Raw genomic sequence first — 576,716 nt, forward strand, 5'->3', positions numbered from 1 at the left:
CAAATTCCATTTTCCATTAAGCTGATTTCACCTTTATAATTTAGAGCAATTGTCTATTTTTCATTAGCATCACCAAAAGCAACTAAAATTAAGAATTTGTTCTTGAGTTTGGGATCTCTGTTTGTTTGATGCAAAGCTTTTTTTTTTTTTCTCCCACTCAGCTAGCTGAAGTGCTTGCAAAGGGCTTTGAGTTATGGGATGGTAGGTACTCCACATCCTGCAACTCTTAACCAGAGAGCTGTACTTCTGTATGCTTCTGCGTAGACTCCATCTGACTTCACTTCAAGTACTTTCTGTTTGTCAGTGGAGTAGAGCTGCAAATGTAATTTTTAATGAAATGTTTTTCTTAAGTTAGCCATGGCAAATAAAGATATCCTCATTCATGGAACAGTATCACTTCACGTGAAACCTCCTTGAACATCTTCCTGGAAGCCTCTGCTCATGAGCACACGGTTCTAAGGCATACCACATTCTATTTAAGGTTAGAGTATTATTATACTTGTGCTCTCATAACATTCAGTAAAACCTTCATCTGCTGGTAATTTTCCAGTTAATCTTCTCTAAGTACAAGCCTAAAGCTTTATTGAGAAAAGTCTGCATGGTCTTTATACTGTGATCATAATCATATATTTGCTTTATGGGTTTCATTTGTTTAAGATTATCATTTGGTTCTGAATTAACTTCTGCTTGTAGAAGACTTTTTGCAATCTGGCTTCTCATTTAACTCTTCTATGTCTCCACATTCTGTCATTGGACATTTCATTATTATGACTTTTCCTCAACTGAGGCATGTCCCAGTGCAAACAATATGAGCAAATGCAAATACTTGAAAAATAAATATTTAAATAGGTGCGTAAACCCTGCTAAGATGATCACAAATCAAAATGTATCTTCATTTTCACTATATGTAGTCTAGTCAGGAAGGAGGTAAGTGTGAGGTGTTTGAGGCTTTACCACAGGTGTATAGAATCACATCAAATATATAATTTAAGACAGAGAGTGCTCTAGAGATAACATACTGAAAGAAAAAAGGTCCTGAATCAAAAATTTATAAGACAAAGTTCAAAAATTTAAAATATATATTTAAAGAGTCCTTTAGTTCCTTTAGCTAGAGAAAAAAATATAAATTCTGATGAATTTTCAGTGGTTATTTACATAAATATTAATGTCTATGTTATCAGATAGTTAAATCCCTATGCCAAATGACTCCTTTTTTCTTTAAACAATTACAAAATAGTAAATACCATGTACATGTGGTAGACACACATGTATCAGAATCATAAGAAGAATTATTTGTGCTCTCAACACAATACTGTTATAGTTTTTATTTAAAATATATTTAGACTTCACATAAACAGGATTAAGAAATTTTAGACATAATTTTAGAATTATGGTATGCTTTTATAAAAAGATTGAAATAAAGTTCTTTTAAGAGATAAAAGGCAGCCTGGTGGCGACAGCGCACGCCTTTAATCCCAGCACTCTGGTGACAGAGGCAGGCGGATCTCTGTGAGTTCAAGGCCAGCCTGGTCTACAGAACAAGATCCAGGATAGGCACCAAAACTACACAGAGAAACCCTGTCTTGAAAAACCCGAGAGAGAGAGAGAGAGAGAGAGAGAGAGAGAGAGAGAGAGAGAGAGAGAGAGAGACAGAGAGAGAGAGACAGAGAGAGAGAGACAGAGAGAGACAGAGACAGAGAGAGACAGAGAGAGAGACAGAAAGAAAGAGAGAGAGACAGACAGACAGACAGACAGAGACAGAAAAGGATTATACTATTGGAGAAAAAGTATCATTATAATTCAGAATTCACCATGTCACATCTTTAAACACACAGAGAGTGAGAGAGAGATGAAGCCAAACACACAGACAAATGCATCCATATCATCAAAACACAGAGACGCACAAACGTCTACTGTCACATAGAAACACACTAAACACAGAAGACAGTCATAAACACACACACAGACACATGGAAAGACACAGATATAGAGTCAAACATAACTACACTTCCATAGATATCCACCTCTATACTAAGAATTAATTTTTACTTTTACATAACAAGCACATTAACAGTGGAAAACTTTTGAAAAATTAATATTTTCAATCCAGGTTGTACTCAGTAAATCTCTCAGCAAGTGAATACAAGATGGCTGCCTTTTATCCTTAGTCAAGTTTGCAAAAGAGCGTAGAGTCTAAAAGTCAATTTGTAGTGCCTCTTAAGCTACACAGATTATATAATATATTGACAATAGGGTGTGTGGAACTTCCCATACTGTCCTTCATTTACTTATATTCCATATAGATATATCTTCAATAGAACCTTAATATGTAAATGGAAATTACCCTCAAAGTTCTTAAGCTATGACAATAAAATATGACAACTTCACTGAGCTTCAGTTGAAATCAGGGATCCAGGATCTTGAAATGAATGATGCTGTGTACCTGAAAATCTCCAACGTCTTTAATATTCAAGTTTTGTCATGTACCAAAAAGGGGTTCCCTTGTGTTATTTGTACTCATTTAACTCTAACCCTTCATTATAATGTGCCTTACATGTTCATTATCACTAATAAAACCCAATTAGTGCAATATTTAATTACATATTACTGATTTTTTTTTTTAAGACACTAAAATGAAGAGTCTGAGTAAAACTTTCTGTGCTTTCTGGAAAGTAAAGTCCAAGAAAACATACTTATATATCGATGAAATTTTTGAAAATCAATTGACTTCTTTCCTAGGCAGACTTTCAACGTGGCCTGTGACAGAGGAATTTGAAAAATATCACCCACATTCTTAACGGGTGAGACTGAAAAATGAGTAAACCTTTGATGACTGGGTTAAAAACATTGATAGGAAAGGAAGTGCAGGCAGAAAGAAAATGGGATCAATGTCAGGTGTAAGGAAATTAGTAGCCGAACATGCCTAGTATCCAACTCCATTACAACTTAAATTAGAAGAATGAAGTAAGATACAATGCATGTAGATATTACACACAATACAAGATCATCCAAATCTCCTCTGGCAAGATTGAGACCTTCTGACCTTCACTATGGCATGGGACACCTCTTCCCTACTGTTCATGAAATGTATGCTGTGGCACTTGTAAGAAGACTCAGCAAAAAAGAAAATTAGGATTTATTTTGAATGCTCTGTATAGGAATGATGTCTCAAACGGTGCAGTAGCTAAATCCGTTTTTGTAAATCTGTACCTTGGAGATACTGGAAAACAATGAACAGGACTTTTCATAAGCTGAAAATACAAAGTGCTGCAAACAGAGAATAACTTCTGATACTAGCACAGCAGTATAAAGTTTTGGAAACTGATGTTAAACAGTTTATCAGAAGAGACACTTGGTAAAAATAGAAAAGCAGAAGTATTTTAATTTCAGATGCATCAGGGGAAGTTTCTGAATATTGTTAGTATTTAGCTAGTAAAGGATAATGTTTCATTTTTTTTTTTTTTTGGTTTTTCGAGACAGGGTTTCTCTGTGTAGCTTTGCGCCTTTCCTGGAACTCGCTTTGTAGCCCAGGCTGGCCTCGAACTCACAGAGATCCGCCTGGCTCTGCCTCCCGAGTGCTGGGATTAAAGGCGTGCGCCACCACCGCCCGGCTAAGGATAATGTATACAAAGAAAACGAGGAAGCAAACAAAAATCAAACAAAATTAGAAAAAAAAAAAAAAAAACTAAGGGGTTGTAAGATAGCCCCTCATGGAAAAGTGCTAACTGCCAAGGCTGAGGAACTCTGTTCAAACCCTGGGACCCACATTCTGAAAGGAGAGGATCAATTTCCATAAGTTGTTCTATGACCTCCTTATTTGCACCATGGCATGCATGCTGTTACACATATACTGACGAATACACAAATTAATAAATGAATTTATAGGAAGTTTAAAAATAATACTAATCAGAAAATGCATTCATAAATATTTTGCTAATGTATTCTGCACATTCTAGATGTTTACAAAGATATATTCTTGCTTATTTTCCATCGGCTGTGTGAAACACAGTTCAGAATTTATTCTTGTTGTTAAGGATCTTGAAATTCAAAGGTTCAGAGATGGTAAATGATGAAATAAACTCTTCAATCTATTTCCAGCTACAAAACCAGCTGCAGCTTTAAGTATACTGAGAGTGAAATGTATGTTAAGTTTTGAATCACATACTAACATCACGAAACTCAAATCCATGGTAATGAATTGTTTCCCTTGAACTGTTAAAAAGTAGTAGAAAGAAATATGTTCACACACTGCCATGGGAATCATTGAAAACGTTGCATTTTAATAAACTAAGAAGACAACTATAAGTACAAAAAAAAAGATAATAAAGTTTTGTGGGAAAGAATTTGAATGCAGTCCAAGCCTTAGGGAAGAGTAACCCACCACCCAAATCTCCCAAATGTTACATGTATGTACACAAGAAGCAAATTTATAGAGATTTCTAAAAATCAAATGGACAAATTCTTCAGATATAAGGAGGAAGTAACAGGTAGGCAGTGAGCTAATCAATGAGATCCACTAGAGAGACATAACAGATGAGTAGGTTCATGGTTTATTTAAAACACAGGAAGAGAAAGAGATACCAGGATAAATGACAGATAAAATGCAGGCATAAATAAAGCAAGGATACAAATGTAAATCTACTAAAAAGGGCACTTTTTTCCTACAGAAAAGTTACTGTGTTTAAGAACAATGGAAATACATTGAAGATGGTCAAAACTGTGGAAAAATAAGATAAATATGACTGAAAATACATTACTGTTTCATATATTTATATTAGTGCTGACTTGAGACAACTAATTTTACTGTTCTATAAAAGATAAAATACAGATTTTCATAAGTTTTTTTCTTAAAGGGAAAATAATCACAAATTAAATAATTATAGAGGCATCCTGATTGTATTTTAAAAAGTGCTTGAGCTAATTTTAATGCAAAATGAAAGCTATTAGGAACTTCTACAATGCATATGAAAATTAGATTAATTGCTAGAGTGAGGAGCTAGAAAATGGAGGCAAAATTCAAATAAAAATGAAATAAGCTGTACCGGAGAGATAGTTCAGGGTGAAAATTATTGCTTTGAAAACATGAGGTCTAATTTCTAGAACGTAATTGAAGTAGACATACCGATGTGCAATCCCAGTGTTGAGAGGTGGGGACGGGCAGTTCCCTACTGCGGGCCAGTCTAGACTATGACAAGAGAGTCTTTCATTCAAAGCAAGGTGTCTGTGGAACAGTCTCTTCTGTACATAACAGGACATTGCACTCATGAACTTTACACAGTTTTGGTTGCCTATACAAGACATGACACTCTCTTCGAGTGTAGATGATGCTCACAACACACCACTCTTAGTAGTCAAACTATAGGCAGTCAATGACTGCCAAGGGATTGAAAGTCAATTTTACTCAGGTGTGGTACCTGGCAGGTTGCCTATGATGCAGTGGATATTCCTACACCCATGTGCACATAGAAAACACCGTTGGACACATTTACATACATAAGAATAATATGAAGTTAGAAGGAGGTTATGAGGGAGGGTATTGAGAGGCGTTGGAGGGAGAAATTGAAGGGGTAATTTGATCAAAATATAATGTGTTTATGTATGGAGGTAAATGTTCAATTAAATGAAAATGTTAGGTAGTTCATAAAGAATGAAAGAAGAGGTAGACCTTTGTCCTCTCTATACTCATGTACACTTGCACTTACGATGTACACAAACTTGTACTCAGATGTAGAAATGTACAAGAAATAAATAAAATCATATAGGAAAGCTTGAAGAAAGGCACAAGTATCTTTCTATAATTAAGATGTATATAAAAATAGATGAAACAAAAACAGGATGATGTCAAAAATGTTCTCTTAGTGAACTGATGTCATTTGTCTTTGTGTTTGAAAATAACACTAGATATTTTGGACTGAAATTGTAGGTTTAAAGGTATGATAATAACAGAAAAGAGAAGACAAGTGAAAGTCACATAAGAAGAAAATAAAGGAAAATGTGAACATTCTGTTATACTCATAAATCAATATCTTGATCAGCCATCATAAGAAAAGCTTCCTCCGGTAGTAGATGGGAATGAATACAGAGACCCACGCTGAACAATGTGCATAGAGTGAGAAGTCTAGAGCACTCAACCCCAAATGGGATATCTCAATCAAATCCCTCTCCAGGGCTCAGGAATCTCTGTGGAACAGGAGGCAGAAAGATTATAAAAGCCGATAGCAATGGAAGACACCACGGCAGCAAGGTGGTCCAGACCAGACTGTGGGGGCATGATCCAGACCCACAAAGGTTTAAGCTAGTTGGGGCCCCAGTGCTGAGAGGAGACGTGGACCCAATCACTCATCCCTAAACCAGAAGCTATCTCCAATTGATAACCATCCAGAAAGGAAAAATTAATTTTCTCCAATCAAGTCTCACTGGGTATACAAACGACACTTAAGAGCAGGCCCCATTCCCAGAAATAGATGTCCAACAGGCCATATACAAACTCTCTGGAGAATTTTGTTTTTTGATTTTGTTTTTCTTTACAGATCTTCTGCTTCTCTATTAGGGTTACAGATTTTGTTTTTATGAATATTCTGGGAGTTAATTTGTGTGTGTGTCTTAGCACCTAATATGTTTCTTGCATTTTTTCTTTGGTTCTTTTGGATTGCTTGTTTTTTTTTTTTTCCTATTCTGGTAGCTTTATTTATTTATTTTATTATTATCTTATTTAATGATCTTAATTTGTTATTTTATTACTATTATTTTAGAGGCCTGCTTGTATTCTAGTGAGAGAAAGAACGAAAACAGTTAGATTTTGGGGGATCAGGAAAGGAGGAGAATAGAGGGCAGATGGAGGAGGAGAAACTGTGTCAGAATGTAGTGTGTGAAAAAAATCTATCCAAAACTAAACAGTTACTCTACTACATGATGAAAGAAACAAAATTTTAGGCAAATTGACTAAATAATATACTAATAATACTAGATTTAGTACAATAGATCTAATATATATATATATATATATATATATATATATATATATATGACTGTGAAATCAGATTAATCACTAAATAATTTTACAGGAATTGACATAGCTTAGTCAATATAAAAACCTATTTACAGTAGATTTCACTAAACATAAAAAAATGACCTTCAGGGAAAAGACATTCTTTGAATCAATTTTGAACATATACTTAACACAATTATAAACAGATCATGATTAGTACAAATTCCCTGGCCATCTCCACTGTTCTACTATCACCCTTGATTCAATTTTGTTAGGAAATTTTTAAGTCAAAGTCAGTTTTGAGAATTACTATGATATTAATAAATCAGATAATAAGAATCCTAGAAGATATCTACCTTTTTATTTGTAATATTAAAATTGAGTAGATGTTTTAATGAATGCTTATTAAATTATTTTTTTCTTAACTTTCAAAATGAACACAGATTTTCACTCAAATATTTCCTAGGTCTGGAAATAATTTAACATCTACTGTTAATGTAATTATCCATAGTTATCCTTCAGGTTATTACATTATTTTCTACTATTAATTCATAACATTGTTAAGATTATTATAAAATAGATATAATAGTATAATTCTACATAGGTCATCTCTTTCAAGGAAAAGTATATCTAAAATTAAAATTGTATAGAATTTCTAAAGAATATTCCATTCTTTACTATTCATCTACTGAAGGTACTATGTGTGAGTTTGTGTGTACATGTGTATATCTATGTGTATATACATGTGTATGTGATGAAGTGTGTCTATGTATATGTGTGTGTATTTGAATATGTACATAAATGTGCACTGGTATGTGTAATACATCTCTTCCTTACCTCAAATTCCATGATTAGTGTAGACCCGCTAGCCACAGCCTCTAGGGCTGACTCTGTCTCAGCTTCCATTCCCCGGAATTCCAGCTACATTCCAGCAAGCTGGGACTTTGTGAGCATGGTGGGAATTGTTCTCATGTTTGTAAGGCAAGCATGCTTCCAACTGAGTTGTCTCCCTAGCCCACAGTTCCTTCTGTCCTACTGTTTTATATTCTATATGCTAAGAAAATTCCATATCTGTTCTGTAAATTTGTATCAAATTTTTTTCTTGTTAGAGGATAAAGGTTAAGTCATCAGGGACTTAACACCTGAGAAAGGTAGCTTAATGTGTTTAGCTTTGTAATCTAAAACATATAGTGCTATTACAATACAGACAATTTAATACACAAAGTAACCAGTCAATGTAAGGAAACGGATGTATGCCCACAGATAAGTCATTGTTATGAAATTCACATATTTTAGCATTAAAATATTCATAATATTTATAACCTAAAATATATGCTAGTGTATTTAAATGCAAATGTGGTATAAAATGTAATTCAAATAAGATATTTTAACTTATCAATTTGGTTACTATTGGTTTATCTTAAAGAACTTAAAAGCAGAATACTTTCTTCCAAAATTCATGTAAATTACTTCAAAAGAACCTGAGGTATTTATTTTTAAAATTTAAGAGAAACACTTGATTATAAATACAGTCTAAGGGTAAGAAGAGTTCCAATACCAGAGGCAATAAAAAAAATGAAATAGTTATAATTTGCTATATTCAAAATGTAAAGGCCTTATTTATGTCAGTAGTCACTTGTGTTTGTGTATGGTGTGTTCCTTTGGGTGTCCAGGATGACAAGTGCAGGAGAAACCCGGGCATGTGCCTGTGCTTGTCCTGTTCAGAGGCTGAGAGAAACTCTCTTCTCCTTTTCTCTACTCACTGTTCCTTTAAAAGACAGTTTCTCTCCCGCAATCTGCAGCCCATATTTTAAACTTGCTGGCCAATGAGAGTTAGCGTTCCACCTATCTCAGCTTCCCCAGGCCTGTGCTTACAGATGCACCTCTTCAGAACCTGGCTATTACGTGGATATTTGGTAGGCCAACTCAGATGTTCATCCATACATCCATGACAAGCCTGCTAACAACTGAGCCATCTCCCCATGTCGCAAAATGAAACCATTTTAGAACAAAAGATAAGGCCAAAGAAAATTTCCATTCAAGTCTTAGGGAAATTTCTAATATTTATGAAAGAGAATTCTAAAACCCAAAAAGAAAGGTCTCTTAAAAACTTGACAGAGAAAGTAAAAATCACAAGGGAGGAAATGCAACTAATATTACCTGTGTGCAGAGAAGCTGGTGTTTTGGGAGCTAATAAAATGAAAGTTCCAGTCTAAATTTATTACTTACTGAATGTCATGAAAATTGTGATCTTTTTCCCTAAAAACAGGACAAACAAATCAAATATCTCATTTCTGGTTAGTGAGGAATAAGTCAGCAAAGACCACAGAATGATGGGAAAAAAGGAGTTTCTTTAGTTTTTCTTAGAAGCATCTTCAGGGAAATGAAATTTGAGCAGAAACTATATCAAAAGAAGGACTGAGTCAGATACTGAAGCTAAGTCCTTAGGACAGAGGCATGAAAAGACAATGACTAAGGGCCCTGGCATATTAACGAGCTTGGAAGTCCAGCAGGGAAATCCATGAGTCAGGCAAACTGGGAGAGTTCCACAGTGGACTTTGAAGGCCACGGATAGAACTTTCAATTTTAACTCCACAGTAAAACACTGGAAGATAAGGTAGAGGTTCAACTTATTGTAAAATGAAAAGGGAAAAGAAGCAATTGATAAAGTAAAGTATGTGATATGTAACAATTGCTACATAAAATTTGACAAGAAAACAAACCTATCACTTCTTAATAGATTTTTATGAGTCAGAGGAAGCTGAGTGGGATATAAACCAAGATAGTAGTTGATGTGTCATAGAACAATCATGGAGGGCTTCAGTGTGTTGGAAAATAAATGGCTGATCATTAATTTGCACAATATATTTTACAATAAGATTGTGTTGATTTTTAAAGCTAAAACATCCAAAATGACTGTGAAAACAGTATAAATATTTATGAAATATTTTTAACAGTGAATAGGGCAAAATACCAACATTAAAAATTTTATTCAATCTTGGATGAAATTTGAAAGAGTAAGAAAATAAAAGATTTTTATATCTGAAAGTTACATAGTTGGATTGTGTTTTAAGGATTCTTGTAATTCTAGAGTGTAAAAAACATTTAGAAGAGTACATGTGATATCTAAAGATACCTAAATCTTCTGAAGATACTACTGAATTAAAAAAGTCATAAGTTGCTCCCATTAGTATCAGCAGTTTATTTTAAGAACTTGGAAATTACTCATATTTTTGTATCATTAGTTTTAAGGAGAATGCCATCATCTGTCTCATGGGATTGATACAAGGACTAATTAGATAATGTTTATGAAATATTTTGAAGATTAAAAGTGTTAAGTATTATTATGCTTATTACTTCACCAGTGACTCATTTTTGTTCCTAAAGGACTTAATCTATTGCTTGGCTGACAATCAACATTTCAAATCATCAAGCCACTGAATGGAGCCTCAGCTCTTTAGCAAACTCAGCCTAAAATAGTTTTCTCTGAAAAGGCCTCAGTAATCAGAAGTTCTTTAACTATACCTCACTCAATCTAATATCTCCCTAGAAGATTACTCAATCACATCTCAAGTACTCTAAATTATTTCTCCAGTGATTAATTCATTTCGTCTAATAAATATTATTTTAGCATAATGCCTATGGAAGCATAATCAGAACTTTTCAAAAGATTTAAAAAGGAAACTTTGAATTCTAACGCCATCATTTAAGAAAATAATACATTTGTTGATTGCATTACTAAATATACATTTTCAAGAAGATAGTCAAACAATTGAGACAGGAACTCTGTCTGCATTTCCAATGATGACTACATCCCAAAATAACTTTCATCATTAATTCTCTAGGATAATCAAAAAAATATCCTAATTTCCTTGGGCCTCATTTTATTCATTATTGCTTTTAATTGTGTGTGTGTGTGTGTGTGTGTGTGTGTGTGTGTGTATACTTATATGCAGATCATAATGATTAAACTCAGGACTTCAGGATTCTGGAAGGCTGGTTCCTTCAACCACTGAGCCATCTCAGAGGGGAACATTGTTTAAGTGATGGGTTTAAAAACATTTTCAAGCACATAATAATGAGACTACACATTTTTCCCTTCTCAAGATGAGAAATTTGGTGTAGATATGCCAGATACTTCTTCCATTTCTTCTATGGACATGAATATATTTTTTTAAGGATATAGATGCAGTATTTATAGTAATACTTTATTTAAGTTATTGGGATATGCAGTTTAAAATGTTAAAACGAGACCTAGATAATGTTTTGAACATTACTACATTTTATTTTAAATTCAACTCATAAAAATTTTTCACAGTTAGCTTAAAATTGCACTAAACTTCTGTATACATTATAGCAAGCATCTGTCAAAGTACTGTTTGCACTTCATCCAATATCATTCTTTTTCTCATGTCCTATTGCATTCCTGAATTCATTTAGTGAATTTTGTAGATCCTATGCTATTATATTTGGGATGAAATGTGTTTTACTTTGACATTATGTACTTTCGAAAGATATAGTACATTTTTAACTGACAGTATCTGTTAACAAAATCTAGTTGCGCATTAGCAATTAATAGAGAATAGTAGAATTTACAGTTTTTTTTCTGTTAGAAAGTTTTATGGATATTGACTCTAAATTAATATAATGGAAAGAAAAAGTGACTAGCATGTACAACAAAAAATATTTTGATGTTTATTGGGATGAACATTATAAAGTTTCCTTTAAAATCATTAATTTGAAGATTTTGTGAGGCTTTTATAAACCTAATTATACTCTATAATAATATTTTTAAATTTACCTTTTAAATGAAATTAGAGAGCCAGTTAGATGGCTTGAGGGGAAATGACACTTGGCACCAAATTTGGTCACCAGAATTCTATCCCTGGGACCTACACTGTGGAAGAGAACTGACTTCTAAAAAGTATCTCCTGACCTCCATGTTCTGTGACACATGCATTTATGCAGATGTGTGTGTGTGTGTGTGTGTGTGTGTGTGTGTGTGTGTGTGTGCACACACGTGCAGGATTACATACCCTCTCCTCTAACACAGGGAAAATAAACTAAATGCAATAAAATGAAATCAGGCAACTAGAAAACATAAGGAATATAGTATGGGAGACATAGTATTATAGATTGGCTTTAAAATGTTCAAAATATGCTTTATAAAATATCAATTAAAATTTTTAAAAGTATTTCAATGTCCAAAAAAGGGATCATGGAGGGTTCTGCTCCCATTTCTACTGTGAAGACGAGTCCTAAAATCAGCAGTCTACAGTAGAGAAGTGGACCCTACATTCTGATGTTTTGTTTTATTTTATTTTGTTTTTCTTAGACCTTTGGCCCATGTTTTAATTTAAAAAGATTAAAGGGGCTTTTGTACCAAAATTTTAAAACTCAAAGATATTCTCATTGGTTGGTTGGTTGAGTGAGTGAGTAATTGATTTCCTGGAATTCTCGTTGGGTTTTCCATGTGCTGTAGCAAAAAGACTTACAGGCCTATGATTTTCATAAAAAACGTAACTAAGAAAGAACATTGGTAAACAGTGGACAGTTTGAGCACACAGTGTGTGTTGTTAGCATAGCCAGGGAAGCTGTCACACTAGGTGCACAGTCAAGAAACAGAGTTAAACGTGTGCTGCTGCCCAATCCTTTCCATGTAATGTAGTCCAGGAACCAGCCCTTAAAATAGTGCAACTCACACTTAGGATGGGTCTTCCCACCCCAGTGCCTCTAATTTAGAAAATCCTTCAAAGACATGTGCAATAAACTGTTTCTATAATGATTCTAAATCTCATGAGCTTAACCACTATATCTTTACTACGCATGATGTGAAGCCTAAGAGGTTTCACCACTTTAAGCATTAGCTGATTATAATGAATTTTAACCAATAAAATGTGCCAACAAATGTAGGTAGGTGAGCCTATAAAATTAATAAAATTTTTGAAAATTTCAACCATACAGGTATGAACTCAAATCTTCCAACATGAAGAATAAAGGCAGCTTATTCGTTTTAATTAACCATTATTTGGTAGTTCATTTGCAACATCAATATGGGCAAAAGGGTTGTAATTTTTAAACTTTCATACATAATTTCTGGTTTTATGAACCTCCATAACTAACCAACAAGAGCTTGAGAAGCATGGAGATAGCAATAAAAATCATAGGTAGATTTTTCTATTGCCGTGGAAACATCACAGTTTTGCATTTGTGATGTGATTGATGTGAACAATTTTGTATGTGTTCTTTGTTTCACAAATGACATTAGAACAACATAGCTTAGAGCTGTAAGGGACATCACCAACCAACCATTCTTACATGATAAACTACAAGAGAAACAGGCACCTTAAGATTGTGAACACTTCAGTCTGCACCAGGTTATCTGCATATATGTCATGGCTTGTGGTTTAGTGTTACACAATCCCCCAGTGTGTGAAAGAATGGATTTCTGATTCTTGGGCCTTCTCTTATGCTCTCTTCCTTCCATTGGTTTGCCTTGTACAACTGCAATGCAGTGGTTTTCGTTTTGTCTTATTATAGTTTGTTTTGTTGTTACCTCTTAATAATCTGTTCTAATGTGTGAGAAAATAATCTATTTCGAACAAAAGGAAGAAAATAAAATTTCCAAACTATTAATAAGTAAATAAAAGGTTTATAGAAAACAAAATAACAGAACAAGACTTAAGAAAAATGTTGCATATTTCATCATGTATGTGGAACCTAGACTTGTATGTGTGTTTGTGTGTGCGTGCATAAACCTGTGTATGTGCGTGTGTCTGTGTGTGTGTGTGTGTGTGTGTGTGTGTGTGTGTGTGTGTGTGTGTGTATGCATGTGTAGGTCATGATAGGAGAAAAAGCATTATTGGATGGGAAAGAGGTAGTCTTAATGGAGAAGAAAGGGATAAGATATGTTAAAGAAATACACGACCCAGAACAAAAAAAAAGTGGTAGTGTATGTGTGGGAAGAGGGTAACTAGCAAGAGGGCCCAGATTAAGTAGAGTAGAGCAGTGTGGGAGGGTATTGAGCAAGAATAAAGTAAAATTACATACTTACGAAAATATCACAATGATCACAGCCCCCAAATTAGAGAAAATCCATTAAATCATAAACCTATCACTGGAAAACCTAGTAGATCCATGGAAGAGTTTGAATTTGCAAAGATGAGACTCTCTCCCTTCCCCACACCTCTGTGTGTGTGGGGGGGGCATGAGTATATTTTCATTTTTAGACTTTTGGAAGTTTTCCTACAGTGTTTTTTGTAGCAGTTGCAAAGGTTTTTCATTTTTAGACTTTTGGGAGCTTTCCCAGTGTTTTTCATAGTAGTTGCAGGGGTTTGCATTCCCACCAACAGTGAATATAAACTCTCCTTTCCCCAGGTCTACTACAACATTTATTATCTGTTGCTTTTTAATGTTTTTTTTTTCCATTCTTAACAGGATAAGATAAAACTTCAAAGCAATTTTAATTTAAATACTATTAGTTAGCATGCAATTAAAACACAAGTGAAAAATATTCTGTATTCTCCCCCATAAATACGTCTTGTATTTTCATTAGTCAATAGAAGTGTAACATGGTATTCAAAGTTTTGCATGCATCAAAGTAGAAAAGGGTGGAGATTTACTCTGGCGTAACTGAAAGTAAAGGAAAATCGTGTAACTGGAAATGAGATTTTTCTGTCACTGTGCTGCTGATAGAATCAGATGTATACATAGATGAGTCCAATTACAAACAAATGTTCGGCTCCTTCTTCTGGATATCTGAGTTAACTGACTAAACATTACTATACTTCAAAATTCTTCAAAAATGTCTTTGAAAAGAGAATTTTCATAAAAACATTCAAGAACTTTGTGTAGCTAAAGTTCTCTGCGGTCCTGCCCTGCCCCCTGGACCACTTATAGACTAATCACTCAGAAGCTTAAATTCATTAATGTAAGCTCAGCCATTAGCTCAGGCCTACCATCCACTAGCTCTTACATTTAAACTCAGCTGATGTCTGTTAATCTATATGTTGACACGTATTTTGTGGCTTTACCTGTGTGCTGTTACATGCTGCTCCCTGGATGGCAGGCTGGAGTGTTGTGGGATGTTCTGTATGTCAAATGTGTTGCTCTGATTGGTTAATAAATAAAACACTGATTGGCCAGTAGCCAGGTAGGAACTATAAGCAGGACAAGGAGAGAGGAAAATTCTGGAAAGTGAAAGGCTGAGGCAAAAAGATGTTGCCAGCTGCTGCCATGACAAACAGCATGTAAAGATACTGGTAAGCCACAAGCCACGTGGCAAGGTTTAAATTTACAAAGATGGGTTAATTTAATATATAAGAACTAGATAACAAAAAGCCTGCCATGGCCATACAGTTTATAAGCAATATAAGTCTCTGTATGTTTACTTGGCTGCGGGACTGGCGGGTGAGAGAGATTTGTCCTGATCGTGGGCCAGGCAGGACTGGAGATAACTACTCTGACTCAGCCATCCTCTTCCCAGAATTCTCCTCTCTGCTTGTCCTGCCTATATATCTTGCTTGGCTACTGGCCAATCTGCTTTTTATTTATCAACCAATCAGAGCAACACATTCACAGCATACAGAACATCCCACAGCAAATTTGTGTAGGTGGCAATAAGAATTTTATTTGAAAATACAGTTATAAATCCAAACCTGAGAAAATGAGAACTCCAGAATTCCATATAGAGTTGAAACACTTTTACTCATATCTAATGTTGCTTTTAAAATATCATAATCATAATTTCCGAAAACAGGATAAAGGATATGAAACAGCCATGCAAAGCACTCCAACACTTTCCTTCTAAATAAGCATCACAGTCTAAGGATATGTGTTAAAGTTATTCATATTTTCAATCAGTAAATATATGCCTATACATAATCACCCATTCATATATGATAGCAAAGATCAAGGAAGACATGGTCTTAATGAAGTTCTACACATAGTTATAGTAAGACATAAGCAGATCATTTGTCCTTATACTTTCTTCTGGACCTATATTGCCGGGGAACAAAAAGTAAGGCTTCATATCTTATAGAAATCAGTCATCTTTTATACTTAATTGTGATGTGTGTATGTGTGTGTATGTGTATGTGTGTGTGTGTGTGTGTGTGTGTGTGTGTGTGTGTGTGTGTGTGTGTGTAGCTATGTGTCTATGTACATATCCACACATAGGTGCCATGACATGTGCAGGTCAGAAGACAATTTGCAAGAGTCAGTTCTTGGCTTCCAAGAATCAAACTCTGGTCCCTGTGCTTGGTGGCAAATGTCCTTGTTCACTGATTTCACTTTTTCAGCCCTAAGATAATATTAAGAGGTGTTTGTTGCACTTCCTTAGATCTTTGCTTTTGAGTATGTCATCGGTTAGTGTGTTATAGAACACACACTTGTACACATTTTCTGTATTTCTTTGTTTAAAATACAGTTGAATAGCTCCATTTTAATCTAACAAAATTTTGCTTAGATTAATCTAACCTCACTTCTTCAAATATTCTGATACTCCAAATTATGTGCTATTATCAAATATGCATTAGTGTATATTTCAAGCTCCCACTAGGCCTAAAAGTTCTGCTTTGACATTCTCAAATATCCATTTATTTACTCTCCAATTTCTTAAGTTTCAAAATAACCCAAAGATTTATGAGAAAGGAAAATAAAATTGGGTTATTTTGATGATTTCTCTCCACAGTAGTGGAAAACTAGCCACTTAGAGTCAGCATGTGAGCTACCTTATCATATAGCTTACAATTTCTGCTGCCTCTTTTTTTTTATATACATTTCTTCAAAACATCATTATTTCTGTAAATTGCAAACTATATGTGACCAAAATTGCCAGGCCATTATTTTTAATGATACTTAGATAGTCATGAAAATTCTTAGAAAAGGAAAAGACAAAACGTCATTTAATTGAGGCAAATCTAACTGCAGTTTTTGAAATCCATCTTTGACCTCTAATCTGTATCATGATCTGCTCATCTTATTGAAACATTTTCTGTATTGCCAAGAAGAGAGGAAACAAGACCTTGTTTTATTGTTGTTTCTGACTTTTAAAAAAATGAAGAATGGTAAGAACCCCTGCTGTCGTGCGTGTGGGGACAAAGGTCAGAGAAGCACAGCCTTGCTGGCATTTGCAGAAACTGTATTTACAGGAGGCTGCTTCAGCTAGTTTCCACACACCCTTATCAGTTCAGCACCCTGGAGGTGTTTGTTCTCTTAAATAGTGGCATAAATCTGTAACAGCTCAGAAACATAGATGTCAACGCCCACAAGGCAGCAAAGTGGGCTCTGACGGTATGAACAAAAGGAACAACAGAAAGGTTTGTGCAAAGGATTCCGTGAAATCTTGCAACTTCCTCACAAAGCCCATAAGGAGATGGTCAGAAAAGAGTTGATATAGAACCAAACAAGTTAGTTATTGCTGCCTCAGATGTTGCTCTGAAATGGTATCGATAGTCCAAATTTTAATAGCCACTTATAACCGAAATATTGTAAGTCTCAGGAATTTCATTTAAAATTGAGCTTCAAATATTGTATTGAATAACGGAATGTATCTGTGTGTTATCAGTTTGTCTATGTAGTCTATGAGATCATCAGACTCAGAGCTAATTTCTTTCCCTTTTCTGTTTTACTGAAAAATTCTAAAACATACATAAGACTCTAGTTTTATATCCATACTTCAAGGAGTAGAAGGCAGGTGCTTTCTAAGCATAATATAAGCTAAACATTAGCTTTCATTGTAGCAGTGAACAGAAGCCATTGCTAAGATTTAGGTGGGGAAAGAAGAGGAATATATGGATTTAGGAATCCACAAACTAATCAGACCCACAGAGAGATTAACACTTAGCAATGGTGAATGGATTGAATTTAGACTCCGAATTTGAGCACATGGAATGGAAGTAATCACTAAGTTTAAACTTGAATAACAAGCTTAAAGAAAAGATTTCACATGCCTTTAATGGGCATGCATATGTATGATTTTACATGTATTTTATTGCATTTTTGAGAATTTTATATATAAGTACTCTGTTTATATCATTTGCATTCTACTCTATGCCTCTTCCTACTTTCCTGGTGCCCCCAACTCCTCAAATACATGAATTCATGACCTCTTCTTCTACAATTATTATCATATATATACATATATATGTATAGTATGATATATATACATGTTTGTGTGTATTAGGATGTATATAATATATATATATGAATGTACTTGTATCCTGCTGAGTCCTATAATGTTGCTTTTTTATATGTATATGACTATGTGTTCAGGGATAACCCTTTTGGATTGGAGAACCTATGTGAAACTGACTCTCTCTCTCTCTCTCTCTCTCTCTCTCTCTCTCTCTCTCTTTCAGCAACTATTAATTGCATGTAGCTTTTTAATCTATAAGTGGGACCTATTGAGATTACCCTTATTCACTTTGGGATGTTAACTGATGTTTTATTGTACATACATTTTGTGTAAGAGATTTCCTGTTTCTTTCTCCTGAGCTTTTCTGTAAGTTCACAGTTCTTCCTCATTTAAAACTCATTTAGATAACTCAAATAGCCAAAGGCCATAGAATCCTGCTCTGTGGAATTTTCAAATGAAGCACTTCTCTACTCAGGCTTTCCCTATCTCTCTACCTAGTTCCTATCTTTGTTGATTGTCTCCATTGTAGATTTGACCCAAAAATAGCTAAATTCTTTCCAGCTGATTGTTTTGCAGCATACTCCATGGGTCCATTATTGTTGGTAAAGTTAGAGTAGGAGAATATATCACTTAAATCTTTTGATCAAATTCTACTCACTGTCAGTCATCAAAGTCTACATATATTGGTTTTTGTGGAAGCAAAAAAAGAACAACTCATTGTTGGGTGGTTAGGGATGGGAGGATGAAGAGGGTGATTATGCAATGTGATGCGGGAGGAAGAGTTATGTTAAAAATAGATGGCATGAAATTTTCAAAGAATTAATAAAATACTGTTAAAAAAAACCTAGAGGGGAATGTTAGAGTTTATGTTCTTGGTAAAATATTCATAGCCTGTCATATCAGACAATACAACCATTATTATCAGTCACTATGTGATATGTACATGCTTGGCGTATAATATGTAAATATTACAGTTTATTTTCTGTTTGGTGTGAAAAAAAAAAACCACCATGCCAAAAAACAATGGGTAGGAAAGGGTTTATGTCTCCTTACAGGTTACAATTTATCATGGAAAGAAGCCACAATAGTAACTCAAAGATAGAGCTTGGAGCAGAGATCATGGAGGAATGCTAATTACTGGCTTGCTCCCTCTACCTTGCTCAGCTACTCTTCTTGTACAGTTGAGGCCCATCTGCCCAGCGATGGCACTGCCCACAGTGAGCTGTTCCTTCCTACCTCAATTAGCAACCACAATACTGCCCCACATACATGTTCACAGGCCAATCAGATGGAGACAACCCTAGCTGATGTTCCAGTCTCTGAGTTGACAGTAGTGTGTCTCAAGCACTAACCAGCACAGTAAAGTGCAGAAGCTGCAAATAAAATTACCATCACTACTCAATGTGTGTAAGATGTGCTACAAAGGAAATTATAAGTGGAAAACATCACTGTAACCATGTTTAATGACTTCACATAAAACCTTATAGAAAAAGTGAGATTTTTGTTTGTTTTTTGGGGTTTTTTTTGTTTGTTTTTCAAGACAGGGTTTCTCTGTGTAGTTTTGGGGCCTGTCCTCGACCTTGCTCTGTAGACCAGGCTGGCCTCAAATTCACAGAGATCCTCCTGGCTCTGCCTCCCGAGTACTAGGATTAAAGGCATGCACCACCACCGCCCGGCCAAAAAAAGTGAGATTATTAAAAGGACTCAAGGAGATAGCTCTCAAGATCATGTTATCACACAGTGACTTAAAAAGAAATTTTAGGTATTTTCCTGAGACAAAATCAGAAATCAAATGCGTAAACAGAAAATAAGGAATCAGAATAAGTGTCAAAGACTAGTCTCAATATTAGAAGGAAAATTGTTATTTGCTGTGAAGAATGTGAATATTTTCTCTAAGCCTTGGATATTGTGGGTCATTCCTACCAAACAAACTTTATAGACACGTGTATAATATATATGTGTATTATATGTATAATGTATATATATATATATATATATATACACATATATATGTTCGCATGTGTGTTTTCTTTTTTTGTTTGTTTGTTTGCTTGTTTTTCGAGACAGGGTTTCTCTGTGTAGCTTTGGCCTCGAACTCAGAGATCCGCCTGGCTCTGCCTCCCAAGTACTGGGATTAAAGGCGTGCGCCACCACCGCCTGGCTTGTATTTGTGTTTTCTGTATGTATTAATTTAGGATGGTAGTTTTGCTTCATATAAATTATTCAAAGTATGAAGACCCAATGTAATTGGGTTTTCCATGAATTTATATTACTTAACTTGTATCTTCTACTTTAATCTCAAACAAAAGAAAATGCCATATTTTCTTTATAAAAAGTAGCATAAAGAATACTGCTGTTCAGTATGCTTAGGTGGTATGTTTCAGAATAAAAATGATTATTATAAATAACATAAAGCAGCCTGTTCATGCAAAGATCTCCAATTTTGGTTAATGTGAAATAACTATGATAAAATTTCAGCTTATTATAAATAGATTGATTTATAAAATAAATAATAATGGCAATCATTAGCTTTAAATATAGCTTTTACATATATTACATTCATAATTATCTTATTAAAATCCACATTTAATTACCTCAAGAAATTCCAGACTGAAATAGAAGTTATTTGTCTTATTTGAGATCATCCTGCATTGTACAGATTTTTCTGGAGTTGCAGAGTTACCTTAGAGACTTCAACATTCTCTTAGAAATTAGGTTCTTCTCATCACTAGGTAGCCATCCTTTATGATGTTTAGTCTTCTGTAGATTGCATCCTTAAGGTCTCCTAACTGCTAGTCTGTGATGTTGTTGTAAGCTTTCATAAACTGTAGGAAGTGAGATTTAGGGGAAGTCAACTAAGTAATCAGAAGCATGTTCTTGAAACAAATATCAGGGCCTTGACTAACTAATCTCTCTCTCTCTCTCTCTCTCTCTCTCTCTCTCTCCCTCCCTCCCCTCCCCTCCCCTCCCCTCCTCTCCTCTCCCCTCCCCTCCCCTCCCCTCCTCTCCTCTCTTCCTCTCCTTTCCTCCTGCTCTTTTGCAACAAGGAATGAACAAGTATATATTACCTGCCATGGTACAGTGCTTAGCCACCAGTGTCCCACACAATGAAATCAAAAGACCATGGACTCAATTTCTAACTTCTTTTAACTTTTTATTTTTGATATTTTTTACAGCAACAGAAAGCTAATTATCACATTGAATCTAGAATCTAGAGTCACACTGTCATTGTGGAGATTAATTTTGATAATTGTCTCTGTCACTTTGCCTAGGTTAATTAAGGATTATCATATCTTAGAATTTCCCTAAATTAAATTGAGGAAATGATGCCTATCACCATAATATTTCATAGAAATTAATTAATCTATGAAAAAACATTTGGATATATCCAATAGAAATGAATAATTAAAATGATTAAATACTATAATCATTATATTTAATTAGACATTTATTTTAAATATTTGAATTTTTTCCTTTACATATATTCCTAATATTAATACCATCTCTATTTTTACCTCACCAATACAATTTCAGATTTATCAGTCTTTTATGTTTTCACATCTTTAACACTTCTCACATTTTTACTTCCTCTCTCCTTACTCTTTCTTTACACTTTACCAATTTTTGTATAATCAATACACTTTTTTAATTTGAGTGAACAAGACGAAATTTTTTGTTTATCCTTGTTTCTTAGGTGATATTGAATAAACTATTCCCAACTTGCAGTAAAAGAAATGTCATTCAAGTTGCTCAGTTCCTAGAAAATAAGAGTAAGAGGATGAGAGATAATTCAACTGTATTGTTATTTTTATGACAATATCTATTGTTTTTATTAGGATTCTGATGACAGAATCCTGAAGTTTTCAGTAACTGAGGACAACTCCACTTTTATCAAATATTTATGACTTTTAGAAATTTCAGGGGAGCTGGTAAGATAGCTGAGGAAGTAAAGGAACTTGGAGCTGTACCGAATGTTTGATCACAGAAATCCATATCGGTATATATATATAATAAGGTTGATGTACCAAAGTCTATGACATCACAACATGAATATCTCATAAAACATTTTAATAAACTGCCACCGAAATTACCATAGCCTAAATTGTTGTGAGCAGCTAACATAAAAGGAAAATAAAGTTCTCTCGGGCCAGGCGGCGGTGGTGCACACCTTTAATCCCATCTCTCGGGAGACAGAACCAGGTGGATCTTTGTGAGTTCCAGGCCAGTCTGGTCTACAGAGTGAGTTTCAGGACAGGTGCTAAAGCTACACAGAGACACTCTGTCTGGAAAAAAAAAGTTCTCTCTTTGAGCCACAGTATTCAAAGCAACAAGTAAATAATAAACTCAACAATATTGACCACCTGCTTTCTTCCTAAATATCTATTTCTACATATTTTTATCTCATTCTGTCTTTATTACATGCTTAAATATTTAGTTATTGGTATCAGCTCATAAATAAAAACATTATGACTTTTTTTCCAAAGGGTTAAAATAACTAGGATTATACGTTAATCATTGTGTAATTTGATTTTCCCTTTCTTACAGATTCTCCTTATGAAAACTTACAAGAATAATAGAATAATAATTGCTAGTTGCTAATAGATGTTTTATTTCTCATCCCCTATGAAAATAACTTAGAATGTGATATCTGCTTCCTCATGGCATATTTTATATGTTCTTTTTTTTTTATTCATACACATTCCAAATAAACATGACATTCATTATTCTCCCAATCAATATTGGTTTGGTTCTTCTATTGAGTGTGTTTCTGTTCCTGGACGTTTCTACTCAGGATTTCATGCTTGCATTTGCTGGCATTTCACTAGAGCTATATAAGGCATCTCGGGCAGCCTCTCTTGGTTAAGCAGTTCTGAGGATATTTTCAAATAAATACAAATTTCTAAATTGTGATGTATTGCAGGAACTCATGCATTTCTCGTTCAGGCGTTTCTTTATTAATTAATTTAAAATTTTTATTTGGATGGAATTTCATACATGAGTACCATATTTACACCATGTCCACCACCCATGATTTTCCCTCTAATACTTTCTGGTCTTATGGGGCTGCATAACCCATCAGGGAGCTCATCCCTAGAGATGACTGACTCTTTTTTCTCCGCCACCATTGATTTCCTGTAGCTCTTAATCTAGTGTAGAGACTTATGAAATTTCCATATCTGTGTTAGCATGTTGACTGTTGTCATTACACACATCTTGTTTAAGTCATGGTATTTGGTGACAGTTCATGGTACAGTGTCTCAGTCATGTCCAGAAGACTCTATTACCATGTTCCCTAGTCTTCTGGCTCTTACAGTCTCTCTACTGTCCCTTCTACAATGATTCCTGTCCATCAGGTATTGGGGTTGTCTTGCAGATTCACTATTTGTATTGGGGACTGTGTACCTCATGATCACTTATTTTTTATATTTTTAAACAGTTGTATATCTTTGTACTAGCATCTGTCTGTTGCAAAAAGAAGGTTCTTTGATAAGGAGGGAGAAATACAGTTATCTGTGAGTATAATGTTAGGGTATTTATAACACAGGAACTCTATTGGTTTAGAATAAAGTGTTCAGTTTTTTTCAATCATATTCTCTTTCTCACATATACATATCTCTTTTGATCTTTCTATCACTTTCTTTCTTCCTTCCTTCTTTCCTTCCTCCCTCTCCCCTTCTACCTCTCACCCTCCACCTTTTTCCCTTTCTCCTTCTGCTTCAATCTTCCCTCCCTCTCTCAATGTGTAGCAGACCCTGGAATCTCTGTTCCATTCCTCAAGAAGACTGAATATTACAGAAAAGGAGATGTTAACAATGGGTTCCTCTCCATGTGATTTCTTTTTCTCTGAACACTTTCCTTATAGATTTTATAGCCTAACTAGCTCCTCAAAGCTTTAAAACAAATTAATGTTACTATTTATAGATTTCTTATCATTATTCTCATGAGACATGCTGGACTGAATTATATAGTCTGTCCTTTCTGAAACATGTCTTCAGTACGTTCATTATTTTGGTGTGTTTAAGACAATTTAATTCATGTAGGTAAGGGTTTAGCAGTTGTCAATACTATGTGAAAGGATTTTAATGTTCCTTTTATACATTTTTGCTATGATTACTTTTATGATAACATGGGCACTTACCAATATTTGTAAAGTATCTTATTATAAATGAACATGTTTAATTGATTGTTTCTCATAAAACAAGTTTTCTTTAATGACTTATTGTACCCAGAATGTGCCTCTAAAGGAAAGCTATTGCTGGCCTCAGAGGGAAGCTTCCAGTTAAAATTCTATATTAATGTTTTGGGAATCTTTTTTTGTTTTAGTATTGTTTCACATAGCATGCAGCAATGTTCCATGTCCCGGAGAGGATTAACTCCTTGGGATTCCTGAATCTCTGATGTGCTTGTTTTTTCTCTGTTTCTCTAAATGGGTTAGTTTCTCTAAGTTTACAAGCTCCTGATTTTCAGATGTGTAGGTTCCTTCCAGCAGCTCTTTCCTGTCTCTGCTTCCAGCTGCTAAAGCTTTTGTCTCCATCACTCTTCATCATGATTTCAGCATTGCAAAACAACACTACATTTGTTGCTGTGGAGTAGGAGAACGTCAACATTTTTGTCCAATTTTATTCTCCAGTAATAAACTAAATGTGCTGGAAGAAAGATTTAGTATGTACCTTAGTTATTATGTTCATTATGCAACTCTCAGAAGCACACACAGAAGTTCTGATGTTTGTGAAAAATAATGGATGGATATACTTCATAAATACTGCATTTCCAAAGTAAATCTCACATGTATTAATGTAAAAATAATTTAAAACTAACTTGTATTAGGTATGTCAGCAAATTCGACAACTAGGGCAGCTCATTGAATAGATAAATTAGTAAATATGAAAGAGAACATATCAGTGTTCCCTACTGCATTTTCTAAAGCTTTGCAATCATAGTACTTTGTTACCTTGAATTACTGAAACACATGTGAACTCTCAAATTGTAGACAATTATATGAATAAACTGAACTTCTGATTATACAGTGTTACTATCATACATTGCAAATCATATTCTATGTAAAAAGTAATTTTAAAAATACAGTAACCTTAACAGGCTCTATGACATTTTATGTGCTCTGGGTCTCTCTTAACAATGTTTCCTGACATATCTACGATGTATAAGAATGCATTGCTTTGTCTTATGCAGACTATATGTATTCATTTTATTATCTTAATGCTTGGCAATGTTTACCTTAAAAGAATCTCTTGTGTTGCCTGAATCAAAACTAACATATCACTTTATCTTTTGCAAACTACATACTAATAATATAATATTAGTTAATACCTTTCTTTTTATTCTAAAACTACTGCCTAGATTAATACCAATGTAAAACCTTATCTTATGCAGGCTATATGTATTAGTTATATTATATTATTCAATACTTTCTGTTTTATTCTAAAAGTATTTCTGATTGAAGGAAAATTAATATTTTTTCTTTGCTTTAAAAATATAAGAAATATACTTTAGTAAATGCTGTTGTATGCTTTATGAAAAAAAAACCAAAATTCAGAACATGGGATATTTATGAAAAAGCACGACAATGATTAAGTGATACATTCTTTCTGCATAGAAGACTCTGTGTGCATCCATTACTATAAAGCCTGACATAGACTGGAAATTCAGGAAGCATAACATAGAGAAAAGAAACCCCACAGTGCTTCAACCAACCCTGGCAATTAATTGCATACTCTAAGTGGCATATTGGGAATCTTAGGAAGTGTCTTTGCCACATAGGCAAAAGAAGATGATTGGAACAATAAGATGCAAGATGAGACAGTGCTGATACCCCGTGAAGTCAAGTGACAAGAACATTGTGAGTGACTGCGTGCAAGGCCACTGTTAAATTGAGCAGAATCAAGACTGACAGAAACCTATGAGGTTGGCAATCAGTAAGTCACATTACGTTACATGCACAAGGATCAGAATATATTTTATGAAACAAATAGTGAAAGAAAAAATGAAGGCTATGGTAGCCAAGGAGAAAAAGTATTACAAAAGTATTTTGGAAATGAGTTTACCATGCGATGAGACAAAAGACTAAAAAAAAAAATGTGAATGTTAATGACAAAAAATTCTGTGACTGAAAAAAGGTAACAGGTAATATCTCCAGATAATATGAGAAGAATGAAAACAAACCCTAACCTACAACTCAAGTCTTTGAGTAATCAAATGCAACCTCTTTTTCCCTTTCTTTTGCTTTATTTTTCTTTTCTTGTTTTCTTTTTTTTTTTTTTGACAGAGAATTTTGTGATGAGTACTACCTGCAAACTTTCTATGTAGCCAAAGATGACTTTGAACCTAAGGCCCTGCTTCTTAGACTTCTCTGAGCACTTTCTATTGCCTGTTGGAGGTTTCATGAATTTGACTAGTACATAAATTGTCAAATAGTCGATAACAGCAAAAAAGATAACAAATATGAAAAGAGATGAGTGTCCTTATGTAATCTACTATAAAAGGACTTAGATAATGTATACATAAGTCGCAGTGCTCTTACAAGATCATTTCACCAAAAACAAAAAAAAATCAATGGTACACAGAATATGATATTCAGAACATTATAAGGGTTAGTGTAGTGAAGTATAAGGAACTGACAGTTGGTAGTAAGATAGCATTATCCTTCTCTTAATAAAACTACAAACCAACATTTTGCTAAATTACACATAAAATAGTGCATAGATTTTAGCAAACCAAATTTGAGTAATGCAAGAAAATGATAATATATCATCATACATCAATGCTTATTCTAGAGATACATGTAGAAGTAGTTCAATATTTAAAAAGCAATCAATGGCATCAACATGTAAAGAGAATACAGGAGGGTCGGACTTGTTCAGTAGCAGGATATTTATCTAGCATGATGTTCAAGGATTTGGGTTTGAACCTCAGAATCACAAAAAAAAGACAAAACATAGATGTGTAAATATATGTGTAGAGGCAGAAAATCATTTGGTCCAATTCAGCTTCATATGAAATATTATTATCTCTAACAACACTCCTTTTTATTTTGATGCCTATAATTATAAAACACCTTGAACTGACAACTAATAATATTTTGTGCTAAGACTGATTAGTCAAATATGACTGATCATAGCATCACCATGTAACATAGGCACTAGCTAGTACAACCAGACAACAAGAGTAAAAAGAAGTGTTATGTATATAAAAGCAGGAAGTGATACTCATTCAAACATGGCATGGGTCTATAGAAAATAATGATAATTTTGTAAGGAGATATAAAAATTATAGCAAACTTAGTAAGATCACAGAATACAAAATCAGAACATTAAAATCAATTTAAATTATGTATATGTATATCTATATATGAACTTCTATAAGATAAAACTCTAAATGTATTTTAAGATGCATATTTAAAGTAAACTAATAAAGGCAGAGAAAGAAAAGAGATGCTTACATTCTTTCACATGTAGAAGGTAAATTTCATGAACAAATGCAACTTATAAATACAAAAAGGGCTATTATAGTCTGAGAAAGAGTCATTAAGGGGGAAGGGATAAAGTAAAAGACTGAAGGAGATAGAAGAAGGGTGGAAGAACATTCACTATATTCACTCCTGTGCAATACATATGTATACACAAACAACAGCATACTATCCACTAATGTGCACAACTACTATGAAATTTGCAGGTAAATTGATGGAACTGGAAAATATATACCATCTCAGTTAACTCAGGTGCAGAGTTGAACATTGCTTGCTCTCTCCTGTATGTGATCCTACCTTAAAACTTTAGTTTTGTCCGTGGATCTCTGCATCTGCTTCCATCAGTCACTGGATGAGAGTTCTATCAAGCCCCAGGTGGAGTTCCAGGAGTCCAATTGGAGAGAGAGAGAGGAGGGATTATATGAGCAAGAGATATTGAGACTGTGATTGAAAAAGCACAGGGACAAACAGCCAAACTAGTGGAAACACATGAACTGTGAACCAAAAGCTGAGGAGCCCCCATGGAACTAGATCAGTCCCTCTGGATAAGTGAGACAGTTGATTAGCTTGAACTGTTTAGGAGGCCCCCAGGCAGTGGGACCAGAACCTGTCCTTGGTGCATGAGCTGGCTTTTTGGAACTTAGGGCACTTTGCTCAGCTTTGGTGAAGGGAGGAGGGGACTGGATCTGCCTCAACTGAATCTACCAGGCTGGGCTGACTCCCCAGGGGAGACCTTGACTTGGAGGAGGTGGGAATGGGGGGGGATTGGAGGGGAAGGGTGGGGTGTAGGAGGAGGGAGGACAGGGGAATCTGTGGCTGATATGTAAAATTAAATTAATTATAAAATAAAAATATTTATTAAAAAGAAAAAACTTTAGTTTTGTATATTTAACCTTGAGCACATGTATAAGTCAAGGAACAAGAAAGAAAATTAAATGGGAGTGTAGGCAGATTTTTCTGTCCCATCTTCCAGCTCCCCAATAACCACACAGAATCTTGTTTTTAATTATGAAAGGTTTGGCCAATAACTTAGGCTTGTTTCTAACTAGTTCTTATAAATTAAACTATCCCATTTATATTAATCTACTTTTGGCCTCTAGGCTTCATTACCTTTAATGTGCCCATGTTGCTTTCCTGCTTGCTCTGTGTCTGCCTGGCAACTGCTTGCGACTCCATCCTTCTCCCTTGCATTCTCTCTGCCCTGAAAATCCTGCCGAGCTATAAGCTGTTTAGCTTTTTATTAAACCAACCACAGTGAAATATCTTCACACACACTGTAAAGCAATATTTCAAAACAGGGGAAAATTTTCTTAAGAAAGGGAAGATAGTTGAAGATAGATTATAAGAAAATAGATGTGAGAATACTGCACATGAAGAATTTCAAATGGGGCTGAAGTAGAAAAATGGGAAATGGCAAATCAGTGAGGAGAGGTTAATCATAATTAAGGATCTCTATAAAAAAAAGCCATGTGTAAACATACTGCTTTGTGTGTCATGAAAAGTTTAAGTCAAAAAATAAATTTACAAAGGAAATACTGTGCATGGTAGAATAATGATGTTGCCCCAAATCATTGTTGGTTAAATAAAATTTCCAGGTGTGATGTGTCTCCTAACCAGGAGAGCCCTCATTGAGTTAATTTTCAGGGAGGCCCCAGAAGTATTCAAAACAATCCAGGTTATTTCCATTCCTTTGGGCTATTTACCAGAACCAGATGGTAACAACTTATTTCTAAAGACAGGACACACCATATTTGCAAGATATAGAGAATGTAGATTGGAACTGAAATGCATAGTTCTTCCATGCTGTCTAGTCTTCCAAGTTCCAGAAAGTGCTATGTAGAATGCTAGGGGAGAAGGTGCATCAGAGATTAACCAACTGTGAATTATATGAGCTACAATGTGAACTTACAATGCAAGATGTGCTCAATAGTATTATTGTGGCATGGCTCATGTAGGAGTAAGCAACTGCAATTTGATTGGATTTAGAGTCAAATGCAGAGGAAGGAAAAATGCGTGGAACTCTAAAGCTTTTCATAAACCCATGGCTGGAAGTCATGTACCCTTGGTGAAAAGAAATATTTTGTTTTTAGCAAAACAGCACCAAACTACAGACTAAGTACTATGCTTTTAGCTGTAGACAAATGCCACTCTTATCCTTAATTGGAAAAGTTTCTCTTCTGAATAAATGACAGTGAATACAGATGCACATAGATTCCCAAGATGTTTAGAATAAAAAACATTAGAGTGCTTTGTACTAAAAAGGATATTTATACAAGCTTCTTAGAAGCTCAGGAACATTGCTATAATGGTTTTAATCAAAATGGTCCATGTAGACAATAGGGAGTGGTACTATTAGGAGGTGTGGCCTTATTGGAGTAGGTGTGAGCTTGTTGGAGAAAATGTGTCACTGGGCGGGGGGGTGAGGTGAGCTTTGAGGTTTCAGAAACTGGAAGCCAAGCTTGGTTGCTCAATGTCTCTTCCTGCAGTCTGCAGATCCTGATGTAGAAGTCTTAGGTCCTTCTCCAGCACCATGTTTGCTACATAACACCATGCTTCCTACTATGATGATTGATGGTGGATTAAACCTCTGAATATGTAATCCAGCCCCAATTAAATGTTCTCTTTTTATCAGAGTAGCCATGATAATGGTGTCTTTTCACAGCAACAGAAACTCTAACTATGTCAGAAGTCCATACTGGGGACTGATATATTGCTCTGATAGACCTGACTGTATTTTTGTTTGGACTTTGCATTAGAAAAGCATCTGAACACCCTAAGTAAAATGGGCCATAATAGTAGGCACATGGAAGACAGTGGTACTGAGGGTGATTTGAAGTCTGGCAGCCTGGCTAAAGAAGTTACAGGAAGAGGAACATTAGTGTTTGGCCTAGAGACCACTTTTGTGATATTTTGGTGAAGAACATGGCTGCTTTATGCCCTTGTCCAAAAAAATGTGAGATTCTAAATTAAAGAGTTATCAATTAATCATTTTGGCAGAGGACATTGCAAAAGAGTTTACCCATTGACTGTGTGATGTAGTTATTAGCAGGAACTCTTATGCAGATCTGTAGTGAAAAGGAGAAAACTGAATAAGGAAAAATTGAAAATGTATAATTTGAGGAGAAAAGGTGCATGGTTATATATCTTGTACCCCAATAAAAATTGCCTGGAGATCAGAGGACAAAGCCAGCCATTATATTAAACAGAGAGGTCAGACACTGGTAGCACATGCCTTTAATCCTATCATTCAGGAGGTAGAGATCCATCCAGGTGTCTGTGAGTTCAAGACCACACTGGGAACAGAGCCAGGCATGGTGGCACATGCCTTTAATCACAGCACTAGGAAGGAAGGAAGATGACAGGGTACAGGATATATATGGCATGGGTAAACAGGAAGTCTCTCTCTTGAGGCTGAGGATTTCATAGAGGTAAGAATATGGCCAGCTTGTTCTGTTTTTCTGATCTTTCAGCTTTCACCTCAATATCTCACTTTTTTTTTAAGTTAATAAAACCTTTTAAGATTTGTGTTACAAAGGTACACTGGGAAGTTTAATGGAGCTAAATCCTGTGTTCAAGGAGATAAACTGATTAAAGAAAAGCCTGATATTAAATGATATAATGAGAGTGGTGACCTCAGGGTCAAGATCCCACCCAGTTAACCTTCTAAGCTGTGAAAAAGGAATTAAAGAAAAGTTTAAGGCTGTGTGTGGTGGTGCACACCTTTAATACCATCATTCAGGAGGCAGACTCAGTTTGAGGCTAGTTTGGTAAACAGATTAGGTTCCAGGAGCCAAGCTTAAGCAGTGAAGGAAGTCATTGAAAATAGAAAGCTCTTAAATATGTATTTGAGTGAGAGGCCATGTTCTAGTCCCAGCAAAGAGCAGAACTTGGCAGCTTCTGCCATATGGTTCTGAGTTTAGAGTCAAGGATACAAGAAAGGGGTTATGGAATTCCCCTCTTCTACTAAGGAAAGTGGCTGAGGCCAGGCATATGTCCTTGCATGGAGGTCTAGAGAAGCTGTTTCATGAAGCAGTGAAGGTAAATGAAGCCTGAATTGCCTTGAAGACACCAAGATTGTTGCTGTGAGTTCTCTAGGCCCTGGTGGGAGGAGTGAGGAGAAGTTGAGGCAACAACACAGACTCTGGGAGGTTGCAAGCAGCTCATTTACTTTTAGGAAAGGAGAAGCCTTATATACCCTCCACCCCATCCTGGGGAATCATCTGCCTTAGTGATCATTGCTAAGTTGGTGCTTTCTGATAGGCTCTGGAATCTACTGGCTGTGGCAGGTGGGATGGTGGCAACAGCCTCTCTGGTTCAAATGGGGGCCACTGCCTCTACACTCAATATGGCCATAGAAAAATCAGCCTGAGCATTAAGCACTCAACAGCTGATTAATTTTCATTTCTGTTCAGCTATACTCAATTTACAACTAGATTTATTGGATGAAGAAATCCAGACACTAAGGTGGCTGGTAAGAGGAAACTGTGATCCCTGATTTTCCTCCTTTTGTTTAACTCCTTGCCCCATCTCAAATATATCACAAGCCAGGAGTTGGTTAACCTTACCCAGTCTCAAATATATCACAACCCAGGAGTTGGTTAAGGGAGATCATGTAGTAAGGAATTCTTAAACCTTATGGTACTACTCTCTAATGAAATCTTAAGGCTGAACTCCATGCATATGAAACCACTGGAGGTGTCTACATCATTCTCTGCTCAAATTTGGCTTTTTTTATTACTTAGGGGGGGCATGATCAGAGCGTTCCAGAGTCATTAGCACTTGCAGGGTCATTTTGCTACTGTGGCACTTCTGGGAAACATGCTGTAGGAAGCACTTAAACAGCAGAATTATTGAGTATCATTCCCCCTATCATTTCCCATACTATAAATTTTGAAGAGTCAAGGACTGATAGTGCCACAAAGTTCCTGAAGGTCTATGAGGGAGTAAGACTACCATATGCTTATGGAAGCAATAAGGAGTTGAATTTTTTGACTTATCTGATAACGCAAAAAGGTAAAGGGAAGTAGCCAATGTATCTTCTCTGGGACCACCTTAAGGGGGAAAGCCTCCAAGTCTCTTAAAAGCTGGGGAAGCAGCCCAGTGGTGGTGGCACACGCCTTTAATCCCAGCACAGGGAGGCAGAGCCAGGTGGATCTCTGTTAGTTCGAGGCCAGCCTGATCTACAGAGTGAGTTATAGGAAAGGAGCAAAGCTACATAGAGAAACCCTGTCTAGAAAAACCAAAAAAAAAAAAAAAATGGTGAGGCAGCAAGTCCTGAATTTTCTGCCGGTCTGAATAAGCAAGCAGGATATCATCCATGTAAGGATCATCAATATTTCCTTGGATATGCTCTTTAAAGCCTGCTGAACATATAGCTGACAGATGATCAGACTATTTTTCATGCCTTGTAGTAATACTTTCCAATGATAATGGGAGGTGGGTCTTTGAACATTAAGTTCCCAGACAGTAATGCAAAGCGTTCTCTGTCCCCTGGTGCCAGTGGTATGAAGAAAAAATAATCTGTAATATCAATTACAAGGACATGCCATCCAGGTAGAATAACCCCTGGGTGTGGCAGTCCCACTTGGGGGGACCCCATCTTTTCCATTTGTGCATTGATTTGTCTCAAATCCTGTAAAAGGCAAAATTTCCCAAAATTTTTCTTGATTACAAAAATGGATGCATTGAATCTGCTGTGGGAATGTTCACTGTGACCTAGCAGCAGTTGTTCCTTGACTAACTCTCTCAGAGCTGATAGTATAGGTTCTATAATAGGTCATTGATCCACCCACACAGAATTTTCTGATATCCAGTTTAATCGTAGGGGCTCTGGGATGTTTATGTCTGCATGGGGGGCATTGGCTCTCAGTATTGGGTGATGGTTAGAATCTCTTTCCTGTTACATCATGTGTTACTATGTCCTCATAAAAAGCCTTATCACCTGTAGCAAGCATCACTCCCATCCCCTCCAATAGATCACGTCCCCAGAGTGCAGGTGATGTGTTGACTGCCATGAGGCAGAATCAGCCTTGATTATCATCTAGGTCCTTCTAATGTACTGGGTGGTGGGTGGTTTGGGAAGGTTTATCCCTCATACTCTGGTAATGGTGGGGCCAGCCTTGAGCTTCCATGTGGGAAGGCATGGACATCATTGGTGGAAATGACAGTGGTGTCTACCCCTGTGTTGACCAATCCCTTGATGGGTCTCCCATCCAGACAAACGGTCATTGTGTGAGAATGGGGGAATATGGGAAGGGTCCAAAACACTTTGGGTTTGGAGGGATCCCCTTTTACTTGCCAGGCAGAGGGGTGCCCCTCCTCCAGTTTAAAGGAACCTGGGGAGAGCTCTTGCGGTCATGTGCCCAATAAAAGCCCTTCTGGCATTTAGGGCATTTGGTCTTTGGTTTGGCCTTAGGACAGTTGCATTTAAGGTGACCCGGTTGGCTACAACCCCAGGAAGTCTGAGGGATTAGGGGCAGGCCATCCCTGGTCATTAATTACTTTTAGAAGCCATCAGGACATTAAGGGATGCTGTAAGGGCTGTGATTGGGCCCACCTGGGGGTCTAAGTCACGGGTGGCAATGACCCATTTATAATTAAGCCCTTCCCATGTTAATTGTTTAGTCAACATTTCCCTCTTAGGGCCGGGATCTACCTTTTATTCCACTGCCTCATTGACTTACACAAGGAAGTCAGTAAACAATTCTCCAGGCTGCTGAATGAGGTTATGAAAGTATGCAGCCTGGTCACTCAGAGTGTAGGATTTCAAAGCCCTGAAGGCTAGTTCCAAGACTTGCTGGAAGTAGGTGTGCTATCCAATTTGCACTTGGGTGACAAGGGTTAACATAGGGATGCAGGTCCATGAGCATCTCAAGAGAAATAGCAATGTTGCATTGGATATTGAGGCGTGCTTGCACCTCAGCTTGGTCATCATAGGCAGCTTGGCAGTTGAGAAAAACTGAGGGATCCAATACAGCCTTCATCAGGTGATAACAATCATAATAAGTTGGAGATGCATAGCCCATTACCTCAAGACTTGTTCAAAATATGGTGAGTCAGGGCCTGACTCATTAGTGGCTTTAGGAATCATGGACAGATGCACAAGAGGGGTAGGCACCCAGGGCTGATTGGCCCACTAGATACCCCATTGACAGGGAAGGCAAAGGGATTAGTGGGAGAGTAAACAACCTGGGGAGTTCTCCCAAGGAATGAAGGTGCAGGGTTGGCTGTGGTTACAGAGGTATCTCTGAGGTAGGGGGGTGGCTTAGAAAGGCTACATATAGACCCTTTGGGTGAAGGGGATGATGAGAGGTCCTTCCAATGATATAGGGTAGTTTCAGATGGACCTTCAATGGATGGAGACTGTTCTCTTATCTCGATCTAGTTCTTTCCATCTCTGTCTTCATCTTTGTTCTTCTCAATCAATTCTCTCCAGTGCTCTCAGAGAACCAGTATATATACTCAAGCAGTAATTATTTGGCAAAGCAATGCAAGGCTTGAAGTTTTCAGGGTCATACAGAGAGGTGATGAGGATCCACACATAAAGCAATAATTGTCAGCTTCCAATTACAACCCGAAATGGGAGTGACTAAAGGGGAGTTCTCTGGTAAGGTCAACCAAAGCCTAAGATCAATTAAGGAACTTATGTGCTCAAACTATAATCTAGAAATGGCTAGGTGGAATTTTAGGGGTCAATAAGTCACAAGAAGTAAACTGTCTTTGGTGCCACTTTTCCTGCTTGTCCTGGCTGTATGCATGTAGCATTTGGCTAGTAAAAGCAGTTTTGCTCAGAGTAATTGCTGAGGAGAAAATCTAGGAATAGCACCTAGCTGAGGAGGAATTAAAACTTAATTTGCTCAAGAAAGAAGCTTGGCACCTATTGCCTGTCTGGCCTTGTAGGCAATCCCCTTGGGTCAGTGGGAAGTAACTGCCTTAACTCAGTAACTAGCAAATGACTAAAACATCATCCTAGGAATGTGAGCAGGAAATATAAGTTAGGGTCTTGTATAAATAACCCGGGGTGAAGGTAAGGATTTGAGGGTTTAATTGTTAGTGGTTCTTTTCTTTATGTGTGGGTGAGATGAGCCAATGTTTATTTCTCTGCATTTGTCCTTGGAAAAAGGTATCTTTGCTGAAATACTTTTGTCTGGAAAATGGCCCTGGCCAGATTTATGTTAGTGAAAAATAAACACAGCTGGGGACAGTTATTCAATTACCCCAAATGTATAGGGAAAGTTGTGCCCAAGATTGAGATGCAGTCGTGAGATTACATGTACACATAACGTGGAGATGCACGGTAAATGGGGAGAATCACAGCTGTTATTGCACAAGAAGTTTACAACAAGAGAAAGTCAGTTCATTCAAAAGTCAGTAATTCCATAACGCCTTGGGTGATGGTTATCTCTAACAGAACCCTTAGTTCTGATAGGTTGGCCTTCTGGACTCTAGTTGCCACTGGTGTATACTCTAATGGACTTTTGCTACCAGAGGCTCTCAATAAAACAATACTTTTAAATGAAAAAGTTATAAACAAAAAAAATTGAATTTATTGTATAAAATATCACAAATGGCATTGGATGCCATTATATTAAGAGAAGCTTGTCAGGCACACAAAGAAAAATATTGCCATATCTCACTCACATGTGAAGTGAAAATACTGGTGACAAAGAACAAACTGGAGTACTCATTTCCAGAACCTGGGATAGTGTGGAGAAGAGAGCAGAGGACAGACAGAGAACAAGCCACAGGTATATTGAAGGAGCATTTTCTACTCTTCTGTTGTACAGCATGATAATTATAAATACCCATGAATGAATACATAGCAATAGGTAGTCAATTTGATTGTGAATGTTCTCTATAAAAAGAAATGTTGTGGTATGTGATAGATTCCTTAGTCTGTTCTGATAATCATACATTATGATGGATTGCTACAGCACATAAATGTGTACAACTACTACACATAAATTGAAAATAAGAATATATCTTTTAATGAAAATGCATTAAAGATAAAAATACAAAGGCTGAATTTATAAAACTTTTAAACAGAATTTTTGTAAATAATTATATAAAATTATTTAGAATTTTTAAAAATTGAATTATTAAAGAAACATTGACACATTAACTATTATCAAAATTACAAAGCCTAGAATTCATGAGAATGTGCTTGCCTTGTACCTGTAAGGATTGTGCCTCCTCATGAAATTAACCTTGGTTTCTCAGAAAATTACTTCATTCTTATAGCATAACTTAATTTCCAGAAACATAAATAGACAAATGTAAAAATTTACACATTCTAAGACATGAAAGTTATTATTCTTAACAGCCTTAAATATATGAGTAGAAAAACAGAAATAGCTTAATTAGCCATCAACAAATGAATAAAATCTTTTCTCTTGAATCCATGCATGTATTATTATGCAAACAAAAAGAGAATAAGAAACTAGAGACATTTGTGATGTAAGTAAATCTCAAAACTCTTTTATTGAAAAAGAAGCTAAAATGTAAAATTCTACTTATATGGAAAAGTTAGGAAAAGTGGTTTAATGCATATGACTAAAAAGAGATCAGTAATTTCCTGTGACTAAGATGGGCTACCAGAGATATTAACAGGTGTCAAATGATTATTTTTGTTGGTGATAAGAAATGTTCTGTATGTGTAAGGTGGTGGTGGTTACACAGTGTGTGTTTGTGTGTGTGTGTGTGTGTGTGTGTGTGTGTGTGTGTGTGTGTGTGTGAAGTTCATGTGTAGTCATATATATTTGCCTTCATTAAAGTGTATGCTTGAATAAGCATATTTTAATACACACAAAGAATGTTTAAAGTTGATTAGTGAATGTGCATCCAATGATAGTTCATGCTTCTGAAGATATCACATAGAATATGTTAAATCTTGATTAAACAATACTGCTACAGTGTACCTAAATCAAATGCAACCAAATGACAAAAGTATTTTCAGATCTATGAGCAATTAGAAAGAGATTTAGGAAAAGAAACAAATTCCAAGCAGACAGAAGCAATAACTCAACAAGCATTTATTCTGTACTGTGCCTTTTTCAGGGCACTGAAATAGGTTTTGGGTATACAGACTCCCAAAATAGGTAAGAGTCTATGTGTTTGTCATTGATTAAATTCACAGTTAAAAATACCTTTAGAATAAAATAGTAGAGCTTCAATCTATTACTACTTTGTATTATACATTATGTGTAAGACTTTATAATATATTCCACTATTATAGGGAAAATTGCATATTGAACATAAGTGCTGGCTGTTGAGGTTGTTCAATTATGTTAAGTCATAATTAAACTTGGTAACTTTTACCAGGGAGGCAGCTTCAGCTTTGAGTGTCTCTTTGCACAATGGCATTAAAAACTAACAAGGCATAAAGTCATGCATGTTGAAAATCAATTTACTGGACAGATAATCAAAATTAATAGTAGGGCTAAGGTGTGGTTCTGTTGGTATACTGCTTACATAGCATGTGCTGGGCCCTTGCATCATGCCTGCACACTATAAAAATAGAGAAATAGAGGAGCATAGAACAGAACACACAAGACCAAGTCAAGAAATTTGTTTAAGGTTTCTATCCAAAGACACACATTAACCTGTTTAAATGAAAATCTGAATTTATAGAGAATAAACTCTCAAAAGGGTTGTATGTACTCTAAAACTGTAATATGTAATTCTAAAGGGAAACACTGTTAGTCATGTGTCACACACAAACAGCATCTTTTAGTTGTTGAAAGATTAGTATGCACTTCCCCGTTACTCACTATAGCAGTCCTGAAGTGACATTGCTTTCTTTTACATTTGCTGGAACTGAAACAGGAAAGGTCCAAGAAATATTCCTTAAAGTCTTCAGCTGGGGAGAGCGGGAAGAATCTATAAACTAGAGTCCAAAGTCTTACGGTATTAAAATACTTCAGATTAAAATTTCAAGATAATTGATCCCTGCAGGAGAGCAAAGGAAGAAGTAGAATTGAGACTGAATCCCAGTAGCTCTTTCCCAGACTCCTTCCTCTTTTCTATTCCTCAAATAAAACCTCTTTCCCTCCTCTGTCAATCTTCTCTCCTAACTTGAACAAATATGACAGTTGCTCTTTCTATTTCACATGTTATTACATTTAAATTTATATATATATATATATATATATATATATATATATATATATATATATTAGAACAACAGCCAAAAGAAATGATATAAGGTCTTTATCTCTATGGCTATATTGGATAAAGTTTCAGGATAGTAGAGAAATATAAAGAGCATAAAAAAATAAACATTATTGTATCGTATCTACTAATATCAATAAAAATATTAAAATAGTTAAGGGGTATTACAGTAACTAGAGTTATTTCAAGCCTTATCAATTAATTGTATCATTGAAAGAGCCTTGCTAACTTGCCAGTTATTGATCTAATATGTGCTGACCTCTCAAAAACAAAGTTGTCTCAGGCTCTCCAGAAAAAGCAGACACAACCTCATGTTGAGACATTCAGTACTTCTAAAGAATAAGACATCTGAGTTTGTAATTCCACCAGTCAAAGGCTACTACTTTCTTGAATACAAACAGACTGGTGTGGTAGGACATAACCCAGATACTCTGTTCTGTTGCTGTACCTTGACTCCATCATATCAAGAAGGGACACTTTATTCCTGTTTTTAGTCATGTTCTTCAAATTGAGACATGCTATCCAGGAAGAAAGCTAGCTAAGACTCAGGAAGTTCTAAAGAAATGTTCATTCACACTCAGGAATTAACAGTTTACAGGTCTCAGAAGTCCATGAAATTTATCAGACTCACAATCCCCTTCCCTTTAAACCTCTTTTATCAGTAATGACCTGGTAAGAAAGGTGACTCTCTAACGTGTAGAAATGCCTGCAAGTCAGGCAGATGTTTTCATGAGTGAATACCCATGATGGCTTGTACTTCCAGTAAGACAGCTGTCTTGAGTCAACAATAGTCCCATAAGTAGTAACCCTTACTTTTATTCTAACAAGTAACTCCAATAAACACATTGGTTCACCATGTTTGACTTGAGTGGAACTGTTACTTTTTCAATTGTCCATCTGTAATGAGTAGTTAATTGTATATATCTCCCCAAAAAGAGTGTCACACAAACTCTCACGAAGTTGGGAAGATCATGCAGTCCTATGATGAGAATCCCTCCTCTTGGAGCAATACCATCTTTTTTGAGCTCCCCGAATGTGTATTGGTCAAAGAATGTCTCCTGACTACTTTAACTTCTTTATCTGTAAATTTCAACAGGAAGAGACCTAGTGTTTTGTGTACTTGATCATTTAATATTATTTTCTTTGTGATAAAGACAGAGTAAGAGTCTCTAGTTCATATTAGAAATTTGGGAATAAGCTTTATTATATTATTCAAGAGAATATTATGTTTTTTTCTGATATTAGGTTTACTTAGAATCTACAAAAAACTAATGTTATCATTGTACCATCACTGCAATATTTACAGACAGTTGGGAGCATTTCTTATTTTGTACACATGCACATATAGTTACATCTTACTCTGTGTGTGCATTGATCAGACATATCAGAGTATAAACATCAAAGGGCAGCTATCTCAACCTAATTAAAATTGACGTGGAAACCTAATTTATTTTCTTATGCACTAAATAGTTGGTGACTGCTATGTACAACATGGCTAGTGTGGCTATACAGACTGTAATAGAAATTTTGCTCAGTTAAAAATGTAGATTACCCAACCAGAGAAGGGAGCCTGATCTGTGTGTAAAAGCTGTGTAGAAATCAAATGGATGTAGCTACATTGGTAGTTGTTTCTGGCAGGAAAAAATAAACTGTATATAAAACATGAAGTAGACGGAAGCCTGAAAAATAAAAGAGAACTAAAGTATTGTCTTGAGTGATGGGAACAAGAAGAGTTTACACAACCTGAAGTTGGAGCCAGATTTTTTTCAATTGATCCTTTGAACAACGAAAAAACATATTAAAACTAAAGAATCCAAAGAAGACAGTGATGGCATTATACAACTTTTGAAGATATAACTGTGCTTAGGTTGTAGAAAATTTGGTTGAGATTCAGGAAAGTGATGTGTGCAATACTCTTAAGTGAGAAACATTTATGACTTATGTGAAGTATATTAGGTTATGGTCTTAAAGAAGTGTGGAGCATACATGGGCTGCAAAGAGGGTGCTGAGAGAAATTCAGATAAATAGAGTTTAAGCTTTAAGGTGTTTACGCAGAGAGTGGATACAAACGGTGAGAAAGTTAGCTCAAGTTATTTATGCTAAGATAAGATACTAAAAAACAAGAGGGAGGCTGGGAAACTGGCGAGGGGCACGCACTTGCCTTTCCTCGGTTCCAGGCCACCTCTTCACAGGTGACCTAAGTTCCTGGTGGGGCAGGTTCCCACAAAGAAGTGGACACAATTGAGTTGTCTATTGTCTATTAAACAGAAAAAAGTTGATACAACATTGATTCACAAAGTTGTGTAGATAACAATGGTGTCACTCAAATGGGAACATTCAAAAGTAATTAATGCTGGAAAAAAACAAATGGTAAGCTCAGTTTTGAATTTACTAATATGGAGTTCTTTACGACATTATCCTGAGAGGACACAGTACACAGATATTCCTCACATTAATCTAAAGCTCCCAAGGGAACTGTAGGACATTATCATACCTTTCCAGTTATTAGTTAATAAGCTGTCCACAAATATACATTAGGAACAACTATGGCTCATTGAAACACAGGAGTGAGTTTATTGGAGGGGTCTTATTAACTAAAGGATTCTTTAATATGACTTGTAATTAGATTTAAAATTTTAAAATGTGGTGGTAAAAAGATGTTGAAATTAAAAACAAACATTACAACAGGGATCCCAGTGTGGTGATAACATTGATACCCTGCTTCTCTGTTTGCTACAATCTGACCCCCATATACCAGAGGACATTTGATGTTGTTTCTGTCTGGCATTGATGCTACAGTTGCTTCTGTTACTACTGCAACCAGAACTGAAAATTAGATGCTATTGCTGTGTCTGCTACTAACTCAAAAATGTATCCCTTACTGTGTGTGGTGATTTGTGTTTCTAGATGGAAATTTAAATCACTAGGTGTGTGCATCTGAATACCCTTCTAAAACATATGCTATGCTGGAATCAATCAAATCTCTGGCTTTTCTGTGTTCAAATCACTGCTTTTCAAGGAACATTCTTATCCTATGGAAATGGATTTCAAACTATGAGTAACTAATATTTAAACAAATTGGCATTATAGACATTATACTAACTATATGAGAGATGTTAAAAAATTTAAGGGAGGAAAGACAGAAGAAGGAAAGAGAATAATACAATACTACTCAGAAGTCAATGAACATAATTATTCCTATATGTCAGGAGTTGTCTCAGGAAGGGAGTTGAAAATCGTTCCAATTGTTGTCCCTACATAACTATGTAGAAAATGTTGATTAATTTAATGAATTGAACACTCTCTTTTCTGATTCTGTAATGTTGTATATAATTTTTTAAAGAGTTTAGTATAAAACAGTTTCTTTCCTGAGCTCTCTATAGTTCTTACTCTGTTAAAACCTTGTTTACTTTTAAAAGAGGGAAGAAGATATAGTGGAGAGTGATGATGTAAAGTTCTAAAGACTAGAACATTAAATACAACCCACTATTCAGGTGAATTGCTGTTCATTGGAAGATCTATAAGCATTGTGCTGAATGTTGTCTCATATAGCTCATATGTTGAAATTCTGCCTCTCTAAGATATCCATATTGGTTCAGTGGTTAAGATCACTAGCAGCTCTTGTAAAGGACCTGGGTTCTGTTCCCAGCACCTACATGGTGGTTCATAACTGTCTGTAACTCTAGTCCTGTGAATATGACTTTCTCATAGGTGGTGCACAGACATGCATACACACTGGAAATAAAAAAAAACACAATTAATTAATAAATTAAAAGTTATTAATTAATAAAGTATTTTACTAAAAATTTGTTATATTATATAATTAAAATGTCTGTCTCTTATTATTAATATCTATTCTGGTTTCATTTAAGAATTTTTTTCAGTCTATTATATATAGACAAAATAGAACATGGAAGGAATTTTATATATATATATATATATTGTTTTATTTAACTATAAAAGCTATGAGGCATCCAATGTTGCCTTCATAAAACTATTTATGAGAAAGTATTTGTGTCATACCTGTAAAGAAAGTGAGAATGAAAAATAAAATAAAAAGCTATAACACAGAATTACCAATAATACATGATAAATACCTAATTTTTATGTTTATAGCATTTGACAAAATTAATTTTCTTACCTAAAAGATGTAAGCTTATTTACCTTTACAATATATACTGAAAGAATTTGTCCTCTTATTAGTAATTTCAAGTGCCTAATTATCTGTATTATATGATAATGTACAATAGTATGAATAAAAGCATGAATAGTTATAGAAGTTCAATTATAATCTGTAGAACTCAATTAGAGTTGAATAAAATATATAATTAGATTGGACAATTATTGCGCACGTTTTGAGATCAATATTTGCTATGGAAAATGAAAGACAATTCCAAAGAATTTTGAGAAAAAGAAAGAAAAAAAAAGGCTACAATTCAAACCTCTTTCAACATTCACAAGATAATACCAATCAGAAACATCCTATAATTGTATAAGGAACATTCAATCATCTGTCAATAAATACCTTCTGGTTTGGGGTAAGTATTCTGATAGAAAGAGACATACAGATTCCTTCAGAACTATTTTCAGTGATGACATCAAGTATGGATGATTGTTAATTGAACTATGGGAAAATGGAGTTGGACAGGTGCAGGAAAGGACTTGGGAACAGAGCTAATTTTTTTTTCATCTATTTCATTATAAAAGCTACAGTTACAGTACCTAGTAAGATTGTTTAATAGAAAGGTGTATGGACTCTGGGAGGTCACAAAATGAACAAGTGTGAAGACATACATTTGGAGATCAGTAGAAGCAAACGCTATCAGATAGAAAATAAAATCTCAAGAAGTTCATCTAATCATAAATAAGTTCAAGAAATGGACTTGAGAAGAAATTCAGCAACGGGGATGGAGAGATGGCTCAGTACTTAAAAACACTGGCTGCCCTTCCCACAGACCTTGGTGGGATTGTCAACATTCACATGGTAGCTCATAACGCTCTACAACTCCACTTCCAGAGGATCTGATGTCTTTTCTGGCCTCTACATGCACCAGACTTGCACATGGTACATGGACACTTATACATACAAAAAAACAAATGAAAAAATAATTCAGCCCAGAGTTTGATTCCATGAGAACGAACCAGAGAATTTTAAAATGTGACCGTACATTTTAAAAGCCACATTGTACTTTAAGAAGTAGTGTTACATTAAGTGTTTGTTAACTCATCAGAGACAATGCAGATCAAGAATTAGTCAGACTTGGACAAAATCAGGCATCCCCCAAGGCCTACCAATGTGTAACATTCTCTCCCACTGCCACTATCAAAACTAAACCACCAATCACTCACTGACAGTTTTTGTGTAGTTTTGTCCTTTCCAAAATAACATGTGCTTGCAGTCACATAATATGTATCCTTCACACTAAATGATATTCATTTAAGATTTCTCCATGTATTATTTAACTTGGTGGCCCACTTCTTTGCTCACTGAATTATATAATATTAAATCAAGATGGCATGCTTCTGTACTCACTTTTTTGAAAGAAGCCTGCGTGTTGCCAGATGGTAGCAAGTGAAAAAATGCCACAAGTATTTTGTGTGCAAGCATTTAAGCTACTGAGGAAAATACCAAAGGATGTGGTTGCTTAACTGAATGATAAAATTGTACTGAATGTCATGAGAATCTGAAAACTGTTGTTCAAAATGCCTGTCATTTTGTATACCCACCAGCAAGAAAAAAAAAATGCACCTTTCACAATTTGCTTTTGTTTTATTTTAATTTAGCTGTTGTAATTTTTTTCTTCCTTTGGACAGGGTGAAAACTTTTATTTTCCTTGCAAAAGTACAAAGAAAATAACTCAGACAAATGCCATAAAATCACAGAAAAAAAAAATGCCGTCAAAAATGAAGTGAAATTGGTGTCATTCTGAAAACCCAAACTAATCCAAATCAGCAGAGAGAGAGTTGGGCAAAGAGATGCAAATAGAACTGCTGCAAAGCAGTTTCCCTTCATCCCTCTATAGTCTTCAGGCACTACTCTTGTTTCACAGGTTAGTTTAAAGCTCAGGACTATTGATTTCTTCTGTGTCAGCTTGCATAACACTTTCTGACACTGTAAGTATTCCCAGGGAGGAGGCATCCTGGTAAATTCCATGTGGATTTCTCCATGTCATGTCTCCAAAGTGTACAGTGTCCTCATAATGGAGACCTACTTTCAAATTCTGAGAGGCACCCAAGGACAATAGCAATAGCCTATACTGCTTTTAGGAGGTCTCTTGAACTCCTCTAAACAACACCTCAAACAGAGGTTCTCCATACTTGTCACTAGAGCTTTTGGTTAAAGAGTCTATGGCTCTCAGGGGGGGAGTAGAATTTTCACCTCAAGTATCATAATTTCATTTAAATTATGTATGTGTATACACACAGAAAAAAACTCACACACTTGTAGTTTAACTAAAAATTAAACAGTATGGCTGGGCGGTGGTGGCGCACGCCTTTAATCCCAGCACCCGGGAGGCAGAGGCAGGCTGATCTCCGTGAATTCGAGGCCAATCTGGTCTCCAAAGCAAGTTCCAGGAAAGGTGCAAAGCTACACAAAGAAACTCTGTCATGGAAATCAAACAAACAAACAAACAAACAAAATTAAACAGTATGTTTGTTTATGGCTTTTTCAACCATCTCTAGTTTCTTTATCCCTTTTGTCTTTCCTTCTTTCTGTATTTCCCTTCTGCCTACCTCACAGATAAAGTCTCTTTCCCCTGTTTTTATTCCTTACCTGTTATCTATCTGCCTCTCTAGAGACCTTCCCCAGTCCCATTTACTTTCCTAGTGTCTGTGATTAATACAGGTGAAACATTCACATCTAAAGGCTTAGGATTGGGGTCAATTATCAAGAGAAAACATATTCTATTTCTCTTTCTGGGTCTGGGTTATCTCATTCAGTATATTTTCCTATTCTAATCATGGGCCTGAAAATTTCATGATTTCATTTTTCTTGACAGTTGAATAGAATCCCATCTGTATTTATGATGTGTTATCATTATCTAGTCAATAACTGAAGCACATTTGGGTTGTTATCAATTACTAGGTATTGAGAACAGAGAGGCCACGAACATAATTGAGCAAGTATGTATTGAACTGAATGTTGAGTCCTTTGAACATATGAACAGGGGCGATATAGTGGAGTCATGGATATCTACTTTTAGCTTTTGGGGAATTTTCCACATTCATTTCCATAGTAGCTGCACTCATTTGCGATTTTACCAACAGTGAATTTGTACATGGAGAGTTTTCTCTCTGGGTTCCGCCAAGCCCAGGCAGTCCAAGAGCCCACTTATAAAATAAACACACAGACGCTTATATTATTTAAACTGTTTGGCCTAATGGCTCAGGCTTCTAGCTATCTAGTTCTTACATCTTAAATTAATCCATTTCTATAAATCTATACCTTGCCACATGGCTCGTGGCTTACCGGCATCTTCACATGCTGCTTGTCATGGCGGCGGCTGGCAGTGTCTCCCTTACTCAGCCTTCCACTTCCCAGAATTCTCCTCTCTCCTTGTCCCGCCTATACTTCCTGCCTGGCCACTGGCCAATCAGTGTTTTATTTATACAGAACAATATCCACAGTACTTCCCCTTTTCTTCTTCTTTTTTTTTTAAAAAAAAAAAAAAAAAAAGGAAGGTTTTAACTTTGACACATCTCCAAAGCCAGCTTGGTATATTTGGGAATTTGGGTGTAGCTTCTCTTACTACTTCCTGCTGGAGGGGGGCGCTGTATCTTATGGGGACACAATGACAATTTTAGGATTATGGAGTAGTCCGTGAGGGTGTATCCTCTGAGTCAGCTACTACAAAGATGCAGAATTGTTTCTGGCTGGAGAGGCCATAGAAAATAAAGGATATCCTATTATGACCCCTTTCTAAACCAGTGAAATTTGCAACTGTGTTCTAAATACCTATCCTTATATTCATAGAAAGTAGAGCTCAAACACTTCACCAAAGAAGTTTCCTTTTGCAGCAAAGAGAAGAGTTCATTATAGGAATCCACAACTAGTCAAAATACATAGAAGAAGTGACATGGGGTGCCCAGCCCCTGCTCCAAATAGTGCCTCTACAGTACAACTCCAATACCTAAGGCTCAGGAAACATTGTGGAAGATGAGATAGAAAGATTGTAAAAGGAGGAGGACCAGGGAACTTGTGGCTAGATAATGTCCTCTATATTTGTCAGGGAGGTGCACCCATGAAGTCTTAATGATATGGTCACCTGAACAAGACTTGCATAATAACAAGATCAACTGACATTCCAGCATGGATAGAAGGCATTTCATAAAGCCTCACCTCTATATAAAGAGCTACAGACAACTTATGGTGACTAAGAGGGGCAGAATCAGTCTTTCTCTCCTTCCCTGACAATTTATCTAAAATTAGGTAGCCAGTTCTAAGCATGCATACATACATATATATATATATATATATATATATATATATATGTATGTATATTATATGCAGTAATCAAGTTTTGTGTGTGTGTGTGTGCGTGTGTGTGTGTGCAAGAAAGAAGAGATCATAAATTTGAGAGAGAGAAGGTGAATAAATGGGAAGATTTGAAATAAAGTATAAGTTGTAAAGAATGTAAATACAGTACTTATGTATTAAAAACTCAAAAATATGATGTTTTAGTTGAATAAAATCTAGCCTATGTACATTCTTGTGATATATAGTCTTATTTCCTACTATCTTTTATAACGATGTAGATATTTCTTTAATAGTGATAATGTTAGATGAAAATACTGTCATCATTCAGAATATACATGAGGACATATTTTCTCAAAGTAGACTGCATGGGGTTCAATTAGGGGCAGCATCATGAAAACTGGGAAGTCCTTTGAAATTCAGCCACTTTCTTATAAGTTGTTACTCCATCTTACAACCAAGTATTAGTCTTTTTAAAATAAAAATTGAGTTTCTGACATCTTTGGTGAAAGACCGCTAACAACCATTTCCTTATCTATACACTAGGCCAAAGGTATTACGTAAATTCTTTGAGTTTAGAGGCAAATAACTTTCCATTGTTCATCATAAAACATGAGGATTGGATATTTTCTACATTGATCATTAGGAATATAAGAAGAGGGAAGATTAGCAAGCAGTTATTGTATCTGGAGTCACTGCTTCTAAGAATGCTTATTAGCCTTATGACCCTGGATATAGATGGTAAATTAGGATAGCTAGTTCTTTCAAAATTCAAACTGGCTCAGTTTTGCATTGTTTACAAGGTTGATCAAGACTGGCAAAATGGAAAAATAATTGAAATGATCAAAATGGCAAAATGTTGGCTACTATAAAATGAATTCTTATGGAAAATTACCACAGGTAAAGCTCAGAAAGTGTTACTCTTAGACTTTTCCAAGGTCACCTTCACTTTTCCAAAAGAAGATCTTGAGAATTTCATTTCTGCCCTGAGCTGCTACAGGCCTTTCTTTCTTTCTTTCTTTCTTTCTTTTTTTATTCCTATAAGAAGGGTGAATTACGTTCTCAAACAAATTCTAAACATCTCTGTGAACAGCCAAGGACTATCCAGAAATGGTATTCTTGTAAATTCCACAGCACATGTTGTCAGTGCTGGATAATAGCAAAGATGTCTGCTAGGTAGCTCCCAACAATCCTCTAGCAAAATATTGTTAGCCAAGAAGTAAATATCTACTTCTATTTCCTCATTTGCTTATTGATGCCTCTTGACCTAAGTAACCAATTTTATATAACATATTGGGAGAAGAAAGGCTTTCTTTTCCATTTTTTTTCTGAGTTTCCAGAAGAGTTATTTTATAGCTTATAGCCAATAAAGCTCTTTCTCATTTTGATGTTTGGGTATATGATGTCCAAACTGTGATCATATTTAAATCCTAGAAGGATGTCTTTGCAGAGTGAGATCTTGAAATAACTGTAAAACTTCATGTTCTGAGAAACATTTATTCAGAATGATCATGTGGACTTATGCATGTGAGGAATAATAACATACCACATGGAGATGACTCCCAAGCACTTTGTGAAAATATATTATATGCAAATACAAATTTTAGAACACTGTGAAAATTTTAATAGCATGCTTTACCACATGAATATATTTACTTAGCCTCTCAATAAACTTTGTAGTCTGTACCAAATTCTCCTGTGCCATTTTTTGTTATTGCTATTATTTTTAACTCCATGAATTATTTATTATAGAAGGAAGTCATAATTTCATATAAAATTATTTTCTTAGTGGACATCTATTGTTTTAATTTGTCTTCCTCTGTAACCAGTGTCTTCAAGTTATTCAAATTTTACCCCATGTCCTTTGATTGAAAAATGCTATTATTGTCTATAGTACTCCATAGTCCTATAGATTACAATCAAAGAAGTCTTCTCATCCATGAGAGGATAAGGTGTCTCACATACTTAAAGAGGCAGAAAGGCAATTTCCTTGTAGATGAAACTCCTGATATTTAGAAGGGTCTAACTCTTCGCACTTCTATAAGGGTCTACCAAATAAGATCTGCATTTTCTTTGTCTTTCTACTGAGAAATGTCAAGTTACTGTCAAAGAGACTTTTGGCAGTCTTCAGGTCCCCAGACCCACCCTAAGACTAGCCCATTCTCTCCTTCTGTCTTTAGCTTTTCATGCTCTGAATTTTTACAAAAGGCAATGTTTAATTTTTGATTTGAGTATTTGCTAAGGTCTCTGTTATTCATAGTGATAATGAAGGAGGTTCAACGGTAGACCATGAGGTCTCTGAGAGGTGAACATCATGAATTCAGAGACAGACAAAGGGAAAAAAGAACAGTCACTTATCTATCATTTTGGTGAAGTTTTTATTCAAATCTTTTGTCTAGTTTCACTTGATTTTCTTTATGATTGCTAAGTTTTGTATGATACCTGTATATTTTAGTACCAGTTCATTTTCAGATATGTGCTTGGGAAAATTTTTCTTCAAGCCTGTGCCCAATCTCTTCACATCTTAACTACCTTTTGCAATGAAGGAGATTTTACCATTAGTGATGTGCAACTTACTGTTTTTTTTCATGAGCTATTTATTAGTTATTATATGAAAAATGTTTTCTAAACTCAAGATCTAGATATTTATATATGTTGTTTACTCATGTGCAACTTACTGTTTTTTCATGAGCTATTTATTAGTTATTACATGAAAAATGTTTTCTAAACTCAAGATCTAGGTATTTATATATGCTGTTTACTCATACTTGTACAGTCCATTCTTTTTACTTTAACTCAGTCATCTATTTTAGCAAGTTTTTGTACAATATATAGTATCAGCATATAAATTAACTTAGTGTGTATGTTTGTTCATCTTTGGTTTGTTAGCATGTGCATGCCTAGTTGAATAACACAGAGTCATTTTGTGAGCACAATTAGAGAAAATAGATATTTATTCCTTTAAGAATTATTAATTAAGCAATATATATATATAATGTACATTTTAGATTCGAGTATGGTCTAGTTTCCCTTGGTTACCCTTCTTACCAGACTCACTTAGCAAACTTCTTACCTGATTTATTCATGAAAGAATCTGGGAATTCCTCACTCTACATCAAATATGCAATTATTCTAAATGCTTTAATCATTTAGAAAAATACTTTGGTATGATGAAATCAATGCAGCACAAAAAGTTGTTTTCTTTTTTGGTGCCTTCATCTTTCTAGAGAGAATGACTTTAATGTCCAAATTTCTTTGTAGCTGTGTTGTCCTGTGAAATTTGGTTAGTGGACTCTGAATGTCCATTACATTTCTTATTTGATGCTTCATGTTGTTTTTTTGCCCACATTTGCCACATGCAAAATAAAAGTTTAATGACTCACTACAATGCTGAGCTATGAGAGGAAACCTTACTAGATCACTGAAGCCTTGAAAATGAGAACACCAAAGCCATTCGAGGAACATATCTGAACTCTATGCAAACAAACAAAGAAACAGAACAAACTTTAGTTTACTTTGAGTTCTCATTTATAGAATATGCAGAACAAAGCTTCCATTCTACTTCAACTATTCCTTGTTACAGTCTAAGAAATTTTAATCTATGGTTTAAAGCTATGGGTGAAGACATTTAAATGCTTATAGAAGCAATGATATTTGATTCTAAGGTTATCATATTATCTAATTGTTGATGAATTGAATGTTAATATTTGTATTCTACTTAGTGTGTTTCTCCTTGTTTCATTTAGCACATTTTTGCTGGGAAACATGTAGCCTACAAATGACATCAATGTATTTGTTTTCTTTTACTAAACAGGGATGAGTAAAGAAGTAGGTGAATTATGGAATGGAGTAAACAATACTCATTTATCTATGGACTTACCTTATTCTCCAATTAGAACTACAATATTGTAACTTATTTTTATATCCTCGTAACACTATGATGTTGAATAAATGTTCAATAAATATTTATCAAATAGTATTTTAGACTTACTCTTTTTCCACAAATATGCATGAATTTTATATACTCTTTTAAAAATAATTTTGTCTATATATTCATAGTTCCTCCACGGAGCCAAAATTGGATGGTGAATATGAAGAATTGTTTCCCATTCTCCTACAAGTATTTCTTGAGAAGAAAATGTACAAGCATTAGTGAGACTTAGAAATACCAAGAGAATTAGCAATCAAGTAGTTCAGTTTCTCTTTATTTTCATTAAAGAGGTGAAAGGCCTTTAGAGTTCATCAGACACTAAAAGTAATGATGCATCCTAATTAAGTAAATGTTCCGTTAGTTTTCTTGGTCGTACACTGTAAAAAAATATAAGGAGAAAAGGATTAAATTGTTTCATGCCCCTCTCTCCTTGATAATATACTTCCCTCAGCCCCATCTGCAGAAATCCTCTTGTGGTCTCTCTCTCTCTCTCTCTCTCTCTCTCTCTCTCTCTCTCTCTCTCTCTCTCTCCCTCTCTCCCTCTCTCTCTCTCTAATATTTCTTAAATTTCAACAGCATCTGTGCTTAATATTTCTATGCTTAGTGTCTTGTCTTCATCCTGGGATTGGTATTTTCCATATAGACTTCAGTTAATTGAATATGATTGTAGATGTAATAGTCTTATTAAATAAGAAACACAGAACCAAATGCAGAGTTAAAAGCCCAAGAGGTCAGAGCAGTAGCTAAGAGCTGAGACTAAAACTGCCTTCTTATCACTCGCTGTTGCTGCTGTCCTTCCCCTGAGAAAGAGACCTACTTCCTGTGTGTCTGTCGTTTTATTGACTTTCTGTTCTGCCTTCTCATTGGTTGTAAACCCAACCACATGACCTCCTCATCCCGGCCTGTCTATACAGACTTCCAGTTCTTTATGGTTGGTATTGAGATTAAAGGCATGTGTCTCCAAGCTGGCTATGTCTTTGAACACACAGACTCTGCCTGCCATGTGATCAGATTAAAGGCATGCACCACCACCGCAGGCTTCTGCTATGGCTTGCTAATATCTCTGACCCCCAGGCAACTTTATTTATTAACATACAAATAAAATCACATTTCAGCACAAATAAAATATCACCATATATGATTCTCACTTTCTCCTTCTGTCTCTCCCTCTCCTTCTCTGTCTTACATGATATTGTCTGTATCTGCTATACTGATACTATTTGAATATGAGTAAAGCTGTTTGCTCAGTACTATATTAAAACAAGTTAATGCAATCTATAGATTCTCAACACTTCAGTTTATTTGTAGAAAATAGTGTGATTTCTTGTCTTCCAGCATCTAAATGAGTACATTGCTTCTAGAAGCTTGAAGGAAGTTCTGTTTCCTTTCCTTTTCTAGATTCCAGAAGGTTCTCAGACAGAATGACCTGGCTGATCAAATTCAAAATAACTCCAGCCAATATTCTGCTCTTGCTGTCAACTCTGACTCATAGCCTATGCCTCCATTTTTGAGATTTATAGTTATAAACAAGAATGTCTTACACATCACAAGGTGCATATTATAAAACTTGTAAATCTATTTTTGTCATGAAAGGCAATATTCACAAATTTTGATTTTTAGAATGTGAATATTTTGAAATACAGATGTTTACTAATATAACGATTTGACAAAGTAAAATAAGTTAATCCTATAAATGCCAAATCACAAAAATCATATATAAACTAGCTTTATAATTCAGATTATATTAAAATATTTTATTTTTCTCTGAATATATTTTATTTCTACAAAGCTAATGAGTATTTTAAAGTTGCAGAACATACTAATGTAATTTAAAAAATCACTTAAAATTAATATTCCCACTTTAATTTTTCTTTTCAATACTAGAAGAAATGTAATATAGTGAATAAGAATAAGACATTGGAGGGCTGGTACAGAAGTTAAGAGTGAATACTGCTCTTACAGAGGACCTGAGTTCTATTTCTGACACCAGTCATGTGGGGCACAATAACCTATGTCTCTCGTTCCTGGGGTAGCCAAAGCATCTTGCCCTTGTGATCACTTACATTCACATGCACATCACCACACACACACACACACACACACACACACACACACACACACACACACACACACAATTAAAAAGAATAATAAATAAATAAAAATAAATAATTCAGTGACATCTCAGTAATTTATCTTTTTTTTTAATTTTAGAGATCGTAATATAATTAAAACATTTCTCCCTCAAAAACCTCCAACATCTTTTTTCTTACATTTATTTTCAAATTCATGACTTCTCCTTTCATTAATTGCTATTGCAAGAACATTTCTAAATACAACCCACTGAATCTGTGTAATGTTACTTCTATGTAGACTTTTAGAGGTGAATGTTAGTATTGGATAACAAATTGGTATGCTCCTCCCTGGGGGAGACTATTTCTCCTGTTTGCAGCATTTCTTGGTTGCCTTTATGTAGGTCCTTAGATTGAGTTGTTGCCTAGTCAGTTTTCCCTGTCCATAGTGGTCTTCTTATAAACTGGTTTCACTGTGTAACCTTAACGTTTTGATCAAATTTCCAGGATAATGTCACACGGAGGGGCCATTATTCGAGACTGTAGCCAGTGAAGTAAAAAAGAGAGCTGTCCTCTGTCTTTCTGTCTCTCTACTTTGTCTTCTTCCTGTTTTGGTAACAGTGGGAAAGGCTATGTAAATATCCAGTAAGGCTTCTATCTGCAATGCAGAAAGTAGACCCTCTCCAGGGACCACATTTACAAACAACTGGACCTGGAATTTCTTAGTCCCTACAGCTGAGAAAAATAAAGTTCTGTTGTCTTAGCCATCCAGTGTATGATGTGTATTCACAGCAGCTGGAAAAGACAGATTAAGACAGAAGTTAATAACTCATCTTCAATTTCTGTATACAATACTTCTCCATTTTCAAATAAGTACACTGATTTATTTCACAGCATGTAAAAAGATCAAGTTAATATCATGACTAGTCACATATTTATAAGTCAAGGGTTGCTTGTGAAGACTGTCGTTTCTAACAGGATTTGGCTTGCTGGGTCAATGTATAGCAACAATATTGTAAAAATATTTTGAAAAAGAATATTTTACTTGGTAACTATATTTCTACATATTTAGATAAATTAAATATAACAAGCATTATTTCAAATGCTGGAGAGTTTAATTAAGTACTTAGTTTCAGCCTTTAAAACAACATACATTGAGCTTTTCCTATGTGTTGAGTACTGTGTTAGATAATAGGAATAAACAAAGAGGAAGATGAAAACAGCATAAAAGAAAGACAAATGTGATTTTTTTTCATGTGGAAAGAGTAGTTAACGGTAAGTTATTTGAAATGCAATCAACTTATTGAGCACACAAACACATCCTGCAGTACAAACTCTACTCAAAAAACGTTTCTTGAAATGTTTCCTGAATCATAAAGAATGTTTTCAACTTAAACATTTTAATTTGGTAAGGCAACAGATTGGGACATTTAAAAATGTTTATACTTTGCCGGGCAGTTGTGTCACACTCCTTTAATTACAGCACTTGGGAGGCAAAGGTAGGTGTAATTCTGCATTTGAGGTCAGCCTAGTCTACAGAGTGAGTTTCAGGATAGCCAGGGCTACATAGAGAAACCCTGCATCAAAAAAAAAAAAAAAAAGGAAAAAGTTTAGATTTGATTTTTGTTGTTGTTCCTTTATAATTTATAACAGACATTTAACAAATAGATTTTGATGCTCACATTCACTTTTGGTTTGCTGTATAAATAAATAAATAAATAAATAAATAAATAAATAAATAAATAAATACTTGCATGAAATACTCAAATGTTGACATATATAAAAGATTGAAGTAAATTATAATGGCTTCCTTTTCTTCAGAATTTTAAATGATTAAAGTTTTGATAGTTTGTTATAAATTGGAAGGTTTTCTTTGATTACTTCAAGAAACCTGTTTTGTTCTGCATGTTTCCATTACATATTCATATATCTTTTATATGAGGGTTATTGGATCATGTTTCTCTCAATGCAATACTCCCATTTTCCATACGGATTAGAAATTTAAGAGGTAAATCAGATGTGCTTTAATGGAGTATTATATTGAAGGTAGCTAGACTTTCCACAATTTACAGTGTGAGGGAGAAATAGTCTAAAGACACTCCAACACATGTACAAACAGAAAACTGAAGGCACTCCATGGGAAATCAGTATTATAGTGTTAAAAACTTTCTCCTCATATGAGGGGTGGAGGAGTGTCTGTAGGATAAATTGGAACAGAAATAGAATTAGTAGCTTCCTAAATGCTCTGAGATAACTAGCTACACCTTATTGGTCTTTGTAGTTTTTTCACTTCTTTCCATTTATTCTCTATCTTAATCTCAAATGATGCCAGCTCTAAAAACTACTAAAGCATTTAATTGATAGAGAATTCACAGTAGCTAAAAGCCTGGAAAACTGCATCTCCAATCCCATAGATCCCTAGTTGGCATATGCTGACAATAACCATGTCACCTTGTACTTTTCATCTTCTTTGTAAGTATGAAAGGACAGACTAAATGATCCTTATAGACCATCTAGTTCCAACACATTTTTACTTAAGATTCAAATGCACAGAACCTGTTTATTTAACAGCATACTGATCTTATAAAATTAAATGCAGAGATTATAATACACAGAGGTACTAAAGAATCTTTGGACACTTTCAACAAGAAAGCTCTAAAGACAAAATAAACACAGCGAGGAGACTAAATTGAATAAATTTCAATATCTTAATGAGGACAAATATGCATGCATAAATTTGTGTCAAATATGATTCTTTTTTTATGCAAGTAACTATCTGTATATATATATATTTATATATATATAAATATCTGTATATATATATATATATATATATATATATATATAAAGAGAACCCTTCTTTAATGGGCTCATGTTTTCATATTTTGCTATAAATTAGATTTTAATGTTAAAAAGTAACCTAAAGCATATAGATATTTTTCTTTACAAGAAAACCACAACATGATTTCCTTAATAAAGTATTTATTTTGAGGAGACTGGTGAGACAACTAGGCAAAGTGAACACTTGCTATCAAGCCCTAAAGCTTAGGTCAATTCTGGAAGCCCACAAGGTGGAAAGAGGTAAATGGTTTCCCATGTGGACCATGGCTCAAGAGAGTGCGCACACACACACACACACACACACACACACACACACACACACAAAAAAAAAAAAAAAAAAAATCTAAAAGTAGTTAAAAGAATATATGTACCCTTCCTTTTGGGGGGTTCTGAACATCAAATCAAGAAATCCAGCTATATTCAGCATAGAGTATAATGCTACATTCTATTTTTAGCACTAAATCATTTGAATGTCCCCTTGGCAGATTTTTAGCAAGGTAATAGGTGAAATATATTGGATTGCAGCTATAAAGGAAGAAAAGACAGGGAGGCAAGGAAGACCCATCACTAATGTGAAGTCTGCTAAATGAATAGCTTCCAATGAACGTAGTGAAATGCGAGGAGAAATGCTCTTAACTCAAAATTAAAAAAAGCTGGCTTCTGACAGCACTGTAAAAACCACACTTGTTCTGAAGACAGAAGATGGAGGATATAATGTTTATGACACTATGAGGGGGTTGAGCTAAGTTATCATATGGTTTAATATCATATTCAGCCATGTAAATGAATAATACTTCGAATATTACAAAACTTTCCTGAAGTTTCTAAACTAAGTTTCAAAAGATGAGTATTTCTGCTCCTACATTATTTTAAATGTTTAAGAACAACATTACATTTCTTTTACACACACACACACACACACAACACACACACACACACACACACACACATACACTTGTTTATCTGTTGAGCCAAGGTCTTGCTACATAGCCTAGCTTGACCTTAAGATTATTGTCCTACTGCTTCATTTCTAGACTTCTGAAATTACAGAATACAAGTGTGCATCACTATGGATGACTATAAAATAAATTTTCGTTTCATTTGTCTGACTTAAGTCAAAATGGGTTCTCCATAAACAACACATTCTTTTTAACAGTCAGTTAGATACATGCTTTTGAATAACATTCTGTGGCCCTCATGGCAAGAAACTGTTGTCTGTATACTCCACAGTTGTTAAGCTGTATTTGCCATGAACATATCTCAAGATGTTGATTCTCTTTATGTGGCCTCAGATCCTCTTAGCAGAATTTATCAGCCTCTATAATAAACACGAAGATCACCCATCTTTTAGGAGAATTAGACAAGGAAGAAAAACTTCTACTCTGTCGCAGTATTGGGGCAGGTGTGCATCCTGAAAACAGAAAGAAAAGTTATGATAGCATGTCTTCACTTAATTTTTGCCTCTGACAGTCTTGTCATTATAAACACTATAGATTCTTGAGCATACACATATTATTGTTTTCTTCAATGGCATGACACCTAGCTATCTTTCTTTCTGTAGGTTATAGTACTGATTTCTACATTGTTGATTATCATAAAAGAAGTGTGTTTTTAGTCAATGGAATTCTAGTATATATTTCTGTTGAGGCTCAATTCATCTTAGACATGTATATTTGCACCAAGTAGCTTATCTTTTATTATTGACATTTGGGTATAAGGTGCTATGCCAGAATTAACAAGAGAGGGAAAAATTTAATGTAAATGATTTGCCAATGAAATCTATTTTATAATTCAAAATTGCAATGCTCTTTCTTTGATAGTCTCCTGTGGTGTTTTGTATCCAGAATAGTCAGCGTGCACTTGCGTTCCAAGTTCACGCAATTTGCAAGACTTGTTATTCTCCACATTTAGCAGAATGTAATAGCAGTACTATCAAGAGCTGCCCCTCCTCTTCCCAAGCGTGCACATGCACTCTCTTCAGGATAACTATGCACAGGTGGGGGTGCTATAGACTCTTGGCAAGCCAGAAGGTTGATCATGACCAGCAAATATTCACTTGGGACATACTCACTTGTATCAGATGTAGGAATTGGAACTAAAATGCATGCTTAATAAGAGATTTCTAGCGTTATCCTTTCTGTAAAACATGAAGAGATAACTATGGCTTTTTAGTACTATGGCTGAAAGAGTATTTAAAAAAAAAAACATAGCTAAAGTGTTCTCCTAGCATAAATAAAAATGAGTCGCTACCCCCTTATTCGCTTCATTTCCAGAAAAGAAAGAGTTAAAGGGGAGGGTGATCCTTAAATACACCTTCAGAAAGCAAAGATTGCTTTACCTGCCAATGTTTTAAAGCAGGCTAGGAAGGACCTGAAAGTGTTGATATTGTCTCCAAAGGCCCCTCCCCACTTCAGATCCACACTTGCTGGCTTCTACTCTTTCAGGAAAGAGGAAAAGAACATTTCCACTGACCCAGCTCCTCCGTGATTTACATACAGAGAGGAAATAAATGAATGGAGTGGGGGATGGGCTACTGAGAAGCAGAAAATAAGATTACTTACCAAGAACATTTTTTACCCACGGTAAATTCTTAGCCCTTCTATCACTCAGCAACTCAGTTTTTTACAACAAATAAATCGATTTCCAGGTTACCATCTCCTCCTATTTTTAAAACAGACAGATGCCTAATTTGTAAGCTTCAGGGTTCAGGAGCAAGACTGAGCTGGAGTCCAGGGCTAAAGATCCCTACCTGATTGTGATCTCTATACATCTTCTGGGTCACTCAGAGCATTTCTAAAGATGGGGACCCGGAATCTTCCCTAAGAAAAGATTTTGAGGAGCAGCGGGGTGATGTTCATTCTATGGTCAAAAAACAAATCACTTACAGAGTTAGCAGCCTTTCAGTCAAACAGGCAATTCCCCAGTGGCAGTAGATTTCCAAGTGGAGAGAAAAGAGTGAAAGACAAGAGAGCGGGTGGGGGAGAGGAAGCAGGGAAAGAAAGGGTGAGGAATAGGTTTAGGGAGGGAGTGGATGGGGGGGGCGAAAAATGGGGTCAGAGAAAGGAAAAAGGAGAAGAGATCGGGCTAATCTTACCCAATCGATCTGCTGATCAGGTGATCGTTTATGCGGTATCAGGACACGAAAATGACACGACAATGCAATCCAGAGCAAAGCCATTTCTCTACTTTAGCTGCATAACTGCAGGAATCAAATGCAAGGCAGACCCTGCACCAACCGACACTCCTGCAAACCTCTCACCCTACCCCCCAATGGACCGGTGTCAGTCCTCAGACTGTCCTAAAATCTAGCTTCTTAAAGCATGGTTTTGGCGCTGGGGCTCCGGATTCAAATCAATCGCCATAAACACAGGCAGCATGATTGATCAAGGAATTGGGACCTAGGAGAGATGCTGCCGCCTAGGCATCCCATCATCCACTCCTGGGTCCCCTTGCTTAATCCTCCAAAGCATAGCGCCCTCAAAACCTGCAAGCGACTAGAGCCTTCAACCATTCATCTCCCAGCCCTTGTCAATGCAAAAACCGCTGAGGATTTGATCAAGGCAATGTGGCCGGTCCTGCTTGCTTATTTGGGGTGTGGGTTTGTGTCAGGTTTTCTTATTACGCCTCCCTCAGTTGCTGCGAGAGAAAGGGTTTCAGGGAACTGCTAGTGAAATGCACTGATGGAGTACTATTAATCCTAATGATAACGTTCCCGGAGCAGGTAAACTCTGAAAAGAACTGCGAGTGGGAAGACCCTGCAGGATTTCCGAAGCGGTGCACTCCTGAATTCTCATTGGATCGTCCCCAGCAGCCTAAGTCACTGCCGCTGCTCTCTGAGGATGACTACAGCCTAGCTCGCTCACTAGTTCTCTACTCCCTGTCTTCAACACATCCTGTTACTTTTCTTTGCAGATCTGTTTGTGTTATGCATCTTGTTCTCGTGCATTATCCAGCTTCTCTCTTTCCTCACTGTGTGGGGACATATGGTTTGGTAAATTTGTTCGGCTGAGGATCATCACAGAAAAGGTCCCCACTGCTACCTGTCCCCAGTTAAAAAACGCACTTCTTTAACCTTTTACTTCCTTTACTATGAGGATCTTGGCCCCTGAATAACTGGCTTTCATTTGGTTAGAAGCCATCAGGAACCGCTGAATACTTTCTGAGTCCTGCTGCCCTGCAGCCCACAGATCTACACTGCTGTGGAAGACCATGGAATATTTGCTTGAATCCTGGATGTATTTTTCTCACAGTCATCTTGCTTCATGAAATTTCCTCTGGTAAGTATCTCTGCACATGTGATGAGCAGCTAGTAACTTGTTACTAGTGTTAATATTTTTTAAAATATGCACTACTTCTCTCTTCTCTCTCTCTCTCTCTCTCTCTCTCTCTCTCTCTCTCTCTCTCTCTCTCTCTCTCCTCTTCTCTCTCTGTCTCTGTCTCTCTCTGTCTCTGTCTCTCTCTCTCTCTCTCTCTCTCTCTCTCTCTCTCTCTCTCTCTCTCTCCTCTTCTCTCTCTGTCTCTGTCTCTCTCTGTCTCTGTCTCTCTCTCTCTCTCTCTCTCTCTCTCTCTCTCTCTCTCTCTCTCTCTCTCTCTCTCCCTGCCTGTTTTGCATAGTTACTTTCAGATTGCAAGTACTTATGTGACCATTAGTATATGCTGGAATTAGTAATATGTAGCACCTGCAATGACTTGCCCCAATATATCCTTCTTAAAAAAAAAAAAAAGTCCCTATTTATATTCCAAGTTTCTATCAGGTAATGTGGACATCACCTCCCCCCAATTTACTGCTCTTGGAACACAGTGTTGTACCATTGAAAAGGACATTTTTTTGCTGTTAGTTTCTGAAAATGCCTGAAGGAGAGATGACTACTTCTGGGTTTAAGAAAGTTCACTAGTCTCTCTGAGGTTCAGAAGGCTGTCCAGGTCGATGTGTGCTTGCTCCTCTCATCCTAAGTGTGTGAATGGCTGAGAGAGGACTTTGGTAAAATGTGTCTCTACAGATTGAATAGGATCCTGAGCACTAACATGCATGGTAAGAAAAGGAGTCTGAGTTTTGAGGGCACAATTCTTATACAATATCCTCAGCATACATGGGCACATTATATTGCCCATCGTGCTTCCTGTTTAGGCAGCATATTGCAATGCATTTCAGGTTTTGTGAATTATGCTGGTGAACAGTTAATTGGTCAGGGAGGTCTCCTTTCAGATGAAGAGAGCTATCAGAAGCCACTGATTATCTGGGTTCTAATACATTGAAATTCAGGGAGGGACTTTACATGAAAAATGTAATTGCCTCACTCCTCGCACTTGCCCACCCCTGCCCTCAGTTTTTAATAAGTATGTTAATATGGTCCTTGCCTTGTGCTTTCACGAACATTTCTATGGGCTTTAACTGATGATCACTTCCTATTCCACCTCGTTGTGTTGAGAAACACTTAAATGTTGGCTTTTACTTCACATTGGGGCAAGTGTTTAGTGATTATCAAACACAAATCTGCATGTGTCAGTCATCTGTAGAGCACCAGGAGAGATTTTCTGTGATTATCCCCCCCCCCCAAAAAAAAATAAGGACAAGTTTCTGCAATGTTCCCCTTTATTGGGCTGGATGGAGGTGAGGTTCTATTGTTCAAGCCTCTCTTCCCTAAGTTTTTTTTTTTTTGGGGGGGGGGTTCTTTTTAATTTCTGGGAAAGAACTATTCCAGTCATTGATGGCTGCTGCGACAATTTAGGCAATGATTTCTTTCTTTTTAATTCAAAAGCCTTTTAAGCTTCCAGACATAAAAGTACTCCAGCTGCAGCATCGCCCCATCCCCCTCCTCTCAGATTCCAGGGCTCTCCCCCTTGCCTCCCGCCGAGTGGGAGAGGGACTGGGGTTGACACAGTGGTCCGCACCTCTTGGCGTCCCTCACCCAGAGCTAGTTTCTACCTGCTGTCTTTGCCAGTTCGGTCCCTCCTGCCTGACAAGCCAGTGCCATTAGCGTCCGTGACTTCATTTGAAGAGACGAGGCTTTGGTGTAATTCGCCAATTCAAATATCCTCTCTAGAGGACTACTGCTGTTGCGCAAGGGTGGAGGGAGGGAGAGAGAGAAAGGAGAAAAACTTTCAGTGCAGTCAGACCGTTTTCTGCTTAATCAGTGTGGCACAGTGAGGCACAGACATTCGCTGTCTAGGTAAGTACGTTTTGCTGTGTTAGAACCCCGAGCTCAGCCTTGTCTGAGGGAAACTGACACAAGAGACAGGCTTTCGCAGCCAAGGATGCTTTAACTAGAGGGTTAGCAACAGGCGACTGTGTCTGGAGATTTCGCGGCTGCTCCGAGCTACCTCTAAGCCTCCTGGGTTCTGGGGAGATAGAGGGCAAAGCGCCTGCTTGCCTGGCTGGCCCAGGGCTGGTGAGGGAGCGCGAGGGTGGGGATAGAGTCCCCGACCCGCTGGCGAAGGCTGCGCTCTCAACCCTGCGGCTCCGGGTGGACATTTGTAGCCCAGGAGAGTGGGCACACAAGGGTTTTGCAACCTCCCGCAACGCCTGTTGTCCGGTCTTTCTGGGCCCCCAAATCTCCTCTGTGGGAAAGACAGGCTTGCTTTTTTTCTGCAATCTCTTAACATTTTTTTCTGCGTTGCAATTTCTTTATTATTTTCCTGAGCTGAATCCTAAGCACATTGCGCGATGCTTCTCCAGGTTGATTGTTTTAAAAAGCCCTGATCGCTGTCTTTATCTGTTTGTTTAGTAGGGCTTAGGATAACTGAAGGACTTTTTTAGATCAATGTTAAAGTATTGCTAATCATCATCACTCTTTCCTTTCCTTCCTTCACTAACTCACAGAATCCGGAGGGAGGCAGGGTAAAGTGAGTTGGCTTTTAACTTGGAGCCAGGGCTTGGAAAGCAATGTTATCCGCAATCCCAGGCGTAGGGGAGCTGCATGTTTATATTAAAGCCACTGTAAAGTTCTCACTTTTGTATTGCTCACCCCCTTTTGCTGGAGGTGGGGGTGAGAGGAAAGAAGACCCAGTCCTGGGCGCTCTGCTCCGGAGGTGACCACCAGGGAGGGGGTGAGGCTTCAGGGCTGCGGGTTTCATGCTGCGTCTGTAGCCAAACAGTGGCAGAGAGTTGGAGTCTTTGATGCCTGTTCTCCCAGTCCCTCAGAGTTGAAACAGAAAGCCTCCTACTTGAGGTCCAGAACGTGATCAGTCCTTCGGAGCAGGGACCTCCTTGTAAGTGGAGCATGGCTGGGAGATGCAGTGTAAGCTCTATTTGAAAGGGTAAAATGCACTTTCCCTGCTGTGTGAGCTGCCAAACAGCTGTTAGAAAAGAGGAGGAGGTGACCAGGGTTACAAATTAACCCTAGCTTGCTTGCAAAGGACAGCCAGCCAAATGTATGTAAGCTAAGAAGAAAGCCCCAAGCTGTAAAGCTGTCACAGTGTGGAGACAGATGATTCAGATTCTGGGGACTTTTGATTTGTTTGTCATCATGCAGTTAACCAGGTAAGGACTGAATGTCTATATGATATCATCAACTGTCTGTTTGACCCATCTTGTGATGAGATTTTCATTTCAAACTACAGAATACATACATTTTCAGATGGTCCTAACATCTACAACTTCTTAATATTCACAGTCATGAGTACATTTAATAACATTTGAAGACTTGATGTGAATTCATTTAAATGTTTAATGTGGTTTTATTTAAACGTTAGACAGTGATAGAAAAATCATAAAATGGATCTAGGTGAAAGGCAGCGACTGGGAGGGTAGAGAGTTAGAGGAAGAGGTGGATAGTCTTAGTGAAATATGGAAGAGGCAGTTACAGAAATGCCTTAAACTGCTCCCATTGCTGGGGTCACACACCTTTTCTATGCAGAGGGTGACTGGAGCACTATTAAGGGCCTCTTGAACTAGGAAAGTAGTTTTGACTCTTTGTGGACATTCTTGTTCTATTTTGTCAGTCTGTAAAACAAAATTGCTAGGGTTTGGCATTGGGTTGGTTTAGAAAATTGAAGGAGGAGGAGGAAGTTGCCCAAAGGCTGAGTTTTTACATGAACCTGGTGCAAACACCTTAAAGTCTAAGAAAAATGGATGAAAAACTGAAAAAAAAATGAGAGGAAAATTATGGGAACACACCTCAAATAAATCTCTTTTTATTCAAAGTTGATTGGTAAATTGAGCAATCAGTAGATTTTTTCCACTCTCAGATTTAATTCAATTAAAATGACAATATATCTGCATGGTCTAATGCTTTATTATTAGTGTTCTCATTTTGTTATATTGTGGGTACAGTTGAAGGAACTAAGAATTTGCAGAAAGTGAAGCACAAAATCCAACAAATTAATAAGGCACCATCATAAACCATGCAGTTACTAATAGCATTTTGTCAAAAAAATTATCCTTACAATTCAGTGGAAATAATTTTAGTGCTTACATTTATTGATGTGGACCCCTGGTTCAATATTTTTCCGGCTTGTAAAGCTCACTGATAAAATATTGAATAAATAAGAATAATTGCAACTTTGGGTTGGAAAATTGCAAAGTTATAATACTTTTTTTTCTTTTAGTTTGAGGCATAAAGTAGTTTTTAATCACACAAGAGAAAGTCTTCACACATTTCAGTTTGTCAATTCTTTTGTATTTTAGTCTCTGCAGTTTTATTATAATAAACATACTCATTGTATCTCTGTGTGGATATGCACGTCTGTGTCCAGTTTTGGATTGATGGAGAAGACATTTATGTCAAATATTAATTTAAACAATAACCTTGAAGTGAAATATGTAGGATATCATATAATGATCAATTTAATTTACTTTTAACAGGATCAGATATGATATAATCCTCTCATGAGCTATTTTGTTTTAGGAAACCCAATATTGTAGTATAAAAGTATGATTTATAAATTATGACACCTGTTGATTATTTTCAATAAAATTATTGGTGTACTACAGCTAAGTAAGTAAGATATATGTTGAAAGAAGTCTCTATATTTAAGTGTAAGTGTTCAGATACATATTATATAAACATGCACATGTTATCCTTACCATTAACTGTGCTACTAGATTGGTGTGTTATTAAATGCAAAACAATTGCCTTCCTGAATGGTTCTTCATAGGTGTCTCTCTGCAAGAGGGAACTGAAACACAGTCTTTGGCCTTCTAAACTTTGATGCTTCATTGTAAAACTCTGTCAAGGCCCTTTCTTTTTGCTATCGTTTTATTGTGTTCCTATTATTATTAAACTGAAAAAATACTGATTAGAGCAAGATTCTAAAATTTTTAGTAATGTAGAAAATTGAACTTACTATCTAAATATTTCCAGTGTAAATGGGACTATGAGAACACCATGTGACAAGGTTAGCATAAACTTCTTTTTTTTTTTTAAATAAAATTCAAAATGTGTTTGTAATTATGTTCAAGATTTAGGATTAAAGTTGCAGTCTTCTACGACTCTTTCCACTGTACTGCTTCACCTCTTTGAGAGTCAGGGCATGGGGAAGGTCAAGTGTTGGTAGATCTAGGACATTCTCCTGCATCTCAACTCTAGTTTTATCTCATTTATATTGTTCTCCTAAGATTTCTTCCCATGAGTTCTAACTTATTGTTCTCATTTCTCACATGCATCACAGAGAGGAAAGAATGCTTTTAAAGGACAAGCCAGGGTAAAAATTAAAGATAAACATGCTGCAAAAAACTGAATTCATCACTCAAAAGATTCTGTTGGGTTTTAATTTCTTAGTGTCAAATAGTGTTGGGACTTCCTGAGACCAAATGTTGACAGAACTGTTTTTAATGGAAGTTTCAAGTATCCTTGGTCCCTGTGCAGTGGTGCCACCTGAGTTTAATATTATGCAATTTTTAACAAGAGAAGTAGCTCACGGGCTGAAGTACAGTAGCTGTGATTTTATTGACAAGATATTTACCTCGGATTTTATATTCTTTATGAAAAGACAGACACTTTTAGAAAATAAGCCTTTTGATAGACTGACTTTTTATGGTTTATAAATTAAATAAAATGCTGATCCTTAGTGGATTTATATTAACTTATATAATTAGTTTAATGATCCCCTCCTTCAAATGAATTACAAGTCTTCTCATATAATAATATCAAAGTAGAGAAACCTAAATATTGTAATTTATAGTATTTTTATAAATTCACATTCAGTTTATTAAAATGAAGGAGGGTTGACATCTGAACTGTTGTGTATTAATTTAGCAACTATTTGGAGAATTTCTTTTAGACACATAGTGGTATAATTCTGAACAATATTCTGTTGTACCACTATGTGTATTATATTACTTCATGACTTCAACATTTACAATTCATTAATTACCATTGAAGACAAAAGAAAAAAATACAAATTTTATTGTTTGTTAATGACAATTTCAATTGTTTAAATAATAACAAAGTGTAATAATATTTATTCTGTTCTATAAAAAAAGAAATGAGTCTTAGAAGTTGAAATTTAATCTGAGTACTAATGGGCTTTCCACTCAATCAATACCTGGAAGGTTTAGCTAGGATCAGTTCTTTGCCTTCTTAATGGTATCAAATGGCAACTTTAGTTCTTTACAATGGTCTTCAAATAATGTGAATAACGTTTTAAAGCTCTTATTACAAACCTTTCCAAGAATATCTGATGAGCTATAAAGAATATTTGTATTTAATTACTCACAAATACTCCTACTCAATTCCAAAGGTTTCATAGGTAACTCTTTTATAAGTTATGAATTTACTGCTCTGTATAAAGTTTGAAATAAATAAAGCAAAGGATTTTTGGTGTGTTTCCCAACTAATATTCAAAGTAACAAAATTTTCATTCTTTAACAAGAAGGTAAGCCCAACTGTGATTCAGTAACAAATTTATTTATTTAGGGGTGAAATCCCTGTGTTGTTTAGAGACTTATTTTTAATTAGAAAGTATGAATTATGTTTCAAAAAGTGATATGTAATCTACTTACTTGAGTAAACACCAATTCTCAATCTCTTATTTTCTATCTTAATGTTATTTGTAAGAGTTTATTATTTTTAGAGTTTAAAATATATTTATCCATATTATGATATACTTTACATAGTCTTTTAAGCAGTTTTTTTAAGTGTGTAAACCCTAATTTACCCAGATGAAGATGCCTTTAAGAGCACCCAAAGCATAACAAATTTTCCTTAATAGCTAATAAAGGAACTATCATATAGTTCCAGCAAATTAAATCTATAAAATACACATTTATTGATTGAATTAATAAATATATGAACATTACATTCAAATGCATTATAGTGCTCTGCTATGTAAGAATTATTCTCTCATAATGGTGTGTTTCATTTAAATTCCATTATAGATTTATTGTGAAGGAATAGTTACAGATAGACTTATTCTTTCTGAATTCTGTGAGGATCAGCCAACCTCATCAGGATTGAGCTAGCTTTTATTAACTTTTCTGGACTCTTGCATCTTGTTAATTTTAAAATCCATCTCTAGAATATTACACTATTAAAAAACAATCTAGCCTTGGAAAGAACAGAACTGAGTAAGCATACATTTTAGATTGCTCAGTCTCAAATACTGGGCAGTACATTTGTAGATTCACGAACACTCACTTTCACACTAAAACTTAAAAAACTATTTTAAATGAGATTCATGAAAATAACCAGTTTGGGGAAATGTTACATTAAAGAATATGCTTGAACATTGTGGGTTTATTAAGCTGTCATATTTAAAAATCACATGCATTCCAACCTGTGATATTTTTTTGCCTAAAATTCCAAGACTTAGAAACCCGAAGCTAGACAATTTTTCTGACTTCAAAGCTAGCTAGTTTAGGCTTCATAGTTTTAGACCAGCCTAAGCTAGGAAGTGAGACCTGGTCTGAAAAACCAAACAAAATAAAGCAAAACAAATCATGGTTATTATAGTTGTTTATTACTGTGCAGTATTTGATATATGCACACTTTGAATACTGGAGGGTTTGTGGCTGCTATTAGAAATGCTAATTAATCTGAGGCCTTCTATCACAGCTGTTGTAAATATAAAACAGAACTAATGCATTTGGGAAGATTTGGAGATAAGTGATGTACTCAAGTTCAAGTCATATCCTTAGTGAGTAACAATCTTCATAGTATAAAAAAATTCAGACCTGAAAATTAAACTCTGTAAATGTAAATAGAGACATGGAAAAACTTTTTAAATAGGAAATTGTACTTAAAGAGTTATAATCACTTCAATTTTATTAAGAAAGCCATGAAAGTTTGAATAAGTAATACTGAAGATGTGTGCAAAATGATGCTTTAAGGTCATTAATTCATAGTTTTCTCAATGTTTTGTGTATGCCAATAAACATCTTAAGATGTTGACAAAATAGAGTTTATCAATGCATTACAATTGAATGGTTATAACAATAACAGAATTTCTTATTCTCCATCTCACCACCACTTATCTAAAAAGACATGATTACGGTGCCTTTCACAAATGGTATCAGTAATGTTGGTGATTATAATACAGAATAATAAGAAAGAATTCTCAATTTTTCCAAAATTATGAAATGTTTAATCAAAATTAAAAATCAATCCACTGTGGCAATAATAGCGAAGAGCAGATTGGTGTTGTTTACTACTAATATTACTTAAAATAGAGACTTTAATGTGTTAACTTTTTTCAAAAATATAAATGCTGGGCCACAAGACATGGCTCAATGTTTAAGACTATTTGCTACTCTTACAGAGAAACTCTGTTCTGTTTACAGTACACATAAAGGGGCTCACAGCTGTCTGTAACTGCATTTCTAGGGAATCTGATGCTGTCTTCTGAACTCTGTGGCATATAAGCAAAACATTAACACCCCCATAATTAATATTAAAACTGATTAAACTAATCCATGAATAAAAATTTACAGTAGAATCTATTTTGAAGATTTAGAGGATGCATTTCTTTCAAGGTTTCAACATACCATTCAAAGTCGGTCAAAGACTAAAAACTATCTGACTTGTCTGACTTGCTTCAAAATGTGAACAAAGATAAGTGATTTCAATCTTTGAGAATGGAGATTTGAAATTCATAGTGAATAAAGGAAATGTCTCAATGTGTTTTTGAAAGACAATCTATGTAATTTTCAGAATTAATATTAAGCCTTCCTCTGTGTTTAAGTAACTTTTATACTCATTTATGAGTCAATACATCACCTATCCCACGTATTTCCAGCTCTCTATCCTCCCCTTTCCATTCTATCAATCAATTTCCACAACTTTAACACAAAGAATAGATTACTGACATTGTTAAGTGAAAAACAATCTTTATTGAATAATATAACTACACACAGTATTATGTTTGAATGGTAAGCTACATATGGGAAATAATTTTAATCATATTTTATAATCATAGTAAACTATAACACGGTTTTCTTTTGCATTTTCTTACCCAAACATAAGACTCATAGAATTTAACATGTCATTGTTCAGTCAGTTTTAAAGATGATATGACAATTTCCAGTGTGTTGAGCATAGATTGGAGGGAGAGTAGAAGACCACTACTGCCTTTATCGCCTTTAAACCCATCCAGACAAATGCCAATTGAAGAAATCAACTCTGATTTCAAGTAAAAGACTGCTCCCAAGAATTGCAATGATGACCTATTAAAATATTAGTTTATCCTCAATGATCCTTATTATGAAATGCTAAACGAAATTTTATTCTATCCGTCTACCTCCCACATAGTTATGTCATCATAAAAATGGCCAAAGGTTGCTATGATTTGCTGCCTATTAGAGATGTCTGAGCTAAAGACAACTATTTCCTAAGTATCTATTGATATAACCTGCTCATTAAAATGTATCAATTACTAAATTAGGCCTCAGGTAAGTGTAATGATAGCTATTCCACTGACTAGTGTTGTGAAATAATTACTGTCATTTTCAATCAAGTTGATTTCCAAATCAACATGCATTGTATAACAATATAACAGGCCTACTTAATAGTCACTTCTCTCTAATGGCCAGAAATCCTATTACATACTTTATTCTTCATTTTCTAAATTTTCATAAAATTTTGATGATTACACAAATATGAAAACTGTTTTAAATATATGTCTTCATTTCATGGAAATTTGCATTGATTTCTATCCAAACTTAGTCCAGTCCATCATCATTTGAAGGTAATAATGGTTAAACTACTTTAGACCTTAAATTAATATTTTGAAGAAAGTTGTTCTTGAAAACAACAAATTGCTTAAATTTCTATTTTGAGGAGCAGTGATGTAAGCAGATGCGTTCTGTTAGAAAGAACAAAGGACTTAATATCAGCTGAAAATATTACTAATATCAGGAGCTGTGACTCTATCTCATTAGGTAGCATGCCTGTCAACCAGGTCAGTTATGCTAAGGTTGGTGAAGAGATATTTTTCAATTAAAAATATGCATAGTTCTGTTATGATTTGTCAGATTAGGGTGCAGTAGGTGTTGGAGAACACTAGATCAAGTTTTAAATATGTTATCCTGAATTAGTTTGCTTATTGAAGATAACCTCTGGTTTGTTTTTATTTTTGATTCTTAACAACTATGTGTTGAACAGCTGATTGTGTACATGGAGCTTTAAGAACACAATGAAAACATAACTGATGTAAACAATGACAAGACAGTTGCCTACAATTCTTTCTTAGTTGAATTCTCAAAACTCATTAATCCATTAAGAGTTAAGAGAAATGTGATGCTTGGCCACTAATTTCATTGTCATGCATGTCCAACTGTGGCATTCTTAATATATCTCCATTTAAAGAGGAGAATTTCTTAATGCCCCAGCAGAAGAAAAATCAATACAAAATATATTTACATCACGTATATTAAAGGAAAAAATAAAGATGCATTAAAAAACCAGAAAAGTTCTGAAAAAAAAGTGCTACAATTTTGACTTTAGATAATCATATCCTATTTATTTATAAAAAATCATGTTAGTTTCTTTGAATCCGAACATTTTAAACAGTAACTCATTTGATTCTAATAATTAAAATCAATGAGAACATCAGATTGACACCACAAGGACTTTTTAAAAAACAAATCTTGTGTCATTTTTACTCTAGACAATTTTTTTTTTTTTTTTTTTGGTTTTTCGAGACAGGGTTTCTCTGTGTAGCTTTGCGCCTTTCCTGGGACTCACTTGGTAGCCCAGGCTGGCCTCGAACTCACAGAGATCCGCCTGGCTCTGCCTCCCGAGTGCTGGGATTAAAGGCGTGCACCACCACCGCCCGGCTAGGCAATTGTTAATATGTCCCATTAAGTAAGGTCCTTCTCCCTGTAGAAGCTTGTTATTGATGCTAAAGGTAAGCAAGTAAATAAAACACTCCTACGTTCCTGCTTCATGCTGGGTGAAGTATCTTAGAATTACCCCACAGATGGAAGGGCATCTATAAATAGGAAGATTCCAAATTTGTGAGCTACCAACCAAAATTATGAGTATGACATCCTTAATTTCCTTATGCCTGGATAAAAAAAAATCTGAAAATTGTTATCTTTATTTTAAAGAATTCTTCCATGATCTGAATAATCATGAGCTTTTTTTAACTTTTTAAAAACTGAATCTTCCTTGAAAGTTCCATAAATTTAATATTTCCTATGTGTGCATAGTCAGAGAACACATTCTTATTTAAGTTTTTTAATAAAATAACTTCTAATTATGCAGTGACCTTTCTTTGCAGATTTGATAAACTCTGAGGTTATTCTTGGTCCCCTTACAGCACAAGAATATTGTCTATTTGGTGACCCAATTTTAAAGTTTTTTGGCTGTATTTCAGTATAGTTACTTATTAGACTAATACTAGTATGAATTTAGTTAGGTAAGTGTAATTTCTTTGGCTGAACAAATTTGTCATGATCATTTTACAAATTATTGTATATTAACATTAATTTTTTAAAACATTTCAAAATCTTGGCAACAAAAACCCCTGAGGATACTATTCATGAAAGCAAGGACAAAACAATAATTATCTTTGAGTTTCATAGATTTGCATACATTCTAGGGCTGAATAAAACTGTATGAACTTAGCCACAGTCCTCACATTTCCTTCAAAATGACATTTATATGACAAATTATTTTATTGACAAAAATTGCTTTGCTTCGATAAACTATAAAGATATAAGACTGCCAAAAATGGAAAAAAATTTAAAGTCACTTTGAATCCTCATTCTGCAATTGTTATTTCTGCTCTTTTCCTATATACATATTCTTTTAACCTTTATCTCAGCTTGTCTTCTGTTTCACTGTTCTGATACTAGAATATATTAATCATAATATATTTCCAGTTGGTTCTAAAGTTATTCATGACACTTGTTAAAAGTGGTAAGATATTATTCAAAGACGGTTTTAATGGGATTTTATAGTGAGAAAGTGATGTTTGACTCAGTTCTTAAAAGACAAAAAAACAATGGAGTTGTAGCAGTATACTCAGTAAATGATAAATGCACAAAGGGAAGAGCAGATGAAGGAAAATGCTGACTTAAAACACCTTGATGCTTCCAAAGTGTTGAGACATCACCAGGAAGGTTGAAGATGAAAAATCCAGCTACATAAACATGGTGCACCTCTGTGGATTTTGTAGATTCTGTGAAAATGTACTTAGCACACAATGTTTGAACAACTGGCTGCAGCGGGCCCTAATTCAGGACCTATAAAAATACAATTCAGAGAAGCCTGACTGGAGTCAGATGTAGAAGAATATCTTTGTTAACGAATTTCTCATACATTCTTTAGTTAAACAAATATTTGTTTTATTTTATGTGTATGAATATTTCACCTGCATATATATGTATGTGCTCTTCATGTAGTTCTGGTGATCATGGAGGACAGAAGAGGGCATAAGATCCCCTGGAATTAGAATTATAGATGACTGAGAGTCACCATGTGAAAAATTCCAGATTCTTTGCAAGAGTAACAGATGCTAATCACATCTGGATCCCTTATATTTTCTTTTAAAACTAGATTTTAATCCAATTAAATGAAAACCAATGTCCAATATCTATTTCTGAACAGCCTTCATTTAACTTTTGCTCCTTTGTTCCTTATGATTGACAACATAAATTTTTCAGCATTTGTTACATGCCCGCATATGCTAAAACGCTCATGTTTTAGAGCTATCTGGTTACCCAAATGGCTCTTACACATTCTGCTGGTGAGAATAATTTTCCCATGTGCTGGACACTGTTAAGGAATGGAACTCACCTACTCTTCATTTTTTCTAATCAGTCCTACCATTAGGCAGCAGCATTTAATGTCCTCTTTATTGGTAGGACAAGATTGTATTGACAGGATCAAGCAGGAGATTAGTTTCCTCTGCAGTATGTACTTCCCAGAGGAATACTAACCCTCATTAAGATGGAAAACACTTAAAGCTATAATTCAGAGGCACTGTGTTGCCTTCTGAGTTAAAATAAATAAGGAGAAAAGACCCTCTGGAATCAAGGCTTAACAGAGGTAAATGTATAGAATGACACCCTTCAAAAGACAGCTTTAACCAACACAATGTGAGTGTGGTAAGGAAGTTCAGTATTCTAAAGTGGATGAGAGGGAGAAGAAACAGTAAAAAATGTACTATAATGTACTACTCATAGATAAATATGGTGGGAATATCTATCTAGTGTCAGAAGACATAGTGAACTAGCCTATGATGTTAGGAGACAAAGAATTAAATTCAGTGCAAGTGCTAGTAGTTTACTGTGTACAAAACAGTCTTAGGGGCCACGAGATGACCTCAGCAAACCCTGGGAGAAAGACTGTGTACTCAGAACAGATGAACAACACTATTAAAAATGCTATCACCAGGACATTGAAAATGTTTAGAAGACTCCTGAAGAAAAATCAACCTAATATAATATAGTCTTAATTTTAATACTGGTAACTTACAATAAATGAGAAATTAGTTAAAGACAGTTATCATTAATATTCCAAAGGAATTTTAATTTAAATACGTTTAAATTAAATGTATTTCTCACTGATGGTTTTATTTAGTTTACAAATAAGTAGTCAAGTTACTTTACCGTTGTCACTTCTTACTCTTTGTGATTGATAGCCGCTTTTACTTGAAAAGTTTCACAAATACATTTTTGAAAGAAGTATCAATACAAACTAAATTAAATTCTTTTGTAGTTCTCGTTTGCGTCAATGGCATTGGAATAGTTAGTGTTACAATGACCATTTCCCCATTTTTACACATTAAAGTTTGTTACTTTCAAGAAAAGCACAGTTATCATGCAATCGTTCTACAATCCCAGCCAAGTGAGAGGAAGAGGGTAACCCTATCTCTGTCAAAAATGAAACACATAGGTAAGGATTATACTATGTTCATAAATTTATTCTGTTGCTAAATTAACAAACTCTGGTTAATTTCACTATCTTTCACATTTCAAAACGCAATGTCCAATTTAAGTATAAACAATTGTAGAGCATTGCAAATCTAAATTTGTAAACTGTCAGTATTTCACTAAAGCAATAAAGTGATGAAACTTCACAAGTCATGAGGACTCAAAACCATCAGCCAACATGCATACACCTCTAGAAATGTCAACATGCACACACACATAGACAATTGATGCTTTATGTTCATGTAGGCATGAGTGTGGTTTTCAAATTTAACCTTTATCAGTATTAATTGCTATCTACAAAAGCAATTTCTTCATAACTATTATCATTTTTATATTCAGGGTCTTCCTGTAAAACGGTATTAAAAGATATATTGTATATATTTTGTCATCATTTTATCTATTTGAGAGCACCAAGATGAACCTGACCTTAATTAAAATTTATGAAGCAATTTGACAAACTACATTTTAATTTAACTCTACAGAAATTTTATTATGTCTACCCTTATGCAACTCTAATTCTGGTATAGGTATGTTGGAGAGTATAGTTATTTTTGGATTGTTTTATTGTAAAATTGATTTAACTAAACCTACAAGATTAATTTTTAAATTTCTTTGAAGAGAAAACACATAAAATACATCAGAATGTCCATTATTATAACTTCCAATGAAATACATAGCATTAACTTGAAAAGGATTTCTGACTTTTGTTTGTACCACATACTTTAAAAAATATTGAATCATGTTTAACATGAACCTTCACTTTAACCAAAAACCTTAAATCATGCAAATCAGCAACTCCAGAAACCAATGCATAAATATCCAGATCATTTTATTATAATAGTCTTAATTAATATTCAATTTCAATTTTCTTTTTATTTTATAGTTTAAAATTTTATTTTATTTAAAACTGGAAACACTATTGCTAACACATTTCCACTTTGCTATCCTTTCCAATTGGTTGGTAGTTTGAAAGGACAGAGGAAGAGTGGAAGTCAGCTTATGTGGAATTCCTATTGTTGAATATTTGCTCTGATGACGATTTACCATGAACATCATTTTTCTAAAGAATAGACTAAAATGTACTAATATATACAACATTGCATATTTCTAAAGAACAAAATTAGAGACTAATAGCTGTTAATTTTTTTGCAAAAACTATGTAAGGAGCATAGTATTTTGTCAACCTGATTATTTGTCTCCTACTTTATTATGAAGTTCATTCAAAATTATCCATCCTTATGACTTTTCTAAGGGAAAGGCATGTCAACTTTTCCAACTTCAGTTACCACCTTTTTATTATTTAAATTAAGAACGACAACACTGTATAACATACACTGAGAGCTGTACTGTGAAGATCTATGCTTGGCTCTTCTTGAAGAGGATCTGTTTGATGCAGACTTTTTTTTTTTATAAATATAAAGGCATAGGGAAAATGTTTTTCATGATCCGCAATCATGATAACACACCCAATCTTGATACCCTTTCTCACTGACCTGGTACTAAATATTTAATCACTTTTATATTATATCAAAATTTTTTAATATTGAATGTTTTGCTATGTGCCTGGAGAGATGGCTCTGCAGGTAAAAGCACTTGCTGATCTTGTAGAGGAACCATGTTCTCTTCTCAGTACCCACAGTATATCCCTGGGCAGAAAAGTGGAATTCTTGGTCCTAACAGTGGCCCAATTTCATCTAAAAATGATCACATTTTACACATTGTAGATGAACCATAATGTTATTAAAGCTTCCTAAATTATGAGTTATACCACAATGGAACTGAAACAATAACTGTCTAGCAAAATAGTTCAGTCTTTTATGTTTGCAACCTCCACATTACTAGGTATACGGATATGAAGGTTCTTTTGTACAATACTGTGGTGCTTTCACATGGTAGGAGGTACAGAACCCAGTATAGCAGCTTCTGGAAATATGTGATACTTTTCTAGCCTTTCTCTCATTCTTAAAAATTATAAATCTGTATGTAAGTTAGACAGCGAGGGGTGTGTGAGAGAGAGAAGGAATGATTGAAAGATGTGTTTATTATACTGGTCTTTCAACTTTCCATGAGCTTTCCCATTGGTTAAAGTTGAAAAGGAATGGTTGATAGAATTACTTTTTAAAATATTTTGGGCATGAGCAAAAGTCAATTCTAAAAATCAATTCCTAACACTATTTTTTAAATTCATACTTTCAGCTGTATTAAAAATTCAAAGTTAATATTATGTGAAATACTTTATAATTTTTTTAAGACTTTTAGACTTTCATATACATTTTATATCCTTATTTTAGATAAACATAAAATGTTGGCATTAGGATCAGGATCACAGAGAGCTAGGGAGGAATTATTACTGTCTACTTGAGTTGTGTCATCGTATGATGTATTATTCATTATATATTATTAGACATTATGATATATGTCATTTTGGTACTTTTGGAAATAAATTTTTTAACATCATTGGTATTTTGCAAATGACATTAGAACATGAAAGGATCAACATAGAATATGAATATGTAAAAATGGAGTTTGTAAGAGTATTATATGTAATAATTTTTTTAAACAAAATCAAGAATTTTTTACTTCCTTTTGTTATAGAAAGGGTATCTTAGCAATGCTAAATTTTAAAAATATACATTATACTACAAAGTCTTAGTTTTATAGTTTGATTTTCATGATTTGTTTGTTTTTCTTCAGTTTATTTTATTACTCTATTTAAAGCAGAACATAATTAGAGGTTCTAGAAAATACTTTGCATTGACATTTTTATTTCCAGTTTTAGCCAAATAATCACATAATTATTTATGGCAAAGTCAAGATCATTTTACAGCTTTACTAATCTGAGGAAGAATTTTGATGTATTAGATTATTTCCTTTTTGATGTTTTAATTATTGAATCATGTGATGATCCATCCTTTGTAATATATATGCTCCAATCGACACAGCACAATGCAGCTCTTCCTAGTACTTTGGAAACTATGTTATCAAATCACCTTTCACAGAAAGGTGTCAATCATTCAGTCCAGTAACAAAAGACTGATGCAGCCAACTCTTCCTAAACTGAGGAAACTGAGCCACAAGGGCAGCTTCAGAACTTACCGGTGTATTGCCACAGGCATCAGGCTTCAGAATCAGCACCTATAACCAAACCCAGACTGCCCAGATGCTGTAAAATTGTTCTCTATGAAGATTAGAGTGATCTGATAGTGTTTTCAAAGCATCATTTTCCAAGTTACTAGTTGCACATATCACCTTTGTTTATAAAATTTCAACTAATTTAATCATAGTGTATGTGCTAATCAGAAGGCCCTGGAAGATGGCATAGTTACATATTTCTTTCAATTCAAAATTATTTTCTTTCAGATTAGATATTGAATGCAGATATAAAACAATGTCTGACTTCATTTGTTAATACAAAATCTCATTGGAATTTAAAACATACAATTCTTTTTAAAACAGAGTAGAAATTCGTGAATGCGTGGTTGGCATAGATGAGTAATATTTGTTGGTTACAGGGACATTTCACTGAATAGTACAATGAAATAATGAGCTAATGAATGCAAATTAACTACAAAAATTTTAAGGTATAGTACTCATATAAGATAATGCATAAATATATTAATTTTATTCAAGAGATTTGGAAGTTTTGAAATTACTGATTTAACAATGATACTTAGAAACTATCAGAGGCTATGGATTTTTTCATAGATGTTTCTACATCTATTATAGCATATAAATCCTGAAAGTAAACTTTTTTAGAAGTATTTCCATACGATAATTTTTTATGTAGGTTACAAAAGAGAGCTTTTTTTAATCACTACAGTGGAGCTATTTCATGTGATTGGTAAAGTCAATGTATTGTGTAGACTTTTTTTTATAATTTTGTAGATTGCAAAATTGTGACATTAATAATCTAAGTTATGTGGGTTTGTTATCATTATTAGATACTTTTAGTTATAAGATCGTGGGTATATACCTTTTTTAATCACAGCAGTTTAGGATTAAATTAAAAATACAGAGATGCAGATAGAACAGTAAATTAAGGTTACCAAATTTTCATCTGAATGCAGAAGACATGCAAGTGATTATACAGTATTTTACTTACTATTGGGAATTTTGATTATATTATGAAGGATTCTGCTAGCTATAGATTTTACGCTAAAACTTTTTACTACTGACAATGTAAACACTTTATAATATCATTTAAAAATGAATGAGAATGCAAACTAAATGCAAATATTTCTAGAACATGCTGTACATAGCATTATACCATACCAGCAGCTTGGTACAGAATTATTTACAGTATTCCACACTGGCAGTATGTACTGGGATTCATCTCTTACTTTATTCATGAATGGGTATAATATATTATGCACAATTTCAAATTTTATAAGTAATCTATACTGTTTAGTTTCTGTGTACACATGAACTATGTAGGATTATGCATGGAAAAGACACAGTATATATGTGGATGCTTTAAAGCTCTGAGAAATAAATTATAATTTTTTCCAAAATAAAAGAAGTCTAAGACAATATGAGAAAAATATTTCTGGACAAATACCTTCCCTTCTTACTCATCTCTGCCAGAAACATTCACCATTCTACCTTTTATCATCTGTCTATGTACACATACTTGATTATATACAGATATTTGTATATTTCTGTATTCTTAGAGTAATTATTTTAGGCCATGTTTATTTGATTATGCAGATGACAGTTGAATAAATATTTCAAATGCATTTCTTAAAATAGATACAGGATCTGGTTTTAGTAGCACACCTTTAATTCAGCACTCAAGAAAAAAAGAAACAGAGGCAGACACTTTAAGATGGAGGCTAGCCTGGCGAACATAGTGAGAATTCATTTCAAAAACAAAACAAAACCAGACACCCTGAAATAACTATAAGAGCTGATTATGGCTCTGAAGAAAATGTGCTTATTGCACAAAGTTGAGGCCCTGAAGTTGAATCCTCCAAGACATAAAGCCAGGCGTGGCAGTACGCACATCTGCAAACCCAGCATGCTCTTGGAGAGAAGACACAGAGAAGAAATCTGTGAAATCTCCTGGGCCAGCTTTCCTGGCATATGCAGCACATAAAAACTCCTACCTCAAATGAAGAGGAAGGCAAAGAGAACTAGAATCTGAGGTTGTCTTCAAAATTCACACATGCATTGTGTCACATGTATATTTGTATTCAGACATGTTAATGCCAACACACACACGTGTGTTTGTATGGCTATATATCCCCAAATAAAGATTACAAAGAAATTATGAAATATCAAATACACTATTGCTAAATTTTATAATGTTCTTAATTATTTGCTTTATTTATAAAAATGTTTAATGTAGATTTCTCTATTAATATAATAAATAAACGTGATTATTTTGATCATATGGAATTTTAGAAATAGTTCAAGCAGAAATATAAATATTTGCTCAAGATTATTATGGCTCAAGATATTTAATGAATGATCCACTGGATGGCATTGGTATGATATGGCCTGTAATTTACATACTGATTGAATTTTTATTGAAATGGAAGTTTGGACACAAAGTATAAAAATACGTAGCTCTGTAAAAAGAAGTAAGTTTGTGTTGCTTCATGGTCATTTCTGCTATCATCTCATTTAAAAGCATGTAATAGACTAAAATCAGAGAAGTTTGCCAGCTCAGTTCCTCAGCTGGTGGAGAATCTCTTGAGGGGTAACTAATTGCCTGTGTATTCTGTCTAGGTGTTGAGGGAGAGCTGAGAGGATGAAGGCTCTAAGTCCCCAGTGGAAGCATGATATGGCGGCGCAGAGCTGGTGCTGAATTGTCCTCTCTGATGGCTCTATGGGAGTGGATAGTACTGAGTCTTCATTGCTGGGTTTTAGCGGTTACTGCTGTCTCTGACCAGCATGCCACAAGCCCCTTCGACTGGCTCCTCTCTGATAAGGGACCCTTCCATCGCTCACAGGAGTACACAGATTTTGTGGACAGAAGCCGACAGGGATTTAGCACAAGATACAAGATATACAGGTATGAAGGAAAAGCAATTGCAGACATCATACTTGGAGGTTGTGTGAAAATAAGGGTTGCTCCTGTGGAAAGTCTTGGAAGGATTATCACTGACAAAACACCACAGTGATATTTTCATGCTATCTAAAATTATTGCTTGTAGTGTGATGTATTATTAGAAAAACAGGTAGCTTGTTGTATAACTCTATCAATTTTGAGAGTACATGCCAGTGTTCTTGAAGGCTGTTTTTCATTAGGAATGCACATGATTAAAAATTACTTTTATAGCTTTTATCAGGTGATAGCACCCTTCTTCAGCCTAAATGGGAATGAAACCTTCTACTAGTCACTGTGTGTGCTAGGAGAGTGCTCTTTTACAAGAATGTAACTGTATATTCTTAAGCTTGGGGAAAAAGTCAAGGTATGACTATAAAGGAACACCAGACAGGTGGAGATGATAGCAAACAACCCAAAGAGGATTAAGATATATGGCTGCTAACTTTTATAATTCCTTTAAACTTGAAGTCTAAGTAAGTTGTACAAAAAAAGTCATTGAAATCATCAAAAGATGCTTATTCCCACACAGCCCAGAGATTATATTGAAAAGATCATTGTAGCAGGGGTCACTTGGATGAATTAGATCGTATTTATTTTTTGTCATTGAGAATGTTTATGCAAATTATTGCTTTAGATTGTGTCTTCGCGGCAGAGTTGGCAACTTCCAATTGTTGGCATTTATGAAGAATCAGACCTACCTCACTGTTTTTGTCAGTGTCTATGCAGATAAGGCTGTATAAATATTTTATTTTCTGCACTATGTGCACCAGAGGGCACTGTGCTGCAGGTCTGTACATAGTTTTTTTTTTTTTTTTTTTTTTAAATATAGCATTATGAGAAATTTATAAATCTTATCTGTAGTCATATTCCCAGAAGATACTGAGTATCCTTAGCAAGTTCCACTCATTGCTGAACTTCCAAAAAAAAAAAAAAAGCATTAGTCCACACAAAGCACTATTATGTCTAAGAAGTGAGGGAAAAATGTTATTATAAGTTTAAAGTGACAAAAAGGAAGAATTTTATGTCTAAATTTGTCACGGACAAAAGGGTGTGAGATTTCTGGTTACATGTTTTTGTGCATATTTGCTTTATTAAAAATCTTCCCTTCAGAGGCTTACTAAAGATACCTGTCTTTAAGACTGTGGGAATTTCTACCACTTCAGCTGCGCAAGACTTTTAACAGGCAGGCAGGGAGGTGACACCAGAGCATTTGTCTAGGTTGTGCTGGTGTCTGTTTCTCTCTGGATGTCTAAGGTGTTCTATGAGTGTGTTTGGTGGATTGGCTGATTATCCAATCATGTGTGAATAGCAGACTGGTACCCTATGTTTCGTCAGGTTTTGAATTGAATCAAAATCATTATTTGGGTCACAGCATTTCAAAATATGAAAGAAATAGAACATTTGGAGATTCTCTGCAAGGCTCATTTACTGTTTTAAAAATAATTTTATTAGTTTTTCTCATGTGTTTACTTTGTAGCTTGAATAACATGATATGATGCTAAGTAGATTTAAAAATGAAGGTTTAAGATGCATCTGTTTCTGAGCTGGGTTAGAACATTTTAAAGGCTTTCGTGCTTTTATAACAATGCAATAGTCTTTGATAATATTGTGAAATGAATAATATAACCTCTTATTGGAGTTCTTCAGTGGTAGTGAGGCGAGGTATTTGATTTGTCCACCCAGCATTTCCTTAAGTGCAGATATTGCTATCTACCTTTCCATATAGTGCCATAGACACAAAAATTTATTTTGAAGAAATTGACTTCATCTTTGAAAGGGTAGAAAATCTCAGACTTAAGTATTAGAATAACTTTATAGGGGTTGGCCTTTCTTTTGTCTCTTATTTATCTTCAAAAATAGATTTCAGATGCCAAGCAGTAGTGTCACATGCCTTTAATCGCAGCTCTCAGGAGACAGAGGCAGGCAGATATTTGAGTTTGAGGCCAGCCTGGTCTACAGACCAAGATCCAAAATAGTCAGAACTACACAGAAAATCCCTTTCTCAAAAGAGAAAAGTTTTAGAGATTTTTTTTAAACTGTTGCATATATTTGCCATAAATACTAATGTGGAGATTATGAATATTTAAAACACAGATGGAAAATTAATATATTCCACATTATCTACTTGGTTTATCATTTTTAAAGACCATATGATTTCCCAAAGTAATCAGCCAGATCTACTATTACTTATAACCACCATAAACTCCTTCATGTGGCATATTACATTGCCAAATCTTCTGGAAGGCATTAGCTCTGAATTTAGAACGTATTAAGCGTGTTAACATAATTAGGTCAAATCTCTTTCACTTGTCTTTCTCCATCCCATCTCCTTTTCTGGAAGCATATCTTCTCTTTCACTTCAAATACTAGAGCAAGATGAGATTATTAAAGATCACTGGTCTCACACACCCAAACAGCAATGTGCAATTGTCTTCTCCTCTTTTAAAAAGGTACAGTTTATGTCAAGTGAAAGAAGACCACTCTGTATTTTATTTTATAAAAGCACATGTAAAGTACTATTGGATTTTGCTTCTGAAATCGGGGGAACAGTGCCTCATCTAAGATATGCAGCCCCCTCTGTGTTACAGTACTCCCTTTGGAGTGCAGGCACACTGCAAATACCTTCCCTTTGCCATGCTAAAAGTATGATTCCACACAAGCCAAATGGTAGATATTTGTCTAAGAACTATCCCCTCTGTCATATTGTGACATATTTAACTGTAAAAACAGTTGTTGCTTATTATTACATTTTAATTGAACTGTTTGTCAGTTTCTTCATTTACTAAATTTGGCAAGTCTAAGCAAAAGTGCATGAGAATGGATACTGAAGATTTCTGTGAATGATTCCAGGAGTCCTCCATGGCTCAGAATCTGGAACCTGGAGAATATGAATATGGATACTTGTCTTATTTGGTGGCATGTTAAAAAAATGGAGTCGTGAACTATCATCCATGCTGACATATGATTTGAAAACAGAAGCAAAGGGTGGAGCATTTTTAAGGGTTGTGGAGAGATGACTCAGAGGTTAAAAATAAAAACAGCCTTCACAGTGGACCAAGAGTCAATTCCCACCATTCACATGGTAGGTCACAACCATCCACAACCCTAGTGCAGGGGATCTAATGATCTTTTATGACCTCTGGAGGCACAACGCTGGCATGTGATACATAGGCAAATTACATGCAAAATGCCCATACAAATAGATATAAAATAAAAACAAATAAACCTTAAAAATAATAAAAAGTAAGTAATAAAGTCAGTTGCACTGGAAAAATGTTTGCCCTTAAAACATAAAATAGGAATAAACTTCCTTGTGTCTTAATACATAGGAACATAGCGCTATAGATACATGGTGAAGCCACTAAGGCAGTGAGCTCACAGTATATGTCTAAATTTCATCAACATATCAAGTTAACAAGTTAAATTTAGCAAGTTGAATTGAAAAATCTCCACTTACAAATTTAACAAGTTATAGGAAGCCAAGATAAGGGAATTGTTATCAACAAGGCAAATTGATGTCTTTCTTGAACCATGCCTGAAGGTTCCAAGTTAACATCCTCATAACTTGTGCTCCTATAACAGAAACATTTCATGCAGTTAAATCTTCAGATACGGCGATTAAAAATTCTTTTGGCTTTCCTTATCCCATTCTATTGTAAACCACATGCAGAAGTAAATCATGATGATATATCAATGATTTTCTAATAATTCAAAGTAAGTACAGATATGCAATGCTATTATAATTTCTTTGCTTTCTCAGAGGAATTTTTTAAAGAATGTTGTACATGTAAGAACAGGAAGAAAAAGTAGGATCAATTCTGTGCCTTATTGGTTTTTTCATCAAGTTTCCTGAACACATGCTTGCAAGGAACATGATTAAACAATTAACAAATAAAAATAAAACCATCCTTAACTTAATTTTTGAAGTTTAAATGCAAATAAAGTAATATGCTTATACAAAATAACCTCACATAATTATATCACATAGTTTAAAGCATACAAATATGAGAATTATCTATATGGAAGGACCTTGCTTGGATCTTGTTATTGTAAGCTACAGTAATAAAAAATATGGGAACTATATGTAGATATGAAATATGCAATATAACATAATATAATAATTCTTAAATATAGTATGAATACATGTCTATGCATGTGTGACATCAATATTGATGTATGTGTGTAGAGAAATGAGTTTAAATGGAAAAAGATTTGTAATGGTTAGCACAGCCTAGAAGCATAGAAAATATGCAGATATAAACTGCTACTTCATATATTACTGGATATGGAGTTAGTGTGCAAGATAGGGTGAATCTTTAAAGAAACTATTCTTTGCTATGAGTATCACTACAAAAGAATACAATATATTATTCATAACATGCACATAAATCTATTCCTCATGAAATAAGAATTTACATAGAAAAACAAAAAAAAATCTTTCCAGAAGAATAACTTTTAAAAATGTCTTCAAAATATTGGAAACTTAAAGATAGCTTATATCATAAGGCAATGAACATCAGAACCAGAGACCACTCAGGTATAATCACATTGACACGAACACAGCAAACGTTAGTGGTGGTAGGTCAGACTCTGTGACAAAAATCTCAAGTGAAGGGAACAATATAAACTTATAATATGATGAAACAAAGACAGTCAGCTTGTGAGAAACAGAGTTAAGATTGTGATTATGTATGCTGACATGAGGAGAGGTGATGATAACACCAGATTTCTATAAAATGTTGACATGCTCAGATGCTTATCGCTAGAGTTGTGATTACAGTTTGTACTCACAATACAGATGTTGCAAGTGAGCATGACAAGCTTTGAGTTAAAATACGATAGCTTTCAAAGTGAAATAATTCCCATTTTGAACTGTCTCCAAATTCAATATATACATTTGATTATTTTTAAACTTTCATAAATTGTACAGAAATGCTCAGTTTTATGCGTGGCTTTTATTCCATTATGTTTTTCAGTTACAGATCTATTTTTACATAGAAATCAAATCTTAATTGCTAGTTGTTTATGAACCCTATATTATATATGTGATTATTTTACTAAAACATTTCATTGATGACATTTTCTACAAGTTGAAAGAATGGATGCCTAAATATTTTAAATAGTGATTCTATGAAACAGAATAAAAATACTGCAATATGAAAGCGTTCATATGTTATATGAACTCATATTTAATGAATTTGTTTAAAATAAAAATTTTGTCCCAATTACAGAAAAGTAAAAAGTCTCCATGGATAACTGATTATATATCCTGATATTTGAAAATACATTTATTGATTTAGTTTCTTTCTGTGTTAAACACATACTGATAGATTTCACTCAGTAAATAAATATTCCATACTAGTAAATACACAGTATTCTCAGTGATCTAAAAGAAGCTGTAGTTGCTTTCAGCCTTAAAATTTGGGAATGATTTTCTATATAACATGTATAATATATAAAAGTACTATTTACTGAGAAGCTAGGCAAGGTAAGTGTTAATCTCACAAATCTCATGGAACTATAAAGACAGCATTTATTGAACGGCTTCTGTACGAATTTACACATATTGAAGTAAAAATCATGGAGACTCTTGATTAAATGTCTTTTAAATGTTAAACTCTGGTATAATCATTTAAAATCTCCTATGAAATAGTATGTTTAGGTGATAAAATTATACTCAGAAAAAAAAAGTTGGATACTGAAATGAATGTCAAGACATGGAAGGAATAGTGATAGTTTAGCAATTGATTAAACATATTCAAATATTTAAGAGAGTTACTTTAACCATCTGGTCAAAGGTAGCATTCACATCAAATCCGGAGGGCAGGGTCATCATTACCTTCAGCTAACTAGATGCTCACAAAAGCAGTCTGGTGCTTCATAGAAGCAAGGCAACCTTCCCTTGACTCCAGACCTAATTTGTGGTGAAGTTATACGTCAAAAACCTCTTTCTCTAATATGTAGGGTATGATATTGACAACAATAAAAGGGCATAGAATTGCCTGAGAAATATACCATATGTAATATTGTGATATATTTCAATGGTAAAATACCATTTATTTATACTTTAATTCATTTTTTTTTTTTGCTACGTTTCTTCAGGTGTTAAATCTTGAAAGTCTAGGAGGAAACACATGAGTACTGATATTGAGAATTCTTTCTTCTTTTGTTTTTCAAGACAGGCTTTCTCTGTGTAGCCCTGGCTGTCCTAAAACTTTCTCTAGACCAGGCTGGCCTTGAACTCAGAGATTTAGCTGCCTCTGCCTTCCTAGAGCTGGGATTAAAGGCATGGGCCTCCACTGCCTGGTGTGAATTATTTCTTAATGATAAGGATTCTCAGGTGTTAAATAGGAATAAAAGCCAGGAATAAAAACCCAACGAATCATTTTATAAAATTTCTAATGAATATTCTTGTTCTTTGTCAGTGTGACGAGGGTCTGTGAAATGATGTCCCACCTATACACTGATTAATAAGCCCCAGAATATCACACATTAGTGTGTCTCTAGCAACCCAAGTGTAAATGCAAAAACAACAACAACAAAACCCTTTTCAGAGCTTTCTGGATAAGACGCTTGCTGTACAAACATAAAGAATTCCTGGATTCTGCCCAGCATCCAGGAAAAGCCAGACATGGCAGTTTATTTCCACAACTTCAGTGACAGATTGTGCTTCAAAAATAAGCAGAAGAATGATACAGGAAGATAAATAATGTCAAACTCTGGCCACTGTATGCTCACAGTCTGTGTGGTAAGCACGCCCTTAAACATATGTACACAAAAAAATACACAAATACTAATAGACATATGCACACACATACACACACATTATGTGACTCAGTTTTCTTTATTTTTTTTGTAAAATGTAGGTTCTGACAAAATTCACCTTATCAAACCTGATGCAGATAAAATAAAATAAAGCAATAACACAGTTGTCTTTGTACTCTGAAAAAAATCAGATATCCTTATTACTGAAGGAAGTAAGCAGAAATGTGCAACCATAGCAAACAATGGAATTAGTAATCATCTTAAAACACAGTAGTAGAGCACACTTGCTCATATTCCTTACCCACAAACACACATGTTCTTCAAACATTAAACACACATATAAACATTACAGACACATGTACACGTGGTTGCCTCAATATGATACCGTAACATCTAAGGAAACAGAGGTCTGGGAAAGATGAGAGTTTGGAAATATATAAGAATTGGTTTAGATAAGGTGAGATAAGTAAAATAAATGAGAGTAAATGGCACATAAAATTATTACATCTAGAAAAACACAACTGCTTGTGAAATTATATGGATGTTTTAAGACACATTTCTTGGGTGAAACTGACTTTGACATGGGACATAATGATTAAAATATCCTAGGTGCAAGAGCTCAAATGGTTAACATACATCAAGAATAATGGTTGTGTTAAGATTAACAAAATCCTTTAAAAATGAAACAGACATTCAAAAGCAACTTTATTTAAATTTATAAAATAGGTGTTAGAATAAAAACATCTTTTTAAGAATTTTTTTTCATTTTACATACCAACCACAGATCCCCCTCTCATCCCTTCTCTCTCTTCCTGCCAGCCTTTCCCTCTCTCTCAACTCTACCCCCATCACCTCCTCCCAAAGGGTAAGGCCTCCCATGGGGAGTCAGGAAAGAAAGCATGGTACATTTAGTTGAGGCAGGTCCAAGCCCCTCTCCCTGCTTCATGGCTGAACAAGGCGTCCTACCATAGGTAATGGGCTCTAGAAAGCCAGCTCATGCACCAGGGATAGATCCTGAGGCTGAGCAAGGCATCCCACCATAGGTAATGGGCTCCAGAAAATGAGCTCATGCACCAGAGATAGATTCCGATCCATTGCCAGGGGGTCCTTTAAACAGATCAAGCTACACAGCTGTCTCCCATGCAGGCTCCACAGCTGTCAGTCTATAGATCGTGAGTTCCCTCGAGCTTGGGTCAGTTGTCTCTTAAGATGTCAACGAGATGGCCCAGCAGATAAAAACGTTGCAGCATAAGCCTGATGACCCAAATGTGATATCCAGACCAATATAACATAGAAGTCAAGCTAACTCCACAAAGTCAGCCTCTGTCTTCTAACATTAACTATGCTGTGTGACCTTCCTCTCTCAACACCATTATAGTAAGTTTTAAATGTTATTGAAAATCTTAGACAAAACATTGCTTATATATAAAAAGGCGCCTTATATATCTTAATATTATCTGCCACGTGAATAAAACAATTATTAAACACTATTTCCCCAAATGAAAATGCTAGAAATATAAAACATGGTAAAATGTAATTTTAAGGAAGTCAAAACTATAATTACTTCAAGAAATGCAAAGACATAAAGATCTCGCAATCACTGCCACATACAAACTGAAGCACTTTGCAGATTGTTGCACGAAGCAAAGTTACTCTCCTCATATGAGGTAATTTGGTAATTCCCTCCAAGCCCACACAATACCATGCCATCTAATGAGGAAGATATACTTGACCCTCTAGATCAATTTAATCATTGTAAATGTCACTAATTTGTTAATTAACTGTTCATGCACTTCACGAATGAAGTAAACTACAAAATAAAGCAATGTAAGAAAAATAACATACAGGTAATTAGAATATAGATTTTATGCTTTATACAAGTTTATAAAGCACAAACCTATAACATGCTTCTTTTTTGAAAGTATCTGATGAATATTTGTATAATATGACTTTATTACAACACACTAGGTATTTCAAAACAATAAATAAAACTAACATACCTTTATATTTTAAATTTCTCAAAATACCACTCTAAAGACTTTAAAAAATAAATATAATTTTAAGAACGACCCCAAGTCTTTTGCTTCTTTTGTGTGACTTTTTTTTCAGGGGATCTCATACGATGGATGCTATTAGTCCTATTGGTTAATTTTATGAAATATTTCATTAGTCTGCAGCATATCTCACAGTTTAGCGATAAATTAAGAGTATTCTAAGCAAAGTTTTACACATAAGTAAACACAGTTAGTGAGCACATTTATTTAGTATATCTACTACTGAGATTAAATCATATAATTGACTTTAAATTTTATTTAACCTAATTCAGAATTTGACTCCATAAAGAAATTCATACATTCAATATCCTTTGAAATGTTAGAATAATTTTATTTAGGAATAAATTCACTAATTCAAGGCTTTAGGGATTATAATTCAATTTCATGGGAGTCAATTCTTAAATTAAATTGTAGATAATTCCATTATTATATTTAGGAATATGCATTTTAAATAACTAGTTAAATTTAAGGATGTTTTATTTTTACATTTTTTGTATACTTTTTTTGCTGTTGAAATGATAAAATGTAAGGAATTGCTAGTTAATATGGCTATTCATAGAAAGAAAAGGGACAATTATAACTTCAGCATTAAGTAAATATGTTGATTATTTGGTGAGTCTGGTTTCAAGTACCCATTAACCCTGATTTTCACATCCAGTAGGTACTCTTTTCCAAGTAAAATAACCCAAATTACAAGTGTCATCTTTCATTCTCACTGGTCTGGGGCTTTCAAGATATTGATTTTATTTTTTGAAGTAGGCAGTGTTCCAAAACTTATTGAATTTTGGGAGTCTGAACTCACTCTTCTTTGTAATCTCACTTTTGTTTCTACATTTGTGAAAGTAGTTATTTTCTTTTTTCCTTTTTTAAAACAGTTGAAATAGGCAAAGAGAATGGCCTGGCCTGGCCGGGACTTAACATGTCCTTTCTCCAGCAGAGATTTCCCTGGCTGCTCACTTAAATAGATATTAGCAGCTCACTAATTAAACTACCTCTCTTGTCAGCCTGAAATTAGCAGCAGCTTAAAAAAAAAATAGGAACAGCTCTCAACTTTGTTGTGTGTTTTGTCTTATCTTAAAGACACACACACAGTCATGTTAAAACACGCTAGAAAATTAGATTTAAATAAACACCCAATTGAAATGTATTAAAGTATTTCTTTACAAAATACAATCATTAAGAGACTGACCATCACTTGCAATGTTTTGATATCAATTTTGATAAATTCAATAATTAAATGAATTCTTACCACATTCACTATAAAATCAAATGGATAGGACATTTTATAGTTATCATATTTAAAGTGAGGGGTACCTTTCAGATAAACTCGAAGAATCTAATGATTAAATAACTGCATAACTCAGGAATTATCATTAATATATGCTATCTACATCAGCCCTCTATGTTCTTTCAAGTAACCATCTACTCAATTCTTAAATATCTCAAGCTTCTCTGACCTCAGCACATCCTGGGGTGACTAAATTTATGTATCAACATACATAACTCTTATTGTGTTACCTGTGATGAGTACAATATTTTAAACCTCTAACTTCTAAACTCCTTCTCATTTTTACTTTGTTAACCTTTATTCAGACACTATGATTTACATATTATTAAGCCCCACATTAATATTCTGTTTTAATTAAAAAATAATTACCCTATCACATTATCATTCTATGATACCAATTGATTTTTCTACTGTTTGTATCATTGGCTATATTAATAAGTCATTTAAAACAATATTAAAAACACCCCATATGTCCTGCCCATTTGTAAGTCTGTCTGGAATTTCTGCTTTTGGTCATTATAACACAACAAACTTTTAAAATTCTGTGTGTTCGAAGATATGTGAAATATACTCATCTGTGCCACTGATTTAAAAACGGAAGAATGAGAACAAAAGTAGACCTAGCAAACACAAAAGTAGACAAACAGCTATTCCGACACAGGTTTGAAGTCCTTAGTTTGAAATTGTAAAACACCAAACTCACACCTCTGAAATTCAGTTATTTCCTTCAGCACATGTAGCTTCCAAACCTTCTCTGATTCAGATACACAGGAGACATTAATAGGTTTTATTTTTTTTTTTATTGCCAATATTTGTATAGTTAGTAATGTGGTGACTGCTTCATTGTGATTGGCTGAGCAAGTTCCACTGAGAATATTGCATTTCGTCCACTATCTATGCTTTATTTACTTCTGAAGTCTGAATATGACTGAAATATGAAATAAACTTGAACTCAGTTCCTCTGCTGATGCACTCTGATTTATACTGCCGGACATCAATCTTTCTTCTAGCTTCTTACTTTGCATATTAATCTTGAGTAATTAAGATAGGTATAGGCATTCAGAATTTTATAGAGTTCTGCACTGGCTGCTTTTCTTTATCTTCAAATAAAAATCTAACAATCTCAACTTAGAAGTGAAATAATTCAGCCTACTTTTATCTTTCTTCTCTATACACTAGTATATATATATATATATATATATATATATATATATATATATATATATATATATATACTATTCATGGATCTTTGTAGCAGGAATCTTAAAGAGTCTTATTAATAAAATCAAACCTGAGCCAGGTATTGGGGTGAACTGGAGGATCAGAGAAGCAGAACAAGCCACAGCTAACCTCACTTGGCCAGTTCCTCAGCTGGTCCTGTTTCCTCAGACTGGAAGACTCTGTGTCCTCGTATCCAAATGGCTCTCAGCTGAATTGTGCTGCTCGAAAGCCTGAAAGCCAAATGTTTCTAGTTCCTGGTCTTCACGCCTTATATACCTTTCTGCTTTCTACCACCACTCCCTGGGATTAAAGGCTCGCTTTTTGGGATTAAAGGCGTGTGTCACCATGCCTGGCTGTTTCCAATGTGGCCTTGAACTCACAGAGATCCAGAGGGATTTCTGTCTCTGGAATGCTAGGATTAAAGGCGTGAGTGCCACCATTTTTTAGCCTCTGTATCTAGTGGCTGTCTGTTCTCTGGCCCCAGATAAATTTATTAGGGTGCACAATATTTTGGGGAACACAATACCACCACAGATCTTTCCTTTCAATTTTGAATAATGAAGATTTACTACAAAAAATTAATTTTTTATAATACATGGTTTCTCCTTGACATTTTATGAACCTTTGCTTTGTTTTTTATCATGTAATTCATTGAAATTTATTTCTTTTTTTTTCCTCAAATGATATTGTACATAAAATGTTGTATTACTTACTTTGGGCATTACTTTAATTTAACCTGGCTTATTTATAACAGAAAAACATGAGCAGCTGTCAATAGCTCGCTGAGCTGGCTAATTGACTTTGTAGAAGTGTTCATATCAGTATTTCTCTACAATTTTGCTACCCATGGACAATGCTTCTTCCTTGTGTGTATTAGTCCTCAGCTAGTACACAAGTAAATAAAGAAAATCCACACATTTACTTCTTACTGCAGAGTTGCATTCAAGCAAAATTGAGCAGGTCATCTTTCTGACAGAACAAAATTAATATTACTGACATCATGGAAATTTTTACTGTTCGTGAAAGGTGGAAGCTCAAAACTATGCAGTAGAAATGATGGAAGAGCTTTACTTTAGGTTCAATATCAGAATTATTTTGAGCTCCATTTCTAATTTAATAAATTTATTGAACTCTATGAGTTAATACATTGACCTATTTTTTCTAGTTTATTTCTAAATTTTATATGCCATTTATTGCAGGAAAAGTCATAATTGCTTCTAAAACTAGAACTATAAAACACACTAATAATAGTTAATAATAGTTAAATTTATTGAATGACAAAATTAGTTTTAGCATAGTGAATAGTTTTATTGTCATTGCAAATTGTGTACTAGTCAAACCCTAAACAGGCAACTAAGTCAGATTTTTGTATAGTACATACTGTGTAAGCATATTTTAGTAAAACATGTTCTTGAGAAGCATTACTCTGAGAAACCTAAGTCAATCCACACCAAGTAATAAAATTTAATCGCAGACAAAAGGAAGAAATAACTCATTTATGTATGACAGATTTTGATAGAGTCAAAACTATTTCACATTATTTGAAGTATACAGTTTGAGAAGTTTAGATGGGCATAGCCACATTCCTAATGAAGCAGCAGTGTCATGGGTTCAGGATCTCCTCATGCCTGGAGATTTCTCTTGAAGGCTTGTGTAATTGCTTTGCTATTCTTCCTCCACCCAGGGAATCCACAGACCTCCTTTCATTCCCTGTATCCCATTTTGAGTTTTTAATGTATTCCTACTAATATAATCCTACAGAATATACTTTCCATTTATCCTGCTTTTTTTAAATCTCATAAATTTAGACTAACACCCATTCCTTATTCCTGTTGAACATTCAATAACTTATTAACCTTTATTTCTGAACAGTATTTGACATACAGATATTGCAACTTTTTTATCCACTCATGAATTTGATTTGAGAAATTCCCTCCTCCTTTACTGCTACCAAAATACACATGTACTCAACTCAAAAAACTAGTAACAAAGAAAATTGATGGAAACAATGAACTCAAATCAGTAGGGGGAAAAAAACGAAACAAACAATAAAGCCATGCTGGATTCCTGTTTTTGTGACAGAGAGGCAGGAGGCTGCAGTGGTTATTTTCCAGAAAAGCTTAAAACATCTTTGGGCTTTCTCTCTGGAACCTGAGAATGGTACATCTGAGAAGGCACTGATATTATCAGCCCTTTCTTCTTGTTACCACTTTTTGTTAAGATCTGGCAGTGTTTGACTTCTGAAGTATTCCAGGGAATCCTTTTACTATCTTATTAGGACCCTTCTCCATGGTAGAGAATGCTCTCCTCATACTCAAAAAAATCTGTCAGCCCCAGTTGTACCTCAGGCAGAACTGATGTTCACATACCAGTTAAAACTTACAGAATCTTATCTATACCAATATATTCTAAATATGGTCACCAGGAAATTTGTCTTTAATGCCAAGATTTTTTTTCAAATTTTGTTTATATACTTACACCTTGTTTCTTTCTGTTTCACATGTACACTCTGGAGATTCTGTAATGGTAAATATTGTTATTTGGATTTTAACTTCCAAAGTCCTTCCTGGGATAAAATGACATGTACAAGGACATCAATGTCGATATTTGCATACATCTCATATTGCTGTACCTTTTTATTTGAGAGGAGTTTTCCCCATAAGATGAAGTAGAATGTCTGAAGTATTTAGTTTAATTAATAGGCAGTAGTGCAAAAGTTTAAATATTTTCACTACAACATACCACTGTGGATTTCTTCTCAAGAAACCAATTTAGGATACTTGTGGAGGTTTTTTGTTTGTTTGTTTGTTTTTTCCAATAGTACAATAAGAGAATCACAATGAACATTAAAAGCCGATTTAAACTTTTTAAAGTATTAATTCTAATGAGTTCCTTGAGCAGCATACAGACTAAATTTTTGCCTTACAGAAAGGCTAGTATTGTTAGATGTATGATGACTTGTAATAGTATGATGATCTGCCAATAATGTGTATGACTGTACACACCCTGTGAATTAATGTATGTGTTGACTATTATTGTAGTTCCAGGGTAGAGGACAAAGTCATAAATAATAAATAACATGTGCTCAATAAATACCCCAGGAAGTCACTCAAGTATCCAGGAGGTGGCACTGTACATCAAGGGTTCAGTTATCTCAACTCATCCTCAGCTAGCCTCTCAACCAACTAAATCTCAGGGTCTACTTGTTTAGTATGGTTTCCTATTGAATAGAATGAATTACTCTAGATTTTAATTTTTTGTTGTATTATGTGGAGTACATTATTAAGATAATTTTATACGTGATAGAAAGTTTTCTTAAGATAAATATTGACAAAAAGATAAAATACTCATTAAACATTTTATATGCAATATTTTCTATATATAGCATTATAAGATTAGTATTGCAAATGAGATGGTATCAGATAACTTGTCTCATAAGGAATTTTGTTTTTTCTAAGAAAGTCACAATATTTATCATTCAAAGAAAAATTTGGTACACATAGAAAATTAGATCCTTATATCTAGAATTGTCTCTTTATTGATTGGCACAACTGTGGCCATTCCCTCCTCTTCTCTCTTTTAGTACACCCACCTAAAATCTACTTAAAGCGGTAATAATACAGAATTGTGTTTTCATCATTATATGAAACCTTAATCATTATTTGTTAAACAAAAATAGGACAAATATATGCCTCAATACGTATGAATATTTTGAAAGCTAATTTGTAAAAGAGAGTACAATAATGACTTCAAAGAAAGAGATAAGGAGCAAATGCACAAATATTATTTGTATCACTAATGTGGAAAAAATAAGTTACAACTAGATTAAAGAAAAGTCAACCAAGAATATTGAAACCAATTAACAAATAAATATACAATTAGTCCACTTTACTGTGAGGAGGAAAAAAATGTCCTTACCTTACAACATCTCCCAGCATTCTTACTGCTGTCTAAAAGTAGAGAATTGTAAAAATTCTCTAACTTTGTGAAAAGAATATGGCCTTGGAAGTCCTTGAAAGACTAGGTATAAAATATTAGAGCAAGACCCTATATTTTTACAAAGGGGCATAGACTCTGTGTCATTTAATGCCAAAGTTAAATTTAGGTTGTCTTCTAAATGCAAGGGAATATTATTGAAAGTTTATAGTCATCCAATATGATTCACTTGTTAAAAGCATCATTAGCACTATGGGAATGATTGCCTTGGAAGAAAGAGAAACAGAGAATAGAATAGCAGAGCTGAGATTTATGCTAGCTATTTAGAGTATATGGAGACTGAGTATGGTAGATTCATAGTAGTCAGTGCAGAAGTAGATACATAGATTAGATTAAATGTAAGCTTCCTGTCTTCTTGAATTCTACGAGAACATTTTTCCAACAGGTTCAGCTATTAAAAATGTGTACTAATTAAGACTAGAAAGATGTCTCAATGGTTAAAGGAATGTGCTATTATTCTGGGGTTGGGGGTGTGGGAGGGAGTTTGGTTTCCACTACTCATGCTGGGTAGCTTGCAAATTCTGTAACTAAATCTTCACAGTGATCTGACATCTCTGGCCTCCTGGGGCATCTGCCCTCCTGTCCACATACTCACACACAGGAACATCTATATACTCACACTTAAAAGTAATAAAAATGGTTTTTAAAAGTTGATCAGTTAAGAAAATAAAAATTTTAATGAATTTGTTATTCTGTATTTCCTATTTTAATAATTTAAATTATTTATTCCTGATTTAAGTTTGAATGTGTCATACACTGTTTACAAATTAATTAACATAAAACTGTCTTTTACAGCACCCTAAGTATATGATGTGTCCATCTAATAGATCCTTAGCAATGTTTCAATTTCGTGAAGTGAGGTCACTTTTTTCCTTGTCCTCCTGGCAAATGCAGACCTTTTAAAAGATGGATTAAGCTGGACTTAGGCTGAGAAACCCTAAAAAAGATTAATACTCTATTCCTGTGGAGATGGAAACTTTAATTCAATCTTACCTGCTACACTGGGCACTACAATTGCAAGATAAGGCAGATAATTCTTATTTCAAGAGTGTGAGGCTGATGCCACAGGCTCTTTCCTGGTAAAATTGTGGACACTGAGACAAACATAGAGAGCCAGAAGCAGTGTGTTTCTGACAAATGGAAGGGAAAGGTCATTAAAATGGCCTTTGAGTTTTGTGTGCATGTGGAATATGGGGCATTAACCATTTTGAATGGTCCAAAGGGATGGTAGAAAATTTTCAATTGTGATTGTCAGATGCACATTATAATTCTTAGAACATGTTATATTGGAAATAGAAGAAATGTAACTGTAAACATCAAGTGGAAACTCTATCATTTTCAATTACAATAGGATACTGTCATCTCTGCTTTTCAGACCAGAGCTAAGCTCAGTGTGTCATAATATGATTTCTGAATGAGACTAGTAATAAGGCCTACATCACAGGTTCTATTTGTTATTTGTTTCCTTAGAATTTTGTGTGATGTATAAACTTGCCTTTGTAGTTTGGATTTTTATACTGTACCAGTCTCACTTTCTCCTGTGTATGTATGAGTGTGCTTTTGTGCTGTGGTCTCCTATAATCTTCAGGATTGTGTCTCCCTACTTATTATTTCACACTAAAATAGAATGTCCACTAAGGTGCATGTATTTGTGGAAAAATTAAAGTATTTTCTTTTTCAACTATCATAGGAATACAGATAGGCATTTGGATATTTTAGAAAAAATGTTCATAATGCTGCATGTCCTAATTAATTTATTTTGTACTCTTAGGACCCATGAACAAAGATAGTCCAAAGAGGAACACTATAAAGATGGGTGGTATATGGGAGAGTTTTCAGGATGTGTGTACTTACTTTTCCTTGCTGTTGTTTTTTCATAGAAAATGAAACCACTATTTTCTCAGATTAATAATCTATCAAAGTAATTATTGTAAAATAACATTCCAAATGTAAATTCCATATGAATTGTTACCTTTAAACTTAGGTTTAAATATTTGATGGCAAACTATACTTACAGAAAATCAATTGTTTTTAGAATCAATCAATTAAACGATACCCATTATTTTCTGTCTGTCAAGTGTAGGCAATAAAATTTCTCGCATTTCTTGAATTATTTTATATTTAAAATAATATTGCAATCGTGAAATGTACTGCACTTTCAAATATCTGTCTCATAACAGTCAAAGTGCAGCCTTAATTAATCACATTTCACTATTTATCCATTTCTCAGAGAGATTCTAGTTATTACCGTATTTTCCAGTGGTTCAATGAGTCATTATATGTCATAAATAATTTTGGAGGGGTATAGAAGTCCTATGAAGTATCATTTTAATAGGATATATTTGAGTCATTCATACCACTGATAACTCAATTTATTATAAATTATTCAGTAGGATTGAACTAATGTATTGTATAGATCATCTCCAATGGGAAGGAAAACAGTTGCATTTCTTGTTTCATAAAGCTAAAGAATACTTTTTTTGTTTGTTCAATACTTCAACATTCTACATTATAAAATTTGAAATGCCATTACTTCTTTTGAATCTGATGTTTTTTTAAATGTCACTAGAACTGTAAGTTGCCCCTATGTAAGGGTTGAAAATGCAAAGCTTTGATAACAAAAATCTCACATATAAAACACTCAAATGTATTTTAGGGCTATAGTTTAGCCACACAGTTCTGACATGTTCACTGTACCTGTGTTTCTCCTTACTTCACAAGTGATCTTTGGACCTTTATCTTCTGGCCTAAGCACAACTTAGCCCTTAAACAAGTCTTACCTCATTTCAAAGATATGTGAGTACTGCTAGGCCAGCGCTCTTGGACTGAAACTGTTTCCTCCCTCACATTTTGCAGGTTCAACTTGCCATTAACATGGGTCATGGTAGCAGAGTTCATCTTGTTTCACTAAGTACTACCTGGGAACGTTCTGCTGGGTTAGTTATGTGGCTTCGTTACTGCACTGACCCCTTTTTCTATCTTAGCCATGCCACACCCTGAGATATGAAACCTAATTCCTGACAAAATGGCTTAAGGATACCACAACTTTTATTTTAATTAAATAATTAATTTAGAGGTAAGCGCTCTACTCTGCCTTGAACTTGATCTGCTATTTCTTCAATGTCTTGAGTGCTGGAATTACAGATATGTATGACCTCACCTTGCCTAAATGACTTCAGGTGCTTTGAAATGTTTTTTTTCTTTAACTTACCTAATCTTCATAAAAGAGAACTTTGAAGTAAATACCTATTATGAATAATAATAAAGTCATTCATTATGGAGCAAAAGGGAAAATATCAGACTCAAGTGAAGTCAGTTTTCATTAGGAATTTTCCTAACACTGTAAACTATGGGAAATTTTTCACGAAAAAAAAAGATGTTTACAGTCACATACAACAAGAGCTGCTATAATTTTTCTTGAAGATGATCATGAAGAACATGAAAATAAACATAACTAATGTTGCTTTTTGAAAAACAGGTATACACAATTAATATTAATTATAAAAACCTTTAGGTAATTTGTCATAATTGAAACCCTAATTATAAGTAATAAACACATTTGCTGGAAATTCATACAGTGCAAAAACGTAATTGATGCAAAGTAAGCTTAAATCCTATTGTTGAACGTCAATAGGAGAAAGTTTATTTGATCTAATTCTCCATTGATCTATTTTGAAAATCCAATGCACTCAGTTTTTTGACAATATGGAAGTAGCTAATTGTATGTTAATTAAAGCTCTAAATTTGCATTATTACCTTCCTACTCTAGTAACTAGAAAGCTTGAGCAAATCACTTATACTCATCATTTATTTCATCTCCAGTTAAAGGAGAGTAAGGTATTATCTACCTTACTGCTTTGTTATGATGACTCAACACAATAACGCTTGTCGGAAAACAGTTTAAGGTCTGATGGAAGGATATAACTTGTTGTAATTGGATTATTAAGTTCAACTTGCCAGCTTGCATGATAAATGCTGCACTTGACAACACCTTTTGAGTGAGGAAGTTTCCCTTCTGCACTTTTAATGCCCTTGACCTATTTACACTTCTGATTCTTTTAGATTCTTTTCTTCTATCTTTCAGCTTTTTAATAAGCATACCATTTTGAAAGAAACATTTTAAATACAAGATTACTGTTTCTGATCATCTTTTCACTCTGATTAAAGCCTTACACAGTTCTACCCAGATGTACTGGCTCACACTTAACAATTTCAGTGCAGGGTGAGGTAAAACTGCTGCAAGTCTGAGGCCAGTCTGGACTATGTAGTTATTTCTAGGACAGTTGAGTTAAAAAGTAAGATTCTTTCTCAAAACCACAAAATAACAGCAACAAAACAATAAAACTTCCATGTTTCATCACTACCAAAAATGTGTATTGACATTCTTGTGTGAACAAGAACTTAAAATCTAGGCTAATACTATACAAAAGAAATGAATGAAAAAATCAGCATATAAAGGGAATTAGTTTGAAGATGAGAGATTAGGTTTTGAATTATGAAAAAAATATTTATTAATTATTTTTTCTTCCTTCTTAAATTTAATTAATTAATTAATTAATTAATTAATTAATTTTCCCCAACCCTGTCACAGTTTCTCCTCCTTTCTTCCCCACCTCCCAGACCCTCCCCACAAAATCTCCCCTCCACCTCATCCACTCCCTCTTCCTTCCCTTCAGGAAAAGGCAGGAGGAATTCCATGTATATTAGCTACTCATGGGTTATCCGCAACAAGCCTACACACTTTCTCTCCTATTAAGACTGGAGGAGGAACCCAGCAGGAGGAAAGGTTCCCAAGAATAGGCAACATAGTCAGATCAGCCATCCCCATGCACTAGGAGCCCCACAAGAAGAACAAGCCACACAAATGCAGCCCATGGGCAGAGGGCCCAGAGGAGCACACATCCTTTTCTTCAGAAATCAGTCTTCTGAAAAGTTAGAACTGATCAAGGGTATCCAATGCATTATAAACTCTTAAAATGCTTTTACATAATTTAGAGCTTTTATTATTCTGATGTCATCTGATTATTATTTAATCTAAATGGACTCTAGGTGCTTCGATGGACAACTGTTTTAGTTGCCATCTGAAATGAATAGAAATATAAAGAAGATGACGTATAATATATAATATTTAAAGAAGTGTAATAATGAAGGATTATGGGCTCATCATATTCAAGATTCTCTATGATTTTTATTGCCGTTATGTCAAAGTAATTTTGTTTTTACAATTATTCATTTGCAGGTGTGTGTGTGTGTGTGTGTGTGTGTGTGTGTGTGTGTGTGTGTGTGTGTAGATCCTTCTACCACGTAGAGCACAAAATCGATTCACCAGGCTAAGAGGCATTTATCCTTAAAGGTTGAGAAACATGTATGATCTGACATAGTGATTTAATTCTACAACTGACTTTTTCCTGTGCTTTTATTTCTTGTCCTCCTGATTTTCAGTTTATCTTTGTCTTGGCATCCAAAAAGATTCTGTTAGCTTGTAAGGAAAATTAGACTATTCTTTTGCTTCTGTTCCTCCAAATGTTTCAGTCAACAACAAGATCCAGGTCACTGCCACTGGATTTTATGTCATCTGCTCAGTGATTACTTCTCCTACTAGTCACTCTGAACTGTGAAATCCAGGCTTGTTGGTGTGGCTATTATTGCAGATACTGTAGTATTACAGAGCGTTCGAGTTTTCTGTGTCCTGTCCTAGGGTATTTCGCAGTTTTCACGCTGCCTACGAAGTATCTGCACGGCGGTATCTCACCATCTCAGTCGCTTGCTCAAACTGGGTACCTCCTTGGACTTCTCCATCACTGTTCCTCACTTATTACTTTCATCAGTTATTTACTTCCTCATTTCTCCACTTGAATAACATGTGCATGAGAGGAAAAGAATCATTTGTAGATTTTATGCTATATACATCAAATTTGGGCCTATTATGCACTACTTATTACTGAATGTTGTTTAAAGTGTTTAATGTAAAGCAGATAAATTGGTGTCCAATGTATAAAAAAGTGTTGAATCTTTTCTTTAGTTTTAGTATGAAATACTAATGTGACTTAAAATTGAATTTTGTGATCTTGAATCTGTCTTCCTTGATGCTAGATTTTAGTAAACACACACTGAACACTTAATGAAATGCTTTAAGCTGTGCATCAGAAAATTTTATTCAGAAAATAATGAACTTCAGATAGGAGAGTAGAATTCAGAAAGATGATTTTTAAAATCAAAATTTGTCGGGAAAACAAAAATCTCTAGATTAAAAGTGATGTCAAAACAAAGGGAAGAGTGAATTTTGGATAAGTTAATGTTCAGGAGAACTTACAGTTTTTTCAGAAAGACATGCTTAATTTTCTAAGACTATTAAGGTAATAAAATTATCTAAAGCAGAAATTGTATTTCCTGTCTTGATTTATTTGCCTTTTAAAACAATAAATAAAATAATAAAATAGAAATAGATGCAGGCACTTAAAATCTACATCCTGGGATTAGCAACAGAACTCAGAGGGAAACAATGATGTATTCTCCAGGAAAATGATAATTTAAGTCAGGAGAACAGATGAGTATTTCATTGTGAGTTGTGAGCTGGAGGCAAAAATGCCCAGGAGAGAATATGTGTAGTTCATACAGCCAAGAACCATGCAAGAACATGGTGAGGGTAGATTAAATGAGTCCAAAGTAGGTAAGGAAAAATAACTATGTATTGTAAAATTTTTCAATAATTTGAATGTTCATCAATTACAAATGCTGAAATAAAATTAATATGTGTCTTATTTAGTGAAGAGAGAGTGACTAATTTGGGAATAGTCAATAAGACTAATACAGAGGAAACCATTGATTATCTCTGAAATAATAATTTTGATGGATGTTTTGAAAAGAATTCTGAATGTGCATGCTGTAACAAGGAGCTGAAAGGTGGCAGAAATTCCTAACACCCTTTGCAAAAAGATCTGAACTGTGAAAAGTAAAGAGAATAACTAAGACAAATCATTTTGTGTAAGAGGAAAATATATTTTCAGGCATAAGGCATTAAGAAGAGGCAGGGTGTTGCTTGAGTTTTTGATCTTAGCCATTCTGAGAGGTGTAAGATGGAGTCTCAGAGTCATTTTGAATTGTATTTCCCTGATGACTAAGAATGTTGAACATTTCTTTAAGTGTTTTACTGCCATTTGTGCTTCTGCTTCTTCTGTTGAAAATTCTCTGTTTACATCTGTATTCCATTCTTTTAATTGAATTTTTTTTTTGTCTAGGGTAGGATGGAGGAGGAAAGTACTGATAGAGATGACTGGAAAAGGGGGATGCATTTTGGGATAGAGTAGAAACCTAATGCAAGGGAAACTCCCATGAATCTATCAGGATGACCCCAGCTAAGGCTCCTAACAATAGTGGATACATAGCCTGAACTGGCCATCTCCTATGATTAGGTTGGTGTCTACTCCAGTTGTCATCAGAGAACCTTCTTCCAGTAGTTGATAGAAACAGATAGAGACCCATATCCAAGCATTAGGCCGATCTCTGGGAATCCTGCTGAAGCTGGGAAGGAAGGATTGTAGGAGCCAGAGGGTTCAAGGACATCACAAGAAAATCCACACAGAAAACTAACCTGGCTCATATGAATTCAAAGACTTGAACCAACAACCAGGGAGCCTTCACGGGACTGACTTAGGCCCTCTACATATACGTAACAGTTGTGTAGCTTGATCTACTTGTGGGACTCTAACAATGGGATCCCGGGCTGTCCCTGGCTCTTGGGAACCTATTCCTCCTATTGGATTGCCTTGCCCAGCCTGAATACAAGGGGGGGTGCTATTATTACCACAATTTGATATGCCATGCTTTGTTGATACCCATGGGAGACCTGTCCCTTTCTGAAAAGAAACAGGAGTGGATTGAGGAGGCAAGAAATGGGGGGGGTGTTGGGGGGGCATACTGGAGAAGGGAGAAGTGAATGGGAGGAGAGTAGGGAGGGGAAACTGCCATCAGGATTTAAAACAAATAAATGAACTAAGTAAATATTAAAAAAAAAGAAAACAAGAGATAGACATTCCTTTTCTAAATGGAAGAACACAAGGATTTTTCTTCATAATAAATTTTGTTATGGAACCTAAGATAATTTTCAACTACTGATGTAGAACATTGTTTTAAAACAGCATCATTCTTTTAGAATACAATTCAGAAGGACAGATACCCAAACTCAGAAAGTAAATTTCTTTTTTGAGGACTTTTCCCCACGTAAATCCAGAAGACAAAAACCTTCTCCCCGATCAGTGGGAAGTAGAATTGTCTATTGTTGTGCTTTCTTAGCTCACAGAATTTTATTCTGTACAATAAAAAAGAAGAATCCCTAGGGACTTTAGATTTGAAAGTAAGAATAAAAATACAAGAAAATTTAAATCTGCATAGCTCAGATGTAAAGATAAAAGAATCAACTGTCAGGAAATTCAATATTTTAGACTATCTTCTATTGTCACAGGGTGAACTCTGCTTTTCCCATGTAGCATACCCGCTAATTTTCATATTCATCCAAGAAATAACTATTATTTAGAATCCCTGGAGGGAGACAGAATACAGCTAGGTAACTTTATCATAACATAATACTGAAAAATACAAAAGTATATCTCATGTTAAATAATCACTTAGAATCTACTTTTGCTAAAATGTGTTGATTCCTCTAGTGGACCCCAAAGGAATAAAATAATGAAATCATGTATCTCTGTCTTAATTATGTGTAATTTGTCTGAAGTAACAAAGAAAGCTTTGACCACCCTTAATCCTATTTTTTTAAGCTTTTCAAAGAAGCTTTTATTTATTTTGTAGTTCTATGCATTACAGGAAACACAACACAAGAAGCCAAGAGCAGTCACCCAGTCACAAGCACCCCAGCTTGATGTGTCCTAGACGCTTCAAGTGAACATACATTTAGGGAATTGAGATTATACAGTAAGTACTACGCTTTCCCCCACATTGCAAATATTCACCAACTAAAAACCCCATGCTACATGAGTATTTTGATAATCAAGAAATGGAGTTGTGCAGAGAAGAGGATGGATGAGAGATGAGCTCTTTGCTAGGATCACCACATCTGTAAGACAGTTACAGCTGTGCCCAGGGATCCACACATGCATTTCTGGGAAGATACTTGTGTTTATCATGCACAAAATTCATTTCACCACATCTAAACTTCATAAGTGTCCTGAAGGAGAGCATTGACAGATTGACAGAAAAGGTTCCTCTTGAACATAGAACTGTTAAACCATGTCTGGAAAGTTTGAGTTAATTCATGTTGCTAGGCTGGCTGTGGAGGAGCAGAAGGAGGCTCACAGGGCGAAATCTGCCATGCTGTTCTGTGTTGAGATTGACATCCTGAGAACCACTGCCATAGATGCATCTTCAACTACTCCGTAGTAATATATTTATTGAGCAGGAACACACCTTCTTCCTCAGAGTTTAGTATATAGATCTGATGATAAACTCAGGAAGGCTGTACTTGGTGTGGTCTGGTACTCTGTGTTTTCTTGTAAGCTGAGCATTGAGGAATGCAGAATCTTAATTGTAACTTTGCTAGTACTTCTATCTAGAGGTCTGCTGCCATTTTTGTCTTCTATGAAATTCGTATTGCCAAGGAAGACAGGATTACAGTTTTGTCTGACATATTGAGATAGTGTGGTGTATCCTTATTCTTAATTTTAACCTGTTTTTTAGTTGTCCTGAATTTCAGAAAAGAGTGAAAACTTTCAGAATATCTACCTTCCCAAATGAGCAATTTTCCAGCAAAGAAAGAGTGCACCCTGAACATTAACAGGTCAACACCTTACATGACATTGTAAAGGATGGTCCACATCCCAGGAATAGAGCTTATACAATGACATGTTTATGATGGGGAGAGGAGGCTCACCAAGACTGCTTTCACATACTAAGATGGACTTTGACTCACAAGCCACTTCATTTCTCTTTTATTTGTGACCAAAACGAATATATCTCCTCTATCTGCTTTTTATCTTTACTTGTTTCTTTAATTTGTATCCTGGAGAGAATTGAGGCTTTGAGAGCCCACTGTTTTGACTTATATAACTCCCATAATAGTATGACACAATTTTTTAAAACAAATTAGTTATTAATTATTTCTAGTATTGTTAATTAATGAAAACTATGACTAAAAATAATTGTATTGTCTGAAAGGAAAATTGGTACACCTGTTTAAATCATAATAATTTTGACCTACCCAAAATAATCACATTCATTTGATAATTTCCTTCCAGTGTACTTTATACATGTAACTATTTTTTAATTTCATAAATATATTCAACATAATTATGTAAGAATCTGTATGAGATGTGAGGATGGCAAAACCTCTGTGGGATAAGAAATCAATCACACCCTACTTATATTAGAAACTTAATGTTGCCATAGCAACACTGCCATTTCCTTTTTTATTTATTTTAATTTTATGAGGTGGGCTGCAGAATTAAAAAAATAAGATAAGAATATTTTATATATTCTTGTAGAAACAAGCAGGAACACTAAGCTGGCTGTGGTTTTAACACACATTTTCATCGCCATAGCACATCTCCCAATTAAGGAGTACATAGAGACTTTTACAATCTTCAGACTGACCTGTGTGCTTTTTTTTAATCTTCAAGTCCCATAATCTACATATCAATATACAATTTCAGAACTTTCTTGAGTTGCTGATACTGTACATGCCAATGCATTTAAAGTTTTGCTGATTAAAAATAAAATTTTGTGCTTTTCATTATTTATTGGCTTTTCATGAGAGTCAAATTTATTGGCTTCCTGATGAAATGAATATTGTTAGAGAGGAAAATTTTATTGCAATGATTTTGTTTGAGCCATTTACCTTTCAGGAAGGCACAAATCAACGTTGTTTGGGTCTAATGGTTATTGATTTGGAAATAATTCTAACAAGTATACTTCTTTAAGGTCAAGGAAAGGTTTTGCCAACTTAGCTGTTGTACAGCATTATACATTGCCTAAGCTTCTTTCTGCAGAATCCACTTTACTTAACTCAGTTTATAGTTCATGTTCTTGGGACAGGAGTGAAATTAAAGGCCTTCACATAATATCCACTACTCCTTGTTAAATAGGCTAACATTTTTTTCAGAGTACAAAGGAGTACCATTCTTTGCAAATCAGTAATTCTGTCTTCTTTGAAATAGTTTGGCCTATTCCTACTCCAGTGCACTTAGCACTAGCTTCTACACTGTGGGAATAAACTGATCATTAGACAGTAAAGAAAGAAAATCCCGTACCTTGATTGTAAGGGAGTATACTAAGCATTTTGAGACACTGTCTTTCATTGGCTTCAAAAGCTTCAGTCTACAATCCAGCTTCCCATTTTACTAACTTTTTCTCTTTTGCAGTTATTTGACATGTTTGATTTGCTTGTGTCTATCTTCAATCTGATTCTTATTTATTGTGGTAGCTTCTTGTTCCCCTCAAGTCTTTCCTCACCTCATCTATCTTCCCCTTAATTGAAACCCTCTTTTGCTTCTCCGGGTTTCTTCTCTGCATGCCAACATGCATATTTCTTTCAAACAATGGACACAGTACTAAAAGTTCCTTCTAATGTTAGGAATGGAAATATGAGTTTTTGAAATATAGACTTAATTTTCTACAAGTTCAAATAATTATAGATCCCCCCTACAGTATATTTCATATATTCTAATTTTTTGGAATAAAATGATCCAGTGCTTATTATATCCAGTAAAACTGACTAACCTTAATAGCTCTCAGTTCTGTAGACAGTAGGAAGAGAAGATGTTGGGCAGAGCTCCTAGGTTACAGGTTTTTTAATCAGACATTTCTTGATGGTGCAGAGTTGAGATGTTTAGTCCTTCATAACTAAGATCACTGCTCCAAAACCCCCCCATGCCACAAATGTCATCCTATGGGGAGCTGCAGAAACACTAATTACAAAGAACTGCTCATCTGAAAAAAAAGGAAGAAGACTCCTATCAGTTGGGGATGGAATAAGAAGAGATATAGGACAAGAAAAATTTCTCCATTTCTTCCCATTGAGATAAGTAACAGCTCATTGCATGCTTAGGCCAAAATTGAAAACTTATAGCTCTTTAAAATACATACCAAAGTCTGGATTTTCTAAGATTGAACTCAATAAGGAAATTGAAATACAGAATTTGAGAATAGACTGGAATTTAAATATAATGCCTAATGATTTTATTTTTCTTTGAAAATCACCAGTAGTTGTAAATGATATATGTTGATGGAAATTTATAATATGTGAAAGCAATTTTAATCATCTGTATTACTTTTATACATAATTATTTCCATGACTGTTGCATCTTTAGACAATTTAAAGATGTAGACCCTAATTTTCTCTGATTTTGAGATTAATAGGTAATTAGAGTGTTATGATCTTTTGAGTTCTAGATTTAAGAATTCAAAATATGTGACTCATCTCTGTGCTGAAAATGACTTCTCAATTAGGTTTCAAAAACCAGTACCATGTGAATGGCTGTAGTCATAGCTTTTAATATTCCAGGGGTGACCTCATTAAACTCTTGAGTTGAACCAGAAATATAATAGGGTTTTCATTCTTCTGATTAGAGGACTTACATGTAAAAACATTTAGTAATTTTTCACAAGCCATATACCTATAAAGTCGGAGAGTTGGAGCACACATCTAGTCCTTTTCAGAGATGTTAGGATTTCAGGGAAATGGTGACCAAAAAGGGGGGATTTCTTTCAGTGGGGTCAAATGCACAACTTATTGAAAAGCCTGATAGAAATAATAAGAAACTTTCTTGTTTGTTTGTTTTTTTGAGACAGGATTTCTCTGTGTAGTTTTAGTGCCTGTCCTGAATCTCTGTAGACCAGGCTGGCCTGGAACTCACAGAGATCACCTGGCTCTGCCTCCTGAGTGCTGGGATTAAAGGAGTGTGCCACCGCAGCCCAGCTAATTAGTAACTTTAATAGCAAAGAAAAAGAAATGAATGCTGAGAACATTCATAAAGAAACACAATATCCAGGAAAACCAGTCACAGAAAATCTAAGATTATGAATAGTATCTTCATTACTTCATATTCATGATCACTCTTTTTTTCTCTCCATAGGTAGTATATTTTCCAAATGAAATTAGAATACAGTGAAACTGAACAATTTGTTAAGAAGCAAAGATTCAATGGATAGTAGTGTCTAGACTGAAGACCTACATCCCACGTTAGCAAGAACATGTCCAGGAAATATTTTAATACCTCTACACCTTTTAAAATCAGGGTAATAGTTTGTTTGCAAGTCTAGAGTCACATGACACAAGTCTCACATTTACTCTGTAAGTCCTCAAGACTTTGGCCACATTTGAAGCTTCTCATTGGAGCAACTTTTTTTTCTTTCAATGGAACTAATTTAATTCTCTGTTTGTTTGAAGTTTTCATTTAATTTTGATTGTGTTGAATTTAGAATTATCCTAGGATTTTATGCACATCACTGATATCTAATGCTTGCCAAAGCTTTAGAAATAATCTGCAAAAATTATTAAATTTGTATCCTTTAAAGAGCCTTTTTACCCAAATAACACCATCATTTGTCTGCTAATGGAATTCCATATTTTATTAAATTTAAGCAAATTCAATGTATCTATTATATGCCCATATTACAATACAACAACCGGTGAATTCAATTGTGTCTATTTCTATAAGCAAGTTCTTTAACAATTAGCAGGCCATCACAAACAATCATTAGTGAAACATTTCAAAAGCATCGTTTATCAGTAGTCTTTTGGGGGAGGCTTACCTTGTTTAAACTTTACATAGATAAATTTGGAAAAAGCAGATAGCATTAATTAAATAAGAAAACTGTATGCAGATTATTTATTTCACTAAGAATAATTTCAGATTGTCTGTGCCATAATTAATACACCAAGCAAACTGAAACAAGGCCATGTATCCACAGTATGAATATTCAGAAAACTTATGTGCACATACACACAAATCCTGTGTCCACATCTGAAATGATTATTATATTGCAGTCAAACTTACTACATTTAAGAAGATAAACATGAATATTTCTCTAAATACAATAACATGTATACCTTACTTTCATCCAAGGTTATTCTAAGATAATGTACTTGAAGTCATATCACACATAATGATACATATCTATGTAAAATTAAACAAAATGGCACATGAATTATTTTTAGTATTATTTTTGAAATCTTATACCTTAAACAGCTCATCAGTCACAGATGGAGTATAACATCTGATCAGAAACCTATTTCCTTATTTTCCTATTTGTCCTTTATGATGCCTCAAATGCTCATAATAATAATTTTAAAACAGACCATGCAATATACAGTAAAGTAATGTACAATGAAAAATACTATTTTACACTCAGTATGCACTTATACAATGTTAAAATCTTTTAAAAATTCACTCAAATGCCATTCAGAAATTTTGATGGATACAATGCTCATTATTATATCATTTTAATTGTAGCAACCATAAAAATTGACACTTGTGATAAGAATCAGAGCAGAGGGTTGAGAACCTGTGCAGGAAATCAAATGTATTGTGTTACAGTGGGAATACTTTTCTTTCTAGTTATAATTAACATTGGGTCAGAGGTTTGTGCAGTTGTCAGCAAAATAGTCTGAAAAACTAAGCACCTTTCCTTTCATACTAAGGGAGAGTCCTATGATGATTACATTTCCCAGGGTTATAGGGCAAGGAAATCACAGCTCTACTCTCAAGAGGTTTTACAGAACACGTTCATTCTGACCTCCTTCTGATAACCAAAATAGAAACCCTAGATTGTGGAAGGTCTGAAATCCCATTGCAGGCCCCATTTTGCTAACAGCCTTGTTCATCCACAGTGATTTATAAGATCTCAGTTCTTTTGACTACAACATTCTGTGAGGCAGATTTTCTTTCCCGAGTAAATCTCGATATGTGGAAGCTTTGCTTTTCAAGAATGTTAAAATACATTATAAGAATGTCTCAAAGATACTTTATAAGACTATAGGACTAGAGTTTACAATTTTTCTAAGCATGTTTTTTTTTTAAACTTGAGACTTTACCAGTTATGTGGAAAATTCACACATTAAGAAGAAAGAGTACCATGTGAATTGTGACCATTTTGTGAAATGATATTTTTTTTTTTTCGGTGAGAAAACATGAATTAATTTGACTAATCCATGATTGTAAGTGACTTTTAAATACTTGATTTTAACCTGCTCCTATAATGGAGTTAAGCAATCTGATTAAGCTGTCTTTACTTATTTGATTCTTTATTTTGCCCATGTGCAATCAGAATTTGCAACCTTCCAAGCGTGGATGCTCTCTAATTTTTGCACACGTGCCAAGTGCACATTGTAGGAGTTAACACAGGGAATTCTTGGTGAAGGTGATTTTCAGGGACTACTGAATATATAATTGTAGCCAAGTGATTGACAGAAAATGTCATGTCAGTAGACTGGATAATTCTTAGAATGCTCAATGTGTCCATTGTTGCTTTAAGACACTAACACATGTTCCTCCTTGACTAGCTTCATTGGGAATACATGGCCACCTGGGGGACCATCTGCTTGCTTACTGAATCTTATTTAAGATTCACAGATAGATTCATTATAAAAATGAATCTACTTTGGCCATGAAATTTGGTTTGCTTGAAAACATATACCAACACAGCTGATATTTGTATAACCTCTCAAGAGAAACAAATTATTTTAAAAGACATACTGTTTTTGTCAGTGAAGTGGAGACAGGGACAGTGATTCATGCTGTTGCCCTTGGTATCCCCAAGAGTTCTCTCATACTATAATGGACCCCCAACTCAAGAAAAACTGCGATTCATTGCTTGGGCCCAGAAAAGAGTTGTGTGGCTAACTAGTATAAATAAATATGTTAAAAAACATTTTTATCATGTTTTTAAGCCCAAGGGTCTAGAGAAAGTCAAGCAGTGAGAATGCAAGATATATTCAAGTGTGAGTATCTGCATCTAAGGAGAGTCACAATTAATTGTGCAGGAATTACCAACATACCCTATTTCTATGGCCCTAATGCCATACCTAAAAAAATTATTAAGAATAATTTCCCCTTTTCTTTGGTAAAACAGTTTATAGTTTGGGTCTGGGAATCATTTGGATACTACTATAGCATGATAAGGTAAAACCAATAGCCATTAGGGTTGCACATTGTGCTGAATTAATATGCTTTCACAGTAAGTGGAATTTCTCATATTATTTCCAGAAAATGGAATGTTTTTGGTTAGAAAGGGAGAAAGTTCTTAAACAGTTGTCAGTTATGATGAAATTCTTGGTTGTCTGCAGGCGAAAGGCTTCACCAGCCTGAGGGTAAGGCTCCTTTCCTTTCTCATGTCTCAATGTTTTCCTGTTTTTCTATCCTGCCTTAGTTTTAAATAACATAAACATACTAACCTGAAACAATTTATTTTCTAAAATGTGATTTTTTTCTCTTCTAGTTAATGTTGGCCAATATATATCTATATCTACATCTATATCTATATCTATATCTATATCTATATCTATATCTATATCTATATCTATATCATCTATATATGTATCTCTCTATATATATATATCAGTAACATTTGTGTTTTTATGATCATTCCATTCTTATCAATTTACTGTGTCTACAGTGTGTGTGCGTGCACATGTCTGTGTGTATACATGAGCTTGTACATTTGTGTGCATATATTTAAATGCATGTATGAGTATTACCATTAAGAAAAATAATGATATTGAAAAATGTATAAAAACTACACAGAGGAATAATTTTCTATCTTTGTACACTTGGTATCAGAAATTACAATTTAGAAGAAGCACTTCAATATATAATTTTACTATAAATATCTGATCCTTTGAATAAAAACATTTTTTGAAAAGTACAGATGAAGTAGGTAGCTATTACTATACTTACTATGCATGATAATTCTACCACATTCATTTTCAGCTTGATAGTTTTGCTCTCTTGGTCTAATAATGTTGCATCAACCTTGCTGATACAATATAACAAGGTACTGTGAAAGCTAGAGACCGCGTTGTAGTAAGTTTTATTTATTGTTAGATTATGATGTCATAATTGTTTTAGGTTGCTATTACTATGACTTGATTTATATGTTCAATTTTACCATAAAATTGCTAGACATGAAAAGATGTCAGTGTAGGATGTGGGACCATTTCTGACAGTCACTCAGGATGGTGAAGCTTATAATTTGACAAATGATTTTAAATTCATATGAGTATCACCTTTTGTACCTACACAACAAAAAATATCAGTTTAATGAATTTTTAAATCTATTAGAGAATTCTTAATCTGTAATTGTTGGTCAAAAATGAGTAAATTTGGAAGGATATTTACTTAAGAGTTTTTAAACTAATTTTGATTTTTCTAAATGTCATGGTATCGAATATCCAGTCTTACATGTTCCTCATTGTAAATAAAGAAGTGTGCATAATTAGAATTTTCAGTTTAAATAATTATAGACTTTAAGAATCATTATTCTTTATAGGCAAGTTGTAGCTGACACCCAGATAGAAAAGAGGTGCATGAAAGAAAAGCGCATGAATGAACCACTCCTCATTTTTCATGAAGAATCTTTAATAATACGAAGACATGTTTACAAAGAATGATCATCATTTTGAAAAGAATTCCCATGATTTTTTTATTCTTTTAAAGGTACATTTTCAGAAGCACATTGTCAGAAAGGGCTTACACTGTATTTACTGGATGTAGAAATCACAATATTCCTCAAACACCTTATACAACTGAACTCAGATGGTTCTTCAATAAAGATATATCTGTAAGCAAAGTTATGCTTACTGTTCCGCTGTTTACCTGTTTCTCTTAATTGTTCAATAAAAATAAGCATACTTGCAAAATGGAACAAATTTTAACAGAAAAAGATGATTTTTCCATTGTTTAAAATTGACCAGTGTGATGGTTTGAATGATAATGGCCCCCATGAGATTATGATTTGAATGTTTGGTACCTAGTTTCTATGACTGTTTGGGAAGGATTAGGAGGTGTGTCCCTGTTGAAGCAGCTGTGCTTTCTTGGTGGAGGTGTGTCACTTGAACTGGGTTTTGAGGTTTCAAAAGTCCATGCTACGCACATTCTCTCTCTTTTTCTCTAACTGCTGGCCATGGATGAGGATGTAAGTTCTCAGCTACCACTCAAGCACCATGCCTGCCTGCCTGCTTGCCTGTCTGCCTCCATGGTTCCTGCCATGATGATCGTGGACTAAAACTGTGACACTCTATGTAAGCCCTCAAGTAAATGCTTTATTTTAGGTGTCCTTGGCCATAATAACTTCTTTGCAACAATATAATAATTACTCAGACTGGTAGGTTCTTCAGTGTCTGGAACATTCCTATTGAAATCACAGCAAAATACCTAAGATGTGTGCATGTCTCTGTGCAATGAGAAAGAATATAAAATTAACTAAGAAGAGTCAGTGGTGAAAGATACAGAAAATTCTGGGAAATAGTATAGACAATGTTAGATTGAATCACACATTGGAGATATTTAAATTTAAAAGATAATCATTGAGTAAGAGTAAATTGTTCTGGTAAATATAAATGATAGTTGAATAACTTACATTTGAAATTTTCATTATTGACATAAATCATTTGCTGGCATTCCTATACAATCCTATCTTACTGACAGTTAAGAATACACATACAAAAAAAAAAAAAAAGAATACACATATACCCATACACAAAGTCCATGAGCAATGCACATGGGAACAGGACTGAAAATAATTGGAATATGCATTACTAATATGACACTAGATTAAGCATTGTGTAGAGAGAGTTTCAATCCCAGGAGACATTGGATGGTGCTATCAGAATCATACTGTAGCCCAACACAAGCTGTCAGTGGTCTTTGTGTGAGTAAGAACAGCAGAAAAAGAGATAAAGAATTTTCTAGGTAGAAAAGAGGGAGAAATTATGACCCTGGCGATATGTGAGATCAGTAGAGAAAAGCACTAGGAGGCCAATTGTAATCAATAATGTATTATGTCAGTGTGCTAAATTAGCAAGAACAAGGCACTGTTCTTCACCTGAAATTTAAGAACTCATAAATGGACAGATTCAATTGTTTTGAGTTAGCTATATTTACACATGCTCTAAATTCAGAGGAAACTTCAGTGTGTAGACATTTTGCAATACTTGGCTGCTTATCAGTGGTTCAGAACAACTTGATTAGAACATGATTTTCAAAAAGAAGCATTAATTTCTGTGAGTTACACAGAGTAGCATGCATCTCTCAGAACTTCATTCTCCATTATCCTATCTTCATTTTCAATGTATTCTTTTTTTAGCTAAGAAGAATAAACCAATTAATCTTATATTGAAATAACTTTTCCATTTAAAATAAACACAAATTATAGTTTTATTATCTCATCTTTTTTTTTTAAATTCAAACCCATCTGTATTTTTGTTGAGACAGAGGGTCTTATTCTGCATTCCAAGCTCTCAAGGTCTCATTCTACATCCTTATAGCAGACACAAAAACCATGGTAATCCCTATGCATCATGTTTTTGCAGGCTGAGATTACAAAAATCTGAACCACCATATCTGGTTCCTATTTGTCTTAACTTTAGAGGATGGACAATTGTTTAATATTTGCAACATGTTATAGCAAGAACCACATAAATATGTAATATATAATCAAAATACACAAATTTTGATATATAGTTCAATTAGAGTTATAATAACTCCAGAAAATGTGTTGATAATAAATAGCATTAATATTTAGATACATATATCTTGTGTAATAGAATTGTAAAAACTGTTAACTAAGCCTGTTCCTTTAACCAACCCAAGGTGAAGTTACCAAAGTCCTTAATATAGTCTGAGTAGTAATATGGCTATACTTCTATTTCTTGAATTGATTTTGCTTTTATTCAAGCAAATTTTAGTTTTGAAATAAGCATATTAAATAGACCCTGATCTTAATCCTCTATACAAGTTTCTCTGATTAAGACACAATGAAGCATGTAGGAAAAAGCTCATCCTAAATGGCTTTGATACAGGATGCAGCACTGCGTCTGTCTTTACTCTCTGAGATATATCATAAGTCCAATGATGTATTTGTATTGTTGTTTCCTTTTAAAGTAAATATATCTTTAATTCTGGGGTTGTTTTGGCTTAGCGATGTTTAACTAGCATGAGACATGTAGTTGAAGGTGGTAGGGCTGTTAAATTTTATTTTAATGGATCTTGATTAATACTATCCATTAGCTCTCATGCCTGGTCAGCCAAAAAATACATAAGCTTGAATATTTAAGTAAATATAGTGTAGCATGAATCTTAGAGAGTCTTATTAATAAAATCAAACCCGAGGCCAGTTATTGGGGTCAATGCTGGTAGATCAGAGAGACAGAACAAGCCACAGTTATCTCACCTTGCCAGTTCCTCAGCTGGTACTGTTTCCTCAGACTGGAAGCCTCTGAGTCCTCATCCAGAATGAATCTCAGCTGAACTGTGCTGCTCCAAAACCTGAAAGCTTAACCAGCCAAAATGCTTAACCAGGCAAATGCTTCTAGTTTCTGGTCCTCACGCCTCATATATCTTTCTGCTTCCTACCACCACTCCCTGGGATTAAAGGCTGGCTTTCTGGGATTAAAGGCATATGTCACTATGCTTGGCTGTTTCCAATGTGGCCTTGAACTCACAGAGATCCAGAGCGATTTCTATCTCTGGAATGCTAGGATTAAAGGCATGAGTGCCACCATTTTTTAGCCTCTGTATCTAGTGGCTGTCTGTTCTCTGACCCCAGATAAATTTATTAGGATACACAATATTTTGGGGAACACAATACCACCACAATATAGAGTGGATGATTCAGTTTGATCCTTTCTTTTTCTTGTCCTATTTTTATTTTTACTTTTTAAGAAAAGTGAATTCAGATAATGTGCCTCTGTAAACTATACCCAATGCTATATTCACTTTTTGGCAAGAGAAAAGTTAGTTTTCTCACGGCAAGTGATTGAAGGGACACACCACCAGCATGCTCCCACCAGCACTAGAGCTCTGGCTATGATGTGAGCATACCTGGGATTCCACCAGTCTCTGGTCACTTTCAGGCTTCATCATAACAGTGAGTGGCTAGGATTATTTAACCCAAACTTGGCATTCAAGGTAAAGTGTATTCTTTTTTTTTTTCTTACTTTTTTTTTCAAGGCTCTACTTCCTTTGGTCTTTTATCCTTTAAAACTCAAAATGTTACTAAGGCAGAATCAGGTATGATAGTCAAGGAGCAGGTGAAGCGCCAGTCCAGAAGCATTCCAAACCTTGCATGAGCCAATCGGCTTCTGAACACATTGCTGTGGTTCACAAATACTGGGATGGTATCAAGGAAATGCTGTAACAACTACTGCAGCTTTAACAAAGCCAGCATTTCCTTGGAATTTAAGTTGTACCTAGGCAGTTTAATTTATTTTTCTTTAATCAGATAAGCAGAGGGTTTTTCCATGGGAGAAAAAGTCAATGTATACTTCAGATCTAATAACCCTTAAATCACCTCTAAAACAGCTTTATTTGTTTAATTAGTAATTTCATTTTAATGAAGTTTTACTGTAGTTTAGAAAGTTGTTCCCCACTTTAATTTAGAAAATTTCACACAGTCCTTAACTGTCAGTTTCCTAGCAACAGGAAGAAGGAAAGGCATCACGGAACTAATTTTAGTTTTTGAAATAAGCATATTAAATAAACTCTGATCTTAATCCTCTATACAAGTTTCTCTGATTAAGACACAATGAAGCATGTAGGAAAAAGCTCATCCTAAATGGCCTTGATCCAGGATGCAGCACTGAGTCTGTCTTTACTCTCCGAGATCTCTCATGCTTGATACAGGTAGGCCACCACTTTAACTTAAGACCAGTTAGAAAATCCAAAGTTTCCTTATTTGCAAATGGCAGTTATGACACTCTGTGGAAAAATGAATATGTCCTTCGTGGTGAATTGTTTGTTTTCGTTAATTTTTTTTCTGCTGAAACTTTTTTTTCCTATATTTATCTTATATTCCTTTTCTTTTATTGAAAATAAATTTTTTTCCCACAATATTTCCAAGTTGCAGTTTTCCATCCCTTGAGCCCTCCCAGTTCCTTCCCACCTCTCCTAACAACCAGGTCCATCCCATTTCTGTCTCTCATTAGAAAGCAAACAGGCTTATATTGGATAATAATAAAATAAAATGAGATAAAAACAAAAACTAACACAGCAAACAGGACAAAACAAATGAACAAATGGAGAGGAGCCTCAGAGAAGGCACAAGCAACAGACACCCACTCACCACATATTCAGAAACCGACAAAAATACTAAACTGGAAGCCACAATATATATGCAAAGGAATAGACTGAAAAAAGAGAAGAAAAATTAGATTAAAAAGAAGATAAGAATTAGATTAAAAAAAATCATTAGATGAAACTTTTCAAAAAGGAAAAGTCCTGACATAAAATTCTGAGACAAGGGACCTCGAATGATGCCTTTGGGTTCATTTCCTGTTGGTCATTTACTTCTGGACATGCCTACTGGCCTTAAGAGTAGCTTGTATCCCCAGTGAGACTACCCATCTAGAAAACTAATTTTTCATTGGCAAGTGGTTATCAATTGGAGATCACTTCTGGGTTAGGGTTTGGGACATATGTGCATTTCTCCTTAAGCTCTAGGACTACACCTGGTGCGGGCCTGCAAATACTGCCTCCATCTCTGTGAGTTCATAAGTGAGTCAATCATGTTGATGTAGAAGCCCTTGGGTTTTTGGTGTCGCTCATTCCTCTGGCTCCTTCCCTCTCTTCTTTAGAATTCCCTGAGCCTGAGGGGAGAGATTTGATGGATACATCCAATTTAGGGCAGAAAGTTCCGTGTCTTTCACTTTCTACTGAATGTCTGACTATGGGTCTTTGTTCTTGCTCCCATCTTCTGCAGGAAGAAGCTTCTCTGATGATGGCTGAAATCACTGATCTATGAGTATAGCAGAATGTCATTGGTAGTTATTTTACTGCTTTCCCCACCACCACCACCAGTAGTATTTGGCTTTTCCCTAGGTCCTTGAGCAATCTAGTCTCAGGTTTTTCATCACCCAAGTGGTATCTGATATGAGTCCCATCTTGTGCAGTGGGCCATCATTCAAATCAGCTATTGGTGGGTTACTCTCAGTGTTTGAACCACCACTGCCCCAGCATATCTTTCAGTCAGGAAACAATGGTATATCAAAGCATTTTTTTCCTGTGTTGGTAATTATAGATTTCCTTTGGTAGCCCACCAAGTACCCTCTTGTACCTAAGAAGCAGGCTTATAAATGTGAAAGCTTTATGTAGGCACCAGCTCAACTTCTCCATGTTTAACCAAAGGTGTAGGTGTTGTCTTCAGATTTGAGGCATTGCACTGTTTCTGGAGAACAACCTATAGTCTTGACAGTAGCCTGAGTTGTCTGAGGGTTTTCATGGAACCCCTTTGGCCAACAACTCTATTAGATATAACACAATCTCAGTACCTGAAGCTTCATTTGGTGACAATAGATAGGCAGTTGGCACTGTCTCTCCTAGTAATTGCTAATTTCCTTTAGATCACATTCATGATTTTTTGTATTTTAAGAAGTTCTGCTGTATTGGGTTTCTATACTATCCTTCAGGGGGCCCTAATTTTAGCTTTCTCTCCCATTATTCCCATTCTCTTCGCTCCCCTTTGCAACTGATCTTCTTGTTCTAGTCCTCCCATCCACCATCCATAACTATTTCTTTTTCCTCGAAACATCTATTGTATACTACCCTACCGCTTGTCACTTGCTCTATACCTAACTTCTATGGTTCTATAAATTGTAGCTTGGTTATTATTGACTTAACAGCTAAGATACACATATAAGTGAATACTTACCTTTTTTTTTCATTCTGAGTTTCTGCTACTTCACCCAGGATGGTGTTTTCTAACTCCATTCATTTACTTGTGAATTTCATGATTTTATTTTTTAAAGTTTGAATAGAATTTCATTTTGTAGATGTAGCATACATCCTTTATCAATTAATCTGTTGAGGGACATCTAGATTTTCTCCAGTTTGGCTATTCTGAAAGAGCAGCAATGAACATAGGTGAACAAGTGTCTCTGTGGTAGGAGGAAACATTCTTTGGTAATGTGCCCAAAAGTAGTATAGCTGAATTATGAGGTAGATCACTTCTTCCCCAGGATATCACTGGTTAGCATAGTATCTGTACAAGTTTTCTTTCCCACCAGCATTGAATGGTGTTTCCCTTCTCAGGGTGAGCTGTCATTTTCTTTATTGATCTTAGCCATTCTAACCAGTGTAAGATGAACTATCAAAGTAGTTTTGATTTGCATTTACATGATCACTAAGAACAGTGAACATGTTTTAAATGCTTCTCAGCCATTTGAGTTTCCTTTTGAGAATTCTGTTTAGATATATATCCCATTTTAATTTGAGTTATTTATTTTCTTGATATGTAGTTTTTGAGTTATGATATTTTTGGATTTTATTTTATCATATGCATATATCTATATATGTCTATCTCTATCTATCTATCGATCGATCAATCTATCTATATATGCAGTTGGTAATTTTTTTCCTATTTTTATCCTGTCACTTTGAATGCTTCTTTTGCCAAACAGAAGCTTTTCAATTTCATATGATTCCATTTATTAATTGTTAATCTTAGTGCCTGTGGTATTGGTGGTCTGTTCAAAAAGCTAAAACTTTTCTAAAAAAAAAAAAGAAGTGTGCATGAGTGTGTGTTTTTATACATGTGTGCACATGAATGAGTGTGTGTGTGTGTATGTGAGTGTGTGTGTGTGTGTGTGTGTGTGTGTGTGTGTGTGTGTTGCCCAAGTGCATGAAGTGCCAGAGGAACCCAGAAGAGGGCATCTGATCCCCTGGAGTTACGTATGATTTTGACTTGTCATGTGCGTGCTGGAAATGGAGCCCTGGTACTATCTAAGAACAAATCCTGCTCTTAACCATCTTAAATGAACCCTAGTTATGAATAAACAAACTTGTTTTTATTTGTCATTGATTTACAACATAAAATTAAATTGTGAGGACCACCACTCCGTCTTGAGCATATGTGGTATCTACTGTGTTATAGAAATCTTTCTTCTTAGATCAACCTGCCTGTGTTCTAATTCTGGATTTAAAATGTAGCTCACTAGTTAATTTTTCTCACTTATTCAGCTGCTATACATTTTAGGAACTCTCCTGGGTGTGGTTCTTACACCTATAGGAAACCAATGTTCTTTCTCTGTTTAGTGCCCAGGAAAGGGCTGGCAAAGGATATAAAGGAGCATTAAGATATAGGGGATGTTTATTAATTGAGTAACCAAGTTAAATTTAAAATTGAAAAAGCTTTATACATGTCAAAAGTAGGTCTGATTATCCATTAAATTTAGACATTTATAAATATTTATCCAATACAGATATGAAAGAAATATAAGCAAAACTTTAAATATCACAGATAAGTGAAGAGGTGTGTAGTTCTTGAGATAACTTAATAGATCTGCATTTTGTGTTGATCATTATTTAACCAGGATTTCACTTTGCGTTCTGTTAAAAGTCAATTTAAAAGGCATTTTAGAGGCACCAAAAGAATTTAAATTCTGGAGCATATTGATCATATGACTGAGACAGTAGAATGAAATATATAAAGTAAGTATAGCTTATGAATCTAAGTAAAAATTATCTGAAACTTCAATTTTGAATACTGAGTTAAATTTAGATTCTTTTTTTTTTTTTTTTTTTTTTTTTGGTTTTTCGAGACAGGGTTTCTCTGTGTAGCTTTGCGCCTTTCCTGGAACTCGCTTTGGAGACCAGGCTGGCCTCGAACTCACAGAGATCCGCCTGGCTCTGCCTCCCGAGTGCTGGGATTAAAGGCGTGCGCCACCACCGCCCGGCTAAATTTAGATTCTTATTTTTATCATATTCATGTTCCTCCTTTGAATTTTTCTTCATATGAAAAACAGCAATTACATTTAGATAAAAAACTATTCACTAGTTTGCTTTTTGAAAATTTACTGAGCTTGTTTGTATATTCATTTCTGTAGAACTGAGGCCTTTAAATGGTAGCTGTCAAGACATATAACATTTTATTGAGGACTTGCAAATGAGAAGGGAAAAAAAGAGGTTGCTTGTTGCTTTGCCATGCTTTTCCTGCTTAGGTGACTTATTTAGAGAAGGTGTTGGGCTTCCTGACTTGAATCTCACTAATTCAGGTAAGCACATTATAACTGCTGCAAGCACTAAACACTGCTTTGCCAAACAGTTATTTGCCTACCAAACTTACACCCTCAAGGATAACATGTTAAGGAAATGATAGACTAGAAAGATACATGGCACTACATAGATGTTTGCCAGGCAACTTGCCAATTGTCACAATGTAAGCATAAATTTATTTGAAAAGATTTAAATGTATATCTAATTCTTCTCATTTTACCTACACACTTTGAACAAATTGAGTACTTTGAATCAAACATTTAAGTAGAAAATTCAGGTCCTATAGCCCAAGGCCATGGGTGGAGCAAATGACACTAAGCAAGACAAAATTTTCTCTCTCCTTGCAGACTCAGGTGGTCAGATGGCCACTGAGACATAAATTGATTGTAGCATGTATAGATCCTGAGAGAGAGGGAACTAATCCAAGAAAGTCTCTCCTTTCTTCACTTTTCATTGCCCCATAAAATATTCATCCATATGATACTATTCAGAAATCCTTGGCAGAGAAGCTTGTCAAAAAAGGTAATCAAAGAATTAGATACCATATCAACCACCCCAAAACAAACAAACAAACAAACAAACAAAAACCTAAAATCTAAAAAGAACCTATTTTCCTGGTCATTCTATTTTGGCTATTAATATTCAATGTCAACATCAGCTTAATTTTGCAGAAGAAATGTATACATACTGCAATGATTTTATTGAAATATATTTCTGATATGAGCAGCCAAACTGTCAATAATTAGAAACTATAGAGATTAATTCAGTTACAAAATCTCATTATTCTGTAATATAACAAAATTAGACTGTTGTGCTTTTTCGTTGGTTGGATAAAGTAAGATTCAGAAAACTGTGTCCCTTTAGTATAGTTATTTAAAGATAGGGGCCTTTTTTGTAGCCTGGAGAAGTGAAGAAATATAATCAAGGTTTTTTAAAAATTCAAAAGTTAACACACAAACTGTCATTAATCTTAATATTTGTTTAAAGTTACTGTCCACAAAAAAGGTAATTCTTCGATTATTTTTTTTGACAAGCTTCTCTGCCAAGGATTTCTGAATAGTATCATTTTTTCAGACTTTTTTTGGACATGCAATATTGACAGATTGACAAACATAACTAAAATGACACAGACATTTATCTTGTTAAAGAACACAGCTGATGCATTAGTTTCCTGTTGGTGCTATGTTATTATAACCTTATGGTTTGAAACTCTAAAAATATATAGTCCTAGTACCGAAAACTAAATATCCAAAATCAGTAACACTATGCTAAAAGGACATGTCACAGCTGTGTTCCCTGGGAAACTCATGTAGAAATCTGAGCATTATGGATCCCTGAACAATACCAGCATAATTACAAAACCGGTTAGCATGCCAATGTGGACAGGGAACAGTTCACACGGTTCAATGTCTGTGAAGTCAGGGGTAATCTGTTTCTTCCAGGAATAAGCTTCTATATAGCATAGGTTGTCCAATCCCAAGTGGTCTGTGGAAGTGTTTACATACTTATGAGCAAAGCCAAATAGAATTAATGAGTTTAATATACATGTGTGTACATATATATGCATATGTATGTAAATACATGAGACAATAATACTAAAAGAAGTGTATAAGAATTTGGGAGATGGATTAAAAATGTTCTAGGAACAAGGGAGGTATGGGAGTGATGTGACATCATACTTATCTGCAAAGTACTAAAAATAGTAAAGAAGCAAAAATACAAATAAAACGTAGAACTGCCATAGAAACTAACTACGCCATTCCCAGCCATATACCAATAGGACTTTAAATCCTATAAAAAAGATTCTATGTATAGATTCTTATTACTGTAACATCCACCATAGCTAAGAGACTATATCAGTATTAGTGACCATCAACAGACGGGACATAAAGGAACTGTGGTACACATACACAGTGAAATATCACATAATCATAAAAAAGTTTGTTTCAAAACATTTGCTAGAAAATGGACAGAACTGGAAATTTTTTATGTTATATGTATAATTATTTTTTCCCAATTTATATCCTTGTGACTGTGGAAAGATCATTACATTATATGAATAAGAAAAATATGAGTGATTTGATAGAGACATCCTATTTAAAGAAGTGTGTTCCAAGGAATGTCTCTATGTAATGTCTGGCTGTGTGTCTCTGTCTCTGCTCCTGTCTGCTACAGGAGGAAAGTGCTCTAATTTTGACAGAATAAGACACTGATCTAGCAGCATGTCAATAAGACATAGGAACCATTTTATTGATCTTTCCATCCTTCCCCCTGACCCCATTAGGGTTTGTTTGGTTTTATCCTAGAACTCTTTGCTAATTAGCCTCTGGGTTACCCAAGCAGTGTCTGGAATGCATCCCATCTTGTGAAGCGGTCCTTAAGTCAAACCAGATATTCCTTAGCTCCATCTACAAACTCTGTTCTGCCACTCCTCTAGCATATCTTGCAGAGGATAGACTATAGGTCAAAGGTTTTGTTGCTGGGTTGATGTTTACATTTCTGTTTTAGTGGCCTGCAGAGTAGCCTCCAGCACTAGAGACACTTGAACATAGGAGTAAAGCTCCATGTAGGCACCAGCTCAGCTTCTCCATATACAATGAGGTGCATTGTTGTTGTCCTCACCAATAAGGTCTTGCTGTCCATTTGTGGAGAGTAACCAACTTTCTTAGCAACAGTCTCTGTTGTTTGAGTATTTCCAGGGATGACCCTGCCCCTCGGCCAAAAACTGAATTGACATTAATATATTCTGAATAACAGATGAAATATCCCACTATATTGCCTTTTCTAAAAAAGGTTAATAATAGTGATATTTTTAATTTTCAAGTGCTAAGCTTTGTATAAATTAAAGCTTATGTGTTTTAAAAAAATACATTACCAAACAAATAAATCTTGTTTATTTTTTACTATTAATTCAAAGCAGTACTTTCAAGTATAAATCTAAGACTCTGTATCACACTGAGATTTTTAACCAGGAAACTGACATCTGCATAAGGCTGTAAGAATAAAGACATGAAGAGTCTAGTCAGGCCTTTTATCAGCTATGTATGTAGTTAGACAAGCTTATTAATGTCCAATTAAAAGGATACCCTCTACTGTGAACTTGCCTCTCAGAGCTGCCTTCTGGAATTAAAAAAAAAAAAGTTGTATTTGTTTTCACAAAAAACCCCTATTTTTTACTTACACATTTTTTATTTAATGATCAAAGGATTCTAGTAAGTATTAAGACTAGTCATTATCGCTGAGTGATAGTGGCATATGCCTTTAATCCCAGCACTGGAGAGGGAGAGACAGGCAGATTTCTGGGAGTTTGAGGCCATCCTCGTCTACAGAGCAAGTTTCAGGACAGGCTCCAAAGTTACAGAGAAAACTTGTCTTGAAAAACAAACAAAACAAAGCAAACAAAAAGACTAATCATTACCATAAAATATTTTGAGTTCAACTGTGATTTGTCATTAAGTTTTACCAAACTAAAGCATCAATAGATGTTCATGGGAAGTTTGATTTTGTGCTGATTCACCTTATTACAATGGAATGGCTTATTATAGGTTAATGAGTTAATTACTAGATGAAATTATTTTGAACTTTAGAAAACACCTGCCAGAGTCAATTACTGTGATTTTAGTGTTTATGATATGTAACAAAATTTGCCACGAAGGATTATACAGAACTACATACATCTGTTTTCTATTTTCAGAATTTCTGGTTCTTGATAATAAATCCATGTCATCTACATACAGGATGCTTTGCTCTTTTAAATTAACTTGACAGATGTCACAGTGGGACAGAATGTATCTCAGCCTATTTAAAAGCTGTACCAAGTTATTGAAAACTAAGAAAGGGGAAAGCAAAGCTAAATTCACTCCATTTTATATCACGAGATTGAAATCTGATCTGACCAAAGACTCATCCACAGAGCCCTTACTCTTGCAGTGACAATGAAAGGCAGGCTTAATAAAAACAGTAGTATAATGTGATTTGTGTTAGCCTTTATGGAACATGGTCCTTCACATATTAAAAGATAATGATGCAGAAATGATTACTGTGAAACCTATGTTACTCTTTGCTAATTTCTCAGTATGATGAAAGAAAGAATCCAGTGGAACAGATGGGACTAAGAATTGTTAGCACAAGAATGAACAGTAGATCCGAGAACCTGCATATCCAGCACCTGGAATTCTGTACATTAAATTCTGTAGGTGTTCACAATGGTATGGTGTAACAGCACTTTCTAGTTTATAATTTTAAAAAGCCTGCATTTGAATCTAGTTTTGTGGGTCTAACATCCATTAATATTTCTAGCATAGTTAATAATTTGGAGCTAAATAAAAATACTAATGAAGAAATAGCACTAGTTGGTTGCCTCAGCATCACAAATCATTATATATTCTTGAATGTCACTAAGCAATCTGGTTCTGTGTTCTAAATAACATGATAAAAAGAGTGCCTTAACCTGGTTGAATAATTGTTAGTACTAGTACTTGGATACATGTGGATTAATCTTTTTCTTGTCTGTTCTTAACATAGTTCCTGTAATTTACCTAGTATAGAAAAGGATATTTGCAAATGAAATCCACATATCCACCTCTGAAATCCTCAAAGCTTAAATTAAGGACTGAAATGATATTATTGCATATCTCTGCTTTATTTTAGAATGTTGTGTCTGGTAGTTCCTCTTCTGCAGTTTAAATTAATATTTCTGTCTTACTTGAAGATGTGGTATTGCATTAATTTATATGATAAGCCTCTGAGCTCTGGACTCACTTCTGGCATCTTCAGAGCTTAAACTATTCATCAGCATTCAAATTAAAAGGATATGAAGCATCTACAATTCTTTGAAAATATGTCTTATTTTTAAAAACTAAAAATTCTTATATAATTAATTCAGGACTGATTTATGTAGAAGATTGATGTGCTTTCTAATAGTGTCAAATGAATGGGAAAACAATTATTTTAGTTTTTGTTCTTTTGTTCATATTTGGTGTTCTGTATTACAAATATACTAATTTATATGTATTTTAAAAGTCTTTATGCAGATTAATTTGTAGGAACCATTGACTTGTGGTGTTCAAATTAAACCTTTCTGAAAACTGAGGTATGGTTACTGTCCAAAGAAGGATATCAGAAAAGCCAGAAAAAATTCTTGACTTTAATAATACATAAATGTCACCATAAAAGTATGTGGATTATTGGACAGGCCATTTAATCTTTCTAAGCCTAAATTTGCTCACCCATAAAATTAGGTTAATAATTCATCTTTTCTGGCAAACTCACTTGGGCTTTTCTTGGCCTGTATGATATAGTGTATATAAAAGAGCCTTCAAAAGTATCAAGTACTTTAGAAGTATAAGGTAATATTATTATTCATTAGGTTCTTTTTTCCCTGTAGATCATGCTCCATGTTTCCTGCTACATGGCAGGATATTTGTACATCATATCCTATCTTTCTTACAATACAAATATAAAATATTTTTTAGTAATTGAGTTTCCCTAAGCAAAGAGAAGTAAGCATACTAATAAATATTGTATTTTCAATGTTATAACCAACGATAAATTTTTAAAAAATGACCTTTTTATTTTTATTTTATGTGTTTGAGTGTTTTGCCTATGTGCATGCAAATGTTACATGTGCATGTGCGGTACTTATGGAGGCCAGAAAAGAACTCTTGATTCCCTGGAATTGCATTATGGATGGCTGTAAGCCACTGTGGTAATTTAAGAATGTCCACCACAGGGTTATGTATTTGAATATTTGGTTCCCAGGTGGTGGAGTTAATTGGGAAGAATTAAGAAGTGTGTTCTAGGAGTTGTGTCATGGGGGTGGGGGGCGGGAGCTAAGATTTCAGCTCTCACTTTGCATCCTGACTGTGGATGAAGATAAAAGTTCTCTGCGATTCAGCCATCCGATCCCCAGAGTAGGCCAGCCCAGGCACCCTCTTGAACATTGCCAGTAGTCTATGGTGGAGTCATCCTTGTGGATTCCTGGGGACCTCCCTAGCACTCCGCTTCTCCCTATTCCCGTGGTGTCTTCATTTATCATGGTATCTCTTTCCATGCTCTCCCACTCTGTTCCCCTTCCAGCTCAAACCTCCTGCTCTAAGCTCTCATCCATCCCCTGTCCCTTGCCCTCCATTACTGCGACCCGCTCACTAGTGGGAAACCATGAACTGTGGACCAATAGCTGAGGAGCCCCCATGGTACTGGACTAGGCCCTTTGGATAAGCAAGACCGTTGTTTAGCTTGAACTGTTTAGGGGTCCCCCAGGCAGTGGGATCCGGACCTGTCCCTAGTGCATGAGCCGGCATTTTGGAGCCTAGTGCCTTTGGTGAGACACTTTGCACAGCCTTAGTGCAGGGAGGAGGGGCTTGGACCTGCCTCAACTGAATGTACCAGGCTCTGCTGACTCCCCATGGGAGACCTTGCCTTGCAGGAGGTGGGAATAGGGGGGAGGGTTGGGAGGGAAGGCTGGGGGGCAGGAGGAGGGAGGACAGGGGAAGCTGTGGTTGGTATGTAAAATGAATAGAAAATCTCTTAAAAAACAAAACAACAACAACAAAAAAAAGCTCTCAGCTACTGCAGAGTGTCGTGTCTGCCTACCAGCATGCTGCCCACCATATTGGCCTTAAACTCTAACCCTTTGCAACTGCTAGAACAAATCAAATATTATTTTTTTTTTTGCTTGTTTGCTTTCAAAATTGTCTAGGTCATGATGTTTTGTCTTGATAATAGAATATCATTAATAGACAATAAAGCACACCACCAAGTTTGTGTCTGTACCAGGAAAATGAAACTGGGTCCACAGAAAGAACAGACAGTGTTTGTAACCACTGAACCATCCCTTTACCCCCAACATCTTTAATTTTTTGATTGGTCATAACAATTTATTCATAATTGACCCAAAATGAAAATAATGTAAATGTCTAGCAACTCCTGAATGGGCCAAGAAATTGTGGTATATCCATACAACGAATTTTTTTAGCAATAAAATGAGGCACTGATACGTTATAGTGGATGAATTTAGAAAATAGTATCACAAGAAGAAAAACCACATATTTTAGCATGATTTCATTTTGTTGTCTAGACAAAATTATTTTAGAACATATAGATCATTTTTATAGAAGTTTTAGCCCCATGTCATAGAATCTCTTTAAATTTTTATTATTACGTATTCTCGAAGTTTTTGCAATTTAATTTTGTCATTTAACAATTACTTAATGAACTTAATTTATTATGATTCCTCTTTCCAGTCTTCTGTTATCTCTCTCTCATCCCTATCAGTCCCCTCACGCAGCTGTCTGTTTAAGGTTGGGATTAGTGTTTATCTATGTGTTTACACATCAATCAATAAAAGGCAGCTTGACCTGTGTGCCTTTCACTAAATAAGAGTGTTTAGTTATCACCAAGGACCTATAATTTTCCTCCTCATTTTTTTTGTACCCGATTTACATTATTGGACATAGATGACTTTCTGTGAAGGGGGTTTAAACTTGCAATTGCAAAAACAGTTGTTGACTCTGGAACAGTAGTGTCACTATTGTAGAGATGAATTCACCTGGTCTGATAGTTTGCTTTCTGGAATCGTGCTTTAAAATGTATATTGCTTTCTGAGCCCAGGGTTTTGGTTTCTGGTGCCCATAATTTTCTGGTTACATAATCATTTAGAAAATTATGTAAGGAATGAAAAAGCTGATTCTCTCAAACCAATGTGTGCATAATGATTTTATCAAACTAATATGTGTGTAAAAATGTATAATAATGAAGACTGTTAAAAAAACATGAAAGATATACTAGGTAACTTAAAAATGATTCAAAATAAAAAGAAATTGAAAGTACTCAATACTTTCAAAGTTACCTCCAAATACTTGTAGTTTACCTCAGAAAGTGCATTTCTTAGTCAAACTCTGATGAACAGAAGTTTGACTCCCACCCATCCTTAAATCATTCTGGTACACAGGTACATGATACTCAGAGAAAAGCTGTATACATGTCTTGCTCTGTGGCAGGCAGTAAACACAGAAGTCAGTTCTTTTATTTCTGCATCTTTGTTTGAACACAAATCACAGGATGCTGTCAATCCCCTTGGTGTGCTATGTTCTATCAGGTGATGTGATCATACAGCCTTTGTATTCACTCCGTTAGAAAATAGAATTAAGCCTGGAGCTGTACAACTGTGTCTGTCTTGCTGTTATGAGTCACGTGATTTGCTTAGCAGAAATTAATGGGCTACCTGATTAGAACCTGAATAAATCTCCCTACTTAAATCAGATTATCATACTTTAGCTTGGATGGAATTAGACCACAGGCTGTATATTTATAATCATATCACTCTAGGACAAAAAAATTATGAATGTTTCCAATAACTTTTTTTGTATAATTTGTTAGTTCAAAAGTTTGTGTCTTCATGACAGTAGGAAAAAGGTTGAGTAAGAGGGGAAAAAAACACAGTGTTGTTTGTTAGCCTGTATGTCCAGTAGGAGTATTTTTGCTCCTTTATAGGGTAACTCCAATACAGCTGTAGTATTTCATGATTTCATTTGCTTATATGTTTGTTTGTTTGCTTTTTATGAAAGTCTTTAGTGCTAACTAACACTCCCAAATTGCATTATCTTCTTTACTTTACCTTCTCAACCCCAAACTATTTAACCATTATTCCCTCCCCACTTTATACCAGTGCATTCTGTCTTCCCTTTCTTGACACCCATTCCTCTTCACGACTCCTTACTAATTTCCTGACCTCTGTGGGTGTTTCAAATGAGACATGAATGTCTAATTATATTAAATTAACAAGCACAAATGAGAGGATAACATGATCTTTGTCAGATCACATTTTTCTGAAAAGGCTTATCTCTGTTGGTGTTGTTGGACACAGAGCTCCCACAGACCTACCCCTGATTACTGTAGGCTGTTGCCAATGTTCCTGATCATTAACCTCTAGAAATTGAAAACAGAACCTTGTTGTTGAAGTCATCACATACTTGGGTCATGGAACATGAAGTAATGAACCTTCATGAACCTTGGAAGCTTCATCCCTACCAACTAGCATTCATGGTCACGGAAACTACTATACATGCTACTGGAAGAGAAAAGGAATCATCAAATTTATCCACCTGTGAACCTGTGTTCTACAATAGTGGTCTTTCTATCAAGATATGATCACTGATGCCATAGTGACATAAATGTTATGTGAGTGGTCATCCATTTTCTGATGAGACTTATTAAGATGAACTTATACCTAGAAGAGGTCTTTCATTGTGTATGTGTGTGGGCAGGGAGAGGGCAGGAAGAGCCAGAGGCAGTGGATAACTGTGAGGAAACACTGTTTCATGGACGCAATATAGGAACTGCATAACATGAACCCACAGTGGTATGATAGCAAGTACAAAACATATACATACTCAAGCTTGACGGACTCCCAGTATGCAGAGGGGAGGTGGGCATTAAGTCCACCTTAGCTGAGGAGCTATTAGTAACTGATAGCTGCCGAAGAGAAAACTTTATTTAAGGGTATGGCCACTGGTATGTCTTGCAGACTCAGTGGATGGCAGCACACCTAAGACAATCTTGGCAGCAGTGATGGGATTTGATGCTTTTTATTTTTTTAAATTTGGTGGGCATAGAATGAAGGGTGGATCTGGAAGGAGATGGGGACAGAAAGATGAGTATGATCAAATATTATATGTGAGATTCTCAAATAACTAATAAAATAATTTAAAAAATTAAAAAGTTTTATAATAATTTAATATAAATACTCCTTTGAAGACTTTAATGGCAGAAAAGTCACCGCATCACTTTTAAACACAGTGTTATGATAAGTTTGAAAACTTATTTGGCTTATAGTATAGAATCATTAAACATGAGCGGTGGAGTATGAAGTGTAATGTAAATTTTCTAGTAAGCTCAGCACTGGTATATAAACCTAACCATTTTCATCTACTGTATGAATGGATAGTTTTAATGGCACCCTCCTCTGTGGGAGTCCCTAAAAGATTTTAATATAGAGCCTGAAAGGATTATCTTAAAGTAAAATTGAATTTCTAAATTGATAGTTGCTTTTAAGTATAAAGATGATGTAGCTAATTTTAATTTAGAATAAGAAGAAGCTGTTATAGTCCATTAACATTTGAATGCTCATGTGTCTAAAAGTCTTACAGTTGATGAATGTAAGAACACATTAATAGCATTTATTTATATAATTTTGAAAAGGCCTTATACTTCCATAGTGTAATAAAATCAACTATGAAATTTTATTTAAATTTTAAAAATCTTTTACTTTAATTCCTTTAAGATACATCTTAGAAGGAAAATTCACAGAGATTAAGTTTTATTTTCACACACATGCACATAGACATATGACAAATACTTACTTTAGAATATATCATGAGTTTATTCCTAAGAATAAAAGGTATTAACCCTAAAGAAATTTTAAAAAGCAGTATGGAAACTTACTATATAAAAAGCTTCAAACACACAGACACACAAAAGAATTTAAGTGACATTACCTTACAGAGGGAACACTTCTCTCCTCAGAAGCCATATGTCATTAAATCAAAAACCAAATGTCAGGAATAGGTTGTTTTATTTTGAGAAGCTTGTCAAGGGTCACAGAGACCCTTAAAACATTAGACGATATTACCATTAATTTTAATGGCCCACCAGAACATGATGGTTAAATAGTTTGGCTGAAGATGCCACACATATTGTCTGCAGGACATGTAAGAGTCAGGTTGATGTTGAATTTGAAGCTTCTTTCTTACTGGCTTGCTTTCATAATACAAGAAACTACATGTAATTCAGGCTTCTTGGTGAAAATGCCATGTACACTTTTACCCAGCTATGAACCCTTGAGCTAAAATCGTTACCTTCTTGGCAATAAATGTGCACTGGTACAATAGTGCCATGATTATTTTTGGGGTAACCAACCGTTTTCTAACTGGAATTGAGGCCTACCACATAAGATAGAACCCATGCCTGCAAATGCCAACTGGAAAAGAACTGGCTGGATAGGTCACTGACCACATTTTTTATAATGCTAAATGGACATGGTGCCAAATATTTTCTAAAAGCTCATGTTTATATTTTGTGATTAATGCATCTGTTCTTCTTGGGGAAGCTTTTTGGTGGAGGAGGTGACTGATACACAGATACACTACTGGTTAAAGTACAGAGAGTAAGAGATGTGGGTTGTTCAGCCCTAAACTGATCATTTAAACCACAGCACCTCTTCTCCCCAAGGCTCAGGGATCATTGTGTATGAGGAATCAGTTTGTTAGAGACAGAAGTTGTGGAGGACTCTGTGAAACAGTGCTTTCCACATACACCATTCCTGTTACACACAGGAATGCACAGTAGATGTGGTAGATGCTTCGCAAGACCTTTGTAAAGATCAAGCTGGTCATACATCCCAACACCAATGGGGATGTGCTCTTGAAGTCCCCTCCCTAGCTAAGGCACCACTGGGAACTGATAGCTTCTGGGAAGGGTGCTGCAATTTTCTTCAAGGTCAGTCCCATGTAGGTTGTTGATGACCCAGGGAATGGTCCTACAACCATGTGCATACTGGCCGTATCAACTGGCCTTAGTGATTAAAAGAAAAATGAGGACATCAAGTTGGATGGAACACATTTAATAAGGAGGACCTAGGAGGAGTTGGAGAAAAGGAAAACACATTGCATATTTGTATGCAATTCTCAAAGAATAAATAAAAAATATAGTTATAGATGCTACTGTCTTTCTCTTTTAATTTCTTTTCTGAAATTGAGAATCAAAGCCAGAGATATGTGCTTGCTAGGCAAGTGCTCAATCACAGAGTAAAACATATTCTATTAACTGCTAAGTTTAGAATGTGCCTAGTATTTATTAGAATAAAGAACTCTTCCTGCTAAAATTTAAGCATATATTAATGCACATGATAACATATGTATTTGTTCATAGGTAATGTATTTATTTTTGTTCATTGAAATATAGAGAACAAGGGTGAATAAAACAACTTCTAATTGTTATTTCAAACGATTGAACTAAAAGAGTAAAAATTAGGCTAGGTATGTAGATCATAGGTTGAGGACCTGACTAATAGGCACAAAGCCATGATTTTAATCTCTAATAATACAAGAAAAACTAAGAGAAAAATATATTTAAAAATATACCATTCTGATAACAGCAACAACCACATGTTTGAGTATAACTAATTCATTTTCTTTGAAAGAAATATTTATTTTACTAGTTTAAGTCAATTTGATTGTAATGAGAAAAGTTTTAACTCAAAGTGGATCATGTTAATGATTCTCAAACTCTGATGTGTTTTGAGAGGTTCGAGATGACCTCCTTCACCTTCCTGGCACCCACAGGCATCCATCCACCCAATGATTCAATAAGCCTGTACTGTGGCTACTTACTGCCTTATTAAGCTCCCAGGTGTTGCTCTAATCTTAGATGTTCTTTTAATAAAAAAAAAAAACCTGGTACCAGATATTAAGGTAAAAGCTGAAAGATCAGAGAAGCAGAGCAACCCCCAGCCACCACCTATTACCTCACCAACTCCATGAATCATCTGACTGAAATCCTCTGAGTCTTCACCTGGAAGGGTCTCAGCTAAACTGCCTTAGTTCCTGTTTCCTCAGGCTTTATATACCTTTCTCTGCCCTGCTGTCAGTTCCTGGGGTTAAAGGCTTGTGTACTTCCCAGTACTGGGATTAAAGGTGTGTGTCACCACTGCCTGGCTCTGTTTCCAGTGTGGCCTTGAACTCACAGAGATCCAGAAGGATCTCTGCCTCCCAAGTGATAGGATTAAGGGTATCTGGCCTCTATGTGTAGTCTAGTGGCTGGCTCTGTCCTCTGATCCTCAGGCAAGCTTTATTAGGGTATACAATACATCACCACACCTAGGTTTTGCTCACAGTCTATGTGTGTAAAAAAACCCAACATAGTTTCAAGGTGTATGATTCAAGTAAAATTCAAGGAAGCAATGTGGGTTTTGTTTGTTTTTCTAAATATTTTGTTTTTCTGAGCAACACCTGTCATATTTAGTGTTTATCCTCCAACAGATTTCCCTCATACCACAATATGACAGCCAGCAGAAATTGAGACAAAATTCCTTTGTTCACTGACAGTTAAAAGGGAAGAACTCTCTTTTAGAATCATAAACTATAAGGCTTTTCTGATGTCTTGTTGGATCAACGTAAGCATACACCTAACTATGAACAAATAGTAGTTACCAGGGAATTGTGTTATATGTTAAGGTTAAGCTAGGGTTTCTGAATCATATCATAATAGGGTTTAGAATTATCTCAGTGTCTTTAATCAGAATACGTTCAGGAATTTATTGGTGACATCTACTTTGCTTAGATATGCTGACTTCCTTGATGGGGTAGCGGATGAACAAGACTTGTGTCCTGTTATAATGACAGAATGGGATATACAGCGGCAACTAGGAAGCACTAGATCTGCTTCAGAGTATGAACAGAAATACATTTATATATCAGTATTCTATTTAAAAATTTGGAGAAAAGAAAGGCAATCCATGACCTACAAGTTAGTGATTAAATAACTATAGCGATTTTGAAGTAAATACATTTTTCCTAAAATTATATTTTAAAACATATAATTACATCACTTCCCCTCATACTCTTTGCCATACTCTTCCTTCTTCCAAACCCTCCCCATTATATATAATTTATTTATAGAACCTAGGAAATTTTTCTTTACCACAATAATTTATCAGGAGAATTTTTGCCTGCCTTAAAACAATTTTTGAAAGATTGAAATATTTTGAGGTTCCCTGGTATCCTTCTTTCTAACTTTAAATTTCATGACTTCACTATAGTAATCTCTCATTAATTTACATACATTGTTAATCTGTCTGATAAATTTTAAGACCTTTTGCATATCCCAACTTCTACGAATCTCCAATGACTGAAGGAATTTGGAGCATAAATTCTGATTAATGAAAAGGTAGTTTCAGCCATATTTATGTATCATACAAGATGAGTTAAGCCAAAAGTTGAAAAAGAATTTTAGTGGATGTCTCCATTACCTCTCTTGAGCTCAACCATTCAGATTAGATTATCAAGGATACTATTACTTGTTGAATTAATGAGTATTTTTTTATGAAATGTGGAAAATGTGTGGTGTCATAAAAGAAACAATAAATCAGTCAAATTATTGTCATTTATCCAAAAAAAATTGAATCTACTATTAAAATTGGAGACCAAATGTACCCATCTATAAGGTAAGGGCAAATGAACTTTAAATGAACTCAGACAACCTTAAACTGTTCTAAAAAAATAATGATCTGAACAATAACTTTGTTTCTCATTCCATAAAAACTAATGGGATGAAATGAATATTAAATTGATAGAGTTGGAGGAAAGGAGTCCCTATGAAAAGCACATTAATGATCTTATTCCCATTTTCTAGGCACATTATTCCAATTCCAACATGGACTTCATGTAGCAAAATGCTATGTAAACATTTATTTTCCTGTTTCATTTCATTTTTCTTTTTTTTAGTTTATTTTTATTTCATCTGCATTGGTGTTTTGCCTGCATGTATGTCTGTATGAGGGTGTTGGATCCCCTGGAACTGGAGTTACAGACAGTTGTAAGCTGCTATGTGGATACTGGGAATTGAACTTAGGTCCTTTGGAAGATCAGTCAATGCTCTCAAACACTGAGCCATCTCTTCAGTCTCCCCATCCCCCATTTCATTTTCAAGTGAACATAAGGGTACCACAAATTCATTTAAAATTTCTAACTACTGGCCAGCAGTGGCACACACCTTTAAGCCCAGCACGTGGGAGGCAGAGCCAGGCAGATCTCTGTGAGTTTGAGGCCAGCCTGGGCTACAGAGCAAGATCCAGGACAGGCACCAAAACTACACAGAGAAACCCTGTATGAAAACAAACAAACCAAGAAAAAATTCTAACTACTAAAAACTGTGGGGAAATCTACATAAGAACTATTTATTTTTAATAGGAAAAGATTTGTTTTATATTTAAGTTCTGTCCCTTTCACGGTTAGCTTAAAGCAATAGTGACTAGAAAGGAGACAGAGAATCACAGATTAACTCCTCTGGTAAAAGACTCTCAGCCATGAACTTGAGTAACTAAAATAAAAAGAAATAAATAAATTAACTAACAAGTAAAACAAAAGATGACTCTACTAAACCATTCTAAAAATGTCTTACATTCTTCTTTTCAAAAGATAATGTTGGTGGTCTTTTCCATTGTTTGTTTCGGGGAGGGGTAAATACTCGTTTTTCATGCTTTAAATTAGACAAAAGAAAGTGAAAAAATGTACATGTAGAATAAATGATAAATAATTGAAAAATATGAAATACAAATGTATGGAAAAATCACAATGACCTTATAATTAACATTTTAGAAATAATGATAATTAAACGTGAAAGCACCTATTCTGTTAATGTTTCTTTTCTAATGAAAGCTCTCTTATTCAGGACATAATAAAAGATAATGTATGCTAAAAAATTGAAAAAACTAATTTGCTTTACACTTTTTTACATTTATTTAAGACTTCAGGTTGGTAGCTTCAAAGAAAAAGGATTTAACATTTCATCCAGAAAAAAATCCATCTTTATTATTTAAAAAAAATTGTAATCATACTACAGTTACATTATGTTCTGATTCCCATTCCTCTCACCAAACCTTCCTATGAATCTAGCTTGTTCTCTTTCAAATTCATGGCGTTTTTCTTTGTTGTTTTACATACACATACATATACTCACACGCACTAAAACACACCCCTTCCTAAATATATAAACACAACCTGTTCATCCTGTATAATTATATATATAAAACTATAAATTTAATGCATATAAAATATTATGTATATGCACATTTTTCAGCGCTGACTCTTTGATATTGGATAGATATTGGTATTCATTGTGCTCTTCCCGAGGGAAGTGAATTCTGTTCTGCTGCTGTCCACATTGTCATTGCCCACAATATGTGTATAGTGTTGAACTCTACTGAGCCTTCCCTGTCTGTGTTAGCATGTCTATTGAGGTCCTTGTTCATATCAGCATTAGGAAGTCACACTGGTGAGGTTTCATGGTGTAGCTCTGGCATTTCTAGGAGACACAATATCACAGCAAATTCCCTGGTTCTCTGGCTCTCACAATCTGTCGGCCCCCTCTTCCTCAATGCCCCCAGAACCTGAAGTGCAGGATTTGCCTTGCATACAGTTGTAGATGTATCAGTTTTGACTTGCTCTTGATTACATTTTACATTGGAAAAAAAGAGCAACTGAAGCCAGTCACTGGAGAAGGTGGAAAATAAGGGCTGCCTGAGTTTATCATCAATGGGGGTGTAAGTTTTTACCTGAAGAAGAATGGAGGAAGAGACCAACCAAGAAGTGAAAACTCCTTCCTACTAATGTGATTATCTTGTATTACATATCTGTTACTATAGTATCAACGATGTAAATTTCATGTACATAACAAAATTAAAATACATAAAATTGTTCTTAGTATATAATACAAGCTAAAAATGTGAGTTATTTGAATTTTGTATGTACTGCATTTCGTAAGACTACACAAATAAATTTTCTTTTGCATATAATTTTTTTTCTGTTTAGGAGGAATCCTTGGAATTATTTTTGGTTTCTAGGGTGTCTTTGTGGCACAAAAGGAGCCATAGTACCAATACAACTTATTAGTAAGAGAGGCAAGATGTGGCCCAGTAGAAATTCAGTCAGAATAAAGAGACCAAATTCAATTTAAACGTCTAGTCCAGGGGAAGAATATAAAGATAGTGTTCTTCAGTGAGAAGACACCTACCACATGAAATTTAGTCTACTACAGGGACAAACAACAGTCTCTGCCTGCTGGTGTTGAACCCATTTCTCTAAACCCCCAGACCACCAAGGAGCTGATGCAAGCACATAAGGGCCCTTTTATTGTCAGGTTCAACCTTGGCCATGGCCAGGCAGATGGAGGGAAATGTAGCAGCTGCTGCGAGCCCAGGTGTAAAGAGTTTTTATAGGCAAAAACCACAAGCCAGGAATTACATGCTTTGACAACTTGGGACTGGTAGAAGGGATAAGGAGCAAGGTGATTTTTGTTCTAGACTTTTGGTGCAAAACCACATTTGAAACTATTGGGTTGTACTTTTGGTGGGGAACCACAACCCGCTGAACATGATTATTTAGACTGCTCAGCAGGATAATCTAGATATCTTCAAGGGCCATAAACTTCAGACAGGATGTCTGCAGGAGCATACTGCTCTGTATCTGTTTGAGTTGTTACGGCACATTCGTGAGGTCCTTCCTGGAATGAGTACAGCAGGTGGTCTAAGATGGCGGCCCTTCCCTAAGATGGGGTCTGTATTGCCTTCAAACTGGCTTCTCCTCTGCTTGCTAGCTTCTCTTCCTCCTGGCTTCTCCTCTGCCTACTGGCTTCTCCTCTATCTACTGGATTCTCTGCTGCCTCCTGGCTTCTCCTCTGCTGAATGACTTTTCCTCTGGCCTCCACAGCCAAGGAACATGTACTTTTTGATGAAGAGACATTAAAGGAAATGAAAATATGTGAAAGTATGGTATTTATAAGTTGGGAAATATATCAAAGAGCAATACTTGAGTCATGGGAAATGCCTGAATGAGTATACATCTATTTAATGTTTCTTCCCTTCCGACTCTTACCCCTCTCCAAGCTTAGCTTAGCAGATGGGAGCATTGAAGAAGAAATGAGTAGTGAGGAATAAATGTACAAATCAATTGCATAATTTATATACATATGCATTTGTCACCCTGAATTTAGTGGTATTTTGCATTTAAGTGTAATACAGGAGGGAATGCAACTCATTCAGAAAAATAAATTCAGTTGTATCCAAGTTTTGGATTGACTTGTAGAAATGATGACTGTTTAAGTTCATTGGTTTCCATGCAAATCAGTAAACACCTGGTCTGTGAATGTGAATACATAAGTAAGAATGAAACTTTTAAACCTGTTCTTACTAGTTCAGCTTTAATGAAGGAGTGAAAAATTGGGTCAGAAAAAAACAGATTTGTTATATAAGTATATCACATATATATGGATTTCATATATATAAATATTTATGTTACTACTCCTTGAGGGTGATCCTATTTTGTTCTATTTTACCTATGTACGTGCTGAACATGTATAGCTCCTCAAAATATTATGTGTTTGATGGAAGGCAATACACACTTAAATATAACAATTTAGAATATAGATTTCAATATCAACATCATCAGTTTATTTGTTTATTATTTTTAACTTTTTATTGATTCTTTGTGGCTTTCACAGCATCCATCCGGATCCCATTCATCTCCCAGATCCTTCATATTCACCTTGCAACCTCCCCCGACCAAAAAAATAAATTTAAAATTAAAAAAAAAAAAAACCCTGACACAATATACCCTTTAGTCCACACAAGTCTTTACTTGCAAGTGTTCATTGCAATGAGTCATTATTCTGGTTCGAGGCCTCTGGCTTCTTGTATACTCTCTGTCTGTACTTGGCCCTCATTTACTCCTCTTGGATATCCTGTTGTTGCCCTGTGTCATGGAGATCCTGCAGCTTTGGATCTGCAGAACTGGCCTCTTCACATGCTCCAGCAGTTCATAGATGGATTGGGTGTTAAGGAAGGCCAACTCATAGCCCTGGTTCTGAGCCTGGATTGGTAGCTGGATTGGTCAGCTAGTCAGCTTTTCCTGGTTGTCACCACTAGGGTGAGCTCTCCAGCACTGCCCTTGGCTAGCTCACCCTGTGCAGGAAGGAGCTAGGAGCGGGGCTGTTTCCTCCCCTTTCAATCCCTGATGGCCAGTTCACCCACACCTACACCACCAGGGACAGTTCTACTGTATTGCCCCCAGGAGGTGCAGTGCCCACTGTCCCAAGGGCTGCCGCTTGTGAGGGGCAGAAGCAGCTTTCCCCTCCCAAGTCCAGCTCTCCCACCTGCCTAAGTTGGGAAGGGTCAGGGGACGGCATTTTTTCCTCCCCACACCACTGCATGGAACACAAGGGGGCGGGGCTACCTCTCCCACTCTTAACGCCCCTAGGGCCAGCTCTCCTGCCTGCAGCAGGTGGAAAGGGGCAAGGGGGCATTACCAACTTATTAGTTGAACGAATGAACAATTCCTTTACTTCATCGCCCCCTGGTTCTCTCCTTCTATTAAGTAGCAATGAGCCTGCCTGTACCTGTTTTCTACATTATTAGAGAAATGGTATAATGAATATGGAGAACTTCGTTCCAAATCATGTATACTACCAACACGTATTATGGATAGTAATTAGAATTCTTACCTACAAATAATGAGAGTCAATGGGTCCCTCCAAATGTCTAGACTGGAATTCAGTGCAGTTAAATTAAATTTAAGGAAGAGGCATTTCTGGCAAACTGCCTTGAGCAATCCTGGTTGCCTCTTTCTATAGAGGAAATGACTGAAGATGAACGATGATAAGCTTGAGTCTAACCCACATCATCAGTAGCCCTGAAGAGATGAAACAAGAAACATTTTGTAGCTTGACTATGCAACATATTGTATGCAAATTGTAATACAAACCATCTGTGAATAATTACTGAGTACCACATTAAGATGGCATGACAGTTATAGTATGTTGTTGAAATGTATTAAGCCTGATAAAGGGCATGGTAATAAACACCTGTAATCTAAGTACGTAAGTGGCTACAGCAGAAGGTTATATAAAAATCCAGGGAGTGGATTGCTTAATATCTTAATGAAGAACTAAAGAAGGGAAAACCAGTTAAATAAGTATCTTTTTTCCCCCACACGATGGCGCCCAAAATGGGGCAAGAGTTTCCACCTAAAACCTGAGAAAAAAGATTCTAAAACGGAGCTAAAAACAGCTTCCTAATTGTCTCTCTCAAATGAGTGGCAGCTGCAGGTTTGAGCTCCTGGTGGGTTCCTAGTGTGTGCAATTGACCTGCAGTATGGCGGGAATGAGGCCTCAGCAAGTGGAACATTAAGCTGCATGGTGGATTTAGACTTTGCTAGTACAAAACAAAAAAAGAGGTTTCTGGGCTACACGATGCTTGGATAAAAGCATAGACCCACGATAGCTCCCAGAGCTGGCAGTAAATGTACCACCGCCATGTTGGGAAGTTGAGGTGGGCGGAGCCAGCAGCCATAGCACCATTTCAGTCTTACAAATGCTGCAGCTTAAAACAATAGATTCACAATAAGACAGATTCAGGTGTAATAGTTTACAATGTGTGTAAAAATGTATGTAGACTTGAAAGAGAAAGAAAAAGAAATATATACAGTTATATAAAGAAATAGTTTTTAAAAATAAAGTCTTTAAAGAGACAGTAAAGGTAGTATAAAAATAAGCCACGTAAAAATGGATATTACACAGAGAATCTGGATTGTGTTGGGATTCTTAACTGCAGAGAGATATTTGATTGTAAAGGAAGCTGAGTTATGCCAATATGTATATTTTAAAGGTACCTTGACTTCAAAATTTGAATATAAGGATATGTTACTTTAGAAAGGAGACTCTGCTTTTGTTCCCACAGAAAGTCAGAGGCTATGGATTTGTTCAAGATTAAGATACATCAGGTTTGACCAGCCAAGACCACCTGAAAGGTCTCCGATGACACCAAGGCCCAGATGAACCAACATCCAGAATGGTTTCAAGGCAACTGGCTCAGACGATACAGCCTCATGGACTACTCCATGATCCTAAAATTTTCTTTGTTTCACCAGAAGATACAGTGCCCCCCTCCAGCAGTAAGTAGTAAGAGAAGCTACGCCCAAATTCCCAAATATACCAAGCTGACTTTGGAGATGTGTAAAGGTTAAAACCTTCCTTTTTAAGAAAAGAAAAGGGGAAGTGCTGTGGGATGGTCTGTATGTCAAATGTGTTGCTGATTGGTCAATAAATAAATCACTGATTGGTCAGTGGCCAGGCAGGAAGTATAGGCGGGACAAGGAGGAGAAAAAACTGGGAAGTGGAAGGCTGAGTCAGAGAGACACTGCCAGCCGCCATGATGACAAATAGCATGTAAAGATGCCGGTAAGCCACGAGCCATGTGGCAAGGTATAGATTAATAGAAATGGATTAATTTAAGCTATAAGAACAGTTAGCAAGAAGCCTGCCATGGCCATACAGTTTGTAACCAATATAAGTCTCTGTGTTTACTTGGTCGGGTTTGAGCGGCTGTGGGACTGGCGGGTGAGAGAGATTTGTCCTGACTGTGGGCCAGGCAGGAAAACTCTAGCTACAAAAGTCTCTGTGTTTACTTAGTTGGGTTTGAGTGGCTGTGGGACTGGCGGGTGTCAGAGATTTGTCCTGACTGTGGGCCAGTCAGGAAAACTCAAGCTACAACACTAAGTTTCTATTTTTCTTCTTACCATGCTTACAGAAGCTTTTCAATTTCAATACACAATGAATAGCATATAGAAGCTTTTCAATGTAATTTTTAGACCAAATTAAATTAGAAATGAATACAACAGTCCACACCTTCTCAAGCTTATATCTTAGTTATTGTCTTGTAGATTAATGTCTCTACACAACCAACCCAAAAATATTTTAATGGAATTACCTGTGGCATCATCACCAAAATATAATCTTTAGCAAAATAACAGAAGAAATAACCATCTAGCCATAAACCACTGATACACTAACTACAATTACCACACACACACCAGCAGACTTTGGCTTTTTATCATTTATTCTTCATGAAAACTATTGGATCAAACCTTCCTCGGTGGATTTACTGAGTATCCATAGGGGAAATATGACATTGTAAGCACACTACTAAGAAAGCCCTCGAAATTACAATTCTTTCATGAGTACTTTCCTCTCTAGACTTCAACTGCTTTTTTGTACACTAGTTCCTGTGTACTCTCTAGAAACATAATCCTACAATTTAAGTGAATGTCTGTGAGGCATATTTTGTGAGTACAAGAATATTAATGTAAAATAAATATTAAATGATTATAATTTATTTCAAAATAATAAAAGTTAATAGTGAGTTCTGGAATATAGCACTTGAAAGAAGAAATTTTAATAGTAAAATGCAATATGTTCTTACCTTTAATTAAATTCTCATTCTTAATCCTCTTTACTAGCTTTAATTTCAGTATCTCTCCCTATAGCTAGAGATACACAGCACTTCAGCAACTTTATTCAAGGGCAGAATAAGGCCCCTGAGACAGTTGCTTCATAACTGCTGAAGACGTTGGTGCAGTTTGTAATAATCCAAAGGTAGAGCCTGCTATTTCTTTTGGCACATGCACATGCATAGTTTCTTTAAAAAAGAGAATCAGCAGTTGATAAGACAATTCAAGGAACACATTACCCGCTGAAGTCAGCAACACTGGAAATAACGATATTTTAATTGTACTATGCTTAATAATGCCATTTTATTAAACAGGAAATTATATTTTGTTCTAAAGAATCATTAAATACTTCATATTAATTAGACTAAATAAATTTAAGTGAGAGGGAGAAAAGAAATGTCTCCAGGTATAATGCAGTGTTAAGCCTGGGAAAGGCTTGACATGCTTTAACCTTTTGTACATCTCTCTGGTTTAATTTGTCACTATGAATCCAGCCCAAAGGAATTATGATGAGTAATTTACCTGCAACACTTAACCCAACTGACAGATAAGCTCTTCAAAATGTAGCACAACTGACATTAAGTGGATTGTTTGGATTAAAGTTGAGCCTAAAATAATAAAACATCTGAAATCTTATAATTCCTCAACAAAAACAGTTTTTATTCAAAAATGTTAAAATTCTTGACACCATCTCTTCAAGTGCTTCCTTAATTCCTTGACTTTATTTCACGGCATAGAGAAATGTTTAAATGCATGAAACCAAAATTTTATAGCAGCTACAACTAGCTATTACATTCATTTTGAATAATCAAATGCAAATTTTAATATGATTTCTACGATACTACACTCAGGCATAGTTTTTCAACATGATTTAAAGTTTAATGGCTAGAAATGTGAGATATGTACAAGAAAAATCTTTTAAAATATATCTGTGATTCCTTTTTAAGCATAAGATAGCACTGGACAATGAAAAGGTAGTACAGGGGTGTGTTGAGTTTGTCTAAATTTTCATACCATACATTATATATATATATATATATATATATGTATATGTATATACATATGTAAATGTGTGTGCATATGCAGCCATACATGCTGTGTGTATATTACTGAGTTAAACTCCATATGCATTTTAAGCCAGAGATTTGGTTCGTGTGCTGTGCATATTGATGTATCAGTGAAGACTGTTTTGAATCTAAAGGAATAAATGCTGCACAATAATTAATACATGGCATCTCACACCCATCTTTGTGCAGATCCCCTTCCCATCAGATGCGGTCTCAGTTTCGCATTAGTGAATACAGTTCTTGGTTCCTGTGATGATCTTAGAGAATATCTTAACCATATTTGCTGTACTTATCAAGCCTATGTGTGTGTGTAAAACACACTCATCTTGTCCACATGTATATTTGCTGGCAAATTTAATATCAGGGTATGTGCCCACATCCTTCTGTTAAGAAAACAGAATCAGAGACAAAATGTCTTCTCCTATTAAAAGCAACAATATTTTTAGGAATTGAAGGGCATTCTCAGGTTCATGGCAAAGTGGCTTTCAAATGAGTCCCATTTTCTTCAGATACATTCTCTTTAAAATTTGAGATTAAAGTCTTGCCATAATAACTAAGAAAATAAGAAATCAAAATAACTAAACTTTGCAATAGTAAGTTATTTTATTAATATTTTTAATACTTTATAAGAAATAAAATATACTGGCTGTATCCTTGAACACACAGAGATCCGCCTAGCTCTGCCTCTCAAGAGCTGGGATTAAAGGCATGCACCACCACCGCCCAGCTTCTGCCATGCCTTACTATTAGCTCTGACCCCCAGGCAACTTTATTTATTAACATACAAATAAAAACACATTTCAGTACAAATAAAATATCACCATATTTCCCCTTTTCTATTTTAATAAAAAGAAAAAAGGAAAAAGGTTATAACTAACATAAGAAAAACTATATACAAAAGTACAATAACTATATACCATATATACAAGTAGTAAATACCTAAATAATGTCTAGACCATTTGTATTTGACAAATTCAGAGAAAATAATCCCATTATCTATCCTTTAATCTCAATACCAACCATAGAAGACCTGGAGGTCTGTACAGACAGGCAGTGACGAGGCGGTCATGTGGTTGGGGTTATAACCAATGAGAAGGCAGAACAGAAAGTCTATGTAAAGACAAACACACAGGAAGTAGGTCTCTTGGCTGAAGAGGATAGCTGTAGCAGTGAAGGGTAAGGCTCTTAGCTCTGACCTCTTGGGCTTTCATCTTTAAAAAAAAAACAGAAAAAAAAAGAAATAAAATACAACTTTTGATTAAAATTAATTTTGTCTTGATGCCTAATATATATTTTTATATTCTCCTTTTCCCATTGATAATTGAGATTATTTTTGCCCTACAATTACTTGAGTTTTACATTATAACAGTGAACCTGGAGATTTCTATAAGAAAGGGATATTTTGAATTTTTCTTTCTTACATTTATTGAAAAATAATATGAAGAAAGGAAAAGTACATACATAATTTTAACCATTATTTATTGAAGATGCCTTTCTTTTCAATAACAGGTATATAAAGAAGGGTCTAAGTCAACCTTTTCGTATCTTTTTATCTTGACACTGTCCCCTCTACACTGTGCTGTAAGTAACTCTGCCTGCAAAATCACCCTGCTTATGGGCTTCAGACAACTAAGTTTTACCTGAGTAAAGTTTCATCCTTAAACTCTTTTGTCTGGGATAGGTCTTTTATTTTTATCAGTCAACACAGAATATCAGTAGTTCTAACTCAAAGAAATGCTGAGATTAAATTATGATAATTTCTTTGTCTACAAGTCAGCTGTTGATCTTTTTAAGTTATTGCAAACTCTAGAGGATGCTGTCACTGGTATAATCAACATTTGTGCAATGTCCACCCAGGTTGGTATCATTCAGTATTATTTTGTTCCTTTAATTTCATATTTGTGTTATGAAGTATCATACACAGACCACAATATAATATAAAGCACATTTTAATGGTAGTATTAATCAGCAGGAATTAAACTTTTTTGAAGCTAATCTCTAAGGAGGCTTTTATTGTCACACTTCAGAGTACTTAAGCAATCTTTTGCTCCCTTTTAACTTAATACTTTTGTCTATATTCACCAAGTAAAATGTTAGTGGTTTAAAGATAGGGGCTATTCAGCAATTACATTCTCATAATATATTGTTAATGAATAAATATGGTGTCCACAAGCAAATTAGTAATGTCTCCTCTCCCATCTCTTGTATGATGTATAAACTGATAAATGGAGCCTTATTTTATGCAAGAAGGAAGAAACAGGCATGGTATGCTCTCTATCACAGATGGTAGAAAACTGGCCAGTGTTGTTCAGTAGGTTCAATTTTTGTCATAGAGAAGTTCATGTCAATCATTTTCTTTTTATAAATCAACCCAGGAAGCCTGGTTCCTAACAAAAACTGAGGAAAAGATCATTTCTGTGTATTGCAGTGTCTGAGAAACCTGTATAGTTTTTAAAATGTCAATTTGATATTTTCAGCTTTTTGGTTTTTGTTTTTTTCATTTTTATTTATTTATTTCTATTATCAGCTTGATACAGTACAAATTCTTATCCTAATAGTGAAATGTTTCATTGAGGCTTGCCCAGTTATTGAGTAAAATCAGAACTTATTATAAGCTACAGTCATCCTAGGGTCCCCCCTGCTATATAGCCTCCCTGGTTCTTGGTCCCTGGTGGGTTGCAGTCTGATTGTTGTTTGCTTTATATCCACTTATGAGTGAGTACATACCATGTTTGTCCTTCTGGTCTGGGTTATCTCACTCAGAGTGATATTTTCTGGTTCCATCCATTTGCCTGCAAATTTCATGCTGTCATTGTTTTACTGCTGAGTAGTACTCCATTGTGTATATGTACCACATTTTCTTAATCCATTCTTCAGTTGACGGGCATCTAGGTTGTTTCCAGGTTCTGGCTATTACAAATAATGCTGCTATGAACATAGCTGAGCATGTATCTTTGTGTTATGATTGAGCATTCCTTGGGTATATGCCCAAGAGTTGTATGGCTAATCCCAGCACTTTAATGAGATTAAAGGTGCCTTTTTATTTTCAGCTTTTTAATACAACAATTTTAACGTAGATGTGGTGGTTCATACTTGTAATACAGCTATGGTAGGAGGATTAGATTAGATTTTAGTGCAACGTGAGCTATATAGTGCAGGCCTTCCTAGGGTAGAATGTGAAGCATAGAGTATTTGCTGATCAACTGATTGACAGTGGAACCCCATATGTCATATTGTTCCCTGTGAAACACCCTTAGCACACCTCACAGACTGATTGTAGTAATAAAGGCAGACTGGGGGTTACCTTACCTCTTCTCCATGTTGTAGGTGGAGCAAAGAGACTTAGGGAACTTGTACATGTCCCACTTCACGTTCTAAAAAGTCAAAGCTTTCCCATACCAAACTATCTGAGCACTCCTGGATTTTATCAACTTCACAGTTTACATTAGTCCCTGCAAAACACCCACGGCTGTCAGGTTCACTCTAAGCCTAACACCAATTCCTTATGCCAACTCAACAGTCAAATTTTTTTCCCACCTGAAACTGTAGGTGGAGAGCCACAATACGTCCACACGTATACTTACCTCTACTTTTCCTTTGTAGATTCTTGCAACCTGCCCTTCCTTGGCTTTTCCTTCAGTGCATTACAGATCAGTGTTCACCTCCTTTTTATATCCAGAAACCCACATCATCATAAAGTCTAATACCTTATCTTTGCCAATATCTGAATTTGCTTTGAGGTCTTAGTGTTGACTACTACAAAGTCTGCCTTTGAATAGTTCATTCTTACAGCCGACTCTGTCCCCTAGTGACTGTGATGCTATATCATGGAGGGAAATATGACACAGTTGAGGATGTGCTCCCAATGTCCAAATATCAATTGTCCTCTCCTTCACATCCTCTTGCCTCCTGATGGTAATGTTCTCAAAAGGTACAAACCTGGTCTTTTCTATTAAAAAAGGAAAATGTCCATTTAACCCATAACTGTCCAATCTTTGTCCTGTGGACATAAAAACAAACCAAGAAAAATTGTATGTGTTTGTATTTCAAATTACTCAATATAATCTTATTTTTTCCAGAATTTTTTACTATACACTCACACGTTTTCTTATAAAAGTTGAAAACAAAAATGTCCATTGTTAAAATCAGTATCCAGTAGAGGTAGAAAGTTTGTAAGAGCAACAGATAGATATTTAGGGATTTGCTGTGTGATTGGGTCTTCTAGTAATGTCAGGAGCTACACCCATGTGTTCTCATAAACATTACTGCTCAAAGATGAGTTGAATAAAGATGAAGTCTACAGATGTGACAAAGTGAACAGGGGCAAAATATATGAGGCCTCAACCCTACACAAAGAAATACAGGCAACTAAGGAAGGCTAAAAGAGAGAAATAATATTCCCCAGGACTTAGTGCACTAATTGGTTAGTTATCCACAAAAAGATAGCTCTGAAAACATATACATACAAATAACATTACACAGATTGAGCAGAACATATATATATATATATATATATATATATATATATATATATAAAATATATATATGTGTGTGTGTGTGTGTGTGTGTGTGTGTGTGTGTGTGTTTAATAATGAAAAATGAGGCCATGAATTTGAAAGAGAAGAAGGAAGAGTATATGGGTTGGTTTGTAGTGAGAAATGTAATTATATTATAATCTCCAAAATAATTTTTTTAAACTCAATACCCAGTTGATTACTTAGCTCCTGTAAATTGTGGTAACTTTTTAAACCAGAAAAAAAGTGAAAGAATGTGTAAATGATATGGTTGAAGCTTACATCTAATTTTCTCAGATACTTTAGGATACAGAATGTCTCCTTGTACATGAAACGCTGCCTGTCATTTTCTCATGTCTGAATCCAAGTGGAAACTATGTTTCCAACTGGATTTAATAATTCTGACGTGTCAGAAGTTAGCCTAAGCTTTGGTGTCTAAACAAGTTAGTATGAATAGTATATAATGATATTATTTTGTCAAACATGTTATTAGAGAGGAGAGTAATCCTTTACTTATCTATGATTTGCCTGCCTGCCTTTCTTCCCTTCCTTCTTCATTCTCCTATTTTTATTCTTTATGAATATTATGAATATTTAGTAGATGGCTCTCAAAGTAGTCAAAATTAGCCATTCTTTTTAAGAAAAGATGTCAAACAGAGAGAAGTGGTGGATGATGAGAAGGGGTAGCCACTAGTGGTGGCGTATGTGTACTTAAGTGCCTGTGTGTGTGTGTGTGTGTGTGTGTGTGTGGAAAGGAGGCTGTGCTTGCCGTAGTATACCTGTGGAGGTCCGAGGACAGCTTTGGATAATTGGTTCTATTATTCCATATTGATCTGGGCTCTGTGGATCAAATTCAAGTCTCCTTGCTTGTGTGCCAGGCAACTAAACCTACTAAGTTTCCTCATCTGTTCCAGTCTCCCTTTTAAAGTAAAGTTTAGTTACTGAAAAAAAATATCAAGTTTTGACCACTCATGCCTAAAAGACATTTTATAGCTAATAAAGGATAAGAATGAAAATTTCTCTAGCATTTGAATTTTTATTATATACATTTAATTCTCTTCATTATTAAGTACAAAATGGTGGAGTCTGGTATATGTCATTTTTTTTAGTCTAGAATATTCATGTAGCTCTAAAATGGGACATATAGAACAGCATGTAGTTATAACTTCAAAGTTATGAAGCTTAAAAATCCCAAATCAAGATGTTTATAGACCTATATTCTTTCTTTAGAAACCAAGAAATAACGACTTTTACTCTCTTTGCAATTTTAGATAACTGTTAACATACTGTGCCATTCTTTGGCTTGTAAATATTTGATTCCAATTTCTGCTAGTCATGCCCTTACTATCTCAGTTTCTTCATTATTAAAATCATTAAAATATCAGTTACTGTATTAAAATGTACACCAATTCAGTGCAAGATCTATTTCAAAGATACTAAGCCAATAAGGTAAATGTAGGTATTATCAGCAAGTATTGAGTGTTAAAAATTGAAAATTTGTTTTAGGGCCACCATACAATCTAGTACCCTGGAATATATGATATCAGATGAGAATTTAAGGATATTCTTGATTGATATTTTTATTTTATTTGTTTTGATTAACTGTGTATTTTTTCCTACACATTTATATGCAAGCGAATGCTAAATGCTAATGGAGTGCAGTGCAAAAAAGGACTCAGCTATCCAGGAACTGCCATTACAAACAGTGTGGACTATCCTGTGGGTGATGGAAACTGAACTTATGTCCTTTGCAAGAGTAACAAATGTTCTTAAAAACTGAGCGGATGCTCCAGTGTCCTATATTGATCCCTTTATTCTCATGAATGCTAAAAGGAGAAGCAATTTTTCTACATTATCTGAAATATCTGAATTTGCAAGTGGATGTCAATGCTGTTTCCTTTTTATCAGAAGTTAGGAAGAAATTCTTTTATAATCCACAGAAGGATCTTTCTTCAATATGTGTTTCAAAATTTAAGATGGATATTGTTCTTTTCAATTTATATTATCTCACTGTTTATTCTTTCAACATCATGATTAATATGTAAGTAAATATGAGAACTAGGGCTTTCCTTTTGACTTCACTTTGTTGTGTAGAGAATTGACTGAACTGAGACATAGTAGGGAATCTTATTCATTAAATCATCTCAGTGAGAGATTCAGAGGAAATTAATATTCCTGGAAAATGAGAAAAGTGACAGTTCCTACATACACATGAAGACTGTCATGAATTGGAAGTGGAATGAGGAAGAGAGATGTGTCAAGGATGACATTACATGCCTTGTTTGAGTGACAGACAAGATCAAATTGTCGTTTATTTAGAAAAGAAGGAATACTGGATAATCAGGTATGGGAGGAGAACATTAAAGCATAATTTTGGATTTACTAGACTTAAAAAACATTGGACTACCAAGTAGAAATATAGAGAATGAAGTTAAGCATTACAGCACAAAGTTCACACATAACACAAAACCTAGAGTGGAAATTAACATTGGTGGATCATTAGCACAAAGATGGTGTTTATAGTCAATAGAGCTAGATAAAATCATCAAATATATCAGTATCAACATAGAAAAAAATGATGATAGTATTGAAATAGCTAACTAAGACAGTTAGTTAACTAGGATCAAGCAATGTGCCTCATTACAGTGAAAGATAATTTGTTTTCAATGATATGGAAAAAATGAAAATCCTTAGAAGCAGTTAATATTAGTTAAATTTAGTAAAGCTCCTATATAAACATTCACAGATCTTTAAAATGTGAAAATACTAAAATATAATCATCATTCAATCCAGAAATCTTACTTCTGAATAATTTACCAAATATGTTTGCTATTAATATGTTGAACAGATATGTGCTGTGGGATGTTCTGTATGGCAAATGTGTTGCTCTGATTGGTCAATAAATAAAACACTGATTGGCCAGTGGCTAGGCAGGAAGTATAGGTGGGACTAACAGAGAGGAGAAAAGAAAGAACAGGAAGGAAGAAAGAGACACTGCTAGCCTCCAAGATGACAAACAGCATGTGAAGATGCCGGTAACCACGAGCCACGTGGCAAGGTATAGACTTATAGAAATGGATTAATTCAAGATAGAAGAAGTAGATATCAAGAAGCCTGCCACAGCCATACAGTTTGTAAGCAATATAACTCTCTGTGTTTATTTGGTTGGGTCTGAGTGACTGTGGGACTGGCAAGTGAGAGAGATTTGTCCTGACTGTGGGCCAGACAGGAAAACTCTAGCTACAGATATACATTCCTATGCTCCTATGCCTAAGATCATCATGATTGTTGTTTTTAAACTAAATCTTAATCTTATGATTTTTGCCAAGAAAGTCTCAGGAGTCAGATGCTGGGGTGAAAATCTGCTAGCTCAGAAAGGCTGAGGAGCAACCCAGTGACCTTCCTCCTTTGCCAGCATCTCAGCAAAAGAGCTCCTTTTTCCCATCCCAAACCAAAAAAGGCCACCAAACTCACTGTGCTGCTTCAGTATTTCCTGTGCATTTCTCTGTCGGTTTTCAGGACTCCCTCTTACTTTTCTATGACTATTTCCTGTCAACTCGCTGCTGTCTCTGCCTCTTGACCGAAGGTTGACTTTATTTAATTTTTGTCATTTTGAAGTTCACAGTGTGATCAAATATCCTACAACACATGATAACCGAAATAAGTAAAGCAGAATAAAAAAATCTGGATGTATTCTAAAAGGAGCTATGGGTTATGGCTAAAAGTTGTGGTGTTTGTGCAATAGGGAGATGATGGACAGGAAGAACGTTTGTTTTTGTGCTTCTTCTGTGAACTCAGCTAATGTCACTAAAATAATACATGCCTTAATTTTAGTAATATTACACTTATTTATGAATATATATATGTAAATATATGGTGGAAGATGTATGTGTGTGTGTTAAAGCTAGCCTATAACATTAGGTGTTGTTATTTATGTGATATCTTTTGTATTGTAAGACAAGGTCTCAGTGTCCTGAAGTTCACTGACTATACCACAGAAATCTGCCTGTCTCTGCCTCCTCAGCACCAGGTGTTTGGGCATGTACCATTGTACCTGGCCTTTTCCAATAGGCAGTGGGGATTGTATTCAAGTCCCTGCACTTGTGCAAGCACATTACAAACTGAGACATCATCCTAGGCTAAGAGGATACTTTGGAAGTGGTGAGAAAAGTGACACTTTCTCATTGCATTCTTAAATCACATTTTCTCAAGTATAACATAAATTTGTACATTCACACACTTTAAATTTATGAAGTAAAAAGATGAAAATTGCCGTTTGGGGGGCACCCAGGCACGGGGGTCAGGATCCGACCCTGGTGCATGGGCAGGCTTTTGGGAGTCCAGTGCCTGTGGTGTGATGTCTTGCACAGGCTTGGTGCAGTGGGGAGGGGCTTGGACCTGCCTAGGCTCAGTGTGCCAGGCTCTGCTGACTCCCCATGGGAGACTTTGATTTAGGGGATGTGGGGATGTGGGGTGGCTTGGGAGGGAGGGTTGAGTGATGGGAGGAGAGAGGAGGTGGGATCTGTGGGTGGTATGTAGAGTGAGTAGAAAATTTCTTAATAAAGAAAAATGAAAGAAGAGAAAGAAAGAAAATTGCCATTCATCAATGGTTAGGTGAGCAACCATCTTATATTTTCAAAAACCGACCTGCACTATGTATTAAGCAGAAAAAAAATGCTGTCCTGCAACCCAAACTTATTTTAAAAAGACAACTTTCATGATCTGCTTCTTAGGATTTTTTGTTCTTCCTGAACTGTAATGTCTACAATTAAACAGTGTTTCAAGCTCATTTTGACAGTACAGAGTGCATTGGGCTCATCAAGTACCATGATACCCACACTATAATTCTATTAATGCTGCCTAGGATTATATTAACTTCAACTAGCTTGTCTTATTATTTTCTTTGATTAACTGAAAACCCCATGATCTCTGGTACATGAACTGTTTTCAAGCCAAGCTTCTCTCAACTTCTTACTTCTCTTATTGATTTCTAGAAATTATTTCTGGAAGTTTGCATTTATCTTTATTAAGTGTCATCATTTGGCCTTACCAGATTATTCCTTTGAAATTCTTTCTGGTCCTTCAGTCAGCAATTAGATGAAATAGCTTTGGTTTTAACAAGATGGCAAAGGGAATTGGAGAAGCATACTTTAATTGCCCTTTCAAATTAATCAATAACAATGATCACAAGAATTGAGGTCTACCGTGATCAAATAGAATCTCCTTTCAAGGTAACACAAATTCAATGAGAATTAATTTATAGTGATTCATCACTAAAAGATATTCTTCCTTTTTTTTTATTTTGAAGGTGCATGTGTGTTTTGCATAAATGTATTGCTATATATCATTTGCATACATGAAGCCAGAAGTGGACATTTGATTCCCTGGAGCTGAAGTTACTGATACTGTTGAGCAGCCATGAGGGTGCTGGGAATTGAACTCAGGTCTATTGCAACCATAGTGCTCCTATCTGCTGAGCCATCTTTCCAGGCCCAAATGAAAGTGTTGCTTGGTGCTCAAGTACTGGAAACGACTTTTAGAAGTTTACATAAATCTTGATATTCACACTTTTAAATAATGAAGGTTTATTTCGGTAAACTGAGAGATAAATATATAATAAAGGCATTTTATCACAAGGAACTACTAAAAAAATCTCACCAATCTGAATCACAGGCTCTTTACTTACATACTCCTTAATCTTTATTAGAACTTTGTAAAAGCAATATTATTATCACATCCCTAGGAGTTAAAGGATATTTAAGTTTTAAGAAATGAGTAAAGTAGCTTTCTAAACACTCATCAAAACTGAAAGATGGGAACTGACATGTGAACTCGGACATCTACATTCTTAAATAATAATAAGAGTGAAAAATACTAAGTCTTCATAAAATCATCTTATCTAAGAAAATCCCTGCTTAATTAATCTGTATGATTTACAATAATATAATAACTATTATAAATATTTGCACTAACTCACATCTTAGGAGACTTCATCACTCGACTATTTGGCAAAAAATAAAAAATACTCCATAGACAGTTTTTCATTCTGAAGTTCTCTTTTTACAAGTGGGGAATACATGGATAAAAAGCCACATGAAAAAATAAAAAAACCTACAATAAAGCCTTCAGAGACAATCTGTCTTCTACACATAGCATAAGACCTCATTTTACCAATAGTTTATCTACCAAATTTGTTTCTACATAATGTATATCAAAACACAATATATATATATATATATATATATATACATACATATATGTTTAAATTTGAGAAAATTATATATATTGCATTGTACCTATTTTGATGTACTGCTTTACAATCAAATTGTTTAGAATTTGATTTAGGAAGTGTCCCATGAAATGTTGATATGAATTTGATTAATTACCCATATTCTGTAATCTTCAAGTTGTCTATTCAAAATAATACAGTACTAATACTAGCTTCATAAAGTTGGGGTATGTATGAACTAAAAGATTTCCAGAATAATCTTAGAATAGTGTTAGGTAAAGATACATACAAAGTTTTATACATACACTGAAAAAAATTGTTTTGTAGACGACAATCCTAAAAGTAATATTATGGGAATTTATGGTATGAATTCCCTTCAATATTATATATATATATATATATATATATATATATATATTTCACTTAACACTTTCTCTTTCAAAAATGAATTTTCCTCTCTACCTTGTCACATACAACTTGAAAGAAAAATGCACCAAATTTTGATAGTACATATGCACAATTCTATATTAATAATAATAGGAAGTAAGAGTTTAAGGAAGTAGAAAGTAAGTTGTCAAAAACAAATATTTATCTCATATTTTTCAATTAACATGACATGTAGTATTGCAATTTTTTTTTTTAATGAATGAGGTAAATGTTGTAGTGCTGCAGGAAGACATGACTGAACATGACCACTGCAGGGTCAGCATACACCCTGGCACTTCTAGAAGGAAAGTTATATGAAGATTACTTCAGTACCAGATGTTTTGTTTACTAGCATGTTAGAAGCCAACAACCAATAATGGTGGAAAGTGCTTCCATCATTATTCCATCTGGGGGAATGTTGTTTAATAAACTTTTCGCTGTTAACTGAAGCAAGTGTAGATGCTCACAGTTAGGCTTATCCTCAATGTCATCTTTTCTTTTCATTTAATCCATGAAAAGTTCTAGCCATGACCGTGTGTTTTGTATGATCTGTGGACGTATTTTACAGAGAAGAAAAGAGAAATGCTGATACTGACATTTTCCAATGCTGTAACGTCTAGGTGACTTCCATGTCGTCTGTTCTGAATGCTGTGGGTTTTTTTTTTAAGATAAGCCTATAAATAATCTTTAAATTTTCTATGTAAATTGTTTCTGTTTTATTCCATATTTTAACCTGATACCTTAGAGATGAATTTATTACCCTCCATGAATCCAAATAGTGAGTCTATGTTAAACTATGAAATATTGCAGTACTGCATGGAGTTAAGAAGTTACTAAGGAACAGGAATTCCCCAGTCACAAATTTTATTTTATTTTCACAAGATTAATTGTGGCAGAAATGCAATATTAACAAACAAGTTCATTTTTATAAAATAATTTTTCTTGCATCTTGTTAGACGATAGAAAAATGTTAAAGGATGGTGATTAGGTTGCAAGCTCAGAGCTTGGACTCAGAGTGTCTTATATTTAAATATTTGTGCCTCAATTTCTCCCTTTATATAACTAAAATCACCATCTCATGAGGTTGTAGAAATGATTCCATGTGTTAGTTCATGAGAGATGCTTAGAGTAAAAAAACAAAACAAAACAAACAAATCAAAACAAAACAACAAAGAACAACCAGAAAACGAAAATTAAGACAAAAAAAACCCAAATAATAATTATCTAATGATGGTTAGCATTTATTATTTTCTGTGTCCACACTAGTTTGGAAAAATGCAAATGCTGGCCTACAACCTACCGATGTTTACTGTGTGGTTATCACATTATTTTGTCACAGGAACTGTGAAGTCAATACCCTTCTCATATAGGTCAAGATGTACAAAGCTAGGGGATACCAAGGGAATTTAACCTATGAATCAGATGTTCAAAACTGAACTCATATCCAAAACTTCTGGTGTGAATTTCATTTGACTTCTCATTAGTAAGAGGTGAATTAAACTCTAACATAATAAAATGTCTGCTACAAATCCTGACTGACGCCCTTTGTTCTTTTAAAAGGAAAACATGCTGTTTGAAGGTAGCTATGACTATTCTTTCCTCAGTATGAGGCTGTAATTACCAAGTGTCACATCACTGCCCTCTAAAGGTGGCAAATGATGTCTTGTGAATTATGCCATGTTTTATTCTCCTACCACAGAAAGAAATTGGGTTCTGTATCTCGTGGCTTAGACCCTCTACAACCATGAAAAATAATTGAAACAAGGGGCACTGCATTATCGTTCCTCTTAATTATATGATTATGTATTTTCCAGACAAAAATTAGATGCATAGAGAGGAAACTATATATACCAGGAATGGACGGGTGCCAGAGTACTATTTTCAAGGGTGCCCTTTCATATCCCAGTCCAGCTGCAGTGCTTGGGAGACACAGATCAGTACTGTATCTATTCAGGCTTGTCAGTTTGCCAAAGCAAAGTGGGTAAAACACTTGAAGAAATTTAGAGTGAGGCTGCGTTGACATGACTGTGGGGAATTGCAGTGATTGTAGCGTCTGCTCCTCCAGGTTTGGGTGGTGGGGTCAGTCATGCAGCTTGGACCCTGGACTCATACATAGGCACCTTCCCTTGGTCTTAGTTACTAGACAGTCCTGTGAGCACTGGCTTAAGCTAGTTTGATAGTCACTTACTTTTTGAAAGGAAACAATGATGGGATGTTCTAAAAGTTGTACTGAAATTCTTTAGAAGAGCTTTTCAATTGTGAAATAAAAATGCTTTGAATGGTATGTTCTAAAAAGACAAAAAAAGAGTAATAAATGTGTACTTTTCTGTGGCATTTGCCAAAGGTAGGTAGCCCTTCTAAGCAAGATTAAACAATGTGTGGGAGCTACATCTTCTGCTCTGAATATATTAAATCTTGTTTCAGAATGATCTTTATAAAAATTTATAATTTGGGGTTTTCTTGACTTTTTACACTACTAGATTGCCGTATGAGTTTGTTTTGGTTTTCTAAGTGATTTCTCAATTCTCATTTTCTCAGTAGCTAGTGGATATGCAGTTGGAAACCGAAACAATGTTGTCATTTGTAATGGTGTTTCAGGACAGCGAGTGTAAATCCCAGCTGTGTGACAAGGAAAGATGTGACAGGATTTCTAAGTACAAAGTAATTAGGGAAAGTTGTGAGCATGGAACAAAAAGAAAAATGTGAGGACTCTTTAGGGGAGTGCTGGAGATTCTGTTCCTTCTCCTGATGTTTATAGTTTATGTCATAAAAAAGCGACTTATAGTAAAGGAAAGTTTATTGTCCTGAATATATTTGGGCTTCCAGGAATACGATGATGTTATATTTGAACAAGTTTTCACAATATTTGGAAAGAAATATATTATCATACCTAGCTTCTTCAAGGAATAAATGGTGTGTAATAGACATACCTATGCATTGGAGGAGTATGTAGAATTATCTGCAATTTGTAGTAAGTTTTATTTACCCTAATCTTTATCTGGAAAATTTGCACTTAATGTAAATATACTGATGTGAAAATTGCCATGAAAAGTGAAAAAAAAAGTTAATTATCACACACTGTTTATACAAAAAGGAAAATAATACTAAAATATTATCATTGGATGTAAGTATTAATATTATTAATTATTAATCCAATATTAAGAGTAATAATTATTAATCTATGCACATTGGACCCACAAGATAAAATAGTGTGAGTTTAGTGAGACTTGTCTAATGAGTTTGACCATAAATGGACTATTCACCAATCATTTCCATCTTTATTACTTGTTGATATATAATGAATAACTGGCAAAAATGTATGGACAATTTTTTATGATTTAAGGAAAAAAGAAAAGTATAGCCCACTCAATGGCTTAATTTATATTACCAATTAACACATTCAAGATAAAAATATAAATAAATGTCAATTTCTGCACAATGACAGATCCAGTTGCTTTGTTCTCCTTAAAAGTAATATTGGATGGAATACAGCTCTGCTCTTTCAGGGGCTTGCTCAGCACAACTGGCTTGTGCTCATTGGCAGCTTGTGCTGAGAAACTCTCATGTGTCACTAGAGCTACTTACTTGGCACAGGAATAACTTGAGGAAACAAAGTGTGACCAAATAAGACACAAAGAACAATATATTGGCATACAAAAAAAACAATATATTTCAGGAAATAAAGAAATGAACATCTTCTTTTACAGCAGGAATTTTGCTGGACCCACTGACTGGTTCCTTGGGCTCTGTGGGCAGGGAATAGTGTTCTGTAGTTAAAACTTTAGTTGCTCCCTCTCAGCTGTTCATCAGTCATGACCTTGAACAAATTTTCAAATATTTTGAGGGTTAAGAGCTTTATATTCATTCAAAATTACAGATAACCAGAATTCACCTAACCATGTAAATTTACAATTCTAACAAAGAGTTTTAAAATACATTATTTATGACAAAATAGTGAGATAAATGAGCCTTAGTTTGGTTGCTCTCTTTACTAATTTTGTAAGCTTGAACATGTTACCTCATCTTTGTGATGATAAAAACCCATGTTTATTGTAGAATGGGTAAATCACAGCACCTAATTTTTCAGAATTGTCTCATCTTTGTGATGATAAAACCCATGTTCATTTTAGAATGGGAAATATCCACTCCTAATCTTTCAGGATTATCATTGTCATTATTGTGATAAATCCATAAGCCTTGATTCCATTATAACTCTAAATTTTCATAATTTGGTCATAACTGATATGATGTGTTTCACTTAAACGATATCCTAACTCAATCCTTGGTCATGTTTTATTTTCAATTTAGAAACTTCAGTGTTTCTCTCAGTAATCTCATTTAGTTCCTCTGTGTTAAAGGCAAACAATTTGTGACATAAATTTATTTCCTTTGGAATACATTTGTTTCTTTAGTTTCAGATTTCATGTCACAAGTGCATCTTAACATTGGTCTGTTTTGTTTGGATATTAAATATAAGTCACATCAAGTTGAGCACATTGAAAATGGACCTTTTGACCTTTCCCCAAAAGTTCTTCTCCTTCTGCTCACTGTGCTGTAACCAGTCAGACCTCAGACACCTGCTTAATTAAAAATCTTCAGGTCATTCCCAGAGCTTTTTTTCCTTCTTTGAACACACTAACACTAACACTGACAATTAAAGTCTCCAGTTTTGCTCCATTCATACATGCTCCAAACTTAGGCAAATTCCTTCTAAGGAGCGTCAATACGACACCATCACTATTTTGAACAATAATATGCAATGATTCCATGTTTCCACTAGAACAAAATCAAAATACCATTTCATAATCCACAAATATTTTCACACTTTTTTTCCCTTCATCCCTTCAAATTTTGCTTACACAGGTCACCATCTTGTTGATCACCTGGCTACCTTAATCCCCAAGCATCACTAACAGGACTTCTAGTCTGCTTACATTATTCAGGACACACCCCTTGTCCTTTCTCATGTTCAACTCATTCTGACATTTACATTTGCATTTACAGACCCCATTGCTTGTCTTCTCTCTAATTTGTGCAGGAGGTGGGGAGGGGGCATGACTAGTTGTTGGAAGAATAAAGAACAGTTTTCCAAGAAAGGAAGATTGAATTAGAGCATTCTAGCTAGAAGAAGCAGCATTTTCATCTTTATGAAATGCACAATTATCTACTGGTTCTGGGAACTCTGAGAGGATAAATAGGACTACTACAAAATCCTCAGTCTAAAGAGAGGGAGTCCCTGTTTCCTTATATCTTATATACCTTACTCTGCCCTGCCATATTACTTTCTGGGGTTAAAGGTGTGCGTGCTTCCCAAAAAAGGCATGAGATCTCAAATGCTGGGATTAAAGTTGTGTGCCACCACTGCCTGTCTCTGTTTTTTAATCTAGGGGCTGTCTCTGTTGTCTGGTCCTCAGACAAGTTTATTAGGGTACACAATATATCACCACAAATAATCATTCTATTAGCTTAATATGTTTTCCTTTGGACTTGAAGCTCACTTTCCTAGAGTGAGCCCAGAACATCTTCTATTAAGAATCATATGTGTAAACCTAGACAATGCTATCAGGATGGAAAAGGATTCTTATGTTTAATTTAACTTTATAGTAGGTTTTGAAATCTAAACCAGTTTTTCAAGGGCTTAATATTATTGCTGTGCAAAGAAGAGAATGTGTAGAAGCAGATATTCCTATTTTAAAACAATTACAGTGTCTGCTGTTATTTTGTCTAGACTATGAAGATGAGTAGAATACAGATACTTTGCATGTCAGACAATAGCTCTTCCAGAAAAAAAAAAAAAAAAAAAAAAAAAAAAAACAGAATGGGTGCTGGTTAGCATGGGCTATGGAGGATCAAAGTCCGTTAACTACATGTAAATACATAAATTAATTATATTATTCAAAATTAAAAGTTCAATTTCTCATTACACTGGTCTGTTTGCCCCTTTGCAGCAGCCACAAGTGGCTAATGGCAACTAATTAGAGGAAACATGTAGAGTTATTTCAGTTTCTCCTATTGTTTGGCTGTGGGTCTCTGCATCTGTTCATATCAGTTGCTGGATAAATCCTCTTTGCTGAAGATTATGCTGGATTCCTGTCTATGATTGTAGCAGAATATCATTAGGAATCATTTCATTGACTCCCCCACGCAGTCCTGTTTGGTTCTATCCAACCTCTGGTTCCTGGCCATCCAGGTGTCACTCATGAGCTCCATTATGTGCTTCCAGTTGGACCAGTAATTGGTTGGCCATTCTCACAAACTCTGAGGCACCACTACCTCAGCACACCTTGCAGGCAGGACAAGTTGTAGGTTGAAGGTTTTGTGGTTGGGTTGGTGTACCAGTCCCACCACGGGAAGGCTTTTCTGGTTACAGAAGATGGCCAGTTCAGGCTCCGTACATCCCATTGCTAGGTGTCTTCGACAGGGTCACCTTCGTAGATTCCAGGGACTTTGCACATCGCTCTCTCTATATTGCCCAGTTCCAGTCATCTTTCCCAGTACTCTCTTCTTCCACCTGCCACACCTGATTCCCCCCTCTTCCCTTCGCCACTGGCTCCCAGTCCACTTGCATAATCTATTCTATTAACAACACTTCTTCAGGATGGGGAGATGACACTTCTCACTACATAGATCATTTTGAGAACGTACCAAAGAAATGTAAGTACTTGTGTAACACATTTTAAATTCCCTCAGAATCATAAAGCAATATCAGTGAAAAACCTGTTATAAATAGACAGATAGATGGGAAAATAATTCAGTTCAGAACTTCGATTTACTTACGGCTTCCTTAAAATCCAAGTTAACTTCATGGGTTCAATATTGAATTTCGATCATACACATTCCTTGGAATGCACAAAACATTCCACTTGTGTTGTTAATCCTAGGAAATACTTAATAAGAACATTTGGTTAGACGAAAAAGCCTCAGAACACACAAATTAAGTAGTTGCTCTGGCTGTTGAGAATTTCCTTCTTAGCTAGCTGCCACCACATTAGAAGTGATGTTCCTAGGTGAGCTTGTACACTGAACACCGCAGGGTAGGAGCAATTGTGCAGTCACACTTAATGATTTGGGCAGTCCAAGAGTTCTTCAATACTGAAAGATGCCCACAGTCATCGTTTGCTTTATTTTCTGTCAAATTTCAAAGAAAAAATTGTGTTCAGAAAGACTGATGATAGAAATTGTGCCTGATTTGAAATTTTTATTTTGATTATGATGCAGATTACATTTATTGAGATGTGAGGATGTCATCAGGGATGATTTTTTTTCTTGATTATACAAAATGGAAAAACAAAATCACCAACATATTAATTTACTTTGCTCTCCTCAGAGTGGTAACAAACTCAAGTGTCAAGTATTTGTGACCTATTTTGAAATTATTCTCTAATAATTATTTTAATGAAATTCAAGCTAAGAGCTTTTTCCCTTTTTTTATCTCAGATCTGTTTCACACATTTTATATACTGAATTTTGGTATTTCACTGCTCTTACCATTTCTCATTCTCTTTTTCCTCCTGGTGTGTCCATTTTTCTTCCCAACAAGCCCTTTCCTATGCTGATGTCTTTCTTTTTCCCACCAAGTTTCATCATATTGCTTTCATGAGCACAAATGCCCCGCCGTGTGTGTGTGTGTGTGTGTGTGTGTGTGTGTGTGTGTGTGTGTGAGTTATTTTTTACTGGAACATGGGGAATACATTAGTTGCTGCAACACTGAATAAAATGATACATCTCCACCAGAATCCCATAACTACCCATAATCCCTTGGTGAAGGGTATATGTTATTAAGTAGATACACAGAGTTATAGAATTTAGATATGGTAATGTTTTATGGTAATTTTATCTGTGCCTTTCTTTTCAATTTTTATTCCATTTATCTTGGTTGTAGTGTTGAATTGAGATGAGTAGAAAGCAGCATTATTATTTATATGGTATAGAAATGAACATTGATCTTTATAGCTCATATTTTGAAGGCTTTCACATTTCATGACTCTATACAAGACTGTATGAATGCAGCTGGTGGAGAGGCAGCCCTGAGTGTCAAGTCAAGAGTAAAACTCAGCAAATGGGTGTGGGAACACTTGAACCCTTGAGGAGGCAATTCCTATGGCAGTGTTCAAGAATGGTGGATTTAGAAGCCAGACATGGTGGCACATGCCTTTAATTCCAGCACTAGGGAGGCAGAGACAGGTAGAGCTCTGTGAGTTTGAGGTCAGCCTGGTCTACAAAGTAAGTTTCAGGACAGCCTGGGCTGTATCGAAAAGAAAAGAGAGAGGGGGGAATGAGAGAGAGAGAGAGAGAGAGAGAGAGAGAGAGAGAGAGAGAGAGAGAGAGAGAGAGAGAGAGAGAATGCTGGGTTTGAGATTCTGTACCTCAGCCCTGCTGAGTCTTAGAACTTCTTTGAACTTCGAACTCCATTTCTGCATGCTAGCACCCTTTTTCAAATGGCAGTTCATGTTGGTTCCATCTTTTCATATTGGAAGTAAACACTTGTTTTGATTTTTACTGACACACAATTGATAGGAATTTTCAATTATTTTATAGGAGACTTTAAACTTTTGATATCATGATGGAACAAATTAAGGTTGAATCTGTTAGTGATGAGGATTGTGCTATCAGTGACATGAGCATTGTGGATTTTGAAGGGTGCTAAGGTCTGAACACAACTTGTGACCTCCTATACTGTAAAGATTAAAGACCGTTGTAAGGTATTAGGGGCATAGAGCTAACTCAAGATAACTTTGGCATTCAGACGTGGGTATGTGGATAAGAAACTGGGATTAGAGCAAGGTCATAAGAGACTCTTCCACGAGTGGATATTGGGGACCTATTAAGAGAGAAGAAACAGACTTTAATGTATAGTGATACTTCTTGCCTTAATATATGTGACATCTCCCTTCCTAGTTCACTGTTAATCTCCTTATCTTCCTCTCTCTCCTTTTCTCATTCTTTTTATTTCTTTCTTATCACTCTTTTCTGCCTCTCTGTCTCTCTTTCTAGTCTCTCAACTCTTATGATTTCTGCAAGAAAGAAACATAGATGAGGGTGCCCTTGTATCAGTGGTCTGTGATCTCTCTGACTCCCAAATTAGGAGTTGAATAAATACCCTTTCTTTTGAAATTCCTCAGTCTCAGGCATTTCATTACAGCAAAGGAAAAGCCCTAATATATTTACCTGTATTACCTTGGATAGAATGTATTTTCGGCCTGTTATAGCACAGCGTTGCTCTACATATTTGCTAACAGTTGACTGACAAGAAGGCTGTCAATAGCACAGAATTGAACTGCAATGTATAATGCTGGTTGAACTGGCTATCCATTGACAAATGAATGAAATAGGACTACAGTCTTACAGTCTATAAAGAAATCAAATCAAAATTGATTCAAGACCAAAGGTTTAAAAGCTTTAAATGTATTTCTTTTATTTAGTAAAAGAAAAATTAGGGAGAAATTACATAAAGTTAGTCTGAAAAAAGATACTATTAATGAGACTCTCAAAGCATAGAAAATAACTAAATTATGTATAGATATTACATTATAATAAAATGTGCTTTTGCATAGCAGGGATTGCTTTTTAGTAAAATGCATATTTTATCTTCCCATAACAAAGTAAACAATGAACAGATTGAAAAAATATGTGAAAACTATGAATCTGAGAGTAACCTAAATATATATATATAAGAAACCCAGTAATTCAATGACAATGAAATAACTTGACTTTAAAAATAATTTAAGAATGTGAATTGGCATCTCTTAAAAGAAGACATACAAATAACCAGTAGTATATGGAGGAAAAATTCCTCCTCAATCATCAAGGAAATGAAAATGAAAATTGAAATTAATTTCAACCCCAAATTTAAATTTTCTCCTATCAAAATAATGAATATCAATTTTTGGTGAAGACCCAAAGAAGAAGGAAGAGCCTGAATTTAATTATCTAAGTGTCAGATTGGTTTAAGGCCTCGAAAAGAAGCCAGACCCCATTGCCTCTCAGCTAGGCTGGCTTCGCATATGGTGCCCAAACATCCTCTATCTATATGACTGTTGATCGATCCTGGAGTTTATATTGATCATATAATCAAGGCAAGTGTTCTGCCATGTCCCTACACCCTGCCCTGTGAGGCAGGGCCTTTCTGCATAGAGTGCTTATTTCTAAATATAGATACTTCTTCAGTCTCTACAGTAACTAGGACACAGATTTGCAATGTCCTCATGAATATTCAAATTTAAAAACAGGCATGGCATGTTTGATAGGTATTTCTTCTAAAGCCATTGTTTCCATTTATTTACTGGGTAGGATTTTTCTTTTTCTTTTACTTTTACAGATGTTCTAATATATCTACGACTTATTTAGAACTTTTTCACTCCCTGTAGTTGGGTTTGGTGATTACTTGTTTTTAGAAAGTACCCATTTACCTAATCTTTCAGGCTTATTTATTCTAAGTTTTATGAGGCAGACTTAAATTTTCTAAAAATATCTTCTGTTTCTGTGGTTATTTGTTTTTACTTGTGATTTTCTCCTTTATTTTTTCTTGAGTAGATTACCTGATCACTTATTCACTTAACTTTTGGTCAAATAATCAGCTTAAGAAAATCGTTTGTTTATGTACCTATACAATATCTGACAATGTAACGAAGAGGGCAGCAGCATGCCAACTTTCTTATAGTAGCTTCATTTATTCATAATCGTTCTGAAATCTACCTAATCAGAAAATCCATTGAGTGTGGTGTAGGCAGTCAGGGCAACGAGCATGGTATCAGATATGAATTAAATTAAGAGTACTCAGCAAAACAACTGCAAAAAGAGTTAAAGACTCAGTCAATCAAATTATTAACAAAAATGTATGAGGGTATTTACACATGTGCCCTGTAGTGATAATTAATTACAAGTTGGAACATTGCCACAAGCCATGCCATTTTATAAAATGAATTATTATTGTAGAATTTAGATATAATAATTTGCAAGTATTCTTGGTCTATAAGCTAATTATTCATATGACTGTCTCCTAGGTTAATATTTTTTCATGCAAGGTAGTTAAAAAGGTGGATGCATAGTTTTGAACACCCTGCACCTACATTTTTCACGCCTATATTAACAAATTGGCTGAGTTAAAAGTATTTTGGAAAACAAATGGTCCTTTGTCATCATGTTTTATGATTGTATACTCACAGAACATATATTTAGTATTAATTCCGAGGTCTCTGATATTCTAAAATATTAATGTATTAACTGATAAAACAGTTCCATTAAATTTAAAGATAACCATCTTTTTTTTTTTTTTTTTTTTTTTTTTTTTTTTTTTTTTTTGGTTTTTCGAGACAGGGTTTCTCTGTGTAGCTTTGCGCCTTTCCTGGAACTCACTTGGTAGTCCAGGCTGGCCTCGAACTCACAGAGATCCGCCTGGCTCTGCCTCCCGAGTGCTGGGATTAAAGGCGTGAGCCACCACCGCCCGGCAAGATAACCATCTTTTATCCAAATCATTTTAATCATAAAATTTGAATTCTTCTTTAATATAAAGCTCATTAAGCTCATTATGTATGGTTTTGAAAGAAAATTTGAACACTGCATATACTTGGTTGTCAATTTTCAAATATTGTCAGATAACTGATTGCAGAAAATTTACTGTGATAGTAGTTTATTGACTTTAGAGCTCACAATGCAAAAAATAGGATGCTGGTGGACCCATTTAATAACATCAGACATTTTTCCTCTAGCTGTTTTATTTCAGTTGTGAATTTTAACTTTATCATTATTACTAATATTTATATAAATGGAGGATATGACTAATGTAAATGTACGGACATATAAAACTTCCCTGTATTTTAGATTGACTCTGGGACAGTTATTCTGGACAAATGACTTTTGTGTCCTGGTGTTGCCAGACTCGCTGAATGGGATTCTCCAGGTTTCAGTTTCGTTTCTTGTGTTATTTCTTTGCAATGATGTTCAAAATTCTGTGCCTGCTCAACTTCCCCTAATTCTTTTCTCCTTCTTCAACATTTATTTCTTCAAAGATGATTGCCCTCATCTCACAAATTTTGACAGTAGATAGATAAATGCTATGTGGATACAGAGACATAAATGTTATGTACACATAGCCGCCGCACAATTAACATTCTGAGAAATGAGTCATCATGTGCCGTTGTCATTGACAAATTATATAAGAAAATCATGGCTAAGATGTGATTAGGACATATAATCTCATGACACTGCTATCAATGAGCACTTGTTGCTAGATCACATACTTACGCACTGTACATGATTGTATAACAAATATACTTTCTCTTATTTTCTCCTTTCCTCCCTCCATGCCTTTCCTCCTTCCGCCTCTGCTCTTCCTTTCTCCCTTCTGAACTTCCTTTTCTTTCATACTCTCTCTCATCCTCCCTCTTTGTGACACTGATTGTGGCATCTATTATGTTTTACTCTAAATGGTTAAGATGAAACGGATATGGAAGTTGTCTTAATTTCTATTATAGTGTGGTGAAATTCAATCTCATATATCATCATGGAGTTGATTAATTTCAGACTTAAGGATGAAATAATATTTATACAAGGATACAAAACAGCAAAATCAAAATGACTTTGGAGTCTAGAAAACTTCATGTTTAATAATGTAACTTCACATTTTTTGAAATAAATAAAATAGTCATCCTGTCATTACCAATGTTTGTTTTACTTTTGTAAAAATCTTGGCTGTAAACTTATTATGGGACAGACTAGACTCCTAACAATCAATCATTATATTCATACTGTACTTTATGAGCTATGCTAAACTCAAGAAAATCAAAGTGACAATCTCTTTGTCACTCACCAATTCTTTGTCTCTTTTTTCAAGAAAAAAAACTTGATACTTTGATAGATTTTTACCTTAATTTCAGTTTTTAAAATGGACTAACCTGTACACCATGGACATTTTTTGAAAACATTATTTAATTATTAAAATAAGCAAAAATATAACTTTCAGACTATTAAGATTAGCCATATACCCAACCATTGCTTCAAATGAGGTATGAGAAAATTCCTGTATTATACCAGTCAATGTATGCATATTACAAATATCTGATATAAAAGAATCACGATATCCATATAAAATTAAAAGTAAAAGAAAAACTTAGAGCATTAGATTATTGATTGACAGCTGAGTGGGAGGCAATTAGTTTCTCAGAAACATCCTGAATATCACTTAAAACTTACCTTGAAATTGCTTGTGCATTTTATCTGAAATGTTAATTTTTTCCAGGATGGCTATTGTGAAATACATCTCACATAAAACTTAAACTTTGTGACTGCTTTTACCAGAGATTTTGTTACATATTCCTCCACCGGCATTTGATCTCCTAAGTTTTTCTAATGCTTTAATTCCCACCTCTTTCTCAAGCTCAGGTTCTAGTCTGGACTCTTTATTTACATCATCCCTACAGTTACAATAGCATTGCATAGAATCTGCTGCATTCTCTCTCTTGTCTATCCCCTAAAGTACTGCAAGGACATCTTTTACAGATGGCATCTGCCCTATCATATGTCTGTTCACAATAATGTAGAGAATCCCCATTATACAGAATGAACTCCAAACTTCTTTAAAGATACTTGAAAAACTTAACTACTTCCCCCGATTAGCTGTATATTTTATTAGCTTTAGTAACTTATCTGATAACCATTGCTGCGTTAAAAAACATCAACAAATTAATTACTTATGACAAACAAAGCTTGCTAACTCTGTGGCTCTGGAGTTTATAGGTGAGCTAGGTCTCCTGATCAGAGAGCCTCCAGGCTAAAATTAGGATGTGGCTGAACTACACATTTATTTCTTTGGCTTCTGGAGCTCAGCATCCTCTTCACATGCACAGGCTCTTCTTTTTGTCTATTGTGACTGCCCTCAGAACCCTTGACTCTTGTCAGCTCAACACAAGATGACCTCTCTCGGGCCCCTTTCCCCCATCCATCCTTCTTCCTTCAGGGTGGACCTGTTTTCACTCCTCAGTGCAGTTGGGTAATGCCACACTTGATTAATGAAAGCTAGCTTATGTCTTACCCAGTCTTAGAAGTGACAACTCATGATATTGTCACTTATTTCTGAAATCAACAAAGGAGTTCAAAAGTTTAGACATATCAGAAAAAAAAATTAAAGGAATTAGTTTAAAAATCCTTTTTGATAATATAATTAGGTTATACTTCATTCCATAGAAATAGAGTAAGTATTCTGAGGGATGAGCAGTACAGGCCGATAAAGAAAGTCTAAAGAGGCAGAAACAAAGAACAAAGATCAGATTGCTTCCTCAAAGTATTTTCATTTTATTATGGAGTAAAGGAATAGGAGCTGGTAGAAAAATGGGTGCTTGTTAACGTCAGATCATTTGATGTTATATTTTAGTAAATGGATGAGAGCAGAAGGAAGGCATTATCAGGCCAATTGAAGCTCGCCTGTTTGGAAAATGTGACTTGTTATTAGTCATTTTTCTAATTTTTTTGAATGTTAGATAAACAGTTTAGTTTGGGTTTGATTTTGTGGGCATACACTCATGCAGGCATTTACAGGGTCTATTTTTTTGTTGTGCCCAAAGCAGGAGAGTAGTCATGAAAACGGCCTCCTGTAATTTTGATTTAAAAGAGGACATGTTAGAATTCTTCTTACTGAAAGTATCTAGGTTTGAGTTTGCTAGAAAAGGCCATGTATAACTTTCTATGTAATTTTATTCTTCACATTTGACCTTGCTTGTCATTCACTACATGCTGCTAAAGTTTTGGTTGGAGAAATCCATAAAAAGAAAGAAATATTGAAATAAGTAGCTGTACTTTAATTTTAGCATTATAGAGCAAGGAGACAAAATAGAAAAATATAAAGACACTAGTACAGGACACTAAGGCGATCAATTCCTTAACATAAAATAATATATACAGTAGAAATTAAATTTTATAAAATAATTGCAAAGAATAATTCCCAGGCTAAAACAGTAATAAAAATATTGGCCTGAAATAATTTATTTTATGTTATATATATTTTTATTTATTTCACACCTCTGCCACAGACTGTAGGGTTATGTTCTAAGGGTCTTTGCTGTATTTGTGTTCATACCCCTGAAAACTCACAGATTGTTGAGAAACAATAAACATTTCAAAATGTTTCTTGCTGGGAATAAGCAGGCTGAAGTGAAATGGGAGAGAAACAAGATGGAAAGCTGCTGCTAGTAATACGGAACACGCTCATATGTTATCAAGTACCCCCTGTGCAATGCCATATCGATTCATAGGATGAATGCAGCTGCAAAAATAAATTTGCATCTGTATAAAAAGAAAGCAGCAATTTCCTGTGTTTCTGGTACAGTATAGCACCTCTTCTCATTTAAAACAAACTTCTCACCTTAGCTCATGTAGTTTCAATAACATTCTACTTGTATTAAGTGGTTCAAATTTATTGCTATTTTTAATGGCTTGACCTTTTCCTTGGGCATATTTCATGCATGGACTTGATAAGCCTAAAGGAATTCTGTGAGTTCTTTGTGCATATCTAATTGTGAGTTGTATCTACTGTTTTCAGTCAGATGTAGTTAGAAAAGTAGTGTAGTTAGTAAGAATGAACTCCCACAATCATGAGGGTGCATAATCTACCTGTATGGTTATGAGTTGTAACAACTCTGTTTTCCCTCTTCTAGGTGAAAAGTGTACTGATTTTCTTGGTGTGCAGATAATGAACTTATTCAACCACAGCTTTTACTGCCAGAAAGAATAATTATTCTATTATACTAACTCAGGAACAAAATATGTAAGGAGATAAAGAAAAAATAGTAACATTATATAAACATATTAATATTTATGGTTACATGTTCATGTGTCTTCTCTGTATGGTAGGTAGTGTGTTTGTATCTACGAGGAAATATCAAATTTTATAAACAACTAGCATGCCTAGTCTATTGATTTATTTTAGGGATAAATATTCATTTATTAATATGCAAGGTATTTGATGAATACCATGTATGTATATCATATACACACATATGTTTATATATATATATATATATATATATATATATATATATATATATATATAAACTTGAATGAACACCTGTGCAAGAACGTACTCTTCTAAATAGTGCATTGAAATAATCAAAGGGAATGATATAGACTCCATTATTTAAGACATGCTGTTAACTGGCTTTTCTTATACTTATTAACTCCAGCTTTCACACAAAGAGATATTCATGCTTCCTTCATTAAAACAATCCATCTTTGATCCCTTTTCTTCAGGAGCTGTCATGGCTACTATTTTCTCTTTGTATTGTGAAAATTCTCAGTTTTCATTGGCCCTCTTGAATCTCAACAGAGATTAAGTGCTCTCTGGTAAAAAGAGATTCTGCACATTGTTGTGCCTCTTCCCTTACTATAGTGAGGAGATGTAGTGGTCTCACTAAATATTTGTTGAATTTAATGTAGATGACTTTAAAATTGCCTCTTACTTGTGAAGAAGCACTGAAAATCTTTGGTCAAATATGGCTGTTTTTCCTAATATTTAAAAAAAAAAAGTCAGAACTCTCATTTCTTTGGAAGCATTTTTGCTGATGCCTGAGATTGCTTAGTTAAGCTGAAAACTCACCAGTTTTCTAAATGTGATAAAGCTGCTGTGGTTTTCAATGTACTTGACCACTATTTTGTATTTATGATAACACCCATCCCTCCCTCTTTCCTGTATCTATCCATTGACCCCCTTAGTAGCTCCTACTCTCAACACATTACTAAAACTCATCAAGACACTTCCTTAAATTTTTTTCTTGATTATCTTCCTTCCCTTTAAATTTTGAATATTTTAAGGCTTGTATCCTTGGGTCCATCTCTGTTCACTTCCATAATATACTTTACATAATTGCCTTACCCAGAGGATATGGATGAAATTGCTACCTAACAATGTCTGTATATCCAACTCATGCTTTCTCCCAAGCACTGGTCTTTTATTTCTAACTATCAAACATCTGTACTAAAAATTAAGGCTATCAAATTCATTTAATATTCATCTCATATAATTTCCTTCCCTCAAATGGAATTTACCTGTATGTTCACAAAAGCAGAAATATAAAACTACAAATTGAACACTTTCTCTTAAAATTTGAACATGTGTTTAGATCTAACAGTACGTTTGCAAGAAATAGAACATGATGCTTATCTTTTCAGTCAAGGTTAATCACTTTAATTTTTCAAAATGTTACTAAAATTGCATTAGTATTTTCACTACAACAAAATGCTTTAACAAAACTGCCATGCTATAAAAGACATCAATATTAAACAAAGCCTTAATGGCAATTTTCCAGACTACATTGTCAAAATTAGTGTACTTATACTTTTGCTCCCCTAGTAAGTGTGTGTGTTTGTGTGTGTGTGTGTGTGTGTGTGTGTGTGTGTGTGTGTGTGTGTGTGTGTGTTTGCTATATTGGACTATGCTATATTTCCTTGTTTCTTTCTTATATTGTGAACTCTTTTGAAAGCAGATATGACTCCAGTTAGGAAAAGTTGAAATTTAAATCGCATATTTCCAAATTTAAATCACATATTTCCAACCAAGGAAATGATGAGTTCAGTTTCAGGAAATGCCATTGATTGACTTTTCCATGATTAAGATTCTCATGGGTCACCTCTTATAACATGTGCAAAATACTATTATTAGAGAAATTCATAACTTTAAAAAGCCAATGTCCATAACTCATAAACAATGCACACTAATAAAAATAACCCTCATTTAGCACATTCTTAGCTTCTAGAAAATACACAGGCTATAGATGTCTTGTTTTATTTTCATTATGTCTAAGAATTTTGTGAGATAACTCTGCCTCAACAGTAAAATCCAGATATGGCCTCCACTGGCTAGAAAAGTCCTGTTTATGCCTGTTTGCCAGTATAAATAATTAACAAAGACCACCTTCAGTAGTATCTAAACTCTACCAGCTTGGATAATAATTATGCAGTTGCCCTAATTACTGGGAACATTAGTAATTTAATTAGAGTCTAAGTGACCTTTGAAGGACAATGCACTAGAACATTTGAGTAACTGTTCCTTGTTATTACTAGTTATTTTGAATGTCTTCAACACAAATAACTCCTGAAAAGAATGAGTATTAAAACTAAGCACATTTATTCTATAGATTGCATTTACCTATCGAAAACTAAAAAAAAAAATTCCATACTTTTTACACTTTTAAAATATGTAATTCATGAAAATATAAAATGAGGTTACTTTTCTAAGTAATAAAGTATTTTTGCAAAATCCCTCACAGAGTTATCATATAGTGAGAAGAAAGTAAAAGAGAGATGTGTAGTTACTACATAGTCTGCTACAAGAACGTCCTCATTTCTGATGTCTGCTCACCCATGGGCACCTACAACACTCATCTGGAAATTCACCAGAAGAACATACTGACACTATTATATTCATATGTATAGTTAATTAAAGGGAAAATACTATAAATTAAAACCATTATTTTAACCACTGCAGTAAATTTTGAAGAAGTACAAAATGTGGTCCTTCCATTGTCTTTTCCTTGTGGTACAAGAACTGCAGATATGGTTAAAAAAATCATTATGTACCACCTCCTGAGTTCAAAGTCTTTAAGAGACTTGCTTTTAAAAATTCAATGAATTCCCTCAGGAGGGGTACTAATTACACCCTCTAATTTACTTCCACTGATACAGTTGTGAAGTTTCTTTTGGCCATAGCCTAAGGGAGAATTTAAAACAGAGGAAAAAGGGCCATCAAGATTGTTTAGTGATTCTTCACTGATACATTTAAAAAAAAGATTCAAAATATACATGAGTCTAGATAGGGTAATGCAACCTGGAGGGTTTTCAATAAGAGATGTTGGCTCTGTGGATATGGGTGTGTTCATGTGTGTGAGTGAGATAGAAAGAGACAGAATGACAGAAAGACAAGGAAGACAGAGAGACAGAAAGACAGAGAAAAAGAAACAGAGAAAGAGACAGAGAGAAAGATGGAAAGGGAGAAAGAGAAGCAGATTCATCATATATTTTAGAGGTAGCTGAACTGTATTTAGCAAGCATCCAAGGAAGGAATTATTGTTTTCTCAAGAACAGCAGAAAAAAAGGATCGTGAAAATAAAATTTAAAAATTTAATCAATATGCTTACTATATCTTTAATTTCTAGATTAGAAAGACCATATCTTCACATATATTCAGTGAGTATGTATTTCTTAAACACCTGTTAGACCTTATGTGAGATACTAAGAATTTAGTCATGAAGAAACTATTCCTATCTTAAACAAGGAAAAAACATCATTCTTGTTTTATCTCCTCTGCAGTGTGATATTTTGGGCTAGATATTTCTGTATTTTTGTGTTGACTTACATGTTGTAGGATGTTTATCTGCAACCCTTGCCACTCTGACTAATTATTCAGTATAGAGGAATAAATAATTTACTTTGGTAGCTTTCTTCAAACTATACCCTAAAGGGGAAAAGAGGAAAGACAAATAACAGAAAATCTAATTTAGTAATAACAAATTACAAAGCCTGTTATGGGAGAATTAAAGCGCTGGTTAGTCACTTTGGGAAGTCAGGGTCACATCTCCAGGTGACAGTGAGATAAGGAGTATGCAAAGACTAGATTAGTTGCTCATATGTTAAAGACGTTAGATTGTTTTCTGACAGCACTGAGAGATTTTTAAAGGAGACAAATAAAGGGAAATCTGTATTACCAAAAGCATAATTATGACACTGTTTTCTACAGGCTGTTACAAAGACAGGGTTGATCCCAATAAATTGAAGTAATATCAGTGACTATTGAAAGTGCTGGCATTTCCTAGTCTCCTGTAGAGCTCTGTCTCCCCACTTCCATGTTAGCCTTTTGTATTGTCTTGTTCAGGTATATTTAGACAGACATACTGTTGAGACACATAGAGAAGCTTCCCTGACATTTCTATCATATGTAATCTCAAACACACACACACACACACACACACACACACACACACACACACACACACACACACAATCATCCTATTCTTCTGACTTTTTTTTTTTTTCGAGACAGGGTTTCTCTGTGTAGCTTTGCGCCTTTCCTGGAACTCACTTGGTAGTCCAGGCTGGCCTCGAACTTTTAAAAATCTTTCGGTCCTCTTTTCTGTGATCTTCTCTGAGCCTAAATGCTGGTGTTGTACTCTACCTACTTGTTCTCTGCATTTTCATAGGCTATGGTTTCTGTAATGGTCCAGTTGTAGTTGCTTAAAATCTGCTTATAATTTTCAATGGGTCATTTGTTATCTACAGCAGTGATAGTCACAGTTTAACCAAGGCTAGCTGTGTCTGAATATGTACTGACCCTACAGACAGTACCCCAGCATCTTGCATCTTATCAACTACTTGGTTTTACTTAGCCACTGATTAGGGAAGCACTGGTAATGAAATTCTGGCAGAAAGTATTATTCTGACTGTATTTTATTCGTGCTGAAGAATACTAAAAGATATTAACCTTTGGCTCTTTATTTTATGAATTTCAATAACTAATTATAGGGAATTTTATTCTTACAATGCTAGACTTTTTTCAAGCCTATTAAAGCATGTACCTCATTATGAAAAGTGTACCAGTATGTAAAATGTGGAATATATTTTAAACAAAAATCTTCTCTTTTGTGGGTCTACATATATCATTTTAATTGGAATATTTAATAAATGCAGAGTATCATTACTGCTGTGCTTGGGCAGCAAAGATAACACATCATTTCAAAAAAAAAAAACCCACAGAAGAGAGATGTCTCAGAAAATGTTTGAAAGAATTTTAAAATTGTCAAATTTAAAAATATACATGCTTCTGTTTATGCATATGAAAGAGATAATATTTCATTATAATTAACCTAAAGATAAAAAACAAAGTATGGTATCATTTTACCTTGTAAACACATTAAAATATGTTTTGTTCTACAATGTGGTCAGGGTAGTGAGACAGGAGCCAGGAAAGGCAGGAAGGTGGGGATTGGTGTGGTAGAGTGGGATAAAGAATCTACATTGTCAAGTTTTGAGTCAGTTCATAAAGTCACATCTCAGCATTTAAGAATAAAGCTACCATAGCAGATTTCTACTCCCTAAAAAAAATGAGTTAGAGTGAAAGACATCTATCTATAAATTCTTCATTGAATATAGCCTCTTTTTAGATTTTGTTTTAAGACAGACCTCACTTGTAGCCACAGCTGGCCTGCAAAGCTTACTACTTAAGTAGACTAGCTGGTATCTATCTAACTCATGGTGAGCCTCCTGTCTCAGCCTCCAGTGAAGTTAATGATTCCTAAAATTAACTGACACAGAGGTTATAAGTATCTTCTTGCTGTAAGCAGTAACTATGTAAATTAATTTTTTATATACTTTGAAAGGGTTTGTAGGTATATTATTCTGCTTGGTATATGTCCTAGTTAGATGAAGTTATTAACCTGACACAATCTGAAATCACCTGAAGTGGGAGTCTCAGATGGAAGTGTTTGTGAAGGATTGCCTGTTCCTTGATTGATATTAGAGGGACCAACCAACTATGGGCAGCTCCATCTCAAGGCAAAAGTCTATGGCTATATGAGAAAGCTAGTTGAGAAAGTAAGCCAGTGAGCAAGCAAGCCCCCCATGGTTTCTGTTTTATTTCCCCCCTTGAGTTCTTACTCTGACTTCCCTCAATGATGGACCATGACCCAGAAGCTTGAGCCAAGGAAACTCTTTCCTTTCCAAATTTCATTTTGGTAAAAATTTTATCACAGAAACAGAATGAATTGTGGTTGAAAACTTGAAAGTTGAGGGACTGGAGAGATGACTTAGTGGTTAAGAACACCAAATGCTCTTGCAGAGGATCAGGTTCAATTCCCAGTACCCACACCGTACTTGTTCACAGTAACCTGTTACTCCTATTTCTGGGGATCTGATACCTTTACTCGACCTCCATAGTGACCAGGTACACACATGGCAAACAAACATACATGAAAAGCACAGCATTCATACAATAAAGTTATAATATTAAGAAAAGAATTTTTTTGAAATTTTATAATTAATGCAAATCTAAAACTAAGCTAACCCCCACAAACATGCACACATATGCACAAACACACACACACACACACACACACACACACACACACACACACACACAAATGATTTAAAATCTCTAAGGCAAAAAATGTTATTAATTTATTAAGAGCATAATTTTATTACTTCCATTTTGTTGAGATTGGTCTTTAATTAACTCCAGGAGAAGTCCTCTCAAGCAATGAGGGAAATAAAAGAATATTGACAGGTATATTCCAGGCTCCTGCTTGCTCAATTATCTGGAGACCTTAGGCTTAAAAACATGTGATTTTCTTGTAAAGATGTTGGACACCAGAGTAGAGTTCAATGTCTGAACATGTTCGTAAAGTATTGAATGGAGCTTAATCAGTCACACGTCCTCACATCCTTGACTGTTGTACCGAATGGACCAATAACCATAAACTGACATGTTGGTGCCACAATACTTCTGATTGAGGTTTTAGTTTTAGTCTTCCTTTATCCTATTCCATTTGCAAATATCAAAGAATCCTAGTCAAGTTTCACTGTTAAGCCTGGCTTCCATCATTTTCCTACATTCTCTTTTTTGGAAGAAAAAAAAAAGCATTCAATTCTCCCTGACCCTTCCATAAATCATTGCTGAAAGATGTTGCACTGTAGAAAGAATTTTTTCTGTTGATCATAGTCTAGAGCTTGACTTGGATTTTTGTGAGTAATTACAATACTGTAGACAACTCACTTTCACATGATATCCACCAGATGATGAACTCTTCTCCATTTCCTTTTGTGTATATTTCATATATATATATATGAAATGTACACTATATATATATATATATATATATATATATATATATATATATATATATATATATATATATATATATATATATTATGCATTTGGTAAGAAATAAGAAATTGTCACATTTCATAGAAGGTAATACCCTTGATTATTTGTGAAGAAAAGGCTTCAAAAACTATTGCAGAGTATAAGTGAACATTTTTTTTTTTAATTTTTTTTTTTAATTTATTTTAATTTATTTTGCAATACAATTCAGTTCTACGTATCGGTCACGGATTCCCTTGTTCTCCCCCCTCCCGTCCCCCTCACCTTCCCCCCAACGCCCCCCCCCATTCCCATCTCCTCCAGGGCAAAGCCTTCCCCACAGACTGAGGTCAACCTGGTAGACTCAGTCCAGGTATGTCTAGTCCCCTCCTCCCAGGCCGAGCCAAACAATCCTGCATAGGCCCCAGGTTTCAAACAGCCAACTCATGCAATGAGCACAAGATCTGGTCCCACTGCCTGGATGCCTCCCAAACAGATCAAGCCAATCAACTGTCTCACCCATTCGGAGGGCCTGATCCAGTGGGGACCCCTCAGGCATTGGTTCATAGTTCATGTGTTTCCATTCCTTTGGCTATTTGTCCCTGTGCTTTATCCAACCTTGGTCTCAACAATTCTCGCTCATATAAACCCTCCTCATTCTCGTTAATTGGACTCCCAGAGATCCACCCGGGGCCTAGTCATGGATCTCTGCATCCAGATCCCTCAGTAGTTGGATGAGGTTTCTAGCACAACAATTAGGGTGTTTGGCCATCCCATCACCAGACTAGGTCAGTTCGGGCTGTCTCTCGACCATTGCCGGCAGTCTGTTGTGTGGGTATCTTTGTGGATTTCTGTGGGCCTCTCTAGCACTTTGCTTCTTCCTGTTCTCATGTGGTCTTCATTTACCATGGTCTCCTATTCCTTGTTCTCCCTCTCTGTTGTTGATCCAGCTGGGATCTCCCGCTCCCCCAAGCTCTCTTTCCCTCGACCCTCGCCTTTCATTACCCCCACTCATGTCCAGGCTGTTCATGTAGATCTCATTCCATTTCTCTGTCATTGGGCGATCCCTGTGTCTTTCTTGGGGTCCTGTTTTCCGGGTAGCCTCCCTGGTGATGTGAGTAGCAGACAATTCATCCTTGTTTCATGTCTAGTATCCTGCTATGAGTGAGTACATACCATGTTTGTCTTTCTGAGTCTGGGTTACCTCACTCAGGATGATTTTTTCTAGATCCATCCATTTGTCTGCAAACCTCATGATGCCATTGTTTTTTTCTGCTGAGTAGTATTCCATTGTGTATATGTACCACATTTTGTTTATCCATTCTTCAGTTGAAGGGCCTCTGGGTTGTTTCCATGTTCTGGCTATTACAAACAATGCTGATATGAACATAGCTGAACAAGTGCTCTTATGGTGTGGTTGAGCATTTCTTGGGTATATGCCCAAGAGTGGTATAGCTGGATCTTGGGGGAGATTGATTCCCAATTTTCTAAGAAAGCGCCATATTGATTTCCAAAGTGGTTGTACAAGCTTGCATTCCCACCAGCAGTGGAGGAGAGTTCCCCTAGCTCCACATCCTCTCCAGCATAAGGTGTCTTCAGTGTTTTTGATCTTAGCCATTCTGACAGGCATAAGGTGGTATCTCAGAGTTGTTTTGATTTGCATTTCCCTGATGATTAGGGATGATGAGCAATTCCTTAAATGTCTTTCGGCCATTTGAGTTTCCTCTGTTGAGAATTCTCTGTTTAGTTCTATAGCCCATTTCTTAATTGGACTGTTGGGCATTTTGATGTCTAATTTCTTGAGTTCCTTATATATTCTGGATATCAGTCCTCTGTCAGATGTGGGGTTGGTGAAGATCTTTTCCCATTCTGTAGGCTGTCGCTTTGCCTTGTTGACCGTATCCTTTGCTCTACAAAAGCTTCTCAGTTTCAAAAGGTCCCATTGATTGATTGTTTCTCTCAGAGTCCGTGCTACTGGTGTTCTATTTAGGAAGTAGTCTCCAATGCCAATGCGTTCAAGACTACTTCCTACTTTCTCTTCTAGCAGGTTCAGAGTAGCTGGATTTATGTTGAGGTCCTTGATCCACTTGGACTTAAGTTTTGTGCACGGTGATAGATATGGATCTATTTGCAGCCTTCTACATGTTGATATCCAGTTTTGCCAGCACCATTTGTTGAAGATGCTTTCTTTTTTCCATTGTGCACTTTTGGCTTCTTTGTCAAAAATTATATGTTCATAGGTGTGCGGATTAATGTCAGGGTCTTCAATTCGATTCCATTGGTCCACATGTCGGTTTCTATGCCAGTACCAAGCTGTTTTTATTACTGTAGCTCTATAGTAGAGCTTGAAGTCAGGGATCGTGATGCCTCCAGAAGTTGTGTTATTGTACAGGATTCCTTTGGCTATCCTGGGTTTTTTGTTTTTCCATATGAATTTGAGTATTATTCTTTCCAGGTCTGTGAAGAATTGTGTTGGTATTTTGATGGGGATTGCATTGAATCTGTAGATTGCTTTTGGTAAGATTGCCATTTTTACTATGTTAGTTCTGCCTATCCATGAGCATGGGAGATCTTTCCATTTTCTGACATCTTCTTCAATTTCTTTTTTCAGGGACTTAAAGTTCTTGTCATATAGGTCCTTCACTTGCTTGGTTAGTGTTACCCCAAGGTATTTTATGTCATTTGTGGCTATAGTAAAGGGTGATGTATCTCTCATTTCCTTCTCCACTTCTTTGTCCATTGTATATAGGAGGGCTACTGATTTTTTTGAGTTGATCTTGTATCCTGCTATGTTGCTGAAGGTGTTTATAAGCTGTATCAGTTCCTTGGTGGAATCTTTGGGGTCGCTCAACTATACTATCATGTCATCTGCAAATAGGGAAAGCTTGACTTCTTCCTTTCCAATTTGTATCCCCTTAATCTCCTTATGTTGTCTTATTGCTCTGGCTAGAACTTCAAGTACTATATTGAATAAGTATGGGGAGAGTGGACAGCCTTGCCTCGTTCCTGATTTTAGTGGAATTGCTTTGAGTTTCTCTCCATTTAATTTGATGTTGGCTGTTGGCTTGCTGTAAATTGCCTTTATTATGTTTAGGTATGTTCCCTGTATTCCTGATTGCTCCAATACCTTTATCATGAAGGGGTGTTGGATTTTGTCAAATGCCTTTTCTGCATCCAGTGAGATGATCATATGGTTTTTTTCTTTGAGTTTGTTTATATGGTGTATTATATTGACGGACTTTCGTATGTTGAACCACCCTTGCATCCCTGGAATGAATCCTACTTGATCATGGTGGATAATTGTTTTGATGTGTTCTTGGAGTCTGTTTGCCAGTATTTTATTGAGTATTTTTGCATCAATGTTCATGAGGGAGATCGGTCTGTAGTTCTCTTTCTTTGTTGTATCCTTGTTTGGTTTAGGAATTAGGGTAATTGTAGCCTCGTAGAAGGAGTTTGGTAATGTTCCTTCTGTTTCTATTGTGTGGAACAATTTAGAGAGTATTGGTATTAACTCTTCTTTGAAGATCTGGTAGAATTCTGCGCTGAAACCATCTGGTCCTGGGCTTTTTTTGGTTGGGAGACTTTTAATGACTGTTTCTATTTCGTTAGGGGTTATTGGACTGTTTAAATAGTTTATCTGGTCTTGATTTAACTTAGGTATGTGGTACCTATCCAGAAAGTTATCCATTTCTTTTAGGTTTTCCAGTTTTGTCGAATAGAGGTTTTTGAAGTATGACCTGATGATTCTCTGGATTTCCTCAATGTCTGTTGTTATGTCTCCCTTTTCATTTCTGATTTTGTTGATTTGGATGCTCTCTCTCTGTCTTTTGGTTAGTTTGGATAAGGGCTTGTCTATCTTGTTGATTTTCTCAAAGAACCAACTCTTTGTTTCATTAATTTTTTGTATTGTTCTCTTTGTTTCTATTTTATTGATTTCAGCTCTCACTTTGATAATTTCCTGGCGTCTATTTTTCCTGGGAGACTGTGCTTCTTCTTGTTCTAGAGCTTTCAGGTATGCTGTTAAGTCTCTAGTGTGAGATTTCTCCAACTTATTTATGTGGGCATTTAGTGCTATGAATTTCCCTCTTAGTACTGCTTTCATAGTGTCCCATAAATTTGGATATGTGGTGTCTTCATTTTCATTGATCTCTAGGAAGTCTTTAATTTCTTTCTTTATTTCTTCCTTAACCCATTGGTGGTTCAGTTGGGTATTATTCAGTTTCCATGAGATTGCAGGTTTTCTGTAGTTTTTGTTGTTGTTGAAATCCAACTTTAGACCATGGTGGTCTGATAGAACACAGGAGGTTATTCCAATTCTTTTGTATCTGTTTAGATTTGTTTTGTGGCCAAGTATGTGGTCAATTTTAGAGAAGGTTCCATGGGGTGCTGAGAAGAAGGTATATTCTTTTTTGTTAGGATGGAATGTTCTGTAGATATCGATTAAGTCCATTTGAGTCATGACATCAGTTAAGTCCTTTATTTCTCTGTTAAGTTTCAATTTGGGAGATCTGTCCAGTGGTGAAAGTGGGGTGTTGAGGTCTCCCACTATTAATGTGTGGGGTTTTATATGTGATTTAAGCTTTAGTAATGTTTCTTTTACATATGTGGGTGCCCTTGTGTTTGGGGCATAAATATTCAGAATTGAGACTTCATCTTGGTGGATCTTTCCTGTGATGAGTATGTAATGCCCTTCTTGATCTCTTTTGATTGATTTTAGTTTGAAGTCTATTTTGCTGGATATCAGGATGGCTACACCCGCTTGTTTCTTAAGACCGTTTGATTGGAAAGTCTTTTCCCAGCCTTTTATTTTTAGGTAGTGTCTATCTTTGAATTTGAGATGTGTTTCTTGTATGCAGCAGAAAGATGGGTCCTGCTTTCGTATCCATTCTGTAAGCCTATGTCTTTTTATAGGTGAATTAAGTCCATTGATATTGAGGGAAATTAATGACCAGTGATTGTTCATTCCTGTTATTTTTTGGTGGTGATGTGTGGGTACTTCTATACGTTGGGGTTTACTGCTGTGGCTTTATCTGTTGCCTGTGTTTTCGAGGGTGTATCTGACTTCCTTAGGTTGGAATTTTCCTTCTAGTGCTTTCTGTATGGCTGGGTTTGTGGATAAGTATTGTTTAAATCTGGCTTTGTCGTGGAATGTCTTGTTCACTCCATCTATGGTGATTGAAAGTTTTGCTGGGTATATTAGTCTAGGCTGACATCCATGGTCTCTTAGTGTCTGCATTACATCTGTCCAGGTTCTTCTGGCTTTCAAAGTCTCCATTGAGAAATCGGGTGTTATTCTGATGGGTTTGCCTTTATATGTCACTTGGCCTTTTTCCTTTGCTGCTCTTAATATTCTTTCTTTATTCTGTACGTTTAGTTGTTTAACTATTATGTGGCGAGGGGACTTTTTTTGGGGGTCTAGTCTGTTTGGTGTTCTATAAGCTTCTTGTATCTTCATAGGCATTTCCTTCTTTAAGTTGGGAAAGTTTTCTTCTATGATCTTGTTGAATATATTTTCTGTGCCCTTGAGTTGGTATTCTTCTCCTTCTTCGACCCCTATTATTCTTAGGTTTGGTCTTTTCATGGTGTCCCAAATTTCTTGGACATTTTGGTTCATGACTTTGTTGGCTTTAGTGTTTTCTTTGACTGATGAATGTATTTCTTCTACTGTATCTTCAACGCTAGAGATCCTCTCTTCCATCTCTTGCATTCTGTTGATTATACTTGCATCTGAAGTTCCCAATCGTTTTCTCAGATTTTCTATTTCCAGCATTCCCTCTGTTTGTGTCTTCTTCATTTTTTCTATTTCCCTTTGCAGGTCTTGGACTGTTTCCTTCATTTGTTTCATTGATTTTTCTTGATTTTCTCTCAGTATTTTATTGTTTTCTTCCAGGACTTTATTGATTTCTTCTAATTTGTTTGCCCTTTCCTCTAGTTGTTTACAGCGTTCTTCACATTTTTTTGTCTTTTCCTCTACACAAGCCTCTAGCTTCTTCATGATGTCATTCATAAGGCTGTTTTCTTCTGCTTCTTCCAATTTCTGATGTTCAGGTCTAGGTGTTGGAGGAGGGCTAGGGCCTGGTGATGCTGTATTGCTATTCATTTTGTTGTATATGTTTCTGCCTTGACGTCTGCCCATCTCCTTGTGGTTCGTTACTGGCCTTATCCACACACTTGGTTCAGCCAGACCAGTGTTCCAAAAGGGAAGTCCAGAGCAAGATGGGAGCTGGGGGCCGGCCTCTAAGTCTCAGGAAGAGACTTGGGGCTCAGGCGGATGGGCGTGGGGGCAGGGCGTGGAGACTGCAGGGCCTGCCAGGGGTCTTGGAGAAGGGGATCCTTCCCGGTGGGGCTAGCAGGGAACCTGCCCGGTGGCCAGAACCTGGGGCCAAGTTGGGCAGGTCTTCCCTGGAGTGGCTGGTGCCCAGGGATGGGGTCCGGGGCAAGGAAGGGCACTCACCAGTTTTCCAAAAGGGAAGTCCGGAGCAAGATGGGAGCTGGGGGCCAGCCTCTAAGTCTCAGGATAAGTGAACATTTTTAATTCACATACTGTATTCTCTAATTATAAGTAACCTAACAGAACCCACAGGTTCTTCCTGGGCAAGACTCCTTCTCTGTTAACTCTGATAGTTACTATGACATTAAAACTCAGAGGATCTACATTCTCAACCCAGCAAGAAACACATTGGCATCAAAAATTCCAATCTCCTTTTATCTAGAACAGCAGTTTTCAATCTGTGGTTTGTGATCCCTTTGGAAAACCTCTATCTCCAAAAATATTTACATTATGATTTATTACAGTACCAAAATTGCAGTTATGAAATACCAACAAAAATTTTATGATTCGGGGTCACCACAACATAAGGAACTGTATAAAAGGGTCACAGCATTAGGAAGATTGAGAACCACTGATCTAGAAGAATATGCTGTACTAGTAAATTCTTCCTATCAGAACCTCATAGAGAGATTGACTTTGTGACCAGGGTTTCTTGTTTCTCTTCTTTTCTCTGATGCCTCACATCTTTCTGTGACACATCATTCATGTCTGAAATCTCTTCAAACTACTCTAAAAATAATTTAAAAATAGGTAAATGCAAGTATATTGTGAAAATAAAACAGAAAAAGTCTCTCTCAGTGGATTTTAATGGAGGGATTTGAGGCAACTCACTTTCTCCAGTACAGTGGTGTTTTTCTGGGGTTAGTTGTTATATGCATATCATTCCTATCTTATGAGAATCAATTCAGAGATCTCAGAGATCACCTTTTTGTTTACCTGTGAACTATCTGGTTCACATGATCTATTTTCAAAATATCGTAGCTATTTGACTGGGAAACAGTATGTGAACTAAACAGATAAATGTCCCATAACTTCTTGTTTGACTCAGAAAAAATTTAGAAATAAATATCACTAGAAACTGATGATATGCTTCAGAAAGACACAGTACATTGTACTTTATCTTCTTCTGAAATAGACAGTGAATGAATACTAAGATTGGATTGAATTGTAGATCATCTGGAGTAACTACACTAAAGACAAAGATCAAGAATTCCATTCATCTACACTTGGAGAAAACAAATTATATCAATAAAGAACTTGAGGATAGAAGCTGAAAAAGGACAGATATGATAATACATCTATAAAGCAACAGTCAAAAACATAGACATAGAGGATACAAAATCCTTAGACTATTTTTAATCTAACATGTGACACATCATTGACAGAAAAACAATTTGTTGATGCTGTAGGAAATCAGACCTCAGAGATAGGTAGACAGTCATGTAGATCATGCTTGGATAAGTATTATAAAGTCAGAAGAGTCAGCCTAGCCTCAAAATCACACAATTCCTTATTTACCCAACATCCTTCTGACTACAGTTGCTTTTCTGTCTTCTCTAGTCATTTTGCACTACATAACCTCAATCTTTGTTTCTTTTATTTTTATAATGATGGTATAATTGAATTTGTCCCTCCAAAGCCTCCTGTCTAGACCTCCTTTGTTGTTCGAATCTTAGATGGGCTTATAATATAAAACCCAGAGCCAGATATCGGGGATGAAAGCTGAAAAACAGAGAAGCAGAGCAAGCCACAGCCACTAGTTCTGACCTCTATGAAATTCTCAGTCTAAAGAGAGTGAATTCCTGTTTCCTCAAACCTTATATATCTTTCTCTGCCCAGACATCACTTCCTGGGGTTAAAGACATCTGTGCTTCCCAATACTGGATTACAAGTGTGTGCCACCATTGCCTGGCTCTGTTTCCAGTATAGCCTTGAACTTACAGAGATCCAGATGTATCTCTGCCTCCTGAGTGATAGGATTAAGAGTATGTGCCACTAGCGCCTGAACTCTATGTCTAATCTAGTGGCTGGTTCTGTCCTCTGATCCCCAGACAAGTTTGTTAGGGTACACAATATATCACCACACTCCTTGTTCTCTTTCATATGGAAGGCTTCTTTTTTTCATTGTGTATATATGTAAACATGTATATATATATATATATATATATATATATATATATATATACTCATTCATAAATATAACCTATTCAGAATATATAATATTACTTGTGTCTATATTTTCAGAGATGACCATTTGGGATTGGTCTGCTTTTTTACTGGGGAAGACTCTTTCTTCCACTCTTAGCATTTCTGGTTGCCTGTAGTTGTTTGTGTAGGATTGACGTCTTATGGGCTTTCCACATCCATGTTAGCATGTTTATAATTGTTGACTCTGTTCAGCTGATGCTTAGGCAATCATATGGGTGTAGCTTCTATGCTAGCAGGAGACTCAGCCTCACAGCTCCCTGACCATCTTGCTTTTATAGTCTTTTTGCTCCCTCTACTGCAATGGCCCTGAGACTTAGGTACCAGACTAGTTTCATAGATGTATCCATTAAGACTGGGCTCAACAACTTAGCATTTTGATTGGTTGTGGCATGTAATGGTCTTTGTCTTTTGCAAAGAGATGTGTTAATGAAGGGTATGTACTATACTTATCTGTGGGTATAAGGAAAGATATTTATACTCTAGTTAGGGATTACGTTGGTTTAGAAAAATCATAGTTGTAGGTTTTCCTGCAAGATCCATGACTTCACTGGCCCCTGGTAGTTGGCTAGTTTCCCGCTATCAGGCATGATTTGTTTACTGAAAAAGTGTGTTTATCAGTACTGTACCATTAGGGTTATCTAGCCATTCTGTTTGTTTTTATGGTTTATAGGAGTCATAGATAGATAGGAATGTTGACTTCTTACCTCCTTAGGAAGCTTCTATTCAGACTTCTGGTACTATGAAAGCTAATCCTAAGGTAGGAGGCACTCAGGTAAGTTAGAGTTCAGGGACATTGTTTCCCAGTGTCTGAAGATTCTGATCCCTTTACCAAGAGGGACTTACCTTCCACTTCTATGGGGCAACAACTCAAAAGAGTATTTCTCATGTCTGGTGTGTGGGAGTTTTCTTAGATAGTTTTTGGCTCTTGAAGGGGGAATTGTTAGCCTAGATGAGAAAATTTCATTTAAATTATATATATATATGCCTATATGAATTATAACTTTTTACAGTTAGACAATAGTATGATTGCTTATGACTTTTTAAGACATCCTTACTGTTTTCTTACCCTCCTGCTACCTTCTTCTGTATTTATATCCCTCCCTTCTCCCTAATTAGAGTGTCATCCCCTTTTCTCACTTTGCATATCAGAAAACTCATACTCTGATATTCCCCCTCTATTGTTCCCCCACAGTTCTACCACACTGATGGTTCCTTTTACTTTCCTGGTTTCTGCAGTTACTCTCAGATATGTACTCACATCTGAAGATTTGGAGCTAAGAGTTTCCAATGACAGAGTACATACAGTATTTGTCTTCTTGGTCTGGGCTACATCAATCAATATGATCCTTAGTAATTCCATCTTTATTTATAAAGTTCATGGTTACATTTTACTGTACAGCTGAATATTATTCCACAGTGTATATGAAGCACACTTTCATTATCCATTCATCAGTTGAAGAATATTTAGGTTGTTTCAATTTCCTAGCTATTGTGAATAGTGAAATAATGAACGTGGCTGAGCAAGTTATCTGTGGAGTAGGATGTCCAATGTCCAGTGCTGTGGTAGTTTGTAAGAAAAAGGGCCCCATAGGCTCATAGGGAATGGTACTATTATGAGGTGTGACATTTCCATAGAAGGTGTGGCATTGTTGGAGCAAGTGTGTCCCTGGACATGGGCTTTGAGGTCTCAGATGCTCAAGCCAGGCCTGGTGTGGCATTCTCATCTTGCTGCCTGCCGATCCAGATATAGAGCTCTCAGTTCCTTCTCCAGAACAATGTCTGCCTGCCTGCCTGCTGCTGTGACAATAATGGAGCAAACTCTGAAACTATAAGCCAAGCCAAATTATTGTTTTTTTTTTCTTTATAAGAATTGCTGTGGTCATGGTGTCTTCTCACAGCAATGGAAACCTATAAACTACAGCTAAGACAAGTCCTTTGGGCATATGCCAAAGAGTAGTATAGCTGATACTGTAGGCTTTTCCCCCCTCATTTTGATACTTTTCTATACTGATTTCCTTAGTTCATATACCTGCTTGCAAATCCACCACTAGGAATGTGGGTTCCCTTTTCGACCACACCCCATGCAGCACTTGCTGTCTGTTGCTTTGGTGGTCTTTGGTGTTCTGGCTGATGTAAAATGAACATTCAGTGTTGGTTTTCATTTGCAATTCTCTAGTTTTCGGGGAACATGAATGGTTTTTGAAGTATTTCTCAGCTTTTTTTTAACCCCGATGTTCAGAATCCAGGACCATTTTTCCAATGGGTCATTTAGTTTCTTGATTCTTATTTTCCCTCGAATTCTTTAAATATTCTGGATATTAATCCTCTGTCATATGTATCCTGGAAAATATTCTTTCCCTTTTTAAGGAGGGCTTTCTCTTCACCCAGCTGATTCTTTCTTTAATTGCTCAAGAGCTTTTCAGTTTTATGAATTCCCACTTGTCAATTCCTGGACTTAATTCTTGGGCAAATCCAGTCCTTCTCAGAACATCTCTTCCCACACCTATATCATGTAGAAAACTGTCTATGTTTTCTTATAGCGCTTCAGAGTTTCAGGTTTCACATTGAGGGTTTCTCATCTATTCAAAGTTAGTTTTTGTTCAAGGTGATATATATACATATACATATATATATATATATATATATATATATGTCTAATTATATTATTTTTTTCTAATTACATTCAGTTTTCCCAGGACCATTTGTTGAAACTGATTTTTACCTCTCCAGATTATGTTTTTGGCATCTTTGTCAACTATTAATAAATGGCTGAAATTCTATATACTCATTTTTGTGTCTTTGATTTTTTTTCTGATGATCTATCTACATGTCTGTTTTTTGTACCAGGACCATGTTGTTTATTTTACTATGGATCACACAGTCTCACTAATTAATTAATTAATTATCCATTCATTCATTTATTTATTCTGTGTGTGTGTGTGTGTGTGTGTGTGTGTGTGTGTGTGTGTGTGTGTGTGTATGCTGTAGCTGCTTTACAATTTACTCTAAATAGCAATGAAAACATTTTCTCTCATTTGTGGTAGTTTCTGAATTGGTAACTGAAAAACATCAGGAAATAGAATCTAAATTAAGCATGCCGTATTCAGGCATACAGAGATCACATTATAGATATGTCATGAAGTAAAGCTTCAAAGATCACTAGGTTTACTGAGAAAAACCACAACAACATAGCTTACTTGCAATGAGGAATTCATTCTTTTACCAGTTTCTGTAAATTGCAATGTCGTTTTGCTGAAACTTTTGTGCACTTCTCAAGCAAATAGTTTTTGAATGGTTTGTGTATTAGATGACGAAAAGGTACCAAATCTTATTTTGTGAACATACATCTTTTGGTTATTGAGGGTTGACTGAAGGCCATAGAAGGGTATTCTTATTGGGTACTAAAAATACAATTTCATGGGAATATCATCTCATTCATTATCATTTTAATAAACTGGGTACTGAATACAGTAATTATGATAGTTATTTTAGTTATTATTTTTATTGCTTTCACAGTAATGATAACTATTAGAGTGAAAAGTCATAGTCAGTCAAGCATGAAACAAAAGGCACCCAAATGAACACTTCATTGACATCCCATGCCACACTAGTTTACATCCTTGAGCAGAGTGACTATGATCTTCCTACATTTTAGCTGAGTAAGCTAAGGACAGACTGGAGAGCTGAGCCGACTTACCCAAGACACTTGCCACAATATTAGCAGAATTAAGATCCCCAATCATGTCAAACTGTTTTGTATTCTCTGTGCTGCTCAGAATTACTGTTTCTCCTATCTCTAACCTTAACTCCAAAATGAATTCCAAGAAATCAAGTTATTTTTATGTCTATCCAACACATATCCCTGTGTCGCTGTAAGTTTTCCTGTGTCCTCCTGGACCATGGTTGGAACAAATCTCTTTCCCACAGTCCCACAGCCTTTTATAAAATAATCACATAGAGGCTTGATATTAATTATAACTGCTTGGCCATTTGCTCAGGCTTATTACTGACTAGCTCTTATACTTAAATTCAGTCCATTTTTGTTAATCTATATGTCGTCATGTGTTCTGTGTCTTTACTTGTGTGGCCATTACATACTGCTCCCTGGACGGCGGGCTGGCGTCCCCCAACTCTGCCTTCCTCTTCCCATAGTTCTCCTTGTCTGCTTATCCCGCCTATACTTCCTGCCTGGCTACTGGCCAATCAGCATTTTATTTAACCAGTATGCAAAAGCATCATCCACAGCACACCTTAATATTTCCTTCTATAAATTTAAATCATCCTATTTTTTATAGTTCCATTATTCCTCTCTTAATTCTTTAATGTTCTGAATTCTTAACAAAAAATTGAGAATTTCATACACAAGTAATGCATACATGAGTAATGCATTTATATTATTTTTGCTATTCCTCCTTCTCCTTCAAAATCCTCCCATTCTCCCTACTCCTTTTCTTATGACCCTTCTTATTTATTTTAATCACAAACATGATACATATATGTACATACAAGTATTAAGTGAATTTGCTGTTATTCATATGTACATGTTTAACCCTTGTGGTTCTTCCTCATTTTGCTGGCAGCAATTTTCGTGTCCTTATTTCAATGATTCAATGATTAATACGTCAGTATGTTTTCATAACTTTAATGCATTCCTGACTGAGAATAATGTTTTATCCCAATATATGCAGTTTAAAAGCACATGAGAGGTCTGTTTGAAAATGTACACCAGTCCTTCAAATTTTGCTAAATAAAGTCCACAACCCTTAAACTAGTTCAAAGTCTTTCACCATATAGACATTTCTGTATTTATTCTAGGCTACAGGCAAACAGAAATGTTTGTCATCTGGGACAAGCCTTAGAAGTTTGTTATATTTGCATTTATCCATTTTCATTCTTAAAATAAACATGGGATTCTAGAGAAGAACTAGGGAATTATTTTTTTTCTTACATAAATAATCAGACCAATCCCTTTAACCTCAGCCCATCATGTAGAAATGAGGTGAGATGTTTGATGCCAATATGGGGGTATGCACTGTTGTGAAATTCTCCATTTATTAATCTCAAAATTTATAAAAGCTTGGGTGGCAATGCTTAGTGGGCATTCATACCTCTCCTGAGATGGCTTAGATAATTTCCTATCACATAATATAAACTAATATTTAGGGCTATAAAAAGTACGAAGCTTCAGAAGATAAAGAAAAAGCTTCATATTTAGAATACGAAAAAGTAGGTTTGGGACAGGAATTAATTTCTTTACATGTATGAAATAGCGCCAGATTAAATACTTTAGGAATGTGAGGGCCATATTTGTTTGGGAAAAAAATATTTAGGACAGTTCAAGTATGTCAAATTCTTTTATAAGGAAAGCTGTGATCATTTATATATGGGCAGAATACTGGCTTGCAAAATAACCCCTTAGAATGTAACTGTGTTAATTTACTTGATGAATAGTTTGTGCTGGTTAATTTTTGTGAGTTTAATATAAATTGTTTCACTTAGGAAGAAGGAACCTTAGCTAATAATTTCATCCATCAGATTGGCCTTAAGTGCATCTATGCAGCCTTTTTTTAAATTAAGGTTTGATGTGAGAGGGTGCAGCCTACTGTTGATAGTGCCATCCCTGGAAAATGGGTGTGGGGCACATAAGAAAAGGAACGGAGCTCATGGAAAGAACAAGGCTGTAGTCAGTGTTCTTCCATGGTCTGTTTCAGTTCCTGGCTCCAAGTTCCCGGCTTGAGTCCCTTCTTTGGCTTCTCTCAGTGATGGACTATAACCTGAAATACACTGCTTCCCCTCAAGGTGCTTATACTCATGTTGTCTATTGGAAGAGCAGGAGGCAAATTAGGACAGAGTGTTAAGGATGAAGATGTGAGCTGAAGGATGCGAGCTTCTAGGAATCATCAAAGATCACACTTATACCAAAACAGATCCTCCATAATTCAAAAGTTTCAAGATAATAAACTTGTAATGATTTAAGACACATTTGTGATATTTTTACAATAGGAATAGCAATCTAACTTAATACAGGATGATGAAGGAATTAATAGACTTCCAGAAACTGGCAGCTAGATCTTGTGATTTTCTGTATATATATTTTATTTACAATAATGTGTTTATTTTTGTTTAGATATGGCTTTCTTTCAGTTTTATACCATTGCTATTATTTCTCTTTTCCCCATAACTATAAATGTTGATCTTTAGTGTCATATAGCTGCCCAAAAAGGGTAAAACAAATTGTCAAATTATGGAACATTCCTTGAAGATTGAAAGCATATGACCAAATTTCTGAACCAAAAGCTAAAGAAAAATCTTCATTATTTTCAGTTAAGAATCAGAGTACTCTGCCTCTTAACACAAAAATATACAGATAAAAACAAGTCTCTTCAAATAGACTTACCCTTTTAGAGCTTGAAAATATATAAGAATAACGATTCCCTTTCAAGGCTAGAATATATTGCTCACCATGTTTTAAGCTTTGTGAAGGCAAGAGATTATATGACACAACTCTTCCTAGTTATAGACCCTTTCTAACAATTTTTAAGTCTAACATTGCATTAACTTGCATCATAAACTGATAGATTGTGCTTGTTTCTGCAGAATTCTTGGATAATATAGATGAGATAGTGTAAATAAACAGGTAACAGCTCACTAGACTGAAATAATGTTACTGAAACACTGTTATATAAGATAATATAAAAAACAAACATGTATCTAAAATGTATAAATTTTATTTTGCTTTTTTCATTTCAACCTGATCTATTTTGGTGTATACCTTTTGTTTTCTCTACAAATTCTTGTCCTGCAACTATGAAATGTAAATTTTCTCTACCGTATATAATATACATGTATAAAATAGACATATTGTTGCAGACAGGAGTAGTATAGTTCTCCACTTCTTCAGCATTAGAAGCTGAACAAATAAAGAACTCTTAACTTCACATGGACTTAGTCTGCCCAGCAACATAATCAAACTATCATAGCAAAGAGCATAAGAAAATTACCTTTTCTCAGGGTCCAATAAGTGATATCCTTTAATCCTTTAGTAATAATTATTTGAGAACTAAACCAGAGGCAGAGAGATGGCTCAGCAGTTAAGAGCACTGGTTATTCTTTGCAGAGGACCTGGGATCTGTTATCAGCATCCACATTGTGGCTTACAACTGCTTGTAACTCCAGTTCCAGAGAATCCAGTGCTCTTGTCTAGCTTTTGTGGGCACCAAGAGTTCATGTGCTGCTCAGACATACTATGCAGGCAAAATATTCATACCTATAAAATAACATAAAAGCTATTATTATTATTATTATTAATGTTATTATGATTAGTGTTATTATTATTATTAGTGTTATTATACCAAACAGCATGTTACATTTAAAGCCATCCATAGATCTACTGTTCTGGCTCCCTTTTCTATCAGTATGAGATCTTAGATTGAGATAATGAAGATTTTCTTATTTCATTTAGAAATTGCCTTATTTAAATCACTCAAGTATTAGGCTTGGGTTTACATTTGTTTTGACACATATCAATTACACATATGTGTGGTATTCATTGTGGTATTCCGATAATTAGAGACAGCATGCATACTTCTTTCATTCTCCTGACCATCTCTCAAGCACTTGGAACATGATTAAACTTCTAGTAGCACCTAAGGCTGGGGATTGCTAGCAGAAGATGAGGAAAAGGTTGTAAGAGTCAGAGAAACAGGAGCATTGTTGTGGTGCTGTGTCTCTCAGAAATGTCAATGATGCTACACCAATACTTTAATTTAAGATTGCCTTCTTTTTTCTTTCCACATACGGGAGGAAATCTGCAATGTTTGTCTTTCTATATCTAGTTTATTTCATGTAACATGATGATATTCATTCCATCCATTTTGCTGCAAGTGGCATTTCTTTATAACTAATACTCTTAACATTGAGCTCTTTAGTTTTTGTTAACTTTATGCACCAATTAGAGACACATGGAAAGATGATACCTTAGTAGAGGAATTGCTTTTATCATGTTGGTCTGCAGGCATGTCTCTGGGACATTTTCTTGATTGGTAACTGGGGCCTAATTATCCCACTCCTGGGCTGTTTAATAAGGTAAGTGGAACAATCTATGATAAGCAAACCAGTATTCCGTGTTACTCCATGTCCTCTGCTTCAGTTCCTGCCTTCCTACTTTTGACTTGAATTCATGCTTTTTCCTCCCTCATTTGGATACATAAAGGCTACTGATTATTTTAGATTTTATCTTGTATCCAGCTACTTCACTGAAGGTGTTTATCAACTGTAAGAGTTCCCTGTTCAAATTTTTGGGAATGCTTATGCACATTATCATATCCTCTGCACATACGGATATTTTGACTTCTTCATTTCCAATTTGTGTCCCCTTATCTTGTTCTGTTGTCTCATTGCTCTAGCTAAAATTTCAAGTGCTGCATTGAATAGGTATGCAGAGAGTGATTTGCCTTTGCTTCTTCCTGATTTTAATGGAATTGCTTTGAGTTTCTCTCCATATAATTTGGTGTTCACTGTAGGTTTTATGCAAATTGCCTTTATTATGTTTAGGTATGTCCCTTGTATCCCTAATCTCTACAATGCATTTATTACACCAGTTAGATTTTGTCAAAGAATTTTTCAGCGTCTAATGAGTTGGTCATGTCTTGTTGTTTGCTTGTTTGTTTTGTTTTGTTTTTTCTTTTTTTATATAATAGAGTACATTGACTGATTTTTGCATGTTAAATTATCCCTTCCTCTCTGTGATAAAGCCTCCTCGATCATAGTAGATGTTTGATTTGTTCTTGGACTCAGTTTGCAAGTATTTTGTTTAGTATTTTTCTATCTCTGTTCATAAGGGAAATTGGTCTATAATACTCTTTCTTTGTTGAATGTTTGTGTGGTTTATGTATACGGGTAACTGTGGAATCATAATGAGTTTGTCTAAAATTCCTTATGTTTTTTTTTTTTTTTGGAATAATTTGAGGAGTATTGTGTCAACTCTGGTTTTAAACTCTGGTAGAAGTCAATGCTAAGACCATTTTCCTGGGCTTTTTTTCATTTCCTTTGTTTTATTGTGTAGTTAACTTCCTTGTGTTAGAGTTTTCTTTCTAGTATCTTCTGTAGAACTGGATTTCTAGATACATATTGTTTAAATTTGGCTTCATCATGGAATATCTCATCTTCTCCATTATGGTGATTAAAAGCATTTCTGGGTATAGTAGTTTTTGGTGGGCATCTGTTGTCTTTTAGAGTCTGCAGAACATCTGTCTAGGTCCTTCTGGTCTTAAGAGTCTCCATTGAAAAATCAGGTATAATTCTAATATGTCTGCCTTTATACGTTATTTGGCCTTTTCTCCTTGCAGCTTTTAATATTCTTTCTTTGTTTCATATGTTTATTGTTTTTATATAGAAATTCTATTGATGGACATAGGGCAATAGCTCAATCCATAAAATGCCTGTAGTTCAAGTCTGAGAACTTGTGTTCAGAAGAACAGCATCTTTCTCTGCAGGCATTGTTAACAATCATCCATATGATCTGCCCTTGGGTAAGAAGTCAACAGAATCCATTGAAGTCATTGTCTAACCAGCCTATCAGAGTCAAAATACCTCAGGTTCAGAAAGAGGCCAAAATTAGGAGGACAATGATGATAGAAAACCTGAAGTCAATCTTGCTTTCCATGAGCACATATATAAAAATGTACTAGCACCCACAGTAACACACACACACACACACACACACACACACACACACACACACACACACCACATACACACACTCACAGAGAGTGAGAGGGAGAGAGGAAGAGAGATACAGATTTTGCATATGTTTTGCTGAATGAGTTTTTCTTTTCTACTATTATATTTGGGGAAATTATTTCTCCTTATAGAGTAATACTTTCTAAAAACAAGGGTGATTTTATGGGCACATTTACTATTTGTATGATTTTATTTATTTGTTTTCTTTTGCCTAGTTACTCCGGCTGAAATTTCTGCAACTACATTACAAAAAATAAGTAAAACAAAACAATGATGTCAGGCATGTTTTATTCATTCTATATCTGAAAGGAAATGTTTTTCGTCTTTGAATATTCAATGTGACATTGACTGTGAGTTTGCCTCTTATACTCTTTATTACACTGGTTAATCATTCTTCTATGCAATTTATTTGTGGGGGTCATTTTGAAGGAACTATTAAATTTTCTTAGTGTTTTTTCCTATTTCTGGTGTGAAAATTATAAGGTGTTTATCTACCACTTCTGCACAGGAGATATATTATTTTGTACGGACTTCTGTTTTTTGATGTGCAGCTCAATTCTTGAAATCAAAACAATTCTGTTATGGCATTGTTGTGTGATATTTACTGTTCCTAAAGTGATGTAGACAAACATCTATTCACCCTAGCCAGGGTTCCAATGATAGAAAAGATCAAGGATATTAACAAAGAGCAACTTGGTGAACCAATGAGTTTTATTGAGGTTACTTAATGTGGGTGAAGAATAACTGAAGTGAAAATAACTCAAAGACAGCTGCATTACCAAAGTCTGCCCAAGCATAGGAGACAAGTCACAGAGGCTAGGAAGCTGGAGTACACTGCATAACATGTAGTCAGCCAAACAGGGTGGAAAGTGTCATCTCCTAGTAACTCAATTGGCTGAGACTTTTTAGGCTGCTCAGCTGGTCTCCACTCCTTCAAGGCAACTCAAAATGTTTAAAATTATTTCTCTGCAGTCCATATAACTTATATTTGGGGAGAGATGGACCCTAATGAATATGGCTAGTTTTAGGAAATTTTTGAGGCTATTTTAAGTCATTTACTTCCTGAACTTAAGGATATGCCCTTCAGGAAAAAAAAGTGTAACACCCTGAGTGTCCTTTTGCTTCACTTCCGTAAAAATAGTCAATGTTTTAGAGGTTTCCTTCAATGATGGGAAATTTGAATAACGGAGAAAACTGACTCACAGAAAGCCAGAAGGCAGGTGATCTTTTTACAGATCTGTTGATTTTGATCTCCTAGCATGTTGCTGGAAATTTTCATGTATATGGGTATCAGATGATTTGTTCCACGACTTTGAATCTTTGTTGTTGGCGATATGTTATGGTCAGATTGGAAAACAGGCTAATATTGACCTTATAAAATGAGTTTGAGATGATTCTCTTCACTTACAGTTTTTTGGAGGAATGTAAAAAGATTTTATTATTATTATTTTTTTATTTTGTACCTATCTTTACTACAATACATCATGGTCTTATAGTTCCAGATACATCAGTGTCAGTTATTTAAAAGTGTGGTGAAACTCAGTAGTGAGGTTTTCCAGTCCTTGCCTTTTCCTTGTTGGCTGTTATTTAAGCCTGCTTCAGTCTCACAGTTTGCATTTGTCCTATCCAGTTTTTATAGACTGTATGAATCCAGAAATCTCTCCCTTTCTTCTCTATTTTGTTTTCATTTTATTACAACATAATTTTTCTGCTGTGATATCTTCATGGTTATCAATAATTTCATCATTTTTTTAGTTCTCTCAATTACCATTGTTATCGTCATCATCATTATCATCATAATCAAAAGTCATAGTCACTGTTTTTGATTAGGCAAGCTAATAAATTTACAGTGGATTTAACTTTTCAAAGAACCAACAACTTTCTGTTCTTTTTATCATTTTACTAAGTTTCAGAGTCTGAATTTTCTCTGGCATTAATAATCTCTTTTTTATTCTAATTTTCCTTTTCACGTGTCATTTCCTTTCTAGTTCCTCAAGATCTATCATCGGGTTGCTTATTAGACAACATTCCAGTTACATATGTAGTGCCTCGTTTTGATGAACTTCCCTGTTAGCAATGCTTTAACTGGCTTTCACAACTTCTGGTCTACTTTGTTTCATTTTCATCTTTTTTTTTTCCTTTTAATTATGTTCAAATTTTCCTCCTGCATTCCTTGAGAACTCACTGCTTGTTCAAAAAATGTATTATTCATTCTGCATGTTCTGCATATAATTATATAATTTCTTAGTTTCTCTTTTTTGTCATAGGATCATTACACTGTAACCAGAAGAAATACAGTATTTCAATTGCTAACTTAGTGTCTTAGTTAGGGTTTTCATTGCTGTGAAGAGACACTTTGACCACAGCAAATTCAGCGTCAGAGGTTCAGTCCATTACCATCATGGTGAGGAGCATGCAGACAATGGTGCTGGTAGAGCTGAGAGTGCTACGTCTTGAAGGCAATAAGAAGTCAACTGAGACACTGGGCAGCATCCTGAACATAGGAAAGCTCAAAGCCTGCCCCAACAGTGACACACTTCCTCCAAACAGGCCACACCCACTTCAAGAAAGCCATACCTCCTAACAGTACCACTCCCTGTGAGATTATGAGGGCCAACATAAATCTGAAATAACTGTGCATATAACTACCGTACTTGGTATGTTTTATGCACAGTTATTTCAGATTTATACTTATGATTCTGTTTATTTTCACTGTTATTTGGGATAAACTTAGTTATCATTTCTTTATCTTTGAGACATCATATGGTTTGATGAATTGTATTGATAATCCCAACTTCTTTCTATATGCCTCACTGTATTTGCTTTTCTACTGGAACTTATTCTTTTACAAAATATTCTGACAGTGAATTTTTGGGTTTTTTTGTTTTACTTATAAATACATATTTGTCTCATTGTTTTAATTAGACTGAACTAGATGTCATGAACTCTATCAGTGCCTCCTCATATCTGCCCTTACTCTGAAGTGCAACCTATTGGGTACTCTTCTGTTTTGTTACTTTTGTTCAGGACTTGAAATACAGCATTGAATTTTTTCCATGCCAAAGGAAATCTGTTGTGTGCGCATTGGGTATGCCTTTAAATATGATTTGCATTTCTATTTTCACTGAAGATTTTAAATTCTTCGTTTGTTTTATACTCCTGATCATTTGACAACAATAGATTGTGATCAAGATATTTCGGATAACTCCTATTTATCATTCTAAAACTTCTTCTAGATGTATGTAGTACCCAAGATTAGAGACACTGTATATTAAACTTCATGGAATAAGTTTTCTAGCTTTACTCCTCCCCTCGGAAATGTCATCTTATAGCTATTGTATTATTGTAACAATGGTCTTATATACTACTTAAATTATTTCCTTACAATCTTTTACCTTCCACAACTTGATATACTGAAACTTTTGAGATTGGTAATCTTTGTTGTTAACTTGAATGATCTTGAAAGTAATAATCTCAATTGAGAAATTCGGCTTTATAAGAAAGAAAGGTGAACTTGAGCCTGGGACCAAGCCAGTGAGCATCTCTTATCTGTGGTCTCTGCTTCAGTTCCTTCAGAATCCTAAGATTCCAGTCTTGATCTCCTTCTCTGTCTTCCCTTGATGATGGGCTCTAATCTCTAGGCAAAATGAACCCTTTACTCCCAAAGTATTGGTTATGGTGTTTACCATAACAACAGGAAAGGAAAACAGAACATCTTTCTTTATCTTTTATCTTTCATTTTTGACATCATTTTACAATTACATCATTTCTTCCATTCCTTTCCTCTGCCAGTCCTCACAGATACCTTTCCTTGCTCTATTTCAAATACAAGGTCTTTTTTAAAAGTTGTGTAGCATGCAAATATGAATATACTTACATATATATATATATATATATATATATATATATATTCTTAGTATATACGTATATAACCTGATCAGTCTAAATACTGTTACTCAAATGTACATTTTTTTTCAGTAGGGTGGCCTTTTTTAATGTTTTTTCACTAAGAAATTTTTTTTATTCATTTTACATACCAAAGTAAGACTGGCCCTTTGGTATTGGATAACCAATTGGTGGGATCTTCCTTTGAGAAGACTGTTTCTATCACTTCTTGATTTAGTTTACTATTGAAGCTTTCAGACAACATTTTATTTTACTTCCTGAGCTCTTTGAGTTCTTCATTTACAAGAAGCTTGTTTAGTTTGGGCTCCTTTTAAAATATATCCTCTGATGAATTTCTAATTTATATCCTACATAATCTTCCTAATTTTACATAGGGATTTATGTGCATTCCCATGTAATTCACTGAATGTGTTAAAATCACTGTTGAATTATTTATCAGGTATTTTATCCATTTCAAATTCCCTGTAATCTTCCACTAAGGAGTTACAGTATTAGGAAGTAACATCGTGGGTTTTTGTGTTTTTAATTTTTCTTGTATTCTACAATGTGACCTATACATCTGTTTGACTGGGCAGTTCTATTGCTTTTACTGGATGGTCTTAAGTCTCTTTCACTGCTTAATGTGTTTGTGACTTTGTGATTTTCTCTTTCCTGAAAAGTATAATTTCCCTGTAATTAGTTTTGATTTATCTAATAACTTTGGGCACTGCACATACTACCGAAGGTTTTAGCAAAGGAACTCTTTTTGTGGTCAAGACAAAAAAAAACAAGAGTGTTTATCTTTTAAGAGTTTGGGAACAGAGAACTCTCTGTAGTCACTTACATATTGCAACTGGAAGACCATCTTCAGTCACCAGTTTTTCTTCAGCGGCAATTGATATTGAGTCTTTTGCTTAATGATCTGTGGAAAGTAACCATGTCTTTGAGTATAAAGTGACACACCTCTTCAATCATACATTGCTTTCCATATGCACCATGGAAGCAAGGATTATAGTGCCTCCTCATTTACTATCCAATCATATCAGAAATATTCAGGGAAGAATCTAGGGCTGGAATCTGTGAGGTTGGCAGTAGGAATTACAATGTTTAGCTCTGCTGCCATAATGTACATGCTTGCCTAGGACATCAGACAAGTACTGGCTCCGTATATGTGATACAGTGGTCATGGATTTCCTTACTTTAATTATTCTATATATAGTCTCACATAGAAGCTGTCCATGAATACAGATGTAAAAACAATCTATTGCTAACTCCTTTACACATCCAGAAGAAACCATTTCACTCTTATTCTTATCTGCAGTTACCTCCAGGGCATAAACAGAAGTGTACAAATTCAGAGGCTAGGCAAAAGTTTCCTAAGCCAAAATGCTCAGAGGAGTAAGCAAAATAGAATGTGTCTGGATAGTTGCAAAGATTTTCTCACACTTCTTAGGCCATGTGCTTGGGGTTACAACAGGAGTAGGAGCAAGAGCCAAAGTCCTTGCTCAAGATCAGTCTCAGGGTCAAACATCAATGGGAGTAATGTTTTTGTCTGTTAATTAAGAAGAGGGGCCTTGGTCAATGCTTGTTGAAGTGGCATGAACCACATGGTTGAAAACCACAGTCCTTTAACAAGTATACTTCTAAACTGGACTGTGGATGTACACTAGCTGAAATTTTCTCCAGTACCACCTGGTCCACAGCCGCTCAGACCCAAATAAACACACAGAGGCTTATAGTAATTAAAACTGTGCAGCCTAATGGCTCAGGCTTCTTGCTAGCTAGATCTTACATCTTAATTCAACCCATTTCTATAAATCTATACCTTGCCATGTGGCTCATGGCTTACCAGCATCTTTACATCTTTCTTCTCATGGCGGCAGCTGGCAGCATCTCCTCACTCAGCCTACTTGTTCCCAGAATTCTCCTCTCTGCTTATCCCGCCTATACTATACTTCATGCCTGGCTACTGGCCAAGCAGTGTTTTATTTATCAATCAAATCAGAGCAACACATTCAGAGCATACAAAGTGATATCCAAAGCAATGCACTGTTGGAGAACAGACGCTATGATGCCTAAGTTATTGAAGAGAACACATTTTATTTTTATCCATGTTACACCACCCATCACATACTATACAACTTAATGAGTGGGACGGACATAGCTACCTGCTGAATGAATACGGTGGAATGTCTGTTACATCTCATGGATTGAAACAGTCAGAAGTTTTAGTTCCATTCCAACACTTTTACATTTGTAAAACAGGTTTCTTCTCTTATAAGCACTGGCTTCCAAACCCTGCAACTTCATTGGAAGATAATATAAATTCTCTTTTTAGTAGGATGCTACTGCGGAAATGTATGTTACATTTTTGGTTAGTCAACATGACTGTGATGGTTCTGAAATGTTCCATTAGATAGAATTGTCAGTATTTTCACTGAGAAGAGTTCTTAGGGCTTTCACTCACATTTATGCCAGGTTTCAGGAGACACCCCACCTGTTTCTGTAGCCAGGGTAGTATGTGTCTTGATATTTTATTTCTTTTATTAAACTGCTGTCCCAGATCACTGCATCCTGTAATGTTTATCTTTCCCTGTCACATCAGTTCTTCTTTGTGGAGATGAAGGTGTTTATTGGGTTCCCTGAATGAGCCATTGTTCACCCCCTTGCTATGATACCTTCCTTCCTAAACATCAGATACTGTTTCTTAGAGCTTGTTAGCTTTAGTTCCTTAGATTAGAAGTGTAGACTTTGGCTAAATATGATAAGTACACTCTAAAAGATCAATACAGACTTGGGAAAAAAAAGTAAAATACACATAATCAAAAGAGAATTCTGTGAATGATTATAAATTATGTTTGTGTTTGTGTATTAATTCAAAGAGAAGGTTACAGGAGCTTTGGAGCTGACAAGCCATTGGAAGCTGGACTGTCTTGCTTATTTGAATTAGTTTCTCTTTCCCGATCAAGTTTAGATTATCAGTACATTATTACAATTTTGTATATCAGACTCACAAGTGTTAGAGGTACAAAAAGCATATTACTTCCCAAATAAACAAGTTTAGCTGAGTCTCTGTAGCAAAGAAATTAAATGCCTTTATTAATATTTTTTTTTTGCTAGGGGTTCATATTGTATTAAATATGAGAAGCTCAGCACTGAACTGAATATTTGATCAGATTAAATTCTGATTGTGTTTCTGCTTTCATTTGCCCTGCTTGTAAAAGTGTACAAATACACCATACAGGTGAACCTCCATTGCTGCACTTTCCATGTGTTGCAGGATGGAAAACAAATTCAGTGATTTTTTTTTAAAAAACAAAGATACATACTGCCAAAAAATGAAACAGATTGGAGCACTGGAACAAAAACTGACTTTCCTTAAGTTTCTACAAATCAGTCACAAAGGCCTAGTGTCTTATGTCTTTCTTTCCTCCCTAGATACCTTATGTTGTTAGTGTTATGTAACATTGTATGTAGCTATTGCTTTTTGCTGATGTCCATAGAATCATAAAGTTGCTTCATCAAATATTCATTGTAGTCCTTGTTGGAATTTTTCCATTTAATGTTATTTATGTAGGTGAAAGGAGCAAAGGATGAGTATAGATGAAAATAAAAGACAGAACCAAGTAGATTACTACTATTGAGATTAGCAGGACATTCTTTACTATTTTCTATATAAATTGAAAAACATGATCCTGGATGTTGCACAGATTGTTATAGTCCTTATACCTATAAAATTTGCTTACAGCCGCTTCTGGTGAAGGTTACTATTTCAAGTGTGACTGAGCTAGAAAATCCTTCCCCGCAGGCAACCTTTGATATTGCTCAACTGTGCTGTGCAAGATGTCAGGAGAGAAAAGGCGTCAATAGTGTTACCCAACTATGAACCCTGTGGGTGTCAATACCAGCATGCCAGGCAAGGTATGCCCACTTACACAATACTGGCTTGACTCTTATGAGGGAAACTACTTTAAAATTGGGTTTGAGGCTGATTCCTCAAGAGGGAACCCATTCCTGATATTGTAAATCCTGATAAAATATATATGGCTGTGGAAGTTCATAATCCCTAGCAGGGGACTTACATATATTGTTTGGTTAAAATAACATAGTGAAAAAGTGTAATTTTGAATATTTGTTTGTATAGACTAATGTTACTCTCAGTCCTAACCAGTGAAACCTCTTTTTGCTGTGAATGGTTGTGAATCCAGAAACAGTTGCAGAAGATGTGGAGAATAAGTGCTAGTTGAGTACTCAGTGAAACAAAGTATATTGTGGTTCTCAACCTGCCTAATGTTGCAATCCTTTAATATGGTTCCTTGTGTTGTGGTGACCCCAACCTTAAAATTATCTTGTTGCTACTTCATAAGTGTAATTTTCCTACTGTTATGCAACCCAAGGGGGTCTAGACCAACAGGTTGAGAAACACTGCTGGGATACATTATGGAAAATGGATCAAAAAGAAGAGAATAAGATATGGAAAGGGGATGTGGAATGCCATATCTGGGAATGGCGGAGTTGTTGCAGTCATTTTTTTTTTTTTTTTTTAAAGTTGAGGATCGAACCCAGGCCATTGCGCTTGCTAGGCAAGTGCTCTACCACTGAGCTAAATCTCCAACAAGTTGTTGCAGTCTTGAACTCACACTAGCTGAGCTTTCCTCAGTATGTAAGAGTAATCCTGTCAACAGCCAGTCAGGGAAGGGTAAGAACTAATGGGGTCCTCCTCTCAGCTGAGCTTTTGGATTCTTCTCTACCCTAAGTAAGAGGGAATCTTTGTTTTCAGTACTACTCCCATTATTGAGCCCACTATCCTCCAAATCATAGTTGCAATTCCATGACTGCCGCAATGGCCATGGTTAAACAAAATGGGTCATAAAACAAGACAAAAGGAAATATGAATGTTAGAAAGACATTTAAAAAGAGAAGGGAAGGCTTGCTGGCGTAATAGGAAGTTCAGGGAAAGTAGGAGGTGAGAAAATTAAAATGTTTTATGCATAAGAATGAAATATCAATGAATATATTCAAAATGAAAATAATAAAATTAATTATTAGATTTTTAAATAATTGTTACATGTTTCTGAAACTTTTTTTCTCCTAAAAGACTACTGTTTCTATCACAAATTTATATTTTTTTTATTTATTTATGTTTAGTGTGTGTGGTTTGTGTGAGTGTGGATGGGCATGTGACACCATCCTGGTTCCTCCCTTTTCTCTTGGTGTTTTTGCCATGCTATATATTCCTGGATAGCATGTCTAAGAGCTTGCAAAATGTTCACCGGCCTCTGTCTCTCATATTGATGTAAGACACCACCAGGAGCACAGTACACTGTGGTTGATATCGTGGACACCCCAATAAACTTATCTGGGGGTCAGAGAACAGAACAACCATTATATTAAATATAAAGGTTAGGAAGTGGTAGCACAAACTTTTAATCCTAGGATTCTGGAGGCAGAGATCCATCCGGATCTCTGTGAGTTCAAGACCACACTGGAAATAGCCAGGCATGGTGACACACACTTTTAAATCTCAGCATTTGAAATCTCATGTTTTCCTTAGCAAAGAGATATGCCTTTAATCCCAGGAAGTAATGGCAGGAAGCAGAAAGGTATATAAGGCGTGAGGACCAGGAACTAGAGGGTTTTAAGCTTTTAGGCTTCTAGCAGCAGTTCAGCTGAGATCCATTTGGATGAGGACTCGGAGGCTTTCAGTTTGAGGAAACAGGATCAACAAAGAAGTTGGCAAGGTGAGCTTAACTGTGGCTTGTTCTGTCTCTCTGATTTTTTCAGCATTCACCCCAATATCTGGCACTGAGTTTTCTATTAATAAGACTTTTTAAAATTCATCTTACAGTACGCCATCACTCCCATATCTTCTATATTGGTTCTGGGTGTTGATCTAAGGGCATTAGACTCACACTAAAGCACTTTTACCAGTTTCACTCTGAGCTATCCCACTAGCTTCAATATATTGCTTCTTTTACTTTTTTCTTTTGTTATGATTGCTTACTTACATCTTTTCCAGCCCTAGTTTTCAGAAGAAATTTATGTCATTAAATTGTGTCAAAATATCATCAAATTATTGCTCTTGTATTACAAAAAAAATTTCCATGTCTTATTTTTAACCATAGTATCTATTACTTGAAATGTTGCAAATGATATTTTAAACTATTTGATCATTACTATCACTAAAATTTATTATTTCTACTTCTTTTATAGTTCTGGGTTTAAACCCAGGTTCTAAGAAATGGTAGGCAAGTGAGGTAGACATTACTGATAACATTTAAACAAGTTCTTGTCTCATCACCCTAAAGGACTACTGAACAAATGTTGGCATTTTTTCCCCAAATATGTGCTGTCCACAGAAGAGAGAATGAAAAACTGTATACATTCCTTCTTCTTTCTGTGTTTGTCTATATGGCATGTCTGCATGTTTTCATGAATTCATGTTCCCATCAAGGTTTGCATTCTGCTCTCCCACTTCATTCATTTTTAGGCAGGGTTTCTAAAACAAAATACAGCACACTGATGCAGTTCTTGTTAGTCAGCATACGCTGTTGATAAAGTTTCTACCTTCCAAGGCTCGATTTACAGGAGGCCCCCACACCGACTGAGCACGTATGTGAGTTCTGGTTGGTTATGCCTCTGACAGGCAATTTAACTGCTGAACTATCTTCCCACACATGAAAGACTATAGTTTTAGGTGGTAACTTCTTTTTTTTTACTGTTCATAATACTCAGGAAACTATCTTTGTTCAATGTCACATGAGTCACGACTTGGGACATAAGTTTCTTAGTGCTAGAGATAAATATGTAATCACACTCACAAACATTGAAGCCAAGCATGATCATGGAAACTGCCGTATTGATTTACATCTTATTTGTATTTCCACTTTATATGTATTTCCTTGTCACATGTATTTCCCCTCTTACATAACTATGGAACTTATATAAGGATCTTCCTTTCTTGCAACTTAAAGGAATTTAAAAAGCTTTGTTGCAATAAAGAAAAACATTTGACTATCTCTAAAAGTTTTTTTAATGTTTAATATTTTGTTGTTTTTTAATAAATTATACAACTAATTAATATGCAGAGACACATATGAAGATCTGAGGACAGCTTGTAGAAATATTTGTCTCCTTCCAATATATGGGACCTAAGAATCAAATTCAGGTTGTCAGACTTGACACTAAGTGCTAATCCATCTCATTGGCCCTAAATATATAATTTCCCCATCTTTTTGTACTTTGAAACCAGCAGAGATTGATTTCAATTGCATCCCACCTTCTAGTAGTCATAAGCAATCATTTGCATTTGTTTATTTACTCTCTCTGTATGCCAAACAGTCCCTTTCTGTATGCCAAACAGATGCATTTGTAATAGTACCTGGGATTTTTTCCAAAAACAATATTTATTGTAAAAGCAATTCAGCTTGTGTTATTATTGGTGTTTATTTTTTTTTTTCTTCTAGAGTTAGGTGTTTCTCACTTAGCATTCACGCCTTCAAGTGGTGAAGCTGTAAAGGGATTTTTGCTTGCACTATCTTACATGTTGCTGAAGGCTTTTCATGGGCAGTAATTGTGCAGCTGTCTTGTGATTACATTTTATGCTTGTTTTTTAGGTCTTGCTTCCTTGTGTAATCTCAGTGACATTAGTTAAAACATTCAACCACACAGAACAGTTCAAAAGCAGCCTTAATGCAGATCAGTAAAAAGTGAAAAAAAAATTTCAGGAATCATTCTGCATACTTTTCATCATGCCTCTGCTCTACAAACTATTATAGTGTGTACTAAATGTTGGCATGTGTTATTTATTCAGCTGAAAATATTACATAACCACTTATACTAGTCTGAACTGTCCTTTCTTCAGTGTATTATAACACTTAGAATCTTTACATTTTCTTCTTTTATAAATGTTATGGATCTATCCGGACACCTCCCTTCTTACATTTGAACACTAAGCACCTCAAGTATACTTGAAAAAGTCATTATTACTGTATTACATTTCTTGGCCATTCAAATGGGACAATGATTAGTCTATTAACTTTCCAGTTATGATAGCCATTAAAATAAAAACTATTATTTTAAAGACAAAAATCTTAATCAATTTATGTATTTTGGAACATAACATCTATTTTCTGTTTGTTGGTATCAAGTTGACACTCTTTAAATCATGCATATAAATTACATAAATGCATCATCTATGCAGTCTTTCAGGAAATACATCTACATGAATTGACAGACTATTCAGATTTCTATGTCTAATTTACATTTCAAATAAATTATTAATGTAGCATGCAGTTTTAATTAATGCAGCTCTATGAAGACCTTGGGTACTCAAATTTGTTTTAGGCAAATAATTTAATATTTTGGATACTTTTAAACAATTTCAAATTAATCATCTACCATTTAAGGGATTTGGTTAAGTGAATAATGTGAATGGAGTGATTCGCTACCTTCTGAATACTAAGTTATTGAAATAGTTTGGATATATTTTATGTTATTGCTGACAATCACACGTTTCAAATCTAAAAATATACATTATACAATTGCATAATAGTTTCTGCTATGCTAGGCATAAGTAATTTAAGCTCTACAGCTCTTTCTGTTCTTGAAATGGATTGTAAAGTTTGGCATGGTGCTTATGGCAGAGCATGATGCTAATTATCTCGGATCCTCTGAACCACCACTGTAAGGTGGTACCTGTTGAGCTGTCTTCACCTATAACTTCATGGATAAAAATCATCTAATAACATTTCTTCTTCCCAGTTGTATTCTTCAGGTTTGCCTACTTGTTCAATTATTTTCTATCATGCAAGACAGGACATTGAGATCTATCAGCAACAAAATAGGAGGAAATTTGTTACCTTACTCCCAGGCGAGGAAACGAAAAAAGAGATATTGGTACACGACATTTTTTTTTTTCTGGACCGCATTTAGGGACCGATGATTTTTCTTCATCTTAGGTGCCCCCAAATACCAGGACCTATTTAATTGCCTCCTTTCTTCCATGCTGAAATTATCACAAAGGGATAAAATCATATTTTCAGAGTCCAATACTATATTCTCTTGAAGTGAGTCATTCTTCAACATCGTATTGCATATATTAAACGCCTTTGATTTTAAGAGATTTTGAACAGACTGTGATGGCATGGACCTATATACCCAGTATTTGGAAGGCTAGGGCATAAGTATAGGTCTATTTATTCCCTTAAATAGAAATACAACAATCTTTCATTCATACCAAGGTAATGATAAGTAAAATTCTAATAAGCTCTATATGCTACAGATGTTTGTAATTAGATATTGGATTCTTGTCAGACATTAGCTGTGATTTAATCTTCTTCATGTGTTAAGCCAACTCTATTCTTCAAAGTTTTGACCACTAGATGGTAGGGTTGTTTTATCTAAATGTAGTAATCTAATTCTGATCCCCTCAAAGAATAAAAATTATAAGAAACGTTTATTATTAAATTTCGACTTTTCCTGAATTTTGTAACATTTTCTTAAAAATGCAAATAGGAATAATGTAATGATCAATATTTAAATGAACAATGATATGGAGTTTCTATTATTTGCTATTTTCTACTTTCTTGATCATCTTGGTTTTAAATTTAGACTCATTATCAGAGCGTCTAATGAATGTGATCCCCAGGACTAGGTGTCAGTTATAGAAAAACAAAGAGCATGATGGGAAGATTTGGCTAAATTTGTTATTTTTAATCCATCACTTGGTAAGGCCTGTTCTAAAATTGGGTTTGTGACTAGCCATCATGAAAACTTAAGATGAGCAAGTTAAAACAAAGATTGTTTCTCTCATCATTGCATGCTCGCTAACATCTGTGTCCTTACTTCTGTTTTTAAGATTTAACTCATTCTCAAGACAAAGAAAGTATTGGAATTATTCATTTAATCAAATGAGTGAGACCTAAAAGAAAACAAATGCTTTGTTTTCTTAGAAAAGATGAGTAAGTTGGCATCCTAACCTGGGAATCAACTAGAATATATCTCTATCTCTATCTATCTATCTATCTATCTATCTATCTATCTATCTATCTATCTATCTGTCTATATATCTATCTGAAAATGTATTGATGCCAAGCCACAGTGGTAATTACCTTTTTTTAACAAAAGAAAATATGTGGGGCTACTATAATTATGAACATTTTTTTCTTGCTGTAACATTAATCATCAGGCATGTCCACAGTCCTTTTGTCCAGTGCTGGATAAACTTGATGAACAGGTTGCATGATTCAATTTCATAGGCAGTTGATATTAGGCAAATTCATGCCTTGTATGTACTTGTAGAAATAATTATGATAAGTTGTTTCCTCTAGACAAATTTTTCTATCCATGTGAAGGGGAATTTAAACAAGTCAAGATATTAAGACTGAGGCAATGCTTTCTATAGAAATGAAAGAATCAGCTACAAGGTTTAGTACTCTCATTATGTGATCATATAATGATATTTCGTGAAGTTAAATACAATTAACACAGATATGGGATGTGAATAGAAAATAGAAAAAGGAGATTTTTAGGATGTAGTGAACATTCCATCGTTTCTGTATTGGTTAATAATCTGAACAGCACTGTAATTTTATCTGCCTTTGAGGTGAAACATAATGAAGCCACTCTGAGGATGCTTTCCCTTATTCCAAGTGCTACTAGGACAAAAGAAGAAAAAATGTTATAGTCTTTACTTTCTTAATATGAATAATAATTTCATTCATTCCTGAAAATATACCTTGAGTACGTGTATGCTAGCTCATGCCCAGGATTTATTAAGTTTTTGCATGAAATCTGCCTACAGTCTCACAGGTGTAACTCTTGGCTTGTTTGTATTTTAATTCAAAGTGATAGAAACAGATGATAACAATAAATTTTAGTAAAAAAGGGTTTGTAGAGATGAGAGTATGTCCATTCACACCTAAAACGTTTCAAAGAAGATAGGGCTGTGTAAGAATCTAATAGTACGAATATGAATTAAACAGACAAAAATATGGATCAAAGAATTCACTCAGGGGAAAGAATAGAGGTGAAAGTACATTTGTTTTTAAACTGTGTTGTTTTCTAAAATGACAATATTTGAACATGGTTTATTCCACCTGTCTTTGTTAAGAATGGTAACTTATGAATAAGAGATGATCAAAATTGAAAATCTGGGGGAAAAGGAATCATGAAAATTGGTCATGGACACAGATCCCATGCATAGTTTGCAAAGGATGGGCATGCTGGCACTTTCTCAGAGGCAGGAGAAAGAGAAGGAACATGGAACCTATTGCTGCAAACTATACAATTAGATGAAGAACTTCAAGGACTTTCTACAAAATGGCCTCACTTTCTATCGTGAGTAAAAAGCATGGCTGTATATGGACAAGGAAGAGAACTCTGGGGCGGGGCAGATGGATGACAAAATCATGTTTCACCAGGGAATGGTTGAGTTTGGGACAATTGTATGTAAATCCAACTTATACATTTTTCCCAGTTTAATATCTTGCAAAGATCACATGTTATTCTTATTCCAAGGATAATCCACAGACTAGGGGATCGAGAGAGAGAGAGAGAGAGAGAGAGAGATTGAGAGAGAGAGAGAGAGAGAGAGAGAGAGAGAGAGAGAGACAGAAAATGAATGGCAAAAACTGTAGAAACATTTTAGCATGTCAGTACAGACAAAACCTCACAAAAACTAGCTTTTAATGCTGATCCTTATGTTTCCATCTTTTGAATATATGAGAATACTTAAATTGGTAAATTTGTAATGTATTTAGTAAAAGCTTCAATAATTCAATCATAAGATAGAAGCAGGTAACATATTGCCATTGATGTATCTCTGCCAAGAAATGCTATGGGTGCCGGAGTTTTGCTGACCTGCAGATACCTTAAGAGCTTTGTATCACTGAGGTGTCAGAATTCATAAAAAACATATTGATCTTAGGTGGGCACCTCAGTGAAGCAATTTATATTCACTATCTTTATATCTTCTGCACACAATCACAGCTTATCCCCACTTCTGCTGTGATATACTTCTGTCTGTGGTCAGGAGTGCTTTGTTTTTTTTTTTTTTTTCAAATTCATTGTCTATATATCAGAATAACAATAACAATTAAGAGAAAAGCTTCTACAGCCAAACTGCCTGTATTGAAGATGCCCTAGAAGAACCTTGGGCAAGAAGCCTGAGTTCTAAGGGCTACTGTTTGCTCATCTCTAAGGTGAAATGAACTGTATCTCAATCCTTGGTGTCCAAGGATGTCTGTGACATAGTTTCATGTGCTCCAGGAACAAATCACTACTAAAGTTTCAATGACACATTTTGGCATCCACAGCAATCTGATCCTCATCTTTTTTTTTTTTTTTTCTGGCCTGAAGATGCACAGGTTATGGGACTAACCACTACATCATGCAATGCTCCCATACGATTTTATACTGCATTAGTATCCTGTTATTGGTTAGTGTTAATTATGAGTATGATTAATGTCAGAGTAGTTTACTACTACTACATTAATACTGACAATCTTTCTCATTATTCCCATGAGTTACTTTGGCAAAATGAGAAGTCTGAAAATATTTTACTTTTTTTTTTTTTTGGTTTTTCCGAGACAGGGTTTCTCTGTGTAGCTTTGCGCCTTTCCTGGAACTCGCTTTGGAGACCAGGCTGGCCTCGAACTCACAGAGATCCGCCTGCCTCTGCCTCCCGAGTTTAATTGTGTTTTCATTAAAACTTTATTATAAAAAAATTTGCAAATAAAAAAAAACCCATATAGCAAAACGAAAAAGACAGACATCAGAGAATATTCTGAATGTTGCTGTTCTAAGAATGTGTAAAGATCAAAATGCTAAAACAACAAAGTAAGATCATGTAAAATAAATACTATAGTTAGATAAAATACGTCTATTTGCTTCCTATGCTAAGCCTGAAATGTCATCATTCCAGGGTAAATATCAAATAATCTGCATTGTTTCTGTTGTTCAGATCAAAGTTAAGACTAATCTACAGTCCTTCAAATTTTCAGTATGGAATTTATGTAAAGTGCTTAGAAATTGGCAAAAAGTAGGGAAAGTGGGGAATACCAGTAAACAAAATAGAAAAGTCATAATTGGAAATAAGTACTGGGCTCTATATATCCTTCTAAGTATCATACACATTTTAACCAAAATGTGTTTGCCAACATGTCCTTGTGACCCTGATTATTAGTTGGTCTTCAAAACCACCCCACTTGGAGACTGAGCCTGCAATACAGGGATAGAGTGATGTCTAGCATGAACACTCCCTGAGTTTGATTTTCAACACTAAGGCAGGGAGAATTTTTTTTCTCCTAAGCAAGCTATTTGTCCTTTATTCTGGTAGTGAATACATATATCTGTGCAACAGAATTCTACCTAATTAGAATATTAGCGGAACAGTGTTTAGTATGTGTAAGTCTGGTTATCTAAATGTCTATCATAGTCCAAGAGGCAAGAAGCTAGAGATCATAGAAATTGACAGTTGGGTACAGAACACTGTGAGGGGACCTACCTGGACCACAAGAAAGCTATCTATGGCCAGTCTATAAACCACCTCACATCAGGGACTGTGTATTGTTCAATGATAACACATAGAGGAACTCCTGATGTGAGTTATGGCAATAAACATGCAGAGAGTCTACATAGGAAGTTGCAGGCATGTATTAAATCTTCCTTGTTTTTCTATCCAACATCTAATGGTATGGAAAGCATGAAGTATTTTCTGTCCTTTTTCTTGTCCCCAAATTATATAAACAATGTTGTCCATTCTCTAATTCCCAACATTATCAAGTTGAGAATATGTGCTAAGTAAAACATAAATATTTTTATTGAGAAAAATATTTGACAAATGTAAAAGAGTTGATGTTTAAAAACATGAATCACATAACTTTATTCTCTTTCTCCAAAGTCTAGGCACAGCAATTAGTCCCGAAAATCTATTTATACTGTATTATTAGATTAAGCTTCTCCATCATCACCCTAAAACGATTACAGGTCACAGCTCATAAATAGGTCTCCTTTATATTAGACCATTTTCCTAAATCACCTCACATTTTGTGTTTTTTATAAAATGCCATGACTTTAAATCTATTATGAAATGTCTTCTCAAAGGATAGTGAACTGCTTATAGCAAAATGTCTTTACTTTCTCCCTCTAAATGTAACCACAGGAACTCCAGGTAGACATTTCCATTGTTTCAAAAATTACAAATTAGACACTACATTATTTCATTTTTAAATGTTTTTAGTTAAAATTGAAATATATCACTTTTCCTTTCCTCCCTTTAGACACTTTTGGCTATTCCCCCATGAACCCCTCCCATACCCTCTATTTTCTCAAGCTGCACTTTTAATTTTTGTTATCCTCTGAGACTTCTCAAAATACAGTTCACCAAACAGATATCCTGGGACCTCAAATGTCTATTTTTAATTCTTTCCCCAGGATTCTGCTATCTTCCTTTTTCATTTTAATAAAATATTAATACTTCTTAATATTTTCAAAATTTATATATTTTAAGAACTTAATATTTTTGTTTGTCACTGATTTCATTTTCTCTACATTTTAGAAAATACACCATTTGTGGGGGTATTTCCCAGATTTTTATTCTTTTTGAAATTATATATTTTTAAACATAGTTTACTTCCATAAAGAAAATCTTTAAAGTATTCCTTTAGAATCCATGAAGCCTACGGCAATGTTACATATGAACAAGTCACCCTGTATGAAAAATTCAGAGTCTGGGAACACTTAGCATAATTGCTAGTTACTTTTAAGAGAATTACATTTGGCAAACAAATGTCATCCATTTGGTCAGAAGAAATAACCATATATTCTACGATCATGAAATTGGATATATTTATTTTATTTGATGTGTATAGATATTTTGTTTGCATGTATGTTGAGATTGTGGACCACATGCAAGCATGTCAGAGGAGAGCATCAGATTCTCTGGAAATGGAGTTACAAATGGTTGTGAGTGGCTTTGTTTGTGGTGGGAGCTGAACTTTGTCTTCTGAAAGAAAAGCCAGAGTTCTTAACTGCTAAGCAAGCTCCCCAGCTTTCTATTTTCTGATTTTGACAATAAGTGATTAAAGCTATTTTATCTATCTCATTGATCAAATGTCTACCTGGCTAAGGCATAAAGAAAAGTGAGGGTTGGAAGTCCAATCAGTCTGAGTTAGAATAATGCTCAGCTGGTGGCTATGTGCCCTATACACTTATTTATCCTATTAAACCTCATTTTCCTTGTTTTGTATGGGAAAAATACCTCAAGTATCTATATCAAAAACACATGTAAAAATAAAAAAGAAGATGTATATAAATCACCTACAAAAATATTTGTAATGAGGAGATGATTAATTATTACTACTGTGGATGATGTTATAGGAAATAGATAATAGCATAAAATAACTGGGTAGATATTTTTATTAGACATTATAGGTGGCTGTTGTTTAAGCATAGATTGCTTATTTATAAATTTCCTTGATAATTACATATACTTAGATAGCTTTCTCTCCCTGACAACAAACGTAAAATTCCTTCAAATTTAAAATTGGTGCATCTTAATCAATTTATCAGGTTCACATCTCCTTGTTCCCCATTCTTTTCTTTTCTGGTCCCTTTTCAGCTGTTTCCTATTTCTTTTACTTTACTTTCATCCATTTATTTTATCTATTGTCTTGGCATTCCATAATATACATGACCTGATATGTTGGCCTGATTTACACAGCATAACTTCAGTTTCTCTAGAGGACATTAAAACCCACCAATTTCTTTTAAGGTGTTAGACAGCAATATATTTTCCATCGTACTTAACTTTGTTGTGTTCATATCAGAATAAAATTTTATTTTTCCAGTTTTCAACTAGATGTGTATGACTTGTAATTAGTTATCCTCATTGTAAACTGAGAAATTATATTAACATAACTTATAAATTAGAACTCATTGCACCAGATAGAAGTTGCAATTGATAACATTATAGCTATTGTTACAAGGATACATTGTTTAATTTGATATGTGCATTTAAACTCCAAGTGAATAGAATGATTATGGTACTGAAGCTTTAAATTACATATTGTCAGAATAGGCTACTATGCTGTGAATTGTTGAATATTTCTAATTTAATGTCAGAGAATATGAAAGTAATACCCTATCACATACTGTGTGTCATTTCCAAAAAGGTGGAAAGAAAACCATGTTCTAGTCTTTCTTCTTTTATCAGATTATTCAAACAGATTTTTGTTTAAAAATTTGGTTCAATCTTTTTAAATCTTCATTGAAGAAGTGTTTGTTATTCCCTTAAAATACCTTTTTTCCTTCTTGTACTGAAAGAGCTCAATGACATTGGGAAGAAACATTTCGCAAAACGACCTGAGAGTATTGAAGGTGGACAGAGAGAAGTTCAATGTGACAACTCAAGGTCTATTTCATATCCTGTTTCAAGGAACGAGGGCAATCTGCGATATGATTGAATCCACAACCAAGAGTTCTGAACACTCAGGCTGCTTTTTTCGTTTCAGCAATTTCTGGTTGAGTGGATATATTTAGGAGATCACTTTGAAGCATGAAGCATCTTTTCCCTCAAATATCTCTGGGGATCATATAAAAGTATTGTTAGAAATTCTATATTTTGACTTCTCTTCACTTGGCTGCCATTCCAAGTGTTACTTTAGCTCTTTGAAATTCGTTCCATTTTACAATATCTCTAAATTATACCTAATTTTAAACTGTGTAGGAATTCTTATGATGATCATTATATTTAAATTTGTAAAAACACAATTTAAAAAAGATCATCATAGTCTATTAAAGTTTGGCACAGTTTCAAATGTGGTTACTTGAACATACTATATGTGCTTAGTTATGCAAATTATGAGCATTTTTTTTAAATCTAAGGCGACCTAAGGAAAAATCTAGTATGTCTGGCCACTCTCATTTTAAGTGTTCAGTTAAGAGATAATATGCTTTGAATTTATAGTCCAGAAATACTAAAATATTGAAATATTTTTAAGTGTGTGGGTTCTTATTCTGCTAACATTGTCCATATGGTAGTGTCATGTATAATGTTTTACATTTTTTTAATCTTTGAGAGTAAAATGCATTTGTTTTTCTCTTCACTGACTCTTTTATCCCAATTTCCCTCTCTTTTTCTCTCTCTGTCTCTCTGTCTGTCTCTCTCTGTCTCTTTCTCTCCTCTATCACATTTAAGTATTCTGCAATTTTTATCATTACAGAAGAAATGTAATTTTAAGTAACATTCAAATAAACTTGTAGTTTGTTAATTTCATTTTCTGAGTATTTTGAAATAACTCTTGTTAACAGTCACTGAATATTTCTAACAAGCCCCATTTCTTCTCTTTTATGCTCCAAACCTCTAGCTCTTAATGATCACATCCTGCTGCCAACATTCTAAGTGTTACTGCATACCTCCTTACACTTTCTCCAGTCTCCTAGAATCAATCTTAGCTCCATCAGCATGCTCTGTGCTTCCGTTTATCCACGTGGATGTCTGATCCTTTTTTCAGCCTTGAATGCTTTTTCACATTTCTCATTTATGAAAGTCCTTGTCAGATTTCAAGGCAACGTTTAAACACTGTGTCTTCTGAGCACCCTTTCCTGATATTCAAGATTAAAATAAATCTCCAACATCTTTGAACCACAACAATTTATGACTCTCTTGGATGGGATTTTTTGCTTGCCCTTTAGTTGGTTGGCACTCTTACTGGGTTTCTGGCTGCAGCCAAGAGTCAGTGCAATAACAGAAAACACTTATATTGAAGCAAAAGTATCAGCATTTCACATCAAGCTCCCCATGTTGAAATGGATTTATGATGAGAAAAAGGAGAAGAGGCATAAGTGGGACTTGTTTGTTCCTTTATAGTTGTTTAGATATTATAATACTTACGATAAAAGAATTGTCGTTGCAAATATTGCTTTAATATTTATACTTGAATTATGTTGTGATGTAATTAAATTGCTTCTCTGCCTCTCATGACCTAATCTGTCATTTCTTCTCCCTCAGTACATTTTTCATAACTTGAAAAGGAAAGATATAGGAAAGAAATATCGATTCAGGGGTGTGAGCAACAAAAGGTTTTAGGTGAGGGTGTGGATGTGTTAAGCATATCCAAAAGAAGATTGCTATTTTATTATTCCACAGCAGAGGTGGAGAAAAAGAGAGAAGAGAGTAAAACTAAAATAACAAAAGGACAAAGTTTTGAAAACCTTAAATCACAAAATGCATCATGTTGGCCACTATTGATGATCTTGACATGGAAAAGATCATTTTGCAAATAATAAAAAGCAGGCAAAGGAGCAGATACTATAATATGACTTCAAATCTTACTCTCCAAATGTTCTTGGTCAATATAGAAAGTTAACATACTTGTAGGTATGAATAAATACATTAACACCAAACATACTAGAAAACAAATCTGTATTTTATTTAGTTGTAGTTAATAGCACTTGGATTATTGTCTACTACAAATTAATTTTGAGGAAATTGTATACTACATTTGAGATTTTGTATAAATAAAATTGTCAGAAAGGTTTTTCTCAACCTTTCAAACATCAAATAAGTGTATGGACTGTTTTTGAATTTTCTTGAAAATATCTGCATTCTTGCACCATCCTATATCTTCTAATTCTTATCATAGTGGGTTTATTTTTAAAAAGAACTAATTACTATATACTAAAATATCAGGTTTAAAAAGAAACTACCAGGAGGAGGTAAGCCTTGACTATCTTGATATTTTCCAAAAGCTATCAAGAAAGAATATACAGGCACTCTAAGGCTGATCCATTTAAAGATTCTAACCTGAAGCCCCAGGCAATGCTCCTGTGAAAATGCAGAATTAAACTCTCAGAACTGTGTAGCTTGAGTTTTCCTGCCTGGCCCACAGTCAGGACAAATCTCTCTCACCTGCCAGTCCCACAGCCGCTCAAACCCGACCAAGTAAACACAGAGACTTATATTGGTTACAAACTGTATGGCCGTGGCAGGCTTCTTGCTAACTGTTCTTACAGCTTAAATTAATCCATTTCCATTAATCTATACCTTGCCACATGGCTCGTGGCTTACCGGCATTTTCACATGCTGTTTGTCATTGAGGCGGCTGGCAGCATCTCTCTCACTCAGCCTTCCACTTCCCAGCTTTATTCTCCTCCTTGTCCCACCCACACTTCCTGCCTAACCACTGGCCAATCAGTGTTTTATTTATTGACCAATCAGAGCAACACATTTGCCATACAGAACATCCCACAGCACTTCCCCTTTTCTTTTTTTTTCTTTTCAAAAAGGAAGGTTTTAACCTTAACAAAGTAAAATTACATATAATTTGGGAATTTGGGCATAGCTTCTCTTACTGCTTCCTGCTGGAGGGGGGCACTGTATCTTATGGGGACACAAAGAAAATTTTAGGATCATAGAGTAGTCCGTGAGGCTGTATCGTCTGAGCCAGTTGCCTTGAAACCATTCTGGATGTTGGATCATCTGGGCCATGGTGTCATCGGAGACCTTTCAGGGGGTCTTGGCTGGTCAAACCTGATGTATCTTTATCTGGAACAAATCCATACCCTCTTGCTTTCTGTGGAAATAAAAGAGACTCTTCTCCAAAGCAACATATCCTTACATCCAAATTTTGAAGTCAAGGTATCTTTAAAATATACATACTGGTTTAACTCAGCTTCCTTTACAATCAAATATCTCTCTGCAGTTAAGAATCCCAAAGACAACACAATCCAGATTCTCTGTGTAATATTCATCTCTACGTGGCTTATTTTTTATACTACCTTTACTGTCTCTTTAAAGACTTTATTTTAAAAAAACTATTTATTTCTTTATATAACTGTATATATTCTTTTTTCTCTCTCTTTCAAGCCTACATACATTTTTACACACATTGTAAACTATTACATCTGAATCTGTCTTATTGTGAATCCATTGCTTTAAACTGCAGCAGCTGTGGCTGCTGGCTCTGCCCACCTCAGCTTCCCAACATGGCCGTGGTGCTTTACCGCCAGCTCTGGGAGCTATCATGGGTCTATGCTTTTATCTAAGCAGCATGTAGCCCAGAAACCTCTTTTTTTGTTTTGTACTAGTAAAGGCCAAATCCACCACCCAGCTTAATGTGCCACTTGCAGAGGCCTCATTCCCGCCATACTGTAGGTTGAGCGAGCACACTAGGAACCCGCCAGTAACTCAAACTAGCAGCTGCCGCTCATTTGAGAGAGACAATTAGGAACTGTTTTTAGCTCCGTTTTAGAATCTTTTTTCTCAGTTTTTAGGTGGAAACTCTTGCCACCACGTTGGACGCCATTTGTAGCTTGAGTTTTCCTGCCTGGCCCACAGTCAGGACAAATCTCTCTCACCTGCCAGTCCCACAGCCGCTCAAACCCAACCAAGTAAACACAGAGACTTATATTGGTTACAAACTGTATGGCCGTGGCAGGCTTCTGGCTAGCTGTTCTTACAGCTTAAATTAATCCATTTCCATTAATCTATACCTTGCCACATGGCTCGTGGCTTACCGGCATCTTCACATGCTGTTTGTCATTGAGGCGGCTGGCAGCATCTCTCTCACTCAGCCTTCCACTTCCCAGCTCTATTCTCCTCCTTGTCCCGCCCACACTTCCTGCCTAGCCTCTGGCCAATCAGTGTTTTATTTATTGACCAATCAGAGCAACATATTTGCCATACAGAACATCCCACAGCAGAACTGAGAGCAGTGCAGCAGGTAAAGGCTCTTGCAGCATGAGCCTGTAGACATGAGCATGACCTTAGAACCATGCAAACACAGAAGAGGAAAATGCATAATGTTTCCTATGTTAAATGGAGTAACTTCCACTTGTATGAACAGCATCAAAACATGAAAATACTTTTAAACAAGTCTTTGATTATATAATCTTACTTTTAGATCAAATGGTCATATGCAGTTTAAATTATTGTATAATGGAATGTACAGCAAAGTGCAGATGAAATTTGTAGAATAAAAGTCTCATTGAGTACCATAGTTTTTGAAAATTGTTATTTTTTATATAATTGCAATATATAATTGAGGAAGATTGTTCTTAGGTTCCATTGTAATTGTGTACAATGTTCGGATCATCTACTTTTCTCCTGAATCTCAAAGCATTTTTAATTTGCATTGCCCTGATGACTAAGAAGGAGGAAAAATTTTAAGCATTTATTGGCTGTTTATATTTATTGTTTTGAGTATGTTTCTTTAAGCCATTAGCCCATTGATTGTTCAATTGATTGATTGATTTGGGCTTCTAGTGTTTGAATTTTGTATTTCATTATATATTCTGGATATTTCTTCACAACTGTCTGATGTGAAATTGACGTTTTTCCATTTAACATACTGTCTGTAAACTGTAGTGACTTTTGCATTTGCTGGCTAATGGTTTTGTTTCACGTACTTCAACCTGTGTGTGTGTGTGTGTGTGTGTGTGTGTGTGTGTGTGTGTGTGTGTGTGTGTGTGTGTGAAAGAGAGAGAGAGAGAGAGAGAGAGAGAGAGAGAGAGAGAGAGAGAGAGAGAGAGAAATACTGCTGTTCTTTTCAGAAAACTATCTTTTTCTAAATTTTAATGTGTTTGTTCTGTGATTTCTTCTAGTACTCTCCCAGTTTCAGGTCTTATATTAAGGTCTTTAATCCATGTTGAGTTGAGTTTTTTGTTTGTATTTGTTTTTGTTTTCTTTTTCTTTTTTTAATAGTGAGAGTTATGTGTCCCATTCTGTTCTCTGCAGGCAAAAATCCAAGTTAACCAGCATAAACTGATACAAAGGCTGTCTTTTCTCAAATATATGTTTGTATATCTTTGTGAAAAATATAAGCATATACCAAAGTGAATTCATATCTGTGATCTCCTTTTTTTCCCCTCATTGGCCTGTAGGCTTATTGTAACAAAACAATGCTGCTCTTTTACTATGTATCTTAAGTATAATTTGAGATCAAGTACTATGATTGATTCAATATATTTTTGTTGTTATTGTTGCTGTTTTGCTAAAACTTACTTTCAATATTTGTGGTCTTGGTTTCAGTGTAAACTTAGAATATTTTTCTTGGTCTAATGAAAGATGTCAATGGGATTTTGACAGGAATGCACTGAAATATATATATATATATATATATATATATATATATATATATTGGTTTTATGACTATTTTCACAGTAATTATTCTGACAATCCAGGAGCAGAGAATTCCTCCTATCTTTAAAGTTCTTCATTTTCTCATACAATCTTGTAGAGGTCTTTTTTCTCCTCCATTATATTTTGCTCTAAACATTTTACTATTTTGAAAATGTTTAGAATGTTCTCTAATTGGATTTGTTTTATTTATTTATTTATTTATTTATTTATTTATTTATTTATTTGGTTTTCCAAGACAGAGTTTCTCTGTATAGCTTTGCGCCTTTACTGGATCTTGCTCTGTAGACCAGGCTGGCCTCGAACTCACAGAGATCTGCGTGCCTCTGCCTCCGGGTGCTGGGATTAAAGGCGTGTGCCACCACCGCCCAGCTGGATTTGTTTTATTCAACAGGAGAGAAACTATACTTAGTACTGGAATCCTAGCCCAAATAACTAGAGCTAATGAGACCATCAGTATAGTGTTGAATGGATAACCACTACTTTACTATAGCACAATTATTCTGAACTACATTCTAATTAATTCCACTTATAACACAGGTGAGTGTGTCTCTTACCCACCATCAAGAAAGCTTCCTTTGGATGGGGTTTCTAGCATGACAATTAGGGTGTTTGGCCATCCCATCACCAGAGTAGGTCAGTTCAGGCTGTCTCTCGACCATTGCCAGCAGTCTGTTGTGGGGGTTTCTTTGTGGATTTCTGTGGGCCTCTCTAGCGCTTTGCTTCTTCCTATTCTCATGTGGTCTTCATTTACCATGGTCTCCTATTCCTTGTTCTTCCTCTCTGTTGTTGATCCAGCTGGGATCTCCCGCTCCCCCAAGCTCTCTTTCTCTTGGCCCTCGCCCTTCACCTCCCCCACTCATGTCCAGGCTGTTCATGTAGATCTCTTCTATTTCTCTGTCATTGGGCAATCCCTGTGTCTTTCTTGGGGTCCTGTTTTCCAGGTAGCCTCCCTGGTGATGTGAGTGCAGTCCAATCATCCTTGTTCCACATCTAGTATCCTGCTATGAGTGAATACATACCATGGCTAGGCCCCGATGGATCTCTGGGAGTCCAATTAGTGAGAATGAGGATGGTTTATATGAGCGAGAATTGTTGAGACCAAGGTTAGATAAAGCACAGGGACAAATAGCCAAACGAATGGAAACACATGAACTATGAACCAATGGCTGAGGGATCACCAACTAGATCAGGCCCTCTGAATGGGTGAGACAGTTGATTGGCTTGATCTGTTTGGGAGGCATCCAGGCAGTGGGACCAGGTCCTGTGCTCATTGCATGAGTCAGTTGTTTGAAACCTGGGGCCTATGCAGGATTGCTTGGCTCAGCCTGGGAGGAGGGGACTGGACCTACCTGGACTGAGTCTACCAGGTTGATCTCAGCCCGCGGGGCAGGCTTTGCCCTGGAGGAGGTGGGAATGAGGGGGTGGGCTGGGGGGGAATGTGAGGGGGGCGGGATGGGGGAGAACAAGGGAATCCGTGGCTGATATGTAGAACTGAATTGTATTGAAAAAATAAAAATAAAAAAATTAAAAAAAAATAAGGAGAAAAGAAATAAAAAAAAAGCTTCCTTTGGAACACCCTGATTCCATTACAGAAAGTCATAATTGGTCAAAATGCAGAGACTATCTGACACTGTGGTGCACAGCACACATAATACATGTACTACACAAACCCCACACCTAGGTCTCAAGAACATCACAGAAGAGGACCAGAAGACCATATGACCAAAGAATCTTCTATGATTTTGTGTCTTCTAGAAATGACAAAAGAAGCTTCATCCTGAGTAGGATTTCTTTCCCTTTATCTTTCTTTCTCAGCAAGTTTATGATTGGTATATTTAGTAAAGTAAATTATTTTTGTATGTTCCTTTATATCTTGCTACTTTATAGAAAGTGTTTATTATGATTAAAAGTCATCTAGTGAACAGCTAAGGTCTTTTAAGTTCAGAATCATCATTTTGGTAAATAGCGATAATTTGATTTCATTCACATCTTTATTATTTTTATTTCTTTCTCTTGTCTTATTGCTATAGCCAAAATTTTAGTACTGCCTCAAACAAAATTGTATTTTCTTGTCTCATTCAACATTTAGGGAAAATCTGCCAGTGTGATAAAATGCTAGCTATAGATATGTTGGAATAATCTTTTTTAAGTTGATACATGTTCCTTCTATTCTTGCTTCTATCAGAACATTTATTATAAGTGTGTGTTGCCATTTCTGAAAAGACTTTACTACATTAATTGAGAAGATTATTCAGTTACAATCCTAAATTCAGTGTATTTGCTTAATTACACAGATTTGCATATATTGAACCAACCTTCTACTGAAGGAACAAAACAATACTACAGCATATGTTCTGCTGAAAGTGTTCTGAAATTCAATTAGTAATAAGTAAGTGAGCAAGTTTGCATTTATCTAGACATTTCTTTCTTTGTGTTGGTGTCATGATAGTATTTTTTTTTTTACTGGATTATATTAGTATTGCTGTTTGTATTTCTATTTTAAGAACAATTTGAGAATCATCAATGTTCGTAAGAAATAGTGGATGTAGATTTCTTTGTCCCTTATTAAGTGGTGAAAGCACTTGCTGTAAGCATTCATTGGAAGTAAAATAGTCCAGTGCATGTGTCAACAGTTCTATTACTTGCTTTAGAATTTTGTCACTTTTCTGTTTTTCTTTTTCTTTCAATTTTCAAAATGTATACAGATGTATACAGATGTTCATGCTATAATCCTATTTCTGGCTACAAAATTTTAGTAAACTTTCATATATATGTATATATTTTAGTGCATAAAGTGATATATGGAAGCCTGACCTTTATCAACACTCTTCTCAAAAGTCAAAGATCTTAGTATTTTCCTAGTGTTTTATTTTTTTAAATAATATTTTTAATGATTCCTTGGGAAGTTAATAAAAAAATTAACTATACTCATTCCCATTCCTCGCAGATCCACAAGCCATTTTGAATTTTATTTACTTCGCTTCTAAATTATGACTACACTCTTTATTCATATCAATTTTTTATAAAGTATATACAGCCAAAAGTTTTTCTGAAATTGGATTTAATAATTTCTGAACCTTTTTTTCTGAGACAAATTCTTGGCTGGCCTGCAATTTGCTATATAGTCCAAGCTGGTCTTGTATTCATAGAGATCAACATGCCTCTGCCTCCCAAGAACTGGCATTAAATGAGTGTCTCTGTTCCTGGCAAAATTTCTCTTTATGAGGCTCTACTATTCAGAACATGAAACTGCTCTGTTTTCTTGAAATCACTGCTAGTATTCTCTTGCTTGCCTAAAGCTGAAGGATCCCAGGGTACTAGGGGTGTGTGGATGGCTGGTCAGGATCTTGTCCTACCCATCTTCTGTTTTCCCACATCGTGTCTTCTTTCTCCCGAGAACTCTATGTTAAATCCTGAAAGCAACAACAATACATATTGAACTTCATCTGAGTTCAGCAAACCAGTTACATTTCTAAACTTCAGCTCAGACATTTTCTTCTGAAGAATTCTATTTATTATCATTATCATTATTATCATTATTATTATTAATTTTATTTTAAAAGCTTTCTTTCATCCATCATGCAGTTATTTATATGGAAGAGACAATCTACTACCTTTACTTAAGTGGACACTTTGATCATTATTTCTGTCTTTGTTACTGTATAGAAGCAAAGATCGCTCAACAAGCAAAGAAGAAAGCTCTTTTCTCTACAGAAAGTGCTCTTCTGTAGAAGGGCAGGTGCTAAGCATTTTGTTACATAAAGTTTGTACTTTGAAAATAATGAATTCAAAATATAAATTGGTGACTTTGACTCCTGAGACACATATTGTCATTAAGTAGAATAACACATCTAGCTACGACTTTTTAAAAAATATATTTATTTTTTACTTTATGTGTATGTGTGTGTTTTCCTACCTGCATATCTGTACACCACATACATGCAGTGACCATAGAGTCCTGACGTGGGTATCATATCCTGTGGACCTGGAGTTACAGACATTTGTGAGGTGCCATCTGGGTACTATGAATTGAATCCCAGTCCTCTGGAAGAGCAACCAGTGCCCTTAGTCACTGAGCCATCTCTCCAGCCCAAGTTTTGAATTATAAATTTAGTTTATTTTTTTAAATTTCTTGATTTTTAAATTCTCAACATCATTATTAGATAAAAGAATTATAACAAGAAAATAAATTTTAATGTCCTCCTTTTCTTCCTCCTCCTCCTCTTCTTCTTCTTCCTTCTTTTGAAGTATATTAATTGAATTGAGAAACAGGACTTTAGTGTCATGATGGCAGGGATAAGATAACTCATGACTTGAGTCAGGCAGATGTCTGATTTCAAGGACAGTCTGGTCTACATAGTAAGTTACAGGTCAGATAAAGCATACTGTAGATTTATAACTTGGTTGCCTGCAATATTTCAGTGCATGAATATATTGTGTATTTCGTTAGAATAAATGTATTTTTCAAACTTTTATACTTGATTCACACCATTTTTATTTGCTTCAGTGATATTTTTTAAACATTCCATAAAAGTGAATTTCGTTTTTTTTTAAAGTAAAGTCACACTATATACTATTAAAAATAGATGTTTCTTTAGTCAAGGAGTTAAGGAGTCTACACTGTGTTTTGTAAAGTTCCTAGGAAATATGAAAATGCATTAGATAGCAGAAGATAGAAAACAAAGGGCAGACCAAAGTAACAATACCACCAGAGTCCAGCTTAGTGAACCATTTCGTTAATGCTGGTCACTTGCAGAAGTATGTGTATTCCCAGGTTTCAGGTGGAAACTTGAGCCTTTGGGTGCCATTTGTAGTTGATGTTTTTCTTGTGTCCCAGCCTGCTGGCAGTCGGGACAAATCTCTCCCACTAGTTTCCCCTAAGTAAACACACAGAAACTTACATTAATTAAACTGCTGGGCCATTAGCTCAGGCCTACCAGTGACTAGCTTACATTTAAACTAACCCATAATTCCTATTTATGTTTAACCACATGGCTTGGTACCTTTTCTCAGTTCTGCCTTCACATCTTGCTTCCTCTGTGTCTGGCTGGCAACTCCTCACTCTTCCCACCATTCTCTTCTCTCTTTGTCCCACCCATACTTCCTGCCTGGCTACTGGCCAATCAGCACTTTATTTATTAGCCAATCAGAGCAACACATTCACAGCATACAGAGCAATATCCACAACAAATATGGGTGAGGAGGTATATATAGGGACAAAGACACCCAGTGCCAGATAGATGTATCACCAAAGCTACATCCTGCATTTGTGACAATGCATGGCAGCAGGAACCCCTGAATTTTCTGCAAACCTTGCAGTCATCTGGACAGATTAAAAAGTTTCCTCTCCACAGCCATCCATCCTGCTTGTATAACCTTGGGAAGGAAGGGATTTGTGCATGTTCTAAGTTCCAGGGACTTCCTGAGAATTAAAAGAATTTTTACTCCCTGAATCATAATGAACATCCCTTCACAGCTCTCTGCATCTTTAGGGATGTCCCTCAAAGAATGAATTCTTCAGGACAAAATTGCTACACAAACTTTCCTCAGTATTACACAGTTCCATTGGAGAGTATTAATTATTTACTTATTTATTTAGAACTTGTTCCTTCAATTCAAATTCTTTCTGTTAAGTGATGTTAGGTAATTGGAACAATGGTAATAATTTGAGGTGATGCATCATTTCATACCAGCACCATGTACTTAAATATCTTAAATGTGGTTTATAAGTTGTATGTGTACAAATTACTCCATTGATCTTGACACACCATGAATGTAAGATATTTCTGTTGATAGAGACTTTATCAAACATACACTTATTAATACATAGTTTTCTTTGTATCCAAAAATCTTTTTATTCCTGTGTTTTGTCCTTGAAATACATCTAACAATGAGAATACTGTCTCAATATCGGCTATAGTGATTTTTTTTTTAAATTAAGGTATTCCTTTCTATCCTTGGTGCCTTATCACACTGTTCCCTTTTCCCAACATATTGGGGGATATGTCACACTCCTGCCAGCTAATTATGGTATATTTTCAGTTTATAAATATTTCTGCACAGCAGTGCTGATTTGTAATATGGTTTAAATAGGCCTGGTATTCTAATTTGATACCAGGATATTAGGATACAATCTTTTATTTACCACCTTCAGCACTCATATGATAGTAATGGGTTACAGCTTAATAAGGTTATTGTGAGCCTTCAACTGGAAAATATGCATAGTTATTTGATTGATTACAGTAAGAACAGGTTCACAATAAGTCATCATAAATTAAAATTCTGAAATATGTATGAATGAAGTAATGATAGAGGAGAAATTCAAGAAAGTCCATTATTTTTTGTTAAAATCAAAGGAAAGTCACTTACTAGCTACTTAGTAACTCATTTAATTTTGAGATGCCTAGTGTGTACATTTTATTTTCTTCAATAGGATTATATAAAGTATGAATTCTTAACCTTTTTAAGTATCACTCCTTTTATACAAAAAACTACTTTGTTAATCTACATGCTAAAATGGTTTATTTGGGATCATGAAGCTACTTGAGGGTAGAATAACATGACTATTGACTTTTCCCATTCCTCATATATCTAGTATTAAACACAAAACAATTAATTTAGTGACAGGTAGAGCTCTTCCCCTGTTGATGAATCATTGCTAACTTCATTTGACTTGCTCTTTGAATTAGTAGCTCAAGAAAAATTAAATTATCTATGATTTTTTTGATTGTTAAATTTATTAATACAATGTCAGTTGCTTTTAAAATATCTAGAGGGGAAAGGAAAATACTTCTTTTAGCTGAGTCTGTAATTAGAAGTGAGTCATCTTCCATTGATGGGGTAAATTACCGACAATTTTCCAATTTGCCAGATTTTTGCATGTATCACATGAATAATTGAATAATGAGAATGAGCCAAATTTAGGGTAGTTAATTTTAGTTGGGTAAATTCAGTGCCATCTGGACTTCTGGCTTTCCTAACTTTTAATTGACCTACTTCTTTCAAAAGAATCCCAATACCTAATTTGTAAAATAGATGTTTAAGCTCAAACCAGAATGAGTCAGGCCACATGTTAGAATACTTAATTACTGTTTATTCAAATCACAACAAATAAAATAAAAACTGATACAAATTGTTATAAAGCTCTTTTAAAACTTATTTTGATTTAATAGTGTTACAATAATACAGCTTATTTTCTTAACACTTAATTTTGTTTTCATAATACTACCGTTTTCATGTTTAGTGATTATTGTTTCCATGTTACTTACCTCTAGATTTACTTTTTAAAACGTAGAGTTGCCTTCAAAATGAGAATCTGTTCACTTTCATCAGAATTGTTTGGTTTCTGTAAACCATAAAAAAGTATCTTTAAAGTAATGCTACTTATGTTTATAGGAATAGCAAAATATTAATGCCTCTAAAAGCTTAATTTAATTTCTCTTAGGAGATCAGCTTGGCATGAGCTTCTTATTAAATAAAAAAGTTAATTTCCATCTGCTAATATATGCTTAAACTTAGAAAATTAAAATATGTTATCTAATTATAAGAGTTATCTTTATGTCCTTTACAAGTGTAAAGCTGTGCCTTGGGATTCTCTTTCCTGCTTGGATGATGCATGCCAATCTGTTTTACATGATAAATTTAAATTATCATTTTTCTCTGGTTGATGCATTAAAAGCATTTTGATAGAAGTATTTACATTAAAAAAGTATTTTATGATTAGAATAGTTGTATCTTCCAATAAGCACTTATAGCTGTTTGCAGTAGATAGGAGCTAAATAAATGTTTTCTGTATTCTGAAAAAGAATTTTTATTACTGAGACTATATACACAGTATAGGCACAACAATAGTTTATTGAGTAACTGTCATATTGAAACTCTTGACTATTGTTTATACTTATGGCCAGAGAAACTAGCAATAGCTAGTTTAATATGTGAGAGGAATACTGAGTGCCGTGAAAAGAAATTAGCAATCAGGGTAATAGTCCATACAAAACTTATCTGAGGAGAAAATGTAGAAAAAATTGATCAACTAAGTTGAACAGTTGGTATATTTCTTTTGCCTTGTAGAACTAAAATTTGGAATTGAAGAATAGAGCTACTAAATCTGAAAGCCTAAATATTATCCCTTGAAACAAAACAAACAAATGAGAGACAACAACACAAGAAAAATCACTAGGCATCCCTTTCCACTAGTTATAGGACTAGGGACAGGGCATCCCTTCTCAGGACAACTACAAATGCAAAATACAAACACTAAAACTGAGTAAAAATAAAAATAAACACACACACACACACACACACACACACACACACACACACCATCCACTCTGTCTTCATTTCTACTCAACTTATGGAAGTCTGAGTGGGGATTCCAGACTTTGGACTTTGGCCCTTGCAAGGTTAAAATGAATGATCCAACCAGCAGTTAGGGTAGTTCCAGTACAAGCAGCTTAGTGAGGATCAAGGATTGGATGAGCCCCACTATTTTGAGTAATACTGGAGATCACATGTGAAGCCTAAATTTCTATCTACACCCAACATTAAACAGACACCTTTAGGAGGTCTCTGAGAACAACAGGTAGATAAGATTTCTAGCACGTGTTAATTTTAGAAAACTCATTTAAAACAAAGCATTCTGCTAGTCCTAATTATAGCAGAATGTAGTATAGCAATAACCTCAAATAGAAATAGAATACCAATCAGAGAGGAATGTCTATTCAACATTTGAAAGTGAAAATTGGACCTCTTATTGTACTGGAGAATAACACAGCAAAGTTCTGTAGCTAGAGTTTTCCTGCCTGGCCCACAGTCAGGACAAATCTCTCTCACCTGCCAGTCCCACAGTCGCTCAAACCCGACCAAGTAAACACAAAGACTTATATTGGTTACAAACTGCATGGCCGTGGCAGGCTTCTTGCTAACTGTTCTTACAGCTTAAATTAATCCATTTCCATTAATCTATACCTTGCCACATGGCTCGTGGCTTACCGGCATCTTCACATGCTGTTTCTCAATCGTGGCGGCTGGCAGTCTCTCTCACTCAGCCTTCTACTTCCCAGCTTTATTCTCCTCCTTGTCCCACCGATACTTCCTGCCTAGCCAATGGCCAATCAGTGATTTATTTATTGACCAATCAGAGCAACACATTTGCCATACAGAACATTCCACAGCAAAGTTCTTTCTACAGTTTGATTGGTGTGAGAGGAAAACATTTTATTCCAATAGGGAACAGTGCTTTTTAAGTTCATTTACTAAACTTTTACACTCTACTTAAAAGGAAATCCAAGTGTAAGGAAATAGAAAATGTGAATTATGTTGGACAATCACAACATGAATGAGAGCACAATTATCAGAAATGTAAGAACTATCTGAAAAGATTTAAAATAAATATCATAAGAACGTGTCTGTACAATTATAGCCACTATTAAGCAAATGGGGAAAACTGAAAGGTCTTAACAGGTCTGTGGAAAAAATCAGCACAGAAAGTTACAAATTATGAAACGTTTTACAAGAGAGTGAAACAAAAATAACATGAATTTTAATAGTATAAAGACAAAATGAGAGAGAAGTAGAAAGGATGTTGTTTTAGACAATAAGAAAATTTACCTAATAATGAGAAGGAAAAATACAATCCTTGGACACAAACAAGAACACTATTGCAAAATAATGAAGTAGTTTGTGTACTTTTGGGACTACGTTTTAAATAGAATATCTGTAACCCTGGAATACTACAAAAAAGGACAGCAAGATAAAACAAGAGATCAGATTAAATCAAGCATATTCATGAGTAATGTGGCATTATGTAGTATGTGCTTAAAATGATTCAAGTTATTAAAAATCATAAATTTATAGGTTCAATATGTTGAATAAATACTATCATGACTTCAAGAAATACACACTAATTTATACCATCATAAAATTTCTAGACAGGAAAGGAAAAGAGTTTTGTGTTTTTAAATAGTGAGCAAGAAATGATCTTTAACCACAGGAGAAAAATAACTGAATGGACTGAATTTCTCCTTAGAGTCCATGGTGGTTGGAAGGAAGTATCACTACTGCTTTTGAGTGCAGAGAGAATCAGACTAATCTCACTAAATAAAACATGTGCATGGTTATCAATTGGGAATGAATAGGTGGAAAGGAATTTTATAGATAAAGGAAAGAGAAACTGTAGAAGGATGTCAGAAATGAAGGAAAAATAAGAAAGGAAGAATTATGTAACATCATGAAGAAAAATTACTGGGAAAAGTACAATTCTAGGTAAATAGAATACCTTTTCATTAATTCTACTGAATAGCCTAAGCTATACTTAGCTAATTAGATGAAAATCATTAATATTTTAGGACTCAAATGAATTCGGAAGAAAATTTTTAGATAATTTCCTATAAAAAAGGGAAGAAAAATAAAATTAATGGATATAATCTACTAGAACTGACAAAATGCTGACTCCATTAAGCTCTAATAGCTTATTCATATAATAGGTAGTATGTAGAGCCACTAGTAAAAAGTAAACAAAAATATACAAGCAGCATTATTAAAGACATATCACAATCAAGTTCTAAAGTTTTTCATGTAATATATAGCAAAATAGAAGAGTCAGGAATGAAAGAGACAACTTGGGAACTCAGCAGGTAAAGAGCACTTGCTGCTTTTCCAGAGGATCAGAGTTCCATTCCCAGAACCCACCTAGGGCAGTTCACAACTACCTGTACCTTCAGATCCAGTGATGCCAACCACACCTATGGTTCATATACACACATAAATACAAAATAAAACTTTCTTTATAGCAACACATTCATACATAATCCTTGCACACAAGTAATTACATTCGTTAGAATAGCATAACTACCGAAGTCTTATTTCTATTGAGCATCAAAAAAAATTTTCAATTTTTTTAGAGGTCTGTGTAGAAACAGAAGATGGAAAAAGATATCATCATTTGAAGAGTAAATAAAACAAAGGTGATGGTCATAAAACACAGGGCAAGTAGAATTCAGAGAAAATCTGAATCAGTAGTTTCTTACTATAATGACAAAGAATTAATACAATATGAGAAAAATCTTCAATGTTTTTGCAGAAAACAAATGGAATTTAAGATATATGAAACACAACATTAAATAAATTTTTAAATTCACAATTTCTGAAAGTTATTTTAATATTTTCCCATTTATCTCTTACAAAAAATAAATTATATTTTGGAAAAATTATAAAGGCTTCTACACCTAAGAAACAGAATTATCCAGCTGATATTTTAAAACATTCTGAACACGAATAGACAATACTCATGTATGTCCAATGTCCATTGTTCGTGTATTAATTTAAACATATATCCCACTTCCTTAGACAAACACCTACACACAGTCGAATTATGATCAATGAATATGTTCTCAAACAATAAACTAAGCATAATGGGGTCAACAGAATATCCATAAAAAGTTCAAGTTCTTATAAAACAAACAAATAAAAACATCATGTTTCCAGGAAGCTGTGTGGTAAGGAGACATTCTCAAAATAATTAATAAATAGTTTTTAATTAGTGTACATTGAATCACTTGATTGTTAAAAATTGTGGCTCTAGGAGTGTTAAGAGTGAAATTTAAAAATCAAAGTGATTACATGTAGAAAGTAAGATATGAGTCAAATCATTAGTATGAGTTCCTTCCTCAAGAATCCTAAAAGTGCAGAGCACTGGTAGCAAACACCTTGGATCCCAGCATTCAAAAGCCAGAGGCAGGTGGATCTCTGTGAGTTCAAAGCCAACCTGGACTACAGGGCAGTTTCCTGAACAGTCAAGGCTACACAGAGAAATCCTGACCAAAAAAAAAGAAAAAATAGAGTTGAAATGTATAAATTTAGAAAGTCAAGGAATAAAAGGAGGAAAGAAAATGGGAAAGAGAAATCATTAACATCTTAATTACAATAGCCTGTTTAGCCATAAATTCATCAGTGGTTTAACTGAGCGATGAGGTAAAAGCACTCATGATTCAATCATTTCCCTGTATCTCTACTGCGGATCACTGACGCTGCCCTGGACTAAGCTATCAGTCAGTACAAGGTAACATGAAGTAATAATACAGGACTATCAGGATGTTCTAAATGATCCTTGAATTTGCCAATATCATATCATTTACTATAATCTCAGAAACGTTATCATTATAACCTTAAGTTCCATAACCGTCTTACAGTCAGAAGTGTTTCTTATTTTTTTTTTCAAATCATTTTATCCAAAGATACTAGTGTGTTTCTTTTCCCCAAGGTACATTGCATTTAAATGGACACTGCTTTTGTTTTGTGTGTTGTTTATGCATTGGCTCTGTTGAACTGTTTCTGTTAGGATTAATCTTTTCAGATATTTCACATATATATATAATATATATATTATATATATATTATATATATATATATATATATAAAATCAAATGTGAGCTCTCTAACTTTTCTATAACCTGAAACTTATGTATAAATTTCAAAATAATATGTTTTAAATAGTCAGAAATTAGTGCATTCTAAGCATCGACTTTTTTCTTTTTTAAAAAAACATTTGTTTATTTTACATCTCAACTGCAGTTTATCCCCCCCTCCTCTACTCTACCCTCCCCATCCACTCCTCCTCCATTTCTGTTCAGAAAAGGGAAGCCCCTCCCATAGATATATCAAAAAAACAGGGCATATGCAACTTGATATGCCCTGTTTTTTTTTTTTTTTTTGATATATCTATGGGAGGCACCTAGCCTTGTATTCAGGCTGGACAAGGCAACCCAGTATAAGGAACAGGGTCCCAAAAGCCAGCAAAGGAGTCAGAGAAAGCTCCTACTCGCACTGTTAGTCCCACAAGAAGACCATGGTACATGACGGTCACATATATGCAGGCTGCCTGGGTCAGTCTCTTGCTGGCTCTCTGGTTGTTGGTTCAGTCTCTGTGAACTCTTATGAACCCAGGTTAGTTGATTCTGATGTTTTTCTTGTGTGCTCCTTGACTTCTCTGGCTCCAACAATCCTTCCTCCCTCTTCCTTCAGCAGGATTTCCCGAGCTCAGCCTAATGTTTGGTTTTGAATCTCCGCATCTGTTTTGAGCAGTTCCTCGATGAAGACTCTCTGATGACAAATGGGTTAGGCACCAATCTATGAGTATTGCAGAATAACTTTAGGCATCATTACATTGCCTTTTTTAAAAAAAATCTCCAGTCATATTTGGTTCCATCCTAAGTTTCTGGGCCACCCAGCCTCTGCGTCCTGGCACTCGGGGCAGTATCAGGGGTAGGTGTGGAGGCCCATAGAGACTCCATAGTGAGCCCTTATACCATCTTGACTCAGGGTCAGAGAGTCAGAGTTTGCTTTGCCCCACGAAGGCTGCATAATAGGATGTTTTGGCCAAAGGCATGGTTACCAAGTGTCTTATACTTCAAGGCCTAATTACAAGATGGCTTGCCATAAGGAATGGTTACCAGGTGTTTTGAAAATTAAGGAAGGGTCTACACTTGTTTGTGCTTTGTACCTTTACCTTGAAAGGGGAGGTCTTTTGTCTCTCCCCTTGCTGGTGCATAAAAAGCTCATTAGTAATAAACTTGAGGTGACTGTGGTATTGACCCAGAGCCCTCCCAAAGGTGTCCTGTGTCTCTGTCTTTTTCTTACATCTTTATTTTTCATATCTATTATTTCTTAATTCTGACTTCTCCCTTCAAGGACTGTTCAGTGTGGCTCAGGCTGGTCCCTGACAAGTAGGCTCTCATTTGTGGCATAGGTCTCAGGCAGGATCAGGAATCTTAGCCGGAGTCATCCTTCTAGATTTCTGGGAACTTCCCTTGCACCAGCATCTATTTTTCACTAGAAAGTGTTCCAGTTCAGAGAACAAATGATATTTCCTTACAAAATCATGGTGCTGTGAATTATGATGGGCATTTTCTTTATGCTCATCGACCATGCTACTGTGAATATCATATTTGGCTGTGAATTCATATGTAGGTCTCTATCTGTCCCTGGACTCCCCATGTTTTAGGCCACCTTCAGCTCAGTATCTGTTTGATGAAAATCATTTTCCCACTACCTTACAATTTCATCCTTGAGTTCACTCAGCACTGTTGTCTGTTCCCATCTAAGAATCCATGTTGATTCTTACTAGCTGCTTGTCATTCTTTTGGGTTTTTATTCTCTGGATTCTTGGCCCGATACTTGAACCACAGCTGATCGCCATATAACCGTTATCTATGATAATCCTTTTAATCTATTCTATTCCTAGGATTTCTGTTCCAACCAACTGTGAATCTATTTTAAACGTCCTTCTTCTCTTTTCATAATGTGTTATTTATATTTTCTTGGGGGCCATTTAGTCAGAGCAATAAAAAAGTAATTTGTGTTAAATAATTACTTTTGATTCAGACCATCTTAGACTTTTCTTAGTCTTTTTCATTTGATAGCATTATACACCTATTTTTTTTTTTGCCTGCCTGATTTTCTTTTAATCTTTCCAAACCTCTCCCCCAAATCCCTCCTATGTTTTCTATACACATACCCACACACTGTCTGAGGTTAGATACTGTCTCTCAAATCCAACTTTCACACAATGATGTAAATATACAAAACAGTTAAGGGTATTTGTGCTGTTGTCCTACATCTGAAATTCAAACTCATGAACAGTGGTGTACATCTTTGAATAACTATTTGTAGCAAAATTATATTGTTTACAAAAAAAAAGAAAACACCCCTCGATTGTGGGATAGTTTAACCTTATAGGATCATTACTTCATACATAGATACAATTGTGTCTTCGGTTGCCATATAAGTTACTTGTCAGATTTCCACTTGTCATTTAAATGACATTTTTCATCTTGCCATCAAATTTTAAACTGCTTGTGGGTTTCTGTGTAAAAGTATTCTTAAACTTTTATCAGAAAACTAATCAAATATATTCATTTCTTTTTACTAATATAGAAAGTGAATTTATGTAAATTTTTCCTTCTTGTCGTAAGCCTGACAGATACATGTGACATTAAAGGCCCTCTTCTGACTGAAAGAGCATGGTTGTCTCCCACAGAATACATTAACTTTAAGGCTCAGATTGCCTACGACTGCATGCCACTGCACTACCAAGTAAAGGGAAAGTGAATCTACATTCATAGGGAGAGAGAAACACAGTCATAGAGAGAAGAAGGAGAGATGGCGGGGGACGGTGGGGGGAGACAGAGGGAGAGTCAGAGCCATACATAGAGAGAAACTGAGACAGACAGACACAGAGAAAATGATAGACAGAGAGGGAAAGGGGGGAAGAAAAAAGAGACAGAGTGATAGAGAGAAAAGGAAAGGGAGACAGAAAGGGCAAAAAGAGAGCAGAGAGGGAGAGGAAAAGGAGGAGACAGTGAGACTGTCAGTTAAAATAGGTTGAAACCGTGTAATTAATGCTTTTCAATTTTAACCAGTTATTCAACACTTTTCCCCCAGTCCCTGGAACACCCAGAGATGGTAACTGAGAAACACGTAGTTCCACTGCCCTTTGTATCTTACAAGTTTCAGTTACTGTAAGTGCTAAGAGATCAGAATCTCACTTCTTCTCCCACAAGTATATTTTATTTTAGCTCTGAAAAAAACAAAACAAAAACAATCATTTGTTGATTCGGAATCTATATTATGAGTGAAAGAACCTTCTCTCTCCATGTGGATTTTAAGAACAAAATGGACATAAATAGAAGAACTCATCGGTGAGTATAGGTACTTATTTTTTAATGGAGGAAGAAGACATGAATCAATTAATCACTGAGTATATAATATGCATATAACCTAATAAGCATAATATATTCACAGAAGGAAAAAACATGCCAGTATGAGCATATACAGGAATATAACAGATTAGTTGCAGCCAGGGAGTGGTCAGTTAGAAAGCACAGAACCTACATCAGGCCACTGGGATTTTGAAATTTGTGTAATGTAGATGATATTTGTTATATTTAGGTAGTGTGAGATTTAAATATGGAGCATGGGAAGAAGTACGTGTTAATGTATAATTTACATTTTGCAATCCAAAGATAACAGTAATACTAAGAGATAGGTGACATAAGATTTTTTTTGAATGGATGCTAATGTGCAAAGTATAAAAATCCAACAACTCAAGGGTAATTCAAAATGAAAGGCTGCAATTTAGAGAATTGATAATTTCTACAATTAATGCATTACATATTACTACATATTTATCTTGTCATAATGTGCTATATCCAATTTCCCTATGTCACAAAGATATGAAATACACAAATTTAAGGCCAAGTTGAAATAAATTATTCAGATCTTAAAATGTATCAATTACTGTAATTAAATTTTATTTGTCTCAATTTTGTAGGAACAGAATAGACTATATACTTATTATTATTATTAATATGGTTTTGCTATTTAAAATATGTGCTTAATACATCTTGAGTTGAATAACCATATATTCAATGCTACATTGGAAAATGTGAATAAAATTTAATTAATTTAATTGTTTCTAAAACGGACAATTATCATCAATTTCTCTACAATGTAGTAAATCACTGAAATTTAGATGTGAAACTTTGCAATTATATTTCCTTATTTTTTGACAACTAGATTATGTTTCTGTCAGGTACAAAGGAAACTCCATTTTCCCAATTTTTTTTTCCTTTCATACATTACATCCTGATCACGGTTTTACATCCCTCAGTCATCCCAGTTCCCTCCCCCAACTTGCACTATCCCCAAGATCCACTTCTCCTAAGCTTCCCTTAATAAAAGAAAGAAAAAGAAAAAAGAAAGAAAGAAACAGACTTTCCAGAGATATCAACAGAATAGAACAGAATAGAAGAGAACATGTTACAATAAGACTAGACACACATGTCATATCAAGACTACATGAAGCAACCCCATAGCAGGAAAAGTGTCTGAATCTTAGGCAAAAGAGTCAAAGACAGGCCCAAACTGCCCTGTTGGGAGTCCTACAAGAACACCAAGCTACACAACCATGAGGTATATGCAGAGAACTGAGCTCATACTCACAGAAGGTCCATGTTTGTCTCCTCAGTCTCTGTGATCCACTATATACCCAGATTAGTTGATTCTGTAGGCAACGTTATCATGTGTCCTTGACTGTTCTGCCTCCTACAAGGCTTCCTCTCCCTCTTCAGCAGGATTTCTTCAACTCTACCTAATGTTTGGCTGTGAGTGTCTGTGTTGGTTCCCATGAGTTGCTGGATGACACCCCTATGATGACAATTGGGCAAGGCACTGATCTATGAGTACAGCAGAATATCATTAGGAATCATGTTATTGCTCCCCCCCCCGTTTGTTTGTTTGTTTGTTTCTTTTTTTGTTTGCTTGTTTTGTTTTTCGAGACAGGGTTTCTCTGTGTAGCTTTGTGCCTTTCCTGGAACTCACTCTGTAGACCATCCATTGGTGTTTGGATCCATCCTGGGTCTCTGGGCTTTCCCCAAGTTCTTGTCAAATGCCATCTATTTTGGCTATGCTTTCTCTTTCTCTCTTTCGCCCTCTTGTGGTCCTCTCTTTCTCTTCATCTCTAGCTCTTGGCTCATTCTCTCTCTGCTCATTCTCTCTCTCTCTCTCTCTCTCTCTCTCTCTCTCTCTCTCTCTCTCTCTCTCTCTCTCTCTCTCTCTCTCTCTCTTCCTCATCTTTCTCCCTTTAACTCCTGCTTCTCTTATGGCCAGTTTCAGTCTACTGCTTTCTCTCTCTGCTCTGGACCTTTTCAGATGCCCCTGGGTGTTCTTTCTCGTATCTATGATAAAGATTGTCTTTAGCCATACAATGGAGCAGTCATACTGTCAGTTTATATAATTTCAGATTTTAATTGTGTGTGATAATTGTATATTTTACTTTGTTACAGAGGAAATTTACTTGTAAATACATACTACACTTTCAGAGTAGTCTCCTATATCTCTAACTGTGTCCTTCTGTTAATCTTTGTTCTTCTAGATCACTTCACTTCTATAGCCATATATTTATATATGGTTTTATAAATGTATATAAAAACATAGAACAATAAACGGTCCCAAGAGCAAAAAAAAAACAAAAAAAAAAAACCTAGAAACCACAAGTGCAAATAGGCATATGGTTTTAGTTACTGAAGACTAGCTAATTTTCTTAAAATCTGGAAAATAACATAACCACATTATTTATGGCTGTAATAACTCACACACACATGCACATATGCCAATTTTTATTCATTTGCTAGCACGGATGCTCTTGTGTTGAACACATACATTTGTTTTGCTATTTACCTAATGTGAGTAATGCTGTCATATCTCAGTGATATGGAGTCATTTGGGTAAATAGCCAAAAAAAAAAAAAAAAAAAATATACAGCTAGCCCCATCTAGTGTAGTTAGAGTTTTTCTGCCTGGCCCACAGTCAGGACAAATCTCTCTCACCCGCCAGTCCCAAGCCGCTTAAACCCGATCAAATAAACACAGAGACTTATATCGCTTACAAACTGTATGGCCGTGGCAGGCTTCTTGCTAACTGTTCTTACAGCTTAAATTAATCCATTTTTATTAATCTATACCTTGCCATGTGGCTTGTGGCTTACCGGTACTTTACATCTTTCTTATCCTGATGGCGGCTGGCAGTGTCTCCCCCACCCAGCTTTCTGTTCTCTCCATTCTCTTCTCTGTTAGTCCCGCCTATACTTCCTGCCTGGCCACTGACCAATCAGTGATTTATTCATTGACCAATCAGCGACACATTTGACATACAGACATCCCACAGCAATCTAGACCTATTTTCAGTTTCTTAAGAAACTTCATAGAGGTTTTCATAGCAACTGCTTAGATTTATAAACACCAGCACTGTAAAGCTTTCATATTGTCCTTGCTTTATTAGTGAATGCATTTCTAAATGATGATGTGGAATATATTTAATGTATTTTTGATGGCTAATGAGATTAGATATTTTATATTCTTTATATTAATCTTCTGTCAGATATATGGATGGAAAAGATTTACCCCCATGCTCTAGATGCTCTTATATCAACTCTTGCCTTTTCTGTGCAGAAACTTTTTTAAATTTCACAAGGAGAGTCTGAAGAGAGGCTCAGTGTAAAAGAGCACATTGTTCTCTCCCAGAGAACTCAAGTTTGGTTACTGAACCCACCTGGGTAACTTACAACTGACTGTCATCCCAGCATCTGGGAATCTGATGCTCTCTTCTACTCTCTGAAGGAATACATGCATATGTGACATATACACACATAAAGAAAAATAAGTCTTTTAAAGAAAACCCACTCAGTTTGCACAAACACGTTGCAAAGATGTAATTACATCAAATATGTGTAGTTTAAGTACCAAAACCAGATTTCTATTAAGATCTGTGAAAAAAAAATCACATTATGAATATAAATATGTGTGGAAACAAGGGACAAGAATAGATATGTATTTCAAACACCAATTAAAGCAAGGTTGGTGGTTAAAAATACAGGATAAGTTAAATTCAGACTAAATTAACTTACAGGAAGTTTCCTAATATGATAACAAAAAAATAATATATAGCATGATAATAGTCTTCAGTGTGTTTACATGAGAAAGATGGACTTCAAGATAAGATGAAATAAACACAGTTAAATAGAATGAAAATATTGTGTTTTAAGTTTATAATTCAAAATGGATTATTCAATACTCTCCCTTTTATCATTTGCTAAAACAATTAAGCCATATTCTGACTATAATATAGAAGAATTCAACAAAAACCAATACAATCTAATTGGTATTTGTATAATAGCCCCCAAAATAATACCCAAATCCCACATAACAAGCGCACACACAAAGTCAATTGAAAATAAATAATTTTCAACTTTATTTTCATTTTATTTTGTCTGTCTGGGTGTTTATCATGCTAGTACATTTGCCAACCCTGTGTATTCAGTATCCAAATAGGCCAGCAAAAGGTGACAGATCATGTGAAATTAGAATTTAAGATGGTTATTATGAGCTGCTTTGATCAAACTTGGGTCCTTTGGAAGAAAAACCGGTCCTTCTAACTGCTGACTCATCTTTCCAGTCCAACAAATAAATCATTTGAAAAATAATCATGAGTCCCATTGTTGATTTTTGACATTTTAATTTGAGAAACTAGAGTCTTGTTCAAAAAGCCCTTTCTTTTTTTTTTTTTTTTTTTTTTGGTTTTTCGAGACAGGGTTTCTCTGTGTAGCTTTGCGCCTTTCCTGGAACTCACTTGGTAGTCCAGGCTGGCCTCGAACTCACAGAGATCCGCCTGGCTCTGCCTCCTGAGTGCTGGGATTAAAGGCGTGCGCCACCACCGCCCGGCTCAAAAAGCCCTTTCTTATTCCTGCAGTTTAAATTGTTTTATCTACTATTTGTTCTAAGAGTTCCAGAGTTCCAGATGTTAAGTTCTTCCAATGGTTTATTTGGAGTGGATTTGTATAAAGAAACCGTTTCATTCTTCTGCAGAAGGGTATGTAGTTTTCCTTGGAATCATTTGATGAAGAGGTTGTCTCTTTCCAATTATATCTTTTACACCTTGTCAGAAACTGGAAGACAGTCGTCTTATGGGCCTTTGTCTGGATCCTGTATTACATTGACAGATCTTCATCATGGATTTAGTTCCAGTACCATATGATGTTTTTGCTTCCTATACTGTCACTATGGCTCTGCAGTATAATGTAAATTCAGGCACAGAGGTTCAGCAGCAGTGTCTTCTGCTCGGGACTGCTTTGGTGTCTTTTGTGCTTTCTTGAGAATTTTCAATTTCCATAATTATTTCTGGGAAGAACGGTGTTAGAATTTAGATGGGATTCCATGGAATCTCTTGATTTTTTTAATAAGTAAAACATTTTCAAAATACTAATTCTAGCAATTAATGCACATGAGAAATCTTTCAATCATCTACTGCCTTCTTCTATTTCTGTAATTACTTTTAACTTTTTCATTGTAAAGATATTTTACTTCTTTGATAAAAGGTTTATTTCATGGTACTTAACATAATTATTATTTTTCAAAGGAATAAAGGCTTATTTCAGTCTCATGCTTCCCCAGAATCCCGAGGTCTCAGCCCATGGTTTAGGGTCTTGTGTCAGGACAACATGGTAGTCAAATGTATTATCACTATATATTGTTTGCCCTACTATCAGTTCTGCTGTCTCTCAGAGTCTCCTCTATAATTCATCCAGAGATGTTAAAACAAATATCACATTAATAATATTCCCTACCCTACTGTATGGTTAATGAATTACGCAAAAACTTAGGTATTGCTTAATTTAGATCCCAATTGCCTCCAAAATGCTCATGCTAAAAGCTTGGTCCTCAGCTGTGGCACTTTTGGGAAGAGAGGCCTGGTAGACTTAAATGAGGTCATTGATTGTATAGTCTTAAAGAAGTCATTGCAGTCCTGTTGGATAATGTAAAAAGCCTTTCAGAGTATAAAATTTTGTTGCATTAAAAACATCATATCCTGAGAACTTTTAATTTCTCAAAAATAATTCTTTCTTTATACAATTTTCTTTGAAAGATTGACCTCTTTTTCATTGTCTCTATATTGAGATTACTCTAAGGAGCATCTTTTATTCTGCCTTTTAGCCTTACATTACTTGAAAAGATTTAGGACATTATTATTTGCTACATGCTTAGATACTTAATTGACTAATAACCTTGACATCATCTATAGTTAGTTCTAGCTTGAGATAAGTTTGGAGATAAAATATTTTCAATAAAAGTCTCTAAGCAAGTATTATATAAATGCTTCTAGAAGTTATTGAAACAATATTAATTTTCTATTTGAAAAAAATATGTTCTCTGGTTTAGTTCAGTTTTCTTACTAGCAATATAACTTTTATCTACGCTGGGACCAATCAGAAAGATACTTGAATAGTACTTGGGTGTTTTAAAAATATTTTTTTCTTTTTTATCAACAATAACTATACATGTCATTATCGATCAATAATAAATGACTTCAGTGTGTATAGACTATCAATACAAAAGTGTTCAGTGGTAAAATATATTTCCTGTCACACTCTAACAGTTTTATGGCTTTAAGCTGAAACTACACACAGCTGATATTGTTAGATACTTTCCATCAATGAGGTTGAGGACATCTTAATATATTAAGAGTTTTGAAGTTTGATTTAAATTGGTGATGATGGGATATTAAACTTCATTTTTTGATTCTGAAAGCCATTCCCATTCCAAGTCTTAATATTCATTATACAAATTTTAAATTATTTTTGAAATAAAAATTTCCATTTATTACCATCATGTTAAAAGAAATATATCATTATTTGTTTATTGAATTCTCATAAAGAATCAGATTAGATATATCATTTTATTTCAGTGAATTTATGTCAAATGTCTGGGAGTATCTATTTTGATCAATAACCATGAAATCTATTCAATCACATGATTTTGACAAAGGAATAGTTTTGATAAGTTCATTTGTTATTTAAAATAGATGTTATACTATAATTTTGAAATTAAAAATAACTATTGATTCTTTGGGAATTTTATATCATGCACCCCAACCCCACCCATCTCTCAGTCCCTCTGCATCTGCTCCTCACCCTTGTAGTGTGCCCCCAAAGGAAAACTAACAAAGAAATAACAACAATAGATAAAGATTAGAAAAAAGAAGAAACAATATTAACAAAATAAAAAATAAAAATATCAATTTCAATTAAAAAACCAACCAAAAACAAACAAGCAAACAAACAAAACAAACGAGAAAAACAAAGCAACAATAAACAAAAAACCATTTTGCTCCTCCCGTTTTGCCTCTCCTTTCATCTTAGTGGCATTGGGAGCTGCTGTGTGTCAAGCAGTATACCTCTTTTGTCCAAACAGCTTTCCTTGCAAATGTTCATTCTGTAATGTGCTGCTGGTCATGTTCAAGGCCTCTGATTCTGGCACATTATTAACGTTAGACTCCAAGGGAAACACCCCAGACATCCTGCTGTTGCCTCAAGTCATGAAGACCATATGGCTATGGTTCTACAGGACAAGTCCCTTCATGCACTCTGGCATATTAGATAGGGTTAGATGTTGGGGTGTTCCATATCAAAGCCCTGGATGTATAACTATGTGGCTGCTGAGTTGGTCAGTACTGGCCAACTCTCCCACTTCCTTGGTGAGGGGTGGAGATGTCTTTCCTAAGTGGGGGGTGCCAACTCTTGAATTAGGGGAGGGTCCAGCAATCCATGCTGGGGTCATCTGTGTCCATTATCTCAGGGCTGGAAGGGGACAGGCTCAACCCAGGGATGCTCTTGAACTTCCTCTCATGGTTCAACACATGATTCACATGGGGCCCTATAGTAATATAGGCAGTAGGCATCAACACACACCTCAGCTTTGGCAGGACCACATATCCAGTCATAGCTATCAAATTTTAAAATTTAAGATGAAAAAAATATTCCAAGTATGTATGGGTGTGTGCACTCTTGCATGTACTTTACATGAAACCTGCATAACACATGATTGAAAATGAATAATCATCATCAGTGTTGTCATGGATGTACTGAAGTACTGAAATGCATATATACATTGCTACTCTTCTGACATAAATTACATGGCACTAATATGACCTTGATTGTGATTATTAAATTTGGTGGTATTTTCCTCAAAATTCGAATGAGTTCCTGTCTAATCATAGAAAAATATCTCAAAACTACTATAAAACTAGATTGTTTTCAGTCATTACATAGTCCTATAAATTTAGCAAATTTTAAAAACCAGAATGAGCACAATTAAACATAAACAATACAATCTTTTAAAAGTTGCAAACAACTACAAATTATCATTTTTGAATCAATGCTATAATCAAATGCTTACTGCTGCAATCAATGCTGATTGTTTTACTGTGATCAACAACTGTTCACTGTAATCACGTGACTTGCCTTCACTAGTCTACTCTGCATTTGGCAGATTATTCAAAATGAAGTAATTGTTGTTTGCTAATGCATTGCCAGATAAAATGAATATTTTTAGAGAATAATGCCTGGCATAGGTAACATTTTATAAAAATCACGTAAGAGTTTGTGATTCTCTTCTAGAATGAAATTTCCATAGATTCTTTTTGTTAAATTCTTAACTGTGTGTTCAAAAGGACCTCCAAAATCTTAAGATTATTATGTTTAGTACTTGTCTTCTCCTTGGAATCAAGAGTGAAAGGCAATACATCTTCTTCTTTGCCATCTACTAGAGATTAATTCCAATAAATGTCTGGCTTCATAGTATTCTAAAGTATACATGGAGAATGTTTTTGTTATTTTATTATTTTTTATTATTTTATTTTTATCTGTTGATGGATATTTAAGTTATTTCCATTTCTTAGTTATTATGACTAGAGCAACAATGAATATGACTGAGCAAGTATCTATGGAATGGGATGTTGAATCATTTAAGCACAAGCCAAAGAGTAGCATAGAGGGGTATATTTATTTTTGGCTTTTTTGAGAAACGACAGCACTGAGTTTTAGAGTGGCTACACAGATTTGTAATCACATTAATAGTGAGTGAAGGGTCTATTTTCCTCATGTCCCCTTCAGCATTTGTTGTAGTTTGTTTTGTTGACCTTTGACATTTTTGATTAGGACATAATGAAATCTTCAGGTGTTTTGATTTGTGTTTCCCTCATTGCCAGAGAAAATGAATATTTTTAGAGATATATTTTAGCCATTTTCTTCTTCTTTTGAGAACTCTGTTTAGGTTCATGAACCATTATTTTGATTGTGTATTTTATTTTATTTTATTTTGATTCTTTGTTCATAATTCTGATCATCCCAGCCACTAGAGATAATTATATTTTTACCAGTCAGATGGAAAACATCATTTGTAAAATCAGAAAATGGCATGGGAACATGGTAAAAGCAAGCCAATTATATGCATAACAGTTACACATAATAAAATTATGGAAAATATCAATCATTACAGACATTTCTTAAGATTAGTATGCTTTAAAACTGCAATTACAAGGTTATTGCTACTAACAGTTGGCAGGTCACTTTATAATACTCATTAAATTTATGCTTACATTATTACTTCAATAATATGTTTCATTTTAAACTATATTTGTAAATTTAATGAGTATTGATAAAAAATAAACCACAACCAGCAAATGTAGTAACGTGAAAACTGATGCAATTAATAACTTTGAGTAATTAGAGGGAAAAAACTTCATTTAGAGCAAATTAGAAGTTAAAGATAAATCTGGTTTTAGCAACTGCATTATCTTTTTTCTTTCAAAATTTTAGACAGATTGTTCCTACGATATTGTGCTCAAATTTTTCAATATATACTGTGACTAATTCTCTACCTTTGAGGAATCAAAAAGAAACTATGGTGTTATTAATTGCATTGAGCACATTTATCACTTGACATCGACTTAAGTATGAATAAGAGAGGACAATGGCAATGTGGAAGTTATATGACTATAATTTCAATGCATTTTGATGATGTAATTCTTGTTTTCCCAATTTTTTTGTAAGATAAGTATGAATAAAACCATAATTGATATTGTAGGTAAATAAATGTATGTGGATACAAATTATAGATTCTTGCAAGTCAGAATTTTTAGCAAAGAACCATGTAATACTAATAAATGAAAGAGATTACATAGAACCAAAAGTGACATTTCAAGTTGATGATCTGTTTGAACTGGTGATGATTCATTTTTATAATCTATAGAAATAGTTGTGTTTATAAAGGGGCCAAGATATGTTAAATTCTAATGGTTGTAATTTTTTTCATTTAAAGACTTCCAATGGCTATAATGGGAATTTATTCATGTTCTGTGTAGGCTCCAAGTAGTAATGAAGGACTTAGTGAACTATCAAAATATTCTTATATGTTCCAATAATACAACATTTGGATAGAATTCTAAGATGTTGTTAGGTACAATGTTCTTATTATGGTAATCATACCTAATACCAAGTTTTCACATGCTTTCAATTGAGTACCACCTTGCTTTGTTTTGAGGAAATTTAGTACAGTGTTAAATCACCAATGAGATGCATCCTTTCTTCATGAAAGGGGAATTTAAACTTCACTCCTATGATTCCAATTCATGTACAGATATTGATTTCTAATTTGTTTCCTGAAGTTTTCCTAGTGTCAAAATGTGTCTGTCATGATGTGGAAAATATTTCTAGAGAGCAATTCAAAAGGCAAAAAAAAAATCTGTAATCTCACTGATTTCATACATGCATGCTTATTTTTAATCCATGCATACATATTGTTTGTTCCTATAGTCTGCAAAGATAGGTTTGAGGACATGTGGAGTGATAATCTATGTCCATTCAAGTAACAGAACAGTGAAACAGATTGATGTAACATGTTCAAATGTCATTGATCAAAGACACCTGCATTTTCTTTAGGGAACAGCAGAAGATGCCAACTGATCCTATGCCTGGGAAAGGGACAATGTGTATTTGCACTTATCTCTGAGTAGGCCTTAGTCTCCAGAGACAATTTCCTTTTCTAGAATGTTCTTTATCATCTCTTCCCAGGATTGTTCCAGTAGCTTTGTCTGAATTGTCAGAAAAGCATTACAGTCTGTATAAGAGGTTACATATCAATACAGTTCAAATAACATTTCTAGGTAGAAACAAGAGACCAATTGGATATTATAAATTTCTGTTTTCATAAAATAAAAATATTGGACATACAATTATGTCATATTTTATCTGACTCATCAAGAGAAAATATGAAGAGGGAGAGAGCAAGGGAATCTTAATTAATGCTCTGGCAATTAAGAAAATAATTTCTTGTAAGTTACTTGAATACTTAGTTGATCTGTGTTTAGTGGCATCTATAGCATGCCTTTTGTCTTTTTTTTTTCTGATAGGTGACATTGAGAAAAATAATAATGATCAAAGATAAAAAAGTGTTTTATCCAAAGGTAAAGGATAAAAGGTGAATTGAGACTGTCAGCTTATTGGACATGGTAAACAGATAATCAAAACCATCGAGAAGTGAAGCACACTCCATAAGGGTGTTCATGGACATATGCTTTTCATTTCAGTGTGTAAGGCATGTGAATCTAAGAGAAGTCAAAACACCAAATGAGCTAGGTGAGAAAAATTCATATCAAACAATAGTCATGAAATGAGCTGAGTTAAAAGAACTGCTATGTGCTTGTATTATATACAGAAAGAGATATTTTACGGCATTTTAACTTCGTCTCTCTCACACAGATTTGTATCTCAGTATAATTCTCAAGTCCAAGAGGCTAGAGATTTACTTTATTTGATTTAAATATACTATTTTAGATGATAATCAAAACACAAACATCTTACATGGTTATGGGCTACCATATGATGTTTTTATTCAAGAATACATATAAATAACATATCTAAATCAGGATAGATATTTTAAGCTCCTGAAATATTGATCATCCTATTATGAATAAAACTGAAAAATTCTTTCCTTAGCTTTTTGCATTAGCTAGTGACATTGCATTAAGTGAATGATATCTCTATCAGTAGTAGCAATTGCTCAACCTTTCCTTTGACTTCTCTTCTGTTTCCCATGTCTTTTCCAGAATTCCTTTCATAATGTATAAGCCAGCACAATTTTTAGATCCCTCTCATGAATCAAATCACATGATTATTTTCTTCTGCATGGTGTATTTTACCTAATTGTTATTATTTCCAATCACAATTGTCACAAATTACAGAATTTCATTTATTATAGCTGAATATAAGACTACATGTTTTTAATTGGTAAGACACTGTTATTTAAATACATCCTTTAATGAGTAAGCATAATTCCAAATTATTTTTTAACAAATAACTTCACAGACCTGTATTACTTAAACTTGTTGACATATTGACAATAATACAATATATATTTCATGTAAAATTATCTCATTTTAAAACATTTGAATGTATATTTCTATGCATTACACTATACTATGACTGAAATATGAAAACATTTCAGGCAGATTTTTATAAAAGAGGATTTTATAATACAATAATATTGACATTAACTCAAGCTTAGATGGGTAAAAAAAGAGGTGTGTGTGTGTGTGTGTGTGTGTGTGTGTGTGTGTGTGTATGTGTACACACGTATGAAGGATTATAGTATATTCAGTTGTTAAAGGCTGTGTGTTTAATGAAGGACAACACATTGAATGGTTTTAAAGAGAATATAATAAATTATATAGAAAGCAGTTTTCGTTACAGTGTGGTTCCCTGAACAGCAGTATTAATATTTCTGTTTATTATTCAGCAATAAAGAAGAACAGAATTATGCCATTTGCAGAAAATGAATCATGTTAAAGGAACTATATGTGAAATTAAGACTTAAAGGAAAACAGGCATGAAAGTAGAAGGGGGCAGTATTTGAGAAGAGAAAGACAAATAGGACAGACTGGAGTCAAAAGAGGGTAAATGAGGATGATTATGATTAAATTGTTCACAAACATGCAAATTGCATAATGAAACTGTGCATAAAATTAATACACAATACTAAATTTTTATTTTAAAATGTATAACGTCATTTCCACCTAACATCCAATGAACCAGTAACATGAGAGTAGAATTTTCAAGTGTCTCTAGTAACTGCTGACTTTAAGAGCTCTTGAGGAGATAACATATTTAAAGCTTTTTGAATGATCTAATCGGGAAGCTAGTAAGAGTTACTCAAGAAAGGAAGGAGTAAGCTAAGTTATTTTTGGGATAACGTTTTCTCTAGATTCCTTAGTGAATCTTACCTTACAATCAGTTTTTTAAAAAATTGGGTGTTTTTAAACTCCCCAAACATGTCACGTTTGCAAAATACATGCAGTTAGGAATGCGAAGTTCTGACCTCTTATTCCTAGAAATACCCAACTGTCCCTCACTAATCTGTATAAAACCTTGCCCTACTTCTCTTCATTGAAAAGCCCTTTCTCCTTTGAGTATCGCCTAACACACTGCCTTTGCAGAGTTGCCCTCCCTGGCAATTAATTAAAAAGTAGGACAATCCCACAGTATCATTGGCTGCTATTGAAGGTGGGCTGTGTAATTCTCAGAACATGTTATTTGAATATTGTTAAATGTAATTCTTCTCTTTGTTGTTTTTTTCTTTTGAAATTCCACTAGATGTTAAAATCCCTGAAGATGGTCATTATGGTAGCATGATTCTCCATCATAGATATATCCATAATCATATATTTTGCCTGGCATACTCTAATCATTTTTACCAGAAAGACATATGACAAGTTTTATAAAAATGATATAGTTGTTCATTTTGGTGACTTAAAAAAAAAAAACTTTCCTGCATTTCTGAAATCTCTCCCAAAATTTAAGAGTTCATATTCTAAAATCAATGGAAAAGATATCTTGGGAGTGATGATATTAATTTTATTTTTAATTGTTGTTCTCAGAATAAATTATCTCAATTTTTATTATTCTTGTTTCTTCTTTAATAACTACATTCATATTCTTCAAAAGGAAATAAGGTTTATGAATATGCATGTCCATGGGAACATGCATCAGTGGAAGCTGTTCAATTTAAGTAGATTACTGTTGTCACTTTGAGTTGGTTTCACTTCCAGTTAAGTGAATTACAGATTTGGCCTCTTCTGCTTATACCTCCTGACACATCTCTACAAGCAGTCACTGTAATGTAGTGACCTCAGCTCAACTTCTACGTGAACTTTACAAGTGAAAACACTCAGATTGTGCAGTTGTGAATAAAAATAAATTTGCTTTTCAGGGAGTTTGGCCGTTGGAAGGTAAATAACCTTGCAGTTGAGAGAAGAAATTTCCTGGGCTCTCCTCTGCCTCTTGCCCCTGAATTCTTCCGGAACATAAGGCTTTTGGGACGGCGACCTACACTTCAGCAAATCACAGAAAACCTTATCAAGAAATATGGGACTCATTTCTTGCTATCTGCTACTCTGGGAGGTAGGAGCCTTTGAAAATATCTGTGCTTGTGTTTGCCTGTGAAGAAAAGTGTATATTCACTCTAGAGGATCACTTAATCCATATCACTACCGTAGACTCTCTTCATTATCAAAAATGTTGATGAACTGATCACTTAATGCCTTCTATAATATTCACACACTTGAAAAAGATGAGAGTATTACTTAGTGTCCCCCTAAAATCTTCCTAGAGTGCCAATATACATGAAATGTGTGCATAATTGTGACAATCTATTATACAAAGTGATATGGTAAATCATGTTTAAAGAAATAAATAGCTTCAATGCAGGTGAGAATCATTACTTCTGGTAACAGAGAAAAGAAATGATTTCCAGGAGTAAATGGTAACATTACATGTTTTTAAACTCTACTCTTTTATTAGTCTGTACTTGACTTATGATTATGGGAAGGATAAAAGTATCACAGCTGATTGATAATATTTCAAAAAGATAAATACTTTGGATTATTTCTTAGTTTAGTGAAGGTAAGAAACCTATGATTAAGCCTGGTTAAAAATGGGATTCATACTGTGATTCAGATTCAGCATCTTAAATAATTCTGAGGGACTTTAAGGAGAAAATTAAGAAAGAAAATATGACATTGTCACAAAATACTTTTCAGTCTTCCATTTCTCTATATGCAATTGTGTATGTGTCTTCCATGAGGTCTGTAGCTTCCAAGTAATTCATCAAATAGTAACTGATACTCCTGATTCTACTATGAGACTGACAGAAAAATGTGGACAAGGAAGCTGAGGGAAGAATTTGTGTTTCCTTGTCAGCTGCTCCATGAATTTGCAAAAGGTGGCTGTGTTGATCTTGTCAAGGGAGCGGTGCTGTGGAAGCCTGCCTTCTTCACAGTTCTCAGCATTATAGGATCAGTCTTTCCTGTTATTAGCCCCACAAACCATTCAGCCAGAAATTCAGACAATTAAGTATTTCAGAATATATTCCATAAGAAACTCTGTCTTCACCTTGGATGTGATGTACACCAAGTCATCACATATATAAAAATCTCCAAAATTTATCAGAGCATTCTTTTGTGGTCCAACCATCATGTAGGGTACTTGAAAACCTGAGCCAATTTATGATCTCTCTTATAGAGGGGATGCCGAACTCAGCACTTATGTAAGTCCCAAATAACAAATCTGGTGCTAGTTTTCATCTCAAACATCATGTGTGTGTGTCTCTTCCTAACATATTTTTTTAATTCAAGTGACTTTTAACTTGCTACTTAAATGTGTTTCAGAGGCTATCAAGGCCAACCAAGAATACAGCAAAACTTTCTTTTCTGTACTATATTATCATCATATTTTGCCTTGTTCATAGAATTTATACTTATTCAAAAATACTGTTTGTTTGTAGAATCATTTATGACCTCTTTACTTCTTCTTCTTCAAGACAAAGACCTTGACTGCGTGTGTCATTCTTTCTCTTGGTTATAATAGATCTTGGCATAATATAGGCTTTGGTTAAACTGCTGTTCAATAAATGAATAGGCCAGGGACCAAGATTCCTGAGTTTTCTGACAAATGTAAATGTTTATGATGATTACAGAGAATATTGGAATTCTAATCTTGATTGAAAAGAAACATTCAAAAATGCTAAAACAAGTGAATTTCATAAAGGTTTATAACTGAAGAGAATCAGGGTCATAGCTAAAGGCAGATATTTAAAACATAATCAGATTGGAAAAGGATAAAGCCCTCTCACAGTTACCACATGGCATTCTACCATGTCATGTCATGACAACACTAAAAGTGCAGAATGTAGGTGGTGGGCACAAAGAGCAGGCTGCTGTTTGTGCATACAACTTCCCTACTTCCTTTTACACAGGTGTGTACTAACCAAATAATAAGATGCAGACAACAAATATATGCTAAGTTCCTTCTATCTCCCTGTTTAAACAGACTAAAGACAATCTTTTTATTAATGTTTATGATTGTACAATTTATTTTATAGTTAAGGAGGGAAGAGCATCTGAATGGAAGTCATACTAAGACTTGTGTTAATGTTTGAAGATCCCTTTAATGCAGTATATACCTCAGTTTCCACATGTGTAGCATTTAAGTTTCTGCAGTTATCAACAATTATGATTTTGTGCAACCTTTGTCTATTTTGCTTTGCAATGTCAAGTACTATAAATATAATAAAATCTGAAGAGTAAAAGTAGCATTGTTTATACAAATGACTGCTTTTAAGAAGTTGAATAAGTTAAGACACATGTAAGGCTTCATTACCTTTATCAGCAAAGCAGTGTAACTAGAAGAATTCCCATCAATAGAATAAAGTTTACAAGTATGCACAACAGAAGTATATGTGCCTTGCATGGATATAATTCTTAACACATTGTTCAAATTTTGCTGATTTTTTTTACTTAATTGTTTTATTATTTTTGTAATAAGAACAGAACATTTTGGGTTTTTTTTTCACTGTTGTTTGTTGTTGTTGTTGGTGGTGGTAGTGGTGTTTGTGGTGGTGGTGATGCTGCTGCTGTTGCTGGTATCCACTGGTGTCTATAAGTGGTGTTTAAACTGCTCATGGGATTAAGCCAATTGGTGGATTAACTTTTCCAATGACAGCAGGTTATGTTGGTATTTATACATGCCATATTATCTTGATAGAGTTAGTAATTGAGTTGATAATTGAGTTAATAATAGAGTTAATAATTGAGTTGAATTAAGTGAAATTATAAAGTGGGTTAAGCATATACACTCTCTTCCATTTACAGTAAACAACGACAATTTTAAAATGGCAGTCATTGTAATTGGACTTAACCTATATTGTTTGTCTACCTGTCCATTTGCTTCAGATACTTTACCTCATCAAGCATGAGACTATTGAATTCTGTTTTTAAGAAAACATGAGATTTATAATAATTAACTTAAACCAATTCTCTTTGTACTTTTTCTTCTCCTTTTCTATCGTAACCCTCCTAAAATATTAAGAATAATTGAAATATCATCAGCACACTGAAGGCTCATATATCAGCAAAGTTTTAAACTAAAAATGTAAATACATTATTTTATGACATCCAGAATATTCACCAAAATGAAATCATTTTGAAAAAATAAGTTTTCTTTAAAATATTCACTGTCAATATTAAAGACATGAAAAGAAATAAGTGAAATATTTTTTCCCAGAATTACCTAGGGCATCATACTATCGACTTAGGTATAAAATCTGGATACTCCATTTGAAGCCTTTAATAAGATATTGTATGATAGATAAAACTGTTGATTGAGTTATCTTCCTTCAGAGAAAATCCACTATATAAAAAACCTCCTTCAACATGTTTCATTTTCTCAGTGTGTTTTATTTTTATTGGTTCCAGACTGTTCATCAATGTGGTAATACTACTTGCTGTTATTTTGAACAATGTTGTCTAAACCTCATCACTGTTTAAATTTCTAAAATAGGCCATTTATTTTAAAGAATCTATACTTTAAAAGATTACACTGCTTGGAGGTATTGATTTCCAGCTATGGAATGAATATATTTCATGACTGTTTTGTATTCCATTTTATTATATTATAATATATAACAAACTCAGAAATAAGAGTGCATCTCTGTAATGTATATGGAAACATAAAAATAAGATATGAGGACAAAAAGATGACCTTAAAATTGAAGGTATTGACTTAATTAGAGAGGCAGTAATTTAAAATATTATTAGATTTGATTTCTGGTTTCAAGTGTTCAAGTAAAACAATTAAAAGTATATCAAAATAGAAATTATTTGTATGAAATTATTATGTCATATATGTACAATAATTTTAAATGTACCTGATTGATATTTTCAGAATTAAATGATTTGTTCAGTTAGTCAGAGTAGTACTAGAATGCTGCAATTAAGTCTATGTTCTTAACCACTTTCAAGAAGTGAGAAAACAAGTTACCATTGATTCTTCCTACAACTCCTGTGCAAAAGGCAGAACTATAATACAGTTACTCCCACCTCCTATGCATCAAAAACTTTTATTTCATTGTTATATAAATTTATGAAAATAATAAAACAAAGAAGTTAAAGAAACAGTGTTTTTATTGATTTAATCTGTGTGCATATGGGGGCAATGAGTTGTGGTGATATATTGTGTACCCTAATAAACTTATCTGGGGATCAGAGGACAGAGCCAGCCATTAGATTGGACATAGAGGTCAAGCAGTGGCAGCACACGCCTTTAATCTTAGCATTTGGGAGGCGAGATTCATTGAGATCTCTGTGTGTTCAAGGCCACACTGGGAACAGATCCAGGCGTGGTGGCACATGCCTTTAATCCCAGCACTAGTTAAGCATAGAGGTCTGGAGGTCTGTACAGACAGACAGGGAGTGAAAGAGCTGGGTAGAAAGAGGAAGTTAATTAGTTGGGTGGAGAGAAGTAAGATGGCAGGGCACAGAAAAGTATATAAGGTGTGAGTATATAAGGAAGTAGTTCTGTTGGGCTGAGGATTTCCTAGTGGTAAGAATTTGTGGCAGGCTTGTTCTCTTCCTCTGATCTTTCAGCTCTCACCCTAATATCTGGCTCAGGGTTTTTTATTAATAAGAACATTTAGCAATTCATGTTACATGAGTGTGTGTGTGTGTGTGTGTGTGTGTGTGTGTGTGTGTGTGTGTGTGTGTTTGTTTGTGTAGGTTTGTAAGTCCAAATACTATTCCCATCATCAGTGGTCAGAAGATTGTCTGGTCTGTGTAGTTTGTGATACAGGTAGTTATTAATTGCCTGACACAGGCTGGGAACCAAAGTCGGGTTCTCAGTAAGAGCAACAAGCCCTATTAATGACTAAGCCATCTAGACCTCCCCAATAAAATTACTTTTCTAACATATGTATTATTAATAGTATCAAATTTTATTTTAGGGACTGGTAGTTGTGTTGCTTTATATTATTTTAAAACAACTTTTTATAGATTTGGTTCTGGATGATGCACAATGTAATTTCCAGTACACACATCATTTTGAATGTACAGGTTCATTAAAAGCCACAATTAAATACTTACCAAATAACACTATATTTTTTTTCAGTTGCAAGTCCTCACGATTTTTTTCTAAAAGAAATTCTTGTGCACATGTATTTTTGTTTGCCATATTACAAAACCTCATTTTTATAGCACTTATTTTACTTGAAAACAAACAGTATTTTCTTCAAAGATGAAATGAAAATATGTATATGTAGTATCATAACATTATTGACAGAGCAAGTATTTATAATATATTAATACTATCCCAAAAAAAATGAAGTGTGACTACAAATATCATTTTAATAGTTCACTTTGACCATTTAAAAAATATTTCCTTTATGTATGTATGTTAAAGAAAGATTAGAAATAGTAAAATGAAGTTTTGGTAGAATAATTATTACTGTTTCTTTTCTATTTTTTTTCATTCCCATATGTTTTAAAACTTAAATATTCTTTTTTAAGTTTAGAAACTGTAAATTTTCCCTGTGAAGAGTGTTCCATATAAAGTATCCACAACTGTAATTCTTTGTCATATGCCACCTTTTAATAGTCAATTAACACCTGTCACCATCTTTCCAGCTGGATCTCTTCTAAGGAAGTGTAAATTGCTTTTACTTTAGTTAAAATGTAACATAATTGAGTAAGCAACTAACTGAATATAAAAATCATATCTTAAAGTAATATGAATAATTATTTAAAAATGGGAGAAACTGCCTCTATGTGGATATCAATTTTGTTATGAAGAAAGATAGCAAGGAGAGAAAACAGATATGTTCTGAAGTATGTACACTGGGCATTGTTCATACAGAATGCAGCAGATGAGGCAAATGACATAATCTTTATGGTTAAGACATGGTATTCACTCATACTTCCTCTTTCTCTCAGTCTTTCCAATTTCTCTGTTATTCAAAAAGAAAGGCCAGAATTTAAAGAAATAAGTTTTAATTTTTACTGCTTGTAAAGCAATTATCTACTAAAATGATTAAAAGACCATGCTTAAATAACAATGATGATAAATATAATAGAGTACATTGAAATAAATTTTTCTATGTTATCTGTTTTTAATAACAGTTTTCTTTGTAATGAAGGACTAGATGAAAGTTAAGAGAGAGTCGACCTGTCATTTGAATATAATTTTACTCAGCTTTCCTTTATGCAGTACATCAAAGTAGATCAATCATATGCACATTGTTTGAATAATATATACCTGCTATCTATGACGAAGCATAAGACCTAAGTGTTTCCTGCAACAGCATCACTTGAGTGGTTAATGAAGACAGCTGTTTCTTTTAGGATTAGTCTTTTTGTGACTAAAAATCTCATGAATGGAGAGTGGGTCAACAGTGTTGGAGCTAGGTAGAAATGCAGAATTACAGACTCAGTCCCAGATCAATATAACAACATTTAAAGGTGACTTCAATGCACATTGAGTTTGAACAACACTGCTTGTAGTGGCTGACTAAATTAGAAATGCACTCAAGTGTTCCAGAAATCTGGCTTCTGAGAATTAATATATAGTAAGAACAGGAGGAATTCGGAACTAAATATGAAAGAAACATACAAACATCTTCATTTTTTGTTGATTTGAACTGGCTTCAAAATTAGAAATAGCTTAATCTTCTTTCGGTCAGTAGAGATTCAATGCTAACTAACCTTGAGCTGTGTTCAATTACTTTTTTCATTTATTTGCACTATAGGGAGCATCATGGTGTTTGAGCAACTTAATGATAATAGTTTTGTATTTTTGGGGGGATAACTGTTAATGATCATAAGGCCAGTTGCTTTACTTTAGAGTGTTTTGGGAAACATTTTGAATTTTTGCTATATAAGGTTAGCAATTTCTTTTCTACAACATGATGTAACTGTTGATTAATATTAATTAGCCAACACATCTGTATTTCATCTACAGTCTTTATGTATAAAAGTAGTTCTGCTTTTTGCAAGAAAATTTTTAAGGCTGTTTATTTCTTATTACTTTTTGTTTCTGAAAAACTCTTCCCACTTTTTTATTAGAAAGTAGGGAGTAGTTACCAGGTTGCACACCTTCACTAAGTTGAGTAAGATAATTCATGAGAGCAAAATGCAAAGGCAAACTGAACAGAAGTTCAAAGTTGGGGTGTTTCTACCTTTGTTGAGTTTCTATTCATATAGAATTTTTAATAAGCGAAATTTTATATCAAAACAAAGCTACATCACAATAAGGCTTTAAGTATAAACATGTTGAAGGTGACTAGATTTATTTGCCCTCTGTGGTTGTAATTTATTTTTCTGAAATGTAGTTCAATAGTGCAGTAACCCTAGAACTGTACCAATCACAAAATGAATAAAACATGGCCAACCAGAAGAGTTAGAATCATTACACATGTATCAACAATTAAAGAAAACGTGTCTATAAATTTGAGAGAAAACAAGGGAACAACATAGGAGGGGGTGGAAGTGGGGAAGAGGAATAGAAAGGAAATAGGTGAGGTACTCTTGTGGAATATTACTTTATGTAAAGTTGTGTTACATTTGTATCCTGCCTTTGTTTATTTATGTAAAAGTATGTTGCTATTTCACCTTGCCTGCCTAAGGTATCTGATTAGTCTAATAAAAAGCTGAATGGCCAATAGCTAGACAGTAGAGAGAATTCTCTCCTGGCAGGCAGGGAGAATAAATAGGAGGAAAAAAGGGAGGAGAAGGAAGGAGAGAACAGAGAATGAACGAGGAAGAAAGGGAGACACCTGGGGCCAGCCAGGCAGCCTCCAGACAGACAGACACAGAGTAAGACATATAGAATGAAAATAAAAAATCCCAAGGCAAAACATAGATGAAGAGAAACAGGTTAATTTAAATTCTAAGAGCTAGTGGTGCATGCCTAGTCTAAGGCTGAGCATTCTTAACTAATAATAAGTCTCCATGTCATGATTTGGGAGCAGGTTGGTGACCCAAAAGAAAGCCTGCTAAAATGTACTTTGTCTTAGTCACTGTGATACTGCTGTCAAGAGATGCCATGGTTATAATAGAAGCCATTTAACTGGGGGCTTGGTTACAGTTTCAGAGGTTTAGTCCATTATGATCATGGTGGGTAACCGGTGGCATGCAGGCAGATCTGGAGCAGTAACTGAGAGCTACTGCCTAAGCCGTAGGCAGAGAGAGAGAAACTCTGGGTTTGGCATGGGGTTTTGAAATTTCAAAGTGCACTCCCCGTGACACACACTTTCTCCAATGAGGTCACACCTCCTAATCCTTGTAATCCCAATAGCACCACTCCCCGAACTAAGGATTCATTCAAATATATGAGCCTATGGATACCATTATTATACAAAACACCACATACTTACATTATACATTAAAAAAAATATGTAATAAAGAAATAAAGGCTCCAGAAACTAGTGGATTAAAATTTGAAAGTTTGTAATAGTATCTGCTGGTGGTTGTGAAAACCCCATGGTTCTCTGATTTTTCTTTCCATTTTGAAAGTTAAGTAGAAGACTCCATTTAGACTGACCTGTCTTCGGAGAGAAAATAGGAGAAGAGTGGTACAATTTCTCTATGCCTGTGAACATTTCCACTGCATGATGACACACACCTGGTTCACTCTATATCTGTTGATCAATGCTCTCCCTTTCAATAACATAAGTAACAGGTCACTTTCATATGCCACTTATAGATCTCAGCAATGGGTCAGTGATCCACATGTGCTTATTTCTCACCATAAAAATAATAAATTATTGCATAGTAAAATGTAATGAGTTGAATTATTCTTATGGATTTAACCCTAGGATACATGTAATGATGGATTTTTTTTTAAAAAAATGTGAGATTATAATTACAAAATTTCTCCTTTTTCTTTCCTCCCACTAAACCCTACCACATACCCCTCAATATACTCTTTCAAATTTATGACCTCATTTTTCACTTTATTATTTCATATATAATATATATATATATATATATATATATATTCCTAAATATAGCCTGTTCAGTCCATACACTGTTATTTGTAAATGTGTTTTCACAGACGGCTATTTAGTACCAAAAAAGTCAGTTGCTGTGCTCTTATTTCAGGTATATGAGTGTTTTACAAACATGTATGCTTACCTAGTACCTATGGAAGCTAAAAGAGGGTGTTAGATTTCCGAAGCTGGAATTAAGAAAGATTGTAAGTTGCCATGTGGGTTCTGGGAACTGATCACATGTCCTTACAAGAGCAGCAAGTGCTCTTAACCATTTAGCCATTTCTCCAGACCTTTCATGTAATTTTTATTCTGTTAATTTCTGTCTAAATTTTTAAGAATATTGCTTCTATTACTAACAATGTAATATACATATGAGAATGAAAATTGGCACAAACCAAGTGAAAAGTAAATAGAATCAAAGGTCTTTAATTTCTATTTCTGTTGGAGTTAACAGAGCTGATTTGTCTATCAAGACAGGAAAAATAAAAACATAATAAAAAAAAGTCATGCTTCAGAAGTGTATAAAGCTTTCAGCTAATTATTGCTATAATATCAAAGTTGTGATGTGGTTTTGTTTTATTTTTCTGTGTTTCACATTCTCCATGAAAGAATGTTCAAGTTGGGCTTTTAATGTCCAAAAACTCTCAACGAGTTTCAGTTGCCAGAGACAGGTGCATGATTTCCACATGGAAAATTAAGATCTTTTTCTATCTGCAGTCATTTATGCTTTTCATGTTCTAGCAGACTTGGGATACTGGTGTATCACTTCCAAAAGCACAGGCCATGTGACTGTCCTTTACAACTCATGTCTTGCTTATAGATAGCAGCAGGTCTAAACATATATTTCTAAAATATTTGTATAATTGGTACTTGTGGGAAATTTTTAAATTGAGGATGTAGCCTTCTTCCTCAAGTCTTTATATAAGTATCTCAATAATTTGAATAACATAAAAATTGAGAAAACTTGGTAGTTGTTCATATTTTTAAGATTAAAACAGGTGTCTTAGGAAGAAAAAAGTATTTGTTCTCTATAAAGATTGATAGTTCTCCCAAAAAAAAAAAAAAGATTGATAGTTCTTGAAAATGTAACATATTAAATGATCTTTATCATAAGCTAGATAACATCAAATAGATGCTTGGTATATTATATACAATAAATTAGTACAGATTTTTTAAAAAGTATAGCAACTTACATTGAGATTTAAGCTGTTTCTCATATTTGACTTAAGGGGGATCTTTTACATACATGAATTAATATCCTGTTATGAAGAAAAGACAAGTAATTTGTAAGTGGGTCATTTTATCAGACTGTTAAAAACCCACCACTATTTTTAAACACCCTAAACATTTTGATAATAAAAATAACCTAGGTAATAAACATGATTGAGTCTAGATTACTGTAGTAAAACAATCAGTAATATGAACTTAATATGAAAATATAAGGTTTTCATCATAAGTACAATAAAATTAGGGGGAAATGGAGAATAAACTAGCATTTATTATATTCATTTTTTCTCTGCCAAGGGTGGTAGAGAATTACAGAGTTTAATGTTCTTAAGGAATTGAAAGAGTATATTACCTCTTATTTGGAACCAAGGGCACTAACAATCTATGCAAGTTTAAGAACATATCAAGATCAGCAAGGAGAGGACAGTAAATGATAAGAATTTATTCAGCATATGTGATAGCAAAATTGTTCATGTACCTCTCATTATATCATATTGTCTTTATAATTTCACATTTAAATTGTCCAAATTTGAATAAATAGTAGAATTACTAAACATATAAGTATACTAATATGTGCAATATTTATAATTTATTCTTATTTTATGAAGTATTTATTGATTTTTGCAGGTTAGAAGAGAACACAAATATCTGTGATTATTTACAGTAATGTAATAAAAGATAGAGGGATTAATTAACTCTTCCTTAGATGGAAAAATGTATATTCTCCTTGCTTGTTCATTTCTGGCCCAAATTTCCTTATGCACATCTGTTTTTAAATGTACAGTATTCTGTATGTCATAACTCACATTAGCATATTTTGAGCCATTCTATCTAAAACAGCAATTACTGTGTCTTGCTATGTGTTGTTTTAATTTTGTGTGAGACAGTATATTTGGTAAATAGTCTTAAATCAGTTACCATTGGTAAAGTTTTAAAAGTGTATGCTGATTCTGCCGTCTAGAGTAAAAGATGATTGGAATTTTATGAGAAAGTAGGTAATAGCATAGATTTTCTTTTAACCTGAAAAGTGATGACAGAAAAAAAAAATCTTAGAAATATGAATTTAGAGAACTTATATTCTGCATATGGGCACAAACTCTAGTATACAGCTAAAGAATTTATTAAAAGAAAAGTAGAAAGGCAGGCATTATTCATAAAAAAAGGCTTACATTACTAAAAATACTTTGGCTTAAAAGAATTTTTGTTTTGTTTTTCTAAACATTATATGGATTCAATCTGTTATATTTAGGAATATATGTGAATAGATAGATAGATAGATAGATAGATAGATAGATAGATAGATAGATAGATGCATGCAATAACAGTGAAAAATAGGCCATAAACTTGAAGAGCAGGGTGAAGTATGTAGAAGAGTTGAAAGGGAGGAAAGTGAAGGGATAAATGTGGTAATTAAATTATGATCTCAAAAATAAAACAATAAGAAAATAATTTTGTGAATGAAAGACATTAATAAGGCAGCAATGTTTAAATTCTTAATATATTTTACTCACATTCTAATCTGGCTACAAATATCTTTTCTTACATATGAATGTTATTCCAAAATAATTTCTATGTATATGAAAATTGAGTCTTAATTTATAATTCATCATCCAATTACTAAATTGAGGCCATGGTTCGAACTCAGTGGCTAGAACATTTACATCAGAACAACCCCATGCTGTTCTACAGTTCTAAATTCTGGTAAAAGAATCTCTCCTAGTTTTTAAATTATCTTTTCTCTCCCATAACATGTGACTTTCAATTAATGTTTGAACAAGTCCAATAAAAAAGAAGCTTGCAAGCAAGTTGGGAAAATGTCTCAGCAGTTAGTGGATGGTAAAGCTCCTGAAGAAAACCAGTGTTTATTTCTTATTTTCCTGGTTGTGTGACTCAAACACCTATTATGTCTAAATCCAGAGGATCTGATGTCTTCTCCTGGATTTTGTGGGCACCTGTACTCACATGTGCACATAACCTCACACAGTCACAGCCACATATACATAATGAAAATGAGAAAGTAAATCTAAAAAAAAAAAATTAAATTTGAAAAGGTAGGAAACTTCTGTTGAAATACAGGAAACTCATGATCTTCCTGCCTTCACCTCCTTCAACAAATCCTACCAGCCTGTGCCATCACATCCACACTCAAGCACCAGTCTGAGCTCCAGGAATCCAGTCAAAGAGAGGGAAGAGGGATTCTATGAGCAAGGGGCATCGAGATTATGATGGGGAAACGTACAGAGACAACTGAACCAAGCCAGTGGAAACTCATAAACTTTAGACCAACAGTGATGGAGCCTCCATGGGATTGGAAAAGGTCCTTTGCATAAGGAGACACTTGTGTAACTTGATCTGCTTAAGGAGCCTCTGGAAGTAGGATCAGAATCCATCTCTGATGCATGACCTGGCTTTTCAGAGCCCATTATCTTTGGTGGGACACCTTGTACAGCCTTGATGCAGGGGGAGGGGCTTGGACCTGCCTCAGCTGAATGTAACAGGCTCTGCTGACTTACCATAAGAGGCCTTATCTTTTCAGAGGAGGGAATGGATGGTGGGTCAATGTAATACACCATATAAACAAACTGAAAGAAAAAAAAAAAAAAAAAACATGATCATCTCACTAGATGCTGAAAGGGCCTTTGACAAAATCCACCATCCCTTCATGATAAAGGTCTTGGAGAGATCAGGAATACAGGGACCATACCTAAACATAATGAAGGCAATTTACAGCAAGCCAATAGCCAACATCAAATTAAATGGAGAGAAACTCTCTTCCCTGAAAAATACTGCCTGGCTAATGACCATTTAGCTCTTTATTAAACTAATCACAGTGACATATCTTCACACAGTGTAAAGAAATATTCTTCAACATGATATGCTAAATGTTTTCCTTATTTCCTAATCTTGAAACAGCCTCACACTATTAAAATTGTCACATTTGGTCAGGAGTAAGAAGTTTATAAATTTTACTGGTAGACATTGTTTATCAACACTATAATTTTGATCTTTCATTATGACTAATAAATATCTGTTGTGTGTATGTGTTTTCAAATATTTGTGCCAAAGTTATGTGTAATTATGTAAAGGTGTTTTTCTTTCATGCTCTCTGGAAACATTTCAACAAATCTTTAATTTTCATCTTCAAAATGAAATCATTTTAGCAGAATCATTTGTGCTAAATTAAATCATTTGTGTCAGCTCCGTGAGCTTTATGTTTAAAGTATTTTATTACCAAGAAACCAAAAACCTATACTTAAACAATGTCATAATATAATTATTTTTATGGCTTCTAATTTGATTTATTTTGGATTTACTATGTCAATTTTCCATGCATTTTTCCCCTTTGGGGAAAAATGTATCTTGATAGTTGTTAGTGTGTTTCCTATCTGTTATCTCAAGGAAGCTGCTTTGAGACAATTGAAAATTACTCTTTTTAGATATTTTTCTTTATTTCATATGGGTTTACTTTTTTCATCACTCATTTTGTATTAGATTCATAAAGCTTGCACACTTTCGTGAACTTGATCACATATGTTTATCAACATAAGCATTTCTCTGTGAACTGTCATAGCTCCATCCTTTAAACTGTGGTATCAGAAAGGCTTTCTAGGAAAAATTAGAATGTATTCTACATAATTTATCATAGAAAAAATATTACATCCTAAATATTTGCCTTAGGTTTGGAGAGAGGAAAGAAAAGGGGGAATGTTATAATTATATTAAAATCTCAAAAATTATTTTAAATCATTTCAATCATTTAGTGTTTTGTATCTGTATAATTTTTATTAACAGCTTATTACAATGTAAATGTGAATTGACTGTCTTACAGAGGTCTATGGGCTCATATCACTAGATGATCACATGAACTACTCTATTATAAAACATACACTATCTTTCAGACAGACAGGGGATATATATACTGCTCTTGAGGGTGATCTTATTTGGTCTATCCTAGGTACACTCTTTCAGTTTTTAAGTGGGCACAATGCCACCATAACACATGGGTTCCTGAGGGAGAACATGAAGCAAATTTGGCAATTATTTGGTAGATAAATATGCAATGCTGGCAAAGTCTGAGAAGAACAAATTCTTCACATCCAACTTAGATAGTATGGGTGTTCTTCATTACTATTTCATCTTTGGAAACCAAAGCTTCCCTGTAACTCACCATAAGTCTTGTCTCACTCTCTATCATCATTATCGGTTTCTATGACTTCCATTGAGTTTTGTGATTTACATAGTGCCAATTAATGCACCATATTTTAATACATAATGGGAAGGGAACTTGTGAATGTGTTGCTAATGAATATGTACATGCATAAAATATAGATTCTATACATTTCAAATGTATACCAGAATACTATTTAGGTTTTCTTGTTTCCACCTTGATTGATATGCTTTTCACATGGTAAAATATATGGTTTAATGCAGTACTACAAAACTTCACGTAATATTTTATAAGACTTCACTTTGTGGTCTAAAAGTATTCACTAAGTTAAACTACATGACAAAGGTAGTTTAATGAAATTATCCTTTAACATCTTGATATTTAAAATTTACTAAATATATATTCAAACCCTTAAATATCTGTGGTATTTCTAGGTACTTAGGAAAGAAAATTATAAACATTTTTAAAACTTCATTAAATTTTATGGTTTTCATTCATTTTTCTTCACAGGAGTTTATAGGCATTCATTCTTGAAGATAAGTATAAAACGTACTTTAACTGGGAAATACAATCATTTTCATATCATTAATACAGGAGAGGAGTCACTCACAATTTTTGTGGACAAGCGGAAGCTGAGCAAAAGATCTGAAGGAAGTGACACAAGCACCAATAGTTCGTCTGTCACCCTGGAGACCCTACATCAGTTGGCTGCTTCCTATTTCATTGACAGGGACAGCACTCTTCGCAGACTCCACCATATCCAAATTGCATCCACTGCCATCAAGGTAAGCATGAAATAACACTTACATTGCCCCTTTCCTTTGTTTATCCCATTTCTATGATATCTCTCTGGCTATTTCTTGGACCAGTGATTTAAATGATTGTTATAAAAATGTGGCTTTTTTCAATTGTTTTTAATTATAACATATAATTGTATGCAGATTGATGCAGTATTTTCAATTGATAAGTAGGTCAGAGGTTTTTTTTTTCTTTTTTAATGTGGAAATATAATTAAAATTAATTTAATTTTGAAATTCAGTCTTGTTCAGAGACACTTCTTGGGATGGTGTATGTAAGATTAACCTTAAAAATCATATAGATTTTATTTGCTGTTGTTCCTCATACTATGCTTTTAAAATATAGCAAGATGTTCTATTAGGATGAAAATGAGTTAGAGCAAAAATAAAATCATGAAGAGTTCTTGTCTAAGATATTTAAAAGTGAATGATGATACCCTAATGTAGAATTAGTAGAACAATGCTATCTGCTCACCAGTCATTTGACTCTGTACTTAGTAAGTTTGACTATCAAAAACTATCAAATGAAAAGTGACGTGGGTAAACAATCAAAAGATAAAAGAAATCAAGAAAGGAGAAGTAGAGAATGAGGTTTTGAGGAGTGGGGTTTTGTGATTATACCCTTTTAGTGGCATTTCTATAGAATATTAAGCTAATCATATTATTGTGTTTGGCCAAGGGCAAGAGTATTAATAACTGACAAGAGCCAGATGGTGGTGGCACATGCCTTTAATCCCAGCACTTGGGAGGCAGAGCTAGGTGGATTTCTGTGAGTTCAAGGCCAGCCTGGTCTACAGAGCGAGATCCAGGACAGGCACCAAAACTACACAGAGAAATCCTGTCTCGAAAAACAAAAACAAAAAAACAAAAAACACACACAAAATAACCTGAACAAGAATGGGCGCAGTAGGTTCTTGGAAGAATGTTGTTATAACAAAATGAATACAAAGAATTTTTTTGTCATCTTATATCTCACATATCATACTTAATACAAGAAGCAAATATTAAGTATAAAAATCATAGTTCTATGAAATGAAAATGAATGTGTACGTGCCTTTGTGCCTATAAGTTGAAAGGTTATCACTGTGATATTTGGGGAAATGTGAGCATGCACACTAGCACACACACACACACACACACACACACACACACACACACACGATAATCTTGGAAAATATTGAAATATCTTTAGCAGAAGGATTATCAAAAATATGGAATGCTCTGACATATGTATGTTTAGTGTATCTAGTATAAGGATTAGGTAACTTTTTTCTGTAGATGTAAATTATAAAATGCAATTTTACATAATTTATACTTTATTATTTATAATTCAGAAGTCAGCCTCTAACTGTGGAGCTCATATTGAGGAACTGAGCATATAAGCAATATCTAGACTGTATAGATTAACATACAACCAGTACAATTTCAGATATCTTTGATAATGTGGAAAAGCTTTAAGGTAGGATATTGTTAAATATTTACTTGACAATACTGAAGAGAAATACACTTTACCAGAAATCAATTTTAATAATGAAAACAATATGTTAAGCTATAATTTCCAATAGAGAAAGCATGGATGTATGTATATTATATAGTTATTGACTTTTTATTTATTAAAAGTAGAAATATATAGCTGAGTTTTTTCCTTTGTTTTTTTCTTTATTTTATTTTATTATACAATATAATTTAATTCTACATATCAGGCATGGATTCCCTTGTTCTCCCCCCTCCTGCCCCCTCCCCTACCCCCAGACCCCCCATTCCCATCTCCTCCAGGGCAAAGACTCCCCCGAGGATTGATATCAACCTGGTAGACTCAGTCCAGGCAGGTCCAGTCCCCTCCTCCCAGGCTGAGCCAAGTGTCCCTGTATAAGCCCCAGGTTTCAAACAGCCAACTCATGCACTGAGCACAGGACCCAGTCCCACTGCCTGGATGCCTCCCAAACAGATCAAGCCAATCAACTGTCTCACCTAATCAGAGGGCCTGATCCAGTTGGCGGCCCCTCAGCCATTGGTTCATAGTTCATGTGTTTCCATTTGTTTGGCTCTTTGTCCCTGTGCTTCATCCAACCTTGGTCTCAACAATTCTCACTCATATAAACCCTCCTCTTTCTCGCCAATTGGACTCCCAGAGATCCACCTGTGGCCTGGCCTTAGATCTCTGCATCCAGTTCCCTCAGTCATTGGATGGGGTTTCTAGCACGACAATTACGGTGTTTGGCCATCCCATCACCAGAGTAGGTCAGTTTGGGCTGTGTCTCTACCATTGCCAGCAGTCTATTGTGGGGGCATCTTTGTAGATTTCTGTGGGCCTCTCTAGCACTTTGCTTCTTCCTATTCTCATGTGGTCTTCATTTACCATGGTCTCCTATTCCTTGTTCTCCCTCTCTGTTCTTGATCCAGCTGGGATCTCCCGCTCCCCTAAGCTCTCTTTCCCTCGACCCTCGCCCTTCGTTACCCCCACTCACGTCCAGGCTGTTCATGTAGATCTCATCCATTTCTTCGTCATTGGGTGATCCCTGTGTCTTTCTTGGGGTCCTGTTTTCCAGATAGCCTCCCAGGTTTTGTGAGTAGCAGTCCAGTCATTCTTGCTCCACATCTTGTATCCTTCTATGAGTGAGTACATACCATGTTTGTCTTTCTGAGTCTGGGTTACCTCACTCAGGATGATTTTTTCTAGATCCATCCATTTGCCTGCAAACCTCATGATGTCATTATTTTTCTCTGCTGAGTAGTATTCCATTGTGTATATGTACCACATTTTATTTATCCATTCTTCAGTTGAAGGGCATCTAGGTCGTTTCCAGGTTCTGGCTATTACAAACAATGCTGATATGAACATAGCTGAGCAAGTGCCCTTGTGGTATGATTGAGCATTCCTTGGGTATATGCCCAAGAGTGGTATAGCTGGATCTACCACCCTGAACGCGCCCGATCAGACAGCTGAGTTTTTAATGCCTATAAGTAAAATATATTCACCCACACATCATAACTAAAAATAATGACTATTTCCGCATAGACACCTTTTCTCTTAAAAAAAAAGAGACAGCATATGTTTTAAATATCATGTAGCTGCATATTAAAAGTATTTTAGACTTTGCCTACACAAGTATTGTTGGAAAAATAGGACTCCACATAGTTCATAGTCTGACTGTGTAGTAGAAATGAAGCCCAGGGAGAAGAGGCTCTGATGAGGAATGAAGAATCCAGGACTGCTCTGAAAGAGAGGAAGAAGTAACTTTGTGTTTGGAAACTGACACTCTTACCTTGATTGGGTGGGCAACTGACATTTCCCTTCTTCCACAAACCGTGAGAGCTCATAAATTTCAAAGTGCCTGCCCAGAGGCTGAAGATTGGCAGAAGTTAAGCCTTAGATAATGGAGAAGAAACAAAGTGTGATGAGGATGAGGAATGAAGAGGTTATGAATGAAAACATTTCTATTTTATTATTAAACTATAAAAAAAATCTGGAAATGATTCATGTGCCAGATCACAATAGAATGTCTATGAGCTCAGACAGAAAAAATTATTAATTGTGCCAGAGTGACGGGCAATAGGGACTGACAAAGAGGCTTTCTGGACTTAACTCTGTCCTCAATGCTATTGATTTTTAGAGGACGTTGTAATTTGGAGTGAATAGTAATGTCTGAAGCAGTGTGAGTTGCATTCTGGGATACTCTGAAGGTTTTTGCCACTGTGTTTTGCTCAAGCTGCAATGAAGCTCAAAGGTGTTCACGTGTGCCCAGGAAGACAGATATTTAAAGTATAAATACTGTAAAACGGGTCCCTACGTGGGTTAAAAAATATATCCCACTTACTTGTTTATGATAGTACATATAACAATGTATAAATGACAGCGTAAACATGGTAAATATGGACAAACGAGGTGGTGAGACATATTCAAGAATATCCAAACATAAATAAAAATGACATGAAACTACTTTAAGGAAGCCACTTCAAGACATATTCAGTCCCTAGGCACAAACACACACATACACACACACACACACACACACACACACACACACACACACACACACATTAAAAAAACTATGAGGGAGCACAAACAATAAAAGCAATGTATTGAAGTAAATAATTGAATACAGAGGGTTGTTATATTGTATAGAAACTAAATTTAATCCCTTCACTAAATCCCTAGAGTTTACAATCATTACCTTCATATATAATTTTATATTATATTTTATCATATTATATTATATAAGCTGGTATTAGAATAACAAAATGCACAGTTTCTTCGTTTGGTTATATTCTGTTTCTTCAAAGTGCCATGTGTTAGACATTTTATTTCTTGAATAAATGTTGAATGTGTTTGCCTTTCAATTCACAGAATTTAAAAAGCAAACTACTGTTAAAAAATAACTCAAATGAAATTACCAGACATCAACAAAAATGCAACTAAAACTGCACAATCCTGCCAATTTTATCCATGTGAATTCTTGAAAAATACAGAGAGTTGATCAATTAGTGCTATGAGCTGCATTCTAGAAAATGAAATACAGCAACTTGTTGTACTTATCTCCTATAATTATGAAAGTAAATGTGAGTAGTAGCTCATTAATGCAACTCTAAATTTCCAAACAGAGGCCCAAACTGCTGTGTAGCTCAATAATATTCAATGTATGTGTGGTTAATACATAGATATAAACTTGTATTTCTCAAAATAATCATTAATTGTAATGTCATACAAATGTCTATAATTGGCTATTACTTTTTAAAAATCTCAACTCAACTGAATTATCTGGCACACAATTTTACTGATATGACCTTCATTTTGAAATACCCTGATAAAGATAAAAGTTTTAAAAGGGATATTAATGAGAAAATAAAATGGAAGTTTTTCTGGTGAGGAAATTTATCCAAAAACCTAATTTTGATTATACACATGCTTTGTTTAAAATGCTTTTTCTAAATTAAGTTTTAAAATTATTCAATGAGTAAAATTGATTATTTGATAGAATTTAATTAATGGTGTTAGAATAACATAATTGTTATTTTCTTGAAATATTGATGTATATTTCTCTTCTATGGTTTTATATATAGAATAGCAATTACTTTAATAGAGTAATAAGAGATAGATAAGTTTTTAATTTTTCAGTGTTTATAGTTTAAAAAATCCAGAAAAATCATACAGTGTATGCTAAAGTTAAGTCGGTTCAAAATTATTTTTCATGTTTCATATTTAGATTGCGGTAGGCAGAGTTGAGAAATTTTGCATATGCCTTAAACTCTTGAATTACACACTGTGAGGACTGATATTCTCTGTCAACTCTATGGGATTTAGAATTATCATTTAAACAAATATGGGTCTCCCCCCTCTCTCTGTCTGTCTCTGTCTCTGACTCTGTCTCTCTGTCTCTCTGTCTCTCTGTCTCTCTGTCTCTCTCTCTCTCTCTCTCTGTGTGTGTGTGTGTGTGTGTGTGTGTGTGTGTGTGTGTGTGTGTGTGTGTGTACTGGATTATCTGAATTAACTTAATTGGGGAGAAATGACCAGCTCTCAATGTGACAAGCACCATTCCACAGGCTGGGGTTGGTTATAATTGGAATAAAAAACTAAATGCAGGTTGAGGGCCTGATTTCATTATTCTCTGCTTCTGGACTGAGGATGACAAGCTGTCAGCTTTTGCAAGATGCTTTCCCATTGACTTCCCTGCAAAGACAGACTATCCTATCAAAGTGTGAGCCAAAATGACCCCTCCTTCCTTAAACTGCCTCTGTCAATCTTTTTGTTGCAATGACAAGTACCTAATACATATATTAAATTAATATTTGAATCCACTTATAGAATCAAACACTAAAACCACTCTTAAGAAGCATTGTTTATATGTTGAGAGTAAAATTTTGTGATTTTTCTATTAGTTTACTTTCTATAACTAAGCAATAAGTTTTAGAGTGCTAAAATAAAGCAAGACTTATAATCCAAGCTATTCAAGATGTTGAAACAGGAGGATTATAAATTCAAAGTCTGGTTGTATTATTGGGTATGTACAAATTAAAAAGAATTCATCAATATTCTAAAGTAAAGATAAGTTGTAAAAAAAACTTTGGATATAGCTCAGTGTTAATGTGCTTAAAATGAAAGTCTGCTATGACTTGTGAAATTCTTATATACTCCATCTACTTGGCAAGTCCATCTTGTATCAATTCAGCTCACATGCCATAGTTTTAAAAAGGATTTATTTTATTGTTTGAGATTATAATATTATTATATCATTTTCTCCTAAACATTTCCTCACTTTCAAACTTCCCATAAGCCCCTTTTTTACTCTTTTTCAAATCCAGGCCTTCTCAGTTTGTATAGAGCTCTTTGTAGGTATATTTTCATGGAGTTATTTATTTCCTTTCAAACTTCCATTGGACGATCTAGTATTAAATGCATTTTTCATGCTGTTCTTTGCATCTATATATTCACTCATCCTTAATGTTAGGAACTTTTGTGTACCATCAACAGTTCCGTTAAAAATACCTTTTTTGTTTCGTTGGTTTCTAGATTCAATTTGTCTTAGAGTATATATACATGTGAATATCATTGTGCAGCATTTTTCAGTTAGTAGTTGGTGGATTTTACTATGAAAAATGACTGCCTTGTTCATTCTTGATGTCATGAATGATTGAATTCCCTTGTTTGCAGGGTGCAATATTTTAATGTTGATTATATAATCTGTATGCTGCCCCCCCAAAAAAACCACACATGTTGTTGCAGATAACGCTATAATGAACACATCTCTCTCTCTCTCTCTCTCTCTCTCTCTCTATATATATATATATATATATATATATATATATATACACATATATTTATGTAAATTGACACTGTGCTTCTCTGAGTTTTTAGTGCAGACATATTCCTTGTTTCCATTTTTGGCAACAGAAGTGATTAATTTTTTTTGTGTGTACATAATGGAGGTATATTTGTCAGTTTTTAATTTGTGATAATAAAATATCCATCATCATTAACAACTATATATGGGTTTAAAATTTTCCTAATGTTTATCATAATTTTCCTCTTTGCGTGTTAGGTTAGTTTTTCTTTTGTTGATCTTCATTTTATAACTATTCTTCCTGATGGCATAAGCAGAACTTATTATTTTCTGTTATTTTTTCAACGAAACTGTGTGTGTGTGTGTGTGTGTGTGTGTGTGTGTTTAAGCTACCAAGAGGTGACTAATATTTGATTGTTATATCAAATAATGAGAGAAATAGGAAAAATATTAGGCATTTCCCTTCTTTGTGATGTTTACACTATGTTTACATCATTCTTTTGTTCAGATCTTTTCAATCAAGTCATTTTTTTTCCTCCAATGGAGAAGTACACTCAATGAGGCTGTCAAGCTTCAGTTACTTTGAGCTTCCACATACCACATTGCCTTTGTTCTTATTCAGAGCTAAGACTATAGTCATGCTTTGTATACTGCAGCATGGAAACCACTATACTGTGTACCAGCTGACCCAGGGAAACACAGTAATACCCTGCAAAACACAACAACAAAAATTACAGGCATGGGGATAGACCATGCTGGTGATACAGTCTACTTGAATATTGAAAAGAAGGTTTTAGATAAAGTGATGAGAATAGATATTTTCAAAAGAATATTGTAGTCAATTAGACTAGAATAAATAACATTTCTGACATTTATGTCATTATTAGAGCTTCAGCACAAATTAAGAAAAAAGAAAACAGAGAAGCCCAAAACTGTCACAGATTTTAACACCCTTCTCTTAGTAACAGAAAATGAAACTGTGATCAGCAATAAAATGTTAGATTTGCGTGAGTGTCACACAAGCCATTCATACGTTAATTAGTACTACTGGAAAGATATATGGAAAGTCATAAAATATTAAAAATAAAATAACAACCTTCTAAAGCATCCACAGGTGAAAGAAAAACTAAAACTTAATAGTGTTGAAGAGAGGGCTCAGTGGAAGGAGTGTTTGCCCATATTGTGAGGATCTAAGTTCAGACCCTTATAAACCCACATAAATTCAGAAGCAGTAGAAACATCCATATTCCTAGTGAATCTTAAACAAGAGGAATCCTGAAAGAGCATAGGACAGCAAGCCTGGCATCTACATCGGTACACGAGAAGGGACTCAGTCTCTAATAGTGTGAAAGGTCAAAACCCAAACATACAGAATAAGTAAGTGATAAATATATGTTGATATTCATATCCTTTCAAGAGATACATAGCAACTCAGGGTAAGTTGAAAAATTATCATATGAAAAATATAAACAATTTCAAATATGTACTTAACTTTACAAGAAACAGTTACAAAACATTAAGATAAAATTGGCAGAAAACTGAATTTTTATCATAAAATAAATAAGAAGGCATGAATGCCTAAACAAAAATGTACAAAATAAACCCTGAACAAAACAACAAAAAAAATGAAAGTCAATAAATTATGAATCAAGAAACACTGAGAAAAATTCAACTCATTTAAAATATTTATTATTTTTTATAGGACATAAATAAAACTGATGAGCATATAACAAGAATTACCAGGTCACAAAACAATTACAAGTTCATTTTCCAGTACTAGCAGTGTATGAGTTAATGGTACCATCAGTAACACCAGTATGTGAGCATTACTAAGCACATATTATGAACAAATTTATATCTACAGGTTTGAACATTGTCACCTTCTTTGACAGACAGCTTTCTCAAGCTCATTCAAGAATGGAAAAGCCTAAATTAATCCATGTTTATTAGATAGACTGACGCTTAGTTAAAGATACATCTTGATGAGAAGACATCTTTTTCAGATGGCTTCAGTATTGAATTCTAACAAATATTTTAACATGACAAAATTATACCAATCTTAGAAACTCATACAGAACATTGAGATAGATTGATTATGCCTAAGCCATGTTCTGAAATTAAAAAAAAAAACACTTTAAGGTCAGACTAGGTGAAGAAACTACCAATAGAGCTGGGAGAGTATATATTAGCACATGTGCACTCAAGCTAAGTTGAAGCATCTTAAACCCAGGACTATATCCAAAGTTAGAGCCTGATTCCAAGAATTCAGGGAGCAACATGGAAAAATCTACCAATTTCAATTATCATATTAATGATATTAAATTTAGAATTACACAGAAAATAGGTTTAGACATTTGCAGAGGTAAGGGAGCTTTGAACTAAGTCAGAAATGTGTTTCTATAAGAGAAAATAAAAAGCAGGAGAAATGGACCTTCCATACCTGATAAGCAGTATGCACAAATGTCTCTAAACAGGTCTTTTCTAATTTCAGAAACAAGACAGGCATGCCTGCTACTATTGCAGTTATTAAACATTGTTCTTCAGGGTGGAGCTACTTCAGGCATCTCAGATAAAGAACTAAGTCATTAAAAATGATAAAATCAAAATTTTCTTTATTCATAGTTAATACAAGTGACTCTGCTGAAAAACCAATGATGTCTTTAAAAACAGAGAAAAACAAAATTGGAATTTTTTCAAGCTTACAGTATAATGAGCATTGTAAATCCATTGCTACAGAATGTGAAAGAATTAATCCGTGATAAATATAAAAAAAAACAATAAAAAACATTGAAGCATTATTCAAATTCTTCAGTTCATGGTTTAAATATTACTATTACACTCTTTTAAACATGTATGGAATACGTATGTTTATGTCATCGTATGTGCACAGATGCTCTGTATATCAGTCCATCTGTCAGGACACATTGTACATACCTGTCTTAGTCAGTGTTCTATTGTTGTCAAGAGACACCATTACCAAGGCAACTCTTATGAAGGAATTGAATATGTCTTCTTTACAGTTTCAGAGGTTTAGTCCATTTTCATTATGGCAAGGAGCATGGTGGCACACAGGCAGGCAAGGCTCTAGAGAAGCAGTTGAGAGTTCTATATCTGGATCCAAAGCCAGCATGGAGAGGGAGACACTGAGACTTGGGGTTTAAAGTCTCAAGCCAACCCTTTTTGACACACTCCCTCCAACAAAGCTATGCCTACTCCAAATAGGCCACACCTCTTATTCCTTCTTAAGTCGTGCATTCCTGAGACTAAGCATTCAAACATATGAGCCTATGAGGGTAATTCTTATTCACACCACACCACCACGCATAATCTCTGTAGATGTAACCAACCATCTTATTAAATAAGAAACACAGAGCCGATTCAGAGAAGAAAACCAAGAGGTCAGAACTAAGAGCCTTACCCTTCCTACTTCAGCCAAGGGAGCTCTCCGAAAGGGCCTACTTTCTGGGTGTGTATGTCCTTAAATAGTCTTTCTGTTCTGCCTTCTCATTGGTTGTAAACCCAAACACATGACTGCTCTTGTCACTGCCTGTCTGTAGAGACTTCCAGGTCTTCTATGGTTGGTATTGAGATTAAAGGCATGTGTCTCCAATGCTGGCTGTATCCTTTTACACACAGAGATCTACCTAGCTCTGTCTACCAAGTACTGGGATTAAAGGGGTGTGCCACCACCGCCATGCTCTTGTTATGGCTCTAATAGCTCTGACCCCGAGGCAACTTTATTTATTAACATACAATTAAAATCACATTTCAGTACAAGTAAAATACCACCATAAATCTCCCTGTAGGCTACTGTTTTCTGTAGCTAGAGTTTTCCTGCCTGGCCCACAGTCAGGACAAATCTCTCTCACCAGCCAGTCCCACAGCCGCTCAAACCCGACCAAGTAAACACAGAGACTTATATTAGTTACAAACTGTATGGCCGTGGCAGGCTTCTTGCTAGCTGTTCTTACAGCTTAAATTAATCCATTTCCATTAATCTATACCTTGCCACATGGCTCGTGGCTTACCGGCATCTTCACATGCTGTTTCTCATCATGGCGGCTGGCAGTGTCTCTGTGACTCAGTCTTCCACTTCCCAGCTTTATTCTCCTCCTTGTTCCGCCTACACTTCCTGCCTAGCCAATGGCCAATCAATGTTTTATTTAGTGACCAATCAGCAACACATTTGCCATACAGAACATCCCACAGCACTTCCCCTTTTTTTTTTTTTTTTCAAAAAGGAAGGTTTTAACCTTAACAAAGTAAAATTACATAAAATTTGGGAATTTGGGCATAGCTTCTCTTACTACTTCCTGCTGGAGGGGGGCGCTGTATCTTATGGGGACACAAAGAAAATTTTAGGATCATGGAGTAGTCCGTGAGGCTGTATTGTCTGAGCCAGTTGCCTTCAAACAATTCTGGATGTTGGATCATCTGGGCCATGGTGTCATCGGAGACCTTTCAGGGGGTCCTGGCTGGTCAAATCTGATGTATCTTAATCTGGAACAAATCCTTAGCCTCTGGCTTTCTGTGGGAACATAAGCAGAGTCTCCTTTCCAAAGTAACATATCCTTATATTCAAATTTTGAAGTCAAGGTACCTTTAAAATATACATTTTGGTTTAACTCAACAGCTTTTACAATCAAATGTTTTTCTGCAGTTAAAAATCCCAAAGACAACACAATCCAGATTCTCTGTGTGATATTCATCTTTATGTGGCTTATTTTTTATATTAATTTTACTGTCTCTTTAAAGACTTTATTTTTTAAAACTATGTATTTGTTTATATAACTGTATATACCACCTTTTTTGTCTCTTTCAAGCCTATGTATATTTTACACACATTGTCAACTATTATATCTGAATCTCTTATTGTGAATCTATTGCCTTAAACTGCAGCAGCTGTGGCTGCTGGCTTTGCCCACCTCAGCTTTCCAACATGGTTACGTTTACCACCAGCTCTGGGAGCTATCATGGGTCTATGCTTTTATCCAAGAGGCGTGTAGCCCAGAAACCTCTTTTTTTGTTTTGTACCTGCAAAGACTAAATCCACAACGTAGCTTAATGTGCCACTTACAGAGGCCTCATTCCCGCCATACAGCAGGTCGAGCGTGCACGCCAGAAACCCACCAGTAGCTCAAACCGGCAGCTGCCGCTCATTTGAGAGAGACAATTATTAACTGTTTTTAGCTCCGTTTAAGAATCTTTTTTTCCTCAGTTTTTAGGTGGAAACTCTTGCCACCACGTTGGACACCATTTGTAGCTAGAGTTTTCCTGCCTGGCCCACAGTCAGGACAAATCTCTCTCAGTTTTCCCTCATAGTTTCTTCTGTTCCGCTGTGTTTCTGACCAGTCTCTCTGACAAGTAATTCTCATTATTGTGGTTACTTCGTTAATAAAAACTCTGTGGTTTCTTTGCCTCTTTTTCAGTTTGTTTTTGTTTTCAATTTTTAAGGATTGCTTTTCCCGTAAAAATGTATTTGCTTCCTTCTTTATCCTTCCTGTACTGCTTAGATTTAGTAAATGCCTTTGATCCTATTTGATATATTTTTGGTGAATTTATTCTTTCATCAAATAATGCTTTTCTTTTTCTCTGGAAATATACATATACATGCATATTATAATTTTTATATATATATATATTGTGTCAAGTGTGTAAGTGGATATATTGTTGTCAATCATATTATATGTATATATGTACATATATAATCTGTATATATAATACATATTCTTCAAGATACTTACAAATGTGTATATGTAAATCATCCTCAAAAATCTCAATTCTTGTCTTCCATTTTGTTGCAATTTTTTCTGTTTCATTATTATTCCTTGAATTGTTTTCTGTATTTCATAAATATAAAATATAATTAACATGGAACTTTATTACAATGAAAACTAAGGTGTGATAAAAAAAGTGATGCTCTTACTATTGCACAAAAATAGCACTAATATTTTGTTTCCATTTTCAGTCTCTATGGATATGAAAGAATTAGTATGCACATTGTTTTTCAAAATTCCCCTCATATTATAAAATGCAGTTAATACAGGAATTGTTTCCTCTGTCTCAGTGTTCATGCCTTCACAGTTTTCTGTGTTTCGGGGATGCTGTAACTTACACTTTGGTATTCCTTGTCAGATAACTGGATTGTTGTTGACCAGCAGAACTAAATTTTCTCTTGTAGTATAGATCATTAAATTATTCTTATTGGACATATTCCTGTATTATTCATGGGATCTATTGTGTCTATGAGTGTGTATGTGGATATAAGGTACACAATTATAACCCCCCTCTGTTATTCCTGCCCACTCCACCATTCTCTTCTTCTTCTCTTCTTACAACTGTCTTCTTTCTTTTCTAAGGTGGCTCTTAGCACAGATTTCACATGACATTTGAAAGAAAACATGTAACCACTGCACCTCCCGTCTGATTTGTTTGCTTGGCATAATAATCTCCTCTAAATGGATGAATTAGAGTGAATTTTTAAACACAGAATTTAAGAGTTACGAACAATAATTTTTTTGATTTTAATATATTGTGTCAAACATTCTTTTAAAAAAGTTCCAGTAACTGCAAAACTAAAAGCAAGTATTTGTCCTTTCATACACAGATTAGCTGATGGAACTGTTTCGCTGATGAATTTATCATGTTTTTGTCCTTATTCAGTCCAGTGTAAAAACCAATAAGCTTCAAGAGGAATCCACATGTTTAAATGCAATCTGTCTGTCTAAGTCCTAGGAAATCTCTACTTCTCTTTTAGTTAACCTTCTTCTGCGACTTTAAGGCTTTGTTTGAATGTTTCTATCTTATTTGTGACAGACATATTTCCTGTCTTTCTGCTTGGGATGAAGGCAGCCATGTGTAAGAAAGTTTTTGCTATTCTCTGAATAGTGTTTTATCTACAGCATCATTTGTTTTTATTATTAAAAATCTCCAATTTTATTTCACTCCATTGTCTTGTTATGACAGAGATACTCTGTTGTGAGTTTTTAAACATGTATTTATAATTAAAAGTCTTTGTTTTTAAGTGAGAGTTTTGCAAATCTATTACATGTTTCTTAGTTTCTTTTCCTTTTGTGATAAAATAACAACTCAAAGATAAATTAGAAGAAAAAGTTTTTATTTGACTCCCAGTTGTAGGTTACAGTCCACTAGTGTGGAGAATCCAAGGTAGGAACTTAAAGGAGTCGAATGAACCTTATCCACAATCAAGAGCAAAGAGCAGTGAATTAATGCAGGCATGCTGACACTCAAGCTTTCTGTCTAGACTTCAAGATCCCAACTCCAAGGAATAGTGTTGCACACAGTGGGCAGGTCTTCAAATATCAAATAATTCATTACGGTAATAATTCACAGATATTCGAAGAGGCTCTTCTTCCAAATGATTCTAGATTTTTGACAAGTTGACAATTGAAAGAACTTAACACTCTCTAATACAAATATATCCTTTTTTCTCCCAAACACTGTGTTTTACCCTTCATCTCTGCCCAGATACTTCAACTTCTTTCAGATACCAAATTTATTTATTTGTTTTGTTTGCTTTTCATAGTGCATTATATTTCCAGTATTTATTTATTGGAACTTAAAAAAAGGTCAACATAAGCCTTCCCATGCTGATAATACTTTAGAACCAATTAAAATATTTGTAGGAATTATGGTGAGTGACATCAAAGTATAATCACTATTTTAAGGTATACTTTTGTAGTATGGTCAGTCGAGGTTTCAAGCTGTTCCACCTAAATTAAACTTAAATATCTAGTTCTCAAGCAGAGTCAGTTAAATAAAGATTACACCTTTTCTAATGGATCCACTCAATTGATATTCCATAGGGGCTGAGCTGAACATTCATAATCCCTTTCTTCAATGACATTTATCAGATGTGCTTTTTTATTATTGCTAAAAGAATTTGGATATTAGAAGATGTTGAGGAAAATCTAAATAGAATGATTCTCCTAGACACACTAGGCAAAGAAAAGACAACTTCTTCCTTAATAACACTCAGGGCAACTGAAATAATTTCTTTGCTTCAGATTTTATAGTAACATTTTTCTTATTTTTACAGTGTTACACAAATAATTCTATTTTGTGTGGTAGGAATTAGTTGAAAAGTAATTCAGTTTGTTGAGTGAAATACACTTCGTAGTCATCTTATTTTAAAGAAATCAGCACTTCATTTTGGATTTTTTGTTACAGTATAGTTATTTGCATTAGGGCACTAAACTCATAAAAACATGTTTAATTTAATCTTTTCCTGAAGATTGAAGGCACAGCTTAATAGCATTATACTTCAAGTCCTGTTTTTCTAGGAGAAATCAGTGTTGGTTTATTATAAACTATAATCTGGAACAAAGACTCTCACAGGCAGTACTTTCAATTGATAAAATTGTGAACACCATTTCTTCCCACATATGAGTTAAATTTATGGCTCCTGAGGAATATCAAAGGAGCAAATATAAAGTAATAAACCCAGCAGTCTATCTTGTTTAGTAAGGGTTAGCCCTTAATAAATGGTTTTACTAAGCCCATAGGGCTCTTTCTGGGCATGCTTACCTTGGTCACCATGGAAGACATGAGTAGAGAAGTTGAAGTCAGGTGTACTAACTGCTTGATACATTGATCAGAGTTCCCTCAATGACTGACTTTGTTCCCAAACTGCAGTGTGTGTGTGTGTGTGTGTGTGTGTGTGTGTGTGTGTGTGTGTCTGTGTGTGTTAACAAAAAATAGATGCTTTCCCAGTTTCTCAGTTTCCGAGCTACTAGAAGGACAAAACTTCAACTGTTCAAAAATACTGAAGTTAAGTTGAATTCCTCCTCAATTAAAATATATTTGAAACATTATATATACATATATATATATATTCATAAACGTGGTGCAAATATTTGTAGATTGAATAAAAGTTGATTACATTACTTTTATATATTTTAAAAGAGGACATGAGTGACACTATAAATATCACATGCAGGAAATAGAAGCTGTAATTTTACATTGAGTTTGCAATTTCTTCTACTGCAGTCAAGAGACGCAAGCACATTATACCATTTGCTATGTTTTTATCTACATCATCATTGCTGTCTTTGAAAACAGATTTTTGAGCATATAATTTATATCCTTTATAATTCATTTATAATGTCCATTACAATGAATTTTAGTGTAGGGAAACTATCAGCCCAGTCTATTTTCATCATCTCATGAGGAATCACAGGCATTTGATCTATAACAATAATCACACTCAAATGCATATTATCATGTCTGGTTATATATTTTTGTCTCTTTTTATTTGCTTATTCTGGACTTTCCTATAGGTGGAAGCATGAAGTGCATGTATTTTTTAAAGTATCTCTTCCATTTAGAATACTCTTTTCAAGCTTTTCATAGTGGTAGCATGACCCAGCATGCTTTTGGCTTTTGAAGACTACATAACATTCCATTGTATAGTTAATTTGTCATGTTATAGTTTTGTATGTAATTGTCTAAGGAATACCAGATTGTGGCTGTGCATTTTACATTTCTCCATTGTGAAGAGAAATTACAATATCTCCACTGAAAGGCTAGCATTTCCTTTTATTTGACATTTTGTTGTAGTTATGTGTGTGGCTATATAATCTCTTTGAATTATGCATAGCCAGGTGGATCTCTGTGAGTTCAAGGCCAACCTTGTCTACAGAGTGAGATCCAAGACAGGCACCAAAACTACACAGAGAAACCTTGTCTCGAAAAACAAACAAACAAACAAACAAAAACAAGCAAACAAATCTGCTAAACTAAACTGAACTGAAAGTCAAAGTAGGTGGATGGATTCATTCCTGGGATGGATATCATCTTTTCTTGTACTTATTAGCCACCTACACATCTTCCTAGGAGACATACATATTTGAAACTTTTGCTAATACTTAAACTTAATTTTCTTTATTTAATGATGGTTAAATATACATAAGAGTGATGTATATTTCAGCTATAATAACATTATCAGATATAGACTGTGTGAATTTTCTTTAGGTTGGAAATTGTCCTTTCAAATTCTTTATGGGGGCTGGAGAGATGGCTCAGTGGTTAAGAGCACTGACTGCTCTTCCACAGGTCCTGAGTTCAATTCCCAGCAACCACATGGTGGCTCACAACCATCTATAATGAGATCTGGTGCCATCTTCTGGCCTGCAGGGACACATGCAGGCAGAACACTGTATATATAATTAAAAAAAAATGTGACTCTTAAAAAAAATTATAGCCTCCCCCGCTGACTGAGATCAACCTGGTAGATTCAGTCCAGGTAGGTCCAGTCCCCTCCTCCCAGGCCTAGCCAAGCGATCCTTCATAGGCCCCAGGTTTCAAACAGCCAACTCATGCACTGAGCACAGGACCTGGTCCCACTGCCTGGAAGCCTCCCAAACAGATCAAGCCCATCAAGTGTCTCACCCATTCAGAGGGCCTGATCCAGTTGGTGACCGCTCAGCCATTGGTTCATAGTTCATGTGTTTCCATTTGTTTGGCTATTTGTCCCTGTGCTTTATCCAACCTTGGTCTCAACAATTCTCGCTCATATAAACCCTCCTCATTCTCGCTAATTGGACTCCCAGAGATCCACCTGGGGCCTAGCCATGGATCTCTGCATCCAGATCCCTCAGTAGTTGGATGGGGCTTCTAGCACGACAATTAGGGTGTTTGGGACTGGGAATGGGGGGTGGGCTGGGGGGAAGGTGAGGGAGGGCATAGGGGGAGAACAAGGGAATCCGTGGCTGATATGTAGAACTGAATTGTATTGCAAAATTAAAATTAAAATTAAAAAAAAAAAGAAATGAAGAGGTTATGGCTTAAGGTGATGCACTTTTGTGCCAAAGTTGACATACGTTGAATGCCATAGCTTTTGTCAACTTGACACAAAACTTACCTGGAAAGAGTGAATACCTATTGAGACATTGCCTTTATCAGGTAAGACTGTGGACATGTGTTTGGGGTATTTTCTTGATTGCTTATTGATGTAGGAAAGCCCAACCCTCTCTGAGTGGTACCATCACTTGGCATGTGGGCCTGGGCTCTCTATATGAAAGGTAACAAAGCAAATCATGGAAAGTAAGCCAGTAAGTAGTTTTCCTCCATTATCTCTGCTTCAGTTCCTGCCTCCAGGTTCCTGTTCTGACTTTTCTCAATGATGGGCAGTGATGTGCAATTATAAGCTAATTAAAGCCTTTCCTCCATCAAAATAAATAAATAAATTAATTAATTAAAAATGCCGGGCGGTGGTGACGCACACCTGTAATCCCAGCACTCGGGAGGTAGAAGCAGGTGGATCTCTGTGAGTTTGACGCCAGCTTGGTCTACAGAGCTAGTCCAGGACAGGCTCCAAAGTTACAGAGAAACCCTGTCTCGAAAAACTAAAAAAAAAAAAAAAAAAAGTTTCTCAAATTCTTTATGATATTAAAAACAAATTTTTTTTATGTTGAAGAAGTCCGACTTTTTGTTTTATTGTTTTTACCATCACATTACCTTATGAGCAATATATAACTGTGTTTTTTACATTCATCTCTTTGGTTCATTTTGATTTGATTTATGGTTGTCATGTGACATTAGAATCCAATTTCAATCTTTCAGTCTTTGTTGTGTGGCTGACAGTTCTATGAAAAGACTTATTTTGCTCTTGCATAATCTAAACATATTTGCTATAACTTATGAGATGATTGATTCATGAATTCATTTATTGACTGTCTACTTGAATTCATTAACCTACACTTTCTTTCTTTAGCCTGTAGTACTTTGATTACCAGTTCCCATGTTTATAGTTGTATAACCCATGTCTGGTTCATCTGGTTTTGGGAATCGAAATTCGAACCTTGTGCATGCTAGGTGGGTGCTCTACCACCTAAGCCACCTCTATTGCACCTACTTTGACTTTCAGTTCAGTTTAGTTTAGCAGATTTGTTTTGTTTGTTTGTTTGTTTTTCAAGACAAAGTTTCTCTGCTTAGTTTTGGCGCCTGTCTTGGATCTCACTCTGTAGACCAGGCTGGTCATGAACTCACAGAGATCTACCTGGCCATGCATCCCGAGTGCTGGGATTAAAGGTGTGTTCTTGAAATTTTTCTCTCCAAATCTTAAGCCAGTTGCAAATAAAAATACTTTCATTTCTTCACCAACTTAATGTTTTTATTTATTATTTTTTCCTAATCTTGGTTAGAAAGTCCAATATAGTAACTGATAGGAAAAGACTAGAAAGCATTGTATAATTTTTTTGTATTAAGAAGAGATTATGTGTTCTTTGGAAATTACCCATATTGTTATTTGTGCATTTTCATAGATGTTCTTAACATGTGCACCTTGTAGTTTGATGACTGATTTCCTTATAAAAGGATATCAAATTTGCCAAATGAATTGTTTTTATTGAGATGTGCATTGATAAGTTTTGCAATCAAACACACAACAACAATTAAAATAATGGTACACAGTAAGGGTAAAATTAGCATGAAGGCAGAGTGAGATAATAAAGGTATGATCAGACTATGTGGAGGGATTTCAGTGTGGAATGTTCTCTCAGTGGTTTCAACTCTTAACGAAGACCAGAAACCATGTAGTCTTAAGTCTTTTTAGGAAATGTGTTAGCCTTACATTATGCATACAATGTGATAACAAATTTATCTTATGCAACTTCTCTTTTGTTACCTTTCAACATTTATGTTATTGAATTATGTTAGTAGGGATTGCTAGACCTACTTCACTACTACATCCTCCTCTTGTCTTAGTCTGTCTCTCTATACTGCTAAATACATGACATTTTTAACTCTCAAGGTCTTACCAATAAGTATTTTCCTTTATTCTTTTAAAATATTTATATTTACTCAGAAAGCCACCTTTTCCTTTCAATATTTAATAACATGAATTTATAAGCCAGAATATGTGAATGCAAATCAGCTCTCTTGATAATAATTCACATGGTACTATCAACTCAAACTTGAGTCATAATCACCAGGCCTAGGATAGGACAGATTTGTTGAGGAAACAAATGAGCTATCATTTGCTTGTGAGCCTAGACTTTTAATTGGCCAAGCCATCTCTCCAGCCTGAGTTAATATTTGTAAAGATGTTAAAACAATGTTTAGGATATTAAACGATATTAGATACTGTAATAATATAAAATATTGTTTTCTAGTGTCTATTTTACACAAATAAATATTTACACTCTGATCTCTCCTCGTAGAGCCAGGATTAAAAAGCCAGAGTAAATGCTAAGGAAATTACATGAGCATAACCTAGCATGGACAGAACATGTGCTGTGGACAGGGAGGGCAGCAACCCCTGAGGGTCAAAATGCTAAAATGAAGTAAGTCGTTTCTACAAGGTCATAGATGTGGAAATCATTTTCAGTTTTACAGGAATCCCAGAAGGACTTTACTCATCAAATACCTCCTCTTTCCTTTTCTCAGAGGAAATAGTAATAAAACAACGGGGAACATAACATTTATTTTGAAATAACATAATTTAATATAATCATAAGGCTTGTACCATTTTTAAAAATTCTGCATATTATAGTTTATGTTCTCCAAAGAATCAAGAAGCATTCTATCTAGCTGAACGACAAACTTAGCACTGTATCAGGGTAAATTTTTCCTCCCTGGCTTTGAAATGCTTGTGACACTGAGAATGAATATAGACAGTGATCTATACAGTAAATTAAAAACCTATTTGTTGAGTGTATTTTGTCAGATTAGTGAAGTACAAGTTTCAGTAACCAAAAGGCTCAGAAAAACGTGTATGTTTTCTGTGTGTTTGGTGGAGGGGGAGACGGGAAGGAGTGGAAGGAAGGAAAACTGTGGTCAGGATGTAATGTATGCAAAGAGAATAAATTTTATATATAATAGTAAGAGAAGGAAGCTAAAAAGCTGAAAAAGAAGGAAAGAAGAAAATACATGTTCCTAAACTTTAAACAAAGTGACAATTTATTAAATCTGTTCACGAGGTTTCAGACAAACCTGATCCAGAGAAAAAAATCCTTCTTTGATTTTTCTTTTGAATTAATACAAATTCAATTATCTCAAAATCATGTCTTTATCAACCATCATTGTCTGAATATGAGAACAACTGATGTCGTTTCCTCGGGATAAGTGACGTGCAAAAATGTTGCTAAAAATTGGAAAATATGTGGTTGCTTTACAGGTATCTGTTATTGTACCTTTATTAGATTAAAAACTCACATATTGTTAGTTATATTAAGCTGAGAAAAATAATTGTGTCTTCTATCACTTTCCTACTGGTCTGATAGTTTAATTGCCTTTCACTTTCACTCCATTCTTGACAAGAATCTAACACGGGTTCTGGCTATTACGGATAATGCTGCTATGAACATAGTTGAGCAAGTGCCCTTGTGGTAAGATTGAGCATTCCTTGGGTATATGCCCAAGTGTGGTATAGCTGGGTCTTGAGGAAGATTGATTCCCAATTTTCTGAGAAACCCCCATACTGATTTCCAGGGTGGCTGTACTAGCTTGAACTCCCACCGACAGTTCTCCAGTAACTGATGGCAGCAGATGCAGAAATTCACAGCCAAACACAGCCAAGCTCCAGGAGTCCAGTCCAAGAAAGAGAAGAGGGATTATATGAGCAAGGGGCATCAAGATCATGATGGAGAAACCTACAGACCAAACAAATCAAACTGGTGGGAATGCATGGAATTTATACCAACACCTGTGGAGCCCCCACAGCACTGGACTAGGACATATGCATAAGCGAGACTGTTGTGCTAGCTTGATCTGTCTAAGAGGCAATAAAATCAGGATCCATCTGTGGTGCATGACCCTGGCTCTTTGGAGCCCATTACCTATGGTGGAACACCCTGCACAGCCTTGAGGCAGGAGGAGGGGCTTGGACCTGCCTCTGCCGAGTGTATCAGGCTGACTCTCCATTGGAGGCCTTATCTTTTCGTAGGAGGGAATGAGGAGTGGGTTGGAGAGGGGGAAGGCTGGAAGAGGGGGAGGAGGGAAGAGGGGGATCTGCAATTGATATGTAAAATACTAAAAAATTCTTAATAAAAATATGTGGAAAAAATCTATCACAGACCTTTGTTATGCCTTCTTCCTCCTTACTACACTTGGATTTTTTCAGAGTCAGCTTGAATAGCATTCCAAGATGTATGCTTTCTGACACTTGCTTAACCCATGGTCCAAAGATTTTTGACATTCATAGGGTTTCTTATTATCAGTTCTATGTGTTGCCTGTGAGGGAGTATTCTCTACTATTAAGTGATGTTTCTCACCTGATTCCTACTGAACCATTTCCTCACTGACTTGAGTAGACTTATCAAACTGTAGGAAAATGCTTTGGAAGTATCACACAAGGCAATCTCAGAACACTTAAGTATAAATGAATGTAGAAATTAACATGCCAAAAATAAAATGAAATAAATAAGCTGTTGACACAAATATGAAGTTAACAAAGGACATTGCACTTTCCTCATTAACAATATAACATTCAATTTTTTATTTGTGTAGTTTAAAATTTGAACAGGTTTATTTGGAGATTTAAAGAAATCCTACCTATATTTCACAAGTAATTGGTAATATTGTCTATAACAAATTTATGTTCCTAATTAATAATATTTTCATTGTGATACTTAACCATCTCAGCAGATGATGTGGCATATATAGAATTTATACTGCAAATGACTTTTGTTCTTCTATGAGTAATATGAGAGGATGAGCTTAAATTACTTGTACATATTAAAGTGCATTAGCTTCTTAACACTTTTTCCCTTAAGTGCTTTGTTACTTGATATGCACTGGACCATTTCTTCTAATTTAGACAGATATTTGATTGGACCTTAACTATATTTTCTTCACTTTGAAACTATAGACTTCTGTTACAATTTTGTGAGTCATAAGTGGAAAATTTTGACTTCCTTAAAAAGATATTTTTTTTTAAATTTAGATGTTTCTGTGAGAAGTATAATAATTCTGTCAGCTTTAAAATACATAGCATTAGTCACTTGTAACTTACGTCAGTAGGAAATGTTGCAGCCCGCTTTAGCTAGGTGTATGAAAAATGTGCTTTCACCTTCACACAACTCAAAAGTGGTTAAAGCAATTTAGTTTTCTCTCAGACAAGTTCACCTTTGGTCCAAGATAAAGCTTGAAACCTCTTCTGAGATACAATCATACCTAGAGAAAATTATGGTTTACACAGGAGCCAGAAATTATCAATTATTCCCTTTTTAAACAAAATATATGCAGTTATTATTTAACTCATAAACACTGTAATTTTATTAAAGATATAACCAAAAACCAGTCTCTAGTTTTGAAATCTACACTACCTTTTAGTTTCTAGTTTAAAGATAATACATTAATACTTGTTAGTATTTATTTTTAAAACAAAATACAAACTGATGTGATTTTGTAATTGTTATAAATAATTAAATGTATAACCCCCTAGTTTATGATAAATTGGTCTGAAGATTTACAGAGTCCTCAGTTAAGATGCTTCTATAGGGAGCATTAATGCACAGTGATGATACACTCAATTCTGTGGGGGTATTCATGCTTTATAAATGGAAATGGCACCATTTTTGTCTGTGAGTTATTTATTCAGGAGAGAGAGACACATATCCGAACAGTAAAAGGCAAGGAGACAAAATTAGAATGGCTACAAGAGCACTGATTGATTTTTGGTTGAGAGGATTAAAAAGGACTCTCAGATATCTGTAACTCTAAACCCCAAGGCAAAATTCCGTCTAGTATACTATACTCTTTTTGTGAGTCCTACAAGTGAAATGTTCTAATTTTTTTTATTTGAACCAGAGTCCAAATGACAAAATAACAATACAGACATAATAGGAGAATAAGCTGAGAAACAAATAGAAAACAATATGTATGCTTCAAAAGAAGTATTTTTGACTTTTTAGCAAATGAAAGTCCAAATAGTGGGCATTAGTAAATAAACTGAAGGAGAATTACTACTCAAGGAATAGTATTTGAACTTCTACCTAAAAAACATCAGGAGGAAAGGTAAAAAGATAAAAACACAGAGATCAGGATAGAATATAGAAGCTAAATTGAAGACATCAACTAGATGAAAATATGAAAATGTTCTCTAAAGAAATAAGCAATCAAGAATAAGTAAAATATTAGAATAAAAATTACCACAACTGAGTAGAAAAATCAATAAATCCAGATCTTTTTATATGTATATGTATGTATGTATGTACATATATACATATATTTCATATATACACACATACTTGAAATATAGACATATATTTTGAAATACTTTATTCCTAATGGCAAAGGGTTGTGAATATACACATGACGGGGAGTTATTGAATTCTAAGACACAGATTGAAATTGAATATGCTGCCAGAAGAAATGAATACCAATTTAACTAAACCAATAAAATTTGGGAAAGCAGAAAGGAAATTAAATAAAAATCATAACATATTAGATCCCAAAATTAAGCCAATCTATGTAATGTAAAATATAAGTGAGTTCATTCATCCCTTTAAAGGAAAAAGGAAACTTTAAAGTTATTAGTGCAATTTGAGATGGATGAATTCTGCTCATCCAGTGAGACAAACATGACATCTCTCAAATTAAATAACCAAAGATTATAGGTAGAATGATGTAAAAATATCTTCTATAAATTCAGCACTTTAACAGAAGTGAATATGAAATTGGGGTGCGAAACCCCATACAAATGGATGAGTGGAGAGTGATGTGTGCAGAGCTCCAGCTTAGGACCCCAAGGTGTGGGAGGAAACTAACTACAAAAGGTTGTCATCTGATCTTAACACATGTGTCATGGTACACACTTGCCTGCACACACACACACACACACACACACACACACACACACACACACACACTAAAATTAAATTAAACTGAAAGAGAAGTTAAAATCTCCATCACTTTTCTTAAGTAAAATCGATTTAAATATTTCTTGACATTTCTTTAGAGGATCAGGGCATTAATGGATAATGGAAATTCTGTGTAAAACAGGACATCTGTAATCCTGTACAGTTTTACAGACAGTAAAGTTTAGATGCTTGAATTATGCTTACTATAAATGTAAGTGATTTGTTAAATGACTCTATAATATTTAAAGAGAAAATTATTTCAAACAGAGACTGACATGATATTACATTCCTTTTATCCAAATACTAAGGATTTCTGAGTTCAAGGTAATTCTGGTCTACAAAGCAAACTTCAGGCTAGTTAAAGGTACATAATGAAGTCTTTTAAAAAATGTTAATTTAAAATTATAATAATAAAATATAAACTCCAGTATTTTATAACTGTACCTTCAGTTGAGGCATGTCCAAGCTCCTCCCCCTGCACCAAGGCTGTAAAAGGTGTCCCACCATAGGCACTGGGCTCCTTGAAAGTAAAATTACTAGGTTCCAACAAATGACGTCTTTTCCTTTTAATAAAATAATATTGCATATTTACCAATTTAAAGAGAACGCCATACAAAGATTCTTGATTGTATTCACCTATATTGCCTCCATGACTCTGGAAGGTCCCCCAGAATTCTGTCCACCCTCATTCTGTGCCCTTTAAGATTTATTTTCTTGTTTTATGAGATTCTTTCTCACAAGAGGTGTCTTGATCCTCTGACTTTATCTAAATCTTCTCTATACGATTTCTCAAAGTCTCTTGAACTTTAAGTGGAGGGATTGTCTTGTTAAAAATAATGTGGCAAGCACCCCACTCTCTGCCTTTTTGCCCCTTCTGACTTCCTGCAATTATCTTTGTCTGTAACAAGAAATGAAGTTGCGTGGGTAAGGGGTGAGTGCTATGGCAGCCTGTGGATGTGAAGATGAGTATTGAGAATACAGTTGGAGATTCTGTTGGTTCAGTGAAGTGGCAAAAATAGATTCTCTTACAGGTTCCATGGCCTTACCAGACACAGGTAGTTGGCCAAACTTACAGTGCCAGGCATGAATTCTTTCCTGTTGAATAAGCCTTGAGTCCAGTTAAATTGCTATTGGTTGATCCTTAAGCTATAACTGCCAATAATGCTCCTCTGGAGATGTCTTGCCTTATTGGTCATTGCTGTGGATCATTGGCGTTATAGCAGGATACGAACATTGATTGCTTTTCTCCATTGGCTCATTTCATGGCTCCTTCTGAAACTAGGAGAACCAGTTCTCGGTGTGGAGGCCTCCAGGTCACAGCCAGATTTATCCCTTCTCCTGCAGCTGAACTGTGTGGTGTCTTCAGACTGGCCTCGAACTCACAGAGATCTGCCTGTATCTGCCTCCTGTGTGCTGGGATTAAAGGCATTTCCCAACACCGCCTGGCTCTTCTTCTTCTTCTTTTTTTTAATTATTCTGGTTTGTTTGTTTTTATTTTATATTTTTTATCATTTATTTTTTACATGCTTGTTTGCAATCTGAGGAGAGAGAGGATAGAGTTGGGTGGGTAGGAAAGTGAGAGTGAATAACTTTAACCAAAATATATTGTATTAAAAGAAGATCTACTTTAAATAAAAAAACTGAGTTTTAGAAATTGAAATAGTATTATATATAATTCATTTTTATTATAAAACTTCTTTAATGACACTTTAATTTTTTTATAAATTTGATATGTTTTTAAATACTTCAGTAATGTATATAAAAATTTTCTGATAATTTTTTTAAAAAATCAGTCATGTTATGTACTCAATTATGTCAATGTTGCAAGTTCCTATATATTAGATTTGTTTTTTCAGAAAATTAGTGCATAATTTTTAACAACATTAGATATTTGGAAGTCATATATCAAATTAATTTCTTATGTACATTTCAATCTATACCTTTGATACCTAGTAACTATATGACATTGTAGCCAGAGTCTTATTTAATATGAATCTTGGACCTGGAGTAATAAAGCTTTATAATATATAATCATATATGCATATATGGAGAGAGATTTGTCTCTAATAATATATGTAAATTATGTGTATGTTTTACCCCCTGAAAAAAGCTATCATGTCTCTGTAAATTTTTTTTAAAAAGATTTATTTATGTATTATGTACACACTGTTCTGCCTGCTTGTATGCCTAACAGAAGAGGGTGCCAGATCTCATTACCGATGGTTGTGAGCTACCATGTGGTTGCTGGGAATTGAACTCAGATCCTCTGGAAGAGCAGCCAGTGCTCTTAACCTCTGAACCATCTCTCCAGCCTATCTCTGTAATTTAATGTATGTACTACACTAACCTCGCTGGTTAGTGGCAGGCTTTAAAATTGAGATCAACCTCATGGTTGTAGCATAGTCCCCTTCCTTTTAATATCTTCCTTTTCTGGAACTTACAATTTGTTCTAACAGTTAAATAAAGCATGCTATCAATGTTTGTAGTTTGGAATTTATGGTTTTTTACACATTTGAATGTGATTTTTTGTATCCTTGTTATATTTAGTGCTTCAAAAAAATCTTAAAATCAAGAAGGAAAAATGATGAAATAATTTGAAGTACTAGTTTAGGGTTATTCTTCCTAGAATTTTTAATTTTTTTTTTCATTTTAATGTGCACAGTAGTGTCTTTAAAATGGAAGAAATCACTCAGTCACAAATTACTAAACAGGATTTTTGTGTTTCCTCACTGATTAATAGCTAGCTTAGAAAAGTGACATGAGGCCCAATGGACACAATAATTATATCTTTTTAAACATAGAAAACACATGTTTAGCAATATAAGTAACCAAATAAAATTTTCGATAACACTAGTAATTGCTTCTATTGTAAGTGAAGAGAAATAGCCTTGAGATGGTTGGAATTATACTTCAAAGCATGCCATTGAAATAACAGCTCTAGCCTTTCATCCACTTCACAGCATAGAAAATAGCCATACACTCCACAGTCATCAAAAATTTCTCTAGAATTCTACATTATGAAAATTTCCATACATAGAAGTTTTGTCCTGTAATCTTGTATTGAAAAAGAAAAATCAAAAAATTGAAATGAAAGACTAAGAATATTTATCTCTTTAATAATTTTGTTGCATTTGGGTGGATTTTAGTATTTGAAAGAATTAAAGATCTCCACATGGCACAGTTAAGACCAGTGTTGAGATCAAAGTTCATAAACCTAGACCTCTTTAACAGTGAACTGTTCTGCTGTATTATGCTTTGTTGCTAGTGCCCTTATTTCCTAATAAAACTTCCCAACAATCTGATAAATACCACTGGAGTAAAGAAACTCCTTGTGATCTAGTCTTTAGAGGAACTGTCATCAGGAATATAACATGGAAGATAGGAAGACTGGGTGGAAAGGCATGAGGCATAAAAGAAATATGTGTGAAAGTTCACAGTGGATTTATTACACTTTTTTATTTTGTCTAAGAAATAGATAAATATGTTGAAATGAATCATTTTTTATATTGTATTTTTATCATGCTTTTATTAATGTTTAAAGGTAAAAAATGTGCACTATACTCTTAAAGCAAAATTAAAAATAAAAATAAATTGGGTGAGGTTAGCAATAAAAGATATTATCAAATATCACAAAGAAATTTGACCAATACTTTGATTATTTATAAGTTTTGAAATTCCAAAAAAGCATATACTATTATATGACTGTTATAGTACCTCTTTTCCAATATAATTTATTTGTGTTCTTACAAAGTTACCTTAGTGCTACTTTTAGTGATTATGAGTGCCAAAAGAATTAGAACTTCCACTAACATTTTGTGAGCAAAGCCAATTTTGTTCAGATAAAAAATAAATGACAGAACTGTTCTGTAATGACCAGTTGCAAAAAGAAATTCACTTCTGTCTTGCTAATGATGCTCTCAAGTCCAGAGCTTTTCTATGCTGTGCTCATCAGTTCTCTTGGGTGCTCATTTAATTGGGTGATAAATGGATGGATATGACAGTCTCAGTATGAAAGTTCAGCCAGTCTATGCACAGGCATTATTTGTCCTATTATGAAGAGAAAAACGAAGTCAGAAACTATGGATATCCATTAAGAAATATATGATAAGGCTGGAACTTCAAAAGACACAAGCAATAAGAACAGCTTTAATAAATATTTCAGAATGATATTAAATACACAATTTCAAAAGAGTAATAGGAACTTTTATGTTAAGGCTTTTTTAAAAAGTAAAATAGAAGACATTTGGAGAAATACTTTAATACAGTATATTGCTTCCTAAACCAAAGGAAAAATTAAAAATAAGAATAATAATGAAGTTTTTCATCAAATGTGAGAGGCACACACAAACATCTAGTTCTAATCAGGTATCTATCATTGGGGTCCTAATATGCTGTAACACTTGGGAAACGGTTGCTGGCACTATGACAGTGACAGATTGGCCAGGGTGTGTTTTGTGTGAGCTCTTAGTTATGATGGTCTGTCAATGACCTTGCTGCTGCTGCCACTGTCCTCTAATGTAGTGATAGGAGCTTCATGCCAACACTTGACATTTACTCGTGAGTATTTTTAGTTACTCTGTCAAAGAAAGCAGAATAGAGAATTCGGATTCTAATACCTACCTTCAGGAGCATCAGCTTATTTCTCACTGCTGGGCTGAGGCTCCATCCACAGAAACTGGTATCCTGTGATGGACAGTGGGGTTAAGGAGGTGAGTTCTCCAAAGTAGAGAACGGAGTCTTAATATAACATCAATAAAAGATGCAGCTCTGTTTGAGAGCTACAACAGATCTGATTTTGATCTTGTTGAGATGTGTTCAAATGTAGATCAAAATCTCTGCCAGCTGTGTGTCTTCATTATTCCATCTCGTGAGGACAGGGAATTTTAAGGTTAAGGCCATTGAAGGCATTTGGTAAAAGAACAAGAAAACCCACCAAGGGCACTCTAAGAATGTTCTTTTCCAAACAGAAATCACTATTTCCAGGGAAGAAAATATTTTCTAATCCTTTTTCTTGGGAGATTTAGCTATGCTAAATTTAGTCTTTCAGAGAGCATCAAACTCAGTATCTTCATTTATAAGAGGACACTGATTATGCTCTTCTTCAAAATGATTAAAAATACTGTATATTTTATAATGATGTGATATCTTTGTACTCAACTTTCATTTAGAAATACCTTTTTGCTCTTCAATTTTAAAGTTCGGGGTCAATTTCAATAGAATGAGAACTTAAAATTTGGGCCAGTGAGAGGGCACAGTGGGTCAATGTCTAATGACCTTAGTTCTATCCTCAGAATACAAGTTGTACAAGAAGAGAGCTGGCTTCAGCAGGCTGTATTCTGAATTATGCACACACACACACACACACACACACACACACACACACACACACACACACACGTGAATAAACAAATACATGAAGAAACTAAAAGTCAATGAGATTATAATCCAAAGAACAAGCAAACACACACACACACACACACACACACACACACACACACACACACACACACACACGTCAACCAATATTCTATTTTTCAGTTTGGTTTCATTTATAAAACATATATGATATAATATTGGCCTCATTTTCCTACAGTTTAATTTATTTGGTACAAGAGAAAAGGTATTAAGGCTTTACCACAAAACTGCCAAATGTGGGGCTTGCATAATAATCTTATTATATTCAGACAGCATATTCAGACCTGTCATGCACTGGGCAGTCTGTCTGTGATCTCTGTGGTGTTATTTATTTATTTATTGTGGTGTAATTTATTTCTCTGTGGTGTTAATATTGAAGACATCAGATGACTCCTAGACAACTGTAGTGCAATACAATCACAGTGTAAAACAATGTATTTTATGGAGCTTGCACAATAAAACACAAACTTACATAATACTGTCAGTTGCAGTAACCACCACAAACATAGCTTAAGGCTTCTGAATGTATATCCTGGTTGTTAGGAACCCAAGGAAGGAGATTCTTTTTTTTTCTCTCTAGTTTCTTAAAGTTTCTGTCATTTAAGATTGGTGTGAATTAAAAGTAAATAAAAAATACCATATATAGGAGTGAGCCACAGATTTAAAAGTAAATAAAAAATAACATATATAGGAGTGAGGCACAGGTTTGGCTGCTCCATGGCCAAGAAGTGCTACATATTTAATGTTACATGGAAACCATGGACTAAGCACCAAGAGATCCTGTGTTTGTTAGGCGACCTGGCTCTGACTTAATAGACACTTCATTTTCCCCTAAAATCTTCCTTTTATCTAGCCTGCTGTGCAATTTTATTTTTTAAATGTGTGCTCACAGAGTGCACTCAATCTCTCTCAATAGATTGCCTTGTGGCTATTTGTAGGTGGGAAGCCTCAATACTACTTTGATAGAGGATAATTTATAGGGTACGCAAAAGTAGGCCAATCATTGTAGTTGTGTATGGACTCATGGAGCCAAGAACAAGAAGCAATCACTTGGAAGTAAGGGTGCTCCTGAAAGGTAAACTCTGCTGTGTTCCCAAATAAATCTGTGCCCTAGCTTCTGTAATATTCTCAAACATTAACTCTTATCTTCACATGAATTCATTTTGCCTCCCATTGTTTCTATTTTCATACTTTAATAATCTATGCTGATAGTCTCTGTTTTGTTTACATCAGTGCTGTTGGTTGTAGACGAATTTCTAAATGGTATTATTAAGTAAGAAACATGGAGCCAAATATAGGGGTGAAAGCCTTAGAGATCAGGGAAATAGTGAGAGCCACCAGCTAACCTTTACTCACCACACTATTGTAGCTTCCCAAGAGAGATATGTCCTGTCTACCCAGGCTTTTATTGCCTTGCTGTTCTGCCCTCTCATTGGCTCTTAGCCCAGCTATCTCACTTCCTTGTCACTGACTGTCTGTACAGACCTCCAGGTCTCTATGGTTCGTACTGGGATTAAAGGCATGTGTTACCATGCTTGGTTGTTCCCTAGTGTGTCCTTGAACACACAGAGACCCTGCCTGCCATGTGATCAGATTAAGGGCGTGTCCTACCAATGCCTGACTTTTGTGTTAATGGCTTTGCTATGTCCTCTGATCTCCAGGCAAACTTTATTATTATACAAATAAAATATCACCACATTTCAGCACAACTAAAATATCACATTTCCCTTTTTTGTCTAATAAAAATAAAAAATAATAAAAAAGTTATTACTAATATAAGAAAAACTATGTACAATAAGTACAATAACTATATACAATATATACAGGCAATAAATACATCAGCAATGTCTAGTCCATTTGCATTTGACAAATTCAGAGAAAATATTCCATTTGTCTAACCTATTTTAGTGAGTCCAAAATGTACCTAATTCACTTTCTATACTAACATGTATTATCAACAGAAAACTATCCTATGATATCTTTCAAACTTTTACATTTTGTACCTCCTTAAGCAATGCCCAAATTCCCAAAATATTGTTTATAAATATTTGTTTTTATTTAAAGAGGGTTGGTTATATATACAATCTATTTCTATAAAAGAGAGGAGATATTATAGCTGTGATAGGATAAAAGGGTAGATCTTTGAACCTACTTTTAAAGAACATCAACTTGTTTGAAATGTGTAGCTGGAGTTTTCTAGAGTCCCCCTCGGGCCCCCACAGTTCCGTGGCCCACTTATAAAATAAACATTCAGAAGCTCATATTAATTAAAATTGCTCGGCCATTAGCTCAGGCTAACTATTGACTAGCTCTTACATCTTAAATTAACCCATTTTTATACATCGATACCTTGTCATGTGGCTTGTGGCTTACTGGTATCTTACATCATGCTTTTCATGGCAGTGACTGGCAGCGTCTCCCTGACTCAGCCTTCCACTTCCCAGAATTCTCCTCTCTCCTTGTCCCGCCTATACTTCCTGCCTGGCTACTGGCCAATCAGCACTTTATTTATCAATCAATCATACACAGCAAAAATGTTTTACATTGCTATGGATTTTAGTTTATTGATACAAATTTACAGTTGATTTTGTTTATATATATAAACAAAATATAAATATATATATAAATATATATATATATATATAAAGTTATATATATATATATAACTCTTGTTTAAGGTATTAAGTTTATGTAGCTCATTTGAAATTATGGTGGATAATTAAGAAATACAGAGTAATAATTAGTCTTCTATGATAGTCAAACTTATAGTCATGTTAAGTTTTCTAGGTATACATAGATATAATTCAGTTAGGTAGGTCATCTTCAAACACTTCAAAGACCTACAGAATCTGGCATTTTAAATTTTTTAAAACTTAGACTTTCTGAACAGTGAGACATGTCTACTTCTGGCAGCACTGATTTACTTCAAAGTGAATGATGGGTGTCTAAAACACTCCATATGGAGTTTATCTTCTTCTTGGCAAAAATAGTCATTTGGACAAGAAACTGTTCTTGCCTGGACTGCCTGGCAAAATATTGTATCGACTGGACATTCAGGACCCATAGGAAGGTGACCACTGAACTTTGCAAGATGAGATGGTGCTTCAGGTTCTTGCTTCACAGAAGAAACTGCCAGACATTCTACAGGACACAGAGAGAAGCAACTGAGAGACTCTAGGCCTGTGGGCTGAAGATGGATACCCCAACTTTGCAGAGGAACTTTGGATGACTGTCTAGGCAACCATCTTTCTCTCATTCTAGGTTTTTGGAAGTTGCTTACAATTCATTTCCTATTTACTTAGGTAATATTATATCCTTCTGGGGTCTTTGATGTACTTGAAGACTAGATAGTTATAATTATGGTTTTCCTTGGTTTTGATAGGCAATAAGGTAGATATGAACCTTGGACTCAAAAATATAGGACAGATAGGATATCTTCTATAATTTTGCCAAATACAAGTAGACTAAATATTATAACTATAATTCTTGCTTGATAACTATTTTTTTATATATAATTTTACTATGTTAAAGTTAAAATTTTCCTTTTTAATTAATAAGAAACGGGGAAATGCTGTGGAATGATGTGTTTGTATACTGGTTTAATAAAATGCTGATTGGCCAGTAGCCAGATAGAAACTATAGGCAAGATAAGCAGACAAGGAAAATTCTGGGAAGAGGAAGGTGGAGTCAGGAGACACCAGCCTGCCGTCCAGGGAGCAGCAAGTAATGGCACAAAGGTAAAGCTACACAAAATGTGTGCAATATATAGATGAACAGAAATGGGCTGATTTTAAGTGTAAGAGCTAGTCAGTAGTATGCCTGAGCTAATGGTCAAGCAGTTTTAATTAATATAAGCCTTTGTGTGTTTATTGGGTCTGAGCGGCTGCAGACTGGTCGGAACACAGGAAAACTCTGGCTACAGTTTGTAGTATCTTTTTGATACAGGGTCACAGTAAGTAGCCCTTGCTGACCTCACATATTCTATGTAGACCATGTGGTTCTTCAACTCAAAGAGAATCTTTCCTCTGCCTTCCGAATGCATTGATTAAAGATATGCGCCATCATGCACGCCTAACTATAATAGTTTCTTAGTGTCTTGTTTCAAATATCCAAGCTCCTCACCCACAAAAAGAAAATCTGAAGAGCTTTCTGAACTGACCAGTCATGGCTGTAGAGATGTCTGCATTGAGATCATGTACTACTCCTGCAGATGACAGGAATACAGTTCTCAGCATCCAAATTGGGTCACCCAGGGTCACATTTATCACCAGCTCCAGGGAACCTGATGCTGTCTTGAGGACTACAGAGGCATCTGCACTCACACATGTGTGCTGCCTCACATAGCTGTATAATATATAGAATTTTAACAATACATTCATAAAAGTAAAATAAAACAAAAATGATTCCTTTAAATGAATTAATTCTATATCTAAGCATATTTTAATCTATTGATATTACAGGGCATAGAATTATGGTAAACAATTCTCTGAAAGAAGTTTTTTGCATAGAAATATAATTTAGTATCTTCATATACTCCACAATAAAATTGTGTTTGGCAATTGTGCTTTACATAAGAAAACATTGGTAATATGAACATTGATTATATGTCATAAACTGTTTTTGAACTACTGCTAAATATGTAAAACAGGTTCAAGAAAGCACTGACAATGTCAAATATATTTTAAATCATTATGTTTATTAATTATGCATCATACACTAAGCATGATGCTTGTTTTTTCACGTAGATGTAAAAATGTATAGATTTGCTGTACTCATGCATTTTATCTGGAAGTATTTGACATATGTGTTTTCACACTTACAAAGTAATATATAAAAATAAACAATTTTGAGAATTACAAAATGTTCTTGATCCTGAAGAAAGCTTTATCCAATAAAAACATTTTCAGGTACTTTATAATGATGATGTCTGAAAATACATTTATTGGTTAAAAGTAACTTGTAGAAGTATGTCAGTGAGATAAAGAATGAGCTCTATGCTGGCTGATGATAAAGGCTTGATAAATGTTGAAATAATTAATAACTGATAGAAAAAATAGAAAGGATTCTTATAAGTTCAATATTTATATTTCATAGAAGCCAGAAAAATCCTAAAGCTACACCTTCTGTGAAATAAATAATACAGTCATTTTTTTCTTTGGTGTTTGTAAATCTGATAATGTAAGCTATATGTAAGGTGTAAATATCTTTAATGGATAACCAGAAAGATTGGTGATTTCTCCAGATCTCACATAGCTTTAAAATTTATGTGTTTTTCTATTGATTATTTTTCTGCAACTAATTTTTTGAAAGTTTAGTACATTAAGTATTCCTTTGTAATAAAGTTTTTAATTTCTTATTTCTTTGTAACAAAGAGTTAAGAAAAATATAAGTACTTATGTGCTGATTTACTCTACAGGTAATGAACTCTTACACTATTCCAGGTACAATGTGGTTAGTAATAAGAAGATGAGAGTTAAACATACAAGAGATATGCTGTTTGCATTATAATTTTATGATTATTGTTAATAAACATAAGCATGTTTGTAATAAGAAGATGGGATACAAAAATATCTTGAACATTTTAATCCCTAATTATTTGCATATTTATTCCTCCATTTCTTATCTAGTCCTGGAAAATAGTACTTTTAATAATGTTTTAAACATCTTTTCTCGAAAATATTTTAGTAGATAGGTTTCTGGGATGTTTACGAATACTCAAATAATTATTTTGACTTCCATTTTGAGTATTAGCTACATGAATTAAAAACTGATATTATTAATATTAGCTATGCTAAATTATTTCAAGTAAAGTTCACACATAATCATACAAACACAAGAAAAGGTGTTATTATTCAAAATGAAACATAATATTTTTCTCACATTCTATGCTTATTCATATTGTTGTTTATAGGTGGGCTTATTAGTAAGGTTGATTTTTAAATTAGAGGCAAATGAGTAGAGACCATGAATACATACATATACATGTACTCACATACATATATAGAAATAAACATGAGTATGTTAATTCACATTAGATAAATGATTTATAACACTTACATTGGTAGTTTTGGAAAAGTAATATCCCCAGGCTTAGAAAAAAGTTATGATATATTTTTAGATGAGCTAATATTAATTGAACCTACATTTACTAAAGATTTTTACTTTTATGTATTATTTTATCTGTGTGTAGTTGCATGAGTTCATGTGTACTATGTGCATGAAAGAAAGAGGATCTGGAGACCAGAAGAGGTGTTCATAGATGATTGTGTTCCAACATGTGAGTGCTGTGAACTGAACACAGACCCTCTGCAAAAGCAGTAAGGACTCTTAAATGCTGAGCCATCTCTTCAGCCCCTGGATTTATTTATCTACTTTATTATCTATTTGTTGATTGATTCATTCATAAGAATTATTCATTTTATGCATGTGGATGTTTGGCCTGCCTGTCTGGATATCACATATATGCCTGGTACCCTCAGAGGTCAGAAGTGGACTTTGGATCCCTGTAGTTAGGGTTGCACAGGATTGTATGCCATCATGTGGGTCCTGGGAATAGAACTTAGGTCTTCTGGAACAGCAGTCAATGCCCTTAGCCACTGAACCATCTCTCTAGTCTTTGATACATTGATGACTGATGAGAAAAATGAATAAATAGGCACAAAGAAATCCATAATTGTGGCTGCAGATGTATATGATTTGGTACCTGTCCTGATACAATGAATTAAGAAAAAATATTAACTAGCTTTATTAATACAAATGATATTAACCTATTAGGCAATTTAGTTGTTAGTACATAACATAACTACAGAACCAAGAGTTCAAGTTGCAACCATTTAGCAACTGTTTTCATCAAAATTTGGAAGTTACTGGAAGTTAACAGATCTTCATAGCTCTTTACTGTCACTCCCACACACTCAAACTGTCATCCTGGTCTATGACACTCAGTTACTTTGCCTAATTCTTTTAGCAGATGAAGTGTGATATTTCCTTATTTATTTATTTATTTATTGTTTTTTAATTCACCTAATTTTAACATTATCATAATGGACTTCTGGCACATTAAATTTGTAAGACCTATTCCTACTTATTCTATGTCATTGTCTTTAATATTCTGCTATAATAGTCAGGCTCTAAATTAACTTCCACATTATATTAATAACTGATAGCAATTGTGACATTTTTTTCTAAATTGCACTGCTAACCGGCTGTACTGAGAATGCCCTTGTGAATGTCTTTGCATGCCTTTTGTCACATTCATACTTATTTTATACTAGACACATAGGTTATGTCTTTTTCTACTTATGAAGACATTTTCAGTGATGTTTTTAAGAAAACAATTATTTTGCAGTATTATCAATACTATTACTTTGCATCTCTCTTTAAAATAAACAATTTATAGAGTACATGGTAGCATCTCTTTATGCTTCTATTTTTCAGGTCCTTGATAAGAAAAGTAAGCAATTTCATCTATTGTTTAACTTTCTTTTTGAGAATTTCATGCATGAGTACTGTATTTACATCATTTCACCTCCCTTCTTCCCACTCAACTCCTCCCATGTGCCCCTGATTGTCTTTCAGATTCATGACCTCTTCAACTTCTTGACTTAAGGAAGCTTTTGCAAATGAGATACTTAATTCATACCAATTGCCCAGTTTTAGTTTACGTAAGCAGAGTTATATATAATTACTCAAAAGCTAATTTGGTATAACCAGATTTAATTGTGAAATACAACTGTGTCTTTTCAAAGAAAAAGGCTCTGGATGAGTTCTCCTGTTAAGTTCTGGTAGAACTATATGTGGAGAATCTAGGTCAGATGACCCCACTCAATAAATCCCACTCCTGTTTGCAACTGGTTAGTACTAATCAGAGTCGGATTTTAAATGAAACAAAACAAAGCAGAACTAACAAACAAAACATAAGAATTTTGGAGGGTGATATGAAAGAAGGTTCCTGGAAAGACTTGAAAGGAATGGGGGTTTGATAATATCAAAACACATTCTATATATGGGTGAAATTTTCAGAGTAAATACAAATAAAATGATAAAAAAATCAAAGATCTGTGAAAGATAAATGACTGCGAATGTGTTGATACTATGATCAAGCAATGGCTATGAACAGCAATTTCTTCCAGTTTCAACTATTTTCATGTGTAATAAAACTCTGACGGTAAACAAGCAAAAATGGGAAAATATTAGCAGTTGTTCCTCTGGGCTAGTCATTTATCTAGTTGCTTGTATTTCCAACACAGACATTTATTACTGTTTTTATTGAAAATGGCAGGTCGAACAAATAATAATATTGCTACTCTCTGTGTCTTATAGTCATGTAACCAAGAAGTAGTACACAGATGACAAGACACTGTCAGGGGAAGAGACACATTTATGTCTTTTTCAGAACTCAAAAGAGATAAGACATTCTTCCCTTTGACCATTTGTAACATTCTTAGAAACATTAAAAGCTTCATAAGATGCATATATATATATATATATATATGTATATATATATATATATATATATATATATATATATATATATAATATGGCATAGCTGATTTGAAATAAATGCTTTTTTTGAGCATACATTTATATTGAATTTTTGAGAAGCAGAAGTCAGTTTTGTCAAAATGAGGACCAAATCATTTATATGATATTTGAAAGATCCAAACAGAAAAGTGCTTATTCTGATAAAGTGTATGTGTAGGGTCATCATGGTAGTGAGTGGAACAAAACTTGGTGATAATACCTAAGACCCTATATTCACTGCTAACTACTTCAAAAATGTGAGAATGTATAAATATATAGGAATTGTACTCAAATAATGTACTAAAAATCAGTGATGATACAAAGGTCTGATACCTTAAAATCAATGCATAATTAAATAAAATATATGCTTATACTTTGATGTATTATTTTCAAAAGCACATATAATTTACACTCAGTACATGTAAATGGGCTTTTACTTAATCTTATTTATGAAAACTCCTCAATTGTGTCATTAGCTGCAGAGCAACAAACTTCAGATTTTTGGTTTTCTGGGTGCTATTCTTTTCTGTTGTGTGACATTTAACAAAGATTTTTCCCTTAACCAACATTTTTGTATTAGTGTGCCACTGGTCATTCTTATATATATGTGTATGTGTGTGTGTATACACATACATATTATATATATACACACATACATACACACACACACACACACACACACACACACACACACACACACACACACATATATATATATATATATTCCATGATAGGCACAATCTGGAATCATTAATATTTAAGTGTCTTAACTAAAGTTTCTATTGATGTGACGAGACACTATGTCCACAGCAACTATTAGAAAAGGAAACATTTAATTGGTTGCTTATAATTTCAGAGGTTAAGTCCATTATCATCATGACAGGACATGGCGGCATACAGGCAGACATTGTGATGGAAAAGGAGCTGAGAATTCTGCATCTTGACCCTCAGACAACAGGAAGTGAACTGAGACACCGGATGTGGCTTGAGCATATATAAGACCTCAAGCTCACCCCCACAGTGACACACTTACTCCAACAAGGCCATAATGTTAGGATCTTGCTCTCACTCTTCTGGATCTAAAATCTTACATCATAGACATACCCACTGCATGGTCATGCAATCTCTGCCTTAAAAAGCCATACAAGGACCCCTACGTTCTCTCTCTGTGCTCCTCTTTCTGTTTCCTCTCTGCTCTGCTCCCGCCATCTTTCTGCCTCCACCAGGCCTGGCTCTCTCTCTCCCCCACCTTCCCTCCAATAAAACTCTAAAAACTAGTATTGGGTTCTGCCATGGCTGTGACTCTTCCACCAACCCACTAGTGTAGCTCATCCTTTCACATACATACTGCAACAAAGTGACACTTCCTAATAGTGCCAATCTCTATGAACTTATGGGGTCAATTACATTCTGACTACCACAATAAAGATATTGTATATGTTTATAAGTAACTATATTAACATCAAAACAAGGCTATACAAAAATAGAATTTTGTCTCAGTCTTAAAAAAAATGTGTGTGTGTTTTCGTGCATGTGTGTACATTCCAAAATATGTAAATACAACCTGCTCACTCAACATAGTGTGAGCGGGATGTATATGATCTCAGTATTAGTCACTTGGTATTGGATAACCTGAGGTCTTTTTCCTGGGGAAAACTATTTCTCCTACTGTCAGAATTCCTTACCTTGCTGTAGTTCAATGTCTAGGCTTGAGACACCTATAAGACTCCCTGCTTCCATATTAGCATAAAAATATGGATGCCATCCTTGCGCAGCTTTGTTAGGCATACATGTTAATGAGACTTCATTGGTGTAGTTTCTGTGACATTTCTAGGAAACAAAAATCTCACAACAAATATCTTGCTGCTCTTGCTTTTAAAGCCTTTTCATCCTCTCTTTCTCTATGATACTCAATTTAGACTTAGGAAAAGGAGAATTGCAATAGATGTATGAGTTGAGAGGTGCCACCACAGGTTTTCCTTCCCTTTGTATTTTTATGGGCTCTGTTTTCTGTATTGTTTCTATCTGTTGCAAGGAGACTAAAGTGTTAAACCTACATTATCTGTGGCTATAAAGATAAACATGATAAATATTTAGAATGTAGTTAGGAATGATACTGGTTTAGGAAAATAATGGTTGGCTCTTCCCCAACTTCCTGGACTATGTAGGCCCATGTAGTTTTCAATGAAAGGATGATTTTGAGGGCATTAAGTACAATTAGGCAGCTGTTGGTTACTGCCAAGCTATACATGTCAGTATTTTTGCCTTTGGTATATAATGCCATGATGTATCATAGTTTTAGTTCACAGACATCATATCTAAGAAGGAATTCTGACTGATTCCATGGAAACTTGCATAGAGCCCTCTATGATGAATGCTAGTTGTCAAATAGGAGACTTTCAGGTCAGAACTAGCTTAGATCCTCAAGATTGCATATTTAAAGTCATAATGCCTTAAGCAATAGGGATTTCACTCCAAGTTCTAGGTGGGGACCAAGGGCAAGGGAGAAAACATATCATTTTTTGTGAGTCTCTTGGATAACACTAACCAACAACTCAGAAAAGGACTCCTCAAGCCTCGTGTTCGGTTTTATATTAGATAGTCTATAGTTATTAGGGGAAGTGCTGTCAGCTCAGATAAGAAGATTTTTACTTAAACTATATATGTATGTATTAAATAGCTCATCATATTATACGGTTTGGTTTTAATAGCAGTGACAGTTCATTTCCAGTTCAATTAACTGCACACATTTCATTCAACCTAAGCAAACACAAGCCTGTTTTATTTTTCACACAATTACAATAATATTTCTTAGATTTAGAAAGGGATTTGTACTCTGTAAAATTCTAGAACTGTGAAATAATTGAAACAGTAGAGAGAGAGTTGAAGGAAAAAGGAAAACTACATGTATGTCTTTTTCAAAGTTTGCTCTGTTTTTTGTAGCTTCAATGAAAATATTATGATAATGTAAGCAAAATCCACATAAATACTTGGGGACTGAATCCAATACATGCTTATCATAGTCACACAGCATGTTCTCTACAGAGAAATTTTTGAGCAGGTTCAGCTTTACCTTTCACAAATAGTAAGACTCCATCTACCATGCCACATGTTGAACAACACTCACACTCCCTAGACCATCAAGCACATGGCAGGTTGATGAACAGCCACTCCCAGCATTCCAACTCAAGAATAAATGTATTCCTTATAATAGAAATCCATAAATTAGACTTTCATATTTCAACTGATGGTCCAACAATTCAGGTAATCATGGTATGTACTCTGTTTTTGGCAGGGTAAGTGTTTTTGTGAAAATATTTGTTTAATAGTTGAGATTTAAGCTTTTAATTGTATCCATTTCATTGTTATATTAAAAGTAAAATATGTATGAACAAACACTATTCCTAATTCTAAACTTAATAAAACATGAAGAATTTATCCATCAATACAATGTATTTAAAATTATTTCTGAATTAGTTCTAAAATTATTAGAACTCAGGTTTTAACTAAATTGAACACTGATCAGTGAATTATATTTTGGAAAAATAATGATAAAGTTATACATATAACAACAGATTTTTATTAATGTATATCCACAATATGAAATTCCACAATTATACTAAAGCTCTGCATTGAGAACAAAGTACTTTTTTATTTTAAAAGATTTTGGGTTTTATTTTTATTTATGTTTTTTATTCATCTATTTACACCCTAGCTTCAGCCTCCTGCACATCCTCTCTTCCCAGTTCCTCTCCCCTGTTCCCCTTTCCAATCCTCCAATCGCCTCCAGGGGATGTCCTCACTCATAAGTGGATATTAGCTATAAAAGAAAAAAGATAACTATGCTATAATCCACAGATCCAGAGAGACTAGGTAACAGAGAGAGTTCATGGGTTGACACCGAGGGCTTCTTAGTGTGACTCTGCGTGAGGTTAAGCTTGAACATAAATAAAATAGGTTAGCGAACATAGAGGAAGAAGAACTTTCCAAAACTTGGCTGGAGGAGGGGCATGGAAAGAGTACAGTCTTCAGATTAAGATAATTACTGAGCAGGGACACATCCTGCCTGCCTAGCAGATGGAAGGCAAACAGCTTGGAAGTTACTGCATTCATAAAAGTGTATATATTTGCATTTTCATGTAACAAAATTGATGGTCAGTTTTAGACAGTGGCTTGGGAGGTGACTTTGATTTTCAAATGAAAACAAAATAATTATTATATGAGTCAAATTTTTCAAAAGCTTTGAAGAGTATGGTCCTGTTACCTTTTTAAAATATTAATAATTATATGTTAGTTACATTCTTCCCAAAATGATCTTCATATGTATTAGATTCATGCCTGGCTCAAAGGAAAACAAATAGCTGGAGACATAATTCTTTGTTCATCTTTGTGCTTTGAAGTACCTCTTGATGTCTACTATATTTCAGAACTTTCAGTGATGTTTACCATCAAACGCTTAATATTGTAGTGTGAGATAAGCACACTCAACAGAAAGAACATTGTAAAAGTCTGATTTATGTAATAAAGTTGATGTGTTGTTTATCAGGTGACAGAAACACGGACCGGTCCTCTTGGCTGCAGTAACTATGACAACCTAGATTCTGTCAGCTCTGTTCTGGTTCAAAGTCCTGAGAATAAAATTCAGTTGCAAGGTATGTAGTTAAAATTTTATTAATTATTTATGAGCCTAGAGGATATGCTATCCAGTTATAATTTCTTTTATGTTTCTGAAAAATAAGTCATTTGTCACTGGAGAGGTGGCCCAAAAGCACTTGGTGCTTTTCTAGAGGACTTGAGTCAGGTCTATCCACCCACATAAGATGCTCATTACCCTCTGTAAGTATTGATCTAGAGGCTCTGAAATCTCTGCCCTTCTTGGGCACTTGCACTCTTGTGCACATAACTGCACATTGGCATATGATTAAATAATAAAACATCTTAAAAAATAAAAACAGTATATATGTATTAGGAATTTAAAGTTATTAACAAGGTTAATGTATCAATTTTAAAATATTTTGATGATTTAAATAAAATGAAAAAATATCAACTTATTTTCCTTCACATATTAAGTAATAATAGTAATTAAATCCTATCTTGAGAGTATTTTTTCTTGTAAATGGCAACCACTGTTCCAGTAAGAGGAAATTTATATAGGCTTGTACAGTCTATGGCTTTTTCTTAGAAATTTTGTACATTTTGTAATCCTATCTACTCATCCTATAAAATATGCTGGGCAATTTAAGTTTAACTTAATATAGCAGATGATGTTGTCTTAGTTTTCAGGCAAGTAAAGTACAGATGGTATTATATCAAACTGCTTGGATTTTCGTTATTCCAATTCAGATTGATTTTGTGATGGTAAGCATGATTTGTTAGTTTATTCATACAGTTTTGGAAGATGATTAAATGCAAGACCCTTTGCTAAAAATATTTACAAGTATGTGTATGTGCGATCACAAAAAGACACAAGTGTGTATAGTCCTTCATTCTTAAAAGCAAGAGACAGAACAAGGGGCTAGAGAGAAATCAGTTGTGAAGAGCCCTTGCTGCTACTGTGGAAGATTAGTATTTACTTCCCAGAATCCACATGGCAGCTCATAACTGCCCTTGACTCCAGTTTCAGGGGATTTCATCCCCCTCTCCTGACTATGATGGGCTACTTCATGCATATGATGTACATACACACATTCAGCACACACCCACACCCATTAATGAAAACTAAATAAATATTTTCTAAAAAGAAAAGAAGAAAAAGAAATAACAAAAATGCACCGTGACATAAATATTACTTGAAGTAGCCTGACATAATCCTAATGATTATACAAAATGGGTAATTGTCTGTACAGAGTTAATTTTTGAGTCATTTCTTTTTCCTATAGATTTATAAAATTCATTTTAGATCTTTATAAATTAGATCTGTATTTATTTTTATATGAAATCATTTAGAAATTGCAGCCTATTTTCCGGTTCTACACATGTGAAGACAAAATGTATTCAGAGTAGATTATTTAAAGTATCTATAAGTATCTATCCTATGTAGTAAATAAATACCATTACTCCAAATATTAAAACTATTACAAACTGTTTTAATACTTAAATCAGGTGAAATTTTTCATTCATTTGAATTTTGAAGTTATTGAAATATTTTTATTATTTAAAATAAAAAAGACAATGCAAATACCACTGTTAAATCTCCTTGGCTTTTTCTTTTTAATGTGAGATTTAGTTTTACATCATTATATTAACTTTGATCAAAAATACAAAAAATATTTAAAATATACTCTACAAAGATTATTTATTAACAAAATGCTGATTTTCTTTTCTATGAATCATTGTACAGATTCGCAATATAAAAAGAACCTCAAGACTGATGAGATGCTCAGTGACTAGAGACACTGACTCCAAGCCTGACAATGGAATTTGGTTCCTGGGGACCAAATTATTGAGAGAAATTATTAACTCTCTCATGTTGTCAATCCACTGACTGTACACACACACACACACACACACACACACACACACACACACACACACACACACACACAGACAAACACATATACAAACACAAGCACTTGTACCATAATTAAAAAAAAATAAGTCATATGCCTATATTGAAAAACATGATGAACTGAGTAAACACTCCTTTACAGTTTAGTGCCTTTTATGTTAATGTAAAGAACAAAATCACATTCTTTCTTTCACTTTTTTTTCTGCTCACTAAGCCACAATTTTGGATTGTCTATTTTGATTTTATTAGCACCTCCAGATTAAAAATCACTCCTAAAATCACCTTAAGAGATTATCCAGGAGACTCCCTTTCCCAATTACATTGTCCTCATGTCAGTTTGTAATACCTGTGCAATTTCTGTTGTGACCATCCTTCTAGCCTTCTTTTAACCGAATTCCATTATTCTGCAAGAACCCTTTTGGAACCCTTTTCCTCCTACTGGATTGCCTTGGCCAGCTTTGATATGGTTTCTGCCTAGCTTTATTGCACCTTGTTATGCTGTGTTTCGGTTGATGTATCTGGGAGGCCTGTTCTTTCCTGAAGAGAAAAGAAGGAGGAGTGAATCTGGGGGAGAGCTGATGTGTGATGAACTGGTAGGAGTGAAGAGAAGGGAAACTCGCTGCAGTCAGGGTGTAACGTATAAGAGAAGAATTCAAAACAAAACAAGACAAAACAAAAAACTGAAATATTCTAACCAAGCCTCACATGGTGACACATGGTTGTCACCTAGCAACTGAAGAGCAGAGGCTGGAAGATGGAAGATAAGATATTCTAGGTCATCCTAACTTATGTGACAGGATGGAAGGCATTCTGTGCTATTTGAGAACTAATATGGGAAGAAAGAGTGAAGGAAGGAAGCAAAGAAGGAGGAAATGAATGAACAAAGGAGCAAAGGAAAGAAATAAAGAAGAGAAGAAGGAAGGAAAGGAAGGAGAGAAGATTAAGGACAATGGTTAATAATTAAAATACATGTCTCCACAAGCTTATCCACACATGTGCACACATTAGGGAATATGTGTACCCATATACACATGAAAAATACATAATCCCATATACACCATGTGTACCTACACATAAAAAAAGGAAAAGTCAAGACAGAAGGAAACAGTAGGTAAAAATAAATAATAATATATGGAAAATTGTGCCAACAATAAATAGTTATTTACAACTGAGCTAAATTTGATAACATTTACATTTCTTTTGTAACAAAATCAATTCATTATTTTGCCCTTGATTTTTACCTATGAGCCTGAGTCAATGAAAATCATGCATTAATATTCAGGGAAAAATGAATTTCACAAGTTCTTTGATAACTGCAGCCATATCCTTGTGTCCATTTAACAACAATACCATATATTTGCCAGTATGTCTATTCTACACATTTGCTTATTTAGAGTAGTATTTTAAAATTTTCAGTTTAAATTTAAATACAAATATCTATTGGAAGGTTTATTTAAAATACCATTTGTTGGTACAATATAAATGTGAAAATGACTGACATGATACTGTCCTATCATTGGCAGTATGGTTAATAAAAATAAAATTACTGTAGTAATGTAATAGAATATAAATTAATAACTATTGAGTATTGATGCATTTAATTTACCAGATATTACTAATTGGGTCATTAATTTTATTAGCCTTATCAGAGTGACAAAACAGCTCACTAAAGACAGCATTGACCATTCATGTGACACATGAATAGCTTTCAACATTGTGGAATTGATTTTTCATGTTGAAGGTTGACCATTGATAAATCATACATAAATCAATGAGAGATTTAAAATATTCCACATGGTATTGTTTCAGTGTGGAGGGACTATGACAAGATTGATTAAGAAAAAATAAACTTCGAGTCTGTTCATAGGCTTTCTATGTGAGAAAGAAACTTATAGAACACATCTGAATTTAAATGACATTTAACCACATGGAGTACTCTGGTGCCATTTTTGGAAGATGAATATATAGAGAAAATGATGAGTTTGGGAACTATGAAACATATTAGATGGCAGCAGCTACTATAGATTTGAAAAAAAATAATACTAACTTTAAGTTGATCTAGAAAATTCTCCTCCTCCATTAAATAAACCCAATATATTTTTCAAAATATTATCTGAAAGATATGTATCAGATTCAAGGAGAGGAAAGTCACCAACACTCCTACCTATCTGCAACACCTAAAAAACACACTATAGATTGGAATGGCAAGAGACTCACAGACAAAGTAGAGCCATTTAGAACCAAGAACCATCTGAACTTCAGGCCTTCTAAATAAGAAATAATTCATGCTTGGTGCTGTAAACCTATACAGCTACCCCATGACTGGTGACAACATTGAATCTAGAGGAGAATCTAAATATTTCTGCTTTTCTAAACCAAAATGACTTTAACTACACTTTAAATATCTGTCCTTATGACCACAGATAAGTGTAGCTTTCATAACTTTTCAAAGAAACTTCTTTTTGTAGTGGATGGAAATGAATTCAGAAAGTCACAACTTGTCAAAATGAAGAGGACAATCGACCTGAGGTACAATGGGAAGTTGCAAGAGCCAGATGGTGGGGAAGTCTGCTGATAGTGTCTCCTGTTTATGACAAGGAACCTGGACATATAAAATCTCAACAATGAAAGTGCCTAAGCAAAACCTGAAGAGTTTAACACTGCCTGGCATGCCAACATGGATGAAGAAAAACTCAAAAGGCCCATAGATGAAGAGTTACCATTTATGGCTACTGACAGAGTAAGAATCAGCAGTCTTCAGCAGAAGCAATCCACTTGACAGATATACAGTCCCAAGCAGTCAGCCCTAAACATGTATACATATGGGCAACACTGCGTTAACATAGCAGGTTGTATTTATAGAGCTACACACTTACATAAATATATAACTATAATAATTAAAGAATAGGGCAGTGAATTTCAGAGGGAGTGACAGGGAAGAGAGGAGCAGAACAATTGTGTGAATATGGTGCATGTAATGACATTTGAAAATATGAAGGAACTAGAATGTGAACATGTGCAGTCATGTATATACACATACAAAAATTCCATCCTTGAGCTCAAAATTCTAGTCCATGACCCCTAAGTATTATTACATTTCTGTTGTTTATAGTCACACTTCATTACTAAAACTATCTGAAAATGCAAACTTAACAAAGATATTTAAATTACACACTGAAATGTATTATAAATTTAATTATAATATAATGTTATATTACATAATAATCACAATGTAATGACTTTAGAATGAAAAACCTATATTAGAAATCCTTCCAATAAAATCTCTTATAAAAACTATTCATAAATAATTTGAGAGAATTAGGTTTATTATAAATATTGTAAATGATTTTCTTTTTTTTTTTGGTTTTTCGAGACAGAGTTTCTCTGTGTAGCTTTGCGCCTTTCCTGGGACTCACTTGGTAGCCCAGGCTGGCCTTGAACTCACAGAGATCCGCCTGGCTCTGCCTCCCGAGTGCTGGGATTAAAGGCGTGTGCCACCACCGCCCAGCGTAAATGATTTTCAAATCAAGTGTAAATTCCTTATTGAGATTCTTTTGATGATTTATTTACATAATTTTGCATACATTTCTTTTGCTTATTCTTTTTAATCTTTCACTTAGAGTCATTTATTTGATATGTGACGCCCACATCATTAACTATACTATATGTTTTATTTCATGTCTGTCATGTGTGTATGTGTCTGTGCGTGTACTTCAGTGTCAACTGTGAACCGCCCACTGTGGGTGCTGGCAACTGTGCCTGGGTGCTCTGAAAGGGGAGCAGGTGCTTCTTGCTCGCCAGTCCTAATATGTGTTCTTCCTGACAGGGAAATACTTAAAGTTTTTGAAGTAAGTTTACTGCCAATGTGGATAAGAATTAGTAATTAGTAATTTTTTCTACATATATGCTTAAGTCTTGATAGTTTTATTCTGAAGTTTTGTTGTTCCTTAACAGTGTTCTTTTCACTAATGTCGATGCTTTTTCGTGGTTTCCTAATAAAATTCCACTTTGAGAGCAATGTCTTCTCCTCAAGAAGAGTCAATGTGTGTAAGATAGCATTTACAGAAAAAAAAATCCATATTTTTGCTTCTTCAAATGTTATATCAGAATTCCAATGAGGAAAAATGATCCATTTGAATTGAAAGTTCACTCCTGCTTAGAAACACATGCACACCAAATGGTTCTTGCCCTTATACCTATAACCACCATGCACATCTGTCTGTACCCATCTGTGACACCACCTACCTAAGGAACTGTGAAAAAACAAAAAGATACATAATGGATCCTCTGTAAGTGTTTCATGGGCAGAATCAGTGTTTCTAACTTGCCACACGAGGTGAAATAGCTTATTCAGGCTTTCAGCTGATGCACAGGTGAAGAAGGGGGGGAAAATGGCAGGAAAAGGAATAGATATTATTGCTGATAGAGAAAGGTGTTCCCTGCCACCACTGTTAGGAGTTGCACATGAACATCAAGATATATAACAATATCATACATGCAGAGGACCTAACTAAAACCCATACATTGTCTGTGCTTGTCACTTCAGTCTCTGTGAGCTCCTTTAAGCCCTGCTTAGATGATTCTGTAGTCCATGTTCTCTTGGTGTTCTTGACACTTCTGGATCCTACAAGCAGCACCCCCTCCCTTCTTCAGGGTTCCCCTGGCTCTACCTAATGTTTGCCTGTGGGTCTCTGCATCTGTTCCCATTAGTTGCTGATGATATCTTTCTAATGACAACTGGGCTAGGCACCATTCTTTTTTTTTTTTTTTTTTTTTTTTTTTTTGGTTTTTCGAGACAGGGTTTCTCTGTGTAGCTTTGCGCCTTTCCTGGAACTCACTTTGGAGACCAGGCTGGCCTCGAACTCACAGAGATCCGCCTGGCTCTGCCTCCTGAGTGCTGGGATTAAAGGCGTGCGCCACCACCGCCCGGCACCATTCTTATCTAGTAAGAAATGTTGGAGTTGAAGCTACATTTTTCTCAAAATAAATTAAATGAAAACTTTCAAACATTTCCTCTAAAGTTCACTTCCAATAACACTTCCCTAAAGGGACAGTGACTACCAAACTGGCATCTAAGACAGTAATGAAGTGTATCAGCAGGGATGACTTACACACAGCAAAGAAATGGACTGAGTTGACTATGTCAGGCCATCTGCTCCTTTCTACGCAGTTCCGTGCTTGCTCCTAGACAATAGAATCATATAAGGTAGGTCTTCTTGGTGTCCTGTGTTGAGATCTGCCTTCCTATCAACCTTGCCAAACTCTTAGAACCCAACTCATAATATTATAGTATCTGTGCAGAGTGATAGTCTAAAAGTAAAACCTAAGTATAGAAATCAAGAGGCAGAAAACAATGAACATGTGTCTTCAAATAGGTAGGCTTACAGTAACTTTTGTAAAACATAATCAAATGTTGTAATTAATTACGTCAAACACCCAGAAAATTGTTATAAAAAGTGTAAAATACTAACTATTTCCTTGAACTTTGAGATTCCACATTCTGGCAGTCTTAGTGTACTGAAATTACACAGGCAGATAATTTTCTTAACGATAGTTTTTAAGCAGCGATGAATTCCTGTTTTAAAATACTAACATTTACATTGTCTCCTTGGTGTTGTAAGCAAGTGCTTGCCACACTTGTGGTGCCGCAAACTTGACCACTTCGTTTGTCTTTCAAGGGCTTCAAGTTCTCCTTCCCGACTACCTTCAGGAACGTTTTGTGCAGGCCGCGTTGAGCTACATTGCTTGCAATTCAGAGGGGGAGTTTATCTGCAAAGATAATGACTGCTGGTGCCACTGTGGCCCAAAATTCCCAGAATGCAACTGCCCCTCCATGGACATTCAAGCCATGGAAGAAAATCTTCTTCGAATAACAGAAACATGGAAAACCTACAACAGCGACTTTGAAGATTCAGGTAAGAGAGAGATTTTACTAACATAATCTCAGTCTTGACCCAAAAATATGATTGAAGGACTGCTTTCTCTTGTTGAAACAATGTTTCACTTCATAGTGGGAACGTTTTTCATTTTTTAATCTTTCAAGTAGATTTTTATATTGCACTTGTTACTGTTCACTTATTGTTTTATAAGGATGTTGGTGAACTGCGTATTGCTTATGTTCTCTTGTTGTTGGAGCCCAGCCTGCTCTATGGTTGAAGTATTAACAATTTATTAGGATTATTTGCTAGGCCAGCCCAGGCACTATCTGGACCACTGCCAGCAGACGAAGGTGGGGTCAACCTTGTGGATTCCTGAGAGCCTCCCAGGCACCCTGCCTTTTCCTATTCCCATGATGTCCTCATCTATCATAGTATCTTCCTCCCTGCTCTCCCACTCTGTCCCTGTTCCAGTTTGACCCTCCCATTTCCCTATGTTCTCATCCCCCACTTCTTGCCTTCTGCCACCTCCCCACACCCAGTCCACTCACATAGATCTCATCCATTTCTCCTTCACAGGGTCATCCATGTGTCCCTCCTAGGGTTTTACTGTTAGCTAGCCTCTCTGGAGTTGTGGGTTGCAGTTTGGCCATCCTTTCCCTCCTATTTAGTATCCACTTATGAGTGAGTACATACTATGTTTGTCCTTTTGAGTCTGGGTTACCTCACTCAAGGTGACATTTTCTAGATCCATCCATTTGCCTGCAAATTTCATATCATTGTTTTTTACTGCTGAGTAGTACTCCATTTTGTATATGTGCCACATTTTCTTTATCCATTCTTCAGTTGAGGGGTATCTAGGTTGTTTCCAGGTTCTTGCTATTATGAATAATGCTGCTTTGAACATAGCTGAGCATGTGTCCTTGTAGTAAGATTGAGCATTCCTTGGGTATATGTCCAAGAGTGGTATAACTGGGTCTTGAGGAAGACTTATTCCCAACTTTCTGAGAAACCGACATACTGATTTCCAAAGTGGCTGTACAAGTTTGCATTCCCACCAACAGCAGAGGAGTGTTCCCCTTGCTCCACATCCTCTCCAACATAAGCTGTCTTCAGTGGTTTTGATCTTAGCCATTCTGACAGGTGTAAGATGGTATCTCAGAGTTGTTTTGATTTGCATTCCCTGATGACTAAGGATGTTAAGCAATTCCTTAAATGTCTTTCAGCCATTTGAGATTCTTCTGTTGAGAATTCTCTGTTAAGCTCTGTAGCCCATCAATACATCAGTTTATCATCTTTTTTATGTTTCTCTGAAATTCTCTGGAAGCCCCTGAGTTTCATTTGTCAGGGAAACACTGCCAGCATGTTTTGTATGTCTTCACATCCACATGACTCCCATTACTACTCACCTTAAATTGACCACTTTTTATAATCATATTTAGAGCCATTTTATAATAATGGTTAAAGCATTTTTTGTTATTTTTGAATATTTAGAAAAGTATATATGAAGTATTTTCAAATTCTTCTTAGTAACTACATAACCCATAATCATGTACATCAGCTTCAGGCCTAAACAGTTTAAAACTGCTGAACTTACAACCATGCAAAATTAAAATATTTCTTAAAATAAAATAACATTACTTAAAGGATAATGTATGATAATATATCATAAGACAAGCATTATTGAAAACTAATGTATGGTGAATGGTAGAATTTATTCAAAATGTGTTAGACATGAATAACCAACAATCAAAGTGAAGCATGACGTCACACACACACACTCACACACACACACACACAGGTAGGATTGGAGAGAGTAAATACATTCAGGTTTATTTTTATCAAAATAAGGAATGATGTTGAAGCAGACACTGGACATTGTGTCTCAAAGTGATAGTTGTTTACTTTTGCAAAGCTTCAGTTAGTCACAAAGAACATATTTGAGAGTTACTGCAGTATGATTATAATAATAGCATTATGTTGTATAATTGAAAATTACTGGGAAAAACTCTTAATATTATCATCTTAAAAATGTGTTAATCGGGGCTGGAGAGATGGCTCAGAGGTTAAGAGCACCAACTGCTCTTCCAGAGGTCCTGAGTTCAATTCCCAGCAACCACAGGGTGGTTTACAACCATCTGTAATGAGATCTGGTGCCCTCTTCTGGCCTGCAGGCATACATGCAGACAGAACACTGTATACATAATAAATAAATAAATCTTTAAAAAAATAAAATAAAATAAAAAATGTGTTAATTACTGTGGGGGGTTAGTGGATACTTCACTTAGTTTTCTCAGTTACTACACATTAGTTATGTTTATCTTAACCCTAAATTACATATCAATATTATAGTAGTGAATTTGTAGTAAAATATAATTTAAAAAACAGCAAAGATGTGTTAGGATAGACTTGTCAACAATAAAGGTAAGAAAAAAATGCAGGAGAGAATGATGAATGGACACTGTGAGTTTCTGCAAGTGCTTTTCCTTGGGGCGCATTTATCAACTCTTGGCAGATTTCAAACCTGAGAAGCCTTCCTTGCCCCTGGAAAATATTTCTACCTCAGGGAAAGTAACCTGACCAAATGTCTATGGCATGAGTAGGTTATAATAACTAAATTGAAAGTGCAAAGTAGTCAGTAAGTCTTTATATTGTTTTCCCTAATTTCAGTCCAGATATGAAGGCTGATGGTTAGGTAGTTAAATTAATAAAGCCTGAATTCAATAAAATTAGTTGAATTAAACCTTATGCAATGGCATTCTAAAATAGCAATTAGTTTTGAAATTAAATGTGTAGAGCTATATTAGAAGAAGTTTGAAACAAAGCATGATTACAACTTTGAGTCTGAATTTAGAGATTTTAAAATGCTCAGGTCTTATAATGATTATCAAAATAGAACAAATTAAGTAATATATTGGTGGCCTATTGCAGATGAAAATAGTTTCTAAAATGTGCATGATAAACATAAATTTTGCTTGTACTTTCCTTGACTGACAAAAATTTTATGCACAATATTAAGAGATGAGATGACAACCTATAAATGCCAATCATCTTCACACACACACACACACACACACACACACACACACACACACACACACTCAGAGAGAGAGAGAGAGAGAGAGAGAGAGAGAGAGAGAGAGAGAGAGAGAGAGAGAGAGGTATACTTCTACTTCCTGGCTCTCTTTTCCATTTCACAAGACTATTTTTCTCTTTCTTTGCTTATTCTGTGTTTCATTGCTTATTTCAAATTTCCAGTACCTTTATAGGTCCCATAGCAGCATGCTTCTTTCCCTTTGCTCACGTTAGTTGAGTTACTTGTCATGAGTGTATGCATGTGTGTGTATGTTCTATATATGACAGACAACTTTAGCCACAAAAATCTTAAAAATAATGCTGTCTAAATCACAATGACAACACCATTTGACCTTCCAAAAACAATGGGGGAAATCACATACGGTTCAATTTATAGATGACAAGCTTTAGGCAATTAATGGGTGCTGAGAGATGAATCAGTCTTCTCCAGGGAAAAGCCCCTGATAGGTTATCAAACCGAAGAGGTTAGCCATATATATATATATATATATATATGTGTGTGTGTGTGTGTGTGTGTGTGTGTGTGTGTGTGTGTGTATACATACATATGTGAAAAAAAAACTAAAAACACTCAGCAAGTTACAAAGTCACAAAGAAGGCAAGATGGAAGTTCCTTCAGAGCTTAAAAGTGGATGTTCCATGTATTGAACACACACACACACACACACACACACGCACGCACACAATTATATATATATATATAATTGTGTGTGTGCTTACATATGTGTGTATGTGTTTGTGTATGTAATGATAATAGTAATTAAATGAATATGTCATAAATTTGAGAAAGAGCAGTCAGACAGAGGGGGTAGTGAGAAGGAGTGTGGAGTGGAAATTGTACAAATGCCACAGTAACATACAGTACTAATTTGTCAAAGTATCAAAAATATGTAAAAAATAAATAAATAACCAGGCCACTGCCAACCTGTAAAAACCTGATTCATTGTTTTCTAGTTCTTTGTGTCCTTCCGCTGTCTCTTGCCTGGTTGCTCTCATTGGGTCTTGTAGTGTTAAGTTGAGTGTAAAACCTGAAGTGGATATCCTTACTTTCAAAAAGACCTGAGTGTGAAAACTCAGCTTTCCTAATGTTTTGAATTTTCAATGTACTATACAACTACAAAAATACTAGAAAATCAAAGAGGAGATATGATTTAAACAGAAAAATATTTTAATACCACCCCAAAAGCAAAGACAATAAAAACAAATATCAGCAAATATAAAAGCATAATAAGCAATTTTTATAGTTTAAATGAAAGAGTTAACATTAGAGATATATTATACCCCAAAGAATAGAAGAAAATATTAGGAAATGATCTGTAAAAGATGTAATCTATAGAATATAAGGAAGTTTAAAAGCTCAAAGTAGAAAAATATGTTGATTTTTATAAAAGAAATTGATCTAAATCATTGTTTCAAATTAATTTATAAACGGAGAAAAAGATTATTTTTTAAAAATGTTTAAATTTTCTAATCAAGAAGGTAACGAAAACTAAAGCTTCAATAAAATATTTCACTCTAATAAGAACAGTTGATTTTATCTGGTTAAAAGTATGAGCTGCCAACATGTTCAGTGAACCTTTGGATAAAATGGGGATATGAAATAGCACAGTCATTACAGAAGGCAAGACATCAGTTCCTTCAAAGCTGAAAAGTGGATATTCCATGTAGTTGAGCAAAGTCAGTACTGATTGTATAGCCAAAGGATATACAATTAGCATGAAAAAGACGGTTGCATGCCTCTGTTTATACCCAAACTACCTTGGTAGCCATGAAATAGGAGCATTCCATGTCCACCAGTGATTAATGAATAAAGGAAGAGCGTAACATAACAGAGTCCTCCTACAATACATCAAACAAAATTGAAATTCTATAGTTGTCAACACATGTGGAAATGGATAGCATTATGTGTAGAGAAATAATTGAGGCACAGAAAGCCGCCTTCAATTCGATCTTATTCCCAGAATTCTAAAGAAGAATTCTGGTAAGTGGAAAGGGGTAGGGGACAGGGAGGAAGCAGAAAGCATAAGGAGAGCATATTCAGGATTAGGGAGAAGTTCTGGTGTGTTATTGTTTAACATTGTCATACTCGATAGTGGAAGACAGGGTTTTTTTTGAGATTTTCATCATGAAAAATAGGAAACTATCATCTGATGCACATGTGTCCTGGCACATTGGGATACTTCATGAAAAGGTGCATTTCATGTTCTATGTAAAATGTACTTAACAAATGGAAGACAGCAAGACAGTGAACATTGATGATCTTAACACTGAAATGAGCAGCAAAAGTGTCTGCGTGCCATCACGACAGTGACTGAAAGGAGTAAAGGGCAGGGGGCATAAGCTAAATATAGAGGCTCTATGATGACAGTTAGGGTACTCACCTGGAGCCTCCATGGGACTGGGCTAGGCCCTCGGCATAAGTGAGACAGTTGTGTAGCTTGACCTGCTGAAGGGGCCCCTTGGCAGTGGGATCAGGATCCATCCCTGGTGTATGTGTGGGCTTTTTGGAGCCCAGTGCCTATGGTGGGACACCTTGCACAGCCTTGGTAGAGAGGTAGGGGCTTGGATCTGCCTCAAATGAATGTAACAGGCCCTGCTGACTCTCCATGGGAGGTCTTGACTTGAAAGAGATGGGAATTGGGGGTGTGTTGGGTGGGAAGACGAGGTGGGGCAGGAGGAGGGAAGAGAGGGGGACCTGGGGTTGGTATGTAAAATGAATAGGAAATTTCTTAATAAATAAATAAGTGCAAAAAATAAATTAAAAAGAAAGATAAATACAGGAAAATGTTCACCAGATATTTAGAATCAAATTTGAGTTAGGAAACTATATAAAATATCAAAATGTGTTATTAGAAACTAATAAGTCAATATTTTCTTTCCAAAGCAGTTTTATCCTATATAGTGGCATAATTATTAAAGCAAAGAACAGGTTAGTAAAACCTACAGGTATAGAATCAGTAAGGTTAAAATATTGGAAATAAAGCAGGCACATGGCAATCATGTGTGGGGTGTGTTAGTGTATAGTAATAGGTGAGTCAGCACAAACAATATTCAGGGTCATAATGGATATAATATCTAAGATTATTTAAAAATAGTACTGACAATATAGGATATGAAGACAGGGAGACGAACTATCAAAGGATTCATTCTAGTTATGACAGAGCCATAGTAGTCATGTCACGATCTCACAACACCTAGGCTTGCCTGTATAGGGGAGGCATACCTGAACTCTGCTAAAGTATTAAGCAATTGACAGTTTCTGGTGGAGAGACAGCCATTGTCTTCATGTGTATGAACACAGGTCAGCCCACCAGGCTTCAATAGATAGTTCAAAACTATGGCTTTGTAGACCTCCCTGGTTAAGCTCAGTAGGCAACAATAAAAAAACAGAGGGACAAGAATGTGATAAAAAGACAGGGAGAGTAGGGGAGGTGGCACATATACGATGGGAGGGCTATATGAGAGGTAGATGAGAGAATATCCAGAATGTATCATATTGATATATGAAATTTCTAGAGAATAAATATAATAAAAAATACTTTAAAAGTATTTCCCTAAACAACCATGTAAAAACTGCACTTGTGTATCTTTGTTCAACTAAATGAAATTAAATAATCAAAGGCATTTTCTTAAAAGCATGATAGTAGAATTACTTTGTTTTATGTCTGCTAAATTTTGAAGGTGTAAGAGGTAATAATTTGTCATGCTGTATTTCTGAAATTCAAATCCTTTTACACTGTATATAAACATGCCAAAAAAATAAATAAAACTGAGGGAGGCATTGTAGTTTACTTTTAAATGGTTGATTCGATTTTAACTTGAAAAAATGAAACAAATGCGAGTAATTAACAGGCTCAAATATATTTTCACTGAAAGTGAGATATATCGGCTCGAAATTCTTTAATTAGGAGTATAATTATCTGAATTTAGAAGTGTTTTTCTCAGGTACCAATAGCAGCATGAGGTATGTCAGGGTGCACAGCCCAGTAATTGAAACTGCTAATTGCAGTCACCATACAGAAAAGCAGGAAAATAGTTTTGTATCTCATTAGGTCAAGACAACTTGTTGGTGAGTGTGGCTCTGTTTACTACTGTCACAAGTAAAATCCAATCTGTAGCTTAGGGCAGTGTGCTCGTATTTGGGTCATTTTGTTCTATAATATATGCCTTAGGAAACATACTTATTACACCCTGTAAACAAAGGTGTCAGGCAGTCTCAAGAACAGACGTACTTCTTTTCAAACCCTGCAATCTGAGAATGTTTCCAATCTCCTTAGTTGCAGGGAAATGTTCATTTGAATTTAGAAGACTTTTTCTGAGTGAGAGATAGCAACGTGGGATATTTCAGAGGGTGAATCACAGCAATTTATAAGGCTAATTATAAAATAATATAAAATGCAATAATTCTTTATACTTCCAGATAATGAGGCATGCATAATCAATGCTTTTGGCACACAGGTCCATCAGGTGTAAGATATAATTACAAATGAAGAGAATTATAGAAACAGAAAAAAAAACTAAGTGTTCATATACTCACACATCTGCAATAATTAAATATTAGTTATTTGCTATGCTTAATTATATGGAAGTAACAATTATAATCCCAATGATGATGGAAAGTCAATGTCTTTCACACATTTGGGACAAGATTCCCGACTTTTATTGAGAAAATTTAAATATTTTAGTCTTGTATACACATCTAAATTTTTAGCTTAAGGGTAAATTATAAAATAATTTACCAATCACCCAGAAAAACAAATAAACCCAAAACAAATAACATATTTCCTATTAACTTTCTAAGTCATCAATTGGTTTTTCATAAATGAGAAACTTAATTATCTGAAGGAGTATTATGGAATATAGGGATCTTTTATGGATAATAATCTTAAAGCAAAACAAAGTTCATTTGATGTAAAGTGTAAGTATTTCATAAATATTTTGACATGATACTTTGAAATACTTGTGTTATCACTTGGTATATACAAAATTGAAGGTGTGATATGCTGTCAACAAATACCTTCAACCAGACCATGTCCTACTAAATGAAAAGTTATCTTTTGATGTTCCAAGAATGTCAGTTAGAGAGCACTTCATAATCGAAAATGTCTAGGTGTGACTTTTGGAGAAAGCTGTACACTTAAACATTTGATGTGAAAAATGATATATTCCCTAAGGACAGAATTGTATCATTTATTACGATATAAAAAAGGTGATGTATCTTCATCTACAATTTTAATAATTACTCACTCTTTTTAGTTTTCATGTATAGTATTTCTAAAAATTACTTTATAAAAATTTCTCTTTCAGGTGACAGTTGGCTATCAGCTTTTAAGAAAAAACACAACAAAAACAAACAACAACAACAAAAAACTTTGGGGAATAACAGTATGCACATATAAAATACTTGAATGTCAAAGTCACTTTAGAAGTTATAACTTTCAGAAAAAAATATACTTTTTTCATACTCTATTTCATTCTCTTCACTGGTAATAAATCACTATGGTTTTCACTAAGAATCCACATTAAAATCTTAGCATTGCACAGTTTACTGGTATATTGCCTGCTAATTATAAGATCCCCTATCCCTGGCTAGATTATCACTCCATACACATGAAAATCTGAGTGGCTTTTAACTCCAACAACATTCTCTAAAAATTTCCAAGATAGGAAAGATTTTTATTTTTTCTAAATTGTGACAAGGATTAGCATAAATTTTTCTTAGCAAATGTGAAAGAGCAAAGTAATGAAATTATTAACTGTAAAAATGCTGAGAGCTGAGAACAGGACTAGCTTGACAGAGCACGTTGATAGACTGAGGAAGCCTTGAGTTTGAGTCAAGGCATGACAAAATGCAAGTGTGTTACAGACTTACAATCCTCCTAATTGGGAAGTGAAACTGGATAAACAATGAATTCAAGGTCCTCTGGACACATAGTGAGTTTGATGCCAGCCTGAGCTACATAAGCCACGCCCCCATACACAACAGAACAATACCAACAGTAACAACCAAGACAAGGAAAACTAGCCTCTTTCTCCTGTGTCCTGAGACTAAAGGCTATGCCACCACAACAGTGAAATAAGATTTTCTTAAGACAAACAATATTGAATAAAGGTTTCTTTGGAAACATTAGTGAAAGGCCTGATCTCTTCTCATTGATCTCTTTGTGTAGAGCGTTGGGGGCATGAAATGATACATTTTCTTCATGGTTAACTCAGTTTGAGATGATCTGTTGTTCAGGTCAGCTATTAAAGTCTTGAATTGCTAAAGGGTTTTAACTACAGAAAGACTGAAGAAAAAATGAAAATAAATTAAAAGAGAAATTGGGCATGGTGGTATATGTACATGTCTGTAACCCAGTCACACTTAGAAGCAAAGACAAGAGCGTTGCAGGTCAGGGACAGCATAAACATGCAGACTTTGGTTAGACAAATAAAAAGCCTCAACACATTTTGGCATAGGGCCTGCATTATGAGTCATTGTGAGTTTCATTCTCTCTTTTCCTTCCAATATCATACTACCAGAATATAATCTATGTGGAAAAGAAATCATCATTCCAGAAGGGGAATAAAAGCAAGTCATTCCCATTCATTATTACAGCCTTACCTATAAAATTCCACATAATACAACTGCTAAGAGTCTATTGGCGAAACCAAATTAAGCCTCCCTAATTTTCTTTTCTTGAAAGATCGTCTGAATATACACTCAAGGTTTTAATATCTTCAACAGTATACTATTTATTATCATGCATTCAATGTACTATATTCTGAGATGTAAAAAGAATTAAATTCTTAGCCTACAAGAAACAGAACCAAAATCATATCTATGTGGAATTAAAAGAAATGAAGGCATGGCATCCTTATCACCAAACCCAGATACCAAGACATGGGCCAACAAACCAGTTTTCCATGCTGACAAACAGCATATTAACTCAGCAAACACTTCCATACAGAAGAGACTAATGGGGCATACAATACAGTCAATGAGGGCCCGTCCTGAAATGACACAGGCAGCATTTGCTGAAGGTCTCAGGCAGAAAATAAGAATCTCCCTTTGGGTCTGCTTGCTTCTGAGAACTGTATCGTCCAATATTTGTTATGGAATTCTAACTTCAGGATAATAATTCTGGCCAAGTAACCTCATTTGCCAAATCTAAGGTGGGAACTGGATAATGTTTCTGGGTGTAGCTTATCCAGTACTCTTTCCAGAAAGACATTCCAGGACACGTTTCGTTGACATTTTAAACTTTGTAGGCATTGTGCAGAGAGTACAACGCCTATCCAAATGAAGTAATCTGTATAAAACTTGCATCGCTATTTTTTAGGTCAATCAAGACACATTTTTTTTTTAAATTTCTGGACATGATTTATTATACTTGCTACTTTTTCTGATTTCACTTTTTTCCAGCTCTCTCTTTTTGTTGAACTTCAGAATTACAACAAAATCATAGTTATTGGCAGAAATATGCACTTATGGATATCAGATCTTGAAGACCTGACCAAGACACCATCTGAATGTTATCATCCCAATTCTGGTGTCAGTCTATCAGAAGTTTATATATTCTTAAAGGGAATGTTATTACTGCTTCACCTGGAGAACAACTGTAGATTTGAATTTATAAAAAAATATGGATACTTTATTGGCCTCTCTTAATTGTGAATAGTAACCCAACTGTAAGTACTTACAGGATGCATCTTTTCCAAGGCATACCTTCTAAGACTAGTTACTATGGAGTATGGGGAATGAGGATCCCATGCATGCATCTTTTCTACATATTAAAGTATAAGTAATACCATAACTGAATACATTATCTTAATTTTCAGAGTTGAGAAACACATGAATTTTTCCACTTCCTCTGGCTGTAACATATTCCCTTGTGTTCAAGCTCTCTATCTCTCATGACTTTGAAACAGTCCTCTGAATTTGAGTGCCTATATTGTAAGGAACTGCTATATATATACATGTTACAAAATCATCCCTGAACTAAGACACTGCAGTTTGTTTGCCATGCTTTGCTTGCCCAATGCTTATTGACCTTGGGGTTTAATTTCAAGTAACACCTTGAACACAGGCTAAGAATGAAATCATCATGTATAACAACATCTCATTGTCACAGAAGACAATTCTGTATCATACCTTACTAGAAAGTGCTGTCAGAAACAGCTGATTTCTATTACCCAATTTCTGATTTTATTGAAAATATCATTTTCTACATACTACATACAGCAGTTTTACTAGGTATTTTCTCAATACTTAACTTGGGTCATTATTCCCGTTCTAGACACTCTTCAGTACCATTGATGTCTCCTAAAGCCATTAGGTCAATGCTATGAGATTATGCTTTACTTTGGGGACTAGTATTTATCCTTGCATTTGTAGTTCCATTTTCTGTAGAAGTCAGGACCAGCAGGACAATACTGCAATGACCCTACAATCCTAGATATAAACAAATGCAGATTTTTATTTACAGTCCATACCCACCACTGTTTAGCTTAGATCTCTGCTATTCATTTGGCTTATTGTTGAGCTGAGGCTCAAGTAAACAGTATCATGTAGTGGTTTGGTTATGGGAGCTTTGTAGTAAAATACCATCATTTTCCACTGGCTCCATGTGAATCTCTCTTTAATTGTAATCACATTTTATGATTCAGCCTAATTTGATAGGAAACAGGAAAATACCATTTTACTGTGTGCATTGAAGACTAGGAGAAACAGAGTATTTGTGCAAAGTCAAAATGCCAGTCACAGTTGGATTTTTCAAAAACTGGATATGAAAATCATAATCTGTGCCATCAAGACATATGATTTCACTGTGCAAGGGTATAAACAGAGCTTCCTCTTCCTTCTCAGCTTTCCTTAATTTTCTGTTCTAGCAGGAAAATGAGATATAACTATGGGTAAATGACTTTCAATGTATCTGTCTACTGTATCCTTGATTTTGTTCAAACTAAGCAGCTAAAGCAAGATACACAAGCTTTATTAGTAACAAGCCACATGGACATTAGCAAGTCACTTGTTCTTTTACAATTTCAGCATCTTCATTTATCATATGGTAAATTTATTTAGTCTGATATCCTAGAAAGAAAATTATTATACTCATTAAACTACCACAAATGATGTTACCTTCTTATGGGTTATATCATTGTGGCAATTACTTGTGTTTATAACATAATAACTTAACAGAAGATGATAAATTAGTATTAGGACAAGAAAATAAGCCATTTTTAAAAATACCAAATTGTAATCTAAATTCTACTAAAAGCAATATATTTTTAGCAAATTGTGATAATTTTTTCATTGTTTCTACAGTAATTTTTAGGTAATTTCCAAACAAAATATTATTTCCAGCTCTAAGAAAGACAGAACAAAGCCCTATTGATACTCCTACTATTTTTTATTATTGTTTTCACACCAATACTGTTTAACTGCATAGCATTTAATATATTATGAATAGCACCTTTGACATTAACAAATTTCATTTTGTACTTCAATTAATTTTTAGTCTCATCTGAAGTAAGATGTCTATAGAGTGCCAGGCAGGTGTTTTATGCAATGATGCTTGATTTAGAGATTGAATCCTACTGCCAAATACCTCATACCTGTTCCAGTTGGCTATGATGTCTTTCATTCCCTGTCGAAATCAGTGCTATCATTCCAAGAGGCTGAGAGGGTTTTGATGTTTCTGCGAGTCAAAGAACATATTATTTTTTGTGTCCTTACACAAAACCCAGTACAGTGTGCTATACAGAGAAAAAAACTTATAAATTATAATACATATTGACTATTCAATACATAGTAAAATACAGATTTAATGCATGTGTGACCAAATATTGTTTGTGCTTTTGATTCAATCTATATGTTTTTATGAGACTATCACAGTAACTGTAACATTTGCTTTTCAATAAGTGTACCCTAGAAAGTAATTTTAAAGAACATATGCATTCTCTGTTATTTTGAATGTCATATATGAACTTTGAATGATAGGCCTTGTTTTGTTTTGTTTTATGCAATTTATTGTTTAAATGTGAATTAGAGCATGAAGAGCTGCCTTGAAATACAACTCAGAATAAGATAGTAGAACATATAGATACATCAGAGAACGTAGATATAATTTTGTTTTTCATTGGTTTTAAATTCTTTATCATAGGAAAATGTGTCTTCGTAGAATTGATATAAGTTTGTTCTTGAGTTATTTCAATCTGTATGTCAGTCATTATTTACTTGAAGACATGCTTTATTAAGAAACAAAGAATTCAAGGATTACACCTAGCATCATCTAAACAAGATAAATAATGACCTCATTAAATGTTATCTTGTAGTTTTTACTGGCAGAGTGTTCTTTATATTTGATTATTTTGGGGGGCCCCACCACCTAGTTCCCAAATAAATTCATACAGGGAGGCTTATTGTTACTTATAAATTCCTGGCCTTAGCTTGGCTAAATTTCTAGCCAGCTTTTCTTATCTTAACTTACCCTGTCTACCTTTTGCCTTTGGGCTTTTCCCATTCTCTTACTTCTATAAATTTTACTCTTATTCTGTCTGTGACTTGCTGTGTAGTTGGGTGGCTGGCCCCTAGGGTAATCCTCCTTTTCTGGCTGCTAGCTCTTCAATCCCTCTTCCCAGATTTCTCCTTCTGTTTATACTCTCTGCCCGCCAGTCCCACCTGTCCTTTCTCCTGCCTTGCTATTGGCCAATTCTTTATTAGACTATCAGGTGTTTACACAGGGACAGTAACACAGCTTCACAGAGTTAAACAAATGCAACACAAGCAAAAGTAACACTCCTTAAAATAATATTCTACTACAGCACAGACTATGGAAAGATCACCAAATAAAACAGTGTATTCAGAGAAATTTTATTTATGAGTCATTAGTCAGATTTATGAAAGTATGAATGATGATTTTGCCTACAATTTGTGGTTCTACTTACGTGATTATTCACTTTAACTCCATCTTTTTTGAAACCATGACAAAGTCTTTTGGCACAGAGTGCATTTGTTGCTTCCATGATAACCTCATGATTGCTTTGTAGAGTATTAAAGTCTTCCACTGCACTGTGTGTGGCACTTTATAAATTATCTAATATACTATTTTATAAATGCAATTTTAGACAATATTCTCTTACATTGAAATCATTTTTGCTTATTTTGAAGGAAATATTCTTTTTTCCTTGTGTTAAGTCTTATATATATATATATATATATATATATATATATATATATGTAAGAGCCGATATTAATACTTGTATTAAAGAAAATGGTCATAGAAGTAAATATTCTTAAGGTAATCATTCTCCTAAAACCCACAAGTAAGATTTCTTTTGCATAGCTGCAAACTTAATTGAATTGCATTTTGTATGAATGGCCTTGTTGATTATTCTATTATCAAACATCAATACATGGAGTTTCCAATTGTTTTATGCACACATGCATATTCTCACAATATTAAGAGATTATTGTCAAATAATGAGTTATGCTTAGAAGCATTTTATATCTAATAATCATAGCTTTCAAAATAAATACTTAAGAGTTACAGAAAAAGAGCTGGAGGTGCAGTTCAGCGGCACAGTGCTTGTTGGTATACTTAGGTTCAAACCCTAGGCCTGGCAAGATTTACAGAAAAAAAAAAACAAGCTTGCTAAAAAGAAATTGATATGTAAGATAAAGTTGTCATTTGTGCTCTTCATCAGATAGACACATAACACATAGCAACTGATAATTGACCACGCAGCATCTTGAAGTTGTGTGGCCATGCAACTGGTTTTAGTTAATGGACTGTGTGTGGATGAAAACCGTGCTGATTGTTGAACTAAGGAAGTCTATGGGAGAATGACTGTGGCTAGGTTTAGGTTATAGCCAAAACAACTTGTGACATTCCAAATACTTGTGTGAGGTCAAAGAAATGATTAAACACCTGAGCCTCTTGATTATACCTCCCAACACATGATCACCTCATCACATATGGAACTAGAGGCAACTTCAGTAGTCAACCAAATTCTCTGAAACCATAGGCATCATAAATCCTCAGTAACTGGAGGTGTTTCTTTCCCTCATATTCTCACAAAGAGTAAAGCTAACTACAGGCAACAATAACTGAGCAAGTGAGATGCTGTGGATTGGATCCCAGAAGCATAAACTATTCCAAAACTTACAAGCCATCATGACAATGCTAATGATAAAGATAATTATGTGAAGGCAATAAAAAATGTTTACAATAATATTGATGTTAATGGAAAGTATGTTAATTTACTTCATGCATGAAGTGTGCAATTGACTACCAATTTGTGGTATTTGGGGTTTTCTTAAATACTGGCAGTGGAATTGTGTTTCATCATTATCTTATTTCTTTATACAGTAACAAAAATCACTAGAGATAAAACACATTCTACATTTACTTCATATGAGCTGAAATTTGCCATGATATCCTCAGTAATTGTTAATAGTTTCTATTTTTTTAATTTGTGTGGTTCTAAGTATAATTTTAAAACCTGTATTTTTTTTTGAGATTTTAATATAGTTACAACTGTTCTCCCTTCTGTTTCTTCCTTCATCAGTCCATATACTCTTCCCTGCTCTACTTGAAATTTGTGCCCTTTTTTCACTAATGGTTATTGTATTCATACATAAAAAGATACCCCTAAATATAACCTGTCCAGTCTGCATAATGTTATTTGAACAGTGACATTTTCAATACAATATTGTGCATAATATTGGCTTGTAAAATATGAGTGTGTCTCCCATAGCCACAATTCAAGACCTTACATTCATCAATAATTGCAAAGCTGTGAAACAGCATAATATGCTTTGTAGCATTTACCTACTTGTAAGATATATTTTCTTTTGCTTTGAACAACACTGCTATATTCTCATTTAGTGACACCAATATAGCACACACATAGCATCTGCCACACAGTTAAATGGTCTGTCACTGCGCATCCCATCTTGTTTCTGTTATCTTGCTAGCAAGATCTTAACAGCTACCTTTAAAGAAGAAATAACCCCTGTGCTGGCAAAGTTAGTGCTACGCTCAAAGAGTTGACAAAGTGTTAGTGGAAAGATCTTGAAGTTAATTGGCAGCAAAACAAATGCATCCAGGTTTCAGGAAGCTGTGTGATGTGAACTAGGATCAAGTATTGTCCTACAAAGGTTGAATAGATTTGTCACCCTGGCTACACAAGACATCACAGAATAAAAAGATAAATTTTCACAAACATCATTGAAGCATGAAGCCATGTCTCAACTCTTAAAACTGACAAGACTGCTGGTCACCAGTTTGTCAACCTTACTTGACGAAGAATCCTCTATTTCTTTTGATTGTTTTTTTTATAGATTGTTTACATTCTGTCCCAGTGAATGAGAACTCAGTGCATCACAAAGCTAAAGATTTTGACTTTGAACATATCCAATGAGAAAGTCATTACTTTCTTAACATGAAATGAAATTATTTTATATCTCCCTGTTTTCTCTCCACTGATAACAATTTGCCATTTTTATTCAGAAATGTCTGTACTTTTAACATTCTGTCCACTAAATGAGTCTTCTTTGGGGATTGTCACACAATTTTTTGCCTAGGGAAGCCTTCAATATCTGTATACAATTCTATCATTCTTGCATATTTATCTTGTAAGTTTCATCTTCCCAACTTCTTAGACTATTCTATTTCAAAGAATTTTTAAAATTCTGTCTCATGGTAGTCAAACTTCAACATATAATGGAATTCAGGGTCCAGAATTTCCTGAGCTGCACAACATTGAAAATCAATTTACATTTTACACTTCATTTAGGAAGGTCAATGCTGCTTTGCCCTGTCCACTTCAAAGACCCAGGTTAAAAGGAAAATCTCTCAGTTGAATGCAGAGGCATTTGCAATTGTATTCAGTAGGAACAAGACATACAGGATCTTCATTTAGATCATAGGACCTTTAACAGATAATGGAATACATCATTTAGGCTCAGAGTTTTTTTTTTTTTTTTTTAAGTGTATGTCATGGGGAATAGAGAAAAAACATTATTATGTTATAGGAAAGCACATTAAATACAATATGACAACTCATGAAATCAGTCATGCTTCCTACTTTATAATTTAATTCATCAAATTCAGATAGTCTTTCTCAAAGAGAGGAAACAACCAAACTGAAGCAGTCTATGCTTAAAGTGTAATGACTTAAATATTGCACATAATTGTGAGAATTATTTCAGACTGAAATCTTCTCGTGATTTCACATTTCAATGTTAGGGAAGTGAAATAGACGTCAACTGTTTGGTACTAACTACGCAATATCCGAATGTCTTCAAAACAAAACTTGGAGCATTGATCTAATAAACCAAGTCACATTATTAGGTTATTCTTGCTCTCTAAAGGCCGCCTCTACAATGTCTAGATCCCAATACAATTATTTTCTTTTAAATTCTCTCATTCCTCTGTTTTACATTTCTACATATTCAAGTAATTTATGAGTGCTTTAAATACGGTTAATGAAACACAGCTCATTTTGCTTACACTTTTTAAAACATTTGTGTTATAAAATTTGTATTTATAGGGTCTGTTTTCAAACAAGCTGAATTATTCCTTGTTGTAAGACATTTCTTTCCATATTTGATGACAAATGTCTAAATTATTTTTATAATTTTCTTCTTAAAATTTTCTCAGAGATAATACAAATACAAATAACACTACCCAGAAAGGAGAAAAATCTGTTAAGATTGCAATATTTTCCAGTATGTTTAGCATGATTAGATAAACTGTGAAATTCATTCAGTATTTGTTTAGAAAAATGTATGTTAAATAATGTACAATTTATTCCAGAACTGTGAGAAATAAACAATGATATGACTCTAGTCAAGCATTTTATTCATTTAAAATAAATCACAGTCTGCATCATGTAATGTAATTTGTAATTAGCTACTATAATATTCCCAAGTCAATAGATACCAGAAATGTAAATCTCCATCATGCTGTAATATCTCTGATGAGATATTGTTTTATTTGTGAAAAGAATGCATAACTGTTTCTCTTTGAAATGTATTTAAAATTCTGCAATAAGAACATCACCAGCTAAAATGCCAACACGTGTTGAGCCAGATCTTTGTCTTCTTTACCTCCTGGTGTCTTCTTTCTGTTAAAATGGATGCGTATACTTTGGAAGTTGTAAGATGAAATATAACATATTTACCACCAAGCAAATCTCCTAAGGGAAACTACATCTGTTCAAGAATCTTTAAAACAATGCTTGAACTTCTCAACATTTTACAATTCAGAGCCAGCTTTGATAATAACATTCTAGGACGTGAAAATCCTTCCCGAGAGGCAAGAGAGCTGTAGAGGCATCTATTTAGTTGAAGTTACAAGAAATTTATTTCTTCTTGAAAAGAAAAATCCATTTGTAATGCATGTCCTTTAATATGTTATTTATTCACTTTCTTCCCAAACCCGTCTGACATTCTTTTAAAGAATTAAGCACAGGTTTTGAGAGAATGAAATCTTGCTTGAATTAATTCTTGTTATGGTTACCAAATTATGCAGTGTTTTAAAGAACTACATCCCCATGTGATGTGACAACCAAAACATATCTCATATCAGAGTCTAGACATGTCTAATAATGCTTGGTGGAAAGAACTGATGTACAAGCTTGGCTTTGAATTGTGCAGAAATCATTACAATATGGACTAGGAGAAGAAGGGATGTCAGTCAATGTGGAACTCATGCTTCCCAGAAATTAATCCCATAACAAAATAGCCTGTAAGCATGCAGCTGCTCAAGTAATGTTTGCCATCGTAATAACCCAAGTGGAGTTATTAGTTTTGGAATCTGTCCATGCATTCTGTAAGCATTACTTTTTCTAGAAAAATGGCCCTTCTGGTTTAAATGTTTTCTTCTATTGTCAGAGTTTCATAGTTATTTAGTATCTGGTAACTGTACCTCTGTTTTAGCTACATATCTTATTTTCTAAGATTTACAAGGAAAAAATGTTTCATAAAATGCTACATACTTCAGGAGCAATTCAAAACTCTCCATCAGCCCCTTTGTGAATGCTTCTTTCTATGGGTAGAAAACAAGATGTAGACATTACAACGTCTAAGCATATTTTGTAATTGTTTTTCTCAATTCAAATTTTCTATTTCTCTTGTTATTTAATTTATCTTAACATAGAATTAATAAGGTCTATGCCCAAACACCAGGAAAATTTGCAAACAGTGGTTATTTAATCAGGGACAGGTACAAAATTAGGAATAGACAGAAATGGATTATAAAAAGTTCAGGACTGTGACATTTGAGAGCTGAAAGTCTATATGGGAAGCTAGGTTTCTGCATTTTTTCCCACGTAAATGACAAAGGCAGGAGCCAGATAGTGCAGGATGGTTAATGAGTCACTGTGTGTTGGTGAGGTGCACCGGCAAGGATCTCTTAGATCTCTCAGGAAAGGTGACATTTCTGTTGTATGCTGTGAACAAGTGGCCATTGAGGTGGCCCTGATCAAGACTTGAAGCTGGCAATTGCCCACTGCCACATGGCAATGTGAGAAGTTTGGATGTTTTTTTTCCTTTTGAATTAATACATATGTGTTCACTGAGTAAAGTGTTGTCCTTTTTTTGTGAGACTGTGCTTCGGGAATAAGAACATTTTACAACAATAAGAATATATCGCTAGCTTTTTTTCCTATCTTTACTTTCATCTTCATATTTCCTCACTCTCCCTTTTTTTGGCAAAGCAAGTACCATCATCTTCAAAATTTTATCTAGTTCACTTATTCTAAGAGAAAAATGATATTTTTGTTTTACAAATGTATGAAGATGTAGTAGATACACACCCGAGAAATTTAATATTGGTCTCCATTGGTAAGATTGTCCTCAGTCTTGGCTCTGTGGTAGCTAGGTAGCATTTCAGAGTTATTCTTCTATGTATTGGACCCTCCTGAATAACGGAGTGACATTAGAAAACTGGAAACAGCAAGGCTTGTGTAAAAACATAAATTCTGTAGTTCTGTTTATTATAACAACATGCTTATATTAAGTTCTGTTTTTACCTATGCTTGTGTGCATGAGTCAATTTATAGCCATATGTGATCATGGCCTTATCAGGTTTTACTTGCATTCTTTTCATGGATGATCATCTTTAAAGAGGTCTACATATTTCTATAGGATCTATGTTCTCAACATTCAAAGATGTTTTCTTAAATTTCATTGTAACTTAGAGTTTTCTTTGACATTATATAAAGAAATGGTCAGTTAGTACTCCCTGCTGTACCCAGCAACAATTACTAACATAGCCATTAATACATTTAGTTATGCCATCTTTTGGCTTGTTTCATAACAGCATCTTCATATATGTTTCTCAGGTGGAATGCCCTCTCAAGAAATTGTTAGAACTGTTTATTTTGAAATACAAACATATGTTTAAATATGTTTTAAGGAATTATGAACACTATAGTTTTACAGCCCCCAACAATGTCATATAAAATATACAGAAAATCACTGTTTCCTATTACTGATGAAGCTTTCTTATATATTTATTTGGTGTATAAGACCTACAAGATCTAGACCTATCTTCCACAAGCTGAAGATATATCTGACTAATGATGGCATGCTGGTAAAATATGAAATATAATTCATAGGACCATGAAATTATAGTGGTACTTAAAGAAACATATTATTCCTCAAAGTATGACTGAAACTTTGAAGTCAGTTCTGGGATAGCCTATTAATTATTGATGGTGATAACTTATTTGTATAAACAGAATTGTAATATTGAACATCCTTAATTTCAAAGGTCATATTGAAACACCAAAGGACAAATGCATGCCCACAGTCACACAGAAGGCCTTGGTTAAACTTAGTTGGTCAGAAAACAAAACAAAAGTAATAAAAGCATGTCTTATTAAGACACACATTTGGTAAAGGGATTAGAAGAGATGAGGGAATGCTGACAAGCATAGGGTGTGACAGTCATCAGAATGCATTGCATACATGAATGGAATTGTCAAAGAAAAATTTAATTAATAAACATTTCATAAATCAGAGTTGTCAAGGAGCTAGGAAAGCCTCTGTCAGTCTCTCAGAAATTTGATACTTAGAATATCTTAGCAGCTGCCAGGACTCACTTGATTTGATAGTTTCAGACAGAGGAGATAATTTGGCATGCTATTGATGAGTGTACCTACACATTACTTTACAAATAATTAAATAGAATGAAACGGAAGGGAAGAATTATTTGAAACATTAAGGTAAAGAAAAATGTAAAAAGAGAGTACTGTCTTAAGGAAAAATAGTGAAGATTATATAGCTCAAAAATCACTACACATGTTTTTGTAATAATGTGGGGAAACAACGACGTGAATATTAGTTAGCTAAAGGAAAGGTTACTTGTAGAATAAGGATGTGCAGTCTTCAGGGAACACAGACATGTGTATATGTGTATATGAATGTACATCCTCATATCTGTCTATAACAAGAAAATAGTTTTCACTATACTGCCGGGAATATACTCCAAGGCATTACACATTATAGACAAGTTCTCTCTCATTGAGCTACAGTGTCAGTCCACAAAGCAATTCTTTGTACATATAGAGGATATTTCAAAACCAAAACAGAGAAAATCACTAGTTTAAAAATATTTTTCATGAAGAAGCAATGTCATATTACCTAAGAGAGGATAATATAAAAGCTTTGTTATAAAATCTGAGGACTCAGTAGAATTATCAAAACCATTGTGTTAGTATTATATATTTGTTTTTCCACTAAGGGATTAATTCTAGAGTCATATCGTTCCTACTGAGATGAACTGTGTAGAGACATAGTAAACAATAAATGTTATGGGAAATAAGCTTCAATTATTTTGTGTTTCCATAACTTCCTGAGAAATAAATGAAAATTCATTTATCCTCAGCCATATTTTTATCTGTGTCCTTGTAACTGTGCCCCTGATATACGAACATGTTTCTTACAAGATGTATGTGGTATTGTATAGAGAGCAGCTCCGAAAAAGAGGTAGGGTTTGTGTCTCAACTTACTGTTGAACGCAAACAAGAAAAGGAAATAGAAATGTTTTGTTTACCAAAAGTTACAAGTAACCTTGTAAACATAGTTCAACATGCTGTTTTTCCCTAAAGAAGTGACTGGGAAGCTCCTTTGAATTATTTATGCTAGCCATCTGTTCCTTGCTTTTCATTTCTTCCAGAACAGACAAATCTCATGGCCTTCAGACTTTAGCTACTACTGCTTGCAGATGAGCAGCTGGTTTCTGATCAAAAATCCATACTGAAGCTGTTTATCCTAAATTGGGGAATTCCATTACTATCTCCAGGGCTCTGCTAGAATTAATCTGTTTAAACAGTGTCTTTCTTAAAAACAGGTGCTTAAGTGGCTTATCTGATTCTAGCATTTTATCAATTGTACACAGAAAATGAACCTTTCATTTATTCTGCAAAAACAAAATAATATGATTGTGGGCATTAAGAATTTGTTTTGCTCTGGAAACAGTGTCTAGGTGTCAACATAAGGTTTCCTGATGAGGCCATCTTAATCAATGAGAAATCTCCATCTAGCGTGTATCAATTGGAATTAAAAATTTTCAAGTTTGTTTTCTCATCAATCAATGTGTGATACATTATCACAGTGCTAGTGGTTGGGAGTAATAGAAATTTATCTTCTCACAGTTCTGTGAACAAAGATTCACAACCAAGATGCCAAAAAATGGAAAAAAGGAAGGAAGGAAGGGAGGGAGGGACGGAGGGAGGAAGGAAGGAACGAAGGAACGAAGGAAGGAATGAAAGAAGGAATGAATGAAGGAAGGAAGGCAGGAATGAATGAAGGAAGGAAGGATAGAAAAGCACACACTATTTACTATTTACTATTTTGCATTCTTTGCAGAATGCTTATTAACTCTTTTGCTTTCCCTACTCTCTGTGCTTCTCTTATTTCATTACTCAATAGATGATTTCCTTGGTGACATTAGGGACCTATTTGATGATTAAGATTAAAACTACCCTGTGGTCAAAGAAAAATGAATGCATCAGACAAAACAGGAAGCGAGGAATTGAGCTAAACTCATTTAAAGAAAAGTTACTAAGCCTTCTAAGCACTATATGAAGTACTAGGAAAAAAATACTGAAGGAAAAGTAAGATGGAGCTTGGTTCATATATTTAAACTATATATAATTGAAAATTGGTGTTCTCTAACAGTAAATCAGAAGTAGGAACCTGTTCTTGATAATGAAATTAAAGATAGTTATAGCAGGTCTTTTAGAAGTCCTTTATTGTGTTATAAGATAGACCAGAGGCTGGCAGATTTATATTTCAAATTGTCTGAAAGAGAATTTAAATTTCTAAATATGACTTATAATCAGGACACCTATGTAAAGATTAATGAAACTGAGAACACAGATGCGTCCTAGGATCATGTCAAGTTTTGTAGAAACACCATGTCTGCAACAATAAGAATTTTCCCAAATACAGTAACAATTTCAGTTTCAGGACTTAATATGTGTTTTGGGGACATCTGTTGTTTAGTTTCCTACAATTTTCAAAACAGTAAGATTGATAAGTAATTGTTTGATTTTGTTAATCCACTCCTGAAACCCCCACCAGTACTTCTTTAAGAAAGAAAAATGCAAGCAAGAGCTCACAGTGAATTATTTGTTTTTTGTTTGTTGGTTGGTTGGTTTTTTGAGACAGGGTTTCTCCGTGTAGCTCTGGCTGTCCTGGAACTCACTCTGTAGACCAGGCTGATCCGCCTGTCTCTGCCTTCAAAGTTCTGGGATTAAAGCTGTGTGCCACCCTACCCCAGCTTAAAGTGAACTTTTATTCTTTCAAACAATTACACGATTATTTGTATATGTGAGAAGAGAAGCAACGCATACTTCTCATTAATGACAGCAAGTCAATATAATTTTTGACAGGACTATGAGAGACCTAAAGCTAACAGAATAATGGCTTTAATTCTCTTACTTGTTCTTATGTTCATTTTGATTGTACTTAGATAAAGGTTTATTTTCTTATTAAAAAAAAAAAAGATTGATAAGTAACTGATAGGGTTTTTTATAACTGTTGTTAACCTATATTTTGAGAGAGTAATAAATTGGGTAAATCTGTACAATATTCCTTGAGGTAGTTTCTATATGAATCACAAAACTGAATAGAAAAAAAATTCTCTAAATTTTCCATTTGTTTCTCATAAAATATTATTTTAATTTCTCAAAAACTAGCACTCACATTTTTACACAAGAAGTGCTTCCATTTGTCTCTCCCATGTTGATAGTTTTCTCCAAAATAACACATTAACTCACCTCATATCACTCATAATCCAACCCACTATGGGTTTCCATGAACAGTAAAGGGCATTACACAATTAAAATAATTCAGACTAAAGCACATTAAGATGCCATATTTTAGCTAACCTGGATCCTTTTATTTTCACTTTTTATGTTAACATTATAAACACAGAGAAAGATTTTTTTTTTGATTGGCAGAAATTTTCTCAATGAGAAAATCATTAATTAGAATAAATAGTAAGTTGGACAGGACAAACCTACAGAAGGCAAAGTGTTCCTTGAGCTCTAAAGGGATGGATTTGATGGAGACATTCCATTTAGAACTCTGTCTGCATAATGTTTGGCTGTAGGTCTCTGTATTTGTTCTATCTTCTGCAATAGACAGCTTCTCTGATGACTAGGAAACAAGGCACTGATCTATGAGAATAACTGAAAATCATTAGGAGCCCTGTTATGACTAGGTGCTTTGCTTGTTTGTTTGGACTACTAATATTTGGTTTTTCCCTAGGCACACATGCTAAGTAGTTTCAGGTTCTTGATCACTCAAGCAGTGCTAGGTATGGGTTCCACCTCAAGGATTGGGCCTTAAGTGAAATTGGTTACTGAAGGGTTACTCCAATAAGCTCTGTGCCACCATTGCCCTAGCATATCTTGCAGGCTGTATGATGAGATAGTTTTTGGTTTATCTTACAATGTGTTATTTTGTTATGTTAAAGAAGAATTAATAAATGAAAAGGTAGCCCACAGGGTTAAGATTAACAACTGAACTGTCATTTATATCTGCTGGGAGAACTAAGTTAATATTTTGTAATGGATAAACACTGGGTATATCAACCACTTCAAAGATGACCTCATGTTCGGAAGTAATTGACCAACATATAATGAATGAACTGTGCAGTTTTTTGTGTGTGTGCTTTTATTTGCTTACAGTTTAGTGGCTTTTTGTTTGCTTTGTTTTTTAGAGGGTATTGTTTGTTTCATTGGTTTTGAAGGTTTTTTTGTTGTATTGGGGTTTTGTTGGTTTATTTTTGATAAAAAAAATACTTATTGTGTGGGTAGCAAGAAAGATTCTGAAATGGCTTGGGAAAGGGGAAATATGATAAAATATTTATATTTGTAAAGAGTTTTAAATAATAAAAATATAAAAATAAAGAAAAACAAACAATACAGAAATAACAAAGCAAACCATGCTGAAGGTAGACTCTAGCTATTTGATTGTTCAAATTCTTTCTCAAGAATTATAAAACCTGGACCCTTAACAAAATGGCTTCTAGGATTGAAAACTCAATTATTTTTTTTCCTATCACTAACTATTTAATTTTTTTTTAAAAAACACATTACTTTTTTTTTTCCGTCTTTCCTTTTCTTGGGCTACTGTCTTTTGAGTCACATGCCACTAAATTGAGAGTCATCCTTATGAAGGGTTGTTAAGTTAAAGGACTTGTGATTGCTAACATACATCATAAACTTTCAAGAACAGGCTCTCAAGTTCATTGTCTGTGAAAAATACTTTTCTGCTACCCTGCATCAAATGGAACACATTAGTAGCCATAAGTGCACAAAACACAGAACAGAATTGTTTACTTCTAAAATGTAATTTTCTTGCTGAACAGGTGTAAATGTTGCCACTTTTAGCAATAACACTTTAAATATTTCTTAGTGATTTGGTACAATAGTTAACATTACATATTTTGAATAATGGAGAAAATAAAATATTATTCCATTCTGAGTGTTTTATTTTTAATGAAATACAATGTTTGACAGTTTAAGAACTGTTTTCATTAAAAATAGCTATCAGGAGCTAGAAAGATGGCTCAGGAGTTAAGATCACTTGCTGCTCTTGGAGAGGACTCAAGTTTGGTTCTCAGCATCCATACAGGATAGTTCACAACCACCTTGAACTATAAAGGATCTGATGTTCCTGGTTTCCATGGTTACTGCACTCATATGCATATACCCATACCCAAACCCACACACATACACACAATTCAACCTAAAATAAATCTTAAAAAATAACATAAAATATCATTTGAATACAAAAGGCAACTTTTTATGTAAAATGTAAAAAATAGATCTTTATTACCTAAAATTGTATTTATAAATACTTTCTCTTAACTGTTGAAAGCAGGCCAGATATTAAGAATATTCAAGCTCATATTTTTAAAATAAGTTTCCAAATCTATTTTCAGTAACTAATGAATAAAGATCATAGAGTTAAAATTAAGACAGTTGGAAAATAGAAATTTTATGTTTTTTTATAAAGTTTTCACTTTTTGAGAATATAATATAATTACATAATTACTCCCTTTCCTCTTCATTAGATTATCTTCCAATCCATCACACTATTTCAAATTCATGGTCTCTTTTCCTTTATATATTAATACACACACAAACATATTCTTAAATATGAAAATATCACCTGTCTAGCCCATGTAATTTATATAAGAGTATTTATCATGTAATTTAATAATATGGAATGCCAGTTCATTTACTTAATATAAATTTATGATATACTCTTTTTAATTATGTTTCATCATTCTTAAACAATGAAATTACATTACTGTTATAGAATTGGTTTTCAAAATTCAAAGTATCATTTTAAAAGATATTTTTTTCACCTAAACATAATCTTCAAAGAGTATATTCACTCTCTTAATGTCAATCATACTCCTAATGCCCCTTCTCAAATTGACTCATATAAAATTCTTGGAACTCTTTAAAAAGACTAATGTCTGTGTTCCATTTCCAGCTAGTTTGATGTGATTGGTAAGAGATTATTCCTTAACATTGGGAGATGTTGCAAGCCTTCAAGTATCACTGGTATCTTCACATCTTGCTTCTCCTGGCCATGACTATGAGTGTCTTTCCCACTCTCCTTTCTTCTCCTGTCTCCTCCATTTGAAAATACCACCTAACCTTACTCTGTCTCACCCTTGGCCAAATAGCTTTATTTATAAACCAATGAGAGCAACACATATTCACAGTGTACAGAAAGACATCCTACAGCAAGAACAATAAGACAGGGAGTTACTGTTCCTCACTGGACTTCAGTGGTTGATTTCAAAGTTCTAAAGCGGAGGTGATCTATGCATGATTGCTTTATATATATACAGTTTAATATTATCACTTGAAAATGCTTCCATTATCTTTTTTCATATACAAATCTAGTTTATAATGCCTGTAATTATCTGTTTTCATTCAAATATTTGGTCGCTACTGTAACGGTTAAAAATATTTCACTAAAAATATTGACAAACTCTGCACATTCTGCTAATGAAAATTTTGTGGAAAGTACAATATATTTTATTATCATTAGGTGATGATTATATTATTTTATGGGAAACACAAATTAATTAATTGGTAGGATACTTTTTACCCTCAATAAAATTATTTTATTTGAAGAAATAAATCTTGAATTTTCTTTTTAATAAAGCTTCTTATAATTTATGTTAATAATTATAATGATAATCTGAAGCATAAAAAACAAAACTGTCATTTACTACAATTAGTAATGTGTAATCATTTTTAGAGAATTTTCCTAGCTGTTAAGATTTCATGCAGCAAAGTGGCACAAGATGATAATACAGACTTTTCAACAGCTATGTCCTGCAGAGATGTCCATTTGAGCAAATATACATCTGTGAAATATCTTCACCAAAGATAAGATGATTAGATGAGACTAAAAGAAAAAAAATTAAAAAATACTGAACAAGCTAAGAAAATTATTAACTTTTATGAGTTTTAAGAAGTCCACGAGAAGTTCTACATGATACATATAGCATTAAATGCCTCTATGTAATTATATATCAACAATTACAGACAAAAGAAGCCATACATTTGAAAGACAGTAAGGTGGGTGCAGGGGAAGATTTTGAAAGGTGAAAGGGGAGAATGGTGTAATTATAATATCAATTCAAAAGTGAAATATATACTTTTAAAGAAGAGTGAGTAGTGAATACATAGGAAATCATAAGAAACCAATACAGAAAAAGTAAATATTTCAATAAAAATTAATTCTCTAAGAAAATTCAAGCTTACATGGCTTTATTTCTGAATACTTCTGAAGATTCAAAGTAAAAATAATAACAATTCTTGCCGGGCACAGCAGGCACACACATTTATCCAAGTACTTGGGAGGCAGAGGCAGGAGGATCTCTGAGTTCAAAACTAGCCTGATCTACAAAGTGAGTTCTAAGACACCCAGAGCTGCACAGAGAAAACCTGTTTATAAGGGGGAAAAAAGCAATTTTTAAACATTAAAATATATGGTATAATTCCAAATCATTTTTTGCTATCAAATTTATACTGATGCCATATCTAGACAAAGACAGCAGAAACAAAGAAAGAACAGAACATTATGAGTCAAATATCCAAATATGCACACAAGGAATATTTATGTAGCTATCCTCAGCCAGTACTCACAACCTGAATTCAAGAACATGATGGAAAGGGCCTTTACTAAGATCAAGTGAAATTCATGTAAACATGATACAACATATGTAAACAAATAAAAACATCACAATAACAACTCAGCACATTAAAATAATAATTTAATAGGCATCACAAAATATTTGACAAAATTTAACATATTTTTATTATAAAACTTGCTCAAGAAAGAGAATATAAATCACAATGCAACAGCATAAGCCCTCAAAATTAAAACCCCATGGCAGATGTTCTGCTGAATGGTGAAAACTTGGAAATCTTTCTCAGGTCTGGAGGAAGGCCAGCCAGAGAAGCCTTGATTTTTCTCTTCAGCATGGGACTGGAAATCTCAGCCAAAGAAACTAAATAGAGGAGACAAATAAATCACCCCAAATTGGAACGGAAAATGAAGTTAAGTTAACCTTGATTGAAGATAACAAGATCTTATGTACTGAAAATCCTAAAGGCTTCACTAAAAACCTCTCAGAAATCAATTTATTCAATAAAATTTCAAGATTAAATATCAACATATGAAATTCAGAAATACTTCTCAACACTGACAAAAAATTCTCAGCAAAAGAAATCCATAAGATGTTTTTAAGAATCCTGTTAAAATTAACAGAATTCTTTTTCATGTAAGGAACATCGTTGTTATGTTGTTAATTATTAACACATATCAATTATACAAAAGTGTTGGTTTCACATTGGTGTTTTCATATCACCATAGGATGACCATGCCTATCTCCCTCCACCCTCTCTTTCTTTCACTTCTCTCTCTTCTCACACCCAGTTCTTCCTGGTTCCTGATAGTTCCTTCCCATCCTACAGGTCATATTATTTATACTTAAATTTTCACATATGAGAGAAAACATACAATGTAGTCTCTTATGTGTCTGACTTATCTGACTTAATCTTGTCTTCTAGTTTCTTCAATTTTCCTAAGCATGACAAAATTCTTTTCAGTTTTATGGTTGAATAATGCTCCATTTTACATACATATTGTATTTTTTTCTTTTTCTACATTGGTTATTGTAAGTGGTTCTTCATCAGCATGACTATACAAGTATCTTTTTCATATATAGACATTTATATCAGATATATCGTCAAGGGTAATATGCCTGAATTTGGTTTTTCTTATTTTTGATATTATTTTATGTGTATCAGTGTTTTGCCAACATGTATGATATGCATCATATGCACACCAGAAGAGGACTTCAGACATTCTGCATGTAAATAGGGTTGTAAACTGCCATGTGGGTTCAGATAATCAAATCTAGGTGCTCTGGAGGTGCAGTCAGTGATCTTATCCTCTGAGTTATCTCTTCAGCCCCTTATAATGTTTTCTACAATGGTTTTACTAAGTGGCATTTCCCATGCACAATGTTTCAGGGTGATTTTTTTTTTCACATCACTTTCAGGTTTTATTTGTTTGTAGTACATTGATGGATTTGGGGCCTTGTTTGCTTGTCTTCCTGTTATGGTTGTTAACACAGCTCTTTTTAAATGCTTAATTAGTCTTTTTTACTTGCCATTATCACAGGAGGGAAAAGTAGCTCAGAGTAGTTTTACTTTGGATTTCTATGTTGGAAAAATATTTCAACATTTTCTTCACTTTTAAAAAATAGTTTTCCAATAGGGTCATTGCTTCTCATAATCATTACACAAGCGTGGCCAGCACCCTCTCAACAGTACTAAAGAACTTATGGCTCAACCAAGAGGCCTTCACCCAAGTAAACAAACACATAAGTAATGAATTCAGAAGCTAACCTCAAGTCACATATTATTTTTTGATAAACTTTTGTATTTATCTTTTTGTTGAGCAGCAATAATAAAACATTCAGTGGCTGTGCTTAATAACATAAAAGAGCAGACTAAAAGAGCTGGGGCAGTGAACACTTTGAATTTTCAATAGAATCTAAAATATTGTTTGATATTTGAAGAAAAAATAATTATATTATAGTTTTAACTGAATCATAGTTATAGGTCTTAACAGGAATTAACGTTTTTATACTACTTGAAATTAAAATACCAATATTAATACACTGTACATTTTGTATAATATAATATACATAGTATAATAACTAGAGATTATTTCAAGAATACCCATATAAACAGAAATACTCAAAGAGCTTCAAATAAACCAATAGGATTCTTGAAAGTTTTATGTACAGAGAGGCAGAAAAGATAAAATGACAAAGTAAAAATAAACAGTGAAATAAAAGCAAAGATGACAGATGGAATCAAATCATATTTTATGCAAATAAGTTTACTTTATTTACATAGTGAAACTGTAAACAATCTAAAATATCTCCCTTGAGAAACTTGTAACCAAATGTGGTATATCAATGCCATGAAATTATACTCATTAATTAAATATCTTTACCATGAGTCCACAGCAGCTCTGAGGAAGCTGTAGGGCATTATGTTGAGGGAAAAGGAGCCAGTCTTTAAGATCATAGTTTTTTGTCCTCATTATGTGACACATTCAAAATGATACAGATAAGATGAATAATGTTTTTTAAAGATTTCAGAAGCAAGGATTTGTGCTTATATAACTGCATGTCTGATGTGATGAAAAGTCCTCTACCTTGACTTTGATGATAATGTGATTATATACTCATAATAACATCCTAGACCTAGATATATACGTGGTAGTTATATATGTATACCTAGGTATGTAAGTATACCTACATCAATTTCATAATTTGTGTCGTACTATATTGAATTGAAGGATGAACGTTAGCATAGCTTCCTTGAATTGTACATGCACAGGATATTCTACTATTTTCCATTTATTCATTTAATTAATTTTCATATTTCTATTAGTCATTTGAGAATAGTATACAATGTATGCTTATCATATCACCTTCCTACCCAACTTTGGGTCCTCTTTATTTTAAACAAGAAAAATACAGTATATGCTGTCCATATGCTCCTGGATAAATGGCTGTTTTCTTCATTATTTTGCAAGGCTGTTCTCGATTTCATTATTTTAAAATACAGTATGAAACAAAGCAGCTTAGCATTGGATAACTGAGTAAAATAAAGTGTGCCTAGGAATTGTTATAAACTGAATGCATTTTTAAAATGGCTGGAGTTAGAGTTCTTGCTATTTTGCAAAGCTAAATATAATGGATTTAACCATTTCATATATAATGTAAAACTAACATTATTTCTGTGAGATTATGTAATGTTTAGAAATGTATTGCTTTTCATGTATAATTATATCTTCAAAACATTTCTGGACCATAGGGATTAGGTCTTCAGCAGTTCTCTCCTATTATGAGAACATCTTGTTCCAATTTCAATAAATAGTGAAGCTTGTACCCTAATAAAAGTTAAATGGCTATGGCTGACATCACATGTCCTGTTTAATGCCAGAGTGAGGAGACTATCTGTACATATGTACTTTGCAAGACGAGATGAGATGGAGGAGTAACTCCTTTCAAGGGATATTATAGACGAAGAACCTGCATTTAGAATTCAGACCACATATTTTCTCAGGCTAGCTCATTCAGTTTGAAAGGGTGGCTGCTGCTATTTTCCCTATCAAAAGCTGAGCAATTGTTTTCTGTAGCTAGACAATTGGATATAGGTTATCACTGGAGAAAAATAGGGCATCATTTTCCTTATATCACTTCTTGGGTGAAGGCAAGGTAAAGGAAGGAAGCCACATTATTTATTGGAGGTCCATTCTGGAGCAGTGTGATCATAATGGATGGAACTAGTAGAAACAGCACACATGGAAGTACTCAGCTTCACAAAGCAGGATTCTATCTCATTGATAGCCTAAATAACCTTCCTACAGGACATATGACTTCTTGGTGACACAGCAGAAATTGATGTTTAAGTGGTCTGGCTCTAGAGTGTAGAGATACAATCCTGTGATGAGGAAGGGGATAAATTTATCAAGGTCACAGGCTGATATTGAAGTATTCTGACTCAAAAATATTGAATATATTTTCCTGAAGAAGTATTTTTTTAAATGAAAAGGAAAATTTTATCTGCTTTCATTGAGAGTTTCCTTGGGGGAATTTTTAATTAGATTAATGGAAATTGAGGATTCTTTTTAATAATTTGACATAAGGATGTAATACGTTAATAATTACTGCTTTTGTCACAGATAGAGACTAGGTTGACAAAATTAAAAAAAGAGACTTGAGTTGCTACAGATATTGAAATAGACCCGGGGATATCGCATTTAAGATTACAAACAGTCTCTGGGGCTTCCCAATATAATTATGTTTTCTTCATTATTTTGCAAGGGTGTTAATTGCCTGCTAGCAGTTAACCTCCCATGCGACTGTCAAGAAATGTAATCAATAGTAAGAGCAGAGGGACCAAGCTGTCACGGTTTCTGTGACCAATATCCTTTTCTCACCCCTGGCAAGGTGTTTCTGTTTTAATAAAATGAACAGGTGCATATGTAGGAGGTTTCTCCAGAAAGCTACCAGCTAAATCAGTACATCTGATGGGTCTCAAATTAAAATGTAGCCAATCAGAACCTTGAAACATAATTGCCTCATTTTCCAACTTAAATACATTATAGGCCTCCTGCTAGTGCTGCACCTGGCAAATCTACTTATTAAAGTTGTGGAGGGAAGGGTTTGCTGAGACATTTTGAATATTGTGCTGACATTGTAATAAAAGAAAAGAGGGAGGAGGCATGATCTAATTCCACTGACGTCTGCTCAGATTAATATAGACCATTACTCCTGCAGAGCAGATAATCGAATCTCATTCATGGAAATATTTCAGATAATTTTTCACAAAGTAAAACCCATTGCATTTAAATATATCACCTCACTGATATTTCTTTGGTTTTTCTTAATATTTTTATTACCCACATATAGTTTCAGATTTCATTTGACTCATCCAGTATGTTTAATATTCCTTGGTTACTATGCATGTGCTTTTATATCTCTTTGATCTCTTCTTACACATTTATGCATACTTATACAAATAATGGGTAGAATTCAATGAAAAGTAAAACTCAACTTCTACCACTGTGCTGCCAAAAAATAATATTCCATCTGAGATGGGATTTATTTTTATCGACAAACAAAGAAGTTACACAACCAAGATTAAGATCTGTGTCATTATTATTTTAACCAAAAATTGTTACTTTTGTTACCATTTTATAAATATTATAAATAATACTATATTAACATTTGTATACTGGTATAAGGTTCATGCATATAAAATCAGTTATACTGAATAACTATATTTTAGACGGTAAATTGTTAGAATGCTGACAGTATCAACAACAACACACAGTAACATTAATTTAAAAAAAAAGTAAGTGTTGAGTGAGGGGAAAGTTACAAACCTAAATACAGTCAAAAGCCTGAGTCATACTCTGTTCCAAAGTATAATATCCACATTCATGTGATACCAGAGTGATCAATGCAGAGTGCAGAGTGTTTTGTACAAAACAATTTTTGAATGTATGATACAGTTGACATAAGTACAGCTTTTAGAAAGGTAAGTGAATATCAATATTACATAACATTCAAAATTGTCTAAAATTACTTCGTGATTTTTATCTGGAAAGATATGCTTTCAAATAAACTGAGTAAAATCAGGGATATTTTTTAAATTGACTGCAAATTGTTCTTCAGTTTTCACAGCATTTGTAGTCACTATTTTAAATATGGATTTGTAGCATTTTGCTACTATAACATTATTCTTTTGTAGCTAAAGTTTTCCTGCCTGGCCCACAGTCAGGACAAATCTCTGTCATCCACCAGTCCCACAGCCGCTCAGACCAAACCAAGTAAACACAGAGACTTATATTGCTTGCAAACTGTATGGCCATGGCAGGCTTCTTGCTAACTGTTCTTACAGCTTAAATTAATCCATTTCTATAAATCTATACCTTGCCACGTGGCTCGTGGCTTACAGGCATCTTCATATGCTGTTTGTCATGGCGGCGGCTGGCAGTGTCTCTCTGGCTCAGCCTTCCACTTCCCAGCTTTATTCTCCTTCTTGTCCTGCCTATACTTCCTGCCTAGCCACTGGCTAATCAGTGATTTATTTACTGACCAATCAGCAACACACTTGACTTACAGACCATCCCACAGCATTCTTCCTGTTTTATGGTTATATTGGTTCACCATTTCATTACAGTCATCCATTTAAGAGAACTTTATTTTTATTGGTAAAAGTAAATGTTAGACATTACATCCCTCAAAATAACCAAATCGCATCTATTGAATTGTCCATGTGGTTAGTGGCATAAATATCCTTGCCTTCTTAGTTGTAGAGAAATTGTATACTTTTATGAAAAATGATGCTGGTTTGGTCCTAGTCAGCAGTTAATGCAGCAGTGAGAATAACTGTCAGCTCCTATTACCTTTTTTTAATGCTGTCATCTGCAATTATTTGCAGGTAGATACAATTGTCACATGTAATTTCAACATTACTATAAGTTTAAAATGAAAACTGTTTATGTTTTGTCCTGTTGACTAATGGTTGGATTTGGTAATGTATTTAAATCATATATACACTCACTTTAGATATTAAAGGACCAAGCTCCAGGGATTTCCAGTCTCCCATTATAGAGCCTATGCATTAGAAACTTTAAGAATAAGAAAACTAAAGGACATTTGTCCTAAAACAAAACAAAACAACAAAAAGAAACACACACACAGGAGAGAGAGAGAGAGAGAGAGAGAGAGAGAGAGAGAGAGAGAGAGAGAGTGTTGATGTAAACTTGCTTTCAAATCTTGGCAGCTTTGAGATAGTCCATGACTTTTCAATGCAACAGAAATTGAAAGTCAAGAGAGAAAATAAAAGTAGAAAACCTAAGACCTATTCCTAGAGAATAGGTTGTGAGTGAGGTTCCTAGCACTGGAAAATAAGTAAAGAAAAAAACCTCAAGAATGTTCAAATGGGACCAAGCCTAGAGTCATTTTTAATTCTAAGATAAACAGCTCCTACTGTGTCTTCTAAAAGGGACTGCTATCCACGCCTTACCTTCATAAGCTGTGCTAGTTATGGTGGCCACAATGTCTCTCTTACTTCATTGATGTTGAAAATGGGACAAACCTAACTCACTCTTATAGTTTCCTTCTTGTTTACAATAGATGCTATAGCTAAAGTACACTTACAAACTCGGTATAGCTATCAGTGAACTTGTCCTTGGTCACTTGGGAATCTCCCTCAGGGTAGAACTGTTGTGTTACATATGTGAGAAAAAGAGAGGAGAGTGATCATCTACGGCCGGCAGTCTGATGGCCAAGTGGGAGTGTTCACTGCTCGTTACTCTTGTTCCTTTATTTTTCCGACCCTTGATACTATTTGTTCACACAAAACCTGGTACAATTCTACTTAAGGGAATTATTTACAGTCCAAAGAAGAAAAACCAAAGAAACCAAACATGAGGATCTGCTCTTCACTGCTACTGAAAACAACGCCTGAGGGTCCACATGCTTAGTCTGATAGTCTTTGGTATCGGACCTGCAACCCTCAGAAATCACCATGGATCTATAGACCTGAAAAATGAGCAAAACATACATTATTGTATGAGCCATTTAAGATTTATGGGATAGATTGTAATGATAGTGAAATACAGACTCTCTGGAAACTTATAAGACATGTAATAGGTATGGATCGATGATGATCAGTAGTCAGACAGACAGACAGAAACACTGATGAATATAGATGGTGCATAAAGAGATTAGCAGAGAGATTTGCTTGTTTCTTTTTGTCCCATGAGAAATAAGAATTTAAATAGTAGTCTTTTACTATTTTTTTCTTAGTTTTCCAATACTAGGTTGTCAGGCCCGATATAATACGCATACAAGTAATAATAATAAGACTGAACAGGACCAATTTATATATTAAGGCATATATATCAACTAACTAAAATGAGATCATTGTTTCAAGAAGGAAAAAAGTGGGTTTTACTTGAGAGAGGCTGGAGGTAAGAAAGGGAAGAAGAAACCTAATATAATTTTAATTAAAAATTAAAAATTATAATTTTTAATACTCAAAACTTTCAACTCTTTTTGTTGAAGCAGTGAGTTCACTGGGTCTGTGCAGTCAAGGCACATTTCTAGCCCAGAACTAATATTTCCTAGGAATTCAGTATAAAAAAGCCAAATTCTTTACGGCTGAAAGTCCAGTCTTTTAAAATGAGACACAAAATATATTGTGAAGTAAAAATCCCATGGAACATAAAAATGAATGTATTTTCATTTTAGTTCTCTCTGTTTTGCCCTAACATCTGAAAGATGGCTAGACTTTTTAAAGTACTATATATTGGGTAAATCATTATCATGAATCTTGCACAATAGTGAAGCATCATTTTATTGAACATTTATTTTGGAGTCTGAGATATTGGTACTATTGTAGATCAATCCCTCTGATAACAATTTTCCTAGCTTTGCAATTTGCCATTTCAATTTAATATTGCCAGTAGTGTTAGACCTGCTATTACATTTATGGCTTAGATTACTATTGAAAATATTGTTGGGGGAAGGAAGTAATATTGCCTTGATTTTATCATTAGACCACTTTTCTTATACACAATGCCAGGACTCCACAAAAGCATCAGGTTCACAGGCTATATGGTATCATTTATATCTTTATGACCAGCTCTCAGGGTGCTCCACTAAGAATAGTAACAGTGATTCTGAGAGCTGTGGTCAGAGTAGTTCGCTGCTGCAGCAAGTAGCAAAAATATGATACTGCACTTCTAATATCTAGAGGTTTACTTCAGGGGAAACAAAACAACAAATAATTGTTTGAGTTTTGTTACATGGCCCCATGAAATTCCAGGACTATTTTGATGCAAAAGGGTAATCTATTAAAAGAATGCAAGAGCAGCTAAATACAAGCTTATATACAGTTCTCCTTTTCACTATTGTGTCTAAATGACTTGAGAAAGTGAAACAATAAAGTTAGATAACTAGAGAATTAATATCACAGATTTTGTTTAAACAATTAATGTACTATGAAATTGGTAAATTTGTTATATACGTTTATTTTTTTCATAAAATGCATCTCATATTTTAGATATATATCCCACCATTTCATATCTAATATATTAACTCAGATTTTGTACTAAAATACAAATAATGTATATAATATTTATATAGATTTTTAAATACTCACATTTACTGAAAATTATTAATACTTTTGTTCTAAAGCATTTCATTATGTCTCCTCAAAATTGTCTTCCACACAGGAGCACTCTTTTGGGAACATGAACATTAGAGATTTAACTATGATGTAGAAAATAATATCCATCTGATGCTGACTTCCCTTAACTATGAACAGAACCCAGAATTTACTTCATTTGCATAGACTGGCAAAGGAAATAAGATGTAAATTATAACCCAGTTCACAAAAATAAAATGCTATCATCAAAGTATTCTTCAGAGCACTTTTCAAGGTACAGTCATTGGGAAGCTGATGGCACCTGAGATACTTGCATTAGGACTCTTAGCTGAAACCTCTGTAATATGAAGGTCTTAAAGACCTTTATTTTCACGTTCTCATGAGAGTGCAGTCTAAATCTGTAGAAGCCACATTGTATGGTATTTCACAACCAACTTAATATAGAAGAAACCATGGCCACTACATATTTCCCTTAAATCAAACATTAAAATGGTTTGTCAGAAAGTGAAATAATGCTGATTTCTTGAGACAATTTTTGGTTTATGAAGTATAATTACTTTTATTAAAAGATTTATATGTGAAATGGCTAAGTTTCTTATTTTTTCATTCATTAATAAACATACTGAATTTAATATAGTAATTTCCTTTAAAATATTCAAATAAAAGCTCGATGGCATCCTCAACTCTTCCTAAAACCCTTATTGGGCTCTTGAGAGAGAGAGAGCTGAGATGGAGCTGCTTTAAAACCTTTCCTTGTGTCTTTTCTTTCACAGTGTAGCAATTAGTGGGTTAGCAGCCTAGAGAATGCCTTTCAGGTTTGTACCCAAGGGCCATGAGATGGAGACTGGGGTGCCTTCCTTTCTGTTGACTTTTCCACACTATTCCAACATGTGGTCACATCTTGAGTTCAGTATTTCTCTAGGGATGATGCAACAATGTCCAACAGGAAGAACCTCTCTAAGTTTGAAAATCAAAGGTGAGCACAGTGGCATTTTCCTTCACACACAAAATGTCGGTGCTTTTGTGACATTGAACAGAATTTTATTACATGACTTCCCAAACCAAGAGGAGTTCTCTATCTTGACTTAATAATGTCCAAACAAAATCAATATTTTGGTTGATGAGAGAATAATGAAAAGTATAAATAACCTAGGGACAAGTACCTTATTGCTGAAATGGGAAAACAAAGCCACTGCAAGTTTTTAGGGGAAAATATTATTTTTTTAATGAATGTGAATCTATTTTTTAGCTGATACATAAATTTGAGTAACTCTAGGAATATATATATATATATATATATATATATATATATATATATATATATAATCACCATCTACACTTTTTGTTTGTTTGTTTTTTGTTTTTTTGAGAAAGGGTTTCTCTATGTAGCTTTGTGCCTTTCCTGGAACTCACTTGGTAGCTCAGGCTGGCCTCGAACTCACAGAGATTCACCTGGCTCTGCCTCCAGAGTGTTGGGATTAAAGGCATTAGCCACCACTGCCCAGCATACCATCTACACTTTTATGGTGAAAACACTCAAAATACTTCCTTCTGGATGTTAAAATGTAAAACATAGAATTTACTGTCATTTTACAGTTTGGTAGAAAATCTTAATGTGCTCTATGTGTCGCATGGATTCTCTCAACAGTCATTGTCCTCCCTATATCCCAACTTCCCATCTACTCTCTTCAGCTCCTGCCACAAACCACCCTCTGCTCGTATTTTTAACCTTTTTGAGTCTTTATAAGTGAGAGTACACGTTGACCTCTGTGTGGATTTAGTGGTTATATGTTATACTTTAGGCTTATCCACATTTCATGAAATTTACTTCTTTCTATGACTGAGCAGTATTCTACTGTGTATATGTACTCTGTTTCATATATATATATATATATATATATATATATATATATATATATATAGAGAGAGAGAGAGAGAGAGTATGTGCATGTATGAATGCATATACACAAGATACAGCCATAAAATTTATAAAAGATACAATAAACCAATGAAAAATAATTGTCATGCCAGGAGAAAGTAACCCACCTTTCCCCTTGATTGGCTGTGATATGCCATGTAAACAACATCTTGCTACCTCAACCTTCCTCCATTTTACCTATCCTGAGAAAGTATTCTAAATTCTAAAGAAAGACAGTTAAGACACACTTCTCTTTCAACTCTCGATTGAAGCTAACTTCTAAAAATGATAGAGAAAGCCTATGTGCTACTAATCCATGAAAGAAAAACTTAAGAGCTTGGGAACACTGCTCTTCACAAGACATTGAATCAAAGAGGTATCGTACCAACATTTTCCAAATGAAAAACCACTGTAACTTTTACTTTGAATTAATATAGGACATTTGTCACTAAGCTTGATGTCAATCTCTGCCAACTTACTTGCATGCATTTTGCTGTTACTTTTATATTTTTCTGTAGAAGTGGCAACATTTAGATTCTCCAAGTTGCCATACTATTGGATTGACTACATCATGTATTAAGTGTCTTGTCTTTTTTCTTTCAAATCCAGGGTTTTGCATACAGTAGGCAAGTGTTCTTTGACTGAATCCCATCTCCAAGCCCAGGATTTTAGGTTTTTCAGGAACCTCAATGCTGTTTTGTCATGTAGAATTACTACTTCATACTCTCAGCAGCATGCACAGGTTTATTCTCTGTCAATGTTTTTGCTAATACTTTGTACCTTTTGTCTATAAGATGTTGTGTAAAAAATATCCAATTGTGGTTATACCATTTTTTGTTTTGTTTTGGGGACAGGGTCTCAGTATATAGCTCTGGCTGTCCCAGAACTCACTCTGTAGACCAGACTGAATTACTGCTTCTGACTCCCAATCGCTGGGATTAAAGGCATGTGCCACTGTGACTGGCTAATAATTTGTGTTGTTAAGAATGATTTTTTTTCATATGTAGTTGATCATTTGTGTGTTTTCATTTCAGAAATATGTTTAAAACTATTGTTCATTTTTAGGTGGGTAATTTAATGCTAAACCATGAGATTTTTAGTTCTTTATATATGCTAAGAATAAACTTCTTACCAGAGAAAATTACTGAATATATTCATCAATCAAGTAAGTAATCTTTTTACTCTGCTAATTATTATGCCCTCCTTTGGCTAGGCTAGGTGGAAGCTTTTCTAAAATTGTATGTGACCTCATTTATTTAGTTTTTGGTTTTAATTCTATTTGTTAGAATTTTTTTCTAGGAAAAAAAGAAGCCATCGCTCATTCCAGTGTCTTGCCGAGTTTCCTCTAAGCTTTGCTCCGTCTGTTTCACATTTCAGATTATATACTTAGGTCTTTAATCCATTTTGAGTTAAATTTATCTCTGGTCAAAGATAAGGCTCTCCTTTCATTCAACTAAGTGTGGGAAGCCAATTTTCCCAAGACTGTGTGCTGTACTTTCCCATTGTGTATTCTTAGCACTGGAACAATACTAAGTGGGCCATAGGTGGGGGGTTTACTTCTCATGTTCCTGTTCTGCTCTTAGTTTCTGTTTTCAAATGATGCCATATTGCGTATTACTCCTCTGTAGAAGCCAGGCAACGTAATGACGGGATTTACATTTTTGCAAGTTTGAGGTAGAAAACATCCTGAAATGAGAGGATCCAGGAACATGAAAGAAAAGTGAGGAAAAGTAAAAAAACTGGAGAGATACGTACAGGCATCTATTTGCAAGGCTCTTCTGAGTGTGCAGGCGCAAGAGACTACATGCTTGCAGACGGGAGAGTTCAGTCAGCCTCTGGGGAGGTGTTTGGACTTCATTACATGCTGTTGCTTCTCTGCAAGTTGCTTTTCTGTGGAACCCACTGGGTAATCTTGGAAGGATGGTGCCTTATTGTCACATGTTCAGAGTCGTAAAATTTCTGAGCATGGCAGCTTCCAATTCAGGCCAAGTTTTCAGATTCAATGGGAGGTTTTGCTTTTGGTTTTGCTTTTTTCCAAAGCTTGTATCCTGGAGCTATGTATAGAAGAGTCACAGGCAGCATTTATAGCTTAGCTCAGGTGATGATGGTGACAAGTTAGTTTCTAAGAGACAACTTTAAAAAACTGCCAACAGTTATCGTACGGAAAAATGCACGATATGGTCTCCTTGTCGTTTTATTTTAGAATAAATAGACTAAGTACAACAGGAAGTATTCCAAGTTCCTGACAAAATTTAAATAATGAGAAGAATGCCCTGGAGGGCCATGCCATAAGCATAATAAATTTGTGTGAAGACAAAGACAGGAAGCTTTGAGCAATTGAAGAAATAAGAGGAATCACCTGTAATCATGGGAAAACTGAAAGCTGATCATACTTCCTAATAATAGAAAATGTACATACTTGAAGGCTTGACGGAGAAACTAATTCATATGTAGGCATTGGATATTTATTTATCACTGTAAGCAGCCAGTCTGCCCAGCTGGAGATTTCATCACCTTGTTTTTCTCCTCTGGTAGGAATTTGTCCTTATGCAAATCTTCCAGGAGAAGGTATGAAACATCTAAAGTCCCAGCACATGGCAACTCCAGTTTCCTGTTCTTTGTTCTCTCTAGTTGTGTGTAAGAATCTGAACCTGGCTGGTGCAGAAACTTGATATTTGGAAAGATTTCTGAATGTGGACTTTTTGTACTTCATTCTAGTTTATATAGTCAATAGTCACATCACTGTGCTGTATGCTGATTAAGGCTTTATAAGTATGAAATCGGTACTTATCAGTTCATCACCTTGAATGTATTTTCTCTATCATACCTATAATTAGATATTTATTTCTTTGTGTTGGTTTTGGTTGGAACCTGTAATCCCTTTTCACATAGTACTACAGTTTGGAACTGTTGTTATACTCTGTTCTTTGGTTTTATTTCTCCTTCTGAGTCACTGGCATTATGTTTTATATCCCAAAGTTCAAACTCTCTGAAAAAGTAATCCAGCATATTTTTATTCTTGCTTCTCACTGTTTACTTATTTCTTCATTGGGTCAGTTGGTTAAGTCATATGCCGTATATAATTCATAGAATAACAATAATGTGCTCTATTAGCAGTTTGGTAAGAGAAATGAAGAACAATAAGACACTGTCTTGAACCTTGGTGTAAGTGTAATATAGAATTCTCTGTGTCTCTGTCTCTGTCTCTGTCTCTCTGTCTCTCTGTCTCTCTGTCTCTCTCTCTCTCTCTCTCTCTCTCTCTCTCTCTCTCTTTCTCTCTCTCTCTCTCTCTCTCTCCCTTTCCCTCTCCCTCTATATCCTTGGGAGGATTGTTTTCGTCTCAGAGTTGACAATGTACAATGAACCTATAATGGAAATTAATTTCACATTACTTCTGAACAAAATCAGCCTGTCCTACAGCATGGTTATTATGAGATTCTAAGAGATAAAATTGTAGTAAATCTACTGAACAAAAGCACTCTATGAATATAAAAATTTAATTTAATATCTTTGTCAACTCCAAGAGTATTTCTGCTTATTCAGTAGGAACTTTTTTTTCAGACAGGGTTTGTTCTAGGCTTTAGTTATTATTAACAGTGTCAGTTTGCATAGTTGTAGCAACTTGATAAAACACATTTCTTCATCAGAAAAGTGAAGATTATTACAGCACTCATCTCCTAGCTTCTGTAGGGATTAGCAGATAACTCACATATATTTTTTCAGAGCAGCATCAGAACAGTTACAATAAAAAAAAATCATTAAAAATTACAGAAAGCATTGGTCACTAATTACGTAAAGGAATTTTATTTTCATAGTCATCTATTTTAGCAAACATAAATACCCTATGTTAGTCCAGGCTATGATCACCATTACTATTAACTAACACAGTGATTGGCATGAGGTACATAGGTAATAAATATTGGTTAAGCTCTTGTTTGACTGTAGACTCTGGTTACCCCCGAGGTCTCAATTAATTGCAGGACTCCAGTTTCTTATTAGAAATGAATCTTACTGCAGCACGCAAGGAATGTATTTGAAGACACTGAGTTGGGAAGCTCAGGTTCCCAGAGGGCTGCAGATGCTAGCTCAGGGGCTTTAGAAGGCACAGTTCAGAACTCTCACAAGAGAGGAAATCACTGGAGGACCCCTAAGAGTACATGAATCTGCAACCAGAACATCGGCCATCTAAATACAGATCACTGAAGTCATCCTTATGGAAAAATGTCACCAGATAATTCACTTTCTGGAACTCCTGAGATTTGCCCATTTTCCTAATTAGGGAGAGATGAAGAAGTAATATTTACTCCTTAGATTTTTTTTACATTTTTATATAAATTGAAAATAGATTTCTTTTCATATATTATATTCTGGTTATTTTCCCCTCCCCCAAATCATCCCAGATCCTCCCCTCTTCCCCACCCAACCAAATCCCCACCGTGTCTTTTGCTCTATCATGAGAATACAAACAGGTATATAAAAAAATAACAATGATGAAATCAAATAAGATAAAGCTTCCACAAACAACCAGGATAGAACACACCAAACAGAATAAGAAGAGCCACACAGCAACAACAATAACAGTAATAATAATAACAGTAAGCTCAGGAAACACATATAGTCAAGGTGACACACAAATTCAGACACATTGGAATTCCGGGAAAAAAACAGAGTCAGAAACCATAATATATACACAAAGGACCTATATATAAGGTTCAGTAAAAGAATGAAAGAAAAAGCCCTGATAAAACATTTTGAGACAAAGAAATTCCCCAAATGCTACTGAGTTCCTTTGTGTTTGCCATCTATTGCTGAACGTGGGGTCTGGCCTTGAGTCTGGTTTGTCTACCAGTGGGACTTCACTGGAAAAAAATCTTTTGTTTGTTTGTGAGATATCATCAGTTGCAGATGCCTTTTTGGTTATGGATAGGGGCTTGTGTCCGTTATCCCTCTAAAAAACTTCGATTAAAATATAGTTACAGGTTCTCCTGCCTTTTCCTCCTTCTATCCCCTCCCATGCACCTCTCTCCAACCTTTCACATGCTCTCCCCGTTCTTTCTCAATCTGATAGCTTCTTTTTCTTTGATTGTAGTTGTATGATTAGATAGGTGATAGACAGGTAGATAGATGGATGGATAGATGATAGATAAATAGATAGATAGATAGATGACAAACAGATGACAGATAGATAAGATAAGATAGATAGATAGATAAATTGATATACAGACAGACAGATAGACAGGCAGACAGACAGGTAGAGCTACCTATATACATACAACCTGCTGAGTTCTTTTTTTTTCATTTTTTTATTAAGAAATTTTCTACTCACTCCATATACTATCCACAGATCCCCCCTCCTCCCTCTTCCCACCCCCAGCCCTTTTTCCCAAGCTACCTCGCATTCCCACATCCCCCCAATCACGGTCTCCCATGAGGAGTCAGCAGAGTCAGCACACTGAGCCTAGGCAGGTCCAAGTCCCTTCCCACTGCACCAAGGCTGTGCAAGGCATCACACCACAGGCATCGGACTCCCAGAAACCTGCCCATAGACCAGGGACAGATCCCGATCCCCTTGCCTGGGTGCCCCCTAAACAGTTCGAGCCAAACAATCGTCTTCCGTACCCAGAGGGCCTAGTCCAGTCCCATGGGTGCTCCACTGCCACCAATCCACATTTCATGGGGTTCCACTAGTGTGGCCGGTCATCTCTGCATGTCCTCCCATCATGATCTTGACGTCTCTCGCCTTCAGAATCTCTCCTCTCTCTCATCAATTGGATTCCCAGAGCTGCTGAGTTCTTTAATGTGCCTCCTATATATGGCTTGGGGAATGACTGCATTATATTAAATAGACAATTATATCGATGGGGTATCAAAGTACACTCAGGTTCACCAGGCTCTGGGAGTAAGGCTTAGTTGTAGCCTGTATGCTCAAGTAAATGATAGACTAGTGCATGGTAATGTCTGCTTATGCTTATCACATATTTTCAGGCTCAAGTCATTTACAAAATGTGCCCTTTAATATCAAGAGTAATATCTAACAATATGTGCTGTGAATGATAATATGTACACACCTTGAAAATTTCTTTAAACTTAGGATACTTGATATTACTGACATATGACATTAACTGTTGTAAGTGTCCTCTGTTTACAATGATAGGAAAAAATATGTATGAGGGAAGGAACTTTATTCATCATTCCAGGAGGTACCAGTAAAGCTTCCCCATCAGAAGTTTAATTAGAATCACTCTTTGCTTAAATTATAGGCACCATGGTGAGTTACTTTCAAGTAGAGTTTCAAACTCCTAGTGTAGTATAGAACTCTAGTTTCTCAAAATTTAATCAGTAACTAAGCAAGCAATATAACTTTGAATTTAATTTTTAATAGAATGCAAAAAATACCCAATTTATATGATGTTTCTATCATATGTGTCTCTGTGTGTATATACCAGATATCTACCAGAGTTCTCTGATTTATGAACTAGCTAGCATTTGGAGCCCCATGAATTTAACACTAGCAGTTATGTCACCATTCAAAGGAAGGGCTACCCACTAAAGCTCTGTTACACTATGGCATTCTGTGTCTTTGAAATGTTTTACCCTGATGATTTGACAGGAAGCTCTCTTTCCATTTTTTTTTTCAGTTTTCTTTCTCTTCTTCTTTACTCTAGTTTAAGTAAGCTCTCTGTTGACTGACTTAGGTATGTTTTACTTTGGGAACTTCTATGTTGTTTTATTTATTTAGTTTACATATACAAATCACTTGGGGCCTTAAGGAATGATCTGTATTTTTGTCCATAGAGACCATGATAGACTCAAAAACTCTAAAGTGTCCTGAGCTTTGATTTTTAATTTTCTCTTTTTATTTATTCTTCTCCCATACAATACATTCTGACCACAGCCTTCCCTCTCTCCAACCCTCCCAGTCTTTTCTTCACCTGCCCTCTCTTCCAGATCCCCTTTTTCTCTGTCTTCTTTCAGAGAAGATCAAGATGCAAAGAAACAACAACCCAACATGACAAAATAAGACAAGGGAAAATTCTCACATCACAGACAAGGCCAGACAAGGCAAGCCAGCAGGAGGAAAAGAATACCAAAAGCAGTCACACAAGTCAGAAACACACCTGTTCCTACTATTAGGAGGCCCACAAAACCACTAAGCTCAGAGACATATCTGTATGTGCAGAGGACATAGGGAAGACCCATAAAGGCTCCGTGGTTGCTGCTTCAGACTCTGTGTGTCCCTATGAGTCCTGCTTAGTTGATTCTGTGAAACCTGTTCTCTTGTCAACAACCCCTCTGACTCCCACAATCCTCCTTACCCTCCTCTTTGGATTCCCTGAGCTCTGCCTAACGTTTGGCATGACTTTTCCAAGTAGCACATTGCACTTGTATGCACTTTATGAAAAAAAATGATATAATTCTATGATTGTATTTTAATTTAAAGTAAAACAAATAGAGAATAAAGTTAAAAATTGCATGTAACATTTTAAGACAAGAGTAGTGTAGCCTATGGAACAGACAAGAAGATTTTATGACACCACCCCACCCCTTATTTATTTATCTATCTATCTATCTATTTATTTATTTATTTATTTGTGTTCTATGGGAAAAATACAAGAGAAACAAGGGTTAATTTTTTTTTGGAATTTTAAGTAAATATCACTTCTTCCATACATGGACCAATGCCCCTTCTCCCCACACTTTCACAAATCAGTGTTCCTTCCAACTTTAATGTAAGCAGTCTGATGGTTGTTAAAATATGACGATAAGACCAACGTTTGTTTGAAGTTCTTTGACATCAGGAGATAAAAGTTTTATTTTTAGCACTGTCTTTGAATTCTCTAACGTTCACTCAATGCTTTGAAAAGAAAGTGTGGGTGTTTGAGATCCTTAATCAAGGCATCTCTGAGAGTACCAACTGACTCATCCACTGTTTTCAAACTCACAAACTCTGCTTTCAATTTGAAACAGGCACCTGGTATCAGATACCATCTTGGTAATAGCATTCTATCTGTGATGAATGCATGTGGCAGATCCCTTGTCAACTTTTTGTGTTTATCATTGTATCTATTTATAATGGTTTCTGTCCACAATGTTCTGGGAATTCAACCACATTTCCCATCCATTTTCTCTTTAGAAGCTATTCTGTAAGATTCCTTCTATTGCCTGTTCATCTGTCAGCACAAATTCTTTCCTTAAAGGAAGAAAAAAGGCTTTAATTGAGTTCAACTGATAAAGAATTCATTAAAGGACAGTGCACAGAATATAAAATCACCAAGTAAGTTAGAGAAACATTTTCTTCTGCAATAGAAGTAATAAAAAAAAAATTCCATAAATCTTATTTAGCGGTGCCATCACTATTAAAAGGTATGGGCAGATTGCAATAGACACTACTATTTCTGGTCACCTACTATTCCCATGATCCCCTGAGATAGAAGCTCTAAATCCAGAAGAATTAAATTGAATCCCACAGCTTAGAAAATCCACTCACTCTGTCGTTTCATGGGCACTGTGAAGGTTAAGACCAAGCAGAAATATGATATAATCAGAAAAAAAAAGCTATGATCTGTTTTTAGATTGCTACTAATGACTGAGGATCTGCTCTATGTTTACACCCTTAATTTTCATGCAATTTTGTAGCCTCATAAAATTGTTTATGAGCCAGATATCATTTATTTAATCATCATTATAGTTTTTTGTCAGTTTCATATAAACTATACTACCAAGTCTGTTAGTATCTTTTGAATAAACTTGCAACGATATATGGTCACCTCTGGTTGTAACAGTGGCGTAATGGAGAACTTGGAAAATTTTGTTTGGAGATCCATCCTTCAAATATTTCCTTGGAAATGTTTGGAGACAATAGTACATAAAATTGAAAACAGTACAAACAAACGAATAAAAGGCCACATGTAGTTGTAATTATGGAGTGGATGTGAAAGTCAAGAAAACAGTGCTAGTGCTACTGAATAAGAAACTTATTGCCACAAAACAAGAAGAAGGTGCATTAGAGGGTGATCTGGGTTGCAATTACAGTGAGGGACAAGGAAGAATAATTTGAAATTAAAATGTCAGCTTTAGATCTAGGACTTAATAAGTATCTGATATTTTTTTTTTATCATGGTTACCTATGGTAAACTAAAGCAAAAAGAAATTATTATGTAAAAATCCAGTCACTGTCGAATGCGTTTGCTCATGTAAAGATTGAGTACAAGACTATGTTCTGTATAAGAAACTATGGCTTGTTTTATCATCCCACTGCACAATTTTGTTATACAAGGGATTGATACTAGTTTATGTCAAAGTATCTTGTTATAGTTAAAAGGAGAGAAGTTTACACTAGAAAAACTAGATTACAAATATCAAAAAATTCAGAGACAATCACTCTTTTTATTAAAAGCAACTGTTTACATAAATTCTTCATATACATCTTCAAAGTTATTTACCTCTCTTTTTATTTTAAGTAGGCTGTGTATGTATTCTCTTTACCTATTTCAAATTCGTATATTTTTCTGTTGCCAGCCTATTTCTAGGATTTCACTATAATTAAAATTATCCATATTGTATTGTTGTTTCTATTGACAAGAAAACTTTTACTAATGGTGATTGATTTATCAAACATGCATTCATAAGTATGTGTCTATATATCATTAAGCATAATTTGTTTTCATTTGTTTATTACACTTGAAATATTTTAAAACATATAGAAAAGCTAATATTTGTGTATTATCACTTTAAACGTTAATAAGGGTATCATATCCACAAAAATAGAAATCATAAAAGTCTTTTTTTCCTTCCTCAATCTTAAATACCTGCAGCTTTACTTTTCTATGGAATAAGCATCTGTTTAGAACTCTTTAGGTGCAGTTATAAATCAAGACATTGCTTCTCAGTAGAAGAAAATATTTTGCTTTTCAGGAGGCAAAGGATATGTATGCTGCTATCACTCTAAAATCTTTCCAATGTCAAAATGATTTGGGCTACTTTTTTTTGGAAAATATATCCCAAAGTAATTCTAATTTTTTAAAAAAACTTCTAAACTTCTATTGATCTCTCACCACTCTTTTCCCTTACAACTTCCCCTGCAAAAAAACATTAAATTTAAAAAAAAATCAAAACCAAACAAAACTAAGAAACAAAAACACAACAACAACAGAGAGAGAGAGAGAGAGAGAGAGAGAGAGAGAGAGAGAGAGAGAGAGAGAGAGAGAGAGGGAGAGAGAGAGAGTTTCTAAATTTATTGAGATCGTATCAAGAGTAAACTTGAGTCTGTATCAAGGGAAAGGCATTAAAAGCATGAAAAGTTACTCAGCTATTAAATATAATGAGCATGTCTATTGCTTTTCTTGTTCAGCTCATGGTTATGCAGTAATGTCAGTGAGATTCTGTGGGGATAGCTTCTAACATTAGGGACACAGTGCCAATAAATTCCCTGATCTTCTGGCTTTTAAAGTATGTCTACCCTTCTTCATCAGTGACCCCTGAAACCTAACTGCAACAGTTGTATTTTAGATATACCTTTGGGACTAGGCTTCACAACTCTATATTGTAATTGGTTGTAGTTTTATATAATTGTCTCTTTTGCAAAGATTTTTTTTATTTATGTATTTTTTCTTTTCTTTTTTTCTTTTTTTTTTTTTTTTTTTTTGAGACAGTTTATCTGTGTAGCTTTGCCGCCTGTCCTGGAACTCGCTCTGTAGACCAGGCTGGCCTTGAACTCACAGAGTGTTTGGGATTAAAGGCACATGTCACCACTGCCCAGCAGAGTTTTCTTGATATCAGATGAGAACATCACTTACCTGTGTGTATAAGGACAAATATTTAGAACATAGTCAAATATGTGCTGGTTCAACAAATTGATGGTTGGAAGTTTACCTCCAAGTTCTATGACTTCTCTAGCCCTGGGTAGTTGGATAAGTTTTCAGTACTAGTCTTTTTTAAACTCGTGTTGAGCAAATTTAAGTTCAATTAGAGAGTTATTGGTTACTTCCAGAGTATGTATAACCCTACTGCATCCTTCATGTTAGTTGGCCTTGTTGATAGTTATTGTTTATAGGCATCATAGGCTGGGTAGGACTTTTGGTAATCCAGGGAAGATAACACCAATTACAAAATCAATTTGAAAAAAGTCAGCCCTAAAAGCACACCTACATTTAACTTTAAACAGACCAAGCAAGTTTTATTTCTGTATTTTGGAAAATATACATATGTAACACAGTAATGAAAAAAGTAAGGCATGAATTTTAAAGAAACAAGGAGGGATAAATAGGATGGTTAGAGGCAGAAAAAGAAAGGGAGAAGTGGCATGATTATATTATAATCTCAAAATATAAAAGAAATAATTTAAAAATCAAGTAACAACTAAAGCCAAACTTACTTTAGTAGAGAAGATGCAGCATCCAATGGATTAACACTGTGCCTGCTTAGGAACTGAAAACATTTTGCAAGGTTGTCTCCTAACCTCTTCTCATTGCCTCCACAGAGTCCATTTATGCAATTCATTCCCTCTGTAATATTCTTTATTTTCAGTGAATTAGTTTTGTTAGGAGACTGAAGCTGACTATACATTCTAATAGCCCAGATGCTCATTAGCATGCTTTTCTTTGTTGTCTCTGCTGTTATCTTTTTATCACTGGAAACAATGCTGTAGAAGGAACACAAATAGCCAATAAGTATTTTAAAGTTGTTCACCATCTATAACCATCAGGGAAACGAAAACTAAAATTACTTTGAATTTCCATCTAAGAGATAATAAATAATTCTGATGAGGACATGGGAAAAGAACCCTTTTATAATGTGGTTGGGAGTATAAACTAGTGTAGGCAATATGAAAGTCAGTATATACTTTTTTTCATTGTTAAAAATGATCCTGGATATGACCCAGTAGTATTTCGCCCAACATATACACAAAGGATTCTGTGTCCTATCACAGAGATCCTTGACTAGCCATGTTTATTGATGCATGATTTTTCACAAAAGTTAGGAAAAGGAACCACCCTAAAGATCCATCCGCAGATGGGTACATAGTGAAACCATAATATAAAGTCACAATCAGAATTTGTTCAGCTATAAAGAAGAACAAAATTATGAAAATTGCTAAAAGATAGATGGATCTGCAAAATAGTGTATTAAGTGATTTGATCCAGGCTCAGAACTCAAACATCACGTGTTCTCTCTCATTTATAGGTTCTCGACTTTAGTGGATCCATGTACATACGTAGGTGAAGGTAGAGTACAACATATGAAGTTAGAAAGGAGACTCAAGAGGGGCAGAAGAAGTGCTGAGGAAGGGGTTAAAGAATAGGGTGCATGAGGCAGAGAAGCAGAAGGAAGGCTACACTAGAAGCAGATGTGTAAATTACAGTAAGGGGGATGAGTTAGAAGATACAAAGGAGAATCAACAAAACCAATTTTGTTTGCAAATGACATAACAGAGCATAATAATTTATGTGTTAAAAAAATACAGAGTACGGTTAAAAACCAGGCATGGCAGCCTGCTTTTGTAATCCCAGCATCATAAGGCTAAAGCAGAATGATCTCATGTTTACAGGCAGCCTACACTGTTTACTGAGGGCTAGGCCAGTCTTCACTGTACACTGAGACTATCTCCAATACAAACAAAAAAAGAATGTTATCACACATCCTACCATGATCAGGGTAGTACATTTAACAAAAAGGATCACATTGCTCCCAATAGTAGTTATGTCAAGATAACAAATCCTGCCTTAAATCTTGGAAAGTTTTGAAGAGTGTAAAAATTTCTGTGTGTTCCATTGCTGTAGGATAATGCTTTTGTACACTGGTTTAATAAAACACTGATTGGCCAGTAGTCAGGCAGAAAGTCTAGGTGGGATAAGGAGATAGGGGAATTCTGGGAAGAGGACGGCTGAGTCAGGAGACACCAGCCTGCCATTCAGGGAGCAGCATGTAATGGCACACAGGTAAAGCCATGGAACACGTGGTAACATATAGATTAAGAGAAATGGGCTGAGTTTAAATGTAAGAGCTAGTCAGTGGTAGGCCTGAGCTAATGGCTGAGCATTTTTAATTAATATAAGCTTCTGAGTGATTATTTTATAAGTGGCTCCAGGGTCCGTGGGACTGGGCAGGACCAAAGAAAACTTCAGCTACAGGAAAACTTCAGTTACATTCTATTCAAAACTTTAAATTCATTTAAGGATTTTTGGCAATGTTTGTGTTTGTTTATTCATTTTTTTTGCTGAGTTAGTGAGTAGGATTGTATTATTTTATAGAGCAAGAGTACAACTGTCCTCTTCTTTTTGAACTTCCATCTTTCCCTTCATCAAACCTCTTAATCACTGCTCTAGCCTCTGGACATGTTATTATGCATTTACCTCTTTAACTACGAAGTTTTCTACATAGTATTAGAAATTAAGATAAAATATCTTCTGGCATCCCTAATTCTTCTTCTTTGTCTTATCTTTCTGTTTATGTAATATTGATTAATATAATAACTCCTGTGTTCTGTTCAACTATAATTTCTTTAATCTATAAATATTAATTTTAATAAATGCCAAAATGAGATAAAAATATTTGTGATGACATTTCCAGGAAATCTATTCAGTTCTCAATAAAACAGCTATCAAAAATTTAAGATGCTGTTGTAGCATTTGAAAATAATGCATATCATTAATTAGTCATTGTTAAAAGTGAGATGAAAGGTTTACTCACACTTGCTGTCATAGATTGAAACATCTGTATGTTCTATTCACAACAGGTGTTCAATAACTGTTGTGGGTGACTGTCAATGGTGGCTCCTAATGACTTCATAATGAACTAATTATTCATATGTCATGTTAAAAACTGTTTCACAGAGATCATGCACTGATGATTTTCAGCAGATACAAACTCTTGCAAACACTCCAGTAAGATAAATAATTTCTACCTTATAATGTTCTTTAACCTTAGTCAATTTTCCTGATTTAGATCTTTTACCAATACTGTGATGACAATGAATGCAATTATAAATTCATGCCCACAACACAATAAAGTCTTATCAGAAGAGTCAAAGATGACTATGAAATGAATGATTAGTTTTCAAAGTAGCAGCATCTGCTCTGTGAATATCCAAGGAGTGTGTTCCAATTTCCACACATCGATTCTTTATTTAAAAGAGGATATTTCTCAAAAGAGACATATGGAAGCAAACAAATGCACAATATTGTCAAACCAAAACTTTGATATTAATTTATTATTTATATTCTGCTTATTTAAAAGGATGATTTTAAACATATCTAATGCAAATATACTACAAAATTTCTTCCAATTACATTTGTGCTATTGAAAATATCTTCCCTTTGTTTTACTCTTTCTTCTTTTTCAAGTAATAATCTATATGCTGAATATCCAAAAGATGTGATATTTAAGTAGGCTGGGCTTCAGTTATAAACAAGACCTACCCCAAAACACATATAAAACTTGTGACCTGAATAAATTTTTCAAATATTTTTATTAATTCATTAAGATATTCACAAAGTGTATTTTGATCATTTTCACCAAACTCCTCCCAGAAACATCTCAACATAACTAGTCACTCAACTTGTATTCTATTTCTATCTTTCTCATTTCAAACAGTTTTCTTCTGCCTAGTTACCCTTGAATATTGGGTCTGCCCTGGAATGTGGTGATGTACCATTACAGAAAACTGTCACTTCTCTCCTGGCAGAGCAAATGCCAATAGCTTATCAAGAGGTATTTTGCTGGCTTCTGGCTTGAGCTTGTACAGATTATATCAATGCTTTCATATGTGTGAGTTCATATGTACGACTGCCCTGATGTGACCACAATACAGCTGAATATATATGCAACCTCTGGTTCATACCGCCTGTCTTCTCCCTTTTCCATGAAGATCCTTGAGCCTTAAAAGAGGAAGGGTGACATACACATGAAGCATGCCAGAATCACTTATTCTCTATCTGTTCTCTAAATGTTAAGCTTCTATGTTAGTTGTCATCCACTGCAAGAAGCTTCTCCGTAGAGTTCAGATCCATTGATCCATGGATATACCACAGAGTCAATAAATCATGTTAATACCTGGTCTATTTAGCATGATAATGCTAGTAGGTTCTCCTGTAGGGTCTATAATTATCTAGCCACCATTCCTGGTCAGTTTTGCAGTGCCAGATAACAATTCTTCCTCCTATAGTGGTCCTTACAGATAGGTAAGACAATTGCTTGCTTCCATAATATCCATGCTTATATGGCACTAGTAGGTAAATGTGGTTAGTAAGTTTGTCATTTTTTTTTTTTTTTTTTTGGTTTTTCGAGACAGGGTTTCTCTGTGTAGCTTTGCGCCTTTCCTGGAACTCACTTGGTAGCCCAGGCTGGCCTCGAACTCACAGAGATCCGCCTGGCTCTGCCTCCCGAGTGCTGGGATTAAAGGCGTGCGCCACCACCACCCGGCTAAGTTTGTCATTTTTACTCACAGGATTCACAAAAGGGTAAAATTTTGATAAGAAGGGTTGTGGGAAGGAGTTTTGGAAAAAACAAGTGAGAATATATTGTATAAAAATCTATTTTCAATTAATAAAACAAAAAAGATTAAGTTTGAGATTACTTTTCTCCTCAAATAGTGTCCATAGTACCTTCCAGCAGTATAAAAGTTAGTGGAGATGATGGTTCCAGGTCACTACTCATGTTTGTTTATCGTACTTTAGACTCAAGGAAGTGATGTCTTCAGAAAAAAGGTCTTAAAATTAAATTCTGAAGGGTAACCAAGAGCAATGAAAATATTCTATAATGTTTAAGGTCTATGGAGTTTAATTATTTGGAACAGTAAAATAGTAATGTTATATAAGTTAGTCTATGCAACAGACTATGACTGGCTTAATTATTATGACTGAATAATATATATGTATGTCATGGTGTGTATTTGAGTGTCTGCTAAAGGACAATTTGCTTGTTTCTCCCTTTGAATACGATGTCATCTATTTTGTTTATTTACATAATAAACAGATCCTCTATATCATTTGTTTTCCTGTAACATGAACTGTGTGTGTGTGTGTGCGTGTGTATTTGAAATAATGAGTCCATATACATACATGCACACATGCAGAGACTAGAGGACAACACCTGGCGCTCTGGGTTATTACTCTCCATCTTATTAAATAGGAATGGTGTCTGCTACTGAACCTGGAGTGAGGTTGGCAGCCAGCAATCCTCAGCCAACCTACTCTATCTGCCTCACCCTCCCCATTGCCAAAGTTATGTGTGCACACATGACCATGACTGGCTTTTTACACAGGTTTTGTGCATTTGAACTCAGTTTCTCATGCTTTTCCTGGAGTATTCTTACCTGCTGAGCCATCTCCCTGGCCATGATATAACATCAACTGCCATTTTTCTTGAAGGTTAATCATTTACTTGATATGAAAGGAATATCATGTATGATATTTGTTGATAGAAAGGTAATAGCCAGTGGAGGAGCTTTAAATATTCTAATTGACTTTTTTCTTTTGTGCACACGTTTTAAAATGGTATGTCATGAGAAAGGAATAGAAACAGTGGGAGAGAAGAGCACAGCTGAATATTAAAATCGTCTACTTAAAATGTTCTTTTAAGAAGACACAGTAATGAATCTTGTAATTGTTTCTCTAGTGATTTAATGAATATATAGGGAAGTTTTCTTTAATACACACAAAGAATTATTTACATTAATACCAAATATGAAAGTCAAACATATATCAGATATTATAAAAATATTGTTCAAATAACAGCAAAGGCAGAATACAGAAAACAAATTGGATTTAAATTTTCTGCCTAAATTATTGTTCTCGTCTGAGTTATTTTTATACTCTTTCATGAAACATATGTCTTAAGAAGTTCAAAAAATAACATCTTAAAACTTCCCAAAGCTCATTTTTATTAGTTTGTTAGTCACAACTATTAAACTTGTAGTATTTTTAACTATGTAGGATTTGTTTTGGCTGCAGGGAAAAATAATCATCTTATAATTAAAATGTTGAATTTTCTCATTTTTCAGATGAATTCAAGTTCTTCATGAAAAGACTACCCATGAATTATTTCCTCAACACATCAACCATAATGCACTTATGGACAATGGATTCTAATTTCCAGCGCCGCTATGAACAACTGGAAAACAGCATGAAGCAGCTTTTCCTGAAGGCACAAAGAATTGTACACAAGCTCTTTAGCCTTAGCAAACGGTGCCACAAACAGCCCCTCATCAGCCTGCCGAGACAGAGGTAAGATTGGGGCAGCATTACAGCTGTGCTTCTGATCTCACAGGACAGTTCTGCGTGCAGGTGTGGGGGTGCACAGTGCACAGCGCTGTGTTTACGAACAGAGTAGATTCTCTCCTCTCAAAATAATGCATTTCTGTGGTTTCTAAGGAATAATACAATGGGGAACATGTACGTGGATACTTCTTTTTTTTTCTTTTTTCTGTTACTGTAATCAAGGATTCATTCTACTTTTTTTTTTTTATGGTAGTCAGTTTATAACCCTATTTAGGCAAACACAATAAAAGACAAATCACCACAGTTAAATTGGGAGCACCTGAAGTAGGCAAAAGATGCAAACAGAAATTTCTCCATATGTAATTTTATAATAAAACAATTAAGGGTTTATGTCCTATTGTAAGTATTTGGAAATTCATATATATAATCATATTCTAGTCCATAATTTTAAATCAATAGATTTCTAATGTTTAATATAAAAAATGAAATACATAAGTATTTGTTGTTGAGCTTATTTGGAAAAACTGTTTTAAAAGTTTCGAATTTAAGTCATTTTGACAGATTGCTGGAATAAAAATCTTATACTTATCTATTTGAAGTCTGGTTAAGCATACCTCGAAAAGAAAGTATACAACACAAAAGTATGCATTTTAGCACTATTTCTGGTATGAATATGTTAAACTTTTGAATTGATGCTTACATAGTTAATTAGAGAAATCTATAGCATAGATATCTTAGAATGTTTAAAAATGTACCCTTCATATTAAACCTATGTTAAAATTTTGATTTAAAGAGAATACAATGGCATTTTCCATAGCTTTATGCTGTACTTCAAGTATGAAGAAATATATGCCATCTGAATTGAAGATTACTTTTTATTATATATGAAATATATATCAGTGGGCATTTACAATGTATAATCCTCATCTGTCTATAGGCTATGCATACCTACAAACTTGTAGAATGTACTATTTGTCTCCATAGTTTTGCCCATTCAGAACTTTTGTATAAAAGGAATTGAATAATATGTGGTTATTGTGTATTACGTATTACATATATGTCAGTTTTTCTAGCCATTCATCATTTTGTGGACATTACTGCTTTTCCACTGAAAATTTTGACTGATGCATCTATAAATTTTTTGTACTTATTTGTTGTTGTTGTGGGCATGCGTTTTCAACCATACTGAGAAATACTACAGTAGGCATTTCTGAGTAACAAGGTAATTCTATTTGTAACATTCTGTACAATCTCCTGAAACTCTTTACGTGTGTTCCTGATGTAGATGATGATAACAATGATGATGATGATGATGATGACAATGATAATGATGATGATTAGTATTTGGTTTTTTGAGACAAGGTTTCTCGGTGTAACTGCCGTGGCTGTCCTGGAACTGGCTTGGTAGACCCAGTTGGCCTCAAATGCACAAGATCCACTTGCCTCTGCCTCAACGTGCTGGGATTAAAGGTGTCCACCACCACCACCACCAGGCCATGTATGATTTTTTTAATTTTATTTCTCACAAATGACATCACCTCTTACTTCATATTTTACCAAAAGGTGTTGATTTCTATTGTTCACTTATAAAGCCTGTGTGTGTGAAGTGGCACGGAATATGTGTGTGTGTGTGTGTGTTTACACTTTTATATTTTCTGAATGCACTTCCATTATCCTGCACGAATTTTTTCATTCTCTCATTTACTTAACTTTTTTCTTCTTCTTATTTCATTGTTTCATTCTATTTTCTTTTCTGTTTCTTTCTTCATTACTTACTTTGTTTTCTTTTTATTGTGTAGTTTCCCGTTTTAAAGGTGTGACGGTAGGAAGAAAATATACTGATTAAGAAGCCCTCATTTCTTAATACAAAATGTTCACATCAAAAACTTCCCTTGTGATTATTCATGTCAGTTGTTATTTTATCTTTATGTAAGATAATTTAATTCTTTTGACATACATTTTTAATATATATGTATACAATCTATTAATGTAATTTAATAAGGAATTATGGTCAAAGAAAGAATTCTTAGTTAACTATAATCAATTTTATCATTTTTGCATGTGGATTAATATCAATTTTTAAAAAGCTGACACTGAATATTTAATTCTAAAAAGGAAATATAAAAAAATGAAAAGGACTTGGAAACTAATTGCTAAGTTTGATTATAATAATTTTGATTTTAACATTCAGTTTATGATAATCAAAGTTGAATAAACACAAACATACATATGCATTTACGAATATTGGGAGCATAAGGAGTATTTGAACTAGTGGGATGGCAATATTCAGTATAAACAAATCAGTAATCTGAACATGATGCCATGGTAAATGTATATGCACATTTTCAGGTACATGAATGGGGTGATTGGTGAAACAAAACTATCTTCATATGGTATAGTAATCTATATAAGAATTCAAAGTAAATTTTAATTAAAACATAAGTTGAAAATATAAATAGGCTTTATGAGTGCCAAATGTATAAGGAAAATAAGAGAAGCTAAAAACTGAATATGTACAAAGAATTTGGAACAGAATAGATATATGTGATGGAACAAAATTCATCACAGTATAGATAGACCTTTATTTTCTAAAATTTATAACGTAAAGGGTAAGGTCACCTCCAAATTTTCTTGGATTACTGTTTAATTCGTGTAATTATTGGGTTGTACATTTCCTAAAGCACATTCAGAAAGCAGTGCAGACTTCTAGACAACTGAAATACTGCTTTGAATTTGGATTTTTCGCCCATCATCAGCTACAAACAACTACAACAGGGGGAGTTTTATTTCTATTTTTCTTTACTTTTCTATTAAAATGGAAAACTATAAAATGCCAGTCAGAAAATGTGTACTTCAGTGCATTAGTGGTGTACAAAATGAGACTGTAAATCTCTGGGATTGTTTTAAGAGATGTTTGAAAGAGAAATTGAATAAGTTAACAACAACTATTATAATACAGTTGCATTACATATTTGCAGATGTGTTTATATGTGTATATATGTTTTCAACATACTATTGATAGGGATGGCCAAAATTCATATATATGAAAACAAAATTGCTCAAGCACTCCTTTGATTTTATGCCCAACTACAGAATTGAATTATTTTCAAGAAGTCATTCAACTTTATTCTTTCTGCCTTTAACCTCCTGAGCCAGTTTGCTTTCTGTTGCTCTGACCAAAGCAAAATGGGAAGAAAAGAATTGATTCACTTACCATCATAGAGGAAGGTCAAGCCAGGAACTCAAGGATGAACTGGAGGCAGCAACTGTGGATAAATGCTTCTTTATTGGCTTTTTCTTTCTCGGTTTTGCTCTCTTTTAGCTTTCTTCTGCAGCCCACTCCCACATGCCTAGGGTTTGTGTTGCCCACAGTTGGATAAACACTGCCACAACAAAAAGTGAATCAAGACAGTTTCTCGCAGATGTAGTCATAGTACAAGCTGATCAATTTCTTCAATTAAGCTTCTATCCTCCCTAGTGACTCTAGGTACTATCAAGTTGACAATAAAATCTAAGCAAAACACATTGGATTCAGGTACAATTCAAAATTGTACTGTTATTGTGGACTAAGAGGAATAAAAAATACCAATAACTCATAAATTAAACAGAAAGAATTTACAGTGTCTAGAATGAGAGAAATTGATCAAAGTGTGAGAGTGTCGAAATAAACTACATATGTTAATGTGGCTGCAGAGGCTATCAGTGTCCACTGGAATGTTCTAAGGAGGCGGGTATTTATTCTCAATCTAAAGAATAGATCTGAACTGTTTTGGTATAGGGACACTTTGGTACTCTCAGAAATTATTGAGTAGACTAATGGCATTTTGAGATTTAAATATGTAAATAGGTTTATATATGGACACATCCATGAAAAATAATTTTATATATGTACATGTATAAATTGCAATATAATAAAATTTAAAGTTGAGAGACACTTAGACATCTTTACTAAAATCACTGGAAAGAGCAATAATAAACACAATATTTTTGTTATACATATCACTTAAGTTTGACTGATTTTTCCACATTTAGGTTATGACTTGTTTGTTGTAACTGAGTTTTCAGAGCTGTTATCTATGCAAGCATTCTAAACTGTACTTGTACCAATCTATAGACTTATTTTGCAGCAATGAGCATTGTGATAGTCTTTCCAGATGGCTGGTAATAATATTTTTGACTAAACACTAAAATTCAATAGCTAGTAATGTAATATGAAATCTAAATGATATCATTATCCTTTCTATATCAACTAGACAAAACATTTTGTCCATCTTGTACTTTGAATTGATTTTCTACCCACACAAAGAAAGCCATACATTAGTTATTTGGAAAATATCACTTTGCTACAAATATCTCCAAATCATTGTCATGAGACTATAGTAAAGCATCTGAATTTTTACTATTATTATTGGACTTTACATTTCAGGAAGATGTCAGTTTCATAGTAAAAGAAACAAGACTTCCAAAATTCTCATCTTTAAAATTATAATTTTATTATTGGCATTGAATATGACACTTGTTTATCTTGATGTGACAGCCTCATTCATTTCTATTTTAGCATCAGATGCTCTATGTGTTCAAGTTTGAATAATAATAATTTTTATTTTAAGTTCTGTCAAATAAAAAAGATAAATATCTCCACTTGTAACTTCATAGTTGCATGGTGCTTTTCCTTAGCAACTTCTCCAACTCAGTGTCTAGCATAGATGCTCTGTTTCTCCACTGATTTTTAATATACATGGTTATGCTATACAGAGTAGCATGGAAATTCTTAATCAATAATATTATTAAATAATGAAAGTTCCTTTTGTTATGTAAGCATATCCCAATATAAATATACACTAACTAAAAAATTTTGGGCACATCTTCTTGTAATATGTCTTAAGCAAGAGGTTACCCACAGTTGTTTTGTGGCCAAGTAATGAAATTGTTAAAACCATGCAAAAATTCTTAGCATTCTTTGAAAATTGTTTTAGACTATATATTACTTATATTATCTCTTGCATATCTTATTCCTCTATCATGGATATCTATAGGTGGAGAAATTATTCTTTGAGATTGCTGATCATTTTTTTTCCTCTCCAAAGGGACTTAATAAGCCCGAATGATGAATTGTCCCTTGTTGTCTTCCATTGCCAAAATGACTATATGAATTCGGCCTAGGCACGTGCTGCATCAGGCATTTAGCCTCCCTTTGCTTTTAAGAGTGACACATAATATATTCTGATCAAATGTAAGTAATATAAACAAACTGAAGACGTGCATTACAGTTTAAATCAGTCCCTTAAGAACAGGCAGGTAAGTATCATCTCTCTTTTTCTTCTTCCTTGATAAAACAGCATACATCATAGTTGTAGGTGAAAGTTGATATGAAGACACTGGTTAAGAAGCACAAAGCCCTATTTCTTTGATGATAACATGTTTGAATTATTTGTGTTGATAATGTTATTTTAGAGGGGAATAAAAATCCATTTGTCTCAGTCATACTTATTTGACTTATATAACTATATCCAAATTTGCATTCCAACAATAAAAAGACCTTACTGAATGGCCTCTAAATCCTTTAATATCACAAAGCCTACAATATAATTAAACCTGGCATTTATATATTAATACAAGGGACTTTTGCCCAAAGCAGCTTTATATGAAATTGTATAAAGATTTTATGATTTTTTTGTGCATGATTTGTAGAAGAATATTTTATCGTTGAATTTTATCTACTCTGTGATGACTCACAGGAATATTCTAAAAAAAAAACACTAAGTTATAGATTTAAAGAATATCCTTTTTAGATTTCTTCCATTTTTTCTAAGAAAATTTAAATATATAGCACCTAAGAAATACCCAATTCAATGTCATTTAGTAAATAATTAATGTTTGGAAAACAGGTTACTTATTTTTTTTTAGTTTATTCCATTCATTGTTTTTTTATTTAAGAATTTTTTAATTCATTTTATGCACCAACTGCAGATCCCCCTCTCATCCCTCCTCCAACTCCCCCTAAGCCTCCCCCACCTGACCCTGGTGAGATGCCTTTGCTCAACTTGATGCAGGGAGGATGGGTTTGGCCCTGCCTCAACTGAATGTACCAGGGCTTTGCTGACTTCCCATGGTAGCCCTTATTCTTATATTAATATATATGTAGACAGTTCCTCAAATTTTTCCTTTCAATGTGTTTTATATTTAAATTTTCTCATAAAGATATTGACCTAGGTTTTTAAAAGAAACACTAGGCTACTTGAATAGAATGTCTTAGTAGAATGAACTTAAAGATACAAGGGATTCAATTTATCTAGGAAGGCAGAAAAATGGGGGATGGTGGTTACCTTAGTTAAGGTTTCTATTGTTTCAAATAGACATCATGACCATGGCCATTTTATTGGAGCTGGCCTATAGTTCAGATGTTTAGTCTTTTATCATCATTGTAGGAGGCATGATAGCATGCAGGCAAACAGGATACTGGAGAGGTAGCTGAGTTTTCGACATCTTGGATCCACAGACAGCAGGAAGGGACCATGAGCCACTAGGTCTGGCTTGAGCTTCTGAAAACTCAAGGCCCAACCCCTAGTGACACACTTCCTCCAACCAGGACACACCTATTCCAACAAGGTCACACCTCTAATAATGCCACTACCTATGAATTTATGGGGACCATTTCCATTCAGACCACCACAGTGGTTTTATTCTTTCCTTGGCACAAGACAACTCAAATAAAATAAAAGTAGCCAAAGTTGACCTTTCACATACTACTTTATTACCAGAGATTGTTGGTGGAAAATAAACTCAATAACCAGAGTTCTAAAATGTTCTTACCTCTCACTATAATATTTCACTCTGAATTTTCTCAATATAGTATTTCTTCACAATCTTTAACCAAAATAATCAAGACTATTTTCTTGGCTAGGATTTCTATTGCTGTGAAGAGACACCATAGCCATGGCAACTCCTATAAAGGAAAACATTTCCCTGGAGTGACTCACCTACAGTTTCAGAGGTGCTGCAAGGAGAAGATGTGTCTCACTGTCCAGAAAGTCTAAGTTTTTAAAACACTTAAAATGCCATATTCTGTAGGTCTTTGAAGTGTTTGAAGATTACCTACCTAACTGAATTATATCTATGTCTACCTAGAAAACGTAACATGACTATAGTCCATGGAAGGTTTGAAAATGCTGGTGCTTTCCTTACCTGTTGCATAAAAAACAGGTGCATTTTTGAAGGAGTTATGATAAAGTTTTGTGGTAAGGAGTTAGGGGCAAATAACTGTTAAAAACTCTCCTTTAAAACCAACAATGTAGGCCAGGTGGCACACGCCTTTAATCCCAGCACTCGGGTGGCAGAGCCAGGCGGATCTCTGTGAGTTCGAGGCCAGCCTGGACTACCAAATAAGTTCCAGGAAAGGCGCAAAGTTACACAGAGAAACCCTGTCTCGAAAAACCAAAAAAAAAAAAAAAAAAAAAAAAAACCAATGTTTGTCTGCCAAACGCTGCATTCATTCTGTCACTTTAGGATAAGAAAATAAATATAATATTATTTAAATGAGAAACTTACAGAATAAAACTTTTTCCCCAAACCATGCTTACTTTCAGAAATAATACACTTAGAGAACCATGGTCTAACACTTTTTTACATACAATTTTTGCAGTTAGCTACAGTTGTAACACACTTCCACCAAACACAGACATTCCCTTCACAGACAAAAACAGTGATTACTACCCTCGTCTTCACAAACCCAGGACACCCTTGCAGTTTTAATGCTGATCCATATTAAAACCCATTTTGTCTGTTTTCTTTTTCTTTCATAAGTCCATCTAGACATTCTGTGGAATCACTAATTTTCATTCTTTTTTTTTTTTTTTTTTTTTTGGTTTTTCGAGACAGGGTTTCTCTGTGTAGCTTTGCACCTTTCCTGGAACTTACTTGGTAGCCCAAGCTGGCCTCGAACTCACAAAGATCCGCCTGGCTCTGACTCCCGAGTGCTGGGACTAAAGGCGTGTGCCACCACCGCCCGGCTCATTCATATTTTTTAATCCTCAAAGAGAATACAAACTAAGCAGAAACACGAACTTCATTAACACATTTTATAATTACAAATAGAAGAATCTGCATCTCTGATTCTTACAAAATACATTAGTGTCTTTTTCCTACTTTACAAAATATACTTAGGTCTCATATAAATAGTATTAGCAATCTCTATGTAATAAATGAAAACTAGATAAATTTATTAATAAAAATTATTTCCCAAATTCTTCTTTATTCTATCCATGGTTCTCAACCTTCCTAATGCTGTGACCCATTAATAGAGTTCCTGATATTTTGGGAACTCACAACCATAAAATTATTTTGTTGTTACTTTATAACTGTAATTTTGCTACTGTTGTAAATCAAAATGTAAATATTGGATATGTAGGATATCTTATATGCTATCCTTAAGGGTGTCATGCGCCACATGTTGAGAACCACTGATCTAAATTATAGCATCAATAGGAATCAATCCTATTTTGTACTTAAAATAAAGGTAAATAAGTTTTTCAAATAGTGCTATTTCATATCAAACAAGATCAATGCTCTGAGGAATATCTATTGAGATACTTTATATTTAGACAAATGCTAATTTGACAATTCTATTTAGAAACATGGAGATTCCCCTATATTTATATGATATTTTACCATCCTCGTAAGATGAACACAAGAAAAATTATTAATTAATTTCTTATGTGTACATGCACATACTATGTTATTATAATGATGTATGAGAAAATCAATTATTCATTTCTAAGTATTAAACCAAGAAACGATTTTCTAAAACCAAATGGCTTTGTGAGTCAAGAAGGTAAGAATGAAATATTACCAAGATATATAGTACCACAAAGAGCTAACACTAGGAAAGTGCTTTTGAAGTACTTGATTTAAGATGGCAAACACAAGTTATAAAGAGAATGAATACATTCAAATATCAATGTCAATTGAAATGAAAAATCCTCCTTCTCACCATCTAGAAGCACATTAGAAATCACAAAAGAACATTAATGTAGCAAAGGAACACAGAGAAAATGAAGGTCAGCTTGTTGGGTATTCTAATGAAAAAAGGCAGGAAGACTTCATGTAGCTTTCTCATCGGGGAAAAATAGATCAAGTTTGAGGTAATATCTTTTATTGAACTGTAGTAAAATTACTTCATACAATAGGAAAGTTTGCTATAAATAAATTGAAAATCAAGAGTACAAATCAAAGGAAAGCCTACTAAAGTTAAGGTATATATTTGTATATACATGAACACACACACACACACACACACACACACTCACTGTATTATCTTCAACTCACATACAATTTTATATATGCCAGTAAACTATGTTTAAAAGATTAAGAACAATTCATAAATATGATGTAACACAATTCATTTTATAGGTCAACCACTGGAGTTATTTTTGCTCTATAGAGTTACTAAAAAAAAGCACAAGAAGAAATAAGTACAGATTTTTTTTATGAAAGACATATTATTGAAAACAAGCAGGAATGAAGGAAAAATTAATCAGCATAGAACTGTCACATCTGGTTATATAACAGATAGAGGGGTCATTTATTGTAATCAACAGTATCCCTTGATGTACTGCCACAAACACACCTATAGAAAAGGTGATAATTTTGGAGCAGACTCCCTACTGAGAACTGTCTTGTTATATATTAACCAATGTGTGTTAAGCACAGACTGTATCAAACACTGTTCCAAACACTTTACATGTTTTTCCTAACATAAAAGAATGCCAAATTTGGGTGGTGTCACTGCTCTAAGGATATGTTTGTGGACTCTGAGCTGTAGCTACCCTGAACAGTCATGGTAAACCCACATCTCAAAGAAATTTGACGTTGTGTTCAGTTTATGAACAATCATTGGGTCATGAAATAAAAAAGAAGGAAATAAAAATGTATTTGTAGGTATTAAAAATTACCGAGATTAAAACAAAAGTAAATGCAGTTCTCTATCACAGAAAAAAGTGAGTGAAATGGCTAATCTAAATAAGAATATAAAATAAATAGCTCAGTGGTCAAAAACAGCCATTGCTCCTTCAGAGGACCTGGGTTTGGTTCTCAGAGCCCACATGGTGGCTTGCAGCTATCCATGACTCTAATTCTGGAGCACTCAATACCTTTTTTTAAAACTCTCTGGTCGCCAAGCACATATGTGGTATAAATACATACATACAGAAAAATATAGACATGGAGGAATGACTCTAAAAATCACACACTCACACACAAATATAAGAGACTGGTGGTATAATAAAGAATATAGGAAATTAAACTTACATAATTTACTAAGAACACGAAGGAAAGGAAACCAATGTATAAACTGCATAACAAAATTCCCAGAAGAAAAGAACAGATATTTGGTAGAGAGTGTGTGGAAGCAAGAGAGGGATGGAAGGATGCAGAAAGAGGAGAAATATGGAGGTAAGCAAGTAGTAAGGAGTGATGTTAGAGGAGCCAGGGAGGGGGAAGGCAGAGGTGAGGAACAGAGGAAAAAGCGTAAACACAAATTAAACTTGATGTTTAAGAATTATATAGGTTATTTCTATTTCATTGTCAATTATTTTTAACTAATTAATTTCAGATATCCGTAATTCAATAAGGAGTTTCCAGATTCTGCACACTGTTCTATCTCCTCTATTGTGTTTATGAGTACTAGGGGAAAGACCAAAGGTGTACAGTGCAGTGGCAGCATCCCATAGATGCAGTTCTAAGATGGAGAACCAGAACATTTGTTAATTATAGGCCCAGGCTTTTCCCTCTTTATATTGCAGTAACTCAAGGCAGGCCAGCTAGTTCTGTTTCCTGGACCATAGCTCAACTCTATGAAATTTTATCTTTCAGCTGTAGGAGGACCAGAAGAGGGGAGCCTGAAAGAATAGCAAGTAATGTAAACATACAAAGCCTCCAGAAAACAAACCAATTAACTATATATGGTAACCTTGTATCTAACTTTTCCTTCTAGGAATGTGACGGCATAACCAAATACATTAAAAATTAGAGTAGGGAGAAAAATCAGTGGGATGATGAAAGGGAAAATTTTGACTTGAAAACTATAAAATAATATATGAATAAATTAAAAGATGCTTTGATACATGAAAACATTATATGATGTTTAAGCCAAATTAAATATAATTGCCCGTGAAAGCATTTTTCATTAGTTTATACTGAAAACTTCCATAATAATTTGTTCTAGGACTTTATAGTACAGAGTGAGGTATTTTCATCTATAGCTATAGTAGATAACAAAAAAACAAGGTGGTATAGATACTCTAATATCTAAGAAATTAGACTTCAAAGCAAAATTAATCAAAAGGGGTGGAGAAGGACCCTTCATGCTCATCAGATGAAAAATCCATGAGGATGGCTTTTCAGTTTTTAACATCTATGGCCCAAACTCAAGGGGACCCAGATTTGTAAAAGAAACACTACTAAAGCTTAAAATGCACATTGACCCTGACATATTAATAATCAGTACACCTCTCTAAACAATGGAAAGGTCGTGCTGATAGAAACTAAACAGAGAAAAAATGGAAGTAACAGAAGTTATGACTAAAATGAACCTAACTGATACCTACAGAATATGTCACCAAACACAAAAGATTATGCCTTCTTAACAGCTCATAGAACTTTCTCCAAAATTGACCACATACTTGGGCACACTGCAAGTCTCAACACATACAGGAAAATTGAAATAACTCCTTGCATCCTATCAGACTTACATGGACTAAAGCTGTATTTCAAAAAAAAAAAACAAACAAAAAAACCCAGAAAACCTACAAACTAACAAAACTGGACAACTCTTTAATGAATGACTACTGGGTTAAGGCAGAAATAAATAAAGAAAAAAAATGGCTTCTTAGAATTGAATGAAAAATGAACGTAGAACCTAACCAAAGTTATGGAACACGATGAAAGTAGTGCTAAGAGGAAAGTTCATAGCACCAAGTGCCTTCATAAAGAATTTGGAGAAATCTCATAGGAGCAACTTCACAGCACACCTGAAAGCTTCAACACCAAAAGGAGCAAACACACCCAAGTGGAGTAGACAGCAGGAAATAATCAAGCTGAGGGCTTGATAAAATACAATGAAAGAGAAGAATACACAGAACAAAGGAAGCAAAGATTTGGTTCTTTGAAAAAATCAACAAGGTAGACAAACACTTATCCAAGCTAATTTAAAGATATATTAGAGAGTATCCAAATTAACAAATGAGAAATGAAAAGGAGGACATAGCGAGAGAAATTTAGGAATTCCGAAGAATATTTAAACCATACAGCTTTAAAAACCTGTATTCCACAACATTGGAAAATCTAAAAGAAATGAACAATTTTCTTGATAGATCCCACTTAACAATGTTAAATCAAGATCAGATAATCAATTTAAAGAGACTTATAACCCCCAAGGAAATAGAAGACATCACAAAAGTGTCCCAAACAAAGAAACAAAACCCTGGACCAGATTTAATAGTGCAGATTTTCAAAGAATATATAATGGCAATACTTCTCAAGGTGTTCCACAAAATAAAAACAGAAAGAACATTGCCAAATTCATTTATGAGTCCACAATCACCCTAATACCCAAACCACAAAAAAGTCACAACAAAGAAAGAATTACAGACCAATTTCTCTCATGAAAATTGATGGAAAAATACTCAATAAAATCCTCTCAAACTGAATCCAATAACATATCAAAAAGATTATCCACTGTGATCAAGTAGGCTTTATCTCAGAGATGAAGACATGTCTCAACAATGCAAATGTGGATATAATTCATCACATAAACAAACTTTAAAAAAAACACATGTTCATCTCATTAGATATTGAAACAGCTTTTGACAAAAATCCAACTCCCCTTCATGATAAAAGTCTTGGAGAGATCAAGAATACAAGAGACATATGTAAACATAACAAAGCCAATTTATAGCAAGCCTATGAACAACCACAAATTAAGTGAAAAGAAACTCAAAGCAATCCCACTAAATTCAGTGGCAAGACAAGACTGTCTACTCTCTCCATATCTATTCAATATAGTAAATGAAGTTTTAGCTAGAGCAATATGATAACTAAATAAGATAAAGGGGATACAAATTGGAAGGGAAGAAGTGAAGGTATTGCTATTTACAGATGATATAGTAGTATACATAAACAATCCTAAAACTTCTACCAGGTAACTCCTACAGTTAATAAACACCTTTAGTGAAGTAGCTGGATACAAGAGTAAATAAAACAAACAAACAAACAAACAAACAAAGATTAGCCATCCTATATATGAGCAACAAAGGACCAAAAAGGAAATCAGGGAAACAAAACCCTTCACAATAGTAAGAAATAATATAAAATATCTTGATGTAACTCTAACAAAGCAAGGGAAATACCTGTATTGAAAGATCTTTAAGTCTTCGAAGAAAGAAAATTTTAGAAGATATAAGAAGATGGAAACCTCTCATGCTCATTGATCAGCAGGAATAATACAGTAAAAATGGCCATTTTACCAAAGGCAATCTACAGATTCAATGCAATCCCCATCAAAATCCAACACAATTATTTACAGACTTTGAACAAACAATACCCAACTTCATATAGAAAAACAAAGTATCCAGTGTAGCTAAAATTTCATGTACAATAAAAGAACATCTGGAAGTATCACCATCCCTGGTTTCAAGCGGTATTACAGAGCTATTTAATAAAATTGCATGGTATTGGCATGAAAACAGACAGGATGAACAATACAATTTAATTGATGACTTACACATAAATCCACACAATGATGGATACCTGATTTTTGATAAAGAAACCATAAAAACACAATAGAAAAAAAGAAGGCATCTTTAACAAGTGTTGCTTCTCTAACAGGACATCAGTATGTAGAAGACAGCAAATAGATCCCTATCTCTCACCCTGCACAAAACTCAAGTCCAAGTGGATCAAAGACCTCAACATAAAATCAGATACACTGAACCTGACATAAGAGGAAGTGGGGAATATTCTTGAACACAGTGGCATAGGAGACAACTTCCTGAACAGCACAACAATCGCTAAGTCATTAAGATCATTAATAATTAAGAAATGTTACTTCATGAAACTGAAAATCTTCTGTAAGGCAAGAACATGGTCAATAGGACAAAAGCACAGCCTACAGAATGGGAAAAGATTTTCACCTATTCTACATCTGACAGAAGGCCCGTATAACAATATATAAAGCACTCAAGAAGCTAGACATAAATAAACCAAAGAATCACATTAAAAAATAGAGTACAGACCTAAACAGAGAGTTCTCAACAGAGGAATCTCAAATAGCTGAGAAACACTTAGAGAAATGTTCAATATCCTTAGGCATCAGGCTAATGCAAATCAAACTACTCTGAGATTCAATCTTACACCTGTCAGAATTACTAAGATCAAAAACACAAATAATAGTTCATGCTGGTGAGGATGTGGAACAAGGGAAACATGTCTCCACGGTGGGTTGGAATGTAAACTTGTACAGCCACTTTGGAAATTAATATGGTGGTTTCTCAGAAAAATGGCAACTGGTGTATCTCAAGACCCAGCAATACTTCCATCCCTGAGCATATACACAAAGTATGCTCCATCCTTCCATAAGGACATTTGTTCAACAATGTTCATAGCAGCTTTATTTGTAATAGCCAAAACTTGGAAACAACCTAGATGTCCCTCAACAGAAATATGGATAAATAAAATGTCATACCTTTACATCTGAAGTATTACTCAACTGTTAAAAAAAAATGACATCATGAAATTTGCAGGCAAAGAATGGAACTAAAAAAGATCATCCTGAGTGAGTTAACCCAGACCCAGAAAAGGCAAACATGATATGTATTCACTTAAAAGTTGATATTATCTGTAAAGGATAATTATGCTATAATCCATAGACCCAGAGATGCTAAATAACAAGAAGACTCAATGTGGGGACATGGATCTCCATGGGAAAGGAAAATAGAATATATTTTGGATGTGGACTGGAGATGGGCACAGGAAGGACAAGGTGGGGCAATTGAGGGAGAGAGTAGTGGGAGAGATGGCTGAAATTGGGGGCATTTTAGAGGCAAGGTAGAAAACTAGTGCAATGGAAAGTCTTTGGAATTGACGAGGGTGACTCTACTCGAGACTCCTAGAAATGGGGTATATGGAGCCCGGGCCACCTATCTTGTGAAACCAGGCAAACCTACCAGTGGAGGGACAGAACACCAACCCAGGCACAAAACATTTGGTCTACAATTTTTTCTGCCTGCAAGATGTTCTGCGGTAGTGGCACAAAACTTGTAGGAGTGACCAGCCAATTGTTCCAACTGGAGACCCAAGCCACAAGAGGAAGCCTCCCCTCATCCACAAACTGCCAATGAAATGATTCCTAATTGTACTCTGCAATACTGGTAGACAAGAGCCTAACATACTTGCCATCAGAGGGGCTTCATCCAGCAACTGATGGAAGCAAATGCATATATACACAGCCACTTAAGTGGAGCTTTGGGAATCCTGATGGAGAGGGGAAAGACAGATAGGAACCAGAGAAGTCACCACAGGAACATGGCACCACAGGAGCATGGCACATAGGATCAACTAAGCAGGGCTCACAGGGGCTCACAGAGATTGACGCAACAATATAGGAGTCTGCATGGGTCTGACTTTATATAAACGGTTATCTGTATACATGTTATGGTTGTGTAGCTTGGTGATATTGTAGAACTCCTAACAGTGGGAGCATGGGAGCATGGTCTGTCTTCTGACACTTTTGCCTGCTTTTGGGACCCCTTTCCTCCTACTGGATTACCTTGTCCAGCCTTGCTATGAGGGCGTGTGTCTCATCTTATTGTAACTTGTTATGCCATTTTTGGTTGATATACCTGGGAGGTCTGCTCGCTCTCTCTCTCTCTCTCTCTCTCTCTCTCTCTCTCTCTCTCTCTCTCTCTCTCTCTCTCTGTGTGTGTGTGTGTGTGTGTATATATATATATATATATATAAAACAATCTTCTTAGTTCCTAAAACATCAAAATTCTCAGAGGCTTTATACTTTCTAGCTTTAGGGTACTAAAAAATATCCACCTATAACCAATGAAGTAAAAATATCATTTCAGATGCTTATCTTCAGATGCTTATCAATGCTTAATTTATTGATTTGAGTGCAAAGTCTGTTTGAATGTTTTATTAAATTTTTCTCAAATTATGTACTTTCATGTTTTTTTCATATCGTAGAGCAAGTACTTCCTCAGAGATATTAATGATAAGCATGGTCAGTGAGAGTGCAGCTTTTCATTTCAGTTTCTTCATAATGCATTTTGAAGATGTCCCTTCAACTTAATTCACTTTTAATTGATTGACAGTATTCTTTGGTGGGTAAGTCACTAGATTCATAAGATATCTTTGCTAGTGTAAGAGCTGGAAGGGATATTTTCCACAAATTATTCTGAGAAGAGTGTTTTTATATTTCTCCATTTTATAGAATTCTTTATTAGCTTTTTGTACTTTTAAAATATTTCTTACATATAAAGTCTTATTCTAACCTACTGTCAAGGTCATGAAGTACATACAGGTGGACTATTTATATTTTGCAGATAAGGAACCCGAGGGTTAAAGAAGAAGTGGCATTTCAGTGGTCAATGCATGTGGAATGATATAGACCAACAGATGAGACCAACCCAGTGCATTTTCTCTCACCTACACTAAAAACATCTCACGATATAGTCTGAAACAATGGGGCATAGTTTTAAACCCTAGATATTAAATCATCTTCATCTTGAAAATAGCTAAGAATCACAGCATTGATAAATATATATATATAATTAAGAATAACCAGAATCACTAAATGTATTAGTATTTTAGTGTCTAAAATTTAAAGTGACAATAACCTGCAACTTGATATTTTCATTAGTAGAGTAAATAGGGTAGAGTCGGCAAAAGTTGATTCATTTCATTTGGAAGATGTATGAACAGCAGCTCTCACAAAATAGAACATGGCATTAAAACGCCAAAGGGATAGATTCTTTCACAGATATTTACAAGGGAGTCAGTGTATCATTCCGCACCTGTTTTTACAAGGAGGTACAACTGCTCAAATTCCAGATTGAATTGGATTCAAATATTTTAAAAAAAATAGGCTCCCTGTTGTAAGTTTTTCCTCTCTTGTGAATAGGGATTTGTTCTTTTCTGCAAGGCAGGAGTGGCAGTCTATTGGGACATTCTCTGCCAGCAGCACCTGTGAATCTTGGCAAACTGGAGTGTCTTAAGCTGTTGATATGAATAGGGTTACACTATGTGAGTAAAGAGGCCACCAGTACTTTTGATGAATGAAACAACAGAATGCAAATTTTGTTATCCTCAAATTGCATGACTAGTTCAGTATTTAAGCCTTGTTTTGAAATACAGCTCACTTCATTTCACAAAGTTAGAAAACATATCCTTCAGCTCTCATTTCAGCATTTTACCTTACAAAAGGCTTGTTGTGATGTGGAGGAAATGTCAAAATTGTGTGTGGTCCAAAGTTCTGATTTGCATAAATAAAATTAACTAAAAGCTTACCATAGAGTTTTATGTTTTCAAGTGATTACCTAATAATAGATTCATGTGCATAAAATAACTCTCTGCCACACATTTTGCAGCATGCTCAGTAAGCATGCACTAGCAGGAATTCCAGATTAATTGCATTTGAATGCTAGATGTCCCAAGTGTTTGTCAACAATGAGCACATAATCCTCATTATGTTATCAGAGATACTTGTCTTATTGTTATAATGCTTAAGATTTAGGTAAACAGATATAGTTGATAATGAAAATAAAATGTATTAAATATTACACAAAAAAACAATGGATAGGGGCACATTCAAAGCAAACAATATTTGGAACAAAGTTTAAAAGTTTTGGTAAAGACATGTTTTCAACAATGTAGAAAATTTGGATAATATTTAAGTTTTTACAGAATAGCTGTTCTTTTCCCAGTTTTTAAAATCTAGTTTCCTCCTCTGATTTGTTAGAAACTCATTTGTAATGTTCATTCATTTCATTGTAATTTTTCCTGACTCTCCTCTGAATAACAATGTAACAAATTTACTTACTGAATTCATTCTATAATTAGGACATTTTATATATATATATATTTTTTTTTCTTGTGTGCCTTATTACTAACTGATAACAAACCTCAAGAGGCAAATTTCATAATATTTTGCTCATAATTTTATCAAATTTCAGCAGGCCACTATGCGTCTTAGGAATCATTACACGAAGGTCAATAAGATCCTTTCTTAGTCCTTTCTCATCTGGATCATGGATGGACTTAGCTGGTCTCCCCCATTCTTAGGGCAGACTATGTGTTACTGTAACTGCTATCTCTACAATGCTACAAACAACCACAAATCTACAAATGTGCCACTATGGCAACCATGGTGTTATTCCCTACCCCCTTCCATGTCCTACCTTGCCACCTAGAGAGAAGATTTAAATAGAGAGAGGGAAGACCATGAGTGTTGATCACAGGGATCCCAGTTCTATAATACTATTGAAGATTACTTATTCTCACATCTCCAGACTACCTATTAGCACCCTGAAAGCAAGACTGCAGGGAAGAAAGAAACTTCCTAGTTACTACTAACCTGATTTCTTCATGTACTAAATCCAAAGTGGTGTTTTCATCAATAGAATCTCATGACCAAGATCTGGTAAACAAGAGCAATGGCGATAGTAGATTTCCATATTTTCTTTAAACATCATTAGTGTTAGCTATCCTTCCCCTCACTGCTATATCTGTCCTGCCTTTTCATCCTAGGAGGGAGGTTTAAGTGGAAAGAAAATGAGACTTCCATTTCAAATGTTACGTAAGTCCTATGTATTTATCTGCATTGAGGGAAATAGTTGGATTGAATTAGTGAAGAAATTTATTTGGTGAATGGTAGAAAATGTTAAGAATTATAGTGGCTGTATAGTAAATATGATGTACACAGACACATGGGTTTGGGAATTCACAGCTATATAATAAATTTAACAAATATTAATTCTTTTCTACCATACACTCACTCTTTTCTACAATACATTCATTCTCTTATATCAGTCTTCAAAACAGTATATACTGTGGCTTTCAATCTCTCTTCATGAAAACAAAAATCTTCCCACAATAGTATTGAAGGTTTGGGGAGGATATAATCAACCCATCATGTCAGGAACATAAAGTAGCAGGAAGTCAGTGTGGCAGATCAAACTGAATCCACAGTCAAGAAGGAAAGTAAAGATGAATGCATGTGTCCAGTAGGCTTCCAAACCCCACCCACATTTTAAATTTAGTTCAGTGAGAGGTTCTTACAAATTCTTTGGATCATGTTTACTCACCCTCTTTCTGCTCTTCTGAGATAAAGGCCCCTTTTCCTATTCACATGACTCTACGTACTTGTATTTTAACACACCACGGAGGAGAGAAAAGGTCCCTCTTATTTCTATCATCTCATGTCTTGTTTCTAGGTGTTTAAACTTTGCTCATATTTACACACGTTTGTACACACACACACACACACACACACACACACACACACACACACACACACACACACAGAGGACACATAGACCCACAGTGTTTCAAAACCTATGTCTTCCCCCTCGGATCTGATTCTAGAGATCTAACCTCAGTAAATGCCATCTCTCCAGCTATAATGTATCTCCTTCTCTTCAGTTTAGGATTGTATCAAATAACAATCTGAATATTTATTTTTCAAAGCTGCAAACTTGTCAAATGTGTTTATGTAAAATACATGTTTCTTGTATTCTTCTTATCAACTTTTTAAAGGTGAATCAGCTTTCAGAATCTCACATTTGCCTTTTCCCATGCAAATTCTTTCTGGAAAAGCTAAAAATTAGAACTAAAAAAAAAAAAAAAAAAAAAAAACTCCTTAAAGATCTCAGCTCAAATAACGATGCTGTCATCATTTGTGGTAGAATTGTGGGCAGGATATGTAGCTATGTTATATCACAGTTTATTTATTTATGTCTAATTCTGTAATTAATAGAAAAGTTATACAAACCTATTCACATATTAGGAGGCCTAACAATAACATCATAACTAAATACATTTAATTTATTCATGGTATTTAAATTAAATAGGTTGTTATATTTCAAGTAATTAACAAATGCCCACTATATGGCAAGTGTTCAATCACTGGTGAGCAATATTAATCCATACATATTTCACTTAAAGACTTTCTAATGTTTTGGAATGCTCTCACTTAATAATTACTCATGAATAAAAGTTGATCAAAGAAAAATGATTTCTCTAAAAGTACAGAATGTTTGTAAAATATTTGAGATTTAACCTGTTTATAGAGAAAATAAATTGGATGACAGTTGAATATGTTAAAAATGTAAGCCGGGCGGTGGTGGCGCACGCCTTTAATCCCAGCACTCGGGAGGCAGAGCCAGGCGGATCTCTGTGAGTTCGAGGCCAGCCTGGGCTACCAAGTGAGTTCCAGGAAAAGGCGCAAAGCTACACAGAGAAACCCTGTCTCGAAAAACCAAAAAAAAAAAAAAAAAAAAAAAAAAAAAAAAAAAAAAAAAATGTAAAGTAGTTAAACATGATGGCACATGACTTTAATTTCATCAAAAAGAAGGCAAAGGCAGGTGGTCTCTGTGAGTTTGATGCCAAGATGGTCAACATAATGAGTTAGAGGCTCTCCAGTACTTTATAGTAAGACACTGTCAAGAAGGAAAGAAGAGAAAACCCAAAGCAAAACAAAGAAGTATATAAGTTTTACTTAATCTAAATATTCAATTATGTATTCATGATAAAAAGGTTGTTACAGAATTAAATATTGAATTGAATGGAGATACTTGTAGAAGGCAAGGAAATCTAGCAAACTAACGCAATAGCATATTATGTAACATAAATAGCCACTACCTCACTAATGAGAAAAGAAAAGGCAGGAATCTCACTTCTTGAACAGGTCAATAAGTGCTAGGAACTGAACATGTATTACTTGCTTAAGTAAATTTTTTGGAGATTTGTTAGAGTTTTAAGTAAATTGATAATGAGCTCAACATTTTAAAAACTTTTTTAAGTCAGATGCATTAAGCAATTAAAACAAAACAAGTAAAGGAAAATGAAAAAATAATGTTTGGATATTTTGTGTAAATTACTGTCAATATGATTTCAATGTACAATAATATCACTGGAATGTTTTATATCAAAACAGAAGATAATCTGTTTTGTTCCTTATTCTTACTGACTAAGCAGATAAGTATAAGAACATTAATCTTAATTGTTTCCTTTCAAAAAGGAATAGTAGGTGTTTCTTAACTATTTTACTAATTATTTATCAATATGTAAATAAATTCTTTAAAATGTTATCATCTTACAAATGTTAATTTCTCTTGTCAAGCGTTAAATCCTCTAAGAAGAAATTCCCATAATAATAAACTATAAAAAAATAGTTATAAATGTATAAATTATTGTAAAATGTATCTGCATATAAGAAAAAATATTTTGGAGAAGCTCAGGTGCATATTTTTATGGATTTGCCGCTAAACTCTCAGCCCAACTGCAGATGTAAAACAGGGACCCAACTGGAAGAAAACAGCTTCCTCCCTGGCTCGACTCCAGTAGCATTGGCTGGAGTTCAGGGATCTCTGGCAGGTGGAACTGTCCAAATCTTTAAATATCTTAATGTCATGAAAGCTGTCCTCCACCACAGCATATGCCCAAGATGAGAGTGAGAAAAAGACAAAGCTTTGTAAGACTTAGTCTCAGAACGGAGTCCCTGTCACCATTTTATCCTTGTCAGATGTGATGCTCCCCCATACTTCATGACTTCTAAAGAAAATCCATCTCCTACGAGAAAGACTTCATGCTCAACAATTTCTATGTGATATAAAGAGTAAAATAAAGAGTTAGGATTAGTTCTCTGATGGTAAAAGAAACCATGGTACAGGTAAGTAGGGATGGGAAATCACACCATATTCTTGTGCTTTTAATTCTTAATTCTTGTACTTTTGTTTAATGTAATCACTAAGCAATGCTAAGTGATGGTTTCACATCTGGGGCAACAGCATCTTATAAATAAAATGGGGCAACATTGGAAAGATCACCTGTTTTTGAAGACTTCCAAATAGTTACTTTCTCTTCCTGTTACATTGCACTGTCAGTAATCTACCAATGACCACCATTAGCTCCAAAACTGACTGAGATATGCACTTCCCAGCTGTAAAGCCACTTATTTCTTGGTGGTACTGCGAAATGCGTGACAAGTATAGCATTAAGAAAATTATGATGAAATAACAATGCTTTAAATAGGTTCCAGATAAAATAAGTGCGTAACAAACATAGCTTTTAGGGAAATGTGGGCAGGAGTCACCAGGACACTTGACCTATTTTGTCTGGACCTATTCCCAGACAGCAAGTTCTCCTGCTTTGACATGATAAAGCTTGGTTAATGAGATCAGCTCACCATGTTCAAGGACTCAAACTCTAGTCAACTAGCTACTTTAAAAGAAGGAGACCGAAATGTTTTTATGGAACAGTTAATTTGAATTAAGCAAATAAACAAAAAAAAATCAAAGCATGAAGATTTTATATCAGTTGTAAAGTCTTGAGTGCTCATTGAGAAACATGAAGGCGGACGTACTAGCAGAGAGAGACTGAAGGAAGAAAAAAAAGTTGATTGCTTTTATCTTCAAGGGAAAACTCACATGTTTCATCAAAATTCTAAATCTGGCAACTCTGTTATTCACTCAGAAAACTTGCAAGTCAGAGAGATAAACAAATCTAAAACTAAAAAATAAAAGATAAAAGAAAGAAACTGCAAAGGCAGAAGCCGACTTGGTATTGAGATATGTTTTCCCAGTTCTTCCTGGTCACATATCCCCCTATTATTTCAATTTTCCTTACTTGTAAAACTCTTTATCTCTAAGCATAACCACATCAGTATTGTGTATTAAAAAATTGAGAAGATAAATCCTGGAATAGAAACTTCATCTTAAAGTACTTTTTCTAAAGAATGACTTTTGTTCAGCTTGATTGAGGGGGTCTCTGCAGGTATTCAAGCAGGGAAGTGAACCCAGCAAAGAGACAAGAGTGAAAACCCAGCATATATTGACTTCATCAACCTGAATCAGATTTTGTGAAGTCTAATGCCAGGCGATTCATCATCAGCATTTTAAAATACAGTAGAATGTGGGAAAAGGCTTCCAGGCAACAGCAAACCAATCAGTCCAATTCCAGGTGCACAATAAAGCTTAGGTGTGACTATACAGAGACTGTTTTACAGAGGACATGTAACCGTGAGGGGGGGTTTGGTAGCTAAAAGGCTGAGAATCTAGTGGGGTCTCTGACCAATAACATAGAGGTCAGCAGACCATAAAATACTCCTGACATCTACCCTAAGGATGGGTAATAGTCTAGAGGGAAGAGTCTGCCATAATAATTCTGGGGAATTAGGGTGAGATCTCTCTTCTCAGATGACAAAAAGGTCACCAGGTCTTTAAAAATCTCCATTCTCAACTTTCTGGATGGAATACAGGTATTTGATTTGTATGTCCCCTATTGTGGAGACATCCATGTGTAATTAATGTTCCTGGTATTCTTAGTGCTTCTCTATGAGTACAAGGACCTCTGTGCCCACAGCACATGTTTTTTTTTTTGTTTGTTTTGTTTTGTTTGCGTTGTTTTGTTTTTCCACTGGTTTGAAGCTCTTTTATTTTGTTTTCTTTCTTTTTTAATTGGAAATAAATTCATGATGTTTTAAAAATAATCATGGCTGTTTTATGCATACAAAGATCATTTTTTTTCTAATTCCACATTGACTTCAGATTTCCAATATATGTACACAATTTTCACTGTCATTTATTGTTAGGCATAAAATTCATATGATTTTAAAAATTCCCTGTGACTCTTGGGTGGAAATACTAAAGACGTCAGGAGTGCTGCTAGATAGTTACTTACAAACAACCTGTTGATTATTAATATCATGCAGTTTAAAGTGTCAATCATGTATGTCAATATCACGCTCATACTTCACAATAGACAGACTACTCTACATACAGATTGGCTTATTGTCATCAGTTTTCAGAAACTGCACCTGGATTTTTGATGCCATTTAAAAGAACATAATGCTGTAATTATCTACTGCATGAATTACAAGTATCCCCCGAACCAATGAATAATGTAGCAGTGCAAACTAAAATTATGTTTCTATGCTTATTTCAACGTTGATGGCTAAAAATATGCCTCTCCATGTACTCTCATGTACTAGACAATAAAATTACTATCATTTTACTTTGAAAAGACACTTATGTGTTGTTTTCAAATTACTAGCTAAGCTGGATTAATTTCAGAATTAGTTTATGCAGAGGAAAATGTCTGGAAGTAGGAAGAGAAGGGGAGAGATTTGTTATCAGCCTCCGCACACTTGTGTGCCTAAAAAGATGTCATCCTTCTATGGTGACAATAAAGGAGTGGCTTTCAGGAAATGGAGCTACCAAACACAACTGAAGCTTTTTTTCCGTGTTTTTTGGCTGAAATTGGAGTGTGTATAAGTAAAGTCACAGTGAAATTTCTGTTCCATCTGTTCTGTAGAAGCATGGTAGGCTTGGTCAGTGAAATCAGACATTTCAGCTGCCTCTTCTCATGAAACCATACTCAGAGACATAAAAAAAATATTGAATTATTTTAAATATTGTACTTGCTACTGTAGCATTCATGGTGGCAAAAACATTTCCTTTATACAGCATTTGTCGAGCCTTGGTAATAAGTGGTCTCTGTGAAGGCTTTCCAAGCACTAATTATATTTAATGTATGTTTGGTCCAATAACCACTGTATCACATGTATTAGAAAGTTGATTTTTAGGGCATATTGTTTTTCCTGATTCTCTGAACTCCTCTGGTATGAGAAAAACTATCCCATTTTTTGTTGTTATTTTTAATTGAATTTAACTATAGTAAATAACAAGGAATGGTAAGTGCTAAGAACATGTTTTATTTACAGATGGTGGATATTACAAGAAAATTGTATCACATTTCACCATTATTTTTAACATAACTAGAAAACTTCCCTTCTAGTAAACAGATAGTGCCATAGCTATTTAAAAACTGTAAATTTAATAGAGAATGATAAATTTTATTCGTTAATCAATTTCTGTCTGCTTGTGCTACTTGAATCAGTTTATCAATAATAAGATTTAGGAAACAGATTTTGACAAATACAATTAAGTTAGCAGTACCTAATGCAACAGTTTCCTTATAAAACTTATAGAAGAAAATAATGCTGATAAACCTGACAATAATGTGATTAAAATCATTTGAAATTTTAGAAAAATAACTTCATTCTTTCTGGGTAAATGACCAGTGTTATTCTCGTGTTTGTGTGTGTGTGTGTGTGTGTGTGTGTGTGTGTGTGTGTGTGTGTGTGTGTATGCATATTCTCATTATGAAGTAAGATTTTTTTCCAAAACCAAATAAAAATTTTCTTTTAAATTTCTGGCTTTCTTTCCCCCGACCCTTGCCCTCCATTATCCCCCACACACATCTAGTTTGCTCATGTAGATCTCATCCATTTCTCTGTCACTGGGCGATTCCTGTGACTTTCTCAGGGTCCTCTTTACTAGGTAGCCTCCCTGGAGTTGTGAGTTGTACTCTGTTTATCCTTTGCTTTATATCTATTATCCACTTATGAGTGAGTACACACCATGTTTGTCTTTCTGAGTCTGGGTTACCTCACTCAGGATGATCTTTTCTAGTTCCATCCATTTGCCTGCAAACCTTATGATGTCATTGTTTTTCTCTGCTGAGTAGTACTCCACTGTGTATATGTACCACATTTTCTTTATCCATTCTTCAGTTGAAGGACATCTAGGTTGTTTCCAGGTTCTGGCTATTACAAATAATGCTGCTCTGAACATAGTTGAGCATGTGTTCTGTGGTATAATTGAGCATTCCTTGGGTATATGCCCAAGAGTGGTATAACTGGGTCTTGAGGAAGATTGATTCCCAATTTTCTAAGAAAACGCCATATTGATTTCCAAAGTGGCTGTACAAATTTGCATTCCCACCCACAGTGGAGGAGTGTTCCCCTTACTCTATATCCTTTCCAACATAAGCTGTCTTCAGAGGGGAGCAGGAAGTACGAGTTGGATCAGTATCAGAGTGAGAGAACGAGGAGGGAGATACCATGATGAATGACGACTCCAGGGAATAGAAAGAGGCAGAGTGCTAGAGAGGTCCCCAGAAATCCACAAAGATACCTCCACTGTAGACTACTGGCAATGGGGTCGAAAGAGTGCCTGAGCTGACCTGCTCTGATGATTGGAAGGCCAAATACCCTGGCTGTCATAATAGAACTCTCATCCAGTGTCTGATGGAAGTGGATGCAGAGATCCATTGCCGAGCCCCAGCTCCGGGAACCCAATCAGCGAGAGAGAGGAGGGATAGTATGAGCGAGAGATATTGAGACCATGATTGGAAAAAGCACAGGGACAAATAGCAAAACTAGTGGAAATGCATGAACTGTGAACCCATGGCTGAGGAGGCCCCATGGAACTGGCCCAGGCCCTCTGGATAAGAGGGACAGTTAATTAGATTGAACTGTTTGGGAGGCCCTCAGGCAGTGGAGCCTGGACCTATCCTTGGTGCATGGGCTGGATTTTGGAGCCTGGGGCATATCCTGGGACACTTTGCTCAGCCTTAGTGCAGGGGGGAGGGGACTGGACCTGCCTTGGCTGAGTCTACCAAGCTGGGCTGACTCCCCAGGGGAGATCTTGCCTTGGAAGAGGTGGGAATGGGGGGAGTGGATTGGGGATAGGGCTAGGGGGTGGGAGGAGGAAGGACCGGGGAATCGTGGCTGATATGTAAAACTAAGTTAATATAAAATTATATATATATATATACATATATATATATATACACATATATATGTATGTGTGTGTGTATATATATATATATTTTTTTTCCTGGCTTTCTATAGGGAAATAAAGAACCCAAACAACTAATTTAAGAATTTTATTATTAGGACGTTTAATACTGAGTATCCATGTTTACATTCCCTAATTTTTTTTTTTTACATTCCACAAAAGGTATGTGGGACTATAATCTGTTTTTATGGCATGGACTGAGAACAGCACTAGTGTGTGTGTCATTTTTTGAACAAATAATTGAGGAGTCCATTAATTGCCTCTAGCAATTATCCCAGTGTATTGGTTTTAAAACTACATGCTGTATTGGTGGACAGTTTTACTCTATTGTATCACAGATATCATAAAGGTGATTCCACTCCATCCAACTGTAAGAAATCATTTACCACAGACTCTCTAATATAGTACCAGGGAAGTAGGTACTCTGTCGTACCTTCTCAGTCTTCCCTTATTTCAGGGGCTTTCAATACAAGAATGAATTTTGCACTCATTTCTATCGTTTTTTTAAGACTTGATATGAATGACTTTTATTATCCTTTAATTAGTATGGAAATTCATTTTGGCCACAGTGAAGTTTCCTCCAATGCCTGTAATAACCAGTTACTCAATCAATCACAAAATTGTGGGAGAAACAAAACAAAACTAATGTAATTTGGCAAATTCATGCATTCAGAGTTGTAAAGGTGAAAGAAGACAGGATGAAAATAAACACATGTTGATAAAATTAACATTTAGACTCACTCTAAGAAAAAGCCCACATTATGATTCTATTCTATTAAGTATTTTAATTCTTGCATTTTGTATAAACAGATAATGTAAAATACTTTAAAATAGTTTAAATTTTCAGTTTGTTGAGCATAAAGATATTTTAATGAGTTATGTTTAACTTAGGAGACAAACAAGAGAATAAATTAATGATTCCTTTCATGAAAAACATGATAATTATAGGAATGAATATGGTCAAACTATGTTATATTTATAAAATCACAATTAATAATTAACATATATAAATAAAATATAATTAGAATAATTTCAAAAATATTATTACCCATTTATCTCAGGATTAAATATAAAATATTTTGAAGTAGTATTTAATGTGTCAGTTAATATCTTAATTATTCCACTTTTAAAGATGTAATTTAATAATTCTCTCACATTTTCATTTATACAATAATATACATAATACCAAGATTGATTGAGGTTATGACTCACACATTTAACATATAAATGAATACTGTTTACAATCAAATTAAGTACTTCACATTTGTGAGAGATGCATCACTCTTGTAATAATTGTCAGAGTAACTGTTTAAGCTGTTACACCACCATCTCAGAAATCGAATAAAAGCAGAAATTGTGCCTATGTTCTAATTTGAAAAATCCCAGGACTATTTAAAGTTTTAGGTACACTTTAAAAGAGTGGAAGAAAAAGTAGGTCTCTAAGCAATAAGTGCAAAAACAATTTCACATAGCATTAAAATTTAAGAGACACCTACAGAGGTTGAGAGATTTATTTTCACGTAGGAAAATCTCTCTGAAGTGGTAATATTTGAACAAATGCATAAAAGGTGCATAGGCACTTCACATGGATATCTGAGAAAAGGTGAGTAGTGAAGAGGCAAAGACAGAATATCTCCTCTCAGCTGAGAACAAAACCTCTAATATTGAGGGGGAAAGTAGATATGCCCACAGGACTGTGTCATAGGGTGATAGCTGTGTGGCACTAACAGAACGCCCTTTGGAAGTCACCAGAGCACAAAGAAAAAAGTCTGGGCACAGTCTCTGATAAGGGAACATGGAATTGATCTCTTTATAATTTGGCAGTAAGTTCCATGGATCCGATGTAAAGAAATAACGCAGCACCAAATGCAGCCAAATCAATGTATTTGTTCAATAAAACTAAATCTGCATTTTGCACAGTGTTAATGTTAAAAGCATGGTTATATGTTATAATATGTTCTTCAGTTGGAATAATTGCTATCAGCATGAAGTCAGATTCTTACTATTGAATCCAATTCTGCTTATATCTTTGTCTTTTGTTAATACTTAATTGCCCAGCCAAATCGACTTCAGCTGTTTGTTGAGTGTATGTTAACATGTCAAGAAAAGGACTCTAATGCTAACATGTGCAAATAGAAGTATCTCTCTAATGAATGGGTAGGACATCAAGGCTGTTCAGTGGGTTCCAATGTTAAGGAGTCCCAGTCTATCTCACTGTTGTTACAAGTCTTAGGAACACAGACAACTCTTAGAGCATATGGTAGCAGTTTAACTTTTCTATGAAAACATGGTCCCAAGATGAATGCATTAGACCAGTTTCAATGTCAAAAACTTAACTTATCCTTATGTAATTTTAACTGCAGAAAAAGATTAGAAAAGATGCCCTTTGGCTAATTGACTGTGTACTATACTAAAAAGTGAGTTACAGACAAATATTATAAAACTAGTTTTAGTGTCTCTCTTCTCATCCCATTGTTATTTTATTTTTCAGCATTAGATTTATTTTGTGAAATATAGCAAATTCCTTGAGATATAATTGGATGAACTGTGCAGAAAATCAATTATGTACTTTGACTAGCTATCTCAGTCACAGTACTGTGCTTGCTTCGTTTTCGACAAAATCTTGTTGCTAATAATCATTAGATGAAAGATATGACGTACTCTCCAAGGTGAAGTTGATATCTCTTAAAAGCATTTTAAATTAAATAAAAAAGATAGATGTACAGCACATATAGTCTCCACAAGTTGATATGTTTTATAACCTGTATTCATAAGCGTACTCACTTTTTGCACTTAATGACTGAGCTCTTTATTTCACTTTAGTTTTTAAACCTTGAAGCAGTGTGACCTTTATTCAGTTGAAAGGACTCTAGTTAGGACTTTGAATACTCATGTCTGAGGCCTTGTTCTACTTCTAATTATCTGTGCGACCTTGGGAAATTATCCTTGCCAAACTGGTTTCAATTTCCTCATCTGCCAAATGAAGGTGTTGAACAAGGTGATCTCCAAGGTCCCATCCTGCTCTAATTTCCATGATTGTCTGACTCATGATACTTTGTGAATGCTGATCTAATTAATTTTCTTAGTCACCTTCATGACACTCTATGGAATATATTTTCTCATGATGTTCAAGAAGACTATGCGTGTATCTGCAAAGATTTTAGTTAAATATAAACACTAATTTGGGCTTTCCTTTGAGGCAGAGTTGAATTTATTAAAATGTACAGTGATTGCCTGAACCAACTACCCTCTCCCCTCTTCTTCCAACATCAACTTTCACATCTCTGCTTCTTAGGATAAGTTATGAAATGCTGCCAATTTTATCTGTCTACCCACAGTGTTACAGATGATGTTTTGTGCTCCAAAACTGTCTCTTAAATGCGTAGACTAGATAAGTGAGCCCTCTAAAATGCTTTGCAGCGATTTAAATTGGAATGATTTATTTAAATGCCATAATGTATCACTGTTGTCATTTTCACTGTCAATAAATATTCACTAAGCAGATTCCATATTGTGTAAATTTCTATGTACAGGAAGAATGGCAACAAAAGCTGTTCCACCAGCTCTGAAATTTAGGTTTATTTAGGGGTACAAGAGCATAGACGACGCATAGTGTCTAGATATTTTAAATGACTTCAGAATGAGCAAGCAATAAGGGAACCGAAGACAATTTGAAGATTCTTTATTCAGTGTGCCCCTTAACATAAGGCCAGTCAGTACTCAAGCAAAGCTTGAGAGCTTCCTGTAACCGTTTAAACAAGGAAATGATTTAAACCAAGCTATGGAAGTAAGTTAAAAATTGGAACAGAGGGCTTAGAAGTGGATAGTGAGATTGAAATTTCAGTAATTTCAGAATTTTCAGTTTCACTAAGAACTTAATGATAAATGATAAATGTGTTTCTGTTTGTGGTGTGTGTTTTTTTTTTTCTATCAGTGTCAAAGTTATAGCTCTTTGTTTAAAAAAAATTCAAATGATGTAATTGATAATTTAAGAGGTTTTATTGTTCATTTCTTTTTAATTCTTTATATAATATATTCTTTTCATGGTTTTTCCTCCCCCTATCTCCTTCCAGATAATTGGCACCTCCCCATTAACTCAATTCCATGCCTTATTTTCTTTCTTTAGATAATAAACAGGTGAACAAAAAGAATAAAAACAACAAGAAAAGAAAAATCTACTGTCAATTGGAGATAGAATTTTGGTTAAGAAATGGAACTTTGTGTCCACATATCCCTCACATTTCTGGGAACTCAGTTGGCTTAAACCTGTGTATGCCTTGTGCATGCTATCACAGTCTGTGCATGTTAATATGTATGTTAGTCCCTTTGTGACTGAAAACACTGTTTCCTTGATGTCATCCAAAATTTAGGAGGGCTTTTAAGTCAAACTTAGTACTACCTATATTTATTACTATTTATATTATTAATGTTTATAATTTTAATAGTCATCGTATGAAGAGAAATATTAAGTATGAGTAGTACCTACTTACGTAGCACAAAGTAAACACATGGAAATGGTAAAACAAATGTGAACGCTAAAATGAAGTTCATAATTCTGACTTGTTTTGCTGCTTGAAAGTTAATATGTAAGCCTATTATACTTTTCTAATGTTGACAGAGCACATGAGTCTCCCGAATCAAATCTCATCATTTTTTGAGCCAGGAGAAACAGTCTATTTGTATTAACTCCCTTTGCCTTCCGTTCACATGGTATATGGCAGAGGGACAGGTGGATGTTTTAAGTGTTATTAGGTTTTGTCACAGGTGAGAAAACTAAGGGTGAGAGTTGGACATTGTTTGAGCACACTAAAATCATTGTAATGAAGAAGTCAGCCTCTTACCCCTGGGATGATGATTTCAAAGAAGTCAATTTGGCCCGTGGTTGTCTTGTTACACTGGACTGTGCTACTGGCTACAGAATATATTCAGTGCCAGGAGAAGAGGAGACTTGTGAGAGCTCTCAGGAACAATGTTCTAATGAGCTCAGGTCCAACAGTATCTGTCAGCCTTAATAGAAAGGGTTCCAAAGTGACTCCTTTATTGTACCTTATTGAAGCTAATCTTGAGAAGGCCATTGTTTCAGACTGAACATCTTCATGCATTCAGTGATTAGAACAAAGCATAATTTATCTGTCTGTGCAACAGAATTTCTGTTGAATTCTAATGAAGACCTGCGGTAAGTAATGGTCACAAATTGTATGTCTTCAAAAGTAGACATTTGAGTTCTCAACATTTTTAAACTTCTAGAAGTTGCTGAGAATTTGTGCTTCAACACTGACAACTTCCTTATTCCAATGTTTTTATGTCATGAGGCTTTCTTACCCATGAATACTTATCTGCTGTTACCTGCCATGTGAGTAGAAAAATATTTAGAGTCAGAGTCTACTTGATACAGTTCAAACTCATCTGTGCTTTAACAAACATGCAAGATTCTTCTTACAAATAAGGTCACTATCTGAACTTCTGGGCATAAATTTAACCAGAGAAACTATTCAATCTAGTACTGAGTGTGTATGTATATTTCTGTCTAAGATATTAGTATTCTATACATGAATGAACAAATAAGTGGATTCAGGACACTGTATTAAGTGGACAGTGGAAAAAATGGCAGAAAAAAACAAATGAGAAGGATTCATTATTGTAAATGTTGAAGTTGTTGTGATGTACATATGGAGAGGATCCATGGGAAGCTGTAGAGTTAAACACAAGCATCAAAAGCCTTCCACTGCTGACTACCTTTATACATGGGATTCTACATAATGTTCCTCTGCCACTGTTTTCCACTGATCTGTATTGTGTCCATGCTTTACTTTATGGACCATCACTGTTATTTATTTCAGTATATGTAATCTACATTTGTAATACTCCTATACATGTTAGAACAACTTGGCTTTACTTTTATATCATATATATTATATGATTATGAACTTACAGTTTACTAAGAACTTTTAATTTAAAAAAGTTTTAACATATATTCTAATATTTTTCATTCCCAGTGTCTCCATACAATACAATCTAAAATGATGTTTTACTTATAACCACAACTTGATGGGCATTTACTGACTAAACTTGCTTACCTAAGTTTCCCCAAATTGAACTCATTAAGAATTTGTCTATATTTTCATATATTTCATCTCTGAGGGACAAAGCAATATATTGTGTGTGTGTGTGTGTGTGTGTGTGTGTGTGTGTGTGTGTGTGTGTGTGCTTTTTTGCTTCCACATTTACATTTCAATAAAAGATTGTGTGAAATTGATTTTGAAGTCTTGGGACATTCATGAAGACTTGATCTTTTGTTCCTTTAATGTGTGATTCATCCTGCTTTTCTTTGAGGGAGTGTGATTTGGATTAAAAATCAAACTCAGGACTCCTCTTATTCTAGTCAAGTGTTCTAGCACTGAGCTCCATCCAGAATCTTTGTCTTTTTAAAAATACATAACCTCTTTTATTCTGTGCACCTAGTTGAGTAAAACTTTAGTCTGTTATTATTAAATTTTGTTTGGTTTGTTACTTACAGATTCTTCTGCTTTTAGTTCATATTATTATGCAATTTAATGCTCTGCATGTACTTAAATTATAAGTAGCAGCTTGAAGTGTGTAGTTATTACATTAGTAGTTGTCTGCTATGAGCAATGGGAACTAGAGCTCCAGCCTTTCCTGTGGTCTTTCCAGACACATTGTTTCCAGCTTTGGCAGTTTGCCTGATTCGCTCATGTTCCATGTGTAATTTCATTGCACAGAATTTTCACCTTGACTGAGAACATGATGTACCTTGCAAAAAGGTGTTGGGTTGGGTCACCATCTCCCAATTTTAATGTTGACTCCCAATTTTAATGTTAATGAGTCATAATTTAGCTTAACATTTCCCCATATGTAAAAGTGTCTTTTGCTGTGAGATTATGAATGTTTAATCAATAATCATAGAAAGAAAAATGCGTTTTGCTTATAAACATAGGGCCATTGATGTCTTCTCTATTTTTCTCCCTTTATAACCTCCATTACTCTTCTAGCACTAAAAAGCTGGCCGGCTGAAGGAGGCTTGGTAGCCAGTTCCAGCTTGTTATCTCTATGTTCTGCAATCCCTGTTCCAGCAGTATAGAATTATTATCCAGCTCTGATTGTCAACCAAGAGTCATGGCAAGAGCCTGTCGTGTTTAAAATTCACTCCCTCACAGTTCACTGGACAGTATCCATACCCATGAATAGGATTCTAATTTAATGCTATATTGCTTCTGAAAGCAGAATCATCCATCCCCTTAAGTTTACCCCCTTCAAACTTTCAAATAGTGTGTTTTAATTAGGTTACTACATAAATATGGCATTTTCATTTGTCTTAAGTTTGGGTAACCGCTACCGAAACCTAAGCCAACTCCTTACCACTATTTCCTTAATTTCACCATCTCTTAAGCCTTTCCATTCCCTGTTGTTGGTTGTTTTTCACTCTTTTGGGTATTTTGGGGGGCCTGCCACCAAGCTTCAATAAAAATCATCATGCATGGAGGCTTATTCTTATTTGTAAATGCCCGGCTTTAGCTTAGCTTATTTCTAGCCAGCTTTCCTAAACTGAAATTATCCCATCTACCTTTTGCCTCTGGACTTTTTCCATTTCTTACTTCTGTATAACTTCCTTTCACTTTTACTCCCTGGCTGACTGTGTGGCTGTGTGGTTGGGTGGCTGGTCCCCTAGCATCTGCCTCTCCTTCTTCTGTTGCTCCTTCTCCTTTTCATTCTCTCTGCCTGCCAGTCCCACCTATCCTTTCTCCTGCCTTCCTATTGGATGTTCAGCTCTTCATTAGACCAATCAGGTGTTTTAGACAGGCAAAGTAACACAGCTTCACAGAGTTAAAAAAAATGCAACATACAAGAATGCAACACATCTTTGCATCACTAAACAAATGTTCCATGGCATAAACAAATGTAACACATCTAAAAATAATATTCCATAACAATTCCCTATAACCTCTTCTACATTCATAGGACATGCGTGACAACACAGTAGCAATATTAATTTAAAATAAATTGTAAGAATTCAGCAGCATTAATAAAAAATTTCAAACCCTCCTCCAAAAATACTTTGTACTCCGATCTCAGTAAATTTCTCTTTTCTGGATTGTTAGCCAGAAACAAAGGAATAAGTGAATTCATAAGAATCTAAGAACCTAAACCTTCAAATGGGCAGTTCTACAAAACTATTTGCATTTCTTCAAAGAGTAAGATGACAGGAAAAGTCTAAAGAGAACATCACTGAAAAAAAGCCTGAAAGTGTGTAATAATCTAACAAAACACATATGCTCTGTTGGAATCCTTAATGTTAAGAAATAAAAAAATACTCTGTTAAATTATAAAAGACAAATGAATATTAATGAGATTAAGCAATCCTTGCCTATAAATTGCTGTTATTTCTATTGTGACAAAGAAGATGAAGTATGGTTTCATAAGTTAAAATGCCCCTTTAACACTAGATGAGATGTTGTCAAGATATCACAGCATTATAAAATAGCATGACTTCAAAGATTTGCCCAAAAAAATATACAACTAAAAATGTGGGAAGGGGAGGTAATGTGTATAATGAAATACATGTGAGTAAAACTATTTAATGAAACTGGCCCCATAAAATAACTCTTATTTGTGTGTGACAATTTCACACAGATGTGTTTTAAAATAAATAAAGATTTAGCTAGCATATCCACTCAAATTTTCTTCTTTTTTATTAAGGAATTTTTTATTCATTTTACATGCCAATCAGATTCCCCTTCTTTCTTCCTCCCACCCCTCCAGCCTTCCCCCCAACCCACCTTCCATTCCCTCCAACAAGAAAGTAAGGCTTCCCATGGGGAGTCAGCCACTCAAATTTTCAATAATTATTTATTGTACTAATAATTTAATAAATAATAAAAAATTATAAATATTGCTATATTTAATGCTTTTCATTTATAATGGCACGGAATTATTATAGTTATTTTTACATAAATGTTGAATGACAGATACATTTAAAACTTAGAAGGTTATTATTGTTAAGTAACAGGAAATGGTAGGCTGTAACATGCAATACAAATGATTTTCAGATTCTGTGAAGAAATTATGCTGAAAATGTCAACAATATTTTGCTTGAAGAACTTAAGTATAAGGAGTAATGACACTACTTTCCCAACTGTACCTTAATTTAACTAAATAATTATCTTTTAAATTTTGGATTAACTTACAAGACTTTTTTGACCTTGTACCTAAAGCACTATTTTTACAGTCACGTAGAAAAATTGGAGTTTATATAATTTAACAGAAATTTGAAAAATGAGGTACTCAAATTCATTAAGCTAAAGAGAATATGATACAATCAAAAGTATTTCACATGCAAATATTTTGTGGCTTCAATCTTTTCCTGAATTTCTCTTCAGGTAGCTACTTCATAAATAAAAACTCATATTATCTCACTTGATTTTTGAGTCAGAAAACCTATTAAGAAAGGTAATGCAAATGTGTTCATTTGAAATTGTCTTTAGTCTCTCAAGAATGTTATGTTTACACCAACCACTGACATTGCAAGAACACTCGAGGACACATTATCCCAGGGTGGGTATCTGTTATGTAGTAGTAGTCATGCTACTTTGAATCTAATTTTCCAAACAAATAGCAGAAAGAACAGCAGGTGTTTTCGTCTAACCCCATTGGTTATGATTAGAGATATTATAAAAGTATGAAAATTGATGTTGACATACCACTTTGAAAGCTAATTTCCATGTGTGTGCGACATGCCACAGCATATCTGAAATTTGTGTATTCCCACTTGCCAGAGCAACACATTATTTGTTAGAGCCTTTGGTTCCAAGAGCAGATCTTGTCAACTCTAATCAAAGTCCAGCTATTACTGGTAGCTTTTAACTATTTTTACAAAAGGCATACACTTTCAATTAGTATACTTTCATAAGGTACATGGAATTTATTCTGAAGATAAATCTAATGCTGCCAGAATCCATTTTACCACAGAATTTAGACAAAATTACCAAGTATAAGCAGTACTGTGCACAGATTTCGAGAACATCTTCATGTCTTCCATGATTTTACACTACACAGTAGATAATGAATATAGCCATCTCAGATAATCTGGAATAAAAGTAAGAATAGAATTAATGAATTAAGAAAATTAACTATATAATACTCCCTAATGGCCTTCAAATTGGGAGGTAATTTGATGGATTTCTTTCTCAGGGGACTTCTCAGAGAAGCATACATATTTCTACATCTTCCAACTCTTGACAGTGTACAAGGAAGTCAAATAAAAACATAGAAAATGTTGAGAGATAGCATTTCATTCATTCTATTCTACGTGATATCAGAGTTAGGAAGTGAATTATTCATTTTTTTACTCTATTTTTTGAGATTCTAATATAATTGCACCATTTCTATTATTCCTTCCCTTCTTCCAATTCCTCTTAGACCCTCCTTGCTAATTTCCAATTCATGGTCTCTTCTTCATTATCAGTATTGTATGCATATGTATATACCTTTATACATATATATGTGTTTATACATATACATTATGAATATATATATGTGTGTGTATATATATACATATATATGTGTGTGTGTGTGTATATATATATATATATATATATATATATATACTTAAATATAACTTCATCAGTCCATGCAATATTACTTTTATGTATGTTTTCAGGGCTGACTACTTGACATTGGATGGTCAATTGATGTACTCGTCCCTGGGAAAGACTACATCTCCCATTCACAACTCTTCTCAGTTGCCTATAGTTCTTTGTATAGGGCTGAAACCTCATGGGCTTTTCTTCATGTACTTTGGCATCTCTATTGGTCTGACCCTTGTTCAGTTCATGTTTGGAAATCATGCTGGAGATACATTATGGGTTTAGATTCTGACTAGAAGACATATCTCATTGCAAATTCTTTTATCCTCTGACATTGACAATATTTCTGACTCCTTTTGCACATGTTCTCTGGGCCTTAGGTGAGGGTGTGTTTTGTTAAATGTGTTTGTCAGCACTGGGCTCCATAACTGCATTTAGTTTGTGGTTTTATGTAGCAGTCTCTATCCATTGTAAAGACAAGATCCTTGATGAGTTTGATGTGTATACAACTATCTATGGGTATAAGAACAAATGTTTATGGAGTGTTATAAATACTAAACTAGTATAAGAAATCATCTGTAACCTGTGACAATTCACACCAATACCACATCCATCACTGACTGACTATACAAGGGATCCACTCCAGCATTTCTGAAGAAAATGTAGGTTTGGAGATTCTTTTCAACTCTATACTAGACAGACAAAAAGGAAAGGTGTTCATAAATGTGTTTTCATTATTGTCCAATTTTGGATTTCAAGTACATATAAAATAATTCAATTATTTATAAAAATATATATTATTTTACTAGAACTTTCTTTTTCCCTGTATCTTTTATGAAGTTGATTATGGAAAATGATAAACTCAGACAAAAATGTTATAATAGAAGCATAACAATACTAAATGATAATAACATTCTTAACATAGCTTTTTATATAGATATAGGTGCATGCTCTACAGGACATATTATAAGAACTGTTATCTGTAGATGTATCCAACCTTCTTATTAAATAAGAAACACAGAACCAATGCAAAGAAGAAAGCCAAGAGGTCAGAGCTAAGAGCTAAAACCTTACCCTTCCTCCTGCGGTGGTCCTACCTCTCCGAACCAGAGCTACCCCTGTGTTAAAGTCTTTATATAGAGTTCCTGTCCTGCCTTCTCATTGGTTATAAACCCAACCACATGACTGCCTCCTCACAGCCTGTCTGTATAGGCCTCCAGGTTTTCCATGATTGGTATTAAGATTAAAGGCATGTGTATCCAATAATGGCTGTATCCCTGAACACACAGAGACTTACCCAGCTCTGCCTACCAAGTGCTGAAATTACAAGCGTACGCTACCACTGCCCTGGTTTCCTATGGCTTGCTAATAGCTCTGACCCCCGGGCAACTTTATTTATTAACATACAAATAACATTTTAATACAAATAAAATATCACTATAGTTATCTATATGTTTGCTAAATTTTACATGAGAAATATATTTCGGTGCTGACTTTTCTTTTATCTCATCACACTTACTTTGTTCTAAATTTTCCTGCTAACTAAATTCTACTTTTAAACACCATAGTGTTTGGAAAGAGAAAGCAACATAAAGTGGATAATTGGTAATTGAAGAGTACAGTCTGGGGTTGGATACAAACAAGAGAAGAAATAGGACATAATCTTAGGACAAAGTTATATCTATTTGCTGAGAACTGTTTGTACTAAATCAAAGAGAATGCTTTAGAATTCAATACAAGAAAATAAATTGTATTTATTTATGTCTATGAAATATGCTGTTTACAAATTATAACTACTCATATATTTTAGTATAATTTATGGAGTTAATGCTATTAACCAAATACTGTTATGAAGAATACAACCATGAATAATTAAGATAAAAATAGTACTAGAGTCATTGGAATAACCGTCTTAGTGAAACTTAGCATAAGTGAGACATTTGTGTAGCTTGATTTGCTTAAGGTTCCCTGGCAGTAGGATCAGGATCCACCCCTTGTGCATGAACTGGCTTTTTGTAGCCCGCTATCTGTGGTTGGACACCTCACACAGCCTTGAGGCAGGGGGAGGGCCTTGGACCTGCCTCTACTGAATGTACCAGACTCTGCTGACTCCACATGGGAGGCTTTACCTTCTTGTAGGAGAGAATGGGAGGGTTGTTTGGGGAGGGGGCTGGATGAGCAGGAGGTTGGAAAAGGGGAATCTGTGATTGGTATGTAAAATGAATAAACAATTTCTTAATAAAAATATATTTAAATAGAAAGTCAATACAGGAAATAAAATAGATTATATTTATTTATATCTACAAAATATGGTGTTTATAAACTTTAACTACTTCATATATTTTATTATAATTTATTGAGTTAATGCTATTAACCTATTACTGTTATGGGGAATGCAACCATGAATAATTAAGATAAAATACAGTACCATAGTCATTGTAGTTACTGTCTTAGTGAAGCAATCTCTGCAAAAAACCTTTTTTAAAAAATTAATCAATAAGAAAAAGAAACTGGAAAGGTAGCAAGGAGAGTTGGAATCAGTAGCAGTTGTGGGTAGGAATTGTATGGAAAGCTTCACTCATGAAAATGCCAATTAACAAATATGTAGGTGAAAATGAAGAAGTTTTATAGATGCCTGAGAGGGTCCATGAGTAGAAAGCAATAAATGCTAATGTTTGTGGAGAGAAGCAAAGATGTTTCAAAGCAAATGTACACAAACCAGTGAGAATCAAGCATCACTGGAGTGGAAAAGAAATTCAGGTGCAGGCTCAGAGCACTACCAGAAACGGCAACAAAGCATCTTCAGAAGTTGCTCCAAGATCTCACAGTTTTAACCTGCAAGAGATGATAGGAGTTGAGGTGAAGAGTGCCAGGATCCCATTTGGGTGTTAATGAGGCCCCGGTGTTCATTGAAGGGTTTAAGGTAAATATGTACACATACATAGGCAAATGTTTTTCTGAAATATTAGAAAAGAGAAGATTATGCATATTTTCATTTGAGAAGCATCACTAAACTTGTATTAATTGAATTTAAAGTTCCTGTTTCTTAACTTGTAAACATGAATGACATTTTTAAGTCGATCATGTATCTATTGTCTAGTGTAAAACCAGAATTTTAAAGTTTTGGATAAAACTGAAAATGTTCATACTAAAAGGAAATTTAAAAATAATGCATTAAAAACCTGCTGGCATAATAAGCAAGAGTTTAGGGGCATGAGAGAAGGCTACACAGTTAAGATCCTTGCTGCTCTTATAGGGATGAAAGAGCAGTTCACAGCACTCATATTGGGTAGGATAACAGTTGCTTATAAATCCAGCACAAGGATTTCTGATGCCCTCTTCAGGCCTTTACATGGCTCATGTGCATGAACACAGAACATAATGCAAGAATACTCATACCCACAAACACAAAATCAACAATTAAACAGTGTTCTGAAAAAGAAAGAAAGCACTTCCACAGAAATCAGTGATCTATCTTCAAATTACATGGTTTTAAAGTCTGTGAACTAACCAGGACAGGGCCCTTTTTAGATCCCAAGTCCATCCACTATCTTGCCAATACATTGGCCACATAGTGTAATGGTGTACTCTGACTTTCATTTTTGACACTAACTGTAAAGGATTTGAGAAATCTAATCTTATTTCTATTCCCCATATTTAAATTACCACATGATTTCACTGAATTTCGAATCATTTTCACCCAACTGATTATTCTATATCGAATGAATTGGTACATGAAAAGGTACTATGAGTACATCTCCTTAAGAAATTTTAATTCATTAATATATTTCCATGACTATTACACAATAAGAATGACTAAATGATTTTTAAACTTAACTTGATATTTAAAAACACAGTATGTCTCTCCTTCATATATCTGCTCTCAATGAACGATAAAATAATTTAAAGCATTTTATATAAGCGAATGAAGATGTTGAATAGTGGGAGAAGCCTGAGGTGGTAAATTCGTGTAGTGAGAGAAGGAATAGAAAATATTTGGTTTTGTTTTCTTTAATGCTTTTTAAGTTTTATAATGTTCAATGGACAACATTTGTAAATTTTGAAGGTGAATAATACGATGTCTTGATAAATGTGCTGTTACCCAATAATTTTCATAATGATATTAACATGGCTGTCACCTTCCAAGCTGTGCAACAGAGTTCTACAATGGAAATTTCTTGTAACAGAAAGTCTGTACTCTTTGATAATGCTTTTATGAGGAAAAAATACTGTTATTTTCTTGTGACATGAAGAGCTGTGCTGTGAATACTGAATTGAATGTTGTGAGTTTGATTTAATCCTTGGTTCTTTCTTGGGAAATATAATGCTTCAGCACAATTCTGAACAAAACAACTTAAAGAATTGATGTATGGTGACATGTTTCTTTCAATTTAGAGGACTGGGAAGAGAGTGTATTTCAGATCATTTACAGAAGTGATATATGTGGGGATAAACTAAAATGATAAGAAAAACATTTCTTGTAAGGATCCAAATACTGTTAGGAAGACTCCAACTTCAGTTCCCTAGAAGTAGAAAAAACATTTGTGGGATTAAATTATTAACTATATACTTACTGCTTTTCTCATTCATCTCTCATAACTCAAAACTGTAAGTAGATTTTTCTAAAGTTTTTACTACAAAAACAAAAATCACCCAGAAATATACAGAAATATAATCCTGCTCATTGTGTAGATAAAAGTCATAATACTATGATATATCATAATAGTCAGTGATTTCTATATCATATCATTCAAAATCTTGTTATTATCATTATATCTAAAATTAGAATATGTTCTTGTGAATCTAAATACACATTTCAGCACTAATGTGCCATTGTATCAAGAATAATGACATTCTACTAATACATTTAGCCAAAGCCAAAAATTATCATGCTAAATTTAAAACAAACACAAAACAAACAATAAAAAAACATACATTTAGATACTTTCAGGCTTTAACTCAAGAACTACTGATCATGGAAAAACTTTCAGGTAAACCTAATAACATTTGGAAGTCCTGATTCTTTCCCAAGTTTTAAATAACCAGGAACTTGTTTTGTTAAATATTTCACTCTGTTCAATAAAATGTACTCACATATCTCTAGAGATAATTCGATGTATTTTCTACTCCTTATTTTAATCTTCCTCTTTTTTGTAAAGATGGGTTCCAAGAATTTTGTGTTTATCTTTTATTTTAAAGTTGCTAAAAACAAGTTTCTCTGCAAAATTTTTTGTTTATTTGTTTTATTTTATTTTACTTAGTCTTAATACACAAATCTCTTCAAGTGAACATGTATCCCACCCCTTATGTATAGAAAGTATCTAAGTTTTAATTTATCAAATAATAATGCAATTTACCCCTATATTTTTAATTAATGTGGAATTAGGACACAACCTCCAACCCCTCCCATGCTTTCCTTTTGAATTAATTGCCCTTTTTTATTTTATTCTTTGATTCTTATTCACACATGCACAACTTTTATAATGTTTATTTGAGTACATATATGGTTTATTTGAGTACATATATGTAAATATAACAGGCTGAGTCCATTTTTGTTGTTTATGTCTATGTAGCTTTGTGGCTAATGAGATTGCTTTGAGTTTTTCCATTTAAGAGGATGCTAGCTATCGTTGGGTTTGGATAACCAATAAGGGAGTTCATCCTTGGGACAGAGAACTCCTGTTTGTAGCAGTCTTTAGCTGCTGTAGTTTTTTGTCTAGGTCTTGAACCCTGTGAAACTTTCCTCCTTCCATAGTAGCAAGCCTGTCGATGTGGTCATTGCTCCAGTCTGGTTTATTCAATTAGAAAGATTATTTCATTACAGACTTCAGGGTATCCTTGCTTTTATACTCTGTCTTATACCACTTTTGCCTTCTCCCCTGAGCCATAGATGCAGAGTGTGATGTGGACCTGACCACTGGGGATTGTGTTCCCTGGATCCATTGATATCTTCACTGTGTTCAGGTGTGTTTTTCTGTGGTGGTCTCCATTTGCTGTAAGAGAACCTTCCTTGAGAAGGGACCATAGCTACAGTCATCTAAGGGCATAAGGACAAGCTTTATAATGTAGTTTAGAACTGCATTATAGTTAATGTAGTTCTAGAAAAGTTACAGTAATAGATTCATTTCTAAGGCCCATGATATCACTGGCAAAGGAAATTTGACTAGATTTCTAGTACCGGGAATGTTTTCCCTCTTGTTGAGTGAGCTTTAAATCCACTTAGACAGCTGTTTGTTGCCAAAATGTGAGCACCACTTACTGTATCTATATGGTTATCTGGCCATGCTCATCAGTGTTGGGGTTCATGGGTGTTGCCTTTGGTAAGACTGTTTACTTGCTTCCCTCCCTTGACAGCTGGCATTGTATTTTCTGGAACTGTGGAAACTAGAGCACAGGATTCGACTTTCAAGTTAGATTTAGATGGAATCACCCAAGTCCTGTGCCTTAAGTATGTGGTGTTTTCAGCAATAGGTACTTACTTTCAACCCCTGGGAGACAGCCAAGGTCTGTGTCAATAGTCTCTATTGTTCTGGGAATCACTTACCACAGCAGGACCAACAATAGAAAGGAGGTTTCTTATGCCTGTTACTGGGGAGGGATGTGGTTATTCTACAGTCTTACAGGTGCACTATCAGCCTAAGTGGCATAACTTTTTGAAAGTATAATTTATTTATTATTTCTTCTCCCTTCAGCCACCTTACCCGTTTTCTGTCTTGAATTCAGAAAATATTTCCTTATGCCTGAGGTAGCATATGCATTATTAGAGTATATATCAGAAAGCAAAGTGACCAATACTGTTGATTTCTTTCAGGAAATGCAACAATGCCAGATTCTCTCACACAGACTTTTAGTTTGCATCAGAGTAGAATCCCATAAGCATCTCTAAGTTTAAAAGAAATTGGAGTAGTAGCTTATTTTTATATAGTACATTATGCTGAAAAAATTAAGGTTTTGTTAGCCTTAAAAATAAGCTATTGCTCTTGTGTTTGCATATGATTGGGAAGAAAACCCATGCTTGAATCATTATTGAGTGGCTGTGTTCTATGTTACTTCTCAGCATTTCATCTGCTAACAAGCAACTGTATTACTCTGATATGTGTATACCTAATTCACACACACACACACACACACACACACACACACACACACACAACATATATGTGAGCCTTATAATAAAAATAGGAAGTTAGAATAATGTATATCACTTATATAAGAATACATTTATCATAAGCCCAAACTCCTCCCTTGTGTTTGGTCACAAAATGTTGCATGTATGCATTTGTCGGGAGCGGGAGTTGTTGTTTGTGTATGTGTGATGTATATACATATGTTTATGTGCAAGTGTAAGTGCTTATGTGTATTTGGAAGCCAGTAGAGGACATTTGGTATCCAAATATATTACCTTCAACCTCATTCCTTTAAGACAGAGCTAACTGAACTTAGAGCAAAGCTCACCACCAGCAAACCTCAGAACTATCCACTATGACTGCATACAGTATTTTCTCCATCTTTTCATAGGAGGAAAAGACATCAATCAGCAGTCTGTGCTGAGCACTGCATGGTGCAAACCTGCACAAGCATACAGAGAAATATGCTTTATCATAGCTTTAGATAGCCTTGGAGGACTGCTTACGTGGCTCTGGAAACTTGGAAGAATGTGCTTTAGACCTGTGTACATATGAGTTTCTATGTATGAAATGACCGAGGTAGCCCAGGAACTGCAAATTATTGGGGGTTCAAGAACCTAAACTGTTATTTGTTTATTTCACATATTTTTTCATAGGAGTCTAAGCAATGATTTGTATATGGTATACTATTCCTTCCATTCTCAACGGAGACTTTTTATCAAAAGATAAACAATAAATTAATAGGAACGGATTAAAAAACTTTTAAATAAGAAATAACTTATTTTCAAAAATTTGTAAGTACATTTACTGTGGAGACGTTAAATGAAGGCAAGGCTAGAAGGGTTATGGATAAACATGGATTTTCATTCTGACAGCAGAACAGATTAAACTCTTGAAGTGACAGAAATTTCTGTCTATCTTTCTGACAGTTGATAAGGGGCTCCCATCTATAATTTCATGGTTTACCCTCCAAGTAAGAGAGAAGAGTCATTCTGAATTCCTGTTTGGTTTGTGTCACTACTGATAGCATCCAGAAAGACTCAGTCTTTTTACCAACAAGATGATATTTTGTTAATGGAAAGTCTTATCACTGCAGTGAAAGAGATGTTCCATATTGTGTAAGTCAGCCTGAGAGCCCAAAGTTTAAAGTTTTATGAATAGATGTGGGATGATCATTTAAACTAATTCATCACTTTCTTATCTCAACTGAGAAATGAGACCAAAGAATAGTAGACACACTGGACTTCTGTCTTCTTACAATACGTACATTTGGTACATATTGATTTTATATGTTAAAATGTAATATTAAATTTCTAGAAAGAAATCAACAGAAAATATCTATTTATTGTCTTTTGTTGACTAGAAAGGTCATATGGAACAGGATGAGCTTACAGCTTGCGACATTAGAATATTGTGTGCAAACTTTTAAAAGATGTAAGTTAAAATTGCTTCAATTATTGTAGTTTTACCAGCTGAAACATACATGAATGCAAATTAACCCTCTAGATGTCATCTCCAGCACAAAAACAGAATTTATAAAAACTTATGGCATTGATGATGTAATTTCAGAGACATCTTTTAGATAGGAATGTGGAAGTTGGTTTTATATATTTTTCACTTTCCTAGTTTCTAATAAATATACAGCAATAATATCTTTATCTACATTAACATTTTAAGATAATCAGTATATAATTTACAATAATTTATAATCAATATCACATGATTTTTAATAATTGTTTATTTTAAGTCAGATTTGTACCAGCTAGATGAGAAACAGAATTATTGTCATAAGAATTCTAAACAAATGATGGAAACAAAGCAAGATTTTTTTATTTTATTACCTTCCCAATTATAATATTCTGTATCTGAATACATTTACAGTCACTGCAAGTAATTTGTAAGGAACCTGGAATCACTGTCACTATTATGTGAGGGCAACTTTATCTTTGAATGATGCTAAATAGCATTCTCAAATATTTTTGTATTAAACTTAAATCTCTTTGAGACCCTAAGCCTGTCACTTCTACTTAGACATAACATTTTATATAATAATCTTTTATCAATTATTGAGTTTACATTTTCTTTTCTAGTTTCTAAATTAAAGGATATGATATAATTTTTCTAAAATGATTTTTTATATCTTTCTACTCATATCTTAGAAGTAACAACTCTATCATTCTTTCCAAAGCTCCTGTCCACTATCACCCCAGAAACACACAATAGTTTCAGTGAAAACTTTGCAAATATTTTCTTAGAATGTCACATTACCATTCATGTAACATAGAGTTATTATTTGTTATTCATTGTTCAAAATGTCTAAATGAATGAAAAGTATATACAATCTAGATGTCTTTTACTTGATAAAACTGTAATTAATGCTTGAAAAGTATTTTACTTTCTTGTGTGGTATCCATCTGAAAGGCTGATTTTCACAGTATTGTGTTGTTAATTGTCAAGAAGTCCTTTGTACTCACTCTTTGTTAACTATAGCATCTTGCAAATCTCATTCTGAAGAACGTCTTTATCTCTTAGAGGGAGATACATGATGAGCAGGTAATTAGAACAAATAATGTTAGATACACACACACACACACACACACACACACACACACACGTTGCTCTAAAAGTTGGTACCTTAGGGCAGAGCAATGGGGAGCACAAAAGAGAAAAATGTGATCCTTGCTTCAGGGTCTTTTGTGTTTTCTTGAGGAGTGATCTATTTTTTAAGTCACAATGATGAAGTCACTTTATTTATATTGGATATGGGCATTGAGGAGAGGTTTCAATTATTGTCCCAGAGGGATTATGGATAGTTCCATCTCATATGAGAAATTACTATGATTTATGTAAGTGGAGTATCTTCTTATACATTTAAAGTAAAATTTATCTGAAAATATTGACCAGACTTCTTAGGGTCATGAAATAGTGAATTGAATGTTATTAAAGAAGATCCAGAGAACAGGCTGAAGAAATAAAGTGCCAACTTATCCGAAAAGACTTTGTGACACTACGCCTCCAATTTAGCCACTATTTTAAAAGGGAAATAACTATATCATCATAAATAAAAAGCCTTCTCTGTTGATGCATAGGGGTTGGATAGTGAAAGAGACACAGACAAGGCACAAACAGAAATAATCATTATGTAGACAGAATGGTAAGACCGGATGATTCTGAAATGCTTAAAATTGATAATTTTCAATGGGCCAACTTACTGCAGATTGTATTGATCATTTCAACAGTGGTGGAGAATATATATATATATATATATATATACATATATATATATGAAAGTATGAAACAGAATTATTAGAGAGTGTTATGATTTTGAAATGACAATGACTAATGTATTAGAACTATTTGCATCTGGCAGGGATGAGGAAACAAGTTTTATGGGTTCAGAGTAGATATCAGGCATTCACTTTATCCTATGTTTAATAGTGTTCATGAGGCCTTCATTTGAAGAAAATGCCTTAAAAGGCCATTTCGTATATGGGTTAATTTTTTTTAGAAATTAGCCTAAGCCTATTTGGGAAGTTATGAATAGAGAAAGTAGCACTAAAGCCATAAGGACAAACATGGTTTAACTTTAAATTTGGCACAAGGGAGGGAAAAGTTTAGGTGTGTAATTTGGATACAGTGAACTATGTTCTCATTATACTCCATAATAGAACGGTCCAGAAAACATTGAGGTGTTCATTAGGAAAAGGTAAATGTTCTGTTTTTTTCTGTGTTTGGATATTATTTGTCTTTGCAATTCAAAATTAACTGCTACGTGCACTACTCTAGTTTATTTCTGTTGCTGTGATAAAACATCCTGAACATAAAAGCAAGAAGAGGGGAAAGGATTTATTTGATTTAAATTGCAGGTCACAATCCATCATAAAAGAAGATCGGGACAGGAATAGAAGTAGAAATGAGGGAGGAAGGTTTTTGACTGGCCCGTGCTCCACTAACTTTATTATATAGTCCACTAAAGCAGGGAATGGTGTCTCCCACAATGGACTGTCCCACACTACTACCATTCCTGTCAATCATCCATCAAGACAAACCCTCAGAAACATATCACAATGCTATATATATATATATATATATATATATATATATATATATATATATATATCTTCTGGTACTGTGTATGTTAATCAATAAGGGTGAAACATAATTGAACACTAGATTAATTTCTCCATGTGCAATGCCATCTGTTATGTTGTCAATAATAGGGTCTTACAGTCAGATTGTGAAATGTAACCAATAGCATTCACAATAACCTGTATTGTTTGTGGGAGTCCATGAGACCCCTTTGTCCAATAACTCAAAAAAAGGTGTAGCTCTTTCCTTGCACTAGGGTTTTTATTTGATAGCATGATATCTAACTGAGGCATTGTTTTTCTCATTATACGGTAACTATTTAAATTCCATTTATGTATGTATATATACTTAGGAAACTTTAAGACATATTTCATTGGAAAAAAATTGTAGTATTTATCAGTCTCTTCTTTGTCAATCTAAGAATATTTACTTTTTTGAACCTAAAATCATTTTAATTGCTTTGTAGGAATTTTTTTATTCATTTTTACATACCAAACACAGTTTCCCCTGTCTTCCCTCCTCTTGGCCCTCCAGCCTTCTCCCCCAGCCCATCCCCTTTAAAAAATTAGTTAAATGGAAGTACTATCAATTTTTCTCTCTCTCTCTCTCTCTCTCTCTCTCTCTCTCTCTCTCTCTCTCTCTCTCTCTTCTTAGTGACATGGGCTGGTAAAAAGTGATGACAGTGAGAAGTGTACACTGAACTCTTCGCCTTAAATATCTATGTTCTTTAAAATTGTTGCTTGATGAGAATCAAAGTGAAGAAAATTAAGTGGGAAGAATTCCAATTAAAATTCTCTTATTTTTATATACTTAATGTAATTCTTGATGGAGGGGAATAGTTTTCTATTATCTAACTGTTTTTTTTTTGTTGTTGTTGTTTTTTCAAGACAAGGTTTCTCTGTGTAGTTTTGGTGCCTGACCTGAATCTCGCTATGTAGACCAGGCGGGCCTCAAACTCACAGAGATCTACCTGGCTCTGCCTCCCAAGTGTTGGGATTAAAGGCATGTGACACCACTGCCTGGCTTATTATATAACTTTCGAAACAAAATAGTTACACCTCAGATGGAGAGGTGTAGCTACACATATTGCACTTGGGAATTGAAAAAGTAGACTAATTCAGGCTCTCTAGGAATGCTTATTAAATGAAGCTACATGAAGAAAGGAACATCCAATACTAAAGACAGTCCTGGGGAAGAAGCCCTGGTTCTTCAACTTTTCTCTGTAAATTTATGACAGAATATGTACAGCCAGGTGGATTCCAACATTACCAATCATACCAGCACCACATCTCTTGTTGTCCTTTAGAATAATATGAGATTCTATTTTTCTTAAGGCAATGTGAGTCCTATTCCAATTTGGTTTGTGTCAACTTGAAATAAGCCAGAATCATTTGAGAAGAGTGAACCTCAGTTGAAAAAATATTGTACTGGATCAGCCTGGAGAAGGCTTGGAGAGCATTTTCTTGATTGATGATATGAGTAGGTTCAGCTCACTGTGAGTATTGTCAGCCCTGGACTGGTTGACCTAGGTCCTATGAGAAAGGTGGATGAGCAAGCTATGAGGAACAAGTCAGTAAGCAGCTCTCACCCATGGTCTCTGCATCAACTTCTCACTCCAGGTTCCTGCCTTGAGTCCACCATTGTATGCAATTGCAAGGTAGAAGATTTTACTGCTACATGTCTCTGTGTCTCTGTCTCTGTCTTCTCCTTCTCTTCTCTCTCTTTCTCTCTCTCTCTGTCTCTCTCTGTGTCTCTATCACACACACACACACACACACACACACACACACACACACACACACACACACACACACACACAGAGAGAGTCTATTTTATCTTACTACTTAGCAAAAGCTAGCCACATCTCTTTAGGAGGCATTTGAACAACTTTGCCTGAGTCCCTGTTCTTGTTTGCATTCAGCAGCAAGATGAGATAGAAGTCTGCTTGTCCAGAAGTTACAGCCTCTTACTTAAGTAATTACCAGTTTCTGGACTAAAAGATTTGTTCCATGGTCAAAAATGTGGATAGGGTCCACATTTCACTTTCTTTCCAAACAATTCTTAAGCAATAATACAGCACCAAAAGATGGTAGTGATTTGACATGACCCATTCCCTTTTTTTAACCTTCAAATTTCCAAGCCTTTAGGAAATAAGAATAGACATATTAGATAGAAATAAAGAAATTATCCCATGCAGTTCATGTTCGTAGTCCTATTATTATGTTTTCTGTTCTCTCAATTGAACCTAGGGATTAATGTTTGTTAGGGAAGTAATCTACCACTGACCTATCCTCAGACCGATTTATGAATTTACTTTGTGAAAAAAAAAATCTAAGTACCTGAGCTAGAATTTAACTCACTTTACTGCCAAAGATGACCTTCAACTTCATTTCCGGATCCTCTGCCTAAGAGTAACTGTGATTGTAGTCCAGCATCACCTGCCCTAGCTTAGTGAGAACTCTTTTTCAACTAATGTACAGATTTTTAACTTAATGTGAGATTTTCATTGTACTGAGAAATGCTCAGAAGGTATTTTCTTGTGAACAGCAAAATGATATTTATTCTAATATAATTCAGTTTACCTCTTTCTTATCTTGCAAAGAACTGTAAACACATGTCAAATCAAATAAACAAAAGAATAGATTTTCCCTTTTTTTCTTTCAAATGTCTCTTTGTCCTACAGTACATGCTTGATTGTGTTTCCAGGTTGTCACATTCAATTTCTATATGTTTGTTATTTTAAATTTTGGGGAGCTTTTTCTATATATTAACACAACTTTTTTCTTGTTGGTAAAATTGCATATTATGCCTATACTTCTGGTAAGGTGTTTTTCCCCTTACTTTTCTTGATTATGATTATAGTTCTTATTGTTTTCACTTGAATATTCATTTATAATTTATATTTCATAGACTTTTTAAGAATGTTAGTGCTCTAATCCAGTCAATAGAGAGTGGTAAGCAAAGTGTTCTACCACTGATCTACATTCTCATCCTCTGCAGAAACTTTAGGTTTAGATAATAAGAGTTTTGTTTAGATTTCAAAGAATATCCATAGTGATATACAAAGGTCTTGTTATAGACAAATCGATATATCCATAAACCTAAATCATATCCAAATATTTATGATTTTATTACGCCAGGAATTCTCTCATGCCTACTTACAAAATCCTTCTGCAACATGCCTAGTATAAGTAGGTTTGATTTTGTCTCCAGAACTTTCATTAGAGAGTACTGTATTGAATAAACTGTGTTATGTTTTGATTTATTCATGTAGCTTAATTTCTCATATTCACTCAAGTTAGAGCCTGTCAGTATCTTCTATTTGTAATTTCTTAATGTATCTGAAAAGTATCTTATATTTAATACTGAAAAGTATTTAATATTAAAAAAGAATTTTATACTTAAAACCTCATTTTAAAAAAAATATTCTCATGTTTTCAAATTTGGGTCCAAAATACAGATGAAATAAAATACAGAATATGTGAGAAAGGCTCCATGAATGTTGCCCTCGGGTTACACGAGCGTCTTCAACACTGTCTCTGTCTGGCTCTTTGTCTCTGTCTGTCCCTGTCCCTGCTTCCCTCATTCCCACCTCCCCCCACCATCCTCTCTGTAAAACTCACTGAGTACAGGATAGTTTGAAAATGAAATTTCCTTTTCTCAGAGTGTAAAATCATCTCCAAGAGCAAAACCGTTGTGTGTCAAGTGTCAGCTTGAGCCCCGGGCGACAGTGCCAAGGCCGTGATGTCCAGAGCAGAGGCGTAAGGAAAGCAGGAGTGACAGAGTATTTCCTGGCTGGGTCTCTGTGTGACTGAGCTAACAATCAGCTTATGATTGTTTAAATGGCTGTGGGTGTTTAATCCCCAGAATTTATATTTAGTTTAAGGTATTAAGGTCTAAGAAGGACAAATCTATGAAAGCTAAAATGAAATGGCCTTCCCAAAAGAGTAATCCTTAGTTTCAAAGAGATCCGGAAATTACATTGTTTAGGTTTAAAAATTTAGATACATGTTGCACAGATTTGGAAAGCAATAAAGGATTAGAAGACTGGAATAAAGAACCTTTGAAATAAGATTATTAGTGCTCAGAGAGGATTTAACCATGAGAGGAGGCAATTGTTTTTGTATCAACACATGTTCTAATACCTCAGTGAAAATTGTTAGCATCTACAACGTATGCTCAGAATTGCACAAACTTTTGAGGGCTTTGGAAACATCATATGGAGACAGCTTGCACTTTGAGGTAAAGTCTCAGTGAACGAAAGAATGCCTAGTGTGATGAAATTTAAATGTAGGGATACTGTGTAATATAAATCATGGAGACATGAATTGTTAAAGAGAAATGAAATGCTCATTTTCTGGGGGAAATTCAGTTATAATAAATAAACTGCCTACAATGGCATTTTTTTTTAAGTTGCAGTAGTAACAGCAGTGATGATCACAGAAATAAAATTTTCCATTTCTTTCCTATTAATTCTATATATACTAGATCTCTTCACATGGAATGTACTTTGATTCTTAACACAACTTTCTGACATACTTTAGTCTTATTTTTCCGTATGAGGTAAGTAAAGTAGCATTCAGAGTTGATAATTGATCCCTAAGAAAATGTTCATATGAAAACTTCCTGCATTTGGCCTGAGAATCAAACCACTATATCACATATAAAAAATTATTGTATGTGTCTTTAATGTTGTCTTGTATGTAAATAAATGGCTATTTTTCTTATTGTCATTAGTTAGGCATTTTTCCTTTCTATAATATTGAATATTTTCAATATTCATTTTTAAAATAGTATTTTTATAATCTTAAAAAAATAATTTAAAATGTATTTATATTTCTTTTTATGAATTTATCTTCATGTTGATGGTTATCAGATATATGCCATTAAGTTATTAAAATGTATAGGCTAGAACTTTTCAATTATTAAACTGTACTAAATCTTTACAAATTACCTTGATAATTTTTTTACTCTTATTTATTAGTGGATGCAGTGCAACTGGCCCATTGTATGAGGTTTTCATGAAACAGTATATTTATAGTGGTGGAACAACACAGAATTTATTTACTAAGCTAAGCTTTAGTATTTGCCTTGTGGCAAAAGATTTATCTTCCCAAGTTAGAGTAATGCATAATTTGTCAATGATTTAAGAGTCTCTGAGTCTTAACTAATATTTTTATGCCTAAATAGATTTGAGATTAACTTGGGAAGGTACTTTCCTCCTTGTAATACTATTCCTTCAAATTTTAGGGAAATTTTGATTACAAGGCAAACTCTCTCCTTGATGGGGCAGGAAATCCATCTCCTTTACACTATTCATCTACTTAAGTACTGATTGCTTTGATTGTTTTTCTTTTTTCCCAAGTTTGTTTCCAAGCCTCTTTCTTCTGCTTTTCACAATCCATAGTTTCTTTCCTATGATCTGATTCTTTATCTTCCATTCCTTCCTCCCAATCTTTTCTCCCATCATTTCATCCTCTCTTTATTCTATGAACTATTTTTAAGTAAATGTCAAAACCAATGGCAAGCCCTTGATTAAAAGCAGCTGACCATCTGCAGACTATCCTGTTTTCCACCAAGATGGTAGGAAAACGACATAGTTGTTAGTCTAATAAATCTTAGTTTATCTGAGCGAAGTTTCTGTGTCTGTGAGCGTGTGGATGTGTGAATATGCATCAATGATCTGTGTGTGAATGTGTGTATGTGTGAATTTGCATTAATAAAGGACAGTATTATTGTATTTGCTTAAAATTTTGTCAAAAAATATGAAAACATAATCTACTATGGAATTTTGAAGATATTTTATTCAAAACCTTTATAAAATTCCAAAATTATGTAACAAAACTAAATTTTACTCTTTTGGGGAAAAACTATGTGAATTTTGAGTACATGTAAAAAATCCACTAGGCAATGTTGAAACTTGCTGACTACCCAACTTTGACAGCTGCTTTCACTGAGCGTAAAGAAAAGAAAGATTATCGAATTTCTTTTTTGCTGAAAAATTCCCCGTGAAATACAGCCAAGTGGTCAAAGGGTGATTAATGAGGGGAGTGGACAAGAGGCTGTGAGGCAAAGCTCCCCTTGCTGCCTCTCCATAGCAGGTGCAGGGTTTGACTGAATGGTGAACTGTCAGTTTTCACATGACAAGCAGAAAAGCAAGAAAATGAACATGCTCTTTCATCATTACTTCTGTGAAAACAAGAACCATCTAAATGCTGGGTCAAAATCTGAAAAGCTAAGAAAATAACTGCTTTCTCTCAATGTCCTAACAATTCTTTCTACGGTTCCCTACTATTGTGATCTCAGCCTTGCCTTTATTTGTCCTTGTGACCTCAAAACATGATTAGAGTTTACAGTGAGAGATGGGTTTGCACTAAGGACTCATGCTTTGGTTGTAGGGAAGAAAATCTGATCCTCAATTCAGATGGGCTAAGAATTTTATAGACGTTATGTTAGAGAGACAGGTACAGAACTAAATACGCAATTAGAGCATAGAGGAAGGAAAGAGGAAGAAGAAGAAGAAGAAGAAGAAGAAGAAGAAGAAGAAGAAGAAGAAGAAGAAGAAGAAGAGGAAGAGGAAGAGGAAGAGGAAGAGGAAGAGGAAGAGGAAGAGGAAGAGGAAGAGGAAGAAGAAGAGGAAGAGGAAGAGGGAAAGACAAAGAAGGGAAGAGACTATCTAGTACATAATGAAAATAAATTGAATGCCTGACAGTTCTAGATCTGGGAATCCAAGACCCATGGACAGAACTAAATACTCAATTAGAGCATAGAGGAAGGAAATAATAACTAATGATGAGATTGCTGTTGTTATTATTGTTGCTGCAGCTGGTGGTGATGCTGTTGCCAAGAGGCAACATGGAGGTTAAACCTGGTCTTTTATAAGGAATTTACTCTCAGTGACAATGGAATCAACTCCTTAATGAGCATGTTACTCCCATGACATAATGACTTCTCATAGGATTCATTGTCCAACATCCATACTTTATACCATGTTTCAAACTATCTAATCTGGATTTGGTGTGAGTAATAATTAAGAGAAAATTGTTTGGTTTCAATCATTTTTTTTTTCGTGTGTGTGTGTGTGTGTGTGTGTGTGTGTGTGTGTGTAATGGATCTTTATTTCATATTGTTACTGTTTGTAGACTGGAAAAAAAGTTCAGGGAGTAGAGAGATGGGATTTACTTTATGGCAGTACAAGTATACACAAACACACACACACACACACACACACACACACACACACACACACACCACACACTCATACAGAATCAAAGTATTTATTTAGATTTGCTTTTTTTTTATATTTCTAGAACCTCAACGTACTGGCTCACTCGCATCCAGTCTTTTCTCTACTGCAATGAGAACGGCCTCCTGGGCAGCTTCTCTGAGGAGACGCACTCCTGCACCTGTCCCAACGACCAGGTAGTGTGCACAGCCTTTCTGCCCTGCACTGTGGGCGATGCCTCTGCCTGCCTGACCTGTGCACCTGACAACCGTACCCGCTGCGGCACCTGCAACACAGGCTACATGCTGAGCCAGGGACTCTGCAAGCCTGAAGTCGCCGAGTCAACTGATCACTACATTGGCTTTGAGACTGACCTGCAAGACCTAGAGATGAAATACCTGTTGCAGAAAACCGACCGACGAATAGAAGTCCATGCCATCTTTATCAGCAATGACATGCGCCTCAATAGCTGGTTTGATCCTTCCTGGAGAAAGCGGATGCTCCTGACTTTGAAGAGTAACAAGTACAAGTCCAGTCTGGTTCACATGATCTTGGGTCTCTCTTTACAGATTTGCTTAACTAAAAATAGCACGTTGGAGCCGGTGCTGGCGGTTTACATCAATCCCTTCGGAGGCAGCCATTCCGAGAGCTGGTTTATGCCTGTGAGTGAAAGCAGCTTTCCAGACTGGGAGCGGACTAAGCTGGACCTCCCACTACAGTGCTATAATTGGACACTGACTCTGGGAAACAAATGGAAGACATTTTTTGAGACAGTACACATCTACCTGAGGAGTCGCATCAAGGCGAATGGCCCCAACAGCAACGAGAGCATTTACTATGAGCCTTTGGAGTTTATTGACCCATCCCGGAACCTGGGCTACATGAAAATCAACAACATCCAAGTGTTTGGATACAGCATGCACTTTGACCCTGAAGCTATCCGGGACCTGATTTTGCAGCTGGACTACCCCTACACTCAGGGATCCCAGGACTCGGCACTTTTGCAGCTACTAGAGATAAGAGACCGTGTAAATAAACTCTCCCCACCTGGTCAGCGCCGTCTAGATCTTTTCTCTTGCTTGCTTCGTCATAGACTAAAGCTGTCTACTAGTGAGGTGGTGAGAATTCAATCTGCTCTGCAGGCATTTAATGCCAAATTACCAAACACAGTGGATTATGACACAACCAAATTATGTAGTTAACCGTATGTCAAGCACAACCCAAAACCTTGAAGGAGTTTTTACAGTGCTTTTGTGGAACAGTTTATGTTTGGAAAAGTAAATTTAAATTGTCTTTTCAATATCTGTCTTATATCAGTCAATAACGTTGGATGGCAATTTACACACATGAACTTGCTGACAATGAATATATTATACTACAGTTTTGGTTTATGAATGAAATAAATACTGACACCAGTCTAGAAGACATTCTACTTTTTACAATAAATTTCATTTGTAATTTTATATGTTCCGTGGCAATGCTTTTGTGCATTACATCCTCTAGAGGGAACATAAAAAGATACCAATAAAATTTTGTAGCTGAACAGTTATTAACAAGAAGTGCTGTGGGATTCATTTTTTTTCCAAGAAATGAGTTCTATTTCGATATAATTTGTAGGAACCTGGGGAAAATTCTCCAGAACCTTTTAATGGAAAGAGTTCAAGTTTCCTTCAGATCATCTTTTCTGAAAAACCCAAATAGGGGGACTTCTTGCATTCAGTTCCTTTCTCCTGGTGAAGAACAGAATGGCTGAAGGGTGTTTTTTAGCTTCATTCAGAAACTAAAATGAGAAACAATCATTATTAAAATTGTCATACACACTAATTTATATATAAATATCAATCTATTTCAGCAAACATATATCAAAATTAGATGACTATAAGCCAAAGTACAAAGAGCATAAACTGGTAACCTTATCAACCCTCTTTATCACTCATTCCACTTCTAGTAACCAGTCACCAAAATTCTGTATAATAATTTAAAAGAATGAAAAGCTACATCTTACCAAAGTTCATAAGATAACACTTCTGGAATTCATACCTGACAAATAGATGCATTTCTTTCTGAGACTCACATTACTAAAATACACTTGATATGGAGAACTTTCATAACTAGTATAAATGTTTCTTTTGAAAGTTATATTCATTTTTTCACTGGTCTGTTATATAAGAATAGACCTGTATTTGGCTATTTTTCTATAAATGGAATTTTCACTTACATTAGAGTATATGATTAGTAAAATATTTTGTCACTTATCACACAGACCTTGTCTAGGGCATATTTAGCAATTTTCCTTACTGAATGACCAAATGCACAGTTAATTCCAGATTTCTTGAGGTTATAGAGCATTTTTTTTCTAAGAGCACAGAAGAAGGACTCATGAAAGGAGTGTGAAATTAAAAAAAATAACTAAAAATACAGTTGATGTAAGAATTCTACACATATTTTGGACTTTGAGGTGTATATTTTCGTTTAAAAAATAATAAGTTGATAGGTCCTACAACAAATATTTAGTCAATCTGCAAAACAAAACATAATGACCAATGTCTAATATGTGGCTGAATTTTTGTTTTTAATAAACTATCTGCTGTTTGTAGGTAATTCAACAGAAAATACACATAAACACTAAATGTCTTTCAAATTTCTGATGTGATTGCAAATATTCTTTTAGTAACATTAATACTTAGTTACATACTATTTCATTCCCTTTGTAGAAAAAGAATGAAGATTCAGAGTGGTTAGTCAAATTCTTTTATTTTTTCAAGTAGTGTGTTTGGTGTCTTTTTTCCCTTTTGTTCTTCTCTCAGACATTATATCCAGACCAGAGTTTCCACTTCTTCCACTTTTTTCAGCTCCCCTCCCCTCCTCCTCTCCCCCAGATTCATATGTTCATAGTGGCTTTACTCATTATAGCCAGAATTTGGAAACAACCTAAATGTCATTCAAACAAAAAAATGGATAAAGAAAATTATTACAATACACAATGGAGTATTGCTTGACTACTAAAAACAATGATATCATGAAATTTGCAGGCTAATGGACAGAACTAGAAGAAATCATCCTGAGTGAGGTAACTCAGATGCAGAAAGACAAACATGGTATATACTCACTTGTAAGTAGACATTAGCTGTTAAGTAAAGGTTGGTCAAATTCTTAAAGACCACAAGCCAAGGAGTTGAACACAAATTTTCCTAGAGTTAATTTAATCACTTTTATTTGCACCACTGGTTTCTAAAAGAATGACTATATCCCTTTATTGAATTTGATGTAATGTAAAAATTATGATAAAAGAAGAGTAAAAAGAAAGTATGCTAAAAATAGGTAATATTGTAAAACACATATACCTGAAAATGAAATAAAATAACCATTTACCATCTTTGACCAGCCACTCACATTTGAGTAGTCTCATCAATGTATTTAAAATACTTTTCTGAAAGGATGGTGGGTGTCAGCTGGGCTAAGACCCTGCTCCCCAGAAACTATCTAAACACTGTACACAATTAGCAGCGTGCTTTATGAAGCAATCATTCAGAGGTAATTACAAAAGCGGTCAGTGGTGTTATCTCTTTTATTGCATAGTTCTCTATGGCATGTGCAGCACGAAGAAGAGATGATCCCACTATCACAGGTAAGAAAGTGTTTCAAGGCTTCAGGTAATGGTTAATATTAGTGTAAAAATCAAATTGAATGGAACTATATTAACATTAGCTCCAACTCTGGTTAAACTAATTCAGTAAGTCATTTGAGTTTCATAGTGGTCTCTATGAATGACAGAGAAAAAATGATTTCTTCTCTCTAAATAGAATTTCTATGACAATTAGAATAATGTATGTAAATATACCAAGAAAATTCTAAAATGCTGATACATATTTAAAGGATATATGACCAAAATATAGCTGCCAGTTACTGTCACATATTGATAAATAACAGGAAATTTCTGTCTAACAAATAATAGACAACATAATAATCTATTATGCATACAGAGAACGGAGGTCATAACAATTTCATTTCTCCTGAATTGGTTTGTATGCAAACATTTCTTCTCGTAGTTGTTTGAAGAATTTGAGAATTGCTTGTTTTGATTTGAGACAGGGTGTCCTAAAAGCCCTGGCTGCAACAAAATAATTATATGACAAGGAAGGACTTGGACATCTGATCCTCTGGTCTCTGCCTCTTAAGTATTGAAGAATTTTGGAAATTTACAATAAAAATAACTTCTCTGTCAAAGTCCCATTTGCAGCAAACACATGGAGAGTTTGTCTTTGACTTCCTTTTGTTAACTTCTTTGTAAATGTTGTTTCCTTATTCACTTCGTGTGTGTGTGTGTGTGTGTGTGTGTGTGTGTGTGTGTGTGTAAGAAAGTGTGTGCAGCAGCATGCAAAGGCTAGAATGGAGCAGAATTTCACCTGGAGCTGAGGTTATAGGCTGTTGTGAGTAGGCTGAACCCCAAACCCCTAAGAGAGCAGCAAATGCTCTAAACCATTGAGACCTCTCAACAGCAACTGATACTAGCTAGCTTCTTGATGTCCTCATAGTATGTCTCTGGCTTTGAGCTGAATCAATACCTTGGAAATTAAAATCTGAAATAAAAAAAAAAATACAGAGAATAAGATTTTTTTCTGGGGAAGTCTCCACTGTTTTATATGCATTGATTATCATCATAATTTTACCTATCTTGCTATTTTAGGATAGTAAATGGTTTATAAGTGTATGAAATCATTCATCAAATAACAAACAAAGAGCGAGCTAAAATACCTTGTTATCCTTCTTTATTCATACAACATATAATGACAGGTTTCGTGTTTTTCTCTATATTTTTATGATTCAAGTAAAAGCAATAAAATTACTGTAGAACTCTGCTGAACTTTGTATAGACCAGTAATCAAACTCACCTCTCTCATGTAGAAGAAAGACCTTTGTTTTTCTCATTAGGAATACTGAATACCTATTGAATTAATTTGTTTGAAAAACACAAACCATTTGGAATGACATCAAAGCCAAATAAGTCTATGCATTACAGAAATAAAAGACAATTAAGTGAAGTGAGTTTCTCAGAATATAGAAAGCTGAAATGTTAAAGTGCTGGAAACAAAGGGATAGAAATGCCCTTTAAATCCAGGCATAGTGGAGAAGCATGCACCTCCATTCTCAGCACACAAGAGGCAGAAGGAGGCCAATCTCTGGGAGTCTGAGGCCAGTCTGGCCTTCCATAGCCAGTTCCAAGCTAGACAGGCGTATATAATGAGACACTGTCTCAACAACAACAAAAAAAGCTGCTTAAATAATAAACATGCATTTGAATCTTAAGAATCTTTTGTTTATCTTCCAAATAAACATTATAGAAAATAACATACTCAATTAAACAGAGCTTAGAAACACTGTTAGGTTACCCCTCTATACTTGCATCTGGATCATTTTTAATAAAATAATAATTAATAAGCAAAATTGAGATTTTTCCTCTGACAGTGTCCACAATAAAAGTGATGACTGTTGTACTTACTTTAGGATGCCTTAGAAATGTCCACCCTGTGGGATATTTATAACCTGAAAGCTCACAGTCTGCCATGTTCATTCCTTGTCATTTTTGCTTACTAGTAATGATATTCTGCTTTCCTCTCCTCTACCTACACAATCAGATTTATTTTCTATGTTATGTATTTTCTGATAGTCTAAAGCTAAAACATTCAAGAAATAATTCAATCACCACCTCCTATAATTCCAGTATTTTAGTAAGTGGAAAATTTTTTCAAACTTCTCCATTTACTTTACATGAAGGTGGTATTAGAATTTTCATAATCTATGATTTGGTGATGAATTAGAATATCCATGTCACATCATTTATATGTGAGGTGTGGAAGCTAAGTAAGATAAATTAATTCAAATAAATTTCAGAAAAAAATACAATTCCAATATGTGAAATTACCACATGCATAGGCAATCACTTTAACCAATTAATGACTGAAATATTCATTAATCCAGTGATTAGGCCATATACCTTCTCTAAAATAACTACAGTGTATATTTTACTAATTAACTATTTAGGCACTAAGGTACTACCCATGTGGTATTATAGCAGACTTTCTGTAGGGCCACCAAGCAACTCCCAAGTCATGACACAGAGACTTCTTTTTAGATATGAATGTTCTGCCTTATCATATACTTGTCCCACTAGCTCTTATAACTTGAACTATTTCTTTTTATTTACCTTTTTCTCAGGGCTTTTTTATTTTTGGTTGTGAGCCTAGCCTTTAACGGCTGAGCCATCTCTCCAGCCCTCTCAGGGCTTTTTTAAATTTTATTTAATTTTAATTTTTTTTAACTTTTCTTTCCTTCTGTATATCTGACTTTCATTGTTTCTCGTTTCTGGCTCGCTGGCGGCTGCTTGGCTTCTAGTCCTTTCTCTCTCATTCTCTCCTTTTCTCATTCCACTCCAGGTAGAATCCTATTTATTCTCTTTGCCTGCCAACCTCACCTACCCCTCTCCTACCTAGCTATGGACCATTGAGCTTTTTTTAGACCAATCCGGTGCCTTAGGCAAGGCAAGGTGAAACAAATGCAACACATCTTTACATAATTAAAAAAATGCAGCGTGAACAAATGTAACACATCTTTACTTCATTAATAAGAGCAGTAGAAACAAATGAAACACACCTTCATGCAGTTAAAGCAATATTCTACATCATAAACAAATATAACACATCATTCCGTAGTTAAAATAATATTTCACAACTTGGCATGATGTGCAAGAGACCTTCCATGTAAAATCGTGATCTCTTTGCAGGTTTTATGTTCCTCTATTCCTGTCAGCAGTATTATTACAGAGAGAATGGTTTAAAAGAGTTTTCAAAAATAAAAGAATAAATAAGTCCATGAAATGACTATCATTCTGAATTTTGAACTGATTCTTGTCTTTTAAGTTGACTACATATATGCCTCCCTACCCAAAGTTCTTTAATTTACATGGTTATTTTTCATACAAGCAATATTATGATTTTTGCACTCTTTACTCAACATATTTGTGAAAACTATTCACCCCACTTTTTTCCAATTTACAAAGTCAATGTATTTTTCATGAGGATTTTCAAAATAGACTTAAATGAGTAACAGCAAAGAAGTAAGAGAAATCTTCACTTTATGTAAAAATTCCAAGTGCTTTCCAAGTTAGTTGGTTCAATTTGTGTTCTAACAATGTGTGTACAAATTCCCATTTTCATGTTCTCATCTACATGTATGTTATCAAATGTGTGGGTTAATTTAAATATTGATAAGAAAATGTTCACATAACGTTGATAGATTTTTTTCCATTTAAACCTTTTCTTTTTTCTTTCTTTCTTTTTTTTTTTTTTTTTTTTTGGTTTTTTTCGAGACAAGGTTTCTCTGTGTAGCTTTGCGCTTTTTCTGGAACTCACTTAGTAGTCCAGGATGGCCTAGAACTCACAGAGATCCACCTGGCTCTGCCTCCCGAGTGTTGGGATTAAAGGCATGCTCCACCACCGCCTGGTTAAACCTTTTCTTCAGTAAAAAGTATATATTATTTTGAAAGAAAATTTAATGACTTCTCATTTAACCACTATGACCACCCATTTCATTTTTTTTGTTGTTGTCTTTGCTTCTGTGGATTGAATCCAGGGCCACCCTGTGTTAGGTTCATGATTCTGCCACTTAACTACACCTGCCCCTGTCTCAGTCTGCCCATGGACCTCACTCCTAGGTCATGTTGAAGTGAAATACAGACATCTTTTTTCCTGAATATTAAATAACTGTGTGAAAATTATTAAATTATTTCAAATAACAGTACAATAAGTATTTTAAAGCTTTTTAAAATAAAAATTAAAATACCTATAAGTAAAGGAAAACAGAATTCATGAAATGGAATTGTATTGATGACAGAAAATATAAACATCTCAATGCCAACAATGCACTAAAATATATTTATAATAAATTTTTATTTGACTTATACAATTTCACAAAAATATTTCAAGGTAAAATATTCTTTATTTTGAAATATTTTCTTTGCTTTTTAACTAGTAATTGTAATTTTTTTGAATTCATTCTGAAATATTATAATGAGGAAAAAAGGGAAAAGATTCTATAAAATAGAGGCAATATTCATTTGTACACATCCCATATTTGGTATTTTGGAGCTCTAAAATAGTCAGCTTAAAACTACTAAAACAGTAGAGTAATAATGCTTGTCTATATGACCCAAAATGATGCATTTATAATGCAAATAATACATGTCCTGAAGCTGTGGTAGCAACAATGAAATAACTGTTTTTATCTCACTTTTATTACATATGTCTGCCATATCAAATGAGAAGTTAACACAAAACAATGAAAGAAAAGTAAATGATATTTATTCATTGTAAGCCACATGGGATGAATTAGCATAAATATATAAAATTCAATAAACTCACATGACTGGAAATAAATGATACAGGTTTCATAATTTCAGGACAGTTAGATTAATGATGCTAGTTCCATGTCAACTAATTTTCAAGTATACTTTTAGTTAAACAAGATCTTAGTGGGGTTTTCTTATTGCAAATAAAAACTTTGTATTTGTATGTGTGTTCAGAAGAACAAATGGAAGGATATAAACTAATTAAATATTGGGCAGATTAGTGAAAAACTTTGTATATAGATATGAGAATGCATATCATGGAAAAATAATCCAAAAACAGAAAGCAAAAACATGAAAATGACACTGTAACAACCATTTTAATTGGGCAAGTGAAAAAGACTTTATTCAGGTTAGGGAATCTGTCTCTTTCTTTGAAAAGAGGTTCAAAGGTAATGAACAAGCGAAGAATCAACCCATTTCTAGTGAGCTAGGGAGCTAACACGATCAGCAAATAATGAAACGATGCTAGTTGATGAGACCCACAATACAATAAAGCTACTCTCTAAGAAGGAACTGACCAGAAAAACTAGTGTAAGCCACAAACACATGACTCCTGGGGAATTTTCCATATTATGCAGCTATACCAGGGAAGAAACAGGAAAATATACAGAATGTAAATGTGATTTGCATCTATGCATCTAAGATACTATAATTGCAAACATAATTAATACGAAACATTGTCAAGTTTTTCCAGGGTTTCAAAACCTGATGGAGGAACTGTTTGCTGCCTTAGTTGTTACAACTCTCTTCCGCATCCTGTCGACCTGCAGTGAAGCTCTTTTGTGAGGCTCACTGTACTGCCTTCCTATATCAGCTTCCTTACATATGAAGTGACCTTTTTTTTTTATGTGAGCCTCCTATTATCTTGATGGAAATTCATTAACTGTGTTGTGTAAGTTTTTATTCATATGCTTTCATTGGGTTTATTATATATCCAAATATCTTAAGGTCTCTCCTAATCCCCTACATGTTGTTTAAGGCCTTACATCTCGGGAATTTCAGCTCTGCTCCCTTCCATCATTACCCCATCCAGCATCCCCTAGTCAGTCCTTTATGCTACAAAACCACCTTTGCATTTCTGCTGTTTTAAGAGCTCTGATGATTTCCTTGGCTTTGTTACTCTGTAGCTTTGAGTAAAAGAATACTTGTTTACACATTCAGTCTTAACTGTTTCTTGAGGAGCTTTTTTTTTTTTTTTTTGAATGAAAGTGTACTACATTGATAGAAATCCACAGCTCATCTTTTCCCTCTAATTCCCCTTGATACCTTCCCAATCCATTCTCCACTCAGTTACAGAGTGAACACTGAACACATACATCTTTTAAAAATGGAAATTTTTTGTGCATCTCTCTATAGAGTAACGATATAACTTGTTAGTGGGCATGTAATTCTTTCCTTAATGCAGCCTCAGATATTCCCTGCCCGGATCTTCCAGTGAATTTATTTCATCTGAGAGCAAATCTATCTATACAAAGATGCTTTCTGTGCAGACACACAGCTCTCATTGCCTAGCTGCTTTTTCTCACAAAGTATCCTGTCAGGAACATATGGCTACCCACTACAGGAACATTTTTCTACACTTGAATTTTGATTGCCTTGCAAACTTAATACCACTAATAAAATTTTTCATTTTGTGATACAGGACAAAATATTTTTCTTCAAAATCCCATTAGTAAAAGGAACCATTTCCTGTGATAATCTGCTTTTACATTTTACATCAAGGTCAAAAACCAAATGAAGGCTTTCAGATATTTTACTATGCCAATTTTTAATGTGAGTATATCCTTAGAGATCATACACACACATACACGCACATGCATGCAGAAATTCCTCCTTTAAATTTTAAAAGTCCATCACCTTAACCACTCAGCCACCTTGTCCCAGCTTTTAAATTTTAATAAGGATAAATTTTAAGATCCTGAAATGAAAAAAAAAAAAAAAAAACCTTTCCCTTAGATAAACTATAAGCCTAGGAAACAGTTGTTGAATGAATGAATGAATGCTATTGAAAAAATGGATTCAAATGAAAGATTCAATGAAAATTGTTTCTATATATGTTTAACTGTGTACATTATTTATGATGTAGTAAGTTGAAATTAACACAGCAAAGCCAACATTATAATGAGTTAAATATTCTTCCTAAATTTAAGTACTGTTGTTTCATTGATCAAATTACATTCAGCTATCACTGCATCAAAATAAAAGATTGATTTCACTGGTAGGCTTCAGCCTGGTTCACCTGAGATGTTTCTTCTTAGTAGTTTCAAAAATATGATGATTTAAATCTGTATTGCAAATAAAATGTCCACGGCCTTTTTATCTAAGCTGCCTTAAATAGGGATGGATATTGATAATGACTGAAAAATTCTCTTCTTGGGCTTCATAGCATACACTTAATTCATTTATTTTTTTAATTTCCTTTATTGAAAATAGATTCTTTTCTCATACATTATAGTCTGATTACAGTTTTCCTAACTCAACTATTTCTAAGTTCCTCCTGGTAACCCCTCCCATCTGGATCTATTCTCTTTCTCTCTCTCTCATTAGAAATAAATAAATAAATAAGTATAATACAATAAAACAAAAACAATCACACCAATATTAGACAAGATAAATCAACAGAATGAAAAGAGCCCAAGAGAAGGCACAGAATCAGGGAAGTTCATGCATTTAGAAGTCCCATAAAATACTAAACTGAAAGCTATAATATGTATGTCAAGGACCTGGTACAGACCTTTGCAGGCCCCAAGCTTGCTGCTTTGGAAAAGAGAGACGGTGAAAAGCTTTTAGTCCTTGTTTTCATGCCTATAAAATGTTAGTCAAACTACATTATACTTTACCATAACTGAAATTTTAACTTCCTTTCTTTTTTACTTTAAGCAATTAAAATGGTCCATGCATTCAACATTGAGTTCAGTTCGGCTTTGTGTTGGGATGATGTCTCTACAAGGCTGTCATGTTTACCCTAGTGGTAGTGCATGAATATGATCAAAACATCCGAAAATAAAAATTTAAGAGCCTTGTTCCTTTTTGCCTGTGTGCCTTAAGAAAGAGTTACATGGATCAGAATTCACATTGATTTAACTTTTATGATATGAGATATATAAGCTATCCAAAGCTACTCTTATGAAGAAAGGTGATTGATTCTTCTACATGTCACAAAAATAAAAGAAGGCAGCTTTCTTTCCACCACATCTGATTATAATTGAGTTTAATATCAAAATACATGCTTTTAAATATATGTGCTGGTTGGCAATACCACAGTTCTCAGGCTGGTCTGGCAACCTGAATTCAATCCCGTGAGTCCATGTAAAGATGGAAGAAGAAGACCTGCTACACAAAATTGTGCCCTGACCTTCAGTGGTTCACACTGGTACAGGTGGTTTGAAAGAGAGAAACAGAAAGAGAAAGAGCGAGATATATAAAATGGAAAAGCACAGAGTATGTTAAGTCTATAAAGAATTCATTGGATTGGGTGACAGAAGGATGAAAACAATGGCAAAACCGTGATCCCAAATTACCTGCCTTTGAGAATTTCTAGACAGGAAATTCCTCTGCTAATAAAAGGTGATCATTGAGAGATATAGCTTGTATGTTCTGTACTTGCAACTATAGAAAATCTACATAACTGTAGAACAATTGCAAATCTATACATTGCTGAAGAGAGAAAAGGCACAAACATGAAATAATAATTATTGTTAAAAAATGAATAACTAACACCAGTTCAAATATCCCAGATCTCAGAGATTATGAATAAGGCAGAAACCAAATAGTCCTGTTGTGCCCCTACAAGATTCATGTTTTCCCTTGAGAAGGGTTGAGGTCAGAAGACAGATTATGGATAATATTTGTTAGTATCTTCATAAAATTCATCAGAGTAAGGTCCATTATGCTTTATACCACGTGATAATACAATGAGAAGTTAGCATCTGAGAGCCAAGAAAGAGATCTTCACAAAACAACAAATTACAGACACCTCGATCTTACAATTCTGTACCCTCCAGCAATAAGAGAAATTGCTTTCTGTTGTTTCTAAGCCACCTGTCTTGTGCTATATTTTTATAACAGCCCTACTGACCTAAGACATTTAGGCATGTCAAATTTAACTTGCAGGAAACAAAATACAAAAAGATAATTTTAAAAATAGTCTGAAGAAAAATACACTGTAATCAAGATGGAGAAAAACAAACAAGCTTAATAAGTTATTTTAATATCATGCATATAGGAAAACTCAAAATTTAAGCAAGAAACAAATTCCTCAAACTACTAAATTATCCTTTAAGATCTGAGAGCAGAATAAGGAACTATCACTAAATGCTAAATTGACTGACATCATTTTAAAGCTCTCTAGCAAAAACTGAGAAAATTCTGGACTGAAATATTTGTTGAATATTGTTTAATATTTAAAATCCTTCAGAAAGTAAACTGGTTAGGAAACTCCTATACAGTGTGAAGGAGAAAACTGGGGATGGAATTGATGGTGAAAATGAAACATTTCTTTTTCTTATGCTTCTTATTATTGAAAATAGATTCTTCTCTCATACAATATATCCCAACCAATGTTTCTCCTTCCTCAACTCCTCCAAGTTCCTACTACTGTGGGATGACTTTCTGCATGCTGTGAATATGTTTTGCTATGAATGGTTGATAAATAAAGCTGTTTGGTCAATAGCAAGGCAGAATAAGGTTAGATGGTACATTCAAACTGAAGAGAGAGGAAGAAAAAGTTGAAGGAGAGCCTCTGTGAGCCGCTGTCAGGAGAAGCAAGATGTAAAAGTACCAGTAAAAAAAATTAAGTCTTTCTATGTTAGACTGTTAATTATAATAAATTAATGTCATCCATTTGTGGATAGATCCCACTTGATAATGGTGTATTAATGTTTATGGTTTACTATATTCAGTTTGTGAGTATTTGAAAGATTTGCTCTACTTTTTTTTTTTACTCTACTGTCTCTATTTGAAGATTGTCTATGTCAGTCTTGTAAAAAGGGTGGGAAATATCCTCTAGGCCCCCACCTTGTATTGGCTGAAAAAGTTTATATACAGTTGAGTCTACATTTTCCTGTGTTTGGTAAAATTGGCTGGAGGAATGGCTCAGCAGTTTAAAGCACTTTCTGCTCTTCCAGAGGCCCAGGTTCAATTTCCAGGACTCACATGGTGGATCACAACTATCTGTAATTTCAGTCCCAGGCATCCGCTGTCTTCTGGCCTCCACAGGCAGTGTATGCACAGTCAAACAAGCAGACAAAATACCTACACCTACAAAATACCTCTGTTTAAAAAAATTAATGTTGAAGGTATGTCAGGCTGGAGTTTTCTGTATTGAGAGAGTTTTAGCTATGGGATAAATTTCTTTAATCAAATAAAACTATTCCAGTTATATTAAAAAAAAAAAGTACCAGTAAGCCATGAAGCCACATGGCGAGACAGAATAATAAGAATGGGTTAAATTAACTTACAAGAGCTAGCTAAGAATGTGCCAGAGCCATAGGTCATACAGTTTGTAGTTAATATTAAACCTCTGAGTGATTATTTTATAAGTGGCTATGGCACCACAGGGCCCGGGTGGGACCAGAGAAACTTCTGACTACATCCTACCTCTTCACCAGATCCACTCCTTTTCCATTTCCTCCTCAGAGCAGAGCAGGACTCCAGGAGAGGACAGCAAGCCAGGACAAATCAGGGCACAAGACAAAGAGAAAGCACTTAAAGTAAGGCAATACAATAAGAGGAAGACTTTCAAGAGCTGGCGAAAGAATCAGAGATAAACCTGCACCCACTGTTAGGAATACTACAAAAACACCAAGCTGACAACCAGAACTTATGTGCAAAGGGCCTGGAGCAGATTCATGCAGGCCCCCTGCTTGCCATCTCAGGCTCTGGGAGCCTATGTGAGCCCTGCATAGTTGATTCACTGGATTATATTCTTCTGCTGTCCTTCGTCAACTCTGATTCCGACAGTCTTTCTTTCCCCTCTTGTACTGAATACCCTGATTTCTGAGGGGAGGGACTCAGTGGAGCGCTCCAATTTAGACTCTCTCTCTCCACATAATGTCTGGCTGCATTTCTTCTATTCTTAATTGATACAAAAAACTGAGAATTCTGTAAAAGAATGTGGTAATGTAATTATCAGTGTTTTGCCAAATGGCAACCATGTTGTTTTCCTTGAGAGAATGATGTTGGTTATTAGGTGTGAAGAGGTTTTGAAAATGCACAATTATAACATATCTATTAAAACTTGATGCTATATAGCATTATTTGAATTTGGAGTTGGTATCATTAAAAATGTATATTATCAAAACTCGAGTAATGTGTTCTCCTTTAGCATCAAGGACCTCTTGTACCCTGGGAAGTACCAGGCATGAGTTCCTTTCCTTTCAGTAGACCTGAAAGTCAAACCTCTTGTACCATGGAAAGTACCAGGAACATGTTCCTTTCCTTTGAATGGACCTGAAAATCAAATACAAAGCAGTTGTTATACCTGTAACAGTCATGCCACAGTCAAAGAATCACACAGACCTTCACTGACAGCTTATTATTATATATTGCCGTGTTCCCAGTTGAGTAAGACTTTAGATAAGTTGTCAATCTGCTTTCCAAGTATTTGTTTATACCCCTTGATTAGTGCTGCTCTCAACCCTCATCATTGAAACTTATTTTGGCAGCAGGTGAGATTTAATGCAGAGACTCATAGCTACTCTTACATGTTGTCTTATGTGACATCTATATAAGTCCTCAAATGACTGCAGAATATTGTGAAAGAACAGTCAGGAAGAAATGAAGGACAGGGAAGTGTGCTACAAAACAATGTCTTCTCTATGGGACACAACTACCCTACCGCACTCATGAGCTTCCTCTCAGCAGTGGTTAGCTGTGGCTAGTCTGAACCAGGAAATCCATCCTTTCAACACTCTGTCACAGATGAAGGAGGGGATCTTGTGGAAAGACATCTCCATAAGGGACGATTTGCACTCAATGTTTGCTGGAGACGATAGGTCATTTTCTTCAATGGCAGTCACTGAAAAGCTGCATCTGTTGTAGCAAATAATCTCCCATCCATGCTAATGCAAGACACCTTTACTAAACTAAGTAGGTCACCTTTGCAAAACTAGACATGATAAAGGAAATAGACATGCTAATGTGGATAGGGAAAAGCCCCAGAGGCCTCAGCAAATAACAAAAGGCAACTATGGAATGCTGAGAATCTGAGAAATAGTCTTCCCTTGGGAAGGGCACAGCAATTGCTTGTCCAATACCAAGTGGTCAGCCCTGAAAACATACATACAAGTAATATTATGCAGACTGAGCAGGAGATTGTATTTTCATATATACATACACACATATATGTATATATAAATATACACACACATATATATACATATATATAAAGAAAGAGAGAGAGAGACAGAGAGAGAACACAAGGAAGTGTATATGAGAAGATATGTGCAGAGGAAAGAGAAGTGGGACATGATGTAGTTATATTGTAATCCAAAACAAAGAAATATTTTTTTTAAATAGCCATGAAAGTAGGAGGAGAATATGTTTAGAAATTTTTGTGGAAAAATGTGAGAAGGGTGATGAGAGTGGGTAATGGAAGTAAAAGTAACTAAAATTCATTAAAACATATACAAAACGTCAAAAAACATTTAAACTGAATATTGAAAACTCTAGAACAAACATTAAAATATATTTTAAAGTATCATATGTTGGGAGAAACATTAAAGTGAATTGTAAATATTCTTTTTTTTTAATCATTAAGGCATATTCACATTTATTCAGTTGCCCAAAGAATGGAAGAATTGAGCAATCTTAAATTTATAATTTCCTAATCTCTCCTAACCATCTATAAGTTCTTTTTTTAAAAATTTTTCTTTATTAAGAAATTTTCTACTCACTCTACATACCACCCACAGATCCCACCTCCTTCCTCCTCCCATGTCCCAGCCCTCCCTCCCAAGCCACCCCACATTCCCACATCCCCAAAACCAAGGTCTCCCATGGGGAGTCAGCAGAGCCTGGCACACTGAGCCTAGGCAGGTCCAAGCCCCTTCCCACCGTACCAAGGCTGTGCAAAGCGCCCCACCACAGGCACCGGATTCCCAAAAGCCTGCCCATGCACCAGGGACGGATCCCGATCCCCCTGCCTGGGTGGTCCCCAAATAGTTCGAGCCAAACAACTGTCTTCCATACCCAGAGGGCCTAGTCCAGTCCTGTGGGCCTTCACAGCCCCTAGTCTACAGTTCATGGGCCTGCAATAGTGTGGCCGATGGTCTCTGCACTTCTTCCCATCATGATCTCGACGTTTCCCGCCTGCAGAATAAAATGAATAAAGCATAATTCAATAGGAAGGAAAATAAGAAATATATGCAATGATTATAAAGTAAATACACACATATTAGACAATAATTTGTGTATATATAAGTATATAAAAACAATTTGAATGTGAATATTCAAATATATCATAGCATTACTATACATTATTTTTCTCATATGTTACAAAATATTTTAATTATTATAAATATGATAACTAGGCATAGAAACAAAGATATAAATACTATCTATGCAAATGACCTAGGAAATAAAAAACTTGCACAGTTGTATTAACCTGTAAAGAAACAAGGCTTCAGAAAAAAAGGGGGGAATCAAAGATAATAATAAATATTTGCTAATGAGAAAGTAACAGTCAAGACAGCATAACAAACGTGTGTGTGTGTGTGTGTGTGTGTGTGTGTGTGTGTGTGTAATAGGTCATCAATAATCAATTCCATAAGACGACTTTTTTTGGTTTTTTGAGACAGGGTTTCTCTGTGTAGCTTTGGCGCCTTTCCTGAAACTCACTCTGTAGCCCAGGCCCTTCAAATCACAGAGATCCACCTGCCTCTGCCTCCCGAGTGCTGGGACTACCACCTGCCTTCTATAAGACAAATTTGATAGAACTTAGAAGAGAAACATCCCAACTATGACTACTTTAATATGACTAGCTTTAATATGTCTCTTTCAGTGTACTATATGCCAAACAGGTAGAAAATAAATAATAAATCCAACATGAGCAATATTTTTAATCAAATTATTTTCATTGATATTTATCGAATATATTCCCAAGCAAGGGAAAAATCATCTTGTCATAGCAATACTGTGTTTATAATTTTTTGGGAGATCAAAGTAGAAAGTACTTTGCCAATTGTCAGATTATACATATTCCTTCATATTCTATAATAGGAACATAATTTGTCACTGTGGATATTGGTTCCGATTCCTTGGATGTTATAATGGCTATCTGGGTTATAAAATATGAATTTACTTTCTGCTTTCCATACAATACTCCTTGGAGGAAAGTTGCTTTGCACATCCTCTGTGTAGAAATGTACTGGTACTTATAGTCTATCTAATTTCTGAGATCACGGATACGGTATAAGTTAACAGAAATTCTGCATGAGAAACAAGGGCTTTTCTGCTTTGATTTATTTATTTGACGGTAGTATCATATTAACATAAAATTATTATTACTTCTTCACACTAGAAGTTATAATACTTATTTTGTGCTCAAAATTTTCGCATTTGACGTGGTGAGCTTTTCCAATTAACTTCTCTTTTTACCTAACATTCAAAGGGTGGATTTTCTGCTAGTAAAGACACTTTTGGATTCTTTTCACTCATCCAAAATATTCCCTATACCAACCCTAGACTCTAGAATTTCTCCACGAAATTTTGGTCCTTTTATATTGAAAAATAGTATTCTGGAGATCTTGATGCCAAATCTAGATAAGCTCGTTGTTTTGGAGGAAGATTACACTTAGGCATTCTCAGTTAACAGAGAAAGGCACAAATACACTATAAAACTGAATTCCTTGTTATGAAAGATATCAGTAAAACACAAGTGTATATAAAGTACAGATTTGTTAACACAAGTGCATAATATTTATTAACTATGATAGGTTACTGTGTGATAATTGAAAATTACAAGTGAATTGCTAAGAACTCTGTATTTCTTCCTTGATTTTCCAGGAAAACCAATTTTTTTTAAGAATAAAGTACTTCCACTCAACAATTGGTGTATTACTAGAAGTTTCACAAGTACAGATAATTTCAAAAACAAAAAACAAAAAGAGGAAAGAAAAATAAATTGTTCATATATTCTGGAAATTTTAGTAGCAATATATATTAACTCAATTTTCTATTTTTCAATATACAAAACTCTCAAGGTCAGCAGATTTGACATGTCTGGATTTTGATCTGGGCAATGTTGGTAAAACTCTTTTAAAAATTCTAATCTCACTTGCTTAAAATAAATTTATCTTGATATCATTCTTACTCTCTGATTTGCCTGTGAGTTGTAGGAGAAAAACTATTGAGACTTCAGGGTTCAAGAGCAGCAGAGCCTATAGCTATTCCTGGAAATGCCTACTCAAAGCCACCCCACTTACCTATCATGTCCATGACCCAAGAGTGTAATAATAAACTTATCCTGCTTGAGTCTTTCTCTACTAGAGCTCTTTTTGTTCAGCCATAATTCTTACTAACATAATAATCTCTTTTATGCTTTACATTCCATGTAATACATGCTCCAATTCGATATCTGACTATGATAATGTCCTTTCATTTCAATGAACACAAAATTCACGCTTTAAAAATTACAGAATTCCTTCATTTATTGATCAATTTACTGAGATCTAAATAGCATTTTACAGGGATATTTTTCAGGAGTGCAAACCGTATCCTTGTTTATGGCTTCAAAGTATTTTGCTGTAATTCTTTTGATGTGGCTTTTCCTGAATTTCGAATCCAAGTATATGGAGTAATCAAAATAACCATCAGTTACTCTCTGGCATAGCAATAACACATACCTGTGATTATTTCACCACCTAAGATGCTTGGCTCTATACTAAATGACTCCATATAGCTATAATTTCTATGTTTATGTCACTTTCAAAATCACTGCTCTATTATTTGAGTACATAGAAGCACACGTAATTGTTCTAATGCTGTTTTTTTTCTTAGTATATGTCATTCTCAGTCACAAGGACAGAGAGAGAGAAAGAGAAAGAGAAGAAAACCATGCACTACTGGAATGTGCCCGATTTAATCATATTTTTACTAGGAATATTTACTACAGTATCTTGGAATTAAAACACACGAAATCAATATTGTTTGACCAAATGTTATTTATTCTTCTGAAAATAAGGTACTACAGGAGTATTGTTCATCTGCTTGCACCTATCATGAGCAAATAATTTTTGAAAGCATTATCTTGATTTTTAAAAAGTTCACTTAATATTAAATGGTATTAGATTAGGTCAATATTTTCTCAATGTATGTGTCATGATTTATGCTCATCTAATTTGAAATGTTTGAGTTTTTTTTATTCCATTAGTTCAGTTATTAGACTGAAATTTTTAACAAAATTATGGTACTCACTCACAACACTCTTGTTGGTGCTAAGTTCCAGAAATGAAGTAATATAAAACTTGGGCAATACGATGAGTTGTTACAAGGAAGTATTTGTTCTTTTCTTTTAATGTTAGCACCCCTACATTTTAGATTACAGTTTTCTAGTAAGATACTACATTCCTCCAGTAGATATAATTCATTCTGTTTGATTTGCCTAAGTAATTTTCAAGATTCAACAACAACAAAAATCAAAAACAAAAACAAAAAAAGAAAAAACAAAAGACACTTGTTTCAAAAGTTATTGAATTTGAGTAGTTTTGGTGAAGGATTAAATCAAACATCAGTTTCTTCTAAGTGTGAACTGCTTATCTGCTGCCTGTGGGACTCATGAATGAAGTTGACCTGCCTGCATCTAATTGAAACTTGGTTTGCACTTCTTGGGTTTTCTCACTTTCTCACTTTGCAATTCTGAAACACAAAGATTTGTATGGCCCAAATAACTTAAGGGTCAGAGAATAATAGTACACGTTGAGAATAAAACAGTACTCTATTTTCCCTAGCTTAATGGGACTAGTGCCCAATTAGGTGGGATAAAGGAAACGTTTTCTCTGTGCCAATTAATGTAATTTTTTGTCCCTTTCAAAGAAGACATTTTCAGTTGCCAACTGTCAGATTATACGTATTTTCAAGTGACCACTTAATAAATTTGTCTCTGTATTATTTCAGTGCTCACACAATGGAATTTTTATTCATTATTCTCATGTTGAATTTAGAGACATGAATTAAAGCTCAGTGGTAAATTTCCACCTGTTGTGGTGCTAAGCTGATCTTAATATTTAGAACTTTTATGTTGCTGTACTCTGACTGATGAACATGTTCGTTTGATTTCATTTAATGGTATAGCTCTGCTGACTTCTTTTATTTATTTATTTAAAATGCACGGATATTGTGTCTAAACATATGTCTGTGTGTGTGCTGTGTAAATGGCTAGTGCTCAGAGAAGTGGAAGAGAGTGATAGATTCTCTACACCTGAAGTTACAGAAGATTTTAAGCCATCATGTGCTTCTGGGAATCAGTGGTTCTCTGAAAGAGGAGCCAGTGCTCTGAAGTTGGAGTCATTCCTCTAGCCCCCTCTGCTGATGTCTTTACTATGACAGTGATCAGAATTGGGAGTTATGTTGTCTACACAATATGTTTTGAGAGGTTTAGAGTAAACTGAGATGGGTAGAGTGAGAGGTACAGTGATCCACATGTATACAGTGGGCTCAAAATCCATCTGACAGCATCAATTCTTCCCTATTTATGTGCATGGAGAGATAGCTAGAAGGTAGACTGATGACAGACATAAATATAAACATCTGTGGGAAAGAGAAGATTAAAACGTGGTAGTTTTCTGTGTTTAGTAAAAACCAATCTTTTCTTCTGAAATAAATTCAGGATTAAAATAATAATTAACATAAACATTAATAATGGCAATGTGATAATATAGTAGTCTCCCTCTCACTTATATTGAATATAGTTATTTTGTTGTAGGTATCTCTAGTGATTGTCAATGACCCATTTGATAATAACCGATGTTTTATTTTTGTGTACTCCAAAATGCAAAGACAAAAAGACACCATTTTACTAGGAAGTGGCAAACAGAAACTCTAATTTATATGTTGCATTCATGATTTTCTCATTTCTGGCAAATAAGCACCTAACAAAATTCACTCTAGGGTGGGCATTTTCACTTTGAATCATAGTTTGAAGGTACAGTCCATCATGGCTGGGGATGTGTGGTGGAAGGAGCTTGTCAGCTGTCCACATGGCATCTGAAGTCAAGCAGCAGAGAGAGCGAGAGCAGCTGTTCCTCAGATGGATTTCTCCTTGTTTATTCAGCCCAGCATTTCAGGCACATTTAAGGTCGATCTTCCCACTTCAGTTATCAAAATGCAGAAATTCCCTCGCAGATGTGCACAGAGATTTGTCTCCAAAATGATTCTATATCCCATCAAGTTAACATTCAATATTAACTGTCACATACATCAAGTATCTTACTAATAATATGATGATCATAATTAGAGATAGACTCCTACCATATAGTTTGGTAATGGAAATATGTATCACAGTGGCCAAAACTACATGTGTTTCTTATTGCTTGAGAGTTTAATTCTCCTTTGTGAGCTAAAGAATTGATTTTAAAGCTTTCATGGACACAATGAATTATTCAATTCTTATGGAAAATGTAAGAAATGCAACATTCCAGTGGCAAGGCTCCTCTGCATACTCAGAGCCTGGTGTTCCCAGTCACAAGACTGCATCTAGTTTGCCTATACAACACTTGCTCAGACAGGAATGTCTGTTGTTACCTGTGAAGAAAACTTAAGATTCAGTAAAATAGAAGGTACAATAAATGAATCATGAGGTTAATTAATTTTGCATAAAGAATTGTATATATATATATATATATATATATATATATATATATATACAAAAACTCATGTTAGTGTTGCTGAATATCACAATTGCAGAAAAGTACTTTAAAAATTTAGAAAATAGTTTACATTGTATTAGCACATAACTGATAAAAATTTCATTTAGAAATTTGTATTCCTCAGTGGGGGTTATCAAGCCAACTATCATGTCATAAAACTACAATCCCTGTACTCAGGACATAGAGGCATGAAGATCACCAGTTCCATGTTCTCCCAGTGAGTTCGAAACCCAGCCTAGGACAAATGAATTAAATGATGGCTGTGGAGCTATTGCTCAGCAGTTACTGCATTGTCATGTAAACAAGAGGACAGGAGATCAGATTTCTGAAACCTAAATAAATGTTGAGTAATCACATTGGCCTACCTATAATTCCAGGGAAAAATAAATTCCCTGAGTGATCTGGCTAGAAAAACTAGCCTGCTAGTTCTAGCTAAGAGAGCTTAATCTCACAGAATAAGATGGAAGAATAATATAGCACCCCACAGCCCAAAACAGCCTCTGAATTTCACTTACACATGCACTCATATGGGTGTAAATATGCAAACATAAACACACAATGCACACATAAATATAAAAAGAAGAAAATAAAATAAATAATGAAATATAAAAATAACAAGACTTGAGAGGTAACTGAGGAGACAGATAGGAGGATAGGGCAGAGGAGAGGGTTTTTGGAGGAAAAATTAGCATGAAGTTTGATTGAAAAAGTCATTTGGAGACTTGTAATTTTACAAGCTTCATATTAAACACATGTGCACATACACACAGACACATGCACTCTAGCTTTGGACTTTATCTACACAGAGGATAGTTTTTTTCAGAAGCCACAGGTTGTCAAATAATGATCTCAGTGCCACATGAGGAATATCTCCACTTGACTTGTTGGTCAGGGGTAACCTGAAGACCTACAAAGCAGGCTACTGTCTTTACTTTTGATTGCTCACCAGAACTCAATGGCATAACCCTACTGCTGAAGATAAACCTCACTTTGGTCACAGGACATGGAGAAATAAAGTTGGTACTGGCAGAAACCGTTCTTCCTGAAGGCCAGCTCTCAGTAACAAAATGTGCTGTGTAAGCTGATGCCGGGGGTGAGAAGGCTAACAACAGTATTATCCAGCTTGGAACCTTGTGGATTACAATAATGACCAGTATAGCAAGATAGGTTCATGGATGTAATAGTGGCACAAATGCTACAGCTGTAACCTGCTGTGGGATGTTCTGTATGGCAAATGTGTTGCTCTGATTGGTCAATAAATAAATCACTGATTGGCCATTGGCTAGGCAGGAAGTATAGGCGGGACAAGGAGGAGAATAAAGCTGGGAAGTGGAAGGCTGAGTCAGAGAGACACTGCCAGCCTCCACGATGACAAACAGCATGTGAAGATGCCGGTAAGCCACGAGCCATGTGGCAAGGTATAGATTAATGGAAATGGATTAATTTAAGCTGTAGAAACAGTAAGAAGCCTGCCACGGCCACACAGTTTGTAACCAATATAAGTCTCTGTGTTTACTTGGTCGAGTCTGATGGCTATGGGACTGGCAGGTGAGAGAGATTTGTCCTGACTGTGGGCCAGGCAGGAAAACTCTAGCTACAGTAACCATCTATTTTCTGATTGGAGTTAAGACCAACTTTATGGTAGAAAACACATGATTATTATTGTGAATCTGGCCAATAATCCATAGTTGTGACACTCAGAGGTCCCAGTGATGAATCTTCTACTATGGTCTTACTAAACTTATTTTAAACTGACTCTAAATTCATGTCGCTATACCCTTCGTACCTAATTAGCATATCTCTCAGACCTCATCAGAAAGGATTCTTTGTGTAGTGGATGATAGTTAACACATAAACTCACAATTGGTCTAAGGGCAGAAAACAAGTACCAGAAAACAAGCACACAGACACCAATGGAACATCTATATCACTTCCCACTCAAATCTCAGGGGCCACCTTGGAAGCGGGAAAGGAAGGTTGTAAGAGCCAGAGATCAGGGAGGATGAGAGCAAAATAGCATCTTCTGAGAATGACAGGAGTTCTGTACTCAGAAACTCACAGCAGCTTTGTTGGCCTGCATAAAACCTAGCAGGAATGATTTTATGATGGCCTACCACTAATGGAGGAACTCTGGAGTCACTTTGAACTGGGGAAGATAAACTGAGTTTTTCTTTAATGATATGACCCATGGTATTTTGGTTACTCTCCTGTAGATGGTCTTACACATAGGAGTAAATGGAGAAACAAAAGGACTCAACTTTTTAAAGAGGATTTGAAGTTATAGTAGAATACTACAGTGTGAATATGAACAAACTACATTGTATAAGTCCTCCAAGAGTTAATAGAATTTTATATTTTAAATTAATTAAATGATTGCCAACATACATGGATGAAAGCGCATATAGAAATATTTTAAATTGTAGTCTTATGAAAATAAAATATATTATGAAAATAGAAAAAAAAAACTTAAGTAATCACACCATTCTCAGTTTGATTGTCCATCAAGGACTTAGTCACTATAAAACTCTTGTTTCAATCACAATGGTAGTCTTAGATTTTCTTGCCTCTTAAAAGAAATAAGACATCTCTACATGGAGAAATGTAACAAGATGCATTTTCAAATTTAAATGAATTAAAATAAATTGTATGTACTGATTTTAAAGAAAGGGAATTCCTAGAGTGTGAAATATCTTGAAATTTCCAGTACCAGTCAGAGGTACACAAAGCTGAATAGCTGAATTTTATATATGTTATACTAGTGAAGTTGGCACCTATTACCCACAATTGACAGTATTAAAATGCTGCTTTTTTAGCTTCCCTGAACTGTTTTTATGAAATAGCAAAACATCTTAAATCCATCAGTTTATTAAAATTAATGAATCTGATTATAAGAATGAAAATAGAATGGTTCATTTTTGTCTTGTTTAATTATTAATAAATAATTTTCAAAACTGAATAGCATAGGTCTATGATCTATACAAATATCTGCTTATATGATTCTTAGAATACCTAAATTAAGAATTTGAATAACTAGCCGGGTGGTGGTGGCGCACGCCTTTAATCCCAGCACTTGGGAGGCAGAGCCAGGAGGATCTCTCTGAGTTCGAGGCCAGCCTGGGCTATCAAGTGAGTTCCAGGAAAGGTGCAAAGCTACACAGAGAAACCCTGTCTCAAAAAACCAAAAAAAAAAAAAAAAAAAAAAAAAAAAAGAATTTGAATAACTATGCTACAGACTGACTGAGTGATATATAAATCATAGAACCAAGACTAAAAAAGGACAAATTCTAGTTCTATAATCTGTGTTCCGAACTGGTATGATTTCAATCTCCTTTAAAAACTACAATACATCAGTTGCTGGGGACGGCATATAAGATGGCTGACGTGCTGCCAGAAGAGATTGGAGAAAAGGGGACCCGAGATTGTGGACCATCAACCCTCCGAGTGTTCCCCTCCGGATCTTCTGCTTAGCATGCCTCTAGAAGAGGGCCAAGTCAGAAATGCCTACGTGTCCCAAGGTCATGCTTTATGACATGCACATGCCATGTCCTCCTCCATATAAATACTTCTTGTAATACTAGTCTTTTTCTTCTATCTGATCTTCATGTCCTGTGTTCCTAGATCAATTTCTGTGATGCAGGAAAGGAGTGAAGTAAATTTCACAAGAAATGATACAGAGATGATCACTCAGGCTGGGGTTAAGGCAGTTATGTAATTCATGGAAAAGAACCTGTAGCCTGGGGAAGCTTTTTAGGCTTGGATCAACTGTACTGAATGTGTGGTCAACTATAGCACATGGTATGATGTGTATCAACACACTGGACTTAAATTGGCCATAATGAATAATTCAGTTTCAGAGGATATTCCAAGGACATTGTGTAAAACTTGAGACCCTAAGGGGTATTGGTTGAAGACTATGGATGGAGTAACATATAGATGGGATGACAAACTAAAAGTGTGGGAACCTAGAATAGGAGGAAATTAGTGGCCTCCACCAAGAAAGGGAGATGGCAACTTTAATTCAGATATTTTTTATTCCTCCTGAAGAAGTGTGGAGATAATATGACAATTGATGGGGTGATTGCTACAAGCTTTATTGGGTTCCTAGGTTGAAAAGAGCTGCCAAGAAAGGTGAGCTTACTTTCATAGAAGCTCTATAAATTAGATTAAGTCTTCCTTGGAATTGTTGGATATAGAAGGACAGAAGTTGCTGACTTGCAGGGACAGGTTTCTTGTCTGAGGTCATTGTAGCCCACCAGTCATGGGGCTTAGTGTTTGCAGAGGGCTGAGGAGGAACTTAGGCAGCTACAGGGGTCTTGAGGTTGGAGCAGACTGTGTGAGAAGGAAATGACCGTCTGGTACATTGACCACTGTTCTTATTTTTACCTTTTTTGCGAAATTGCATGTTGCTAGCCTTTGGGTCAAGTGCTCAAAAGATTGTATAATCATTAATAATAAAAATAGATTATGCTTGATTTGGTGTTAAGTCTGGGATAGTTCCTGTGTTTAGTAAAAGATGATAAAGAATATATTGGAAATTTTTTAAGAATAACCTTTGGAATCATGAGAATATTTCGTTTTGGGTGATTTCCCCTTTTCTTTCTGTTCCCCCTTTTCCTATGATAATAAAAGACTGAGGTCACCAGGGCAAAAGCAGAAGCTAAAGCAAGAGAAACTAAGAGAAGCTAAGAGAAACTAAGAGAAGCTAAGAGAAAGTAAGAGAAGCTAAGAGAAGCCAGGGAAGCAAAAGAAACAGCAACTGCAGAAGCCCGAAGTGACCATGTCAGCTTGCACAAACATTGTCTCTGAGTCGTTATTGTGCCTTCCAGGTATCCCATCCTTCAGACCCCTGAAACTGCTGAGGCTGGTCCCCAGCAATCAGTTAGTGGATGAAGGCTCTATGATGACAGTTAGGGCATTCACCAATCTGATCACCGGGGTAGGCCAGCTCAGGCACCCCCTCCACTACTGCTAGTAGTCTAAGCTGGGGTCATTTCTGTGGATTCCTGGGAACTTCCTTCAAATCAGGTTTTTCCCTATCACTATGATGTCTCTCTATCAAGATATCTCAGTCATTGCTCTCCCACTCCACCCCTGTTCCAGCTTGACCATCGCATTCCCCCATGCTCCCATCTCCCATCCCCTACCCTCATTGCCCTCCTTAACCCCTAGTTTACTCAGGATATCTCATCTATTTCCCCTTCCCAGAGCATTCCATGCATCTCTCTTCGGGTCCTCCTTGTTTCCTAGCTTCTCCGGAGCTGTGGTTTGCAGTCTGGTTATCCTTTGCTTTACTTCTAGTTTCCACTTATGAGTGAGTACATACCATGTTTGCCTTTGAGTCAGGGTTACCTCACTCAGGATGATATTTTCTAGTTCCATCCGTTTACCTGTAAATTTCATGATGTCATGATGCCAAGCACCAGGCCAAGCTCTGGAAGTCCAGTTGAAGAGAGGGAAGAGGGATTCTATGAGCAAGGGGCATCAAGACCATGATGGAAAACTTACAGATACAACTGAACCAAGCTATTGGGAACTCATGAACTTTGGACTGACAGAGGTGAAGCCTGCCTGGGACTGGACTGGGCACTCTGCATGGTCGAGAAGTTGTTGTAGGTTGGTCTGTTTGAGGGGCTCCTGACAGTGGGAATAGAATCTATCCTTGATGCTTGAACTGACTTTTTGAGCCCATTGCCTATGGTGGAACATCTTGCACAGCCTTGATGCGGGGGGGAGGAGATTGGACCTGTCTCAGCTGAATGTGCCTGGCTTTACTGACTCCCGATGGGAGGCCTTGCCTTGGAGGAGGTTGGAATGGGGGGGTATGCTGAGGGGAGACAGGCTAAGGGGGAGCAGGAAGAGGGATGAGAGAGGAATCTATGGTTGGTAGATGGAATGAATAGAAAACTTTTTAATAAAAAAAGATCCAAATGGAAAAAAAAACCTGCAATACAAAATACCACTTACATTTGTACATCAGTCTTTTTAACAACTTCACTTTTTCTAGCTATAGAATTAAACATAAGGGATCACTTAGACCCCATGTAGTTAGGTACTTGGCAATATTTTTTGCAATTTCTAATTGCATTAATAGTTACCCTTTCGTTCCAGTTAATTCTTTTTCTGAACGTGTTTTAAAAAAATTAAAAAGTATTTAAACATTATTGCCTGTGTGTTCACTGTTCTTTAGCCATTTTCAAATTATAGCACATTAAATTCTTTAACCAAAATAGTCCTCTAGATACCAACTATATACTTTAAGCACTTATTTCTTCTATCCCATCTACATTATGCACTCTATGACTGACATTGATATGCACTATGAAACAAACAGCATTTTGTCAAGTTAGTAATAATATCATGATCCTAAAACAGTTGTAACAAATTATTACAAATGGGTAGCTCAAATAAATTTAATTTGATTTTTTTTTTCATTTATAGAGGCTATGAATAAGAAATAACCATTTAGGCTGAAGTTAAGGTGCCCACTGTGTTGTTCTCTCATGGAAGGCTCCAGAGAGGATTGATATTTAAACCCCTCAGTTTTTGGTGGCCATGAGACTGCAACTTCTACCTCTGTTTTTATATGATCTTTTCCATCCTGACTGTAGCCAAGTCTCCCTGTGTTCCTGATTATAAGAATGACATAATGGTCTTATTAGGATAAACAGCATTAATGAAGATAATCATTCTCTACTCCTCATCAAAGAAGCTTCTATTTTACAGCAGATGGAGATTTTCACAGAAAATCGTAACTGATAAAAAATGCAGAAAATAACTGACCATGATGTGTTCTGCACCAACTGATGTATATCTGCCCCAACATTAAGATTCTGGGAATATTGCAAAAGAAAGGGAATAAAAATGTTTATGAAGAAGAGAACCATGATATTTGTTTTGCTAGTGTGTGTCTTCTATCTGTGAAAGGACAGTTTTACTCAAAAAATCTCAAAAATGTGGTTAACTATGCTAGACATGGACAAACACCACATCAGTTGACGTGCCATCATAAAGGGGGAAATATCACAAGGCTTTCACGTCCCAGATAAAGGGATATAGGCAATTAATGAATGCTGAGAGAGGAGAGAGTTAGTCTTCTCCAGGATAAGACTCTTAATTATTTATTCAATACCAAGTGATCAGCCTTTAACACACACACACACACACACACACACACACACACAGAGCAGACTCTATATAATAATTTGTATCTATGTATATAGCAATAATAAATAAATTAAAATGGGCCATGAATTTGAGAGGGAGTAGTTAGAGATTGTGGAAGAACTGAAAGGAGGGGAGGGGCGGAGGAATGATGTAAATATAGTACTCATATATGAAATGTAAAAGAAAATTAATCACTGGGTCTTGGAATGTAGCTCAATATCAAAGCACTTACATAGCATGCTGTGCCCTTCTTAATATCGCACATACAACATTAATTATTAATATTAAATATATTAATGGCTCTGTATATCAGTGACTTCTGGACATGACAAAACCATGGTATTCATGAACTCATAACAACTGTGGTTGCCTATATGAGACCTATGTAAGAACATGTGAATCAGGGCTGGAGAGATGGCTCAGAGGTTAAGATCACTGGCTGTTCTTCCAGAGGTCCTAAGTTCAATTCCCAGCACCCACATGGTGGCTCACAACCATCTGTAATGAGATCTGGTGCCCTCTTCTGGCCCACAAGGATACATGCAGACAGAACACTGTATACATAATAAATAAATACATCTTAAAAAAAAAAAAAAGAACATGTGAATCACCATTCCATCTTGGACTAGAGAGGTCTCCATCATGACCCCTTATGCTAAGGAGCTATTGAATGTTGATGACTGCCAGTGGAAGAAATGACAGTTTACTCCAGGATTAGGATCTCTGGAAGACTGATCATGTCCAGTGGATGGTCCTATACCCATCTACAAGGGAAAGACTAATTTTACGCAATGGATTAGCATTAAAAATAGAAAGGGGAAGAGATTAGGTGAAGGGTGGGAAGAGTTGTGGATATGATTAAAATATATGTATTCTTCTGTGAAATTCTTACTCAACAAAAGAACTCTAAAAAATGGATGAAATATGGGAGGTGAAGGACATAGACTAACAGATTCAAAAATTCTTACAGTCCTTCCAATAGTTGTCTATTCATATTAGTGCTCCCTCTACTGTCTGTATACCCTAACTAATGCCTTTCTAGGTCTGAGTCTTCCATAGAGCTCTCTGTTTCTCCATCTTTTGGAGGGGCTGTAGTGGGTAGCCACTCCAGCTTTGATCTGGAAGTTCCAAACCCCATTGAGGCTTTGGTAACTGTCACACCTACAAGACAGTGCCAAGAGAGGACCCTGAAGACCCAAGATCCTGATGTGCTGGCTCTCTTGGTTCCTGGACCCTGGACACTGGAAGTAGACTAAGCAGAGTTGTCCAAAGAACACTGCCAGACTGTGCTACAGCCTTCCCAGACCCTGTAACCTATCCCTTCATTGTAAATTACCCCACAAAATAAACCTCCCTTTTAACTACGTGGAGTGGCCTTAATAATTTCACCTGTAAGGGGCATCAAAAGTTAAAAAAAAAAAAAAAAGTTGAGTTGTCCACCTTAGCTTTCCTTAGGAAAGAGGTGTGTGGTGTTTCAGATAGAAAAATAATTGGTCATTATAAGACTGATGATATATTATATTTGACACTAGAAAGCCAGCCCCACTCAATCTAGGCAGAAGAAATTATTTTAGAAGGATATGTGAAAAGGAAAGAGAGACTGGAGATGAAATGAATACATAAATTAAACTTATTTATTTAATTATATGGTATTTACATTTAATCATGTATTTCTCAAACATTCAACTTCATATTTGTGCTATCTGTATATAATATTATATAGTCTGTATCTGTCATGGGGAATTATATAAAATACAAGTGGAAATATATAGGCCTACTCTGACTAATTCCAAAGGTCTTAATCCAACTCAGTGTTATTGAAAATTGTGATTGGATTTAGGAGAATTCTTTGTTATTAAAATACAGTTCAGATGATTCATGCTTGGTTATAACAAGCTCCTAGATAAACCAAGAAAATCTGTTCTCATCAAAATGAGCACACAGCTGGTAAGAGGAAATGGTTAGCAAAGGAACAAAATGAATTAAAGGCTTGAATCATTTTTTTTCTTTACTCAAACTTTGATATGTCAGACATTAATTCTTGGAAACAGCACCAGAATTTACATAACTTTCAAAATGAATAAAAATCATGACAATGTAATTTCCAAAGGATTATATTTGTGGTAGAGAAGACTTCATATGTTTTCCCAAAGGCATTCTAAATACATCTCTAACTCCACAAAATCGAGTGAAAATTGCAAAATTCCAATTAGTATTTCCTGCCACACTCAAGTAAGATGTGGAAATGAAAATTAGTGTTACATTGGTTTTATCATTTTTGTTAACTTCTCAAATTTCTAAATTCTTATTAAACAATATGACTGCAAAATAGAACTGCTAAAAGTAAATAGACTATTTCCATCATAGATGCTGCTTATATTATATCTTTAGTTAAATAAAATATATAATCAAGTGACTGACCTTTGAATTAATTTTTACTAGAACACAGAAATGTCTAACATATTTAATAATTAATACAGCTTCAGATTAAAGAATCCCTTACCTATTTACCATCTTTTGAAACTCTATAATTCTTATAACATATTCATTATTTTAATAGCGGATTAAAAATTCTTTATGTATATCTCATCTTCTAATAAGCTATAAATCCTATAAACACTCAAAATATGGTATTACCATATGACTGTTTTTTTCACAAATAGCTATTAAAAAGTTTTTGCAGCTTCAGAATATGAAAAGTGATATTATGTAATGTGCTAATTTTCAGCAGATATTAAACACTCAAAATTGCTATAAAGCAAGCTAATGAGGATTTTTACACAACTTAATGAAACTCTGCTGTTTTACATTTTGTAGCCTTGACATTTGAATCACTATTACCTACATAGAGGGGAACATTACTGACTGTGTTTTGATGGCCAGGAAACTTCAAAAAGAATTAAATAAAAATAAAATAAAGTTGGAAGAAATTAAGTGGCAATTTTATATCCTGAAAGAATAATTGAGTAGAAATAAACGCTAACTTCTAGGTAAGCAATTGGGTTCAAGTTCAAAAACACACTCCTTTGAAATAATTTGTAGATTTTAAAGGTAATAATTTTTGCTCATTAATTTTATAATTTAATGCAGAGAAATATAATTTATAAAAATTGAGTGATAGTAAAGATATATTTTTACTTGATAGGAGAGAACTGATTACTGGGAAAATACCTTTAGTATTTAGAAAATTTGTAATAGCATCTTATAATTGCAGGTTCCTCACTGAAAGCTACAGTTTCAAATATCTGCATAAAGACTGTAAAAGCATTCAATCATTTTTTTCAAAGAATGTACTTTAAAGAAAGATTAAAACCTTGATAATGAACATAGAAAGAATTGCTATCCTATATGGTAACATTTCAATTAAAGAAATGGAAGCTGATTTGCTCATGAAACTATGTGGAATTTCCTGTCTAATGTGAATGTTCCTCATGAACTGACCGTAGCCTGGCTTATACATCAGCCTCTTTCAATTCTCAAGGATTGCAGATCTTTGGATCAAAATAGCAAAAGTTCTGGTTTGGAAATGGCACATGTATCTGTCAAACTTGTGAGCGTTGAAGTGGTTGTGAAGTTGAAAACAGTCTGTAAAACACTTCTGACAACAGATTCTGCAGAATCTAGTGGTCCTCCAGAGTATACTTAGGTATAATATGCACAGATATGGTTTATTATAGTAAGAGATTATTTTATATAATTAAGAGAACAGATAGATAATACAGTCCAGAAAGTTTTTCTATTTATTTATTTCCTTGCCCTTTCACTGTAAAGACAGGCAGTGCTTAACAAGTGGCAAGTTGTTTGGTACAATAATTCCCTTATTTACAGTTATGCTTTCTGAGGCAAAGAATGTATCTCAGTTGTTTAAAAACTTAACAAGCATGCATAAGGCCCAAGTCAAATCTCAGCACCATATAATCTGATACAGTGACACACACCTGTAATTCCAAAACTTAGTAACTTGACCAATATAAAATGTTTACTCAAAGACCAAGCAAACAAAACAAACACCACAACCGAAAAAGACACGCACACAATATCATTTTCTACAAGTCCAGATACTCATCTCTGGCCAATCATATTCCAAAAGCAGAAAATGAAATTGTTCAGAAAAAAAATAGTTTAAATGTTGAGTAATTTTAAAATATATTCTGCTGTTTCATATTGCCTGACATCCACTGCAAGATGTGAATTTTCTGTTGCCCACCTTTTTTATTAGTTATTGTAGATGAGTCTTCATTAAGTACTTAAATACTGTCATGATGAAGCACTAATGCATTCCAGAGTTCCAGTAAACAATGCATGTATCCCAATGCTATGTTACAATCCCTCTGTCATTCACATCACTTCCTGTTTTCATCTAGACCTTGTAGTATTGCACATCATGAGAGCAAAAGTGTGGCCATGGTACAAAGTTATAATTTGAGAGACAAAAATGCCATATGATTTTTATTATAGTATAATTGTACTTATTCAACTTTATCAATGGGTATTATTATTATCCATGTGTGTATTTATAGATATTAGAGATAAAATAAAAATGATTCCATGGTATCTTTGTTTCTGGGCACCCACTGTCAGTCTTGGAATCAAGTCCTTGTAAATAAAAGGACATTACTCTACCTAGCTGCATAAAAAGTGATCACGCAAGGCATGTTCTTCAGTGTTATGGATGTTTGGCCATGTGAACCTGGGTTACTATCTGTGTGGACTTCCAAAGTCGGGATATTCTCTGGATAACACAATAGGAACCAAACACCTCATCCTTTATCACATTTGAAACTACCTAGTGAAACCTAGAGTCTGTAGCTAACCAAGTACATGTTATATAGGACTGTTCAAAGGTTTAGTACACTCCATCTAGGACTCAAATATGTCTTAACAAAAACTAAAATATTCTCTAAGTCTAACTTATATTATTTCCATGAATATTTTCTAAGGGAGAAATAATCACAAAATATCATTTACATCTCAGGAAGGGTGGGTGTGATGTCTTTCATTCAGTGGTATAGTTTCAGTGACAAATAAACATAAGAAACAGAGGCTGTGGAAATCTTATGACAACCTACTGTTTTTGCTGCTAGTTAATTGCATGTGCCAATGATTCCTAAATTAAGATTTGTGCAAACTTTTGTAACATCATGAAAATGCACCCGAGATGCATAATTTCCTTATGAAAATATGGTATAATTACTATCTCTTATTTGTATGATAATTTAAAAAACGTTAACTCAACAATCTTGAGGATCACAAAAGTAGCAAATATTGAATTTATACACAGTGCATGCTGGGCAATGTTCTAAGCAATTTTACAGGTATTATTTCATTTAATCCTCAGAATATATTAAAAGAAAGGCAGCTACAGCCATTAAATGAAGCTGTATTAAATTCAAAGCACATTTCTCACAAAGGGAAGTTGCAAATTTTATTTCTTCTTCTCTGGAAAGTGTACACTGTAACAGAGACAAAAGATTATTCTCATGTCTGGGTTCAGTTGAGTTTATATTCATATACGATATGAGGAATATGAAGAGCACTTTAAAATATTGAATTCATTTTTAATTTCCAGAAGTTCTATTTCCCTTTCACATGTGTTAGGATTATCTTAGGTAGAACCGCCCTGCTTTTCAGGGATTTAGTTCATGTTGGGTTTTGAGTAAAATGACTACAGCAATTTCCATCTCTTACTTCTAAATGATAGTGTAGACAAAAAAAAAAAAATGAGGGACAGCACTATTGGGACAAAAAAAAAGCAGGATGTGTAGAATAAAACTCTCATTTTCTTATTTTTCTGTATTATTTTTAAATTATTTTTGAAACTGGGAACTCTAATGATTTTCTATGATTCATAATGAGGTTGACATATATATATATATGGAAGTGTATGTATTAGAAAAATAATACATCCTCCCAGAGAACGGAAAGTATTAAGGGAGCCTTGTTTGTGAGCATTGCTCACAGTGCTGCTCTCTTGGAAGATGGATAGTATAAGACCAGCAATGTTTACAAAGCTTTGTTCTCAGTGACATGCTTTGTCATTTATTCTGCCATGCACGACTCTGTTCAGTCTTCAGACCTGACTCATTATAACCTGACTAGATAAGGAGCTTTGAGAATATCAGGCTTGAATAAGAAACAATGGCTACTATAGACATTGCAAATCTTTCCTCATGTCTCTTCCAGGGAGATATTTCTCTGCTGTGTATGTTGAAGTATTTAACTAACTAATTTTGAAATTTATTTTCAATTTTTGCAGTTAGTAGGCAATATTAGGACCAATGAGGCTTGACTGTCATCCATGATAGTTTTTATTTGCTGTACTTTAGTTTAATGCCCAGAGATATTATTTCACTTAGTGTGGATCATCTTGGCCATTCACCAACATCTTTATAATAGAAAAAGGAATGTAAACATAAGGTCCATCATAGGCAACCGAACTCAATACTTAACAGAGTCTGAACAGTATTATGAAGGTCCTGAGTGTCCAAAAATCTGTAGAGAAGAAATTACTTCTAGATGGTTTATGACTATCAAAGCACTTTAGAAATGTTTTTTCATGCAGTTATTTGTGAAAGTTTTCTCATTATATCCATAGAACATATCAAAACAATTATATTTTTGATTTAGAACCTCAGCCTGAACAGTGCCCTCTCAAATTTATATATTTAAGTCCTATCCCTACAATATAGCTCCAAATTAAAAAGATAATTGCTGTAAAATGGCATTACAAAGGGTATTCTCTAATTCAATGTGACTAATGTCCTTAAAGACGAAGGAAAAAAATCATTCATGTATATACATAGAGAAAGGGTTGTGAAAACAAAGCAAGGAGACAACAATTTGATAACCACAATAAAAGGCAAAAATAAAAGAAGCAAACCTATGCACAGTCTGACCTTGAGCTTCTGAAGTCCTTGAAAATACACATTTCTTTAAGCCTCTTATGTCACATGGTTTTGTTACAGTAGACCTACAGCACTTACAAATGAACTCTCCCTTCTCTTACTGACATTGACCGTGCCTGCTCTAGGTTCCTGAGAGATGCACTGAAGTGCAGAACCGAGGTCAGATGAAGGTAGAAATGCTAAATACTAATACTAAACATGGAAAACATGACTGAGTTCCCTTCTCATCCCTCATGATAGACATCATGTTGAAAGCTACATTAACGTTCAAATTACTTTGTCAGAAAAAGTACATGTAACCAAAGAGTGAAATGCAGTGTGTCTGCTAAGTTTCCTTATGTCATGGAGTGAAGAGATGCTTCAGACAGATAAACTAGTAACAGTTAAAACTCATATGGACAGCCTCATCAGTATGGCAAGATGGTAGTCATCATGAGTATCCTGCCTAATAGTCACAGCCACAAATTGCACCAGCTAGCACTCAGCAGCAAACCCAAATCATCTATGATACATAGAACATCAAAATGTTTAGAGGTAATGAAATGTCTAATAGAGGAACAAATTAGAATAAAATATAAAAGAAGAAAAGAATTCTCATGTTTTTGTTCTGTTTTGTTGTTGTTTTGATAAGGTAAGGCAGTTGAATATTATTCCACCCTCAAAAGACAAGATATAAAACTAGAAACCAAATACTCTTTTTTAAAACAAAAGCTTGTAGTCATTCTTATTTGAGAGGAAATGTTCTCTTTTCTTGTTTGAACTTGAAATGTTCCCCTCAGGTTCATGTTTTGACAACTTTGTTCCCGATTTTTGGCAGCATTTGAAGACTTGTACGATTAACAGATGGGCCTTGTAGCTAAAAGTGGTCAAGTTGGTCAAGTCCTTGAAGGATAGATCCTTTTTGGTACCAGCCTATTTTTTTCTACTTTTCATCTTACATAAAGTGAAGAATATCTATGACATGTTCTTACTTTATCTCAATTAGGCTTGAAAATCAGAAAATCATGAACCCAAGCAAACGCTTCCTCATTAAAGTTGCTTCACTCAGCTTCTCTCCATGACCCTTCAAAGCCTGGATTTTCCTCCACAACTGAGGATGCATTGTAACTAATGGCCTCTCCTGGCTTCTATTCAGGAAGACCTTGATCCTGCCAAATTGTTCCCCATGATTCCTTCATGTGTTCATGTGGGAACGGCTTACACATTTTATGCCAATTGCTGCTGCCACATTGACATGCACTCTTGACCTATCTGGACCACAGGTTTGTATGATGATTCTGAAGACTTATTTTCCAGAAAATTTCACTTCCATGATGCTGGTACCTTCATATTTACAGCTTGTTTTTCACTCCCAGCAAAGCAGCATCCATCTCCCCAGTAAGGCACACATTTCAATTCAATATATTATTTTATTTTAGTGTTTTGAGACAGGGCCTATTATTATGCAGCACTTCCTATCCTGGTGTTGTAGAATGATCTTTTTATACACTGTGAAGAATTGTCACTCAGATTGGTGTAATAAAAAGCTAAACAGTCAACAGCTAGGCAAGATTTTGGGGCAGAGAGAATCCTGAGAAGAAGAAAGCAGAGTTGTCAGCAGACACAGGGGGAACTTACATGCAGGAAAAAAGGTAAAAGCCATGAGCTATTTGGCAACACACAGATGAATAGAAATGAGTTAATTTAAGTTATAAGAGCTAGTTAGAAACAAATCTAAAAAGGTACTGACCAAGCTTTCATAATCAATATGAAGTCTCCATGTGGTTATTTGGGAACAGGCTGGAGGGACAGAAAAATCCACCTACCTCCTGGAACTTACTTACTATGTAGATCAGGATAGATGCAAATTCTCAGAGATTCACCTACCTCTGTCTCTGAGTGGTGAAATTAAAGACATATGCCACCACACTGACTCTTAATAAAGAAAATTCACACTGATGTTTTCCTAAAAGTACATGATGTGCCTGTCAAATTCTTTTCTAAATAACTATGTTTGTGCACATAGAATAGTGCTGCTCTCTTTTTTCTCAGAGCAGCATGTTTTGGTACACTGGTTTTCAATGACTGCAGAGATTCAAACGTGGTCAAAAAATAGAGGACGTATGGCTGTTCAGTGCCTTATCACAAATGAGTCAGCCACAAACTCTCCCTCCAAGAACCTATGGGGGAAAAAATTAAGTAGGAAAAGAAAACAAAGTCCAGGGGACAGTGGGAGAGGAATAGTGTGATGTAGGTGTTTCACTCTTGAATCCACAGCACAAGTTGTCCAAGAGATTGGATGTGTAAATATTAAATATTCTGTCACGGCGGCGGGGGGCAGGGGGGGCAGTTTACTGGCCAAGTTTTTTACATCTTACTGATGATTCATATAAATGTAAAGGTTGGTAGGGCAGGAGGAGATGTTGGCTTCAGCAGTGTAATCATTGATAAGGTACATAATCTTGTAACAACATTTCTTTAATCTCTAGTTAATCCTAATCAATTTATTGTCCAGAAAAAGAAGCAAACAAAGAAGGCAAGAAAACAGAAGTTGGACTGATTGTGAAGAGGAAAAGAATAGAATAAAACAGGAATAGAAGGAGGATATGGGATAAATATGACCAAATTGTATTATGTACATGCATGAAAGTGTCCTGAGACCCATTATTAATATAAGGTTATAAAATATTAAAATAACAAAGAAAAGAATGTATTTGTGTTAGCCAGTTCAAAGTTTGGGAAATATATTTTAAATAAATTTATATCTGTTATTTTTTTAAGATTTAAGTATAACAAAGACTTGACTTCAATTAGTTTACTAATTACCAAATAGTGACTGAATTCCAACCCACGTCTGTATCCTGAGTGATGGATATAGATGGAGATCAATTCTGATATTTCCTGTCCTCTATATTCCAGGTTATCAGTCCTGTACATTATTTTCACAGGCTTCCTTTAGTTACTTAACTGTTCCTTTTGTAAGCTTTCATCTACTACAAATGTAAACCATTTAAAAACTTCTACCAGAAGAGATTTGTCAAGATTACCCTGTTTTTGTTTTTATTTTTTCCTTAGCAAAAGTTACATTTCAGACTCTTATCTGTGTGCTTCTATAAATCAGTATTAACTTAGTGCTTGGGTGATATAAATGATGATACTGAGAGAGAGAAAAACAAAAATTTTAAGAAATATTCCAGTTTGTGCTGTTCATTAAAAAGATACAGTATACTTATGTATTGTATTATTTTCAGCTCATGATGCTTTATAAGAACTTCAATTTGTTGCTTCCAGGCATATATATTTAAAAGGGCAATATGCTTACCTAAGCTAAAATAAAATTATTTTTTACCATCACTATGCTAAAGCATAGAGAATTTGATGTACTATTAATATCTAACATTTTATATTGCTATTGTTTTTATATTGCTAATAAAACTTAATGAAACATCTTTAAAATTAATTCAGCACTTTGAAGTGCAAAACAAAGGAAAATAAAGATTGGCCTACCAATGCAGACCAAACATTTGAACAACATTAAATGTCATGGTTAAGTATATGATTGAGTATAAGCTACTGGAAAGAACATTTAGGAGAAAGTTGTAATTTGTTTGAAAAATACAGTTTTTTATTATTTCTTTTATTTTGAAGATTTTAATACAATTGCATCATTTCCACCTTTCTTCTTTTCTGTCCCTAAACCTTCCAATATGCCTCTCCTTACTCACTTCCAAATTCATGTCATCTTTTCATTAATTATTGTTAAATAATATTTGTATATGTATATGTACATGTTTATGTATTTATATGTGCATATGTTCATATATCTATATGCCTAAATGTATAAATAAAGAAAATCAACTTCTCAGTCTGTAAATGTTATTTTATGCATGTTTTTATGGCTGAACCTTTGATTTTGAAAATTAATTGGTGTGCTCTTCCCCAGGGAAGATTATTTTTCCTGCTGTTGGTATTCTCTATTTTTCTGCAGTTCATTGTGTAAGCTTGAGTGATATGTTCATTTCCTGATCCATATTAGCTAGACTATTGTTGTCTGTGTTCATCCTATGCTTAGTAAGTCATGTTGATGGGAGTTTATAGGTGTAGCTTCTGACATTCCTAGGAGATACAATATCAAAACAAACTCCTTATTTCTCTGGCTTTCTAATTCTTCGTGTCTCATCTTCCACAATGACCCCCACGTCTTAACTGCAAGAGTTGTATAATAGTTGTATTCTTTTAGACTGAGATCCACCACTCTGAATTTTGATGTGTTCGCATTTTCTGTGATGGTCTTCTATGTTACAAAGAGAAGATTCCTTGATGAGGGGTGAGGATTACATGTGTTTGTAGCCTAAGAACAAATATTTAGAATGTACTTATGGAATATACTGCTGTAGTTAAATGGTGGTTCTCAGATCACTTCTGATATCCATGGCTTCACTACATCTGAGTAGTTGGCTCAGTTTCCAATACCAGACACAATTTTTTTTCTTTTTGTCCAATGAAAGAGCTGTTGTGTAGCAGCACTGCACCCTTCTGGTTAGAGCACCTCTCTGGCAATTATGATTCATATTTATCACAGGTGGGTAGGGATGTAGGTTGTCTCCTGACTTTGGAAGCTTGATTGGTGCCTCTATTATCATTAGGCTACGCTTCAGGAAGAAGGATGTTAGGTCAGTTCCAGCTCACTATATAGGCCTCTCCCTCACCCCACCCTGCTTAATTAAGGAAAAAATATTTTTGCAATGGCAGTTTGAATCATCCCCACTACACATGCACCCATATAAAATATTATATATTATATATTTATATATATATATATATATATATATATATATATATATATATATATATATATATGTATATATAATCGGTATTACTACACTGAAAATCTCTGATATAAATGTTTTGGTGAAGTATAAACATTTATAATTAAGGTTTGAGGTAGGTTATATATGTAAGGATGTTACTGATGCCAGTGTATTGGAGAAGATATGAATATACTAAATCAATTGACATCATTAAAGCTCCAAACCTCACTGCAGGGACTTTTTCATGCTTTGCCTTTTCATTTCATCTTTCTTTATGCAAGCATTTGTATTAAATACAACTTCAAACCTATTTAGTGCTATATCAAAATGTGAGGGAGTAGTGGTACCAAAACTATAATATCATAAAAGTGATTTAATTTCTTTGATTAACAAAATATCAATATATTACCCATTAGAAAAACATGTATGCTGAACCACAGAGTTATTTTCTTGCACTGAAAATAGATTTTTTTTGTATAATATATCCAATTACAGTTTTTCCTCCTTCCACTTCTCCCAATTCCATACAACCCCTCCTCCTGTCTAGATGCACCCCCTTTGTGTTTCTCATGTGAAAACAAACAGGATTCTAAGTAATAACAATAAATAAAACAATATGATGTGTTAAATCAAAACCAAACACATCAGAATAGAACAAAAGGTGCAAACAGAAAGAAAAGAGCCCAGAACACACACAAGAATTAGATATACATGCAGAGACCCACTCATTCACACACTCAGGAATCCCATAAAAACACTACACTTGAAGCTATACTGTATATGCAAGGACTTGTGGGGTAATAGAGAATAACCTAAAATAAATAAATAAAAATAATAAATATAAAAAGAGAAATAAAAACAACAAAAATGTAAAAGCCGTGACATGACATTATGAAACAAGGAAACTTTAAGATGTCCTGAGTTTGCTTTCTGTGGCCATCTACTGATGGGCATGGAGCCTACCTTAAGAATAGGTGTTTTCTCAGTGAGACTCCCTTGGAGAAAACTAAATTTTTCATTTGCAAGTAGTCTTCAATTGTTGATAGCTTCTGGGTTAAGGATGGGTTCATGTGTCCACTTCTCCTTTCAGCTCTAGAACCCCATTTGGTGCAGGCCCAGGCAGGCCCTGCGCATGCTTCCTCTATTTCTGTTCATTCACATAAGTCTTATTCATGTTGATTTAGACAGCCTTGTTTTCTAAGTGTCCTCAATTCCTTCTGGCTCTTACACATTTTCCGCCACCTCTTCCACAGGGTTCTCTGAGGCTTGAAGTGAGGGATTTGATGGAGACATCCCCTTTAGGGCTGAATGCATATTGTCTAGCTGTGGGTCTATGTGTTTGTTCCCATCTACTACAGGAGGAAGTTTTTCTGATGATGGTGGAATAAAGCAATAACCTATGAGTATAGCAGGGTGTCATTAGGAGTAATTTATAGCTATGTACCTTTAACTGAAAAGTAATATTTGGTTTTCCCCTAAGTCCTGGGTTCCCTAAAGCTCAGGTTCTTGATGACTCAAGCAGAGTCCATACGGGTTCCATCTCATGGAATGGGCCTTAATTCAAATAAGATAATGGACGACAGAATTTTTAAATGAAATATTCCAAGCCAGCAACAAGATTTACAATATGCTTATACATTTTATACATATTAAATACAGATAAAAGTTACACCTAATGGTACATTAGACTTTTAAATATTAATTATTCAATGTTTTGAGTGTCACTTATTGAGCTCCATGTTTGACAGTATTAGGCAGTTGATTACGATAAATAATTTCCATAGGATGTCATCCTCTATGAAAGCAAAGATCTATCAATGTTATCTCAGTTATAGACATTGCTATTTGGAGACTCATATGAGATAACATGAACATGTGATTTTTTTTTAATTCCAATAGTATTACAACATTTCCTTCCCTCCTGCACCCACTCTAGTAACTTTCCTACATTCTCTCCTGTTTCCCCACTGTCAAATTGACATCTTTTTCTTTGATTATTATTGAAATATATATAAACCAATTTTTTAAGAACAAACACACACACACACACACACACACACATAATTTTGTTTCTATTTGTATCTGTTTTGTCCTTGCTTCTGAATATTAACAAAATACATATGATGCCTCTAAAACACTGTGGAGCAATCATAAAGGTTTTCCTTATTGATATTTTAATTGTGTTATCTCTACAAGAACACAAGAGACATTAAAATATTAGTTCCCTGACATAATAAATTGTTCTTAGTTACCATTGCCTCTTAATTCAAGATGCTAACACATGCTAACAAACATTGTCTGTATTCTTTCTATTTCTGCAAAAGATTTTTAACCAGTGAAAATTCGTAACATATTCATTAGGATAGGAATAAAACAACTTTTTTTTTAAGTTGATATTGATTTAAGTCTTTCTCAAAAATAGCCTTTCAACTTTTCCTGCTTCCAAGGAAATGCATTTCCCTGTCCACAGGACTGTGGGCTTGACTGAGTAATTTGTGTTGCGTAACAGAGTGAGAAGCAACTGGATGTAAGTAAAGGATCACTGCACACCTGAGTGACTTGACTACTTAGGGGGTCTGGTCATCATTTGTGATATGAAAACTTCCTCCTGGCAATTGTTATAACTTCAGCCTGGAGCCTGACCAGACACATTGAGCAGAACTTCACCTCACAGCTGCCTGCAGCAATCCCTGCTGACTATTCTGAAGTAGAGCCATGGTGCTAAGCTTATCCTCTGTCCATCAAAGCATAGCATTTGACTATCAAACACAAAACCTAGACATACACACAATTTGGAAAGAAGTTGAACTCAAAATAATTGCTATTGTTAACCACGGCAGTAAGAGGTGACTAATATGAACAATTGAATTTACCAGCCAGGTGGTGGTAGCACATGTCTTTAATCATAGCACTCAAAAGGTAGAGGCAGGCCGGGCAGTGGTGGCGCACGCCTTTAATCCCAGCACTCGGGAGGCAGAGGCAGGCGGATCTTTGTGAGTTCGAGGCCAACCTGGGCTACAGAGCGAGAGATCCAGGAAAGGCACAAAGCTACACAGAGAAACCCTGTCTCAAAAAAACCAAAAAACAAAGGTAGAGGCAGGTGGATTTTAGTGATTTTAGATTTTTAAGGCCCGCCTGGACTACAGAGCAAGTTCCAGAACAGCCAAGGCTGCACAGAGAAACTGAGAAAACTTTCTCGAATAAAACCCAAAAAAAACAAGCAAACAACTAAATTTATAAATGGGTTAGATTTTAACTCATTCTAGAAATAGGTTATGAGTTGGGAGAAAATTATTTATAATTATAATGTCTGAGTTCATTTTGTGAGTATAGGTGCCAGCAATTTAATTCACATCAAATTTCCCATGTATTTGTTTAACCCATAATTCTACTGTAAAAATCATAGGTTTGTTGATGTATTCTTTTGTTTTGTTGAGACTGTGTTTTCCTATGTGGCTCTGGTTGTCCTGAAACTGACTATGTACACAAGGCTGGTCTCAATCTCAGAGAAATCTGTCTGCTCCTAACCCCTAAGTACTGAGATTAAAGGTATGAGCTGTGAAGGGGTCCCAAAATAGCTTGACCACACAGCAGCCATGACAGGCTTAGGGGCCCAGACACAACTTCTGTGACAGGCTTACTGGAAGGCAACACCAAGATCCAGGAAAAGCCTTAAGCTGACACCACCCAGGGATCCACCCAGGGATGAGGAAGTACCTGACATCCCAAACATTCTAATCATTAGATAAGGTGGCCAGATACCCTTGAGTCTATTTTTGTTTTATTGATACCCTTAGACAATTGTCAGCCAATCAGGGTCCTGGACTCTGGAAATTCCCTCACCCCAACCTCTGCTATGATAAAAACTCTGCCCCACCTGAGCTCAGGGGGTCTCTGCTCTCACCACTGCATAGAACAGACAGAGGGACCAAGCTCTGGAGCTTGAAATAAAGGCTCTTTGCATTTACATGCGTGATTCAGTCTCTATGGTGGTCTTTTGGGGGTCCTCATGAACTGGGTATAACATGAGGCACTATGCATGGCAGTAAAAATCATAGTTTTAATTCCAGAGGAGAAGGTAGATTTATCTGACCTCCACTGATATAAAAATAACTTAACAAGGCAAAGGTCAGAGAGACATTTTGCCCAATACCAAATATTTGGATTTCCTGAGCTTAGAGTTCTGAAAGCAAAGTCATTGTGTGTCTTAAGAGATTTTCCTCTAGTTTCCCCCAGGGAGTTTGGATTCCAGCAGAGTAAAAGACATACTTTGCCTGAAATTATCACTTTGAATAATAAGCTGCTTTTAGTCACTAAGAGTGTTTGTGATTCTGCTTCTTCCTTGGGATAATTGGTGCATTGGTTCACAAGGGTGGATGGAGCAGAATTGGGGATCAGGGTTCTGTAGATGTATCCAACCTTCTTATTAAATAAACACAGAACCAATGCAAAGAAGAAAGCCAAGAGGTCAGAGCTAAGAGCTAAAACCTTACCTTTCCTCCTGTGGTGGTCCTACCTCTCCGAACCAGAGCTACCCCTGTGTTAAAGTCTTTATATAGAGTTCCTGTCCTGCCTTCTCATTGGTTGTAAACCCAACCACATGACCGCCTCCTCACGGCCTGTCTGTATAGGCCTCCAGGTTTTCCATGATTGGTATTAAGATTGAAGGCATGTGTATCCAATAATGGCTGTATCCCTGAACACACAGAGACTTACCCAGCTCTGCCTACCAAGTGCTGGAATTACAAGCGTACACTACCACTGTCCTGCTTTCCTATGGCTTGCTAATAGCTCTGACCCCCGGGCAACTTTATTTATTAACATACAAATAACATTTTAATACAAATAAAATATCACCATATTTCCCCTTTTCTATTTTAATAAAAAGGAAAAAAAAGAAAAAGCTTATAACTAATATAAGAAAAACTATATACAAAAGTACAATAACTATATACAATATATACAAGTAATAAATACCTAAACAATGTCTAGTCCATTTGTATTTGACAAATTCAGAGAAAATAATTTCATTATCTATCCTATTTTGGTAAGTCCAAAATGTATCCTAATTAATCTTCAACTATAACTAACTAACCTTCAACTATAACTAATATTCAACTCCGTCAGAGACCCAAGAAGGAAATAATATTAGCTAACAAAAATAAAAACAGGAAGTGCATGCAAGCAACTTCCAAAAAATTTGTGAGTTGACAGAAACAGCCAGCTGTCTGGACAGTCACCTGAGGTTTCTCTGCAGTGCTGGGGCATCATCTTCAGCCTATAGGCTTAGCATATCTGACAGACTCATTTGTGAAGTAGGATGTACACAAGGTCAACAGTTCAACCTCACATTGAGTGAGAGTAGTCCATGTACCAGAAACACCTGAATTCCACTAGTGTCATGTCATTATTCAGGATTTTAAATTCTGGAAATCGTTGATGGTTTTTTAATTCAGCTGTCCATTCTTCTTGGCTGTGTATATATGGCTTCATCTCAGCATCCCATTCTTCTCCATATCCCTCTATCAAATGACAGTCTACTATTGAGAGGCGTGAGCTTATTTATTCTTCAAGAATAACTGTTTCAGCTACTGTTCCATTGCACATCAGAGGCCATCGGCCCACTGCCTATTCAGCTGCCTTCGAAGAAAAGGGCACTGTACCTTTTTCGAATTGCGAAGGCCACTTCAGGGATGGTGCCATATTGTCCTGGCCTCTTTATCAAAAGATGCCTTTTGATAAAGCCATAACCACACTTGTTTTGGCAAGAATCAGTAATCCTTTGTTTTATGTCCTGTCTGTCCATTTTGTCCTGTTGATTCGAGGATACTTTGTTGTCCAGTGGCTAACTTTTGCCACAATGAAAGTTAACTCCATATGCAGTTTCTTCAATGCCCATATTTTCTCTGAAGTAGATTGGTACTGCCAGGAGCCGACATGTCTCATAGTCATAACAAAAAAGAAAAATTTTCTAAGTTATTAAAACATTTTAAATGCCATATTCTGTAGATCTCTGAAGGGTTTGAAGATAACCTGTCTATCTAAAATATATCTACTCAATCTTGAAAACATACCTAATATAACTACAAGTTCTATTATAATGTCTAACTATTAACTTTCAATTCTTTATATCCTAATAGTTGGTAATAACATTCAAGGATCAGAAAATTGCATTACATTGTTAGATGAACGGTACAATTAGAAAAATATATATAACATTTTCTAACAATATCAATTTCAATATATATAATTTGTATACAATATAAAACAATCCAATCCAATGTAAAGTATTAACATTTTTCTTTTCTTTCTTTTTTTTTCTTTAATAAGAACCTTAAATCTAATCTCCTTTGCTTAGCCTTTTTCCTAACCCTTGACAACAACTTGTAACCAACCCCCATAATCAATGAAAATTATCCCACACCCAAAACCCATTAAAAGACCAAAAAAACCAACCGCCCCACACCACCTCTTTGGAAATGTGGGCGTCATATTCTTGAAATTGCTTCCTGCTGGGTATGGGCGAAGGTATCTTTATCCTGAAAGAAAAATTTTAGCTTAATTGTCAAATTCTAGGAAAGGTAAATATATCCTTCGTTATCCAGTCTGTGTATAATGCCAAAATTCAGGGTTTATCTCAAATCCTTATTCAAGTAGTCTTTGAGACTGGATCATCTCAGCTAGCTCTCTCAAAATTGCTCTGAGCACTTTGTAGTTCAAAGCTGATCTGTAGATGATGTTTGTCAGCTTAGTGATGTTATTATTGCCCACGTGGAATTGTTTGTTGTTGTGGGGCCCCATCTTCTTCCTGGAGACTTCAGTTGATGTTAGGCCTAACCGTGATTTCCTGCAAAAAACTGATAAGAGACTCGAACACAAAGACTATATATGCGACTTTTTAGAATTAGTTAGTACTCTATATGACCATTTATATCTTAACAAAGTTTAAAATGTATCTATATCTATATCTATTGATCTTGTAAATTTTGATATAAAATTCATACTTTAAGAAAAGTTTAAAGAATCAGAATAGAATCAAAGAGTTGAGATTCGTAATAGAATAGTCCCTTAATTAATTTGGCTTTTCTCCTGTCCCATAGCAGAAGATGGCTCTTTTCTTCTGGCATGATACAGGGAGTTTTCATTTTCCTTTTAACAACATGCTTGAGTTTAAAAAAGGAGAGAGCCATTCTCCAACTCCAAAGTCAGCTTTAAATTTTAATTTAACTGGGACTATTAGAAGTTAAATAGTGTTAAATATTTAAAGAAAAGCAGAAACAAACATTTAGGAAGACATAATTTTTTTTAGATAACATACCCATATGCCATTTCACTCTGCTTCCTGGGATAGATGATTTGTCCCTTTTCTTCAGTTGTCTCATTTGTCCAGTGTTCTTCAAATTCCTTAACCTTCATTCTCCTAAAAGACAAAAACAAAAACCTTTCCCCAAGGTTTTTTGGGGATGTTCCTTTTTGACAAGTTATCTGATTAAATGAAAAGGCATGTGTTACTGGTGTAAGTTAGTTTAAATTGGATGTTTACGATAGTTGATGAACTATCACCTCCTCTAATTAAGAGGTCTCTCTTGTTCAAATCGAACCTTTATCAATTTTGATGGTACCCACAGCTTATCTTCTCCTGTAGCAATAAAAGCAAAACCTCGTCCCCAATGTAACACATTTCCTGGTTTCCATTCTGAGGTCAGCACATCCTTAAAGTATATAGGCTGATTTAATTCTGTAGTTTTTTCTATTATCCAATGTCTCTCTGCAGCTGTTGTTCCTTTCTCATTGACATTGAGAAAATTCAAAGTTAATAGAGCATTATGTAGTCTATTTCTGGGGGTTTTTGTTACTCCTTTTTGTTTATTTAGCATATCCTTTAGAGTTCTGTTTGATCTTTCTATAACTGCTTGATCTGTAGGATTATGTGGTATACCTGTAACATGGTTTATATTATAATAAGCAAAAAACTGTTTCATTTTAACAGAGACATATGATGGAGCATTATCAGTTTTGATTTGTGCAGGTATACCCATAATGGCCATAACTTCTAGCAAATGAGTGATTACAGAATCAGCTTTTTCAGAACTCAAAGCAGTTGCCCATTGAAATCCTGAATAAGTATCGATAGTGTGGTGTACATATTTCAGTTTTCCAAATTCTGCAAAGTGAAACACGTCCATCTGCCAGATTTCATTCCTCTGAGTACCCTTTGGGTTACATCCTGCTGGTAATGGTGTTTGATTGTAGAAGGAACAAGTAGGACATTTCTTTACTATTTCTTTGGCTTGTTGCCAGGTTATTGAAAAATCCTTTTTTAAACCTTTACTATTTACATGATGTTTTTTTATGAAATTCTGAGGCCTCCAGCACATTTCCTATCAATAATTTATCAATCTCATCATTGCCTTGTGCTAGAGGGCCTGGCAGACCAGTATGGGATCGAAAGTGAGTTATATATAAAGGATGACTCCTTTTTCTGATTGTATCTTGTAATTGAATAAATAATGAAGTTAATTCTGAAGCATCATGGATAAATTCTGCAGTCTCAATATGTAATACTACTCTTTCAGCATACTGAGAGTCAGTTACTATATTGAGAGGTTCTGAAAAATCCATTAATACCAACAGAATAGCATACAATTCTGATTTTTGAACTGAATTATAAGGACTTTGAACCACTTTACTTAAATTTTCTGATTTGTAACCTGCCTTTCCTTGTTTGTTGGCATCTGTATAAAATGTACGAACTCCAGATATGGGTTTTTTCCTCACAATTTGAGACAAGATCCAATCAGCTCTCTTTATAAGATCAATTCTATTGCTTTTGGGATATTTGCTGTTAATTTCTCCCAAAAAATTACTACAAGCTTTTTGCCAAGCTTCATTTTCTATCCATAATTTTTCAATGTCCTCCTTAGTTAAAGGTACGACAATTTCTGCTGGGTCTATTCCTGCTAATTGACGAAGTCTCAATTTTCCTTTCCAAATCAAGTCAGAGATTTTTTCCACATAAGTTTTTATTTTTTTATTTGTTTTATTTGGTAAAAATATCCATTCTAATATAATATCTTCCCTTTGCATTAATATTCCTGTTGGGGAATGCCTAGAAGGTAAAATAACCAAAATGCAATCCAGCTTTGAATCAATACGATCTACGTGCCCTTCATGTACTTTCTTTTCTACCAAGGCCAATTCTTTCTCAGCTTCAGGTGATAATTCTCTTGGACTATTTAAGTCCTTATCACCTTCTAAGGTTTTAAACAAATTATTCAGTTCATCATTTTTTACCCCAACAATAGTTCTTAGATGAGAAATGTCTCCAAATAATCTTTGAAAGTCATTAGGAGTCTGTAGTCGATCTCTCCTAATTTGCACCTTTTGAGGTCTAATTTTTTGAAGTTCTATTTTATATCCTAAATAATTAATAGAATCTCCTCTTTGTACCTTTTCTGAAGCAATTTGTAATCCCCAGCAAGGCAAAATTTTCTTTACTTTTTCAAACATTCTTTCTAAAGTATCTGCATTTGAATCAGCTAATAAAATGTCATCCATATAATGATAAATTATAGATTTAGGAAATTTTTTACGTACCACTTCTAATGGCTGTTTTACAAAATATTGGCACAAAGTTGGGCTATTCAACATTCCCTGTGGGAGAACCCTCCATTGAAATCTTTTAACCGGTTGAGAATTATTATAAGTAGGCACTGTGAAAGCAAATCTTTCTCTGTCTTTTTCTTGTAAGGGTATTGAAAAGAAACAGTCTTTTACATCAATTAACTATGAGAGGCCATCCTTTTGGTAACAGAGTAGGCAAAGGAATTCCAGATTGTAAAGAGCCCATTGGCTGAATTACTTTGTTAATTGCTCTAAGGCCTGTTACCATTCTCCATTTACCAGATTTTTTTTTTTATAACAAATACAGGAGAATTCCAAGGGCTGGTTGATTCTTCAATATGATGAGCATTTAACTGTTCTTCCACCAGCTCTTGTAATGCCTGGAGTTTCTCTGTTGTTAAAGGCCATTGCTGAACCCATACAGGCTTGTCTGTTGACCATTTTAAAGGTAGAGCTGTTAGTGTTTTTGGAAGATTATCAGTTGTTGTGCCCTGTTCTTGTATGACATGGATGGCTGGTGAGCACTCATTAGAATAATATCTTTTAATATTTCTCTCAGAAACATGTACTAATTTATGATTTGTTTCTGAGATTGGAGGGATATTAATCTGAGTATTCCATTGTTGTAACAAGTCTCAACCCCACAGGTTCATAGTTATGTTAGCCATATATGGTTTTAATTTTCCTTTCTGTCCTTCTGGACCTATACATTCAAGCCATCTTACACTTTGTTTCACTCTAGACAATGTCCCAATTCCTAAGAGTTGAATGTTTACCTCCTGAAGAGGCCAAGTTGGATGCCAAAATTCTGGTGCAATTATGGTAATGTCAGCACCTATGTCTACCAGACCAGACAACAAAACACCATTTATTTTTATTGTTAGTTTTGGTCTTTGTTCATTAATAGAAGTTTGCCAAAAAATTTTCTTTATTTTTTTTCCTGTATTTCCTATTTTCTCTGTTTCATCATCTCGACTAACATGATTTATTCCAATAGACATTTGGTTATTTAGTTGCTTTGAGTAGGGGTTTCCTCTACAACTGCAGGAAAGGTTTGAACTGGATTTACTGTGGGGGCCTGCCTGAGGCCCCTCTGGGAGTTTCCCGAAGCTCGAGGCAGAGGGTTACCCTGTCTGTCCCTTGTTGATCTACATTCGTTGGTCCAGTGTTTTCCCTTACCACACCTTCTGCATACTCCAGAAGGAAGGGGCATTCTGTTGCCAGTGTTCCTTGAAGAAACATTATTTCTAGGAATGACCTGTTTACAATCCCTTTTCAAATGTCCTTGCTTTCCACATCCAAAACATCTAACATTGCTCAAACCTTTTGAAATTGCTTTTCCTACCCACATATCATCATGGTCATAAGCCTCTACATTAACTGTATCTCTAATCCAATCTTCTAAAGGTGCAGATCTTGCCTTTAACGGCCTGATTATTCTTTTGCACACTGCATTTGCATTCTTAAAGGCTAAAGATTCAATTATTATCTGACTAGCCTCTGAATTCGGGACCATTTTTTGTACTGCTGAAGTCAATCTTTGTAAGAAATCTGTGAAAGATTCTTTGGGGCCCTGTATAACCTTTGTAAATGACTCAGTTTTTTTCCTGGTTCTTCAACTCTGTCCCATGCATTCAAAGCTGCCGTTCGACATAGAACTAGGGTTTGGACATCATATGAACATTGTGTTTGTACTGAAGCATATTGGTCTTCGCCAATAAGCTGATCCTGGCAGACTTGTATTCCGCTATCCCTCCATTGTCTTTCTATATTTTTAGCCTCATTACTGAACCACATTTTCCACTGGAGATTTTGTCCGGGTTCAAGAACAGCCTGTGCCAATTCCTGCCAGTCCTTTGGTAGAATCCTATTACAAGTTGACCAGGTGTTTAACATTTGCTTTACATATGGGGAGTGCATGCCATAAGATGCTATTGCCTCCTTAAATCTTCGTAAGTCTAACATTTCAACTGGAACCCAAGTATTTTGTTCATTCTCTTCATCAGGTAGCTGCTGTACAGCTACTGGATAAATTAAGGGTGATTGTGTGAAAACTGGCTTTCTTTCTGTAACCTTATGATCCAATTTTGAAACAACTTCACTATTTATTTCTTCTGTCTGAATTTGAATTTCTCTATAATTCATTTTTATCGGTTTAACAAGTTTTTCTAAGACTGTTATCCTGGCACTTAAGTTGACGATCTTTTTAAATAGTAAAATGAGGATAAGAAAAGTAATAAACTGAATAATTCGATCAATATTAATCTTTTCATATAGTTGTTCCATTGTCAGAGTGCCTAAAATTTCAAACAAAGCCCAATTTTCTTCCAATGTACACATAAAGCCCATTTTTTTTTTAATGTAGAAAAAAATTCTCTTTTAAATAGATATGTTAATTGACTTACCAAGTCTGGGTAGAACAGTAGAATCCCAGGGAATTTCACAGCCACCTAGTGTTCGAGGTGTGAATCCAGCGAGAGCAAGAGAGAGAGAGAGAGAGAGAGAGAGAGAGAGAGAGAGAGAGAGAGAAAGTGTAGCCGCTTGAGCCCAGTCAAGCCTTAGCTTTACAGGCAGGGGCCCTGTTCGGCAGGACAGGCCTGAGTTGTTTGTAGCAGTTGCAAGTAGCTCCAGCTGCGGGTCAGTCAGGCCTGGGCCCAAGCCAAGCCAAGCAGTTTTTAATGAATTCTTGTCAAGTTGGGCGCCAAATGTAGATGTAACCAACCTTCTTATTAAATAAGAAACACAGAACCAATGCAAAGAAGAAAGCCAAGAGGTCAGAGCTAAGAGCTAAAACCTTACCCTTCCTCCTGCGGTGGTCCTACCTCTCCGAACCAGAGCTACCCCTGTGTTAAAGTCTTTATATAGAGTTCCTGTCCTGCCTTCTCATTGGTTGTAAACCCAACCACATGACCACCTCCTCACGGCCTGTCTGTATAGGCCTCCAGGTTTTCCATGATTGGTATTAAGATTAAAGGCATGTGTATCCAATAATGTCTGTATCCCTGAACACACAGAGACTTACCCAGCTCTGCCTACCAAGTGCTGGAATTACAAGCGTACACTACCACTGCCCTGCTTTCCTATGGCTTGCTAATAGCTCTGACCCCCGGGCAACTTTATTTATTAACATACAAATAACATTTTAATACAAATAAAATATCACCATAGGGTTCAGTTGGGATGGCAGTGGATACTATGAAGATAGCCAGCCAGAACATGACTTCAGTGAATTATCTCCGTCTGGATGCCTCAAGGAATAAAAGGAGCAATGATAATAGAAGATTAAACACAGCCAGGGGCTGTGCTGAAGTCCTTGGCCTGTGTTACCACCAAAGGCCATACAGTTGTCCATGGTCAGTGCTGTCTCCAGAAACCATGTTTAAGTCCATGATCGGTGTTCCCAATGACTGTAAAGGACAAGGAAGCTACCTTTGCAATGGTGTCGATAACTGTAGAGTCACAATTGGAAAGAGGAACATAGAATGCAACTGTGAAAACCCCTAACCACCCAACCCCTGCCAAAACCCAAAAATAACAGCCTAGGCAAGAACCATGAAAGAGAACTCTTAAAAATTGTGATAAGGATTCTGAAGTGTAGATTTCCACAATTAAGGGGCTTCAGGTGGGAGTGCAGTTGGGAAAGGACTCAGTTTTCTTTAAGGGGCTAGCTACTCAGAGTTCGACCATGCTCCAGTGACTATATGGGCAACACAAATTGATCTTGTGGAATTTGTTTTTTAATTTTTCTTTTTTTTTTTTTTTTTTTTTTTTGTGTGTGTGTGTGTGTGTGTGTTTGGAGGGGGGAGGTCACAGGGGCAGGGGACAGACCTGGAAGGACTGGGAAGTAAGTGTGATCAGGGTGTATGATGTGAAATACCCAAGTATTCAATAAAAGTATTAAGTTAGAAAAAAAATAGGATAGTGTCTCTAACAAATACTGCTATGCTTCATACTGTTCTTTCGTAAAAACAATTAAAAGAAGTGATGAGATCCTTCCATGCTTTATTGAATCTTGCCAATATTTCATTTTCAGTATTCTCTTAGATGCCCCAGATCAAGGTGTGTTAATTGGGATGGATTTTCATTGTTCTTCAGAGAGCATGCCTACCCTCTTTAAGATGTTTCATCCCATAATGCCAGGGCTTTAATTTCTCACATTCTTGTAAAATAAATAAATAAATAAATAAATAAATGAATGAATGAATGAATGAATGAATGAATGAATAAATAAATAAATAAATAAATAAATAAATAAATAAATAAATAAATAAACAAACAAATAAATAAATACCTGAAAGAACAGTAAAGGTAGCAGGTAAACTTGAATGGAGACACACTTAGTGGATGGGAAAACGCACTTTCATTTCTTAACTAAAATAGCCGCGTCAGAAGTAAACTACTTTCTTCTGAGCTGTCTGAGTCTAGGATCCACAAATCTGCACAAAGCAGAACATTATAGCGACTGTTGGTTGGGGCACGAACAGATGGCAACTCCTTATCACAAAACACGGTGCGCTTTTGGCAGGACCTGGAGAAAACAGGTGAGGGCTGGACAAGCAACCCTCTACCTGGCGAATGGCTTTCATAGGACCAGAATTTGCAGCAACCATTAGACTTGTACTGCGTGTATGTGAGGTCAGCTACCTCCTAAGAAGTTCTGTTTATTCCAGCCTTGGTCAGCCATGCATGAAAAGTTTCTTTTAACAGTATGCTTCAGGGATAGAAAGGGGCAATCTCTTCGGTCCCTGTCCGTTGCTATGGCCCAGGGTTCACTCGATCCCTCAAGGCTCAGAGAACACTAAAGGATCGCTGCTGCCATTTTGCTACAACAATGTAAGATTGTAAGAGCCAGAAGACACCGATTGCTGTCTAGCTATTTTCTCCTTACTGAAACATTCCACTAAAGCTCAGGAAGAAAACAAATTCAAAGGTCTCAGGCAGTTCCTGAAACTTGCACATCTCAAAAGGCCAGTCCCAGAAGTAGTAATGACTGCTGGGGAGAGGAGACTTTCCCCGCAGGCAAGTGGTTGATTTGGGAATTCCCGGGATTCAGCTGCGCTCACGCTAAAGTGGTCCTTTTAGAGATGCTGCTGCCTCTGTGTCAGCCATGAGCCTATAAATAGCCCCTCACTGATATGACTATAAGAAGTTCCAACAAGAAAGACACGGGTTCACTTAGCTCGATGTCTGGTCTGGCATCCATGCGCTATTTGAGACGAATCGATGTTTCTTCATGTCTCCACAGTAAAAAGATTGTCATACAACAGCTCACGAGTGCATTTGATGAATAGCTGGAAAACTGACCACAGTAAAGCACGTCCCAGGGTCAATATCACAATGCGTGTCACTTGCTCCAAAGCTACCAATATTATACACCTAAGTAAATACAATGAATAGTTTATTTTACTTCTGCATAGTTATATGCCTATTAGAGGCAGTGTTCCAACAGTTTCATGCAGAATATATTCATTTTGAGAGTCAGGATTTGCTCGAAATGTTGTTCATATCTCACAGGTTGAAAACTTACAGATGTTCAATACTTCATTTTTTAAAATGATTAAGTGAAACTGTCTTGGAGCAAATAAAAATGGCAAATGAGGAAAATCACTAGATCTAAAATATGGGGTTTTATAATAAATGCTGTCTTACATATATTAGAAAAGTATTCAATGTCAATTAATTTAGGACTATATTAAACAGCTGTTTTAGAAGAATCAGGACAAGAATGGAAAAACACACACATACAAAGAAAGAGAGAAACAGAGAGAGAGAGAGAGAGAGAGAGAGAGAGAGAGAGAGAGAGAGAGAGAGAGAGAGAGAGAGAGAGACTCTTTTAAAACATAGTAAGAAAGGACATACTCAGTTAAAATCAAAAGGAACATTCTGAAAAATATATAGGAAATTCATTTAGTCATTATATTAATCAACTTGGTGAAATTTGAGAAGTAGAATGTTCCAGGTTAGAAACATAATAAAACTAAAAATAGGGGCTTTAAAATGTGTCTTATACTTGAAAGAAGTGGAATGTATTTTCATCCAATAATTTAAATGATGACACTAGGCAGTTCTGGTATGAGAATTCAGTTGTGCCTAGAAGCCTGGCTATTCTGTGAAAGGCACACACTGAACTCTCATTTCTTTGATTTAGGACTTTGTATAACTTTATATAAAGGTTTCCCAGTCACACGTTTCCCCTAAAAATACCGATATACAATTGACAAATTCTCTGCTATTTTAAAATAGGGAACATATTCATCTTTTTTAACACAGAATATGCCGTAAGTAGCATAGAGTAAGTATCCAGAAAATTCTGCTAGAGATTGGTTTTCAGTGAATAAATTGATTGTTAAGTGACACAAATTTCTAGAAAATTATATTTTCTTTCAAATTGGTCTTTCTGTTTATCTATAATTCACTCAGCTTAGACATAAATCAGTTTTACTGATCAATCTAAATCTCCTGTTAGATCAATTTTGTGGACCCTTGAGGTTCAGGATAGATGTTGGACAATTCTCAATTCAACAATTTGCATTCCAGCATATTTTCTGGTAACTCTCTGACTATCCACTTCTTAGTATTGTTTGCCTACAAACCTTCTTACAGTTTTCAGTTTTGAAAGATCAATTTCAAGAAACCCTAATAGCATCCTTAACGGATATTGCAAAATTACCTACAAGGTACCTATAATAGTGCTCTTGATTGGAATAATGCACTTGAATAATAAATTAATCAGTTACTTACTAAAAGTCTTAGCATCTCCTTATGGGAAAAAGAAGAACAAAATGAGAAATTAATGTGTCTCAATCAAAAAAGATAGTCACAAATGAAAAACAGATTTAAACACTTCAAATTTTGTTGTCCATTTTAAAAAAAAAAAAGATTGAGTAAGCTATTTGGTCAAGTACAAATTTGTAACAGACTAATGAGAAACAAATTCCATAAAAATGTTAAACTGATTTGCATATATAGGCACCATTAAAAAATAAAAGTCTTTGAATTTTTAAAATAAATTGAATAGGGTCCATCCAAACAGAGTTGACATTATAAACATTCAACAGTATTTACACCACCATTAAGAAAATTCCCATTAACAGTTTCATTAAGAAACAACCAAAAATAAAAACAATAAAACAATAGCAATGACAAACACTTAGTTCTTCCTCAGGTAGAACTGTTTCTCCAACTCCCAGCATTCCTTGCTTTAATTACATTATAAACTTAAAAATAAAATAAATAATGGAAAAGAAGCCAAATGCAATTTTGAAAAGTCTATTTCATCAAGACAAGAGGTAGAAACAAGATCATGAACCAGCTAGCCTTATATGCACAGTAATAAGAGAGAGCCCTTTTCAAGTGACCTAGACAGAAGTGACAGATACCTGAGGTCATCCTATAATTTCCACACGTGTGCTTTTTACTTGGGGCACATGCATGTTCTCATGCATAAGAATACCCTGACACACACACACAGAGACAAAGATAAAAAAGTACCTAATGCACAATAGGTCCTTTCAAACATGCAACATATGAAGCTTGATAAATTAAAAACCACTGATAAGAGGGACAGATGCTGGGTGCATGTTAAGAATTCTTAAAGTCAATTAAAATCTGTTAAAAGTAATGTTGGTGTTAGTGAAAAGCATGCCTCTGACATTCACTTTCCTGTAAGTAATCAAAGGAAAAAAGTCTGCTTCAAAGACCTTTAGAAGATCTGGAGATAGTTGCTTGGGCTGTGTGTCTATTCTATATCAACTTTAGAAAATTATATTTCAAAGACATTTTTTCCTAAAGTGATAAATAAGAAATGTGTTTATATGTGATTTTCACATGGCTTCATCAAGGAACTGGATAAATGAATACATAGTGTGTATGATGAATACATTGCAGGATTATTCCATTTTAAATCAAAGCCACAAATATCACATTATCTTCCTAAATAAACTTTGAGAATATATACTCTCTGTTTTTTTTAAAAAAATATGTACCTGGATATCAAAGCACACATTTTTATATTCTATACATTCTATTTACAATCCACTGTAAGTAGCTTCAGTGCAGTTTTGAATCATTTGAAATAATTTTCTTTTGAAAGAAAAAAATATTCTGCAGGGAGAGGAAAAATATACTATTTTGAGAGCTAATTGGTGGATTTCTTTATGCTCCCCTCCAAAAACAATTAATAAAAAATTTAAAAGAGTGCTCTTTCAGTAGCTTTTATTGGCAAATCATTAAATTACTGAGTGATCCAGATATTACTAAGTATGATATCAATTAGCACAAGTAAAGCCATGAGATATAAATATCAACAAGTACTTGTAATGTTTGATCTTAAGAATTACTAGAAAAAGCTGAATCAGCCTTTCTTATGTGAACTAAAACATTGAAGAGTTCAATGATATAACTGCTGTGATTCACCTAGTTAGATATTTGATTACATATTTTAAACAAAAATTAATATATTCAGAGTATATTGCGCTAATTTTGCTTGACAGATCACACAAATGTTAGTACATTCACCCTACACATATGCTAAATATTGATCACAAGGTGGGCACAGTTACTATAAGAAAAATTGACTTTGAGGCCGACTTTGTGCTGGAGTTTGTAGAATAGTCCTTACTTCCTTTTCTTTTTTGGAGAATTTCATGTGTGAATTCTACATTTATGTCATTTCCTCCTTTCTTTCCTTACCCTAGTGCCTCTCTTGACCCTAGTCCCCCTAAAATTCCTGGCTTCTTTACTAATGTTACACATATAAATTGATATTTAATATATACATTTTAATAATATATGTAATTATTATAATATATATGTATATAATCTGTCAAATGTATTTAGTGTTGCTAGTATGTGGATGTGTTTACAGCTGCCATATATAAAAGATAGACTCTTGTAGCAAACATCCTAATCCTTTGACTCTTAGAATCTTTCCAGTCCCTCTTCTTCAATACCATGGACTTTTGGTTATAGGAGTTGCATTATAGATGCACTAATTAGGCTTAGATATCCCCATGGTCTATTATTCTCCACATTTTGACAAGTTGTGGATTTCTGTTACAGTGTTTTGCTGCAAAAGAAGCTTCTTTGATGAGGAATGAGAAAGACAAAGATAGAATACATTTTGAAAGTACACCAAATTTAGGAATGTGGAAATAGGTTTTTCTGTGGAGTTCACAACCATATGCAGGTCATGGGTAGGTATTTCACTAAGTTTACAGTTCCAGACATTAATTCTCCCCTAATGAGTGGGTCAAAAATTCAATCAGACAAATGCTCTTTTCTCTCATGGTATAGGAAGGAGACTTGCTTTGCTGGTGTTTTTGAGATTCAAAGGCTTTACTGCTGAGTAGAACTGTTGATATTTTAGACCCCTTCAACAGTTTGCATAGCACCTTCAAATATTATGAAAAACAGTCCTCATGGAGAAGGCTTGCAAGTCAATTCCAGCTAGATTACTGTAAGCCCTGAATCAAAAGTATGTGATATATTTAGCAATTGAATCTTATCTTCATGTTCTGGAAGGAAGCCAGGGGCAGTAAGAGTACTCTACAATTTTAGAAGGATCTCTTGGACTCCTTTGACCATCAATTGGAAGGAAGGTTGCATACATCTTAAACTAGGCATTTTGTTATATAGTTTATGGCTGTTTGAGGGAGCTTTATCACCCCAAGTGGCATACACACACACACACACACACACACACACACACACACACACACAGAAAGAGAGAGAGAGAGAGAGAGAATTCATGTGTGTCTGTGTGTATAGTATATATTTATCTTCATATACACACTTGTATAGTTTATACATGTATTTTAAGCAAACATAAAATAATGTTTCCCTACGGCTTTTTCAAACATTCTTACTGTTATTTATGCCCTTTTTCTTCCTTTCCTTTTACATTACCTTCCCTCCTTCATCCCCAATTTACTTCCATTTCTCATTTCCCCTATTCTAGCAACTGTGTACCCATTTTTATCCTGGTTTCTGCAGTTACTTCTTCAGGATGGCTTAGAACTACTAACTATAAATAAGAGAGAACATGTGTATTTTGTTTGGGCTGGGTCACTTCACTCAGTATAATACTTTCTTGTTCCATCTATTTATTTAAAAACTATTCAATATCCTTAGCAATTAGGAACTTGCAAAGTAAAATTATTTAGAGATTTCAGCTTACCCAGTCAGAGTGGATAAGGCCAAGAAAAGAAAACAAACAAACAAAAACAACAAACAAATAAAACAACTGACAACAAATACTATTGGGATGCTATGGAACTGCAAAATGATACAGGCACACTGAAAGTCACTATGGATAATTTCCAAAAAACAAAAAGCACTCGGCCATATCATCGAGATATAATACTCCTTGGCATATGCCCAAAGAAATCAACATCATACTCTATAGATATTTGCTTAGGATTGTTCATTGCTACTATGAAATGTAAACAATTCATGTTCTCCAACTTAGGAATGGAAAATTAAAATAAGGTACATGTTACACAATAGAATTCTATTCAGCTGGGAATAAACAAACAAAACCCACAGTGATTGTGCAATTGGTGAGTAAATGAGTGGAACGAGAAAATATTTATAAGTGAAGAAACCCAGACCCATGAAGAAGGAAAAAAACACACGTTCAATTTCTCTTATTTTTATTGGGTAAATTATTTGATCTTTCTCCACCATGAAGTTTGCATTGAAAGAATGCATTAGCGAATCACACGTGCACTGATAACATAGATCAATGATTAGAATATGCTAAAATATAGCACATTACTTTGCTCTTTTCATCCCAGTTTACTTATTTCTTTGTACCCTGTAGATATACAACTTTAGAGACTCTTGTTTTACCCGCCCCAAGTGATAGGGGGCACTTTGTACAGCAGCTGAAATCAATACACTGTTTCTGTTTCCTAGTTCATTATGTAAATTTCTCTGCATTGGAGCTTGAATTTGTGTGGAAGGAAAGAACATTTTAAACATAAAATAACAGTGAAAACATATTAACACCACTATAATTTGTGTCCTATATTTGTCAAAGGCTTTTTGCAATCAAGATACAGACTTTTCCTTTTTATTCTCAGAAATAAATTTAATCCTAATCATTTCTCTTTTTTTCATTTTTCTTTATTAAGAAATTTTCTACTCACTCCACATGCTATCCACAGACCCCCCCTCCCTCCTCCCACTCCCCAGCCCTCTTTCCCAAGCCACCCCGAATCCCCACATCACCCAAATCAAGGTCTAATGTATGATAAAATGAATTATTGTTAGTAAGTAGATTTAGGCAGATTTCTGCAAAATAGCAGATTCTGTTCTGTTTGTCAGACATAGGACATGGTCAGTGAGGACCTTGTGAAGTAGAGATAAGATGATTCATAGTCTACTTGGCTTAAGACAGCAGGATTGAATAATCTCCATGAAAAGCAAAAGCAAAATTAGAATATATAAGATGCCATGATTCAACAACATAATTGAAAATAAATGTAAGTTTCATATTGTCAGTTCTCAATTCATGTTTTATTATTATTTAATATTAAATATAGGGTACATGTTTGAAAGCATCTGCTTTTCAAGTTACTAAACTGAAGACATCATGAGTTCATGAAACAAAGGTTGAAAAGGAAATAATATAAAGCAAATTAATTAAAAAGACAATACACAGGGAGGTGCTTACTTACTATAACTTGATATGCCATGGTTTGTTGATTTCCATGGGAGATCTGCCCTTTCCTGAACAAAAGTGGAGGAGAGGTGGTGTCAACAGAGGGGAATTGTGGGGAGGGACTGCGAGGAGAGGAGTGAGGGGAAACTATAGCCCGGATGTAAAATAAATAAATAAATAGAAAAATAACAATGAGACCAGAGAGAAGAAAAATAGAGAAATTTTAAAACTAAAAAATAATTTGTACATTATTTTAATTTTTCATTAATTACATTTGTTTTTAGATAGCTTTTCACAAGTATGTAACACATGAATATCACGTTCTCACTTACTTCCATATCCCTCTTGTCTCCTTGCCTCCCTAAAAATCTTTCTCATGTTCATTACTGTTCATTATCTTTCATTACCCACTGAAGTTAACCAGAGTTATTATGACCATGACTTTGGAGCTATCTGTTGGAGCCTAGCTGACAAAGAATTAAAACTGAATATCAATGTTATTTAAATCATAGGTCAGAAACGATAACAAAGATGAAACAATTTGATGTGGGAGATACAATGACCACCAAAAATTCAGAAAAAAAGTATAGCTCAGCAGTTGTATAGATAATAGAAATGAAAATTCAGTAAACTTTTATCTGTATCATCACTCTGTTAAAATCAAAGAAGTTGAATAAGAAAAATATAAATACAAAAATAAAAGAAATCCAAAGCTAAAGAAATGTCAGGTTCCTAAGCCTTATATGCTGGCAATAATTTATTCACTCTGTGGAGAAAAAGATAGGAGGTTCATAAATTCAAGATCCTTGGTCACAGAATGAGTTTGAGGGTAGGAATACTAGCAGTGGCAAGATTGAAACGGTATGGATAGAAAATAAGGGAGTATAAGAGTGAGTATATCTAATATAAAATAAAAAAATTTTAAGTGATATTTCATGGGGTACCATCCATGAGTGGGTAATGTTCATCCAGGAAGAGATGTATTATCACATGAAAATCCCAGTATTAGGAGTTGTTGGCAAGGAAAGCCATGAAGGCCCCCCAAAACATATAGATTATGGTAATTACCATTGGTTATCCACCAGCAAAAGGAAGTAAGATCTGATTGCTGTTATAGTCCACATATCTTGGTTGCAGAATACATGGAAGCAATGCTATCACTGATGGACATGTCTCTTCCCTGCTGGCTATCCTTCATAATGTCAGAATTGATATTCAGACAACTGTGGAACAAAAGTCAGCCACAGTCTTCATCAGCTTTAGATTGCATGCTACAATACCAACTTGCCAGGCAAAAGGTGTTTCCTGGCTCAATAATGATATGATTGTTATGTATAACTTACTAATGGCTGGAGAGGGGAACATGTGCGCTAGGGGGGAACCTATTCCTTTTGTTTTTGACTCAACAGGTAAATTGCTAGCCTTACAACCTTGACTCCCTTTCCACTCCTGGAACCCACATGGAAATAGAAGGAAAGAATCAACTCCACATAGCTGCTTAATGTCTTCACACTTTTGTTGTTGTTTGTTTTTGCTCTTTTGTCTCATTTGTGATGCCCACCACCCAAACAAATCGCACATGTAGGTTTATTCTTAATTATAAATGCCCAGCCTTAGACCAGCTTGTTTCTTACCAGCTTTTCTTAACTTTAAATTATCCAATCTACCTTTTGCCTCTGCGCTTTGCCTGCTCTCTTACTTCTATAAATCTTACTCTGGCTCCATGGCTTGCTATATAGGTGGGTGGCTGGCCCCAAAGTCCTCCCCATTCCTCTCTTGTTCCTTCATTTCCTGCCCCGAGATTTCTCCTCTTTATTCTCTTTGCCTGCCAGCCCCACCTATCCTTTCTCCTGCCTTGCTACTGGCCATTCAGCTCTTTATTAGACCATCAGGTATTTTAGACAGGCAAAGTAACACAGCTTCACAGACTTAAACAAATGCAACATAAAAGAATGCAACACATCTTTGCATCATTAAATGAATGTTCCACACCATAAACAAATGGAATATATCTAAAAATTATATTCTATAACACACTTTTATCATGCTCTATGTGTCCCCACATATATCACAAATATCATATCATCTTATTATTCAGTCAAAAAAAGAACAGTAATCTTGTCCATTGCAAAAAGAAGAGTAAATCCACTGAGGTTATGTTAAATGAAATAAGCTAGATGCAGATAAACAGTCTTCAGTTTTTTTTCTTTTATGTGAATAATTTAAAACATGTACAATACAGAGGATAAAGGTAAAGTATTTAGAAGAAGAAAGGGATTATTACTGCCATGGAAGGGGGGATGTAGGGGAATAGCATAGAAGAATAAATAGATATGATCATCTCATTGTGAATGCATGTATGGAACAGCATAGTGAGTCCTGCCAATTTGTAATTAATATATGTTAATCTTCATAAAATGGCTCATCGGGTAGAAGCAAGATGTCCCAATACATAAAGGCACTTGTCCTCAAGACTGATGGTTTGAGATTGACTCCCAGGAACTATATGGTGGAAGGACCACTCCATGCAATCTATGACATATGCATATACACTAAAATGGATAGCTAGATACAGGAAGAAAGTTAGAAAGAAAGGGAGAGAGAGAGAAAAACAAAGAATTTTTTTAGTCCAACTACGATAGTACCACGGAGATGATCAAAGAGTATACTTTAAGCCTTTCATAGAAAAGACTCCACCCTGGTGTCACTAGCATCTTTTTTAACTGCTAACTAAAACGCTTCCCCTCTGTGCAGTTCCATGTATCAGCATGGACATTCTTTTTCATACATGGCAAAACTGTGGCGTGACCCAGAGAGGAGGATTATAGTGAGTCAACACTGAGTGCTCAAAACCATCTTTACCATCAATGCAGTTTTCTGATAAAACATTTATTGTCTGTAAGAAAATGATTGCTAATAATTCCTGGTGGACTTCTTCAAGATGCCAGTGGGTAAACACGGAGGTGGAAAGCGGGGTTGGAGAAAAATGTCTTTGCTTGTAAGTGCACCCTTTCAGGCCAACAGTGTCACAATCCCTGCATGGCAATGTTTATAGGGAACATGCTTACCACCTACATTTCATCTTATACATGAATAATGTATATGTCATTGTTTTATCAAAGTAAGAGCTGCTAAAGAAATTAAATGCCCTGATAATACCTCAAAACCATAGTAAATGGAGCATTATACTATTATAACATATACTAGCTGAGTACTAACACATTTATTAAACATATTACAATGATATATTAGTACACAAACATCAATGATTATTCATATTATGAAGGTCTTGTTTCATCATTTTACTGAAATAGTTTGATGCAATTTGAAAATTGTACAGTGCTTTTGTAGGATTGAAATGACTAGTATTAAAAAAGAATGAAGACTTTTTCCTTTCAAATTATATATTACTCCATGTTGAGTAAGTGTCACAGACTGGGTGAATAACACTATCCATGCACAAAGAGAGAGATCATATTCATACACATTTTTGGTAGCATTTATTGACACCTAATTATTCACTGGTTCTACACACTGAAGAGCTCAAAAGCATCCTAGAGTGCTAGACATTTACACAGCTGCACTACTACAGTTCCCTGACTTTAAAAGTAGTGCTGTCTCTGGTTTCTTCACTTGTTTAGTCCTCCTTTCCAGCTTCCCCATCTTTAAGTCAGTGGGCAAGGTTTAGACCTCTGGGCTTTGCCTAAGAGAATCCACATTAATTACTGCTCATCAGCATTCATCATGATGACAGCTCCTGTTAGCTGCGCTGTTTATTTTCTTCTCACCTTTTCTGCTTGGCTGTCAAACGGAAGAGTTTTATGGTTCTTGAGGGAGCAATCCTTCTCTGTGACCAGCTGCTTTAACAGGCAAAAAGGATTCTCTCCTCAGTGTTGCACTGGCTTTGGTAATTCCTTCTAAATGAAATGGCACCAAAGCAGCGATGAAGAGTCTCCTTTAATTGAGTTCATTTATGACACAACACCATAAAACCAGCTAGAAAAATCTTGGACAAAATCTTGAACTCTTTCAGTATTTAAATACTTTATTCAGAGCTGATAATAGAAATTTTCCAGTGTGAAGATGATATTAATACATTGCTTGACTTTATAATAAAATATCATTTTGTTAATTATTTCTATTACCTTCATATCAGTGAAGAATATCAGATTTTTAGGTGAGTCACTTTTTTTATCACTGCATACTTCCTTAATTGTATCTTTATTTTTATATTTGTGTGGATGAGTTTATGTCTGTGCCCATGTATGTATATATGCCTCTGCATGAGCAGGAATATAAAGGCCAGTGGTGAAAATTTAATGACTTTCTTTCCAATTCTCCACCATATTTTTTTAAGGCAGATCATTGATTTAATGGACTTACTGAGAGCATATTACAAAGATCCATCTGTAACCACATAACCTGATGACCAGTACAGCTACAGATGCACACCATCGTACCCAACTTTTATGTGGGTTCTAGGGATTCAAATTCTGGGCCCCATGCTCACACAGCAGTCATGTGAGTGAGTGGGCCATTCCCTAGCTCCTTACTTCTGTTTGAGAAACAATGTTTAATAAAACACATGCATGGATTCCCATATTTTCATTTGAAAATCTACTTTAAAAGGATTAAATTTATACTAAACTGAAGCTCAGCTTCAAATAATCAAAACAGACTTAAAATATTAAAATTATACCAGTGAATTTCTTTTCTTCTGATAATGAGAAATAAAGTAAATTTGGAAATATAATCCTTGGATAAAAGCTTTTTTGAAGCACACAGTCTGTTTTTTTGTCTTCCTAAGAATGAAATAGCTAAGAAAATGATAAAAATAAACAGATGCCCTAACTAAGAATTTAGCACATAAAAATCCCTCCCATGAAGGCATCCTCAAATATGATAAGAAAGCAGTTGCTTACCTTTATGATAACCATGGCACTATTGCATTGATGCAAAATTTTGTGTGGCAGGTTAGTATTGTAGCATGAAAAGTCCATAGTTAAGAATTATATTCAGGGACTTTTCATACCAGAGGCCTGCATAACAATTGCTATTCTTTTGAAAGTCAGACTGGATGGATGAAGCTTCCAGGTCAGTTCCAGCATGATTTCTCTGTGTCTTTCAACCATAATGTCTATATTTTAGAGGGATAGTGTGGTGGTATTGTGTTCCCCAAAATATTGTGCACCCAATAAACTTATCTGGGGTCAGAGACAGAACAGCCACTAGATACAAAGGCTAAAAAATGGTAGCACTCACACCTTTAATCCTAGCATTCCAGAGGTAGAAATCCCTCTGGATCTCTGTGAGTTCAAGGCCACATTGGAAACAGCCAGGCATGGTGACTCATGCCTTTAATCCTAAGAAGTGAGCCTTTAATCCCAGGGTGTGATGACAAAGCAGAAAGATATATAAGGTGTGAAGACCAGAAACTAGAAGCATTTTCGATGGTTAAGCATTTGGCTGGTTAAGCTTTTAGGCTTTGAGCAGCACAGTTCAGCTGAGATTCATTCTGGATGAGGACTGAGAGGCTTCCAGTCTGAGGAAACAGGATCAGCTGAGGAACTGGCGAGGTGAGGTAGCTGTGGCTTGTTCTGCTTCTCTCATCTTCCAGCATTCACCCCAATAACTGGCCTCAGGTTTGATTTTACTAATAAGAACTTTGAAGATTCATGCTACAGGATAGGGTCTTGACATCTTGCCTCTATGGCAACCAAGAACAATGACCGTAACATGTATTATTTTTGGGTCTCTAGGACTCCCCTTATTTTACCAACAACTCATAGGAAGATACCCCACACCAGAAATGTGATTTTGTTGAATAAGTCATGGCTTCTGTAAACAAAGACTATCTGGCAGATGTCTTCCATTCTGAGATTGAATTATCTCTGTGTTTTAATCAGCTAGTGCGGTGTATCTCCTCCTGTTTTCCTCCTTTGATACCTATGTTATGGTGTTTTTCTTTGCCACTCCTTTTATTTATTTTCAGATGCATTGGGACAAAAATGAGAGATAGTTTTAAGAAAAGGCTGAGCTTGAGAGCTTTTTCTTTATTGGTAAATTTATAAAGTTTCTTTAACACATGGCACTGTTTTTAGTTGATAATTTTGATATGTTCAGAGGTTGTGATGAGGTCATTACATTACATCTCTGATTTGAGCATTTTCTCTGCCATCAAGCTTCTAAATGCTGTCTTTTCTACCTTCCAAGTTTCTTTTTCCTCAAATATAGAGACTCATTAATGGCTGAGTGCTTATAAACGCATGGACCATTGTAGTGGGTAGCTGTTCCAGCTTTGACCCGGAAGTGCCACCCCCATTGAGGCTTCGGTAACTGTCACGCCTACAAGGCAGAGCAGAAAGAGGACCCCTGAAGACCCAAGATCCTGATGGGCCGGCTCTCTTGGTTCCTAGATCCTGGACGCTGGAGGTAGACCTATCAAAGTTCTCCAGAGAACACTGCTGGACTGTGCTTCACCTTTCCTAGACCCTGTTACCTATCTCTTCATTTGTAAGTTACCATACAAAATAAACCTCCTTTTTAACTACGTGGAGTTGCCTTAATATTTAAACCAATAGACCATACTGTGCCTTTAGCTACACTAATTATGAGTTTTGATGCAGTGGCTGTCAGAGCACCTCTCAGCATTATCACTTAGGAAGCTAACATGTGCTCTAGCAGATGATGCTACAGAATTGTTCACCATCCTTTGCTGCCTTTTCCTTACCTCACACAATCTTTTCCTATGTCTACACAGAAATGTGAAATTCAGAGTACAGACTATCCCCTTTAGATATCATTTATATACAAATGAAGCACACTTTGAAGAACTGTATACTCACCATTACTGAAAAATACTTTTAGTGGTAGAGTATCATCCTACAAAAAATCTAAAATATGAAAAATTCACCTGCATTGTTGGTAATTTAAAGCTTCATCCAAAAGTAAATAATTTTCTCTTTTGATCTGCATCTTCATCAGTATTCATCAGTTTTGCCTCGATTTTATTTGCTTGTGAGACAATGTTCAAAACATGCAAAAATCATTCTAGTCTAAAAATTTTACACAACTTATTTTATCTTCCTGAGTACGCTCACCTTGAGTTATAATACAGAAATATCTTCCCCATGACCCATAACTAAATCTTGACACACCCCTGAGTATTTTTACCATCATTACCAAAGCATCCACCCCCTCAATTTTTCATCATGATTCTCTGCACCTATTCTATTTTTTTTTCTTCAGAGTGCATACTAATGTTGGAAAATTTATTTCTATAGGATATTGACAAATGCATTTATGTGATAATATAATTACAACTTGCCTTGTCACAGAGAACAGTACTCAACACATCATGTAGACAGAAGAGACAAATATCAGGCTTCTTTGTGTATTTGTAAAACACAGAATGATTTGGTATATAATGGGTAAATTACAACATCTGTTGACTGATCAGAACTCTGTCAAAGCACTTTGCTTTTTTAAATCTATTTGTACAAAGTTTTATACTGAGAAAATTCCAATAAGTACAATATAACTGTCACCACTGTATTCCAATTTAATTTGTCACAAATATTCTCTGAGTAGGATGGCTGAATTGATTTGAAACTTTGCATTACAATTCATTTTCAACTAATGTATAGACAATACCTGAAAATTATTTAAACATCTGTCATTATCAGTAAAGAAGCATTTTGTGTAATTCCGACCTACTGTAAGTTCAGAGAGAGAGAGACTTCCCTGCTGAAAATCATTTCTTGTGATGTGTGCTTCCTAAATTTCTCTATGTGGTTTCTCTCTATGCACAACATCCCCTCTACTGAGAGTATTATTTATGCAATACTCTTTACACTACCTCAAAGCTGCAAACACTTTCAAGGATCTCACTAACAAGATACAAACACAGCATTTATCACTTCACATGTGTTGTGCTTTTCTTTGAAATCCTTCCCCCTTTAACTCAAATTCTATAATAGAAAATCTTTTTCTAGAGGTTCCTAACAAAGAAAAAAGAACACTAAATAAGAGAAAAATCACACAACCCAATGGATTCTCTCTCTTTTAGCTCTGTTGGATTTCCTATTTTTCTAAGACTTTTGAGTAACAGAAGCAATTTGTCCTGCTCCATCCCTGAGAGGTTTCCCTGGGGTAAAGCCCATTAAATAGACTCAGACAGAAATCAAGCAGTATATTCTGCTGGGGTCTATGCTATTATCAGTGTTTGTATTTGTTATCTCTGAAAGCATTTCACAAACATCTTTGTAACATACTGCAAAAGTCACTGTACATTACAGATATTGAATTAGGGAACTTTATAAAAATACATGCCAGTGAAGGAGAATAGTTACCATTCAGATAACAAGAGAATACATGTTGAAAATACATCAAAACACTGAAGTATTAGTCATGTGTTCTTAGTTCTCTTGATCAAATGTCGTCAAGATTATAAGATAATATATTTCATGTCAAGTAGTTATGCATGCATTTCTTTTTTTAATATTGCAGCTAAGAGAACACCCAGAAAACCAAAAGGACAGAAGTATATAATATTCTTATGTAATTAAGAAACACAATTATATGTGCAATCACAATAAAATACTAATTAATCATCACAAAATACTTTTGTTTCAACCCTCCCTAATTTTATCATTGAAATTAAAAATTAATGGGAATGTATAAAACAAAAAAATTATTTGAATATCTGTGATTTCTTTTTTCTAATCTTAACACCCTCCTAGATTTGCTTATACTTTGATTTTTTTCTTTTTTTACTTATACCATCATAATGTCAACTAATATGATATTTATATTGAGATTCTGCATGATCAGTTCCTGTCATTTATTTCCTGCTATTTTCTGACTTTTTTAATTGTTATTTTTCCTTGCCTCACTCAATAATCTAATTACAACAAGCATTAATAAACTTAGACAATGCTGTCCAGTCATGGATAAAGGAATCCAGCGCCATGAGGAATTATGAAATGTATTGGGTACTATGTGTGGTTAAAATAAGAATGTCCAAAAACCTCCAGGTGGTGGGAGCACACACCAGCACTCGGGAGACAGAGCCAGGCATTTCTCTGTGAGTTTAAGGCCAGCCTGGTCTACTGAGCAAGATCCAAGACAGGCACCAAAACTACACAGAAAAGCCCTGTCTAGGAAAAAAAAAAAAAAAAAAAAAAAAAAAAGGAACGTTCAAAACCCCACCCATCTCCCAGAGACACAGATTCCATCAGCACCAACTGGACCAAGAGCCCAGTTTAGACTAAGAGCTCCCATTGGACCAAGAGTATCAATTGGACCAAGAGAGACTCCCTCAGACACAGACACCACTTGCACGGAGTGAAGAAAGAGATCAGTAGACAACAGTGCAAAAATACAATCAACAACATAAAGACCAATATGGCACCATCAGAACCTAGTAGTTCTACACTAAGTGAGACTTGAGCATCTTGATGCAGAAGAAGCCAAAGAAATCAGCCTTAAAAATGACTTTCAGGAGATGATAGAGGCCTTTCAAGAGGAAATGAAAAATTTCCTTAAAGAAATCCAGGAAAACACAAACAAAATTTATAAGAAATCAATAAATCCCTTAAAGAAAGGCAAGAAACAGCAATTAAATCAGTGAAGGAAACAATTCAGGATTTGAAATTTGAAATAGAGACAATAAAGAAGACACAAACTGAGGGAATGCTGGAAATGGAAAATCTGAGTAAACAAATAGGAACTGCAGATGCAAGCATAACTAACAGAATGCAAAAGATGGAAGAGAGAGTCTCTGGCATTGACAATACAATAGAAGAAATAGATTCATCAGTCAAAGAAAACACCAAAGCCAACAAAGTCATAACACAAAATGTCCAGGAAATTTGGGACACCATGAAAAGAGCAAATCTAAGAATAATAGGGATAGAAGAAGAAGAATATCATCTCAAAGGCACAGCAAATATATTCAACAAAATCATAAAAGAAAACTTTCCCAACCTAAAGAAGGAAATGCGTATGAAGACACAAGAAGCTTACAGAACACCAAATAGACTGGATCCAAAAAAGTCCCTTTGCCACATAATAATCAAACCACTAAACATACAGAATAAATAAAAAAATATTAAGAGCTTCAAAGGAAAAAGGCCAAGTAACATATAAAGGCAGAGCCATCAGAATAACACCTGACTTCTCAATGGAGACTCTGAAAGCCAGTCCTGGACAGATGTTAGGAAGACACTAAGAGACCATGGATGACAACCAGACTATTATATCCAGCAAAACTCTCAGTCACCATAGACAGAATAAACAAAACATTCTATGATAAAACCAGATTTAAACAATACCTATCCACAAATCCAGCTGCACAGAAAAAAATTGAAGAAAAAATTCAACCTAAGGAATTTAGATACACCCATGAAAACATAGACAATAAATAGATAATCCCACACCAACAAATACCAAAGAAAGGAAACACACAACACTACTAACAAAAATTAACAGGAATTAACAATTACTGGTCATTAATATCCATTAATATCAATGGTCTCAATTCACCTATAAAAAGACACAGGTTAACAGAATGGATATGAAAACAGGATCCATTCTTCTCCTGCATAGAAAAAACACACCGCAACTTCAAAGACAGACACTACCTCAGAGTAAAAGGCTGTGAAAAGACTTTCCAATCAAATGGACTTGGGAAGCAAGCTGCTATAGCTACCCTAGTATCTAGTAAAATAGAATTCAAACTAAAATCAACTGAAACAAATTAGTAAGGGCATTACTTATTATCACAGGGAAAATTCACCAAAATGAAGTCTCAATTCTGAAAATTTATGCCCCAAACAAAAGGGCACCCACATTTGTAGAAGAAACATTACTAAAGCTTAAATCACACATCAAACTCCACATATTAGTAGTAGGAGACTTCAACACCCCAATCTGATCAATAGACAGGTCTGCCAGATAGAAACTTAACAGAGAAATAAGGGAACGAACAGACATTATTACTCAAATGGTCTTAATAGATATCTCCAGAACATACTACCCTAACACAAAAGAATACGTGTTCTCCTCAGCATTCCATGGAATGTAGCTGGAGAGTTTTTCTCCAGCTCCTCCCAAGCCTGGGCAGTCCCGCAGCCCACTTATGAAATAAACACACAGACGCCTACATTATTTAAACTGTTTGGCCTAATGGCTCAGGCTTCTTATTATCTAGTTCCTATATCTTAAATTAACCCATTTCTATTAATCTATACTTTGCCACGTGGCTCCTGGCTTACCAGTACCTTACATGTTGCTTTTCAAGGCGGGGGCTGGCTGTGTCTCTCTCAATCTGCCTTCCTGTTTCCCCAGTTCTCCTCTCTGCTCGTCCTGCCTATACTTCCTGTCTGGCTACTGGCCAATCAGCATTTTATTTATCAATCAATCATAGCAGTACATTTACAGCATAGAGAACATCCCACAGCAATGGAATCTTCTCTAAAGTAGACTACATACTCATTTACAAGGCAAATTTCAACAGACTCAAAAAAATTCAAATAACCTCCTGTATTTTGTCAGACCACCATGGCTTAAAGTTTGATTTCAACAACAACAAAAATTACAGAAAGCCTACAATCACATAGAAACTGAATAATGCCTAAATGAATCACCAATTGGTCAAGGAAGAAAAAAAGGAAGAAATTAGAGATTCCCTAGAATTCAATGAAAATGAATGTACTACATGCTCAAACTTATGGGGCACCATGAAAGCAGTGCTAAGAGGAAAATTCATAGCTCTAAATGCCCACATAAAGATGAAGAAATCTCACACTAGCAACTTAACGGCACACCTGAAAGCTTTAAAACAAAAAGAAACGAATTTGCCCAGGAGGAATAGTCTCCAGGAAATAATCAAACTGAGGGCTGAAATCAATAAAATAGAAACAAATAGAACAATACAAATAATCAATGAAACAAAGAGCTGGTTCTCTGAGAAAAATCAACAAGATAGTCAAGCTCTTATCCAAATTAACCAAAAGTCAGAGACAGAGCATCCAAATTAACAAAATCAGAAATGAAAAGGGAGACATAACAACAGATAATGAGGAAATCCAGAGAGTCAGCAGGTCATACTTCAAAAACCTGTATTCCACAAAATTGGAAAATTCGAAAGAAAGGGACAATTTTCTGGATAGATACTACATACCAAAGTTAAATCAAGACCAGATAAACTATTTAAATAGACCAATAACCCCTAAGGAAATAGAAACAGTCATTAAAAGTCTCCCAACCAAAAATGCCCAGGACCAGCACAGAATTCTACCAAATTTTCAAAGAAGAGCTAGTACCAACACTCTTCAAAATTGTTCCACACAATAAAAACAGAAGAAACATTACCAAAATTTTTAATGAGGCTACAGTTACCCTGATATCCAAACCACACAAAGATGCAACAAAGAAAAAGAATTACAGAACAATCTTCCTCATGAACATTGATGCAAAAATATTCAATAAAATATTCACAGATTGAATCTAAGAACACATCAAAGAATTATCCACCATGACCAAGTAGGCTTCATCCCAGTGATGCAAGGATGATGGTTCAACATATGAAAATTTGTTAATGTAATACACCATACAAACAAACTGAAAGAAAAAAAAAAACATGATCATCTTATTAGATGCTGAAAAAGTCTTTGACAAAAATCCAACACCCCTTCATGATAAAGGTTCTAGAAAGATCAGGAAGACAAGGAACATATCTAAATATAATAAAGACAATTTACAGCAAGCCTACGGTCAAATTAAATAGAGAGAAACTCAAAGCTATGCCACTAAAATCAGGAACAAGCCAAGGCTGACCACTCTCCCCATATTTATTCAATATAGTGCTTGAAGTCCTAGCTAGAGCAATAAGACAACAAAAAGAGATCAAGGTGATACAAATTGAAAAGGAAGAAGTAAAACTTTCACTATTTGCAGATGATATGATAGCATATATAAGTGACCCCAAAAATTCTATCAGGGAACTCCTGTAGCTGATAAACTCCTTCAGTAATGTGACAGAATACAAGATTAACTCAAAAAATCAATAGCCCTCTAATATACAAATGATAAATGGCATGAGAAAGAAATCAGAGAAACATTACCCTTTACAATAGCCACAAATAATATAAAATACCTTGGGGTAATCCTAACTAAGCAAGTGAAAGACCTGTATGATAAGAACGTTAAGTCTCTGAAGAAAGAAATCAAAGAAGATATCAGAAAATGGCAAGAGCTCCCATGGTCATGGATAGGTAGTATTAACATAGTAAAAATGGCAATCTTTCTAAAAGCAATCTGCAGATTCAATGCAAGCCCCATCAAAATCCCAACACAATTCTTCACAGACTTGGAAAGAACAATATTTAACTTTATATGGAAAAACAAAAAGCCTAGGATCCTGTACAATAAAGCAACTGCTGGAGGCATCACAATCCCTGACCTCAGGCTCTATTATAGAGCTATAGGAATAAAAACATCTTGGTATTGTCAGTAAAAACTGACATGTGGACCAATGGAATAGAATTGAAGACCTTAGCATTAATCCTCACACCTATGAACACCTGATTTTTGACAAAGAAACCAAAAATGTACAATGGAAAAAAGAAAGCATCTTCAACAAATGGTGCTGACACAACTATACAGCAACAGGTAGAAGACTGAAAATAAAACCATATCTATTGCCATGCACAAAACCCAAGTCCAAGTGGATAAAAGGCCTCAACATAAATCTGGTTACACTGAACTTGATAAAACAGAAAGTAGAAAGTGGTCTTGAATGCATTGGCACAGGAAAGCACTTCCTAAATATAACACCAGTAGCACAGATACTGAGCGCAACAATTAAAAAATGGGAACTCCTGAAACCGAGCAGCTTTTGTAGGGCAAAGGACATGGTCAATAAGACAAAACAACAGCCTACAGAGTGGAAAAAGATCTTCACCAACCCCATATCTGACACAGGGCTGGTTTCCAAAATATGTAAAGAATTCAAGAAACTAGATTATGAAAATACCAAACAATCCAATTAAAAAATGGACTACAGAGCTTAACAGAGAATTGTCATCAGAAGAATCTCAAATGGCTGAAAGACATTTAAGGAAATGCTCAGCATCTTTAGTCATCAGGGAAATGCAAAACAAAATGACTCTGAGACACCATCTTACACCTGTCAGAATGGCTGTGATCAAAAACATTGACAACAGTTTATGTTGGGAGAGAATTTTGGAGTAAGGGAAACACACCTCCACTTTTGATGGGAGTGCAAACTTGTACAGTCACTTTGGAAATCAGTATAGTGATTTCTCAGAAAATTGGGAATCAACCTTCCTCAAGACTCAGCTAAACCACTCTTGGGCATATACCCTAGGAATGCTCAATCTTACCACAAGGACACATGCTCAGCTATGTTCATAGAAGCATTATTTGTAATAGTCAGAACTTGGAAACAACCTATAGGCCCCTCAACTGAAGAACAGATAAAGAAATTGTGGCACATATACACAGTGGAGTACTACTCAGCAGTAAAAAAACAATGATATCATGAAATTTGTTGGCAAATGGATGGAACTAGAAAATATCATCCTGAGTGAGGTAATCCAGACTCAGAAGGAAAAACATGGTTTGTACTCACTCATAAGTGGATACTGGATATAAAGCAAAGAATAACCAGAGTACAACCCACAGCTCCTGAGAAGCTAGCTAACAAGGAGGACCCTAAGAGGGATGCATTGATTGCCCACTGAAGGAGAAATAGATGAGATCTACATGAGCAAACTGGGAGTGTGGAGTGGGCAATGGAGGACAAGGAATGGGGGATGAGAACATAAGGAAATGAAAAATTTGAGCTGGAACAGGGACAGAATGGTAGATCAAGGAAAGAAATACCATGATAAATGAAGACATCATGATAATAGGGAAAAACAGGGTGCTAGGGAAGTTCCCAGGAATCCACAAGGATGACCCCACCTTAGACTACTAGCAATAGTTGAGAGACTGCCTGATTGGCCTACTCCAGTAATCAGATTAGTGAATACCCTGCCATCATATAGCCTTCATCCAGTAACTGATGGAAGCAGATGCAGAGATCCATGGACAGATGCCAGGCTGAGCTCAAGGAGTCCAATAGATGAGAGAGGAGGGATTCTATAAGCAAGGGGAATCGAGATCATGATGAGAAAACGTACAGAGATGGCCAGTCAAACTAGTGGAAACTGATGAATTGTGGACCCAAAAGCTGTGAAGCCACCATGGGACTGGACTTGGCCCTCTGGACAGGCGAGACAATTGTTTAGTTTGAACTGGTTTGGAGGCCCCCAGGCAGTAGGATTGGGATCTGTCCCTGGTGCATGTGTGGACTTTTTGGAGCCCAATGCCTATGGTGAGACACCAAGGTGCAGCCTTGGTGCAGGAGGAGGGTCTTGGCCCTGCCTCAACTGAATGTACCAGGCTCTGCTGACTCCCCATGGCAAACCTTGCCTTGGAGGAGGTGAGAATGGAGGGTGGGTTGGGGAGGAAGGCTGGAGTGTGAGGGGAGGGAGGAGAGGGGAAATCTGTCATTGGTATGTAAAATGAATAGAAAATTTCTAGATAATAAAAATAAAAATAAAAAAGAAATGTAAAAAAATCCAGCAAAAAAAAAATAATAATGTCCCCCTTAGGCTCACAGATTTAAGTACATAGTCATTAAGGAGTGAAGCTACTTGACAGAGATTGGGAGGTATGGCCTTGTTGGAGTAGGTGTGGCTTTGTTGAGAGTTGTGTGTCACTGGGGTGGGTTTTGTGTTTTCAAGTGCTCAATTCAGGCCCAGTGTCTATCTCTCTGTCTCTTCCTGCTGCCTGCCATTCCTAGTATAGAACTCTCAGCTACCTCTCCACCATCACGTCTGCCTGTGTGCCACCAACATGCTTCTCATCATGACTATAATGGACTAAACCTCTGAAATTGTAAGTCAGCCCCAGTTAAATGTTTTCCTTTATGCTGTGCTCATTAGATCTCTTTGCAGCAATAAAACATTGCTTAATACACTAAACCTGTTTTCATTTTATCTGTGGTAGTATTAACAAACAGAGCTGAATACATTCTGGATCACAAGACAGAACACATTCAGCCAACATAGAAATAGAAATATAGTTTTAAAAGAAATTAAATCATGTCTTTAATATAAATGCTTTGTCCGGAGCACATTTTTTTTCTACCTGATATGGCTTATTAACATGGCTTCAGACAAGAATTATCAGCTAACTACGACTTACATGTCATCCGAATCAAGTAACCTAGGAGTAGTTACCTGGAAATGTCTACCATAGCACAAATTTTTCCACTGAAATAAAAAAATTCTGATACAAATGAATGTATTCAGTTAAGTTTGGGGTTTACTGTGTGTTTAGCCAATCTGTTTTAGTTGTTAGTTCAATTTGACTATAAGTGAGGCAATTGACTTCACATTTACTGTACAACGACCTCTGTGTTCTTCATCACTTTGGCTGTAGAGCTCTGGCCTGAAGACACTGATTGATAAAAGGATATCATCATTGCTTTCAAATCACATCATTTCCTAAGTGACCATTGGCATTATGAAGTTATTAAAGACAGACTATTATTAACACAAAAAGCAATATAGCTACCATGTGAATGTGTGTGATACTGAGGCACAAAATAATTGTGTGTATTTGTGTGTGTGTGTGTGTGTGTGTGTGTGGTTAAAAAAGGGAACCTATGAGTTTTGCTTTCACTATAAGAGTTTTAATGATCCCATAATTATTGTCTGTATGCTTAAAAATTAGAGGTACCAATAGCTGCTTAGTCCAATAAAATTAGTAAAAAAAAAAAAAAAAAAGTAGCCTCAGAAGCAGAAGGACTAATGATTCAGCCAGTCATTGTCTGAGCTAAGCACGTGGAATCCCCTTGAGGAGTTGCTTTTACAAGTCCATTCTGTAAGAATGAAAAGTCTGAAGCCTGAAGCCTGAAATCCATGTGCAGTAGAAGCAACTATGGTGGATGTACGTGCTCAAGGGAAATGTCAACTGCGAGGCTGACTTTCCTCTTTCATGTTTGTTTCATTTGAAAATCTAGACTACTGAATGATATCACCTATCTTCAGTTGTCATGTCTTCATCTATCAGTCATCATCCAGTTGAAGTGCACGCACCAATTCTAGATACAATACAGAATCTTAAGCATATGAGTTGGGCGGTGGTGGTGCACGCCTTTAATCCCAGCACTCGGGAGGCAGAGGAAGGCGGATCTCTGTGAGGTTGAGGCCAGCCTGATCTACAGAGTGAGATTCAGGAAAGGCGCAAAGCTACACAGAGAAACCCTGTCTCAAAAAAAAAAAAAAAAAAAAAAAAGGAATCTTAAGCATAGACTATATATTATAAAATATATTCCATGACATTTCAAAATAATCTAGATCATAATAATGATATCCTAAAAAAGAATATTTGTTTTAATATTAAGGTTATAAATATTCCATTTACTGTAAAAAACATGATTTTGAAATGAAATATAAAATTTTTAAAGTAAAATCAGTAAGCATGCTGGTTATGCGCATATTGTGCTATTTTTTAATACTTCATTCTTATTCTTGAGGGCAAAAATGATGAAAATAAAGAGATCATGGCATTCACCAGAGCCTGGACTGCAGACAATGAACTATTCCACCCCGAAAAGAATCTACTATAGGTTATATTGAAAGAGATCATGTGCTTCTTCCATTCTGTGTATTTGAGGAGAAATATTTGTTTCATAATATAAGTGATACTATAGTCATCTTCCAAGGACAGATTGGTTCTTATTCTTTGAAATATTAAGTTACATTTTTAGGGGTAAAGTCAAGACATTATCTCAAAGCTTTACCATCCCCAAGCTTTGTGAACCATCTCTTAATTTTCTCTACCCTGAAATGTTACTTTCAATGGCCTTCTAAAGTTAATCCCCATTCTGAGCTCATATATATATATAATTTCTGAGAATTTTTTTTATTTTGCAATACAATTCAGTTCTACATATCAGCCACGGATTTCCTTGTTCTCCCCCCCTCCCGCCCCCCTCACCTTTCCCCCAGCCCACCCCCCATTGCCATCTCCTCCAGGGCAAAGCCTCCCCCAAGGACTGAGATCAACCTGGTACATTCTGTCCAGGCAGGTCCAGTCCCCTCCTCCCAGGCCGAGCCAAGCGATCCTGCATAGGCCCCAGGTTTCAAACAGCCAACTCATGCAATGAGCACAGGACTGGGTCCCACGGCCTGGATGCCTCCCAAACAGATCAGGCCAATCAACTGTCTCACACATTCAGAGGGCCTGATCCAGTTGGGGACCCCTCAGCCATTGGTTCATAGTTCATGTGTTTCCATTCGTTTGGCTATTTATCCCTGTGCTTTATCCAACCTTGGTCTCAACAATTCTCGCTCATATAAACAAACCCTCCTCTTTCTCGCTAATTGGACTCCCAGAGTTCCACCCGGGGCCTAGCCATGGATCTCTGCATCCAGATCCCTCAGTTGTTGGATGGGGTTTCTAGCACGACAATTAGGGTGTTTGGCCATCCCATCACCAGAGTAGGTCAGTTTGGGCTGTCTCTCGACCATTGCCAGCAGTCTGTTGTGGGAGTATCTTGGGGTAGCGGGAGATCCCAGCTGGATCAACAACAGAGAGGGAGAACAAGGAATAGGAGACCATGGTAAATGAAGACCACATGAGAATAGGAAGAAGCAAAGTGCTAGAGAGGCCTACAGAAATCCGCATTTCTGAGAAAATTTTATTGGCCTTTTGGATAAAGTTTATTTGCCAGGAAGAATGATCCCATCATACTTCTGCTGGAACCAGCGTATGACCTCCTCTTTGCTGTTTCTGTGCTTGGCCCCAATGCAGCCTGTCCTGTGCTTCTTGTCTGCGATGCTGAAACCTGGCCTACCCAGCACCTCACAGAAGTCCAGGCGGTAGATCCCAATGCTTGGGTCATATTTGATGCCCAGGTCAATGTGTTCTTGAATCCCAAAGCCAAAGTTTCCAGTATCTGAGAAGTTATTTTTCCGTAACTCAAACTCCCGCACCTTCAGTCCTTTCTCCAGAATCTCTTTTGCCTTGGCTCCACTGACAGTGCAGTGAACATCAATCTTCCCATTTCTCCGGATGCCAAAGGACCTGATGGTATATCTAGCTTTGGAAAACACAGGTGTCTGGCCTGTGAGCTGCTCCAACACCTTGGCCGCCGGGGTCAGTCTGTCTCTGCTCTCCCCAACACAGATACTGAGGCAGAGCTTGCGGATGCGTAGCTCCCACATGGGGTTCTCCTTTTCACCTTGATCTTGCATCATGTTGAAGAAAAAGGAAGCGAGCTCTTTATTTAATAAAGAAAATTTAACTTTAATATTTGTCCCAAGTCTGAACAGAAATTGAACAGAAAACAAAAACTGTACAGAAAGACATAAGTATGTTTCTGTAGCAACACACTATGTCAATAGTCATATATATATATATATATATATATATATATATATATCCATTTCAAAGAATACTATAGTATTTATGTGAAAATGTATCCTCTATCTTTGTGTTCATATGTATGAGAAAATATGATGTAAGTAAACTTAGCATGAGAAGCACTCTGGAACACATCCATGAAGTGTTCTCAAAATAATTTCAAAACCTACTCCAGTGAGTTAGAAAAAAAGAATACTATTCTAATATTATGAAATAGACAAAACTCGTTTCCTTATCATTTAAAATATGTTATTCTTTGATAATAATTTTAAGGTCATAAATATATTAATAGTCTTGTTTTATAGTTTTGCCGTGCATTTATCAATATTTAAGTTATTTTCTTTTTTAAGAAAATAATAATATCTATGAGGTAAAATAAAGTAGTAAGATATGTCATTTTATGGAAAGAGACAGAGATGAGGGAAAGAAGAAAAAGAGAAAAGAATGAAGACAAAGGAAGAGTGAACAGGTTAATCTCAAACTCCATTCTCAGACAAAACTGGATTCTTTTGCCCCGAGTCTTTCCATTAAAACTGTGCATCAAAACAAGAGCAAAGGATACACTTCTGAAAACTAAATTTTCAAAGATTTAAGGAATATTTATTAGAAAATAAATTCTAAATATTTGAAGACTGTGTTTAGACAGAAACAAAAATGCTTCTTCTGTATAACATCAGGCTCAGAGCACACCATCTCAAAGTATCTATCCTGATATCCTGATCATTTAAGAATTTGTTTTCTTTTTCCAGTTGAATCTACTTTCTAAGTAAATATACTTTTTCTTTCATGAGACAATTAAAGAGAGAGAGAGAGAGTCATAGAGACAGCAAGACAGAAAGATAGTCATACAGAGAAACAGAGACAGAGAGAGAAAAAATCTCTGAATGTAGACGCAGCCTCCAGATTTCTCCGACATCCTCTTCAACCCAAACACTTAGTCCCCTTTCTTCAGAGAATTTTTCTTTGAAATTGCCTTGTTTGAAAGAGTTCCTGTGGAAGGCATGCCACTCATCATCTTGGACACCTCCTTCCAAGGAGATATCATAAACCAAGGATGATAAATTCCTACAGCTGAAGCACTTAAGTAGAAGTGCACATGTCCTTAGCACTGGAGTTCAGACTGACTTGTCATCTTTTTTCAGCTATGTTAGCTGAGAGTGTATGTACAGCATGCATCCATTCCTTCCATTGTGATTCTGCCCTTCAGCTCCCCATATTTCCTTAAAAGAGAAGGAGTATTTACAAGTCTGTCATCTATTATTTGGGTTCATTAATTTCCTCTAAAGTGATTTGTTATTTTTCCAAGGTCACAGCGCCCACTTCTTTCTTCCTAATGAAGAGGATATTTAATCTCTAAGTTCATGGCTCTTTTGAATTGTATGTTTTGTTTGTTTCCTATGTATCCCTATGTCTTTTTAGTTACATATATGCCTATTGCCTGCTTGTTTCCTAAACTCAAATTATTTAAAATCCACTGGAGGATAAAAGAAACTTCATTTCCCTATACAGCATTTTATTTCTTGTGTTCACATAACACAATTCAACTATATAGTTGTCTTCTATATATTTTTTCTATGTAATATCCAACTTTTAGCCAATGAACAAAACATGATGGAATAAAAAGAAAACAATGCATTTAATTTTTAGTCTTCCACAAAATACTAGAATACATTTTCTAAGGAAAGATGAATATTTTAAAAATGTTTGTGCTGTAAGATAATAAAGAACTTTTATGTAAATATATGACATAGTGTGAATCTTATGAAATAGTATTCATAACCAATACCAAACTTGAAATATCATTATATAATATTTTTGTCACTGATATTGATTTATGATCTCATTTTGCTAAAACAGGAATTTATATCAATGTAGAAATAAATACAAATGCCCCATCCCATGAATAAGGTAGATAAAAAGCACTGAAAATGATGATGGTATACTTATTAAGCAGAAATAGCTATCATTTATTTGACAGTAACTTTTAAGTTACTTTGTTAACTATAAGTATGTATTTTAGAGCCCCAGTCTATACACTGTGCTGTGTGAATATCAGTATTCATCTACTTCATGTTGGAACTCTACATTAACACCTTACACACACATACACACACACACACACACACACACACACACACACACACACAGAGAGAGAGAGAGAGAGAGAGAGAGAGAGAGAGACATTCAACTATAAAGTAACTCAAATTGATTGGGAGATAAACCAATCAACCACCATAACATATGGTTGCAGATTTCCATGGAGGACTTTATTGAAGGTTATTACTACATGTCCTGGGTGTAATTAAACTGAAAGTAATAAGCTATAACAATATTTGGAATTGATTTTGCATGTGTTTACTTCCTTATTGGCAGTTGTGAATCACAGAGTTTTAGGAAAGAATCCAAATATTCTGTAAGAGTCTTTTTTAGATTAATCAATTACTGCTACAATTTGCATTTTCTAAATAATTTATGGAAATGACAAACTGAAAAAGAAACTAAATGCAAAGCCACTTCAAACAAAAAGGTGTCTTTGAATATACTAAACTAAAGAAAATAAAAATTGATATTCAAAGGTCACTGAAACCATGAATCTTTACATTACATGCAGCTATCTATGCTTAAAACTGCTTGTGCCAAATTTCCATCCTATACTTCTTCTGAAGCTGAGAAATTAATTGCTAAAAACTCTGACTCAGAGACACTTCAATTGAAACCTTGCCAACAATGCAGGATGTGTCACGGGATCCACAACTTCAGTTTCAGAGACAGTACCATCTTCAAAGGAAGAAGCAATTGATTCATCCCAAACACGCTCAGCCTAGGTCAGTAATTGGGAGATGGTTTGGATGCAAAGCATGTCCCAAGTGTTATGCAGAATGTGAATTAGTCTCAGAAAGATGCCCTAATGTGGTATTGTAAAGACAGCAGATGGTTGACAAAATACAATTTCTACAATTATTTTAGAATTGTAACTCCTTTAAGTCAATTTAGTATTATTATTGAAGCACAATTCCTGAAATTGTCATTAGAAAAATGATGTAAATATTTACAATCTTATGAAATAATTTACCAAGTACATAAAAAACGAGAATTAAAAGCTTTCCCATAGCGCAAGTTGTAGCAATAAGTTTGTTCCTACAATCTGTTGTGTGGTTGCAAATGATTGCAGAAATGAAACTTTACTACATCCATCAGTATATGAATATCTCAATCAATTCAAGAACTCTTTACATTGTGCTTATATTTTAGCATGAATTTGTACTTATTTTTAGAAATATACATAATTGTGTAGGCATATCGCAAAACACAAAATGAAAATAAATTGTATGTTATTTAACACCTTTTTTTAAAAAAAAATCCCTTTATAGTTCTGTGAGAAATTTTGGAATATATTTTGATCATATTCATTCACCTCTTCAAATTCTTCCTGGATCCATTCACTCTTCACTTATCACCAACATTTATGTCTTTAAAAATAAAACAAAACTAATCAAGATTTATTTCTACTGCCTAAGTATGATCGAGTGTGTAGCCTTTTAGTAGGGTCTGGCTTATTTACCTGAGGCTACACCATTAGAGAAAACCATCTCTCCCTCTCACATAAGCTAAAAAATCCTAATAGCTTCATGTCTAAGAATGGAATTTCAAGCCCAACTGTTGTAGAGTATTATTTTAAGGTATATTACTTTTGTTTATGTTGCATTTGTTTAATTGAAGCTGTGTTACTTTGCCTGTCTAAAATACCCGATAGTCTAATAAAGAGTGAATGGCCAATAGCAAGACAGGAGAAAGGATAGGTGGAGCTGGCAGGCAGAGAGAATATGTAGAAGGAGAAATCTGGGAGTAAGAAAGGGAAGGAGCCAGAGAAGGAGGAGGACATCAGGGGCCAGCCACCAATCTACACAGCAAGCCATGGAGTAAGAGTAAGTTTTACGGAAATAAGAGAATGGGAAAAGGTAGACGAGATAATTTAAAGTTAAGGAAAGAAATCTGGCTAGAAACAAGGCAAGCTAAGGCCAGGCACTTATAATTAGGTGTAAGTCTCCATGTGTGATTTATTTGGGAGTTGGGTGGCTGGCCCTCCAAAAGAGTCAAAACAACCAAAAGCACCCTACTTCATTCTCTATGTTTGGATTTGGTTTGAGCTTGGAATTGCTCAGGTCTTGTCCAGCTGTCACTACATCTGTGAGTTCATATGTGAAGCTTCTTTGTTTGTTCAGAAGACACAATTCCTTATAGTTATTCACTGACCCCTGGCTTTTCCATTATTACTATCCCCTCTTCCACAATGATCTCTGATTCTTGGGAGGAAGGACATGCAAGATATATGCATTTAGAGTCAAAGATTATGCAGTCTTTTATTTCCTACACCTTGGGCAGCTGTCAATCACCATCTGCTCGAAATAGAAGTTTATCAGATTAGTGATGCATTGATATGTGGGTAAAATGATAAGTCATTAGGAGTCAGTTTAATACTATATTAATTTTATAGGTGAATATAATAAGTTATCTTTCAGAGCCTACAGCCTTCATAGCTATAAAAACATCTTCAGAATGATTATTTTACCAACATTGGCTCTTTCTTTTCCCACGTGTGCATCAGAGTACATGGACTCTTATATGAACAGAATATCATGTCAGAAATTATAAAATCTTAGAACAGCATAACATAAGACTGGTGAGTATTGTATAGTCATGATGTACCTTAAGTTTGGGATGTTTCAAGTTCTAGTATAAATTTTCCATTTCAACAGAGATCCTTAATACTTTGTTCATTCATCCTTTTTTGTACAGTGTCATTATGTTAATGTGGATCTTATTTGCTTCTTAGTCCTCCAGGTTATATTTATAGGTAATGAAAATAAAGATGATTGGTTAATGTTATGCTTTGTGTTGAAATGTCACGGTTTTGGGAGGCTGTGACACCTGTACAAATTGGGGCCTAGCTGGAGAATGAGTGTCACTTAGAGAACTTCTGAGGGATTTCTGCTTATCCCTGTTTCAGGATTGATTGTGAGTACTCTGCTTCCTAATGACCAACTCCAAGCTACTGCAACCTCCTAATTCAACATACATTTTTAAAATCAGTTAATTACTAAGCAAAACTTTTCAAAAGTTCTCATCCTATTTAAATTTCAGTTCTGAATCAAATCTAACAAGAGCAATGATATTTAAAATCATTCACATTAAATAAGTTCATGATTCAATAAGATCTATGTGCAGTGCATGTGTTCGCTTAAAATTACATTGAAAATAGAATATACATCAATGATAATTTGTTATTTTGAAAGTTTGACTACTTATTTTTGTTGTAAAATGATTCAAAATTTGTATATAAATGTATGCAGTTAGAAATCTCTTATTTTTAATAGTGTGATGATTGATGATAGTTGTGATTGACAAAATCTGGAATCACTTGAAACTTTTTGATACATAATATTGGAACTTCTGTCTTTAAATGGTAATTAACTCATTATTCATTTATTCAGAAATACAGTACTTTGTACAATACACATTCATAATATGACAATCCTATATTCTGTTAACAATTCTTGTAAAAATGTTTTAAATTTTCTTTGTTTTCTTAAAAGCACTACACTTCCTGTATTCTCAATTGCCAAGTTATGAGATCAGCTTATATAACCATCTATAGATTTATGAATAATGTGTATGTAACACAGCAGATTATTGTTCAGCTATAAAGAATGAAATTATGTCATCTTTAGTAAACTGAATGGAATTGTAAGTCATAATATTAGCCTCAAAAAGCATAACTCAGAAAAGTACATTTGTTGTTTCCTTTCTTATGTAAAATCTAAAAATTGTAAGGAACTAGCTGGAGAAAAGAAGTGATGGGATTTGGGGAGTGAATGGAAACTGTGGATTAAGTATTATTGAACAATACAATTTACATGTGTGAATAGTTCAAAAATTGTACCATCATTTTTGTCCATATTAAAGAATACTGGTAACAGCATTTGTAGACTTCTTTATCTTATCTTTTATTATCATGCATGGGATTCAGTTTCTACAATTTTAAATATTGTCATTGAAAAATATTTCACATTTTAAGTATATTTATCTCTTTGCTCTTTTTCAAATTCATTACCTCTATTTCCATTAATTGCTGTTGCATGCATATATGTATATACATATATATTCCTAAATCTAACCTGCTCAGTCTATATAATATTACTTGTATGTATGTTTTCAGGACTAATAGTTTGATGTCGGACAACCAGTTGATGTGCTGTTCCCTGAGGAAGACTATTTCTCCAGCTGTCGGCATCCTTTATTTGCCTGTTAATTCTTTGTTGTGGGGTTGAGTTCATGTGTTCTTTTCCTAATCCAGATTAGCAAGTCTATTAATGTCTTTGTTCAGCTAGTGTTTAGGCAATCAGGTATGTGAGACCTTATGGGTGTAGTTTGGAGACACTATCACTTACATCCTTCTGCTCTTTATTCTACAATGTTCCCTGAGAATTAGGTACAGGAGTTGTTTTGTGGATGCAACCATTTCACTGGGCCCCATAACTGTAGTTTGATTGTCTGTGGCTGTGGTTTTCTGTAATGGTCTCTGTCTGTTCTAAGGACATTTTTTTTTTCTTGATGATGTATAAGGACTGCACTTATCTGTAGTTGAAGTTTTCTCCAGTCCTGCCCAGCCCCACATACCCTGCAACCACTTATAAAATAATCACTCAAAAGCTTACATTAATTAAACTTCTCAGCCATTAGGTCAGGCCTACCACTGACTAGCTCTTACACTTAAACTCATCCCATTTCTGTTAATGTATATGTTGCCATGTGTTCTGTGGCTTTACCTGTGTGCCTGTTACATGCTGCTCCCTGGATGGTGGGCTGGTGTCTCCTCTCAGCCTTCCTGTTCCCACAATTCTCTTCTCTGCTTGTCCTGCCTATACTTCCTACTGTGGATATCCCTCTGTATAAATAAAATGCTGATTGGCCAGTAGCCAGGCAGGAAGTATAGGCAGGACAAGCAGAGAAGAGAATTCTGGGAACAGGAAGGCTGAGGCAGAGAGATGCTGCCAGCCGCCACCATGAATACCAACATGTAAGATACTGGTAAGCCACGAGCCATGTGGCAAGGTATAGATTTATAGAAATGGGTTAATTTAAGATGTAAGAACTAGATAGCTAGAAGCCTGAGTCATTAGGCCAAACAGTTTACTTGGTTGGGTCTGAGCGGCTGTGGGACTGGTGGGTGAGAAAGATTTGTCCTGACTGTGAGCCAGGCAGGACCAGGAAAACTCTAGCTACAACTTCCTGCCGGCCTACTGGCCAATCAGCATTTTAGTTATACAGAGTGATATCCACAGCACTTATCTGTGGGTATAAAACAAATATTAGAATGCTATTAGAGATTATACTTTGTAGCTGAACTCTCCAGTTCCTGCCAAGTCCCACCAGTCCTGGAGCCTACTTATAAAATAAACACACGGACTCTTACATTATTTAAACTGCTTGGCCATTAGCTCAGGCCTATCATTGTCTAGCTCTTACTCTTATATTTAGCCCATTTCCATTAATCTATACTTTGCCACGTGGCTTGTGGCTTACGGGCATCTTCACATGCTTCTTGTCATGGTGACTGGTGGCAGTGTCTCTCTGTCTCAGCCTTCCACTTCCCAGAATTTTCTTCTCTGCTTGTCCCACCTATACTTCCTGCCTGGCCACTGGTCAATCAGTGTTTTATTTATATAGAGCGATATCCACAGCAATACATATTTAATAAAGGGGTAGTGTAGATGGAAGTTTCTCTCTCTCCAGCCTGTTCCCAAATACCCAAGAGCTGCTTCCCAAATAATTGACTTGGAGGCTCAATATTACTTATAAATGCTTGACTGATAGCTCAGGCTTATTACTAACTAACTCTTACATTTAAATTAACCCATAATTCTTATCTATGTTTAGCCATGTGGCTTGGTATCTTTTCTCAATATGACAGTCTCATCTTGCTTCCTCTGCATCTGGCTGGCAACTCTTGACTCTGCCCTCCTTCTTCTCAGCATTCTTAGTTTGCTTTCTCACCTAACGTCCTGCCCAGCTACCAGACAATCAGTGTTTTAATAAACCAATTCAGGTGACAAATCTTTACAGTGCACAAGGGGCTTATTCCATAGCAGGGTAGATGTAGTTTCTCCTACAACATCCATGACTTCATTAAGCCTGTGTAGTTGACTCTACAACTAAGCAGACTATGTGGATGAATAACTGTAAGGGCAAATATAGTCTAAGGAATCTTCATTTTTATTCTGAGTGTATCACATATTTTTAATTAGACAGAAAGTCATGTATTCACACAATGGTAGTTTTGAATTCTAAGATTATCAGTAGACTGCTAGTTAGAAAGCACACCCCTCAGCTGGGCAGTGATGCTGCACATCTTTAATCCCAGTACTCATGAGACAGAGGCAGGCAGATCTCTGTGAATTTGAGGCCAGCCTTGTCTGCAGAACAAGTTCCAGGACAGGCTCCAAAGCTACACAAAGAAACACTGTCTCGAAAATCCAAAAAAAAAAAAAAAAAAGTAAAGAAAAAGAAAGAAAGCAAGAACACCCCTCTTGTCTGTTTAGTAAACACAGTAATTAATCTCTTTCAGAATAGCTTGATTATTCATAATTTCAGTGTTAAGAATTCCATTATGAGCCTTAAAAATGGTCTATGAAATAAATTAGCACCAAATAAACATAAAATCACTTCATTTTAGTAGTGAATAAGTATGTTATTTTAAACTCCTTTGTGGAGTCTAGAAAAAACTTAAAGTGTATTCATGATTGTGTTCTGTAATTTGGGTCAGGGTTTCCCCTGCTTACCTGTTACCTGAATGTTCTAGGCTAATTCCCATCTGCACCTCTCACCTTGCTATAGGATTTAGGGGAATCCAAATGCATTCCCCAAATCTGGCTCCTATATGTGGGTTCTGGGATGGAACTCAAGATATTAAAACTGCCCAGCCAGAGGTTCTGCCAAGTGAACCATTTCCAAGCTTCTTCATTTATGCTTAAATTTACTTACTCATAAAATCAATTAGAATATATTATTTAAAATTTACTCTTCAAACAGAATAGAAATTGAGGAGAAGGACATGTGCTGAAAATAAATAGATTCTAACATTATATTTATATAACAATCCTAACAATGGAAAGATCATAGGTCTTTTATAACAGAAGAGGTTTTATGTCTTTGATTTTTGTAGTTTGGTAAATTGCTTTGTTTATATCCCTTAAAAGACTCTGCTGGTAACACTGTAAAAAAATTTTTTTTTGCAGGGGGGGATATTTTTCTGTTACTTTCTGCAATGAGCTAAGATATTTTTTATGTAATTCTGCTTACAGTCATACCAAGAAAACCTTGTAACAAATATGTGTGAGCACTGGGATAAAGAGCACCAGCTTCAACAATGTGTCAAAAAGAAGCTTTCAGGTTCCTATATTATTGCACCCTGTGTAAACTCTTTCAAGTTACAGTATGATTGAAAACCCAACATAAAAGAAACTTTATATGTAAATTTCTTGGGTTGCTGTTTGTTGACTGTTTCTAAAAGGACATCACAAATAACTTTTCCAAAATTTGTTCAAAGTACCTTGCATATCAATAGAAGGAGAAAAAAAACTAAACAACAACAATAAAACAAAAAAAAAACAGGTACAATCATGGGACTCAAAGCAAAAGATTAGTCTTTCAGGTAAAGCAAAATTTCAAAAATACAGGATGGGACAAAGGACAAGTTCTATATTCTAATATAAGTATTAAAAAGCTGAGCCAGTGGAATGTGCCACTGATGGCACTTGCATGCAGATAAATGGTGACTCTGAGTTTGATCTGTGGAACCCACAGCAAAGTAGAGCGACTGGACTCCATTGAGTTGTCCTCTGACCTCCTTGTACACTGTGGTACACCACATGTTATGCCCAGTCCCCACATACGAATGAATTTAAAAATTAAAGTTTGTAGTGGTTTATAGTTAATAGATTCTTGATACTGCAATGTTATTTTAAAATTACTCATGACATAGTCATAGTAATTTCCAGAAAAAATAGTCACATGGGTTCTTATAGTGGTCAGAGAAAAGCCCCAAGTGTCTTTTTTTGCCTTGTACTTCACATGAGACAGAATGTCTTGTTCACTGATGCATATGGCAGAGATTCTCCTCTCTCTCTCTCTCTCTCTCTCTCTCTCTCTCTCTCTCTCTCTCTCTCTCTCTCTCTCTCTCTCTCCTGTTCTGAGATTAATAAGAGTGAGTGTTCTCAGGTTCCAATTACAAATATTCTAGTGGTTCCAAACTCAGTTCCTCATAAGTATAGAGGAGATGTTTTACCAAATGAGACATCACCCCACCCACTTCTTTTTTCTTTAAAATAAATTATATTTACTGATGTATCATTGTTATCATGACTTCAGTTTATTCCAGAATCCATATCAGATGCTTTTCTTTCTGTAATTTTGATAAGGTTACAGCACAGGTTTTATTACAATAGCATACAAAAGATTATTTCATTTTTTTAAAATTGTCTACTCTCAAGCTATTCATTTCTCCCTCCTCCAAATGTAGCTAGAAGATTTCCTGTGTCCCACCTGGCCTGCAGTCTGGACCAATCTCTCACCCACAGTTCCGCAGCCTTTTATAAAATAATCACACAGAGGCTTAATATTAATTATAACTGTTCAGCCATTAGCTCAGCCTTATTACTGACCAGCTCTTACACTTAATTAACCCGTAATTCTTATTTATGTTTAGCCACATGGCTTGGTACCTTTTCTCAGTTCTACCTTGACATATTGCTTCCTCTGGGTCTGGCTGGTGACTCTTGACTCAGCCTTCCTCTTCCCAGAATTCTTCTTATCTGCTTATCCTGCCTATACTATACTTCCTGCCTGGCTACTGGCCAATCAGCATTTTATTTATCAAAACCAGCCGAGCGGTGGTGGCGCACGCCTTTAATCCCAGCACTTGGGAGGCAGAGCCAGGCGGATCTCTGTGAGTTCAAGGCCAGCCTGGGCTACCAAGTGAGTCCCAGGAAAGGCGCAAAGCTACACAGAGAAACCCTGTCTCGAAAAACCAAAAAAAAAAAAAAAGAATCTTATTTATCAAAACCAATCAGAGCAACACATTCACAGCATACAGAGTGACATCACCCATCATCCAAATGTCTTCCTACATAGAGTATCCCCCGTTGTCACAATTTTTTCCTTTTATTGGTCCTATGTTGCAGAATTATGCAACGTTTAAACTTTTTAGGTTGGCTTCCCTAACTTATTAATACATATTCATGTTTTCTCCATGGCTATATAGGATATCACGACTCATTTCTTTTTAGTGCTGAATTACATCACTGTCTGTAAATATCAAGTTTTCTATTTACCTACTGAAGGACTATTGGTTGTCTCAAAGTTACAGCAATTATTTTTTGAAAGCCTCTCAGATATATTTTTGCAAGATTTTGAACACATAATTTCTAATTTATTTTCAGAAACTCTAAGAAGTTTAGTTGTGTTGGAGCATGTTGCGAGAACATGTTGACATTTGTGAAAAAAAAACAAATGAAATTTCAAAGCATCTAGATTATCTTGTACTCCACCAAGGTTAATGATAATCCCAGCAAATCCACATACTTGCTAGTATCTGACTCACGGTTCTGGATTGTGCTGTCCTTATGGGTATGGAATGACACTGGATTGTGTTTTATCTGCTTCAGTCTGATACCCTACATCTGGAGCATCATTTCATGCACTTGATGGTCAACTTTAGATCTGCTTTAGTAAGGTATATTCTGATAATTTGTACATTTTTTCAGTCAGAATATTTGTTGTATTACTGTTAGATTTCAAGAGCTATTTGCAAATTTTAGATTTAATCCTTCAGCAAAAATATCTTTTGCATTCAGACAGTTTTTTGGCAAGAAGGGAAATGTTTTGGGAGAAGGGGTTGTCAAACAAGTTTGGCAAATATACGGAATGATTGACAATTGCAAAAGCCAACAATGTCCCAGCACTCAGGAGGCAGAGCCAGGCAGATCTCTGTGAGTTCGAGGCCAGCCTGGGCTATCAAGTGAGTTCCAGGAAAGGCGCAAAGCTACACAGAGAAACCCTGTCTCGAAAAAAACCAAAAAATAAAAAAATAAAAAAACAAAAAAAATAAAAGTCAACAATGATTTGGTCTACATTTTTATCTGTTTATAGCTGCTATGTCAATGGCTTATTTTTCATCTCCTTTTGAAGAGGAAAAGAAAGGCAAATCATTTCTTTAATTTAATCTTAATTGTGGTGGTATTGTGTTCCCCAAAAAGTTGTGCACGCTAATAAACTCATCTGGGGTCAGAGAAGAGAACAGTCACAATATTGAACATAAAGGATAGGCAGTGGTAGCACACACCTTTAATCCTAGCCTTCTGGAGGCAGAAATCCATGTGGATCTCTGTGAGTTCAAGGTCACATTGGAAACAGCCAGGTATGGTGACTCATGCCTTTAATCCCAGAAAGTGAGCCTTTAATCCCAGGGAGTGATGACAGAAAGCAGAAAGATATATAAGGCATGAGGACCAGAAACTAGAAGCATTTGGCTGGTTAAGCTTTCAGGCTTTCCAGCAGCAGTTCAGCTGAGATTCATTCTGGATGAGGATTCAGAGGCATCCAGTCTGAGGAAACAGGATCAGTTGAGGAACTGGCGAGTTGAGGCAGCTGTGGCTTGTTCTGCTTCTCTGATCTTCCAGCATTTACCCTAACACCAGGCCCTGAGTTTGTTTTATTAATAAGACTCTTTAAGATTCCTGCTACACTTAATATTTTGAGATGTGAAAATAATTGTTATAAATTCTGAATTACAGAGCATTTTTATGTAAATGTGAGGTGAAACAATTAAAAAAACTTGAGAGTTTTAGCCTGAGAGTCAAGGGCTAGTATAATACTAAGTGCATTTGGAAGTGTTGCAAGGATGAGCTAATCCCTATACCTATTAGGGATTTCCAAAGCTGCATGATTTAAATTAATTAGTTTAATTGTAAAGAAAACATTTATTTAGTCTACTAGACCTCTTAAAAATTTGATTGTAAGTCTTTTTTTAGAAAAGCGAAAATGATTCATTAATCACATAAAATAACAAAGTCTAAAACATCTTAGTGATTACCTTTAATTCAACTTCTGAGGGTAGGTAGTAAAATGAAATTAAAATATAAAAGGAAATTTCTTTTTTAAAATTTCATATATTTTGAAAACCTTTTTAAAGATTTTTCCTGGTTATTTTTTGAAACCCATAATTACTTCCAAATTATAGAAATTTTGTTCTTAATTACTAGAGATTACATGAGAAACATATTCACATATTCCCAAAACTGTTACCCATTTCCACAATCTGTTGGGTCTTACATTCTTTTTGTTGTTGTCGTTGTTGTTGTTGTACATTTTTATGAGTTGGTGTTCTCTATAGTAACAGAACTTATAAAATGAATCTCTTTCTAAATATATATAAAGGATATTAATTAGAATGACTTACAGGCTGTGATCTAGCTAATCCAACGAGAGCTGCCTGTGAATGGAAGGTCAAAAAAATCAGGAGTTTCTCAGTTCATGAGGCTGGATGTCTCAGTTGATCATCATCTTACATTGAAATCCCAAAGAAGTAGGATCAAAAGCCAGGGAAAGAGTGGAGCAAGCAGGCAGAGGAATAACTTCCCTCTCCTTTTTTTTTTTTTTTTCCGTTTTTTGAGAAATGGTTTCTCTTTGTAGCTTTGGAGCCTTTCCTGGAACTCACTTTGTAGCCTAGGCTGTCCTCGAACTCACAGAGATCTGCCTGCCTCTGCCTCCCAAGTGCTGAAATTAAAGACGTGCACTATCACTGCTCGGCTCTTTTCCATGTTTTACATATGCTTCCATCAGAATGTGTGGCCCACATAAGAGGTGTGTCTTGCCACGTCAAAGATCTACATTAGAGGTAAATTTTCCCACTTCAAATGATTAAGTTAAAATGTCTTAGAGGTATGCCCAGTTATTTTTGGATTTTTGTTAATTCTAGATGTAGTCAAGTTGACAACCAAGAATAGCCATTGCATATGTATTTAGACTAATTCATTAATCTCAGCTTCCACCCAGCCATAAAGGATTATGAAGCTCTTATTCTATGTTAGATATTATACTGTGTTTTGTAAGTGGTTAAATGATAAATAAGATATGATTTTGGCTTTCAAACATATTTCTACTGGGGAAAATAAAACATGAACACAATAACTAAAGGACAATAAAAAGTGATTGGAGTCTTTAGAGAGGTATAAACTAAATGCTGTCAGACACATGATAACTTGTTTAAGAGAAGTCCTGGGGGTGCATGGTTTCAATATAAAGGGTTATCTTAGTAACAAGGTGGAGGCGAGATGTTGCCATGAACAAAAACATCTCTGTTGTCCCAATTCCATATTTCAATTCTTTCACAATTTTCTGCATTAGATAAATATATAAACAATGGCGGATCATGAACCAAGCCAAAGCTCTCAGACAATATAATTTGGCCTGGTTGTTTTACAACAATTTCTAGAAAGACATGATCAAACACCCGTTTGCCTCAAATAGGAACTAATGACAGGACAAAAGAATAATTCTAGCAAAGTAAACCTTATTGAACCAACAAATCTATGGGTGTTACGGACAAGACAATGAAAGGCGGCAGCCAAGTTGTATCACCAAAAGGCCCAGACAGTATTTCAGTTGATGAGACCAGGTTTCAGGTAGCAGAAAAGCTGGATGTGTTTACTGTAAACAGTATTAGGAGTCTTGTTGAGATCCCCAAAAAATGGTCAGGAAGAAGAATGAGGCCCTACTAAGATCATGAACAATGAAACCCAAAAGATGGTTCATTGTTGTTTAATCATGTGAAAAAATGATCATCTCTATGTCAGACCTACACAGACTATATTAATTATACTGATATGTTTTCTTTGAAGCTAGAAAAAGAATTCAATCAGATAATGGGGCGAGGGACTCCCTTCTTTAATCATGTTCCCACAATTCTATTATTTTCTTTTAGTCCCAAATCAATATATTTTACATGGTAGAAATTTATTAGCTTCTGCTAAATATAAGAAATTATCCTGAAGTAGGATTCATGTATGAAACGTACGAAATGAAAAAGAGTAACTGTAAATCTTATTGTTCTCGGGGGGGGGGGGGGTAATGTGAATATGCAGAAAGAATGAGAAGTCCCCAATCAAGGGATAATGCTTTTTCATATTTGAAGTTAACTAACTAGAAAAGTTATCCTGTATTTTACTTTGCTAAGAAATAAGTCCCACTGGATTACTTCCACAAGGAAAAGAAGATATACTGAGGGGAAAAAAAAAAGATAATTCATAGAGATAGATGAAAAGAAACAGGCAGGGAAAGAAAAATATTAGTCTTTCTTTTTCTTTTTTCTCACTCTTTTTCTGAAAGTTGCTGGTGTATGAGTGAACTAAAGCCATGTAAATGTAAACAACTGGATGTCTTCAAGGCCTTTGGTGAGTACTTGAATTATTCATTTGTATTTCTGCTTTGCATTTCAAAGATGAAATTTTAAAGTCTTCAGTTCCATATTCTTTCCTTAAAAGTGATGAATATCTGTTTTAGTTTAGCATGCATATAAAGACATAAAGTTTAGATAAACATGGAAATTAATTAAAAGAAAATGATCTGCCTTAACATTTATAAAGCAACATCCCAACTCTACAGAGTTGAGAATATAATGCATCCTAAGAGAATAATATGAAAGGAAAGGGTAGTTGATAAACCTCTCTAAAATCTAGCATGATACTAGGCAAAATTTTCATCCTTTCAAGGTAAATGCTGATGCTTTTTTGGACTAAAATTATATCAGCCAAGAAATAGCTAATTTCTGACTTTGAAACTAGATATTACCATTTAAAAGCTTACACTCAAATCCTTTTTGATCTTTCTTTTCCTCTGAATTGTGTTTTATGAGTTGTGATGTTGACTGTTGATTTAAAATACATTTAGATCATACATACTATACTTCATTTCATGAAGCATCTGGTTCTCTAAAAATGGTCAAAAGTACACAGTAACATAAATTTTATTATTTTTGTGGGGGGGGATTTTTTGAGACAAGGTTTCTCTGTGTAGTTTTGGTGCCTGTTCTGGATCTCACTCTGTAGACCTGGCTGGCCTCAAACTTAGGGACATTGGCCTGGCTCTGCCTCCGGAATACTAGGATTAAAGGCATGTGCCACCACTGCCAGGCTTGATAATTTTACTTTTTTCCCTTCTACTTTAAATTCTTTTTTTTGCCAAAAAATATCTTGCTGAAAGTTTCCCTTTCCTCTGTTCCTCTCAGTTCTTCTGCACAACCTCTCTCATTCAGATCCACTCCTTTCCTCTACCCCATTAGAAAATATTAGGCTTCACAAGGGATAATAATAAAACAAAATATTACATTATAAGATAAAACAAAAACTATTATGTCAGAGACAAACAAACAGAAAAGAGCCTGACAGAACACTTAAGAATCAGAAACTGACATGTTCACGCACTCAGGAGGCCCATAATAACATTAAACTGAAAGCCATGATATATACACAATGGACCTGGTGCAGATCTGTTCAGACCCTGTGTGTACGGCCTCAGTCTCTGTGAGTTCTAATGAGATTTCCTCATGTTGATTTAAGGGGCTGTTTTCTTGGTGTCCTCAATTCCCTCTGACACACTCTTTCTGTCTCCTCTTCCTTGGAGGTTCCTGAGAATTTAGGGGAGGGATTTGATGGAGACATCCTACTTAGGGTTGAGTGTTTCAAGGTCTCTCACTCTCTGCACAGTCTCTGTCTCTGTGTCTCTGTGTTTTTTTCCATTTGTAGTCAGAGGAAGCTTCTCTGATGATGGCTGGGGAAGTCATTGATCTATGAGTATAACAAATTGTCAATGGGAGTCTTTTATCACTACTTTGTTTTTGTTGTTGTTGTTCTTGTTTTTGAACATTAGTATTTGATTTTATCTTAGGTACCTGGGCTATCAAGTCTCTGGTTATTAGTCACTCAGATGGTGACAGTATCAAGTATGGGTTCCATCTCCTGGGGTTGGACTTAAGTTAAATCAGATATTTCTTGGTTACTCCCATAAATTGAGTGCCACCATTGCAGTAGCTTGTCTTTCAGGCAGTACACCATTGTAGATAAAGAGATTGTGGCTGGATTCATGTTTACTCCTTTGATAGCCTACAGAGTATCTTCCTATAGCAAAGACACTAGTACCTAAGGGCGGAGGCTCTATATAGAAACCAGCGTGACCTTTCCATGTTCAATGTGTTATATATGTAATGTCTTCAGCAATGGAGCCTTTTTTATCAGCTTTTAGAGAGTAAACAATTGTCTTGGCAACAGCCTAGGTTATTTGGGATTCCCTTTTGATTCCTCTGGCCAACAACTCAATGTGATTTTAAGAAGCTCTAGATAGATGTCTTCCCCCAGACACAATCTCCCAGTCTTATCCCTAGTGCCATAATCCAACACTAGCTGCAGTCTTCCTCCACACCATCCCTGGCACATCTCCTGTTTATCCCACAAGTCATCTCCTCCTAACCTCTTTCCCCCAAGTCGTCACTGGTTCCCAGCCCCCAATTATGGGAGCCACCACCTGATAAAGGACAGGCCATGCTTGCCAGAATGGGAGCCATCCCCTGATAAAGGACAGGCCATGCTTACCAGAAAATCAGTTAGGCTGCCCGCAGACCTTCTCCTCTCTCTCTGTTCCCCCAGATCTAATCACCTAGTCTTATCCCCAGCTCTGAAGCAGAACACCTGTGGTAGCCATTCCACTGCCCCCATCTCCTGTGGATCTTGCAGATCTGTCCTTTGTAACTTCCCTACTCCCAATTGTTACTTTGTCCCAGACCATAATTCCAGCAGGTGCCTCCAATTAACCCAAGTCCACTCCTTCCAGGACAAGTAGGATAAAGACAGAGTCATACCACTCCAATTGCTGCTGAGATCCAATCCCTCTAGTCTCATTTCCAGATATTTAGCAGAAAACCTGTTCTGATCTCCATTCTGATCCCATCCCCAACTGCTCACAAAGACCTTCTCCAAATTTCCTTCCCCCCAAATCATCCCAGCATTCCAGCCTTGAAAACTAGCCAGTATTCCCAGTGAACACACCAAGTGATTAGACCAGGAAAACAGACAGCACACAGCCATCAAACTCTCAAAAATTCTAGATATAGTTCATGTGTTTCCATTCGTTTGGCTATTTGTCCCTGTGCTTTAGCCAACCTTGGTCTCAACAATTCTTGCTCATATAAACCCTCCTCATTCTCGCTAATTGGACTCCCAGAGATCCACCTGGGGCCTAGTCATGGATCTCTGCATCCAGATCCCTCAGTAGTTGGATGAGGTTTCTAGCACGACAATTAGGGTGTTTGGCCCTCCCATCACCAGAGTAGGTCAGTTCGGGCTGTCTCTCGACCATTGCCAGCAGTCTGTTGTGGGGGTATCTTTGTGGATTTCTGTGGGCCTCTCCAGCACTTTGCTTCTTCCTATTCTCATGTGGTTTTCATTTACCATGGTCTCCTATTCCTTGTTCTCCCTCTCTGTTCTTGATCCAGCTGGGATCTCCCGCTACCCCAAGCTCTCTTTCCTTCGACCCTCGCCCTTCACTACCCCCACTCATGTTCAGGCTGTTCATGTAGATCTCATTCCATTTCTCTGTCATTGGGCGATCCCCATGTCTTCCTTGGTGTCCTGTTTTCCAGGTAGCCTCCCTGGTGTTGTGAGAAGCAGTCCAGTTATCCTTGTTCCACATCTAGTATCCTGCTATGAGTGAGTACATACCATGTTTGTCTTTCTGAGTCTGGGTTACCTCACTCGGGATGATTTTTTCTAGATCCATCCATTTGCCTGCAAACCCAATGGCTGAGGGATCACCAACTGGATCAGGCCCTCTGAGTGGGTGAGACAGTTGATTGGCCTGATCTGTTTGGGAGGCATCCAGGCAGTGGGACCAGGTCCTGTGCTCATTGCATGAGTCTGCTGTTTGAAACCTGGGGCCTATGCAGGATCGCTTGGCTCGGCCTGGGAGGAGGGGAGTGGACCTGCCTGGACTGAGTCTACCAGGTTGATCTCAGTCTGTGGGGAAGGCTTTGCCCTGGAGGAGATGGGAATGGGGGGTGGGCTGGGGGGAAGGTGAGGGGAGCGGGAGGGGGGAGAATAAGGAAATCCGTGGCTGATATGTAGAACTGAATTGTATTGCAAAATTAATAATAATAATAATAGTAAAATAAATACAAAAAAGATTCTAGATATAATACAGAGACACAAAGGAGAAAAACAAACAAACAAAAAAAAACCCCTTCCCACCCAACAAAGCCAAATCCAGAAATCAACACCTAGACCTATAATCATAACAAACTCAGATGTCCAGAAACCAGTGTGATAACATAATAAATAACAGCCAGGCAAACATGTCTCCACTATAGCCTAGCTTTCCTATCACAGTAGGCCCAGAATATTCCAACATCGCTGAGGCAGAAAAGATTCTTAAAACAGCCTCATGAATATGATAGAAATCCTTAAAGGGGAAATGAACATATCCCTTTAAAAAGAAAACACAAGCAAGCAGTGTAAAGAAATAAATAAAACTGTTAAAGACCTGAAATTGGAAATAGAATCAATAAAGAAAACCCAAACTGAGGGAATTTTGGAAACAAAAATTAAAGGAATGTGAGCAAAAACTACATAGGCAAGCTTCACCAACAGAATTCAAGAGTAGAAAGAGACTCTCAGCCATTGAAGATACAATAGAAGAAATGGATACAACACTCAAAGAAAGTGTAAAATCTACTAATTCCTGATACAAAGCATCTAGGAAGTTTGGTGGACTAAGAAAAGATCAAATCAAAGAATAATAGGTATAGAAGAAGGAGAAGAAACCCACTTAAGGGTCCTGAAAATGTTTGCAATAAGATCATAGAAGAAAATTTTCATAAGCTGAAGTAGGAGATCTATAAAAATACAAGAAGAGTATAAAATAACAAATAGATCGAACAAAAAAAAGAAAGAAAGAAAGAAAAAGAAAAGAAAGTTTCCTTGCCACATATAAATAAAAGCACTAAACATACAGAACAAAGAAAGAATATTAAAGCATGTAAGGAAACAAGACCAAGTAACATATAATAGAAGACTTATTAGAATTACACCTGACTTTTCAGTGGAAACTCTAAAAGACACTAGGGCCTGGACAGATATGCTCCAGACTCTAAAGGACCAAAGATACCAGCCCAGACTACTATACTCAGCAAAACTTTCAATCACCATAGATGGACAATAGACAATATTCAATACTCAATTCAAATTTTAAAGATATCTATCTATAATTCCAGCAGTACAAAAGGTTCAAGAAGGAAAACTCCTAACTAAGGAGGCTAACTATACCCATGAAATCACAGAAAGTAATCTCATACTAGCAAAATTAAAAAAAAAAGGACACACCACACTCACATACAAATACTCACACACAAACATACATGCATCATTTCTACTGCTGCCACCACCACCAACATAACAGGAATCGGCAATCATTGGTCATTAATATTTCTCCATATCAATGGACTCAATTCCCCAATTAAAAAGGACACATACTAACAGAATGGATGAGAAAACAAGATCCATCCTTCTGCTGCATACAAGAAATACACCTCAATATCAAGTTCAGACATCTCAATGTCAAGTCTTGGCAAAAGATATTCCAAGAAAATGGACATAAGAAGCAAGCTGGTGTAGCCATTTTATTATCTACTAAAATAGACTTCAAACCAAAACGAATCAAAAGAGATGGAGAAGAACACTAAAGGAAAAATCAGCCAGGATGACATTTTATTTAGATGTTAAGACATCTGTGTCCCCTAAACAAGGGCAGACAACTTTGGAAAAGAATCACTACTACTACACCTTTAATCAAATGTTGACCCTCACTCACTTGTAATGGGAGACTTCAATACTTATTCTCAGCAATAAACAGATCAACCAGACAAAAATTAAACAGATACATACTGGAACTAACAGACATTATAAATCAAATGGACCTAACAGGTATTTACAGAACATTTCCCTAAAACACAAAAGAATATACCTTCTTATCTGCACATCATGGGACTTTCTCCAAAATTGACTATGTACTCAGACACAAAACAAGTCACAAGAGATAGAAGAAAATTGAAGTAACTCCCTGCATCCTATCAGACCACCACAGATTAAAGCTAGACATCAACAACAGACTCAGCAGAAAGCTTATAAACTCATGGAAATGAAACAACTCTCTACACAATAAAAAATGAATCTTGGAAAGAATAAGGAACAAAATTAAAGACTTTCTAGAAATCAATGAAAATGAATACACAGCATCCCCAAACTTACCAGACACAGCAGAAGTGGTTCTCAGAGATTAGTTCATAGCACTAAGTGATTACATAAAAATGACTACATAAAAAATGGAGAGATTTAATACTAGAAACTTAATAGCACACCTGGAAACTATAAAAAAACAAAAGAAATAATCACACCAAAGAGGAGTAGGTGGCAAGATATAATCAAACTGAGGGCTGAAATCAATTAAAATGGAAAGAGAACAACTCAAAGAATCAATGAAAGAAAGAGTTATTTCTTTTAAAAAATTAGAGATAAAAGATAAACTGTTATCCAAATTTATTAAAAGGTAGAGAGAGAATATCTAAATTAACACAATCAGAAACTAAAAAATGGAACATAACCACAAATACACAGAAAATACAGGAAATCAAAAGGACATACCTTAAAATCTGTAAATCTGTACTCCAGCGAATCATAAAATTTTAAAAAAGTGAATAATAATCTCAATGCATAACATACACCAAAGTTAAATCAGGATCAGATAAACAATTTGAATTGACCTACAAACCCTAGGGAAATAGAAGTAGTCATTAGAAGTCTCCCAAACAAAAAAGCCAAGGACCAGGTAGTTTAGTGCAGAATACTATCAGATTTTCAAACAAATGTTAATGCCAGTACTCCTCAAATTATTCCACAAAACAGAGAGAGAAGGAATATTGACCAATTTATTTTATGAGGTCACAGTTATTCTGATACCCAAACCACATAAAGAATTAATGAAACCAGTTTCCCTTATGAACATAGATTGAAATGTATTTGCAAACCAAATCCAAGAATACATCAAAGAGAGCATGCCCCGAGATACTAGGAGGGTTCAATATATGAAATTCAATAAATATAATCAAACACATAAACAAACTGAAAGAAAAACTACATGATCATCTATCTCAGTTGATGCAGAATGGGACTTGGATAACATCCGACACCCATTCTTGATAAAAATCCTAGAGAGATTAGGGATACAAGGAACATACATAAATGGAAAAAAAATACAATTTGTAGCAAATATATAGCCAAAATCAAATTAAATGAAGAGAAACTCAAAACAGTTCCACCAAAATCAGGAACAAGACAAGGTTTTCCATTCTTTCCCTATCTAGTCAATATAGTTCTTGTAGTGTTTAAAGTTTTAGCTAGAGCAGTAAGACAGCTAAAAGAGATCAAGGTGGTACAAATTGGAAAGGAAGAAATCAAAGTATCATTATTTACAGATGATAAAATAGTATACAGAAGCAATCCCAAAAATTAATTTTTGTAAAAATTTTCAGCAAAGTGGCTGGATAAAACATTAACTTAAAGAAAAATCAGTAACGCACTATGTACAAATGACAAATGGACTGAGAAAGAAAGCAGAAAAACAATACCTTTCACAATGGTCTCAAATAATATAAAATATCTTAGTGTGACTCTAACCAAGCAGGTAAGATAATTGTATGTTAAAAAATCCAAGTTTTTGAAGAAAGAAATAGAAGAATATATCAGAAGATGGAAAGATCCCTTGTACTCATAGATCGTTAGGATTAACACAGTAAAAATGGCCACCTTACCAAAAATAATCTATAGATTCAATGTAATCCCCATCAATCTTTCAAGACAATCCCTTATAGACCTTGAAAGGACAGTTCTCAAATTCATGTAGAAAAAAAACAGAAAACCCAGGATAGCTAAAACAATTCTGAATAAAAAATTGCTGGAGGTCATACCATCTCTGATTTCAAGTTACACCACTGAGCTATAGTAATAAAAACCACATGGTGTTGGCATAAAACCACACACATTGATCAATGTAATTGAACTGAAGACCCAGATATGAGTCCTCACAAATATGGATGCCTGATTTTCAATATGGAACCCAGAAATATACACTGGAAAAATGACAGCTTCTTTAACAAACAGTGCTGGTCAAATTGGATTTCTGCATGTAGAATAATGCAAATAGATCCATATTTATCACCCTGCACAAACTCCACTCCAAGTAGATCAAAGGCCTCTACATAAAAGCAGATTCCCTGAACCTTAGAGACAAGAAATTTGGGAGTAGCCTTGAACACATTTTCACAGAAGAGGAGTTTCTGAATAGAATATCAACAGCTCAGGCACTAAAATCAACAATAATAAATTGGACCTCGAGAAACTGAAAAGCTTCTGTAAGGCAAAGGACACAGTCAATTGGACAAAGTGGTAGCCTACAGAATGGAAAAAGATTTTTGCCAACTTCACATATCCAAAATATATAAAAACTCAATAAATTAGATATGAGAAAAATCAAAATAATCCAATTTTAAAAGTTGGGTACAGATTTAAACAGAGAATTCTCAACAGAGGAATCTCTACTGGCTGAGAAACACTTATAGAAATGTATAACATCCATAGTCATCACGGAAATGCACATCAAAACTATTTTGAGATTCTATCTTGTACCTGTCAGAATGGCTAAAATCAATACCACAAGTGACAACTCAGGATAACAAGGTTGTAGAACAAAAGGAATATTCCTCCATTGCTGGTGGATGTACAAACTTGTCCAGCCATTATGGAAATCAATACGGCAGTTCCTCAGAAAACTGTGAATCATCTACCTCTAGACCCAGCTATACCACTCTTAGGCATATACACAAAGGATGTCCTATCCTACCACAAGAACATTTGCTTGACTATGTTCACTGCACTTTCAGTAGTAGTGGTCAGAAACTGCTGCAACCTAGAATTTTCTCGACAGAACGGATAAAGAAAATGTGGTAAACTTACACAATGGAGTATTACTCAGCTGTCAAGAAAACTAACTCGTAAAATTTACTGGCAATTTGATAAAACTAGAAAATGTCATCCTGAGTGAGATGATCCAGATCCAGAAAGACAACTGTCATATATTCACTTATAAGTGAATATAAGGTATTAAGTAAATGGTTACCTATAATGGGATCACACGGAAATGTTAGGTAAAGAGGAGGGGTTTGGGAGGAACACCTGGACTTCCGTGGGATGGGGAAATAGAATAGAATTTATGGGGGTCTGAGGGCATGTAGATGGACCAGTCAGGTGGTGAAATAGGTTGTAGAGGAGGTGAAGTGGGGTGGAAAGAAAGAGTATCGGGCAAGATGGCTGGTATTGGGTGGCATATGGGGGTGTTGTGGAATACTAGTACAGTGGAAACTTTCTAAAATCTATGAAGTTAATTCTAATGATGACTCAGTAGTGGAGGATAAGGTGTCTCAATTGGTCATCTCTTGTAGCCAGGTGAGGATTCCAGTATCTGGAATAAATGGCATTCAATTGAGGTGTTGGCCAAGGGAGTCCTATGGAAATCCCCAAACAACCCAGGCTATTGCTAAGACCAAAGGTTGCTTTCTGTAAGTTGACAGTGGGCCCACATTGCCAAAGACAACACCCATACAAGTTACTGAACTTGGAGAGGTCCAGCATGTTCCTACATGCAGCCCTCACCCCTATATTCAAGTCTCTTTGGTGCAGGAAGATATTCTGCAGGCTAACAAAACAGAAATATGGACAGCAACCCATCCACAAAACCTTTGACCTACAATCTGTCCTTCAGAGAAAATATCCTAAGGCAATGGTAGCACAGAACTTGTGGCAGTGGCCAACCAATATCTGATTTGACCAAAGGTAAACTCCAGGAGAAAGAAAACATGACTGATACTTCTTGGACAACCAAGAACCAAAGACTAGATGGCCCAGAGACCTAGTGTAAACCCAAATACTACTTGTCATATACATATATACATACATACATACATACATACATACATACGTGTGTGTGTGTGTGTATGTGTGTGTGTCTGTGTGTGTATAAATGTAAGACTATATAGTAAAACAAACCATTATTGTAACATGAATTCTTAAATGGTCTTGTAATAAAAAAATCTGGTACCAGATATTGGTGTAAATGCTGAAAGATCAGAGAGACAAAGGAACAAGCCACCTCATACCTCTAGGACCCCTCAGCCTGAAAAGTCTATAGTACCTGTCTCCTCACGCCTTATATACCTTTCTTGCTGGGGTTAAAGGTGTGTGATTCCCAACTACTGGGATTAAAGATGTGTGCCACCACTGCCTGGCTCTGTTTCTCTCCTAGACTGAATTAATCTCGTGTAGCCCAGTGTGGCCTTGAACTCACAGAGAACCAGGGGAATCTCTGCTTTATGAGTGCTAGGATTAAAGGTGTGTGTCACCACTGCCTGGCATCTTTGTTTAATCTAGTGGCTTGTTCTGTCCTCTGATCTTCAGGCAAATTTTATTAGGGTGCACAATATATCACCACACACTACTGGTCTAATACATAGATCATGATCTTAATGATATTCTGCTATATTCATAGATCAATGCCTTATCCAGTCATCATCAGAGTGGCTTCCTCGGGCTGCAAATGAGAACAGATGCAGAGATCAGACAGACAATATTCAGAGACGGCATCTAAATTGGTGGTCTCTTTCAAATCCCTCCCCCTCAGAGCTCAAGGAATCACATAGAATAGGGAACGATTGTAAGAGCCATAAGGTATGTCAGACATCAGAAGAACAAGGCCCTCTGAATCAACTAACCAAGGTGTATATGAGTTCACAGAGACTGAAGCAGCAAGCACAGGGTCTACATGGGTCTGCACCAGGTCCTTTCTGTATATATTATAGCTATTTATCCAGTATGTTTTATAGGACTCCCAGCTGTGAGAATGAGTGGATCTTTGACTCTTGTGCTGACTCTTGGGGATTATTTTTCTCCTGTTGGGTTGCTATGTCCAACTTTGATACTATAGTTTTGCTTCATCTTATTATATTTCGTTTTGTCATGCTTGGTTGTTATCTCTTAGAATCCTGTTCTTTTCTAATGAGATACAGAAAGGGAGTGTATCCAGAGGGGAGAGTGGTGGTACGGAACTGGGAGAAGCAGAGGGAGGGGAGACTATAGTCAGGATTTATTGTATAAGAGAAGAGTCTATTTTCAATAAAAGAAACACACACACACACACACACACACACACACACACACACTCTAAAGAATGTCTATTGTCAAAACCACTGTAGGTAACAGGTGTGCAAGAAAACATGTCATGGAAAGTAAACTTCTATATAGTGCTGTTGGGAATTTAAATTAGTAGAGCCTTTATCAAAAACAGTATAGAGGTACATAAAGTACATGGAACTTCCATTTGATATGTAATTCCCACTACTGCATATATACTTAAGGGGATTACAATATGTATGCCAGAATAATGAGTTCCCTCATGGTCATTGCAGCACTATTCACAATAGCTCAAAGTAGAAACACAGGGAGAGTCTCATCAGTTGATCCACCAATTCATCACAATGTCAATGTATTTAATTGCATAATAGCAACAAATAAAAGGAATGAATTTCTGTTGTTTGTGATCATGCTGTATCATCCTTAGGCCAAGGAAAATCAATCACACATAGAAAACCAAACACCACAGGCTGTCCCAATATGTGGAATCTAAAAGCTATTTCAAGTAAGTTGAAAATAGAACTGAGGAGAATGTCTGGGGAGAGTAGAATTGGGTGAGAAAAATAAAGAAAAAGAATTTAAAAGGAGCTATATATCATAAAATACAGATTCCTAGGCTAGTTTTGTATATTATGCAAGCGATGAAATATAAAGCTATCAGTGAGAGTTTCTGTCCCTACTTCGGTATTTACGACTATTGTTATACTTTCCTTGTGATCATTGTGGTCACTAAAGATAATTCAATTTTAAAGTTTTCTTTTGCACAGTTAAATCATGAAAATGATCTCTTTAATTTATATTTCTTAAGCTGTTTTTTATTGCTGTTGTTCTTTGATGATTTATATTTCTACAGATCTGAGAAATTTAAAAAAAAAACAGTGTGTCTGTCAAAACACATTATATGTGAAAATTGTGAAATGAAATATATATTTTTCAGAAATATACCAGTACTGTGTTCAACAACATAGATTTGAAAATTTAAACTTCACATTAACTACACGTTTTTGAATCAGCTCTGAGTAAGAGTCTTTGGCTATTATTCAAATTTCCTTCTGATTTACCTTACTCAACCTACTAAAGAATACTGCTGGTTGTGACCTCAGAGATTTATATTAAGGAGCAGGAGGGAATAGGAAGCATGAAAATGCTGTGTAGGGCACACAGTTGCTCTTCAATGTATTTTAGCTACTTTTTTTTTTTAAATTTTCAATATAGTCAAGAAAGTTACACAAGCACCCGGTGCCTTTCTTTTACTCATAAACTTTCAACTGCATCTATACATGAAATAGGCACTTTGTGATCAATTTCAGAAAAAGTATTGGAATCATATGTTTCATCATTTACATTTATGTGTCTCAGGAAAAGTAATGTCTCAAATTTTGATTACAAAAAATGCAATCTTTGAGTTCAGAATTCAAAAATGCACAGGTAATTTATGAGCTCTCCCATATTGTATAAGAGGTATAAGAAAGGGAGAGAGTACAGTAAGAGACCCCGCTGATAGCAGAGCAAGGCAAGTCTTCTGAGGAGTCAGCATTATGCACAGTTTTAAAGCCTTGGAGGGAGAAAAGAATCTGGGCTACGAGCAGAGTGAAAGCAAGTGATACACCTGATACACCTGGGGGCATATGTGTTGTTCCGTTCACCCCAAGCTCCCAATGGATGTGTTGGAAATTAGTATTATTAGAAGATTGTGGAATTTACAGCCAGAGGACTAAAATACTCAAAGAAAACTGTGTTACTGCTTAGAGGACAAATGTGACAGGTGTTTCTTGGAAACCCGTTTGTTTGTACATCAAAAGAGAATGATAATTTTTGGGCTATAGAATGTCCTGCATCCATCAAAACACATGAAAACATAAACACATAATAAACTAGCATATGAAAATAAAATAGATAGGTGCTGGCAATTTAGCTTCAGAGATAGAGCCAGCCAACTACACCAGAAAGAGATCCATTCATAACCCCACATAAAATGAGGTGATAAAGCCACAGGGCCTGTAATTCAGCCTCTCCACAGACAGAAACTGGGGCATCAGGACTTTGGTCTCACTTTCAGCATCAGCCAGATCCAGGCCCTTCTGGGCTCCATTAGACCCTGTCACAAAACAATAAAAGAAAACTTATGATTCAAAAAATAACTAACATATAATTTCAACAGGGACAGGGACAGAGGCACAGTTCCAAGAAGTCACCTATGACAACCCGAGAAGTTTTCTTAATCTTTTAGGGACATCTATCCAGGCAAAAACCTGGTTCTTGGTCTTGCTGTAGAAAAGAATTCAGGATGAGATAGAATGAAACAGAGTTGGAGTTCATAAAAAAAATTTTTCAGCACAGATTTTAGCCATGAGGTTTCAGACAAAGTGCAATGGTCTTGGAGTAGAAATTAAGACTCCTGAAAGTGTGGGTTTGAGCTTCTCAAATGTGTGGCACAGTCAAGCATCCTATCATGAGCCACACATATCATTTTGCTAGCTGCAAAGTCACATCTCAAAGGGTTGCTTAGACTCTTTTATTTGTTTATTCTTTTCAATAAATGAGAAAATTGGTAATTTCATAGCTCACTTAGATGAAATTTGTCAGAAAATGGTTGAAAGAATGACCCATGGTGACCAATGCCTTGGGGAACTGTGAGAGAGGCCCCAGTAGGGGAAATAAAAGGGCAGAGGGCCTTTTACCCTCGGGTACATTTTGTTCACCAAGTTGTTCTTAGAGGTGATTTCATGCCTCCTGTGTTAAACATTCACATTAAATTCATAAAACATGTTCCTTCTTACTGGGTCAGAACATAGTTATAGAACCCAATCTGGTCAATGTCCCCTAAATCTGCATATGGCTTTCTGCCTTGCTTTCATGTTTTCCCAGATATAATCGAATGTACATGTCAGGCAACTGTGTTTAAATTGGTCTGTCCTGAGAAAGTTCTAGGAAAGGGCTGCTCCATTAGTATTCATTAAGTGCTTATTTACATGCTTTTCTGAACTCAAACAACCTTCCTCTGGTCATTGCTTTCTTTGTTTCATTCATGTATAAAAGTATGCTGAAATGGAAGTAAAGTTGTCTACAGCAGTAGACTGTAGTCCGCCCCATTCTTTCAGGTCCTCAGATCCCAGGTCCAGCAGAAAAGTTCTATACAGGATGTCTGAAAAGTTGACAAGATTCAAGTTAGATAATGTAAAATTGGGATCTACTAGGGTTTCGTTGTAATGTGATTAGGGATTAAGACTATAGAATTATGTGTTAATTAGAGTCTTTTAAGAATAAGGCATAATTTTCTCTAATTCTTCCAGGTCTGAAAACATGACAGGTCAGTTAGGCAAATGTCTGAAAAATCTAAGAGTATAAGGAAAAAGCCTGCATCATGAAAATTACACTTTTAAGTTTGAAAAGCTCTGTTGAGGTAATATGGAGTATGACTATATTAAGTTGTTATGCTGACTGGCAGAATTGTGTATTCACTGACAAATTCTACACCTTGCTTGAAATGAATTATTTAGTAATCCAGAACTGAAAAGCTTGATTTGGATAAAGAAATAGTCATTTTTTAATGTGAGTTTGCTCCAGCTGTTAAAACTCCAATGCTACCAAAATAAATATAGGTCAGTATAGTGAAATTCTGACATTGTGTTAGAAACATAGGGACATAACAAAGCATTTGATATTATTTTCATATAAATGTATTCTAATGAATACTATATTTCTTTTATACTCTGCAATTTGAGATGTTTGTCAGCAGTTTTCTCAAGACTATTTCTCTTTTCAATGTAGTGAATCAGTTTGTTATTCACATTTCAAGTGGTTTAGCACTGAAAATAAGGTAAAATAATAAATGCACACAAACCTTAAATTTAATAATGTTCATATTTTGTTATGAAAAACATTCAATTTTCTTTCCTTTTAATGAGTTTAGTCATTCCATGTACCTCGTATATATTATAATAACCTAGAGAGTCTCTAAAACTGGTTAATTTGAAAATAATTATATGCTTATTGTGATTCTTGAACACTCTGACCATAGATACTGAAAGAAGACTTTTTGAGAAAAATGTTAAGATTATAGTAAAACACAGTGATCAGACAAAAGAAAAATTGAATTTAGTCATGAAATCAAGGCACCTAAAGCAGCGGAAATTGCAGCTTGTCAATATTTACAAAGAGCTGAAATTCTAACTTGACTATTGGATTTTTAGGAGGAAATCAGCCCCATGTTCGATGCTTTTTGTAAGGGAAGTTGAAATAGAAAATTTATTATCGTGAGAAAAATATGTAACCCATAGTAATATTCAAAATGTTTGTATTTTATCACAATCAAAAAATAAAGTGCATTGTAAGTTATAACTAAGATTTTCATGTTCTTAGGCAATTTAGGCTGAACTTAAGTTAAGACTTGCCCATCCTAGCTGGGCAGTAGTGGTGCACACCTTTAATCCCAGCACTAGGGAGGCAGGGGAAGTCGGAGCTCTGTGAGTTCAAGGTCAGCCTGGACTATAGAGTGAATTCCAGGAAAGCCGCAAAGATACACAGAGAAACCCTGTCTTGAAATTCCCCCCCACAAAAAAAAAAAAAAAAAAAACAGTAAGACTCGCCCATCCAATAAATATTGTAGTATATGGAGGCTAAATAAGGAAAGGGTTACTAATGATGATAGTGTAGCCCGGTGCTTGTGGTGTGACACCTTGTACGGCCTTGGTGCAGTGGGGAGGGGCTTGGACCTGCCTAGGCAGTGTGCTGGGCTCTGCTAACTCCCCATGGGAGACCTTGATTTGGGGGATGTGGGATGTAGGGTGGCTTGGGAGGGAGGGCTTGAGAGTGGGAGGAGGGAGGAGGGGAATCTGTGGATAGCTTGTGGAGTGAGTAGAAAATTTCTTAATAAAGAAAAATGAAAAAAAATTTGAAAAGACCTAACAGAGTGAAATTATGATGTTTAGTTTCAGTATTACATGTTCTTAATCATAGGGATTTAGGCAGATACTATGTAAGACAGGAAATGGATGGGAGGAAACAGAAGCCTAAGAAAGATGCTAGCACTGGCTAAATGCATCTTGCTTACATAAAAGCTCAGGTAGATTTGATGCTACAAAGATTCTTATTTAGAGTAACGATCTGGGGCCAGTTTATTGATTCTGCCAGAAAACTGAACTCATATTCATCGTTAGAACTATTCAGGGAGCCCAGGAATGCAGTCATCGCTATGCCAACATGAATGAGCAATGCTTTTTCTGTCTGAAAGCACTTAAAGATTAAGACATAATAGCCACAGAGTTTTGGCACCTATCATTGACTTTATGAGTCAGTAGTAACAAAGGAAACCTGAGAAATTTGGATATGTTTTAAGAAATAAATGATAATGAGGCAGGAAAACAAGGTTGGGGGCTAAAGTCTCGCTGACACCAGAACTCAGCTTCTGTGGCCTTCCAACATGAGCAGAAACAGCAAGCAGTTCAGGATTTTTTGCCCTAAATGGTGCACTGGGGATTCCGAGGCATCCTACCTTGTTGATGGACCAGCTGCTAGATTCTTGCCCTTTCCAATGGGAAGACAACAATTGTTGGACTACCTAGACAATGTCATGTTAGCCAATCTAATTAATCTTGTTCTAATATATATTCATGCTAATGTTTCTATTGCGTTAGTGAACCCTAAAGCAAGAGTATTTATGTATTTGTAAGTTCAAGGGTTATCTGTTTGGGGCCTAGTTTATTAAGCTGTAGATACATGATGCCTGAATTTTGTATCTAAGGTATGTTTTCTAATTAAAACATGAAAAATAATGACCCCTGCCCCATGATAGGGAATAAACTTTATCTCATCACAACACCATCTATGATGTGTTCAGAATTTTGTAAGTCTAAAATACAAACAAATAAAAATTTAAGAGATAACAGATGCTATTGACTATAGATGAATTCTGGAGGAGGAATAGTCATTGCCTTGAATTGTGTATTCACTGGTGAGCCCAGAAGTCTCCCATAGATAGTTCAATAAATATGGCAATTCTGACAGCCCTTATTAAACTGAGCAGGTCACAATAAAAACAAAAAGACATAAATAATATATTAGACAGACTTTTTGGGGAGAAAGGGGGTTGATAGTTGAAAGGAACTGGGGTTTGTGTGAGAGGCCAGATGGATTATATAAGTGCATGAAATTGGCCAAGATTAAATTTAATCAATAAAGATTAATAAATGTTTAGGGGATGCTATCTGCTGCTGAAGAGAAAAATATAAAGCAGCATTGTTATATCATCAACAAAGACCTTGACAAAACTTTAGTTTTCAAAATTAAGATTTTTTTTACATGGAAAATATGTCTTTAATGATATCCCACCCCCAAAAAATAATTAAAATCTGAAGAAACTAGATCAAAAATGCCACCTAGTTGACTTAGCATGTGAAAGAACTTGGGTTTGATCCCCATGAGCACCAATAGTGGTTCAGGATTACCACCATGATCATGTAATCTACTACACACAGCACAGTCTACTGTGAGACCCATGTTCCATTTCCAGTCCATTTCCGGAAAAAAAAAAAAAAGGTATCACAGAATAAACTGTAGATACCAAATATAGCTCTTACCATGAAAATAAAAACATCAATTATCCTGTAACAAAATGAGTGACTATGGCTTGAGATCACAAATTTGGGGTGTCTGTGATAACAGGTTTCACTGTGGAAGAGATTACATGAGCTTTTTTAGTCATAGAGCAAAAAGAAAATATGAAAAAAAGGTATTTACCAAATGCATTGACAGGGACAATAAGTACTCAGTTAAAAAAAAAAAAACAGGGAAATTTCTGCTGTGGGTTTCAGATTTCATATGATGACATTCTTAGTTTTGGGATTTGAGGAATCAGTTGCCTGCTAAGTTAATGCATTGCAAATGTCAATAAGAGTCAAAATAATTCTAAATTCAGAGAGACAGAGATAGAGAATGAGAATGCATGTCTATGAAATGGACTAAATACTGTCCAAGAGGCTCCTACTCTGGATTCTCCACAATCATGATAATCAATCAGCTTTGTGGAAACTTCAAGGTAATATGACTGTTTATTTCTGGGAACTTCAGTTGAAAAAGCTCAGCTTTTAAGCAGCACCATTAAAAACATTTTCTTTAATCTTCTTTGTGTGTCATATATTATATTGTAACTAATCAAAAATTCAGTGTTAAGGTACTTACTTAGCATATGCAAGGCCATGGATTTGATTCCCCATACCAGGACAATAATAATAATTATAATACAGAATTAGCACAAATGACATTTATATCCAATGTTTATTAATCTCATTCTGGGATTGATACATTATCTTATTAAATGCTTCACAATACCTCAATGCATCTGCTAGGTCTTAATCCTGGAAATGAATGAAAGTTAATGTGAACTTCTTTTTTTTTTTCTTCCCTGCATAAAGAGTTGGATTTCAATGGCTATATATGAGGAATTTTTTTTTCCTCTGCTTATAAATAGGAAGGAGAGTTATAAAGATGTCTCAATAGGTAAAAGCATGCATGCACTCATGAAGATTTGAGTTGGAATCCCGCAAGAAGTATGACAGTCGCAGATAATCCTGTAACCACAGTTTGTTGATGGGAGGAGACTTGAGGATTGTGAGATTTACCAGCTGTCAGCTCAGCCATAGGTTTTTTTTTTTATTTCATGTTCCTGTAGTATTTGAACACATCTCTAATCCCAAGAGCTTGGATGCTGAGTATTGTGAAATATTTGTTTACACTTTGCAAAGATGTGTCACTGTGATTGGTTTACTAAAGAGCTGAATGGCCAATAGCTAAGCAGGAAAGAATAGGCAGAATTTCTGGGGAGAGAGAGAAAACCCTAGGAAGAAGAGAAGTGGGCAAATGCCAGCAAGATAAGGGAGAAGTCAGACATACAGTACAGAGGAGGAGAAACTGAACTGTGTAGCGGAATGTAGATTAATAAAAGCAGGTTAATTTAAGTTATATGTGCTAGTTGGGGATAAGCCTAAACTGAATGCCAAGCTTTCATAATTAATAATAAGTCTTTGTGTCATTATTTTTAAGCTGGTGGCCCAAAGAAAAGTCCAACTACAGCTGAGGGAGAAAGATCGTTCAGTATTTGACCATTCTGAGAAACAGAAACAATCTTCTTAACGAGATGGGCAGGGAATGTAATGCCTTTTCTAAAATATGTTTCACTTTCCATCATCAATGTTTATTTCTACAAAGAGAGTAAAAATGGTCTTTCATTGCCGGTCAGAAAGGCACAAAGCTACACAGAGAAACCCTGTCTCCAAAAACCAAGAAAAAAAAAGGTCCCTCATTATTAGGTTAGCTGGTGTTTATAACAAAAACAAGTACTGCGCAGGATGGCTAAGATTCTCATTTTTATGATTTGATCTTATTTATCATGAAAGTAGCCATATGTGATAATCAGCCCCACAACAGATCTTATTTACCTCTGTTAACAGAACAGAAATGTGAACATTATTTTTTGCTTCAATTGTTTCTCTGACAGAAAATGTCATCATAATGTATTTGTTTTATAATTTACTTAGGGACATGAGAGAATGCTTACAATTTTAGGAGAATTCATATTTTAATTATTTGTCTTTTTAAATAACAGTTTCCTGACACTTTCATAGGTATGCCACTGGATTAAATATATGAATGAACATATAGGTAATTGTAGATTTATATGTGTGTGAGAGAGAAGTTCATCTTATATGAATCTGATTTATTATTTTGCCATGTAAAAGTATATATTACTTTAAATGCATTTTATATATTGTATTATTGGGACCTGGTCATGGGAAAATGCTTCAGACTGGCCTTGACACGGTATCTTTCTTACTAGCTGGTGTTGAACATATACACCACTGAGCCTCTGACTATTTTATACTGAATAACATAGAACTCTAATTTGCTAGATTTTAAGCTCAATCAAGAGAAAGTATATGTGACTTTCACCTTTCAACTTTACCAAAGCCTCTTGACAAAATATCTTAGAGATATCAGACATCCCATACATTTGAGCACTTTTATTTTCTTTATAAGTTCTATTTGCATGGCTAATTCCATTCCATTGCAATAGTAAATAGTAGCCATAATGCTATTTTATGAGAAAGCAAATACTACTAATTTCCAAATACTTTCAGTCATTTCTATATATATATTTATGCATCTGAGGATATCATAGGAGAGTATGTCTTCTGAAATACTTTGATCTCAAAGAACTAATCTAGTAGGAAGACACATAAGAAATATAGATAAAAGCTAATATGTCATTTTTTATTGTTACAATGTACAGAGAAAAGTAGTCCCACATGTGAGAGAAGTAAATTCTCCCTTCACAGTCAAGAGACTTTCTTTAAGAGTGTTGTAGGTGAGTGAAGTATGTGGAGGTCATTTGTATGTATTCAATGTATGAATGGAGGCAACTGGAAAAGGTATTTAAGAGACTGGCATCTTCTGATTACAAGTAATAGGTCCAAAGACTGATGCCAAGTCAAAAACAGCTGGAGACTGATGTGTGATCATTGTAGAGAGATGTCCTGGGCTCACGTTATTGAGTATTTTATTTATTGGAAAATCTGGATGGAGTCCAGTCTATCATGGACACTGGGATTGCTCTTCCAGTCTGGTGTAGATTAAAGATTAGGAGAGCTCATGGTTAACTCATTAGAGTATTTTTAAACTATCTAATATAGTTAATCTTCAGCTGAACAAATAACAAAAAAAGTGTTTACTTTGCAATCATTTTATTCTTTAAATGTATTTTCTCATTTATAGATGCTTGAAATGTGATAGTTATGATCCAATATCCCTAACCCCTTAATTACTTCCATCAAATACAGAACTGGTAGAAATGAAGAGAATTCCCAAAACAGATACTGTTTAAACATCCTGAAAATGCTAAGTACTTTAGTCAATTAACTTCAGCAGTAAAATCTTCCCACACACTGTGTTAGTATTATACATTCCTATTTTCCCTGGCTTTTGTGTGGGGACTTTTAATATAGAAGAACAAAATGAGTGTTAGAATGCTTTGATTTGATCATTTTCTCAGTTTTGTTTCTGCTCATAATGCCTTGCACAGGTGTATTTATGAGCTTGCCTGTATCTTGTCCACGCTTGATCCATATCTGAAACCTGGATTTAAAAAGTCAGAATTCATTTTCTACAGTTCATGGGTCAGATAAATATGTGGCAGACACGTTTTTTGCAATGAGTCAAGAAACATGGTTTTTAGGAAACTGTCATATATACGCCAGTGGGGAAAAAAAAGAATATTGTAAAAATTTAAGAAAATTGATACAGTGTCTTTATTTTCTTAGTGATTGTTTTTATAGAACAATGATATGAGAATATAAGATAATTCAGTAATTAAGCCAATGCTATATGTAAGAGTTTGGCAGTTCTCTTTTTATAAATTATGGATTGCATGTATTTTAAAAAATTATTCTTATTTCATTAAAATTTGAATATGTATGTTTATATGCATGTTAAGATAAACTAGGTGAAACTAGAAACATGATGATTTGTTCTCCTACACATATTAGACAAGGAATCAAATAATATTTTCTCTCCATTCACAGACAGCATTATAGATGCATCTTATTACAACTTCTAATGTACATGCATTGGACATCATGGGTCTCTGAGGTAAACAGATACTAAATCCTCCACAAACGTTTAAAATAGGAAATATATTCTAGGGTCATGAGAGATTGGAATATAACTGTTAGGAATTTTCTAGGAAGCACATGCAAGTGGTTGTTCAATCATATCCTAAAATACATAATTTATAGCTGTAATCTATCAATTTACTCTGTGCATGCTCACCTGAGCCCAGTGACTATTTGAGTTCTAGACACTCTCTAAGCCTGTCTGACCTGCCTGTCATATCGCTTTAGTGGCTTAATTGGTGAGGTCATGCCTGAATCCTTTTCAGGCAGCTTAAGGGCCTACATTTCTTAATACTTTAATTTCACTTCTCATGTTAATTCATCATTTGAGATACAAAGCACAGTGGGGTTACTCTCTCTAGGTAAGCTTTCACAGAAATAATTGTGAGCAGACTAGTCATGACCTTGGTTTTATCTGTGCTCAATTTTTGATCTGAAACTTCAGTGAACATCAATTTTGAAACCATTTCCAAGTACACTGAGAAATAGTGTTTGAAGCTTGGGACCATAAATTCTCCTTGCGATATTTCCCTGTTCAGGGTAGATTGAGTAGGATTAAAGGGAGCAGTCATGCACTCAGGGTTAAATAAAAAAGGTATTACACTTGAATGGTAATTTAGGTAGGACGGATGTTTTTCACATTACAGACACAGGGGTAAAGCATGGCAGGAAACTGTTCAGTGGGGAAGCTAAAGGGAAATGATGCTTTAAGCCTCCCTGACCCACAAACAGAAAGAAAAGCTGTTATTAACTGGAACTAGGAGCAAGTATAAGGCAGAGGACAAATAATCTCGTCAGCAATCACCTGGGGAAGTTAGGTGCAGTTTGCCTCAGTCGATATAAAAGTTCAGGGATAGCAAACGCATATACCAAGATGTAGTCAAGTAATTGATGAGGCAAATTAAGTCTAAGCTTACCTTAATATCTGGTACTCACTGAGCATACACGAGTAGAAAATTCCAAATTAAAAAATAGTGTGAGATGTGGTTTGAAAAATATCAGATTAAAATTATTGGAAACTATGAAATTTGAGCATTTTCAGGAGAAGTAGATATAGCTTTATAGTGTAAAGATGTCCAATATTATCTGTTTTGAAAAAAATGTATAGAGCATTAAGCCTTATATACATGCTACAACACATATCTTAATTATGTTTATAATAATATGATTTATGATGGAAAATTAAGAATTATGAGATGCAGGGCTCAGAAAATCCCTGTAAAAGAGGAGAAAAGAAGGACCCAGGGTTCTACAAATACTGTTCTACAAAGGATACTTAGCAATGAAATGACCCCTAATGACAGTCTGCCATACTCATAGATTTTGCTTGTCCATCATGAGTGAAGTTTCTTCATGAAGCAGATGTGAACAAAAACAGAGACCCACAGTGAGGCATTTTGTAGAGCGTGAGAGACCTGAAATAACTCAGCCCTAAACCGAATATCTCTATCAAATCCCTCCCCTTGCTGAGCGGTGGTAGCACATGCCTTTAATCCCAGCACTCAGGAGGCAGAGGCAGGCGGATCTCTGTGATTTCGAGGCCAGCCTGGACTACCAAGTGAGTTCCAGGAAAGGTTCAAAGCTACAAAGAGAAACTCTGTCTCGAAAAAAAAAAATCCCTCCCCTATGTGCTCTGGGAACCCCAAAGAAGAAGAAGAAGTGGAAAGAGCCAGAGGGGATAGAGGACACAAGGACACAAGGCTATCTAAATCAATGAGAACTTGGCACATATGAACTCATAGAGTCAGGGGCAAGATGCACAGGCCCTGTAAAAGTCTGTACCAGAAGGAGTCCTAGAGCTGAAAGGCAAAATAGACAAATGACCCCATCCTTAACCCAAAGGCAATCTCTGACTGATTATTTTATTTGCACTTGCAAATAAAAATTTAGTGTTTCTCAAAGATGTCTTGCTGGGAAAACAAAGCACTCTTTTTTTTTTTTTTCTTTTCTTGTTATTAAGATATTTTCAATTCATTTTACATATCAATCACGGATTCCCTTGTCCTCCCTCCTTCCAGCCCCCAGTCTTCCCTCTCAAACACACCCCCCATTCCCATCTCTTCCAAGGCAAGGTCTCCCCTGGGGAGTCAGCAGAGCCTGGCACATTCAGTTGAGGCAGTCCCAAGCCCCTCCTCCCTGCACCAAGGCTGAGCAAAGTGTCTCAGCATAGGCACTAGGTTCCAAAAAGCCAGCTCATGCACTAAGGACAGGTCCTGGTCTTACTGCCTGGGGTCCCCTAAAAAGTTCAAACTAAACAACTATCTCATGTATCCAGAGGGCCTAGTCCAGTTCCATGGGGGTTCCTCAGCTATTGGATCACAGTTCAAGTGTTTCCACTAGTTTGTCTAGTTGTCTCTGTACTTTTTCCAATCATGGTCTCCATATCTTTTGTTCATATAATCCCTCCTCTTCTTATCGATTGGGCTTCTGAAGCTCTGCCTGGGGTTTGGCCATGGATCTCTGCATCTGCTTCCATCAGTCACTAGATGAGGGTTCTATCATGGCAGTTAGGGTGTTCAGTCATCCGACCACCAGAGTAGGTCAGCTCAGCCACACTCTCGACCATTGCCAGTAGTCTAAGTGGAGTCATCTTTGTGGATTCCTGGGGACCTCTCTAGCACTCTGATTCTTCCTATTCCCATGGTGTCTTCATTTATTGTGTTACCTCTTTCCTAAACAAAGTACTCTTAAGGATAGGCTGCATGACCAGCAGTAGATGGCCTACAACAAACATACTTAATGTTGTCACTGGAGGTTCTTTGTCTTATAATATCATGTTAAGGCTTTTTGCTTTGTTTTATTTTAATTTTTTGTTAACTTTTATTTATTTAATTAATATAGTTTTTAAACTACCTGTTTTGCATATATATGCTATGACTTCCAGTTTTGTTTCTTTATGAGATTTCTTAGTGTGCAAATGAGTGAGTCTCTGTTTCTTGTGCCTTTTCTTGGGCTCATTTCCTTCTGATTTTGCTTTGTCAAATACTGATGTGTTTGTTTTGTTTAATCTTATTACATTATATCTTATTTTACTTCATTATTATGCCAGAGAAACCTATTTGTTTTCTAATAAAAGACAACGTGAATGGGAGGGGATGTGGGAGAAGCTAGGGGAATAGAAGGAAAGGAAATCGTAATCAGGGTACATTATGTGAGAAAAAAAAAACTACTTTCAATAAAAGGGAAAAAAGAGTCATGACATGATTATTTGTTGAAAATAATTCATATTCTGTTACTATAATGAATTACCTGAGGTCAACTAATTTTACATGTGTTTTTTATTTAACTCATAGTTTAGGTTCAAAGTCAAATTTGGGTGGGACCATGCAGACACAACTTCCAGCTCACTCTCTGTGGAGTCAGTCATAAGTGCCATGGGACCTACTGTGATACCTTCTAAGAGAAGCACCCCCAACGATCTATAGAATCTCTTCCCAAGCTCCACCACTTGTGAGCTCAATCATCTTCAACATCATCACCCTTGAGACCAAACTTTCAACATGGAAACCATTAGAAGATGTAGTCAAACAGTACTCAAAGAATAATAACATGTATTTATATATTAAGCATCAGATAATTAAATCTACAAAATGTGTATGTCAATATTATTTAATAACAGATATGTGAATCTCATAGGATATTTCAAAACAAGTAAAATGCATTATGAATTGCATTTTTATAATACAATGATAAAGGAATTTGAATACTAAGAAACAAAATATTCCTTATGAACATTCTGATGTTGGAGAATATGCTGCATGGAGGATACTTGGTGTTGGACATTGGATTCACAAAATACTTCAAAATTTCATCTGTTTAATGTAACCCGAATCTTACAAGGTCTTATTAATAAAACAAACCTGGAGCCAGGTAGTGGGGTGAATGCTGAATGATCAGAGAAGCAGAACAAGCCACAGCTTCCTCACCTTGCCAGTTTCTCAGCTGATCCTGTTTCCTCAGACCGGAAGCCTCTATGTCCTCATCCGAATGGGTATCAACTGAACCACTGCTCAAAAGCCTAAAAGCTTAACCAGGCTATAGTTCCTCCTCCTCACACCTTAAATACCTTTCTGCCTCCTGCCATTACTTCCAGAAATTAAAGGCATGAGTCACCATGCTTGGCTGTTTCCAGTGTGGCCTTGAACACACAGAGATCCAGGCAGATCTCTACCTCTGGAATGCTAGGATTAAAGGCGTGTGCTATCACTGTCTAACCTCTATGTTTAATATTGTGGCTGTTCTGTTCTCTGACCCCAGATAAGTTTATTAGAGGGCACAGTATTTTGGAGAACACAATACTACCACAGTTTAATGATGATGTCCTAATCATTTTTAAACATTTTCAGTATAATTTAAATAGTACTTAATATGAAAAGTCATGTCATTATATACTTACATCCATGGATACAATACATAGGGATTTTTAGGTATTACTGATATTAAGATGTATAAAGCTTTCAATGATACTGTCTTTTAATTATTATTCTAAAAGAAAGATTCCCAGATTTACTAATGTACAAGGACATACAGGTTTTTAAAAAGACTTACATGTTATAGACTTGGGTTAAGTAACCAAGAATAGGTTTGATAATATTGTTCTGGAAAATGATGTATATAGGCCACACTATTGTACATTGAAACTCACATTCTGGGCCTGAAGAAGGGCAGAAGACTGCCTTGTCCTCCCCACCTGGGCCACTCTGTCAAAGGTGTTTGTATCTGAATAGCTTGTGCCCACCAGAAAGAAAATTCCATTTCTAAAAACTGCATTAGAAAAAACAACACTGAAGGTATTACTGAACCTCATCTGCTCCACTATAAAGCATTAGTTGTGAATCTAGATTAAGGCAAAGAAAAATGCGAAAAGTGAGTAATTTGGGGGAAAGGATTTATACGGTAGTACAGGGGTGAACCCAGCAGTCACAAACCAAAGAAAGAAGGAGTTTGATGCCAGCCTGGTCTTCAGTGTGAGCTGCAGGCTAACTGCTATTACACAGCAAGGCCAAGTATAAAAAGGAAAATAGAAATAATAAAAATGCATGGATGAATTCCATTTAACTCCATTTACTTGACTTGAGGACCTGAGTAGAGAGTAGGGGTGCAAAGTATTTTCTATTTATGGTCTTCCACATTGCAGAAATGTGCCTCTCTTGTATGAGGGAATGAAATTAAGAAAAAAGTACTAAATCTATGCTTACAATAAAATTTAAAGTGAAAGATCTGTTGCATATCTTGTTTCTTCTGTAAATGGCATCGACCTTTTGAAGGGTCAAAGTATCTGTTTGACCTCCAAAAATGTTTTCAAAACTGAAGGTCAGGTTTGGGTGATTTCATAAGAAGTATTTTTGTCTTGTTTGTTTGATATAAAATAATACTTACCTCTTTGAGAAACATCATTTCAAATTAAGAGGTTTTATTATAATTAGACATAAAATAGACTAAATGTATTTTAAATTTCAGTATTGATTCAATGTATGTGTATTTCCAAGTCACTGAGAAGATTTATATTGTCTTGAGTTCTATTCTAAGAAACATGCTAGGAGAAATGGTTCAAAATACCATGGGCATTGTTTCTCTAGGATATGGAAGAATAGTAAACATTCTGACAATTTATAACCAAACATACTCATAGGTGAGTTTACTAAATATAAACAGAACATTATTTTGTGATCATGTACATTTTTAAATGATTTACTTTATATAGTCACATATTTTCTTTATTTTCAAAGCCAGTTTGTTTATGAATGAGATGACTATGGATTTTTATTTTCAATTTTCTAATGAAAGATTTTTTTAATATTCTCAGGCATATGACTTTCTTTAATTTGACAATCAAAATAACTATCATAAAGATAGACTTTACTGTTACCTTTAATCTAATAAATATCATTATTCTGTTAGTTTTGATGTCCCAAATACTTTACAATATGTAGTACATTTGAGAAACATTAAAAAGATAGACAAAATAGAAGTAATTATGGAATGAAAGAAATTCAGTCACCAAATAGACATTATTATTCTAGGTCTTTACTTGGCTTCTGGAACTTACTTTATGGCATCCTTGAGACATGATGCAAATCACACTGAAATTCTACATCACTCTGTGACAGTGGGGAGGTGAAGCTGGGAGCTCAGAGTGTGAGGTACTAAAGTTGAGAGATATGAGTGTGAGGAGGCAAGGCTAGGGGCTCTGAGTGTGAAGAAGTGAGTCTGGCATACTATGGCATTAGTTTTCAAGAGTGTTGTAAAGATGCACTTAGAAGCTGAGAATGACAAGTCTTTGGCATTTTCAGTCTAGTGCATGAAAGAATTTTGTCATCTATAATTTGAGTGAACGGGGCAAATCATTGAGCATAGTGGATCAGAGTCTAGTATGTGGCAATCTGCAGTAATGATGAAAGAGATTCAGGTTCATACTGAAGAACTGCCATCAATACATACATTGAACAGCCATGCCCGACAGATTCGGCCACTAAATCATCTGTCAAATTTGTACACAATGTCTTTTATATATTAAGTGTGAAGTTGAGGATCCAGTCAGTTAGAAATACTAGAGAGAGAATAAGATTGGACATACAATAAGGCTAATGCTAGATGTTATTACCCATTGAACCCATTTTTCTAGGCTTCTTTCTTGTTCTATTTGCTCTTTGTAATACATTTACCCATGACTAAATCAAAATATTGCATGAAATTAGGGCACATGCTGGCTATTCCCTCCATTTATTCTTAACTAAATTTGATGACGTCATTTTTTTGTTTAGGAAAAAAATAATTGTTGAAGAAATAAATGTTGGTAGAAAGTTGGCAAAGGTGATTTATACTGTAATTTTTGCTCTTTTCAATGCTAAAGGCCTCACAGTGAGAGAACAGTGACAACACAATAGAAATAAAAAGAACTTGATAGGAAAGAAGAAAGAAATATAGAAAGAAGGTAAGAAAGATAGACGGTAGAATGAAAGGGGGAAGTGAATAGGCCATTTCCGTTGTCCTCACTCCCAACCTAGGACGACAAATACATAAGCAATGATAAATCTCTGTGTGAGTTGAAATACCTTCCAAAAGATCTTTCAGAAGTGACATACTTTCAGTTGCAGAAATTACTATCTGAGACACATTGTAAGAAACCACCGAGTTGAAATTTTACTAAAAGATTCTTAATGATGTCATGTTTACTGCTGTTCGAGACAAGGTAGCTGGAATGCACTAATACAACTGAAACATTTGGAAAAAATAACTCACCCATGTTTTACACTATTTTAATAGTAAACAATGTTACAAAAACTTTATCAGTGAAAAAATATTTTATTTCTAGTATACTAAAAGACTTTTTTAGAAAATACATTTTATCTATTTATGATAGTTATTATCATTATAATAAATAAATATGCAGCATGTTAAGTGAAATAGTCACGTGATTATATTATAATAATTGCAAAACAAAATTTAAGAGAACACTAAATTTTTATTCTCAAATGCTTATCAGTTGGTGATTGCTTCAGTGTTGGGGATGAGAGAAGGTGGAGCAGATGCTTGGAAGCTATTGTTTATGCACTTGAGTGGCTTTGATGAATGACTAGAATACATAGAACCCACATAAAAACCTGTAGAACCTAGAGTTCTAGCTATAATCCCAGGGCTCATGAGATAAAGGCAACCTCTGGCCTCTACACAAATGCCTCAGTGTGCAAGCATACTACCATATACTTGTACTCACACATATGCCAATGCACACCATACAAGAAGGTTAAAAAATCAATTCTGAGAGACTTTTCTTCCCATGTGAATTATGAATATCCAATATGTGTATGCCAGACATTGTAAAAAGTATAGTATAGCAATTGGGATAAGGAATTTTCATCAGCCACCAAATTTTCCCAATATGCATCATCATTTAACTACATCATCTGGGCTAGCAAAATGGCCCAATACATAAGATGGGATAAAGGCACTTGTCACTGGACCTAATGGCCTGAGTTCCATCCTTCGATTCTAATTATTCTAAACACAAAATTATTGTGCACACACATACATACACAAAATCACAAAACAAAAAAGTAAATAACCAAATGTAAAAAATACAAACAATATAATAAAGTAAAATATGTCATCTGAAGTCTCCCAGGTCCTCCAGAGCATGCTGGCTCCACATTGGCTTCTCACAAATGATCAGCAGGCATTCTTTCTATCTCTTTAGTTTTCCAGCAGAAAACACCTGGCCTGAGGCTCTTGTGTGGGACATGCATGGATATACAGGAGCTATGCTATTGCCAACAAGTATGCAACAAATAGAGACGTAGATCTATTATAAAATTCAAGTATAGAAAAGGATTGGCCAGGTGGACAGCATCATCTCCATTGAACCCTCCCTCCCAGGACAAAGGTTGTGGCCCTGGGCTCTGGACCTACTCAGACTCCCCCAACCTGCACCTGACTTCAAAGAGTGCTACAAAAAATACCTACCTGAGTGGTGGTGGCACACACCTTTAATCTCAGCACTTGGGAGGCAGAGGCAGCAGATCTCTATGAGTTTGAGGCTAGCCTGGTCTACAGAGTAAGTTCTGGACAGCCAAGGCTGCACAGAGAAACCCTGTCTTGAAAAACAACAACAAAACAAAAACTCCACTGGAAGCTCAGGACCAGATCTTATGAAGGTAGGTGATGAAATTGTTCCAGAAAAAACTTTGCCCTGTAAATTCTACTCTTCCCTCCATTATAGTCTTAACAAAATCCTATAGACATGACAAAGTAATGCCAAGTATGTGATCCTGGGACAAGACCCCAATCACAAAGCTATTCAAACACAAGCGCATTATCTTCCAAACATCTATTTCACAGTTTCCCACTTTGGAAAATATCTGTAAGAGTTGACTACACAGAGAGATGGGTTTTTTCTTCCTAGCCATGATTTGTTTGTTTGAGTTGACCAAACATTTTATTTCTTTCCTCAAGGCTATCTTCACTCTGGGTTCTCAGAAAGACAATTCCCAAAAGGAGAAGAGTTGGGGGAAGTTCCCAATTTGGTGGTATTCTGGCTAAGTCAGAGCTGGAACAGCTATGTGTTTTTGCTTTTACATCCTCATATTCATTAGAAAAGCAACACCATTGATAAAATGGCACCATGTCCTGCTTACTGTTAATCCCTTCCTCCCCAGTGTTAGTTCACTGAGGGTTCTTTGGATGTACACTATTATTTATTTGTTTGTTTTACTGAAAATGGATATTTTTGTACAATATACTTTAATTACAAATCCCCCTCCTCTAACTACTCTCAGATCCTCCCCTCCCCACCAAGCCAAGCCAAATCCTCTCTCTCTCTCTCTCTCTCTCTCTCTCTCTCTCTCTCTCTCTTCCTCTGTCCCTCCCTCCCTCCCTCCTTCCCTCCCTCCCTCTCATTAGAAAATATACAGACACAGCCCAGGGCAGCAGTATGACGAAGCTCTGTAGCAGACTGTTTGCTGTAGGCCACCTATCTCTCTGCCCTCATAAACAGCAGGCATTCTCTGGGAGCCCATCAGCCAAGTCTGCCAGAGGAGCAACTAAACCAGAGAAGCAGAAGTGTTGCTCTAAAGGCAAGCTCATGGCACTAAGTTGAGGGGAAGTGTCTATGCAAAAAAATTGAAGAGATCTCATAGTAGTAACAACAGCACACTTGAAAGATCTAGAACAACAAACGAAAGAAATCAAAAACCAAAGTCATAGAAGACAAGACATAACCAAACTCGGGACTGGAATCAATCAAAACAGAAACAAACAACAAACAAAGACTAAATGAAACAAAGAGTTGGTTCTTTGAGAAAATGAATAATACTGACAAACACTTAGCAAAATTAACTAAAAGGCAGAGAAAGAATACTCAAGTGAACAATATAAGAAATGAGATGAGAAATAACAGACACTGAGGAAAGCCACAGAATCATAAGGACATATTTTAAAACACCTTATTCCATCAAATGGAAAATCTAAAAGAAATGGACAATTTTCTAGATGTATACCATCTACCAAAATTAAGTCAAAATCAGATAAACATTTTAAGTAGCCCTATAACTGCAAGAGAAATAGTAGCCATGATTATGTCTACCAAAAGAAAAAAAAAGCACAGAGCCATATGATTTTAGTACAGAACTCTACCGGACTTTCAAAGAAGGACTAATGCTAATATTTTTCAAATTATTCCACAAAATGTAAACATAAGAAATATTGCATAATTTGTTTTATAATGTCAAGTTATCCTGACATGTAACCCACTTAAAAACACAATGAAAGAGAATTATAGGCCAATTTCCCTTGTGAACATAAGTGCAAAATTCTCAATAAAATATTAACAAACTAACTCCAAGAACACATTAAAAATATCATGTAAAATGAAAAAAAACTTTTTAAAATAAATTTTAAAAAATCATCCATTGGGGCTGGAGAGATGGCTCATATGTTAAGAACACTGGCTGCTCTTCCAGAGGACCTAGGTTCACTTTCCAGCACTGACATGACATCTCACAACTGTCTATAACTCTAATTCCAGGAGATCTGGCACCCTCATGCATGTAGGCAAAATACCAATGCACATAAAATAAAAATAAATTTAAAAAATCATCCATCATGATCAAGCAGGCTTCATTCCAGAGATACAGGTATGGTTTAAAATATAAAAATCATTAAATGTAATTCACCATACAAACAATCTGAAAGACAAAAGCCACATGATCATCTCATTAGAAGCACAAAAAGCCTTTGACAAAATCCAATACCCTATCATGATAAATATCCTGTAGAAATTAGGGATACAAGGAACATACTTCAATATAATAATGTCAGTTTACCTCAAAGGCAAAGTCAACATCAACTTTAATAGAGATAAACTCAAAGCAATTCAATTAAAACCAGAAACAAGGCAATGTTGATCATATTCTCCATACCAACTCCTTATTGAAGACTTAGCTAAACAACAGAAGAAGAGGTAATAAATTGGGAAGAAAAAAAGTGAAAATATCTTTATTTGCAGATGATATGACAGTATTCCTAAGCGACACTAGGAATTCCACCTGGAAACTCCTACAGCTGATAAATGCTTTCTACAAAGTAGCAGACTCCAAGGTTAACTCACAAAAATTAGCACTTTTCCAAAAAAAAAAATGACAAATAAACTGAGAAAGAAATCATGTAAAACACACCCTTTACCCTATTCTCAAATAATATGAATGATCTTGGAATGACTCTAACCAAGCAAGTAAAAAGTTTGCATGATAAAAGCTTTAAAATATTTAAGAAAGTAATTGAAGAAGACCTTAATAATCAAAGAACTGCTAGAGATATCATAATCTTAGACCTGAAATTATATTACAGAGCTATAGTAATAAAACAGCAGCTGGGCGGTGGTGGCCCATGCCTTTAATCCCAGCACTCGGGAGGCAGAGCCAGGCGGATCTCTGTGAGTTCGAGGCCATCCTGGTCTCCAAAGCGAGTTCCAGGAAAGGCGCAAAGCTACACAGAGAAACCCTGTCTCGAAAAACCAAAAAAAAAAAACAAAAAAAACCAAAAAAACAGCATGACATGAGCAGAAAAACAGACTTACGGATTAATAGGATCATATAGAGAAATCTGACATAAATCTACACACTTATGGGTACCTGATTTTTTATAAAGAAGCCAAAAATATACTGGGAAAAAAGATAGTGTTTTAGTTAGTGTTATTATTGCAGTGATAAAACACCATGACAGCCGGGCAGTGGTGGCGCATGCCTTTAATCCCAGCACTTGGGAGGCAGAGCCAGGCGGATCTTTGTGAGTTCAAGGCCAGCCTGGTCTACAGAGCAAGATCCAGGAAAGGCGCAAAGCTACAGAGAAACCCTGTCTCGACAAACCAAAAAAAAAAAAAAAAAAAAAAAAAAAAAAAAAAAAAACCACAATTTGGAAAGGAGAGGGACATCACAGTTCATCATTGAAATAAGTCACAATGGAACTCAAAACAGAACAGGAACTTGGAGGCAGGAGATGATGCAAAAGCCATGGAGGAGTGCTGCTTACTGGCTTATTCCTCATGACTTACTTACTCAGCCTGCTTTCTTATAGAAGCCAGAACCACCAGCCCAGGGATGGACCAACCCACAATAAGTTGAGCCTCCCTCATCGATAATTAATTAAGAAATGCCTGTCTGCTACAGGCTCCCAGGGATGCTTACAGTCTAATCAGTCTAGATTGTGTCAGGTAACAATAAACTAGCCCAGACAGGTGGCGTCTTCAACAAATGGTAGTGGTCAAACTCAATTGTGCATATAATGCATCCAAATATATCCATACTAATCACCCTGCACAAAGCTCAACTCCAAGTGGATGAAAAGAACCTCACTACCAAACCAGATGCACTGAATCTGACAGAAGAGAATGTGAGGAATAGCCTTGAACTCATTGGTGCAGGAAAAGCCTTTCTGAACCGACCCTTGTTAACACAGGCACTAAAAATAACAATCAATACATAGGACCTCATGAAACTAAAAAGCTTATCCATGGCAAAGGATTCCATTTTTAAGTTGTAGTCAACAGATTGGTAAATATTTTTTCACCAATTACACAACCTGTAGAGGGACTAATAGCCACAGTAAATAAATTTAAAAAAAACTAAAAAAAACCCTGAATATCAAGAAAACAGGTAACCATATTTAAAAGATAAGCACAGATCTTAACATAACATTCTCAGAAGACACTCAATGGGTTGAAAACCACTCAAATAAATATTCCACACCCCTAGTCATCAGGGAAGTGTAAATCAAAACCATTTTGAGGTTTCATTTAGACCAGTCAGAATATCAAGATCAATAAAACAAATGACAGCTCATGCTGGAAAGGATGTGGGAGCATTCATCCATTGTCGGTGGGAGTGAACATTCCTACAGTCACTTTGGAAATCAGAGTGACAGTTATTCTGGAAGATGGGAATTAATTTATCTCAAGAACCAGCTCTACAACTCTGGGCATATACCCAAAGGGTGCTTTATTCTAATATAAAGAAAGTTGCCCATCCCTGTTCATTTCTACTCTATTTGTGATAACTAGAAATTGAAAACAACCTAGATGTGCATCAACAGATGGATGGGTAAAATAAATGTGGTACATTTATACAGTGAAATATCACTCTGTTGTTAAAACAATGAAATCATTAAAAATGCAGGTAAATTGATGAAACTCAAAAGGCAAAACAAAACAAACAACAAAAATAAACAAACAAAAACAAAAAACACACTCTGTGTGGTAAACCCAACCAAGAAAGAAAAATGTATGTATTCACCTCTAAATGCAAGTTACCTGTTACATCAAATATAAGCAATCTAGAATCCACAGAACTACAGAGTTTAGGTAAAAGAATGACTAGGGGAGAGGCAGAACTAGGAAAGAAAAATAGAATAGATAATTATGGAAAAATGAGGGTTAGGACTGGAACAAGAGGAGCAAACAGGGATAGGATATAGGGATGAGGGAGGGCTTATAGGTAAGTTCAGCTACAATTAAAGGCCATTTGGGAGGTCATATGGAAACCTAATACTGTAGAAGCTTTATGAATTATATGTATATACATATATGATACCTTTGTAAATGAAATTGCCAAGCAACAGGGGAAACAGGGACCCAATTGGATATCTCTCATCAACTAATAGAGCTCAAGTACTGAGAATGGGTTACATCTGATTGAGTTGTTGGCCCTAGTATCTCATTCTATACCTATCCTCTGTAGTTCTATGGCTTGCAGTGCCTTGATGGAAGAAAAGCAATTCTTTTTTTTTTTTTTTTTTTGGTTTTTCGAGACACGGTTTTTTTTAAACATAATTTTTTCATGAATCTTGGGGAATTTCACATCATGCACCTCAATGCCACTCATTTCCCAATCCTTCTAAATTTGCCAACCATACTAGTAATCTCCCCGCAACCCCCTACCTGTCAGGGTCCAGTATTGGGGTCCAACTCCAAACTGTTGAAGGGTCCCTTGAAGTGGGGAGTGTGGAATTTAGAAATAATAGGAAGAAATATAGACTTAGACGAAGAAAAAGACAGAGATGCAGGATAGTTTTGGGGGGCGGGGCTGGGTCAATACCACAGATGCTTCAAGTTTATTTCTAATGAGCTTTTTATACACCAGCAACGGGAGTGGCAAAAGACCTCCCCCTTTCAAGATCAAAGCACAACATACAACCAAGTATAGACCCTTCAAATCATCCCATGGCAAAGCATCTTATGATCAGGCCCTGAAGTATAAAACACCTGGTATCCATGCCTTTGCACCCTATTATGCAGCCTTGGAGAGCAACATAAACTCTGACTCTCTGACTTTGAGTCAAATCACAAGTTGGAAACTTTGTGGGCTCCCACACCAACCCTCCCATGCCCCACCCCACTAAAAGAAAATTTAAGAAAAAATAAAGTTACCAAAGAAGAAAAGTCAACAAACAAAAAAATCTCACGGACACCTTTGGGCAATAATGTGCTCCTTTATCTACCATAACCTTCTATGCATGTACATTTCTTCTCCTCCATCTTCCCTGCCTCTCCATCATGTTTTTTTTTCATCGTAGTAGCATTGGAAGTTGTGATGTATCACACAGTAGACACTTTTGCCCACACAATTTTACTTGCAAGTGTTCATTGCAATGAGTCATTAGTCTAGTTCAAGGCGTCTGGCTTCTGCTACACCATCAGTACTGGATCCTCACAGAGACTCTCTGATATTGTGCTGTTGCCCTGAGTTGTAGAGATCCTATGGATCTTCAGGACCAGCCCTTCACTCTATCCAGAAGCTCATAGCTGGGGAAGATGTTGGTACGGGTCAACTCAAAACTCTAGATTTGGGCCACGGTGGTAGCTGAGTTGGCAGCTCACTATGTCTCCTGTGCCAATGCAACTGGGGCCAGCTCTTCCAGGGCTAGCGAGAATGACAATTCTTAAGTCGGTTTATTGTAATGCATGGTTTTACTTTTTAAAACGGATCTTTCTTCATTCACTTTTCAAAAAGAAACAGTTTCAAAGAACAGATAACTGAAAACCAAAATTCAATAATGAATACAATCTAAGCCACGCATGGCAATAAATGTCTGTAATCTCAGGAGGCTAGGCAAGAAAAATAAAATTTCAATTTATAAAACACTAAGTGTTGTATGTTTTACAAAGAATTAGAAAAGCTGAAGTGGAAGGTATCCAAATGTCCCAAAATGATAAAATTTTAGAAGATAAGAAATATTAATTTCTTTGATTTGGTACTTGTACATCAAATAATAAACAGAATAACTTCACTATAACCTATAAATGTGTACAATTATACCAATGTAAATTAAGACAGATACACATACATAAAACCATAAATAAAGATAAATTTAATGATAAAGACTAGTACAGCATATTAAATTTATATAAGCCACATAAATTTCTGATACTTGCAAGTAAAAGATTATTCAATGTAATAGCAAGGAAAACATGTCAACTACAAAAGTAAAAGCTTATAGGTCATTTAGAATTAGGAAGTTTTCAAATAATCCTTATTACTAACAGTAATAGTAGCAGTGGTACTTTAAATTTTATTTATTTAAAATATGTATTTTTTATTTTAATGTTATTGTTGGAAGCAGCCTCTGTGCCATAACATGTGTGTTATGTTCAGAGGATAACTTTATATAGGTTCGAGAGATTTAAATGCCAAGAGCTTTACCCACAGAGCCACCCTACTGTCCCCAAACTGTTATTATTGTAAAATAATTTTATAATTTTTTTGAAAACTATAAAATAATGTGCCTTAGTATCATCACTGTCCTCTAACTCCAATGAACTGACTCTGGCTTCTATCTTTGATACTTCTTTTCCTGTGCCTTCAAATTCCACTCAAGAGTTATACCTAAGCCTCCACTGTTTCTTTTAATTATCCCTTGATTATTCCCAGAAGACACTCCTCAAATCCAGGTGCTGTTTTCTCTCACGCAGAATCTTTTAATAGTTTCAGCAAAGGTCAATTCTACTCTGCTTAGCAAAAGGGACTCAGCATCTCTTTCTCAGAGGGAAAGAAGTAGTCAAGAGTGAAATGTGAATTTTGACTCTAGCTGCAATACTACCTCCTCCCTCTACTGATGCATTACACAGTGCCAGAGGCAAACAACAACAACAGAAAGCAGGAAATCCCAATAAACCCAGACTAATCTCTCAATGCACAAAATGCACAGGAAGCGGGAAGAAATGTTCATCACCAGGAAAAAGCTTGAAGGGGGCAGTTACAACAGACTTCTTGTTGACATTAACATTGATTTTAAAGTTTTTAACCAGTGCTTTTTAACTTTTGTGTCAGTGTTCCCAACACAGGTGTGTCCTTCTAATCTGTCTTAACACTGAGTTATTTGGATTTTCTTTGCCATGAATGGGTTACCACTCTTAGAGCTGTGGGCTAGTGAGGTCCCATAGACCCCCAAACAGTATAGGCTATTGTCAATACTGTTGGTTACTTTGCATAACTCCACAGTAACACCTCATTGCTTAGTATACACTGAGTCATAGAACTTAAAGAAATCAATCTAAAACTGACTTAGAAGCTTCACTAGTGGCTCATTCTCATAGGACTGGAAAGTGCTATCCACACTACTAAAAGAGAAAAGTAGTCATCAGTTTCACCCAACTGTGAATGTTATGGGCCATAATAATGACTGGTCTGGCAAAACAGGCTCACTGATGCAGTAGTGGATAGAACATCATGGGAATAACCAACCTCTTTATTACTGGATTAAAGTACTACTCCGGAAGATAAAAATCCATACCCGGTACCATTATTTTACCCAAACCTTTAGGTACTTTAGGTTATGTCCTCACATTTGAAGATTCAGAACTAGAACCTCAGATTTGAAAGAACGTGAGATGTTTGTCTGTTTGCATTTAAGTTACCTTATTTAATGTGGTCTTTCCTAACTCCATACATTTACCTACTCAGTTCATGTTTTCATTTTATCTCTACAGATGATAATAATCCATAATATATATGTACCATATTTTTTATTATTGCTAGTGCTGCAGCTGGGATTTTGCTAGCCGTGATTTCCTGGGGGCCACTGGGGGAGAAGATGCAGAGGCAACGACTCAGACTCCAGGAGATTGTAAGCAAAGCTCGTTTATTAGACAAAAGTCTGGGGGGGTATATATGTGGGGCTGTTGGTGGGCTTTGGCTTCTTGAGCTGCCGTGGTGTTTCTTGCTTGGCCCTGGGTTGCACGTCATCATTTTCCGGTTTGGAGCTTATGGGACAGGTTTCCTCTGGCCAGAGTGCTCTCTGTGCATGTCATAGCTCATTGTTTGCTTAAGGCGTGGCCTAGTGCTTCGGCCTTACCTGCCTCATTTTCTTCTTCTTCTTCTTTTTTTTTAGTTGAAGGGCATTTACATTGTTTCAATTTCCTAGATACTGTGAATGGAGCAACAAAGAATCGGGTTTAGCAAGTATCTGTTGAAGTAGGATGTTGTCTTTTAGGCATATGCCAAGGAGTGGTATAGCTGGATTATACGGTAGATTTATTTTTATGTTTTTGAGATTCTCCATACTGGTTTCCAGAGCTGCTGGACCAATTTGCAATCTGACCAACAGTGAAGGATTATTCCATCTTTCTGGCAATGGTTATTGCACTGTGTTGTTCTCTAGATGTGAAAAGTAAACCCTTGATGAATATATTAAGCACTACAGACCCAGAGAAAGCACAAAGACTCTTGAGCTGAATCAGAACTGAAATTCACTTCCCTTAGAACTAGTTTTCATGGCACCAGAAAATGTTATGCAAGCTTCCAAAGGAAGAGAACAACCAACAGGTCTACCAAGCTTGACACTTATGAATGGCAACCTGCATGTCCAAAAAATCTAAGGATGTAGTACTAGCAAGCTTACCTTCGTGATACATAAAAGCTTGATAGACTTGTGACAATTTTAGCAAGCAGGACATTATTCCTTGCCAGAAAACTTGGCAACAACCCAGTGAAAATGAAGGCATAGAGTTTGGAGGAGAATCAACTGCCACCGCTTGACTAAAACAGAGTAATCCCTAATGGCATTCTGCATGTGTGTTTGTCCTTGTACCACAGATAAATGTAATCCTCACTCACCCCTCATCAAGAAAACTTTAATTTGCAACAGAAGCAGACCATTGCAGAAAATTACAACCAATCAAAATACAAAATTGTGAAATCCATTCCTTAAAGATACATCCAAAAAAGAAAAATGTCTTCCACACCTAGACTCAGGAGATCATTCTGGGAGAAGGGACAGAAAGTTCATAAGAGCCAGATGACCAGGGAGTTTGCAGCGAGATTCTGTCTCTAAAGAATGTTAGAAGCTAAAACCCTGAAATCTCACTATCATGTCTGCCCAAACAGAACATGAAAATGACACCAATATAGTTGATAATATGGACTGGGAAACCTCAAAAGGCCTCAATACTGAACAAAGAACTAGAACAACTAGGGAATGCTAACAGTGGGGAAATAGTCTTCCACAGAGAAAAGCACACCATTCACTTATCCAATACCAAATTGTCAACCCTGAAATCATAAATGTACAGTAGCATTCATCAGATTCAATAGGAATATATATATATATATATATATATATATATATTCCTCATTTTGAAAATCAGGACATGAATTTGAAAGCAAGCAAGCAATGGATTGGGTATACGGAGGGCTTGAAGGGAAGAAAAGAAGGGGAAATATATATTCACAAGTATAACAAACACTTTTTACAGAAGTGAGTAAGTATTTTACTAACATAAAACATAAACTAACGGTGGATATCAGGAAAGAAGGAAAGGAGTCAATGCCAGAACGAACTGTATACTTTTCCAGATAGAAGTGCAAACCTACTAGGAAAGTGAAGAAGACAAAGATGCTTGTGAGCACCAGGATGTGTGTGTGTGTGGCCTGAAAAGATTAAATGCTGTTACTCATTCTGACCTTCTTCTATGTCTGACAAGATCTTACCCATTCCCAGCAGTTGCTTTACAGCTCACTCTTATAGCACATGAGAGTGTACTCGGGACAAACATCTCTTTGATTTTCCACTTTAGTGGAGTGCATGCCCTTAGGATTCTCTGAATTTCCTTGGTGTCTGTTGTTATGGCCCCCTTTTCATTTCCGATTCTGTTAATTTGGATATTCTATCTCTGCCTTTTAGTTAATTTTGATTAGGGTTTGTTGATCTTGTTGATTTCTTTTAAGGAACAGCTCTGTTTCACTGACTCTGTTTTGTTCTCTTTGTTTCTATTTTATTGATTTCTGCCCTCAGCTTGATTTTCTCTTGCCATCTACTCTTCTTGGGTGTGCTTACCTCTTTTTGTTCTCGAGATTTCAGGTGTGCTGTTCTACTACTAGCATGTGACCTCTCCAGGAGTTTTTTAAGTAGGCACTTAGTGCTATTAACCTTCCTCTCAGAATCACTTTCACTGTGGCCCATAAATTTGCTTATGCTATATATTCACTTTCATTGAATTCTAGGTAGACTTTAATTTCTTTCTATTTCCATCTTGACCCTTTTTTATGCAGTAGAGAACTGGTTAATTTCCAAGAGTTTGTAAACTTTCTGTTGTTGACATCCAAGAAATTTGGGACACTACGAAAAGACCAAGCCTAAGAATAATAGGAATAGAAGAAAGAGAAGATTACCAACTCAAAAGCCCAGAAAATATTTTTAGCAAAATCATAGAAGAAAATATTCCTAACCTAAAGGGCTACATGTTTATGAAGAATAAGCTTACAACACACCAAATACATTGGACCAGAAAAGGAAGTCCTCTTGCCACATAATAATCATAACACTAAAAACACAGAACAAAGAAAAAATATTAAAAGGTGTAGCTAGAGTTTTCCTGCCTTGTCCACAGTCAGGACAAATCTCTGTCACCCACCGCCATTCCCACAGCCGCTCAGACCCAACCAAGTAAACACAGAGACTTATATTGCTTACAAACTGTATGGCCCTGGCAGGCTTCTTGCTAGCTGTTCTTATAGCTTAAATTAATCCATTTCCATAAATCTATACCTTGCCACGTGGCTTGTGGCTTACCGGCATCTTCACATTCTGCTTGTCATGGTGGCGGCCGGCAGTGAGTCCTCCTGCCTTCCTGTTCTTTCTTTTCTCCTCTCTGTTAGTCCCGCCTATACTTCCTGCCTAGCCACTGGCCAATCAGTGTTTTATTTATTGACCAATCAGAGCAACACATTTGCCATACAGAACATCCCACAGCAAAAAGGTACAAAAGAAAAATGCCAAGTAACATATAACAAATATCCTTGAACACATTGACACAGGAAACTAATGCCCTAAACAAAACACCAATACACAGGCAGTAAGACTGACAATAAATTGGACCTTATAAAAATGAAAAGCTTCTATAAGGCAAATAATTGTATGAACTAGGCAGAAAAAAACTATTCAAAACATAACCTCAACAAACTGACTTTACAGACTCAACCTTTTGTCAAATGTAGATTTTTCTCCAAGTAACTTTCATCAACTTTTCTAAAACAAACTAAGATTTCCTTTCAATTTTCCTCAATAGAAAATTAAAAAATATTTGGTAGTGTAGAAAAAGCACCTTTATATTTTTAGAATTTATTATTTATTTAGGTTCCAAAGATTGAACCTAAGGCCTCATGAATGCTATGTAAAGGCAGAAGTTGTTATTTTAGAGACAGTATGTAAAGACAAATTAATAGACATCTTTAAACTTTTAAAATGAAGAGCTATGAGTTAGTCAAATAAGCTAACTTTACTGATAAAAACTCAGTGTTATTTTTTGCTGGATATAAATGACCCTCTGAATTCTATGAAAAGAATAAGGAATGCAGATAATTGTGTTATTCTCACAGTTATAACCTGCACTGGGTATAGTCTGTTTCAGATTATTATAATGTAACACTGCAGTCTATTTCCTGCCTAATGTTTTCATTCTACATGTTTCTAAATGCCGCTGCTTAACAATTTCATATTGAACTGTAGAGTAACAACATAATTTAGGTTACTGGAAGTCAATTAACTCTGCATGGTACTTGAGAAAAATTGGCTTACACAACTATAATTTCAGAAAATAAAAAAAAATACCTTTTTATAGAAAGAGTATCTCCAAAGGGCCTATTGTTTCCCAAGAATTTTTTTGGGCTACAACCTTGCAAAAAATGCAAGTAATCTCTTTGTCTCTTTTGCATTGCTGACTTACAAGTATCCCCTAGCCTGGGAAACTTCTACTAAATCATGTAGCATGTTCAGTGGTTTGGGTTGCTTTAGGGATTGCTGTTTTAAAAAGGATTAAACCACTGATGACTTTAGCTTTTAACCTCAGTCATAAAATACAAGTACTCTACTATATCCCTACAATTTAAATGCAAATAGTCTTTAAACAAAGCTAATCTTGAGGGTTTTGGGATAGTGAATGATAAATGGAAGGGGATCTTATAAAGTCTAAGAGTGAACAACTCTGATTTCTGTTTCACATCAATCATCTCCCCACATGGATCAACAATTAAAATAGTTCAGTGCATTGAGGGAATTGGAGCAGGTGAGTTCATCATTCAGCTGCCCATGGCTGTACCCTAGGGAGAAGCCAGCTGATCCAAAGGGTAAATGTTAATTGAAAAATTTGTAAAGGAGACTGAAGATCCTCTATATTCTTTATATTTACTTACCTGCAGAGTCAAAACTACTCTGGGGCCAGAAAGCTTAATAATCTTTTAAAATAGTCCAATCTCTTTTGTAATGAAAAGATCAATTTGTTTCATTGCAAAAAGATTACCCTTTGTTGTGTAAATTTCTGATGTGATCTATAACATTTAAAATAAAAAGATAAAATCTAAATTGATAGATTCTTGTACCACCAAATATTTTTAAGCTATCAATAATGATTACAAAAAAGCAGGAAATGTCATCTGTTCTTTGTCAAAGAGACTGAACTTCTTAGAGAAACTGATTCCAAGTCTGGAACAAAGAGAATGTTCACTGAGTCTGGAGTACTTTGTTGTTCCAATCTTACCAAACTGTTCAAAGGTGATTAAAGAATATTCAGGACAAGGAAGCTATTCTGATAGGCCAAGAACTGGCTAAAGATAGTTCTGATAACATGAATTCATACTGACATCAATCAGCCAACCAATCATTCAATCAGTCAATAAATAAACAAGTAAAAGATTAGATCTCTGTCTTTAAAATGTTTATTTAATGTGAAAAGAGTTATAGATTAAAAATATATCAACATAGTATACAATATACAGGTAAAGACAGGGTAAGTAAAATTAGATCTTATAATAAAACAATTTAGGTTTTATTATTTACAGGTAGGCTTTTTATTTTTTATTATTACACTTATGTTTTTAGTTATGTTTGCAGGTAGGTTACTTTAATTAAGTCATCAAGCTAATATCACCACAATGAGATATACTACTCTAATGCTTCTAATGATTCATCACAATAATAAAAGTTATCATCGTTTGAAATCTTCCAAACAAAATTCATGCATTATTCAAACTGAGGAAAAAGTAAACTGCAATCCCCCTGTACTTACTTATCAAAATTGCTATGGTCAAAGCAGACAGCTGCACTATAGTTACATTAGTATATACCCTCTTACATACAAAGCATGCAACGTTTAGATCTAAGGGACAGAAAGCATATAACTCCAGCTATTTTATGAGAATTATTATCTTTATGTGTATCCTTGTCTCTGTGCATATTAAGACTGATAAAGAGAGTAAGATTACACACAGACATTGAGATGTAGCTTGATGTAGCTGCACTAAGACTTCATGGGAGTTGGTTAAACCGTTCTTGGATCTTTTATATTAGTTTGAGAGTATATAAAAATAACAATCTTGGGAAGGAATAATCAGGTATTTTATTACTCAGCTATACCAACAGAGATCAGAAATGAACTGTATCTCAAATTCAAAACCACTAGTTTATTATGAATTTGCAAATAACACAGAAATATTATAACTGTTATATAAAACAGACATACAAAATGGACATAAGCAATAGGAACAATATATTTTAAATATATTTGAATCAGCAGATAAACCTTTTAAGTAATTTGTTTATGATTATTTTTAAGTACTATATTATTCTAGCAAGTGACAGCAGTTACAGGAGTAGTTCTTATTGAAGCCTCATTTAGTGAGTGATATTTTTTGGTTTAGTTCGCTTGCTGACATTATTATCTAACTGTACCAGTATGTATAGTCTATAATATAGGAAATAATCTAGGAAAAATGCCGTGGGTTCTTTAACTCTTGACAGATATAGAAAGAAAACAAAATTATCAAAATGAGAGTTAAATCAGGTAAACCATGGACCACCAATTTGGACAACACAAGTTTGATGCCTGGAATCTACATGGTATTGGAAGCAGAGAACACTAATCATCTACTCTAATTTTTCCAGTTTTGAAGAATACAGTGTATCTCCAACTACAAATATTATGCTATACCATAGAACTTCTCAACTTATTCTATTTTTTGAGTTTCACTTTTCCTTTTTTTTCCATTTTCTTAGCATCATATGAATAAACTGCACTGCTTCTTCTGCCTCAAACCAGTAATCATTCCTCATCATGTACAAATAACATCTATAATATTTCCACATGCTCTCTACTTCCCACGGTGACAATCTATTGTGAATTTTGGAAGCAGATCTAATGAAATTTGCTGTTTGAAGTATATTTTTCCTAAAAGTACCTCTCATGTTTAATGTATACTATGTGTGTATGTATGAGTGAGTCAGTGAATATATATGTGTGTGTTTCTTGATAATTCACCAAGTGCTCAGTGTTACATGCAGGGAACACTCTATAGCCAGACTTTGGAATGTCTGGGATGAAGTGTGCTCTTTCACTTACATTGTTTTAACTGTGTTTTTTCTAAATAGACTGTTCAGAATGCATATGCACAGGCTTGACTGTAAATTCTGAGTTAGACCTTAAGAGATAAATGATATTAGGAAAGTTGATTATTACCAGAGGGTGTTCATCTCCTGATATGTTAAATGGAGGAGGACTGGAGAGATGGCTCAGTGGTTAAGAATGTGTATAGTTCCTGCAGAGGACTCAAGTTCAATTCCCAGCTCCTATGCCAGGTGCCTCATAAGTCAAAACAGAAAACTAATTTATTTTCCTTGAAATATTGTGATATGGATAATCTGTTATAAAAATAGAATATGATAGTCACATCCCTGAATCCCCATTTATGTTCCCAAGGTTCCTTTTTTATTTTTGACAAATAAATAGGACAACAAGGACAAACTCAGAGTTGAATACCCTATAACATGAAAGAAAATTGACTCCACATTTATACACTGGGGACTGAGAGAACTAGTTATATATGCAGACAAGCTGCTTTGGTGCACATGTGTCAAATTAGCTGGCCCTTAGATGATGAGAGTAAAAGGGACAGAAGAAGCTAAGAATGTCAAGCCTTTTATGTTATACTTTTAAACCATTCCAACTGTGATCAGCATTGCAGGTGGAATGAACAGCCCTGTGGAAAGATAAAATGTCTCTCTGCTCAGCTATCACTGGACCCCAAGCAGCACTGATGGGCAATACAATGCTTCCTTTAGACTTTCTCTTTCAGTAATTCCATCACCCCGACAATGATTTCAAGAATTATGCCTCACCTGTCTCTGCACACATTTTTTTCTGTCTCCTAGAAAGTCATCCTACCCCTCGAGAGCACCTAGGGTGTGGATACTTCAATATGAGACATTTTTGAAAATGAACGTGGATGACATATTAAGATATAGAGTGCCAAATCACAGAAAGTAAGTCCTCCATGCATTCCTTGAAAATCTAGGACACCAACAAATGTACATGCACACACAAGATACAGAAATTACTGAGGGCAAATTAGAGCTGTCCAAGACACAGAACTAGTGGGGAGATGACATTAGGAAGGAAGAACCTCAAATAGGCAACAGCTAAGCGGACCAGTGTTAAAAGGGAAATGAGGACAATGAAGAAGTAGAAAGCGTCAGGACTGTGAAGGTAAACATAACCAAAATGATGGAATATCAACTACAAGAAGTGGTGACGGAGTCTTTGTTTTAAGGGTTTTTCTAAAGATTATCTGAAAACCAGATTTGTAAATTAAAGAACCCAGTTACCAGTCAAGGGATTAAAAAACTTAATTTTGGTTACATTTTTGTTAGACTGAAATATAAAGATATTTAAAATATTTTACCAAAATTACATAAAAGACTTAAGGGTCCAGGGATTAAAATATCCTCAAGAGCCTGTGAAAAGTTTCAGTTGGTGATTGGCAACCCAACTGGATGACCTGGGTTAAATCTCAGGACACCACAATGGGAAGAGGAAAACCTTTCCTGTAAGTTGTCCTCAGACTCCCACTTCTGCTCCCATAGCATACAAATCAATCAACCAATCAATCAA

The 576,716-nt window shown here is 35.1% G+C and overlaps 2 protein-coding genes and 1 long non-coding RNA gene across 5 annotated transcripts; 1 reads left to right on the forward strand and 2 right to left on the reverse strand.

The window, feature by feature from the left end:
- Nucleotides 1-53,366: 53,366 nt before the first annotated feature.
- Nucleotides 53,367-59,738, reverse strand: LOC128109768 (uncharacterized). Its single transcript, XR_008217922.1, has 3 exons — nucleotides 59,190-59,738; nucleotides 54,701-54,831; nucleotides 53,367-54,049 (listed from the first exon to the last, which is right to left on the reverse strand). It is a non-coding gene; the product is annotated as an uncharacterized LOC128109768 (long non-coding RNA).
- A 169-nt stretch (nucleotides 59,739-59,907) lies between these two features.
- Nucleotides 59,908-433,773, forward strand: Brinp3 (BMP/retinoic acid inducible neural specific 3). Of its 3 annotated transcripts, none has more exons than XM_052737127.1 (8): nucleotides 59,908-60,372; nucleotides 80,142-80,427; nucleotides 253,086-253,276; nucleotides 268,180-268,370; nucleotides 311,468-311,573; nucleotides 319,108-319,344; nucleotides 376,134-376,356; nucleotides 432,396-433,773. In XM_052737127.1, exons 2-8 carry the CDS (start codon nucleotides 80,192-80,194, stop codon nucleotides 433,510-433,512), a joined length of 2,301 nt encoding a protein of 766 aa, XP_052593087.1. In that variant the 5' UTR covers nucleotides 59,908-60,372; nucleotides 80,142-80,191; the 3' UTR covers nucleotides 433,513-433,773. The 3 variants fall into 3 exon arrangements, with proteins under 3 accessions (XP_052593087.1, XP_052593088.1, XP_052593089.1); XM_052737128.1 differs by lacking the exon at nucleotides 59,908-60,372 and adding an exon at nucleotides 61,960-62,265; XM_052737129.1 differs by lacking the exon at nucleotides 59,908-60,372 and adding an exon at nucleotides 63,078-63,575.
- A 79,745-nt stretch (nucleotides 433,774-513,518) lies between these two features.
- Nucleotides 513,519-514,067, reverse strand: LOC128109412 (60S ribosomal protein L11-like). Its single transcript, XM_052736580.1, has one exon. The coding sequence runs from the start codon at nucleotides 514,065-514,067 to the stop codon at nucleotides 513,531-513,533; it is 537 nt and encodes a 178-aa protein (XP_052592540.1). The 3' UTR covers nucleotides 513,519-513,530.
- Nucleotides 514,068-576,716: the final 62,649 nt, after the last annotated feature.

This window comes from Peromyscus californicus, unplaced genomic scaffold, assembly GCF_007827085.1.
Source record: "Peromyscus californicus insignis strain IS unplaced genomic scaffold, ASM782708v3 Scaffold_14__1_contigs__length_90479793_seg_2, whole genome shotgun sequence".
Taxonomy (NCBI): domain Eukaryota; kingdom Metazoa; phylum Chordata; class Mammalia; order Rodentia; family Cricetidae; genus Peromyscus; species Peromyscus californicus.

Excerpts from the sequence above, each read along its gene's own strand:
- Brinp3 (XM_052737127.1), top strand. The coding sequence starts at position 80,192 with ATGATATGGCGGCGCAGAGCTGGTGCTGAATTGTCCTCTCTGATGGCT. Across the intron at positions 311,574-319,107 it reads GAATAAAATTCAGTTGCAAG|GGCTTCAAGTTCTCCTTCCC; the intron begins GTATGTAGTTAA and ends TTGTCTTTCAAG. Across the intron at positions 376,357-432,395 it reads ATCAGCCTGCCGAGACAGAG|AACCTCAACGTACTGGCTCA; the intron begins GTAAGATTGGGG and ends TTATATTTCTAG.
- LOC128109412 (XM_052736580.1), bottom strand. The coding sequence starts at position 514,067 with ATGATGCAAGATCAAGGTGAAAAGGAGAACCCCATGTGGGAGCTACGC.